The 437502-nt window shown below is 40.8% G+C and overlaps 2 protein-coding genes across 10 annotated transcripts; one reads left to right on the forward strand and one right to left on the reverse strand.

Moving 5' to 3' along the window:
* Positions 1 to 7307: 7307 nt before the first annotated feature.
* rab10 (RAB10, member RAS oncogene family) lies at positions 7308 to 71041 on the reverse strand. The gene is made up of 6 exons (XM_059981711.1): positions 70558 to 71041; positions 42627 to 42687; positions 23347 to 23485; positions 12883 to 12972; positions 9281 to 9382; positions 7308 to 8784 (listed from the first exon to the last, which is right to left on the reverse strand). Exons 1-6 carry the CDS (start codon positions 70682 to 70684, stop codon positions 8701 to 8703), a joined length of 603 nt encoding a protein of 200 aa, XP_059837694.1. The 5' UTR covers positions 70685 to 71041; the 3' UTR covers positions 7308 to 8700.
* On the forward strand, positions 70176 to 375105 carry LOC132400599 (kinesin-like protein KIF3C). 9 transcript variants are annotated; one of them, XM_059981701.1, is made up of 13 exons: positions 71314 to 71452; positions 85564 to 85697; positions 184354 to 184448; positions 190025 to 190906; positions 190997 to 191633; positions 193131 to 193996; positions 329334 to 329435; positions 335353 to 335487; positions 345942 to 346060; positions 357696 to 357812; positions 359388 to 359490; positions 373062 to 373231; positions 373758 to 375105. In XM_059981701.1, the coding sequence occupies exons 5-13, from the start codon at positions 191087 to 191089 to the stop codon at positions 373855 to 373857; spliced, it is 2259 nt and encodes a 752-aa protein (XP_059837684.1). In that variant the 5' UTR covers positions 71314 to 71452; positions 85564 to 85697; positions 184354 to 184448; positions 190025 to 190906; positions 190997 to 191086; the 3' UTR covers positions 373858 to 375105. The 9 variants fall into 9 exon arrangements, with proteins under 9 accessions (XP_059837691.1, XP_059837684.1, XP_059837687.1 ...); XM_059981704.1 differs by having other exon boundaries at positions 190025 to 190098; XM_059981706.1 differs by having other exon boundaries at positions 335353 to 335475; positions 373758 to 375102.
* The last annotated feature ends 62397 nt before the right edge of the window (positions 375106 to 437502 follow it).

The following is a 437502-nucleotide window of genomic DNA, read 5'->3' on the forward strand; positions in this document are numbered from 1 at the left end:
AGCAGGCCCTCAGCAGTCATAGCAGCAAGTTTAGGAATAGAGACATTAGGTTGCAGTAACAAGTTGTTGGTGAGTGCGCACTTGCATAGTGCAGTTTTGGTCTCCCTGTTACAGGAAAGACATTGTCAAGCTGCTGATTGTATGGAAGAGATTTATGAGAAGGCATTCTGTACTAGAGGCCCTGAGTTCTAGGAAGGGGTTAGGCACACTAGATCTTTATTCCTTAGAGCACAGAACAAGTGACATGAGAAGTTCATTAAAATTATGAAACATATGGACAAGGTAATCATAGTTTCTTCCCCAGGGTTGGGGAGTCCAAAACCAGAGGGCACAGATAACAGGAAGAGATTTAAGGCTAATGGAATGTTGGCCTTTACTACAAAGGAAATTGAGTTAAAGAGCAAGGAAATCTTTTTGCATTTGTACAGGGCCCTGGTGAGACCACACCTGGAGTATTGTGTACAGTTTTGGTCTCCAGGGTTAAGGAAGGACATCCTGGCTGTAGAGGAAGTGCAGCGTAGATTCACAAGGTTAATTCCTGGGATGTCTGGACTGTCTTACGCAGAGAGGTTGGAGAGACTGGGCTTGTACATGCTGGAATTAAGGAGATTGAGAGGGGATCTGATTGCAACATATAAGATTATTAAGGGATTGGACAAGATAGAGGCTGGAAATATGTTCCAGATGCTGGGAGAGTCCAGTACCAGAGAGCATGGTTTGAGAATAAGGGGTAGGTCATTTAGGACAGAGTTAAGGAAAAACTTCTTCTCCCAGAGAGTTGTGGGGGTGTGGAATGCACTTCCTCAGAAGGCAGTGGAGGCCAATTCTTTGGATGCTTTCAAGTAGTAGCTAGATAGGTTTCTTATGGATAGGGGAATCAAGGGATATGGGGACAAGGCAGGAACCAGGTATTGATAGTAGATGATCAGCCACGATCTCAGAACGGTGGTGCATGCTCAAAGGGCCAAATGGTCTACTTCTGCGTCTATTGTCTATTTCAGAGGTTAACTTCTTTATACGGGGTAGTGTGGAAGGAGCTGCTTGGGGAAATAGTCAATGGAGTGGCAAACGCACCATTAAAAAGGCATTTCAATCAGTGCATGGAAACAAAGGGTTTGGATAATTACAGGTCATACAGAGAAGATACTGTGATCAGCATGGACCAGTTTCTGTGGTGTATTATATATTTGCATCGATCTGTAGCCTAATAATCCATTGCTTTTTTTGAGGCCACAATCATCAATTGGTCTAACAATCTGCTGGAGTGCCACAGCATCCTCAAAGTCCTTGCCAGAAGTGCAATTTCAAACTACTCAAATGCCATCAATCAGCAATTGTGGGATATGGCAATTTGAAACAAAGGTGGGATTTGATCATTTCTTTACATTCAGATTGCTGACTATTTGCTTTCTGATATTTCTGAAGTAGCTATGGGCAGTTTCCAATATCATTTGTTGGTATAGGTTTATTATTGTCACAGGTACCAAGTCAGTGAAAAGCTCGTCTTGCATACAGTTTACACAGATCAAATCATTACACGGTGCTTTGAGCTAGAATATGGTAAAACAATAATAATGCAGAATAAAGTGAAAAGTCTACTAGAAAATGCAACTATAAGTAAACTATAGAGCACAATGTCATACCAAGGGAGATTTCTGAGGCTATTTTATCAGACTCTTGAACAGCCCTACAAGTGGAGTAGAAGCTGCCCTTGAGCTTGTGGTACATCCTTTCCAGTGGTTGTATCTTCTACTCAAGCAGAGGGAACAGAGAATGATTAAAATGTCCACATCTCTTCGCCCCCCCCCCCCCCCAATCATCACCACATTCTACAGGGGTTGCATTGAGAGCATCCTGAGCAACTGCATCACTGCCTGGTTCAGAAATTGCACCATCTCGGATCGCAAGACCCTGCAGCGGATAGTGAGGTCAGCTGAGATCATCGGGGTCTCTTTTCCCGCCATCACGGACATTTACACGCCGCATCCGCAAAGGAAACGGAATTATAAAGGACCCCATGCACCCCTCATTCAATCTCTTCTCGCTCATGCCATCTGGGAAAAGGCTCTGAAGCATTCGGGCTCTCACGACCAGACTATGCAAGTTTCTTCCCCCAAGCTATCAGATTTAATACCCGAAGCCTGGACTGACACTTTACCCTATTGTCCTGTTTATTATTTATTGTAAAGCTTGCATTGTTTTTGTGCACTTTATGCTGTCCTGTGTAGGTCTGTAGTCTGGTGTAGCTTTGTGTTTTTTTTTTACGTAGTTCAGTCTAGTTTTTGTACTGTCAAGTAACACCCTGGACCTGAAAAACATAGTCTCACTTTTACTATGTACTGTAGCAGCAGTTGTGGTCAAAATGACAATAAGTGACTTGACACTCATTACCAGCACTTGCAGCAGGTGCTCAACTCAAATATTACCACTGAAGCTTACTATTCCTAGTTGCAGAAAAAAATTCTTGTCCCTGTGCAGTTTAATTTCAAACACATGCTGTCACAACCTACTGCATTTACCAGTCACTTCTCTTTACTTCGTATTTTCCCCTTTTGAATTCCTTTGCTTCCTTGTCTTTTTTGTCTTTCTCTCTCCTCTGGTTTGAGATCACTTACCCTCAAAACATTTTTTGGTTCTACTCAAAATGCAGTTAATTTTAATAATATTTATATAGGACCTTTCATACATTAAGATATTGGCTCAAACCGCCTTCTGTAGATTGTGAAGGCAAATCAAGTCATAAAAATAAAATTAAAAACCAAATTTTAAATTTGATGAGCAGGCAGTTTTAGATCTCAAACATTAATAACTGAGAATAGGCACTAGAAAATAAGTATTTTAACTGTTCTGGAGCAGAACAAAATAGCATATTTTTGTTATTTTGCTTACAGTTGACTCAAGCCTTTCTGGTGCTACAAGAGTATCCAAAATTGATCTACTGTATTTTCCGATCGGTACCAGACAAAATACAGTTATGAATACAGTAAAAACTATGAAAGCAGATAGGCTTACAACATGAATAGATTGACAGCAAATTAAATTCACTGAGAAGCAAGCTTGAGCTATGGTGAAGATAATATGAAAGGCTTTTTTAAAACATGCGAAAGCAGACGACGATTTGAGCTTGTACCTGCTTATGGATTTATTGGCCGTGACAGCGAGATGCCAATTAATTATGTTAAATTTATTTTAAATGTTCTCAAGCTCAAGATTCACAATTTAGAGACATTTCCTCATTCACTGGGTGTAAGTTCAGAAGACACATCTGGTCAATATTGGATGAGTTTTAGTGATCTTACTAAAATAACAGGGGTGGAATATCAAACCAGGAATAATTGACAGATTAACCATTACCTTACTGAATGGCAGAAGAGACTGGAGCTACTAGCACACGATTTCTTAAAATACAAGTGAAGGAAGGCACAAAAGCTAAACAAAAGCAGTCTGTGAAGCAAACGAGTTGCCAAAATTGTTAATCGACAAGCTTGGAACCATTCTGATTCCAGCTGGACCTTGTCAATACTCCCTAACATTAAGGATTCGGGAAGCTTTTTTTTAAAAAAAGCCAATTTTTCCAGTAACAAGAGAGTTAATTCTGCAAACTAGAAAACCTGGGACTATTCCAATTGCAATTAACACCCAGGAGGTGAAACTCCTAATCATGAAACACTTAAAGCAAACTAAGGGAATTCCAATGACAGAGATCAAGGAATATCTGGGATTGGCTTACAAAAGGAACAAATGTAAATACTTGCTACATAATGAATGATAAGGATGTGGGGTGCAGTCATACAGCATGGTGAGAACTGCAGATTTGGGTTCTAAGCTGAATTGCAGCTTCTGAGTGGCATTACCTGTTAAGTACAAGATGCTGTTACTGGCAAGACACAACACGGTTCTGAAATAGCTGGCACACCAACATGGGTCAGTGATTATATCCATTATACTGTATTAAACTCATGTCAATATAACATTAATTCCCATCAGCTATACAAATGGAGGATCAAATTACTTAAGGAATATCAAAGCAAAAACTGAAATATGGCATAACTTTAATTCCTAGATTTCAGTGCTGCAAGAATTAGGCTCCATTGATAGTTTGTCAACTTCTGCCACATGTGGACATTTATAGCAAAATGGTTGTGAAAGAAAAATAAAAACTTGATAATCCTCTCAGAAAAGGTTTCACACTAAAGCAGTATGAGAAAAGGTTAAAAGCGATTATAATTCACTCATTGACTGCAGTGAGATACAACAGCCACCGTATGAAGCACGAGCTAAAAGCTTTTCCCAGAACCAATCTCATTAGGAAAGAATCCGACAAAGTTTCTGTGTAATGAGAGTTGCATCATTTAACAGCACAAAAATGATACTGTAAATGAGCACACATAGCTCATCTATACCCAAATTTCCTTCAAGTTTGTTTTATTTTTGACAACACCTAATAATGAATTTGATGCAAAACTGCCCATTCTGGGAATCTGTCTTTCTGAAAATCTTTCAACTCATGGCATGTGCCTAAGTAAAAATGCAGAGTTTAAAAACAGGAAAAATAAATACACAATTACAACCCTGGTTAAGTTACATTCAGTAAAGACTTTAGAATGAGTTATCATTTGCAAATATTTGAATGGCTGGACAAATCCTTCCAACAAATCCACCAGTAATCTTCAGTTTATCTAAATCATTTAATATTTTCTTTAAAAAGTTTTCTAATATAGGTTCAGAAAACATCCTTTCGTTCAACCTAAATACATTTTATATAATCTATAATGAAATGATAGAAGGTCAAGGCCAACATTTTAACTATTTGCATCTCCAGACATTACCTGGCATATTAAGTACTAGCAACATTTTGACATTTGCCCCTTTTGGATTAAAACACACTAAGTCTTCAAAAATAGCCCTCAACCTTCAAGATAAAGATAGATTTCTATGGCCAGTGTTAGGTGTGCAGACATACAATTTTAATTATGCAAACTGAGCACTTCCACACAGATAGGTGGAACATTTTGGAAACAAGTACAGAGAAACATTATTGGCTGTGGGCCAAGATAGACTGGCACTGTTTTATTCACCCTGGTTGCTCTCCTAGTATCATCTTGCCATTTAAAATATGAATGAGATTATCAGCAGTAATAAAGAACTGCATTATGATTGAAGTTGTGCAATAAATCTTTAACTATGGATTACTCCACAGATACCTTGCATACACTCAAAGTTGAATTTATTTGGATTAGTTTTTGGTGTATTGGCATTACTTCAAAATTTGTATAAGGTAATCTGGAAAGGTTAACTCAAATACACAGGAAATTCATAATAAAATTTCTACAAACATCCTGCTAAATTCCAAGCCTGAAAATTAATCCACAGAGGCCAAAATAAGTTACTCCATGTTTAGACAAAGGTGGTGGGCAGTGGTGAACATTCAGTCCACAGCTTGAGACAAGATTTTCCCTTGGGTCATGAATTGACATCAGAAAGTACACAGTTTGGACTAGCTAACTTCTATTGACCATTTGCAGGGAAATTAGCATTTTGTAAATAAAATTGACTTCAGTTTTAAAAAACATGCTCATGAAATGTCTATTGTATTCTCAAGCTATGATATAATTGGTTATGTAGATGAACTTGCAAAAAATGTGGTACAATACAAATGTTTAAAAGACGTTTTGATTGTTGGGGTGGAGGTAAAGGATGGAAAAGGGTTTAAGAGTTATCAATGAAGACTCTGGTACATAAATTGAAGCAAATATCTAGTTAATTAATTACTGACTAATTAAAATACCCAAACAATTTCAACCACTTAATGCAGCTGAAGTTAAATCACTTGGACAAAATGAACAAGGCAATGGAATAAAGTGAATTTCAATCTAGTTCTTGAACAAATAGCCAAGGTTAAAGTACTGATAATTGTTTGGGATTATTTATTCTTTTTGCCAATTAACCCAAGCTTCTAACACATGCCAATGCAATTCAGAAACTTCAAACTCAAATGCTGACAGCTGCCACCAAAACTGAAGTGGCAAAAAAATTTCAAATCAAATTACGTGTAACTTTACACAGCTTGTATTTAAATGTTAATGAGTCAAAGAACTCCAATCTACTGATTGTCTTTTTTAGATCCAGAGATATAACTGATTAGTTTGTGAACAGTGACCAATAGAAACTCTGTCTTCTGCCTCAAAATTAGCTGTTATCCACAAAGCTACAAGGTCAAACTCCATCAATTTATGCTGGTTTATGCATAATATCATTGGAGGATTCATGACATGGGAAAGCCAACAGATCACTATGCAAGGTCTTCTCAGAATTTCATTTGAAGGTGGTACAGGCAATTACAACAGCCTGGATAATGGAATGTACCTTTATTGAATTCACAAGTCACTACCAAAGTACGGGCAAAAATTTGCTTTCATGGAATTTGTCTATTTTCTCCATGCATTGCAGGATGCTTTGCAGACTTGTTTTCACATTATGGAAAAGGATGATATGGATGGTAATGCAACCCACCAATAATATGGGATTATCAATATTGTTGAAATGAGATGTAATCCAACCACCTTTGGAAAGTAACTAAATTATCTACCCAAAGACAACTTTGAAATTAACCTTAATTAATTTGCAATATCCATTTCCTTTATTACTTTACAAACTTTCTGTTATTTGTTTATTATACTGTACATGTCAACATTATCCAATTTTAAATTGGTGCAACTGGCATTTCCATACATTAAATCCAGTCATTTGACTCTATCGAAAATCTATATAATTAAAATGAAGCCCAACACAAATTCATAAAATGCTAAAGATCGGTGTTACTATTCTAATCAGAAAACTTCCAATATACATCTCAAAATTAAGTATGTTAATCTTAATCTATTTCCAATAGTTATGCCACTAAATGATCAGTGGACAAGCAAACTGCATCTGAAAATCATGGTAAATAAATAACGCGAGTTTCAGGTCAGGCCTGTTCATGCATTAAAAACTAATAATCAACTAGGCAGATACACTGAAGGGGGCCTTTCTTTTTTTTATATATACAGCTGACATGTGCATATTAAAAGTTAAAACAGTTTAATTGGGAAAATAAACATGTAAAATATATTTGACATTATGCCAAAATGTATTCTGGTGGATAGATTTCCAATTCACTTGCTTTTAATTCAAAGTCTTTAATATTTTTGACTTACCAGCATAATATGCAAGCTGACAATACTCTTTTCCAAGACTGATTAACAGTAAACATCTAGAAATTGACAGTTTTAGTAAAATTTGAAGTATTAAACTACAATCTCCAATGCTGGAATGGACTGCTAATGAAATTTATTCAATTATGTTGGTTGTCACATGGCTTACAAATGATCCCAAAGAACTGTACATAAAGGCTAAGCACCACTATATTAGGCAAGAGCCCAGTGTAAACAAAAAACTGATTACATTGGTTACTTTGTATATTCCCTTATGTTCAGTGCAGGATTAAAAAGGGTGAAAGCACTTTGCACAACCGAAGGGCTGTGCTAAATACAAGGAACACAGAGCCCCACGACCCCTCAGTTCCAAACTTTGAAATACATTGGCCAATCCAGCAACACAGACACTGTCTGAAATATTATTTTACTGCATTATTTAATCAGTAATGATGCAAACTTGCTCATCCATTTTTAATGCAAAGCAGCCTTTTAGAAGTATCATAGAACTACACCAATTTCAACACTCCCAAGAAAATCTCTTTACAAACCACCACCCAAAGAGAAATGCAAAGGGACAACTGGAGGAGGATAAAAAAGTCACTCAAGTGACTGGAAAAAGTCCCATTTAGCTACTGGTGCAGGCCATCAAACTGAACCAAGAAGTTTTCAATAGTCAATAAACTGGTTCCAAAAGGAGACCTGGATTGCTTGGAAAACGTGATGCTTCATTATTGGTAGAAAGAGAACATGTTTCAGGCTGCAGAACTATCAAGTCATCAACATGTTATCCATTGCCTTATTACCAAAGTACAGTTATCCTGGTTTTTATCAGTGGCCCATAATTACAGAAAACACTTATAGGAGTATTACACTGTAAAAGTGCAGCATGACGTGCATTATTTTTTGATGGAATATGGTAACAATGAAGAGTACACATATAGGAAATATTGATCAAGAAATAGTGGAGTTCAACACCAAAATAAAATATTGCTTAGACATTGGCAGCTATAATGGATTTGTATTGAAGTATATAGTAAAAGAGCCAAGTGAGAACTAGTCTTCTGCCTCAGCAGTCATTCTGTTACGCCTGTTTTCAAATAAGGCACAAGACAAAATCAAATCCCTCCTACAAAGGAAAGCAGTCTACGTGTCTCGAATTTCACTTTTTTTTGCACAAATGTACAAATTAAAAAGTACATTATACATAAGAGAAAATTCCACTGTTGTACAAAATTTGTTAATTCTAACTTTTATTCTTATACAATTTGATGAGTTGAAACCATTGTTACTTTGATAATGAATTTAACTATAATACAACCAAATGTAGTGAGTCGAGCACATACATTTAAAATGAGACAGTCAGTCACAGACATGATTCTATACAGGTTTTCAAAGTCGTGTGTGAAGCAGGCAAGATGCAAGAACTAAGGTTAATGAGATTTTTGTTTTAATGGGAAAGGACATTTTAGATAGAATGCAGAAAGTACATTTCCACAGGGATCGTTCAGCTACAGCATTTCTTCAATCCTGTTCCACCACCTGTAGTGCTGATATCTACATTTTCCCTGTCAGGTTCCTTTACAGGAGTCTGAAAGTTTTAAAAAAAAGATATTTAATGCATACTAAAAAAACATGCTGAATTATGAGACCAACTCTTTAGCTCTAAAATTTACCCTCCTTTTCACTTAAACTGGTAGATCCACAGATAAATTGATCCATCCACAAATCATCTTGTTCACCCATACTAAGATACAATTGTCTCCTAATAAACAATTAAAATTAAAATCAACTTCAGTAGAAATCGACAGGTTGATATTTTATATCAACAAATTCAATTTACAATATCCTTCATTAAAACCAACAGATTACAAGTGATTCCTTTAACTTTAATTTAAAATTCACTTTTTTCAGATTACCCCAAATGCTACATTTTTAATCATGAGAGTAGAAATACTTCAATTTCTGATATGTAAACACAGACCAAGATTAAGTGAAAAAATAAGTCAGGTTGACAGGTTACACATTTCCTTCCAGTTTAGTTCTTTGCACTTTAGAAATGACAGATGGCCTTCTATGAAAGTTACCTTTTGAAGTATGTCTTCTGCTAATGTGAGGAATGCTTTTTCAATGTTGATATTAGCTTTTGCACTCGTCTCAAAAAACCTAATTGCATGTTCTCTGGCAATCTAGAAAGGAACCAACAGCAAAGTTACTGAGGTTAGCAGAAAGCATGTTACAATTTAGAAAACTGCATCATTTTTGTCGATAAAGTCATGATATTTCATCATGTACCAACTCAATAAACTTAGAAAATATCATATTACTTAAGTTGTATTAAGTATCAAGCTTATTTTCTTTAACAATTTCCCCAAACTACACAAAACAATATTAAAACAACTTCACCCTCACAAGCATCACATTAAGAACCAGTATGCCGCCCAGGAGCTAGCCCTGGAACTTCAGTTAAACTTTAGGATAGGCAGTGATATCTGCATTTGTTCCGCACCAGTATTTGATTGTAATATCCTGATCGAAACAGTATGCTGTTCTTTCTCGTATTCAAAATATTTCATCTATTATTTGCTTACATTTCAGAGCAAATGTGAATAACCTCTGATTTTTGCTATCCAAAAGACAAAATGATTAAATATAATGTTGATCTGAAGGCCAGAATTGGTGAGCAAATTGCCAAGGCAAGGAGCAAGACTTTTAAAGCAAAGATTGAAGTTGTGATTTCAAAATAAACAAAACTTTACCGATTGACCCAAACAGACAGAGTTTGACTTTTAGATCATCTCAGGTGGGAGGGAAGAACAAAAACCAGCTAGAAGCTTCTCTGTCAAGTTTTGTGCTAACAAACATATTATCAAGGTTTACAGGACAAGTGTTGTAGCAGGGGCCATATTGTACCATGCAGAAGAGGTGGAAATGCCACTTGAAAGATATAGTACCTCCAATAGTGTAGCACCCTTCCCAAAGTGGACTAAATCATACTTTTACTGGCTCGAATAAGCCTCAGGTTCAAGTACCATGCCAAATTTAACTGCTTAAAAAAAAGCAGATGCCGACGCTATTACAGCTCAGAGCATTCTGGAGATCAGAGTTCAAGTCTGGTGCCACCTGTAAGGCGTTTGGACATTCGCCCGCCCTGGGTGCTCCGGTCCCCATTCCCCAAACAATCCAAAGACATGCTGGTCAGTATATTAATTGGTTATTGTAAATTGTCCTGTGATTAAGCTTATGTGAAATGTGGGTTGCTGGGCAGTGTAGCTTGTTGGGACAGAGGGGAGGAGATGGGAGGGGGCAGAGAGACAGACACACACACATACTGAACGACTGGTTTGGTCTGCAACTATTTAGCAGCAAGTAACTTCAACTCCAAACTCTAGAATGCTGAGCTGTAATAGTGTCACTATCTGCTTTGCTTAAAGCAGACAAATTTGGCATAATACTTGAACCCAAGACTCAATCTTACTACTAAAACTGTGTTTCAGTCCACTTTGGGAAGGGTGCTATTGGAGGTACTATATCTTTCAAGTAGCATTTCTACCTCTTCTGCATGGTACAATATGGCCCCTGCTACAACACTTTTCCTGTAAACCTTGATAATGTGCTTGTTAGCACAAAACTTGGAGAAACTTCTGACAGGCCTTTGTTCTTCCCTCCCTCATGAGATAATCTAAAGCTTAAAGGTTTTCCACTCAGAGTTTGGGTCACTCAGTAAAGTTTTGCCAGGGCAAAGGTTATATTGACTGATAATTTTGTATACAGAGGATAAATCATCAAGTCTTAGAACTGTCAGCTTGGACATGGATAAAATTCTTAGTTGCTGCTATGGGAGTCATGTTAAGAAATCAGGAAGAACTGATCTGTAGATCTGTGTACAAAAGGGAGAAACATTAATGAGCATTTGTCTTCTCCGAGGGACTTTCAACCACAACATTTGGTTGAATCTTCCCAAATTATAGCTGATACAGGTAATGTGAAAATAATAACATTTAATCAAATGGGGTAAAGGTTGAGATCCAATGTACAAGGAAATATGTCAGAAGCCGTTTTTTTCCCACATTTATGCTTAACGTCAACCAAACTAAGGAGTCATTTGTTATTCTCAAGAAGTCAGGAAATCATGTACCAGTTCTCAGTGTCAGCTCAGAGTGGAGAGAGTAAGTAGATTCCAATTCATGGGTGTCAACATCTCAGATGACATGTCCTTTGCCCAACACAGATGCAATCATTATGAGGGTACACCAGCACCTCTACTTTGTTAGAAGCTTAAGGAGATTTGGCGTGACACCAAATCTCGACTACATCATGGTCTGATACAGCAAATCCAACACAAACGCAAAAGACTACATAAAGTAGTGGGCACAACCTGATCTATTATGAGCACAGACTTCGTCCACCATTAACAGCATGTATAGAATGCTCTGCCTAAAGAAAGCAGCATCTATCAAAGATCCCCTCCGATTCACGTCATGTACTCTTCTCGTGTCTAGCCAGACAGGAAGAACAGAAATGAGGTTAAGGAATAGCTACTGTCATTGAAACAAGAGAAAACCTACAGTATAATACAGGCCCTTCCACCCAGAATGCTGTGCTGAACATGTACTTACTTTAGAAATCACCTAGGATTACCCATAACCCTATATTTTTTCTAAAACTCTCTTAAAAGACCCCATTGTATCTGACTTCACCATCATCACCGGCAGCCCATTCCATGTACTCACAACTCTGCGTAAAAAAAATTTACCCCTGATATCTCTTCTCTACCTACTTCCATGCACCCTAAAACTGTGCCCTCTCATGTTAGCCATTTCAGCTCTGGGAAAAAAAACTTTAACCTACAACCAATGCAACCCTAATCCCACCTCAAAGAAACACCATGGACCACCTCTTGTACTAAGATGGACTTTTGAAATTGCAGAATGTTTTATTTTTGGACAATGATTTGCGTCTGGAAAGTTGTTACCATGTTGTAACTAGATGCCTGTGATGCAGCTTCCAAGTTTTTCCACTATATTTATGCACGTGACAAAAACTCAACTTGTCAACCCTCACACTCAGCCTTTGCATACTGCCTTGGTGATTCTCATTGAATTTGCAACCTCATTGCGACTCATGTTAAAGGTTCAAATCATTTTCCTGGCACACCAGCATTAATCCAGAGTTCATGGCTTTTTAAAGCATAGGCCATACATACTTGCTTGTATTTAGTCTCTAGGATCAAGTTTCAAAAGCGATCTGTGGGGTTGTACTTTACAGGGTATCAGTCTAAGATACACTAGCAATTTATACACAACCTTACTAAGACAGAGCAAACTTGTCATGTTTGTTGAATTTTTAAATAATGGCCTGGAATTCAAAGAAACCATTGAAACTTAAAGTTAAATGGACTCATCTTAAAAATGGTAGCTTCTATATTATGGAATTCCCATACTGCCAAACAAAATTGCAAGTCCCGGATGATGTGCTTAACTAAGGGTTAGTGGGAGGAGAAGCAATAACAGGACAGTAAAGTCAGTTGCTGAAATGAACAATATTATTCCAAGGTAAAGCAGACATTCTTAAACAAGACTGATACATGAAAATGGACCATTAGGTGTTAGTGTAAATCATGTCCTCTTGTTAAACATTTAGTTAAAAGACAGAACAGGAGCACATGGAAAAGAAAATTTAAGTTTACCTGCTCCCCTTTAGATTTCGCCACGACTCGTTTGTCTTCCATGTCACATTTGTTGCCTAGTAACATCCTCTCTACATCTTCATTTGCATGCTGAAAGATTTGATTCATATTACTAAGATAACTTGCTAATTTACATCCTGATCCAATGCATATTAACAGCACAACCCAAATATTGCTCCCACCTTATAAAAGGTTAATAAATTGAAATCATTTTGATCACTAATAATTAGCAGTAACCGAGCAGAAAACACATCAGATGCTGCATGTAATAGCTTTCAATTTTTTGCCCTTTAAATCAAGTTGGGAAACCAATAAAAATTAAAGTCCAAATATAACTTTTTAAAAAAACTAAGCATAAGTAAAATTCTATTTCTCAAACTGCATATTTCACCTGGGCATTGGAAATGCAGTTCTATAGTTAAGTTTTTTTTTTTGCAAATGCATTAAGTTGCCTCATAGAAGCTATAGTTAATATAAGGTAGTATCACTATTTCTACAAAAATTCTGCCTGGTTGTCAACCCAGGAAACTAGACAAAATACATATTCTTTGTGCTAAAGGTTCTGAGAATTGATAAACTTCAGTAAGGTTTTGGAAGGGATGACCAGAACATGTGTTTTGTGCCAAAGACTTCATGCTGTTCATATAAAGTCCAGGACAATCAAGAAATTTTGAATTATACTTCATGGTTGTAATGAATAGGCAAACAGATGAACATGGTAACTTCTGGATGAGACAATTTGTGCATTTGCAAGTGGGCAAATGTTGAGAGCAGCCAAATGTAAAGTTGGTCACAATCAGATTGAGGTACCTGCCCCCTCCTTCCCAGACAGTACAAACAGTTACAGATTGTCACTGAAGTTACTTTCAGCCAAGTGTTGAAATTTCAACTAACTGACCTTTTGCTTCCAAGGGAAGTACTCTGATGATAGGTACTTCTCAACTTGTCAATCTGGGGTCAGTAACAAGACTGAATAAGATAGTTTGCCAAGTAACGGAGTCAATGATACTCATGTCAAGTATAGGGTTGCACTTAGCAGGCACTGAACGGCCTCTTGATCAGCTAATTTCTACTTTTCGTTGTCAAGTCTAGGCTCTTGACAATACATGATCTTGACAGCGATGAACCCTCACATGGTTATCAGTCACTTGTGGGGTCCTTGGATTTGCTCTTCAATCTTTTCTAGCTGCTTCACTTTCCAGGAGCAATTTTTGACTTGGCTCAGAAATACAGCTGCACCTTTGATTTCCTGCATGATGGCATGCAGGCCAATGGAGGTCCACAACAAACTCACCACCATGGTAATCCCAAAAAATTGCTGCTAAACTGAAAATAATGTCCAGGGCAAATGGAAAATTGTCCAACCTGTATCAACTCCATTGCAGAACAAATCCACTCCAACTTCTGTGGAACTTCCCATTTGGCTTCTTTGCACCTTAGCAAGTTATCAACTCTTACAATAAAAAGAGTGCAAGAATGACATGCAATCTGAACGCAATAAAGATTATTTGGAAATTACAAATGGTTCTTCATTGGGTATTGATTCTGGCACACCCATGAACATTGAGGGCCTGGCTGCTGCTCTTTCCATTGGAACATTTTACTATTGTATGACATGTATCAACAAATTCCAAAAGACTGCAACTTCAGTTCCAAATACATCAATTTATTGGACCAGAAAAATAGTAGTCATCACTCTGTCCCTGCTGCATACACTACACCCACCACCAATCTACCTTCAGCATATCAACTATTCAGGTCTATGACACTAAAATGAAGCAAATTTCCAAAGCCCAGGAACCACTCTTTGATAAGAAAACATGAATGATAAAAGTTAGCATCTTTGAAGTACAGGTCCACAATCTCTTATTCGAAATCCTTGGGGCCAGTTGCATTTCAGAATTCAGAATCCCTCCTTACTGGTTCCAGGACCCCCTGGTGGATACCAAAAAACACATATGTTCAAGTCCCTCATTTAACCTGTCTCAGTGTGGGTCTACTTTAGGACCCGGCAGAGCTCCACATATCCTCCTGTATACTTTAAACCATCTCTAGATTATATGTAAATAGTTGTTATACTGTATTGTTTAAGGAATAATGACAAGAAAAAAATTGTAAGCACAAGGAAATCTGCAGATGCTGGAAATGCAAACAACACACAAAATGCTGGTGCAACACAGCAGGCCAGGCAGCATCTATAGGGAGAAGCGTTGTCAATGTTTCAGGCCGAGACACTTAGTCAGGACTAACTGAAAGGAAAGATAGTAAAGAGATTTGAAAGTAGTGGGGGAAGGGGGAATGCAAAATGATAGAAAACCAGAGGGGGTGGGATGAAGCCAAGAGCTGGAAAGGTGATTGACGAAAGTGATACAGAGCTGGAGAAGGGAAAGGATCATGGGACGGGAGGCCTCAGGAGAAAGAAAGGGGGTAGGGGGGAAAACACCAGAGGGAGATGGAAAACAGGCAAACAAATATGTCAGGGATGGGGTAAGAAGGGGAGGAGGGGCATTAACAGAAGTTAGAGAAGTCAATGTTCATACCATCAGGTTAGAGGCTACCCAGCTGGTCTCCAACCCGAGTTTGGATTCATTTTGACAATAGAGGCAGCCATGGATAGACATATCAGAATGGGAATGGGATGTGGAATTAAAATGTGTGGCCACTGGGAGATCCTGCTTTTTCTGGCGGACCGAGTGTAGGTGTTCAGCGAAATGGTCTCCCAGTCTGCGTTGGGTCTCACCAATATATAAAAAGCCACTCCGGGAGCCATCACCAACCTTATCAACTCTGGGGATCTCCCCTGCACTGCCACCAACCTCAGTTCCCACACCCCACACTTCCCGTTTCTACCTCCTACTCAAGATCCACAAACCTGCCTGTCCAGGTAGACCCATTGTCTCAGCTTGCTCCTGACCAATGAACTCATTTCTGCATAACTTGACACTATCTTATCCCCTCCTTGTTCAATCTCTTCCCACCTATGTTCATGACACTTCTCATGCTTTGAATTTTTTCAATGATTTTAAGTTCCCTGGGCCCCACTGTCTTATTTTCACCATGGACGTCCAGTCCCTATGTATCTCCATCCCTCACCAAGATGGTCTCAAAGCTCTTTGCTTTTTTTTTTGGATTCCAGACCTCACCAATTCCCCTCTACCACCACTCTCCTCCGTCTAGTGCAGGGGTCGGCAACCCTTACCACTGAAAGAGCCATATGGACCAGCTTCCCACAGAAAAGAAAACATTGGGAGCCACAAAACCCGTTTGACACTTAAAATGAAATAACACTGCATACAACGTTTTTTTTTGCCTTTATGCTATGTATAAACAAACTATAATGTGTTGCATTTATGAAATCGATGAACTCCTGCAAAGCAAACGAAATTACATTTCTGCATGCAACAAAAACATTTTGAACTCCAAAAAAAAGACGTTGGGTTGAAGGTTACTACATCGTTAGTCTACCTGGGATCGAAAAATTAAAAGAAATCGCACACTGGCAGGTGTCAGGCATTGGCAGTGGTGACGTATATTAATAGCAATAAAAACACGTTGTAGCGGAGTGCTACATGCAGCATTAAAATAACAACATGGAGTGGTTAAAGTGCAGTCAAAGATAACTTTATTCGAACTACACAGCCTTGCTTTTAAGCCTCTCTTAACCTGCCCCCCGTGGGCGCGGATGCTCCAAAAGACACGTACTCACAAACCCCTGTAGGCTATCACCCTTAGCTGGAACGCTGGCAAATTGTGAGCCGGTTCGGATGTGCCAGGAAATGGGTCGCCACAACGTTTTATTTAGATTGTACAAGATCACCATAATCTTCAAATTTAGAATTACATTTCAAAAACTAACAAACTAACATAAAATACATTTTAATTAAATACTCATTTATTTTCCAAAGCCACAGGGAGCCGCAGCACAGAGTTGAAAGAGATTGCATGCAGCTCCGGAGCCGCGGGTTGCCGACCCCCGGTCTAGTGGAATTAGTTCTTACTCTCAATAATTTCTCCTTTGGCTCCTCTCACTTCCTCCAAACCAAGGGTGTAGCCATGGGCACCTGTATGGGTCCCAGTTTTGCCTGTCTTTTTTGTTGGCTTTGTAGAACAGTCCATGTTCCAAGTCTATACAGGTATCCATCCCCCTCTTTTCCTTCGCTACATCGAACACTGCATTGGCACTGCCTCCTGCACGCATGCTGAGCTCGTCGACTTCATTAACTTTGCCTCCAACTTTCACTCTGCCCTCAAATTTACCTGGTCCATTTCTGACACCTCCCCTTTCTTGATCTTTCTGTCTCCTTCTCTGGAGACGGCCTATCTACTGATATCTGCTATAAGCCTACAGACACTCAGCTACCTGGACTATTCCTCTTCCCACCCTGTCTCTTGCAAAAATGCCATCCCCTTCTCACAATTCCTCCGTCTCTGCAGCATCTGCTCTCAGGATGAGGCTTTTCATTCCAGGACAAAGGAGATGTCTTCCCTTTTTAAACAAAGGGGCTTCCCTTCATCCACCATCAACTCTGCTCTCAAACACATCTCTCCCATTTCCTGCACATCTACCCTCACCCCATCCACCCACCACCCCACTCGAGATAGGGTTCCCCTTGTCCTTACCTACCACCCATGAGCCTCCAGGTCCAACGTATAATTCTCCCTAACTTCCGCCACCTCCAACGGGATCCCACTACCAAGCACATTCCCCCCCCCTTCTGCTTTTCGCAGGGATCACTCCCTATGCAACATTGTCTACTCGCCCCCCCCCCCCCCCCAATCCCTTCCCACCGATCTCCCTCCTGGCACTTACCCTTGTAAACGGAACAAGTGCTGCACCTGCCCTTGCACTTCCTCCCTCACCACCATTCAGGGCCCAGACAGTCCTTCCAGGTGAGGCAACACTTCACCTGTGAGTTGGCTGGTGTGGTATACTGCATCCGGTGCTCCCGGTGTGGCCTTTTATATATTGGTGAGACCCGACACAGACTGGGAGACCGTTTCACTGAACACCTGCACTCAGTCCGCCAGAAAAAGCAGAATCTCCCAGTGGACGCACATTTTAATTCCATGTCCCATTCTGATATGTCTATCCATGGCCTCCTCTGCTGTCAAAATAAATCCAAACTCGGGTTGGAGACCGGCTGGGTAGCCTCTAACCTGATGGCATGAACATTGACTTCTCTAACTTCTGTTAATGCCCCTCCTCCCCTTCTTATCCCATCCCTGACATATTTAGTTGTTCTCCATCTCCCTCTGGTACTTCTCCCCCAACCCCTTTCTTTCTCCTAATGCCTCCCGTCCCATGATCCTTTCCTTTCTCCAGCTCTGTATCACTTTGGCCAATCACCTTTCCAGCTCTTAGCTTCAACCCACCCCCTCCAGTCTTCTCCTATCATTTCACATTACCCCTCCCCCCACTACTTTCAAATCTCTTACTATCTTTCCTTTCAGTTAGTCGAAGGGTCTTGGCCTGAAATGTTGACAGCGCTTCTCCCTATATAGATGCTGCCTGGCTAGCTGTGTTCCACAGGAAAAAAATTGTTTCCAACAAAAACATTTAATGAAACAAAAATATACAGCTTCAGATGAACCGAATCAAACACATGGTAAATGACTTATTGGAATAAACGTAGAATGTCACTGTCACTATAAAACTTCAGTAACTTGTCTTTGTTTCTTTAAGTCATATACAGTGGTAGTTCTGACACCATTCTTCAGTAAGACACCGCACAAACACACCACAATCAAGCTTCTGCAATAACTCCACTTTGTTATTGATAGATGCTTCCTTCTCTTTTTCCTCAATGTTACCCATAGAGATGTTAGCAGCTCTTATTGACATTTTCACAGTGAAATTAAACAAAATCAACAGTGAACACAATATCAGTGAACAGCAAATGCACGTGTAACTAGTACAAGGGCTGAGCCACAACTGATGTCCAGCGGCCTCTGCTAGTGCCGCCATGTCACACCTGAGTGACGTCAGCTGTTGGAAAAAAAAACTTCAGTTTTCAGAGCTTTTTGGATTTCAGAATTTCAGATAAGGGATTGTGGACTTACAGTGTAGCCCTAAGTGGAAGATCAAGAACTGAAATGCTGCACTATGTGCAAGTGATTCCGGCACACAAGACCTTCTACCAAGCACTCATGCAGTTTCACAGCTCTATCAGAAGGTTAAGTACATGTACTGTATTTCTCTTTTACCAAGCCAACATTTCCCCCAGTGACTCATAATCGGTTCTGATGAGGTGACTGCGCTGCTCATATCCTTCATCAGGTTTTACGAACAGCGTTCTGTACCTGACAGCATTCTTCCTATGTTTTCAAGATAGCCGCTTTTCCACATTGGATGCTTTTCTATAAACTATAAAAACCAGCGAGGGTCTACTTTAATTGCTGTAGCATACAGAGCATATCTGGATGCATCATAGCTTGGTATGGTAACTGTTCAACCCAAGACTTCAGGAAACTGAAGGGAAACATGGATACAATTCAGAAACTGCTCTCTCCTCTGGACTCCAGCTATACATCTCACTCTCAGTAAAGCAGAAAATATAATCAAAGAACATGCTTACCCTGGACATTGGTTCATGGACAGCTTCATTGCTGCTGTTTGATGACTACAGTACGAGAAGTTGGGCTTGCAGGAACACTAATCTGTTTACTGTTATTGTTTTCCTTTGCACTGCTCAATATACTGATGTGATCAAATGTTACAACAGGCAAAGAGGTTTTTCCTCTGTACCTCAGGATATGTGATAAACCAAATTAAATGGACTGGGGATAGCAAAAGTGAGTATTTAGGTAATTATTGGGCTAGAAGAGGGTAGTTAAAATATTATTTTAAAAAATAAGGGTTCATTATTAGTAACACGTAATATTAAATGACTTGGACAGCCAGAAACTTTTATTTTAAGCCCATTTTGCATCAATTTTGCCATACCCACAAGATTCCACAGATTATCAATTCTGATAGGCCAATTGCTCTATACCAGATGGTAAGCTTTAAAGTATTATAACTTAACAGATGGCAAGCTTTAAAATATGTTCCCACTCCAAATACAATTTGCCTTTAAATCCTTGCCAACCCTTCATTATCATTTAATTCTTAAGACTATTTTGACTCCATCACCTATCAGATGTCTAACTGACTTTCAATTGCCAAGTCTATTGTTCATCTTTTCAACAAAGTATAATGTAACCCAATTACCTGGTTCTCTGGCACTAATCCTGAATCTATTATGCAAACTCCCCACAAGCATCAACAACTTTATTGACGTAATTCAGTTCCCTCTGTGCCATTACCCCCCTCAAACAAGCTCTATTTGGAAGTCTAACAATAACCTTTCATGTTAAATCCCTCATTTTGGCAAATTTTTTTCAAAACCTGGCCAGAGTTGATCTTTTCATATGGCACTAGATACCAACTGCAAATCACTGCCTAGCATTATCACTATGTACAAACTCACCTGGGAATTACTAAAGATTACAGACTTGAATTACATGCGACAATCTTCAGAGTCACCATATTCATGATATTGAAGCATTCATTTTCTGATCTCACTTTATCACCTTGCCTGAGATTTTGCTGCCAAGGGCATAGGTGAAGAAATGTTTATCTGGCATTCAGTCCAATATTTTGCAGCACATAGGTTCATTTAGGTTATCATCCAACAGCTTTGAACTTGATAAAATGGCTTTGATCTTTAGGTCACTTCCTGATCGGATAGTAAGCTCATCAATAATTAGTTGATGGAACACTTGACTGGTCACCCCCTTCCCTCCTGGCTGTATCTAAAGTTCATCATGTCATGACACAAAATTTCAGGCTGATGCATTAAGTAGCCAGCTTGTATGTTAGATCCCAGTGCAATTATAGTGTCAACAACTCCAAAAACATTGAAATTCTCCTTCATAATAAAGGTGGGGGGGGGGGGTGGAATTGACATGGTAAAGCTTTAATCATGATAGTCTTTGAAACCAATCTTGTAATACTGATGCAAAACTTTCATTGGCTAATGAAAAACCATCAGGAAACGTTTAAGGTACTAAAACGGATAGTGTACACTTTAATGTTTGCTTTCTAAGTTGTTCATAATTAAACACTCCCCAATGGAGTCACAAATATAGTTTGTGTACTTTAACCTAACTGCCATGAATTTGGTATGATTTTGAACTAGTATTAAGCATCTTAAATTGAATTTTTACTCAGTTCATGTCATAAATTTAATTTTACAACAAAATTTGTTTGTGTAATATGCACTATATTCTACCTAATATTAAAGTTGAACAATTAGAAGTACAAAGAAATTTTAAATACACCCAGTGTCATTAATACAGCTTTTACATTGAGCTGAAAACTATCTTTTTAAATTCAATATAATTCCTGTGACAACTCAGATCAAGTCAAGTCAATCTCATTATTTTGCATTAGTTGCCATTACAGATACGGAACATTGAGACCAAGATTGAAATTTCATCTGCATTAACATTTTCCAGTAGCATCCACCTTCATTGCAATAAAACTCCACAAGGACACTTTTTAAAAAACATTACTGAAGTAGGAGAAGCAAGAAGTAAATTAACAATTCAGACCCTTTTAAAGATCAGTGGTCAACCAGAAATCGATCACAATTGACTTCCAGTTGCTGTTATGGAATGTGCAATTCAATTTTGTCCTTGCACCCTATTTAATGGTTTTTCCTTGCATTTGACAGATTTTCATGACTAAATTGACAAGTTATACCATTTTTTAAAAAAATATTTTAATTCTAGCTTTCCAGTTAACATTTTGTAGTGTTCCTAAATGTACATTGATTAAAATATATTTATATTTAAATTGTACCTAAATAATTGGAGTTCACTCCTGATTTACCTCAATCTCCTGCATCTGCCTTCTCAACAGCAGCAAAAAACAAAATAGAAATCTTGAGTCATCTTCTGGCCTGTTCTATGCTGCTTAGCTATCATCTGCTAACCAGAAATGGTGGGGCAACAGGAAAACCTCAATTTTGAATTTGAATAATATTGCAATTGAATAATGTAACTGTATTATATACAGTGTATCTAGTGACATTAACATTGAGATTGTTCTATTGTAATGGCTCATTCTAATAAAATTATGTCATGCATTATGGCACAGAAGTGCCTTTATCTGTTCTGTAGCATGAATAGTACAAAGCAGATAAAATACATTACTGTAGAAGATATAAATTGAGGTAAATCTTCAGAAGTTTGAGCATGGTGAATTTAACAGAAGATCTGCCAAACTTGCAATAATTGATTTAAATTAATTTTCATATACATTGAAGTTTGAAACACATTCTGACTTTAAACATAATTGATTAGTCATTGTAAAAAGTGCTATCATAAAAATTTTAAATAATTTTCTGTAAATTTGACTTTGAAACTTCACTTTGTATTTATATTTGGGAAGATTTTTAGCAAAAGCACCCAATTGGGGATCTCTACAGTAGATAAGGGGTAGCATGGCAGCAGAGCAGTTGGCACATGCTATTACACTACCAGCAAACCGGGTTCAATTATGCTGATGTACGTTCTCCACTTGACTGCATGGGTTTCCTCTTGGTACTCATTTCCTCCCACATTACAATATACAGGTTGGTAGGTTAATTGATCATGAGTTAATTGGGCAGCACAAGCTCCTTCAGCTGGAAGGGCCTGTTACCATGACCTGCCCCTCTTAAATAAAAATAAATAATTTAGCCTGCAAAGTTGCCAGAGTTTTCCAAATGCACATATTTGGACTAAGTATCAGCTGAAATTTCATTCCTTCCAATGATTCAGCTGTCCTTAAAGGATGCCAAGAATGCAAAATGAATAATGAGCATGTTAACAAACTCAATGCTCTTATCCTGTTACAAACTCCAGTATGACGATTTACATGCCTACCTTACCATGCAAAATTAACTTTGTTCAATATGAATAGTTTACATAGTCTTTAGAAACAAATACCAAAGCCACATTATCAAAAATAACTTCTGTGCATTAGCACCAACCTTAAAATGCAACTGTTCGGCACCAGACTGCCTCACCATTTGCAGCCCAAAACAAAGTCTACAGGCAATACAGATAGAGATCGGAGTAAGCCAGACAACCCCTTGAGCTCATGGCAGGCTTGATAAGAACATAAGTGCTGGAGTAGGCCACCTGGCCCATCGAGCCTGCTCTGCCATTCAGTATGATCATGGCTGATCTGGCCATGGACTCATCTCCATCACCCTCAATATCCCTACTATGCAAAAAAAAAGGATCTTTGCCTCAGCTCCGTTTTCTGGCCTGTTTTCCCATAATCCACAACTACTTTAGATATAATAAATTTGTTAATCAAAGGCTTAAAATTATTTAATGATTCAGCCTCAGTTTCCCCAGAAGTTATGAACTTCAGCTTAGATCAACAAGTACAGAATTGTTTCAATAATCAATTTCTAACTCTTTTCTTACCTCATCTATGTTCCTCAGCCATTTACTGATGTTTTCAAAGCTTTTTGCATTTGTAATGTCATAGACTAGCATGATTCCCATTGCTCCCCGGTAGTAGGAAGTGGTAATGGTGTGAAATCGCTCTTGACCTGCTGTGTCCCTTCAAAACAAAACGCAAAAATAGAATAAGATTGAACTTTTGATGAAACATCACATTTCAGTCAATATAATCAGACCTTGGTTTTCAAAAAAATTAAAACATCAATGCAGTAGGATTTAAGCTTTAATTACAATTTGGACACAAATTCATACAATTATAATAGCACTAAATCAGACCATCTGACTCAAGCCTAAAGCATTTGAGTTGAGCAACCATAGTCCCAGTTCCTTGTTTTTATGAAAAGACGATCAAATGATTAAACACAGAAACACAGAAAACCCACAGCACAAAATACAGGTCCTTTGGCCCACAAAGCTGTGCCGAACGTGTCCTTATCTGAGAAATTACCCAGGGTTACCCAGAGCCCTCTATTTTTTAGCATTCCAGCCGAGGATTCTCTTAAAAAGACCCTATCGTATCTGTCTCCACCACTGTCACCAGCAACCCATTCCACGTACTCACCACTCTCTGCGTTAAAAAACGATATCTCCTCTGTAACTACTTCCAAGCACCTTAAAACTGTGCCCTTTCATGCTAGCCATTTTAGCCCTGGGAAAAATATACTGTAATGTGAAATTCGACACCTGTAAGGTGATGGATGACATGACCATCGATTTCTCCAATTTGGAGTAATCTGCCCCCATTCACTCAATTCTCCATTCTGTGTACCCCCCCAACTCTTCTCCTTACTTGCCCATCACTTCTTGCTGGTGCCCTCCTCCTTCCATTTCGACCATGGTCCACTCATCAGATTCCTTCTCCAGTCCTTTACCTTATCCACATTTCACTTTTCAGTTAAGAAGGCACTACCGAACATATGCGACAGCTTTCTGATAAATGAACTCTTCTTGGGCTTCCAGCTGGGTACAGGTATCGATTTTAACCACTTCGATGGCAAATTCTGCTGTCATCATCAGGGATGATGCTTGATCATGTCAAGTGCAGTTGTATATATAGCCCCATCATCCGTCCCTCCAGATTGGTTGGTCCTCAGCCAATCCGATTTCCACTATCCCACCCTGTTTACAATCAAATTCCAGTTCTTACTTAGAAGCAAGATCTTCGCCTTTGTTGGAATTATTTTCCTCTAATGTTGAAGCTTCCTTCACTAGGCGGTCCCAAAAGCCATTGGTGCAAAACATGGGATTGACTACGACAGCATAAATCCGGGGCGAGAGCCAATTTCGCCCACTCTCTGCAGTGGTCACTTTTCTATGGCGGAGGCCATGAAGACTGCCCGGGCTGTTGTACTTGGTGCCCGTTAATGTGATGAACTGGTGAGACTTTGGGCTTCCTCTGAGATTTGGGATTGTTGTTCGCTTCAATTAATTGTTAGCTTGATTTGTGTTTATTTTTTTCTTTCTCGTCTACGAAGGGTTGGTCTTGTTTTGGTCTTTAATTGGGTTCTTTTGGTTTGCTTTGTGGCTACCTGGGAGCAAACAAATCTCAAGCTTGCATAATTTATACATTGTTTGATAATAAAATGTACTTTGAGCTTCAAGCTTGTCCGTCTCCCATTCTCCCCCCCCCACCTTTCCAGTCCTGATGAAAGGTCTCAGCCAGAAACATCAGCTGTTTATTTCCATGGATGCTGCCTGACCAGCTGGAGTTCCTCCATTTTTCGTGTTACAAAATAATAAAATCACCTTCAGTCAGGATCTTGATGTCTCGTATATCTATCCTCTTCATTCCTATGTGAAACCAAATACCTGGACCACACAAATAACAAGTTCAAAATAACTTGCTCTTTTTGAATTCTATGCTTCGATTTACAAATCACAGAAAACAATTAAACAAAAACTCTTGTGCCACCATAGTGAGGAACTTATGCATGTTTCCTGGCAAAATTCTATGCAACAAAGAGCAAATAAATATCAGAAAGTAATGCAAATAGATTTTGCGCTGTTTGTCAAAAGACTACATCTACTAACATTTGCCACAAAACAAAAACAATACATTGCAAATGCTGGCATTTGTCCTGTGTTAGGAAAATGCAATCCGCAAAATAAAAGGCAACTGGAATTGTGAAAACAACCCACACACAAAATTCTGGTGGAACACAGCAGGCCAGGCAGCATCTATAAGGAGGAGCACTGTCAACGTTTCGGGCCGAGACCCTTCGTCAGGACTAACTGAAAGGAGAGATACTAAGAGATTTGGAAGTAGTGCGGGGAGGGGGAAATGTGAAATGATAGGAGTAGACTGGAGGGGGTGGGATGAAGCTAAGAGCCGGAAAGGTGATTGGCTAAAGTGATACCGAGCTGGAAAAGGGAAAGGATCATGGGACAAGAGGCCTCTGGAGAAAGAAAGGGGGAGGGGAGCACCAGAGGGAGATGGAGAACAGGCAGAGTGATGGGCAGAGAGAGAGAGAGAGAAAAAACAAACAACTAAATGTCAGGGATGGGGTAAGAAGGGGAGGAGGGGCATTAACGCAAGTTAGAGAAGTCAATGGGCATGAACAGCCACACATTTTAGTTCCACGTCCCATTCCCATTCTGATATGCCTATCCATGGCCTCCTCTACTGTCAAGATGAAGCCACACTCAGGTTGGAGGAACAACACCTTATATACCGGCTGGGTAGCCTCCAACCTGATGGCATGAACATTGACTTCTCTAACTTCTGTTAATGCCCCTCCTCCCCTTCTTACCCCATCCCTGACATATTTAGTTGTTTGCCTGTTCTCCATCTCCCTCTGGTGCTTCCCCCCCACCCCCTTTCTTTCTCCTGAGACCTCCCGCCCCATGATCCTTTCCCTTCTCCAGCTCTGTATCACTTTCGCCAATCACCTTTCCAGGTCTTAGCTTCATCCCACCCCCTCCGGTCTTCTATCATTTTGCATTTCCCCCTCCCCCCACTACTTTCAAATCTTTTACTATCCTTCCTTTCAGTTAGCCCTGAGGAAGGGTCTCGGCCCGAAACGTTGACAGTGCTTCTCCTTAAAGATGCTGCCTGGCCTGCTGTGTTCCACCAGCATTTTGTGTGTGTTGTTTGAATTTCCAGCATCTGCAGATTTCCTCGTGTTTGTAATTGTGAAAAATTTGATAAACTGAAATAAATTATCAATGTATGATGCTGGCTAAGGCAATGAGAAGGAGAAAGAGCTTTCAGGTTTCCTAGAAATTACAGTATGATCTTACTTTTCATTAACTACATTTATTAGCATGTACTGTTTGGCCTCGGACAACTAAATTTTGACCATATCGAATCTGTGCTCAGGTTGTATATTGTTTTAAGAAAACCTGTAACTCCACACTGTCAAACAAAACTTTGGATTCCTCTCCCTAATTATTAATCAGAATCAGCTTTATCACCACCAGCATATGTCACAAATTAGTCTTTTTGCAGCAGCAGTACATTACAATGCATAGTAATAACTATAAATTATAAGCATATACAAGACTAAATTAATTACTAAGTGCAAAAAGAGAGGAGAGAATAAATACTGAGGACATGTTCATTAGTTCGCTGTCCGTTCAGGAATCTGATGGCGGAGGGGAAGAAGCTACTCCTGGAACAGTGTCTTAGGGCTCCTTGATGGTAGCAATGAGAGGATAGCTTGCCCAAGCTGATGGGGTCCTTAATGATGGATGCTGGCATTTTGAGGCACCTTTTATAGGTATCTGGGATGCTAGTGCCTGTGATGTAGCTGATTGAGTTTACACTTTTCTGCAGCATTTTCTAACCCCGTGCAGTGGCCCCTCCATACCAGTGATACAACCAGTTGTACTGCCGAAAGAATTCTATCTCGAGAAATTAACGAGTGTCCCTGATGACTTAACAATTCTCCTCAATCTCCTGTTGTGCCTTTTTTGTAATTTCATCAATACGTCAGGCCCAGAACAGGTCTTCAGATGTTCCACCCAGCAACTTGAAACTGCTCACCCTTTCCACTTGATGAGGACTGGTGTTATTTCCTCAATTTTCCCTTCTTGAAGTTCATAATCAATTCCTTGGTATTAATGATGTTGAGTGCAAGGCTGTCGTTATGACACCACTCAACCAGTTGATCTATATAAACCTGTATGCCTCCTCGTCACCATCTGAAATTCTGCCAACAGTTGTGCAATCAACAAATCTATTGTTGGCATTTGATCTCTGCCTAGCCAGAGATGTGGGTATAGAGACAGAAGAGCAGTGATTACTATGCAGTGTTACTAATTAAGCTATTAGAAACACTAGATTTGGAAAAGTAATTTCTTGAACATAGGAATCCATACATTTGCCAAACTGCAAATTTTAAGTCATTTGCATGGGAAATCAGTTTCAATTTGAACATATTGGCAAGTAAATTGCTTAAGTACACAAAATTAAGTACACATTTACACACTGATACACAAAGTATGGATAGCCATGATTATGCAAATGAGAAACAGTATTCACATTAGTTCCATTGAAATACAGCAACAACGCAGTATTGTGTCCTTTCAATTGAAAAATCTGAAGAAATTACCACCTTTCTGGTTGAGCACATTCTGGCTTAGTCTGTTGAGGGCCAAACCAAAATCTGATTTGCAGCAGTTGGTTAGCACTTTTGACAGATGAGTTACTATTTTATGTACCGGATTACAGTGGATATTTATCCCAGATGAAGTTGTTCAGACTCCTCATCTGTGTTACAACAATCAAGCTAGGGACAGAGAAATGATTAGAAACACCAACATCTTTCCTAATCAAGACATACAAAAAAAACTGGATGAACTCAGCAGCATCCGTTGAAAGAAGCAGTTAACGTTTCGGGTCAAGACCCTTCGTCAGGACTAAAGGAGGGAGTAGGGGCCCTATAAAGAAGGTGGGGGGAGGGTGGAAAACCAGAGGAAAGATCAAGGGGTGGGGAGGGGATAGGCAGGAAAGGTGAAGAAGGAATCTAAGGGGAAAGCACTATGGGTAGAAGAAGGCAGAGTCATGAGACGTGATAGGCAGCTGGAAGAGGAGATAGAGTGAAGGTAGGATGGTGGAAGGGAGAGGGAGGGAATTACCGGAAGTTGGAGAATTCAATGTTCATACCAAGGGGCTGGAGACTACCCAGATGGTATACGAGATGTTGTTCCTCCAACCGAAGTTTGGCCTCATCATGGCAGTAGAGGAGGCCATGTATGGACATATCTGAATGGGAATGTGAAGGAGAGTTGAAGTGAGTGGCAACCGGGAGATCCTGTCTGTTGTGGCGGACAGAGCATAGGAGCTTGACGAAGCGTTCCCCCAATCTGCATTAGGTCTCGCCGATGTAGAGGCCACACCGGATGCAATAGATTACCCCAACAGACTCACAAGTGAAGTGTTGCCTCACCTGGAAGGACTATTTGGGGCCCTGAGTGGTGGTAAGAGAGGAGGTATAGGGACAGGTGTAGCACTTGTGCTGACAGGGATAAGTACCAGGTGGGAGATCTGTGGGGAAGGATGCGTGGACCAGGCAGTCACAGAGGGAACGATCCCTGTGAAAAGCAGAGAGGGGTAGAGAGGGAAAGATGTCCTTCGTGATGGGGTCCTGTTGAAGGTGGCAGAAGTTGGGAGGATAAAATGCTGGATTCGGAGGCTGGTGGGGTGATAGGTGAGGACAAGGGGGACAAGGTCCCTGTTGAGGTGATTGGAGGATGGGGTGAGGGCTGAAGTGCGGGAAATGGAGGAGATGCTGCTGAGGGCATCATTGATAATGGCAGAAGGGAAACCACGATTCTTAAAGAGGACATTTGGGATGTCCTGGAATGGAAAGCCTCATCCTTGGAGCAGATGCGGCTGAGATGGAGGAACTGGGAATAGGGAATAGAATTTTTGCATTTAGCAGGGTGGGAAGAGGTATAATCAAGGTAGTTGTGGGAATCAGTGGGTTTATAGAAGATGTCAGTGGACAGTCTGTCTCCAGAGACGGAGACTGAGAGATCGAGAAAGGGGAGAGAAGTGTCCAAAATGGACCAAGTAAATTTGAGGGCTGGGTGAAAGTTAGAGGCAAAGTCAATGAAATTGACGAACCCAGCATGGGTGCAGGAAGCAGCACCAATGCAGTTATCAATGTAGTGAAGGAAAAGTTGGGGAGCAGTACCAATATAGATTTGGAGCACAGACTGTTCCACATAACCTTCAAAGAGGCAGGCACAGCTAGGGCCCATGCGAGTGCCCATAGCTACACCCTTGGTCTGGAGAAAGTGGGAAGAACCGAAAGAGAAGTTATTAAGTGTGAGTACCAGTTCCACCAACCTGAGGAGTGTGGTGATGTTGGGGAACTGGTGAAGTCTATTTTCCACTAAGTAGCAAAGGGCTTTGAGGTATTCTAGATGGGGAATTGAAGTGTATAAGGATTGGACATCCATTGTGAAAATGAAGCGGTCGGGACCGGGGAACTGGAAGTTATTGAAGAGGTGGAGGGTGGAGGTATCCCAGATGTAGGTACGGAGGGACTGAACTGTGGGTGACAAAATGGAGTTGAGGTAGGCATATGCAAGTTCGGTGGGACAGGAGCAGGCCGAAACTATAGGCCTACCAGGACAGTCAGGTTTATGGATCTTGGGGAGGAGGTAAAAGCGAGCAGTGCGGGGTGTGGGAATTATGAGTTTTTTGGTTGAGGATGGAAGGTCTCTGGAGTTGATAAGGGCAGTGATGGTACGGGAGACAATGGTTTGATGTTTTTTGGTTGGGTCCTGTTCCAGGGGTAAGTAAGAGGAGGTGTCAGAGAGCTGCCATTTGGCCTCACTGAGGTAGAGGTCCGTCCGCCAGACCACTACGGCACCACCTTTGTCTGCGGGTTTGATGGTGAGGTTAGGATTAGTGTGGAGAGAGAAAATATTCCTAAAACTGGTTTAAGATGGCACAAATAAAGATATGCTCCTGCTTACTGGTAAATCACAAGGCAAGAGAATAGACTGAAAAGACTACTTTATAACATCTTTAATGAAGGAAATTGTGGTGAACTATTGCTGCAGACAGTGAAGAGGCAGGCAGAGGAGAAGCAGATCTAGAGGACAAATCGCACTGGGACATTGCTAGAGGCAGTGTTCAGGCCGCCGGATTCACAAATGGAGTTGGTGATAAAGCTGCTGGAGATGGAGTGAGTATTTTGGAGAGGAGTCAATGCAGAAGAGTTTTGAAGTCCATCCACCTCACCTGGGTGCAAGGTTGGATCACTCCAAGTGCTGAGCCAACTTAGCGAGAATTGAGGGTTGGGCTGATTTTGGTCACTCTCCTGCAAATGTTTATTCCTTTCCCTGCTGTAGGAAGGCTGTGAACTGATCTGGCTGCAGTGCTTTTCTGCCCCGTTAGTGTGATGAACTGGGGACCAAGGCTTGGGCCTACTCCGGCTGCTCTAGGAGCAGATCTGGGTGGAACTCAGTCTGGTTCAGAATGCTGTGGACTTGCTTCTACTGTTTGCACTATGTGTCCCCCCCACCTCCCACCCCTGCACAGTTGTTTGTGTTTTTTTTAAAAAAACTATTAATTGAGTTTTGAGTTTCTTGCTTTGCAACTGTAAGGAGACAAATTTCAAGGTATATAATTTATACATTCTTTGGTAATAAATGCACTTTGAGCTTTTGAAATACCATATTGAACTGTCTGGGTGTTAAGCAAAGACTGCACTGTTCCCCCTCTACCACTCCACCCCCCAGAGTTATGTTTGTCACTGAAGTTTAAAGCTGAGGGCATGGTCACCTATCATCAGCAAGCATATCAAGGAAAATCTGGTAACATGTCAGAATCACTCTCAAATCATACTCAAACTAAATCTTTAAAATTTTCTCTCTGCACACACCCTGACACAGAAGCATGGATCCAATTATACTTATAACATGTTGTCACTATGATCTCGTATCCATACCAACTCCAACTCTTCCCTTGTGTCAGACTGAGATTCTGCTTCTGGAATGCTCTGACATCATTTGGCAAGTAAGAATTGAAGTGCCTCTGATAAGGTTTAAAAACAAATACTTTCGTCAAAGTACAACTAAAATATCTCAGGTGTTTATAAATGTTAACTTTTCTTTTCCTGCATAATCTTTAGTTTAGGAATTAAATAAGGGGATTCTGATCCTCCTCCAATCTAGCTGGCATAGAGCTAATGACTAATGCCTTGACTGGGTGCCACAGAACCTTGCAGTCTGCAACCACTAAACTCCAGCAATACCTTTCAGTTGTAATTGGCTTCATTCAGCTCAGTTATTTCTATTAGTCAAATGACCGAGAAACAAAATTTTCCTCAAGAATGTGCTTTCACTTGTCGGGGAAAAAAACTTCAACTTCCCAGAAAGAATTATAATGTTCATATCCTTCAAGTCCTTACACCCAGTTACAATGTCTTGACATATGAACAACTACAGCCATGGTACAAGAGAGGAACAACTAGAACAAATCGGCAAACCTCATCTGAAACAAGGTCAACATGATCCAATTTTGGTGAGGTGCAGTGACATATACGGTAACCTCTGCTGCAACAACCCAACACTAACCTCAGGAGTTCTCATGTGGAACTTGCACCTTCCTCCACTAATTCTGATTTTCCTCTAAATGTTGTATTTTCCTTTACCATCACAAACTTGGTCAAGAGAGAAGGCTGGTGACAATCAGTGCCTTGGCAATATCTAATGATTTTTTAACCAGCAAACTTCAATGAATTCTCAGTCTTAAGCAGTGATAGCACACACTAAGACAAGAAATTACATTGTCTAAGTTCAATATGAAAGCGTATTCAAGACAATTATGAAACTGTACATTTCAGATACGTCCTGGTTAATTTGATTTTCAGTCAAACCACTAAAAGGAATCACGTGCAGTGAATACTCACTTTAACACTTCTCATGGAGGCCAAAGCTATGGAAGTTTCACCAAGTTTTGTTTCAAGACTTCCTTACTGTTCCCTTTGTCACATTGGAGTGAATATTAAGAATGTTGCCACAGTTACAACCTTTCTTGATACCACTTTATTATCCCACCTGTATTTTTGCCCATCACTTTTTGTACCTTCATTGATTTTAAGACCATAAGACAGAGGAGCAAATTTAGGTCATTTGGCCCAATAGCTTTGCTCTACCATTTGATTATGGCTGATTTATTATCCCTCTCAACCCCATTCTCCTGCCTTTTCTCTATAGCTTTTGACATCCGTATTAATCAAGAACCTACAAACTACAGCTTTAAATATGCCCAAAGACTTAATCTCCACAGCCATCTATGGCAATGAGTTCCATATATGAAAATTCTTCTTCTGCTCTACAAGGACACCCTTCTATTCTAAGGCTTTCCTCTGGTCCAAGGCTCCACAATTGGAAACATCCTCTCCATGTCTCCAAGGCCTTTCAATATCCTGAGTGTTACAATGAAACCCCCATCCTCTCATTTTCTACACTCCACAAGTATAGCCCCAGATCCATCAAATGCTCCTCATACTTCAACTTTTTCATTCTCAAACTTCCCCTGGACCCTCTCCAATGCCAGCACATCCCATCTTTAAGGGGCCGAAAACTGCTCACAGAACTCCAAAGATGGTTTGAACAATCTTATAAGGCCTCAGCATACATCCTCCCTTTGATGTTCTGCAGACTCACTGCTTTCACAACACTATCTGCCACGAACTAACTTTGTATCATCTGTAAACTTGGCCATAAATCCATCAATTCTGTCACCCAGGCTATTAACATATAATGTGTAGAGTCATAGATCTAACACCAACCGCTGCATTATGCTACTAGTTGCTGGCAGCCAACCAGAAAAGGCCCTCGCTCTTGGCCTCCTGCCAGTCAGTCAACTTTCTGTCTGTGTTAGTATTATTCGCCTATCATGGGCTCCTTCCTTGTTAAGCAGCCTCATGTGTGGCGCTACGTCAAAGGCCTTCTGAAAACCCAAGTAAACATCCACTGACACTCTTCGGTCTATCCTGCCTGTTACTTCCTCTGGTCATGCCCAGAGTACAGGCTTCGGACAGTAGATGGGTGACCACCAGGAGAGGTGAGAGGAGAAAGAAGCCAATGCAGGGCTCCCCCATGACCATTCCACTCGCAAAACAGAATACCTCTTTGGATACTGCTGAGGGAAAGGGGGAGGGGAATGACCCATCAGATCACAGCAGCAGCCAGGCTGGGTGGCACTATGGGTTGACAGTTTCGGGTCCAGTCAGATAGAGTGATAGTTATATGGGACTCTCCAGAGTTTTGGTGGGGGGGGGGGGGGTGTGGAATGAAAACAAAGGAAATTCTATGACTGCTAAAGAGACACCAGGATGGTAGAATGCCTCCTGGCTGCTATGGTCCATGATATAATGGAGCAGCTGCAGATATTCTCGGGGGGGGGGGGGGGGGGGGGAAGAAAATCAACCAGAGGTTCGCCGTGGTGCATGACAGGCAAAAAAAGTAGTGGTTCAGGCGTCATGGCACCACTGACAGAGGCAGAAAAGTGGAAGTCCTATCAGTGAGTATATAGTTAGGACAGAAGTCGAAGAAAGGGACGTCCAAGGCTGTAATCTCCAGATTACTCACTGTGCCACAGGCTAGTGCAGGTAGCAATGGAATGGTAGAATAGTTCAATGAGTGGCTGTGGAGATGATGCAGAAAATAGGGTTTCATGTTCCTGGACCATTGTGATAATGTACATAAAAGGGTTAACATGGTCATTTAAACAATAGCAGCCTATTTTTCCTCTAAGAAACTGCTGATGATCAACAGATGTGCTAAGCCAGTGGCCCCCAACCACCGGGCCGCGGACCGGTACTGGGTCACAAAGCATGTGCTACCGGGCCGCAAGGAAGCGATATGATTTGTCAATGTAAAACAAGCTGCTCCTTTCCTCATTCCGTCACACCTGCTGTTGAAATGGAATGCATGCAAAGTCATTATCCACGTGAGGTCATCAGTCACCGAAACACAGTCGTGCCAGGGATCACTGGATGGCCTCGGGTAACCGGCCGCCTCCAGCAAGAACTGTCATTGCTACTGGCCTGGAGCGCGGACAGATGGGCACCACCTCTAAACCTGTTTAGCACACTGAATATCTGCGGGGAACCCGGTGCTAAAATATTCACAGATGACTTAATTTAGGCTCAGGGTTTTATAAGTAGCTGAGCAGCTACCTCACTGCCATCTACTGAAAGTCATTCCTCAAGCTGAACTTTTGTTGGGTGATAGGTTCTACCTACCAATAAGAGGGGTGTCCTGTCGCACTCCTTGTTCAGTCAGTCACTGTCTCTGGACTGCGACCACCACGACCCCAGTATGGGGACATCCGGTCCTTACCTTGTCCTCTCACTGGTGTATTGCAATAATTTTATATGTTCACACAAGGAAAATATGCGCTGTGCGTTTAATATCCAAACGTTGCTTAAAATATTATGATGCTATTGACTTAAGTGAGTTATAATTAACTTATGATTTTCATGTGAGGAAAATATGCACTGTGTGTTTAATATTAAGTTTGTTAGATAAACCCTTTTAGACATGAAATTGAGTGTATAAGGCATTAATAAGTGATATAGCTGACTTATCACCTATATTCCGGTCGATATTAACCACCCCCCCCTCCCCCCTCCACCGGTCGGCAAGAATATTGTCAATATTAAACCAGTCCACGGTGCAAAAAAGGTTGCTGACCCCTGTGCTAAGCCATGCTGAGCCACATGTCTTCTTGGAGTTAGACCGTGTTTCAAGGTCCCTGTCTCTTTGTACAGTCATGCACATAGATAAGACCACTCCAACCTGTTCTGTGTGTGAGCCATTACACCTATTCTGTAATTTGTCTATATGTACTGTCATGCACATAGATAAGTCTGGCTCCAGCCTGTCTTGTGTGAGGGGGTAACTGAATGATGATAACTTATGTAAGAGGAACTGCCAGTTAGTTGGTGGACCGAGTGGGAATAGTCACAGACTATTCTTGTTTGAGCTACTGACTGATGTGCCCCGGAGGCTTTGAATAAAGAGTTTTACCTATACAATCAGAGTAACTTCATCCTGATTCAACTTTCACAATTGGAACCTTCTCTGGGGAAAGGGTGAGCTGTACAAAAGGGACAGATTGCACGTGAACTGGAGGGGGAACTAATATCCTGGCCACTAGGTTTGCTGATGTTCCTTAGGTTGAGTTTAAACTAGTTTTGCAAAGGGCTGGGAGCTGGAGCCCCAGGTCAGGAAGGAAAAGATCAGACCAGAAGGTGGTTGCAAGGGAGAGTATTGAAAGGCAAAGTTGAAGTAACAGATATGATGGATTGGATAGTATGAAGTGTATATATTTCAAAGCTAGGAGTATTATGGGCAAGAGAGATGAACTTGGGAGCATGGATCCGTACATGGAACTACAATGTTGCAGACATGACTGAAACTTGGTTGAGGGGGGAAAGAATGGGTGATAAATATACCAGGTCTTTGAAGTTTTAGAAAAAAAAAGAGGTGGTGGTAAAAGAAGGGGCAGAGTTGCACTACTAATCATGGACAAAGTCACAGCTGCACCCAGAGGAAACATAATGTAGGGGTCAGACACAATTTGGGTGGAACTCAGGAACAGGAAGGGTTCAATCAACTGATGGAATTATACTGCAGACTCTCTAATAGTCACCAAGACACTGAGCAACAGACATGTAATGTGATTAAGGAAATTTTGAAAATAGGGGCATTTGTTGTCATGGGGCTGAACTTAAGTGGCTTTAGGATAACTCCTTAAATCAATATGTGGATGATCCAATGAGAGAACCAGCTGGACAGGACCTGGTGTTGGGTAATGAGCTTGGCAAAGTGACTAACCTTCAGTTAGGGAACTGTGACCATAAGTTCTGAACCTACAGGACAGCTACAAGGATAGGTGTGGTTCTTGAGGTTTTAAACTGTGGCAAGGCAAATTACAAGGGCATTAACCAGTAAGAAGCATTAATTGGGAACACCTTTTCTATGTAAAGTCCACATCAGACATGCAGAGGGTGTTTAAAGGTCAACTGCACAAAGTACAGGAAAGGTATGTTTCTGTTGAGGACAGAGATGGAAAAATAACAGACGAATTTAATAATTAAGGATGAATTTAGTCAACAAGGAAAAAGATGTAAAGCTTTGGAAGTTAGGATCAAATGAAGCACCAAGTATAGAGAAGCCAGAAAAGAATGAAAGAAGTGAATTAGGAAAGCCCAGAGGGGACATGAAATGTTCGACAAGTAGGATCAAGGCAAATCCCAAGGCAATCTACGCATATATCAACAGCAAGAAACTAACTAGGGAGGGGGGACCACTCAAGGATAAGGGGGGGGGGGGGGGGAGGGGGAGAACATATGCTTGGATGCAGAGAATGTGAGTAAGGTATTTAGTGTGCACTTTGCTTCAGTATTTACCAAGGGAAAGGACATAGAAGACCAAGAGATCAGTGCTGAGTATTTAAGTAACGTTTGGGCATTCAGAGGTCAAGAGGAAGTGGTGGGCCTCCTAAGATCATAAGACACAAGAGCAGAACTAGGCCATCTGGCCCATCGAGTCTGCTCCGCCATTCATTCATGGCTGATCCTTTTCTTTAAATTTCCTCAACTGCAGTTCCCAGCCTTCTCCCCATAACCTTTGATGCCATGTCCAATCAAGAACCTATCAATCTCTGCCTTGAATGCACTCAATGACCTGGCCTCCACAGCTGCACTTGCAACAAATACCACAAGTTCACCACCCTCTGGCTAAAGAAATTTCTCCGCATCTGTTTTGAAAGGGCGTCCCTCTATCCTGAGGCTGACCCTTCTTGTCCGAGACTCTCCACCAAAGGAAACATCCTTTCCACATCTACTCTGTCTAGGCCTTACAACGTTCCAAACGTTTCAATGAGATCCCCCCTCTCATCCCTATCAATTTCAGCAAGTACAGAGCCAACCATTCTTCGTATGATAACCCTTTCATTCCTGGAATCATCCTTGTGAACCTTCTCTGGATCCCCCTCCAATGCCAGCACATCTTTTCTAAAATGAGGAGTCCAAAACTGTTCACAACACTCAAGGTGAGGCCTCACCAGGGCCTTATAAAGCCTCAGCATCACATCCTTGCTCTTGCATTCTAGACCTCTTGAAATGAAAGCTAACATGGTATTTGCCTTCCTCACCACTAGCTCAACCTTCAAGTTAACTTTCAGAGTGTCCTGCACAAGGACTCCCAAGACCCTCTGCATCTCAGATTCCTGGATTTTCTCCTTGTTTAGAAAATAGTCTGCACATTTATTTCTACTACCAAAGTGCATGACCATGCAATTTCCAACATTGTATATCATTTGCCACTTTCTTGCCCAGGTCTCCTAATATCCAAGTCCTTTTGCATTCTATCTGTTTTCTCAACACTACTTGCTCCAACACCAACCCCTGAGGAAAACCACTAGTCTCTGGCAGCAAACCAGAAAAAGAACCTTTTATTCCCACTCACTGCTTCCTACCAATCAGCCAATGCTCTGACGATGTTAGTAACTTTCCTGTAATAACATGGACTCTTACCTTGTTGTCAGCTGCCTCAGGTGAGGCACCTTGTCAAAGGCCGTCTGCAAGAACAAATATACAACATTCACTGCATCCCCTTTATCTATCCTATTTGTAAACACCTCAAAGAATTCCAACAGACTCATCAGGCAGGATTTTCCCTGAAGGAAATCATGCTGTTTGTACCATCTTGTACTGTGTCACCAAGTACTCCATCTCCTCATCTTTAACAACTGACTAACATCTTCCCAACTACTGAGGTCTGGCTAACTGGTCCATAATTTCCATTCTGCTGCCTTCCTCCTTTCTTAAAGATTGGAGTGACATTTATAATTTTCCAGTCCTTTGGCACTATGCCAGAGTCCAATGATTTTTGATTTCATTTCTAATGCCACCAACGCTACCTCTTTCAGAACACTAGGTGCAGTTCCTCTGGTCTTGGTGACTTATGTACTTTCAGGTCTTTTAGCTTTTTGAGCACCTTCTCTCTTGTAATAGTATCTGCACCCACTTTTCTTTTACACACTACAACATCAGGCATACTGATAGTGTCTTCCACAGTGAAGATGGATGCAAAATACTCATTCAGTTCATCAGCCATCTCCTTGTCCTCTGTTAATATTTCTCCAGCCTCATTTTCTAGCAGTCCTATATCCACTCTCATTTCTCTTAAAATAGTTGAAAAACTTTCACTGTCCACTTTGATATTATTTGCTAGCTTGCTTTCATTTTTCATCTTTTCCCTTCTAATGATTTTTTTTTAGTTCTCTGTAGGTTTTTAAATACTTCCAATCCTATCTTGCCACTAATTTTTGCTTTGTTGTATGCCCTTTCTTTGCTTTTACAACAGCTTTGACTTCCTTGTCAGCCACAGTTTGTACTATTTTACCATTTGATCATTTCTTCATTTTTGGAGTACATCTATCTTGCATCTTCTTGTTTTCCCCAGAAACACACACCATTGCTGCTCTGCTGACATCCCTGCTAGCAGCTCCTTCCAATTTACTTTGGCCAACCTCTCTCTTACTCCACTGAAATACTGCTATATCAGACTTTACTTTCTCCCTGTCAGATTTCAAGTTGAACACAATCATATTGTGATCACTGGTTCCTAAAGGTTCTTTTACCTTAGGCTTCCTAATCTCTTCCAGTTCATCACATAACACCCAATCCAGTATAGCTGATCCCCTAGAAGGCTCAACGACAACCTGTTCTAAAAAGCTATCTCTTAGGCGCTGAGGTGGGCAAGTCCTCAGAGACTGACAGGATTTACCCCATGTTTTTGAAGGATGTAAAAGACTAGATTGCTTAGTATCTTTGTGACCTCTCAAGCCACAGGCAAGTTCCGAGAGGACTGACGAGTGGCTAATGTTGTACTTGCTTAAAAAAAAGGAACAAGGGAAAATCCAGGGATCTATAGGCTGGGGAGTCTCATGATAGTTGTCATCTGTAGGGAAATTGCTGGAGAAAATTCTGAGGGATAGGATATATGAGCATTTGGAAACTCAGCGCCTTATTAGGGAGAACCACATGCATGGCATGTTGTGCCTCACCAACTTGATTTGAAATTTTTGACAAGGTGAATAGGAATACTGATGAGGTTGGGGAGTGGACAATCTACATGCATTAAATTTCCTCATGGGATCAAAGTGCATGGGTTCTGCAGCAAACTGGCATGTTACAGAAGACAGAGGGTAATGGCTGAAGGAACTTATTCTAGCTGGAGGTCTGTATTCAGTAGAGTTCTGCAGGGATGTATGCTGGGACCTCAGCTTTTAGTGATGTATATAAATGTCCTGTGTGAAAAAGTAAATGAGTAGATGGGTGGGTTAGTAAATTTGTGGATAATACCAAGATTGATAGAGATGTGGATAGCACAGAAAATCAGCAAAGAATATAGCTGAGAAATGGCACATGAAGTTTAACCCAGATAAATGTGAGGTGTTGCACCTCGTTAGGGCAAATGCAAGGAGACAATACACTGTTAAGGGCAGATCCTATAGTGTTCCTGAGCAGAGAGATATTGGGATCCAAGTTCATAGCTCCTTGAAAGCAGCTGCACAGGTTGATAAGGTGATGAAGGTGGCTTATGGAATACTTGCTTTTTACTAGTTGAGGCACTGAATTCAAAAGTTGAAGTTTATGTTAAAAGTTTATAAAACTCTGGTTATAACGTATTGAGTGCTCCGTACAGTTCTGGTTGCCCCACTATAGGAAGGATGTTGAAGCTTTGGAAAGGGTGCAGAAGAGGTTCACCAGGATGCTGCACAGTTTAAAGGGCATGTGCTATCATGAGATGCTGGATAAACTTGGGTTGTTTTCTCTGGAGCACTGGAGGCCAGGGGGAGATGTAATTGAGGTTTACAAGCTTATGAGACACAGAGTGGACAGAAAGGATCTGTTTCCCACTGTTGAAATGTCTAATACCAAAGGGCATGCATTGAAGATGAGAGGGGATAGATTCAAGAGGGATGTGAGGGGCAGGTTTTTTTTTAAACTCACGAGTTGTGGATGCTGGAAATGCACTGCCTGATATGGTGGTAGAGACAAATACATTAGAGGCTTTTAAGAGACGTCTGGATAGGCACATAGGTGTAAAGAAGATGTAGGGATATGGACATGGTGTAGGTAGGAGTGGTTAGTGCTCAGGTGTTTTCGATTTGCTTTTTAGCTGGTTTGTGACAACACTGAGCTGTTCCTGAGCTGTACTATTCTGTTCTGAAGAATCCCAACAGATGTTTTTGTCCGGTAAAACCATCTGCCTTTTTCCCCCCTCCCCAATTATCCCAAAAACTCAGTCTTAATAATGGTCTCTAACATCTTGCGAACCACTGAAGTCAGGCCAATTGGCCTATAATTTCCTGTCACTCCTTCCCCCAAAGAGTGGAGAGATATTGTGATTTTCCGGTCCTGTGCAACCATTCTGGAATTTGGATCACTACTAACACCTCCACAATAGCCTCAACTATCAAGTCAAAAAAAAACTGCTGGTTCCTCATTTGTTATAATTTCTATCTCTCCCAATGGATCAACATCTGTTTCTACTAATTTCAATACTTGTTAAAGCGCTGAAAAACTGCATTTGTCTTTTATTCCCGAATTACTCAAGTTTCCAAAACTTCCCAATGCTTAAGCCTACTAATTTACAGCTTGAATCTTCTCAATTCCTATTTTGCTGCACTGCACAATGGCCTTCCTTAATATTTTATCGTTTCTTTATTTGAACACTCATTCAAATACTACAGTGTTACCTAAAGCCCAAGCCATTTCTAAGAACACTCATTCTGGCATGACTGCAATGAAGCCCATCCCAGCATAGCAACTTTTTGAAGAGATGCCAGAAAATCCATTCCACTCCCCCCCCCCCCCCCACCCATACAATGCATTCAACCTGTTTGAAGCTCTGCCAAGTTAAGTGCAACTTAATCAACAAACTAGGTGATTACCACCTTTGTACATAGCACCAGATGGCCATGTCACCTACACTGATGGCTCTCTACAAGGACTGGTCAACTCCTTCACACCCTTGCCCACTGGGTTTCCTTCAACCACCCTAGAGGCCACACCAGCAACTATGAAAACTATCTAACCTGAAATTTTATTCATGCTGGGCTCCAACACAGTTTACTGTTCAAGTTTAAAGAACATGGAACAGAACACTGCTGCACAATACCAGCCCTTCAGCCCAGAATGTTAGGACAACCTTTTAACCCATTTCAAGCTCAAGCTAATGCTTCCCTCCCACACACTCCATTTTGCCATCATCTGTGTGCCTATCCAAGAGACTCTTAAATGTCCCTAATGTTTCTGCTTCTACCACCACACCTGGTAGTATGTTCGATGCACCAACCACAAATGTGATAAATAATTTTCAAACAAAATATGGAAAATGTAGGAGCTGTAAAAAGAGGGGTACTCTGGTAAGAATAGATACCAAAATAATAGCCAAAACCACTTTGGCAGAATACCCAATCAGAATTCAATCTCCAAAGCAATAAACCGGAGAAAAAATTCCAGACGTTTGCTGCTTGAGAATCCTGAACTACTGCTTTGTAAATAGCATAATTTACCAATAATGCAAGTAAGGTTCTGGCTATGCTGTGCATTTAAAAAATATTACAATGCCCTTCAGTGTTCTGCCATTACAAAGGAAACAATACATCTTATTTCTTCCATCAACAAATAAAGTGCCTTATATTAGCAAACTGTTAATTAATATATTAATGTTAATGTTAGCAATACAAAATCATACATTCTCAGTCAGCATATGAACAGAGCATAGGTAGGCCAGTAAGCAATACTGCAAAGCAACTTGCAGGAATTCATGAATTTATATTCACACAACATTGAAAAAGATAGTACTTATTATGCAGACTTGTTCATTTCTAACACCAAATCAAAATTGCGTGCAACATCTTTTTGAAATTATACAAAGTGGCAGGCATTTCTGGAGTTAGAATTTTGATTAACTGAGAAAAACAGGAGGTTCAGAGTTCAGGATCTATTTGAGATACACATCTAATAATCTACAAACTAAAGCTTTGCAATCACAAGTGAAATTTTTGAGGAAGGATATTTCAGAATTCTGAAGATTCTCTACCATCTTTATTTGCCATAATTTCTCTCACACATACACCTCAATTTCAAGAATTTAATGAAACTAACCAATACTGCGACTTCAAGAAAAATCTATAAATGCTTTCATGGAGCATTAAATCTTTCTATCAATAAAAAGGTTCACCTTACCATATCTGCAATTTGATCTTCTTTCCATGTAGTTCCACTGTTTTGATTTTAAAATCAATTCCTGAAATTGAGAGAAATATTTTAAAACACAAGAATTATTTAGTCCAGGATTCAGATCAAACCAATGTTTCCATCGCTTCCCCCCTCCCAAAAACAAACAGGCAAATCAAGACTTGCCCTGGGTATAGCCACCCAAAATATATTACTTCAAAACAAGCCTAATTTAGTTCTCTAGCAATCTAATCTTACACTTACGTCATTTGAAATATTGGAATCAGAATTTAAGGGAAATATCTTCAACTGAAAATACAAATAAAATAAACTTTGGAACAGAATTCAGGTTAATTTGTGGTTAAAATCAAAGTCCTCAAAGTTACAATTTTTAAAAAAAGGAATTCAAACTTCATGCTATAGTTTTGAAATAGGTCATACCATAATGAAAAAAACATGTAACATTACTAAATGAGAGAAAGAGCAGGAAATATAGTTGTCATTTTTAGTATTTGAATATTCATCTCGTCTTCAACTAAATGGTAGAACACTGTTGTTACAATTGTTCGAGATGTTCATGGGTAATTAATTACACATTATGAATTCAGGGTCAACCAAGACAAAATATTTAGGGGAAAAAAAAAATCAGAATACAGGGAATAAACCAGATGATCGGTTAATTGCCAAATATGAACATGTCGTGCAATGTGATTCAAGGTTTCAATAACACGAAACAGGATTCAGCACCCAAGTCAGATTTCATTTAACTTTTGAATCACATTATGAAATAAAACTTGGTCCACTCAAATTAGACTAACTTTTTTTCAGAATTCTGTTAAACTAATGCGAACCTCTACTTGATGAAGACTGTTTTGCTTACTACAGATTCAGATCCTGAAATAGAGAAACACAACTTATTCTGCACCAGTCAGCATAAAATAAATCCACACCTTGCTCAATATGAATCCCAGCTGCGTGAGCAAAATGCACTTGCAAATGTTCAATTCCTTGTATTCAAAATGGCAGAACATATTCATGACATTACATGCAAATTTATAAATCACACTTTAATCAATTACAGGCAGTCCCCAGGTTATGTACAAGTTCCGTTCCTGAGTCTGTCTTTAAGTCAGATTTGTACACAAGTCGGAACAAGTAAATCCGGTATTATTTAGTGTCAGTTAGTCAAACATTTGTCTTAGTATATAGTATATATTTTACCTTTCTATACATATAAAACACTTAAGAAACATAAGTATTCCAATAATTAAACCACTGCGTTGCTTAGTAATAATTGTAGCTTTCATCAGGGCAGGAACTTTCACATGCTCCATTATTCTAATTTTATCCATTATCCTTTAAAATTGTTCCGATTGTCGACTGACTGTAGCCTAACGCTCTTCCAATGACCGATGGAGTTTCACCTTTTTCCAAATGCTTTATTATTTCCACTTTATTTTCACATCAATGGAACAGAAACACTGCGGGCAGCGGGTCCCAAGCTATGCCAGCTCCCGAGGTCCGCTGGGTCCTAACAACCACAGCACTGAATTTCCCGGGTCCTAAACTGCGCCACACTGAGACAGGTTAAATGCGACAAGTGGGAGCTGTGCTGGGTTTGGTATTTGATCCTCCACAATATTCCACGTGGGAATTTACTGGAAGTGGTAGTGTTTATTACAAGGTTGAGTTGCGAGCTTGACATCAACCTGGTACGGGAGCGGTCTGTCACTAAATTGAACTCGGGAACCTCCGTACTCTAGCCCGGTGCTGATCTGACTGTGCCACCAGCCAAATAGAATGGGGGGGGGGGGCAGGGTGAATTTTACTAAGAAAAATATAAGCCAAATACATACAAAGTTAAACACTCAGCACAGTGTCAACAGCAACGACAAAATGGCAGACAGCGTTCTCCTTCCTCGGTTTGTAAGTACGAGTTGTCCGTAAGTCAGACGTTCGTAACTCGGGGACTACCTGTATAAATCAATTTTTGTTTACATTGGACAGGCACAATTCATTTTCAGATTTGGTTAACACTGGTTTTAGACAAGATTTATTCCTCAGTTACATACACCACCAACAGCGGCAACGCTTTGAGCAGAATACATAGAAAACCTACAGCACAATACAGGCCGTTCAGTCCTCAAAGTTGTGCCAAACATGTCCTTGCCTTAGAAATTACTAGGCTTACCCATAGCCCTCTATTTTTCAAAGCTCCATGTACCTATCCAAGAGTCTCTTAAAAGACCCTATTGTATCCCCCTCCACCACCACTGCCGGCAGCCCATTCCACTCACTCACCACTGAGTAAAACACTTACTCCTGACATCTCCTCTGTCCCTACTCTCCAGCACCTCAAACCTGTGTCCTCTTGTGGCAACCATTTCAGACCTGGGAAAAAGCCTCTTGACTATCCACATGATCAATGCTTCTCATCATCTTATACATCTCTATCAGGTCACCTCTCATCCTCTGTCGCTCCAAGGAGAAAAGGCCAAGTTCATTCAACCTATTCTCATAAGGCATGCTCCCCAATCCAGGCAACATCCTTGTAAATCTCCTCTGCACCCTTTCTATGGCTTCCACATCCTTCCTGTAGTGAGGCAAACAGAACTGAGCACAGTACTTGGCTGTTGCTTGCAATTGTTAAAATTGTTAAAATGCTTGCTGTACGAGAACCCCAGAAGCAGCTTTGCAAGAACTAGTTAAAAAAGTTCTCTAAGGTCATGAGTATAGTCTTAAAAAATATGCAGGTCATCCCTAAACGAGAGCCCAAGAAGCAATTTTAATGACACCACCATTTCTCCTTCCCATTTGTTTCTGCATGCTTATTATTTTTCAAATAGCTTGTTGGTCTTCCCCTCAGCCCAGAAGGCAGTTTAATAGCATGCCTCTCTCTCTCTCCCCCCCACCCAATTTCCTTGACAACAGAAAATGTTAGTCTAGATCTCTCTCAGCTTTACCTTGAAAAAAAGGGATGCGGGTGACAAAGCCAATGGCCAAATATCAATTAAGTTGTGAGTGCCAGTAGAGCTGACGATAGTAGCTCAAAAAGTGGGAAAGGCCAGTGAATAATGATTAGGTACATTTGAAGAGGTAAAGGACAAATGAAAACTAGCAAGACCAGTCAGTGCAAGAGGAAACAATTCTACTTCAATGTATACAGAAACATAGAAAATTGGTGCAGGACTAGGCCATTCAGCCCTTTGAGCCTGCACCGCCATTCAGTATGATCATGGCTGATCATCCAACTCAGAACCCTGTACTTGCTTTCTCTCCATACCCCCTGATCCCTTTAGCCACAAGGGCCATATCTAACTTCCTCTTAAATATAGCCAATGAACTGGCCTCAACTGTTTGCTGTGGCAGAGAATTCCACAGATTTACCACTCTGTGTGAAGAAGTTTTTCCTCACCTCGGTCCTAAAAGGCTTCCCCTTAATTCTTAAACTGTGACCCCTCGTACTGGACTTCCCTAACATTGGAAACAACCTTCCTGCATCTAGCCTGTCCAATCCCTTTAGAATTTTATATGTCACCATATATGTCACCGTGGCGACTCACTTTCTATGCAGGCGAACCAGCTCACAAAATAGCGCGCTCGTCAGCAGAGAAGCCAGCCCCAAAATGGCACTGGGCCTTCTTCTTCACCAGCAAGGGGAGAAATCCCGTGCATGGGAAGAGACTTTTGTAATGCACCTCCGACGTCATTTCCGCCCAGAGAGGGAGGGAACTGAACTGCGTAAAAGCCAGTGCTGCGAAGTTTGAATAAACCAGACTCGAGTGCAACTTACAGACTGCGTGCCGTTATTTCTAGCTCTGTGTGTAGCACATCGCTAAGTCACCATACATAATCCTGAGATCCATTTTCTTGAACGGTTAAATTCTAAAAATGGTTAAATTCAGTATCAAATCCCGAAGATTGCCAAATCCCAGGAACAACCTGGAGAATTCAGTGCATCAAGCAGCATCTGTGGGTAGGTGCTGAACTTTCTAGCTGCACTTTTCAACTTTGAAAGTTGATCTGCACAAACCTACAGTCAAAATCTGAATCATAACTTGTTTAGCTCCCTGGCACATTTGACTCACCTGGTGATTTACTCCAACAATTGTTCGCTTGATTCCAGCACCTAGAGGAATGTCTCCACTATCATGAGCCAAGTTGGAATGCAATTAGTTAAGTAATGCAGGAGCCCTGAGAACCGGGTGAAGAATTAAAGTGAAAATCAGTTGAAATCTCAGAAACAGCCTTTGTATAGTTCAAGTGTAAGAAGTGTTTATGGACATTTTCAACCTCTCACTTTGGCAGTGTAAGATGCCCACTGGATTCAAACAGCCATCAATCATATCAATGTCCAAGTGCCTCAAGAGTTGGCCATGGAGCACATTAACTCCTGCCAAACAAATGATCTGCATCCACTCCAATTTGCCTACCATCACAACAGGTCAATAGCATCTGCTATTTCAATGGCACTTCATTCAGCTCTAGATGACACATAGACAATGAAAATCTATATACCAGGACACTCTTCACTGACTACAGCTCAGCATCCAACACCATCATCTCCTTGAAATTCATCACCCAGCTCCAAGACCTGGGCACCAGTATCTTCCTGTATAACTGCATTCAGGATTTCCTCACTGATCAGTTAGTTGATTAATAATCTTATTGTATTAATATAATATTTTCACACACTACCTGCTTCATACTTACGAATGTGAAGCTGAGAATAGCTCTAATACCATATTTAAGCTTGCTGACAACACCATTGTTGTTTGTTGAATCAAAGCTGGCATATTGGGACACTGAATCAACTTTACTAAACCAGATTGATCCTCAATAGATTCTGCAGATACTGTAAACTGAGTAATACACTTAAATACTAGAGGAACTCAGCAGGTCAGGCAGCATCTCAGAGGAAAATAAACTGTCAACTTGGCTGGACTCAGAAAACTGCAGCATGGAAACAGACCCTTTAGCCCATCTAGTCCATGTCAAAACCATTTAAACTGCCAACTCCCATCGACCTGCACCAGGATTATAGCCCTCTATACCCCTATATTCCACATACCTATCCAAACTCAGGTTAAACATCGAAATCTAGCTTCCATGCACTACTTGGGATAGCAGCTCCCACGATAATCTGAAGTTTCCTCTCATGTTCCCCTGAAGCTTCCCACCTTTCACCCTTAACCCATGACCTCTGGTTGTAATCCCATTCAATCTCAGCAGGAAAAACCTGCTTGCATTTAACCTACCAATACCCTTCAATTTTGACTATCTCTATCAAATCTCACCTCAATCTTCTACAATGCAAGGAATACAATATTTCCTTATAACTCAGGCCCTCCAGACCTGGCAACATCTATTTAAATTTTCTCTTTTTCAACTTGTTTACATCTTTCTGGTATGTAGGTGACCAAAACTGCACACAATATTCCAAATTAGGCCTCACCAATATCTTTACAACTTCCACACACCATCCCATCTTGTGGACTCAATAAATTGACTGATGGCCTATATATCAAAACCTTCCATTACAAGCCTATCTACCTGCAACAACACTTTCAATGAATTATGGACCCGTATTTCCCAATCCCTGTTCAATCACACTCCTCAGTGTCCTCCCATTCACTGTGCAAGCCCACCCCAAATGATCTCTACTGAAGTGCAATACCTCTTGTTCATCTGCATTAAATTTAATCTGCCATTTCTCAGCCCATTTTTCCAGCTGATCCAGATCCCTCTGTAATCTATGATAGACTTCCTTGCTGTCCACTACACCCCAATCTTGGAGTTATCTGCAAATTTAACCATATCATCCAGACTGTAGATGTCAAAAAAATGGACCCGACAACAATCTCGGCGGTACTTCACAGTCACAGGCCTCAGTCAGGGAGGCAACCATCTACCACCACTCTGACTTCTCCCCCAAACTGAATGCCTGATCTAACTTACGACCTAATCTTGAATAGTGGGCAACTGAACCTTTCTGACCAACCTCCCATGCAGGACCTTGCCAAATGTCTGTCCTTAAAGACAACATCCACAGCCTTGTCTTTATCCACTTTCTAGGTAACTTCCTTGGCAAAATAAACGGTTGGTTAGACAGGATCTATCATACACAAAACCGTGCTGTCTCTTCTTAATCAGCCCATATCAATCCAAAAAAATTGTATCTGGTCCCTGCGAATACCTTCCAATAACTTTCCCAATACTGATGTCAGACTCAGCAACCCTTCTTAAACAGCAGAACAAAACTGGCCATCCTACAACCCTCTGGTCCCTCTGTCATCAAGAATGATTTCAATATCTCTGCTAGGGCCCCGACTATTTCTGCACTTGCCTCCTATTTGTGGAATGTTTTGGAAACTCTCCTGAATCTTAAATGCGAAAGATATTTCACGGTTCCTTGCTACCTTCCAGATTAATTTCTCTCCCACACCCCAACTGCTTAGCCCTGCCCTTTCCTTGATTGAGTCTGCCTGTCTAGGTACCATATCCGATGTGGACGTTGGTGACCATGGTTTTCCATACAGATCTATCCCTTGTTCTTTGGATGACTTCCATTTCCTCGGTGTAGCCACCTGGCTAGGCTTTTGATATACATAAGCCAAGGTCTTCCTCTCTCTTTGCTCCCCTCGATCATTCCAAAGAGTATTTCTGGTTCATCTTTCCTCATGATGTGTCCTAGGAATTTGAGTTGTCTTTTTCTTATTGTTGGTATGAACGATCTAACTGATTGGGATTTTCTGAGAACTTCATTTGATGTGTGTGTAGTCCATGATATTTTTAACATTCTCCTGTAGAACTATAACTCAGCTGCTTCTAGTCTCTTTTCCATTGCTGGGGAAATGGTCCAGCATTCACTTCCATAAGTCAGGATAAAATAAATAAATGTAGCACTGCAGTATTCTGCTTTTAGTGCACATGCTCATCTTTCTGTCTGTTAATATGGTCTTCATTTTCTGGAAAGCTTCTTTCTCCATTGCTATTCTGTATTTGATACCTGTCATCACTTGTTATTTGGCTGCCAAGATATCTGAATTCCTTGATTGATCTTACTTATAACCTTTGTCACCCTTAATATCTGGGAATCTGTAGGCTGCCAAGCTGTGCTTTCCTAGGTAACACTCATCAGCATATAACTCTCAGCTTTCGAGACAAGAGATTACACATAGTGGATCTTGCAGCTACATGCATGCTGGATGACCTCCTGTAACAGGATGCTGGAGAAACACTGTCCAAATGAAGGATCTCAACCCAAAACAATGGCTGTATTTTCCTCTATAATGCTGATTAGTCTGCTGACTTTCTCCAGTATCCATCTTACTTGTTTGTTGCACCACATGTTCTAAACTAGTTGAGCAATTTACTGTGAGCAACCACATCTATTCCATTAGCAAATTTCCTCAAAGGTGATTTGTCCTGGCCCACTTGAACTGAAAATCCACAGATCCAATACCCCCAAAGCACCTTACTGGTCTCTCTCCTGCACCAACTTACCCCTTGCAGTCCTTTGGCCCATTTTCTGTCTGTGCACAAAGGTAAGGTTGGTATTTCTGCTTTTTAGTCTCTTTCTTGACTCCCTTCAATCTGTTTACACCATCCTCTTCCTTCTCCAATTACCCCATCTGAAGTAATTAAACACCATCTTTGGTTGTTCATCTCCCCTTATTTATCAGCCACTGCTGACATCCTTGGCTCTTGTGCCAAGGATTTAACATACTAATGTGGAATCAGACATTAAGTTGCAAGTGACCAACAACCCACCCTTCCCTCAGCTTTCTCCACAACAATCAACTGCTTCTGGCATGTCTCAGGGAAACCCTGATCACTGCCATTTAAATGTTTAAGAGCAGGATGTATACAGGTAACTTTCAATGGTTCAATATACAGGTTGACAACATCCTAGAATATGCTCTTCACCCAGGATGTCCTTCATTTTCGGACAATGACATATGGTAATATACAACATTCAAAGTGCATTTATTATCAACGAATATATAAATAATGCAACCTTGAGATTTCTTTGCTTAATAGGCAGTCAGAAAGGAACCCAAAATAATCCAATTAACAAAAGACCAACCCCCAGTGCCCACAGAGAAAGATAAAAAAAATCATGCAAGATAAGCCAGCAATGACAGCATTCCAAACCATTTTGAGCCCTTAAAACCAAATCCTCAGAGCAAGTCAGAGTAGGCCCAAAGCCTCAGTATTCAGTTCATCATATTAACAGGGCAAGTCACTAAAGTTTACAAGCAAAGCACAACAACTGCAGGCAGTCTTACAGCCTTAGCATCATGGAGAAAGGAGCCCCCAGCCTATCTGGGCCAGTATTTAAATTATCCACTAGTTAAGCTACTCCCATGGCTAACACCCACCGGCACAAGGATCATCACTGGGTTCCACCTGGCACAGGATGTCAATTCTACATTTAAGTATCCTGTCACACCATTATTTGATAAAATACCATTTAACACAGATAGGAGCTAAACAGTAGATTGCGAAGAAACATTTTGCTATATGTTTCTTTAATAATTAGATCTATAGCAGTTACTTTGAAACCTCTACATTCCTACTAAAAATTAACTTGCATGAGAACTGCCTAACAATCATTGAGATGCATAAATATCTTAATTTTAATTGATCAGTTCCTGTTCTTGTGCCATTTTAAAAATCAGTCTTGTTGATTACAATTCCGTCGCATTGCACACAATTTACTGCTCAGTTCAACACAGTAAAAAAAGAAATTTAGAGGAACAGAATCCTTCTTGTTAATTTGATAAAAAACAGATAATTCCATATAATGTTATTACTGGTAATCTAAATCTTTGATCTCATTTGTAGCATTGACACAATTTGATTTCAAATAAATAACACCTTCCAATGCCTCTTGTCCTTGGTTATTTCTTGGCCATGATTAGAACAAAACTGAATTTAATTATTAATAATCTGCATGATTTCTTACCATTGAACAGCAGTATGATTTACTTTTTTAAAAACAGTCCCTCAATGTCCATCTGAGGCTAGGTTTCAATACATGGTTACTTTGGCATTTAAATTTTTTTTTGGTCACTTTGCAGGTAGGCACAAAATCCCAAAAAGAAAAACTATTCATCCACAATTGACATGAAAAACAAAGATGATAACATTAAGTTAAAGGAAGACTGAAAATAACATTAAGTTAAAGGAAGACTGAAAATAACATTAAGTTAAAGGAAGACTGAAAAGTTGCCAGATTTCTGAGCAAAATGAAGGTGGGTACACAGAGCTCAAAGGAGGATCAAATTTTTTAAAAATGTGCTGAAGTCTCAGATAAGAAAATTAGTTGAGACCAAATGTCACAGATGTAGCAAACAAACTGACTACGCTGTTGGTGCAGTACCATTTGTGGCTGATGAAAGTGATGCAAGATTAGCAGTTTGTTGCAAAGATCACATCTAAAAGTAGTCTTAGCTCTGCTCGAGCATTCCTTCCTTTGGGCTCTGTCTGCCCTTTGTCACTTTCAGCAACTTTTTACGCCCAACTTAAGTTCTTGTTTCAGAGTGTTTCTCCACCTGGTGTGGTTGCCTGCAAGTTCTTCCCAGGGATTCAGCGTTGATGTCCAGCACCCTCATGTCACGAATGCAGACATCCTTGCAGCGCAGATGCAGGTGGCCAGTAGCCCTCTTGCCTGTCACCAGCTCATCAAAGATAAGTCTTTCAGGGTACGGCTATCCTACATGAAGGGGATGCAGCCCAGCCAGCACAGCCTACGTTGCCTGAGTACAGGCTGGTATGAGATGCCCAAGATTGATGAAGGTTTCTTAAGTGGAAGATGGTGATCCTTCTTGTTTGTTTGGCCATGCAGCGCAGAATAGGCCTTCTGATCCTTTGTGTCTTGCAACTCCTGACAAACCTGATTAGCCCAAAACTAATCTCAGGACAACTTAAAATGTCCAGTTAACTTACCCTGTACTTGTTTGGACTGTGGGAAGAAAGCAAAGTGCCAGAGAAAACCCATGCATTCCACAGGGAGGGCATACAGACTCCTTACAGAACGGCAATGGAATTGAACTCCAGGATGCCACAAGTTGTAATAATATTACACTAACCATTACACATCTATATCTCTGTGTATGTGCCCAGGTCTCAATGGTACTGTGCTGTGATACAAGCACTATACACTACCATCTTTGTTTTGACTGAGAATTTGGTGTTCTAAACTCGTTTGGACAAGAGTTATAGTTTTCTGATGTACTTGCTAATTTCTGCATCCAAAGAAAGGTTGGCACTGATGATGGATCCCATGTACGTGAACTGATGAACATCCAATTTAGAGATAAATGGTAATGACTGGCGCCTCCATGTCTTATCCCAAGATGTTTGTCTGTTTGAGGCTGATAGCCAGACCAAATTCCTTGCAGGCCTGGGAAAAGTAACGCATCAAGCTCTGGAGTTGCTGCAGAGTGTGGGTTGTGACCGCTATATCATTAGTGAACAGCATTTCTCTGATCATAGCCTCAAGCATTTTGGTTTTGGCTGTTAGGCAGGCAAGGTTAAAAAGCCTGCTATCTGATCTCGTGCAGAGATATCCCTCTGTTGCAATGTTCATCAAAGATGGTTCCCAGGAAAGCAGAGGCTAGAACACAGCCCTGCTTCAAGCCACTGCTTATGTCAAAGGGCTCCAAAGAGCACAGACCCTTCATATTAACATGGATGGATCCAATCATGCCCTGCCAGTCTTTGTGGGCAGCCTACCTTGGAGTGGATCTATCTAAAAGAACCCATCGCTACAGAGTCAAATGTCCTGGTGAGATCAGTAAATAAAATGTAGAGGGGTTTCTTTTGTTTTCTGCTCTTCTCCTGGAGTTGGTAGAGAGAAAATTATCTTCATAGTTGACCTTCCATCATGAAAGCTACTGACACCAGGCAGTTGCATTCAGCCAGCTTCTGTAGGCTGATCAAGACTCGGGCAAAGACTTTGCCCACAAAACTCAGGGGAGATGCCCCTATAGTTGTTACAGTCACTTCTCACATTTGGTTTTTGTAGAAGGTAATCTTTGCATCCCTCATACCCTGTGGTACAGCTCCTTTCTGTCAGCACAGAGAAAACTTCATTACAGTAGGGTAGTCATGCAGTGCTTGATCAGGTTGGGGGGGGGGGGGGTGGTGAAGGGAATCCCATCGTTGCCTAGTACCTTCCCTGGGGGCCAAGCTGCCAATGACCTGGCTGAATTCTAGGGTTGACTTTGCATCCAGTTCTTCTTTTGTCAGCAGGCACTCAATAACATTCAGGGCTGAGCTAGGACACATTGTTCACTCTGCAGTTGAGGTCAGAATAATGTTCTGTCCATTTCTCCATCTTTTTGCCTGTGTGATTACTTCTCCAGTGATAGATTTGAGGGGAACCATCTTGCTCTGACATGGGCCACGGACTTCCTTGATGCTCTCGTACATACTCAATACTGTTTGTCAGTGCTCCAGTCTGGATGGCTTCACTGATCTACAATGCCTAGCAGTCTGTTGAACTTTACTTCTAGCAGCCCTGAGGACCCACAGGTTCCTCTCAATAGGTGAATGTTTATACCTGGCTAGGCTAGCACGTTTGATTTCAAAGATTGGGGGTTGTCATCTTGTTGGATTTGGCATCGAAGCAGTCATTTGTTTGAGGTCTTCTTCCCAAAGATAGCTGAGAATGGTATTCTGCAGAAGTTCCATTTCTGTGATAGTTTCCAGTACCTGAGCACTCAGTTCTTTCTTGAATGACTTAGAATACTACTAGAAGTCTGGGTGAGACATTTTACTGACATGAATGTAAGGATTCCCTTCTTGCTTTGTGCAATGGAATTTCTTTTACTGCAGTCTGGTCGAAAAACACACCAAAGATCCATGTAGTTGTCTGTGCTATGAAAGGAGCGTGTGAAAAGCACACTGCCATGGAAGAAGCACTAATCAAGACTAAGTACAGTTGATGCCAGTGGTTGGAGCACGAGTCAGTGGGAACATACAAGAGAAACCACACTTTTGGTGGTATTGAGGTGAAAAGAAACAAGTCCCTCAAATCCACTACTGCCTGGTTTCACTGTCTTCAACAATGTGTTCCTGACTGCAAAGCCTACTCCATGCCTGAGCCCTTCCCTTGCCAGTAAAAGGTATAGTCTTTATCCTTTAGTGTGCCCGAGTGACCGAGATGCATCTCCTGGAGGACAGCTACGTCCATATGAAGTCTCGAGCTCCTCGTATATTACAACAGTTTTCCTGACATTACTGATGTCTTGGAGATTATCAGAGACGCTAGTCATCATTGTCTGAACATTCCAGAACCCCAGAAAAATTAAGTCTCAAAGATATTTTATGTAAAAACTAGCAAGGTCCATTGTTGACCCCCAGCAGACCAAAGCAGGATCATTTGCAACAATTAAATAACAGAAAAATTAGACCTGTCTTCAAGGAAGACAAGTTCTGAGGATGAGGAAGAAACAAATGTTACTTAGTAGGCTTGAAGGCTGATAAACCCCCCAAGGGCACAATAATCAGTTTTGAAAAAGGAACCATATGCTACTCTGATCATCTTCCAAATTGAAAAGATTCTCAATGTTCCTGTAAATGGAAGGGGTTAAATATAACACTATTTAAAACACAAAGCCAGAAAACACAGGATTATTGCCTGTTGGCCCAATGTTAATTAACAGCACAACAAATATTAGTATCAATGAAGGATATTATTGAGCAGAGTCAGCATTAATTTATCCAAGGAAAACATGGATCCAGTATATGAGTGGAAAAAAGGGTAACTCATATACATGGTACAAAGGATTTTGCCAAATTTTGGTCAATAGAGATTTAATATTCAACTATACAAACTAATCATTGTGGAAAAACAAAGTGGAAACGAACAGTTCTTCATCAGTTTGGCAGATTAGATGCGTCAGTAGGACAGGCCAATCTGAGATGACACCACAATTCCAGTTAAGAGCGGCACATCCTCAAATTGTCAACTACATAATTGCCAGGCACCACACACAAAATGCTCGAGGAACACAGCAGGCCAGGAACCATCTATGGAAAAGAGTATAGTCGATGTTTCAGGCCAAGACCCTTCACCAGGATGTGAAAAAAAAATGAGTCAGAGTTTGAAAGTGAGGAGAGGGTAGAAAGAACCACAAGGTGATAGGTGAAACTGCAGATTGGGGTTACATAAAGAATTGTGAAGTTGATTGGTGAAAGAGATATAGGGATGGAGAAGGGTAATCTGATACGAGAGGCCAAAAGGCCATGGAAGAAAACAAAGGGGGAGGAGCACCAGAGGGAGGTGATAAGGTGAGAGGGGGAAAATGGTAAATATGGGGCATTACTAGAAGTTCAAGAAATTAAACCAGGTAGACCTGTTGGTTCACCCAAGATCCACAAACCTGCCTGCCAAGGTAGACTGATTGTTTCTTCTTGCTCCTGCCCCACTGAACTTATATCTGCATACTCCAACTCAGTTTAATCTCCTGGTCCAGTCTCTTCCTACCTACATTCATGACAATTCACATGATCTTGATCTTTTCAAGTTTCAGGTTCTCTGGCACCCATCATCTTATTTTCCCTTTGGATGTTCAGTCCCTATACACCTCCATTCCCCACCAGGAAGGCCTCAAAGCTCTCCATTTCTTTCTGGACACCAGACTCAGTTTCCCTCCACCACCACTCCCCTCCCTCATAATAATTTCTCCTTCGGCTCTTCTCACTCCCTTCAAACAACCTGCGTGGTCCCAGTTATGCCTGCCGACTTGTTAGCTACGTGGAACAATCTATGCGCTAAGACTACACTGGATCCTATGCTACATCAACGACTGCACTGGAGTCAATTTTGCCTCTAACTTTCATTCAGCCCTCAAATTTACCTGGTCCATTTCTTACACCTTTCTCCATCTCTGTCTCTATCTCTAGAGACAGCTTACCTACCAATGATTATAAACCCACTGATTCTCACAGCTAACCGGACTACACAACTTCCCACCGTTACCTGTTAAAAAAAACCCCACCTTCTCTCAATTCCTCCATCTGCTCTCAGGATGAGGTGTTTTCCTTCTTCAAAAGGGGCTATCTTTGCTCCACCATTAATGCTGCTCTCAAACAGACCTCTTCCATTTCACACACATCTGCCTTCACCCCACCTCCCACCAGGGATAGGGTTTCTCTTGTCCTCACCAAGCATGCTTCTAGCCTGTGTCCAGCATGTGAAATTCAGCAAGTGGATTTGTGAAAGGAAAATCATGTCTGATTAATCTTATAGAATTTTTTGAAGATGTAACTAATAGAGTGGATAGGGGAGAGCCAGTGGATGTGGTATACTTATCAAAAGGCTTTTGACAAGGTCCCACACAGGAGATTAGTGTGCAAACTTAAAGCACACGGTATTGCGGGTATGGTATTGATGTGGATAGAGAATTGATTGGCAGACAGGAAGCAAAGATTGGGAGTAAACAGGACCTTTTCAGAATGGCAGGTAGTGACTAGTGGGGTACCGCAAGGCTCAGTGCTGGGACCCCAGTTGTTTACAATATATATTAATGATTTAGACGAGGGAATTAAATGCAGCATCTCCAAGTTTGCGGATGACACGAAGCTGGGCGGCGGTGTTAGTTGTGAGGAGGATGCTAAGAGGATGCAGGGTGACTTGGATAGGTTAGGTGAGTGGGCAAATTCATGGCAGATGCAATTTAATGTGGATAAATGTGAGGTTATCCACTTTGGTTGCAATAACAGGGGAACAGATTATCTGAATAGTGGCCGATTAGGAAAAGGGGAGATGCAATGAGACCTGGGTGTCACTGTACACCAGTCATTGAAGGTGGGCATGCAGGTACAGCAGGCGGTGAAAAAGGCAAATGGTATGTTGGCATTCACAGCAAAAGGATTTGAGTACAGGAGCAGGGAGGTTCTACTGCAGTTGTACAAGGTCTTGGTGAGACCGCACCTAGAATATTGTGTGCAGTTTTGGTCCCCTAATCTGAGGAAAGACATTCTTGCCATAGAGGGAGTACAGAGAAGGTTCACCAGATTGATTCCTGGGATGGCAGGACTTTCATATGAAGAAAGACTGGATCGACTATGCTTATACTCAGTGGAAATTAGAAGATTGAGGGGGGATCTTATTGAAACGCATAAAATTCTAAAGGGATTGGACAGGCTAGATGCAGGAAGATTGTGTCCGATGTTGGGGAAGTCCAGAACGAGGGGTCACAGTTTAAGAATAAAGGGGAAGCCTTTTAGGACCGAGATGAGGAGAAACTTCTTCACACAGAGTGGTAAATCTGTGGAATTCTCTGCCACAGCAAACAGTTGAAGCCAGTTCATTGGCTATATTTAAGAGGAAGTTAGATATGGCCCTTGTGGCTAAAGGGATCAGGGGGTATGGAGAGAAAGCAGGTACAGGGTTCTGAGCTGGATGATCAACCATGATCATACTGAATGGCGGTGCAGGCTCAAAGGGCTGAATGGCCTACTCCTGAACCTATTTTCTATGTTTCTATGAAATTCTCCATAACTTCAACCACATCCAAAGGGATCCTATTACCAAGCACATCTTACGCTCTCCCCCACTTTTTGCTTTCCTCAGGGATCATCCCTATGTGACTCCCTTGTCTGTTTGTCCCTCCCGACTGATCTCCCTCCTGGCATTTATCCTTGCAAGTGAAACAAGTGCCACATCGGCCCCTGCACCTCCTCCCTCACTACCATTCAAGGCCCCAAACTGGACTTCCAGGTGAGGCGACACTCCACCTGTGAGTCTTTTGGGGTCATCTGCTGCTCAGTGTAGCATCCTGTGTATCGGTGAGACCTATCACAGATTGGGAGACTGCTTCGCTGAGCACCTCCACCCCAACTGCCAGAAAAAGTGGGATCTCCCAGTGGCCGCTCATTTTAATTCCACTTCCCATTCCGACATGTCAGTACATGGCCTCCTCTGCTGTTGCAATGAGGCCACACTCAGGTAGCCTCCAACCTGATGGCATGATCATCAATTTCTCGAACTTTTGGTAAACCACTATCCCTCCCCCACCTCCACCATTCCCATTTCCCTCTCTCACCTTATGTCCTCCTTCTGGTATTCCTCCACCTTTTGCCTTCCATGGCCTTTTATTCTTTATCAAATTCCATCTTCACCTTTCCTGCCTATCCCCTCCCCCACCCCTTGATCTTACCTCTGATTGGTTTTTAACCTGACACCTACCAGCTTTCTCCTTCCCACCCTCCCCCCACCTTCTTTATAGGGCCCCTGCCCCTCCCTCTTCAGTCCTGAAGAAGGGTCTCGGCCCGAAACGTTGACTGCTCGTTTCCACGGATGCTGCCAGACCTGCTGAGTTCCTCCAGCTTGTTGTCCGTGTTGCTTTAACCACAGCATCTGCAGTGTACTTTGTGTGTTCTCCATCAGATTCCCCCTTCTTGAGCCCTGTATCGATTTCATCAACTTCCCCTTCACCCGCTCCCAGTTTCATCTATCACCTTGTGGTTCTTTCTCCCCTCCTCCCACTTTTTTGCCCTGACACATCTTCCCCGCCACCCCCGCCCTGAAGGGTCTCTACCCAAAACATCAACAATACTTCTTCCCATGGATGATGCCCGGCCTGCTGAGTTCCTCCAGCATTTTGTATATGCTGTTTGGATTTCCAGCATCTGCAGATTTTCTCGTTTGTGAATAGCATTTCCAAAAAGGGCAAGATAAACACCAACTGAAAGAGCTTAACATTCCTTACCCCTTCCTGTCTACAGAGCAATTCTATTCAGGGAAATGGAGATGCATGCTGATGCCATTATGAGAAAGATCACTGGACTGTTCCACCTTCATTCTACCGAACATATTCACAATACTCAATGGGCAAGAGTTAGAGCAGATTAAATAGCTAAAATGTCAGAGGCATCTTACATCACAGACTACAATTTTATTTTGTTACCGGTTACCTGCAGAACTAGTCAGGAAAATTATGGTCAAATTACATACAGAAATACACACACTTGAAGTATAAATCACAGACAGCTCAAAGTCGATAAAATTCTGCAATACTGCCAAGGCCAGTCATGAATGAGTCTTCAGAGACTGTGTGTGTCAAATTTATGAAACAGAATGGGCAGTTCAAAACACACCCAAGGAACTGTAGATCATTAATAGGAAGGTGGTTTATGGCGGCTGCACTGGACTTCAAAGCAGATGGTCCCGGGTTCGAAACCGGATGGATCCCTGGACAGCAGTGGTATCTGTGCAGAAGGCAGGCGTGGCACTCTACTTCTGTATATTGGTAGGAAAACCTACACTAACCATAGCGTTGCCATGAGTCAATGACGACTCAACTGCACTCAGCAACAACATTCCAATTAACATTTTGGCCCACTATTTTCCCTTCACTGTCATTAAGTTCAGCGATTGATCCTGGTCCAAAAGGGAGATGAGGTTGCAGGCAACTTAACTCAACTACAGCACAGGATTTTGTGCAAGCAAACACAACACTCAAAATTAGCGAAGAAATCTGGGGGAAATCCAAAATAAATAAATCACGGTAGGGAGTATTCTGGAGTTATGTGAATATTGCAGATATTAATTCAATCGATATTCAGGTTTCAGTACTAATCGTAAGTTTGAGGAACTTAGCAATTCGCCTTTAGTCTTTTTTTTTGTAAATTGTAAGCAGCGAATTGAAATCAAAAGCACAACCTGCTCCACAGACTAAGAATACATATGCAAAGCCAAACGAATGGGTTTGCACTCGTGGCAATCCAAACTTATATGCACCATTGCAACTTGAATGCCAGCTGGCAGACTAGACAGATGTTGTCACTTAACATATCAAGCAGGTAATCAATAATTTGTGTACTTACCATATTTGTGTACTCAGGCAGCCCTGACATTAATTTTGGGTGGCTGGTTCTGTCATCAGAAATGTTTTAGAGTATGTGCTAATTAGTTTTTAAGAGTTTAGACCTTCAGTGCATAAAGGCCTAGGAACAAACCTATGCTCAGCAAAAGTAGAGCACAGCAATGAATGTAAAGGGCCAAACTGATTTCTGTTACTTCAGTCAAAAGTGATATTCAACTGCCCCATCTGTTCCAACCGGAAGCTGCACATCTGATTCCATCAGCATAATAACATTAAACAACTGAGTGTACCTGTCAAGTATTGAAGATGTGCTCCAGAACCAAACTACCTCTGGCCAAACAAACATGATCATTGATAGTTGAAATACCCCAAAGCTTAGGCAGCCTCTATGGTAAGATTCTGCTGCATCACCCATCACAAAAGTAGTCAACAAATCGCAAATACGTTGAAGCCAAGACATACAGTTTGCACAATTCTTCAAAGGCCATTTAGATTACAAATCCAAAACCTTTCCACCACCTTCAAGAAAAACTGGGAAACGAAGAAATATTCTGCTCGAATTGTCCAGAGAGAGAGTTTTAAAAACATCAATAGTCTTAGAAACCAATAGAACTGAAACAGGCCCTTTGGCCGATGTAGTCTGTGTTGAAGCATTTAAACTGCTTAGTCGCATTGACCTGCACCCGGATCAGACCTCCATATCGCTCCTCATTCAAGTACTTATCCAAACTTCTTAAATGTTGAGATTGAAATTGCATCCACCAATTGCAATGGCAGCTTGTTCAATATTCTCACCAATCTGAGAATATATTCACCCTCAATCAATCCATTACCACCAGCAGCACTCTCACCCAACATCAGTAGAAAAACGGCTTGCATTTACCCCATCTATACCCCTCATAGGTTTGTCAATCTCACCTCAATCTTTTGTATTCTAGGGAATAAAGTCCAAGCCTATTCAATATTTCCTTATAACTCAAGTTCTCTATTCCTGGCAAAAATCTTGCGACTTTTCAGTACTCTGAATCTTATTTTCATCTTTCCTTTAGGTAGGTGTCCAAAACTGTTCTACACAAATTTGGCCTCACCAACATCTCACACAACTTCAACATTAACATCCCATGTACTTAATAGATTGATTTAATATGCCAAAAGCTACCTTTACAACCATACTCACCTGTAACAAGACTTTCAATGAAATATAGACCTGTATTCCCAGATCCCTTCGCTCTACTACACTTTTCACTGCCCTACTACTCACTGTTTAAAACCCACCCTAGTTGGTCCTCCCAAAGTGCAACATCTTGTCTGCATAAAATTCCATCTGCCATTTTTCAGCCCATTTTCTAGTTGATCCAAATCCCTCTGCAAACCATGACAGCCTTCCACACTCTCCACTACACCCTCAATCTTGATGTACAACACAAATTTGCTGATCCAGTTAACCACATTACCGAGATCATTGATATAGATCACAAACAACAACAGAGCCAGCACTGATTCCTTTGGCACACCACTAGTCAAAGGCCTCCAGTCAGACAGGCAACCATCTACTACCACTCTCTGGCTTCTCCCACAAAGCCAATGTCTAATTCAGTTTACTACCTTACCTTGAATGGCAAGTGACTGAACCTTCTTAACCAACCTCCCATGTGGGACCTTGTCAAAAGCCATGTAGACAACTGCATTGCCTTCAATTTTCCTAACCACTTCTTCTAAAAATGCTATATGGCAAGTTAAACGTGACCTACCATGTATCAAGCCATACTGACTATCCCTGATCAGTCCTTGTCTATCCAAATACTCATATCTGGTCCCTTAGAATACCTTCCAATAGCTTTCCCACTACTGATGTCAGGCTCACTGGCCTACAATTTTGTGGCTTATTCTTAAGAGCATTTCTCAAACAGCAGAACAACATTAGCTATCCTCCAGTACCTCACCTACAACCAAGTATCACTATTGGCTACAATATCATAATTCCATGTGCTGACCCATGCCCTGAGCTCATTTGCCTTTCTTAGAATACTTCTTGCATTGAAATACAAGCAATTCAAAACATTAGTCCAATGATGCTCAACATTTTGTTTTCTGACTTTGAAGTCTCAGAAACATCTGTCTGCACAAACATTCCACTATCTGTTCCGGCACTCTGGCTCCCATCCTCAGGCAACTCACAATCCACCCCCCACCCCCGTGCTATACTAGCAAACCTTCCCACTAGGACATTTACATCCTCCAGTATAGGCACAAAGGTATTTCTTTTGTACAGGTCTCACTTTCCCTGGAAGAGAGCCCAATGATCCAAATATCTGAAGCTCACCCTTTTACACCAACTTCTTAGCAACCTGTTAAATTACATGATCTTCCTATTTTTGGCTTTACTAGCAAATGACACAGGTAGGAATCCTGCAATCATAACCCTGGAGATCCTATCATTGAAGTTAACTCCTAACTCCCAAAACTCTGCAGAACCCTGTCCGTCTTCCTACATATGTTATCAATACCTACATGGATCATGACCTCTAGCTGCTCATCCTCCCACTTAAGAATTGATTCTGGACTTCAGGAAGGCAATGTCAAGAGAATAGCATCAAATTCCTTGGTGTCAACGTCCAAGGACATGCCCTCCACCCTATACATTGATGCAATCACAAATGATGTATGCCAGCGGTTCTACTTCATTAGAAATTTGAGGAAATTAGTCATGTCACAAAGACTAGCAAACATCTCATGTATAGTGGATAATATTCTGACCGACTGCTATCACAACCTGGCAAGGAGACTCCAATGCAATTGCAAGAGGGCTCATAGTGTTATAGATTCCGCCAACTCCATCATCGCCACAATCCACCCTACCAGAGTAGAGGTGATGCTTCAAGAAGGCAGCATTCATCATTAAGATCCTCAACATACAGAACATGACTAGTTACTACCGTCAGAGGAGATGCACAAGTACGTAGAGCCACACTTAATTCAGAAACAGCTTCTTCTGGTCCAGCTTTCTGAACAGTTTGTAAACAAGATCCTTTTTCCTGCACTACTTTGTAATTCATGGCAATTTTGTCTTTGCACTGTACAGTTACTGTAAAACAATGAATTTCACGTCAGAAGATGGTAATAAATTTGACTGATCACACAGAGCTATCAAATCACCCTACACATTTATTTCCATCATTATACCAATACATTTATTTGAGCACAATTCTCAAGATGCAGTTCCCAGTCTTGCAGCATTTCCAATAGGAAAGAGAGGAAGCTGCAGGAACACGGAAACTACCACTACAAGTTACTTCCAAGTCAAACGTGACATTAATTTGAATACAAAAGGACCTTCACCACCAACTACAGCATTCAAGGCATCTCTACTATACACTCTCAGGGAATTCAATGTTGCCCAAATTATGCACATATGAAGTCCTCCAACAAATTGACAACCAACTCCAGATGACCTCTGAATCTTACACAATATTCCTCAATCTACCATTTGGATTTAGAAAACTCAAGTACACGAGTGCTTCAAATTTGAAGAGTCAGCAATAACTTATAAAATACCTTCAATGGAGAAGACCCACCCACTCCAGACTTGTATCATTTCACATTTTCCCCTCCCCTCCTACTTTCAAATCTCTTACCATCTTTCCTTTCAGTTAGTCCTGACAAAAGGGTCTCGGCCCGAAACGTTGACAGTGCATCTCCCTATAGATGCTGCCTGGCCTGCTGCGTTCCACCAGCATTTTGTGTGTGTTGCTTGAATTTCCAGCATCTGCAGATTTCCTCGTGTGTGGATTAATAAAATCTTATTACGGTTTCATTTATTTTGATATCTTTTTCCCAAGGAAATAGACTCATTCTTCTGGATGCACCTTACCTAGTTCAAATCTTAAAATGTGAATAAAGTTCACCATGGCTCCAACAACTGCAGCAAGAATTTCAGGAGATTTTGAAATCTTGTGCCAACATTCTGCTTGGTACAGTAAAATCAAGTTGTGGACTTCATGGTAAAAAAAGAGTAGTCAAAATTTAATTAAGGTTGCACACATCTGCGCTTGACCGCCATGTTCAAATGTAAAATGACTTTCCTCAACTCTTGTCAAAAGCTGATGCAAAATTAAGTTAACAAGTGAACTATTTCACTAAATCGTGCCAATAATAAATAGCCCTCAGCTCATAAGCATTGAAATCTGTTACATGTGTGAACATGAACAATGTTCCTAAGAATTCACTTGCCCCTGGTATATGCTCATGCAATGCCGAAGCATCATTAAAACAAAGTATTTCCTTTAAGAACACTTCTCTAATAACCAAATCTTTCAAATGCTTTCCTGGCAGAGAAAAACATCACTGGTGTGTGATATAATGCTATATCTACATATCCTGTGCATACAAAATAAAGGGCAAACAATGCACTTTACGGTCAGAATCTACACAAATATTTTATCAAGAGCCAAAGAACAGACTTAATAGATATTAAGTGACAGACTTTGGACGATGATGATTGTTGGAATAGCCTAGGTAAAATTGAACATCTTTTCAATCATTGCAAATGATTGATGTCAAAATCAAAAGGATTCTTCTATGCCAGTGTCACTGTATGTGGACTGCTGCTTAGAGTTAAAATGTCTGAATTTGTGAAGCAAGCACAATGTCACATTGGCACTGATGCTGGTTAAGAATCTTAAATATTTGCCCAGCTACAATACTTTAATGAATAAACAGCGAACATATTGGCTCTACACTCTACTTCAGTTATGCAGCAACTATATTCTACCCCCCACCCCCCAAAAGGTAAAAAGCAGTTATTAACATTGAAAGTGGTAGTCACATCTTTTGGCTCACCATATCCATTTCAGACATCAAAACAATTTCATTTACCATCATCTGGTCCATATTTTAGTTTGCTAAGTTGATTGAAGTAGTTGCCCAGATGCTTCTTGACTGTTGATAACAGTACCAGTCTCCATTTTCTCAGGCAGTGCATTCCAGATTCCAAACATCCTTTGCTTGACGTAAATACTCCAATAAATCCTCTTGCTCAAGTTAAATCTGGGCCCTATCACTGTAGACATCTGTGCCATGAGAAAAGTTTCCTACTATCCACCGAGACCCTTAGGCCCTACTGATCATTGTCTATACTTATTCCTGCTCGACCCACATTCCCTCTCCCCCCCCCCGCCAGAAGCCCCCACACTGTACATATCAGGATGACTCTCGTTGCCTTGCTCAACAGCCAAGTCAATCGCCATCACCAGTTTTTCTGACAACTGTAAACTAATACTTGCAAAATGAATTTCAAGGATTGTCAAAGATTGCCAATGAGATGCATTCCAAAAAACAATTAGACACCCAATGACATGGGAATCTCCAAGAGGAAAAGCAATTTATGAACATGATGACAATGCTCTCCAAGGCAACATTTAAATCAAATGCAAAAAGGATTAAATTTTATCCTAGGTGTCTCTAAGGTATATTGGATTCAATTGCAGCACGTCTACCTTCAAGCTTGAGGGAAGAGCTCTAAATTATTTTCTAACTGTGTTTCCGAGATCAGGCTAAGATACAACAGCATTTACCTGAGGTCTATATTTTGAGGGGGAAATGACAGAGGCCATCCATTTGATTTAAATTCAAATTACTAAAGCTTCCAATTAAATCTACACCATTACACTATTTAATAAATCAGGTTGCATGCACTTGAGCTTTAACATACCATATTCATCGTCGAGGAGGCACACCAGCAACCTACTTTGTATGTGCTTGATTTTCAGTCTATCAGAGGATTCTTGAATTTCCACAGATGTACAGTTGTGAGCATTTTGACTGGTTGCATCACGGCCTGGTATTAGAGGCTCCAGTACACAGGATCACAAGGTTGCACAGCCTTTACACAGCCAGCTTCATCATAGACAGAACTTTCTCTACAGTTAAAGAGATCTTCAAGAGATTTTGCCTGAAGGCAGTGTCATTAAGGCTCCTCACCATCTGGAACATGCCATTGAGGTGATGGAGAAGCCTGAAGATCCACACACAATTCAGAAATACCTTCTCTTCTGTCAACATATAGTTGAACAATAAATTGTGCAAAACAGGACTAATTTTATGTCTTTGCACTGCCCTGTTGCCACAGAACCACAAATTTTACATCACAAGTAATAAAAACAATTCTGATATCCTTTGGCATTCGGGATATCAAATTCAAAGCACTGACAACCTAAAGAAAAACTCTCAAGCATCCAAAGAACTCTAGCACAAGATGATCATCACTTTCCTTAACCTCTCAGTTGTCATCCAATCAATTCAATAATTGGTAACAAAGCCAATCATCCAGCTTTACGTATACGACACAGTACTCCAGATGTCTGAGTCTTGAAAATTACAGCCAAATCTTCAAATTGTTTCAGAAATAATACTATTTTCCTCAAGTGGTATGCTAACTTTGTCCACCAGTGATCCAAAATGCTTCTGCACAATTTATCACCAATCTGAAACATCTCAAACTTTCACTTAATACTCTGCCTGTAATCTTTATGCCCACATAGTTTCACTGCAGGTTTGATCCCATCCAGCTTTCATTTGTCAGTAAAATTAAATAACCAACACTCATCACCTTTGAAAAGAAATAAAATTGGGAATACAGCACTTCAGTTTGGCACCTTTTTACCAGCAGGTCATCAACCCAAAAATAAACCATTGATTCTCCTTTGCTTTTTGCCCTTTTAGCCTATCTTCAACTGAAATAACCATCATGCCATGAGCATTTTTCCACGTTAAAGCTTGCAGCATTAAGTATCTTTTACAATTCCAGATACAGTGAATTCACTGGTTCCCTATTTAGCCTGCATGGTGAATCCTCAAAATATTTCCTTCTTCCCATACCATATAAACTCAGCATATTACAATGTTCTAACTGCCACATTATTATTGTTTTTATCCTCTCCCAACAGTAGGCTAATGGATCTGAAAGTATGGATACATTTAGGGCCTCTAATCCAATTCCATTTCAGAATATAATAAATTATGGGATGACAAAGATTGCATCGTAAGAACCAAATAGCTTGACAAGCAACTGAAAATGTTAACACATCTTGTATAATTATATTTTCAAATGCAATAAGCCCCTACTGCCACAGGTGGCTATGTTAGAAGGCGAGGAAAACAGAATCAATTTTGAATCTTCATGCCCTGTATCTTTGTTGGATAAATGCTAATAAAACTTGAGTACATTTTGCAAGGCATGATTAATCCAATCACTGACCTTGAACTTTTCTCCACAAAGCCAAACCCATAGCGTGAATCAGCTCCATTCAAAGAAAAAAAATGTTTTAAGAGCACTTCATAATAAAAGTGAAACATATCAACTTCCTCCTGCAAGATCCACAACCAAGCTTTCAGTGGAACTGAGGACTCCACCCACATCTGTGGCACTTTGTCTGTTGAAATAGCACCTCTCACTGTCCTAGCTTTTGCAGAATACTCGGGATGAAGCAGCTGAATTAGTTATGTTGGACCTTGTGTTTTATAGCGAGATGACAATTCCTTGGAGTAAAAAGCTTCACGATGAAATAGTTGTCAGGAGATTGTTGAAGCAACTTGGATCATATTAAACTAACATTGTGAAACTTACCAAAGCAAATCACTTCCGATCATCACAAGAATTTAAGTTAGAGTAGTTGAACATTTGCTGTTGCGGCTTTTGCACAGTGTATTTATTTTCTTAGGAGGTTCAGCTTGTCATAACACTAACAAACTTCTACTGATGTACTGTTAAAAGTATCCTGACTGGTTGCATCATGGTCTGGTACAGAAATTCAGATGCACAGGAATGCAAGAACCTGCAAGGTGGAGTGGACTTTGCCAAATACATCATGGGCACAGCCCTCCCCAACAACAGTAGTATCGAACGGATGCGCTGCCTCAAGAAAGCAACATCTATCAAAGATACACATCATCCAGGTCATGCCCTTTTCCCACAACTATCACCAGACAGATGATGTAGGACTTCAGGCTTCTCTACCTCCAATTTTAAGAATACCTACCTCCCTTCAACAATTCAATTCTTAACCAAATGGCAAAACACCATATGCTAACTTCCACTTTGTTCTAATTGTGTCCTTTCAAGTAAACACTAACTTTATCTGAGATGTTGCTACAAGTGTTTCATTACACTTGTGAATAAATGTGTTTGCGCATGGCAATAGACTCTACTTTGACTTTGCTCTTCAAGATGATGGCTAATCTAATACCAAAGTCTGCTCACCTGCAGAACTCACTCAAGATGATGTCCAGATAATGATAGAAATAACATTTGGTTAATGCAATCAGAGACAGCCTCTAGTTCAAAGGGGGAAGAATTTTGAAAAATGTATCATTGTTGTCTCATTTCAGTCCTAAATGATCATTTATTTTAAGGTTTTATGCCAAATTCAGACTCTGAGGGGAAATACCCTTCTTGCATTACTCAGTCAAGCTTTATGACAAATTTCTATGTTTCCCTGTGATCAACTTTCATTCTTAGCTACAAAGAGACCAACTCAACTTCATCTCAGCATACCACACCTAGAGAATACTAGAATTTAAGTTGTTTAAGAGTATAGTGAGCTCCAGAATATACCTATTAAAAAACTTTCACTACTGCACTCAAATCCACAATCAAAAAAGTTAACATACCATCTTCTTTCTTAATCTGCTGCATCTGCATATCAGCTTTGTGACTTGTGTACAAAGATATACACAACCCTTTCAACATGAATACTGCCCAAGCTCAACATTTAAAAACAGCATGTTTTCCCCTTAAATAAAGAACCTTGTTCCCCACCCCAAGATGTTTTCTATCTGTCATGATCCTGCCCACCTAGGTTGCCCAACAAAATTTCAGTCAGAAACAAAGTTTACATCACAAGGGGCATTAATCCAACCGATGAGCTTAAGGGTAACAATAACAGAAAGTCCAAGGCAAGAGGACAGCAAAATAAGGACATCCTACAAATTGCAGAAAATGAAAATTACAAGATGGGAGATGAGAAAGCACTGGGACAAATTCAATTACAAGTATGCAATTCTAAGATATTGCAACTCCAATTATTGAATGAAACAACAACTGAATTACTGATTGGGGTCCCATTCTCAGAAATATAGCCTTGCAGCTAAAACTTAAGTAGCAAGGTTGCCTGAACATTGTCACGAGGCTACAGTACATTTCAGTGCCTTATAGCTTGACTTGAACAGACCTGGAACCAGGATCCATTGGCTGAGTGGTGGGAAAAAACAGTGCTTTTCACTTTCTCTTCAAAAAACTCTTAACTACACTGTTTTCCCATATAGAAAGGCCCACAGACCTTCTACTTCATGATTACACATAGAAACTTGTGTTCAAGATATTTCATAAAATTTACAGGTTAACATAATCTATTATGTTAATCTAAAACTAAATTTATTATAAAGTGCACCATTACTCGCTTACTATCAGCACACTTAAGTGACAAGTTTTGAGTAGCTTTAATCAGTCGTCAGTCACTTATGAAAAACAAAGAATCTTCCCTCACCGCAAAAAAAATCCAAAATTTTTTTTAATATAAACATACTTTTGGAAAGCAATTACTGTAAACATGATGCAAACATCTGAATACATACATGTATACACACACATAAAAGAATTATACTATATATAGAACAAACTGCATAAATATCAAGTTTTAAGCTCAAACGTCGAAAAGATGTGTGGTTTGTAGCAATTTTTTAAAAAATATTTTGATTAAAAATTAAATCCTTGGCCCCATTATGTACAATTATGTCTTGAAAACGCAAAAACAAAAATCACCATTAAAATACACCAAGTGGCACGCGCACAGAAACCACAGATATAGGGAAAAATTTAAGACCAACACTGCGATTAATCAGTTATAAAAATGTACCACTCCCCCTTCCCTTGCACAGTGGCCATTATGTTACAATGAGTCGCGCTGTCTTTGGATAGCGGCTATAAAAAGGACAAGGCCTCGAATGTCCCCACCCGGTCGGCCGCCTCTACAGTGACCGGTGCAATGAAAAGGTCAGGAACCGCTCCCATCCCCGTTTTCCCCAATGTTCTCCCTTACCTATAGTAGAGATAAAAGTGGTGTTAAAGGCGTCATCGGAAAACCTGAAAAGCACGCAGGTCTTTCCCACGCCCGAATCCCCAATCAGCAGCAGCTTGAAGAGTAAATCGTAGGTTTTCTTCGCCATAATCTGTCGCTCCCTCGCACTGGCTGGTAATAACTGGGGCGAGGAGAGTTCTTTTTAAAAAGGAACAAAATGGCGCCTCTCTCTGCCTGTTTCTCCCTCTCTCTCGCTCTCGCTTTAATAACAACGTTCCGGCTGCCACAAGTTACAAGCCATGAATGCCCATGGACCTGACCGACAAGAAACACATGCACGGGCGGCTATCCCACCAGTCGTTCTGTCTTTAAACTTTCCTTTCTCTCCCGTTTAACTTCGCTAAGACATTCGGGAAGCACAGAGACGATCTCATTCAGCATCGACGTCAGTGCGGCGTTCACCCACCCAGCCGGCAGCTCCCTCCTCCTCCTCCCCCCCGCTTCACGCCCTTTCACGGGAGAAAAAAACACACCCAACCCACTCGGGCGGGCTTCAGCGCCCACAGGAAGTCCTGGCCAGCACCCTGTCGCAGCTCCAATTGGCTCCTCCGCAGGCATGACCGCGCTGAGAGTCCACCCCCTGCACTAAACCGGGCTGCGATTAGTCGGCCGCACCGGATCCTGCGCGACGAGTGGACTTCGGCACGTCAATCAGAGGTCGGGCCCCGCCTGCTTCCCCGACCGATTGTGCGAGCTGATTATGTCATGGGGCGTACGCGCGCGTTTTCTTCGCCGCCGTCGATCGGCTGGCTCCATGGCCGGCGTTCATTAGAGGTAGTGTCATGTTGCTTTGGCATCAGTGTCACTTCGAATGTATTTGTACACGGTCATGAATGACAGCCCATCTTGGCCAATTGTAAGTTCAGCGCTGCCTTGAGATCTCTTGATGCGGTGGCTCTAATTTTAATAGCCTGCTTCCGTCAAAAAACAGTACAAAAACTATCCCGGTTTCTTTAAATAATGTCGCATATGGAATTTGATTACATTTTCATCTTCAATCTATGTGAGGATGACGGTTCTGAAAATATTGGTTGAAATAAGTATTCCCTGTTCTTAAAATGCTGTGCAACTGGTTCGTAGCCCACGTTTCAGATCAGAATGCTGGCTGGGCCCAAAGATGCGGAGCAGTTCAAAAGTCACGAAGGATGCTTCAAAAGACAAAGATGTTTTCAAATGTATGAGAACGGAAACAAAACATGAGATATAAAGGAAGCATTTCCGAAGACAACAGAAATACAGATGTAGAATGTTAATCACAACAGTAGAAAATAAGATAGCTTGAACAGAAGTGTGCATAATAATGGAAAACTGATGTTAAATGTCCAGAGCAATCAGGAAAGTAACAAACACAAAGTGCTACAGTTGCATCTTACGTGTTCGCACAACTTACCAAATAACTTTCACAACAAGTCAGTTGTCACAAAATAGTCAACAAGTTTCTTGCATTTATATTTCTTTCAGTTTGCCAGTATCTGCAGTTCTTGTTTTGATTTCAAAACCAGTAGTCACAGTCATGATATGACACCTACATTTTACTCGTTAAGGCCCCACATTTTTAAGGACATGGGAATCTCATACGAGGGCAGAAATCTTTGAGAAGGTGGTATATTATGAGCCATCATTTGGAAACGTGGCACTCCAGTAATGTGGTTTTAGGAGAGAGATCCAGAATTTGGAGACAGCAATGTTGAAGGAACAGTGATACTTTTCTCATATCAGGTTCTGTGTTGAAGGTGAAACTGCAAATTGGTCAATTGAATTATTATTGTCTCATGTAGATAAGTACAGTGAAAAATTTATCTTACATGCCATTCGTATCGATTTTTTCTAATGCATAAGGTTGTAACAATGATTGTGAAGATATGATTCCATCCTGATATGCTAAGGCACTGTTGAACAGTCTGATCCTGGTGGTATGTACTTTCAGGCTTCCATATATTCTTCCTGATGGGAGGGGTAAGAAAAAAGAATGTAGAAGGAGGGTGGGATCTTTGATTATTCTGCCTGCTTTATCAAGGCAGTGAGTAGCAAAGACAGAGTCCATGGAAGGGACCCTGGTTTCCATGACCTTTTCAAGATTGTTTAATCTCATTTTCAGTACACAATTGTAAAGAAGTATGAATCAATTGTTACTCCAGCTCTGATACAGCACAAAAAAACACAGTAAGATAAAGAACACAATAAAAAAGCACTGTAAATATAAATACATAAGATAGCTTGTATTCATAGATTGATTGTATGCTGATAAAGTGATGCTGGGCACAGGAATGCCTGCACATAAGGTGACCGACAAGAAGTGATAAAGTCATGGTTGGGGGTGGGGAAGGGTGTTGATCAACTTTATTGCTTGGGGAAGGTAATTGTTTTTGAGTCTGATGGTCCTGTCTTGCATGCAATGTAGCCTCCTCCTTGATGGGTGTGGGACAAACAGTCCATGAGCAGGGTGAGTGGGATCCTTCATGATATTACTGGCACCCTTTCTGTATGTATGTCCCTGATGGTGAGTAGGTTGGTGCCGGTGATGCACTGGACAATTTTGACTACCAGTCGCAGAGGCTTCGTGCCCACTGCAGTGCAGTTTCCATATTATGCAATGATTGCTCTCTGTTACGCATCTGAGTATTGATGTGCATTATCGAGCTCTCTCCAGCCTGCTCAGAAGGTAGAGACGTTGATGAGCTTTCCTGATTGTGTAGAATGTGTTCTGAGAACATGAGAGGTTGTGTGAGATGTGTACCCCAAGGGGTTTGAAATTGCTTGCACTTTCCACTGCTGTGTCGCCAATGTGAAGGGATATGAGTGGTGAGAGTTCTCCTGAAGTCGATAACCATCTCCTTGGTCCTGTTGACTTTGAGGAAGAGGTCCTTGAGCTCTTCTACCTCCTCTCTATAAGACATCTGATGGTTGGTGATAAGCCAACATCGTGTCATTGACAATTGTCATGTCATTGGAGAACTTGACAATGTGATTACTCTGGTGTTTGGAAATGCAGTGATGTGTGAGCAGAGTGTACAGCAATGGGCTCAGCACAAAGCCCTGGGAGGCAAATATGTTGAGGATGATGAGGAGGGAGAAATGGTTGTACATCTTAACTATCTGAGATCTGTTACTTAGGAAGTCTAGCACCCAGTTGCACAGTAGTCCACTACTCTCTGCAGTTTCTTGCAGTTACGTATGGAGGAGCGATGCATCCGCATAGGATGCTTTCTGTAGTGCATCAATAAAAAAATTGGTGAAGTTCAAAGGGAATATGACAAGTTTCTTTAGCTTCCTCAGGAAGTAGAGGCACTAGTGAGTTTCTTTGGCCGTAGCATCAACGCGGTTGGACCAGGACAGCCTACTGGTGAGGTTCACTCCAAGGAAATTGTTGTTGTCAACCCAGCACTATTGATATAAACAGGAGCATGTGCATGAAATATAGTCCACTACAGTGGATTTATCTGCACATTTGCAGATGGAGATAGATCAAATTCTGGCTATGCAGTCGTGAGTCTGTAGGGAGTAGAATAGGGGGCTAAAGGTGAAGCTTAGTGGGATGTTGAAAATAGTCACGTGACCTTACATATTTCCACATTTGCTATATTCTTGCCCAATCAGTTGATCGGTCTATGTTCCCTTAATGCCTATCTGCATCCTCAACATAGTCCAACTGCCAGCCATCTTAGGATCATCAGCAAGCTTGGATATATTGCACTTAATCCTCTCATAGAGTTCATTAACGATAGATTAAAGACATGGAACACAGAAACAAGCTTTTGGCCCACCTAATCTGGACAATCTACCAAACACCCATTTGCATTAGTGGAACATTAATGCCATTTTATTTTCTACACATGCTCATCAGCTCTGCCCTATCCCAGAGATTCTCTCACTCACCTGCAGATGAGGGGCAATTTGCGGTGACCAATTCACTTACCAATTTGCACAACATTGGGATGTTGGAGGAAATTGGAACTGAAAGAAATCTACACAATCGGGGAGAATGAGCAAACTCCACAGAGGAAATACTGGAGTCAGGATTGAAGCTGGCTCACAGGAACTAAGAAACTACATCACCTTACTAATGCTAGCTGCTCAGAGAGTAGATAAACTGTTTATTCCATTTCTTTGACTTGTACCTGTTCACCAATCCTCAATCGACAACCAACATATTACTCCCAATGTTGTCTCTTTTGTCTAATAATTTGTCACATGGAACCCCACTGAAAACCTTATGAAAGTCAAAATTTGTCACAAAATCTGGTTTGCCCTAATCTATTTTGCCGGTTACATCAAAATGCTCTGTTAGATTTATCAAATGTGATTTCCTTTTTATATATCCACGTTGCCTTTGCCCAATATTTTTTAAATTTTTTTATCGAGGGCCATGATACCACTACTTAGTAAATCAGTAAAAGATTCCTGCATTATCCCCATGATTGATGTCAGGCTAATTTGTCTATCGTTTCATTTTTTTTCTCTCCTTCCTTTCTTAAACAGTGAGCTTACATTTACCATACTCCCCCAGTCTACTCTTATATCTGTGGAATTTTGAAATATGATAAACTATGTACCCTCTATCTCCATCGGGATAGAGAAAGCACATCAGGCAGCACCTTCAAAACCCTAGAATACAAGTCACTAAATATTCGAGTTTAAGACACTTCCAGAGCCTTTAGCTTCCATCATACTTTGGGCTCAAGAGCAGCTCCTGCTGTAACGTCCTAAAGTTAAGATGACAGATATCCCAAAGTTACATAAGTTTAACTCTGAGGAATGCTTTACACCACCATTAGAAGGTTTTCCCTTTTTGATTTTTTTTTTGTTTAACTAAGGCTCTATGATGCCAGTTATCTCACTTCTGGAATTCACTTGTTTGATCCATGTTTGGAACAAAACTCCAATGTCATCTGTAGTTCTGAAAAAGATGAGAATACCCTGAATACTATACTGAAATATTAGATCAGATTGTTCTCTGTACAATAGTCATATGAAAAAGGATAGCTTGCAAGGTGTGGAGATCACGGTTTCCCCTTTTTCTAATCATGGCCCTGCTCTGGGTTGAGTCCTACAACCTCTTCTCTCTGGCGTCTTCTCCCTTCATCTCCTGCCAAACAAAAGACCCAGCTCACACTGGTGTCAGGCACAACACGAAACACACTCCCTTCATTGGATGGCTCACATTCCAAAGCACCTGTTACCTCTAACCATAACCCAAACACTGCTTCTACAGAAAGACCATTACGTTAGCAGTGAAACATTTCCCAGAGTGTTACACTCTCCCCCCACCAAAATTAGTCATGTCCTCATGACATTGAGATAATTTGCCCCCCCCTTCATACAAAGCACAAAGACCAACCCAGGTGTAAGTGGCAGTGACGTAGCTCACCAATGTGATAGGTGCCACATTCTGTTCCGCTGGGTGTTACATAGGCCAGCCTATCTGGGGGGGGGGTGTCTCCTGATTCTTTGAGACCTCCTTACTCTGTTATCTATTTCATCAGGTTCAGACACTTCTCGGGATACTTCTGGTCTACATGGCGAGGCCTCCCTCGGTCTATCACTCGTGCCCTCCTCCAACTCGGACCCCTCTGCCACTTGGCTGAACCCCACTTCATCTCCTTCATGATCCTGCTGAAACCCAGTCTGTCCACAGATAGTCGATCCAATTCACCTGACTCAGCGTGAGAAGAGTTGGGAATCTGTTCCTCAATCAGTGGGGAATTTACAAAAGGCAGCATATACCACATCCCCATTTCCTCATCCTCCAACTCCTTATCCCATTCAGGGGTGGGGGCCAATCTAATCTCTCCTGCTGTTGGTCCTTCAGTTGCTCCATGTTGCCGCAGAATCCTCTTACTTGGTGTAGGCTCCAGGTTAGGCTCTGGGTCAACCCTCACTTCTTGTCCCAGAGGCAGAAGATGGTTTTGACAGAGAACCTTAACAGGTCTGTGTCCATCCTCTGGTTTCACCTGGAAAACTGATACATTTGACATCTGATTCTCCACTACGTAGGGTATAGCTGCCCAATGGTCAGCCAACTTATACTTCCCTGGTAGACCCAAATTCCTTATGAGGGCTCAGTCTCCTGGCATGAGTTGGGAGAACCTAACCTTTTGATCATACCTCTTTTTTAGCTCCCTTATTATATCAGACACACAATTCAGATAAGTCTTTGGTGGTAGGTGTTCCTTGCCAGTCCCAAAACAAAGGTCGATGGGCCACCTCCTCTCGCACCCAAACATCAGATAATATGGTGAGTTTAATTTCGTGCACAGTTGTAGCAGTGGACCAGATGCCTAATATGTCGACTCTACTTTTTCTTCTTGCTGATTTCCAAGGTTCCAAGCGTGTTTAGCAAGGTCCGATTAAACCTCTCTGGCTGGGGATCGCCCTGTGGGTGAAAAGGCATAATTCTCGACTTCTTGACCCCAAGCATGCTCACTAACTCATGTATGAGCCTACCCTCAAAATCCTATCCCTGATCACTATGTATTCACCTTGGGACGCCATAATAAATGAAATACTTCTTCCATAACACTATGGACGCCCGCTGATCCTTGGTAGGGAAAGCTTGTGCATATCTGGTGTAGTGACCCGTGATGACTAAGACATTCACCATGTTGCTGGCATCAGGCTCTATTGACAGGAAAGCCATACACACCAGGACAAGGGGCCCCGCACTCTGCAAGTGGGACAACGGAGTGGCCCTCATAGGCAGCGTCTTTCTCCATATGCATTGAATGCATGGCTTGCAATACTCTTCGACCTCCGGCTTCATTTGGGGCCAGTAGGACAGATCTTTGAGCAATCCATTGGTCCAGCTAGAAATGCTGAGGCCAGTCCCGAGGCAACATGACCCGGTATAGGATCTGGTTCCTCAACACCAATCTGGGCCATTCTCTCAGTAATGGAGGCACGGCAGTGTGTTTTGTCTTTTCCACTTGGGCCATGTCTCCCTTTTTGACTGCTGGCCAAATGCCCTGGTCATTTCAATGAACAGCTGCCACATCCCCAGGACTTAATTCTGGTAACTGGTTTGTCTATGGAGCAGTCAGATTACAGTAAGCTTGTGGAATGGTGTCATCAGAAGCTCCCAATTGATCTACCGCTCGATCCTGCCCTTCCTTCACTGTGATGGAGAATGGGCATATATCTTTCACTCCTGGGGCAGGAACGCTCTCCCACTCTTCATCCCTGTCCAGCCCTTCAGGTGCATGTCAGTGTCAGGACAAAGCATCAGCATCAATGTTCCTACTCCCCGGCCGGTACTTCAGGCTGAAATCATAGGCAGACAACGCTGCCAACCACCGATGGCCTGTGGCATCCAATTTTGTTGAGGTCAGGATATAGGTTAGGGGATTGTTGTCCATCCTCAACTCAAACTTGGCACTATAGAGGTAGTCACTCAATTTATCCACCACAGCCTATTTCAATGCCAGGAACTCCAACTTGTGCATGGGATAGCGTTTCTCAGAGGGTGACAGACTTTGGCTGACAAACGCAACAGGTCTTAACCCGGTGCCCTGATCCTGAAACAGGACACCACCAAGCCCACTCTGCTAGCATCCGTTTGCAGTACCTACGACAATCAGGGGTCTGCAAAAGCCCACACAGGCACTTGTGTCAGCAGCTTCTAAAGCACCTCATCACATTTTGCATCCCACCTCGTTCCAAAAGGGTCTGAAGGGCTAAGATACTCTTTACCCTCCTCTCCTTTTGTCCTCCTTTCTTTCCCAAGGGAGGGTAACCACACAGAAGCTGATTTAAAGGGTGACTCACTTTCGCGTAGCCCTTCACAAATCTCCAGTAGTACGCACAGAACCCAAGGAACGACGCAAAGCTCTCACAGTCTGGGGCCTTGGCCATGTGATCATTGCCTCTATCTTAGACGGATCCGTAGCTACTCCATCGTGTAAGAGTATATGCCGAACATAGCTGACAGACATCTTGCAGAACTGGTACTTCTCCAGGGAAATTTTTAACCCTTCAGCTTTCAGGCAGTTCAGCAGCTTCAATAACCTCACTTCATGTTCCTCCAAGGTGGACCCAAACTCTATGAGGTCATCCAGATGCACCAATATCTCAAGCAAGTTCATATCCCCCACCATTTTCTCCATGACCCTCTGAAAGGTTGCAGGAGCTTTGGATATGCCCTGGGGCATCCTTTCGAACCGGAGGAATCCCAATGGACATATAAATGCCATCTTCTCTTTGTCAGCCTTACTCATGGGGATCCGGTAATATCCAGTCCTCAAATCCAGCACACTGAACCACTTTGCACCACTGAGACAGGCCAGCACATCTTTGATCCTTGAGACCATATACTGGTCAGGGTCGCTACCCTGTTCAGAGTCCTATAGTCCACACAAATCCGTAGCTTCCCATTCTTCTTCCTGGCAACTGCTATTGGGGAAGCATAGGGACTTTGGACTCAGTGATGATCCCAGCTTTCATTAACTTACACAGATGCTGCTGAATGTCTTCCACCTCTGCAGGGGCCAGTCACAGCGACCTTTCTCTAAGCAGGGTGTCCTCAGTCACGGGAATAGTGTGGTGAGTGCTCTTGGAACAATCCACATCAAACTCGTCAGTAGAAAAGTCACTTACTTTCAACACCTTCTCTATCAATCTCTTCTTCCAACCTGCAGGTACTGGGCAGTCCACAAAGTTGAATGATTCAGCAGTCAACTTTCCCCCTTTCGCAGATTGTTTCTCCCCAGCTTGTCTCACGGGGGTACTAGACATTACCATCACTGGGAAGAGATACTCCAGGGCATCCCCTGCTTGAAGGTGACCTTCCTCTTTGTAGTGTTCCTGACAATCATTGCTATCCTCTTCATCTGTACAACTGAGGGGTTCTGCAGTTCAGGCCTCACTAGTACCCCAGGAGGCACACCTGACTGCTCTTCATGGTTTTCCGGAGCATCCACCATGAGGGCCTCGGCCTCAGGCATTCTGGGAAATTTGGGGTTTCCCATCACTCTCATTACTTTCTCTCACTGGGTCTCTTTTAAGTTTTCTCAACGTCTCTCTCTGCTTAGGTACCCAGAGGCTCACCCTCCAAGGGGTTTCCCATCATTTGTACTCCCTCCTGAAGTGCCCCTCTTCACCACAATAATAATAGGCAATACTAGCTGCTCCCCTTCTCACGGGACCCTAGCTGCTAGCAGCCCTCTGCATAGTGCGTCCCTTTAGAGGGTCCGCCTCCCTGTCAGCTCCATCATACAGCAGTGGGACCACACCCGCTGATAACAACCGGGACATCTCAGTTCTCAACTCTGCCACGATCTCCTTTACCACTCCCCAGGTGGTCTATCTGTGGTCACCTCAATGCAGGGGACCACTACCAACACTTTCTCCTGCATTGTAAATGATTAATGAAGATGAGGGAAATCTAGTCATGAGGCCAATCAGTGAGAATGGTAAATCAAAAATGTGTGAAATTCAGGCATAAATTTTCTCAAAAGATTTCACTTCACTAAAAAGAGAACTATTTTTAAAAAGCAAGAATGTCTCACCTCAGGTCTTCCCAGTCACTTTAGGGAGTCCAAACATAGCTGTGTATTTGAAAACAAGAAAGAAAGCTTTAGACTGTTGGTAGTTATAGATAATTTGGTCAATTGGCCAAAAAATTAGAAACTGGAATTTAATCCAAAAATGTGTGGAATAATACATTTGGGGAGGCATAATAATATAAGGGAACAAACAACAAAACGAAGATAGTGTGTGGCGTGAAGGACCAGTTGGATCATGAAGTCATGTCATGTTCAAAGTAAATCTATTGTCAAAGTACATATACGTCACTATCTACTACCCTGAGATTGATTTTCTTGTGGGTATTCACAGTAAGTACAAAGATACACAATAGAGTTAATGAAAAACTACGTACAACAAAAATGGATAAAACAACTAAGTGCAAAAGACATCAAACTGTAAATACAAAAATACAGTAATAATAAATAAGCAATAAATATTGAGAACATGAACTGAAGAATCTTTGAAAGTGAGTTCATAAGTTGTGGTATCTGTGAAGTTGAGTGAAGTCACCCCTTTTGGTTAAAGACCCTGATGGTTGATGGGTATTAACTATTCCTGAACCTGGTGATATGAGTCCTGAGGCCCCTGTACCTTCTTGCTGATAGCAGCAGTGAGAAGAGAACATGCCCTGGGTTGTGGGGGTCCCTGATGATGGATACTGCTTCCCTGCAATTGCTTTTTCTGTAGATGTGCTCAAAGGTGGGGAGGGCATTACCTACGATGGACTTGGCTGTATCCACTACTTTTTTAAAGATTTTCCTTTCAGAGGCATTGATATTTCCATACCAGGCCATGATGCAACTAGTCAGTATACTCTCCACCACACATCGAAGTTTCCTTTCGACACCACTGACGTAGGCTGAGTCAAAGGTGCTGACAAATTAGCATATAGGAGGGAGATTGAAAACCTGGCTGAGTGGTGCCACAACAACAACCTCTTACTCAATGTCAGCAAGACCAAGGAACTGATTAATGACTTCAGGATTAATGCCAAAGGTCCATGAGCCAGTCCTCACTGGAGGATCAGAGGTGGAGAGGATCAGCAATTTTAAATTCCTTTGGGTTATAATTTCAGAGGACTTGTCCTGGACCAAGCATGTAAAGTGCCATTATGAAGAAAGAATGGCAGCACCTCTACTTCTGAGGAGTTCCTGAAGATTAAACATAACATCTAAAACTTTGACAAACTTCTAGAGATGTGTGGTGGAGAATATATTAAGTAGCTACATCCCAGCTTAGTATGGAAATACTAATGTGCTTGGACAGAAAATCCTACAAAAAGTAGTGGATACAGCCCAGTCCATCATGAATAAAGCCATCCCCACCATTGAGCATATCTACACGGAGTATTGTCGCGGGAAAGCAGCAGCCATCATCAGGACACCCAACCACCCAGGACATGGTCTCTCCTCTTGCTGCCATCAGGAAGAAGAGCCCCTGGACTAACACTGCCAGGTGCAGGAACAGTTAATCATCAGGCTCATGAACCAAATAACTTCACTCAGCTTCACTTGCCCTATTGCTGAAATGTTCCCACAACCTAAGAACTTACTTTCAAGAACTTAATATCTGATGTTCTTGATATTTATTTTTTTGACTACTTGCTTATTTATTGTTTATCCCTGATTCTGCACTTATTTTACACTTTCTCACTTGCACTTCACTGTTTGGCAATTGAGCTCTTAGCAGTCTGAAATTAGTATCGCTGTGTTTTCCAAGAGCAACTTGTAATTAATGCCTCATTTGCTCTGTTTTTCTCTGATCTACAATGCTTGAATTTTTTTTCACACTTTTGTCAAACAAATGGAGTCAGCAATGCTCTAAAGTTACAAGATACATAATAAACTCTGGTGACATAATGGAAAACTTTATAAAATGGAAAGGTAATTATTCAGCAAAATAGAATATGTAAGCTGACATTCAAGATGGTACTGGAGCACAGAAACAAACTACATTTAGACTAACTTCGATTTTTACTGCATGAAATTTAAAAGTACAGCATTAAATCAGGACCCAATTTTCAAAATGTGGGTTGCAGTGCTGGCTCAGTAATTGCAATGCTTTTCATTCTTCCTCCATGAAATATGCTATATAACACTTCTTTACAGAGAGATAGGAATGGTCTCCCGATTTTTCAAAGCTAATAATTGCATCATTTATGCTTGATATCCGGATCGTAGCCATTTTGGAAAACAGACATAAATAAATCTTGTCTTCTTTAAAGGAAATAGATCCTGAGACTGACTATTGTGGCCAGAACATTAAAGGAGAAGCTTCATAAAAAGGGGAAGAAGTAGCAGTGGTAGCAACTGGAAGCCTGCAAAACACTGCAGACTAAGGATTTTAAGGATCTGAGTGTTACTGATAAGTTCAGCACTTATTCCTCACTTCTAATTGTTCATTAGAAGGTGACAGGGAGTTGTCTTCTTGAACTGCTAGTGTCCTTGGAGTTAAGGTACTTCCACAGGGTTGTTAGGTTGGTTTTTCATCATTATTAACAGCACCTTCCATTATCTTGCTTATATTTGAGAGCAGAAGATTGGTGATGTCATTAACACAGGAACAATGAATTGATTAGTGATGTGTTTCTAAGTCAATTTGAAATGTGACTTGGAGGAAAATATACTGTAGTTCATTTTCAGATACTGCCCTTGAACCTCTAAGTGGTAGAGCTCACAGGTACCTAAAGAGCCTTGATGAGCAAATATAGTTTGTTTTGCAAATGGTATGCTATGAAACACGAGTGCACCAGCAATTCAGGGATACTTGATGCAGAGGACCTAAATATTATCCAGCTCACTGATTGAACAACTGAAGGAGGTTGAATCTAGAACCAAGAGTAGCAACACCTGCATCGGCAGCAATGATCTGGTGCCAAAGTTATTGACTTCCAATAATTATGCCTTTAACCAAAGGATTGTGAATTTGTGGAATCTGTTGCCATAGGCAGCTGTGGAGACCAGGTCATTGGGTGCATTTAAAGCAGAGATTGATAGGTTCTTGATTGGACATGGCATCGAAGGTTATGGGGAGAAGGCCGGGAACTGGGGTTGAGGAGGAGAGAAAAAAAGGATTGGCCATGATTGAATGGCGGAGCAGACTCGGTGGGCAGGATGGCCTAATTCTGCTCCTATGTCTATGGTATTAGGTATGACTTGAGTAAGCACTTATTCCCATTGTCCATTTTGGCTGAGGCTTTTGTCAACATTTTTTCAAAAGTTGTCTTGATTCAATGCCACTCTCATGGAGCATCTGAGGTTTTCAGCATTAGTACATGGCAACTATGGAGTTGGCTAGCCAATAAAAATAAACTGAGCTTAAATGGTTGTTCCTTACATTGTTAATGATTCCATTTTATTGATGATTGAGAGAAGATTGATGAGGCAGTTGGAATTTGGATTAGTCCTATTTTTTCATGGAGATGGCATACCTTATACACACAATTGGATAAATGTCAATGATGGAGTGGAACAGTTTGGCTAGAGGCATAACTAATCATTTTTATATTTGTTGATAGGGGCATGATAGCATTTTTTGTCTTTTCATAAGTGTCAAGTGAACATTAGCAGATTATTTGGGCATTTCATAGACCAATCCAGAATCAAATATATTGATGGTTTTGGAAACACATGCAGCCCAAGCCCATAGTTTGGTTATTTACAACAATCTGCTGGGTTCATGGTAGTCATTATTTACATAAGATTTTACTCCAGTTATTGTTAATTACTCAAATTTAAGTTCCACAATTCTATAGTAGGGGACACAATAGCCTCTGCTCTACATACTGTCCTTACACTTCTGGAAAAGAAGGATGCTTATGCGAGAATACTGTTTTTGGACTACAGTTCAGCATTCAATATCATAATTCCATCCAGGCTCAACAGGGAACTCCGAGACCTTGGTCTTGACCCTGCCTTATGCAGTTAGATCCTGGACTTCCTGTTAGATTGCTGGCAGGTGTTAAGATTGGGCTCCCTCTCCTCCACCCCTCTGACTCTCAACACAGGAGCCCCTCGGGGCTGTGAACTGTCCTCTCCTTTACTCCCTGCATACCCATGACTGTGTCGTCACCCACAGTTCTAATCTGCTAATTGAATTTGCTGACGACACTACATTGATTGGCCTAATCACAAACAATAATGAGGCAGCTGACAGAGAGGAAGTCATCTCTCCAACACAGTGGTATCAAGAAAACAATCTCTCCTGCAATGTCGCAAAAACAAAGGAGCTGGTTGTGAATTATAAGAGCAATGGAGGTGACCTATTGACATCAGTGGATCTGAGTTTGAGAGGGTAAACAGCTTTAAGTTCCTTGGTATCCACATCACTGAGGGCATCACATGATCTGTACACACCAGCTGGGTGGCGAAAAAGGCACAACAGCACCTCTTTCACCTCAGACGGTTGAAGTTTGGTATAGTGCCCCAAATCCTAAGGACTTTCTACAGGGGCACAATTGAGAGCATCCTGACTAGCTACATCACTGCCTGGTATGGGAACTGTACCTCCCTTAATCACAGGATTCTGCAGAGAGTGGTGTGGACAGCCCAGTGCATCTGTAGTTGTGAACTTCCCATGATTCAGGACATTAACAAAGACAGGAGTTAAAAAAGGTCCTGAAGGATCACTGGGGACCTGAGTCACCCCAATCACAATCTATTCCAGCTGCTACATTCTGGGAAATGGTACTGCAGCATAAAAGCCGGGACCAAAAAGCTCCAGGACATCTTCTTCCACCAGGCCATCAGACTAATTAACTCATGCTGATTTGAGTGTATTTCTGTGTTACATTGACTGTTCTATTTATTATAAATTACTATGATTGCACATTTAGACAAAGACATAATGTAAAGATGTTTTACTCCTTGTGTACGTGAAAGGTGTAAAAAAATAAAGTCAATTCAATTCAATTTGCATCTCCAGATCAGGTCTGTAATGTACGTCACTCTACAACTATTGATACCATAGTTCTGGAGCATATCTTTGGCATCATATGTATCTGGGATTTTGTTGGGTCTCTGAGCCTTTGCTTAATTTAGATCTCTCTGCATTTCTGGTATCATAGCTTGTATGATGATGGGTACCACAGATAGTAGGATATTCTAGGACAAGAGGGCACGACTTAAGGATTTGAAGGATGTCCTTTTAAAACTGCGTTGCGGAGAAATTACTTTAGTCAGAGGGTGGTAAATCTGTGGAATTTGTTGCTGCGAGCGGCAGAGATAGATAAGTTCTTGATTAGCCAGGGCATCAAAGGGTATGAGGTGAAGGCAAAGAGTGGGGATGACTGGAAGAATTGGATCAGCCCACGATTGAATGGCGGAGTGGACGTGATGGGCCGAATGGCCTACTTCTGCTCTTATATTTTATGGTCTTATGGAAATAAGTGGATTATTCACTTTTGCTTGAAGATGGTTGCAAATGCTTTGTGCTTCTCTTTGTCATTAGTCACAAAGAAGAGGATGTTCATGGAACTTCTGCTTCTCGATCATCATTCAGATCTTGACTCACCTGAGAAACAGGCCCTTCAATCATTCTGGTCAGCTCATGTTTATCTACAACAAACACAGTTTCCATCTCAAGTAAGTACTTAATTTACATTTTAAAAAACTGACCGTTATCTTTCTGTAGCTGTAGTTTACCTAATTCACTATTGTCAACAACACAAAATCATCATACCATCTGCACACCTACACATCAAATTGCTGATATTCATATCCAGGTTATTAATATTTTGCCTGAAATTGGAGTTGATGTGGTTTGATTGGGCACCACAGGTGATTTGTTTCTCAAAAAGATATTAGTGAACCATATCTATACTTACACAACACTTGCTTACACTGAATTAATATTTTTCATTTCAAATTAAGTTTTAGAAAACTTATCTTCAGAGCACATACCAGTGGGGTTCTGACTCATGTCTTTGGATCCTTTAGTCAGGTACCCATAACTCAACCACTAAACTATGGTTTTCTGATTAAGAAGTAGCAATGGAAATACAATGTCTGGAAACTTTATCATGCTCTTAAATATTTAAATTAGATAATCTAACACTGTATCTAAATCTGTTTGGAATGGATATCCTGCATTCATAAACCTCCAGTGGTTTATGAATAAAAAATAGTTAAAATAAATTAAATTTATTTCATATGAAACTGAATTAATGACTGAATGTTTTAATTAATTCAAAGATGCCAGTTCATGTGCCATTAATGGCTGTAAAGTGCTGACATCTATCATTTTCAGATGTTTGTTTTCAACAAAAAGCAGAACTTTCATATCTGTAATAAGACCATAAGATATAGGAGAAGAAATAGGCCATTTGGCCCATTGCGTCTGCTCTGCCATTCAATCATGGGCTGATCCAATTTTTACAGTCATCCACACTCCCCTATCTTCACGCCATACCCTTTGATGCCCTGGCTAATCAAGAACCAATCTATCTCTGCCTTAAATACACCCAATGACTTGGCCCTCACCGCCGCTTGTGGTAACGAATTCCACAGATTTACCACCATCTGACTAAACTAATTTCTCTGCATCTCCGTTTTAAAAGGACTTCCTTCAATGCTGAAGTCATGCCCTCATGTTCTAGAATCCCCTACCATGGGAAATAACTTTGCCATATATAATCTGTTCAGGCCTTTTAACATTCAGAATGTTTCTATGAGACCCCCCCCCCCCGCCCTTATTCTCCTGAACTCCAGGAAATACAGTCCAAGAGTTGCCAGACGTTTCTCCTACGGTAACCCTTTCATTCCTGGAATCATTCTCTTGAATCTTCTCTGAACACTCTCCAATGTCATTAAATCCTTTCTAAAATAAGGAGCCCAAAACTGCACATAAAATTCCAAGTGTGGTCTCACGAGTGCCTTATAGAGCCTCAACATCACATCCCTGCTCTTATATTCTATACCTCTAGAAATGAATGCCAACATTGCATTTGCCTTCTTCACAACCAATTCATCCTGGAAGTTAACCTTTAGGGTATCTTACACAAGGATTCCCAAGTCCCTTTGCATCTCTGCATTTTGAATTCTCTCCCCATCTAAATAATAGTCTGCCTGTTTATTTCTTCCACTGAATTGCATGACCATACACTTTCCAACATAATATTTCATTTGCCACTTCTTTGCCCATTCCCCTAAACTATCTAAGTCTCTCTGCAGGCTCTCTGTTTCCTTAACACTACTTGCTCCTCCACCTATCTTTGTATCATTGGCAAATTTAACCATAAGACCATTAATACTGTAGTCCAAATCATTGACATGCATCGTAAAAAGCAGCAATCCCAACACCAGTCCCTGTGGAACTCCACTTAAAACTGGCAGCCAGCCAGAATAAGGTCTCTTTATTCCCACTCTCTGTTTTCTGCCAACCAGCCAATGCTCCACCCACGCTAGTAACTTCCCTGTAATTCCATGGGCTCTTAATCTTGCTAAGCAGCCTCATGTGTGGCACCATGTCAAAGGCCTTCTTGTAATCCAAGTAAACCACGTCTACTGTATCTCGTTTATCTATCCTGCTTGTAACTTCCTCAAAGAATTGCAGTAGGTTTGTCAGGCAGGGTTTTCCTTTCAGGAAACCATGCTGGCTTTGGCCTATCTTGTCATGTGCCTCCAGGTATTCCGTTTTCTCATCCCTAATATTTGATTCCAACAGTTTCCCAACCATTGATGTCAGGCTAACAGGTCTATAGTTTCCTTTCTGCTGCTTCCCACCCTTCTTAAATAGCAGAGTAACATTTGCAATTTTCCAGTCATTCGGTACAATACCAGAATCTATCGATTCTTGAAAGATCGTCCATCATTAGTGCCTCCACAATCTTTCCAGATACTTCCTTCAGAACCCAAGGGTGCATTCCATCAGATCCGGGAGATTTATCCGCCCTCAGACCATTAAGCTTCCTGAGCACCTTCTCAGATTAATTTTCACTGCACGTACTTCACTTCCCTGACACTCTTGAATGTCCAGTACACTGCAGACGTCTTTCACTGTGAAGACTGATGCAAAGTACACATTCAGTTCCTTTGTTTCTCTCATTACAATATCTCCAGTGTCATTTTGTAATGGCCCTATATATTAATATACCCTTGACTCTCTTTTACTCTTTATATACTTAAAAAAAGTTTTTAGTATCTTCTTTGATATTGGTCACCAGCTTCTTCTCATAATTCATCTTTTCCTTCCAAATGACCTTCTTAGTTTCCTTCTGCAAGTTTTTAAAAGCTCCCCAATCCTCTGGCTTCCTTGTATGCCCTCTCTTTTGATTTTACTTTGGTTCTGACGTCACTGGAGATGTAGCTTTGTAAATGCAAATATATTCATGGTAATATACTCTCTACACAAGATAAATTAAACAGTGTGGTTGGAAGGGGAAATCAAAAAGATTTAAGAGTGGCTGCAGTCCAATTTTCCAAGAAAAGCTTTAATACACAATGATGATTAATGCAAGTAGAATGTTTGGGTGTGTGATCAAGAATGACAAAGTCCAAGAATGTGTAACAAAATGTGTAGTACATTATTGGGTTCATACTTACATGGTTATTTTCACCTTTAATCATAATTTTTCATTTTGAAATCCACAATGGATCGCAGCTACAATTATCCCAGTGATTTGATCTGTTTCTTTCAATGAAGGAAAGGATTTAACAGTATTTTTATCAAAGTAAACAGAGAGTAAGATAAGATGTTTTCATTATTAATCTTTATTGAAATACAAGAAACTAGCTTTTCAAATTTGAAATAGAGCCAAACATCTTAGAAAAGGAATTCATTGCAGGATCTTTCTATAAAAACATTGCTTGAGGAGTCTATGAATGATTCAAAGAGTTTTTGATAAACTCCTATGGATTATTCAACAAGAACAAAATCTGACCTTAATTCTTTAAATTCATAACAATGAAAATCAATGAAAATTCACAACAATCCTTTTTAAATTGTTGGTTCTAATCTACTCTGTTACCCTTTCTTTGAGGCTTACAATTTATAAGCATGCACGGCATCATTACATAGTAATTTGCACCAAAACTGACTTACAAAATTTATGAAGCACAAAAATTTTGACTCTCTGCTCCTGTGGCATGTCATGGTAATTTGCTTAAGACTGCAAGCGAGACAAGAAGTCTTAGCATTATTACTCTCATTTTGTTGAAGAGTCAAACTCCATGTGAAAAACAGCTTTGAAAAATCACTGAAGAATTGCAGTCATAGAGTGTATGCTGTGTGGAGGATTTCAGATATTTGTTGCTCAGTACCATAAGTACCATTGCTCCTGATGAAGTCCAGAACGCCATGGCTGGGCTTACAGCAGATATTGAAAAGGAACAACCCAAATGTTCCACTGTTCCAAATCCACCTGTAATCTATTTAGGACTGTATTTGGAATATGTGATCATCTCACAATCCTTCTCGAGACAAAGTCTGACGGCACACTCCATCATGTCTACCAATGTTTTAAAGGGATTAGATTCAGAACAAACCTAACACCTCCAAGTTTGACTACACAAATAGAGTAGTGGGGGACATGAAAACAATGGTATCTGCAGCTTCCCCTCCAAAGTCCACACCATTCTGACTTGAAAATATATGTCCATTTCTTCCTGTTCATTGAGTTAAAATCTTGCAACCTTTGCCCATTAGCAGAATAGGAGGTCCTCCAGCAGAAACACTGCAATGTTTAATGAAGAAAAATGGTCCACCATCACCTTAACGTGAACAATTGTTGCTGAAGTTTTACGTGTTCTCCATTCCCTAATTTTTTTCAATGTCAGTATTCCCTACATATTGAAATTTTCTGATGGACAAAGAAGATGGTCAAAGAGAGAGAATTTGTTGTATGTCTAAGGGATGGCTTTTCAGAGCAGCTTGTTGCTGAGCCCACTAGGGGATCAGCTGTGCTGGATTGGGTGTTGTGCAATGATCTGGAGGTGATAAGAGAACTTAAGGTTAAGGAACCCTTAGGGAACAGTGATCACAATATGATTGAGTTGAAGAAAAAAATAAAATCTAATGTGTCGGTATTTCAGCGGAATTAAGGAAATTACAATGGCATGAGAGGTGAACTGGCAGAAGTTGACTGGAAAGGACATTTGCTGGAAGGACAGCAGAACAGCAATGGCTGGAGTTTCTGCGAAAAATGAGGGAAGTGCAAGGCAGACATATTAGAAACATAGAAAATCTACAGCACAATACAGGCCCTTCAGCCCAGAAAGTTGTGCTGAACACGTCCCTACCTTAGACTACCTTAAATTACTAGGCTTACCTATAGCCCTCTATTTTACTAAGCTCCATGTACCTATCTTAACAGCCTCTTAAAAGACCCTATCGTATTCGCCTCCGCCACCATTGCCAGCAGCCCATTCCACGCACTCACCACTCTGAGTAAAAAGCTTACCCCTGACATCTTCTCTGTACTTACTCCCCAGCACCTTAAACCTGTGTCCTATTGTGGCAACCATTTCAGCCCTGGGAAAAAGCCTCTGACTATCTACACGATCAATGCCTCTCATCATCTTGTACACCTTTATCAGGTCACCTCTCAACTTCCTTCGCTCCAAGGAGAAAAGACCAAGTTCTCTCAACCTATTCTCATAAGATATGCTCCCCAATCCAGGCAACATCCTTGTAAATCTCCTCTGCACCCTTTCTATGGCTTCCACATCCTTCCTGTAGTGAGGCGACCAGAACTGAGCACAGTACTCCAAGTCCAAGTCCAAGTACTATAGCATTACCTCTCGGCTCCTAAATTCAATTCCACGATTGATGAAGGCCAATACATCATATGCCTTCTTAACCACAGAGTCAACCTCTGATCCTCCACACTGCCAAGAGTCTTACCATTAATAATATATTCTGCCATCATATTTAACCTACCAAAATGAACCACTTCACACTGAACTGTGTTGAACTCCCTGTCCAGTTTTGCATCCTATCAATGACCCACTGTAACCTCTGACAGTCCTCCACACTATCCACAACACCTCCAACCTTTGTGTCAACAGCAAACTTACTAACCCATCCCTCCACTTCCTCATCCAGATCATTTATAAAAATCACAAAGGGTATGGGTTCCAGAACAGATCCCTGAGGCACTCCACTGGTGACCAACCTCCATACAGAATATGCTCCGTCTACAACCACTCTTTGCCTTCTGTGGGCAAGCCAGTTCTGGATCCACAAAGCAATGTCCCTTTGGATCCCATGCCTCCTTACTTACTCAATAAGCCTTACATGGGGTAGCTTATTAAATGCTGTGCTGAAATCCATATACACTACATCTACTACTCTTCCTTCATCAGTGTGTTTAGTCACATACTCAAAAAATTCAATCAGGCTCGTAAAGCACGACCTGCCCTTTACAAAGCCATGCTGATTACTCCTAATCATATTATACCTCTACAAATGTTCATAAATCCTGCCTCTCAGGATCTTCTCCATTAACTTACCAACCAATGAGGTAAGACTCACTGGTCTATAATTTCCTGGGCTATCTCTACTCCCTTTTTTGAATAAAGGAACTGATGCACCATCAATAACTCTCGGAGACTGGCAGTGAACGACAGGCTTTTGTTAGCAGCAAAAAGGGAGCACGACATCTCGGAGACTGAGGGAGCAGCAGTGCCCCAATCGCCTTTATCCAGGGGTCTGTGGGAGGAGCCACAGGAGCAGTCATCAGAGGGGCGTGTCCAGACAGGTATACTTAGTTTACCACAGGAACAACATCCGCAACCCTTCAATCCTCCAGAACCTCTCCCGTCCCCATGGATGATGCAAAGATCATCGCCAGAGGCTCAGCAGTCTGCTCCCTCCCCTCCCACTGTAGCCTGGGGTACATTCCGTCTGGTCCCAGCGACTTATCCAACGTGATGCTTTCCAAAAGCTCCAGCACATCCTCTTTCTTAGTGTCTATATGCTCAAGGTTTTCAGTCTGTTGTAAGTCATCCCTACAATGACCAAGGTCCTCTTCCTTAGTGAATACTGAAGCGAAGTATTCATTAAGTACCTCTGCTGTCTCCTACAGTTCCATACATACTTTTTGACTGTCACACTTGATTGGCCCTATTCTCTCATGTCTTATCCTCTTGCTCTTCACATACTTGTAGAATGATACAAGAAATATGACAACACTAAAATTGCCAGAGAAGTAGAGAATAGTTTGTAAGCCGTATAAAACACTAATGTTGAAAGGAACGTATAACATATAATATGAATATGCATCATGCTCAAGCTTTTCAGTTTGCTGCAAGTCATCACGACAAACACTAAGATCCTTTACTGAATACTGAAGTAAAGTATTCATTAAGTACCTCTGCTATTTCCACCGGTTCCATACACACTTTCCCACTGTCACATTTGATAGGTGCTATTCTTTCACTTCTTATCCTCTTAAATTCCAAATAAGAAGAAATTTTCAAAGGGAAGGACACTGCCATGGCTGACAAGTGAAGTCAGAGCCGAAATAAAAGCTAAAGAGAGGGCATACAAGGAAGCCAGAGGATTGGGGAGCTTTTAAAAACTTGTAGAAGGAAACTAAGAAGATCATTCAGAAGGAAAAGATGAATTATGAGAAGAAGCTGGTGACTAATATCAAAGAAGATACTAAAAGCTTTTTTAAGTATATAAAGGGTAAAAGAGAGTCAAGAGTACATATAGGACCATTACAAAATGACACTGGAGATATTGTAATGAGAGACACAGAGATGGCAGAGGAACTGAATGCGCATTTTGCATCAGTCTTCACAGTGGAAGACATCTGCAGTATACCGGAAATTCAGGAGTGTCAGGGAATTGAGGTTTATGCAGAAGGTGCTCAGGGAGCTTAAAGCTCTGCAGGTGAATAAATCTCCTGGACCTGATGGAATGCACCTTTGGGTTCTGAAGGAAGTAGCTGAAGAGATTGCAGAGGCATTAACAATGATTTTTCAAGAATCGATAGATTGTCATTGTATTCGATGACTGGAAAATTGCAAATGTTACTCTGGTATTTAAGAAGGATGGGAGGCAGCAGAAAGGAAACTATAGACCTGTTAGCCAGACATCAGTAGTTGGGAAGTTGTTGGAATCGATTGTTAGTGATGAGATTACGGCATACCTGGAGGCACATGACAAGATAGGCCAAAGCCTAATCTGAAAGGAAGATCCTGCCTGACAAACCTACTGCAATTCTTTAAGGAAATTACAAGCAGAGTAGACAAAGGAGATGCATTAGACGTGGTGTACTTGGATTTTCAGAAGGCCTTTGACAAGGTGCCACACGTGAAGCTGCTTCGCAAGATTTGAACCCATGGAATTACAGGGAAATTACTAGTGTGGGTGGAGCATTGGCTAGTCGGCAGAAAACAAAGAGTGGGAATAAAGGGATCCTATTCTGGCTGGCTGCCAGTTACCAGTGGAGTTCCACAGGGGTTGGTGTTGGGATTGTTACGTTTTACGATATATGTCAATGATTTGGACTACAGTATTAATGGATTTGTGGCTAAATTTGCCGATGATACAAAGATAGGTGGACGAGCGGGTAGTGTTGAGGAAACAGAGAGCCTGCAGAGAAACTTACATTGTTTAAGGAAATGGGCAAAGAATTGGCAAATGAAGTACAAAATTGGAAGGTGTATGCACTTTAGTGGGAGAAATAAACGGGCAGACTATTTAGATGGGGAGAGAATTCAAAATCCAGAGATGCAAAGGGATTTGAGAGTCCTTCTGCAAGATACCCTAAAGGTTAACCTGAAGAAGAAGGTGAATGCATTGTTGGCATTTATTTCTATAGGTATAGAATATAAGAGCTGGGATGTGATGTTGAGGCTCTATAAGGCACTCGTGAAACCTCACTTGGAGTTTTGTGTGCAGCTTTGGGCTCCTTACTTTAGAAAGGATATATTGACATTGGAAAGGATTCGAAGAAGATTCACAAGAATGATTCCAGGAGTGAGATGGTTACCGTATGAGGAACATCTAGAAGCTTTTGGGCTGTATTTCCTGAAGTTCAGGAGAGTGAAGGGGAAATCTCATACAAACATTCCAAGTGTTAAAAGGCCTGAAGAGATTAGACATGGCAAAGTTATTTCCCATGATAGGGGATTCTATCATGGGATTCAAGAGGGCACGACTTTCAGGATTAAAGGACGTCCTTTTAGAACTGAGATGCGGAGAAATTACTTTAGTCAGAGGGTGGTAAGTCTGTGGAATTTGTTGCCACGAGCAGCTGTGGAGCCAAGTCATTGGGTGTACTTAAGGCAGGGATAGATAGGTTCTTGGTTAGCCAGGGCATCAAAGGATGAAAGCAGGGGAGTGGGGATGACTGGATGAAATGCATCACCCCATGATTTGAATGATGGAGCAGACTCGATGGGCTGAATGGCCTACTTCTGCTCCTGTATCTTATGGTCTTAAGATGATTATTCAGAGTGGGATGCATGGTTTGTGATTTTTTTTCCCCTTACCTTTAAACCATCTTTCAAAACTATTGTTCACATTCCAAATAATTCTAAACCCTGATACGGTCATGACTCAGACTGTAGACATGATTCTTTGATAACTGACAGTAAAAAGTGAGTATTGACAACAGAGCAATGTATTTGATTCTAGGCTGTTTGTACAAGATAGACTTTCTAGTTACTCTGTAAGTAGAGGTAAAAATGTATTTTATTCTTTTCCACTTGGCAGTGAAGCATGACCTATAGAATATACTTTAATCTGAATTAAGATGTTCATGCAGTGAACATTATTTTGGATGTGGTGAAGGCTAGAGAAGATGTGTGCAGCTTTAGTCCCAAGGCAATAAGTATTTGAGTCAAAATTTAAGATTATGAAATTGTCTTCCCTGATTCCTGGCTTTGTTTTGTTCAGTGTTGTCTGGAATATTTGTAGGATAGGCAAACATAGACAGTGAGGGCATTTTTCATTCCCTGACATATAAACAAGGAAACTCAATAATATCAATAAAAATGATGGACAAATATAGTTACTATTTAATCACAGTTGAAGATTATGAAACACTGTAATCTGCAGTTTAGCTAAATGTTATCATTCTTTCTTGTGAGGGGCAATTTTTTCTTTGCGTTCATAACAAATGTTTAAAAAGCACTATTGCTGATAATGGAACAATTCTTTAGCTTCCTACTGTTCGCATTCAACACAAATGGAGAAAAAAAACCCTTCCTGTTCTCTGTTCTAACAATGTGCCTTGATGAAATCTCAACATATAACTTCCAGCTAATTTTTTCCATTCGCCAGACTGTAATATTTTGCATGTTATCGGCTTCTGCAGATGTTCAAGGGATTAATTGCAATGCAACTTCAGAACATTATGAAACGGTAAAATATTATTTCCACGCAGTTTATTGGAGCAACAAAATATCTGCTGGGGCAATGTGATAGGTTGAGCAGCACCTGAAAGAAGAAAGCAACCGTTGATGTTTCGGGACAAAAATATTGGGATAACTCCATTAATTCTATTAACCCCATTAGTTGGAGCTTGAATAAATTTTTGATAGTACTGAAAATAAGTGTCCCCAGCTCCATCATCTAACCTTCAAAAACAGTTCAATGTGTATGATAATGATCCACCCTATGCACTATATTAATGCAACTAATAATTTCCATTTACAACATATTTCAGGAATAGAGGGTATTTTGTTTTAAAGTTATTGTTTAATTCATAACATTCTTCTGAAAATATCCATCTTTAAAAAATTCTGTCCATTTTTAATTTCCATTTGTCCTGTACTTTCTTCTTTACCTCCATAGCTCTACTTCCCTTCTGGACTATGATCACTGATCTAATTTTTTTGATTTTTTTTCTTCTCCCATTACAACTTTCTTTCATCTTCTGTCATCGATCTTATCATTTAATTTCCATAAGACTATCAGATCTTGGAGCAGAATTAGATCATTTGGTCCATTGAGTCTGCTCCACCATTTCATCATGGTTGATCCATTTCCTCTCAGTACCAATCTCCTGCCTTCTCCCTGTAACCCTTCAAACCCTGACTAATCAAGATCAACCTCTGCCTTAAATATACCCATTGACTTGGCCTCCATGGCCACCTGTGGCTATGAACTTCACAGATTCACCACTCTCTGGGTAAAGTATTCCTTCTTCATCTCCATTCTAAATGGACATACTCCAAGTATGTCAAAACCATATCTGTAACAATTGACCCCCAATATCTTTCCAATCACTGAGGTTAAACTAACTGGTTTTTAATTTTCTCTCTTCTGCCCCTCTCCTTTCTTGAAGAGTGGAATGACATTTGCAATTTTTAAGTCCTTGGGAACCATGCCAGAATCTCCTCAGCTACCTTTTTTCAGAACCCCAGAACATAGACCACCTAGTCCAAGTGTTTTATCTACCGTCAGACCTTTCAGTTTCTCAAGCACATTCTCCCAAATAATGGGAACTTCACTCATGTCTGCCTCCTGATACTCTCAAACTTCTGGCATACTGCTAGTGGCTTTCACAGTGAAGACTGATGCAAAATAGTTATTCAGTTCATCTGCTTTTTTCTTGTTTCCCATTACTACCTCTCCAGTCACATTTTCCAGCGGTCTGATATCTATTCTTACAAACACGCTGGAGGAACTCAGCAGGTCGGGCAGCATCTGTGGAAACGAACAGTCAATGTTTCGGGCCGAGACCGTTCGTCAGGACTGAAGAAGGAGGAGGCAGGGGCCCCATAAATAAGGTGGGGAGAGGGTGAAAAACCAATTAGAGGAAAGATCAAGGGGTGGGGGAGGGGAAGCAGGGAGGGGATAGGCAGGAAAGGTGAAGAAGGAATGTAAGAGGAAAGCACTATGGATAGTAGAAGAAGGCAGAATCATGAGAGAGGTGATCGGCAGCTGGAAGAGGAGGCAAAGTGAAAGTGAGATGGGGGAAGGGAGAGGGAGGGAATTACCGGAAGTTGGAGAATTCGATGTTCATGCCAAGGGGCTGGAGACTACCCAGACGGTATATGAGATGTTGCTTCTCCAACCTGAGATTGGCCTCATCATGGCAGTAGAGGAGGCCATGTATGGACATATCCAAATGGGAATGTGAAGCAGAGTTGAAGTGGTTGGCAGCTGGGAGATCCTGTCTGTTGTGGTGGACGGAGCGGAGGTGCTCAACGACGTGGTCCTCCAGTCTGCGTCGGGTCTCGCCGATGTAGAGGAGGCCACACTGGGAGCACCGGACCGACTCACAAGTGAAGTGTTGCCTCACCTGGAAGGACTGTTTGGGGCCCTGAATGGTGGTAAGAGAGGAGGTGTAGGGACAGGTGTAGCACTTACACTTGCAGGGATAAGTACCAGGTGGGAGATCTGTGGGGAGGGACGTGTGGACCAGGCAGTTGTGGAGGGAATGATCCCTGCGAAAAGTGGAGACGGGTAGAGAGGGAAAGATGTGCTTAGTTGTGGGGTCCTGTTGAAGGTGGGGGAAGTTGCAGAGGATAATAGGCTGGATCCGGAGGCTGGAGGGGTGGTATGTGAGGACAAGGGGAACACGGTCCCTGTTGTGGTGACGGGAGGATGGGATAAGGGCCAAAGTGCGGGAAATGGAGGAGATGCAGGTATCATTGATGATGGCAGAAGAGAAACCACGATTCTTAAAGAAAGAGGACATTTGAGATGTCCTGGAATGGAAAGCCTCATCCTGGAAGCAGATGCGACAGAGACAGAGTAACTGGGAATAGGGATTAGCATTTTTACATTTGGCAGGGTGGGAAGAGATATAGTCGAGGTAGTTATGAGAGTCAATGGGTTTATAGAAGATGTCATCCAGCCCCTTGGTACGAACATCAAATTCAACTTTCGGTAATTTCCTCTCTCTCCCTTCCCCCATCCCACTTTCACTCTGTGTCCTATTCCAGCTGCCTATCATCTCTCTCATGATTCTACCTCCTTCTACTACCCATAGTGCTTTCCTCTCACATTCCTTCTTCACCTTTCCTGCCTATCTCCTCTCTGCTTCCCCTCCCCCACCCCTTGTTCTTTCCTCTGATTGGTTTTTCACCTGGCACCTACCAGCCTTCTCCTTCTCACCCTCCCCCCACATCCTTTATAGGGCTCCTTCCCCCTCCTACTTCAATCCTGATGAAGGGTCTCGGCCAGAAATGTTGACTGTTCGTTTCCACAGATGCTGCCTGACCTGCTGAGTTCCTCCAGCGTGTTTGTACGTGTTGCTTTGACCCCAGCATCAGCAGTATACTTTGTACTGATATCTACTCTCACCTCTCTTTTACTCTTGATATAGCTGAAGATACTTTTGGTATCCTCTTTAGTATTATTAGCTAGCTTACCTTCATATTCCGTCTTTTACCTCTTTATGGCTTTTTAGTTGCCTGTTGCTTTTTAAAAGCTTTCTATTCCTCGCTAATTTTTGCTTTATTATATGTCCTCACTTTAGCTTTTATCTTGGCTTTGACTTCCCTCATCAGCCTTGGTTGCATCATCCTGCCTTCAGAATACTTCTTTCGATGTATCTATCCAGCACCTTCCAAATTGCTCTCAGAAATTCCAGCCATTGCTGTTGCTTTCTTCATCCCTGCTAGTGTCCCCTTCCAATCAACCTTTGTCAGGTCCTCTCTCGTGCCTTTGTAATTCTCTTTACTGCACTGTAATACTGATACATCTGACTTTATCTTCCCCCTCTCAAACTGCAGGGTGAATTCAATCATATTATGATCACTAGTCCCTATGGGTTCCTTTACCTTAAGCTCCCTACTCAATTACAATTCATTGCACAATGCCCAATCCAGAACAGCTGATCCCCTAGTGGGCTCAACCAAGAGCTGCTCTAAACAGCCATATTTAAGGCATTATACAAGTTTCCCCTCCTGGGATCCAGCGCAACCTCATTTTCCCCAATTTCTCTGCATATTGAAATCCCCCATGACTATCGTAACATTGCCCTTTTGACATACCTCCTGTTGTAATTTGTAGCCCACATCTTTGCTACTGTTCAGAGGCCTGGATATAACTCCCATTAGGTCTTTTTACCCTTCAAGTTTCTTAGCTCTACCCACAGGATTCTATACCTTCCAATCCTATGTCACCTCCTTCTAAGAATTAGATTTCATGTTTTACCAACAGAGCCACCCACCTCCCTCTGCCTACCTGTCTGTCCTTTTGATACAATGTGCTTGTACAATGAGCTCCCAACTGGTCTTCTTTCAGCCACGACTCAGTGATGTCCACAGCATCATTCCTGGGTGGAGACTTTAATTGTTGTTTGAATCCTTCGATGGATAGATCTAAACCTATTCGAACTCTTCCGAATAGATCAGCTTTACTTATTAATTCTTTTATGGTTGATTCTGGAATTACTGAAATATGGCGGTTTTTGAACCCTAAAGATAAAGAATTTTCATTTTTTTCACATGTATATCATAGTTATTCTAGAATTGATTATTTCCTTATTGATCATCGTTTATTAACAGATGTTATTGATTGTAAATACGATTCTATTGCTATTTCGGATCATGCACCTTTGAAGTTATCTATCAAGATTCCGGACTCTTCTATCAATACTAGATCTTGGAGACTTAATGCTACTTTGCTTCAAGATCCAGAATTTATTACCTTCATAAAACAACAAATTGACTTATTTTTTTCAACAAACTATAATGAAGAGATTGATAGAGGAATACTTTGGGACTCTTTCAAGGCTTTTATTCGTGGACAAATTATTTCATATTCCGCTGGTAAAAGAAAACAAAGATATTCAGATATAGCTTTATTGGTGGATAAAATTAAAGAAATTGATAAGATTTATTCCGTTACTCCTACCAAAGAACTTTATAAGAAGAGAGTTGAGCTTCAAATGGAACATAGTTTATTATTATCTTCTTCAATTGAGAATCAATTAATTAAGACTAGGGCTCAATTTTATATTCATAGTGATCGAACTGGTAAATTGTTAGCTAATCAATTAAAAGCTATTTCGACTAAGCGACAAATTATTAAAATTCGTAAACAAGACGGTAATTTAACTACTGATTATAAAGAAATCAATAACACTTTTCAAGATTTTTATAAATCTTTATATCAATCAGAATTTGACGGTGACCGGTTTACGATGGATAATTTTTTTAATAACTTGAATATTCCTAAACTGATAGATGAAGATTGTAGCTTGCTTGATGCTCCTATTTCTATGGATGAAATAAGAGAGGCTATCTCATCAATGAATTCAGGGAAAGCTCCTGGTCCTGATGGTTTTATTGTAGAATTTTTAAAAACTTTTTCTTTATTGCTTTCTCCTTGGCTACGTGAAATCTTTAATGATGCATTTGTTAAGAAGAGATTACCTCAATCTTTTTATGAAGCTACTATTTCTCTAATTCTTAAAAAAGATAAAGATCCTACTTTATGTGCATCTTATCGCCCTATATCATTATTAAATGTAGACTCTAAGATTCTTACAAAAATTTTAGCCATTAGATTAGAAAAGGTACTACCACAGATTATTTCAGAAGATCAAACTGGTTTTATTAGGAATCGGTATTCCTTTTTTAATATTAGAAAATTGATTAACATAATTTATACTTCATCACCTACAACCCCAGAATGTGTTATCTCATTAGATGCTGAAAAAGCCTTTGATAGAGTTGAATGGACATATTTATTTAATGCATTGAGAAACTTTAATTTTAGTCCTAATTTTATATCATGGATTAAATTAATATATTATAAACCTGTTGCTTCTGTTCTTACAAATAATTATAGATCCTCTTTTTTTCAATTATCTCGTGGTACGAGACAAGGTTGTCCTTTAAGTCCTTTATTATTTAATATTGCATTAGAACCTTTAGCTATTGCTATTCGTGAGTCTCCTAATATTTTTGGTATTATCTGCAATGAGAAGTTATACAAATTATCGCTTTATGCTGATGATTTGCTGTTATATATTTCTAATCCTAGTAGGTCTATTCCTGCTATTTTATCCTTGTTGGCTCAATTTGGTAGCTTTTCTGGTTATAAGCTAAACTTAGATAAGAGTGAGTTATTCCCTTTAAACGCGCAAACCTTATTGAGTGACAGGATGCCATTTAAAGTTGTTACTGATAATTTTATGTATTTAGGTATAAAAATCACCAAGAAATATAAAGATTTATTTGGACTGAATATTTTACCTATGCTTCATCAAATTCAACAACTTACTACAAGATGGTCTCCCTTATTTTTATCATTAGTTGGTCGGATTAATGCTATTAAAATGATGATTTTACCGAAATTTTTATATTTATTCCAAGCTTTACCAATTTTTATTCCTAAATCTTTTTTTGATAATATTGATTCAAAAATTTCCTCATTTGTGTGGCAAAATAAAAATCCTAGGTTAAGCAAAAGGCAATTACAAAAGTCTAAAAAAGATGGTGGTCTAGCTTTACCTAACTTTAGATTTTATTATTGGGCGAATAATATTCGTAACCTAATGTACTGGAAACTAGATTTGGATTCACCTGTGTGCCCACAGTGGGTAAATTTGGAGTGTAGTGAGGTAAAGGGATATTCTATATTTTCCGTTCTTGGTTCTTTTCTTACTATTGATTTAGCCAAATTCAATAAACAGATATCTAACCCTGTTGTCAAACATACACTACGAATTTGGTTTCAATTTCGCAAATTCTTTAATCTGAAAAACTTTGTTCTGGACAGCCCTATTTTATGTAATTTTTTTTTTCAAACCTTCACTGACAGATCAAGCTTTTAGTATATGGAAAAGGAAAGGTATAAAATGTTTTCGTGATCTTTTTTTTGAAGGTACTTTGATGTCTTTTGATCAACTTTCCAACAAATTTTAATTACCTAAATCTAATTTTTTTAGATACTTACAAATTAGAAATTTCTTACATAAAATTCTTCCATCTTTTCCTAATTCAACTCCATCGGATTTTTCAGATTTGATTTTTACTTTTAATCCTTGTCAGAAGGGATTAGTAGCTTTCATTTATAACATGATTATGAAGATACAGCCAGAAATATCGGATAGAATTAAACAAGAATGGGAAAAAGAACTTCGATGTAATATATCAACAGATAAATGGGAAAAAATTTTACAAATGGTTAATTCCTCTTCTATTTGTGCTAAACATGCTTTAATACAATTTAAAATTGTACATAGAGCTTATATGTCTAAAGATAAGCTTGCCCGATTTTACTCGCATATCAACCCTCAATGTGACAGGTGTCACTTAGAAGTGGCTTCATTGACCCACATGTTTTGGACATGTCCCACTTTACATAACTATTGGAAGGACATTTTTGATGTCATTTCCTCAGTATGGAATATCGATTTACAACCCCATTTTATTACTGCAATTTTCGGTATACCAAATGAAGATGGCAATCAGCTTTCCCCTTCAATCAGACGAATGATTGCCTTTGTAACATTAATTGCCAGAAGGTCTATATTACAAAACTGGAAAGAAGTAAATCCTCCTACTATATTTCAGTGGTTCTCCCAAACTATTTCCTATCTGAGTTTGGAAAAAATTAGAAGCACTATCTTTGATTCTTCAATTAAATTTGAAGAAACCTGGGGACCATTTATTCGACACTTTCATATGAATTAATTTGGCCTATTTCAGATCCTTTTCTCTACTTATCCTTGTTCAGGTATGGAGTTCCGGAGTTCTTTTCTTGACACCTTCATATATTTATAAAGTGCTATTATTGCCCATGTTAGTTTAGTTTAGTATTTTTTTTCAATATATATTTTCTCATATATAACTTCAAATTTTTTTTTCTTTTTTGATGATTATTTTTGTTTTTTTTTCATATATATTTATATAGACTTGATTGATTTATGTACCTTTTGTTGATTGATGTTTAATAGGATATTATTATCCTATTACTAATGTAATTTCAAGTTTATTGAATTTGTAATCTATTCATTATCATGTGTTGTTTTTTTTATATGAAATTTAATAAAAAGATTGAAAAAGAAAGAAAGAAAGAAAAAAAAAGGGAAAAAAAAAAGCATCATTCCTGCCAATCTCTGGCTGTGCTACAAGTTCATCTACCTTGTTCCGTGTACTGCGTGAATTCAAATATTACACCTTCAGTCCCGTATTCACCCTTATTTGTCTCCTTTTTATATTGTAACTCACCCTGCTGACTGCAATTTTTCCCTATCATCAGCCTGTCCTTGCTTGCATTCTCACTACGTACTGGCTCTGTATGTAATCTAACTTCCCCATCCTCAACCCTATCATTCCGATTCTCATTCCCCTACCAAATTAGTTTAAGTCCTCTCAAACGGCTCTCACAAACCTGCCTACAAGGATGTTGGTCCCACTTGGTTCAGGTGTAATCTGTCCCTTTTGTACAGGTTGTATCTTCCCCAGAAGAGATCCCAATGATCCAGAAATCTGAACCCCAGTCCCCTGCACCAGTTCCTCAACTACACATTTTTCTACCAAATGCATTTGCTTTAACCCTCACTGGCATGTACAACAGGCAGCAATCCGGAGACTACTACCCTGACCGTCCTGCTTTTCAGCTTTCTGCCTAGCTCCTTGCAGCCTTCAATGAAGCACACCGGAGGTTCCTTGCAGGTTAGGGGCTGCATTTTGGCAAATGGATTTAGTGATCTGGTCAGAATTAATGGAATCCTCAAAGCTGAGAAGTACAAACAAATTCTCATCCATCATGCAATGCCATCAGGGAAGCATCCGATCAATCCCAAGTTCTTTCATCAGCAGGACAATGACCCCAAACACACGACCAAGATCATAAAGAACTATCTTCAGTGAAAAGAAGAACAAGGAGTTCTGCAACAGATGGTATGGCTGCCAGAGAGCCCTGATTTCAGATTGGTAGAATCTCAAATGGAGACGAGAGGGCATACAGGAGTGAGATATGCCAACTAGTGGAGTGGTGTTGCAGCAACAACCTGGCTCTCAACGTCAGTAAGTCAGAAGAGCTGGTTGTGAACTTCAGGAAGAATTAGACAAAGGAACACATACCAATCCTCACAGAGGGAACAGAAGTGGAGAGAGTGAGCAGTTTCAAGTTCCTGGGTGTCAAGATCTCTGAGGACCTAACCTGGTCCCAACATATTGATGCAACTACAAAGAAGGCAAGACAGCATCTATACTTCATTAGGAGTTTGAAAGCACTCAAAAACTTCTATAGATGTACTGTGGTTGTAAATTTAGTCAGCTACACCTTGGGTACTAGCCTACAAAATACCCTGGCATCTTCAAGGAGCAGTGTCTCAGAAAGGCAGCATCCATTATTAAGGACCCCCAACACCCAGGGCATGCCCTTTTTTCATTGTTACCATCAGGTAGGAGGTACAGAAGCCTGAAGGCACATGTCAGGAACAGCTTCTTCCCCTTTGCCATCCATTTCCTAAATGGACACTGAACCTGTGAACACTACCTCATTTTTTAAAATATATATTATTTCTGTTTTTGCATGATTTTTAATCTATTCATTATATGTATGCTGTAATTTATTTATGATTACTTTTATATTATGTATTGCATTGAACTGCTGCTGTTAAGTTAACAAATTTCATGACACATGCCAGCGATAATAAACCTGATTCTGATTCCAAACATCATCAAGGCTGTCTGGGATTACCTGGAGAGACAGAAGAAAGTGAATCAGCCAGAATTTGCAGAACTGTGGCAAGTTGTCCATGATGTATGGAACAACCTACCAGCCGACTTTCTTATAAAGCTGCATGACAGTGTACCTAAGAGAATTGGTGCAGCTTTAAAGGCAAACTGAATATTGACTTGATTTAGTTTTTTACTGTTCACCGCTCCTTATAGTAAATACTTTGATATTTAAAAACTTTTCATTTCTTTATTCTTTTTTAAAGCATCTTGGCTTTACAGAATTTTTTTTTTTACGTACCTAAGATTTTAGCATAGTACTGAGCATTGGAATCAACATATCAGGCAGTGATGAAACCAGTCAGAATGCTCCCTGTGGTACATCTGTAGAATTTCCCTGGAGTCTTTGGTGAGATACCAAATCTACTCAAACTCTGAATGAAATATTGCTGCTGCCATGCCTCCTTTGTGACTGCATCAATGTGTTGGGATGTTGAAGCCTGGGAACTTGCTCACCCTTTGCATTGCTTTACCAGTAAACACTGATTTAGCTTTCTTCTGTTAATTGTGTTTAATAAACATGATTCATGTTTGTAACTTGTCAGATTGTGGCTTGAAATTCAGTAAATGGTGTTGTGAATTACTGAATCCAGTATGTGGAATAATGGTCAACTGGGGATGCTGCCTCCCAGATTCTGATTTCCATTTGTAAACAGTGTAGGTTTCCCTTGTGGAATTTGTCCTTTACACTGGACGTAATGCCCAACCCTACATTCCCGTCATGTGAGGTGGAAATGGGTAAGGCTAGCCAATAGGGCTCTGGTGAAGCTGTGTAGGCCAATCTCTGTACAGTGGATACAATGGATACAGAAACATTGATGAACTCCAACCATACCATCAACTTTGGGTGATGGAGATGGGAGGTCATCAATACTCGATGCTCCACTGGGAGTTAAGGGCCCAATAAGATAAGAGGACTGGATATAAAGAGAAATAAATGGAAAGAACCTAACTTTAATGCATAGGTTGCTTTAGAAAATAATGACATCATGAGGTACTTAGGACATAACTATGCAGTGATATAGTATCTCACTTAGAGTCATAACTAGGCTACATCCACATTACGCCGGATAAATCCGTAACCAAAGGTTTGTCTCTTCGTTTTTACCCTCCGTCCACACTAAAATGGCATTTTCATCCCCTGAAAACGGAGCTTTTCAGAAGTGCTTTCTATTTTTGAAAACGCCTCTCGGGCAGATCAGTGTGGACAGCGTAACCGGAGACTTCTGAAAACGCTATCAGACAGCAGCGCGTTATTTTATTGTTTTCTTGAACACAACCTAACAATTTCAGAACAGGTGGCAGAGACTGAAGCCAGAAGAGTTAGAAATGTACTCACCAAATACTTTGACCCATAACTTACTGAATAAATAAGTATACACTACTCACTTTGCCCTGTTTTCTGTCCTTGCTCGTATGAAGGTGGTTTACCTATTTATGCAAGTACTTTTCTGACAACAGATGTGTAACAGCCTAATGTAACATTGTCTGGGAATACAAGGTAACACTGACACAGACATGCTTTATACATTTAACAAGGTGCTTTATTAATGCAACAGAGTTAGTCAGTTTTTCAATGTTCGTCGTCAGCCAGGTCAATCTGTCACTGAACTCAGTCGGTTGCCGCCGTACGCTCCAGTATTTTTTTTTTAGTTTTAAGTTCTCCTGCATGAGAGCCAACAAGCTGTCCATCGTTTTAAGTTTTTCTAGTCTAACTATACAAACGCACACTTTTACGGTGAGATTTGACACCAAATACGTTGCTTGTTTTCGGTAGATGCGTCGCAGGAGGAGGAGGTTTGCCGAAATCTCCGTGTGCTGTCTTTACGACAGTTATTTAGTTTATAATATTTTCGCTTAGTAATTCATTCAATAGTATTTTCTAGTTAGAATTAGAAGTGTTTAAAGTATACTCATTGCATGTAAAATATATCGGCATGCGATGACGTCACATCCGGTTTCGCCGCGTCTTGTGGGAAAACACCGGTTTGAAATTAGCGCGAGGGTGGGGGCTTTCCACGAGGCTCACCTGAGCAGAAGTTGTTTGCAGGCATGAGAAATCACAGTGAGAGCAACGCTGTAAGTTAATAGATAATCGATATATTGAACTAAGATGTTAATGCCGATCCTGTTAGAAGTAACGACGGTAGATAATGTTTATGCTTTCGTTAGTTAAAGAGTCGCGGATAGTTTGCATGGAAGTGTATTTAAAGTAGTCAATGGAGCAGGTAAACTCTCCCTGTATACTGCACCTTAGTGTAATGTAGTTATAGTCACCTTTGCAAGTATTTACACTTGAAATGTGATATTAAGGAAGGAACAAATACTGTATCAATCTTGTATTGTTTTATCAACAGTTTTCACCATATGTTAATGTGAAGAGTGAACAGTAAATGGTTAATCTTACTGCGATCTGGTTTTCATTGGCTGTGGTTTATCCGGACGTTAAATTCGGCGTTCGTTACACCCGAAGGAGAACGTTACAGTGAAAAAGCGGCATTATCAGGTGTTTCAAGTGCTGCAATGTCAGCTCAATCCAGCATCAAGTCGACGCTGCCCAGCGACAAGGGCGGTAAACCGACATCAAGTAAGTCCACCCAGGCAAGAGCCAAGGCAGAAGCCGCCAAGGTGCGACTGCATTACGCCAAACAAGAAGCAGTTTTGAAAATGAAACAGGCCACCAGAGAAGTCGAAATCCAGAAAGAAAGGGCCGCCAGACAAAGAGAAGAGGCTGCCAGAGAAGCCGAAATCCAGAAAGAAAGGACCGCCAGAGAAGCCGAAGAGGCTGCCAGACAAAGAGAAGAGGCCGCCCGAGAAGCCGAAATCCAGTTGGAAATGGCAAAAATATCGACAGAGTTGCAAGTGCTGCAGCTAGAAAGAGAAGAAGAAGCTGCCATGGCAGAAGCAAAGTACATAGAAGAAGCTGAAGGGTCGCGTGATCTGACCGCAGCAAGATCTACTTTAGAAAGGACCAGACTGGAACGCACAAGCGACTATGTACAATCTCAAATAGACAGGTAGGCTCGTCTCCCCTCTCCATACGTATTCGATAACTTCCCCAGCTACGAGGAACCTCAGAGAGTCACGATTGCATCACATCCATACGAGGAAGGAAATTTACCCTCACGGCTCCATGATGAAGTCAAGAATGAAAGAACCGACAACGCTCCTTCACCCCCACAACAGGACGGCGGGGAGGGAGAGGTTCACTCCAGGACAACAATTGTCAGCTCGAACTGTACAGAAGTTTGCGGTCAAACTCAGTCAAGCCATTCTTGTTCCGAGATCTGCCTCACTGAGGTGTACCCTAAAGAAGCACAACAAGACATTACCAAGCGTAAAGTAACCGACGAGACGCTAGGTCAGTCAGTTTTCGTTCAAACCGAGCACGGAAACAAACTTGCACAATCAGCTCAAGATACCATTTCTTTAAAACCCAAAGACACCAAGGTCTTCAGAGATGAAGCAAATAATGGGGTTGCCCCATTGCCTTTCAGAGAACCACGCCAGCGCTCACCAGATAACAAAGAGCAGGCAGTCAAACGGTTCACGTCCTTACGGAAAACCCAGAAAAGGAAACCTGAGATGCAGCAACGCACCCGATTGGCCCACGAGGTACTGTGCACCCTAATGGCAGAGGTCACAGCCATTATAAACGCACAATCATACCTACCTGTGTCTTCTGACCCAGAATACCCCTTTATACTTTCGCCATCAACGCTCCTTACGCAGAAGGCAGGAGCACCTCCTCCACCAGGAGACTTCTCAGACAAGGATTTGTACACAAAGCAATGGAGACAAGTCCAGGCTCTGGCAAATCAGTTCTGGCCTCGCTGGAGACAAAAATATCTACCTTTGTTGCAACAGAGACGAACCCCGCAGGAATCTTCAAGTTGGAGACTTAGTCCTGCTCAGGGACAAGCAGATCACCCGCAACAGCTGGCCAAAGGCCAGAATCACTGCTACATTCCCTAGCGGGGATGGACATGTCAGGAAGATCGAATTGAAGACTACCGACCAAGGCGATGTGAAAGTTTACCAAAGGCCAGTTACAGAAGTTATTCTACTTCTACCCAATGACTGATTAAGAGACTAAGTTTGTACTCTGCTCATTGTGACCTTACGAAGGTCAAGCGGGGAGTGTGCTGTCTTTACGACAGTTATTTAGTTTATAATATTTTCGCTTAGTAATTCATTCAATAGTATTTTCTAGTTAGAATTAGAAGTGTTTAAAGTATATTCATTGCATGTAAAATATATCGGCATGCGATGACGTCACATCCGGTTTCGCCGCATCTTGTGGGAAAACACCGGTTTGAAATTAGCGCGAGGGTGGGGGCTTTCCACAAGGCTCACCTGAGCAGAAGTTGTTTGCAGGCATGAGAAATCACAGTGAGAGCAACGCTGTAAGTTAATAAATAATCGATATATTGAACTAAGATGTTAATGCCGATCCTGTTAGAAGTAACGACGGTAGATAATGTTTATGCTTTCGTTAGTTAAAGAGTCGCGGATAGTTTGCATGGAAGTGTATTTAAAGTAGTCAATGGAGCAGGTAAACTCTCCCTGTATACTGCACCTTAGTGTAATGTAGTTATAGTCACCTTTGCAAGTATTTACACTTGAAATGTGATATTAAGGAAGGAACAAATACTGTATCAATCTTGTATTGTTTTATCAACAGTTTTCACCATATGTTAATGTGAAGAGTGAACAGTAAATGGTTAATCTTACTGCGATCTGGTTTTCATTGGCTGTGGTTTATCCGGACGTTAAATTCGGCGTTCGTTACACCCGAAGGAGAACATTACACTCCGTTTCAGTGTGGATATAAGTATTTCTAAAAACACATAGTGTGGATGCCTATCTTTTTTACTCGAAACTGGCGTTTTCAAAATTATCCGGTCTAGTGTGGATGTAGCCTAAGTTTGATGTTGGAAGCAGAAATACTTTAATTTAAATTACTTGCTAATGTTTTGGCCGTGGTGCATTTTTGGGGCAGAATAAAGACTTAATTTGTACTTGGCACTCTTACTTCTGACTGGATAATGATTCTGTGAACATGAAGTCTCTGAAATATTCTCTTTCCCATCAAACTTTAATATACGGGAAAAGGTTTTTAAGAAAAAAAGAAGTAATGCAGCAAAGTCACATTCTTTGAGTGTTTGAATTTGTTTTCAAGAAGAGCAACAAGGTTAAATGCTGGAGCTCGTTGGAGATAAACATGGACAAAAGTAGCACTGTTCTCATCTGAAGAATGGGGTATCAGTTTTTCATATATATTTTCCCTTTTTGACATGTAGGTTACTTCAGATGTTGCCACCCTCACCCCATCTCCATTCATAACTTCATAAGCATGTGGGATGGAAGCAAAGGTCACATTTGAATACAAGTTAAGTACCTGGTCAATTAGGGAATTGGCATACCTTGACAGATAGTGCTTGGTCGAAAGAGACTGAAATATGACGGACAAGCAGATTGTTTGAATATGTTCTTTCACTAATTCAAGCATCAAGTAGGTACACTGCTGAACAATTCCCACCAAGATTAATTGGGATTAATTGTGAAAGTACTCAAAATGGACACTGGCATTTGCTCAGTTTGTCCCACCGAGAGACAAACTGAGCAAATACCACAATGCCCACTTTGAATATTTTCACGATTAATCCCAAGAAATGAAATTCCCTCTATTATACAAAATCAGAATCGTGTTTATTTTTTTATGTAAAAGCAATAGATAACTGCTGATGTTTGGTATTCTATGTTGATAAATGCTCAGCAAATCAGACAGTGTCTTTTGAGAGGGAAACAGAGTTAAACTTACTGTTCTGGTAGAAATTAACGATGTGAAACAACAGCCTGAATTTTGCTAAGTGGGGCTTCCCACCTGTGCTTAGATTCTCATAAATAACAGGAAGCCTGACACATCAGTTGTGGTATGGTTTGGAATGTCCCAATGTCTAGCAGAATCTACCATTATCAAGAATTATAATGATTTCCAAGTTGAAGTATCTTTATGTATTGTTTGTGTATTTGGTTGGGGAAGATAATGCTCTCTTAAGGTCCTTTCTGTTCCATTGTAAGGATCTTTCTGAAAAGTAAACATCAGAACCATTCACATCCACTCCAAGCAGCAGGAGTCATTTGGCCTGTTGTACTGTAACACCACCACATCCTTGCTGGAGAAATCCAAAACTAATTTTGAAAACCTATTCTTTACATCTCATTGCCCAAGATATTAAATCTAATTTCACATAAATTATTAATGCTGTCACTTGTCTTTTCCTGAAACTCGCTCGATCAAGAAAATGAAAATAACATGTTTCTTCTTTTAAAAGTAATTCTATATTAATGACTCATAATTGATGACTCACCAATTTGAGAAATTAACCTTCCCTTTGTCCTCAGATAAAACATCCTCATAATTAAAAAAAGTACTTATTTCAGCTCTTAACCTTCTCTACTCCAACCAATTATCCTGAAGGACGAGACTAATTAAGGTGCATGGATAATTGCGCATATTAAACTGCTGTCAGTTTAAGGCCTGCTCTTCTTTATATTTAATATAAACCATACCACTATTTGATGAAGGACTGATCTCTTTATATTTGATCTCCTGCAACTCTCTAAAAAGATTCAGCCAAAGACTGAACCACAAATATTCAATGAGACAATCCCTGTGTATTTAGTACACTCTGTTTCTATGAGTTCTGAGGTGACTAATGAGCTTACTGTTTTACAGAAAGGCAGGAAATAACCTTTAGTGGATTGGATGTGTGGATTCTCTGTGAACTGGTATAATTTTTCTACCATTTACATGGGAGTTTTGTGTGTTTCCCACCAGAGTTCACATTTCAGCATTCTAGTCTCAGTAATGAGCTCCCCATTAACAGGGAATTATTCTGCCATTGACACATGCAACCTCCTGAAACTCAGTATACTTTTATTTATTTCTCATTTCTGCTTTACACCAACATTCCTTTTGTGATCTGTGAATTAATCTCTCCTGTATTCTGTTCTGTGACAGATCTTTCCTAATGGTCATTTCCTCCCTCAATAGTCTCCCCATTTCTGCATCTCCTCAAAAGTTGGTACACATCTAATTTTTCTATTTCTGTTGAAAGTTTGAACCAACTCTGTAGCTCTAACTGCAGACACAGCCTGGCCTATTGAGTTTCTTCGCAATATTTTCTTTTTTCCTCAGGATTAAACACTGCTTGGTAAGCATTCAATTTATGAGATGCAATTTCTATACTTGTACAATATGGCCCAGAAATCCAATTGCTCTGGAAACACACGCAGGCATTATACTGGATAAGGGACTGACATACTTTGCCCTAGAGAAATTTGAGTAAAATTTGTGCACCCCTCATAAACAAGATTGTAGCATCCAGCCAGTGTCACTCTCTTGGTTAAGCATTTCTCTTCATATGTTGAAGTCACAAAGACCTATTGAATCTGACAGATGCACTTTGATGTCATGACTACATCTCCTAAGACAATTGTCCATTGTCTTTCAATACAACTGGAAGTCCATTGCACTGCTTTGGGAACCGTGAACCTGGAGTAGACATCCTTAGTTTTGAAACATAAATTTAAGATTTGGAAAGGCTGGGGTTGGTCCCATGGATACTGAAAAACCATCGGAACAATTATGAAATGGATGCTACAGTAGCATAGCGGTTAGTGCAACACGATTATGGATTGGAGCATAAGAGTTCATTTCCGACATCCTCTGTAACCAAGTTTGTACATTTTTTCCTGAGTGGGTTTCTTTCCAGTCCAAAAATGTACTGGTTAGTAGGTTAATTGATCATTGTAAATTGCCCTGTGATTAGGCTAGGCTTCAATCAGTGGGTTGCTGGGCGTCACGGTTCAGAGGGCTGGAAGGGTCTGTTAGGAGCTGTACCTCTAAATAAAAGACAAGTAAATAAATAAATAATGGGAGTGAAAGGCCTTTGCCCAATGCCAGAGATTTTGATCTCTACTGTCTGGATCCTGAACAGATAAACATAAATTAAATAAAAACAGCATATGCTCAAACCATTCAGCAAGTCAGGAGGCAATCACCCAGTCTGCATTTTATTTCTCCATTGGAAAGGTGATCACTTTGTGAACACTAAATGTAATGTATTAGATTGGAAGAAGTGCAGGTGGATCACTTCTTCCCTTGGGCACCTAGGTGCTAGGAAAGGAATAGACCATAATACGCACAGGAGCAGACTTAGGCTATTTGGTTTATCAAGTCTGCTCTACCATTCCATTATGGCTTATTTATTATCCCCCTCAACCCTATTCTTTTACCTCTCCTCGTAACTGTCAATGACCACTAAGCAAGAGTCTATTAACCTCCACTTTAAATACATTTGCTCTTTAATGCAAATATCTAACAGACAATCATGTGGCAGCAGCTCAGTGCATAAAAACATGCAGACATAGTCAATAGGTTCAGTTGGTGTTCAGACCAAACATCAGAATGGGGAAGAGATATGACCTAAATGACTTTGCACATGGATTGACTATTGATGACAGACAGGATGGTTTGTATATCTCAGACATTGCTGATCTCCTGAGACTTTCACACACAGCAGTCTCTAGAATTTACAGAGAAAGGTGAAAAAAGAAAAAAAAAATCCAGTGAGGAGCAGTTCTGTGGGCAAAAAAGCCTTGTTAAGGAGAGGTCAGGGGAGAAAGGCCAGACTGGTCCAAGCTGACAAACTCAAATAATCATGCATTACAACAATGATGTGCAGAAAAGATTCCCTGAACTCACAACATGTTGAACCTTAAAGTGGAAAGCAGAAGAAGACCATACACCTTGCTGTATTTTATGAGGCACAGGCAGTACCTAATGAAGTAGCCAATGACTTGGCCTCCACGGCCATCTGCACAAAACTATCAATTCAGTCATCCAAATCATTGACATATGACATGAAGAGAAGTGGCCCCAACACCAACCCCTGCAGAACACCACAGGTCATTGGCAGTGAAAATTAAAATGTGAAAGAACGAGTGTTGCATTTTCTGTGGTTATATGGAAAAATGCTTTAAGACGAAGTGGTTGATGCAGACAGAAGATGAACCAGCCAGTCAGAAAGAGACTTATCCCTTTGAAATCCTGAGATGGAAAGATTTGTGTGTTGGATGGTGGAATATTGTTCAAGCTGGCTGAAATTCTGAAAGTTGATCCATTGACTACTGATACAAGTGAAGAGGTACTAAGGATCAGCAGAGATAGACAGATAGAGAGAACATGAGAAGACATCTATGTGAAACAGATGAGATGCAGTCAAAGGCTCTGATAACAATGGCAGAAGAGAAGTCACAGTTTAGGTGGAAGAAAGACATTTCAGAAGCACCTGAGCAGTAAGTCATATTGGATCAAATGCCAGGGAGATGGAGGAACTGGAAAGAGGAGATGGAAGATGGAATGGATTCTTTACAATTTGCAATATGGGAAAGTGTGCGTTTAAGATGCCATGTGAATTGTTATAAGTAGCATGTTATGGTCATTTTTTTGGCTTGTAAGAAATTGACATATGAAAAAAGATTGAACAAGTTTGGTAGTTGGAGTTACAGTGATCCAGGCAACTAGAACTCAGAATCAATCCTGTCGAAGGGTTTGGGCTGGGTACGTCAACTGTACTCTGCTCCTAGATGCTACCTGGCCTGCTGACCTCCTCCTGCATTTTGTGTGTGTTGCTCAGGTTTCCAGCATCAGCAGATTTTCTCTTGTTTGACTCACAATCAGAATTGGGTTTATTATCACAGGCATATGACATGAAATTTGTTGTTTTGCATCAGCAATAGCATACAAGACATACCATTGTTATAAGTTATGACAAAAATAAATAGTGTAAAAAAAGGGAAAATGAGACGTTCTTGGACTGTTCAAAAGTCTAATGATGAAGTAGAAATAGCTGTTCCTAATTAAACTTAATCTTGCTAGAGATGGTCTCCTCTGAGCATTGTATGGTACAAATATACAGTACAGTAACCAGTACCTGGAAATTTTAAATCAAAGGCCCTTCTTCTGCAAAATGGGGACCTGAGCTGAAGCACAGGGAGACAGATGCCAAAAGAGTGCTTCTTATTGTTTCCTCTTGCTTTGACATTCTTCCTGTTTGCTCCCAGTTGTTACATGGGTGTGGGCAAGTGTTCTAGTAATCAAATTATGGAGGATGTAACATACAAGAAGAACAAAGGCATTCTCAATCCAGACGGTGAAGTATTGTTTGAGGACCCTCACTGGTTATCCCCACTGTCTTCCCAGGATTCCAATCCCTTTCAATGTCTGTGCACTTACCAGTGTTTACAGGGATCCACATCAGTAGAAGGAGCTCTGGACTTTCTCGTTTACCATTAGGGAAGATGTTTTCCCCTGTTTTCTCTGGAACCAAGGGCCACGGCACCAAATTAAGGATTAGGCTAGTTATAAGTGAAATGATGGCAATCTTCTTTACTCAAAAGGTGGTAACTCTTTGAATTCTTTATATCAGAGGTTTGTGGATACTTAGTCACTGAGATCATCCAAAATTAAGGAAAGTGGGTTGCTGTATATTGGAGGACTTAAGGAATGTATTAAGTTGTATCCAGTTAGAACAGGGGTCGGCAATCCGCGGCTCCGGAGCCACATGAAGCTCTTTGATCTAGGTGCTGCGGCTCCCCGTGGTTTGTTAGTTTTTGAAATGTAATTCGAAATTTGAAGATTATGGTGATCTTGTACAATCTAAAAACGTTGTGGAGACCCCATTTCCTGGCACATCCGAACCGGCTCACAATTAGCCACCGTTCCGGCTAAGGGAGATAGCCTACGGGGGTTTGTGAGTACATGTCTTTTGGAGCATCCGCGCCCACGTGGACGGGTTGAGGGAGGCTTTAAATCAAGGCTGTTTAGTTCGAATAAAGTTACCTTTGACTGCAGTGTCTTTATTTTAGCGCTGCGTGTAGCGCTACACCGCTACAATGTGTTTTTTATTGCTATTAATATACGTCACCACTGCCAATGCCTGACACCCGCCAGTGCGTGCTTTCTTTTAATTCTTGGATCCAAGGTAGGCTATCTATGGAGTAACCTTCAATCCAACGTCTTTTTTTCGGAGTTCAAAATGTTTTTGTTGCATGCAGAAATGTAATTTCATTTTCTCTGCAGGAGTTCATCAATTTCATAATTATAGTTTGTTTATACATAGCATAAAGGCAAAAAAAAACCATTGTATGCAGTGTTATTTCATTTTAAATGTCAAACGGGTTTTGTGGCTCCTAGTGTTTTCTTTTCTGTGGGAAATGGGTCCATATTGGCTCTTTCAGTGGTAAACGTTGCCGACCCGAGTTAGAAGGTCAGACGTGATACATTATGTCTCCCAAGAACCATATACAGGTATTAATGTCTAAAAACTGAGCACACAATCTCTTTGTGTGCCTCACAATGGAATAATCATGTGATTTCCTCCATTCTTCACATTGAAAATCATGCTCATCAGACAGTGACCATGTATAACAAACACTTTTTGGTAATGAAAGCCTTTTCTATTCTTGAACGTGCCAGACGTCATGCAAATTTCTCGTACTGCATAATCTGCTGCCTTCAAGTCAAGAGAAAAAAGTGTCTTCTCTCTGAACAGGGAGGCTCCATGAAATTACAAATCCTATAATGAGCTGAAAACTGGGTAATGCAGCACATCTTAAGCACAAGACATTCTGTAGATGCTGGAAATCCAAAGCAACACACACACACAAAATGCTGGAGGAATACAGCAGGTCAGGTAGCATCAGTGGAAGTGAATAAACAGTGAACATTTGGGCCAAGACCTTTCATCGGGACTGGTATGTAGCATATACCATTGTCATCTGAAGCAATCCGGAGACCTTGACTCTTGCCATCATCACATGTTTAGTGATCAGACATCAGATTTTCACTGCAACTCTGTGGAACAAAGACTTAGTGGCCACTTTCTTTGAAGGTCCATGCATACAGAATTAAAGTGATAGTAGAACAATTAAAATTGAAAAGAGACTAGATATTTTCCCAGGATGCAATGTAACTCACTGCTTGATGGAGTTAGAATGGAGTTAGGTGGAGGCAGAATCTTCATCATGGTTTGAAGGAGATGAGTATAGTGAATCTGTGTTTATACATAATCGGTTTGTTGAGAAAACTATAGGAGCAGAATTAGGTTATTTGTCCTTTCGGGTCTGTTCTGCCATTCCATCATGGTTGATTTATTATCACTTTCGATCCCATTCCCCTGCCTTCTCCCCATTAACTTTGGCAACCTGACTAATCAAGAACATATCAACCCCTGCTTTAAATATACTCAATGACTTAGTCTCCACAGCCATCAGTGGCAATGAATTTCACAGATTCACTATCCTCTGGCTGAAGATATTTCTCCTCATCTTCATTCGAAATGGATGCCCCTCTATTCTGAGGCTGTGTTCTTTGGTCTGAGACTCACCAACGAGAGAAACATCCTTCCCACATCCACTCTATACAAACATTTCAATATTCAATCAATTTCAATGAGATCCTCCCTCATTTTCTAAACTCCAGAGAGTGCAGGCCCAGAGCCATCAAACACTCCTCATATGTTAACCCTTTCATCCCCCAAATCATTCTCACGAACCTCCTCTGGACCTCCTCCAATGCCAAGCAAATCTTTTCTTAGATAAAAGGCCCAAAACTGCTAAGAATATTCCAAATGAGGTCTGACCAATGCCTTATAAAGACTCAGCATTACATGCTTTCTTTTATATTCTAGTCTTCTGGAAATGAATGCCAACATTGCATTTGCCTTCCTTACCACAGTCTCAACCTGTAATTAATCTTAGGGAATCCTGCACAAGGATTCCCAAGTACTTCTGCACTTCTAATTTTTTTCTCCCCATTTAGAAAATAGTCTACACCTTAATTCCTTCTACCAAAATCCATGACCTGCACTTCTGTTCACTATATTCCATCCACCGCTTCTTTGTCCATTCTCCCAATTTATTTAAATCTTTGTGCAGACTTCCTGCTTCATCAGCTCTACCTGTCCTTCCACCAATCTTAATATCGTCTGCAAATTTAGTCACAAAGACATCAATTCTGTCATCCAAATCATTAACATACAGCATGAAAAGAAGTGGTTCCAACACCAGCCCCTGTGGAACACTGGCACAAATCACTGGCAGCCAACCAGAAAACGCCCCTTTTATTCCCACTCTTTTCCTCCTGCCAGTGGGCCAAGTTTCTATCCATGTTAGTATTGAATTGACTTTATTTCTTACATCCCTCACATACATGAGGAGTAATAATCTTTATGTTTTGTTTCCATCTAAATGTGCAATATGCCATCATAGTAATTTATAATAATATATAATAAATAGAACAGTCAGTGTAACATAGAATACACTCAAATCAACATGAGTTAATCAGTCTGATGGCCTGGTGGAAGAAGTAGTCCCAGAGCCTGGCTTTTATGCTGCAATACCATTTTCCGGATGGTAGCTGCTAGAATAGATTGTGATTGGGGTGATATGGATGCCCAGTGATCCTATGGGCCCTTTTTACAAAACTGTCTTTGTAAATGTCCTGAACGTTGTCTCATTTTTACTATGCACTGTACCAGCAGTTATGGTCGAAATGACAATAAAAGTTGACTTGACTTGACTTGAAGTTCACAACTACAGATGTGCAGGGCTGTCCATGCCACTCTCTGCAGAGTCCTGCGAATAAGGGAGGTACAGTCCCCATACCAGGGAGTGATGCAGTCAGTCAGGATGCTCTCAGTTGTGCCCTTTTAGAAAGTTCTGAGGATTTGGGGGCCAATACCAAACTTCCTCAATCATCTGAGGTGAAAGAGGCACTGTTATATCTTTTTCACCACATAGCTGGTGTGTACAAACCACGTGAGGTCCTCAATGATGTGTCCAAGGAACTTAAAGCTGTTTACCCTCTCAACCCCAGATCCATTGATGTCAATAGGGGTTAGCCCCTCTCCATTTCTCCTGTAATCCGCAACCAGCTCCTTTGTTTTTGCGACATTGAGGGAGAAGTTGTTTTCTTGACACCACTGTGTCAGAGAGATTGTTTCTGTAATACCAAGGTCTCTTATCTTGTTAATCAGCCTCATGTGGCACCTTGTCGAATGCCTTCTGAAAATCCAAGTAAACAACATCCACTGACTCTGCTTTGTCTACCCTACCTGTTCTCAACAATGTAAACAAATTTGTCGGGCAAGGAAACCATGCTTTCTTTGGGCTATTTTATCATGTGCCTCCAAGTACCTTGAAACCTCATCCTTAACAATGGACTGTAACATCTTCTCAGGCTAACTAGTCGTTAACTTCCCTTTTTTCTGCCCTCTTCTTAAAGATTAAAGTTTCATTTACAATTTTGCAGTGCTCTAGAACTGTTCCAGAATCCAGTGATTCTTGAACATTGTGATAAGGAAAGCAAATACAATGTTTGTATTCGCTTCAGAGGACTGGAATACAAAAGCAAGCATGTAATGCTGAGTCTTTATAAGGCATTGGTCAGACCACACTTTGAATATTGTGAGCAGTTTTGATGCCTCCACAATCTCTTCAGCTGCCTCTTTCAAAACCATGGAATGTAGTCCATCTGATTCAGGTGACTTATCTACCTTCAGACCTTTCAGTTTCCCAAGCACATTCTTCTTAGTAATATCAACTACACTTATTTCTGGCCCCTGACACTCTCAAATTTCAAGCATATTGCTAATGTCTTCCACAGTGAAGACTGATGCAAAATACTTAAGTTCCTCCATCATTTCTTTCTCCTCCATTACTACCTCTCCAGAGTCATTTTCCAGCAGTGTGACATCCACACTCAACTCTTCTTTACTCATTATATATTTGAAAAAGCTTTTGGTATCCTCTTTTATCTTATTGGCTGGCTTACTTTCATATTTCATTTTTTCTCCCCTTATAACTTTTTTAGTTGCTTTCAGTTGCTTTTTAGAAACTTGTGTGTAACCTGGGAGGATCTGCAGTGGGGGAAACTGTTAATCTGGTACCACCAAAGTCTGGAGAGTGCTGTATTGTTGGATTTTCGACAGTAGGTGAAATGCTATTATCTTCAGGGGTACTGACATGGAGCTGACAGATGTGATAATCTGTCATGGTCAGTTTCAAAAATGTTGTGGTTCCATATTTTTATTTAACTGGCAGATAATTAATGATACATTTTAATTATACCGATGGTAGTAATGATGTGAGGACTGCGGTGGTTTTGGTTTACACATTCCTTTGAAATGATTCAAAGAGTGAGCTGGAAGTTTATGCAAAATTAAATTTGTTGAAGCAAGTATCAAATCTGAGTATCACAAGAATCAATATTACTATTGGCCCATTTATCATATGTGCAGCAGGCACCAGCAATATCTTTGGAATCATTCAAATTATTTTTTCCCAGTATGGAAGCTGTACTTCAGTGTTGTGATCTTTCAGGCAATGGTCCATGAACCCATTAACACTACCTAATCATTCCTTATTTGTTTATTCATTTAGAAAAGTTTAATATTTAGATTGAATTTGTGCTGCACTACTGTGACAAACAACATATTTCACATCATGCAAGACAAAGACAATAAATCTAACTATGATTCTGCTCATTGGCCAAAGTGTTTTAACCTTTTTGATTCAATTGTTGTATTTACATATCCCCAATGAAGAAAGAGGACAGAGTAAATTAAAGGTTACACAGCCAAATTACTGCCTTTTGCTGAAAATGTAAACAGAGCTGCTTCTCTGCATCCTTGCTCCCCAAACTAAAGAAAAATTTGTAAACAGTTCTCTATTAGGGCCATTTAGCTTGAAGAGAAATTAGAAGCCATCAAGGTTTGGGGTGATGTACAACAAGAGGCTAAGTTCTTAATTTTAAGACAAACTCGCCATATCCATTTGAGGCATGGATCTGCTCTTGAATGAATGACCTGTGTCATGTCTCAGCTGTGCATCAGACATAGGAGCAGAATTAGGCCATTCAGTTCATTGAGTTTAATCCACTATTCCATCATGGCTGATCCCAGATCCCACTCAACCCCTTACACCTGCCTTCTCACCATATCCTTTGATGGCCTAGCCAATCAGAAAACTATCAGCTTCCGCCTTAAGTATACCCACGGACTTAGCCTCCACCACAGTCTCTGGCAGAGCATTCCACAGATTCACTACTCTCTGGCTAAAAACATTCCTCCTTACCTCTTTTCTAAAAGGTCACATCTCAATTTTGAGGCTGTGCCCTCCAGTTCTGGGTACCTCCACCAGAGGAAACATCCTCCCCACATCCACCCTATCTAGTCCTTTCAATGAGATCACCACACATTCTTCTAATTCCACTGAGTATAGGCCCAAAGTTGCCAAATGCTTCTCATATATTAACCCCTTCATTCCCAGAATCATCCCCGTGCACCTCCTCTGGACTCTGTCCAATGACAACACATCCTTTCTGAGGTATGAGACCCAAGATTGCTGACAGCACTCCAAGTGTGGCCTGACTAGTGTCTTATAGAGGCTCAGCATTATCTCCTTGCTTTTATATGATATTCCCCTTGAAATAAATGCCAACATTACATTTGCCTTCTTTAGCGCAGACTCAACCTTTAGTGAATTGTGTGAATGGAAGTGCATTGCATGTGTTGAATGTGTATTTTGCAGTTTTTCCATGTGTCAGCACATCTAATGAACTAGAAACGCAAAAGAGTACTTGAAAATAGATGCATTAAGTACATTTACTGATAAAATTATGCCACATAATATAATGCCTCAATTTATGCAACATAGTACTCCTTATGGAAAATATTTTTGTATTAAATGACAATTTATACATTTTCTACCCTGTTTGAGAAGTTAACTCAAATAGTCTCTCAACTGTAAAATTGCTAAATAAGTTGTTGTCACCATTAGTTACTAATTAGTATAATATAAAATATACCTGAAAGCTAATTTACTCATTAGACATATGTTAATTATTTTTGTCTCCTTCACAATTCTTGTATTCTGTCCTGATCATAATTATCTTTTCGAAGTACATTATCATTATGAGCCATGTCATATGGCATGGGCAATCATAGTCTTTGATCATGATTATTCTTGGCAAATTTGTATACAACTTTGACCAGCAACTAATCCAGACATCTGAAGTTTGAGAGAAATGGATTTTACACAGGTCCACTGCCCAAGTAGAAAAAGACAACAGCAGATCGTGATAGCATAGTTGAGTTTTGACCAGCAACAAGTGACAAGGTTCTATATAGGGACGAGAAAATCTGCAGATGCTGGAAATCCAAACAAAACACATGAAGTGCTGGATGAACTCAGCAGCCAGGTAGCGTCTGTGGAAAAGAGTAAACAGAAAACATTTTAGGCCAAGACTCTTCATTCATGAAGTATTCCCCAACACAAACTTCTGTTACCTATCTTTTCTCATTCTCTAATAGCAGATTCAGCTCTCTCTCATTGGGTCTTCAATGTACTAATGAAAGAACCTTTCCTAAACATATTTGACAAACTCTATCACATCAATATCAAACAGTAGTAAATCAAGGCAACTAGCCTTACTGTGTTGTCTCAAAGACATTTTACCACCCATCCAAGAGGCTTCTTCAGTTCTGATCCATGGTTTTCTGGCTTATAAACTCTGTGAGATGGTCTAAGGTATAGAAATCACATGAGGTTTGTTAAGTATTGTAGAGGTAACGAGAAGATCATTAGTCTTATCTTTGTATGAATGGAGGTGTGAACTGTTGTGGAGATGCTGGGGTAGAGATGTTAGTAGCTGAGAGGTGGTGTTGTACCCAACCCCTCTATTTAGGAATGGATTTTTTAACCCCTCTTTCAAACCACTTGTCCTCCTATGCACATTGTTATCATCAAAGGAGTGCCCCTGTACTTTGTGTGCAGATATACACTGCGTCTTGAACTGAGGTGTTTGCCCTCCTGCATTGGGCCATCTGTTTCTGAAGTGGTTGTTTTGTCTTGCTGATATACAGATCTGTCTAGCTCTCATTGCATTGGGTAGCATATATAATATTGCTCTGTTTATATTTGCGTATAGGATCCTTGGGGTGGACGAGTTTCTGTCCGAGTGTGTTTGTAGTTTGAAAAACACATTATGGACAGGGAGGACAGGTAGCTTGAAAGAGGGGTTAAAGAAGCCATATTTGTCAAATTGGAAAACTCATCCCTGAACAGAGGGAGTGGGGTACAACACCACCTCTCAGCTACTTACAATGCAGTCTTAACATCTGTACCCCAACATCTCCACAACAGTTCACACCTCCATTCATGCAAAGATAAGATTAATGACCCTCACGTTACCCCTACGACTCTTAACAACCCTCATGTGATTGCTATACCTTTGAACAGCTCACAGAGTTTATAAACCAGAAAACCATGTATCAGAACTGAAGAAGCCTCTTGGATGGGTGGTAAAATGTCTTTGAGACAACACAGTAAGGCTAGTTGCCTTGATTTACTACTTCTTGATGTAGATAGGATAGACTTTGTCAAATGTGTTCAGGAAAGTTTCTTTCATTAGTATGTATAAGTCCCAAAGACAGAGCATGTGATACTGAATTTGCTATTAGAGAAAGAGAAAGGACAAGTGACAGAAGTTTGTGTAGGAACACTTTGGATCCAGTGACCACAATGTCATTAATTTCAAAGTAAATATGCAAAAAGATGAGTCTGGTCCCTGGAGTGAGATTCTAAATTGGAGAAAGGCCAATGTTGATGATAAAAAAAATCTGCCAGGTGTGGATTGGGATAGGCTCTTTCTGGCAAAGGGATTCAAAAGTGAGATTTTGAGAGTATAAAGCTTTTATGTATCTGTCAGAATAAAAGGCAAAGATAATAAGTGTAGTGAATCTTGATTTTCAAGAGATATTGAGGCCCTGGTTAAGAAATGAAGGAGGTGCATAGCAGGTTTAAACAAGTAGGAACAAATGAGGTGCTTATGGAATACAAGAAATGCAAGAGAACACTTAAAGAAATCAGAAAGGCTTAAAGAAGGCATGACATTGCTGCAGTACTTGGTGAAGGAGAATCCAAAGGGATTTTACAGATATGTTGAGCAAAAGGAGTACAAGGGACAGATTTGGTACTACGGAAGACCTGAATGGTAATCCATGTGTAGAGCCAAAACAGGTGGAGGAGATCATAAATGACCATAAGACATAGGAGCATAATTAAGCCATTTGGTCCACTGAGTCTGCTCTGCCATTCAGTCGTGGCTAATACCTTTTTTCCCTTCCTCAACTCCACTCCCTGGCCTTCTCCCCTTAACCTATGATACCATAGCCAATCTACAGCATATTAATCTCTGCCTAAATGCACCTAGCCTCCACAGCTGACTGTAGTAACAAATTCCTCAAATTCACCACTCTCTGGCTAAAGAAATGTTCCTGTATCTCTATTTTAAATGGATGCCCCTCTATCCAGCCCACTCTTGTCCTAGACTCCCCCCACCACAGGAAACATCCCTTCCACATCCACTCTGTATGAGCCTCTCAACATTTGGAACGTTTCAATGACATTCCCCCACCACATCCTTCTAAATTGCAGCAAATACAGGCCCAAAGCCATCAAATGTTCCTCAGATGATAACCCTTTCATTCCCGGAATCATCCTTGTGAACCTCCTCTGAACCTCTCCAGTGCCTTAGATAAGGCACTGGAGATATGGAGCCCAAATCTGTCAGAATACTCAAGGTGAGGCCTCACCTGTGCCTTATAAAGCCTCAGCATTATGTCCCTGCTCTTGTATTCTAGACTTCTTGTAATGAATGCTGACATTGCATCTGCCTTCCTCATCACCGACTCAATCTACAGATTAACCTTTGGGGTGTTGTGCACAAGGATTCCACGTCACAAATTGCATCACAAATTTTTGGATTTTCTCCCCATTTAGAAAATAGCCTGCACATTTATTTCATCTACCAAAGTGCAAGACCATGAATTTTCCAGCATTATATTTCATTTGCCATTTTTTTGCCAATTCTCCTAATTTGTCTCGAGTCCTTCTGCAGTCTACCTGTTTCCTCAACATTACCTGCCCCTCCAATAATCTTTGTATTATCTGCAAACTTGGCAACAATGCCATCTATTCCATCATCCAAATCATTGATATGCAGTAAAAAAAAAGAAGCGGTCCCAGCACCGATCCCTGTGGGACATGACTAGCCGCTGGCAACCAACCAGGAAAGGAACTTTTTACTCCCTCTTGCTACCTCCTACCAATCAGCCAATGGTCTAACGATGCCAGTAACTTTCCTGTAATACCATGGCCTCTTAACTTGGTAAGCAGCTTTATACGTGGCATGCTGTCAACAGCCTGTAAATCCAAGTATATAACATCTACTGCATCTCCTTTATGTATTCTATTTGCAATCTCCTCAAGAATTCCAACAGGTCCGTCAGGCAAGATTTTCCCTTAAGGAAACTATGCTGACTTTGTCCTATCTTGTCCTGTGTCTCCAAGTACTGCATCACCTCCTCCTTAACAATTGACTCCAATATTATCTCATCACTGAGGTCAGACTAACTGGTCTATAATTTCCTTTCTGCTGCCTCCCTCTTTTCTTAAAGAGTGGAGTGACATTTGCAATTTTCCAGTTCTCCGAAACCATAACAAAGTCAAATTATTCTTGAAAGATCATTCCTAATGCCTCCACAATCTATATTGCTACCTCTTTCAGAACCCTAGGGTGCAGCTCATCTGGACTGGGTGACTTGGATACCTTTCGGTCTTTCAGCTTTTTGAGCACCTTCCCCCTTGTAATAGTAACTGCACTCACTTCTCTTCCTTCACACCCTTCAACACCTGGCACACTTCCACAGTGAAGACTGATGCAAAATAGTCATTTAGTTCATCTGCCATCTTCTTGCTCCCCTGTTATTATTTCTCCCGCCTCATTTTCCAGTGGTCCTATATCCACTCTCATCTCGTACTTTCTGCATACTTTGGAAAACTTTTTGTATCCACCTTGATATTGTTTGCTAGCTTGCTTTCATTTTTCATCTCTTCCCTCCTCCTAATGATTTCTTTAGTTAATTTGTGTAGGTTTTAAAAAGCTTCCCAATCCTCTATCTTCCTGTTATTTTTTGCTTTGTTGGATGCCCTTTCCTTTGATTTACATGAGCTTTGACTTCCCTTGTCAGCCATGGTTGTACTATTTTGCCATTTGGATATTTATTTGTTTTTGGAATAGATCTATCCTGCACCTTACTCCTTTTCCCCAGAAACTCAAGCTGTTGCTGCCCTGCTGTCATCCCTGCCAGCATCTCCTTCCAATTTTCTTTGGCCAACTCCTCTCTTTCATACCACTGTAATTTCCTTTACTCCACTTAAATGCTGCTACATCAGACTTTGCTTTCTCCCTATCAAATTTCACGTTGAACTCACTCATAGTGACCACTCCCTCCTAAGGTTTCCTCTACCTGAAGCTCCCTAATTGCCTCCAGTTGTAGAACACAACACCCCATCCAGTATAGCTGATCCCTTTGCAGGCTCAATGACAAACTGCTCTAAAAAACCATCTCAAAGGCATTCAGTAAACTCACTCTCTTGAGATTCATTACCAACCTGATTTTCCCAACCTACCTGCATGCTAAAATCTCCCATTGCCCTTTTGACATGCCTTTTCTATTTTCCATTGTAATCTGTGGTCCACATCCCAGCTACTGTTTGGAGACCTGTATATAACTGCCATCAGGTTCCTTTTACCCTTGCAGTTTCTTAACTCAACCCACAGGATTTGACACCATCCGATCCTATGTCACATCTTTCTAATGATTTGATGCCATTCTTTACCAGCAGAGACACTGCCCCTTCTGCCTACCTTCCTATCCCTCCAATACAATATGTAACCTTGGACATTCAGCTCCCAACTACAACCATCCTTCAGCCACGATTCAGTGATGACCATAATATCATACCCGACAATCTGTAATGCATTCTTTGCATCTGTATTTACTCAGAAAATGAACACAGAGTCTGCAGAAGTGAGGCAAAGCAGTATCAACTACTTGAGCCCTGTACAGATTACAGAGGAGGAGAAGTTTGGTAAGATAAATCCCTAGGCCCTGACAAGGTGTTCCCTCAGACCCTACAGGAGGCAAGTGCAGAAATTGCCAGGGCCCTTACAAAGATATTTACAACATCCTTAGTGACAGGAGAGGTACCAGAGGATTGGAGGAGAGCCAATGTCATTCTGCTGTTTTTTAAAAAAGGTCCTAAACAGAAATCAGGGAATTAAAGGCTGGTGAGTCTGACATCAGTTGTGGGAAAGTTATTGAAAGGTATTTTAAGGGGCCAGATGTATCAGTATTTGAATAGACATGGACTGATTAAGGTTAGTCAGCATGGCTTGTGCATGGCAGGTCATGTCTACAGGGAAGTTACCAGGAAAGTGGATGAAGGCAGTGGATGTTGTCCACATGGACTTTACCAAGGCATTTGACAAGGTCCTGCTTGTAGCAAGGTCTAAGAGGTTCAGTTGCTCGGCATTCAAGATGAGGTAGTAAATTGGATTAGACATTGGCTTTGCGGGAGAAGCCAGAGCATGGCAGTAGATGGTTGCCCCCCTAAATAGAGGCCTCTGACTAGTGATGTACACAGGGATTGGTGCCGGGTCCTTTGTTTGCCATCTATATTAGTAATCTGAATGATAATGTTAACTGAATCAGCAAATTTATGGATCACACCAAGATTAGGGGTGTAGTGGACAGTTAGGAATGCTATCATGGCTTGTAGCCAGATCAGGACCAGCTGGAAAAATGGAAGATGGAATTCAATGCAGACAAGTGCAAGGTTTTGAACTTCGGTAGGATTGGTACACAGTGAATGGTAGGGCACTGAGGAGTATGGTAGAACAAAGAGATCTTAGAATTCAGGTACAGGTGGCCCCCATTTTTCGAACATTCGCTTTATGACACCTCACTGTTATGAAAGACCTACATTAGTTACCCGTTTTCACTAACAGAAGGTGTTTTTACTATTATGAGAAAAGGCTGCGTGTGCCCCGAGCAGACAAGCGGTTCCCCCGAAAATGCATTCCAGCCGCCATTGCTTAAACACGCACCTGTGAGCATCAGTGCTTTATGTCGATTTATTTTGTGCATCCGTTAGCAAGATGAGTTCTAAGGTATTGGAAAAGCCTAAAAGAGCTCATAAGGGTGTTACATTTGGTGTAAAACTAGACATAATTAAGCATTTCAATCGTGATGAACGAAGTAAAGACATAGTGAGTATGGCTAAGGAGGCTGGGTTTGTGGAAGTTGACGAAGATGATGTTGAAGAGATTTGGCATCCCATGACTAAGAACTGACAGATGAAGAGCTGATGCAATTCAAGAGAAAAGGATAACAATCGAAACCAAATGCAGTAGCAAACAGCCCAAAAGTGAAGACAACATGCAATGCCTATTAAGACACTTAAAATATCATGAGTCGAGTCATCCATGACCTCTCATCAATTGCATTCTGTTAATTTGAACAAAAGGACAATGAAAAAGATGAAGGTGGAATCAGATTTGGGGTACATTTTTTCTGAGTAGTACTTAAGCACCAAAAATATCTCAAATATTAGTGAGTTGCCAGTTCATATCTTTATGAATGTTTCCTTAAATTTATCTCAAATTTGGCTGTCTAGATTAATTCAGGTTGTTGCAATTTAAATTACTAAATCAAGTTCCTAATACTGTTGCAGTTTAGATGCTTTTTCTCATGCTTTAGTCCTGAAAGGATATTACCTTTGCGTGAATTTGGAGAGAATTTCGTTCCTGATTCTCCCATATGGTTGTGAGAGTATTATAGGAATGTTAATAATATGTGTAGTTTGTAGACGGTCAACCACTTCTGTAATCTGTAGTCTCAGTTTGAGGGTATGCTAGATTGCATATATTAAAGGATATTAGTTATCCAGCTGCATTTAACCAACAATCTAACAGTTCGTGTTCTCCACTTTAATCATTTTGTGACTTGAATTTAGATTCCCCAGCTATCACCTTTGAATATGAAACACTCTGGTTTCCTCAGCTGCGTAACGCTGGGGAAGCCAATCTCCAGCCCAAAACCCCCTGTTTGTGTGGATGCTGTGTAATTCGTTACCCTGTTACAAATACGGGCTATAAAATAACAGACAGTACACCACATACAATTAAAAGATTTAGCTTTATAATTCTTAATTTGACTAAAAGGTTAATAAAGAACATAAAAAGGAAAAGGACCCATTTTAATGAAACGGTCTGATGCGCACAAGTTAGAGCTCACGGTTTCCCCGTTGCCGATCCTCCATCAATCTCCCCGGGCTCCGTTGGACAACAGCTCTGCTCTGGGTCGAATCCTACGACCTCTTATCTCCGGTGTCTTCTCTCTTCCTCTCTGCCTAACCAAAGCCCCAAGCCCAACCTTGCTTTCCCTCCCCCTAATCCAACCATCCTAATGAGATGGCACACAATTCTCCTATCTCTTCAGCACTAACCCAAATATAAGCAAAATACAAGCAGTTTGCACAGAACAGCAAAACAGTTAAAAATATGAACCAGGGCATTACAAATAAGTAAGTTATTCTTCTGTTGACAAAGCCATTAACTTAACAACAGTGAAACCAGACCCATAAAATATAGTGGAGAAACAAATCACTTAGCTAGGCAGACTCTTCCAGTGTTGGTGTGACAAAAATACTGTAAAGCAATTTCAGAGTAATCTTGTTGAAAGATGTGAGAAAAATGTGGAAACAAAATCAACTTTCTACTGCTTGAGTTTGGTTGCAGAGAATCAGAAATTTTGTAATACAGGTTGAGTACCCCTTACCTGAAATGCTTGTGGCTGGAAAATTTTGGGATATATGACATAGCTTGGGATCGCCATCATTTATGACACTGAATTTATGTGCTTCTGGTAAGCAGTCTTTGTCTTACACTAGTTCTCCACACATGTGTTGGTTGTCTGCCGTTTTCCGATGATGATGTAAACCTGTGCAGGAGGAGTTTTACAGTGAGAAGGCTGTTGCATTGGGGCTGTTCCTCTATCTTGGCCTAAAAAAAATAAAAATCTCTGTCCAATGGTACAAAAAGCTGTCACGACCGGAGATGACTTCTGCTGCAGTGGATAGCTATGACGCCATCTGTGCCTTGTCATGCCCTTTGCTCTCCATGAAGAATTGCAGCACCACCTTCTTGGGCATTGGATCTTGTAGCTGACCTCCTCCACCAGTCCGCTGGAACTGGTGCCACATGCTGAGGTAGGCATATTCCTATCTCACCAGGGTTGGAGGTTCCCGGTGACCCTCATTTGGTTTAGCCCGCCTGTCAAAGTAGTGTACTGGGGGTGGCCACTCTCACATACAAAGTTACTTGGAGCCACAGGGGAGAGCTGAGTGGCAGGTAGGGACCAAACGTGGACGAGCTGCCCCGGCTGGAGCATGACAAGCCCGCCATCTCAGGTGCTACCCCTCCCCGGACACCCCATATACCCCACATATGTACGTAACAGTAAAAAATATTACGTACTATTAATATAATGAAAATATAATGTGTGTAGGATAACAAAAGCTGCACAGCAGTGTCAGAAAACCTGAATCAGCTGTTGAATAACAATAAACACCAGGCTTTTCGTCTGTACCTACAATGCCGTGTTTTGATTAAAAGGTTACAGTGCACTGTTTGTATTTTATTTTTTTTTTGGGTTTTATGTCAGGTACAAGAGCAATCTACATTGTAGACTTGTTCTGGTGTTATATTTTCATGCGTTAACTCATCAATGATGTTTTCTGCTGCTTCATGATTAGTAGATGCTTTATCTTTAAATTTTTAAAAAATCTTCAAAAATTTAATGCTGTGCATTTTCTTAAATTTCTCCAACCAGCTAGCTGAATATCCACAATTACCTTCAATTTTCAGTCTCTTATGAGAGATCTTTGGTTGTTTCGTGATCAGCATATGATTAAGTGGCATACAATATGTTCACTCCAATGTTAATGTTTCCATTCTTTCGAAACAATCAAGATCTTCATTTTCCACTTCTACAGTATGTTTCTATTTTTCATAAACTTCTGCTCATTACATATTTGACTTCTTTTCTCATAACTGTGTGTTATGTGTAGAGACCTGTTCATCGACTGGGAATCTTCCCAGTGTCGTACAGAATTTTCCATTTGTGATGTCAAAATTTTGGATTTCAGGTTTTTGGATAAGGGATACTCAACAGCATTACCAAAAGTTAATTCAAAGCAAATACCTGTTTTATTGATTTATAAAGATGCTAATTGAAATTTTGATTATTTTCACTTGGAGTTATTTTCTTGTGTAAAGATTGGTCAAGATCATAATGACTGTATTTCACTGTCAGTTTCAATTTAATTCAAAGCATATAACATGGGGTATATGAGGAAACTGAAAGGGGAATTCCAGAATGATAATTTGATGCTGTTTTTATCTTACTGTGCAAAACTTTCCAAATTGGCAGAATCTGTGTTATTTCATGCTTCAAAGTGCCCTTTCCACCATCTTCTGAAACATTTGTTAATCAGCATTGTTGACAACAGTCAAAAAATTTATTCCAGGCTTGCATGTTGAATGGGGACTGGCAAACATGAACAAAAAATAAATAATAAATATCTGAAAAATGCCCTCTGCAGGTGTATACTGGAATTTACATGAATATATGCACCTGAAAACAATGCAGATGAGAATCAGAATCAGGTTTATTATCACCAGTATGTGTCATGAAATTTGTTAACTTCGCAGCAGTTCAATGCGACACCATATTGAAGAAAAAGCAAAATACAGTAATAATAATAAAAAGTAAATCAATTACAGTGTACATATTGAATAGATTAAAAATAGTACAAAAACAGAAATAATATATATTTTTTTAAAAGTGAGGTAGTGTCCAGGGGTTCAATGTCCATTTCGGAATCAGATGGCAGAGAGGAAGAAGCTATTCTTGAATCACTGAGTGTGTGTTTTCAAGCTTCTGTACCTCCTACCTGATGGGTGCTAGAAGTCCTTAGTAATAGACGCTACCTTTCTGAGACACTGCTCCTTGAAGGTGTCCTGGGTACTTTGTAGGTTAGTACCCAAGACGGAACTGACTAAATTTACCACCCTCTGCAGCTTCTTTCGGTCCCATGCAGTAGCCCCCACCCCACCCCAATATCACAGTGATGCAGCCTGTCAGAATGCTCTCCATGGTACATCTATAGAAGTTTGAGTGTATTGACACACTAAATCTCTTCCAACTCCTAATGAAGTATAACCACTGTCTTGCCTTCTTTATAACTGCATCGATATGTTGGGACCAGGTTAGATCCTCAGATCTTGACACCCAGGAACTTGAAACTGCTCACTCTCTCTTCTTCTGATCCCTGTGAGGATTGGTATGTGTTCCTTCATCCTACCCTCTTTAAAGACAGCCTAACATTGGCCTCCAAGACAGAGATCACAGGGTCGTCATGTGCAGCATGGATCTTCACAGCTGTAGTTATATTCTCCCTTTCAAAGTGGGTACAGAAGGCGTTGAGTTCATCTGATGGTGAAGCATTGTTGCCATTCATGCTATTGAGTTTCGCTTTGTAGGAAGTAATGTGTCGCAAACCCTGCCAGAGTTGTTGTACATCCGATGTTGCCTCCAACCTCATTTGAAATTGCCTCTTCACCCTCTGCAAATCATACCTGGGTTTCTGGTACAGGCCTGGGTCGCCAGATTTGAATGCCACAGATCTAGCCTTCAGCAGACGACATACCTCCTGGTTCATCCACGGCTTTTAGTTTGGGAATGTGCAGTAAGTCTTTGTAGACACAAACTCATCTACACAGGTTTTAAATAACTCAGTAACAACTGCAGCATACTCATCCAGGTTCGAAGAGGAATCCCTGAATACAGTCTCGTCCACCAATTCAAAGCAGTCCTTTAGGCACTCCTGTGCTTCCCTTGTCCATACCTTCTTGGTCCTCACAACTGGTGCTGCAGTCTTCAGTCTCTGCCTATGCTCAGGGAGTAGAAGTACAGCCAGGTGATCAGACTTCCCGAAGTGAGGGTGTGGAATAGCAGAATAAGCATTCTTGATAGTGGTATAACAATGGTCTAGTGTGGTGTTTCCTCCAGAATTGCAAGTGATCTGATGATGGCAATTGCTTAGTGATTTTTTTTTTCAGATGGGCCTGGTTAAAATCTCACAAAACAATAGTGAAGGCATTGGGGTGCGCTGTTTCGTGTATGTTGATCCCATTGCTCAGATCATTTAAAGCCTGATTGACATTGGCCTGAGGTGGAATATATACTGCTACCAAAATTATCCTGGAGAACTCCCATGGTTAGTAAAAAGGATGGCACTTGACTGCCAGATATTCCAGGTCTGGTGAACAGAATTGGGACAGTGCTGATATATTTGTGCACCAAGAGTTGATCATGAAGCATACTCCTCCACCTCTGCTTTTGAAAGACTCTGTAGATCTATCCTGATGGTGTTTAGTAAACCCGTCAATCTGAATCACCGCATCTAGTACAGAAGGGGTTATCAGACAGACCATGGTTCCGTGAAGTGAAGGACACACGTGGTCCTAATGTCCCTCTGACTCAGCACCCTAGTTCTGAGATCATTGATTTTATTCACCAGAGACTACAAGATAGTTGGTATTGGGAGCTTAAAACCCCATTTCCTTAAAAACACTTGTATCCCTGATCTGCAGCCATGCTTCCTATGAGGAATCCTACGAGGACAATTCCATCCACAATCAGTATTGTTTCCGTCAGCTTTAAGCAGCAATAGTTTGTTTAAATGCATTAAGACATCTTTGTTGACTGTTTTGACCTTTGGAAACAGTTGTGCTTTTTAGCTGTATCAGGCTGAAATACGATAATTTAATCATATCCATTGAGAGTTCTGCTGCTAGTTGAGTCACCCTTGGGTGCCCTGGAAGTAGTTAACAATGTTCTGTTTTTCATTTTGCTGTTTTATTTAATGTCAATGACAAGTTAGACCATAAGACCATCAGGCATAGGAGCAGAATTAGACCACTCAGCCCATTGAGGCTACTCTGCCATTCCACCATGGCTGATTTATGATTCTTGTCAACATTATTCTCCTGCCTTCTTTTCGTAACCTTTAATGCCCTGACCAAGAACCTATTAACCTCTGCTTTAAATTATACACAGTGACTTGGCCTCTACAGGCATGTGTGGCAAATGAATTCCACAGATTCACCCCCATCTGGCTAAGAAATTCCTCTTTATATCAGTTCTAAATGGACATCCCTCTATTCTAGGCTGTGCCCTCTGGTCATAGATTCAACCATGAAAGGAAACATCATCTCCACATCCACTCTGTTTTGGCCTTTTAATATTTGATAGCTTTCAATGGCATCTCCCCCTCATTCTTCTAAACTCCATTGAGTACAGGCCCAGAGCATTAATCCTTTCATTCCCAGAATCATTCTTGTGATCCTCCACTGAACCCACTCCAATGCCAGCTCATTTTTTTCTTCGATAAGGGAACCAAAACTGGTCTGACTAATGCCGTATAAAGCCTCAGCATTACATCCTGCTGTAATATTGTCCTCTTGAAATTTAATGCTAACATGCATTTTCCTTCCTTACCACTGACTAAATGTGCAAGTTAATCTTCAGGGAATCCTGGACAAGGACTCCCAAGTCCCCTTGAACCTCTGATTTTTGAATTTTCTCCCCATTTAAAAATAGTCCATGCCTTTTTTCTTCTACCAAAGTGCATGACCACACACTGCCCAACACTATATTCCTTCTACCACTTACTTGCCCATTCTCCCAATCTGTCCAAGTCCTTCTGACTCTCTGCTTCCTTCACTCTACCTATCTTTATATTGTCTGCAAACTTGGACATAGAGCCTTCAATTCTGTCATCCAAAAAGGCCTTCTTTATTCTAACTCTTTACCTCCTGCCAGTCAGCCAATTTCCTATCGATGCTAGTATCTTGTAATATCATAAGTTCTAATCTTGTTCAGCAGCATCATGTTCTGAAAATCCAAAGAAACAAGATCCACAGACTCTCCTTTGTCTATCCCACCTGTTATTTCCTCTAACAGAGTTGTTAGGGAAGACTTCCTCTTGAGGAAATTGTGCATATCTTGGCCTAATTCATCATGTGCCTCCAAGTACCCCAAAATCTTATCCTTAATAATCAACTCCAATATCTTCCCAACCACTAAAGTCAGGCTAATTGGCCTATAATTTCCTTTCTTCTGCCTCCCTTCCTTCTTAAAGAGTGGAGCGACATTTGCAATTTTCCACTTCTCCAGAAGCTAATGATTCTTGAAAGATCATTATTTGTGCCTTCACAATCTCTTCAACTCCCACTTTCAGAACTCTAGGGTGTAGTCCATCGGTACAGGTGATTTATCTATTTTCAGGCCTTTCAGCTTTCCAAATACCTTCTCCTGAATGATAGCAATAACACTCTCTTCTGCCCCCTGATACTTCTAAACTTTCTGGCATACTAACACAAGAAGTAGGTGCAGGAGTAGGCCATCTCCACCTACCTGTCTTTTCCCCATAACTCTTAATACTGCTAGTGTCTTCCACGGTAAAGATTGACTAATATTTATTAAGTTCATCCACTTTCTTTGTCCTCATCCGGCCTTTGGAATACTTATCATCTTTGGGGTGTATTTATCTGAAATTGCACCTTCTGAATTGCTCCCTGAAATTCTGGCTATTGCTGTTCTGCCATCATTTCTGCTAGTGCCCCCTTCCGATCAACTTTGGCCAGCTCCAGTCTTATGCTTCTGTGATTCCCTTTGCCCCACTATACTGATACATCTGATTTCAGCTTTGCCTCCTCATACTACAGTGTGAATATCATGTTACGATCCCTGCCTTCTAAGGGTTTTTTTAACATTAAGCTCCTTAATCAAATCTGGTTCATTACACAATACTCAATCTAGTATTGCCCTTCCTCGAGTGGACTCAACCTCAAGTTGTTACAAAAAGCCATCTCTTAGGCATTCTTCAAATCTCTTCTTTTGGGATCCAGCATCAAATTGATTTTTCCAAATCATTCTGCGTATTTAAATCACCCATGACAATCATTACATTGCTTTTTCTATTTCCTGTTGAAATTTATATGCACACCCTGGCTTCTGTTCAGAGGCCTGCATATAACTATGTACCATCAGGGTCATTTTACACTGCAGTTTCTTAACTCTACCCACAAGGATTCTCCCTCTTCCAAAACTATGTTATCTCTTTCTGTTGCGAGGATGTGGCTGGGACGAACTCATCCTCTTTGTACAGATCATACCTTCCCCGAAGAGATCCCAATGATCCAGAAATCTGAAACCCTGCCCCTGCACTGGTTCCTCAGCCATGCATTCGCCTTATTCCTGCCCTAACTAGCATTTGGCACTGAGAGTAATCCAGAAGTTACTACCTTGCAGGTCCTGTTCTTCAGCCTTTCCCCAAACTTCTTATGCTCACTGCATAGGACCTCTTCCCCCCCCGCCCCGCCCTTTCAATGTATGTCATTGTTGCAAATGTGCATCATGACCTCTGGTTGCTCATGCTTCCCCTTGAGAATCTGCTGCAGCTGCTCTAAGACATCCTGGACCCGAGCACCTGGGAGGCAACAGATCATCCTAGCTTCTTTTCATGGCCACAGAATTTTACTACAATGATTGTGGGAGGAGAAGGAACTGCCAGTGTTTCAGGTCAACACCCTGCATGAGGACTGTGAATAGAAAACCAAGAAGGCTGGTACAAGATGAAAAGGGAGGATGTGACAGGTGGTAGGTGAATCGATGTTGGGTGAGGTTTACAAGTGGATGGAGTCTTATTGGGGGAGGGAGAGGCAAATGGGTTATTGAAGTCAGAGGCAGATGGGTGAGATGATAGGTGAAAGCAGACAATGGAATAAAGGGCAGATGGGACCAGATTGGGTGTGAGAGTGGGCCTGGTAAATACAGAGAGCTGCTGGATGGTGATAAATAGGTGCAAAAAAGTTACCAGTGGAATCTGAGAAGTAAGGAAGGTGATAATGGGAACAATTAGGAGAGAGGTGAAGGGCAAGTGGAGCCAGATTGGAGAGGGTTCTGGTGAGTAAAATGTGTAGGAGCCAGGGAGCGGTGAGAGACAAATACTGCTGATGTTTGGGGTGTTGCTAGAAGGGGTTGTAGATGTGGGGGAAAATTGGAAGACTAAAATGTTCAAACCACTGGGTGTAGACTATCCAGGCAACACATAAGGTGATATTCTTCTGATTTGCATTGAGTTGCGCCTTGGATTATTTTTGACTGGCACTGGTTCAAAGGGCCAAATATCTTACTCACAAGAAATGAAAAAGATAGGAAGGTTAATTAACAAGTCACTTGTATTTACTGAAGAATTTGATTTAACGTTCTCCATAAATTACAACCAAACTTCCTGGTTAACTTTATTGTTTTTATTAAAAGATAATATGCAAAGAAATTCTTTTAAAATGTACAATATCTTTGGTTTAATAGAGAAACCATTATGAAATCAAGTTTCATGATGCTAGTAACTATGAACATTGTCAAGGGTAAGAGGTAGAACAAAGGAAACATAGAAGCCATGTTAATACTTTAAGTTAGTTCTTAATGGCACAGAAGTTTGTTCATCAGGTTACTGCTTGGAACAGAAAATATTTGGAAAGGTTGGATGAACTTGGCTAGTTTTCTCCAGAGCATCATATGCTGAGGGGAGATCTGATGAAGGTTTCTAAAATAATGAGAGAAAGGTGATAAACACAAGAGGTTCTGTAGATACTGGAATCTTGAGCAACACTGACAAAAATGCTAGAATTGGTAATCTAACATTTTGTGTGTATTGCTCAACTGGTTAGATAATCTACTTCCCAGAATAGAAATGTCAAATACTAGAGAACATAGCTTTAAGATGAGAGGGAGTAGTTTAAAGAAAATTTACAAAGTTAAGATTTTTTTTTTAACTTGGTACTTGCCAGAAATGCACTTCAGATGGTGATGGAAGAAGATGCAACTGTGACTTTTAAGAGACATTGAGACATACACAGGAAATGGAGGGACATGGATCATGTGCGAGCAGATTGAGTCTAATTTTGCATTGTGGTTTACGTGTACATTATGGGTCAAATGGCTTATTCCTGTGTTCCACATTGGAGCTTAATTGGTTTATAAATCTGAAAATTAGTAAGGACCTGAACAGAGGGAGATAAGCAAAGTAATTTAATCCAATGAATAAAAGTGGGCCCAAAGTTAAATTTTTCTAATGTTTTGAAAAGGCAATTCCATTCAACTCGATCAAAAGCTTTCTCTGCATCCAGAGAAATCACACATTCTGATATTTCCTTGAATGGAGAATGCATAACATTTAACAGTAACCGTATATTAAAATGGGAAAATCAATTTTTAAAAAATAAATCCTGTCTGATCATCAGATATTATAGAAGGTATAATATTTTCACGTCTATGGGCCAAAACTTAGATAGGATCTTAGCATCAACATTGAGTAACGAGATTGGCCTATATTAAGAGCATCCAATAGGATTTTTATTCTTTTTAAGAATAAGTGAAATGAAAGCTTCATAAAAAGACTGTGGCAACCTACCCACCTTGAAGGAATCAGTAAGGGTAGAATGTAAATAAGGTATAAACAATGAAGAAAAAGCCTTATAAAATTCTCCAGAGAACCTGTCAGGTCCTGGAGATTTCCCAGAATGCAATGAATGTATAGCCTCAGTGATTTCCTCCTGAGAAATAGGTTGATCCAACTGCTTTCAATTATCACCCGAAAGTCCAGGAATATTTAATTGGTCTAAAAAATTGTTCAGTGCAGTATTATCTTTAATACAATCAGAACTATACAATTTAGAATAAAATTCACTAGAAGTGTCATTTATTTCAACATGGTCAGTTGTCATATCACCATTGGCTTTGCAAATTTCTTTAATTTGCCATTTAACTATAGAGGTCTTCAATCGATTAGCCAATAGTTTACCATTTCTCCATGTATATAGAATTGGCTTCTATCTTTTAAAAGTTGGCTTTCAATTAGATATGTTATAAGAAGATCATATTTATTTTGAATTTCAATATGTCTTTTGTATAGTTCAGGGTCTGGTGCCACAGCATATTTCTGGTCTAATTGTTTTGATTAACTAAATCAGTTCTCTCTTTATTAGCTTTTTTCTTAATATATGCAGTATAGGAGATAATTTGTCCTCTAATATATGCCTTAAAAGCATCCCTTTGTTCTACCACACTTCTCAGTGCCCTACCATTCACCATATATGACCTATCCTGGTTGGTTCTACTTAAGTGTAAAACCTCGCACTTGTCTGCATTAAATTCCATTTGCCATTTTTCCAGTTGATGCAGATCTCTCTGCAAGACATGATAGTTTCCCTCACTGTCCACTCCACCCCCAATCTTGAGTTCATCTGCAAACTTGATGATCCAATTAACCACATTATCATCCAAATCATATTTTTTTATGTCACAAATAACAAAGGATCCAGTACCAAACTTTGTGACACAACACTAGTCACAGGCCTCCAGTAAGAGAGGCAACCCTCTGCTGCTACTCTCTGGCTTCTCCCACACGGCCAATGTCTAATTCAATTTACTATCTCATTCTGAATGCTAAATGACTGAACCTTCTTGACCAGCGGAACCATAAATTCCTTACTCAAGTCCATGTGGATTACATCCACTGCCTTGCCTTCATCAACTTCCCTGAAAACCTCTAAGATTGGTTAGACATGACCTACTGCATACAAAGACATGCTGACTACCCTTAATCATTCCATGTCTATCCAAATACTTAAATATCCGGTCCGTTAGAATGCCTTCCAATAACTTTCCCACAATTGATGGGAAATAATTGATGGTTATACTCACCAGACTATAATTTCCTGGTTCACATTTTGAGCTTTTTTTTAAAGAGTGGAACAGCATTGGCTATCCTCCAATCCTCTGTCATTAAGAATGACTTAAATATCTCTACTAGAGCCCCAGCAATTTCTGCACTTACCTCCTGCAGGATCCGCGGAAACACCTTGGACCTCGGGAGCCAAATCCTCCTCTTCTGTAATCTGTACAGGGTCCATGAAGTTGATGCCACTTTGCCTCACTTCTATAGACTGATTGTCTCCTTAACAAATACAGATGCAGAGAATTCATTTAAGATCTCCTCAATCTGTTTTGGCTCCACACATGGATTACCATTCTGGTCTTCCATTGGACCAACTTTGTCCCTTGCAATCCTTTTGCTCTTAACATATCTATAGAATCTCTTAGGTTTTGCCTTCATGTTGACTGCTAGAACAACCTCATGCTTTCTTTTAGCCCTCCTGCTTTCTTTCTTGAGCATTATTTTGCATTTCTTATAATCCATAAGCACCTCATTTGTTCCTGCTTGTCTGTACCTGCTATGCACCTCCTTTTTTCTCTTAACCAGTGCCTCAATATCCCTTGAAAACATGGTTCTCTACACTTGTTATCTTTACTTTTTATTCTTACAGGCACATATAAGCATTGTGCCCTCAAGAATTCATTTTTGAGGGCCTCCCATTTACCAAATACATCTTTGCCAGAAAACAGCCTTTCCCAATCCAAGCTAGCCAGGTCATCTCTGATACCATCAAAATCGGCTTTTCTGCAATTTAGAATCCTAGCCCATGGACCAAAACTATCTTTTTGCATATTTGCTTCTTTTTATGTATGTTCCCCTGCCTGCACAAGCTTCTGTTACCAGACCTGATTCATTCCCTAATAGCAGATCCAGTATCGCACACTCGCTTGTTGGGAATTCTATGTACTGGTGAAGGAAACTTTCCTGAACACACTTGATAAACTCCATTCCATCTAATTCTTTTACAGTATGGGATTCCCAGACTGTATGTGGAAAGTTAGAAATCATCTATCATAACAACCTAATGTTTCTTGCAACAGGATGTGATCTCTTTACAAGTTTGCTCTTCTAAATTCCTAGGATTATTGACTGGTCTGTAAAACAGCCCCATTAATGCAGTCATACCTTTCTTATTTCTCAGTTCCTCCCATAATGCCTCACGAGTCAAGTTCCCCAGTCTGTCCTGATTGAGCAGCACCGTGATTTTTTTCCTTGTTTAGTAATGCCGGCCTCCCCCCCTTTTAATCCCTCCTGCTCTGCTGTGTTTAAAACAGCAGAACTTTGGAATATTGAGCTGCCAGTCCTGCCTCTTCTGCAACCAAGTCTCACTAATGGTTACAACATCGTAAATCGGGGTATTGAGCCATTCCCTGAGCTCATCTGCCTTTCCTATGATACGATACACAAATGGTACCATTGTAGTGGGCCTCATCTCAAATAATGATGCTGGAGTACGGGAAAGAGGTAGAGATCTTGGTGTCATGATGTCATGTCAACAACTTTTCCATAAATGTCAACAAAAGAAAGAGCTAGTCATTGAATTTAGGAAGGGTGTGGGGAGCAGTGCGAGTGCTTCTGTCTACAACAGCAGTGTTGAGGTTAAGAAGGTTGAGAGCTTCAGGTCCCTCAGTGTGAACATCATTTAGTTGCCTGTCCTTGTCCAAGCATGCTGACATCATAATCAAGAAAGTTCACCAATGCCTATATGTCCTCAGGTGGCTAAAGAAACTTGGTATGTCCTGTCAACCCTCTACCCTGCACCATAGAAAGCATTCTATATGCATGCATAAGGTATTGCAACTGATCTGTATGTGACTGCAAGAACTAGGAATTTATGGAGGCAACTCAACACATATTGGAAAACTGCCTTTCCTCTATGAACTCTATCTATACTTCTCATTGCCTCAGTGAAACAGCCATCATAATCAAAAGACCCCACCCACCCTGGACGTTTTCTCTTCTCCCCTCTCCCATTGAACAGAAGAGCACAAACCACCAGGATCATGGACAGCTTCAACTCCACTGCTATAATACTTTTAAACAGACCTCTTGTACATTAAGATGGATTCTTGGCCTCACAGTCAACCTTGTTAAGACCCTGCTCTTCATTGTTTACCTGCATGACACTTTTTCAGTAGCTTTTACACTTCAGTCTGCTTTGTTATTGTTTTACCTTATTCTAGTGCAATTCACTGCTTAATGATTTGATCTACACTATAGAAATAGTAGATACAGAATAAAACTCTCTCTCAAAGCAGTGATGTGAAAATAAACTAAATATATAAGCATTCTATTTAGCTGGCATTTTTGACATGTGCCTAAATAATGCAGCTTCACATTGTGGACAAGTGTGATGCAGGCTGTTTTCTCAGAAAACAACAGCCCTTAATGTGATGTTCACTGTATATACACTATTTTATTTGGGGCAAACATACTGGTGTTGTTAAAGCTGCAAATTGGAGAATCCATTCATTTACAATTCTAGTCACAGAAAAAATGGCAAGATGCTTAGGCTTATCAGGCTATTAACCATTGGAGCAGAAATAGGCCACTCAGCCCATCAAGTCTAATCTGCCATTCCATTATGACTGATTTATTAACCCTCTCAACCCCATTCTACTGCCTTCTCCCCTTAACCTTTGACCCCTGAATAACCAATAATCTATCAACCTCTGCTTCAAATATACTCAATGAGTTGCCTCCACAGCCATCTGTGGCAGTGAATTCAACAGATTCGCCACCCTCTGGCTCGAGAAATTCCTTCTCATCTCTGTTCTAAATGGATGTCCCTATATTCTGATGCTGTGCCCTCTGGTCACAGACTCAACCACTAAAGAAAACATACTCTCCACATCCATTTTGTCTCAGCGTTTCAATATTCAATAGGTTTCAATGAGGTCCCAATTCATTCTTCTAACCTCCAGTGAGAACTGGCCCAGAGCCATCAAACACTCCTTATACATTAACCATTTCATTCCCCGAGTCATTCTTGTGAACCTCCTCTGGATTCTCTCCAATGGCAGCACATCCTTTCTTAAATAAGGGCTCAAAATTGCTCACAATAGTCCAAGTGCAATCTGACCAATACCTTATAAAGCCACAGCATCACATCCTTACTCTTGAAATTAATGCTAGCATTGCATTTGCCTTCCTTACTACTTACTTAATATGGTAGTTAACCTTACACTTACACAGGGTCACACACTTCCCGACACTATATTCTAACTGACACTTCTTTGCCTTTTTTCCCAATCTGTCCAACTCCTCTGCAAACTCCCTGCTTCTTCAACACTGCCTACAGCTTCACCAATCTTTGTATCATCTGTAAACTTGGTCAAAAAACCATCAATTCCATCATCCAAATCATTATCATATAATGTGGAAAAAAAGCAGTCCGAATACTGCCTTCTGCAGAACACCACTAGTCAAGGGCAGCCAACAAGAACTCTTTTATTCCCACTCTTTGTCTCTTGCCATTTAGCCAATCTTCTAATCGCTTACTATCCAGATCAAGTTGGCACCTGCATACAATGCTCCTTTGGTTGACATCTCCTGGATAGATTGTGAAACCATATATTTCACTACTGTTATGTCTTTTACATTTGTTTTTTTTATCTTGGATGTGATTCTGGAACTGTTGGAGCCTGTGGTTTGCAGTTTGGAGATCATGTGGGTGCAGTCTCCAAGAGGATTCTGGGAAGCAGAGGCAGCGTGTGGAAACCACATGGTTCGTTTTTTTTGTGTGTGAGAAGAACGATTTGGGCGTTGATATACCTGTTCCATTCTTGTTTGGTTTTTGCGTGGGGTGGGGGGATTTTGAGGGTTGATGATTGTGCTGCCTTTCTTTTCTTTCTTGGTTTCATGGTTACCCAGAGAAGAAGAATTTCAAGTTGTATACTTTGATAATAAAATGAACCTTTGAACCTGTTTTATCCATGCCAGAATCTTTCCTGTAGTACTATGGGTTCTAATCTTGTTAAGCTGCCTTATGTGCAACATCTTGTTAAAGGCCTTCCTAAAATCCAAGTAAACAACAGCCACTGACTCTCCTTGTTTATTCTGTCCATCATTTCCACAAAGAATTCCAACAGATTTTTCAGGCAAGATTTCCCCTTCAGGAAACCATGCTGACTCTGGCCTATTTTATCATGTGTCTGCAAGTACCCAAAAGCTTTATCTGTAATAATGAACTTCAACGTCTTTCCAACCACTGAAGTCAGCCAAAATTACCTATAATTTACTTTCTTCTGCAACCCTCCCTCAAAGAGTAGATTTATATTTGAAATTTTGCAGTCTTCTGGAACCGTTCCAAAATCTCATCTTTCTTGAAAGATCTTTTCTAATGCCTCTACAATCTCTTTAACTATCTCTTTCAGAACTCTCGGCTGTAGTCCATCTGGTCCAGGTGACTTATCTACCTTCAGACCTTTCAGCTTCCCAAACACCTTCTCCTTAGTAATAACAACTACTCTCATTTCTGCCCCCGATGTTCTCAAAATTCTGCCTTACTGCTTGTGCCTTCCATAGTGAAGTGACGCAAAGTACTTATTAAGCTCGATCGCTATTTCTTTGCCCTCACTACTACCTCTTCAGCATCATTTTTCCCGTGGTCCAATGTCCACTCTTGCTTCTCTTTAATTCTTTACATATCTGATAAAACTTTTGATATCCTCTTTGTTTTTGGCCAGCTTACCTTCATATTTCAGCTTTTCTCTCCTTATGGCTTTTGTTAGTTGCCTTCTGTTGGTTTTTAAAAGCTTCCCAATCCTTGAAGTTCCCACTATCTTTTGCTGTATTATATGCCCTCTCTTTTGCTTTTCTGCTGTTTTTAACTTCCCTTGTCAGCCACAGTTACCTTATCCTCCTTTTAGAATACTTTGTCATCTTTAGGATGTATTCATTTTTGCACCTTCCAAATTCCCCCTGGAAACTCCAACCATTGCTGTTCTGCCATCATCCCTGCTTTATCAACTTTGGACAGTTCCTCTCTTGTGCCTTTGTGATTCCCTGTTCTCCACTGTAGTACTGATATGTCTGGCTTTATCTTCTCCCTCTCAGAATTCACTCTGCAATTTATCATGTTGTGATCATTGCCTGATCGGGATTCCTTTAAGTTAAGCTCCCAAATTAAATCTGATATATTACACAACCCCCAATCCAGAATTGTCTTTTCCCTAGTGGGCACAACCACAAGCTGTTCTTAAAAAGCCATGTCCCAGGCATTCTTCAAATTCCTTCTCTTGGGACCCAGCACCAACCTGATGTTCCCAATGTACCTGCATATTGACGTTCCCGCATGACTATCTCAACATAGCCGTTATGACATGCATTTTCTATTTCCTGTTGAAATTTATTTCCCACATCCTGGCTACTGTTCAGGGGCCAGTATATAACTCCAATCAGGGTTTTTTTATTCTTGCAGTTTCTTTAACTCTACCCACGAGGATCCTACATCCTCCGATTCTATGTCACTGCTTTCATGGGATTTGATTTCACTTTTTGCCACCCCACCCCTCTGTCTACCTGCCTGTCCTTTCAATGCAAGATGTATCTTTGGATGTTAAGCTCCTAACTATGATCTTCTTTCAGCTCCAACCAAATGATGCCCACAACACCATACCTACCAATGTCTAACCATGTTACCTTATTCTGCATACTGTGTGCATTCAATATAACACCTTCAGTCCTGTATTCATACAATTTTTGATTTTCCCCCATGTTACACTTCAACTCATTGTACTGACTGCAGTTTTGCCCTGTCATCTGCTTGCCCTTCCTCATTCTCACTACACACTGCATCTACTTGTGAACAAACTACTCCATCCCTCAGCCCTATCATTCCCAGTTCCCACTCCTGTACTAAGTTAGTTACGAAAATTAGCAGGATAAGAATTGTGTGTCATGAAAAATATTGTAGAAGTTTTGTGCCTAGTTCTTATTCTGCAACAAGATGTATTCATTGCAAAGTAGGCACTGCACACATATTAAAAGTACTTTATTAAAGTTATGTGGTAAAAGAGTCAAAAGTAATACCTGTCGATGCCACACAATATACTGCTGACACCATTTTGTCTTACATATTTTAGCATATACCAGAAAGAAATCAAATATAACTTGTTCCTTTCAGTGCTCTAATAACCTCTCAGGCCTGTTCTGTCATCCCATTATATCATTTCCTCATTCTATCTTGCTTCCCTGAGCACTCTTTCTTTTCGAAGATCTATCAATCTCAGTTTTGACATACCCTCCACCTTAGCATCTTTATGTGGCTGAGTCAGATTTCCTTCAGCTCAGAAACAGATTTGAGACTTTACTCCTGAATGCCTCTCAAGTAATCTTTTCATCATTTTAGATCTCTCAATTGGATTGTGTTACTCCAGTCAAGAGAGCCCAATGCCTAAAAATGGGATTCCATCTTTTATTATGTTAAACGTGTGTCATGCTTGGCAAAATTTACCTAGCACAAAACTTGCATAAACTTGGCTATGCAGCACAATACAATGGTACTTCTGTGGTTTCTGACAGGAATCTCAATCAAAAATTTTTTAACTGTGGCATCTTTTGTCATTGGAAAAGGCAGCAGACTTTAACACAGGGCTGCTGCACGAAATGCGGCTATTGAGGTGAACGAAAACAACTAATGAGATTTGCCTCTGTGAGTGGGCACATCATACATGATCTGTCTTAGTTGAATTTTGTGCTGCAGGTGACCACACAATTTCAAGGTGAATGTTATTCAGTCAGGGAAAAAGCACAGTGTGAGCTGCTAATATTCATTCCATAAAAAGGTTGCAATCAGTGATGGAACAATCTGTGGTCTTCTATCAAATAGCCTAACCATTAAAACTTGAAATGGAAGATACTGTGCAAAATTTTGGTGTCAGAATGGTGATCTTTCAATTACACTTCATTGGCATGTAATTTAATGTAGTTGTAGTATTTTTGTGAGTTTTCAATGAAATGATCAGTTGTACATAAAATCTCTAACTTACAATAGTAAAGAACTTGATATGTGCTTAATTGTTATTGGAAAAATGTAAGACACACTAAAGTAAATTTTGCATAGAAGTGCCCAAGCCTGTTTTCTGACAGGTGTAATTTGACCTTGAAATGATCAGTTGGACAAACGAGGAAATCTGCAGATGCTTGAAATCAAAGCAACACACACAAAATGCTGGAGGAATTCGTCAGGCCAGACAGCTTAAATGGAAAAGAGTACAGTCGACGTTTCGGGCTGAGAGCCTTCATTAGGTCTGAAGAACCCAGGTTAAATCACTTTTATGCATGATTGTGCTTGAAGGAAACCAATCGAATCAATTTCAACAACCAATCTATTCAATCTGTCTTAATAATTTAACTATTTTTACCTCTAACATAATTCTATACCTCAGAAAATCCAATAAAATGTACTTGATAATACTGGAAGGATCATTTCTTATTGTTTCATAACAAAACTTTAAGCAAGTGAAAAAATGCAAGATTGCTTGGTGCTAGGCATGACAACTTAGAGCTCAGCCTAAAATCCGGGATACAAAGAACAAAGAATAGAGAGAGAGAACAGGAGATTTAACAACTTAGTATCAACCATGACATGTGCAGGTTCTTCAGAATTGGTAAAAACCATCTACAGATATACAGTCCAAGTGTTGAAGAGCAACACTGGGTAAATGTTCTGGGACAAAGACACAGACATTGCCCCGCGGCCTCCTTGACAAAGATTCCATCCTTGACATTAGTGCATTTGACTATACCTACTGCAGCTTGTCCAGGCCAACCATTCCACCACTCCTGACCAACAAAGAGTCAAGCAGGCCCTATTCAACTTAAAAACTAATTGGGATTTGGGAGCATGCAGATTTCCTCTGAAATCCTAAAACTCAGTGGTAAAGAACTTCAGTCACAAATCCACAGTCTCATCTACCACATTTGGAAAGAGCAAGATATATCAGGAGACTTTGGAGATGCCATAGTCTTGAGCAACCTCAAGCAAGAAAACATCCAATTATGTTAACCACTGGTGTCTTTTTACTATCTGCCAGATAATTGGTCATCATCAACTATGACCATCTCCTCCCAGTATCTGAAGGTGTACTCCCCAAATCACAGTATGTATTTCATGAAAAATGTAGGGATCAGCACCACCCACTACACTTTGGCTCTTCAACCTCACTGAAGCCTTTAATCCTATTGTTTTGGAAGGAACGTGGGATACTGTCTTGAAATTTTCCTGCCCATAGAAATATTCTCTGTAAGAGCATGTATGCTATGACACTAATCATTTTCAGTCTTTTTGTTGATTTTCAAATAAAGAAATACAAATCAGAGGAGGAGCTTAGCAAACAGATAATACAAAAGACATATAAACAGCAATAAAAAACAGAAAATATATGTAAAAATCAGGTAGGTAAACTATTACACTTATATATACAATGAGGGAAAATAACTACAACTCATAGCAATCATAAAAAAATTGGAAATTTTATTTAATGAAGGGGAAAAACCCACTAACTAAAACGAAAGAAAAAAGAAGAAAAAAAAGACTGGGCAGTCCAATTGAGGATAAAATTTAAAAAAGAGAGAGAGGAAAAAAAACATCCTTCCAGTCATCTCCGAATTTTCATGGATAAGGATTTCCAGAAAAAATTAAAAATAAATAAATCATGTGAAAATATTGAATAAAGGGTTGCCAGACTTGTTCAAAATTAAAGGTGTATCAAATGTCCAGCTTCTAATTTTCCCCAAGCTTAGACATGACATAATGGAGGAGAGCCAATAAAAAACAGTAGATTCTTTCCAATGTAGCAAAATAGCTCTCCTAGCCAGTGAAGTTGAAAAGGCTATCATATGTTGAGCAGAAGCAGACACTTTGCTTGCTTCCGCTGGAATAATCTCAGAAATTGCTGTAAGTGTATTAGGTTGAACATCCACATCCCACATCTATAACTTTAGATAATATTCCAAACACATCCCTCCAAAAATTGTTTAAACTTACACATGACCAAAACATATGAGTTAGTGTAGCCACTTCTGAGTTACATCTGTCACAAATAGGGCTTATATTAGGAAAAAATATGCCAATTTATCTTTGGACATATAGGCCCTGTGTATTATCTTAAACTGAATTAAGATATGGTGTGCGCAGATAGATTAATTATTGACTAGATAATACATTTTACTCCATTGATTGTCTGAAAGTGAGTGTTGAAGTTCTACTTCCCAGATGCATTGAACCCTATCATTTGGCGACATGCGAGCATTCATTAACTGTTTATAAATGATAGCTATTAATCATTTTTGAAAAGGTTTAAGCTGAAAAATAGCATAAGTCAAATTTAAAGAGCAGGCCAAGGGGTAATTCAGTAAAAAATCACGTAAAAAATTCCTAACCTGTAAATATCTGAAAAAATGTGTATTAGAGATATCATATACTGTGAAAAGGACATTAAACAGTCCTGTAAAAGCAAATCTAAAAAAGTTTGTATTCCCTTAATTTTCCATGTTAAAAAGCCTTATCCAAAGTTGATGGTTTAAAAAAGAAATTAGAATAAATGTTACTAGAAAGTAGAAAAACATTTAATTCAAAAAATCTACGAAACTAAAACCAAATTTTTAAAGTATGTTTAACAATAGGGTTGAGAGCTCATCTACCTATTCTGGAGAGTGAAAACGGAAGAAGAGCTCCTAATAAAGAAGCTAATGAAAACCCCATTACTGAATTTTCCTCCAACTGTAACCATGAAGGGCCATCTTGGTCATCTATATCATAAGTCCAAAAAGTAATATAATGAATATTAATTGCCCAATAATAAAATCTAAAGTTTGGTAAGGCCAGTCCTCCATCTTTTATTGTTTTTTGCAATAAAAGTTTATTCACTCTAGAGCGTTTGTTATTCCAAACATAAGACAAAATTAGAGAGTCTATTTTATCAAGACACTAATCAATGGGTCAATCACAGATCCAATCTCAATGTAAGATGAATGTTAAATAAAGCTGTATCATCACCCTTGCACCTTTTTTTTCAATCTTTCTCTTGCCACAGTGCTGCCCCTCACCTCCAGCAACCTTCCCTTGGGAAAAGAGCTAATCATCATCCTTTGACAACTCAACTTCAAGCCTTAGAGATTGAGCTGTCATTTTCAGATGACATTTCCATTGGTACACATTCAAGGTCTAAGCCCCAAGCCACTTTCAACATTGTGATTAATACTTATAATAGGAAGGACCTTATCTCAAACTATTGGCAAGACAACGGTTTGTTTACCAACCTACTACAACAGCTTACAGTTCATCTGACAACAAAGGTTTATGGTGAGATCCTGGAAACATATGACTCTTCTCAGCATAGGCAGAATTCAATTATGAAATTTACCATCTCTTTCAATGCACCAGTATGTCTTAGGTTGATCAGTGATCCACTGGTCTGCCATATATTCTATCTTCTGATATGCTTTGAGATTTGGGCAATGTACACAGGGATCTGAAAGAACTGGAAAATATTATTAATCCTATCTCTTCAAAACCCTCAAAGTTCGCCGGAAGGGTAAGTAAACCAATGTACATGCCCTCTCCCAGGCCAGCATCCACAACCCTGAGATCCCCGTAATCAGTTACATTGGACAGATTATGCTGTTCTCATAACCAACACCAGATTCCAAAAACAAATATTCTGTTCTGAGTTCTGTCAAGAATTGATTTAACCAGGTGGGCAGAGGAAAAGATTTGAGGACATCCTCAAAGCCTCCTTGCAGAAAAGTAAATTCCCCATTGACTCCAGGGACTTTATGACTCCTGATTAGTCAAAGAAGTATTCAGGATGGTATTGAGAACCTTGATGCCAGGCATCTGGAGCATGCAGTGACTCTATGTAAGCAGAATAGGAACACTGCACCTCAAAACTACCCACCCACCTCCTGGCCTATCTGTGGAAGTGTCTATAGTTGCACAGTGGGTTCATTGGTCATCTCAGAACTCAAAAAACAGGAATGAAAGTAAATTGTCCTTGATTTTTGTCTAAAGTGGAAGAAGATAATTACAAGAGAGTGCAGGTTGAAAACTAACATGTAATTTCTGGAGATTGATTATACACATTTCTTACAACTAATTTACAGTACTTTGAAACTCAATAGTAATAAATAGTCTCCTTCAGTAGTTCAGCTTGGAGTCCTCAAAAGCATATTCAGCTGAGCTCTATAATCTAAAATGTTAAAATAGGATCTGTTCTATTATTGGCATCTCTTTGTTCTAACATTAGTAATTTGTAATTTTAAACTATTGCTTAACAGCAGATTAAAAACTGCAGATTTCTTTCTATGAGGTATCATTGAATTTAACAGGCAAGAGCTGGACAGGCCCATCAGAGGTAGGTGCATCTTTGAGTATGAGTGAGAAGGAATGCTCTGAGCTTTCAACACATCACTTCAAAGCCTTCTGGGTTACCACTATCATAGTCAGTCTTCAATTCTCTCCACATAAAGATAAGAAGCAGCAGCTAAAAATACCCTATATGGGACCAGACAACATTGCACTGAAGTTCTTCCAGGACTAGCTGTACTAAGTTATTGCAATGGAGATACATGTTTAGCATTTACCTAACAATGTGAAAAATTGATTGAGGATGACCTGTTGACATAAAGCTGGACAAATGCAATCCAACTAATTATTGCCTTATTGCTTCATTCTCAATCAGTGGAAAGTGATGGACACAGCCAGCAACAGTACTATCAACCAGCACTTACTCATCAAGAACCTACTGATTGATACCCAATTTGGGTTTCGCAAGAACATTTGTGTCCTGACCTCATCTGTTCCAAGGTGTGACAAGAGACCTAGGCGGGGATGGTTATGTAACGCCTGCAGCCCCCTCCTTTTTGAGAATCGCAGGATCACTATTGATTTGGGTCAGGAGACCCAGGAAATGAGAGAGAGACGTGCGGAATGTCTTGACCCTCCCTCCCGGTAATATAAAAGCTACAGGAAACGGCCATTGTCTCTTGGAGATGGACTTGTGTATTACAATACTGTGCTACGTGGAAGCCCTCAGACAATGTGGACTAGACGAGGGAGGGATTGCATCACCCCAACCTGATTGACATCTGAGACCCTGTGAGTCAGGATAAAAGAGGGTCTGTGGGAACCGCCCCTCAGACGCACCAGAAGAAATGCTAGCGATCCCATAATAGCGGAAGCTGGTGGGAGGAGGCCACGTGCGTTCGGTTCCATTTGCCCCAGAACCGGTGGCTTTTACCTCGGGAGAATGGCTTTTAGCTAACAACGGGGAAACCAACTCCCAACCACTCTCGAAGGATTGACATCATAAAAGGACTGGGCAAGTTTTAACCCGTCTTTCTCTCAAACCAAAACGCTGCAGCTTGAATGAACTAACAGTGACTTTTATATTTCCATCGGACAATACATTATCCCCTAGACAACGATAGAGCTATTTCTTATTGATTATTATTATACCCACACTTTTAGATTTAGTATTGACAACATATATTATCTGTATGTTTGCATTGATATTATTTTGTGTATTTTTATCAATAAATACTGTTAAAATAGTACCATCAGACTTCAACGGACCTCTCTATCTTTGCTGGTAAGTGACCCAGTTACGGGGTTTGTAACAACTAGAACCCAAGTGCTGGAGTATCCGAGAATAGAATTGAGACACAATACGAGACTTGAAACAAGGACAGGGTTCTAAACTAGACACTAGAAGATAATCCAAAGACGATTGAGCACCAAACCTCAGTTTGGGTGCTCTTTAAACATTGAAGTCCTGGCTTCAAACCATGGCCACCGATTAGCAGGGCAGGCTACAGTCTTTAAAGGGGCATGCCAGCTATCCATATTCCAGAGAGTCAGAGTGTCCAAACCTCAGAAGCTGGTGTTCTCAGATGTGTATCATAGCACAGGGTTCAAACATGACCAAAGAGATGAATTTTTGAGATGAGGTGAGAATTACACATGGGAGGGAGGAGAGTTTGGGGGGACTTTGGGGTTCTAACATTTAACTGTTGTTGATTCTTTGAGGCACTCCTCTGTTTTCATGGATGGTTGCAAAGAAAAATAATTTCAGGATGTATATTGTATACATTTCTCTGACATTACATGTACCTTTGAATGACTGACTTTAATGTCATGGAAACATTTGACTTGAGTGTGCCACCAGGAGGTCCTGGTAAAATTGAAGCCAATGCTTAGGATACATTGTACAAAGGAATCTTGCTGTCAGCATTGAAGGTCAATCATTCCAGTCTAGGTCATCACTGCAGAAATCAATTAACTAAACCATCTTAAGCTACTTTGTCTGTAATCTTCCTTCATGAGGCTAGAAGTAGTTGTTGATGGCACAATGTTCAATTGCATTTGTAACTCCTATGCAGATGTTGTAAGAACTGGACTATTCATTGGTGTCACCACAACAGAGTCTAACCACCATCAACATCCTCAAAGCCACATTGATCAGAAATTCAATTGCGCCTGTGACATAAACACTATGGTTACAAGACTAGGGTTTCTTACATCAAAAAACTGATTTCCCAAAGCTTGTTCATCATCTACAAGGCACGAGTCAGGAGTGCTGTGAAATATTCTAAAATTTGCCTGCTCAATTCTAGCTCCAACAGCAGCACTCAAAGAATTAGCTCCTTTCTAGGACAAAACAGCCTGTTTAAGCATTCATTCCCTCACCATCAAAAGATTGTGTTCAGTGTGTAATATTTGCAAGATTATTGCTGTTCTGTACATTGGCCATTCTGATACACCTTCTGGATCCTTGACCTAAAGCACCACGGGCAATGGATCGAAGTGTATGGGAACATTTGCTCCAATTTGTCCGGCATCTTAACTTGGAAAAATATGACTGTTTCTTCATCTATCCTGCACATAAATTCAGGAACACCTTCACCAAAAGCATTGTGGGAGCATCCACCAATTTTCAAGGGCAATTAAGAAAGGCTAATGGAGGATACCCTTGCCAATGATAAACAGATTTAAACCAATTAAAAAAAAAACTGAGTGATAGATATTGTGTGACAGTAGACTTTTGGTCCATTAAGTATTCAATTGTTAATATTTCCTGAAATAATAACTAACCTCTCATGTATTTTACTGATCTACTGTTCTCAATTGTTCCCAAAACTTTCGCTGAGTAATATGTTTAAGATTTCCTAATCTGTTCCAGAAAAGGAGCACATTTTTACATGTCTGTTTTAAAATTGGTAACAGTATACATGTAAATTATAACATTAAAGTTATATTAGAGGTCATTCTCAAACAGTAATTGATTAAAACAAAATAGTTAAATGTCAGATCGCCCAGTCATAAAGCAACGCACCAACATATTCATTTGACTGAATGTTAATGTTGTGCTCAAATGATTTTGATTGATGAACGAAAATGGGATTTTCTTGTTGGTAACCAGGAAGATTCCAATGTTGTTTTATTTTTCAGGACAGTAGGTAGCATCTGACTTCCTTCCTTGCCAAAGATCAACTTCTCTGGACTGGAAAATATTAGCCATAACTGACATTGGTTGGTTGCTTTCTCAGTATTTCTGTGGAAACTGTCTATTTTAAGGAAGACATTTCCTGTCCACTGTTGTTGTGGTGTCAGTTTTGGTTTCAAGGTCTTTGCTTATGTTTCCTCAAGAAAGTTTGCTGTAGCTTTTAGTTTCTAATTAAATTTGTCAATTTTGCATAATTTGTCTTTTCTTGTTCACTACAAGAGTGGATTTTTCAAGTAAGAGAGTATGTGTACCTGCTCTCCACCTGAACGTTACTGCATTTTACAATGGAACAGACAGACATACTTTATTGATCCCGAGGGAAATTGAGTTTCGTTACAGTCGCACCAACCAAGAATAGTGTAGAAATATAGCAATATAAAACCATAAAAACAAAGAAAATAGAACAGGCATTTTGGGCCACAATGTTGTGCCAGCTCCTTAACCTACTCTGATTAATCTAAGATTTACCCCCCCCCCCCACATAGCCCTTCACTGTTCTTTCATCCCCATTGCTCTCTAAAAGTTTCTTCAATGTCCCTAATGTATCTGCCTCTACCACCACCCCAGCAGTGTGTTCCATGCACCTACCACTTTTCATGTAAAAAGCATATACCTAACATCACCCCCCACCATACTTTCCTCCAAACAATTTAAATTATACCTCTTTGAACTAGCCATTTCCCCCCTGGGAAAAAGTCTCTGGCTGTCCATTCAACTATACTTTTTATTATTATTATTGCATATTATTGCACACCTCTATCAAGTCACTACTCATCCTTCTTCATTCCAAAGAGAAAAGCACTAGCTCACTCAACCTGTCTTCATAAAATTTGCTGTCTAATCCAGGCAACATCCTGGTAAATCTCCTCTGCACCCTCTCTGAAGCCTCCACATTCTTCCTGCAATGAGGCAACATTACCTCATGGCTCTTGAACTCAATCCTCTGATAAATGAAGACCGACACATCATGCACTTTCTTAACTACACTATCAATTGTGCTGCAACTTGGGAGGGTCTATGGACATGCACTCCAAGATCTTTTGTTTTCTCCACACTGTTAAGAATCTTGCCATTAGTCCTGTGTTCTGCCTTCAAGGTCACCTTTCCAAAGTGAATCACTTCACATCTTTCCAGATTAAATGCAACCTGCCACTTCTCTGGCCAGCTCTGCATCCTATAAATGTCTTGTTGTAACCAATAACAACCTTCTGCACTATCCACAACACCACCAACCTTATCTGCAAACTTGCCAAACCACAGTTCCACCTCCCCATATCCATTTGTAAAAATTACAAAGTGTATGAGCCTCAGAACAATCCCTACAGAGCACTATTCGTCACCGACCTCCAAGCAGAATATACTTTATCTACTACCACCCTCTGCCTTCTGTAAGCAAGTCAGTTCTGAATCCACACAGCCAAGTTTTCCAGGATCCCATGTCTCCTGGCCTCCTGAATGTGTCTTCCATGAGCAACCATATCAAATGCCTTCCTGAAAGCCATCTACTGACCTTCGTCAATTTATTTTGTCACTTCCTCAAAGAACTTAATCAGCCTCATGAGGCTTGACCTGCCCCTCACAAAGCCATGTTGACGATTCCTAATCAGACTATGCTTCTTCAAGTGTTTGTAAATCCTGTCTCGAAGAATCCTGTCTGGTAGTTTGGTCACCACCGGCATAAGACTCACTAGTCTATAATTCCCATTATGTTTCCTATCAATTTTCTTGAATAAAAGGAATAATATTTGCCATGGTCCAATCTTCTGGTACTACTCCTGTGGCCAGTGACGATGCAAAAATCATTGCCAAAAGCACAGCATTCCCTTCCGTCACTTCCTGTAGTAGCCTTGGGTAAATCCCATCCAAACCTGGGGCTTACCTACCCTAATGTTTTCAAAAGTTCCAGCACATCCTCTTTCTTAATGTCAGCATGCTTCAACCTTTCCCTGCATCAAAGGGACAAACCTATCTAGAACCCCACGCAAGTTCTTCCTAAACAACCTCCAGTTTTCCATTCTGCATTTACCTGAGTACTTCCATTCCCAACTTCTGCTCTCAAGTTTCTGCCAAATAGCATCATAATTCATGCTCAAGGAATGAAAACCTTTCTCATACTATCTTTTTCTATCCTTTTTAAGCCTATGATAAAGATCAGTGAGTTGTAGTCACTTGTCACTAAAGTGCTCACCCACCAAGAAATCTGTCACCGCATCACCTTTTACCAGATGCAGTCTAACCTCTCCTCTAATCATTTTATTGTGTCAGCAATCCTTCCTGGGCGCACCTAACAAATCCTGCCCCAACTATACCTTTTGCATTAAGGTATTCCCTGATATTAAGGGTGCCGATCAATATCAGGGAAGTTGAAGTCACCCATAACAACAATACTGTTATTTTTACATCCTTCCAAAATATGGGTTATGTGTCATGGGTTAAGGGTGAAAGGTGAAAAGTTTAAGGGGAAACTCTTCACCTCGAGGGTCATGAGGGTGTGGAATGAGCTACCAACACAAGTGGTGCATGCGAGCTTGATTTCAATGTTTAAGAGAAGATTGGATCGGTATAAAAATAGTAGGGATATGCAGGGCTATGGTCCATGTGTGGGTTAATGGGAGTAGGCAGTTTAAATGGTTTTGGCATGGACTATATGGGCAAAGGGCCTGTTTCTCTGCTGAACTTCTCCACAACTTTATGCCCCCCCCCATTTGCTCCTCGACATCTTTGTTGCTATTGGGTGTCTATATCAATTTCAAGATTAACTATCATTCAACCATATATGAATACAGCCAAGCAAAACAGTGTTCCTCTGGGGCGAAGGTACAAAACACAGACCAATAGTCACACACAGCACAAAGCACAAATAGCACATGTAAGACAGCAGTAAACAAACAGTCACACAAAATATATATATGTAAAGCCCAAGTCTCTGAGTGACATGCTCCATAAATTGATGGTGCGAGGGTGTTGTCGGCAAGAACAAGCCTTCAGCAGCCCACAAGTGAACACACACATACACACACATTCAATCTAGCTTGTCTTCCACTGAGCGAACACTGGAGGGTAGCACTGATGGGAAGGGCCAGTCCCCAATTCAGCATGGATGCCATGTCACACCACCTCCAGCACCCCCCTCCCTGCACCTCTTGGACGGCTGCAACAGACGAGTTCACTGTATGAGACTTAGTCCTCGCTGCACCTGAGGTCATGCAGCTCACCTGCCATCAGTCTCACCAATAAAGATGGAACTGACTAATTTTACAACTTTCTGTAGCACCTCCCCAATACCAGACGGTGATGTAGCCTATCAGAATGTTCTCCACAGTACATCTATAGAAGTTTTCAAGTGTTTTAGTCAACAAAAATTATCTCTTCAAAATCCTGATGAAATATAGCCACTGTCTTGCCTTCTTTATAGCTGTATCAGTATGTTAGGGACTAGGTTAGCTCTTCAGAGATATTGGCACCCAAAAACTTAAAATTGCTCACTCTCTCCAATTCTGATCCCTCTATGAGGATTGGTTCATGTTCCCTTATTTTGCCCTTTCAAAAGTTCACAATCAGCTCTTTGGTCTTAATGACATTGAGGGCAAAGTTGTTGCTGCAGCGCCGCTCCACCAGCTGATATATCTCACTCCTGTACGCCCTCTCATCTCCATCTGAGATTCTACCAACAATGGTTGTATCATCAGCAAATTTATAGATGGGAATTGAGCCATACCTATATTGGTATAGAGGGTGTAGAGCACAGGGCTAAGCACACACCCCTGAGGTGCGCCAGTGTTGATCATCAGCGAGGAGGAGATATTATCACCAATCTACACAGATTGTGGTTTTCTAGTTAGGAAGTGGAGGATCCAATTGCAGAGGGAGCTATAGAGACCCAGGTTCTGTAGCTTGTCGATCAGGACTGTGAGAATGATGGTTTTAACTGGTGAGCTATAGTGAACGAACAGCATTCTGACGTAGGTGTTTGTATTGTCCAGATTATGTAAAGCCATTGAAATTGCGTCTGCTTAAGACCCATTGTGGCGATTGGCAAATTGCTGTGGGTCCAGGCCCTTGCTCAAGCAGGAGCTCATTCTAGCTATGACCAACCTCTCGAAGTATTTCATCACCATAGATGTGAATGCTACTGGATAAAAGTCATTTGGGCCGCTTGCACTACTCTTCATAATTAATTATTGTCTTTTTGAAGCAGGTGGAACTTCTGAGCATACCAACGAGAGGTTGAAAATGTCTGTGAATACTCCCACCAGTTGGTTGTGTTACGAACCCCATAACTGGGTCACTTACCAGCAAAGATAGAGAGGTCCGTTGAAGTCTGATGGTACTATTTTTAACAGTCGTCAATACTAAATCTAAAAGTGCGGGTATAATAATAATCAATAAGAAATAAGCTCTATCATTGTCTAGGGGATAATGTATTGTCTGATGGAAATTTAAAAGTCACTCAGTTCATTCAGGCTGCAGTCTTTGGTTGGAGTCAAGAGAGAGATTTTAGAAACTTGCCAGCTTTTCCTTTTTATGATGTCGATCCTTCGAGAGTTCTGTTGGTGTAGCCAGTCCTTTAGCTAAGCCGCTCTTCCATGGTAAGGCCCCAATCCCAGGCAAAGGGAAAGGACGCACGCGAGCCCTCCACCGGCTGTCGCTATTAAACGCTGTCATGGGATTTCTAGCATTTCTCCTGGTGCGTCTAAAGGGGTTGTTCCCCAGACCCTCTTTTAGCCTTACTCACGGGGTCTCAGATGTCAATCAGGTTGGGATGATGCAATCCCTCAACCAGCCCACTCTGGTCATTCCCTGAGGGCTTCAATGAATAGTACAGTACTCAATACACAATTCCGTCTCCAAGAGACAATGACTGTTATCCATGGGTTTGTCTCGCTGAGGCCAGGACACATTCCAAACTCTGTGTATTCTGGATGTCTCTCTCTCATTTCCTGGGTCCCAGACCCGAATTAATAGCAATCTTACGATTCTCAAAAAGGAGGGGGCTACTTTGTACCCTTCAGCCACTCAGAGTTGTGGCACATTTGTAACAGTTGGCACAAGTTTTCAGAGCCTTACCACGTACTCCATCAGGGCTTGCCACCTTGAGAACGTTCACCCTCCTTAAAGGCAGCCTGACATCGACCTCCGAGACCAAGATCACAGGGTTACTGGATGCAGCAGGGATCTTCACAGCTGTAGTTATATTCTCCCTTTCAAAACAGCATTGAAGGCACTGAGCTCATCTGGTAGTGAAGATTCACCACCATTTCATGCTATTTGGTTTGCTTTGTGGGAAATAATGTCCTGCAAACAGTGCCAGAGTTGACATGCATCTGATGTTGCCTCTAACCTCACTTGGAATTGTTTCTTTGCTCTTGAATTAGCCCCCCCACAAGTCATACCTGGTTTTCTTGTACAGACCTGGGTCACCGGACTTAAATGCGATAGATCTAGCCTTCAGCAAAAGACGAACTTTCTGGTTCATCCATGAATTTTGGTTTGGGAATGTACAGCAAGTTTTCATAGGCACACACTCATCCACACAGGTTTTCATAAAGTTGGTAACATATACAGCATACTCATCCAGATTCGAAGATGAATCCCTGAATACTATCCAGTCCTTTGATTCAAAGCAGTCCTGTAAGTGCTCCTGTGCTTCCCTTGTCCGTAATTTCTTGGTCCTCACTGCTGGTGCTGCAGATTTCAGTCTCTGCCTGTACTCAGGTAGTAGCCAGGTGTTCAGCCTTTCTGAAGTGTGGGTGTGGAATAGCATAGGCATTCTTGAAAACTGAGGATCTGGGGGCAAGTTTGCTGTTTCAGAGGCAAATGTGAGTCATCTCAATTGTATGCTTTATCGAAACTTAGTTATTTCCAGACACGCGTAATGCAGTAGTCAGACCAGAAGGATTCACGATTTACAGAATAGAGCAAACTGCAGACTCGGGTAAGGCAAAGGGGGAGTTATGTGTTTTATGATTAATTCTCATTGGTATCAAGCACTCGCGACACTGCATGATGTTGTCTCCAAACAAGAAACAGCCCTTCTCAACACATTTCAAATTATAGTCGGAGACTTCAACCAGGCTTGTTTGAAGAAATCCCTGCCGAATTATTACCAGCATATAACCTGTAGTGCCAGAGTTCCCAACATACTAGACCACTGCTATACTAAGATAAGGAATGCCTACTTCCTTGCCCAGACTGCATTTTGGTAAATCAGATCGCTTTGCTGTCCTCCTACCTGCATGCAGGCAGACCCTAAAAAGCAAGGCTGCAGAAGTGATTGCGGAAGGCAGATTTCATTAAAACAGCTGTAGATGAGTGTGTCCCCACAAAATCACTCAGTCTTCCCCAATCAGAAGCCCTGGATGAACGATGAGATCGGAAAGCAGCTGAGGGCCAGATCAGAAGCATTCAACTCTAGAGACCAAGAAAGCTACAAGAGGTGCAAGTATGATCTTTGGAAGGCCATCTCATGGGTGAAGTGGAGATTCCAGACCAAACCTGAAACAAAGAGGGATACTCAACATCTGTGTAAGGACTTGAATGCTATCACCTCCTACAAAGTTAAATCAAGTGAGATGGAGACAGCAGGTCTTTGCTTCCAGATGAGCTCAATGTGCTCGCTTTTACAGTCAGAACATGGAGATACCATTGCAAAACCCCACTACGCCTGGTGATCCTATGATCTCAGTCTCTAAAGCTGATGTGCGGGATGTGCTCAGGAGGTTGAATCCAAGGAAAGCATCTGTACCAGATGGGGTATCAGGTCACGTACTAGAGACCTGTGCTGATCAACTGGCTGTTACGATCACTGTTTGACTTTGGCAGTGTGTGGTATTCACCACCTGCAAGTGGGCTTCAATTATACTGATGCCCAAGAGAGTGTGGGGACCTGCCTCAATGAGCATCACCCAGTAGCTCTTACATCCACAGTGGTGAAGTGTTATGAGAGGCTGGTGATGGAATATATCACCTCTGGACAGCAAAGATGCACAATGTCAGGATGCTCTTTATCAACTACAGCTCAGCATTCAATACCATCATCCCCTCAAAACTAATCAATAAGCTCCAAGATCTTGGCCTCAAGACCCCCTTGTGCAATTGGATCTTAGATTTCCTCACTTGTAGACACCAGTCAGTTTGGATTAGCAACATTTCCTCCACGATTTCCACAGGGCTCTGCTCTACTTGCTTTACACCCACGACTGTGAAGCTAAGCACAGCTCCAATGCCATATTCAAACTTGCTGATGACACCATTGTAGTGGGACGAATCAAAAGTGAATCAGCATATAGAAGGGATCCTCTCCACCTCTGATCCTCCAATGGGACCGGCTCATGAACCTCTGATTTCCTCCTCCTGAAGTCAGTAATCAGCTCTTTGGTCCTAGTAATATTGAGCAAGCGGTTGTTATGGTACCACTCAGCCAGATTTTCAGTCTCCCTCCTATATGCTGATTCATCACCACCTTTGATTTGGCCTATGACAGTGGCACCATCAACAAATTTGAACATGGCATTGGAGCTGTACTTAGCCACACAGTCCTACAGGTAAAGCAAATAGAATCAGGGCTAAGCACACATCTTTGTGGTGCGCCTGTGCTAACGGAGACTGTAGGTATAAAGTTCCTTTATACCAACTATCAATCTCACAATCCCTCCTGGCTTTGCATTATCAGCTAGAATTGGAAATCTGTCATTTTGTCCTTCAGCCAAATTCTGGCCAATTACCTTTGCAAATACGACAAGCAGCTTCAAAAGAATAATTAAACGCATCAAAGGAGAGCAGAAATGGAATCTTTAGGGAATTGAAATGTCAAACAACTCCTTGTTTCATATCTTTTTTTTCCCTCCAATTCACTGAAGAATTTCTTATCATTTACTTACAGCAAAGAGTTGGAAGGGAGAGAACTTGGCCCAATTTTCTGATCTGAATTTCTTTGCCTAAATTGACCTGACTAAGGCATGGAAAAATCTGTACAAAGAACCTGTTCACTTGGCTGGGTATCAAACAACCTGGAAAGGCAGCTGATTCTCTAGGTCTGGGGTTACTTATCCAAAAATAATACAATGCAATTCTTCGCAATGTGGGGAGCACTGCTTATTTCATATTGAAATGTCAGGTTCAGTTGCCAAGAGTGATGCCATATATGCCTGAGGATTACTGTCTTGTCAAAGGGCATTTGTCACTGAACGAATCTATTTGGTTATGATTGATCCTCACAGATAACATGAAACAGGGAAGCCATCTGTTGGAGGAAGGTGAAGTTGTGTGTCTTTCTCCCCTTGAACACTTATCTTCTGCCCATTCCACAGGTAGCCGAAAGTATTTGTTTTATCAGCTTCGAGAACTAACATTTAAAGTATATATATTTAATCAATATAATATCGGACAAGCTGAAGTAGAGGTGACCTGGTCAGTTCTGAGGCAAGATTTATGACTCATAATTTATTTATTGTTTATTGAGATTCAGCGAGGAATAGGCCATTCCAGCCCTACAAGCCACGCCAGCCAGCAATTCCCCCAATTTAATCCTGGCCTAATCACTGGACAATTTACAATGGCCAATTAACCTACCAACTGGTACGTCTTTGGACTGTGGGAGGAAACTGGAGCACCCAGAGGAAACCCATGCGGTTACAGTGAGAACATACAAACCCCTTTTAGGCAGCATCCAGAATTGAACCCGGTTGCCTGTACTGTAAAGCATTCTGCTAACCACTACGATACTATGCTGTCCCTAACCTTTAAAGTGTAATCATTATGATATTGGACAAGCTAAAATAGAGGTGAACTGGTCAGTTCTGAGATAAGATTTATGACTCATAATATTAGCTCAGTTTTTCTCTGCCAACTGATGCTGCCAAACCTCCTGGGATTTTCCAGCATTCTCTTTTAATGTCATATTTCCAGTCATTGTAGCCACTTGTTCCAGCAATATTTCTCTTCTCTTCCTTCTGTCTTCATCCATCCTCCTCTAGTTATACCTCCTACTGACAGATCAGCTGCCATTAACAAACTAACAAGCAGTCTCTTTCAGCTGCCATCAGTCTGTGTCATCTATTTTCTCTTGGTCTCCACCGATCACAAACATTCCCTTTGTCTTCTCTACCCTTCCCCCTCCCTGCAATACAAATGTGCCTGTTTTCTAAATTTTCTTTGTTCTGATGAAGAGTCTGACCTACTGAGAATTCTCAGCTGAATATTAATTGATCTGTGAGGGTACCCAAAGCACAGTGCGTGTTAACTGCAATGCTTTGTAAATCATCACAGATAATTATCTTAGAACCTCCATTAAAGAGCAACAATTATGAAGGTGTTATTCCTTGTAAGTACATCTGCTACTGTTTGATGGCATGCAGTGCCATCTGCCTGATGTACCACTCAACACTAATGTTGACATGAACATTGATTTCATTCCCCTTCACCACTCACCCAACCTTCCCTTCATCTGGTCTCACTTACCACCTGTACTCCTTCCCCTCCCCCACCTTTTTATTTTGGGTTCCTCCCCCTTTCCAGTCCCCTGGGGGAGGGGGTGGTTCAGCCCCAAATGTCAACAATTTATTTCCATTATTAGATGCTGCCTGACTTGCTGAGTTCTTCCAGCATTTTATGTACATTGCTCTAGATTTTCAGTATTTGTAGAATCTCTTGAGTCTTTGATGTATCTCTGGGATGGCTTTGAAGATCTGGGATCAGCAAAGTTTTATGTTGTGTTATCTTTAACATCTGCAGAAAGTTGTAACCCAGCTGCAGATCAGCATGATTAGTTGATTCAATGTTGTGATAGCCTCTCTTGTGATGTGGAGATTGGAAAATAGGAACGGTAAAGTTTTTGCACATTGATATCACGATGGTGATGTTTGAAGGCTCTTTAAGTTCCTTAATCCCTCATAAGAATTAACTTTAAGCAAACACTTTGTCAGTGCTATTTAAAATTAGATTATAGGAAAGCCGTACCAAAATGACATCTACAAAAGGAGAGATACCAACTAAAGTAAATAACACATTTAGAAAAAATGTATTAAATTAAACAGGAAGTCAAACATTAACCCAATAGAAATATATCTCTTTTTCTAGTGAGGAAGGAGGATTGAAAGAATTTGTCATTTCATGTTCAAGAAGTCTGTGGTGCTCAATGCTGATTTTTATTTTGGAATAAAGAAGTAGAGACTTTGGAAAATGGACAAGGAAATGAAATTGGGATGGAGGATAAGGCATAATACTAATTGTTGGAGCAAGAGAGATCCTGCAATCTACTCCAATTTCTCATGTTCTGAGAAGCTGCTGGCAATTTGCTTGTATTTGCAGATGAGATGTACGATCAGGTGGGAAACTTAATAAGAAAATCATTTTAGTTTTGATTCTGAGAGTATGTCAGGGAAACACGGCTTTAAGCTAACAAAAATCTCATTTACAACTATTGTCAGGAAAGTTGCACACACAAGTTGGAGCTTCAGCTGACCCTATCAGCTACTATTGTGCTATTTCAATCCCAGTTTGTACAGAGTGCAATCTTACTCAAAATAGAGGCATCTCTGTGATACGTTTTGTAGAAGACCTCCAAGGTCCTGTAACAGCTGAAGGTTTTTCTCCATGCATCTTAGAATCCATTTCTTGATCTGGACTTCAAGCTTTGAATTTGGGAATTTTTTGAATCTTTGAAAGTATTGCCTCTTATTCCATCAACGAAACCAATTATCCTGTGCATGTTTTCCAATCAGCAGATGAAATCAGGCTTGCTTGGAAAGCTACGTGACATTAGATCTTCTTGCTGACTGTATCAGAGCAGCCAGGACTGACTTGTCAGCCTCTGACTCACAGCTTTAAAAAAATACTTGCTTCACTTTCAATATTTTTCCTCTGACTCATATCTTTAGCATTTTGCCAAAGAGAATGTTTATTCAAGCCAGTAAACTAGTACTGGGAGTGTCACAGTTGAGCAGTCATGTTCTTACTTGATAACAGTTCCTGATCATTACAAGGAAGACACTTCAGCTGACTTTCTCCTTCTAAACAAGGATTACAAAGGTTGATATAATTATCTCTGCTGATATTGTAAATAAGCTCATGATTGAGAAATAAAATTTAAGACGATCTATTATTACTAGCCCAAACACCATAAACATTTCAGCCCTAGATTATGCAGGACTAGAGAGAACACAAGTTAAGATCATCCATGGAGAGCCCCAGAATAAGGGTCTTAAAGAAATGTACAGCATTTTATATGGACTTCTTGGCCATAATTAGTGGCTCTAGCACTCCTGCACAAGTCCTGATCTTTCTGGCGGTGCTCAACCATAGTTTCCCTGCTGTGCTCTGATGTTGGAGCTTCCCAAGATGGAGAATCTACTGACAGATCCTGCTCAAAATTAGACCTGGTTCAAGATCCACAGCCTATTCCATTAATTTAAAAGCAGATTTTATGGCTGCATGGAAGCAAGGTTTATGGGTAGAACAGGAGCCCAAGCTGGTAATGTGGAGAATGTAACAGAAATAGAGCAGACTAAAACTATTTGTCCCCTCAAACCTGCTTAAACATTCAGCAAGTTCATGGGTGATTAATTTCCCGTCCCTTCCCTAGTTATGCCAAATATTTACATTGGAATCTCTACCAACTGATGAAAGGTATACTTACAGTAGTATGCACAATCCCTGTCAAGCTATAGGCGAATAATCTAATTTATACTGCGGCTTCACTTTAATCTCCGAGTCCCAGACTCCAGGTCCTTACTGGTAAGTGTGTGTAAAGCCTCTCTGCAATTCCAGGCTTACATGCTCTTCTAGATTTCAGTAAGGAGTTAAGTCCTTTCCCAAGTACCGTCTCCTTCCTGTTTCTTCTGTTCTTCTCCACTGAGATAGTGCCACATTGGTAGTGCAGACCAGGTTCAACTCATTTTTGGCCACCATTGTCCTGTTGAAGCTGGATTATTGCATACCACAGTATTACTTCAGGTTTTCACTTCACCAATTAGGTAGCATGCTCAATATTGATGATGAAACAATCACATACAAACGAGCATGGAACTAATAGCTCCTGACTATTCAGACAAGGATCTCCTTCTCAACATTGTTTTCATGACCAGTCCTCATTACTTAGTAGTTCATTGTCTTAACCTAGGCCTCCAGTAATCTTTTCTTGTCATAGTAACCGGTTGCTCTTATGTCAGTTGTTGGGGTGGAGAGTGGGCCCGTTATTTTTGTTCTCATTACAACTAGGTGTCCGCTGTCTCATGTTTTCCCATTTACGTAAGTTGCTGAGATATTGGTAAAGTGAATAAACTTCCCAATGTATTATTATCACATAGTTAACCTAAGAGAGTGTTACATTGGGATTTTGCTGCTTATCTCCTTATAGTTTTATTCATTTTGTGATCACTCATGCCTTGAGATTCACTCCTTCATTTAAGTCATTATTAATGGCCTCTGCAATGGATAGTTAAACCCTGAGGTTGGACCACTGCGTCTGGAGAGCTGGGATTGAGCCATGTCTCTATAAAGCAGAGTACACAACATTATTTGATATCCCTCAGGTACTGTCATCTTTCTATGAGGTTTTCAATTTTACTTACCAGAAACTGTACATTAGCCTGGAGGATGACAGAGACGAGGGTCCTTTGGACTCTGGGCTTCCCTTTTATCTGCAGCCCTTCCGGGTAGTCACATTTTCTGAGGCATGGAGACATTGCCTGAGCAATCCGTTCCCTCAGTGGTAGATACAGAAGCCTGAAGACCCACAGTCAATGATTTAAGCACACTTTTTTTTCCTCATTAGATTTCTGAATGTTCCAAGAATCCACAAATATAGCTCATTATTCCATTCTTTTTACTATTTACTTATTTTGTAATTGTTATGTCTGCTGCCACAGAACAACAAGACAGTGATAATAAAACTGATTCTAATTTTCTTATTATTCTCAGAGATCATTAACCACGCTTGAATGTGGCCAGCACAAATGTCTTTTGAGATTGCAAACTCAATCTATTCTTCTATAGCAATACATTTAAAAAAAAAACTGAATGAACTCCATAGGTCAGGCTGCATCTTTGGAGGAAAATAAAGAGTCAATGTTTCAGGTCAGGGCCCCAGATTTGAACGTGATTCTCTGGACTATTTATCCAGGTTTCTGGATTATTGGACCTGCTCCACCATTATCATCAAAACAGAAGAATAGTGATATATTCTGGAGAAATTATCTATTTTCATAATTATCAATGATGCACCATCAATAATTCTGAGATGTGGGTTAAGCTAGGCTTTTATTGGCTGGAAGAAAGCACAAGCAGCAAGAGACCGTCACACAACATCCTGGAGACTGAGGAAGGGTCTGTGTCTCCAATCGCCTTTATACTGGGGTCTGTGGGAGGAGCCACAGGAGCAGTCAGCGGGGGGGGGAGGGGGGGACGTGTCCAGACAGGTATATGTAGTTCACCACAAACAACATATTAGAACAGGACATGACATCTACCCCTGATGCTTGTCCTTTTTGTTGCCTTTTGCTACTCTAAGCTTTGTACTTTTGAAAAGGTAAATTCTCATCTCTAAGGTTTTGACGTTTGGATGTACTTATCTTGCACCCACTGTTTTCCAAGAACTGTTCAGTGAGCATTGCTTCCAAAAATGCAATAAAAATAAATAGCATATTTTAAAAGCAATCAAGTTTGTTTCAGAAATTTTACAAACCTTTATTGGCCATTAAGATTAAAAAATATCAAGCCATGCTGCAAATATTTCTTTTGAATAAACACATTCAAAAAAGTGAATTGTAACACAAGAAAAATAGGTAATTAATTTATTCTAGGATTATGTAACTCATAGGCATTCTACAAATTCGCTCTCTTGGGATCTAGCCCCAACCTGATTTTCCCAATCACCCTGCAGATTGAAATCCCCCATGACTATCATAAAATTGCCCTTGGTACATGCCTTTTCTATATCTTGCTGTGATTTATATCCCACATCTTGGCTTTTGTTTGAAGGCCTACATATAATTCCCATCAGGATCTTTTTATCCTTGCAGTTTCTTAACTCTATCTACAAGCATTCTACATTTTTCAAGCCTTTGTCACCCCTCTCTAAGGATTTGGTTTCATTTTATACCAGCAGAGCCACCCCACCCACTCTGCCTACCTGTCTGTCCTTTTGATACAGTGTGTATCCTTGGATGCTAAGCTCCTAACCAATATTCTTTAAACCACAGCTCAGTGATGCCCCCAATGTCATACGTGCCTATCTCTAACTTTGCTACAAGATCGTCCTCCTCAGGTAAAGCCACATCTGTAAGATATTTAGCCTCCTGGATGACCTGAAGACATCCAGCTCCTGCTCCATTTCTTTGACTTCATCAGTCAGGAGCTGCAGTTGAATGCATTTCCTGCAGATGTAGTAATCAGGGAGACTATGAGGTATCCTGAAATCCCACATCCCACAGGAGGAGGATTTCACTGATACCTATCACTCTGCCTAAACTTGTTAAACCTCCAAATTCTCAAGCTTACCTTCTAGCCTGCACTATTCTGTCCCAGCCTGCTGAGTGAAAGGCTGGTTACTCTAACACTGTCCACCCCAACAATGGCTGCTCCAACACTGAAAGCATGCTTCTAGAGTTGTTATTTACAAGGGGACTAGATGTGAAGAGGGAGTCTATTTTGGGTTGTTGCACAATTTTTCCAAAGAGAGGGACATTCCACTCACCAACATTCTTGGCTGTGCAACAAGTGGATCAATGACAGATCACCACCGTGGGGTTATTCTTAGAAGAGCTGTACCTAACATTTATCATTCACTGTGTAACTCACAGGCAATACCTTGTCAGAGAAAAGAATGGCTGCACAAATTATTAAATACTGTTATCACAGCGGTAAAGCAAATCAAGTGCAATAACTACATTCATGTCCCCCATTATTGAAATGATCCTACAACCAATGATCTCACTTTAAGGACCCTGTATCTCAAAGTTCAGAATAAAATTTATTATCAGAGTACATACATGTCACCACATGCAACCCTGAGATTCTTTTTCTGTGAACACACCCAGCAACAGGAACTCTATATAGGATCAATATGGAGGATACATCTAACTTGCCAAAGAGAGATGTTATGGATGCGATAGGAGGTGAGAACCTCGATACAGTAGCTATCACTAAAGAGGTAGTGCTGAGCAAGCCTGAAGATAGGTAAGTGCCCTGGTCTTGATGGCCTGCATCCCAGGGCTCTGAAAGAAATGGCAGAAGTTATAGCAGAGGCTTTGGTGATGACTTACCGAAATTCTCTGGACTCTGAGCAGGTCCCAGTGGATTGGAAGGCAGCAAATTTCATGCCACTGTTAAAAAAAAAGGTGCAGGCAAAAGGAAAGTAACTATAAGCCAATTAGTTTAACATCTGTAGTTGGGGGAAATGCTTGGAGCTATCATTGAAGAAGAAATAGCGAGGGTTCTGAAAAAAAGTGGATCCATCAGGCAGACACAGCATAGATTCAGCAAAGGCAGGTCATGTTTGACAAACTTACTGGAGTCCTTTGAGGATATAATGAGCGCAGTGGATAGAGGGGAACAGATCGATATTATTTACTTGGATTTCCAGAATGCATTCAATAAGTTGCCACATAAATGACTTATCCATTAATTAAAGATGCATAGAGTTGGGGATGATGTATTAGCATGGATAGAGGGTTGGTTAACTAATAGAAAGCAGAGAGTTGCAATACATGGGTGTTACTTTGGTTTGCAATCAGCGGTGAGCAGTATGCCAGAAGGGTTGGCGTTGGGCCTGCAAATCTTCACCATATACATTATTGATCTGGAAGAGGGGACTGAGTGGAGCGTATCTAAGTTTGCTAATGATACTAAATTGAATGGTAAAGCAAACTGTGCAGAAGATATGGAGAGTCTGCAGAGATATAGATAGGTTAAGTGAGTGGGCAAGGGTCTGGCTGATGGAGTACAATGTTAGTAAATGTGAGGTCATCCACTTTGGAAGGAAAAATGAAAGAGCCAATTATTATTTAAATGGTAAAAATATTGCAGCATGCTGCTGTGCAGAGGAGCTTGGGAGTGCCTTTTCATGAATCACAAAAGGTTGGTTTGCAGGTGCAGCAGGCTATCAGGAAGGCAAATGGAATGGAACGTTGGCCTTCATTGCTGGAGGGATTGAATTTAAGAGCAATGAGGTTATGCTGCAACCGTACAGGGCCGCACCTGGAGTACTGCATGCAGTTCTGGTCTCCTTACTTGTGGAAGGATATGCTGGCTTTGGAGGCGGTGCAGAGGAGGTTCACCAGGTTGATTCCAAAGATGAGGGGGTTAGACTATGAGGAAAGGTTGAGTCACCTGGGACTGTACTTGCTGGAATTCAGAAGAATGAGAGGAGATCTTATAGAAACATATAAAATTATGAAAGGGATAGTTAAGATAGAGGCAGGAAAGTTGTTTCCTCTGGTAGGTGAGACTAGAACTAGGGGACATTGCCTCAAGATTCGAGGAAGTAGATTTAGGATGGAAATGAGGAGAAATTGCCCAGAGTGGTGAATCTGCTGAATTTTCTGCCAAATGAAGCAGTGAAAGCTACCTCAGTAAATATATTCAAGATAAGGTTGGACAGATTTTTGTATAGTAGGGGAATTAAGGGTTATGGGGAAACGGCAGGTAGGTGGAGATGAGTCCATGGCCAGATCAGTGATGATGTAGTAGAATGGCAGAGCAGGCTCGGCAGACAAGATGCCCAACTTGAGCTTTTATTCCTTATGTTCTTATGTTCAATGGACAACAAACTGTGCAAATGCAGATATATATAAAAAGCAATAAATAAGGAACTTGAAATAACAAAAGAGACCGTAAAGTTAGACCATCGGTTGTGGGAAGAGCAGAAGTAGAATGAGTGTTTAAGGGCCTGATGGTTGAGGGGTGGTAAATGTTCTTGAACTTGGTGTTGTGAGTTCTGAGGCACTTGTATCTTCTACCTGATGTCAACAGCGAGAAAAGAACATGGCCTGGGTGGTGAGGATGTTTGATGATGTTTGTTGCTCCTTTTCTACAGCAACATTTCATGTAGATATGCTCAGTGGTTGGTAGGGCTTTATCTGCGATGTACTGGGCCGAATTCACTACCTTATGTAGGATTTTCTGCTCAAAGGCATTGCTGATCCCGTACCAGGCCATAATGCAGCTGGTCAGTGCACCTCCCACCACACATCTGTAGAAGTTTGCCAAAGTTTTCGATGACATGCCAAATCTCCACAGACTCCTGAGGAAGTAGCTTTTTATACGTTGCGTCCAGGACAGGTCCTCTGACATAATGACACAAGGGAATTTAAAGGTACTGATGCTCTCCACCTCTGATCCTCCGATGATTACTGGCTCATGAACCTCTGGTTTCCCTCTCCTGCAGTCTATGATCAGTTCTTTGGTCTTATTGACATTGAGTGAGAAATTGTTGTATTACACCATTCAGCCAAATTTTTAAATCTCCCTTATTATCTCATGTTCTTTTCATTTATTGCTATTCATTTATATTTGCATTTGAAGAGTTTGTTGTCTTCGGAACTCCGGTTGATCTTTCATTGATCCTGTTATAATGACTATTCTATAGATTTACCGACTATGCCGACAGGAAAATGAATCTCAGTGTAGTGTATAGTGACATATATGAATTTATATGAAAAAATATAAATTTACTTTGAACCTTTGAACTTTGAAATCTCTGAACGCTGTCCCGTACTGTCGAAAAAGGTCAATATGTTCTTTACTGCCTTTCCAACATCATATTTAGTGGAATGTGGTTTCAGTGCAGTCGCCCAATTTCTTTCAAAGCAATGAAACAGACTGCAAATTACTGTATGTGGGGTTCGGAGACCCCTTCTGAGTGACATTTATCCTGATGTTAAGAAGCTATTATCACTGATCCATCTCATTGAAAGGTGAAAAATTAATGAAGTAGTGAATCATTGAACTGCTAATGTACATTCTAAGATTGTTGATGAAAATAGTTTTTACTGTAATTAAATAAAGAGATAATTTTATTTGTAGCTTTAAATAGTTTTGAATATTTCTTGCAATTATTTGTCACTGATTTAAATTTACAGTTCCTTTCTTTCACTGTGCATCATAAATCAAAATTCTTTATAGATTTTTATGCTCAAATATCATCTATAAATTTGCTGATGATACAATTCTTGGCAGAATCTCAGATGGAGACAAGAGGACATAAAGGAGCGAGTTAAGCAGTGTCGAAGTAACTCATTGTCAGTAAGACCAAAGAGCTGATTATGGACTTCAGAAAGAGGAGGACGAGGATACATGAACTAATCCTCATTGAGGGACCAGAAGTGGAAAGAGTGAGCAGTTTCAAGTTCCTGGATGTCAAGATCTTTGAGGATCTAACCTGGTCCCAACATATCGATGCAACTATAAAGAAGGCAAGACAGTGGCTATATTTCATTAAGAGTTTGAGGAGTTTTGGTTTGTCACCTAAAACACTCCAAAACTTCTACAGATACACCGTGGATAGCGTTCTGATTGGCTGAATCACTGTTTGATATGTGGAGGGTGGGGGGGGGGGGCGGGCAACTGCACAGGACTGATGGAAGCTACAGGAAGTTGTAAAATTAGTCAGCTTCATCTTGGGTACTAGCCTCCGTTGTACCCAAGACATCTTCAAGGAGCTGTGCCTCAGAAGGGCAGCATCCATTATTAAGGACCCCCATCACCCAGGACCAGCCCCCTTCTCATTGTGACCATCAGGTAGGAGGTACAGAAGCCTGAAGACACACACTCAGTGATTGAGGAACAGCTTCTTCCCCTCTGCCATCCAATTCCTAAATGGACATTGAACCCACGAACACTACCTCACTACTTTTTTATTACTTCTGTGTTTTCACTACTTTTTAATATAACTGGTATATATATATATACACATTTATAGTTACTGAAATTATTCAATATTTTAAAATACTATTATGTATTACTGCTTCTAAGTTAACAAATTTCATGACATGTACCAGTGAATAAATCTGATTCTGATTTTGATTCTAATGGAGATTCCTATGTAATAAAAAGGGAGAGGGAGGCACTGGAGATGTAGACTGAAGCCAAGGGTGTATAACCCAAAAATGTTTGGGAACCACAGGTCTAGATTCTACCATATGCAGTCTCTTCTGCCTTCCAAGTACTGACGATGGTCAATTTAGGGTTCAACAGCTGACTACCAGAATAAAGAATTTGCTTAAAAGTATTGGGAAGATTTGCTCAAGGAATGATTGCAAGGTGCAAACAGGGAAGACGTCCATTAGAGATGATAAGAGAAGTATGTGTGGTGATCAGAAGAATAAAACCAGCCAACAGAAAAATGGACAATGTTTGTTAGTTGTCATTTCTAAGAACGTGTGAAGTTCTTAGAGAATGATAAAAAATATAATCAAAGAATTGTTAATAACTTACTCAAAGGAGTAAATCTCCAGCATTGGTTAATGACTGAATGCGGCATGAGAAGGGATTTAATTCTAATATCATATTCTCTCAGCTTCATTACCAGCAGTAAAATACTGGGAAGTCAGATCTCTTTACTAAGACCCAATGTCTCAGTAAAGCAAATAAACTGGACACGACAAACCTGATCATCTGGTTGGATTTAGGTGAGAAATAATGAATACAGTCTAAGACATATTAAATAGTATCTAGAGCTTAAATGTCAGGGCTGTTAAATGTAGCTGTTACACTGGTAATTAAAAATAATGAGAGGTCTAGGCGAAGACATTGGAATAACTAAGTGATAAGATTTGGTTATGGGACCCCAGTGGAGAGGAGTTAGAGGATAAACTGTCAAGAGTAATCAGTTCTATGCTTCCCTGTTCTGACTGGCACTGTATTGGTAGCTAGGATGCAACTGAATTAATGAAGTGGAAGATGAAGTTGATACTGAAGCAATATACAATCCAGATGTAACAGGATGAAGATGGATGAAATCAGTTAAGCTTAAATTACTAAACGAACGGTTCATTGAAGCAGAAGGAATAAGACCATAAGACTGGAGAAGAATTAAGCCTTTTGGCCCATTATTGTATGCTGATCCATTTCTCTCTCAATCCTATTCTTCTGCCTTCTCCCTGTAACCTTTCATAACTAATCAAGAACCTATCAGCCTCCACCATAAATACAATGACCTGGCCTCCTCAGCCATTTGTGGCAACAATTTCCACAAATTTATCACCCTCTAGCTGAAGAAATTCTTCCTCATCTCCATTATAAAAGGACACCCCACCATTTTAAGATTGTACGCTCTGGTCCTAGACCCCCCCATTATAGGAAACATCCTCTCCACATCCACTCCATCTCAGCCTTTCAACATTTGATAGGTTTCAATGAGATTCCCCCTTCATTCTTCTGAATTCCAGTGAGCAGAGGTCCAGAACTCTCAAACACACCTCATACATTAACCCTTTCATTCCAGGATAATTTTCATGAATCTCCTCCAATGTCAGCATATCCTTTCTTAAATAATGGGCCCCAACCTTCTCACAAAACTCTGAGTGAAGTCTGACAAGTGATTTATAAAGCCTCAGCATTACATCCTTGTTTTTATATTCTCGTCCTCTTGAAATGAATGCTAACATTGTATTTGCTTTGCTCACCACGGATTTAATCTGCACGTTAACCTTCAGGGAATCCTGCACAAGGATTGATAGTAGAAGGGTAGTGTATCAAGGAAACAAATTTAATACCTTACTGACCTCTGAAACGGTATGTGAGCCTGTGATCACAGAGAAACTACAGAATTAACACTTGCAAATGGAGACCTGGTGCCTGCAACTCAGAGATTAAAGAGAAGCCACATGTCTGCTGAAGACTGAACACTTCATGTCATGTCATATAGTACACCATGCAAGGTGTGAGTGTTTCTATGTTCCTTTGTAATTAAAGAGTTTGAGTGAAGCAAAGTACAGCTTTCCCAGCTGTCTGTGGTTTTCGCTCTCCTATAAGTGCAAATTAAGCACAACATTTTGCAGCCAAATCTCATGGACGCTAAAACATTCAGCCATAAACAGAGATGACATGACTGATAGAGGTGTGTACACTTTGGGTGCCAGGTGCTACAATTGCCACAGTATATTAGACTTAAATGTAAGTAAATAGCAGCCAAGAAAGATGCTAGTTCTCTCATTGCTCAGATGCAAAGAAACAAGTTTATAAAACAGTCCTACTGCCCTGGTGCTGGTGAACCAGATCCCCAGCTATGTGTTAATAGCCCCACTGCCTTGTGGGTAGCCTCGAGAGAGATGAAGGCTTCGGGAGTAAACCCAGACAGCAAATCCAGAGTGGAGCCCCTCAGGCAACTGGACAATATTGAACATCCTTCCGGCAGCTCCTGCAGCCAAGCTGGTGCCAAACATATTGCTTCATAAGTTTTCCTTTGGACTACACTGGTGAGACCAAGGGGCATCTCAGGATCTCCATACTTTCTGCCCAAGCTTGTGATGATGATCACCATCACCCATTGTCCTTCTAGACAGATGGATACCAACATCCACCCCCACCACTAGGGTACCATGCAAATGGTTGGATCAGACAACATCAAACTGGAGATGAGGATGGTTTATACTGTATCTTTCTACTAAGAAGAGTTAGGGACACAATCACAAACATGGAGGTTCAAACTGTAGCAAGTCACCGGTGAAGTGTGGGGTGCATATCTGAAATATTGCCACCAGTAGTCATTCAACAGTGCAAGGGACAAATTACTGATAAAAGTGAAACAATAAACCATAGCAGCTAAGATCCATTTGTGTGAAAGAACAGTGAGATAAAAGTAATTTTATCGGAACCTGCAAACTGCCTCCATGGCCAACTGCAGACTTCACACTATGAGAGAAGAGCTTTACACAGATCTTCATGCTACATCTGGGGAGTACTACATATAATTACAGGATCAGTCAAAGACAAATGGAAGTTATGCACCAAGAAATGACACACAGATGAATAAATAAGGAGAATTAAGTTTTGGAAAAGTTGGATGTGTAACTCCATGTTCCTATTCTCCTTTCTGGTAAAAATTTCTCTTTTGTGAAGTCACAATGATGGTGATAAGCTACAGACTGGAACAGGCAATATATGTTGTTAGCTGCAAACTGAAATTATCCTGAGGGAATGAAGCTCAGAGTGCTTCAGGCAAGAAACTTTTGCTGGATCTCTCCACACAGCAGGTGACAAATTCCATACTCTGACAAAACTTGGTTCCTTCAGAAATATCCCATGTGCATTCAGAATGGTTCTGCACCAAAACTGCGATCAGTTAAGGACAAATTTAATTTGTGCAAGCGGGTGCCATGGAAGGGTCTTCCTGTTGTTCACATATGGCCTCATACATAGATTGAAGTCAAAGAGTTATAGAAAAGTATGGCACAGAAGTAGGTCCTTCGTCCCATCTAGTCCATGCTGAAACCATGTAAACTGCCTATTCCCAATGAACTGCACCAGGGCCATGGCTCTCCATACCCTTACTATCCATGTACCTATCCAGACTTCTCTTAAACGTTGAACTCAAGCTCACATGCACCTTCCACACTGTCATGACACTCTGGGTGAAGTTTCCTCTTATGTTCCCTTTACACTTTTCACCTTTCATCCTTAACCCATGACCTCTCATTGCAGTCCCACCCAACGTCAGAGGAAAAAGCCTACTTGTATTTACCTATATATACCCATCATAATTTTGTATATCTCTATTAATTCTCCTCTCAATCTTCCACTTTCTAAGGACTGAAGTTCTAAACTATTCAATCTTACCTTCTAACTCAGGTCCTCCAGACCCAGCAACATCCTTGCAAATTTTCTCTGAACTCTTTTAACCCTTTTTACATCTTTCCTGTAGGTAGGTGACCAAAATTGCACACAATACTCCATATTAGGCCTCACCAATGTCTTATACAACTTCAACATGACATCCTATCTCCTGTAGTCAATACTTGGATTTATGAGGGCCAATATGCCAAAAGCTTTCTTTACGACCCTATCTACCTGTGCCGTCATTTTCAATTAATTATATGACCTGTATTTCCAGATCTTTTTGTTCTACTACACTCCTCAGTGCCCTACCATTCACTGTGTAAGACCTACCTTGGTTGGTCCTGTCAAAGTGCAAAAACTTGCACTTGTCTGCATTAAATTGCATCTGCCATTTTTCAGCCCATTTTCTCAGCTGTTCCAGATCCCTCTGCAAGCCATGATAGCCTTCCTCACTGTCCATTACACCCCCAAACTTGGTGTCATCCACAAATTTGCTGATCCATTTTACCACACCATCATTCAGCTTGTTGATATAGATGACAAACAACAATGGTGCCAGCACAAATCCCTGTGGCACTTCACTAGTCACAGGCCTCCAGTCAGAGAGGCAAATATCTTCTACCTCTCTCTGGCTTTTCCAACAAAGCCAATGTCTAATCCAATTTACAACCTCATCTTGAATGCCAAGTGACTGAACCTTCTTGACCAACCTCCCATGAGGGACCTTGTCAAATGCCTTGCTGAAGTCCATGCAGACAACATCCACAGCCTTGCCTTCATCCATTTTCCTGGTAACTTCCGCAAAAAAATTCGATGAAACTGGTTAGACATGATCTACCACACACAAAGCCATGCTGTCTGTCATTAATCAGTCCATGTCTATCCAAATATTTCTATACTTTGTCCCTCAGAATACCTTCTGATAATTTTCCCACTACTGATGTCAAACTCACCAGCGTATAACTTCCTGGTTTATGTTTAGAGCCTTTCTTTAAACAGTTGAACAACGTTAGCTATCCTCCAATCCTCCAGTACCTCTCCTGTCGTTCTGAATGATTTAAGTATCACTGCAATTTCTGCACTTGCCTCTCGTAGGGTCAAAGGGAACACTTTGTCAGACCCTGGGGATTTATCCACCCTGGTTTGTCACTGGACTGCAACCACCTCTTCTGCCTTAACCTGTATGGGGTCCATGAATTTGATGCTGCTTTGCCTCACTTCTGTAGACTCTGTGTCCATTTTCTGAGTAAATACAGACGCAAACATTTTTTTAAGATCTCCCCCTCTTTTGGCTCCACACATTTCGATCCTCCAGAGGACCAACTTTGCCCCTGCAATCCTTTTGTTCTTAACACATTTGTCGAATCCCTTAGGATTCTCCTTCACCTTGTCTGCAAGAACAACCTCGTCTTCTTTTAGTCTTCTTGATTTATTTCTTAAGTCATTGACTATGTACTTTGTGTACAGAAATTCACAGCTGATAATGAGAATTATATCTTCCAACCAAACAAGGACTCAAATAAGAAAATGCGTTATGATTCATTTTATATGCCACTGATCAGGAATGGTGAATATTGCATCCACAAATTTAATTTGTGCTGACCTAAGTAGATTTTTAAAATAACTTCAGTGAAAGCCTGCTGACATCTAGGAAAGAGCTGTGATGTAGACAGGAAGCTGACACCCACAGCTGCGGAATAAGGTCAAACGACTTTAGGACAGCTGAAAAAGGAAGCTTTAAATTTTTAAGTCCTGGGCCCTGCCATATATAGCTGAAATGTCAATTGTATGTTTGCAGGTTTTGGGGAATTGGGCTGGGGTAGCTGTTAAATTCTCAGGCATCTCAATGCTAATTATAATAGGGAGTATCCCCTTCCATTCATTATTGCTATGGCAACAGTGGCAGGATACATGCTCGTGACATTTCGCAACTATAAATATGTCACTGAAAAGTAATAGCGTTATTGGGACACAGGACACATCTGAAAGAAAAATGCCTCAGTTCTGCAAACGGGAAGTGATCGGGTACAGCATGTTTGCTGCTCCTGTGCACATCAAACCCAACCACAAGTAAACGGCGGGGAGCAGAAGATACTCCTTTCTTCTTTTTAATCTCCATTGGATCTTTTAATGAATCCACACCTGATAGGAAGGAGGTGATTAAATTGGAGGAGGTGCAGTGGAGATTCATGATGATGTTGGTTGGGATGGGATGTTTCCGTTACTGTATGAGGAAAGAATGGGTTGGTTAGGTTTGATTTCCTTGTGCAGTGAAGGCTCAGTGGGGAACTGATAGAAGTATAAAACTTCAGTGAAACTTCTCCTGAGGTAGAGGTGTCTAAAACTAGGAGGTATAGTTACAGTAAAGGGTATGAGGCTGAGAGGAGATCGAGCAATTCAGTAGAGGTACAGGCCATTCAGCCAAATGAGCCCATGATGACCACAGTGCTACCCAGCTCATCCCAATTTCCTGTGTTTGACCCATGTCCCTCTGAGCCCTTTCCTTCATATACCTATCCAAGTGCTTCTTCAATGGTACTACCCATACCTCCCTCAGCTACTTCACACCCCATATGCACACCCTGCACCCTTCATGAGAAAGCTCCCTCAGGTCACTTTTAAATCTTTCCCCTCACACCCTAAATTAATGTCCCCAGGTTTCAGACACCCCCTACCCTGGTGAAAAGAATGCTCCGCCCACCAGATCTATGTCTCTCATATGTCGCCCCTCATTTTCCTGTGTTCCAAGGAATAAAGACCTAGCCTGGCCAACCTCTCTCTCTCACTCAGGCCCCCTTATCAACAGCTTCACATACCTTTGATGCACTCTTTCCATTGTGACCACATCTCTCCTATCACATGGTGACCAAAACTGTACTGAGTACTCCAACTGCAGCCTCATCAGCAACAAAAGTCTTCACCAGATGAAGCAAGTATCTTTGTAAGGGCCTCCACATGAAATCCAGGATGTATTTGGTCTTTTTATCTGTATCTCGATCTGAGCAAGATTTTTTTCACTCAGAGGGTGGTTGAAATCTGGAAGATGCTGCTTGAGAAGGTGAAGCAGTTATACTTACAACTTTGCCCTAATCCAGGCAAGGCAAGGGTAGGTCCAACACACCCCTGATGTATGCTTTGTAGATGAAAAGGTTGATCATGAGGTGAGCTATTCACTGCAGGTAACTAGCTTTGCCCATTCAGCTGCAGCTTATTTGATGAATACTGGTGGACAGTGGATGCTCTTAGAAGGTTCCCTGGCAATACCAATGCAAATGAATGTAAAGAGTAGGTGGTTAGATTTCTGTGTGGTAGGTGATCATTGTCTGGCACTTTTATAATGTGTAAGTTCCTTGTCCATTCCTTAAAATTGTCCATGTGTTATGACGGTGTCTTAGCCGAGAAGTATTCAACATTGCACAAACCTCAATGAACCACATAATCTTCTGGCAGAAGTCATCGATGAAGCAGTTGAAGGTGTTTGAACCTCAGACTCAACCTGCCAAAAGAAGCTGGGATAATTGGTATAACCACTTTCCTTTGTGTGTTATAACCATTTAAGTGCTTTTCCCCAAATGTAATTGATATTGAAAATTATCCTATTGATAATTTTATGGAATTTGCCCTGATTTTTTGCTGGCTAGCTTGTTCTGTTGCATCAAGCTCATGAAAGTAAAAGGGACACACTTTTATTCCAAATTAGAATATTAAAGAAATCATATGAATTAAAGTATCAATTGAACTTAAATTGCAAAATTTTGAAAAATCAATATCACTTCATACAGCTATTGAGATGTCTTTTATACAAGCTGATTTTTGAAAGCCTGCATTACTTTAAACCGCCTCTAGATGAACCAATATACTTTGTAAGTCGTCAGTTATTTTCTTCAGAATGGAATTCCGAGGCATTTCAGATAATGTCTTATGATGGGAACTTCATCCTATGTTTATGTTCATGGCTAGAAAAACTAGAGGCTCACTTAAGATCAAATTTCAGCTATAAATCAAGTGGTGATTAATTTCATTTAGTATTTCAGCAAATTCCACAATTTGAGATTCAAATGTAGCAAATGATACCAAGTCTGTTTTGATGGATTCAGCAGTGCTGTCAGCACTTCATTGACCTTTCCTGCCTCCTACTCATGGTGCTTACACTGGGAAACAAATCCAACGTGCTCATAAAGGTCCCCTTTGGAATTGGAAATGTGGTCCCACTTAAGAGAACTAAGTCAGAAGAGGAACAAATAAGAGAAGCCAGAAGTTGAATTCAAACCTACTGAACTTAAAACTTGTGCCAGTCTGAAATAGATTGGGACTAAAGAGGCAGCAATTATGCGACTATATACTTTTTCTGATGAGTGATTTTTGTCCAAATTATTTCATTAATGACATTTGTCTGATAGCAATTATTTAAACAGACTGAGTATGGAAGGTAACTGCAGGAATTCAGAGGGATCTTTGGGTGCTTATTGACAAATCATGGAAATGCAGAAAATAGTTTGGAAGACATAATGATTGTTAGCTCTTAATGCAAAACAGGAACATTGAGTAACAAAGTTGAGCTGCAGTCGCACAGAGCAAGGGTGGCAAACCTATGACACACAGCATGCAGTGCTCCTCCTCAATTCATTAAACCCCACCCATAATATGAAGATAAATAATGATTATCTTTACTACCAAATGAAGCAGCAGATAATTTTTAATAAGCTAACAACAGTCAGGTGTTTTCACAGGAAATGTCTCACGCCAGCTTGACGGTTGTGAGAACATGTGATGTCGAAGCCCTCACAGACTTGGTGTTCACATCAGTAGTTGGATAGTAAATGGCTTCATATTTATATTTAAAGTCATGTTTCATTTCAATTGTCTTTTTGAAAGATTAATATTCATAATGTTATGTACCCCTAGGGTTCATTTTTTCTGTGGACTGTCACTTTAAAACACTGGGAGAATGAGTCTGACTTTTGGTCAGTTTGAGCTGCTCCAGAGAGAGAGAGAGAGGTGGAGTTATTTGATGGACAATCAATGTTATGGTTTCTCTGCAGCTTTTTTTGAATAGACAAGGACAGGCGCGCGCATGCACGCACGCGCGCGCGCACACACACACACACACACACACACACACAAAGTCAAGATGCATTCGGTCAATGCAAGACACCAGTGAGTCGGTCCCTGGTTTAAACTTTCAGTAGCCCAAAAAGGGGTGAGTTGAGGTCGATCCGGAGTATTGATAGGTGACTTTCACAAGTTTCTGCAACTGGAAGAAGTTTGCAGAGAAGAGAAGAGAGGAGAGGAAGGTTTGAAACAGAAGAAACCTAGTGACGAAGAGATCACTGTTTGGACTCTTTAAGTAGCCCATGAGGGTGAGCTTGTTTCCATTCAGCTACAAAAGTGTGATTGTCACTAAGTTAATCCACAGGCTCTCTGGTGAGGGAAAACCTTTGTGAATACCACATGTTTGTTTACCCTTTGTCTGGGTGGGGTACCCCTGTGGCAAATCACTGTTGGAGTTATTTCGTATGTCATGGAACTGAATAACTGGCTATCACATTGTGTGTTTGGGGTAACCTTGTGGAATCTACCAGTGTGTCGACCCTTGCCTGGGTGGTGGTTCCCTTGAAGATGGTCCCCTTTTGTGATAAGCTACTGTTGTTGATAATCCATAAGTGGATTCTGTTTGAGTATCCTGTGGCCACCAGTTTGTGATGTCTCATAGCTGAATTCGGGTGTGGTACCATTTGTGTTGAAAGGATATTCGTTGAAGATCACAGTCGGTGATATTTCATGTGTGGAGTGGAACAACAACAGAGATAAAACCTACTGCTATTGTTGATTTGTATTGCTGTTGTGGAATCTGTGGAATATCGACGTAATTGCCTTCTCACAACATTCGCCTTTGGATTACAAACATCTCACATTAATCAACCTGTACATTTGAACAGAAATTTTCTTACATACTGTAAGAAAAGTAACTAAGACTGTAACTATTGCCACCTGAGCTTGAAGAAGTTTGGGAACTTTATTTACACCTACATATGCATAACACTGTTAACTCTTGAGTTACCTGGTTTAAGTTACTATATGACGTAAAATAGTGTTTTATTAACAGCAAAACCGGACTCCAGATGTGTTCTGTTGTTGCCAATACTTTTACAGGGTTGCGTGTTTGTAACAATTTTTTAATAGATTTTTTCAAATACCTTATTGATAGTAAAACAATGAATACACAGAAGTAAGCAACAGGACATGGGGCTTAAAAAATAGAGGGCTTTGGGTAACCCTGGGTAATCTCCAAAATAAGTGCATGTTTGGCACAGCATTGTGGGCCAAAGGGCCTGTATTTTGCTGTAGGTTTTCTTTGTTTCTATGACACATCTTTCCTACTTAAAAAAAAATCAATAATAGTAATTCATTAATTAGTGACTATATCTTCTTAAAATTACCATGGCATGTGAGAGAATTTTTCGATATTTATTGCTAATTTAGGCACAACCTCTCAAAAAAGTTAGCCAGCCCTGCTCATGGAGCTTTGGTGAGACAGCATCTCAATTACAATGTCCTCCTACCCAAGGATGGATATGCTTGATTCAGAACACTATAAAGAAAGCTTACATGATAAATTCCAATGATGAGTGGCCAGACTTGTACCGCAGGCTTGAACCAAAAGCAGAATAGCAGAAACGAGTTAGCAGTAGAAGATATTTTACTAAAAAACTACAAAATAACACGCCACAAAGGAAGATAGATGGGGTACTTAACACAAGAAGGCAACAAGGTAACTGAAGGCTAGGAGCAACTGGTTGAGGCTGGCTGGTTTGATGGGTGAAGAAAGAGGACTGTGGATGAGAACTGGGTTTAAATTAGCTATGGGTGTAGCATTGAAACAAGTTAGGTGACTTGTTAGGTGGGTGGAGACTGCGGGAAGCACGCCTGACATGAGAGAGTTTTCCTGTGAATTTGAAAACGGGCGTGGAAGGAATGGGATCAATAAGCAACAAAGTGCAATTATAATACAAAGATAACAATTCAAAGCTGCAATTTTTGGTAAAATTGATCATATATTTTAGCTAAAAGCTTTAGGGAAGTGTCTCAAAAAAGGCAGTGTCCACTATTAAAGACTTCCAGCACCCAGGGCATGTCCTTTTCTCACTGGTACCATCAAGTAACAAACAGGTTCATAAGCCTCAAGGCACACACTCAGCAATTCAGGAACAGCTTCTTCCCCTCTACCATCTGGTTCATAAATGGACATTGAAGCTTTGGACACTACCTCACTTTTGTTCATATTACTTCTGTTTTTGCATGATTTTTAATCTATTCATTATATGGATGCTGTAATTTATTTATTATTACTTTTTTCCCTTCTATTTCTATTTCTGTTTTTGCACATTTTTAAAAATCTATTCAATATATGTAATTGATTTACTTGTTTATTTATTATGTTTTTTTTCTCTCTCTGTTAGATTATGTATTGCATCGAACTGCAGCTGCTAAGTTAACAAATTTCACGTCACATACTGGTGATAATAAACCTGATTCTGATTCATCATGGAGCAAGGTGGGGCTCCAGGGCTGAGAACTGGAATCAATTAGTGGAGAAACTCTCCTTCAACTACTTTAGGAATGTGAAAAAAGAAACAGAGTTAAAGGAATTTCAACAAAAAATAAGTATTCAAGTTTATTCTGCACCATATTTCTGATCTTTTCACCTTATAACTTGCTTCCTTGTACAAACAAAGAATAAAACTGCTCATTGAACCAACTGGGGTCTAAGTTAAGTTGGTTAACTCTGAGCTTCAAGTGGTTTAGAAATAAAACTACTTGTTCTTTCTTTTTGGAAAAAAAAACAAAGGTATATAATTTAAAAATTGTGGAGGATATTACAAAGATCAACACCTAGTATTCATGGACTGCATGAGCATCAATTTTAACAATGATTGGTAATCTCATCTGCTTATCTTAACTATCTGAATTATTTTAGTTTGAATGTTTTTCAGTGCTGTGTCTGAATCTTTTTGACTTATGCCCATCAATCTCTATTTTTATCCACGCTTTTTTGATATTCTTATTTGTTAATTGCATGCTGTGCGAAATTGAGATTACTTATTAGAATAAAACGTAATGTGCACAGCTGTGTAATTGCATCCCAAATTAAAACATTGCAAATAGCAATCTTCTACCGATCACAGTCACACCTCTGCATTCATTTGTCAAAATGTGAATGGTTAAAGGTTATACAGCTGATATTTTTTCTTCAGCCAGAAAACAGGAATTACTTACTTACAGTTTTTTTTAATATTAGGCTTGCATGCTTACAGTTTCTTTTTGGCTTTTGCTTTACAAATTTCCTCTTGGACTGCCTGTGGCGACCCATATTTCATGAACTTGTGAAGAAAGTGGGGAGAAGAAAACAAACTCTAGAAAACAACACCCGGGGATGAATAATTAATGTGGGGTCTTTCTGTTAAGTTTAATGCTATTTTGCTGTTACATTCAAATGCAAAGTGGTTTCTCCTTAGAATGAATCAAACAACAGTATCTTATGACTATTACATTCATGAAACATTTAAACAGAAATGCACTCATGAACATTTTTGAAAGAGTTAAATACAATTTTATTTGATGGATGAATGAAGCTTTTGTTGCATCTGATGCTGTTGATCTTTCTTTATTCACATAGTGACTCATTGGTTTTCCCTTCTCCTTCTAAATGAAGCACGGGTTTACTTGGACTTCATCCAATTCAATATACTGTACTCACAGCTTACAAAGTGATCTCCACTTTGGGAAGAGCACAGATTGATGATACTTTGCAGAACAGTGCCATTTCTACTTTTCTATCATTTTAATTCTTCATCTCAGTAACACCCTGTCTTCCCTGTCCTTGGCCTTCTATTTTGGACCAATGGCACAACCGGCAGGTGTGTTTACAGACATTTTTAATCGCTCTCTCTCTCAGTGTAGAGTGCCTTCCTGCTTCGAAACATCCTTGTTCCTGTACCGAAAAAGACCAAGGTAACATGTCTGAACAATGGGTGTCCTGTTGCACCTACCTCAATAATAAGCAAATGCTTTGAGAGGCTGGTCAGGGACTACATCTGCAGCATGCTACCACCCACACTAGACCCCTTACAATTCGCCTACCGACACAATCGATCTACAGATGACGCAATAGTCACCGCTCTACACACCGTCCTTACACATCTGGAGAAGAAGGATGCTTATGTGAGAATGCTGTTCTTGGTCTACAGTTCAGCATTCAACACCATAATCCCTTCCAGGTTTAACAAGAAGCTCAGAGACCTCAGCCTTTAACCTGCCTTGTGTACCTGGACTTCCTATCAGATCATCAGCAGGTGGGAAGAGTGGGCTGTTTCACCTCTGCCCCTCTGACCCTCAACACAGGAGCCCCTCAAGGGCTGCATCCTAAGTCCTCTCCTTTACTCTCTGCATACCCATGACTGTGTCGCCACCCACAGCTCCAATCTGCTAATTAAATTTGCTGCTGATTCTACACTGATTGGCCTAATCTCAAATAATAATGAGGTAGCCTACAGAGAAGTCATCTCTCTGACATAGTGGTGTCAAGAAAACAACCTCTCCTTCAATGTCGTAAAAATAAAGGAACTGGTTGTGGACTACAGGAGAAATGGAGACAGGCTCACCCCTATTGACATCAAAGGATCTGGGGTTGAGAGGATAAACAGCTTTAAGTTCCTCAGCATACACATCACCAAGGATCTCATGTGGCTATATGTTGAAAAAAGCACAACAGCGCCTCTTTCACCTCAGGCAGTTGAAGAAGTTTGGTATGGGCCCCCAAGTCCTAAGAGCTTTCTACAGGGGCACAATTGAGAACAGACTGACTGACTGCATCACTGACTGTACTTCCCTCAATCACAGGACTCTGCAGGGAGTGGTGCGGACAGCCCAGCACATCTGCAGATGTGAACTTCCACTATTCAGGCCATTTACAAAGACAGGTATGTAAAACGGGCCTGAAGGATCATTGGAGACCCAAGTTACCCCAACCAAAAACTGTTCTAGCCACTACCAGCTGGGAAACAGTACCTCAGCATAAAAACCAGAACCAACAGGTTCCAGGACAACGTCTTCCACCAGTCTATCAGACTGATTAATTCATGCTGATAAAATTGTATTTCTATGTTATATTGACTGTCCTGTTGTACATAGTATTTATTATAAATTACTATAAATTGCACATTCCACATTTAGACAGAGAGCTAACATAAAAATTTGACTCCTCATGTATATGAAGGATGTAAGTAATAAAGTCAATTCAATTCAACTTAGCTTGACATCCACTTGAGGAACAGAATCTTGAAGTCCAATTAAACCTTCAAATTTCAACAATTTCTACACTTCATTCATATTTCCAGCAATTATTTCACATTTGTCCAATAATTTAACGTTATTATTCTGTCATTTGTATGATCTTCTTTATCCACTATCTTTACTCATCTTGTACTATTACTGATTTTGTCAATTTATATTTCCTGCCTTCCACCTTCTGATACTGCAGACCTTTGTTGCTTTCCTCCCCTCTTCAGTTTCTATATATGATAAATGTGGTTTTATCTCTAGTTATTCCAAGTTGGTTCCACAGATGTTGATTGATCTGTACAGTAATTTCAGCATTTTGTTTTTATTTCTGATTTCCAGCATTGATATATATTACTTTGCATCATCTATCTTACTTTTGCATTCTATAAATCAACCTTGCAGATAAAGTATGTATTTGTGTACATGACATGATATTTGTATGCTTTTTAAAATACTTTTTATAAGATTTGTAAGATTTTTATAAGATACTTCTTAACAAACACATGTATTTTTCACACTCATTGGCAGAAAGCGGTACAGCTGCTAAACTAACAGTTTATCACCTTTCTCAATTTTCATTGGCTCAGTATTAGTACATTACTCACAGGATATATTTGTTTAATTATTAAGTCTATTAACTAATTTATCATTATCTAAGGTATTTTCTTTATCTTATCTATAAAAGTAATAGAATTTTCAGAAGCACCATCTTTATTTCTTTTATTCCTTTGCGTTCACCCCTTAGCATTAATTCCCTCTTTTCGCTGCTCTTTATTTCATTTTCTTAGTATTTGTATGTTTGTTTGTACTCTAAAATAAATTGAAATCTTGAAATTAAGACTGCATGCTATTTTTGGCTCCCAGAAGAACCCCAAGGATTACAAATTAAACAGAGATCCAGCAGTGCATAAATAGTTTTACTATTTCGTATTGAAATACAGTATAGTATATGAACACAAAATATGGAGAAGATCTGCATCTTCGCATCTTAGGTCCATTATATTTGTGTTGTGCTCAACCTACATTTTTTGTCCTTTTAACAATATAAACAGCTTACAATCAAAGCACAGGGGTGCACTTTTGAAATTCCCTAGTAACTCCAGCATTTGTAACTGGTTTAAATTTGCACCCACCAAAAAGACCAATATAACAGTCCTTCCCTCCCAATCACTTCATGCAAGCACTAATGAGGTTTTGAGGGCTGGAAAGACTTCTTATGAATTTATTAGCATTGGCTCCAGATTTCTGGCCACACTTTCTAATAAGTTCAATCATCTTTCATGCTAAGATAACTTACTTCTTTGTGGTCTGCGTTCCTAGACTCTCAGCAGATAATGGGCATGAGCTTAGCCTCAGTTAATTTGACTTTTTTTCTTCCTATGAAATTGTAATGTTTTCCTGCCAGTGTGGGCACTGTGTGTCATTCACTCACTGCCAAAATATCATGAGGTAAATATTATCAACACACAATTTACAGATTGAAGCTGACTGAAAGGATATATTTAAATATATTTCAGTCAAGCATCTTTTTAGTCATTATATATATGAAGCATGTCACATGAAAAGAAAGAGGAAGGTGGATCCTTGGTTTTAGTGGCCAATGAATGATTTGGATGAATAAGTGAGACACAAACCAAGATCTGGAAACCTGTCTCTTTATTCTTCAGCTGCTTCCTCTCCATGGCACAACTGCAGAATCTGGGCAATCTCACAGGTGGGCATCTGATAGAAACCAGCAATCACTCAGTGAGGATGCACACATTCCAGCCAATTAGGGTTCCTTTCCAGTTGTATATAACCTTTCTTTTGGTTCAGCCTGGTTAAGTTTTGACCAAAGCACAATGCCGACAATGCTTCATCTGTGTTCTGAGAAAGAAGACGAGTAATTTTATTAGATGCTCTAAAAGGAACAGTATTAATTTAGATCTAGGTGACTGTTTTTGAGCTGCAGTGATGGCATTGGTATTTTTTATAGTTAAGTTTGACACTTTCTGGTTCATGGCCCTGTTGGCTGAGCTTTTATTATTTTCCTTAGTTCAGTACAGTTCTTTTTGAAGCGAAGTGAACTGTTCATCTGTGTCTCTCTATTTGCACTTGTGCCGTCACCAAAGTCCAATCACTCTATTTTCCTCTGGATTTCTTGTAATGTTTCTCTGAATTTACCAGAAAGATATGAAGGCATGAACAAGCTTCTTGAAGTGAACATGGGTGGAGATACATGGATCTACTTTTACAAATGGTGGGCATTGCTGTCAGGGAAAGAGCATTTCAGCATCTTAAGAGAGACCACAAAGGCTTTCAGCATTGACCCATTAAATGGGGTTTCTATGCTGACAAACTATTTCAACAGTGCAACAGCAGGTTCTTATTTTTTAAAGCCTTGATCAATTCACCAGGAATCATGATGATCATTCACAAGGTAAAGATCTTCTGCGTGTGCTCCACTCTTCACCGAGGATCATCATGGCACCATTTGATGAGATGCTAGAAAAACATCTGTATCTGTCTGCAAATCATAAGCACAAGATATTCAGGAAGAGCTTCTTCCCCTTTGCCATATGATTCGTAAATGGAAATTGTACCCATGAACACCACCTCAATTCTTTTTATATATATATAATTTCTATTTTGCCCTATTTTTAATCAAATATACATATATATACTTACTGTAATTGGTTTACTTATTTTTTCTTTCTATATTATCATGCATTGCATTGAACTGCTGCTGCCGAGTTAACATATTTCACGACACATGCCAGTGATAATAAACTTGATTCTTATATTCCGCAGATGCTGTAAACCTGGAGCCGCACACGCACAAAATGCCGGAGGAACTCAGCAGGTCAGGCAGCATCTTTGGAGGGGTGAGTCGACGTTTTGAGCCAAGATCCGTCATCAGGACTGGAAAGGAAGGGGGAAGAATCCAGGACTATCTGGCTGCTCAAGTAGACCACATTAGAATTTCCTTTAAGTATCCAGCACTGATGACACAGCTAATGCTTCTCCTCCATTTGAGGCCTTACTCTTTGCAAATTGGCACAGCGTTTCTCTATCTCACAATTTATCTCAAGGTGCATTACAAACTCGACTTCATTTTCAATAATAATTGACCAAGCAAAAACAGGTATATGCTGTATATTTTCCATCCTTTTTAATTTTTGTTAGTTCTACTTACTATGAGCAATAATATTTTTGAAGGGTACAGGTCGAGCATCAGGCTGTCTTTGATGGTGATGTGATATTAATGCTGGCAAGCTGCACACACACGGGCTATTTTGACCAAGCAGATAATCTGAGTCAGTTTTACGGTTCGCTGCAAACGGTAAACAACTACACTTCCCGGTGGCCACCGGGTCCCGGTGACGGCCTGCTCGGGGCGGATCAGACATGATGTCATCCTGGTAAATTGGTGCTGGCTGGGTTTGTGACCATCCTCCCCAGGATTGGGCGTCCTCCTCTGGTCGGAAGCATCAGCATCTGCACACGGAGCTGCCATCCAGCCAGCTGTTTTTTGTGCAGCCCAGCGGCTGCAATCGCACGACTCTCATCCATCCGAATGAAAAAGGCGTTGCCAGCTGCAAATGGGTGAGAACTGCCGCCGCCGAGTATCTGGTCTCCTGTCTCCCTGCGCTGCGGATCATCACCGTGCAGTGCATCCCTCGCTCGGCTCAGGTTTGTACGTTGGTCGTGCAGACTGAATGCATTGCTTTGCTTGCTGTTCTCCGAGTAACGATGCGTAACCCGTGCATTGCTTTATTGCAGACACAATACACAGAGCGAGTTGTTATGCCGTTTTGATCTGCATTAAGAAGCCTGTATTTTGAGCAAATAAGGTCACCGCCTGCAAAATAAATGAACAAAAACAAAATGTCTAGAGCCAAGACTTGCGAATCGGTGAAGGTTGTTGTCAGATGTCGCCCAATGAATGGGAAAGAAGAGGCGGCTGCTTGCGAGCAGATCATGGATATGGATATGAAATTGGGACAGGTGACTATTCGCAATCCCAAAGCCACGTCCAGCGAGATGCCCAAGTCATTCACGTTTGACGCCGTCTATGATCACAGTTCCAAGCAAAGCGAGCTGTACGATGAGACAGTCCGCCCTTTGGTTGATTCGGTGTTACAGGGCTTCAATGGGACAGTTTTCGCCTATGGTCAGACGGGGACAGGGAAAACATACACCATGCAAGGTATCTGGGCCGACCAAGAGAAAAGAGGAATCATTCCTAACACCTTCGAGCACATTTTCACCCACATCTCGCGATCCCAGGACCAGCAGTATCTAGTGAGGGCATCCTATCTCGAAATCTACCAGGAGGAGATCCGAGATCTCCTGAGCAAGGACCAGAACAAAAAGCTGGACTTGAAAGAAAAACCAGAAACCGGTGTTTATATTAAAGGTACAGAACGTATTTTATTTCTTCAAAGTTGAACATAACGGTCTATTTTTATTCAATGCAACATTAGTAATTAAAACATGCACGATTCGGATTAAGATTTGGTGAAAGTTGTTTTTGCTGCAGACTCTCTTTTAGAGACCATCGATTCTGTTTGTTTTCTTCAGAGATAATGGGAGGAGTCGATGGAGGTGGAGAGGAGTTCCTATCATCAAATTGCATTTTCTTTTCACATGAAGTATTAAAGAGCAGGCCAATGATTCTAATTCCATTCATGTATGAACTTTCCATAAGAGAATTAGTTTATGGACTGTGCTTTATAATAAGTCTCAAACTCTCCACTCAACAAAATTGGACAGCTGCAGTATTCAGATGATACCAAATCATAATGCTGCAAAAGTGAGTCAAGCACAATATCATGTATTTAGTTCTCAGTCTCTGCAAACCATTATGATTTTTATTTAACCTTCAAGTCAGTGGGCATAGTTTTGGATCATGGTCAAATATAATTGGAATAAATTGGATGACACTCGATATTCCTGTACAGTAACATCAACAGCATTCATAAGACGCCTTATCAAATGACACAATGCAAATTTCCTTCGATTGAACATTTCAGTCATTGGTAAAATTGGACATTATGCTCTAACAATAACCCAAAAGAGTGCTGTTGGATTGTTTTATGGATTTATTTATTATAGCTTTGTAATCTCCCATTTATAAAATTATGATTATGATTATGATTACAGAAGACTGTTCCATCTTCCCTAACAATACTTTTGACTTAGGGAAAGCAGTTAAGCACAAAATATTTATCACTTCGCAAAATTTGAACAATCTTTTTGTGTAGCTTGATCCATGGCCATTCATTTCTTAATAGTACAGATCTAGCTGAGAAATGACATGTTCATATTTGATGAAGTAATGAGTACTTTAGTCTGAACAGAAGTTCATTACAATGTGATGATGCCAGTTCTTTTAGTGTGGCAGAGTTTAGATGAAAGCTGGTTAGTTGTTCCTTCATCTTTAATCAGCTCTGTAATTTTATCGATGATCAGGTCTAAGTCCTGTAGTTATTCTTCATTTATTTACATATGTTGAATGGGAGTATTTCTGATAGGTCATGCTTCCACATTATCAGACAAGAGTAGGTATCTTGTGGGTATCATCACATGTTCACTGGAATGAACACTGGTAAAATATATCTACTTTTAGAGGCTTTATTTGTTCATTTTTGGTTTTGAAAAAAATCCAATTAAATACATGAGGTTGGTTTGACAATCTTGAGAACAACATTCTTTAGCAGGGAGACATCCCAGTTTTATTTCTTTTTACAGCAACATTAGCCATAAAATCCATATTAAAACACTGGAATAAAGTCAGACAGAGTAACATTTCTACAGTGCAAGAATTATTAGCTTTCTCCTTTATTTTTGTAGGGAATTAGGAAATTAGGATTGCATACTATACATTATAATATAATGTATTCTTCTTTTACAGATCTTTCATCCTTTGTAACTAAAAATGTCAAGGAAATAGAACACGTAATGAATGTTGGAAACCAGACCAGAGCTGTTGCATCCACCAATATGAATGAGTACAGTTCAAGATCTCATGCCATTTTTGTTGTTACAATTGAATGCAGTGAGCTTGGCCTGGATGGTGAGAATCATATCAGAGTGGGCAAGTTGAACCTGGTTGATCTTGCTGGAAGTGAGCGTCAGAGCAAAACTGGTGTCCAAGGAGAACGCCTGAAAGAGGCTGCTAAAATTAATCTTTCGCTATCTGCTTTGGGTAATGTAATATCGGCTTTGGTGGATGGCAAGAGTACACATATTCCCTACAGAGACTCAAAGCTGACCCGCCTGTTAGAAGACTCCTTAGGTGGTAATGCTAAGACAATTATGGTGGCCACTGTTGGCCCAGCATCCAGCAATTACGATGAGAGTTTAACAACTTTGAGGTATGCCAACAGAACCAAGAATATTAAAAATAAGCCAAGGATTAATGAAGACCCAAAAGATGCGTTATTGAGAGAATTTCAAGAAGAGATTGCAAGATTGAAGGCACAGTTGGAAAGAAGAGGGATGCTCAGTAAGAAAAGAAGGAAAAGCCAAAAGAAGATCATTCTGGAAGGAGAAGAGCTCATGGATGAAGTTGAGGATACTGAAGATAACATGGAAAAGAACATGGAGAATTATCTAAAAGAACAAAAAGAGACATTGGAGAAGGAAAAAGCAGCAATCCAAGACGATCATAACTTAGTGGCAGAGGAAAAGCAGAAATTGTTAGAAGAGAAGGAGAAGATGATGGAAGATCTGAGGAAGGAGCAGGAAGCCACAGAGCAGCTTGCAGCCAAGTTTAAGGTAAGGATTTAACATGACATTTTTCAAGGTCATTTTACATTAGAGTACAGATAAGCTTTGTTAAAATAGGATGTTATAGCAGCACAAGTGAAGTACATGGAGATGTTTCGATTGCTTGTTCTTGCAGATATCTGGTGTTGAAGCACAAGGAGTGGGCATTCTTTGGATGTAAAATTAAACTAGTTTAATGCTTTGTGCAATACACAAGTTACAAAGTGTGTACAGTAGCAGTGTCACTTTGGAAATAAAATTTCCATAATCGTTCATGTTCTGGCATCAGTGACACAGCAACAAATCATCTGCAAGTGCAAAAACCACAAGAGCTTCACATTTATCCATTCAATCCTTCATTGAACTTGTTTTTTTGTGACACACCACAGATGAATAATTGTTTCTCAAATGCAAAAATAATTCAGTAGACTGTTTATGAGATTGTTTCCAACTAAGTAGTATTTAATTTGTTTCAGAAAATTTTAATAACTTATACTAATTGTACATAACTCTGGGAACAATTTGAATGGTAGAGGCTTATAATTAACAGAGCCATATCACCTCTGTTTCATTGCTTTACCAGCCTCGTATCAAGTTCTGTCAACTGCAAACACAGTCCAAAATTATGATCCCACATTTTATTAAAGTAGAGCAAAACCACATTTTGTACCTAATCCTTCGTATTAGAATACAACTGTGTATTTTATGGACTTGCAGTTTTTGAGAGGTAAAGTGCTGTAACTTAATGGTTTACTTATGAAATGTTGGATCTATTGTATGTGAAATCGTTGTTGCAGCGTTATAAATATTTTCTTCCGAAAGCATTTTGTAAAGCGTCCAAATTCAAACATACCTTAATAAAGCTGTGGGGATGCAAATAATTTTTAACGTATGTTCTTCAGCATTTCATTCCGGTGGATTGTTAATAACTAAGGCTGTGGTAATTTGTGATTAAGTCATAACCCAGCTGGGTGCCTTGTGAGCTCTAGGGTTATGCCTTTAATACCTGGACGACTTGAAAGGGAACGCTGTACCCAGTTCTGAGTGGTTGAGAAAATACATCTGGTTCCTCCAAATATTTGGGTTCATCTCTCCTCACTGGCTGATGATAGAAGATGTCTTCATTCTACAGAACATGCAAGATCTGAAGCCACGACTGTATTTAAATCCCAGTGATTTTGTTAGGTTGTAGTATGAATAGGAAGCTTCAGTTGGAAAGCAACTATTTCCCCAATGACTAGGCTTTGTCCAGACATGCCCTACCTGCAGGCTTCTCAAGCCTTTGAACTTACGATTATGCACCATGAAACTTCAAAAGTTTCATTTCTCAAGAAATGGTCAGTTAATACTGAATGCACATAAGAGCCATTCTTGCTTTCAGCTCTATATTGTGTATTTTGATGTTTATATTTTGAATGATGTATTTCACATTAATGTTATTGCTTGGAGAGTGCAGAATACTATGGAAAATGGAACTCATTATGTTTGAGTAGAACCATCTGCTTCATGCATAAATAGGACTGTTAAGCTGCTGATTCCATTGTAAAGCCAGTGGGTCTCAGTGTCTCAATGGTTTCTACTAACATTTGGTATGCCATGAACTCACTGCAGTATGAAGGCACTCAGATGAAAGGACTAGGTGTATTTATAATGGGGAAGAATACCTTTGGTACTTTGGAAAACAATTGCTTATGTTTTATGAAAATAATCTATTATTATAGGTGAAGAGAATACCAAGGAATGGTTAAGAAATTTGGGATGGTAAATGTATAAATGCAGTGATTAAGAATTTTGAACAGTAAATTTAATGAAAAACATGCTATCTGAAACATTCTAGGTAATCCCAATAGAGAAAGTAAATCTGAATATAACAGCAAGAAATATAGTGTCATTCTACCTGTGAACACTTATAATGAAGTTAGTTGTTCACACACACAATTCCTACATATGAATAAAGATTGAATTTTCTGTCATTGAGTCATTGATTAGGTTTTAGAGAATTCAGGCCACAGATTTGTGAAGCTGCTTATGAAACTATCTTTTTTCCTTAAGGGCTTTCTGTGCCCTGACCAACGGAATGAAGATGTCCCTTTCATTCTTGTTCCCAGGACATGCAAAATAAGTGGTTGAGTGTGATTCATATCCTCGTTTCAACTACATAAAAACTATGCAGTGTTGGACTTCGGAGCAAAAGGACCTGAGTTCAAATCCAGCCGGCTCCCTTGTACTCTTTCTGTCCATGCTGGGTTGATCGTCAAGCTGGCAACTCAACCTTGTAAAAAAAGGAATTGCTACAGAAACATCAGCAACTGCTGATGGCCTATGTTCACTTGTCAGTTGAAAAGCAAATTATTATTATTAAAAACTGTGGCAATACAACCACCAATCATTTCACATGCCCCACAGAAGTAATGTTATTATTGGGAGACTCATAGTGTAGGTAATTGCAGGATGACCCACCACATCTATTTATCTTGAAGTCCATGTTCTTAAATCCTTCTTGAGTGTATAGTGGGATATCACAACTGTATCTTTTTTTTTGACTGGCAAAACATTACAACTGGTCTGCTACAGGGATCATTACAGGAGTCTCAACTTCTTCCACAATTTAGATAAATAACTTGGCTAATGGCACCAGATGAGATAAAGATAAACTAATCAGTTTTTATCATTTATTGCTTATGGCTGAGATAATAATTGGGGCCTGATGCTGATACTGGTGTTCAATCAGCATTTCATTTTGGACCCCACCAGTATCTGGAAGTTATTCTTTCTTGTGCCTCCCGGGTTCTTTTGTCAGTGGCCTTACGTCTGTAATGAAAATAGAAAATCCTGGAAACACTCAGCAGGTCAAGAACATAGTTAATCTTTCAGCCTGAGATGCTTTGTCAGAGAAGGTGGGGATGGGTAGGCCATTCTCGGATTTCTCTCATTAACAAGGCATTTTTGCCCACAGAACTGCTTCTCACTGGATTTTTTTTGCATTTCACATCATTCTCTGCAAACTCTTTGTGGCTGTCGTGTGTGAAAATCCCAGGAGATCAGCAGTTTCTGAGATAGCTCAACCACCCAATGAGCACCAAAAATCATTCCATGGTCAAAGTCACTTAGATCACATTTCTTCCCCATTTTGCTGTTTGGTCTGAACAGCAACGGAACCTCTTGACCATGTCTCCATCCTTTTATGCATTGAATTGCTGCCACTTCATTGGCTGATTAGGTGTTAGTATTAACATACGGTTCTACTGGTGTGCCTAATAAAGTGGCCAGTGAGTGTGGTAGCTTTAGGGAGTATGCAAAGGAGATTTACCAGGATGCAACCTCAGCATCACCTGGAGAGACATAGTCCCAAACTCTGAGGTGCTCTCCTGCGCTGGACTTCCCACAATGTTCATGCTTCTCTGACAATGTAGACTGCGCTGGCTGGGCCATGTCTGTCATTTGAAGGATGGTGGACTGCCAAAGGACATCCTCAAAGAACTAGCAAATGCAAGAGGATCATTGGTAGACCCCAGCTTCACTTCAAGGACCTCTGCAAGCACGACATGAAAGCGTTAAAAATCAACACAGAGTGCTGGGAGGACACAGCAGATGACGGCAACAAATGGCGAGGTACTCTTCAGTAACACCGAGAGCAAGGCGAAAGAGTGATCCTGAGTCAGTTTGAGGAGCAGAGAGCTAAACGGAGAGTACAACGAACAGCGGACAACAATTCCATGACACCCTACACATGCAGCAACTGTGGCAGAGCCTGCTGTTCCAGGATCGGCCTCAATAACCACAGTCGACGTGCTGGACAAACCAGTGACTACCAGAGGCGAAGTACCTGTGACACACACACACACACACATACACACACACACACACACACACACACACACACACACACACACACACACACACACACACACACACACACACACACTTTGGAGTGATGGGGGATGAGAGGAGATGATAGAGGTGTATAAGACTATGAGAGGTGTTGAAAGAATGGACAGCTAGCTCTGTTTTCAGGCTCATAACAAATTCCTAGCCAGAGAAGTCATCTTCTGTGAGTTTGAGATTTATCTTCTTGCACTCCCTGATAAGAATTGAAAATACACATGGACTAAGGTGTTAACTATCCTGTACCATCACCAGTGGGATCATCAGTTGATCTGCCGCCTGTCCTCAGGAGTTTCGGCCCGCTTATGATCAAAACTCTCTCAAGGTGGTGGGCCAGCTGTGCTAAAGTGCCATCTCCCACTGGTGAGCTTAACAACTTGGCATCTGCCTCTATCAGAGTTGTTGGTCGCTTCCATCCAACAGATAGTCCACTCTTCAGGTGTCTATGCAGCTATTGAAGAGTTTACAAAAGATGTCCGACTATCTGCCCCTCTGGACATACTTGGGCCACACCCATGATGATCCTGTCTCTGCTGCCTCAGCTACAGCCCTGCTGGTTGACTTGATCTCTCGTCTAGTGAAGCCAAGGTCATGCAGCCACGTCTGGAAAGTGAATGCAATAAAGCCACGGAAACCTACTTCAAATGGATAGTATGAGACCTTCCACTCTTTGTCTCTGTACTCTGATCTTAATTCTGCATACTTGGTTAATTTGCGCTCATGGGCTTCATTGATGTTGTCTACATTAATCTGAGTCTTTACCAAACCACAACAGATTTCAACAACTTTCACAAATTTCATGACATCCGCCAGTGATATTAAACATGATTCTGAAACTCACTTTTTGTCTACTATTCTAAAATATCTAGAGGTGTTTCCTTTCCAGACATAAACACCATGAAGTTTCCTGACTTACCGGTCCTTAGCTGTCCCTCCTTGCTTCCTAGCCAAGTAGCAAATCATTGACATGAAGGAACAACGTTATGGCTCACCTCAATGTGGTCTGCGCCAGTCGAATGCTTTCTGTGATTCCAAGGACATAGCATGAATAGTTCACTTGTTGAATACTGCTACATTTGTGTTATATCCATGGAATGAATGCGGAGTACCTGTGGCACGGGAGAAATTTATTTTGCTGACAATCATTATGTATGGATTTCCAAGCTGTAAATATTGGCAGAATTCTTCTTTGGAGAAGTAGATAAGTGAAGACAAAAAATAACATTTTTTGAAGTATGTTTTAGGAGATCTGGATGATATCAGACAGACAGACATACTTTATTGATCCCGAGGGAAATTCAGTTCCGATACAGTCGCACCAACCAAGAATAGTGTAGAAATATAGCAATATAAAACCATAAATAATTAAATAATAATAAGTAAATTATTCCAAGTGGAAATGTCCAGGACCAGCCTGATCAGGCTCAGGGTGTCTGACACTCTGAGGGAGGAGTTGTAAAGTTTGATGGCCACAGGCAGGAATGACTTCCTATGACACTCAGTGTTGCATCTCGGTGGAATATCCGTAGCATATCAAATTATCAAAATAGGCTGATGAGTCAAATAGTTTCCTCACTAACAGGAGAAAATCTGCAGATGCTGGAAATCAAAATAACACGCACAAAATGGTAAAGGAACTCAGCAGGCCAGGAAAAGTCTATGGAAAAGAGTAAACAGTTGATGTTTCAGGCCAAATAATTTCCTGATGTGTTGTGATCCTATTTCTGTTATTCCATGAGATGGTGTTATAAAGCAGCAGCACATCAAAAGAGATCGAAAACACAGCTTGTGACCATTAGCAACACAACTAAATGCTGGAGGAATTTAGCAAGTCAGGCAGCATCTATAGAGAGCATTCATGGAATCTCTTGTGTTCACAATTTGTTGAAATTGTTGAAACAGAATCAGAAAAACTGGAACAAAGATGTTTGCTAAGGGCCAAGAACTTGAGGAGGTGTAGGGAGTGAATAGATGGGCCAAGTGGAGACTAATAAGTGTTCCAGAGGCTCCTGTGTGCTGGACATTTGACATCTGGTGGAGGAGTGACAGAGGATTTGAGAAGCATTGCTTAACTTTTTTAAATGCCATGTTTTACTGGCTTTCAATAGTGCCATTTGTAGGTATGTCTAATAATGTAACAACATTGATGGAGAAAAGTATGTATGAAAGGAACATATTTTTGAGAAAATTTCTGTGCCATCTCTTAGCTGAAACTGGAGACAGAAAAGAGGATGTCCATACAATGAGAATAGGAGTAATCATCTGTGTGCTCCCTGAATAGGTATATTTGGACTTTCAGAAGGCCTTTGACAAGGTGCCACATGTGAGGCTGCTTACCAAGTTAAGAGCCCATGGTATTACAAACAAGTCACTGGCATGGTTAGAACATTGGCTGAGTGGTAGGAGGCAGTGAGTGGGAGTAAAAGGATCCTTTGCTGGTCGGCTGCCTTTGCTGGTGTTCCGCAAGATTTGGTGTTGAGACCACCTCTTTTTATGCTGTATATCAAAGATTTAGATAATGGAATAGATGTCCTTGTTGCCAAGTTTGCAGATGATACCGAGATTGGTGGAGGGGCAGGTAGTGTTGAGCAAACAGGAAGGCTGCAGAAGGACATAGACAGATTAGGAGAATGGGCAAGAAAGTGGCAAATGAAATACAATGTTCGAAAATGCCTGGTCATGTGCTTTGCTGGTAGAAATAAATATATAGACTACTTTCTAAACAGGGAGAAAATCCAAAAATCTGTGATGCAGCAGGTAATATCAGTGGTGAGGAAGGCAAATACAATGTTATCGTTAATTTCAAGAGGTCTAGAATACAAGAGCAGGGATATGATGTAGAGACTTTATAAGGCACTGGTGAGGCCTCCCCTTGAGTATTGTGAACGGTTTTGGGCCCCTCATCAAATAAAAGATGAGCTGGCATTGGAGAGGGTCCAGAGGAGGTTCACAAGGGTGATTCCAGAAATGAAAGGGTTATCTTACGAGCAACATTTGATAGCTCTGGGTCTGTACTCTCTGGAATTTAGAAGGATGAGGGTAGGTTCTCAGTGAAAGCTTTCAAACGTTGACAGGTCTAGACAGAGTAAATGTGGAAAGAAAGTTTACCATGGTGAGGGAGTCTAGGACAAGAGGGCACAGCTTCAGGACAGGGCGCATCCATTTAAAACAAAGATGTGGAGAACTTTCTTTAGTCGGGGAGTGGAGAATATGTGAAAATTGTTACCACAGACAGTTGTGGAGGCCAGTTTGTTGGGTGTATTTAAGGCAGGGCTTGATAGATTCTTGATTGGACATGGCATCAAAGGTTACGGGGAGAAGACTGGGAAGTGGGGCTGAGGAGGGGAAAAAAGGATTAGCCATGATTGAATGGTGGAGCAGTCTGGATGGGCCAAACAGCCTAATTCTGCTCTCTCTTATGGCACTATAAATCATAACTTGAAGAAAATTTAACAGGCAGTGCTTAACAACATCAAGGATAATTAAGTACATTATACTCTCTCAATGTTTTAGACAGAAAGGCTTGTCAGTTATTTGACTGATCTTTTTCACATATTTTGCATTTGAAAACTTAAATATTTCTATCTTTACACTCCTGTATTCAAGGTTGGTAGATCCTCACACCAATCACTAAATTAATCTAAATAACTAACTCACCTTTTCATTCATTAAATCAAAATGCGATTTACTCATTTATTACTCAGTTTTGATATATTGATATATAATAATCATAAAATAGAGTGAATCTGCTTTATTAGGAATTTGAGGAAGTTTGCTTTTGTCTTGTAAATTTCTACAGGTGTCTGGTGGAAAGCATTTTGACTGATTGCATCATAGTTTGATATGAAGGTTCCAATGCACAAGGTAGCAAGAGGCTACAAGGATTTGTAGTCAGTCAACTCCTTTATGGCAGAACCTTTTCCACCCTCCAGGATACCTTTTAGAAGGAATGTCTCATGATGGTAGGATCCATCACTGAGGATCCTCACCAACTAGTATATGCTCCCTTCTCATTATAACAATGGGGGAAGAGGTATATGAGTCTGAAGACCCACACTGAACACTTCAGAAACAGCTTCTTCTCTGCCCATCAGATTTCTCAATTGCCCATGAAACTGTGCACACTACCTTATTATTCATTCTTATTGCATTTTTTATCATTAAAAAAAATTCTAATCACTTTTGGGTCTTTGCACTGTTCTGCTGCCATAAACAACAATCATGTAAGTCAGAGCTTTCTGATTTTGAAAAGTGGGCCACGAGCAGCTCTGACTCGAGCTCTGGGAAAACCATGTTATCTCCCGCAAACTGAGGCACATCCTATTTTATTGCCTAGAGTTTGTGACATTTTATGACACTATCTCTGAGAATTAGTTTTATAGTTGCCTAGCCATTTGTTCAAGGCAGCACACAAAAGTGGAAGTTCACACTTCAACAGGCTCTGATGTTACCATCCATAACCAAAGTCCCTTCTCTTTGCAGGTTGATGTTTTTAACTTTGCTTCAGCAGATTTCAGTTTAAAGTTTTCCCTTCCTCAAGACTGACGAACACATTGATGCTAAATGCATACATTCTGATTAAAGATCTTTAATCTAAAAAGCACTAGGTCAGACAGACATGACCAACCCAATATGATCCAAAATCAGCTTTTTTTTCAGATTTCTCGCTGTTGACTTCAGGAAGAAGGTACAGGAACCTCAGGACCCATACCACCAGGTTCAAGAACACTTATTACCCCTCAACCATCAGGCTCTTGAATCAGAAGGAGATAACTTCACTCAACTTCACTTGCCCCATCACTGAAATATTCCCACAGCCTATGGACACACATTGAAAGGTTCTTCATTTCATGTTCTTGATATTTGTTGCTTATTTTTTATTATTATTATTATTTCATTTTAATTTCTTTCTTTTTGTATTTGCACAGTTTGTTGTCTTTTGCACATTCATTGTTTACCCTGTTGGTACAGTCTTCCATTATTCTGTTGTGGTTATTGGAGTTATTGAGTATGCCCACAAAAAAATGTATCTTATATATATACTTTGACAATAAAAGTACTTAGAACTTTATTGACTTGCTTGGTGTCTTGGTGACTCTGGCTTTTGCCACTTCAGACACTGAATCAGGTTTATTATCACTAGCGTACGTTACAAAATTAGTTTTTTTTTGTAGCAGCAGTACGGTACTGTACATAAAATAATTACTGTAAGTTACTGTAGGAAGTATACAAAGAAACTAAGTTGAGCGAAAAGAGCCAAATTATAAGGTAGTGTTCATAGGGGAAGCAGCTCTTCCTAAATCATTGAGTGTGTGTCTTCAGGCTCCCGTACCTTCCCCCGGTGGTAGTAATGAAGAAGGGTTGTCCTGGATGGTGACGGTCCATCGCCTTTTGAAGACGTCCTTGAAGGTGGGGAAACTCGTGTCTATGTTAGAGCTGGCTGAGCTGACATCCCTCTGCAGATTTTCTGATCCTGTGTATTGACATCTCCATACCAGACAGTGATGCAACCATTCAGAATGCTCTCCATGGTTTAACTGTAGTAATTTGCTAGTCTTCGGTGACATACCAAATCTCCTGAAACTCCTCATGGGATATGGCTGCTGGTGTCCTTTCTTCATATTGGATCAGTGTGTCAGGCTGAGGACAGGGCTTCAGAGATGTTGACAACCAGGGATTTGAAGCTGCTCACCCTTTCTACTGCTGACCCCTCGATGAGGACTGGTGTTTGTTCCCTCGAATTACCTTTCCTGAAGTCCACAGTCAATTCCTTGGTCTTACTGATCAAGATTATTGTTGCGATACCACTCAATTAGCTGATCTCTCTCACTCCTGTACGTCTTCTCGACAACGTCTGACCCCTTGTCATATTCACTTGTGTTGAGAGCAACAGAGAGAAAGCAAGGGAACTGCATCATTCTGAGGGTGAAGTTTCCTTTGTTGGTTGGAAGGTCGGTATTTATTGCTCACATCTAAATCATTTTGAAGCCAATGATGTGTATCTTCCTGACTTCCTGCAGTTCTCATGGTGAAGAAACACTGACATCATTGCTTTAAGGCAGGGGTATCCAACCTGGGGTCCATGGTAACAAAGGTTGGGAGACCCTGCTTTATGGCATTTCCAACACTATGAAAGGCTGATTACACAGGAAAGGGAAAATATTTTTCCATGTGCTCATTCCAGAAATATAGGATAGAAAAAGTTGAGAAGGATATGGAATTGGAATTGGTTTATTATTGTAACATGTACCAAGGTACAGCGAAAAGCTTGTCTTATATACTGTTCATACAGATCAAATCATCACACAGTGTGTTGACAAGGTAAAGCAATAATAGAATGCAGAATAAAGGATTACAGCTGCAGAAAAAGTGCATTGCAGGAGACAGATCAGGGAGACAGCCAGGTACAAGATCACAACAAAGTAAATTGTGAGGTTAAGTTCTGATGAAGGGTCTCGGCACGAAACGTCAACTGTTTTAGATGCTGCCTGGCCTGCTGAGTTCCTCCAGAATTTTGTGTGCGTTGCTTGGACTTGCAGCATCTGTCGATTTTCTCTTGATTGTGAGGTTAAGAGTCCCTCTTGTTGCACTGGGGAACTATTCCACAGACTTAAAACAAACAGTGGTGTTGAAGTCATCCTTGAGCCTTTCAGGCTTTTGTATCTTCTGTTCAGTGGAAGAGGGGAGAAGAAAGAATGTCTGGGACGGGTGTGTGGCCTTTAATTCTGTTGGCCGTTTTACTAGTACATAGTCAGAGTCCATGGAGGGGAGGCTGGTTTCCATGAAGTGCTGAGCTACATCCACAATTCTCTGCAGTTTCTTGTGGTCATGGACAGAGCGGTTGCCGTACCAAGCCATGAATCAGAATTAGAATCAGGTGTAATATCACTGGCATGTGAAATGAAATTTGTTAACTTTGCGGCAGCAGTAGTATGTATTGCATGATAAATATAGAGAAAAGAAAAGTTAATATGTTCATTAGTTAAATAAGTAGTGCAAAAACAGATATAAAGTAGTGAGGGAGTGTTCATGGTTTCAGTAGCCATTTAGAAATCAGATGGCAGAGGGGAGGAAGAAGCTGTCCCTGAACCTTTGAGTGTGTGCCTTTAGGCCTCTGTACCTTCTTCCTGATGGTAACAAAGAGAAGAGGGCGTGCTGGGTGACGGGCATCCTTAATGATGGATGCTGCCTTTCTGAGGCAGTCCTCCTTGAAGATGTCTTGGGTACTACAGAGGTTAGTACCCAAGATAGAGCTGACTAATTTTACAACACTGTGCAGCTTGCTTCAGTCCTGTACAGTAGCCCCCCCCCCCCATACCAGTTGGTGATGCAGCTAGTCAGAATATTCTTCACAGTACGTATGTACAAGTTTTGAAGTGTTTTAATTGACAAACCAAATTTCCTCAAACTCTGAATGAAATACAGTTGCTGTCCTGCCTTATTTATAGCTGCATCAGTATGTTGGGACCAGGTTAGGTCCTCAGAGATATTGACAGCTAGGAACTTGAAATTGCTCACTCTCCCTACTTCTGATCTCTCTATGAGAATTGGTTTGCATTCCCTCATCCTACCCTTTCTGAAGTCCACAATTAGTTCTTTAGTCTTATTGATGTTGAGTGCATCGTTGTTGCTGCGACACCACACAACTATCTGGTATATATCACTCCTGTATGCCCTCTTATCTCCATCTGAGATTTCTCCAACAATGGTTGTATCATCAGCAAATTTATAGATGGGATTTGAGACCATGACATGATGCACCCTGGCAGGATGCTTTCTGTGGTGCATTGTTAAAAATTGGTCAGTGTTGACAAGAATGTGCCAAATTTCTTTCACCTCCTGAGGAGGTCGTGGCATTGGTGAAATTTCTTGGTTGTGGTTGGACTAGGACGGGGGTCGGCAACCCGCGGCTCCGGAGCCACATGTGGCTCTTTTACGTCTGTGCTGCGGCTCCCTGTTGCTTTGGGAAATAATTGGTTGTGGCGACCCTTTTCCTGGCACATCCGAACCGACTCACAATTAGATAGCCTACGGGGTTTTGCAAGCACAGAGCTTTGGAGCCTCTGCGCCATGGGGGGGCAGGTTGAGGGAGGCTTAAAAGTGAGGCTGAAGATTTCGAATAAAGTTTTTTCCTTCGACTGCAGTTACCGACTCCGTGTCGTAATTTTAGCGCTGCGTGTAGCACACCGCTACATGGTCAGTATTTAATTAAAATGTATTTTATGTTAGTTTGTTAGTTTTTGAAATGTAAATCTAAATTTGAAGATTATGGTGATCTTGTACAATCTAAATAAGACGTCGTGGTGACCCATTTCCTGACACATCCGAACCGGCTCACAATTAGCCAGCGTTCAGGCTAAGGGAGATAGCCTACGGGGGTTTGTGAGTACGTGTCTTTTGCAGCATCCGCGCCCATGGGGGGCGGGTTGAGGGAGGCTTAAAAGCAAGGCTGTTTAGTTCGAATAAAGCTATCTTTGACTGCAGTTTACTGACTGCGTGTAGCACACCGCTACAACGTGTTTTTATCGCTGGCTGTCCAGAGGGGAGGTGCTGAAACGCTTTGTCGCGTGTCTGGAAGAAGTGAAAACTTTCCTGGGCAGCAAAGGGCTCACCTTTCCTGAGCTGGAACAGCCAGAGTGGCTGGAAAAGCTACACTTCATGGTAGACATGACAGCGCACCTGAACACGCTGAACACAGCTCTTCAACGGGGTAAGGACGTACAGCCCTGCACATGTTGGAGGATGTTTTGGCATTCGAGCGCAAGTTGACGTTGCTTGCCAGAGATTTACAGAAAGGCACATTGTCTCACTTCCCCAATTTGAGAGAGTTCAAACAAGGTCACGACATGATAAATTCGGAGTATTTACGTTCTGCAATCATCGCAATGCAAACATCGTTTGGGAAACGCTTCTGTGAGTTCAGAGAGGAAAAAAACACATTATCCTTCCCGGTCACTCCCCTAAGCATCGATCCATCCCTACTGAATACGACTGCATTGTCAGGTGTGAGTCAACCTGACCAAGTATGATAAATATTTTAATTGCCTATTATTTTACGTATATTCATATGTTTTCATTGTTCAGTGAAATAGACCTTTTATTTTTCAGGTTGACAGCTGGCTGACGTTATTTTTGGTTTGCTGCTGGCGGCAAATTTAAGTTTGGCGTTTTTCATAAATAAAAGAAGGACTCAAATAGCCGTTGAGTATTTTACTTAAAAGTAACCTTCAACCCAACGTCTTTTTTTCGGAGTTCAAAATGTTTTTGTTGCATGCAGAAATGTAATTTCGTTTTCTCTGCAGGAGTTCATCAATTTCATAAATGCAACACATTATAGTTTGTTTATACATAGCATAAAGGCAAAACAAAACGTTGTATGCAGTGTTATTTCATTTTAAATGTCAAACGGGTTTTGCGGCTCCCAGTGTTTTCTTTTCTGTGTGAAACGGGTCCAAATGGCTCTTTCAGTGGTAAAGGTTGCTGACCCCTGGACTAGGACAAGCTAATGGTGATGTTCGATTCTAGGAATATGTAGCTCTCAGCCTTTTCAACCTCAGCACAAGAATTGTGCACTGCCCCCTTTCTGAAGTTAAGCTGTGGTGCTAACATTGTGGAAACGGGCAATGTTGTGACACTGTGTTCCATGTTACTAAGCTTTCTATTTCCTTCCTGTACTCTGACTCATTGTTATGTGAGATACAGCTCATTCACTGGTATCATCTGCCCAATGAGGGCAAATGGGACTAGCTTGGTGGGATGAGGAATTTGGGCCACCAGGTAGTTTTTTCTTGTGATCAAAAGTAGCTGAAAAATCTGAGTTTGTGGGAGTGCAGTCAATGGCTGCCTGAACTAATAGGAAGTCAGCCACCCTGGCAAACCACACAGCCTGAGGTACAACCTAGTCCCTTTTGAAATCAAAGCACGTGGAAATATTTCTTTCCAAATAAATAGCCTGGCATGTTGTTGACTACTGTAGAAATCAGCACACCAGGAGAGAGGTGTCACCACATGGAAAGATTTGGTGTTGTGCAAGCAGAGAGTTAACATGACCTGGATGCCCTTGAAAGGAACAGTGGAGCACAAAAACATGTCTTAAAATGTCGAAACACAAGAGATTCTGCAAATGCTGGAAATCTGGAGTAAAGCACACAAAATGGAGGAACTTGACAGGTCAGGCACCATCTATGAAAAGGAAGAAACAGATGACATTTCAAGCCAAAACCTCCAGTATCTTGTGTGTGTGCATTAGTATCGCCAAATGCCTTCCTGTGCAATGACCCATTCACGTTTCTTACTGATGATGGACTTGGACAAACTGAGCCGATAAATGTGTTGCTTCTCAGAGAGGTGCAGGGGCTTCCACTGATGAAATCCATCAGTGATGCTTAAACTTGCTTGATCTTGAACTTGAATACAGCTGATTCTCTGGAATTTGTCCTAAGATTTTATACCAGGTTAGACCAGCCTCAGAGCCTGCGATTCCATTCATTGGCAGAAAGGAAGAGAGGAAAGAATAAGATGTTAATTGTTTTGCACTTAATTAATGATTTTAGTTATTGAACAGTCTTTGTATTTTAGTCTTTGAATATTATAATTTATTTCTTGAAAAAGTATGCATTCTTTATTGCTGATTGAATTTTCAATAGAATTTAAATGTTTTAAATGTTGCTGAAATGAGAAGCATTGAAATAACCTGACAGCAAAGTACTTTTTTTTTCATTTTTTTTATTAGTTTTTCAAAACATTTTACAAATTAAAAACCCCAAATCCCAATGAGGAACATTAAAACAGTGCAAAATTAAGCATACAATAACAATATACTACAAAGGAAGGGAATTTAGCAAAAAAAAAGCACCTGAATTAAAGAGAAGTAAGCTTAGTGTCCTCCCCAAGCCCCACAACACAAGAAAAAACAACAGCAACTGTAGACCAACCACAACACAATATAGAGAGTATAAGTCAGGACAGCCAAAGTCCCATACTGTGAATACACTCAGCAACAGAGGATAATAATGCCTTCTACCAGAAAAAAAAAGGAGCTGAAAGCAAAGAGAAAAAAAACCCTAGTCAAGAGGAAGGTTATTGAAAGTACTCGATAAAAGGTCCCCAGACTTTATGGAACTTTAAATCCGAATTGAGAACTGAATAATGAATTTTTTCGAGGTCCAAACAGGCCATGATGTCGTTAAGCCATTGAGCATGAGTGGGCTGGGCAACATCTCTCCATCTAAGGAGGATCAAGCGTCTAGCCAGGAGAGAGGCAAAGGATAATATTCGGCATTTGGTCAGACCCAGACATAAATCTGTCTCACCCCAAAAACCGAACAGAGCAATTAAGGGGTTTGGTTCTAGGTGCTGATTCAGAATTCACGATAACGTAGTGAAGACATCTTTCCAGAATTTCTCCAAGCTAGGACAGAACCAGTACATATGGATGAGAGAGGCCACTCCCCTCTTGCATTTATCACAGAGCGGACTATCGCGAGGGTAGAATCGAGATAGTTTAGATTTGGACAAATGGGCTCTATGAACAATCTTAAACTGTAAACGGCAGTGGCGAGCACAAAGAGAGGTTGAGTTAACTGATTTGAGAACTGAATCCCAGCTCTTCTCAGATAAGGAGATATTTAAATCCTGCTCCCAGGCCATTTTGATTTTATCCATGGGGGCCCATCGTAAGGCTGCTAGTTTATCTTGGATGATTGATATTAAGCCTTTGCCTAGTGGATTCATGGAAAGAAATAGGTCCATAGCATTTTTCGCAGGCATTTCAGGAAAGTTAGGAATTAAAGGAGCAATAAAGTGTCGGATTTGGAGATATCTGAAAAAATGAGCATTGGGCAGATTGAACTTAACAGAGAGCTGCTGAAAAGAAGCGGCGATTATCAATGAAAAGATCTTCAAAATGTCTAATGCCCTTCCCATACCAAACCTGGAATGCTGAATCGTATGTAGTAGGTAAAAAGTGATTATGAGCAATAGGGCTGGAAACGGAAAACACCTGGAAACCATAGCATTTCCTGATCTGAGCCCATATATGCAAAGTGTGTCTAACAAGAGGATTAGCTATTGATCTGGGCAGACTACTAGGGAGTGCAGAGCCAAGAAGTGCAGAGATAGATAATTCTTCAGTGGAGCTCAGCTCCATCGTCACCCAGTTAGGGCACTCGGGTTGGCCATGGAAGAAAGACCAGAAGGTAACACAACGTATATTAGCTGCCCAATAATATAAACGAAAGTTAGGTAAAGCCATGCCACCCTCTTTTTTAGATTTTTGGAGATGGATTTTATTAATTCTAGAGTGCTTATTCTGCCACAGATATGACAAAATAATAGAGTCTAAGGAATCAAAAAAAGATTTAGGAATAAAAATTGGGATAGATTGAAATAGGTATAAAAATTTGGGGAGAACATACATTTTAACAACATTAATACGACCTACCAAAGACATAGATAGAGGTGACCATTGTACCAGACTCTGTTTTATAGCATATGAAAGATTGGCAAAGTTTTCACGAAAGAGATCTTTAAACTTCCTTGTGACTGTAATTCCAAGATAAGTAAATTGATTATGGACTACTTTAAAAGGGAGATCATGAAATGTTAGTTCTTGTGCTTCTTTATTAATTGGGAGAAGTTCACTCTTATGTAAATTACGTTTATAGCCAGAGATCCGGCTAAACTGGTCAAGAAGTGAAAATATTAGAGGTAAGGATGTAGACGGATTTGAGAGAACTGACAGCAAAGTTCAAAGTAAAGTTTATTATCAAAGTACGTATATATCACCATACACAACCCTGTAATTCATTTTTTTGTGGTAAATTTCCTAAAGCTTAATTTGCTGATTGAGTCTGTGGTGAGGAAGGCAAATGCAATGTTAGCATTCATTTCAAGAGGACTAGAATATAAAAGCAAGGATGTAATGTTGAGATTTATAAAGCACTGACTGACGAGGCCTCACTTGGAGTATTGTGAGCAGTTTGGGTCCCTTATCTTAAAAGTGATGTGCTGAAACTGGAGAGGGTTCAAAGGAGGTTCATGAAAGTGATTCCAGGATTGAATGGCTTGTCATATAAAGAGCATTTGATGGCTCTGGAATTCAGAAGAGTGAGGGATGACCTTATTGAAACCTATCAAATGATGAAAGGTCACCGCCTGCAAAATAAATGATGAAAGGCTTTGATAGATGGGATGTAGCAAGGATGTTTCCTGTGGTGAGTGGAATTCTTTGCACAGAGAGCTTTATGTATACTTAAGCAGAGGTTGATACACCTTATTGGTCAAGACATGAAGGGATTTAGGGAGAAGGCAGGAGATGGGGGCTGAGAGGAAAATTTGATCGGCCGTGTTGAAATGGCAGAGCAGACTTGATGGGCCAAATGGCCTAATTCTGCTCCTTTAACTTATGGTCTTGTGTATACTCAGCAAATCTATAGAATAATAACTATAACAGGATCAATGAAAATTCGACCAGAGTGCAGAACATAACAAACGGTGCAAATGTAAATATAAATAAATTGCAATAAATATCGAGAACATGAGTGAGATAAAGAGTCCCTGAGAGTGAGATCAGTGGTTGTGCGAACTCTTCATTGATTAGGTAAGTGAAGGTGAATGTAGTTATCCCCTTTTGTTCAAGATTCTGATGGTTGAGGGGTAGTAACTGTTCTTGAACATGATGGTGCAAATCCTGAGTCTCTTGTACCTTCTAACTCATGGCAGCAGTGAGAAGAAAGCAAGACAGACAGGAAAGAAAAGGAGGTGGGGTAGCATTGATGGTTAGAGAGGAGATTAACGCAATAGAAAGGAAGGACATTAGCCTGGAGGATGTGGAATCGATATGGGTAGAGCTGCATAACACTAAGGGGCAGAAAATGCTGGTGGGAGTAGTGTACAGGCCACCTAACAGTAGTAGTGAGGTTGGGGATGGCATTAAACAGGAAATTAGAAATGCGTGCAATAAAGGAATAGTAGTTATACTGGGTGACTTCAATCTACATATAGATTGGGTGAACCAAATTGGTAAGGGTGCTGAGGAAGAGGATTTCTTGGAATGTATGCGGGATGGTTTTCTGAACCAACATGTTGAAGAACCAACTAGAGAGCAGGCCATTCTAGATTGGGTATTGAGCAATGAGGAAGGGTTAGTTAGCAATCTTATTGTGCGAGACCCTTTGGGTAAGAGTGACCATAATATGGTGGAATTCTTCATTAAAATGGAGAGTGACATAGTTAATTCAGAAACAAAGGTTCTGAACTTAAGAAGGGTAACTGTGAAGTTATGAGACGTGAATTAGCTAAGATAGACTGGCAAATGATACTTAAAGGGTTGACGGTGGATATGGAATGGCAAGTATTTATAGATCGCATGGATGAACTACAATAATTGTTCATCCCAGTTTGACAAAAGAATAAACCAGGGAAGGTAGTGTACCCGTGGCTGACAAGGGAAATTAGGGATAGTATCAAGTCCAAAGAAGAAACATATAAATTAGCAAAAAAAACGGCACACCTGAGGACTGGGAGAAATTCAGAGACCAGCAGAGGAGGGCAGAGGGCTTAATTAGAAAAGGGAAAAAAGATTATGAGAGAAAGCTGGCAGGGAACATAAAAAACTGACTGTAAAAGCTTTTATAGATACGTGAAAAGAAAAAGATTGGTCAAGACAAATGTAGGTCCTTTACAGTCAGAAACAGGTGAATTGATCATAGGGAACAAAGACATGGCAGACCAATTGAATAACTGCTTTGATTCTGTCTTCACTAAGGAGGACATAAATAATCTTCCGGAAATAGTAAGGGACCGAGGGTCTAGTGAGATAGAGGAACTGAGGGAAATACATGTTAGTAGGGAAGTGGTGTTAGGTAAATTGAAGGGATTAAAGGCAGATAAATCCCCAGGGCCAGGTGGTCTGCATCCCAGAGTGCTTAAGGAAGTAGCCCAAGAAATAGTGGATGCATTAGTGATAATTTTTCAAAACTCCTTAGATTCTGGATTAGTTCCTGAGGATTGGAGGGTGGCTAATGTAACCCCACTTTTTAAAAAAAGGAGGGAGAGAGAAACCGGGGAATTATAGACCGGTTAGTCTGACATCGGTGGTGGGGAAAATGCTAGAGTCAGTTATCAAAGATGTGACAACAGCACATTTGGAAAGAGGTGAAATCATCGGACAAAGTCAGCATGGATTTGTGAAAGGAAAATCATGTCTGACGAATCTTACAGAATTTTTTGAAGATGTAACTAGTAGAGTGGATAGGGGAGAGCCAGTGGATGTGGTATATTTGGATTTTCAAAAGGCTTTTGACAAGGTCCCACACAGGAGATTAGTGTGCAAACTTAAAGCACATGGTATTGGGGGTATGGTTTGATGTGGATAGAGAATTGGTTGGCAGATAGGAAGCAAAGAGTGGGAGTAAACGGGACCTTTTCAGAATAGCAGGCAGTGACTAGTGGGGTACCGCAAGGCTCAGTGCTGGGACCCCAGTTGTTTACAATATATATTAATGATTTAGACGAGGGAATTAAATGGAGCATCTCCAAATTTGCAGATGACATGAAGCTGGGCAACGGTGTTAGCTGTGAGGAGGATGCTAAGAGGATACAGGGTGACTTGGATAGGTTAGGTGAGTGGGCAAATTCATCGCAGATGCAATTTAATGTGGATAAATGTGAGGTTATCCACTTTGGTTGCAAGAACAGGAAAACAGATTATTATCTGAACGGTGGCTGATTAGGAAAAGGGGAGGTGCAATGAGACCTGGGTGTCATTGTACACCAGCCATTGAAGGTGGGCATGCAGGTACAGCAGGCGGTGAAAAAGGCAAATGGTATGTTGGCATTCATAGCAAAAGGATTTGAGTACAGGAGCAGGGAGGTTCTACTGCAGTTGTACAAGGTCTTGGTGAGACCGCACCTAGAGTATTGTGTGCAATTTTGGTCCCCTAATCTGAGGAAAGACATTCTTGCCATAGAGGGAGTACAGAGAAGGTTCACCAGATTGATTCCTGGGATGGCAGGACTTTCTTATGAATAAAGACTGGGTCGACTAGGCTTATACTCACTGGAATTTAGAAGATTGAGGGGGGATCTTATTGAAACGTATAAAATTCTGAAGGGGTTGGACAGGCTAGATGCAGGAAGATTGTTTCCGATGTCGGGGAAGTCCAGAACGAGGGGTCACAGTTTAAGGATAAAGGGGGAGCCTTTTAGGACCGAGATGAGGAAAAACTTCTTCACACAGATAGTGGTGAATCTGTGGAATTCTCTGCCATAGGAAACAGTTGAGGCCAGTTCATTGGCTATATTTAAGAGGAAGTTGGATATGGTCCTTGTGGCTAAAGGGATCAGGGGGTATGGAGAGAAAGCAGGCACAGGGTTCTGAGTTGGATGATCAGCCATGATCATACTGAATGGCGGTGCAGGCTCAAAGGGCTGAATGGCCTACTCCTGCACCTATTTTCTATGTTTCTATTTATATCCAGACAAAGAAAGTTTTGGCTAAGTACTGGAATAGCAGTCAGGTTTCCAGAGCTTTGGTACAAAAACATGAGCTGAAATCAAAATTACTAAGAGTAACCATGAGATTACTGGACCCCATCTGGTTCATTAATGTCTTTTGGGGAAAGAGATCTGCCATCTTTGATCTGGTCTGCTGGAAAACTGAGGTAGACAAATGCCCATTCCATGTGAAACTGTGGGCGTTCCTCTGTACAATCCTGTATAAACCATGCCATTGCTTGTTGCCTTCTGTACAGAGAATATTGATGTTGAAGTGATGGAAAAGACGGTCACCTATTTGCTGTGTTTGAGGTGAAGTGGATGTGACTGAGGTTGGAAATAGAACGAAAATTGAAAGGAGGACTGGGTTATACTGTGGAGAAGATTATTAACTTCACAGAACAGTAATTTAATCAGGGACATGGTGACATTAACGTCTATAATATTTCAGAACATCACCAGAGTTAACATTTTTTTTCTTGGAGACAAAACGAATACTCCTGAGACATTGTAACTACTTTGATGTTAAGCTCTGCGGTAGTGTATTATTGCCGTGATGGGACAGGGTGACTACAATGGCCTTATATGTTGCAATGGCATTATTGTTTGGTCTCTGAATTCCATCTACATCACATGGCCCTTTAGTCAGAACTGAACAAAGGTGTCATATTGCACTGACTGCTGTAATGGAAATGCAATTACAAATAAAAGCAGTTTTATTTCATTGCCTGCCTCCACGTTCTGCAGACAATCAGTATTGCAGAAAGCTACGTATATGGATTATATTGTCTTCCCTCCTCCACTGATCAAGCCAAAAGAGCACATAGCATCAATCTGGTTAACCTTTTAAAAGCCTGAAATAGTATATTTTTTTGCAAAATCAGATTTCATAAACCATAATTGATTAGGCTGACAGCTGTGAAAGGTTAGAACTCCATTTTCCAATATATTCCTCTGCAGGGTTTTACATTGTTGTTAATGTATTCTGCTGTTAAGTAAATTTAAGCTTTTTTTTACTGAGAGCTCGTGTAATTGGCCGCATTGATCATGTCCAGTTGTGCCGTCAGCAGGAAGAGACACAAGTAGAACACTGTGAGTGTGAGCAGCTCAGCTCGATTGATATGGGCAAAAACAGGCTTTTGGCAGGAAACAGGAAAACTTTATGCCATTATTCTGGTTGGCACAGGCTGAAGCAGGTAGAGCCACTGCTGCACAGTGTCAAAGGTGTGTTCAATCCTGCTCTCAGGTGCTATCTGACTAGATGATATTCCTATGGATGCTTTAGTCTCTAACCAGATCCTGAATCTGACCAGCAGCCATTGGCCATGTGTGTGTTGGGGGGGGGGGGAGTATATAAGGGTTGATGAGAATGTAGGGAGAATTAAAAAATGGATTACTGTAGAATTACTGTAACTGGGTGGCTAGAAGTTGACTTGGTAGGCAGATGGGCTTGTTCTAGTGATGTATCTCTCTGTCTATGACTTTTCAGTAAATCATAGGTCAGGCAATTGAAAGCTGTTTGTTGAGTGAAAGTGAGACAAGCACAGAAGTGAACAGCAATACTGATTTTCACTACTCAGTGGGGAAGAGCAGGCTCCTCTTCTGCTCCTCCATGTTCTGCTAAATGAGGTTCAGTTTGCTACCAACTTGACTTGACGTTTGTAATTCTGCCACAAGACCTTAATGTGCAGCTATAAATGGACCTTTTTCCTGAAGCAAACAGGTAAGCTGAAAGAAAAGGTTTCAGTTCTGCTGGGGATGTGGGAGCAAAATGCTAAAAACGCTCATTGTTATTCTAACCGTGAGCTTGCTTGTTTCCGCCAATGGGTTGAGGGTTAACATTCCCTTGACCCTTAGCAGCCACCATGATGCAGTGCAACTATAATAACAACAACTTGCATTTGGGTGGTAATTTAACATGGTAAAACATTTCAGTGCACTGCCTGTCAGCAATTGCCTTGCCAATGCTAATCAGAACCTCAGAATCAGAATCAGGTTTAATACGTCATAAGATTTGTTGTTTTGTGACAGCAGTACATTGCAATACATAATAGTAAAAAACTATAAATTACAATAAGAAATATATGAACTATTAAACTTGAATAGGTAGTGCAAAAAGAGACCAAAAATATATTGATATAAAGAACTGTACATGGGTTAATTGTTCATTCAGAAATCTGATGGCAAAGGGGAAGAAGTTATTCCTGAAACGATGAGTGTGTGTCTTCAGGCTCCTGAACCTTCTGCTTGATGGTAGCATTGAGAAGAGGGCACGTCATAGGTGATGGGCATCCTTAATAATGGATGCCACCTTTTTTAGGCATCTCCTTTAGAATGTGTCTTCAATATTGGGGAGGCTAATGCCCATGATGGAGCTGTCTGAGTTTAAAACTTTCTGAACTGTTTCCAATCTTGTGCAGTGACCCTTTCATACCAGATGGTGATGCAACCAGTTGGAATGCTCTTCATGAGCATTTGCAAGTGTCTTTGATGACATACCTAGTCTCCTCAAGCTCCTAATGAAATATAGCCATTCCAGTGTCTTCTTTGTAATTGCATTAGTATGTTGGGCCCAGGATAGATGTTCAGAGATGTTGACACCCAAGAACTTGAAGCTCCTTACCCTTTCCTCTGGTATGTGTTCCCTTGACTTCCCTTCCTGAAGTCTACAATCAATCCCTTGGTCTTACACATACTAAATGCAAGGTGGTTGTTGCAAAACCACCCAATATCTCCTTGTCACTGTCTGAAGTTCTGCCAATGATAGTTGCTTCAGCAAATTTATAGATGCTGTTTGAGCTATGCCTCTTCATGTAGTTGTGGGTGTAAAGAGAGTAGAGTCGTGGGCTGAGCACTCATCCTAGACGTGCACCAGTGAGGAGGAGATGTTATTTCCAATCTGCACAGACCGTGGTTTCCCAGTGTGGAAGTCAAGCATCCAGTTACAGAGATAGGTGCAGAGGCCCAGGTTTTGGAGGTTGTTGATTAGAACGGAGGGTATGAGGGTATGAATGCAGAGCTGTAATCAATAAACAGCAGCCTGATGTAGTTGTTGCTGTTGCCCAGGTAATCCAAGGCTGAGTGGAGAGCCAGTGAGATTGCATCTGTTGTAGACCTATTGTGGCGATAGGCAAATTCCAGCAGGTCCAGGCCCTTGCTTAGGCAAGAGCTGATTCTGGCCAGGTCCGGTGTCTTAAAGCACTTCATCATAGTAGATGAGAATGCAACTGGGTGATAGTTGTTGAAGCAGCTCACCATGCTCTTCTTGGGCACTGGTATGATTGTTGCCCCTTTGAAGCAGATGGGAGCCTCCAACTGCAGCAGTGAGATATTGAAGATGTCCTTGGCACAGGTTTTCATTGCCCTACCAGGTACATCATCAGGGTCTGACACCTTGTGAGATGTTTTGATGTCGGCCTCTAAAACAGGGATCACAGGGTCACCCAAATGTTGCAGGGATTGGCAGTTATAGATCGAAGTCAAAGGGAACATCTTGTACAGCTTCTGAAATGCAGACGGATCTCACAGTCAGAATATCAGGGCATGAGCTCCGGAGCTGGGTTTGGGGACACATGCTTCTATTAACACCATTACCTTTAAGTCCAGCAACCCAAAAGACCATGAGACATAGCAGCAGAATTAGGCCATTTAGCCCATCAAGTCTGCTCCTCCATTCCATCATGCCTGCTTTATTTTCCCCTTTCTCCTACCTTCTCCCCATAATCATTGGCATTCTCACTGATGAAGAATTTTATCAACCTCCACTTTAAATATACCCAGTGACTTGGAACCCAGGTTTGATCACACTTTGGGTGCTGTCAGTGTGGAGTTTACACATTCTCCCTTGTGGCTAACTGCTAGTTGTCTTGTTTTCCTCCCACATCCCAAAGACCTGGGATGAGTTACTGGCCACTGTAAATTGCCTTGGAGTGGCAAAAGAATATCTGGGAAATTAAAAACGCAAACACGAGGAAATCTGCAGATGCTGGAAATTCAAGCAACACACACAAAATGCTGGTGGGATGCAGCAGGCTGGGCAGCATCTATAGGGAGAAGCACAAGTAGAAGAGGGAAGAAGTGAAAGAAATTGTCAAGCCTTTGAAAAAGGCATCATTGCTATTTTCTTCCTCCAGAGAAAGTATGTGGGATAGAAATTCAATAGTACTATCATTGTGCATTTTTAATAACTGAGTGTTCAACTGAAGTTAGAGCAATAATCTGGAGCAATACACACAAAATGCTGGAGAAACTCAGCATATCAGGGAGCATCTATGGAAGGGAATAAACAGTCAGTATTTAGGCCCTGGGCTCACAGGCTCTCATTAAACAGTTTTATAATTTGCACGAATCCCTTGGTTCATTTGATTCGTTATGCATTGGGCAATACCTTGTCATGCAAAGAGAAGCAATTGAAAGTGTTTAAGTGCAAGGAGCATTGTACAGCAGTGAAAAAGAGTTGGCAACTGCTCTTCTTTCCCATCACTTCTGATGGACCAGCTGAAGCAGCAATACTGACAAAGGGTCTCAGCCCAAAATGTCAACTGTACTTCTTCCTATAGATGCTGCCTGGCCTGCTGAGTTCCACCAGCATTTTGTTTACGAGGAAAGTTGACAAGGGCAAAGCAGTGGATGTTGTCTATATGGACTTCAGTAAGGCCTTTGACATGGTTCCACATGGAAAGTTAGTTAGGGAGGTTCAATCATTAGGTATTAATATTGGAGCAGTAAAATGGATTCAACAGTGGCTGGATGGGAGTTGCCAGAGAGTAGTGGTGCATAACACTGTTTGTCAGGTTGGAGGCAGGTGACTAGTGGTGTGCCTCAGGGATCTGTACTGGGTCCAGTGTTGTTTGTCATATACATTAGTGATCTGGATGATGGGGTGGTAAATTGGATTAGTAAGTATGCAGATGATACTAAGGTTGGTGGTGCTGTGGATAATGAAGTAGGTTTTCAAAGCTTGCAGAGAGATTTAGGCCAGTTAGAAGAGTGGGCTGAATGATGACAAATGGAGTTTAATGCTGATAAGTGGTAGGAATAATTCAAATAGGACATACATGGTAAATGGCAGGGCATTGAAGAATGCAGTAGAACAGAGTGATCTAGGAATAATAATGTGTAGTTCCCTGAAGGTGGAATCTCATGTGGATAGGGTGGTGAAGAAAGCTTTTGGTATGTTGGCCTTTATAAATCAGAGCATTCGGTATAGGAGTTGGGATGTAATGTTAAAATTGTACAAGGCATTGGTAAGGCCGAATTTGGAGTATTGTGTATAGTTTTGGTCACTGAATTATAGGAAAGATGTCAACAAAATTGAGAGAGTACAGAGAAGATGTACTAGAATGTTACCTGGGTTTCAGCACCTAAGTTACAGGGAAAGGTTGAACAAGTTAGGTCTTTATTCTTTGGAGCGTAGTAGGTTGAGGGGGGACTTGATAGCGATATTTAAAATTATGAGGGGGATAGATAGAGTTGACGTGGATAGGCTTTTTTCATTGAGAGTAGGGGAGATTCAAACAAGAGGACATGGAGGACATGAGTTGAGAGTTAGGGGGCAAAAGTTTAAGGGTAACACGAGGGGGAATTTATTTATTCAGAGAGTGGTAGCCGTGTGGAATGAGCTTCCAGTAGAAGTGGTAGAGGCAGGTTCGATATTACCAATTAAAGTAAAATTGGATAGGGATATGGACAGGAAAGGAGTGGAGGGTTATGGGCTGAGTGCGGGTCAGTGGGACTGGGTGAGAGTAAGCGTTCGGCACGGACTAGAAGGGCCGAGATGGCCTGTTCCTATGCTGTAATTGTGATATGTGATAATCCACAGAGTGGGGTGGGCTCCAGCGTTGAGGACATGGCAGCTGAAAGCCAAGCCTACTGTCCTGGAACTGTTATCGTGAGGAAAAGGAATGATAATTCTTTAAGTCCAACAATTTCTAAGCTATGTCTTGGCCCTGTGCTGAGTTTCTCACTGTGTGTTTCTCTGCGTTAATTGTCATTCATCAATACACAAGTGTAAAGGAGAATGGAATGATTGTTACTCTGGATCTGATGCAGCATAAGGAAAAAAACATAGAGAACACAATAAGTACAAATGCATAGGATTAGCTTACAATATACATAGACTGATTGTATGTACATAAAGTAACACTAAATAAATAGACCATATGTAACTTCCACCTGGAGGTAATATCAGGGTACAAAAAAAGATGTTTTCTGTTATACAGACATTGCTCTGAGTTTTGGCTTGTTGACATGTTCCAGTATTCATTTGGAAATTCTGCTGAATTGTTGGGCTTCAGATGCATGTTTATATGACAGGTAGTCAGCAGAAGTGGAGGGAGGCAGCAACCCTGGCATTAGCATGGGACGCAATTGAGAACATTGAAATCCAAATTTAGCAGAGATTAGATCATTTCTAGCAAGTCATATAAAATAAATCAAAAAAAACTTACACATATTTTGATTAGTGTTTGGCTACACCTGAGTAATATGTCTCCAGGTTAGAAGAAAGGCTCTCTTCATCACTTGCCACTATTTCTAATATTCATCCAGTAAGAAGTCCTCCAATTATTCCAAAGGTTTAGGTCAGTTTACAGTTTCAATTCTTGTTGACATTTAGTTTGAGGAGCCCAGAGGGAAAACTGAATATTCAATCACCCAGTGAAGGAAATTGTCAAGCCTTTGAAAAAGGCATCATTGCTATTTTCTTCCTCCAGAGAAAGTGTGTGGGACAGAAATTCAATAGTACTATCATTGTGCATTTTTAATAACTGTGTGTTCAACTAAAGTTAGAGCAGTAATCTGGAGCAATACACACAAATTGCTGGAGAAACTCAGCATGTCAGGCAGCATCTATGGAGGGGAATAAACGGTCAGTATTTCGGGTTGAGACCCTTCACCTATTAAAGTAAGCCATATTGACCCTGGGCTCACAGGCTCTCATTAAACAGCTTTATAATTTGCACTAATCTCTTAGTTCATTGATTCATTATGCATTGGGCAATACCTTGTCATGCAAAGAGAAGCAATTGAAAGTGTTTAAGTGCAAGGAGCATTGTACAGCAATGAAAAAGAGTTGGCAACTGCTCTTCTTTCCCATCACTTCTGATGGGCCAGCTGAAGTAGCAATACTCTACGTGCTTCAACTTTCTCTCTCATTTCTCCTGTAATCTTGCTGCTGACCTCAAAGAAATCTGCCTGTTTGGTTCTAGGGATGTTGGCAGAGTGGAATTCTTTTCTTGTGATAGCAGTTGCTGCCGGGCATAAGTTTAAGACGATACCTTTTATCATTGTACCTTAATGTTGGCAGGTGTTCTGTGAACGATGATCTGTGTGAAAAAATCAAAATTCCTGAAAATCTTCAAAACACTCTCGATTCAGAATATCTTTGTGGAGAATCAGTGACCTCTATGGGAAAGATGATTGTGAAATTAGAAGTGACACTCCTCATTTGAAATAGCTGAAATAAATTTAAGCTCTTTTTTTGGTGGTTACCTAGCATTTTCATGAGATTTAAAGGTAGTTTTATGATTCCTGTTGTTAAAAAGCCAACATTTTTTTTTCTGAATCTGGTATACTCATTTATATTTTGTCATCTTTAGGGAAATGTAATGAAGTTCTCTCAATACTTACAAGCCTGCGGAAAGCATTTCTGCAGACAGAAAGCATTTCAGCTCCATGTTGAGAAAGGGCTTTAATAGATAATCTGAAATGTCTCCCTTGAGTGGATTGACAGGAGAAATTGCTGAGCGGTGGAAGTTTCAATAGTAGGGTTGGAGGCCTGGAAGCAAGTTGTTCTTTGAAGCTCTCAGCCTCAGAGCTCAGCTGGTTTGAACAGGGAAAGAGCAGATGAAAAATCACACATAAACCCAAACAGTGGCCACTGTTGTAATTTTTAAAAATGATTATGGGTCAACTCTCTTAGTAAGTTCCAGCTATTTGATTTATTTGCTTTTTGAAAAAAGTCACAAAGAAAAGTGAAAAAAAATTAACTTTCCCTTTATACTACTTGCCAAATTACAAATGACAGATAAATTGATGTGGTAGGTTTACCTTTTTGTTTGGTGGAAATTTTTTCTCCATAATGTTCAATGGCAGAAGGTGATCTGATGAAAACCCCCTGATAGAAAAGGCAGATTCATGGAAGTTGTTGAATTTAGTATTAAGTCCCATGCCCGTGAATGCTGTCCCGCCAGCTGCATATTTCCAATATTTTCTTGTACTTGTTTTATTTACCCTTTTGTCAAGATGTGAACTAGATTGAGGACCAAGTGTAGCCTGATAGCTTTCTTCAAATCACCCATTATCTGGTGCATTCTGGGTGCTGTCTACTAGACAGTTCATTCAAAGGTTCAAAGGTCCAATTTAATGCTAGAGAAATGTATACAATATATATCCTGAAATGCGTTTTTCTTCACAAACATCCATGAAAACAGAGAAGTGCCCCAAAGAATGAGTGACAGTTAAATGAGAGAACCCCAAATTCCCCCCAGCTCTCCCCTACTGTGCGTAAGTGGCAGCAAGCAACAATTGCCCCTACCTACACTGTCCCAAAAATGTAAGCATTGGCACCACCACCGAGCACTCAAGTGTGAGCAAAACAGGTTCTCTCTCTCTCCCTAATAACAGAAAGGGAGCGGGCGGGGAGACATAACAAACAACTAGCTGGTTTACAGTATTAAAAGTCTGTTACTTTGCTTTTCTTGAGCTCTGTGCCTGAAGATCAAGCCTGCTGTCAAGCTTCCCACTGAATTGAAGCTTTTCACTTTGAAAAAGTGCAACAAGATTGAAGTTCTGTGGCAAGGACAGCGAATGGCCCAAACAAGGCTTATTTGTGCACTTGATTTGAAGCCACCAAACTTAAAATGGCAAATTTTTTGGGAAGTTTAACTTGTACAGTCAGCCCTCCTTATCCATGGGGGATAGGTTCTGGGACCCCCAGCAGATACCAAAAACCACGGATGCTCAAGTCCCTCATTTAACCTGTCTTGGTGCAGTGGACTTTAGGACCTGGCGGAGTCAGGACCCACTGCCCGCAGTGTTTCTGTTCCTTTGACAGAAAATAATCACGATTGAAAATAAAGTGGAAATAATAAAGTGATCGGAAAGAGGTGAAATGCCATCGGTCATTGGAAAAGCGTTAGGCTACAGTCGGTCAATGATCGGAACAATTTTAAAGGATAAAGTGAGAATAGTGGAGCACATAAAAGGCCCTGCCCCAGTGAAAGCTACAATTATTATTAAGCAACATAGTGGTTTAATTATTGACATACACTTGTTCCTTAAGTGTTTTATATGCATAGAAAGGTAAAATATAAACTGTATACTAAGACAAACGTTTGACGAACTGACGCTAAATAATACCGGATGTACCTGTTTCGACTTACTTATAGTACCCAATACAATGTAAATATTATGTATATAATTGTTATACTATATTGTTTAGGGAATAATGACAAGAAAAAAAAGGTCTGTACATGCTCAAACAACGAGTGCTAGAGAAAGAACTTCCGGGTTTTCCTGATCCGCGGTTGTTTGAATCCACGCATGTGGAACCCGTGGATAAGGAGGGCTGACTGTATAGAGGTTCGGTTAGCTTGGATATATATTTAATTGAGCATAGAGTTAAAAATGGCAGTAAAGTCACTTTGGAAAATGAAGTATGCTAATTTGTCCTTTGAAATCACAACCTTTCAAGTACTTGGAGAATCTTTGTGATCTGCGGTTCTGTGAACTGGCACAGTTTTGCTGCCTTTTTTGATTCAAATCTAACTTGTGATATTTTCAAATGCAGATCAGCCATGTTCTATCCATAGGTTAAATGTATGGCCTATGGCACAGAAGAATTTGATTAAATATCGACAGAAAAAGGAGAAGACTGAGTGAGGTAGTTCTCTTTTGGAAGAGGACAGCGAGGCTTTGAGAGGAAGTGCAGCGGCGGCCATTTTCAAATTGTCCAATTGCGTCTCAGATTGGAGTTCTGAGAGGCGGGACTGTGCAGGCGCGTGAAGGAGGCCTGGGAAGGAGGGAAGATATAAAAAGAATGCAGCCTTAAGAAGCTGGCAGCTTCGTTTGCGGGCAGCGGAGTGCGCCGGGAGCAGAGTGTAGGGCTTGGGCTCAGAGGGCTTAGGTGGAAGAGGGCACAGTAGGCTTATCTTTTAGTTCTTGTTATTGTCAGTTATTTGGGAAGTATGAGTGTGAGGGCAGCTTGTTGTTCTCTGTGTCGGATGTGGGAGGTCCTGGAGTCTCCGAGCCTCCCGGACGTCCATGTCTGTGCCAGGTGCACCGAACTGCAGCTCCTGAAGGACCAAGTTAGGGAACTGGAGCTGCAGCTCGATGACCTTCACCTGGTCAGGGAGAGTGAGGAGGTGATTGAGAGGAATTACAGGCAGGTGGTCACTCCGGGGCCACTGGAGGCAGATAGGTGGGTCACGGTCAGGAAGGGGAAGAGGCAGGTACTAGAGCAGGGGTGGGCAAACTTTTTGACTTGTGGGCCACAAAGGGTTCTAAAATTTGACAGGGGGGCCGGACCAGGAGCAGATGGACGGAGTGTTTTGGTAATACACCTCATAAGAGAAAATAAAATATCATGGGATATGTAGAAAACATGTGCTTTAATTTCAATTGAAAATGAACAAATGCATTACAACAAAATATCTGTCTTTGAAGTCCCATGGTATTTAGCTATTTATTGAAATGACTTTTAAAACACTGAAAATTAAATGAATAAAATACAGCTTTTTTTTAATAGTAACAGTTATTATTTTAAAGCACTGAAAATTCTGTTATCCTTCAAGATATTATCATCATCACTCTCCTCCTGACTGTCTTTATTTCAAAAACGGTAGGAGATGCAGGTCTACTTGTCCTGCTCCTTCTTATTCAATTGTCCCCTGTGCCAAAACTCAACAACGACCAGCACAAAGACAGAACAGTGAGAGCGCGCCAGTATGCGGAGCGCGTTATTTGATCAGGAGCGCATTTTTTATTTTGAGAATGTACGTGCTCCTGCGCACTACTCATGTCCATCACTTAACAGAAATGACATGTAACATGTAAGGTTTATTGAAAAAAATATTTTCAAATGCATTTTTTACATAACACAACGAAGAAACTTATTTTTAATTTCAGTGGGAACAGTGTTGTTGGTCTCCCTTTTTAGCCAGCGCATCAAAGTCTGGATTTAGTTTTGTTGTGGCGATTCTCAGGATGGATCTGAGGTGTTGGTCAGTTAACTTGGATCTGTGGCTGGCTTTGTTGACGTTCATGACGCTGAACGCCTGTTCACACAAATAGGTCGAGCCGAACAAAGAGTAAAGCGCAAATATGGAGTAATACGCTGCACCTCAACAAAGGTCAATGTATAGCGGTGTGCTACATGCAGCGCTAAAATTACGACATGGAGACGGTAACTGCAGTCGAAGAAAAAAACTTTATTCGAAATCCCCAGCCTCACTTTGAAGCCTCCCTCAACCTGCCCCCCGTGGCGCAGAGGCTCCAAAGCTCTGTGCTCGCAAATCCCCACAGGCTATCTCCCTTAGCTGAAACGCTGGCTAATTGTGAGCCGGTTCGGATGTGCCAGGAAATGGGTCGCCACAAATGTATATAGAGTGCGTCATCTATTGGGAAAACGCCAGAATTGCGGGGAAAAAACGTTAACAAGGTTTATTAATATAATTTCATCAAGTTCTGCGGGCCGGATTAAAAAGCTTAATGGGCCGCATATGGCCCGCGGGCCGTAGTTTGCCCATGCCTGTACTAGAGAATACCCCAGTGGCTGTACCCCTTGACAATAAGTACTCATGTTTGAGTACTGTTGGGGGGGACAGCCTACCTGGTGGAAGTGACAGTGGCCGGGCCTCCGGCACAGAAGGGTAGGGATAGAAGAAAGAGGACCATAGTAATAGGGGACTCGATAGTCAGGGGTTCAGACAGGCGGTTCTGTGGAGGTGATCGGGAGTCCCGGATGGTAATTTGCCTCCCTGGTGCCAGGGTTCGGGACGTTTCTGATCGCGTCCAAGATATCCTGAAGTGGGAGGGTGAGGAGCCAGAGGTTGTGGTACATGTAGGTACCAATGACATAGGTAGGAAAGGGGAAGAGGTCCTGAAACAAGAGTATAGGGAGTTAGGAAGGCAGTTAAGAAGAAGGACCGCAAAGGTAGTAATCTCGGGATTACTGCCTGTGCCACGCGACAGTGAGAGTAGAAATGGAATTAGGTGGAGGATGAATGCGTGGCTGTGGGATTGGAGCAGGGGGCAGGGATTCAAGTTTCTGGATCATTGGGACCTCTTCTGGGGCAGGCGTGACCTGTTCAAGAAGGACGGGTTACACTTGAATCCTGGGGGGACCAATATCCTAGCGGGGAGGTTTGCTAGGGCTACTGGGCAGACTTTAAACTAGTAAGATGGGGTGGCGGGAATCAATTTGAGGAAACTATGGGAGAGGAGGTTAGTTCACCAGTAGAGCAAGTAAAGAGACAGTGTGTGAGGGAGGAAAGGCAGGTGATGGAGAAGGGGTGGGCTCAGCCCGAAGATGTAAGGGAGAAAAAAGAAAAGGATAATAAATTTGAATGCATTGTTAGGGATGAAAAGAGAGGAGAGGTGGAGAGTATCTTAAATGTATCTATTTTAATGCTAGGAGCATTGTAAGAAAGGTGGATGAGCTTAAAGCGTGGATTGATACCTGGAATTATGATGTCGTAGCTATTAGTGAAACATAGTTGCAGGAAGGGTGTGATTGGCAACTAAATATTCCTGGATTTAGTTGCTTCAGGTGTGATAGAGTAGGAGGGGCCAGAGGAGGAGGTGTTGCATTGCTTGTCCGAGAAAATCTTATGGCGGTGCTTTGGAAGGATAGATTAGAGAGCTCCTCTAGGGAGGCTATTTGGGTGGAGTTGAGGAATGGGGAAGGTGTAGTAACACTGATAGGAGTGTATTATAGGCCACCTAATGGGGAGCATGAGTTGGAAGAGCAAATGTGTAAGGAGATAGCAGATATTTGTAGTAAACACAAGGTGGTGATTGTGGGAGATTTTAATTTTCCACACGTAGACTGGGAAGCTCATTCTGTAAAAGGGCTGGATGGTTTAGAGTTTGTGAAATGTGTGCAGGATAGTTTTTTGCAACAATACATAGAAGTACCGACTAGAGATGGGGCAGTGTTGGATCTCCTGTTAGGGAATGCGATAGGTCAGCTGACAGATGTATGTGTTGGGGAGCACTTCGGGTCCAGTGATCACAATAGCATTAGCTTCAATATAATTATGGAAAAGGACAGGACAGGACCTAGAGTTGAGATTTTTGATTGGAGAAAGGCTAACTTTGAGGAGATGCGAAGGGATTTAGAGAGAGTGGATTGGGTCAAGTTTTATGGGAAGGATGTAATAGAGAAATGGAGGTCATTTAAGGGTGAAATTATGAGGGTACAGAATCTTTATGTTCCTGTTAGGTTGAAAGGAAAGGTTAAAGGTTTGAAAGCACCATGGTTTTCAAGAGATATTAGAAATTTGGTTCGGAAAAAGAGGGAGATCTACAATGGATATAGGCAGCATGGAGTAAACGAATTGCTTGAGGAATATAAAGAATGTAAAAAAGAAAGAGATGAGAAAAGCTAAAAGAAGATACAAGGTTGGTTTGGCAAATAAGGTGAAAGTAAATCCGAAAGGTTTCTACAGTTATATTAAAAGCAAGAGGATAGTGAGGGATAAAATTGGCCCCTTAGAGAATCAGAGTGGTCAGCTATGTGTGGAGCCGAGGGAGATAGGAGAGATTTTGAACGATTTCTTCTCTTCGGTATTCACTAAGGAGAAGGATATTGAATTGTGTAAGGTGTGGGAAACAAGTAAGGAGGTTATGGAACCTATGACAATTAAAGAGGTGGAAGTACTGGCGCTTTTAAGAAATTTAAAAGTTGATAAATCTCCGGATCCTGACAGGATATTTCCCAGGACCTTGAAGGAAGTTTGTGTAGAAATAGCAGGAGCTCTGACGGAGATCTTTAAGATGTCATTAGAAACGGGGATTGTGCTGGAGGATTGGCGTATTGCTCATGTGGTTCCATTGTTTAAAAAGGGTTCTAGAAGTAAGCCTAGCAATTATAGACCTGTCAGTTTGACATCAGTGGTGGGTAAATTAATGGAAAGTATTCTTAGAGATAGTATTAATAATTATCTGGATAGACAGGATCTGATTTGGAGTATCCAGCATGGATTTGTGTGTGGAAGGTCATGTTTGACAAACCTTATTGAATTTTTTGAAGAAGTTCCGAGGAATGTTGACGAGGGTAAGGCAGTGGATGTAGTCTATATGGACTTCAGCAAAGCCTTTGACAAAGTTCCACATGGAAGGTTAGTTAAGAAGGTTCGGTCGTTAGGTATTAATGCTGGAGTAATAAAATGGATTCAACAGTGGCTAGATGGGAGATGCCAGAGAGTAGTGGTGGATAATTGTTTATTGGGATGGAGGCCGATGACTAGCGGGGTGCCTCAGGGATCTGTTTTGGGCCCAATGTTGTTTGTAATATACATAAATGATCTGGATAATGGGGTGGTAAATTGGATTAGTGAGTATGCCGATGATACTAAGGTAGGAGGTGTTGTGGATAATGAGGTGGGTTTTCAAAGCTTGCAGGGAGATTTATGCCGGTTAAAAGAATGGGCTGAACATTGGCAGATGGAGTTTAATGCTGAGAAGTGTGAGGTTCTACATTTTGGCAGGAATAATCCAAATAGAACATACAGGGTAAATGGTAGGGCACTGAGGAATGCAGAGGAACAGAGAGATCTAGGAATAACAGTGCATAGTTCCCTGAAGGTGGAGTCTCATGTAGATAGGGTGGTGAAGAAGGCTTTTGGAATGCTGGCCTTTATAAATCAAAGCATTGAGTACAGAAGTTGGAACGTAATGTTAAAATTGTACAAGGCATTGGTAAGGCCAAATTTAGAATATTGTGTGCAGTTCTGGTCACCGAATTATAGGAAAGATATCAATAAATTAGAGAGAGTACAGAGATGATTTACTAGGATGTTACCTGGGTTTCAGCACTTAAGTTACAGAGAAAAGTTGAACAAGTTAGGTCTCTATTCATTGGAGCGTAGAAGGTTGAGGGGGGGATTTGATTGAGGTATTTAAAATTTTGAGAGGGATAGATAGAGTTGACGTGAATAGGCTGTTTCCATTGAGTGTAGGGGAGATTCAAACGAGAGGACATGATTTGAGAGTAAGGGGGCAGAAGTTTAAGGGAAACACGAGGGGGTATTTCTTTACTCAGAGAGTGATAGCTGTGTGGAATGAGCATCCTGTAGAAGTAGTAGAGGCCAGTTCAGTTGTGTCATTTAAGGTAAAATTGGATAGGTATATGGACAGGAAAGGAGTGGAGGGTTATGGGCTGAGTGCAGGTAGGTGGGACTGGGTGAGATTAAGAGTTCGGCACGGACTAGGAGGGCCAAGATGGCCTGTTTCCGTGCTGTGATTGTTATATGGTTATATTTTTGGATTTTGATTCTTTTTGAACTGTGCAGCATTTTATTGTAGATGTTTGCTGAAAGATATTTATTTTTTACATCAGCCAAGTTCTGAATCTATTAAGTAAAACAATGTATTTATTAAATTAAATACTTAGCTATTTAATATTTGCTATATTATAGAGAATATTTAAATTTTCATTGTGTTCAACATTTAATTCTCTTTACCATTATGAGCTGTTTGATCAAAGGAAGAAGGCATAATAAACAGTCAGAGAAACCTGAACTAATAATCTCCCGGTGCTGAAAAACAGCAAAGGAATTTCAGTGCTCGACTCTGGGTATTGGAATGTAAATAAATTCACCTTTGGTCCCCAAAGCTTAACTACAGAGTGTGCTCATCTTTGCAGTTTTGGGTTGCATGGATACAATTCTGCAAACATAAGCACAACTGATGTGCAGATACTCAAATACGTTTAACATAGGTGAATAAAGGAGATCTTTCTCCCCCGGAATCTCATGATGATTATTTTTAAGCAAGATGAAATTTCGAGAATTATTGAAAATTGACAACATTATTTTTAAGCTGACATTAGCGACATTGAAGTATTTTGCTGATTTAAAAAAAAAAATCCTTTAACTTAATTCAGCCAAGTTAATTTCATTTTGTAGTGGTTAGTTGCTATTTTATGCATCGTTTTTGCCTTTTGCCTTCTGAAGTGGTTGTTGAAACATTTGAATGTGATCACAGGAGAATAAACACACACAAAATGCCGGAGGAACTCAGCATGGTACGCAGCATCCATGGAAGATGCAGACTACTTCAGGAGAGTAAAGATAGGTTGAATTTTAAATAATCTTCAACTAAAACCAGAGATGAAAGGAGTAACACACACAAAATGCTGGAGGATTTTGTGTGTGTTGCTCAAGATTCCCATCATCTGCTGAATCTCTTGTGGTATGGAAATGAAAGGATGGTTCTTTTTCTCAAAGATAAATGCATCTGTAATAAATTCCATGGAAAATATTTCATACTGCTTATGAGGGCTTCACAAAACTTGCTCAGTATTGATTTGGGAATAAGAAAAAGAGCAGGATTGTGCCAGTAGGACCCTGGTGATAAATATTGATTCATGATATAAATATAGAAACACAGAAAATGGGAGCAGGACGTTCAACCCTTTGAGCATTATCAATTCTTCTATCTAAAAACATTAATATTCTTTCTCCATGCTCCTTGATGTCTTTTAGACTTATATATTTATATATCTCTTATCAAATGCATTGAGTGACATGGCCTCTACAGGCCTCTAGGCTAGTGGATCAAGAAAACCTACAGCACAATACAGGCCCTTCGGCCCACAAAGCTATGCCAAACATGTCCTTACCTTCGAAATTACCTAAAGTTACCCATAGCCCTCTATTTTTCTGAGCTCCATGTACCAATTCAGGAGTCTCTTAAAAAACCCTATCGTATCCGCCGCCACCGGCAGCCCATTCCATGTACTCACCACTCTCTGCATTTATAAAAAAACTTACCCCTGACATCTCCTCTGTACCTTCTTCCAAGCACCTTAAAACTGTGCCCTCTCGTGCTAGCCATTTCAGCCCTGGGAAAAAGCCTCTGACTATCCACACGATCAATACCTCTCATCATCTTAAACACCTCTCTAGAATCTCCAGGTTCATATCCTTCTTTGTGAAGAAATTTCTTCTCAACCTTATGCACTGTACCCTGTGACTGGAACCTCCTGTGCTAAATATCTAAGGTGGGAGAAACATTCTCCCTTCATACAGCCTGCCAACCCTGTAAGAAATTTGTGTTTCATTTAGACCCCCTCTCACTCTTCCCAAATCTTATGTGCATAAAGCTAGTCAATTTAGTTCCTGTCTGATACAGAATTCTCAGTGGTTCAGGGAAACACTTGTCACATTTCTCTGTATTCCAACCATGATTTCACCAAGACATACTTGCTCTTGCACTAAAATCTTTTTGACAGGAAAATTGGCTCTCAGTGACTGGAGAACTTTGAAATATTTTGTTCTCCTTCCTCATCCAAATCATTGACAATACATAATGAACAGCTGAGGCCCAAACACTGATCCCTGTGTGTTGCACCATTTGAGGCCCTCCGTTAGTCAGGGTTGACCACGGATGTTGCGTTCCAGCTGTCTACATGCTATGCAAGCCAGGGCAGTATGATATGGCGAGCAAGCTGTTGGCCATATAACAGGCTCCCCTTCTTCTTGCAGTTGATGAATGCAAGGGAATAGCAGAGTCTGACAGTTCGGCACCAGCAGCGTCGGAGGAGTTGCCAGTCAGTGTCAAACTCCACTTTGCACTGCCTTAGGGACTTCAGTTCCAAATTTTTCCTCAGGGTTTACTTCTGAAGCTTCCCTAATGAATGGGCGTAGCTGCAAGGCAATGGAGGTTTGAGACCAGAATTTTCTTTCTCCTGGATGAGCTGCCCAAAATGGCTGACACCAGTAAACCGCGTATGCCCCTTCTCCTGTTGGTAGCAACAGTTCTGCCCTGCTTAGTAGCTAAGCCACACATGAAAGCCAGGAGGTGGACTTGGTTGTCAGGCTATTTATGTTGCACGCCTTTGGGAGCATTTAGTAGGTAGTGGGAGCTTATCCCCACAACCACCCCAGGCTACGACAACTTTAAGAGACCAGTTCCTTCCTGACATTTGTGAAATGGACTCATCTATTACTGCTGTTTCCTGTCTATCATTCTGTATCAGCTATTGAATTTTCTGCTTTCATGTGTTTTATCAAAGGCTTTCTGGAAATCCAGGAGTAGAGATAGAGAGATAGATAGATACTTTATTAATCCCAAAGAAAATTGTAGTGTCACGGTAGCATTGCAAGTGCACAGATATAAATATTAGAAGAGAAGTAAAAAGAAAAAAATAAGTTTCTACAAACTGTAACTGGAGGGGGTTATTACTTCCTCAGCTATAGGTTGACTCATTATAGAGCTTAATGGCAAAGGGTAAAAAGTGCCTCATTTAGCACTGTTTGGAGCAGCACAGTTGTCTCAGTGCTCTTAAAAGTGTTCGTCTGTTCAGCCAAGGTGGCATGCAGAGGGTGAGAAACATTGTCCGGAATGCCAGGATTTTCCATAGGGTCCTTTGACTCCAGTGTGTCCAGTTCAATTCCTATAACAGAACCAGCCTTTCTAATCAGTTTATTGAGCCTGTTGTCATCACCCGTGCTGGTGCATTGCCCAGCTCACCCCCATAGAAGACTGTCCTGTTAACAACAGACAGGTGGAACGTGATCATCCAACAAATGACTTCCACGGATTTTCCCTGAACTATTTTGCCAGTTACTTTCTCAAAACACTCCAGTAGGTTTGCCAAGCATGACTTCCTTCCCAGACTTTATCCAAGGTACTTCCCTAGTGTACTGTAATCTCTTGCCTTATCATAGCCCCTTCTGTTTTCTGCATTGCTGATGTTACATAAGCATTATTAGTTACCTATTTTCTCTTTCTTGCTTTATAAATAGGTTATATTTGCCATCTTCCAATCTGTAGCAACAATTCCATAATCTACAGAGTTCTGGAAAGTAGTCGCTGCTGAGTTACTATTTAGATTGTTTCACTTTCCAATTTCATTAAGAACTGTATCATTCTATGGTCTCTCTTCCCTGATGGACCTAGCACAGCAAAGTTACTCACTTTTCCTTTCTTGCCAAATAATAATAAGTACTTTATTGATATCAAGTGGGCAGTTCTTTTGTTACAGCAGCAACATTTAAAAACACCCTCAGCAGTGTGCAGACTTAATTAATAATATTGTACAAAATAATAATATACACAATAATGTACCAATATGCAGAAATGTGCAATAATAATGTACAAAAATTATAAAGCAGAGACTTTTGTACTGCGATGTGTGTTTTCCTGTCGCACAGAGATGAACTGTAACGATCCTTGTGACAGCGGAGTTGAAAGAGTCTGTTTGAAAAGGTGCTCTGCTGCTTGTTCAGTAGGTCATGGAGAGGATGTGCCTGATTGTCCATTAATGGATAACAATTTGTTTAGTGACATCCTCTCCACCACTGACTCAAAAGAGTCTGGATTGTAGTCAAGGTCGGATCTAGCCTTTTTGAGTTTATGTAGTCGTTTTGCATTACCAGCACCGATGCTGCTTCGCCCAACATTAATCAGCAAAGAAGTCTGCACTTGCTACAACAGACTGGTAAAAGATCTTCAGTATCCTCCTCTAATCCTCATAGAGGGATCAGAAGTGGAGAGGGAGCAGTTTCAAGTTCCTGGGTGTCAAGATCCCTGAGGATCTAACCTGGTCCCAACATATCAATGTAGTTATAAAGAAAGCAAGACAACGGTTTTACTCCGTTAGGAGTTTGAAGAGATTTGGCATGTCAACAAATACATTCAAAAACTTCTATAGTTGTACTGTAGAGTGCATTCTGACAGGCTGCATCACTGTCTGATATCGGGGGCGGGGGGGGGGGGGTGCTACTGCACAGGACCGAAAAAAGCTGCAGGAAGATGTAAATCCAGTCAGCTCCATCTTGGGTTCTAGTCTACAAAGTACCCAGGACATCTTCAGGGAGTGGTGTCTCAGAAAGGCAGCGTCCATTATTAAGGACCTCCAGCACCCAGGGCATGCCGTTTTCTCTCTGTTACCATCAGGTAGGAGGTACAGAAGCCTGAAGACACACACTCAGTGATTCAGGAACAGCTTCTTCCCCTCTGCCATTCAATTATTAAATGGACATTGAACCTTTGGACACCACCTCACTTTTTTAATATACAGTATTTCTGTTTTTGCATGTTTTTTAATCTATTCAATATATGTATACTGTAATTGATTTACTTATTTATTATTATTATTATTTTTATTTTTTTGCTTTGCTAGATTATGTATTGCATTGAGCTGCTGCTGCTAAGTTAAATTTCATGTCACATGCCGGTGATAATAAACCTGATTCTGGTATCATGCTGCACACATTGAAGGGTCTCGGCTTCCTTTGAAAGTAGAGTCTGCTCATACCCTTCTTGTAAGCAGCCTTGGTGTTGGCTTTCCAGTCGAGTCTGTTGTTGAGGTGAACACCCAAGTATTTGTACTCCTCCATCACCACAATCTCTTCTCCCAGAATGTGTACAGGACAATATAAAGCCAACACCAATTCTCCTTCCACAGTCTTATTGCTGTATTAGTTTGGCCTGTCCATCCTGATTACTGTAGTACCCGTGGTGCTTATATCTTTAATTTCCTGTTTGATGTTTATCCTTCTCTGACCTTTGCTGCTTGGAAGCTGGAAGTCAGGTCCCACCAATGTTTTTCATTTTCTTACTTCCACCCAGACTGATTCTGCATCATCATTTTCTCAACTAATATCCTTTCATTACTGCTCTGACTTTTTGTGAACAACACCACTCCATCTCCTTTTCGTGTGTGTTTATCTAATCTGAATTTCAAATAATTCTGAATAATCAAAATTAAAACAGAAAGTGCTAGAAATACTCTTCGGGACAGACGACGTCTGTAGGCAGAGAAACAACTCATATTTCAGGTTGAAGGTCCTTTCCAGATCTTTCACTTGAAACTTTACTCTGTTTCTGTTCCCACAGCTGTGGACTGATCTGCTGGATATTTCCAACCTGTTCTGTTTTTGTTTTAGATTTCTGATGTCTGCAGTTTTTATTGATCTTCACATCACTGGATATCTGGCCTTGAGCCTTGCTATCCTTCTCCCATGTCTCTGTAAAGGCAAATGGCCTCTTGTCCATTTAAGTGGTTCAGTTGTTCCTTTTAATATCAGAGAATGTATACCGTACACAACTTGAAATTCTTACTTTTCACAGACATCCATGAAACAGAAGACAGACCCCAAAGAATGAATGGCAGAAAAAAGTTAGAATCCCTCTCCCCCTCCCCACCCCCCTCCCTCCACCTGCCTCAGCAAAAGCATCAGGCCCCACCACCTGCCATGCAAGAAGTAGCAAAGCCCCCAAAGTGACCATGATCTGCAGTCTACCCCAACACTCCGACATACCACAGGCTCTCTCTCACTAATGGGGGGGGGGGGGAGAGAGAGAGAGAGAGAGAGAAAGAGATATCATATGTCACACCGAGACAGAGACCAACAGCTCACCATTTCGATGTTACAGCCTGCAGCATTGCTTATTTTGACAGCAGTGTACATTGCTGTTTCGGTGTTCCGATCTCCTGTGGCGCTTCAGTGGGCAACGCTAGCAAGGAATCAGGTCATCCACTGGGCCGCACTCTGAGGGCAGACATTTTCCAGGCCAGTCCTGGAGCTATCAAACAATGCTAGGTTGTTCGGCGAGCTCCAAGAGTGGGAACCCACCACTGTGAGGAAGCACAGTTTGAGTGCAGCTGTAGATCATAGACTCCAACAGGACCCCAGCCACCTTGTAAAGGAAAGAAGAGGCATTAGAGAGAAGAATTTAAGCTGTTTCGCAGATGATCTGGAAGAAGTTGACCTCTGGTGTGATCTTCAGCTCTGCCCATTTATATCAATTTGTGCTGTTAAGTTTGTCACAAAAATTTTGGGTGGTTCCTTCAGATTTGATACTTTGAAGCAGCACCCACAACTTTGTCCTTTTATTTTTTAATGCATCTTAACGGTTATGTGTCATCACATGGACCCATTTGTCTTTTTGCCAATTATTTTTGCCCAGACCTACTTATTCATGTACTCTTTTGTGCACCTGTCTTATACTGACATGACTTGCTAATGTCTATAACAATCACTTCCCTTTTCTGCTTCCTTGATGTTCATTTTTAAAATTCTAGATTTCACCCACCCCTAACCATGTTTACCTCTGCATTAATACCAGCCTGGTTCAGGTGCATCCATCTCCTCTTTCCCAGCACTGACGCCAGTGTCCCATGAATTGAAATCCACTTTTCCCATGCTGATCTTTGACCAACGTTCATTTCCCAGGTCCTTCTTACCCTCTGCGAGTCTGCCAGTGGCTCTGATGGTCATACAGAAATTGCCACATTTGTTGCTCTGTTTTGCATTTGAGCTCCTTGTTCTACAAACCCTCTCAGCAGAACATTTTTCTTTCACCTGTACCTGCCCTTCCCTTTCAATGTTCCTAGCTAACATGGAGGGTATGAGCATCACACTGGCATCAGGTTGATGACAACACCTTCAGATTTGTTCCCCCGGCTGCAGGGGACTAACGTGACTAGCTTCCTGTTGACAGCAGTCACGAGGGCAATTGAAAATTTTACAAGAGGACAACCGGGTCTCTGGCACTGAACCTGGTTCCGTAGTGCAAAAGGGAGAGAAGATGAGGAATGCGGTAATCATAGGGGATTCCATAGTGAGGGGAACAGACAGGAGGTTGGTGTGTTGCCTCCCAGGTGCCAGGGTTCGTGACGTCTCGGATAGGGTGCAGAGTATTCAGAAGGAAGAGGGTGAACAACCAGAACCAGACATAGGTAGAAAAAGGGAGGAGGTTCTGAAGAGAGAATTCAAGGAGCTCAGAGGTTCTGAGGTTCAAAGGTCCAATTTAATGTCAGAGAAATGTATACAATGTACATCCTGAAATGGTTTTTCTTCATAAACATCCACGAAAACAGAGACGTGCCCAAAGAATGAATGACAGTTAAACATGAGAACCCCAAAGTACCCCCCCCCCCCCCCGCACGTAAGCAGCAGCGAGCAACAATCCTCCCTCCCAATCCGGCAAAAAAAAAGCAAGCACCACACTCAAGAGTGAGCAAAGCAACAGCAAAGACATAGACTTGCAGTTACCCCAAGGACTTCACGTTTCTCACCGGCATTTGACATACTACAGGTTCTTTCTCTCCCGAATTAGGTGGAAGTAGGTGTCTCCATTTTCATAGCGAGCGGGGAGACATAACAAACAATTTATTGGTTTACAGTGTTTTCTCACTTTTTTCGAGCTCTGTGCCTGAAGATCGCAAAGATCTCGGGTCTTTGAGCACACAGCTGAAGATTTTCTGATTCCCCTGACGACACAAGGGTCTCCTGCTGTGACACTGACCCTTGATTTACCTGTCTCCAGAGTCCCGGTGTCAACCTGTAACTGTTACCTGCTCAGTTGAGGAAGAACACCAGAGACACAAAATTACCTCTGAAACGGTTTTTATTCAGAGAGGAATTCGCAGCCCCACGCACTTTGGGCGTAAGGTAGCCAACTCCCAATTTGTCGGTTTACAAAGGTCATACTTATACCCAAAAGCAGGGTACTACATTCACAAATATGGTTACCGATTCGAATTCATCAATTGATTGGCTATTGCATAGCTAAGCATGCGAAATACTCAGAATTTAGCAAAGGTTAAAGTGTAATACCTAGAATTAATACTGACGTACTTCAGGACATTTGAAATAGGTATCCTTAAAATATTGTGCCAAGCACATTGTCTTGTGGTTGTAGGTTTCCTTTTCCCTGTGGTCTCCATGTCTGGCCTGGCACCTTATTTTACCTACCTCTCCTTACTTCCCCAATGACGCACCTCTCTCTTGTCCTGTCTACCCACCCCTCTACACGTACCCCTGACCCTCTTCACATTCTCACCGAGATCTTAGGCTTCCATGAACTGGGCTGTCAGACTGAACCCATGGTGTGCCGAATAACGGCCAGTCTTGAAACCCTGAGAACGGGTCCCATTCCCACAAAGAACCAATGTCTGCGTGTAACTCCAGGTCAGGGTCTTCAAAAGAACCCTGAAAGGGAAAAATAAAGATATAAAAGATGGAAATAGAGCTGTTTCCGAAGAAGCAAGCAAAGGAGTTGCCATTTAGCACCTTATTAACTCGGGTAGGAAATTACTACTTGGCTTGAGTAGGAAGCTGAAAAGCAGGACCTCCAGGGTAGTAATCTCGGGTTTGCTGCCTGTGCCACGTGCTAACGAGCACAGGAATAGCATGATCAAGCAGATTAATACGTGGCTGAGAAACCGGTGTAGGGGGCAGGGCTTCAGGTTCCTGGATCATTGGCTGCCATTGGGAGCTGAACATCCAAGGATATAGGGTGTATCAGAAAGATAGGTTAGTAGGCAGAAGGGGTGGTGTGGCCCTGTGTACAAGAAATAATATTGAATCATTAGAAAGGGATGATATAGGATCAGAAAGTGTAGAGTTTCTATGAGTTGAGTTAAGAAATGGCAAGGGTAAAAGGACCCTAATGACAGTTGTATACAGGCCTCTAAACAGCAGTCGGAATGTGGATTACAAATTACAGCTGGAGTTAGAAAAGGCATGTCAGAAAGGCAAATGTCATGATAATTGTTGGGGATTTTAACATGAAAGTGGATTGGGAAAACCAGGCCAGTACTGGACCTCAAGACAGATAACTTATAGAATGTCTAAGTTAGAACAGCTTGTTGTTGAGCGCACTAGGAGATCGGCTCTGCTGGATTGGGTGTGTGCAATGATCCAGAGGTGATAAGAGGGCTTAGGTTAAGGAAAACTTGGGAAACAGTGATCACAATATGATTGAGTTCACTTTGAAATTGAGAAGGAGAAACTGAATTACTATGTGTTGGCATTTCAGTGGAATAAGGGAAATTACAACGGCATAAGACGGGAACTGGCCAAGGTTGACTGGAAAGGGACACCAGCAGGAGGGACAACAGAGCAGCAATGGCTGAAGTTCCTGCAAAAAATGAGGGAAGTGCAAGACAGATATATTCCAAATAAGAAGAAATTTTTGAATGGAAGAAAGGCAGTACTGTGGCTGACACGTGAATTCAGAGCCAAAGTAAAAGCAAAAGGGAGGGCATACAAGGAAGCCAAAGCTAATGGGAAGATAGAGGATTGGGAAGCTTTTAAAAACTTGGAAAAAGAAGCTAAGAAGGTCATTAGGAAGGAAAAGATGAATTATGAAAGGAAGCTGGCGACTAATATCAAAGAAGGTACTAAAAGCTTTTTTAAGTATATAAAGGGTAAAAGAGAATCAAGGGTACATATAGGACCAATAGAAAATGACACTGGAGATATTGTAATGAGAGAGACAGAGATGGCAGAGGAACTGAATGTGTATTTTACATCAGTCTTCACAGTGGAAGACATCTGCAGTATACCGGACATTTGAGAGTGCCAGGGAAATGAAGTACGTGCAGTGAAAATTACGACTGAGAAGGTGCTCACGAAGTTTAATGGTCTGAGGATGGATAAATCTCCTGGATTTGATGGAATGCACCCTCGGGTTCTGAAGGAGGTAGCTGGAGAGATTGTGGAAGCATTAACAATGATCTTTCAAGATTCAATGGATTCTGGCATTGTATCGGATGACTGGAAAACTGCAAATGTTACTCCACTATTAAAGAAGGGAGGGAGGCAGCAGAAAGGAAACTATAGACCTGTTAGCCTGACATCAGTGGTTGGGAAGTTGTTGTTATCGATTGTTAGGGATGAGATTACGGAATACCTGGATGCACATGACAAGATAGGCCAAAGCCAGCATAGTTTCCTGACAGGAAAATGCTGGCTGACAAACCTCCTGCAGTTTTTTTGAGGAAATTACAAGCAGAGCAGACAAAGGAAATGCTGTAGATGTGGTATACTTGGACTTTCAGAAGGCCTTTGACAAGGTGCCACACATGAGCAAGTTAAGAGCCCATGGAATTACAGGGGAGTTACTAGCATGGGTGGAGCATTGGTTGATTGCCAGAAAACAGAGAGTGGGAGTAAAGGGATCCTATTCTGGCTGGCTGCCTGTTACCAGTGAAGTTCCACAATGGGTCAGTATTGGGACTGCTGTTTTTTTACTGTGTATGTCAATGGTTTAGACTATGGGATTAATGGATTTGTGGCTAAGTTTGCCAAAGATACACAGATAGGTGGAGGATCAGGTAGTGTTGAGGAAACAGAGAGCCTGCAGAGAAACTTAGATAGTTTGGGGGAATGGGCAAAGAAGTGGCAAATGAAATACAATGTTAGTGTATGGTCATGCACTTTGGTGGAAGAAATAAATGGGCAGACTATTATTTAGATGGGGAGAGAATTCAAAATGCAGAGATGCAAAGGGACTTGGAAGTCCTTGTGCAGGATACCCTGGAGGTTAACCTCCAGGTTGAGTCAGTGGTGAAGAAGGCAAATTCAATGTTGGCATTCATTTCTAGAGGTGTAGAATATAAGAGCAGGGATGTGATGTCGACGCTCTATAAGGCTCTTGTGAGACCACACTTGAGTATTGTGTACAGTTTTGGGCTCCTTATTTTAAACATTGGAGAGGGTTCAGAGAAGATTCACAAGAATGATTCCAGGAAAGAAAGAGTTACCGTATGAGCAATGTCTGGTACTATTGGGCTGTATTCCCTGGTGTTCAGGAGAATGATGAGGTATCTCATAGAAACATTCTGAATGTTAAATGGACTGAACAGATTAGATATGGCGAAGTTATTTCCCCTGGTAGGTGAGTCTAGGACAAAACGGTATGACTTCAGAATTGAAGGATGTCCATTTAGAACAGAGGTGCAGAGTAATTACTTTAGTCAGAGGGTGATAAATCTGTGGAATTTGTTGCCACGAATGGCTGTGAACGCCGTCATTGGGTGTATTTAAGGCAGAGATAGATAGGTTCTTAATTTGCCAGGGCATCAAAGAGTATGTGGTGAAGGCAGGGTTATGGTGATGACTGGAAGAAATGGATCAGCCCAGGATTGAATGGTGGAGCAGACTCAATGGGCCGAATAGCCTACTTCTCCTCCTATATCTTATCGTCTTATGGTCTTAAGAATGAAATTTCTCTGAATTCACATGAAAGTTGAAAAATATAAAGCTGAAATTTCCCCCAGATGATTGACAAGGTATGTTAAAATGTGTTCCATTTTGTTACCTTAGAAAATCCCCAAAAATAGCAACCAGTCCCAGGATATCAAAGCAACAAATCCCAAGATATTAAAACAGAACTCCCAGTTGTGGACTAAAACTTGCTTACCCAGGTGTTTCAAAGCAGGATGATTTAATAACATCTTTCAATATTGAAATGAGGCTTGTACATGGCAGTTATTAGACCCATGTTTTTGATTCAAAATCATTTTTGAATTAATCATATGCAATTGTAGGTCATGTTTTCTGAGGTGAGTATACTTCAAACAAGGCCTATCGAGTCATGGAATGAATCTTTTGGCCTAATGTGTCACATTAACGCTTCCCTTCACATGAGTTTCTGAGTATAATCTCATTTTCTTGTTCTTTCTCCATTGCTATTGATTTCTTGCACTTTCAAGAAATAAACATTTTCAAAAGAAAACCTAGACCAGATTGTTATTATTAGTTTGTGGCAAAAATCTATACTCTCACTATCGAAAGGTTCAAAGGTGCATTTATTATCAAATATGTATGCAGTATACAACTCTAAGATACATCTTCTCCAGACAGCCACAACATGAAGAAAACAGTGGAAGCTGTTCAAAGAAAAACATCAAACCCCCCCACATACAAAAAACATACTGCGCAAACGGTAACAAGAATATCAACCCCCCCCCCCCCCCACACACACAAAGGAACAGATTGTGCAGGCAGGAACAAGAAAGGATGAGCAAAAACACTGAATATAAAAACATAGAATTGAAAGAGTCTTACTGAATTACAGTCCAATTGATAAACCACAGACCCAGAACTTCAGTATTTCACAGGTCCAATTAACCTTGAATTAATTGAGTTTCTTAAGATCACAATTCCTCCTTTAAACATTTTACTGACCTGTTAGAAATTCAATCATTAGTCTTTACAGACACTTTGTAGCCTTTAAAACTTCAGTCTCATCATCACTATTTTTAATACTTCAGTGAATGAAACATCCAGTTTCTCAAGCAAACATAAATATCCTGACATGGATATCTAAATACTCAAACACTTTATCTCTCCTAAAACAAAATACAGTACTTAAAAGATAGATAAACACTGATTGTGCTGAACTGGCCTGGCAGCATGTGTGGAGGTGGAAGCAGATAACATTTCAAATCGATGGCTTTCTTTTGTCTGGGAGCCTTTATTTTGTTCCAATCCTCCCTTTTTTTTGCTTCTACTAGCTCTTTCATCACATTGTCCCAATTTTTATTTAGTACAATGGACAACTGCTCTAGCCATAAAACGAATTATGTGATATATTGTCAAATGCATTGTATAAATCCATTAAAGTCACTCCCTTTACAGAAAATGAAGTCTTAATGGTGCCTGGAGCATGATTTGTCATCAAAGATGTTTGGCGTGCTGTGGAAGTTCAAGAAAATTGTTAACCTCTCCCAATTATCACGCAACTGCGGTTTCCTGATGAGCATCAATGTTACAGTCAGTGTAACATGTAATACTGCTGTACAAAGCTGGCAGATGATGCTTCAGAAGAGAGTGTGATGGTAATACCTCTTGAGTTGCCAATAATGTAGTAAAGTCTGGGAGCTATTAATTCATCTGAGGCGATTCTGGTGACTTGAAATTTACTTTTATGTTCAGTCCTGACAGCAGGGCTGACTGCTATTCTGTCAGGAAGCATCTGCTACCATAACACATGAATCAGTGAGAAAGCCTCAGATGGTTTCACTGTTATTCTGCTTTGTGATTCATGACGTGGATGTCTTCAGAAAGGACCATGGAGGGAATTTTCATCTTCATCACTTGCACGATGGTGCAGCACAGTACATGGTCAACTTTATTTTTACGGCTCTCCGGGTTTTACCTCTGTCACTGTTTGTAGAGAACAAGCTGGTCTACTGATTTGGGAAAAGAGTGGAAATTCACACTTAGAGTTTTTCCTCTTACTGAAATGTGCTTGGAAAAAATAATATGTGAAGCACCCGGGAAGGAGGTGGACAGGCCAGTCAGATGTTTCCCTGCCTGAATAAACTTGCCCTTCAATCAATGGATTATTCTATAAATCCTTTCTCAGTCTCCTCTAATGCCTTCTATCTGTTCTATGCTGTAGTGTGTTGACCACAGGAGAACATTATGATCCATCTGAGGCTGGACAATTGCTTTAGAAAGGTTCAGCTTTTATACTCTTTACCTGTTTTGATAAAGGCCCCATTTGTTTGTCTTCTTAACGACTTTTTAACAACATCCAAGGGGTCAGTGTGGACATAGTGGAGGATTACAAATACCTGGGGATATGAATTGACAATGAACGACTGGTCAAAAAATACTGAGGCTGTCTACAAGAAGGGTCAGATCCGTCTCTACTTCCTGAGAGGACTGAGGTCCTTTAACATCTTCCGGACGATGCTGAGGATGTTCTACGAGTCTGTGGCGGCCAGTGCTATCATGTTTGCTGTTGTGTGCTGGGGCAGCAGGTTGAGGGTAGCAGACACCGACAGAATCAACAAACTCATTCGTAAGGCCAGTGATGTTGTGGGGGTGGAACTGGACTCTCTGACGGTGGTGTCTGAAAAGAGGATGCTGTCCAAGTTGCATGCCATCTTGGACAATGTCTCCCATTCACTCCATAATGTACTGGTTAGGCACAGGAGTACGTTCAGCCAGAGACTCATTCCACCGAGATGCAACACTGAGCATCATAGGAAGTCATTCCTGCCTGTGGCCATCAAACTTTACAACTCCTCCCTTGGAGTGTCAGACACCCTGAGCCAGTAGGCTGGTCCTGGACTTATTTCCACTTGGTATAATTTACTTATTTATTATTTAATTATTTATGGTTTTATATTGCTATATTTCTACACTATTCTTGGTTGGTGCGACTGTAACGAAACTCAATTTCCCTCGGGATCAATAAAGTATGTCTGTCCGTCTGTCTGACTTACTTAACCACCAATGTCACTCAGAATGAATAGTGTACGTATATCCCATGGTACAAATGCTCTTGCAACCCTCTCAATGTAGCATCTTTGTTATTTGTTTCCTCCCATCTTTGTCATTACCAAAGTCTATAATAGAGTCATAGAGAAGTACAGCGCAAAAACAGGCCACTCAGTACATCTAGTCTGTGCTGAAACCAATCAAACTGCCTACTCCCATCGACCTGCACTGGGACCTTAGCCCTCTATTCCCCTACCATCCATGTACCTATCCAAACTTCTCTTCAGTGTTGAAATCAAGCTCACATGCACTACTTGTGCTGGCAGCTCATTCCACACTCTCATGACCCTCTGAGTGAAGAGGTTTTCCTCATATTCCCCTTAAACTTCTCACCTTTCACTCTTAACCCATGACTCTGGTTTTAGTTCTACCCAACCATAGTGGAAAAATCCTCCTTGCGTGTATCCTTGCTATACGCCTCATAATTTTGTATACCTCTGTCAAATTGTCTCTCAATCTTCCAAATTCTAGGGAAAAAAAGTCCTGACTGATTCAACCTTTCCCTATAACTCGGGTTCTCAATTCTTGGCAACATTCTTGAAAATTTTCTCTGCACTCTTTTAATCTTATTTACATTTTTCCTGTAGGTAGGTGACCAAAACTGCTCACAGTACTCCAAATTAGGCCTCACCAATATCTTTAATAATTTCAATATAACATCCCATCTCCTGTACTCAGCGCATTGATTTATGAAGGCCAATGTGCCATAATCTTATTAGCATTAAGCTTCATCTGCTATGAGCCTGGCCATTTCACCAGTCTGTGTGTTATGTTGGATTTTTACAGAGCATCGTGCTGCCAAGTTTTGTGTCATCCACAAAATAGCAATTGTGTCTTGCACTCCAAGTTTAAATCATTACCATAGATCAAAAAAAGCATTTGGTCTGAACACCACTCTCTGTGGAACATCGCCATTTACCTTCCACCAGTCTCAACAAAATGTTTTCTGTTTATGGAGCCAACTTTGTTGTCAATGAGTCTTTTACTTGTTTTACCTTTGCTGAAAAGACTATTTTATGGCATCTTATTATAAGCTCTCTCGAAGTTAATACTCATCACAAGACTGACAGAACTTACCCTTCTGATTTTCAGTTGTTTGAAATTACACTGAACTTCCATCAACTGCATCTCTGAATTTCTTGCCCGATTAAATATCTGGGAATTGGATGACTTCTGTGGTTGCGGGAAAAAATCTCAGAATTATTGCAATCAATATTAATAACAACTCAGATACGGATATTGGCTGTAAAAGCCAAAGGTCAAACATTACTTGACATCTGGAATAGGAAGCAATTCAGTGAGATCGGTCTAAAGAATAGGATTGGAGTCTTATGAAACTCCTTTGTATATATCAATTTGATACGTGCTGAAAAGGCAGTGTCAACTAATTATTAATTACCTTCATGATATCTACAGATGTTGGATCTGTACACAACTCGTGTTTATGTAATGCTAAATGAGCAAGGTAGCTCGCAGAATCCCTATAATTGTGAATAGCACTTAAATAAGAATAACAAAAAAATCTGAAAATGCTTTATTGTTATGGAATGTTACACTGAAGCAGAAACATATCTGGACAGGTGTTAAACATCTCTGGATGCACATCTTTAATCTAACAATGTTAGACTGGAGTCCCTCTTTCTGGCAAGTAAATAGTCATCTTTGTTAAAAATTATAGTCAAATGAATTTATTCCTGGTTCTATCTTCTGAACTGCTGATCACCACTGTAAATGGTTGCAGTGAGTATAGCAAATCTGATTAATATGAAAGACTTACTATACAGTGTCATATTCAAAAGCATTGCCTGTTAAAGTTAGCTATCTGTTCACAATAATGGACCATTTTAGGAATGAATTCATGTTACTAACATTTTAAAAAGCTGATTTATATTGAAAAAACTGTTTCCCTTTAAAAGCACCAAAGGGGAGAGATCCCATTCTCTGATAAATAATTTCCTCCACAATAGTACACAGGGTTGCATGGAATATCCAAATCCATCTGCAACACTGCTGCTTTTGTGGTGTGGAATCAGATAATGAGCCTTTGACAGATTCTGCAGAGGAGGTTGCATCGTTACCAAACAAAATCATCTCAAGTGACCTTACCAAAGGCGTTCCTGTTGCTAATGCCAGTGTTATCCCAGGCTTATAATAAAATGACAGAAGAATTCAATGTTAGCACTGTGCTGAGCAAGAATGATCAAGCAATCATTGAATTAAAACCCTGGGTAGCAAGTGTTAAGAAAATAAAATAAAATAGCTGATTATTAAATACAAATTGTAAAATTAATGTCCTGGTTACCTTCATCCCAGATGTTATTCCAGGAATTCCTCAGGGAAGTGTCCTTAGCCCAGTCATCTTCAGCTGGTTCAACAGAGACCCAGCTTTCATGTTGAATTCAGAGATCAGAGATATTTACTTGTTGCATTGTGTTCAGTTGCTTTTGCAACTGTTTAGGCAATGAAGTACTTTTAACTAACCTCAGCATGAGTTGATAAGGAGCACACAAATGCTGGGCAATGCTCTCTCCAGCAGAAGAGACTTGAGCCATCGATCCTAGATATTGGGCAGCATTATAACCACCAGTATCTAATCATCAATGTGCCATAGTCAGACAGTTAACAAAAACAGCCCTGTCAACAGCAAATCAAAATTCTGGTGCTCTGCTATAAGGGACTTAATACTTTGTTTCCCTGGAGCCTTTCTGCCATATTAACGAGTTTCTGCATGGATGAGTGCAGTTCCAACAACACCCAAGGAGCCTGACATCCATCAGGATGAAGCAACCCATCTGACTGCGATTGCAGACCTCACCTAAAATATTTATGTCCTTTCCTACTAATGTCCTAGACTTCAGGAGGAAGTGAATCTTCCAGTTCTCCCATGGTTTCTGGTTTGGAAACACCTGGAATGTCCTCTTTGTCACATTGTCCTCAACACATTTGTTGAAGAAGTTCGTGACAGTACTGATTTAATCATCTAGGCTGGCTACTGAGTCTCTGCCATGGACTTTAACATTGACATTGACAGTCTACTGAAACCAAGCAGTCATGTACAGTTCTGTGCAAAAGTCTTAGGCACTTGTATCTAGCTAGGGTGTTCAAGACATTTGCTTAGTACTGTAGTAATTTTACGTATTGCACTACACTGCTGTGCAAATAAAAACAAACGATAAACCTGGGTCTCTCCTGTGAACTGAGAGTGGAAAGGCAGCAGGGAGAGGGGAATCATGGGTGGGAAAAGAGGAAGGGAGCAGGAAGCACCAAAAAGACATTCTGTAATGATCAATAAACCAATTGTTTGGAATCAAATTACCTTGCCTTGTGTCTTTGGGCTGGGTGTGTTTACATCCACATCACCCCCCCCCCCCCCACCACCCCAGAACTCCTTCTCTGCCACTTGACACACACCGCTCCCAGGGTGTTTCACCCTCACCATTCCCCACTTTCTTTGCTGCCACCAAATTTACACACTTCCTCTCTGCTCCACATTGACAAATACAGTACTCTGCAAAAGTCTTAGCTGTATATATCTCTACCTAAGACCTTTGCACTACTTTCTGCACTGGATTACTGGATGCTCATGCTTTAACTTCGGTTTGTATGCAGGGAAAAGAAGCACATCATGCTGGTCTGATTTGCCCAAGTGTGGCTTGGAAGGCCTCTTTGATGAATGTGTAGCAATGGTTGTGACACCAAGGCGCTGGTGATTCAGGAGACATGCTGGGTGCTTTATTCTTGAAGTTGGCCTGGTTGAAGACACCAGTAATGATGAAGAGGGTATCATAGTTGTTGACCACAGAGTTTATGTCATTGAGTGTAGGCTTCACATCTGCTTGGATTAGAGAACGTGACTTTGCTGATTATGGGCAGGCTGATGCATAGGCAGCCATCACACTTGATAGGTGAAAGTCACGGCCCAGTGGCATGAAAAGCCATCCTCCGCTTTCACTGCCATTGTACTGTGTCATCATCTTCTGCCAGCTCCACTATGGTTAAATTGCTCTTTGTTTGGAAATTCCCCCTTGAACTTACCGCCATGGGTGCCATGGGTGACTCTGCCGGGAGCTAAGCTCCAGATGGTGTCGCACTTGGAATCTTAGGAACTCACAGGCCTCTCCACCACAACAAGGTGACGATCCTGAGGAAAGACAGCAGAAGGGAACTCCTGCATGCAGATAGTACATGGGAAGAGAAGCAGCTGATGTTTCTGGTCAAAGGCTCTTCAACAAAACTGGGAAGACAAAGAAAGCTTGTTCAGCTGCAAGGAGGGTGGAGGAAAGTGGATATGGTGACCATGGGGATAAACTGTAAAAGACATTATCTGGTCAGTGAGCAAATGGAAGCAGTTAGAAAGTGAGAACATACGAAATGGAATGCCATCAAAAGATGTAGGAGTTGAAAAATGCAGAGTAGGGTGATAAATCCAGCAGGTCAGGCTGGATATGTCCTCCAAACCCAGCTGAAAAAATAACAACAATCTAAGCCAGTATTGCAGTTGGAAGACAAACAGAGCCTGAAGTTAAGTTACCTGAAGTTGTAGATTTCATTATTAAGTCCAGAGGGCTACAACCTGTCGTGCTAGCTCTGTTTCTCTTCCCAGAGGAATGGCCTGACCTACTGAGCCGTTCCAGCATTTTCTGCTTTTGTTTCAGATTTCCAGCATTTGCAGTTTTTATGTTCATAGATATAAAATAAATACATTTGATTAATTGGACCACATTGGGAGCAGTATATGTTGGTCCAAATAAGTGGCTGCCCCAATTAGCTGAAATTTCATGGAATTAGTTAAAAACATATAAAAAAAGACAAGCTACTGTTTAACTGAGTAACAAATTATGTACTTAAATGAAATACAGAACAAGTTAGAACACTACCAACACTACTACAGTGCTATAAATTTGTACTTCCTAACAGTTATTTATGGAGAAATTCATCCAGTGTATGCTACCATGTCCTTTTTATTGACTGTAAATGAACAAAATCAACACAGACACCTAGTAAGAGTTGTGGACTGCCTTGCTGTCAATGATTGCATCCTCCAAATCTTCATTTTCATTGTAGCATTCAAGATGATTGTTGATACCTTCAAATTCTTCATAGTGCCTAACTTGTTGAAGTAGTGAAATTGTTTCATTTTCACTCCTGGCCATTTCTGCAATCTCCAAACCTGAATGCTTGTACCCGCAGTGAGCAAAACAGAATTGTCATACTGCTTATTTCCACCAACTATCAGTAATAAAAATCACTGCTTTTCGAACACAAACACACAGAACTGATGCTATTTAAAAACTGATCGCTCAAAGCATGGTATGGTGTATAACAGCCACTCAAGTGTGCGCAACTTGCACTAGTTAGAAATTTCGGCAACAGTCTCCTGTCCCAGTTAAGCGGCATAGTAGAAATGCCACCAGTATCACTTGGGACGTTGTAGTTCAGGTACAAAGTCATACTAAAGGATTACACCTTTGAAGATGGGGTAAAGCAATGTGTTTCCCTATACCTCATTTGAATTGACACACATGATGGTGTGGGTTGCAATAGTGTGGAAGAATTTCTTTTGTGTGTTTAGGTGTAACGGTGCAGGAATTGTTTCGGGCAGAAGGATGCCATTTGTTTCGACGTGCCCCACATAATAAAAACTCCTCTCTCGATTCCAGAATGTTTAATGAGCCCCTTGATGCCTGATCTGTCGACTGTCATTGTCTTTGTGGCCTCACAGCAGAATTGATAACAATTGGGTAACTTATGGGCATTTCTACTACAAATGCATACACTATCATGACACTACATGAGTGCAACCCTTTGCTGTTGAATGAATGTTCTTTGGGCTCCATTGACTACATGGCAAGAAATCATTACATTCCTGTCAACAGCTATCTCCCTGTATTGACGACTCTTTTTCTTGAGAGACTAGACTAATAAAACTGACAGGGAATCATCATGTGACATCCTGTTTAATATTACAATGGTTGGAGAACTTGAATAAGATTGTCACCTTTGTAGACATGGGAGTGCAATGAGAACAGAGGAGTGTGACTTGACTTGTTCCAGCAGTGCAGCACGTATAAAATTTAATTATTATGTAACCAAAGACCTATCTACGTACACACAACTCTGAGGAAATATCGGTGTAAGACCAATTCTGTCCAAATATTCCACTGGGCATACGGAATTACGGAGACAGAATGTAGATTGTGATAGCCAGCTGGATGCTTCTCCCCAGATGGTACCGAGAAAACAGTTCTAGGAATTTGTTTTAATTTAGTTTGGATGTGGACTTCACTGACAAAACTGGCATTTAGTGCCCATTTTTTGATGCAATGGAAATCAATGCTGAAATGTTTCGGGCTCAAAAGCTCTTTGTTTCCGGCCTTGCTTTTGTTTCCCTTTCAATGCACCACTAACTGCTCATCTCCATGTTGTTCACTCTAAACATGATCAAGTTTAAATCCAGAACAGCCGCAGGTGCTAAATGACTGTTGTCCACTCTGATGTACAGAATTAAATCCTGTGGGATTTGGTCGAGACAAAGCAGAAGAAACCTTGCAAAAGTGAAAGGATTTTGTAGGGAGAGAGAGCAGTGTTGAAATTTAAACTTTTACCCAACTTTTCACTTTGAAATATATTCTACAGCATTCTTAAATGGGAGAGTGAACAGCCAAAGGTCATGGTCAATGTAGGCACCAATGACATCAGCAGGAAGAGTGCCGAGGTTTTGCAAAGGGAGTTCAGGGAGTTGGGTGCTATGTTAAAGGGCAAGACTTCCAGGGTTGTGATCTCAGGATTGCTACCCATACCATGTGCAAGTGAAGCCAGAAGTAGGAAGATAAATACAGTTTAACACATAGCTAAGGAGCTGGTGTTGGAGGAGGGCACCTGAACTGGAAGGGGACTAATACCCCAGCGGGAAGGTTTGCTAGTGTGCGTGGTAGGGTTTTAACTGGAGTTGCAGAGAGATGGGAATCCAGTATCAGCATCTGTGAGATTGTGGGGAAAGATATTGTAGCCAACAGTGAGACTTGGGTGCATGAGGGGCAGGTCTTGCAGCTCAATATTGCAGGGTTCCATTGTTTTAGACGCAACAGAGTGGGAAGGATTACAGGTGGAGGGGGTGGCATTACTAGTGAGGGAAATTTTCACAGCAGTGCTCAGTCAGGACAGACTTGTGAGATTGCCTTGTGAGGCGTTATGGGTTAGAACTGAGAAATAAAGAGTTATGACCATGTTAATGGGGTTACATTACAGATAGCCCAACAGTCCGAGGGATTTAGTGGAACAAGTTTCTGGAGCAATCACAGACTGTTGCAAGAAACATAAGGTTGTTATAGTAGGTGATTTTAACCTTCCATATACTGACTGGGAGAACAATACTGTAAAAGGACTGGATGGGATAGAGTTTGTCAAATTTGTTAGGGAAGTTTACTTAATCAGTACATTGAAGTCCCAATGAGAAATTGTGTGATACTTGATCTGCTGTTAGGGAATGAGACAGGGCAGGTGACTAAAGTTTGTGTGGGGGAACACTGTGCATCTTGTGATCACAATGCCATTAGTTTCAAATTTACATTTTTACATTTGGCTGACTAATAGGATTACTTAATGCCTGTTGATATTAATTACATTTATAGAATCTGGTGTACTCAATAACATTTTATTCTCGATAATGTATGTTTTTATTTATGATTTTTAATTTTGCTTTGTATTTTTATGACTAAATTGATTTATCTTCACAATGTATGTAAAGCACTTTGAGCCTGCATCTTAATGTATGAAAGGTGCTGTCTAAATGAAGTTATCATTATGTACAAAATTCAGCGAACTGTACAAATGCAAAAGACAGAAAAAATAGTCGGTAAATAAGCAATAAATATTGAGAACATGAAATAGAGTCCTAGAATGTGAGTCCATAGGTTGTGGGAACAATTCAGCATTGAGGCAAGTGAGGTTGAAACCCACTGGTTCAAGAGCTGATGGTTGAGGGGTAATGACTGTTCCTGAACCTGGTGGTGTGGGTCGTGAGGCTTCTGTACCTTCTTCCTGGTGGTATCACCGAGACGAGAGCATGACCTGAGTGGTGGAAATCACCGAAGATGGGTGCTGTTTTCCTGCAACAATGCTCAGTGTAAATATGTTCAATGGTGGGGGAGGGCTTTACCCCGATGGACTGGGCCGTATCCTTATTTTTCGTCAGATTTTCTGTTCAACGGCATTAGTGTTCCCATGGCAGGCCATGATGCAGCCAGTCAATATACACTCCATTGCTGCAGTAGCCCGTCCACTTCAAGGTTTGGCATATTATGTGTTCAGGGATGCTCATCTGCACACCACTGTTGTATGATGATTTGAGTTATTGCCACCTTCCTGTCAGTTTGAACCAATGTGACCGTTTTCATTTGAGCTCTCCCATTAACAAGTCATTTTCTCTCACAGGACTGCCGCTCACTGAATGTTTTATCTTTTTGGGTCTTTTTGCACCATTCTCTGTAAACTCTGGAGACTGTTATGCATGAAAATCCCAGGAGGTCAGTGTCTGAGATACTCAAACCACCGTGTTTAGCACCAACAATTATTCCACGGTCAAGGTCACTTAGCTTTAATTTCTTACAGATTCTGATGTTTGGTCTGAACAACTGAACCTCCTGACTATACCTGCGTGCTTTTATGCATTGTGTCGCTGTCACATGATTGGCTGATTATATATTTGCATTGATGAGCAGCAGTACAAGTGTGCATGTTCACTGAATGTTTACTACTGTTTATATTTGCAACTGTTGTTATTTCTGTGAAATTTGGTCCAGGTCCAATTAGACCAATCATTTCAAGTCCTTGCTTTGGTCTTGGTTTATAAGTATCCAGAGTGAGGTAGGTTTATGAAGGGAAGCCTCCTTCAAATTGCCATTTGCTTTGCAATATACCGTTTTTTAATTGAATGTTAAGTGCCACCGTGAAGTTTGAAAAAGCAGCAGCAGCTGACTGTTGCCTTTCAGATGTCGGTTGTCAAAGTGAATGACAGACTGTCATAACCAAATTTTCATTGACACAGGCAAAAATATAATCCAAGGTATGACATCAGCAACTGTTTAGTTTTCTTATTGAGTGTCCTTGCCTTCTGTTAATAAATTTTAATACTGACAATTTTGACTCCTTTAGATTAATGTAATAGTCTGACTTATTTAGATATGCCATCATATGTTATACTCAAAGGATACATGCAAAGGAGCAATTGAAATAAACTTCATTTGATACAATGCTCTCTGTTCTGCTTACCCTTGACTTTAATAACTCTTGGGAAGTATTGTTTTAGCCTAACAGCTCAAGTTCGTGTTTGGGAGATCCAGCATTTATGGTAGCACGAGCTTGTTACCAGCTCTTTGACAGGATCTCACTTTGGCTCGGATTGAATTGTTTCTGTGTGAGGAAGGAAGCATATTCAAAAATTCCACAGAACAATAAAGTGCAATAAAGCCTGAGTACTGCAGCATTTTCACCAAAGCTAGAAATCATTCTAATGCATTTAATGGTACTACTCTAGAATTTTTTAGTGACTGGCGAAAGTGCTTCAAATATATTGTGCAAAGTTCTGTGAGTATGTGTTTAATGCATTATAAGGCCATCCCCTCCATCTCCCACAGTTTCCCCATTGTTACTTTTGCCTGTAGACACCAACAGTACATTTTCATGAAATCTGAATGGAGAAGTTAGAGGGAAAATCTCAGACGAGAGAAAATCTGCAGATGCTGGAAGTCCAAACAACACACACAAAATGCTGGAGGAACTTAGCAGGCCAGGCAACATCTTTGGAAAAGTGTACAGTCAATGTTTCAGGCTGAAACCCTTCGGCAGGAAAATCTCAGATTTTACAGACTGCTTTTGTAAATATTAGGTCCTGCTTTGGACTTACTTTGGTAGCCCAGGCCTCTGTTCCAGATGTCAAGGCAATCGCATTGGAGTATCAATACCTACAGTTTCATTGGCGAGAAGGGGGAATCTAACTCATGTAGCAGTGCATTGAAATTTTAAGGTATGATATTTAATAAACAGATTCTACTAATAAAATAGCTGCCCTTGTTATTTTTAATTAATTGCTCAATTCTAGATGAACATTTCCTTTTTGCAAATAACGTAGGACTTCTTTTAACTATTCTTATCATTTCATTTAGACGTTGCTCTAATCTTCAAGCCAAATTTAAATATAAACCAAATGAACATTTCCATAATCCTTTGAATTTTCTCTCTGTAATTCAGGTTATGCTTTGATTAGAACAGTGAGAGATTTATTAATGTAGATTATGTTTGAGTTAAATTTTAACACTGAAATACTAAAATGAAGCTTTCTGAAATTCCCTGAGTATAGATCATGTCTTCCCGTACTTCAGAGTATAAAACCATAACTTGCTGCAATAGCTTATTTTTAGAACTATTATGCAAATTTTGTTTGCCATTGCATTTCATTTGCCAGTTACTGTGCTGACAGCGCACTCCAAGGATTTGCATTTGGCTTTATCTACTCAAATGTACTTAAAATGCATATTTGAACATTGAAAGTTCGAAGTAAATATACCATCAACGAACGTATATGTCACCATATACAACCCTGAGATTCATTTCCTTGCGAGCATGCACAGTAAATCCAGAAACACAATGGAATCAATGAAAGTCCACAGCCAAAATGAAGAACAAACAACCAACGTACAAAAGACAACAAACTGTACAAATATAACAGAGAAAAAAGGACAATAAATAAGTGCAATAATTATCAAGAAAATGGGATGAAGATTCCTTGAACAGGAGCCAAGTTCAGTGGGAACAGTTCAATGATGATGTGAGTGAAGTTGTTCCCTCTAGTTCGAAGGCCTGATGGTTGAGGAGTAATTACTGTTCCTGAACCTGATGATCCCTGTACTTTCTTGCTGATGGCAACATCGAGAAGAGCACATGACCTGGGTGGTGGGTGTCCTTGATGATGGATGCTGCTTTCCTGCAACAGTGCTTTGTGAAGATACTGTCAGTGGTGGAGAGGGCTTTACCCGTGATGGACTGGGCCATGACCACCACGTTTTTTTAGGGTTTTCCATCCAAGGGTGTTGGTGTTTCCACACCAGACTGTGATGAGCCAGTCCTCATCGGGGGAATCAGAGTTAGAGAATGCCGGCAATGGTAATTTCCTCAGTGTTATCATTTCAGAAGATCTGCCATGGGTCCAACATGTGCAGTATGTGCAATTATGAAGAAAGCTTGGCAGCATTTCTACTTCTTTCAAAGTTTGTAAAAATTCGGCATAACATCTAAAACTTTGATAAACTTCTATAGATGTGTAGTGGAGAGTTTATTGCTTAGTTGCTCATTGACCTCCCCACAAAGCCCCTTGGTCTTGCTGACATTGAGTGAAAGGCTGTATTGTGTCAGATTTTCAGTCTTTCAGGCTGTACTGTGTCAGTCAGATTTTCAGTCTTCCTCCTCTATGCTGATTCATTATCAAATTCAATTCGGCCAATAAAGGAACCAGATTCCTGACACCTGTCAGTCAAGCGGGTACAGAAATCTGTGAAGGAAGCAATGCAGAGGAGCAATTTTAATGTGACCTGTTTGGGAAAACCTGTTGCGTAGGCCCTCAGAAGAACCTACAGTAAGTCACTGTTTGTATTGCATCACTGTCACTGTCTTGTCTGGAGTTAATGGGATCCTTCAATAAAAGTGCCGATCTGAGTTTTGTTTGTACCTTCATTACACTTCAGGCATGAGCTGTGGAGCCGTTGAGGCATTACTGCTAAGTGAAAGTACAGGTAAGATGGTCCAGGGCTAGATCTGAAGCAAGTCTTTACACCTTCGATATACAGGCAGCAGGTATTGATTCTTCCGATCTCTCTGCAACAAGAATCCTTCTACCTTACTCAATGACATTTCGTGCTGGCGTCTGATGCAGGAGATGTGGTTTAAAAACAATCCACTGAATCATGGACTACCAGTCTTAGGAGTTATTTGCCATATTCCCTGCTAGCTGCTTCTCAATTATGATCACTGGTTCAGTTCAAATTGGAGTTCTTAGATGAAGATAAAGAAGGAGCTGGATAGATATCTGATGGATAGGGGAATCAAGGGATATGGGTATTGATAGTGAATGATCAGCCATGATCTCAGAATGGCGGTGCAGACTCGAGGGGCCGAATGGTCTACTTCTGCACCTATTGTCTATTGTCTATAAGATAAATCTCAAGCATGGTTTGTCAGTTACTGTATGATTTATTGAAATGTTTAGATTGTGTTTCATTAAATGAAAATTACAGCTTTTTAGAACTGCTATATATCTGCAAATTTGTAGCACTGACTTTATTTTTCAGCTGTTTTTGACTTTAAAAAATGATTGCAAGAACTATTGGTTGCAGAATGTATCAGCCATAATCCCTTACTGTTGTAAAACATTGACCTTTGGACATTTCAAGCCTCTAAGCAAAGCTCCAAGACCTGAGCCTCGATATCTTCCTTCGTAATTGGATCCTTGAGTCTTCACTGTCGGGCCTCAGTCAGTTCGGATTGGCACCACAGTTGCACCACAAGGCTGTGTGCTTAGCCCCCTGCTCTACTCACTTTCTACTAAAGGTTGTGAGGCTAAGCACAGCTCCAATGCCATATTTAAGTTTGCTGACGACGCTACTGTTGTTGGCTGAACCAAAATTGGTGATGAATCAGCAGATAGAAGGGAGATTGAGAATTTGGCTGAGTGGTGCCACAACACTCTCTCACTCAATGTCAGCAAAGCCAAAGAGTTGATTATTGACTACAGGTGGAAAAAGCCGAACGTCTGTGAGCCAGTCCTCATTAGGTCATCGGAGGTGGAGATAATTCGTAGCTTTAAATTCCTCGGCGTTAACATATCAGAGGACCTGTCCTGGAACCAGCATGTAAGTGCCATCAGAATGAAGGCACAACAGTGCAGCTACCGTTTGCATAGATTCAACATATCACCAAGAACTTCTATCAACGCACAGTCGAGTGTATCTGAACTGGTTGTATCTCAGCTGGTCTGGAAAGACCAATGGCAAGGAATGGAAAAGTCTAAAGGGAGTGGAAGAACAGTTCATCGCAGTCCCTGTCCCTCCCTACCATAGAACAGAATCACACAGTGTGATGCCGTAAGAAAGCAGCATCCATCGGGAAAGGCCTCCACCACCCAGGTCCTGCTGTCTTCACACGATTACCATTGGTGAGGAAGTGCAGAAGCCTCAGGTGTCGCACCACCAGGTTCAGGAACAGTTATTACTCTACAATCATCAGGGTCCTGAACTGACCTGGATAGCTTTACTCACCACAACTCTGAGCTGATTCGCTGACCTGTAGATTCTCAAGGACTTTTTTCAACTCAGGTTCTCAGTATTAGTTTTTTAAAATTTGTGCAGTATGTCTTCTTTTGGTTGTTAGACATACTTTGTTTTTTTCCTGTAAATGCCAACAGGAAAATTAATCTCAAGGTAGTATATATTTATGTGCTTTGGTAACATATATGTACTTTGATAATAAATTTACTTTGCATTTTGATAACAAGACACTCCACATCTCTTGTTTATAGACTTAAAATGATGGTGAGTGACTCTGTTAACAGGGAACCAAACACATTACTGTGGACTGGGCACGGCAGAGCCAGATATTTATCAGTTGGTGCCAGGGCTGTGAGATGTCGCCATTACTGCAGAAGTCCCAGACTGGATGGCACTCGAGTGCTTAGAGAGTCATTTTAAACAAATCCAAAGACATGAAGTGACAGTGAAATGGCACCAATGAATATTTTATCATTTTGCATGTCTGAATTAGAAGGCTTCATTTGTTTCATTTGTTAAACACTGTTCTGTAATGCTACTGTGTGAGAATTGTCGTAGAACAATTTTCTTCTGTTACTGAGCTTCAGGAATAATTATGCTATGTTGTTCTCACCAGATAAATCCAACAAGCAATTTAAATGCAACATGGAACAGACTCATGAAGCATTATAAAATAGCAATGAGAAAATGGTTCAGAGATGGATTTAACTGTGACTACCTTTAGAGAAAAATACTAAACCACCAAAATAGTATAATACCAAACAGTTTGCACTCAATTGTACACTTCCAGCCTCAATCTTGTGCATTCCTTTACCACAGGGTATTTATATTGATTACTTTATGTTACAAGTTAGTGCAGGTAAGGCCACAGTCCAAAAGAAACAAAAGAGGACAAGCAGTGATTCGAGATTTTGAATTTTTTAATGACCCCCATTATATTCACAAAGATCACTTTCCAGTGTTGTAGATTATTATGTTGCATTATCATGCTGCATCTCAGTCATCTCTATCAGGTTCTTGCTGAAGCGTCAAATCTCTGATGTTCATCTGATTATTCAGAAATCTTAGTCTGGTGTCTGGTTTGCTCTTTAACCTGCAACATAGAGCCAGGGTCCAGAGTGCCAGCTGGCTGTGTGGCCAGGGCAGGGGTCCATTCTGGACTGTGGCTGAGTCTGCAGCTTGAGCCAGGGCTGGTTCTACAAAGTCAGGGATCAGCAAAGCTTAAGGCCAAGACCTGGAGTACTTACCCATTCTCTATAAATTCACTGGAAAAATTAGTAAAATACATGTCTGTGTAAAATGTAACAAAAAGTGAAAGTGAAACAAATTTGGACATACATGAAATGACATACAGTAATGCAGAAAACCTGCTAGTTCAGTGTTAGCAAGGTTGCAGGAATGACAGATTATTGAAGATTTATTGTACAGGCTACCAAACTGACCTGAAAGAGCAGATACTAAATCATCGGCCGTGCCCACTGCATTCAGATTGATTCAGATAAAAAGATAATAATCTTTTTAATAGATATTTAGAAGGAAGATTTGACAAGGCACATATCAGTCCGATAGAAAGTGAACTTGGAAAAATAATAATGGTAAACAAGGAGATGGAAGATTTTTAAAGAAGCACTTTGCAGTCATTTTAACTGTGCAGCGAATGTTGTGATGACTAAACTAAATGTCTATATGGAAGCTATAACTGGGAGATATACAGTAAAAGATCTTTATTCACACTGCCAAATTTCTGGAATGAATCTCGACTCATCTACTGACACAAGGTTTATATCTTGTAAACATAATGCAGCAATAAATGATGAACTTCAGTTTCAAGTTACAAATTAAAGCCTGAACAGCCATTTCCCTCCAATCATTCACTTTGTGAACCAACTGGAAAAACCCTAATCACTAAAGTTTAGCAACACTGAACACTTTGACTACCTTTCACTAAAATGAACTTTCTTTCTTTCTGATTGTTTTTCTTGTAAAGCAATTATGTATAGTTTACATTTCCTGTCTTTCCTGTGAATCCTGCTTATATGACCATAAGATATAGGACCAGAATTAGGCCATTTGGCCCATCAAGTCTGCTCCACCATTTCATCATGGTTCATCCAATTACCTCTCAGCCCCAATCTCCTGCCTTCTCCCCGTATCCCTTCATTCCCTGACCAATCAATCAACCTCTGCCTTAAGTATACTCCTCATGCTTCTGAATTCTACTGAACACAGGCCCAGAACCATCAAATGCTCTTCGTATGACCAGCCATTCAATCCTGGAATCATTTTTATGAACCTCCTTTGAACCCTCTCCAGTTTCAGCACATCCTTTCTCAGATGAAGGGCGCAAAACTGCTCACAATACTCCAAGTGAGGCCTCACCAGTGCTTTATAAAGTCTCAACGTTACATCCTTGTTTTCATATTCTAGAAAAGTATGCCAACATTTCATTTGCCTTCCTCACCACAAGCTCATCCTGCAAAATATGGTGCTGTGTGCCTGATATGCTGTAAGTTTTTGAGTGCATCTGTGCATACATGTACTTGTATGTAAACTCAACTTTGGCTTTCGAAAGGTTGTAATCACCTATTTAACATTAGCATTTTGATTGTAGGCAGGTAAAGTTGCAGAATAACATCTTTGTATTACATGTTCCAATTACATTCCAATGAGCAGAATTCCATTGAACATCCAACACTGGTGGTTCGTCCCCAAGCTTCTGAGCACCAGATCCAGGCACCAAAGATATCTGTTTTGTCGTACTTCGTTGAGGGATGGCTCCCTGAATGTGTAACTGGCCGGAAGCAGACCAGCTCTGAACTGCACATTAAGTGGTATGGATATTCCTTTAACAATGTGCTAATACAGGAGATGATCACTTTTTTCTCTGATCTCATCTTGACATTTTCAGTGAGGGCTAATAAATATCCATCTATTATCTTCCCCACCATGGTTTCATTAGTACAGAATCATAAAAGTTCCTCTCTCAGCAAATGGTTTCCAAAGACCCCAGGGATCAGTTAAAGTTAAATTGTGAATAGGCTTTATTTCCTGAAGACTGGCTCAGCAATTGGCAGGTAATAAAATCTGCCATGTTCCTCGTTTTAATTTATATCTCCTACCCATAATTTCATAGCAGTAGAATAATGTCTAACAGAGGATCTAATTGGAAGCCCAGAAGTAGTAGCAAATCACAATTTGGAAGGCAGAGACAGTGGAGGCAGTGTGGCTCCATCATGCAGTGGGCACTGGAGACTCTTGTTCTGCTAGTTGTGGTATTTATTTAAATCTCATGTTTGAGATCACTTTGGGGAGTGAGAGTTTCAAGAACAGCCCCTTCGGTCATGACCCAACTACCAACCACCCCTGAAAGAGTCATTACAGAGACTCTACTATTGAACTCAGCAAAAGACTTGTATAGTCTTTTATAGGATAAAAGGAGGAAGTGTGGAAGTAGCGGCGTGGCAAGGGTTAAAGCATTGTGTACCTGTATAGTGTCAGGTCCTTGCAAGGACAAATCCCCACGTGAACAATATGAAATTTCAAGGCCATGAGCGGACCCAACAGACCAGATAAGATAAAAATATAACTGAGGGATTGAATGGCAAACAGTTTCTATTGGTCAACAATGCCTGTGAAGTGTACACCATGATTAGTGATGTTTATTATTTTGTATGTTAATCATGGATTCAGAAGTGTGTAAAAGTTTTCAATTGGTTAATGTTTATTTGAAACTGACAAATTGGAGTGGAATTCTTCAGAGCAGTTTGATGACAGGGGACCGGACTGTTCTTCTGCAAAAGTGAATTGTGTTTGTTTGGGAAGCAAGTGCCAGTTGTCAGATTCCTGTTGGCCAGTGACAAGAAGCTCTATTTATCAGTCCCAATAACTCTGCATATTTGCAGTTATTACATCCCTTCATTTTTTTTCATTTGGATTGAAGGTATGATTGCTAAGTTTGCAAATGGCACAAAGGGAATTAAGTTGTGAAGGAGAGGCTGCAAAGAGATATAGATAGGGCAAGTGAGTCGGAAAGGATTGTCTAATGGAGTATAATGTGGGAACATTTGGAAATTTTTTTTGCAAGTGAAAAAAATAACTAAATGCTGAGAGGTACAGAGCTCTGAGTGCCCTAATGGATAGTCCACAGGAGGCTGGTATGGAGGTACAGCAATCAATAAAGATTGGTACTTTTTATTACAAGGGAATCCAATTTCAATGATAAAGAGATGTCTCACGTCTTGAGGCACTGTTGAGACCATATCTGGTGCACTGTGTACTGTACTGGTTTTCTAATTTTATGGAGCGATATGAAAGAATTGAAACACTTTAGAGAAGGTACACTTGATTGATAACTGGATTGGGTGGGTTGGGTTGTCTAATGAGGGGATATTGTACCTACTAGGTTTTAGGGTAACAAGTGATATAATTGATCATGACAGGCTTGATGTAGAGAACGTGTTATGGGAAAGCTAAGAACAAAGAATTAGAATCAGGTTTACTATCACTGCTACACATCATGGAATTTGTGGTTTTGTGGCAGCAGTACATTGCAATACATAATTTAAAATAATTACAATAAGGAATATATATAAATTTAAAATTAATTAAGTAGTGCATAAACAGAGCAAAAAACAAACAATAGTTGAGGTGGTGTGCATGGGGTCATTGTTCATTCAGAAATCTGATGGTGGAGGGAAAGAAGCCGTTCCTGAAACTTTTGAGTGTATGTCTTCAGGTTCCTGTACCTCCTCCTTGATGATAGCAATGATAAGAAGGTATACCTTGGGTGACGGGGGTTCTTAATGATGGATGCTGCCTTTCTGCTGTGTTACCTTTTCAAGGTTTTCTGATCCTGTGCAGTGGTCCTTCCATTCCAGACGATGATGCAACCAGTTAGTATGCTTTCCAAAGTATATCTGTAGAAATTTGCAAGTCTGGTGAAATGCCATATATCCACAAACTCCTAATGAAATTTAGCCACTGACATGTATTCTTTGTAATTGCATCAATATGTTGGGCACAGGAAAGATCTTCAGATCTTTACTAATCCCTGCAAGTGGAACTAGTGCCACACCTGCCCTTGCACCTCCTCCCTTTATACCATTCAGGGGCCCAAGCAGTCTTTCTAGGTGAGATGACACTTCACTTGTGAGTGTGTTGGGGTCATCTACTGTATCCAGTGCTCCCAGTATGGCCTCCTGTATGTCGGTGAGACCCGATGTAGTTTGGGAAATTTCTTGGCCAAGCACCTATCCTAATCTGCCAGAAAAAGCATTTCAATTCTACTTCCCATTCCTGCCGCAATGAGGCCACACTCAGGTTGGAAGAGCAACACCTTATATTCCATTTGGGTAGCCTTCAACTTGATGGCATCAACATCAATTTCTCAAACTTCCAGTAATGCTCCCCCTTCACTATTCCCCTTTATCTCCTTACTTGCCCATCACCCCCCACAGGTGCTCCTCTCCATTCCCTTTCTTCCATGGCCTTCTGTCCTCTCTTATCAGGTTGCCCCTTCCCCAGCCCTTTATCTTTTTCACCAATCAACTTCCCGGTCTTTACTTCACCCCTCCCCCTTTCCTCATTTCATGTATCACCTACTACCTTGTACTTCTTCCTACCCTCCCCTCAGCTTCTTACTCTGACTTGTCATCTCTTTTTTCCAGTCTTGATGAAGGGTCTCAGCCTGAAACATCAACTGTTAGCTCTTTTTCATTGATGCTGCCTGGCCTGCTGAGTTCCTCTAGTATTTTGTGGGTATTACTTTGATTTTCAGCATCTGCAGATTTTCTCTTGTTTAAAGGTCTTCAGAGATGTTGACACCTGACTAGAAACTGCTCATTCTTTCCATTGCTGATCCCATGATGAGAACTGGTTTGTGTTCCCTCAACTTCCCCTTCCTGAAGTCCACAATCAATTCTTTGATCTTACAGCCATTGAGGGCAAGGTTGCTGTTGTACATCACTCAACCAGCTAATCTATCTCGCTCCTGTATGCCTCCTTGTCACCATCTGAAGTTCTGCCACCAATAGTTGTGTCATTGGCAAATTTATAGATAACATTTGAACTATGCCTGGCTACGCAGTTGTGAGAGTAAAACAGTGAGGTAAGCATGCATCCTTCAGGTAGCCCAGTGTTGATTGTCAGTGAGGTGGAGATGTTATTTCCGATCCAATGTGGTTCTCTGATTAGAGTAATTTCCCACTTAAACTGAACTGAGCCAAAGCTTTTTCACTCAGAGTGGTGTTGGTCTTTCGTACTCATTTCCTGAAAGGATAGTGGAAGAAGAGTCTTTGAAGATTGCTAGAGCAGAAGAAGATGGATTCTTCATAAGAACAGAAGTGAAAAGTTACTTCATGATAACAGAAAATGCAGGTTTGAGAGTTGGCACTCAGATCAGCCATGATCTTAAATGGGACAGTAGGTTAGATGGGCCAAGTGGTTTTATTCCTATTTCTAATTTGTATGCTTATGTGGGATTTAATGTAGTAAAGGAGAATATTTCACAATTGGTATTCATCCTGCCACTTTCTCCCTCCGATCTCCTGACTACTATCTTGCTATTAGAGATTGTCATTTTCTGCTATTAAGTTTCTTATCCAATTGGCTAAATACAAATTAGAATGTAACAAAAACTGATCTTGTTGAAAATTCATGCAGTTCATTTCCCATTACAACTCATTCCTGGCTTTTCTTGCTAATAATACTCCATTTACTAACCCCCAACTTGCTTCCATGGCTGAGACCAGTGCAGAGCGCAGTCGAAATTCTCATGCTTTTTCCAAGTAAAGTCCCCACCATTTTTAACAATAGAACCAACCCAAAAAGAAACGTATTCAGTGATTTTAACTTTTTTAAGATGGAACAACCGATGGACATTTCATATCTATAGACTAGGGATAACATGTATGGTATTTTGCCAAAGTAAGTTATGTCTTCATAGTCACTTCTTTCTCCTCCATGACACCATCAGGTTATGTCACCAGTCATGTGATTGTTGTGAAGAGAAGTAAACATTACCACCTTGTTGTAGATGTAAAATCATCGTTACTATATTCGATGTGTGGTTGCCAAACCTATGACCATCACCAACAATATCACCATCAGTGTTGTATGGGATAAATGTTCAAAGTCTTGAGAGCTGTAAGTTATGCATTACCTTTGTGCATTCATTTCTTGTGTTGAGAAAGGTCACAGAAAATCATTAAGCCTCTGATTTTTGCCTTGTGACTGCTGTTAGAGCTGGAGCCTTGTGCATCCCAAGATTCTTTTTGAAGATAGGAATTTGTTTTATTAGACACAGAAGCTTATTGTTATTTGGATCTAAATTTGCAGTAAATATCTACAATATTCAAAAATTATAAAAAATGGCTTCTGAATTTGGTTGGAACGAAAGTCCTTGTTAGAACATAGCAAAGTTTGGGTGTTTTATCACTTTCCTTACTAAATGCATCGATTAATGTCCGCTGGCCATTTACTAACGACTATGGTTTCTGACACCCACAAAATTTATGTATGAGTACTGATACTTAAACCTGATGCACTGCAAGCACAGTCTATAATGCAGGTACTATGCAGAAATATTCTGCAGTGAAATTTCACATACAGCGATGACATAATCCTGATAGTCTACAAAAAGTGTGAACTATGAAGATTAGTAGCCAATATTGGATTGTATGTCATCCCCACCAATGTGTGGCAAAGTTAGGTCACCTAAGAGTGTGTTTGCTATGAATTTCTGAGGGCAGCACTTGAACCATGAGAGAGCTGCTAATGTCCTCTAAGCAGCAGCTTGGCCGCCTCGGTCAGAGACGAGTGGTTATTTTTCAGCTGTCTGTTCTCTGTAATTGCCAGTCCTTCTTACTTCATTCTTTTGTATTCCCTTGTTGAAGGTACCTTCTGGTTGAAATATTAAAATGAGTCCCAGTCTTGACCTCTTCAAGACCCCCTGTCACTGAACAAAGAACAGGAGGTCTCACCTCCTCCAGGCCAATATTCAACCCACAGCTAATGCCATAGGTAGATGAGGTGTTTGTTTGTTTCATTGGTTGTGAGAGTTTGCACAAATTAAACCTGTTGAACAATAAAACTGCACTCAACATATTTCAGTTATTGCTAAAGATAAACCTGAAGCATTCTGAGGGTGTGGAAGGTAATTTTAAAAAACAGACAATGAAATATGCAAGTGCTTATTTTTTTCTTCCCATTACTGTAGGGCTGAAGGAGTGAATGAGTAAAACCTGGAAGTGAGAAAGATGGAAGTGCTTAATTTCTGGACAAATGTTGGCTGCACATCAATCTGATCTACTGCCCTAGATTGGGTTCACTTGACATTATGGAAAAGGATTTTTCCTGATGTCTGGTTATTTCTGAAGGGTCAGGTCTTGTCTGCCCTCTAAAGTAATGCATAGAATAATGTCATTTTTAATTACCTTAATATTTACAGAGATGAAGCTGCCACTTCTAATTTAGTAATATCTGCATTTCCTTACTTCATTACTTGCTTTGACGTGCATGGGATGGGTTTTGCTAATTGCCTGGTGGCAGAAGTTACTTAGTAAATAAGATTATTTTCTTTAAAACATACTGTCTGTACCTTGCTGTCAGGCATGAGCGCTTTGCTGATTTAAAGCGGTGCTCTACTACAGTAATAGCAGCAGAAATAATTGCATATAAATAATTCTGTGGGGATTTCATGCCATATGGTGCCCTTGCTAAAACTTTCAGTGTTGCATATGGTCTTGGACAGAGGAGGAAGAAAATCACAGTGAGTGACTTCTGTGATGTGGAGTCTGTGCTTTTGATTTTTAAACTGGCTGTTAATAAATGCTCAAAGTAAGGTTTGATGAAGATAAAAGTTTCTCTTTATGGTTGAATTTAGGATGATAACATTTTAAAATGAGAGCCAGGCTGTCCTGAAGAAAAGTAAAGGAATATAAAAAGGGTATGAGAAGTGAGAAATCCAACACTCAAAGCTGCCAAGAATGTCACCTCAGTGGTTTATTTTAAAGGAAGCTGGTTCAGGTGGCATGGCAAATTAAACCTGCAGCACCATGGAAGTTAATTATGCCTGAGTTGCAGCTGATGTAATGATTCCCTCTCCCTTGAATACCTTCTGTCTAAGGTTGTATAAAGCTAAGCTTTGAAAATACTCATCAGGTAAGCATCCACAGCCATGTATAGTACAGCATTTCGCAAACATTCTCGGAAATGGTGAAGCAAAGTATCATCGTACGTCACACCAATACTGTGCATTTTCAATTACGTGGTTTGTCAAATAAACTGTACTATGAATTGCAAACACTATTGGTTTACTTGTGATTTAATTGTATATATCTGTATCTTACAGGAAATCGGGACCTCCGTCGGGACTATTCTCTTACTATCTTTCCTTTCGGTTAGTCCTGACGAAGGGTCTCGGCCCGAAATGTCGACAGCACTTCTCCCTATTGATGCTGCCTGGCCTGCTGTGTTCCACCAGCATTTTGTGTGTGTTGTTTTTCAATGGGAGGTGTAGCTTTCAGTTCTGTTGTAGTTCAAAGCAAGCAGATGTACCAAGGCGTGAACATAGACATTATTCCAGTAACACAGAGCATTGCATTCACTATAATGCCTGTCAGTCCTCGGGCGCATTCTGGCCCAACAGCTTTTAAAGCTGTCTTCATAATATAAATTGACAGTTTTCTGGTTTTAATGACTTTTGCAAGGTGTTCCTCATTTACAACATTCTACATTAATCTTCAGCAATTAAGATTGCTAACCCCAAGTGACACAACTTCCAATCAAATTATTTATTAATCCTTCATCCAAGTCATACACTGTTCCAGGAGGCTTGATCCAAGAGCAGAGCAGCAGAGACAATTTAGCAGTAAACAATATTTTACTAATAAACTGCAAAATTACAAGACATGAGGTGTCACAAAATGAGAGAGATACTTAACACAAGGCAACAAGGTAACTGAGGGCTAGGAGCAACTGGTTGAGGCTAGATGGTTCACTGAGTGAAAAGGGGCTGCAGATGAGAGCTGGGTTTAAATAGGCTGCAGGTAATGAGTTGGAAAGGACTGGTAGGTGATTCCTCTTAGCTAAGTGGACTCTGAGGTGCTTGGCTGTATAGGCCTGAGAAGATCTCCCCATCCAATGGCCAGCACCCAAAAGTCTAGGGTGATCTGGATGGGTCTGGTGGAACTCTTTGATGAGTGATGGATCCAAGATGAGACTGAATGCCACCCAAGACCTCTCCTCCAGGCCATACCCTTCCTAGACAACGAGGTACTGCACACCCTATCCATGACAACGTGAATCTGTCAACCAGCGAACCATGTATGTGTACACTGCACCACCTTCCACCTTTCTAGGTTCTGGAAATGCAGGCTTAGGTGGGTTGACAACGGCCTTAAGCCAGAACACATGGAAGATAGGTGTGATCCTGAGGAATGGTGGCAGCTAGAGATGATAAGTGACTGGATTGATGTGCTGGGTAATCTTGAAGGGACCAATGAACCAGGCCAAGAGTTTGCTGGAGTCAGTGTGCAGAGTCAGATGTTGGGTAGACAGCCAGACATGATCCCTAGGCTAGAGCAGTCTGGCTTGACACCGCTGGGGGTTGTTCTGGTGGTTAGCACCTAGGATAGCCTGCCATGCCCTCTTCTAAGCATTCCGGCAGCATGATCCAGAGGTCTGTTTGACATTCACCGTTGGCTCTGCTGCAGGGAACGACAAAGGTTTGCTAGCTGTGAAGCACTTCAAAGGCTGACCAGGTTCATTAACTCAGTGGCTGATGGAAGATTGGGGATGGCAACGAAGTGGGCCACCTTGGAGATACAGTCCACCATTGTCAAGGTCACAGTGGCCCCATCGGAAGATGGCATACCTATGATGAAATCCATGGCGATGTGGGACTGTGGGTGCTGAGGGACCAGTAGTGGATGATGTGTGGATGGCAGGCAGGAGAGTCATGAGGAGTGGGCCTGCTGGAGTGCCTCAGAGCACAAAAATGTGGTTGACATTTGTGTTGGCCAGATCAGGGCCTAGTAGACCTGGTTCTCAAGATCCTAGATAATATGGGTGAGAATCTGTGAGGATGGAATGATGGGCTGAAGGTTGATCTCCATTTCCATTGGGTTAACTTTCATGAGGCACTCACTTTAGCCAAGTCGACAGGAGATTGTTAAGGTTGAATTGCTCAAAAAAGGGGGCCCAGGGAGACTGATGTGGGTTCAGTTGGTGGGTCTTTTGTATGGATATGAGGTTCTGGTAGTCAGTTTAGATCAGGAAGGGCTGCGCGTTTCCCATCAGCCAATGTCTTCATTCTGCCAAGGCCGATTTCATGGCGAGTAGCTCCCTATCTCCTACTCCATTACAGTAGTGTAAAGTTGAATTTGTGTGGGAAGATTGCACAAGTGTGAATTCCCATCTGGTCCTCACTGGGAGAGGATGGCCCCGGCGCCCACATCAGAAGAGACCACCTCTACCACAAAAGTTCCAGGGAGGTTCAGATGGCAGAACATGGGAGCAGCGGTGAGGCGTCGCTTGAGCATCTTGAAAGCATGGTCCAATGCAGCCGGCTTGGCCAGCTGTGAGGTAGATAGATTGGTGAGGGAGGGGAGAGGAGTGGCGATTTACCTGTAGTTTCTGATGAACTGGAAGTGGAAGCTGGAGAAGTCCTAGAAGTGCTGCAGCTGTTTAAAGGAGCACAGTCAGCTCCATTCAGCAATGGTGTGCACTCTCTCTTACTCCACGGTTATGCCTTGGCCTGAAAGGAACTGGCATTTTTCTGATTTGCAGTACAGTTGGTTTTCAAGGAGATGCTGAAGGACTGATCAGACGTGACAGACATGATCTTGGCGAAGATGATGATGTCATCGCTGTAGATGAACACGTATCTGTGTAGCAGGTTTTGGAGGGTCTTGTTGATGAAGGCTTGGAAAATGGCTGGACTATTGGAAAGTCTAAAAGGCATCACCAAATATTCCTAATGACCAGTCACCGTTACCATCAGGTAGGAGATACAGAAGCCTGAAGACACACACTCAGCAATTCAGGAACAGCTTCTTCCCCTCTACCATCCGATTCCTAAATGGACATTGAACCTGTGAACACTACCTCACTTTTTTAATATACATTATTTCTGCTTTTGCACAATTTTTAATTTATTCAGCATATGTATACTGTAATTGATTGATTTTTTTCTTCTTCTATATTATGTATTGCATTGAACTGCTGCTGCTAAATTAATAAATTTCACGACACATACCAGTGATAATAAACCTGATTCTGATTCTTCCACTCATCGCCCTGGCAGATGTAGTCAGGTTGTACACTCTCCGTAGATCCAGTTTGGTGAAGATCTGGGTCTCATGGACTGCTTCAAATGTGCTATCTGTCAAGGGGTGAGGGTAGTGATTCTAAGTGGTGATTGTGTTGAGTCTACAGTGGTCAATGCAGGGATTAAGACCCCATCTTTCTTCTTCACAAAGAAGAATGCACCTTGGCCGGGCACTGGGATGATCAGATGAAGCCAATCATTTTGATGATGTAGTCAATCGTGGCTTGGATCTCATGAGGGCAGAAGGAGAACAGATGACCTCGGGGATGGGTGGTGCCCAGGAGGAAGTTGATGGCGTAGTTATGTGGTTTGTGAGGTGGCAGGCTACTGGCATTTCTTTCACTGAAAGCAATGATGAAAGTTGTGGTATTCTTGTGGAAGTTTGGTGAGGCTGAGAATTTGCTCCATTTCCCTGGGTTTATGGGATGAAGTCAGCTGTGGTTGCAGGCAGGTGGGTTCTCAGCTCAGCAGTGAACTCAGGCAAAGTGAGGCTCATGAATGGAGATCCAGGGGTAACCCAAATGGAGGAGTGTTGGGTGAGTTGATAAGTGAGGAATTGGATGGATTCGTGGTGTTCTCTGAAGCTCAAGTTCACAGGCCATGTGCACTGTGACCATCGCAGACACCAAGAATGTCTGTCAATGGCCGTGATGTAGAAGGGGTGAGAGATAGACTTGGTAGGGAGTCCAAGCTGCACGCACAGAGTTTTGTCCAGAGTTTTGCCAGCTGTGCTGGAATCCACCAGAACGTCCTGTGTGTGTAGAGCACAGGGTGTGGAGGAGAACAGAGAGAGTGTTGCTGGAATGAGAGGCTGGGGGAAATGACCAGATAAAAGACCCCATGTCTTTACCTGGTGGTGCCATTTTCCTGAACACAGTGGGCATTTGATGCATGGGTGATGGGCAGCTCCCCAGTAAGCACACGGGTTGTTTCTCCACTGATGCTCATGCTCTCGGGGGTGGTGGGGGTGGTTAGAGAGCTCTCCCTAATTGCGTGCATTCGGGAGGCATTCCTGATGATGGTCTTGCAGACCGAAATGGTTCTGGGAATGGAACTGGGGTTCTGGCTATGATCTGGGGGGTTGTTCCATGAGACACTCGTCAATTCAGAGGGTCAGAATGACGAGGCTTTTGAGGTCAGTGGGCATCTCCCAGGTAGACAGCTCATCTTTCAAGCTTTCCGAGAGGCTGCGATGGTAATGGGCCAGCCGTGCTTCTTCATTCCAGCTGTACTCTGCCGTGAGGATCCTGAATTTCACCGTGTAATCCCACACCGAGTATGAGCCTTGATGCAGGTGAAGTATTGATTCAGTCTCCTCCATTTCCTGTATTGTGGAAAACCCAGCTCATCTCAGCAATAAGATCTTCATATGCTTGCATCTGGGGGTTTTACTGTCCTAGTTTGTGGTGGCCCAGGTCAGAGTTCATCCAGTCAGGAGAGGAGTTATCAAGGCAGTCTGGGCCCAATCTGTAACGTACAGAGATGGCTGAAGCTCAAAGTGTGATAAGAAGTTACTGCATCGTGATGGAGATCCGTCAAAGCACTCAAGCACCAGAATCCGAGACTACGAGGAAGGAGTTGACTGGTGTGGGGATGCTATATTGAGATGGAGCGTTGGTTGAGAGTGGCAAGCAGATTGTCAATGGTTTCCTACTGCATCAGGATCGTGTCAAGTCAGGTCAAGTCACTTTTTATTGTCATTTTGACCATAACTGCTGGTACAGTACACAGTAAAAACGAGACAATGTTTTTCAGGACCATGGCGCTACATGAAACAATACAAAAACTACATTGAAACTACGTAAAACAACACAAAAACTACACTAAACTACAAACCTACACAGGACTGCATAAAGTTCACAAAACAGTGTAGGCTGTACATAAATAATAATTTATGCTCTTTATGATGGAGGACTTCCTTTAGGCGAGCATACTCTGCAGGGTCAATTGTTGATTCACTCCTCCTGTCAGCAGATGTTGAGGAAGCTTGACTTAAAAACAGAGCAGTGGAGATGATTGAGCAGTCAACAATAGTTTACTAATAAACTGCAAAGTATCAAGTCAGGAGAGGTCACAAAACAAGAGGGAATAGATAAGAGAGCAAGGTAACAGAAGGCTAGGAACAACTGTTTGAGGCTGACTAGTTTGATGAGTGAACAAGGACTGTGGATGAGAGTTGGGTTTGAATAGGCCTTTTAATTATAAATTTGATTGTATATGCATTCAGGTTCATGTGATGAGACTATTATTTATGTAGACAAGTGTTCAGAACAATATTCTGTCATGAGCTGCCTTTTGTTGGCCTCTACTTTTTCTTCAAAAAATTAGTGTTTCTTCAAAAAATCTGACCCCAAAAGATGATTAGTGGTTTGAGCTAACAATCAAGTCATTGAATTTTGGAACATGCTCGCTTGGGGGGGACGGACTTTGGGGTTCTAACATTTAACTGTCATTCATTCTTTGGGGGCACTCCTCTGTTTTTGTGGATGGTTGCGAAGAAAAAGAATTTCAGGATGTATATTGTATACATTTCTCTGGCATTAAATGTATCTTTGAAAATGTAGCAGCCCAATATGGGCACACTATATGATCAGTACACAACATGTCCGTGATGGTTTTCTTCATGACCCTGCCATTATTAACTTCAATAGGTGAACTAACCATGCACTGCAGGTGATGGGAGTCTGGAGATTGATGATTTGGTGTCTGTGTGTCTGCTTGTGGTGGTCTTGGGGGGGGGAGGGGGTTGTTGGCTAGTTCAAGTCCACAATAATAAGTAAAGAAGTCCTGAGACTTGGTTTTAGAGGAAGCAGAACTTAGACATCTGCATTTTTAAGACTGAATGATGTTTCACTCTTTGTAATGTCTGTCAAAATCATCAATTCACTTGGAAAAGATGCTGATGCTCAATCATTGTTAATTTGCAAACAGTGCAGTTGGAAAGGTGATTGTGGTGAGAACCGCAAATGTAGCTATCTGTCAGCATGTCCAGGATGAAGTGACATGATAGTGGCTCATGATTAGTAGCATATTCTTTCTCCGATTTACTTTTTATGTTTTGTTTTACTGGAATTTTGTCTATTTTCCAAATTTGAAGGGAATTTCAAAATTTAATGATGTAAGCAACAACAAAGCAATGATCCCCCTCCCCCTACCAGCAAAAAAAAGCATCGGCACCCCCCACCGAGCACTCAAGCGTGCAGCAAAACAAAAGACAGAGACTTGCAGAACCCCAAAGACTACTTGTTCACTCTGTGTTCAACATACCACAGGCTCTCTCTCTCTCCCTAGTAAAGGAAAAAGAGGTATCTCCGTTTCACAGCGAGAAGGGAGATATAACAAACAACTCCATGGTTTACGATGGTATAAGTCTGTTGCGTCGCTTTTTCAGAGCTCTATGCCCAAAGATCTCGGGTCTCTGGGCACACAGCCAGAGATCTTCCATCTCCCATGACAGACCGATCTCCTGCTGGGACACCAAAATTCAATCCGCCCATCTCCAGAGCCACAGGATCCTAGGCCTCCAAAGGTGAGTTAAGCTATTAGGCCACGTCCTTGCAATGTCGGATAACTGCCAGTCGTGAAACCCCAAGAGTGGGTTTCGTTCCAGCAAAGAACCAGAGTCAATATGTAACTCCAGGTCAGGGTCCTCCAAAGAACCCTGAAAGGGAAAAATAGAGATATTAAAGATGGAAATAGAACTGTTTCCAAAGATGCAAGCAAAGGAGTCGCCATTTAGCACTGTTCAAACCTCTATTCTTAATTACACATCACAGAATCAGAGCAGTAGCTTGACTAAGAACCCACAAGAGGACATAGAATTGAGTTTAGAGGGAACAGACTTAAAAGGAATTTGAGAGGCAACATTTCACACAGAAGGTGTTAGGGAGATGGATCGGAGGAAGCTGTAGAGGTGAGTACAATTACAGTATTTAAAATACATTTGGACAGGTACATAGAAAAGGTGCAAAGGCATGCAGGCAAATGGGACAAGCTCAGATAGACATGTTGGTCGCATCAGTGAGTTGGATCAAAGGACTTGTTTCAGTGCTATATAATTCTCTGACTTCATCATTCATTTTACGAACAACCAGCTTGAAAACAGAACTCCACAATTCAAAAAAAGATGCCTCCTTACCCAATTCTTTTTACCTGATGAAAATTTTCTCAATTGCTGCTGAAAGTATGATTAATCAGGCTAACTTTGCCAGTTCCCCAAATTCTCTTAATTCCCTCATTTAGGTCTCTTAACTCATTTAGATTTCTTCTGCCACTGACTTTTGAAAAAAAAGACAGTCGTCTCAAATGTTGGTGTTGTAGTCTTGCTCTTTAAAGTAGTGCACACACTTAATTCTGAACAGAAATATTCATACTGGATAATGGCAGTAGGAGTCATCCGTCACCTGAAGCAAGTATTAGACTTTTGGCCTACAACATAAGGAGACTGAAACCTGCTGGAGGTCCCTTCTAAATCTTTACAAAAAGCTTCTATTTCATAAATCCATGGCAAGAAACAAGATCGGTGTGGGAGAGGCTCAGAGAAGCTGCTGTGATGGGAGAATAAGCAGGACCGGGACACAGTGAGCAAGTGACTGAACCTGCACCGGCCATCCCAGCTTTGCTCAGCTCAGCTCTGCCCCTATTTGATGTGGCTCAGGTGAGGTGAGCGGAACAGAGAGTAGGGGCCAAGGGGAGAGAAAGCATGTGAGAAAACCCCGTTCCCACCCAACACAAGTTGTCTGCAGCCCTGCAACAGCTGACAAATCCATCCCAATCTACACTGCCAGTCTCTCAAGCAGTTGCTCATATATAAGGAATATCCGTAAGTTGGGTGCTTGTAACCAGGGGACAGTCTGTTGATGCACCATCAATAACTCTCTCTGAAACGTTAAGGCGAGATATCGGCTTTTATTGACTGGAAGAAGGAACAAGCAGTGGTTGACCACCATACTACATCCTGGAGACAGAGAGGCCGGTCTCAGGCCTCAATCGCCTTTATATAGGGGTCTGTGGGAGAAGCCACAGGAGCAGTCAGCAGGGGGCGTGTCCAGACAGGCATATGTAGTTCACCACATTCACCCCCCCCCCCACTTTGTTTTAAAAGAGAGTCTCCATGTGGCGAAGCCTCCCACAAGCATATTTACAGGCTAAGTCTATCAGGTGGTCGAATCTGTCACTGCGATCTACGTAGCACCGGCTGTGATTGCACAGATGCCGGTGGTGGTGATTGCACAGGTGCCGGTGGTGCTTGCACCGGAGACGGAGGTTGTGCTGGTTCTGGCCTAACTGGAGGTGTCAGCCCACTAGGCGTCAGTGATCCCTCACGCGTGTGCGAGGCGCCTGGTATATACACGTACGAGACGCCCGGTATATGAGTGTCATGAGGAGTCCATGTAGGGCTTGGTGTGCGCGGTGTCACCTCGGGTACAGGGTTCATAGTTACCGTGGAGTGTTTGGGGTAGTGGTCTGGTGCTCCTGCGGGCGCCAGGTCGCGGACGGAGACCGTGTCCTCCGTAGGCATACTGGGGGTTCGCATGTAGAAGGTGAACCCTCTCGACCAACAGGGAGTATTTATTACTCCTCACATGTTTCCGGAGCAGCACTGGCCTTTCTTCCCGCAGCTGGAGCAGGTCGCTTCTCGGGCCGGGCAGCGTTTTCGGGGGTGCTTTTCGAGTCCGCAGAAGTAACACAGCTCAGGCTTTCAACTGGCCGCAGCCATGGTCGGGTTCGGGGAGTTTGTGGCATCGCGACTGGCAGCGGCGTTGGCGAATTCGCTCGTGGGAACCGGTGGCAGCGGGGTCTGAGGTGTCCACGAAACTGGCGAGTAATCGCGCGGCTGGACAGTGTCAGCGTTGTGCAGAGCAGCCTCCAGCGTGTCGGCCGTCTCGATCGCCGAGCGTAAGGTAAGATCGGCATTTTCCAGCAGCCGCTTGTGCATGCACACTGACCTAATTCCTGTAACAAAGGCGTCTCGTACTAGCAGCTCCGCATGCTGTTCCGCCGTGAGAGTTTTGCAGTCACAAGTTTTGACGAGTGTCCGTAGGGCTCGGAGAAACTGGGCGCTCGATTCTCCAGGCCGCTGTCATCGCGTAGCTAAGCGATGTCTTGCATAGACGGTGTTCACCGGCTGCAGGTACTGTCTTTTGAGGGCGTCCAGTGCCCCTTTGTAGGTCAGCAGGCCTCTGATAAGTGAGTAAACTTTTGGGGTGACCATCGAGAGGAGAATTCTGTGCATAACAGCGGGTTCAGTTGCATGAACCTCCTCCAAGTATGAGTGGAAGCATGCAAGCCAGAGTTCAAAGGCAAAAGCTGCTTCAGGATCTTAGGGGTCCAAATCAAATCTTTCCGGACGTAAAACGGTTTCCATGTTTTAAAACTTCCAGTCAATAAAATTGATGCACCATCAATAACTCTCTGAGACGTAAAGGCGAGATATCGGCTTTTATTGACTGGAAGAAGGAACAAGCAGTGGTTGACCACCATACTACATCCTGGAGACAGAGAGGCCGGGCACAGACCTCAGTCGCCTTTATACAGGGGTCTGTGGGAGGAGCCACAGGAGCAGTCAGCAGGGGGCGTGTCCAGACGGGTATATGTAGTTCACCCATTGTTATTTTTGAGCGAATTACATCTTTCTTGCTCTTAAGGAATATTTCAGTGATCTGAGAAAATTCCAGATAAAGCCTACCTTATATCTGAAGGCCAAATGGAAATTTGAGCACAGTATCTCAATCTCTAACCTACGCTCAATGAATTTAATGGCAAATCTTTCCCTGCAGGAGCTCAGCTACAGGGCAATTCTGCCCCATGGAGTAATGCTAAAGGGATCCCAGCTTGGATCCCTGCCAAAATGTTTTAGCAGCAGTTTCTTCGTGCAGAATAAAACCCACCATCACGACCGCAGGCAAGCTCGTGTTTTCTGTATTCTAGCATAATCACTTTAGTTTGGTGCATCACCACCGCTTCTAAACAAATTATTTCTTTGTTTTGTCCGATGTCCTTAATTTGTTGACCTGTCTTAAAAATGTCATCTTAAAAATTATGACATAACTCTCTAAATATTCTTTTTCCACTGACAGTAATGCATTAGTTCTACAATCATCTTCCTAACATTAAATAGTAATTCCTGTCAAGGATTTGGTTATTGGCTTTACCACCAACTGCAAGTTCATCTTTATTCATAATTAGACTTGGCCACTCTGAGCAGGAATACATTTGCATTTCTTTCCATTTTACTATCTCTGGCAATTTGACCTTCCATTTTCATATCACTGAGAATAATTTGAGATAGTTAATTTTTTCTCAGTGTGTCATCAGCTGGAAATTTGTCATTTTTAGGAAAATGTGTAGTAATTTGAACACCCTGATGAGAGATCGACCTCCAAGAGTTGTACTCTGGAATGAAGACGAGCCATGCCCTTTGTTGAACTCCATTGAAAAATCATGTTGAAACAACTTGGTGATGCAAGTTGTATTCTGTGACTGAGTTTCCAGATTGTTTATCCCTCATCAATCTTGTCCGAGGTGTTAACGACTATAAGAGATGGGGCAGAATTAGGCCATTCATCCCATTGAGGCTGTTCTGCTATTTCATCATGATCCGTTTACCCACTCAACCCCAGTATCTCCCCGTAACCTTTCACAGCCAACCAAGAACCTGTCAACCTCCACCTTAAATACACACAATAATCTGGCCTCCATAGACACCTGTGCAATGAATTCCATAGATTCAACACCCTATAGCTAAAGAAATTCCTCCTCATCTTCATTTTAAATAGATATCCCTCTATTCTAAGTCTGTCTCCTCTGGTCCTAGACTCCACCACTATAGGAAACATCCTCTCCATATCAGTTTAACAAAAATTGTGATATAGAAGTGGAGATGTTCCCTTCAGTTTTTTAACAATGATTATTGGCAAATGTGATCCTGGGATAAAAGCTCTTGAATACTAAAGTATTAATGCTTAAGTAAATATGCTGTTTCACTGTTTTAAGAATTGCCAAATTTATTTTGGTTTATGTTTTAAGTCAGAAATGCTTGTGACCATTACACAGCAACAAAACTGAATGCTAACCATGAATCAGCATTTCTTTTGCAATGACTCAGTTCACCAATAACCGAAAAGGCCTTGGTAAAAGACGGACTCAATCCTATTCCAGTGTGCTGGAGCCTACTCGGGGAAGGGCTCTCTTAGATTGGGTATTGTGCAATAACCCAGACCTTGTTAGGGAGCTTAATGTAAAGGAACTCTTAGGAGGCAGTGATCAGAATATGATTGAATTCATACTGCAATTTGAGAGGGAGAAGCATAAGTCAGATGTATCAGTAACACAATGGAATAAGGGGAATTACAGAGGCATGAAAGAGGAGCTTGCCCAGGTGGATTGAAGGAGGATACCGGCGGGGATGACGGCAGAGCAGAGATGGCTGAGAATAGTTCACAAGGTGCAAGATGGATATGTCCCACAGAAGAAGAAGTTGTCAGACTGTATAAAAGCCAAAGAAAGGCATATAAAGCAGCAACAGTGAGAGGGAAGTTGGATGATTGGGAAGCTTTTTAAAATCCAACAAAAGGCAAATAAAATGCTGTAACAAGGGAGAAATGAAATATGAGGGGAAACTAGCCAATAATATAAAGCAAGATATTAAAAGTTGTTTCAGTTATAGAAGGAGTACAAGTGAGGGGAGAATTAGTATTGGACCACTGGAAAATGATGCTGGTGTGATAGTAATGGGGAACAAAAAAATGGCAGGCAAACTTAATGGGTACTTTGCATCAGTCTTCACAATGGAAGACACTAGCAGTGTGCCAGAGATCCGTGAGTGTCAGGGAGCAGGAGTGAGAGCCATTGTGATTACAAAGGAAAAAGTGCTGGGCAAACTCAAAGGTCTTGATGTGGATAAGTCACCTAGACCAGATGGACTATATCCCAGAATCCTGGGAGAGGTTGCTGAAGAGATAACGGATGCATTGGTCATGATCTTTCAAGCTTCACTTGATTCTGGCATGGTCCTGGAGGACTGGATTGCAAATGTTACTTCACTCTTTAAAAAGGAAGTAAGGCAGAAGAAATTATAGACCAGTTCGCCGAGCCTCAGTGGTTGGGAAAGTGTTGGAGCCTATTATTAAGGCTGAGGTTTCAAGGTACTTGGAGACTAATGATAAAATAAGTTAAAGTCAGCATGGTTTCCGTAAAGGGAAAACTTGCTTGCCAAATCTGTTAAAGTTCTTCAAGGCAGTAACAAGCAGCGTGGACAAAGGAGAGGAAGTGGATGTCATTTACTTGGATTTTTAGAAGGCATTTGAGAAGGTGCCTCACATGAGGCTGGTTAGCAAGATAAAATCCTATGTCGTTACAGGAAAGATACTGTCATGGATAGCAGAATGACTGACAGGCTGGAGGCAGAGAATGGGAGTAAAGATGGCCTTTTCTGGTTGGCTGTCAGTGTTCCTCAGGATGTCAGTATTGGAACCACTGCTTTTCACATTGTCGATTATTTGTTAATGGAATTGATGGCTTTGTGGCAAAGTTTGCAGATGATATGAAAATAAGTGGAGGGATAGGTAGTGCTGAAGAGGTAATGTGATTGCAGCAGGACTTAGACAAATTGGAAGAATGGGCAAAAAGTAGAAGATGGAATACAGTGTTGGGAAATGAACAACAATACATTTTTGTAAAAGGAACAATAGTGCACACTGTAACCTAAACAGGGAGAGGTTCAAGCATCAGAGGTGCTGAGGGACTTAGGAGTCCTCGTGCAAGACTCCCAGAAGGTTAATTTACAGGTTCAGTCTGTGGTAAAGAAAGCAAATGCAATGTTGGCATTTATTTCAAGGGGAATAGAATGTAAAAGCTAGGAGTTAATGTTGAGGGTTTATAAGATATTAGTCAGGCTATACTTGAAGTATTGTCAACAGTTTTGAGCCCCATATCTCAGAAAGATTGTGTTGTCATTGGAGAGAGCCCAGAGAAGGATCACAGGGATGATTCCGGGAATGAAAGGGTTAACATACGAGGAGCGTTTGGCAGCTTTGGGGCTATACTCACTGGAATTCAGAAGAATGTGTGGGAATATCATTGAAGCCTACTTAGTATTTAAAGGACTAGATAGGGTGGATATGGAGAGGATGTTCCCTCTGGTGGGGTTATCCAGAACTAGAGAGCACATCCTCCAAATTGAGGGGTGATCTTTTAGAACAGGAGGAATTTGTTTAGCCAGAGAGTAGTGAATCTGTGGAATGCTCTGCCTCAGACTGTGGTGGAGGCCAGGTCCATGGGTATTCTTAAGGCAGAAGTTGATAGTTTCCTGATTGGTCAGGGCATCAAAGGATATGGAGAAAAGGCAGATGTATGGGGTTGAATGGGATCCGCGATCAGCCATGATGGAATGGCGGAGCAGACTCAATGGGCTGAATGGCCTAATTCTGCTCCTGTGTCTTATGGTCTTATGAAACATAAGATGTGAGAATTAAATTATTCTACAATTGCTTCCAAAAGAAGCTAGTAACTGTCATTCAACACACAAAAGAGTCCAGAAATTGTCTCTCTTTACGGGAGGCTGCTTTGTACTGCCAGCCTGTGATTTCAGGGGTGTTCCAGGCTGACCCAATCCCCTTCTTCAACCATCCCATATCCCAAGTTGATCCAGGATTTACTGTGTTTGTTTACAAGGCTTCACTGTAGTGCTCAGACCTTAACCCAAATGAAATTCTAATGCTTGGATTTTTGGGAATTTCTACTATAGCCTCTTTCAACCCATTCCAGGCCTCAACAAAGTTCAGGGAATCTCTCACGGTATGGAAGTAAAATGCTATGGCCAAACATTCAGAGTTCTGTTTAGTTCAAAAGGGACAAATGAGAAAAAGTAAAGGAGGAAATAGTGATTTCATTAAATTAAACATACGAGGGGTGATTGATAAGTTTGTGGCCTAAGGTAGAAGGAGATGAGTTATTAACTTCAAATTTTCTGCATTATCACTCAAAGAGTTGACCTGCACGTGCATGTAACAAGAGCGTCTTGGACCTTCAGGTGGTCCACAGCACGTGTGATTGATAAGTGACCTAAGGTAGAAGGAGATGAGTTATACAGCTCTCATTACATGCACATGCAGTTCAATTCTTTGAGTGATTATGCAGAAAGTTTGAAGTTAATAACTTATCTCCTTCTACTTCAGACCACGAATTTATCAATCACCCAATGCTGTGGACCACTTCTGGAGGTCCAAGACACCGACTTCTACAAAGAAGGGATCCATATGCTCCACAACCGCTGGACTAAGTGTGTAAGTGCAGGAAAAATAAATGTGCTAGGTTTTCTAAAATTGACTTTTTCTACTTTAGGCCACAAACTTATCAATCACCCGTTTTATTTGGTGAATAAGAAGGAAAAAAAATGCTGAAGGAAGTTAACATTTTTTAAAGACCTAATGAATTATAGTATTTACTCTTGAAAAGAGGAACATGTGACTGATGAAGCATTGTTCTTTATTGCACATTTTTGGCGACTTGGATCTGAATGTAGGAGATACAGTCAGTGAGTTTGTGAATACATTGTCAATGTTGCAGACAGCAATAATGATTGCCTTAGCCTCCAGCAGGATATTGGCCAGATATAAACTTAGCCAGCAAATTGGATAGTGCATTTAAATCCTGAATGTTAAAGGTGATGCATTTTGGCAAGTCAAGAAGGGGTGTGAACGAATGTTGATGAAGTTAAGGATCTTGGGGTTCATGTCCTTAGGCAACCATGCTTGACTTCCTGTGTTGGGGCAGAGAACATTAAAAGTTTAGAAGTTATGTTGCAACTTTACAAAACATTGGGTTACACTGCACAAAGAGTATTGTGTGCACTTCTGTCCGCTAAAATGTATCAGGAAGATAATTGCACTGGAGAGATACAGAAACGTTCACCAAGATGATGCCTAGGTTGGAGGACTTTTTTGATGAGGAAAGTCTGGGCTTGTTTTGGATTCGACTGAAAGGGACTGAGTGGTTTCATGAGGCCAGAGGTAGATGAGAGTGAGAATGGGAATGTGATGGAAAAGCAAAGTGGCAGGCATCTGGAAACTCAGCTTCACCTCATGGGCTAAAGCAGGTGCTCTGCACAACTGGCCTTTAGTTTGTGTTGGTTATCGAATGCATATTGAGAGCACCAGATTAAAAGTGTATATCAGTCTTTGTTTCCTCAATCTAACTACTGCTGTTCCGGTCAAAATTCTTTCTGAGTGTCCTTCTCAATCCAAATTCCTTGTTTTATTTAAATTACAGCAAAATTCTGGAAGGACAATTAACCTCTCAATGCACTCTCAATGATTTTAGCCTTGTTTTACAGTAGAATACTTCAATTTTAGCTTGTGTCTCATGTTATTATCAGACTTCATGAACCTGTATTGTCAAGGCCAATTCAAGTTTATTGTCATTTGCATGTGTACATGTATGCAGAGTTACAATGAAAAATTTACAGCAGCATTGTAGTCAATAGCATGATATAAGCAGCATTCACAACAAAAACATAAATTAATTTAAAAGTATACACAATGTTTCCAAGAAAACACAATTAGAACAAAAATTAGCCAAGTTCATTTTAGTGCAATGTAATGAAAGTGTTCGTCATGTTGCCAAACTGTAGTGATTAGGGTTTTGCTGGGTGGTTCAAGATCCTAATATTTAAAGGCAAGTAGCTGTTCTGTTCTTCAGCCTGCAGGTGTGGGACTTAATGCTTTTGTAAATCATACCCAAAGATAAAAGATGGCGTGGCCCAGATGGTGGAGATTTTTAATAATAGATGTTACCTTCTTGAGGCAATACATACTGTAGTTATTGGTTCCCAACTTTTTTGGGTTACCACCCTTGGTTCCCAGACCACATCCCCAGCCTAACTATCCCTTTATGGCTATTACACACAAACTATAAAACATTTTGATTTACACTACACTGTGAAAGAAAACAAGAACTGTAAATTCAAAGCAGTGAGAAATAATTGCAAAATTTATTCTTACCTATTTAAAGCTACAAATAAAATTATTTATTTGTTCCAATGCAGTAAAAACAATTTTCATCAATAATTTTAGAGCGTATATCAGCAGTTTAACTATTCACTACTTCATTGCTTTTTCACCTTTCAATCAGATGGAGGGGCTTGGTGCAGTGATGTCAGCTTCTGAACGTCAGGCTGAATGTCACTCAGGAGTATCAGATCCGCACATTTACTAATTTACAGCATATTTCATTGCTTTGAAAGAAGTTGGGCAACTGTACTGAAACCGTGCTCCACTAAATATGATGTTGGAAAGTCAATAAAAAACACCTTGACTTTTGTTCACAGTGCAGGATGGCATTCAGAGATTTCTTTTTGCAACCAAAAGTCTTGATTTGGTTATTTTTGAGTCTGATGTTCAGTGGTGTTCACAAATGTTCATGGATGGATTTCGTACCCAATCTGGAATTTGGATTGAGAGAAAATCCTGAAAGCTCTCTGACATGTCTTAATGCAGCTCACCCAGGTGGGCACAGTATACTTGAAGATTATCATTTGGTATTCTTTCTTTTCCATCGCAGAGAAGCTTAGACATTGGAAAAGGTCGCAACAACCAATGTTGTACTTAAAAAGGGTTAACTTGGACAGAAATGTGGAGATGACTTATTTGACTTTGAGAAGATTCACATCACTTCCTTGCAATTGAAACTTGATTTAATTAAACTTCACAGATAATTCTGACATATTAGCAATGCCATGCCTAATATTCTTGCGTTGATTACTGAATGTAACATTCAAGTCTTCAAAGAATTTTATCTTGGTTTCAAAAAGTGCATGAAAACATCTCAGGCAGTTTCCTTATGAGACATCTGACTTCTTTGTGCAACAGCAAGTGTTCAGACTCTGTACAAGGCTCTTGAAATAGTCAAAAATTGAGAACATAGAAGTTGATTTTATTGACTGTTGTGATAACAGTATTTAATGATTTGTACAGCCAACCACTTAGGTATTTTTATGATAAGATGTTGTCTGTAAATTACACCGTAAATGGTAAATATGATAGTTACATTTTTTTTCAAGAAAGTAGGATCCCTCATGGTGGCATTCTGACATTGATAGTGCCCCATCTGTTGCCCAAACAGGAATATTGGTGAGCAGAATGCTTTTCTCTTTGAAAAATTGCTCACAGCAAAAATATTGCTTTCGTATCTGTTTCTAGTCCCCTTGCAAATAATAACTCTTGAACCATCTTTTATGAAGTGAATATCGCAAGAAATAGCTATTTGTTGCCTGGCAAAGTTGACTGCAGAGCAAATTCTGTTGCCTAAGTATGTTGCACAATATGTTTTCCACATCTTCAGGAATTTCATCTATTTGTCTTTGAACAGAGTTGCCGATGAGTAGAATGAATTTGATTATTTGGTCTGGTGATTTATGCAAAACTATACTCAGAACCTCCCTTACTGCTGGCAGAATCAGTTGTTCTTCAGTTGTACGGGGCTTTCCAGATTTAACAATGAGCAGTGAAATGTTGTACGAAGCACACAAACCATCACTGTTGGTTGTTGTGAAGTGCTGGCAGACATGTTTTGAAGTGTTTTCCATTTTTGAAAGTTTTCATAAAGGGGCTGAAAATAAACAAAATTCTTGTTTGCTTTATCAGAGTGCAAATGTTTACGGTGTCTGGACAGTTTCATTGCTTCACTTGAAAAACCTTTTCACACATCAGATTGTGGCTGCTGTTGGTTGCTTGGTGCTGATGTAAGTCCATATTTTACACTCTCTGCACTATACTGTCTACACTTAATTTTTGTTTGGGCTGCTTCTGCTATTTTCATTATGGATTAGCGACCATGATCAATCAACTACTGTTTTAGTCTAAGCTCAGGGGCTACAATCATTAAAATGGTAATTTATAGTGTCATCATAGCTCAGGCAAAGCCTGACTCTTTGCCTGAAGGCACATAAAGTAGGGCAGCAATATCTCGGTTGAGCCATGGGCTAAAGAAATGTAATCAGGACCATTCAAAAGGTCATATTCTGTGAACTTTACCTCATTGAACATCATACCAAACTCACAGGAATTGTGTCACAGCATGATTAGAGTGTGGGAGCTGCACTAGCTAACTCTGTTCCACAGTAGTGAAGGCTGGGGCCTGAAATAACACTGTTTCTTCAGTCTAGATTTCTCATATGTGTTACAGTGCTTTTAAGACCATAAGATATAGAAGCAGAATTAGGCCCTTTGGCCCATTAATTCTGCTCCACATTTCTTCATGGCTGAACCAATTTTCCTCTCCTGACTTCCCCCTGTATCCCTTCATGCCCTGACCAATCAAGAATCTACCAACCTCTGCTTAAATATGCATAAAGACTTGGCCTCCACAGCTGCCTATGGCAACAAATTCCACAAATTCATCATTCTATGGCTGAAGAATTCCTTCCTTATCTCCATTCAAAAAGGACAACCCTCTATTCTGAGGTTGTATCCTCTGGTCGTAGACTCTCCCACCATAGGAAACTTCTCCACATCTACTTTATTAAGGCCTTTTGCCATTCACTAGGTTTCAATAAGGTCATCCATCAAATTCTAGTGACTACAGGCCCAGATCCACCAAACAATCTTCATATGACAAGCCATTCAATCCTGGAATCATTTTCTTGAACCTCCTTTGAACCCTCTTCAATTTCAGCAGATCCTTTCCAAGATAAAGAGCTCAAAACTGCTCTCAATACTCAAATAAGGCCTCACCAGTGCTTTATAGAGTCTCCACTTTATATCTTTGGTTTGATATTACAGTATTGAAATGATTGTTAACATCGCATTTGCCTTCCTCACCACAGACTCAACCTGCAAAATAACCTTTAGGGAATCCTGCACAAGAACTCACAAGTCACTTTGCCCCACAGTTTTTTTTGTATTTTCTCTCAATTTAGAAAATAGTCAACCCTTTCATTTCTTCTAACAAAATGCATGACTATACACTTCCTGGTGCTGTATTCCATCTGCCATTTCTTTGCCCATCCTCCTAATCTGTCTAAGTCCTTCTATAGCCTCTCTACTTCCTCAAAAATACCTCCCACTCCACCTGTCTTCGTATTGTTTGCATACTTTGTAGCAAAGCTATCAATTCCATTATCCAAATCATTGACATGTAACGTAAAAAGAATCGCTCCCAACACAGAGCCCTGTGGAATACCACTGGTCACTAGTAGCCAACCAGAAAAGGCTCCCTTTATTGCCACTCTTTTCCTCCAGCCAATCAGCCTTCTGGAATTTTTTTAGCCAGGGAGTATTGAATCTGTGGGATGTTCTGCCACAGTCAGCTGTGGAGGCCAAGACTGAGAGTATATTTAAGGTGAAAATTCTGATTGGTAGGTCAGGGCATTAAAGGTTATGGCGAGAAGACAAGTGTATGGGGTTGAGTGGGATCCGGGATCAGCTGTGAAGAAATGGTAAAGCAGACTTGATGGACTGAATGGCCTAATTCTGCTTTGATGTCTTAAGATGTTATGTGTGGTACCTTGTCAACAGCCTTCTGAAAATCCAAGCACACAACATCAACTGATTCTCCTTTGTCTACCTACTAGTTATTTCTTCAAAGAATTCCAACAGATTTGTCAGTCAAGATTTTCACTTGAGGAAACCATGCTGACTATTGCCTATTTTATCATGTGCCTCCAAGTACACTGAGACTTCATCCTTAATAATCAACTCCAACATCTTCCCAACCACTGAGGTCAGACTAGCTGTCCTATAGTTTTCTTTCTTCTGCCTCTCTCTCGTCTTGAAGAGTAGAGGGACATTTGTAATTTTCCGATCTTCTAGAACCATTCCAGAAACTGGCAATTCTTGAAAGATTGCAAATGCCTCAACAATCTCTTTAGCCACCTCTTTCAGAACTCTGTTCAAATTGACTTACCTACCTTTATATCTTTCAGTTGTCCAAGAACCTTTTCTCTAATTATGGTAACTTCACACATTTCATGACCTCTAACACCTGGAACTTCCACCATACTGCTATTGTCTTCCACAGTGAAGACTGAAGCAAAGTACTTATTCAGTTCATCCGCAATTTCCTTGCCCCCATTACTGCCTCTCCAACTTCCTTGACAAGCAGTCCGATATCCACACCTCTCTTTTAATAAAATTTGATTAATTTTACTGTGATCTTTTAGTTTGTGAATCACATGCTCCTTTTTTCACTGTAGGGCCTCAAAAATATGGAAAATAGTAAAGCATGATAAACTAAAAATTCAAAAATTGAAATGTCAGCAGTTCAAATGTATTCATCTCCCTTTTCTCGGTACTAAGATGAACCAGTAGTCATTTTGGATAAGCCTTTATTACCTTTGGACGTTGAATCGAGCAAGATTTGTCCATTCTTCCTTGCCAGGTCAGCTGAGGAGAGTTGGTGGACTTCAGTCTTAAGGTCCTGCCAGAGATGTTCGATTGGGCTAAGGTCAGAACCTCTGGCTGAGCCATTCAAGGACATCAATTTTCTTCATTGAAGCCACTCCATGGTTGCTCTGGCAGTGTTCTTTGGGTCATTGTCTTGCTGAAAGACAAACGTTCCCCAATTTAAGCTTTCTGCCAGAGAGTAGCAAGTCCAAAATCTCTTTGTATTGTTGTTCATCTTCTCATAAATCCTGACCAGATTTCCAGTCCCTGCTGCTGAAAAGCATCCCCATGATGCTACCTGAAGTTCCGTAATTTCTCTTTTGATGTGACATGATGCACACTGTTTTGTAAATTAGTTCAAAAAGTTCTACTTGAATATATTTAAAATTTAGGAAATGAGACAGTACAATGTGAAAATCTTTGAGTACTTTTTCAGGTACCGTATAGAGAGTAAATCAGGGGGCTAAGTCTGCAGTCTTGAGCGTGTGCCTGTGCTGACAGTCAGCAAGGAGATGTTGTTACCAATCCTCACTGTTTGTGGTCCTTCAATGAGGAGGACCATCTGGTTGCAGACGGAGCAACAGGTGCCCTGATGTTGAGTTTGGGCGGAATGATTGTGTCGAACACCAGGCTGTTGTCAACGAACAACCTAATGTATGAGCTCTGGAGCAGATGGTCCAGAGCACAGTGAACTGCATGGGACAGTTGTCATTCAGGCAGGTCCACACTCTCTCCTTTGGCACCAGTACAATCAATGCCCTTTTGAAGCAGATGGGACCTTTAGACTGCAGAAACAAGAGGTTGAATATTTCCATTAATACCCCTGCCAATTAGTCCTCACAGATCATTAGTACTTGGCCAGGTATACCAGACCTTTCCTGGGTTGACACTTTTGAAGGATGTTCTGGATGTCAGCATCAGAGACTGAAATTACAGGGTCATCTTGACATGCATGTGTTACATAACCTAATACTCCCCATCAAAACATGCATTGAGTAATATGTTGTTGCTACTTTACTTTAACTCTTATTTAATTTTACCTTCATTTTATCTTCACCCATTTCTGGAGCTCCCTCCCTGAAATCCTGAATCTCATTAATTCCAAGAAAAAAAAACCTTCTCAAAATTTGAAATGATTTTAATCACCTTTCCTAATTCTTGTTTTATCCTTTCTTTGGTCTCCAAATAAACCACCCTTGGAACAACACAGAAGTAGATAATAAGACGGTAGATAATTATTATCCTTGCAACTCTATCTTCCCTGTGATGTGTCCAATAAGAATAATAAGAGCCATATCCACAGTAATACAACCTGATAATCATGGTAGTAAATGCAAAATATTTATTAGAGAAGCAATATCCAAGCAATAAATGATATCTAATGATGATATCTAATGATGATAGTATGGGAAACATTGATGAGATGAACAAATTTAATGGAATTTAAATAGGGTGAATATTGGAAATCTGAAATAAATTGAAAATTGCACAAGACAATTAACAAATTAGACAATATCTAAAGTTTATGGTGAAAAGATTGTGCCCAGAAGTTGGACCCATTTGTGCTTGCTTACTGTGCATAAATCATTGGGTCATTTTAAAGTGCTTGTGCACTCTTCCAGTTAAAGTCACAAAGTGATGATTTGACTTGTCACGTCCTGTTGCAATTCATTTGATCACTGATGTCATTTCTGTCCCAGCTTTACTGTTATTTTGGTGTTTGGCATTAGAGAAAAGTATGGTGCCCATTTTGCACACAAATACTGGGGAGAAGTCAGCATCAAGGCATTAAAGTTAATACTTCAAGTCAACAAAATTTCATCAAATGTGGCAGAGTTGGCTGATGTGAAAAAACTTTATACAAATACTGAAGCTGCGAAAGGCAGGAGGGCTTGAGATTGCATAGAAGGCAGGAGGTTAAATGATAAATGAGCAGGTGATGACAGGTGAAGTGGGGTTGAAGGGAGACAAAGATTTAAAAGGTGAATCTAGTCAACAAGTGGCAACAGCAGAACCATGGCCAAGACTTGCACTTCAGACAGTGGATAATGATTCCATTGTTAGTTCTGTCGAGACCATTTTCCAGTTTCACTCAGATGTGTCTGTGTCTGACTTTTATTCCTTGAGGTAAAGCTGTCTGAACTTCTGAGAAAATGTCAGAGTGAAGAACAAAGGCTAACATTTGTTGTAGGTCTTAAATCAATTCCAACCCATTTCTAAGCAAAGGATATGTTGTAATTAAATTATTATTTGATGTCACATCCAAAATGTAATTTTTACTTGTTGATATTTTCATTATGCCATAGACTTAAATTAATAATGGACTTAAAGAGAATTCTCATTCTATCCCAGTGTCATGTTATTGCACTTCATCTGTAGTTGATAGTCATGCAGCTTCTTGCAAACTTCAAAGTTCTCTATCAATGAATGTTTCGACACCAGCAATTGAGAAAACGTATTATTTTCTTGGTAAGTAAAAGCTTCAATCAGGAGTTTGTGAATAAACCAAAACATGTAGAGGAAGGTATTAAAATGAAAATAGAAGAAAAGTCAACCGCCAAAGTACTCTACATCATTGGGCGTTTCTCTGTTCAATACTTGCATACAATGACTAGAAGATTAATATAGCAAGAAAAATTCAGTATGAGATTTGCCTAGCCAGAAATATTAAAGTAGATAGTAAGAAATGCAATGTGTATTTCAAAAGGGAAAGAGTTGATAAAGTGAGTGTTGGTGCAATAGAATGCAGTGGTGTGTAATGGTTAGCACAATGCTTTACAGTATTGGGGTTCAATTCCTGCTGCTGTCTGTAAGGAGTTTGGTGTTCTCGTCATGACTGTCTGGGTTTCTTCCAGGCGTTTCCCTTTCCTCCCACGGTCCAAAGAGATTGGCAGGATAGTTGGTCGTTGTAAATCGTCCCGTGATCAGGCTGGAGTGTATCGGGGATTGCTGGATGGCACAGCTGAAAGGGCAGAAGGGCTGTATCTCAAAAACAAATAAATACATTATAGGGAGGATTAATCACAGCAAATACTGAGGTAGTCGATGACTAAAAAGAGCATTTTCACCATAAAGTGCTATAAATTTGGAATGAAAAAGGAGTTTATGTGGAACTCAGGAATGTATTGAATAAATTGTTGGAACTGCTGGCTAACAAATACCAAGGTCCTCATGCACTTTATCCTCAGGTTCCATTAGATGAGGAAGTATCAACACAGAAACGGCACAGGAAGCAGGAAACAATAGACCAGTTAAGTTAATATCTGTCATGAAGAAATTATTGGAAACCATTATTAAAGATGTCCTGGCAGAATATTTCAAAAAAAGGGAAGATAATTGAGAAAAGTCAGCAGAGTTTTGAGAAAGAGATTGAAAGTCAACTGACCAGTGAGAAACTGGAGAAGTCACAGCCTGGCAAGTTGTGACAAATAGTGTGTCACAGAGATCATTGCTAGAGACTCAACTTTGCAGTTTATAGAAATGCCATGCACGAAGATGCTGAAGGTATGATTGCGGAATTTGTTTAATTGCACAGTTTTGAAGAGGGTATAGAGAGTATACAAATACTATAAAAGTGAGGAGGAAAAGTATCTGGCAAATGAAGTTTAATACAGGAAAATATGGAAAATACTTTAACACAAAAAATTAAAGAAGATATTCTGTACAATTCTGTGATTCTATAAATAGCGAGCAACTGCAGTGCTCTGAGATGCAGCAAGATCTGGTACATGATTCACAAAATGTTTGCATGTGAGGAGCAAGTAAAGATTGTTTATTGCAAGGAAGATTGAATATAAAGTGCTGAGTTTATTGGTGAAAATGCACCTGAAAAATGTGCACAGTTTTGGTCTAATTTAAGGCAGAATGATAATATATTGGAAGCAATTCATGGTTTACTAGATTAATACCAGAACTAGGTCACTGTTAAAAATAAGGAGTTGTTCATTTAAGAGAGAAACAAAGTGATTTTTCTTCTCTCCCAAATTGTTTTGAGTATTTGGAACTTTCTTTCTCACAGAGTTTGAATAGGCAGATAGCCATGATCTTATTAAATTGTATAAAGCTGACTCAGGAGATGGGTAGGGGGAAGTATAAATCATTTTCTCATACTCATGCTTTGCTGTGGTTGTGTAAAATACATTCACATCTACTGCTGTGAGATTAAGGTGCAATAGTTATGATATTTTTATGTTGCATTTATTTTAGCTTAAAATAATTAGATTTAACCTGATAAGCTGTTTAAATTGAAGACAGTGTGCTCAGGAACAAATGGCAAAAACAAAATTGATTCAAAGAGCCAGAGAGCTATACAGCACAGAAACAGGCCTTTCAGCCCAACTCATCCATGGCTACCAAGTTGCCCACCTGGCCTAATCTATTTCCTGCATATCCCTCTCAATCTTTCCTGTCCATGTAACCATTCAAAGGCTTCTGAAAAGCTACAATTGTACCTGCCTATACCACTTCGTCTGGCAGTTCATTCCATGTACTCGCAACCCTCTGTGTGGATAGAGTTGACCCTCGGGTTGCTTTTACATAATTTCCTTTTACTTTCAATCTATGCCCTGTAGCGGTGTGCTACACACAGCGCTGAAATAACGACATGTAGTCGACGAACTGCGGTTACAAAAGAGATTTTATTCGAACTTCGCGGCCTCGCTTTAAAGCCTTCCTGATCCCGCCCTCCCCGGGCACGGATGCTGTAGGGAGCACGTATTCACAGTCCTGTCCGGCGCGTGGATGCTGTAGGGGGCACGTATTCACAGTCCTATCCCGCGTGAGCTTTTCCCCTTGCTGGTGAAGCAGATTTGGCGCCCTTTTGGGACTGGCCTTTATGCCGGCGCACTGGCTATTTGTGAGCCGGTTCGAGTGCGCTAAGAAGTGGGTCGCCACAGCCCTTTAGATTTGGATTTCCCTATCCTGGGGAAAAGTCTTTGGCTATTCACCTTACCTGGAGAGGTCACACCAATTGAATCGCCACCAGTAGTGCGTACCAGTCATTTGGCACGCAAGCAGGTAACATTAAGATGATGTACTGTTGCCCTTGAATATTTGATTAAGTTCCCAGAGAATGAAACTTCTTTACTCAGCAACATAAGGCAATCTTAAAAGGCAAATGAAAAAAAGCTGCACATGCTGGAAATCTAAAATAAGAATGGAAAGTACTGGAAACACTTTCCACATCAGGCAGCATTTACAGAAAGAAAAACAGTTAACGTTACAGGCCTGAAACCCTTCATCAGCCTAAGTTTTCAAGCACACTGCACAATTCAAGAAAATAACATGGTGTGGCGACCCACTTCCTAGCGCACTCGAACCGGATCACAAATAGCCAGCACGCTGGCATAAAGGCCAGTCCCAAAAGGGCGCCAGGTCTGCTTCACCAACAAAGGGAAAAGCCCGCGCGGGACTGTGAATACGTGCCCCCTACAGCATCAATGCCCGGGGAGGGCGGGATCATGGAGGTTTTAAAGCGAGGCCGCGAAGTTCGAATAAAATCTTTTTTTAACTGCAGTTTACCGACTCCGTGTCATTATTTCAGCGCTGCATGTAGCACACCGCTACAATGGAGAGATTGTCAATCTTAGCTGCAGTTTTAAATTTTAGACTAAATGCAGTCTTCAATCGCCAACACATTATTATCCTCTGATTTTACCACGTAGAGGGGATAAAGTAAATCCATGGAGACATAGAGCACAGAAACAGGCCCTTCAGCCTGTCTAGTCTGTGCCGGACTGTTATTCTGCTGAGTATCATCTGAGAATCTTGTGAGAGAATTCTTCATTCAAATGAAGACCATACTAATCAGTTAAATGAGGGAATCAAAGTTAAAAATGCTGCATGATGATATATAAGCTTAAATAGCCAGTGTTGCCACAGTTGAGAATCTTTTGAAGTGTTTGATCACAAACTTCACAGGAATCCACAAAACATCTCAGGATAATTTTACTTCAAATTTATTATTGCAGTCCTTTGTCAACTCAAATTCCAGTGCAAAATGTATGTTCTCACTGAAAGTGATGATCTGCAGCTGAGGAGTTAGGTATCCTACCTGACAGGTCAGATCTGGAGCCTTTTACTGGCAAATGCAAATCTCTGTAAGGTGCTTTAGTTGGGTGGTATTCTGGTCTGCTTGAGTTGCAAACGCAGCTCATCTCCCTTGATGAACATTTATCAAATATGAATAACAAGTTCCCGCTGCTAAAAGAGAGCCAGGTGTGCCTTAAATCATGCCATTATCCCATTTTCTTTCACGCACGATCCCAGGTGACAGAGGGGTGTTTTCACATTATTAACTAAGTAGAGTTTACTACCCATCCTTCTCAAAGAAAATCTCAAATTGCTCATCAGAGATGACTTGAGGTCAGGTCTATCGTTGAGGAATTTTGACTGTGCCAACCCCTTCTATGAAAGATTGCATAAAGTCAGAATCAGAATGAATGATCTGAACTCATCTTTTGCTGTCGACCTGCAAGTTAAGGGCTTAGATTCTTAATGCTACCCAGGATCTTTCTCTGCTTTTTTCTACTGGATAAGAAAATTATAATCATAAAGCATGTTGATATTCTCACTCCATGAAATTTACCATACTTTATATGATTAATGCCATTTTGCCTCCAAAACATGAGATGTAGGTGCACCAGCAGTGTAAATGTTACTAAAGGTGGGGAAGAGTAAATCAGAACAGGAGAAAGAAAAAACAGTATCAGAGCTGTAACTTTAATCTTTCTAGAAAATGTTTTTTTATTGTTCTTAAGAAATTGGTTCCTTGCGCTAATAATTAGCTCATCACTGAACCGCGGGGGATGGTTGTTAAACACTTAATTTGTAAGGTTTTGTTTTTGAAAATTACATACTGATTCCATTATTTCACCAAGAAGCTGCAATTAGAAGTCTGTTAATTGCTAGTATTGCATTCATAACAGAATAATAACAAATTTGGAGTGCAATTATTGTTGTAGATCTACTTCTGAAAACACATGTATCCATTGCACTGGAATTTACAATCCCACTGCCCGGTGATTTCATCTGAGACATAGAATAACTGTGAAAAGAATGAAAATGTGGCTACCTGTACCTGCTATTTTCCTAAGCTATGCCTCATTCCATGAGGCTTCTTGTAAGGTTGGACCAGTGTGCATGAGTTCAACACTCATTTTCAACACTTCGATCTCAGGCCATCTCTAAAACTCGATGACCCCCAATATGTGTACATTCGGGTAGCTGTTTGGAGTGGCTTCGTGGCTGATTTTATCTGCTGTACAGGTCAAGGAGTAATTTCAGTAAATTTAGTGAAGTGTTTTCCCCACTCTACTCTCAGTTCTCTTGGGTGATTCCGTGTGTTTGTCAGAGTTAAAGCTGGTCATGATGTCTGTGTCCCACAGTGTAATGTCATCATCACTGGAACTTTGGAGACATAGGAGCAGAACTAGACCATTGGCCCAATGAGTATGCTTTGCCATTCCATCATAGCTGATTTATTAGACCATAGGCTGATAAGACAAAGGAGCAGAATTAGACCACTCGGCCCATTGAGTCTGTTCCGTTATTTTGTCATGGCTGATCCACTTCCCTCTCAACCCCATTCTCCTGCCTTCTCCCCATAACCTTTCATGCTCTGACTAATCAGAAAGCTATCAACCTCTGCCTTAAGTACACCCAGTGACCTGCCCTCCACAGTCATCTGTGGCAACAAATTCAACAGATTCACCACCTTCTGGCTGAAGAAATTCCTCTTCATCCTTGTTCTAAATGGATGCCCCTCTATTTTGAGGCTCTCTGGTCCTAGATTCCTATACCAAAGCAAACATCCTCTTCACATCCCCTCTATCTAGGCCTTTCAACATCTGTTAGGTTTCAATGGGATCCCCCCCTTACTCTTCTAAATTCCAGTGAGTACAGGCCCAGAGCCTTCAATTGCTGATCATACGATAATCCTGTCATTCTCGTGAACCAACTCTGAACCTTCTCCCAAGACAGCACATTCTTTTTTAAATAAGGAGCCTACTGCTCACAGTACTCCAGGTGAGGCCTCACCAGTGCCTTATAAGCCTCAATATTACATCCTTGCATTTACGTTCTGGTCATCTTGAAATGACCGCCAAGATTGCATTCACCTTCCTCACCACCATTTCAACCTGCAAATTAACCTTTAGGGACTCCCAAATCCCCTTGCAGCTTTTTCTCTGTTTAGAAAACAGTCTCTGCTTTTATTCCTTGTGCCAAAGTGCGTGAACATAACATTTCTGACACTGCATTCCATGAGCCACTTCTTTGCCCATTCTCCTAATCTGTCGAAGTATTCCTGCCACCTCTCTGCTTCCTCAGCATTACCTGCCCCTCCAACTATCTTCGTATCATCTGCAAACTTAGCCACAAAGCCATCAATTTCACCATCTGGATCATTGACATGTAGCATGAAAAGAAGCGGTTCCAACACAGACCCTTGTGAAACACTAGTAGTCACCAGCAGCCAATCCGAAAAGGATCCCGTTATTCCCATTCTTTGCTTCCTGTCAATCAGCCTATGCTCTATCCATGCTAGTATCTTTCCTGTAATCCCTGAGCTCACATCTTGTTTAGTCGCCTCATGTGCGGCACCTTGTTAAGGGTCTTCTGAAAAGTACACAACATCCGCTGATTCTCATTTGTCTATCCTGCTTGTTATTTCTTCAAAGAGTTCCAACAGATTTGACAGGGAGTATTTTCCCTTGAGGAAACCATGCTGGCGTTGGCAAATTTTGTCTTGTGCTTCCAACTACCGCAAAAGCACATTCTTAACAATTGACTCTAACAACATCCCAGCCACTGAGGTCAGTCTAATTGGCCTATAATTTCCTCTCTTCTGCCTCCCTCCCTTCTTGAAGTTTCCAATTTTCCAGCCCTCTGGAACCATGCCAGAATCTATTAATTCTTGAAAGATCATTAATAATTCCTCCACAATCTCTTCAGCTACCTCTTTTAGAACCCTGGGGTGTAGAACATCAATTCCAGGTGACTGCAGCACCCCCTGGTAGTTCATCCCCCCCACACCCCCCAACAGTATCCAAAATAGAATACTTGTTATTGTTACTTCCGCCACCTTCAACAGGATCCCACCACTAAGGACATCTTTCACTCTCTACCCCTCTCTGCTTTTCGCAGGGATCATTCCCTCCACGACTGCCTGGTCAACCCGCCCCTCCCCACAGATCTCCCACCTGGTACTTATCCCTGTAAGCGCAAATGCTACACCTGTCCCTACACCTCCTCTCTTACCACCATTCAGGGTCCCAAACAGTCCTTCCAGGTGAGGCAACACTTCACTTGTGAGTCTGTTGGGGTAATCTATTGCATCCGGTGCTCCCAGTGTGGCCTCTTCCACATCAGCGAGACCCAATGCGGATTGGGGGACCGCTTCGTCGAGCACCTCCGCTCCGTCCGCCACAACAGACAGGATCTCCCAGTTGCCACCCACTTCAACTCTGCTTCACATTCCTATTCGGATATGTCCATACATGGCCTCCTCTACCACCACGATGAGGCCAAACTCAGGTTGGAGGAGCAACACCTCATATACCGTCTGGGTAGCCTCCAGCCCCTTGGTATGAACATCGAATTCTCCAACTTCCAGTAATTCCTTCCCCCTCCCTTCCCCCATCCCACCTTCACTCTGTCTCCTCTTCTAGCTGCCTATCACCTCTCATGATTCTGCCTTCTTCCACTACCCATAGTGCTTTCCCCTTATTCCTTCTTCAGCTCTCCTGCCTATCCCCTCCCTGCTTCTCCTCCCCCACCCCTGTTCTTTCCGCTGATTGGTTTTCCATCATCCCCCCACCTTCTTTATGGGGCCCCGGCCCCCTCTTTCTTCAGTCCTGATGAAGGGTCTCGACCCGAAACATTGACTGCTCATTTCAACAAATGCTGCCCGAACTGCTGAGTTCATCCAGCTTGTTTGTACGTGTTGATTTGACCACAGCATCTGCAGTGTACTTTGTGTTTGTTATTGAGGGGAACTGCCACAAGCGTATTCTGTACTGACTCCCCATTTCCTTTCCCTCTTCTGACAGTCACCCATTTATTTGTCTCCTGCAAGTCAGGGGTGACTATATCCCTGTAACTCCTATCTAGTTTCCCTTAGGAGCTGAAGATCATTGAGTTACAGCTCCAGTTTTTTAACACATTCCCAGTGCATCTGCTGTAGATGTTACCTGAGAGACCGGAGGTCTCCCAGGATTCACACATCCCACACACAGAACAAAACACAACCCCTGGAGCATTCTTACTGCCCAAACTATACACTAACAGATGAAGAATAAGCAAGAAAATGCTTACTAGATACTTATGTCACCCAAGCCTGTTGAGTCAAAGCCAAAAGTCGCCCCACTGTAACACTGTCCTACTCCAACAATGGCTGGTCTGCTTGCCCCGCCTTATTTTTATTTGACCTTGCTAATGAATCCTGAATTCTGATTGGCCACTGTTCGAGCTAAAAAAAAAAGGTTACAAAGTGATCATTTTTAAAGCTGGGTGAAGTCACTTTTACTTTTTGCCTCTGAATTCCAATTGTTCGCTGTTTGGGCCCTCATAACCCCATAAACCCCACCTTTCCTTCCGAAACCTCAGATAACTTTACTGATCAAGAAACTATCAACCTCTGCTTTAAATATAACTACTGATTTGGACTCCACAACCATCTGTGGCAATGAATTCCACAGATTCAGCAACCTCATGCTGAAGAAATTCCTCCTTATGTCTGTTCTAAATGGGCGTTCCTTTATTCTCAGGCTTTGCCCTCTGTTCTTAGACTATCCCATTACTGGAAATATCTTCTCCACGTCCATTTTATCAAGACCTTTCAATGCTTGGTAGGTTTCAATTAGATTGCCCCCCTCCCCCATATCCTTCTAAACTCTGCCAAGTACAGGCTGAGAGCCATCAAAGACTCCTCGTGTTAACGCTTTCATCTGTCGAATTGTCTTTGTAAACCTCCTCTCCAATATCAGCTTATCCTTCCTTAGACATGGGGCTTCTAAGTTCTTCCAAGTTCAAGTCTAACATTTGCGGTTACTTTGAACTGAAGAGGGTCATTTTAGTCACACTTACTGTTATTAGACTTTAAGTGAGAGATGTGGCAGTCACGCCTGATGCCAGTCCAATCAACCATCTTCGACTATTTATTTAACTGTGAAAGCTCCAGGAGCAATCTGTTGCCTGCAACATTCCAGACTTACTGAAGAAATAAATGTTCCAATTCCTGCCCGAGAGGGCTGATTCCTGATTCTACAGATGGGAATAAAGAATGATGGAATTCACTCTAAAATTCAGGACTGTTTTGTCTGTTTTGAAAAAGAGACAGTTAATTAGTACTGACACAATTCAGCACATTTTTGAAAATTATTCCGAACAAGAAGCCGCTGGACGAAGAGATGAATAATTACAGATGTCTCTTCGGTTCCCTGGGGAGTGAGTGAAAAAAATACAGTGGAATAAATGAGAAGCCTTTCAATAAATGATGCAGTTGCAGAAGGTCATCTATGTTGGGAAAACCTTACTGCGGATGGGATCAATGGGAAGCAGCTCATTTGTGAGCAGGGCTTGGAGTTGCTATTTCATTGCTTCCATTTTAAACTGACTGGATTATGTCGCTGCTGCTAGAACCCTCAAAATTGATTCAGCATCAGGAGCAGAGCAGCATTGTTTCTGCGGCTTTATGCTGAGATCATTTCTAATGTAATTTAACCATCCAGCCGTGGGCCATGCAAGGGCAAGAGGGTCAAACCCACCGACTGTTCAGCAGCAGGCAAGCGAAGGGAAATACTTCCTGGATTTCACGTAGTGCTTGGCAAAGGAAATTGGGACCTATGTCTTGAATCAGGCTGGAAGTGTAGGGCGACAAGGTCTGCAAGACTTGTAACTGAATTAAGAATTTATCTTAGGTGCATTTATATAGTTCAATTTAATTCAGAAGCGCACGCGCGCGCACACACGCACGCGCACGCACGCACACACACACACACACACACACACACACACACACACACACACACACACACTCACTCACTCACTCCTGTCGGGACAGTTCAGTTTTTTCATTGCTATATATGGTCTCAAGCACTGGAACTGTACTGCTATAAATCCTGAATATTCCCTCCATCATTATAAATTATTAAATTCTGCAGATATTTTATGCCCAGTTGCATCTGATGAGAATAAGAAGAAATAAAAATGCGTGTTAAAAATGTGATAATATGCTCAAATTATATTAGGTGGCCATTTTCACAGAAATATCCTACTCTAGAACAGTACCCTCTCCTGTGGACTCTGTTTATACTTCTTAGTGCCTGAGTAAAGCAGCCACTATAATTAAAGACTACATTCACCCCCTTCTCTCTTTTCCCATCGGGCGTAAGAAACAAAAGCTTAAAAGCACAGTCCGCCAGGCTCAAGGACTGCTTCTACTCCACTGTAACAACACCGTTCCCTCGTACAATAGATGGAGTTCTGACCTCACAACCTACCTCATTAGGACCTTGCACTTTATTGCCTACCTCACAGCACTTTCTCTGCAGCTGCTACACTTTATTCTGCTTCTGTTATTGTTTTACCTCAGTGCATTGTTTTATGATTTGATATGCTTGAACAGTATGCAAGACAAGTTTTTCACTGTACCTCGTACATGTGATAATAATAATAAACCAATTCCAGTACAGCATAGGAACAGGCCTTTTGTCCTGTGATGTAATTAGACTATACGATATTAGAGCAAATCAGGCCATCTGGTCCTCTCAGCCCCAATCTTCAGCCTTCTCCCCATAACCCTTCTTACGCAGACTAATCAAGAACCTGTCAATCTCTGCCTTAATTACACCCAATGACTTGGCCTCCACAGCCGCCTGAGGCAATGGAATTCCACAGATTTGCCATTTGCCATTCTCTGGCTAAATACGTTCCTCCTCCTAGATGTCCGTTCCAATGGGACATTCCTCTATTCTGAGGCTGTGACCTCTGGTCTTAGATGCTGAAATAATCAAGGGAAAGAGACCTCACACAGTCCATATCCTTCCATCCCGCACATATTCCTGTGTCTGTCTAAGCCTTCTTAATGCCCCTATTAAATCTACCTCCACCACCAGCCCTGGCAGTGAATTCTAATCATCTTTGAGCAAAGTTCAAATGAAAACAATTGGTTCATATGTTTTCATTACAGGATGGTGATGCCTTTGTAGATTGTTGCAATTTTCAAAACATACATTATGTAATTGCATTAATTTGATTTTTGAACCGTGGAAACTCGAAGAACAGTTTAAGAGGTTGCAGAGTGAGGAATAAATTGTTGTTTCAGTGAATTCTGATTCTGGAGGTATGAATAAAGAATCAGTTTGGAAGTTGGAATTCTGTAGCATTATTTTACACTCTAAGACGAAGGATTGTTGAGTCTATTTTGAAAAATAATTAGAAGTGTCACACTTCAGACACAAATTTGGAGGTTTTTTAAAATGCTGCTAAAAATAATTCCTAACAAGCAGCCTACACTGGTGTTTTCCTAATCAGGAGATTCTGTTTGCGTTACTGCTCAACTGCAGGTCTATTGTTTTTTATTGGCGTGCAGCAGAGTAGGTCCTTACGGCCCTTTGACCCTCACCGCCCAGCAATCACCCATTTTAATCCGAGCCTAATCACGGGACGATCTACAATGGCCAATTAACCTACCAACTGGTACATCTTTGCAATGTGAGAGGAAACCCACGTGGCCACTGGGAGGACGTACAAACTCCTTACAGGCAACAGTGGGAGTTGAACCCTGGTCGCTGGTACTGTAAAGCATTGTCCTAATGACTATGTGACCATACAAGTGGAGGGATGGGTTAGTACATTTGCTGATGACACAGAGGTTGTGGGTTTTGTGGATAGTATGCAGGGCTGTCAGAGGTTACAGCAGGACGTTGATAGGATGCAAAACTGGGCTGAGAAGTGGCAGATGGAGTTCAACCCAGATTAAGTGTGAGGTGGTTCATTTTGTAGGTCAAATATGATGGCAGAATATAGCATTAATGGCAAGACTTTTGGCAGTGTGGAGGATCAGAGGGATCTTGGGGTCAGTACATAGGACATTCAAAGCTGCTATGACGGTGGTTAAGAAGGCAAACGGTGCATTGGCCTTCATCAATCGTGAGACTGAGCTTAAGAGCTGAGAGGTAATGTTGCAGCTATATAGGACCCTGGTCAGACCCCACTTGGAGTACTGTGCTCAGTTCTGGTTGCCTCACTACAGGAAGGATGTTGGAAACTATAGAAAGGGCGCAGAGGAGATTTACAAGGATGTTGCCTAGATTGGGAGGATGCTTATGAAAATAGGTTGAGTGAACTTGGCCTTTTCTCCTTGGAGTGACGGAGGAAGAGAGGTGACCTGATGGACGTGTACAAGATAATGAGAGGCATTGATCGTGTGGATAGTCAGAGGCTTTTTCCCAGGGCTGAACTGGCTAGCATGAGAGGGCACAGTTTTAAGGTACTTGAAAGTAGATACAGGGGAGATGTCAGGGTCAAGTTTTTTATGCAGAGAGTGGTGAGTGCATGGAATGGGCTGCCAGCAGTGGTGGTGGAGGCGGAAACGATAAGGCCTTTTAAGAGACTCATGGATGGCTACATGGAGCTTAGAAAAATAGAGGGCAATGGTAAGCCTAGGTACAGTTGTTCTTAGGTAGGGACATGTTCGGCACAGCTTTGTGGGCCGAGGGTCCTGTATTGTGCTGTAGATTTTCTATGTTTCCATAATTGATCATAATGGTAATGGATTCTGCCTTCACAGAATTTTTTTTAAAGTTAACCATTGTAAAATATTGGCACAGCTAGAACTAAAATACCTTCTTCAGCTTGAACTGGAATGTTGACTAGCACAGACACATCCTAGCATGTAGTTCTTTGAAATATAAAATGTTGCCTCCCTTGCACTGAGGATGCATAGGAAGCTCATTGTGGTTAATTTTATGATCCAAATGGAGAATGGGAATGTTGCATATTGACTGAAATATGGATTTGAATCCACCCCCACTGATGGTGAAAAAGTCTCCAATTCTGAAGAGTTTCATTAGCACTTTCTGCTTAACAGTTTTCTTTGTAGTTTCAGATCTAGAAAAATAGTTGGTCACCTCTGCAAAATTTGCATGCTATAGATAGCATATGGCGTAGAAAGGAACTGCAGATCACCATTACAGTTTCCAGTGAGGATGTCAATAGATGCACAATTCTGAAATAAAAATAGAATCCCTCATGGAGCAGACAAATACTGAGTAGGATCATAAGAGCAGAAGGCATTGGAGCAGAACTAGGCCATTTTGACTCATCATGCCTTCTCCACCATTCCATCATGGCAAAACCATTTCCCTCTCATACCCATTCTTTCACTTTCTCACTGTAATCTTTGATGCCCTTACTAATCGAAAACCTAGCACCATCTGCTTTAAGGTATACCCAGTAACTTGGCCACTACAGCTATCTGTGCCAATGAATTCCGTAGATTCACTATGTTCTGGCTAAAGAAATTCCTCCACTGTTCTAAAGGGACATCTTTATATTTAGAGACTGTCCCCTCTGCTCTATGACTCCCCCATTAGAGAAAACATCCACATCCATTTGATCTAGGCCTTTCAATATCCAGTAGGTTTCAATGAGATACCTCCCCCACCTCATTCTTTTAATCTCCAGCAAGTACAGGCCTGGATCCATGAAATGCTCCTCCTCTGTTAACCCTTTCATTCCTGGGATCATTCTCATCAACCTCCTCTGGACCTTCTCCAATGCCAGTACAAACTATCTCAAACAAGGGGTCCTAAACTGCTCACAATGCTCCAAAAGTGAGGGGAGGGGAGGAAGAACAAGGTGAAAGATGAAACTGGGAGGGGGGAGGGGGAAGTAAAGAGCTGGGAAGTTGATGGGTGAAAGAGATACAGGGCTGGAGAAGGGGGAGTCTGATAAGAGAGAACAGAAGGTCGTGGAAGAAAGAAAAGAAAGAGGAGCACCAGAGGGAGGTGATGGGCAGTCTAGGGGCAAGGAGATAGGTGAGAGAGTGAAAAGGGGATGGGGAATGGTGAAGGAGAGCCGGTGTGGTGGGGGGGGGGGGGGGTTGCCATTACTGGAAGTTTGAGAAATCGATGACATCAGGTTGGAGGCCACCCAGATGGAATATAAGGTGCTGCTTCTCCAACCTGAGTGTGGCCTTTTCACGATGGTAGAGGAAGCCATGGACTGACTTGTCAGAATAGGAATGGGAAGTGGAATTAAAATGGATGGCCATTGCGAAGTCCTGATTTCCCTCCCCAATATACAAGAGGTCACACCGGGAGTACTGGATATAGTGGATGACCTTAACGGACTCACAGGTGAAGGGTCACTTTTGGGGCCCTGAATGGTAGTGAGGGAAGAGGTGTAGGAGCAGGAGTAGCACTTGTTCCACTTGCAAGAAGAAGTGCTAGCAGGGAGATCAATGGGGACGGATGAATGGACAAGGGAGTAACGTAGGGAGAGATCCCTGTGGGAAGCAGAAAGTGGTGGGTGGGAAAGATGTGCTTGTTGGTGGGATCCCGCTGGAGATGGCAGAAGTTACAGAGAATTAGGTGCTGGATGCAGAGGCTGGTGGGGTGTAAGGTGAGGACAAGAGGAACCCTATTCCTGGCAGGGTGGTGGGAGGATGAGGTGAGGGCAGATGTGTGTGAAATGGAAGAGATGAAGTTGAGGGCGGTATTGAATGTTGAGGAAAGGGGAAGCCCTTTTTTTTGAAGAAGGAGGACATCTCCTTAGTTCCAGAATGAAATGTCTCATGCTGAGAGAGGTGTGATGGAGACAGAAGAATTGAGAGAAGGAGGTGGTGTTTTTATAAGTAACATGGTGGGAAGAGGTATAGTTGAGGTAACTGTGGGAATCAGTGGGTTTATAACAGACATCAGTAGATATGCTGCCTCCAGAAATAGAGGCAGCAAGATGGAGAAAGGGGAGGGAGGTGTTGGATACAGACCTGGCAAATCTGAGGGCAGGGTGGAAGTTGAATGCAAAGTTAATGAAGTCATTGAGCCCGGTATGGGTGCAGGAAGCAACACCAATGCAGTTGTCGATGTAGCGCAGGAAAATTTGGAGAGCAACACCAGTGTAGGCTTGGAATGAAGACTCTTCCATGTAGCCAACAAACAGGCAGGCAAAACTTGGACAACGCGAGTGCCCATGACTGATCCTTTTGTTTGAAAGAAGTGGGAGGAACTGAAGGAGAAATCATTGAGAGTGACAACAAGTTCTGCCAGACAGACGAGAATGGTGGTGGATGGGAACTGGTTGGGTCTGACGTCCAGAAAGAAATGGAGAGCTTTGAGGCCTTCCTGGTGGGGGATGGAGGTGTATAGGGACTGGACATTGATGCACCATCAATAACTCTCTGAGACGAGAGGCAAAATATCAGCTTTTATTGACTGGAAGAAAGAACAAGCAGTAGTTGACCACCATACTACATCCTGGAGACTGAGGGCAGGGCTCAGGCCTCAATCACCTTTATACCTGGGTCTGTGTGAGGAGCCACGGTCAGTGGTCAGCGGGGGGGGCGTGTCCGGACAGGTATATGTAGTTCACCACAGACATCCATAGTGAAAATAAGATGATTGGGGCCAGGAAACTTGAAATCATTGAAAGGATCAAGACTCTGTCATAAACCAGGAAATTATAGGCCAGTGAGTCTGACATTATATGTGGAGGAGATTTCATAGAGGTATGAGAAAATTATGAGGGATATAGATAGTGTAAATGCAAGCAGGCTTTTTCCCCTGAGGTTTTGGGTGGGACTAGAACAAGAATTCATGGGTTAAAGGTGCAAGGGGAAAAGTTTAAGAGGAACATGAGGGAGATCTTCTTTACTCAGAGGGTAAAGAGAGTGTGGAACAAGTCGTTCATGCAAGTCCAGTAATATTCAGTTTAATTCAGTTCAGCGCTGCACAGAGCCACAGGATTTTCACCAAAGTCCCCCAGTCTGCATCAATCGCTCCGATCAAGAAGAGCAAAGAAAAAGTAACCAAAAGCCAGAAGCACATGCAACCTCAAAGTCCTCCAAAACAGCCACAAGTTTCACCAATAAATCCTTGCAAAATGGATCCCAAGACTCCTTCCTTCCAATAGCAGCTATCGAGGGGGAGAGGAGGAATGCTCAAACATAGTCAGACAGCGCCAAACACCCGCCCATCATCCGTTCTCGTCCTCATCAACTTCAGCCTTGCTCAACGCCTCAATCGGAGAGAAGCAGTGGAGACAGTTTAGGACTCACACCCCGGCTTCAGGCTTCCAGGCCTCCAGGCCACACACTCCATTCCAGACCTCACCAACTCCCTCAAAGACAGCAAAGTGACAGATTGCTCAAATAGCCCAAAAGCACACCATCAAAATACAAGTCACAGGTTCCAATCACACAGTAATAGAATCATATTTAAAGGAAGTAGTTTCATGAACTGTTTGTAGGATGTCGTGTTGGTCATATTGTTCACTTGTGCCATCTTGAAGAAACACCTGATGTACCAGGGTGTAAAGTGACCAGTGAGTGTATGTTAGTGGTCTTCTGCTGCTGTATCACATCCACTTCAACGTGTGTTCAGGGGGGGTGCTCTGCTGCACATCACTGCTCCAGCGTGTCATTATTTGAGTTACTGTCACCTTCCTGTCAGCTTGAACCAGTCTGGCCATTCTCCACTGACCTCTCTCATTAACAAGGCCGAAAATTTCTCAGCTTTATTCTTGGAGCCTTTTGTAAACAATGGAACAACGTTAACCATCTTCCAATCCTCTGTCACCTCGCCCGGTGCTATAGATGTTTTAAATATCGTTGCAGCACCTCTGCAGTTTCTGCACTGCCCCCCCCCCCCCCCCCCCGTGAGGTCCAGGAGAACACTTTGTCAGGTCCTGGGGATTTATCCACCTTAAATTTTCCTCAAGATGAGCTCTCCAGCCTGTCCTGTCTGAGCACTGCCATGTGAATCCATTATTATAGATGTGTGCCCACTGATCAGGTGACTAAGTGGCCTGTCTCCATGCCATCTGATTCTCTGATGATAACATTATTTTTCTAGTGCTAGCATCCTGTGCTTGCATGAATTTGATTCCTGGCTATAAGGTGAAAGCCGTCGTAAATTTGAATGAAGGGATCTTGAAATACTTTCCCTCTGATGATAGAATAATTGACGAGAATTCTTGCTGGTAGCTGACTGGATATTTTTTAAACTAGTAAACCATATGCTGAAAATAAATAGCAAGATCTTTTTTTTTTTTTTTAATAATTTTTTATTGCATTTTTAAATGATTACAAAGTATGAAAAAACAATGTATATAACCCATACCCCCTCCCCTTAACCCCTCCCCCCTAACTGCCCCATAGAAAAAAAAAGAAAGAAAGAAAGAAAGAAAGAATGCCTGGTGGTTGGAAGATCTCCACATGCTCCATGGAGTTCGTAATAATTTTAATATGTATATTTATTTCTTTCCCCTAATAACCAATTGTTTCATCTTAAAAGCATCTATATATTTAATCCTGTCTTTTGTAAATAAGGGCTCCAAATTTTCAAAAATGTTTCATATTTATCTCTTAAATTATAAGTAATTTTTTCTAATGGAATACAACCATAGATTTCTTTCTTCCAAGAATCTATACTTAAATGTGTATCCGATTTCCAAGTAACTGCAATAGCTTTTTTGGCTACTGCCAGTGCAATTTTTATAAATTCAATTATATATTACACCACAAAAAATAAAAAAATTTAATCCAAATTTATCGGATCAGTGTTTCCGATGTAACCAGGAAACTGGTACTTTTTTACATTCGACATGGTCTTGCTCTAAAATTCAACCATTTTGGACAAATTTAAGACTTTTACTGGAACAAATTACAGGAACACAATTCCCTCATAATCCAATATTATTTTTACTAGGTGATATTGAAGGGATAAAACCGAAACTCAAACTAAATAAGTATCAGAAAGAATTTATAATAGCAAGATCTTTGTGGTGCAAGTGCCTTGTCAAATTGGAGGCATCCGCCCACCAAAGTGGCAAACTCATGTCCTTAACCCCAAAGGAGTCACAAACCGAATATTCCCACTTTCCATGATCAATGATGTCGGTATCTTACAGCATGCCCAGTACATCCAGTGCTATAAGTATGTTCATACAGTCTCAGTATTGAAGAAAACAAAGGCAGAATATAGAATAGCCTTGCAGCCTTGTCTTATAGTCTATACAAGAGCTACAGTGGTGTAAGTTATTTTCACCAGAAACTATTGAGTGTTCACAACAAAATGGAATTAGAACATAAGACATAGAAATCTACAGCCCTTCGGCCCACAATGTTGTGCCAACAATGTAACCTACTCTAGAAACTGCCTAGAATTACCCTATCGCATAGCTCCGTGTAACACTCCAAGAGTCTCTCAAAAGACCCTATGTATCCGCCTCTAGCATCGCCGCTGGCAGTGCATTCCACGCACCCACCACTCTGTGTGTGAAAAGCTTACCTCTGATATCCCGCTTGTACCTACTTCCAAGCACCTTAAAACTATGCCCCCTCATGTTAGCCATTTCAGCCCTGGGAAAGAGCCTCTGGCTATCCACACAATCAATGCCTCCCATCATCTTACACACCTCTATCAGGTCACCCCCTAACTTCTGTCACTCCAAAGAGAAAAGGCCAAGTTCACTCAACCTTTTTTCATAAGGCATGCTGTCCAATCCAGGCACATCCCTGCTGTGGCATAAGACTTGAAAGAGACCTCCTTTTCTTTGGTGGGAAAAGCTAAATATTTTTGAACAGTGAAGAATTATTAAGAGTAAACAAAAAAACAAATTCTATATTGTATTAAAATGCTTAAATATCCAGAAGGGATGGCAGTAATTTTAGGACTTCACACCATGTATGAGTTGACTGAAATTGCTGTCAGTAACATGGAGAAACTTTGACAGTTTTATGGATGTGACATTTTCCTGCAATATTAATGCCAGTTGCAGGAATGTCAGTGGCGTCATGGACTGATACACTAATGAAGAAGGAAAGTATTTGCTTCCTTGCAAAACCAACAGTGTGTTTTTTTATCTTGTGTGGAAATTCATAAAAGTTCTGGGACACTATCTTGTTATAATTCCTGCTGGTCATTTTTAATTTTTGAATGTGTTAAAAGTATGAGAAGTTTAAAGTCAAGGTTAAAAGTAGATTTATTATCAAAGTACATATACGATGTAAAACCTTGAAATTCATCTTCTTACAGGCAGCAACAAAAACCCATCAAAAAGACTATCAAATACCCAAAATTTGATACCCAAAAACCCATATCAAATATGCCAAAAAAGAACAAATCAGACAAACAACACTCAGAACCAAAGTTCATGAAAGTGAGTCCGTAGTCACGAAGCAGGTTCATCGTTGCAGCCGGTCTAGGAGCCTGTTAGTAACAGGCCACAGCCTCAGTTCAGTACAGAGACAAATAAACTTTTTGGAGCAGCCAGCATCGAACTGAACACACCCCGACCTTTTCAATCTGGCCCTGTGCTTAAATCAGACAAATATTGGCTTGTTCCTCGCCGTAAGCCCAGCCCTGCCGCTTTAATTCTGCCCCAAGACTGCTTCAGCAGTGGCCAAACATACATTAAACTCAAAATATACCATACTTTATTCAGAGGGAAAATTAACTGTATATCTTGAATACATGGTCGAACAAACTGTAACAAGCCTATACTATGTTTTAGACTATCTTCAAAGAGATACAAAATTCATTATATCAATGTATTTGTCCAGCTCCTTTCTGACTGGGGTTGGTAGAATCTGCAATGTGAATGGCAATTCATACCTTCAGAGTGTAAAACGCATTATTTGATAGACTTAGTACTTCCATCAGGTTACTGCCCAGCTGACTAAGTAGCTGGCTTCCAAGTAGGCAGGAAATACCAATTCATCCATGTAAACATCCATTCATAATGCTCTCTTCGAAGGGTACCAGAAAAGGGTTATGGCTGTTTGATGTCCATTCCCGAACAGCAACCGCAATAATGTTGTATTTACAGCCATTAATGTGTGTTGAAATGGATCAAAAATGAAAGGATTGCTCCTAGTCAGTCAAGGCCAGGCTTCTTCAGCACATCCCAAAGACATACTTTGCCAGCTATGAAGGAAAGCACTCATCAGATCAGTCTTCACCTGAACCTTGAGGGATTCCATAGATCATGAACAAAGATGATCAGATGAATGGGACGAGGGTTGGAGTTGTGGGTTTGGAAAACCACAGTCAGAGCCTGGGTCTTGGGTGGCGTAGGACCCTAGAAGATCCAGAGCATTCAGTAACCGAGAGCTGCAGTCCACTCCACAAGAGTTTAGGAGTGAAAGAAGGTAAATTGGACAAATTACTGGCATGGAAATAGCAACAGCTGTGTAAAGATAAATCTGTGTATAAAATAGGCCTAAAATTGAGAACTGGTTAAATTGAAAATAAAAGTTTTAGAATTGTGTTCAGTGGTGATGTTGTAGGCCGAAAGGCCTGTTTTGTGCTGTGCTGCTGCACTGTGCTATGTTCTGAAGAAAATGCCCTGACAAATTCCTTGAATGATATGAACAAATATGTGGGTGGCAGTATAGCACAACAGCTAGTAGAACAGTAGGGACAGGACCTGGGTTCAATCCCACCACTGTTTGTGAGGAGTTTATATGTTTTTCCTGTGACCTTGTGGGTTTCCTCTGGGTGCTCCAGTTTCCTCCCACCCTTCCAGTTAATAGGTAAAACAGCGTTCCCTTTCCTCTGTGTCTGCCGCATCTGTTCCCAGGATGAGGTTTTCCTTTCCAGGATATGAGAGATAACCTCTTCCTCAAAGAACGAGGATTCCCTTCCTCCACTATGTGCTGTCAGCCACATGTCCTCCATTTCCCAGACCTCTGCCCATCTTCCTGCTTCCTTAACAGAGACAGCAACTTCTGCCTTCTTCAACAGGATTCTGCCACCAAACGTATCTCTACCTGCCCCCACTTTCTGCAGGGATCACTCTTTCCATGGTTCCCTTGTCCATTTGTCCCTCCCCACTAATCTCCCTCCTGGTACTTATCCCTCACTCCATTCAGGGCCCCAAGCAGTCCTTCCAGGTCAGACAACGCTTAACCGGTGAGTCTGTTGGGATCATCTCCTGTATCTGGCGTTCCCGATGCAGCCTCCCTCACAGTGGTGAGATCCAACATGGAGGGAACTGCCATGTTGAGCACCTTTGCATCATCTGCAACGTCCAAGATTTACCGTTTGCCAATTATTTAAATTCCAGTCGCCATTCCCATTGCAACGTTTGAGTCCATGGCCTCCTGTAATGCCATGATGGGGCCACTCTGAGGTTGGAAGAGCAACACCTCACATTCTGTATGGGTAGCCTCCAGCCTGATGACATGAGCATCAATTTCTCTGGAAGCATGAACTTTTAGGAACATTTCCCCCTCCCCTTCCCTCTTCTTCCATTCCCCACTTTGGCTGTCCTCTTACTTGTTCTATTCTCCTCACTTGCCTATCACTTACTCCCCTCTATCCCTTCTCTCTTAACCTGTACCTTCTTATTCTGACTTCCTCTCTCTCCCTTTCCATAATGAAGGCTCTCAGGCTGAAACAGGGATTGTTTATTGCTTTCCATGGATGCTGCCTGACCTGCTGAGTTCCTCCGGTATTTTATATGTGCTAGTAGGTTAATTGGTCACATAGGTGCAACTGACATGGGCTAAATCTCTATTGATTGATCATTCAATCAATCAATCAATAAGTCAGGTAGGTGCAATAAAATTGTGCTTATTCAGCAATATTTGCCTAGATTGTCACTTGCATTTATATGATTTTGGCCAATGCCTTTAGTTAATCATTTGCATGATATGTGCTTGATTGCATTACAAAGCAGTTCAGATGTCCGAATTTGCAACTTGTTGCTGATGAGGGGACATGCCCATGAAAGGGCAACTCTCTGTGAATATTTCACATAAATGCTGTGGCTTCTTATAAAAGGCAAGTACAATCTGTGGGAAGCTGGAAAATATAAAGACTCTGTGTGGGAAGTAGCCTCAGCACAGTCTCAGAGGAGATTCCTTAACCTGACGCTGTAAAAGAACATAATTTGCGGCATTTCATTTTTATTTTTAAAAAATAGACCAATGTTTGGAAAAGGGAGTTAGGAATGGGTGTTTTAATGGTCTGGGTGATTGGGTGAGAGTGATGAATGGTTGGAGTTTGTGAACATTAGGGTTTCAGAGATTCAGAGCCTGGAACCATTGAGTGATGGGAGATGGGGAGCTGGAATCTGGGGGATCAGGAACAGAGGAATATGAATTGGAGTGGGTGGGTTACCATGATTTTCCATAGGGCCCTTTGTTCTGCCACATCCTCCAGTGTGTCCGGGGTTTGACTCCTGAAATAGAGTCAGCCTTTCTAATCAGTTATTGAGCCTGTTACCATCACGCGTGTTGATGCCATTGTCCCAGCACACCACTGCATAGGAGATTGTACTGCCGACAGCAGACTGGCAGAACATGTGAAGCAGAGGCATGCATACTCCAAAACACCTCAGTCTGCTCAAGAAGGTGACTCTGGCCCTTCTTGTACCCAGTCTCTGTTGGTGCTTCACTCAAGTCTGTCATCCAGGTGCACTTCCAGGCCCATGTAGGTTCTCATCACGTTCTCGTCCTCACCATCAATAGTAATAGGGAGCAGTGCAGGCTTAGTCTTCCTAAATACTAAGGATTCCCTGGAAATCCAAGGCAACACACACAAAATGTTGGAGGAAGTCAGCAGGTCAGGTAGCATCTATGAAAATGTTGACTGTTTGTGTGGGTTAATGGGTGCTGTTCGTTTTGCTTTGGTGGATGTGACATCAGTCATTGGGTGCTGCTTCATGCTGATTTCCACTGTTGTGTCTTGTGCAAAGCTTGTATCATCTGTAGCTTGACGTTCAGGAATCTTATCAGAAGTGGAATGAGGAAAGGAGAGTGGCAAGTGTCATGAATGAAGAAGATGGATTATGGATTAAGATGAAATCCTGGATCTGCACTGCATCCACATTGCTCTAACTCATACACCATCCTGACTTGGAAATATGTCAGAGCTGCATCATCTTTGTTGGGTCTTAACCCTGGAACTAAACACCCAACAGCATTGTTAGAGTGTCCTCACTCAAACATTACAGCAGTTCAGGAAGATGATTCAGGAAGTGCTAAGGCACTGTCTCAAGAATGATTATTGTTAGAAAATAACCATTGAACCTGCTGGTGAAGGCCATGTTCCAGAAATGAAGAAAAACCCAAAAGCACAGATGTTTCTTGGGAACCGCTTGTCCAACACAGTGCAACTTCCTTTGATGCTATGTTTAAAAAGTACTGGCACATTCCATTTTTGGAGACACCAGCTCCTTCCCCCCCCCCCCCCCCCCCATTTGATGCTTTTAGACACTGTACTTGCTGTTGTCACAACCATTTAAAAATCAGGCAGCACTCATTGAGCGTTTCAATCAGAACAGAACAAACAGATGTTAGGTAATTGCACGTGTGGCCCTTGGCCTTGTTTAAGTGGTTTAATCCAACTTATTTTCTTTAGTATTCATTTCCCGCTACACCCTTCTCAGTTTGCTGAGTGGGAAATTCTTCTCTTGTTCTAAACTGTATCAGAGACCCTAGAAGATCTCAGTGACAAATTCAAGGTTATAGGTGAAGCCAGCTGGGGGTTGGAAGGTAGGTGGGAGAGGTGAGTGGGGGAGTGGGAGAAGAAGCAAGAAGCTGGGAGGTGATAGGTGGAAAATGTAAAGGGCTGAAGAAGAAGGAATTTGATAGGAGAGGAGAATGGACCATGGGAGAAAGAGACAGAGGAGGGGCACCAGGGTTGGTGATAGGTCATTTTGCTGCAAATATTTTTAAAAAGGAAGCAGAAGAATTATTTGCATGGGTCAAGCAGTGCACTGAAGTTATTTATTGCTGACTGTGATATCAGCATGATGCATGTCCAAATGCAGATTATGTTCACAGGCTTTATGGAGGCTGGCTACACTGATAAGATTCTTCTTCCACAATTCATAATTTATGATAATCACATTAAATTATAGGATGGGCTGCAGCAGACATAAATTGCTGGAAGAATTTACTCAGGAAAATATCATTTTAATAAAAATGATTTCATTTTTAATAGTATTGGAGTATCTTTAATTGAAGCACCTTGCATTTTAATGAGCATCTGCATTGATTATTCTTGTGCTAAATCAGTTCAGACTCATTTAGTGTATCGAGCTTTGCACTTAATCTGAAGCATCCAACAAGAAGTGTTTTCTTGCCTTGTGTATTCTGGCCTGTTACAGAAGGTCTCTGGAGTCTCACTGTTGACAATATCAACACACAAACCATTCTTTCCCTCTATATTTCAATGTACACATGACAAATAAAGCTCAGTTTTAATCCTAATCTTTAATCACACAATACATGAGATTGCTCCTGGCCGGCACTTATTTTTGTAGAAGCATCACTATCAGTATCTGATGTTTGTGGGACATTATAAAGAGTAAATTGACATGCATTATATATATATATATATATGACAAAATGGACTACAATTTAGAAATGTGCCTTTATACAGTACTGTGGGGCATCCTGAGGCTATGAAAGACACTATGAAAGCGGGGATTTTTCTCATGATGTCCAGATAGAACAGTTTATGTTTTCTGTTTATTTTCTTTATTCTGGAGAATTTTGTTGCTTGTAGTAAAGGTTGGCAGATTATGATCAACCATCTGTTTCTTATAATTTAGATAAGTCCTTGATCATTCACCATCTCTCCTGACCTTCTTGTCTCAGAAAGGACATGCTTTGCCATATCTATGTGACTTTTGTCAAACAAATTAACCAAGTACCACATTAATTTTTGATAGTGGGAATTCTCCGAGGAAATGAAACACAAAGGCTAAAGTGATTGTGCTCAATTTTTGAGGCTTACTGATTTGGTTTAAGAATAAACCAGCTGTCTTCATATAGGCTCTGCCCTTGAAAATTGTTCCAGATATATGGATTGCACTTTATTGAAGCTGAAGCACAGTAATATCTGATCAAGGATGCTTAATGGTACTTCCTTTTCCAAGGGTAAACAGGACAATCCATCAGAACTTCCTTGATTAGTCATCCTCTTGAATTCAATATTGTAACTGTCTCCTCCAAGAAACAGAGCCCATCTCTGCATTTGTGCTGCTTTCTGGGGACTGAAAGTAGACACAAAATGGTTGATGGTCGGTAATGAGGGTAAGCTCTCTCCCATACAAGTACTGGTTGAAATGCTTTACGGCCAAATCAGACTCAAGGCCTCTCTGTTGATCAATGCGTAAGTTTTCTCTGCAGCGGTAAGGGGGCATAATGCAAAGGCTATTCACTTCTATCACGCAGCTCACTTGTGCACTGTATGGGATGCCAACATGTCCAGAAGATGCCAAGAGCCACATATCTCTATCCCTGGAATGGCCAGCATTGCCCTGGCAGAGGACTCATGTGGATGTTCATGGGCACAGATTTCTTGGTAGGAGTGGAGGCAGGTACAAAGTGGCCAGAAGTGTTGCCAATAGCCTCCACTGCAGCCTCACACACTGCTGATTTATTGAGAAGTCTCTTCGTAAGGACTGATGATCCAGAACACTTAGTCAGTGACAACAGTCCACCGTTTGTGGAGGAACAGTTTCAGTCATACCTAAAAATGACTGGAATAAGATATCTTACATCTCCACCATACCACCCAGCTACAAATGGCTTGGCAGAAAGGTTTGTCCAGAGTCTGAGGAATGCACTGCAAGCAATGTCAGCAGAACATCCTGCACTGCCACTGAACCGGAAACTCACCATTTTCCTCCTTGAGTATCGTAATGCAACACACTGCACAGGCCACAACTCACCAGCTAAGCTGTTCCTGGCTCATCTCCTTGGATCTCCTCAAACCCAATCTCAGAAGCAGAATGCAGGACAAACAGCTGAGACAAACTGAGGGCTCTTCAATGTTTCTCTCCTTGACAAGCAGTTCCTGGCGAGGGACTACAGAGATGATTAAAAGTAGGTACTCAGAAAGATTAAGAACAGAACTGGACCATTCTCCTGCACAGTTAGAATTGTGTCTGATATTAGATTAGATTAGATTCAATTTTTTTGTCATTGTGCTGAATACAGATTGAAAACCAAATGAAATGCAGTTAGCATCTAACCAGAAATGCAAAGAATAATGTTATATACAAAATAACTGCGAATAAAAAGTAAGTGCTGCAGTACACAAATATCAACGTACTGAGACAGCCCAATATGGGTGCAATACTGCTTAGCACTGTGATGTGAGGTTCAGCAGGGTCACAGCCTCAGGGAAGAAGCTCTTCCTAAGCCTGCTGGTGCGGGAGTGGAGGCTCCTGTAGTGCCTACCGGGTGGAGATGACACATTGATCAGTTGAGGAGAGCAGAGTGAATTGATAGAGAAGAAAGTTGGCGAGCACAATCAGAACCACTTCCTGTAGTCTGAGAGTCAACTCCTACAACCACCACAGAGGACGCTACAGAACCTGAGATTGTTTCACAGCCACAAGTCTCACCTGTCTAGCAGAGTGATCTAGTTTGTCAGGAAATACGTTATCACACAAAAGAAAGAATACATCCACAGTGATTAAATCTTTAAGCCTGAATGGGACAATTTAAAATTTGCTATGCTGTGGATGTCTGTATAGTAGTTGTATTATACAGTACAGTATACTGTGTATATAGTTGGGGTGCATTCTATATTGAGTTGGAGTTTATAGCCAAGCAGGGAACAGTGGACAGTAGTGTATTTAATATTTTCATAATACTTAATCTTGTATATAATTTAATTAACCATTCTTGTTTGCTCAAATAATTAATTAATGGTTATATGTACAAATACATTAATTGCATACATCATCAGGCTATCACGTGATATATGCGCTGCTCGTTTAAAGTAAACTTTCCAAGTTAGACCTGCATTTCAGACGCGCATGTGTTCCTTTGAAATAGTTCAATGTTTTGAAGTTACAGAACATAACACTTATATGAGGAGCGTGTACGCACTGGAACTCAGAAGAACGGGGGTAGATCTCATGAAACCGATTGAATGTTGAAAGGCCTTGATAGAGTTTCTGTGGAGAAGTTGTTACCAATGATGGGGGTAGGGGGTCTAAGACCAGAGGATTCAACCTCAGAATAGAGGGATGCCCATTTAGAACAGAGGTGAAGAATATTTTTTTTAGCCAGAGAATGGTGGATCTGTAGACTTTGTTGCCACAAGCAGCTGTGGAGGGCACTTTGTTGGGTGTGCTTAAGACAGAGATAGAGAGATTCTTGATTAGTCAGGGCATGAAGGGATACGGGGAGAAGGCAGGAGATTGCTGCTGAGAGGGAAATGGATCAGCCATGGTGAATTGGTGAAATAGACTTGATGGGCTGTTATGAATGTAACACAGCTCTGAGGGGCCGAAGGGGCGGGAGCAGCCCCCTCCTTCCGGAGAATCGCAAGATCACTATTAATTCGGGTCTCGGACCCAGGAAATGAGAGACAATGCAACGGTTTTGGCCATTGTTCTTAGAGACACCTGTGTGAAGTGCATGTCCCTGCTACGTGACAGCTACCATGGATATGGACACCCTCGGGCAATGTGGGGGTGGGGATTGCATCACCCTACGTTGAAGGACATCTACAACTCTGCAAGTCAAGATAAAAGGGGACTGCAGGAGGCGGTACCCCAGCGATGCACCAGAAGGACACACCTTTGCTCAGTGCTCCCGTGCTAGTGGGAAGCCATACAAAGCCACGTGCGTTCCGCCTCTCCTTTGCCTGGGGAGCGGGCGGCTGATAACACCGAAAAGGACTTCGAACTAACAATGGGGAACCAACGCTCCCCTGATTCAACGGAGTTGCTTCATAAAGACCCGGGCAAGTTTTTTCCTTTCCTCACCAATCTCTCTAAAACACGTGAAACCCAGCGATTCCCCAAAAAGGCTGAAGCCTGCAGACTTCTGAGTGACTTTTATATCTCCAACAGACAATATATTATCCCCTAGACAACAGTCGAGATTGTTTCTTAAGGATGCTTATTACTATACCCACGCTTTAGATTGAGTATTGACGATGTGCATTATCTGAATGTTTGTATTAACCTTACTTTTGTGCCCCTTTATAAATAAAAACGTTTGAAAATAGCGCCATCAGACTTCAACGGACCTCTCTATCTTTGCTGGTAAGTTATCCAGTTACAGGATACGTAACAGGCCAAATGGCCTAATTTTGCTCCAATATCTCATGGTCTTATGGATCACAGCTTCGTATGGCAACTTTTCTACCGGAGACAACAAGAAATTGCAGAAAGTTGTGGACACAGCTGAACACATCACATTCTTGATCTCACAATCTCTCCTGCACTGCACTCTCTCTAACTGTAACATCCTACATTCTGTTACTTGTTTCCCTTGTACTACCTCAGTACACTGAGCTGATGAAATGATTGGAATGGATGGCAAGCAAAACAAAGGATTTCACTGTACCTCAGTACAGGTGACAAGAACAAGCCGATTCAGAATTCATAAAATTGTTCTCCTAAGTGTATAAAGGGAAGTTTGGCTTAAATTGTAACTACAATTAAAATAAGGGAGAGAACAACAAACTGTAAGCAAGCATGAGTAAAATGGTCAAGAACTTATTTACATGAATGGGATCTCAGTGGAGTTTTACCTCAAGAAATGACCAAGGAGAGACCCCCAGCCAAGACATTGGAAACCAGCCCTCTGGACCATGGAGCATGAAGCTACACTAATCCCAATTTTATTCTGCCCTCATTCCCATCAACTTCCTCCTCCCTCCTCGCCCCTCCTACATACGAGGGGCAATGTAAAGCAGCCAATTAAACTGTGGAAGGAATGGAGAGAATCCAGTGGAGATCGAAGCTGTCACATAGGGACCATGCAGCTCCGAGGGTGAGGATTGAAACTGTGAGGCACCAACTATGGGGTAGTTGCACCTTGGCTCCAGTTCATTTGGTGCCAGATCCAAAAAGAAAGCATTGAGAGGCAAACTCATAGCCAAAGGAATTAAGAAGCAGAAATAAAGGACAGGAGCCACACATAAAGACAAAGAACCAAAAATCACACCAGAGAATTATCCGGAACCAAAGGTAATTCATTAAGATCTGGACCAAAAGTTAAGGCCCAGAAAACCCACAACTAGTGATATGATGGGTAGGGAGAAACAAAAATAATAATTTACACTGTAGATTCAATCTATAGATGTCAAATGAACACCTGCTTGCTTCACACAAATTCAATTCTTTAGCATTTGGTGAAAGAAAAGCAGAGTTTTAACATTAGTTCTGCGTTTATTTGAGAATAACTGCCTATTGTGCACAAGGGCAGCAGCCCTCCATTTACTGCACTGCACACAAAATGCTGGAGGAACTCAGCAGACCAGGCAGCATCTGTGGAAATGAATGAACAGTCATCATTTTGGGCCAAGATTCTTCATCAGGACTGGAAAGGAAGAGGGAAGAAGACTTCATTCACAGGCTCCCTGTAAACACTCTTACACCAAACTCGTGGAAAACTGGTAATTGATAGATACCAATTTTGGAAAAAAATCTCTGCCTCATCCCTATTTTAGCAACATTCTGCAAACTTGAATACCTTTGATGCTTTCAGGGCATGTTTCTATTGTTTAAACTAGGGTTTTATGGCTGTTAAATTGAAATTCTAGAGGACCTTTTAACAGTGAGGTCTTGAACTCTGATCACGTCCTTGAGGCTACATTACTGATCAGTCAAATCGGCCCTTGGCAACCTACCAAACCACATGGAATAAAAAGCATCTCCACAATGATTTCCTTCTCTGTTCTCGAGCTTTGAAGTTCCCTGCATCTATATCATTTCACACAGCAAAACAAGTTTTCCATAATAATTTAAAACATTATAACTAATGTAAAAGGCTTTCTACCTAAACAAAATGTGTTCACATCTGTTCTTTTTCCTTCCCGCCAGTCACCTTTTTCAAAGAGGTACCTGATTGCTCAGGCTCAGTGTGCATTTCTAATTAGAGTCAGAATACTAACCTTCAGCCAGGGATAAGTCTTGGAGAAATTATACCCCTGATTATGCTGTGACTGCAGAAAATATTTGGATGTATATTCCTGCAGATAGTCAACCTGTGGAGTCTGGAAATAGCACTGCATGAAACAAAAACAACCCGTTCAGGTCAAGCTGATCTGTCAGCTAGAAGCGGTTTGAAGTCAACAAGCTAATGCTTACATTGGACCCACAAATAATGAAGTTTTGAGGCAGGTGGAGTGCACTCAGTTGATTGTAGAGGTGATATGTTCACCTTCACATTGAGTGTGCCAAGTTTCTCAACTGCAAAGTCATTCACTGTCAAACTGTTCCATGTATTCACCTGTTTAAGCAGCCCCCTTCATTCTTGCTTTTAATTTATTACGCAGAAAGGTTGATCTCACTGCTATATTTGCCAAGCATCATTAGCTTAGAGCGGAGTCTTATATTTAAATCCGTGGAGATGAGCTGCCAAAATGAGTGGGCTTCGCATTGTCGCCATTTTATTGTATTCATCTTCGATTTCTTGTACCGTTGAATTTCATTGATGTGTGTAGTCTGCGAAGGGATTACAGAAAAAAATGAAGCACTTATTACAAACTGTGTCACAGCTTGCTCTGTGTGAAGTGAACTCAAGCCAAAGTAATTAATTAGTGGGAAGACAGCAATTTGCTCCATTCACCAGCCTAAAATCAGATCCCATTATTCAATAATTAGATTGTTCTGTGGAACAATGATGATCTATCCAGAGCTACTTTTGTTGTATGGAGGCCTTATTTATATTGGAGTTATATTATTGACAACCCACAAAGGGTATACTGAACTTTATTCAGACTCTTTATTGTAAAGATAATAAAGATGAGCTTTATTTGTCACACGTACATCCAACCATCAAAACATACAGTGAAAAGCGTTGTTTGCATCATATCAAATCAGCGAGAATAGTGAAATAGAGAAATCAGCGTGTCACCACACTGCCGGGGCCAACGTAGCTTGCCCTGACTCACTAACCCATACATGTTCGGAATTTGGGAGGAAACCGGTGCAGTTATGGGGTGAACATACAAACTTCTTGCAGACAGCTGCAGAATTGAGGCCCAATCTTACAGCTGGTGCTGTTAAGTGTTGCACTAACCACTATGCTATCATGCCACCCATCATAATGCACTCTTACCTTGCAATGTACAGTCGGCCCTCCGTATCCGCGGGTTCAACCAACTGCGGATCGAAAGTATTCGAAAATAAATTTCCAGGAAGTTCCAAAAAGCAAAACTTGAATTTGCCGCGCACTGAGCACTACGCTGAATCCACACGAATGAAGTGATGTGTAGGCATACCCTGCTGTAGCCTCCTGCCATTTCACAGATCCTCAGTCTCTCTCCAGCGTCTCGTTCATTCGCTACTTGTGTTGTGAGCGAGAGGAAGGAGTTTGAGGCTAGTAAGGGATGGTTGGCTAGCTATGTAAAGCGCTACAGCCTCAAGAACATAAAGATCACAGGAGAATCAGCATCGGCTGTTGCCGAGGCAGCATCAGCGTTCCCAGAAGAGCTGCGATGGTTGCATCTGTACTGAACATGTACAGGCTTTTATTTTCTTGTCATTTCTCCCAAAACAATACAATATAACAACTATTTGCATAACATTTACATTTTATTGGGTATGATAAGTAATCTAGAAATGATTTAAAGTATACAAGAGGATGTGCATAGGTTATATGCAAATACTATGCCATTTTATATAAGGGACTTGAGCATCTGCAGATTTTGGTCCTGGAACCAATCCCTCGCGGATACCGATGGACGACTGTATACTACCCACAAGGATGTAAAATGAACAGGCTCATTCATACTTCTGGCTGCCCTTTGTTCTCCGGTGACCTTGAATTTTACTGGCTCTCTTTGTAAGAAGGCAGTTGATCAAAATCAGTTGCTTTGTTTAGGATTCTGACAGATTTGTGAAAAACATCCTGGTATCAGTTTTCAATTAAGGCTTATTAAGACTCAAAATGGGCACTTCAGTTTTCTGAATCTTGTCCAAGTCAATCAGAGTAAGAGAACAGGAGTTTTAGATCTGGTCAGGGAAAAGTCAATAGATTTTATTTCTTTCTGAAATTCTGTTGTGAAAATTCTATTGATTCATGACAGATAGCTCACTCTGGCTTTGACTTGACTTCTAATGGGACTTGCGAGTGCTGTGGCATGCACAATATCTATGGGGACCAGCAGAATTCTGCGGCTAACCCAGGCAAGCATCTGACTTTCCCACAAGGTTCCCTAATATACAAATGGTACAGGCAGAACAAAGGCTATATAGCTGCTTAGTTAGTGAAAAAAATGTAAACTCAGATGAATACTCCACCTGGAAATGCGCAGTGTCTAGGTAACCCATCTTTTTAGTTGCAATCTGGAAATGTAATATAGTGTTTACAGAATACAATAGGACTCGAAGTACTCTGTAGAAAGTTACTTGAGATGATGAAAGCAATGAGGGTGGATAGCACAATTATTTACCTTTGTCCATTGGGCAGTTACAGCAATTCACCATCATCCTAGTTTTCAACAGCCAAATCAGTTCCCAGACCGACCCATTTCCTATTAATTTCTTAAGTCTTAGGTAACGGGAACATAAATAATAGTGAAGCTACTCTTCTGCATGCCTGGGAATAGTTAGTTATTAGTATCAATGAACAGAAAGATGTTAAAACTTGTAGCTTTTATTTCTGTTCCCCAAATGTCATCTCAATGCTTCCAGCACTTAACTCAATGGTTGTCAGGTTGAATGTAGACATGCCCAGAAATTCTGCTGTCAATCTTTCTTGTGGCACTGTTTCATATCTGTAGAGCTTTGGGTACAGAAATACACAACTGATGTACAGTAACAAGATGGTGATTAGTTGGAGGACCAATCAGAATCTGCTTCAATAGGAATCAGCAGACAAATCTGTGACAATTTAATGCAGTACCCCGCTTTCCAAACTGAGAGAGATCCTTCAAACCAGTAGCTGCTTTTGTGGCTGTCTCACTATGGCTCTGACAGCATCACACAAAGTGCGGGAGGAACTCAGCAGGTCAGGCAGCATCCTTGGAAAAGAATGAACAGTTGACACTTTGGGCTGAGACCTTTCTTCAGGAGTGACAGAGAAGGAGGGAGATGACTGAATTAACTGTTGGGAAGAGGAGAAAAAAGGTTGGCTGGAAGGTGATAGGTGAAGCCAGGTGGGTGGGAAAGGTCAAGGGCTGGAGAAGAAAAAATCTGATAGGAGAGGCGAGTAGACAATGGGAGAAAGGGAAGGAGGGGTGCCCAGGGGGAAAAATAGGCAAGTGAGAAAAAAATGGGTACATTGGTAATGATTCTCTGAGTGTAGCACAATAAAAGATCAATGGATGCATTTTAAAAAATAATACAATCTTGCTTCAATTATTCCTTGTTTTCTGCTCCCACATAATGAACACCATATTTCATACTCCAGCCAGAGAGATTGATGAGTTAATATCTTAAAAACATGGCATGCAAGATAAATTAGTGCCATTTCATCTGTGATGGAAGTTGCTCGTAGAAGGAAACACATTTTTGCACTGTACCAGTAGAAATGTGAAACTGTCCTCATTTTGCACATCTTGGCTCTTAAACTGGCATTATAGGAGATATTGTAGCTGAATTATCAATCCACACACTGCTCGATTTCAATTGCATTTTCCATTCCCTGTGTGTATTACCAAATGGAATCAGATAATTAATGAAATAGATTCTGAGAAAGCCGTATCAAGAATCATTTAACACATTTTGGTTAATGTCTTCTTGCCCATTTTGTCGTCTGCGATAAAAAGGACCAGGCCTCAGCTACAGTAGACAGTTACAGTGGGCTGCATTAGACCCAGCCAGTGGGAGCTGATGGCCCCGCAGTAACACAGAAACTGTTTTAAATGTGAAGCACTGTGTGAGATTCCACTGAGGTCTTCTGGAAAAGGATTTTAAAATGTTCAATATCTTTAATTTTTTGAAGTAATCATTTAACAGTAATTATTCTAAATCTATATGGCTACCTTATTTATTATTTACTAAAGTCAGCATGCCAAACGAAGAATAATATTTAAATCTAATTCCTGTGAAATGCTTTATTATATCAGGGGAACCATACCCTTCATTTTCTCCATTAGAAAACAAGAGAGCTCAACAAAGGAGAACCAGATCTAATCAAGTATTCATGACCCTGGGGATGTCATTAGAAAGGTCATTGTCATCTCCTGTGTGCAGTGTTCCCTTGAAGGTCTGAATTGGCTTCTTTGGATTATGAAATCACATATATCTCCTTCCTGGTTTTTTATTAGTATGTACAAGGTTAACAGTTGTTTAAGAGGAAGTTAAGACACTGCCAGAAAAATTAAATGTGTAGAAATCTTTCATTACCAACCTTACTCACTTAGTCCTGGGAACTCCTATCAGTTTTTATTTTTCACTTTGGCGTGGGCTTGCAAATGAAAGGCAAAATAGAATATTGTGGAAAAACTCCATAGGTTATGCAGCACCTGGGGAAAGGTAAATCGAGTAAGTGTTCTGCGGAGAAATAACCAAAGTGTGTGTCCCTCTCCGCAGATGCTGCCAGACCCGCATTTTCTGTTCTAACTTCAGATTTCCAGCACCTGCAGATTTTTGGTTATAAATGGAAAGCTTTGCTTTATGATGAGAAGCAACCCTTTAGAATGCAAGTTTAGTGATTTTTTTGGAAGAAAGGAAATTTGCTTCTCCTGCAATTATTAATGAAAAGAGTTGACTTGTAACCATGGACTATTCATCATCAAAGATCCCCACTGGATAGGCCATGCTCTCTTTTCCCTACTTGCATTGGGCAAGAGCTACAGGAACCAGGTTCAGGAGCTGTTACTCCTCTACAATCGTTAGCTTTCTGAACCAGTTTGTCCTCTTTTCAACAATGGTCATTTGTCAATCTTTGTCTGTTTAGCTTTTTGTAATTTCTTTTTATCTCTGTAAATGCCTGCAAGTTAATGAATCTGCAAGTTGGTATATGGTAACATAATAAAGTTAATTTGAACTTTAAACCTAATTGAAATTGGTCTCCAGGACAACAGTGTGGTCAGGAAAATAGCACTAATTAGATGGCAGGGTTAGGGTGAAACAGATCTCATGCTGACGCTTTTGAGTCATTTCCATGACTGCTTTGCCAGCATTTCACCTTTGCTCTTAGCAATAGTTCATGCTTGGTAAATATAACTGCCCTTACCGAAGGCAGTAATGGAGACAAGAGTGGTGTGATGGGGATTGGGAAGAAGGTGGTTGGCTAATGAAGTGGGAAGCCAAGATACATGTGGGGGAAAAAAGGAGCTTGTCAGAGAAAAATACCTCTCCTGCAGAAGATAATTTTAAATCATTTTAAAAATTACAGCACATTTTTGGGTGAAGCAGATATTTAAGGGAATAATGATGTACAACAGAAAGTAATGTGAAAGTAGAAGGAAAAATTGCAATGTTTGCAAAAAATGTGCCAGCCTGTAAAACAGATATCGGAAAAGAGCGTATTCAGCTCTTCGCTTCCCTGTTCTGCAGCGGCAGTGAGGAGGCTGTTCCCGAATTCACAGATGGAAACTCAGAAGTGAAAATACAGTACACTGTTATTAATGTCCCCATCTGGATGGTTTGAAATCATCAGTACTTGCACAAGTGAGTCATCGATAGTTTGGAAATAGTAGAGGATTGCCCAGTTATATGACTTCAGAATATTTAACTGAGCTGCTAGTTTATAGATGTCATTGCAAGGCTAATATTTAGTTCTGGCAGCATATCTATGAATTTTTCCACTAAGTGGCTCCTGAGGCCTTTCAGGCTACACGACAGGGGCATCGTCTGGGACATGTGGATCTCCTGAAATAGTGTGGACTTGCACAACTCCTATGTTCATTCATGTCTAATGGAGCTCGCAGCTTATAAACTGAGATCAAGTACACATGCACGGGCCCAAAGCTAGGTGATAAGCAGCTTCCACCACTGATCTTTGGAGTTGTGTAGTTTTAATAAATTTGCATGAATTCCAAGTCAAGCCTGGAGAGTCTCTGGGTGGGTGAATGGACAGGATGTTGGTGCTGATTAATCTTGACAGTTGGGTCTTATTGCAATTTAATTGGTGATTGCCAGTGCAAAGCAAGAACTAATTGCAAAGTCAGAAACGAGAAAATCTGCAGATGCTGGAAATCTGAGCAACACAAACACAATGATGGAAGAACTCAGCAGGCCAGGCAGCATCTATGGAAAAAAATACAGCCGACGTTTTAGGCCAGAGTTTTGGCCCAAAAAGTCGACTGTGCTTTTTTTCCATCGGTGCTGCCTGTCCTGTTGAGTTTCTCCAACATTGTGTGACTGATTTCAAAGTTACCAGTCACCACAGGGCAAAGTCAGTTCAGGATGGGAAGAATGAGGAGGCAGAAAAACTAAAATCTGATCACTGTCTTGCACATTTATCAAAAATGGGCAGTCACAATCCGCTAGAGTAGACGATTCCTAAAATTTACAATTGTCTCAGGAATTTCCTTTAATCTAAGCCCTAAATGGGGCCTGTGTTCAACAAATGCAGCACTAAATTGATCTGAACTGTACTAAACTAAACATTTTTGGACTGTTTCAATGACTCTGTGGTTTGAGGTTGAATATTCTGTGTGTTATTCGCTTGTGTTTTTTTGCTGTTTGCGTGATTAGTTCTTTTTGGCTGATCTGCTAACATGTAAACATATCCTCGAAAAGCACCACAAAAGAATTGATGAACTTTGTTTCTGTGCAAGACCCTGCAGGAAAGATTTCAGTAATCTTGAAAGAGTATAGAAAAAAATGACATGAATGTTGCTTGGACTTGAGAACCTGAGTTACAGGGATAGATTGAATAGGTTAGTTCTTTAACCTGTGGAGCACAAGAGAATGGGGGAATATCTTAAAAATGCAAAGGTTCATTTATGATCAAAGTGTATATGCGGTATACATCTGTGACATTTGTCTTCTCCAGGTAGCCACAAACAAAGAAAACCATAGAAAGTCGTTAAAAGAGAAACAGCAAATCCACCCCCCCCCATACAACAAAAAAGAATGGCAACACAAACTTTAACCCCCTCCCGGACAAAAAGCTAACATAACACAAGAACATCGACCCCCAAACCCCCTCACAAAAAACTAACTAAATGCAACAAGAACATCCACCCTCAAGCCCCCCCCACTCAAAAATCAACCAGAAAGAATGGGCAAAAACATAAAATATAAAAACTATAAGACTGAAAAAGTTCATATTCCAATCCATAAGTATCCTCTGACATCATTGAAAGACGGTGACACGACTTGGACACAGAGGCCTACCCTCCAGGCACAGTAATAGGCCGCCACACAGTCTCCTTCCCCGGCAGCAGAGGGATCCATCAACAATCAAAAGGCAGGCAATCAGAGCTGAACCCTTGTGCGCCTTCTACATTCGCCTCAAAGTTTCAATCTTCTTTGGCGCTTTGATCAGCGATGAATGGATGCTTCAAATGATGAAATGGAGTGGAACATTGGGCTCCATCTTGGAAATTTCTTAACCTCAGGGGGATTTGAACTCACTTCCTGGAATTTCCTTGGAGACAGCAGAGCATTGGATCACTCATTCGATCTCCAAACTGTAAATTGGAGGATCTGACAGTTCCAGAAACACAGTTAAGATGAAAAGCATCTATAAAAGAAGTGACATAAGCAGTTTCATGGACCATCTCGAAGATGTCGACTGAGGAAACGTTATTTGCAGGCCACATCATGACCAGAGGTTTCTGGTGAAAAAAAGGAGGTATACAAAATTATGAAGGGTATAGTTAAAAATATGCTGGCTCATTCCCTTCAGGTTGGGTGTGACCAGAACTGGAGATTGTACAGTAGATTCAGGTTGGATGGGATCAGAACTGGAGATTGTACAGTAGGTTCAGTTTGGATGTGATCAGAACTGGAGATTGTACAGTAGATTCAGGTTGGGTGAGATCAGAACTGGAGATTGTACAGTAGATTCAGTTTGGGTGTGACCAGAACTGGAGATTGTACGGTAGATTTAGGTCAGGTGTGACCAGGACGAGAGATTGTATAGTAGGTTTCGTATAAAAGGAGAAATTGTAAGGGAAATGAAAGTTGAAAGTTCTTTACGTTGAAGGTGGTGCAAGTGTGGAACAAGCTGCCAGTGGTTGAATTGTAACATTTAAGAGCAGTTTGGATATATAATTGGGTGATGGGGGTCTAGTGGGCTGTCGTCCAGGTGCAGATAGATCAGATAAAGCAGTAAACCAGGCCAGCCAGCATGGACTAGATGGGCCAAAGAGCCTGCCTCTGAGCTGTAGTGCTCAATGGCTGTATGACTGGGTTCAATTAGGGAATGTCTGCCCACAAACAGCATTCAGTTAATCTAATGTTATTTATTAAAGAATTTATTTGCATTCAAGCTTGATACATGAAAGAACAAGGCAGAACATAGAGTCACAAAGCACTTTGCATAAAGCCTCAGTGAGAACTCATTGAATTCATGACAGTTCCTTCCTAATAAATACCCTTTAGTTAGCATGGGCACGCTAAGGTTGATGATACAGTGACAACAGTTGGTGGTGTTTTATCGATTGTATTTACCGGTGGATGTCATCCTAATGACATGACTCTTCCTGCAAGAGAGTCTACACAAAATGTATCACAGGAAATATTGCTCAGTCCCACACACTATGACAGCTGAGCAGAAGTGTGTTGAAACATTTAGAATTTTCTTCATTAATTTGAAATTGTCAGTATACTGATCTTACCGGCTTGGGAAGCTCGAAGCATTTCTGCCACGTGAATACCGTACTGCAGCTAGCCTGGTCTCACTTCTCAATTTGCCCCCAACCCTGTACCACCACCTCCCTCCCTCACCAACTCCCAGTGAGGAATAAAATATAAAATCGTCAGTTTCCCAGACAGCTAACAAATTACTTTGGGACATTTATCACCTTTCATAGCTCCAAGTTCATTGAAAGATATTGTGTGTGAGGCATCAAGCTCAAAGTGTACAAGTAGGTGATCAGCACATCACTGATAGATCAAGATGAAACAAATTTCAGTGTGATTATTGGTGTTATTTAGTGAGTAGGGGATCACCAAGGCATCAATAACCAAGCCCAAGAATTACTTACCCAGACTCAAATTTACTGGTTCAACCAGTCTCATTGTATCGGGTTATTGGAATGTTGATCTGAATATATGGTCAGCCAAATTGAATCTGACTGATAATCCGTGGGTATATTTGTTTTGGTTTTGATGACTTCAGCAGTCCATTTCTGTTGTTAAAAGGGGGCATTGAGAAGTCTGTAATTTCCCTCCCCTGAGTAACATGTCAAACCACACTGCACAGCAGTTTCCTGTTGCAACTTTGTTATGGAGCAACTGAAGACTTGAGAGATTGCTTAGAGTCTGTTTATTTCACAAGTTTCTTTCTCCTTTCAAGCTCTAAATACTCGACACTGCTCAGTAGCCATAATTTCCAAATTCTTGGGAGGTGATTTTTCAAACATGTTGTAAACGAATCATCTTGTCTATTTGTTACAGGCAATGGAAAGCAAGCTGCTGGTTGGAGGGAAGAATATCATAGACCACACCAATGAACAGCAAAAGATGCTGGAGCAGAAAAGGCAAGAGATTGCAGAGCAGGTGAATGCCTCTTCCATTCAGTTATGCAAATGTTTGTGCTTTCACCGTCTCAAGTAATGAAAGAACTACTGACCTGAGAAATGCAGATGAAGGAAACAGACTGTGCTTGATAAGCCACACCACTCTTTCAATTTAGCAAAAACAAACATGGATTCCCCAGTGTCAAGTTATATGCATTTTGGAGAATGTATTGGTCAGCATTAGCACTGGACTGGAAAAGTGGCATGTTGTTCACCTGTGTGTAGCAGAATGTGACAAGTAAAAAGTTAATCAATCAATGTCAGAGTGTTGTAGCGTTCGGAATAAATTTCTGTTGCATCCATCTAAAGAGAAGGCAGACTTAAGGCAGAAGTAGGCCATTTGGCCCATCGAGTCTGCTCTGCCATTCAATCATGGCTGATCCAATTCTTCCAGTCATCCCCACTTCCCTTCCTTCTCCCCACACCCTTTGATGCCCTGGCTAATCAAGAACCTATCTATCTCTGCCTTCAATGCACCCAATGACTTGTCCTCCACAGCTGCTCATGGCAACAAATTCCACAGATTTACCACCATCTGACTAAAGTAATTTCTCCACATCTCTGTGCTAAATGGACATCCTTCAATCCTGAAATCGCGCCCTCTTGTCCTAGACTCCCCTACCATGAGAAATAACTTTACCATATCTAATCTGTTCAGCCCCTTTAACATTTGGAATGTTTCTATGAGATCCCCCCTCATTCTCCTGAACTCCTGGAAATACAGCCCAAAAGCTGCCGGACATTCCTCATACGGTAACCCTCTCATTCCTGGGATCATTCTTGTGGATCTTCTGTGAACCCTCTCCAATGTCAGTATATCCTTTCTAAAACAAAGTCCAAAACTGCACACAATACTCCAAGTGTGGTCTCACGGGTGCCTTATAGAGCCTCAACATCACATCCCTGCTTATATATTCTATACCTGTGGAAATGAATGCCAACATTCCATTCGCCTTCTTCACAACCGACTCAACCTGGAGCTTAACCTTTAGGGTATCCTGCACAAGGATTCCCAAGTCCCTTTGCATCTCTGCATTTTGAATTCTCTCCCTATCTAAATAATAGTCTGCCCGTTTATTTCTTCCACCAAAGTGCATAGCTATACACTTTCCAACATGGTATTTCATTTGCCACTTCTTTGCCCATTCCCTTAAATTATCTATCTGCAGGCTCTGTTTCCTCAACAGTACCCGCTCCTCCACCTATCTTTGTGTCATCGGCAAACTTAGCCACAAATCCATTAATACTGTAGTCCAAATTCATTGACGTACATTGTAAAAAGCAGAGGTCCCAACACTGACCCCTGTGGAACTCCACTGGTAACCAGCAGCCAGCCAGAATAGGATCCCTTTATTCCCACTCTCCGCTTTCTGCCAATCAACCAATGTTCCACCCATGCTAGTAACTTTCCTGTAATTCCGTGGACTCTTAACTTGCTAAGCAGCCTCATGTGCGACACGTTGTCAAAGGGCTTCTGAAAATCCAAGTACAGCACATCTACTACATCTCCTTTGTTTACCCTGCTTGTAATTTCCTCAAAAAATTGCAGTAGGTTAGTCAGGCAGGATTTTCCTTTCAGGAATCCATGCTGGGTTTGGCCTTTCTTGTTATGTTCCTCCAGGTACTCCATAATCTCATTCCTAACTATCGATTCCAACAACTTGCCAACCACTGACGTCGGGCTAACAGGTCTATAGTTTCCTTTCTGCTGCCTCCCACTCTTGTTAAATATTTCCATTCATCTGGTACAATGTCAGAATCTATCGATTCTTGAAAGATCATTGTTAATGCCTCCATGATCTCTTCAGCTACTTTCTTCAGAACCCGAGGGTGCATTCCATCAGGTCCAGGAGATTTATCCACCCTCAGACCATTAAGCTTCCTGAGCACCTTCTCAGTCATAATTTTCACTGCACATACTTCACTTCCCTGACACTCTTCAATCTTCAGAAACTGGGATGTCTTCCACTGTGAAGACTGATGCAAAATACACATTCAATTCCTCTGCCATCTCTGCATCTCTCATTACAATATCTCCAGCGTCATTTTCTGTTGGTCCAGTATCTACCCTCAACTCTGTTTTACCCTTTATATACTTAAAAAAAGCTTTGATATTTATCGCCAGCTTCCTTTCATAATCCATCTTTTCCTTCCTAGTGACCTTCTTAGTTTCCTTCTGCAAGTTTTTCCTCTATCATTTCACTAGCTTTGGCTTCATTGTATACCCTCTCTTTTGCTTTGACTTTGGCTCTGACTTCTCTTGTCAGCCACAGAGTGTTCTTCTTCCATTTGAAAATTTCTTCTTATTTGGAATATATCTGTCTTGCACTTCCCTCAGTTTTCGCAGAAACTCCAGCCATTTCTGCTCTGCTGTCCTTCTTGCTAGTGTCCCTTTCCAGTCAACCTTGGCCAGTTCCCCTCTCATGCTGCTGTAATTTCTTTTATTCCACTGAAGTAACGACACTTTGGAATTTAGTTTCTCCTTCTCAGATTTCAAAGTGAACTGGATCATGTTGTGATCACTGTTCTCCAAGAGCTCCTTAACCTTAAGCTCTCTTATCACCCCCAGATCATTGCACAGAACCCAATCTAGCACAGTCGTTCCCCTAGAGGGCTCAACAACAATCTGTTCCAAAAAGCCATCCCTTAGACAGTCTACAAATTCTCTCTCTAGAGGTCCAATACTGGCCTGGTTTTCCCAATCAATTTTTATATTAAAATCCCCAACTATTATCATGACATTGTCCTTCTGACATGCCTTTTCTATCTCCTACTGTAACTTGTAATCTACATCCTGGCTGCTGTTTGGAGGCCTGTTTACAACTGGCATTAGGGTCCTTTTACCCTTGTCACTTTGTAACACAACCCATAGAGACTCTAACAACACACACAAAATGCTGGTGGAACTCAGCAGGCCAGGCAGCATCTATAGGAAGAAGTACAGTCGATGTTTCGGGCCATGACCCTTCATCAGGACTAACTGAAAGAAAAGATTCTAAGTGATTTGAAAGTAGGATGGGGAGGGGGAGATCTAAAATGATAGGAGAAGACAGGAGGGGGAGGGGTGAAGCTAAGAGCTGGAAAGTTGATTGGCAAAAGTGATACAGAGCTGGAGAAGGGAAAGGATCCTGGAACAGGAGGCCAAGGGAGAAAGAAAGGGGGAAGGGAGCACCAGAGGGAGATGGAGAACAGTCAAAGAGCGATGGGCAGAGAGAGAGAGAGAAAAAGGAGGGGGGAAGGAGGGAATAAATAAATAAGGGATGGGGTAAGAAGTGGAGGAGGGGCATTAACAGAAGTTAGAGAAATCAATGTTCATGCTATCAGGTTGGAGGCTAGCCAGACGGAATATCAGGTGTTGTTCCTCACCCTGAGTGTGGCTTCATCTTGACAGTAGAGGAGGCCATGGATAGACATATCAGAATGGGAATGCATTGTGGCATTAAAATGTGTAGCCACTGGGAAATCCTGCTTTCTCTGGCAGACAACTGTCATTCTTTACCTGTTCTCCATTTCCCTCTGGTGCTCCCCCAACCCTTTCTTTCTCCCTAGGCCTCCCGTCCCATGATCCTTCCCCTTCTCCAGCTCGGTATCCCTTTTGCCAATCACCTTTCCAGCTCTTAGCTTCACCCCTCCCCCTCCTGTCTTCTCCTATCATTTTGGATTTCCCCCTCCCCTCCTACTTTCAAATCTCTTACTATCTTTCCTTTCAGTTAGTCCTGACGAAGGGTCTTGTCCCAAAACATCAACTGTACTTCTTCGTATAGATTCTGCCTGGCCTGCTGCTTTCCACCAGCATTTTGTGTGTGTTGCTTGAATTTCCAGCACCTGCAGATTTCTTCGTGTTTGCCATAAAGACTCTACACCTTTCAATCATATGTCATCCCTTTCTAATGATTTAATATCATTTCTTCTACACAGGGCTGCACACCACTCCCCTGTCTACTAACCTATCTTTCCGATACACCATATATCTTTGGACATTCAGCTCTCAATGTCATCCATCCTTTAGCCAAGTTTCAGAGATGGCCACAACGTCATACCTGCCAATCTGTAGCTGACTTTCAAAACTGTCTTGACTTGATTTTACCTGAATTCCTGATGTGCCAGAACAGCTGAGCCAAGCTGCCATAGACAGTGAGAATCCATGGCCTGGCTTTGAGTTTCTCAGAAAAAGGATGGACGGTGGTTTGAGTTACATCAAATGTCTGTGGAATTTTTGTTGATTACAATATCATGTCATTATTTTATAGATCTAACCACCTACTTTCCTGCCTCACAGTCTGCTTGTTTGGCCAATCCATCCTTGCACGGCTTTAAGTTCAAACTACCAAACAAAATACACTAACTGTGTCAATGACAACATTTATACGGTGGAAGACCCTAAGGCTATAAAACATTGGAGAAGAATTAGTCCATTCAGGCCATCAAGTCTGCTCTGCCATTTCATCATGGCTGATCCTGGATCCCACTCAACCCCATACACCTGCCTTCTCACCATATAATTTGTTGCCCTAACTGATCAGGAAACTATCAACTTCTTCCTTAAATATGCCCACAGACATGGCCCTCACCACAGTCCATGGCAGAGCATTCTACAGCTTTACTACTCTCTGATTTAAAAAGAATTCCTCCTTAACTCTGCTCTAAGAGGTCACCGCTCAATTTTGAGGCTGTGCCCTCTAGTTCTGGGTACCCCACCATAGGGAACATCCTCTCCACATCCACCTTATCTAGTCCTTTCAGTATTCGGTAGATTTCAATGAGATCCCCCTTCCCCCCCGCCACCCCTTATAAATTCCAGTGAGTACAGGCACAAAGCTGCCAAACACTCCTTGTACGTTAACCTCTTCATTCCCAAAATCCTCTGGAATCTCTCCAATGACAACACATCCTTTCTGAGATTTGGGGGGAGAAAATTGTCAATCCTCCAAGAGCAGCCTGACTAGTGTCTTATAAAGGCTCAGCATTATCTCCTTGCTTTTATATTCTATTCCCCTTGAAATGAGTGCCAACATTTCATTTGCCGTCTTTACCACAGATTCAATCTGTAAATTAACCTTCTGGGAGTCTTGCATGAGGACTTCCAAGTCTCTCTGCACCTCTGATGTTTAAACCTTCTCCCTATTTAGATAATAGTCTGCACTATTGTTCCTTTTATCAAAGTGCATTATCATACATTTCCCACACTGTATTCCTTCTGCCACTTTTTACCCATTTTCCATTGCTTTCTCACCAGTACCTACCCTTCCACCTACCTTCATTTCATATCTGCAAACTTTGCCACAAAGCCATCAAGCCCATAATCCAAATCATTGACAAAGAATGTGAAAAGTAGCGGTCCCAGTACTGACCCCTGAGGAACGCCACCAGTCACCAGCAGCCAACCAGAAAAGGCCCCTTTTATTCCCACTTGCTGCCTCCAGTCTGTCAGCCATTCCTCCATCCATGCCAGTATTGGATGAGAGGTCGTGCACATTGCTTGTTTGTCCATTTTTGCTTATGTATAGCTTTTTCATAAATTCTATTGTATTTTTTTTCCTGTAAATGCCACAAGACATTAATCTCAAGTTTGTATATGGAAATTTATGCGTAATTTGAAAGCAAGTTTACTTTGACTTTGGTATTAAGATTTGAACAATGCTACACAGTTCTGGAAGTTTCATTGGGTACTTTGGTGACATCCCCCTTCCCTTACCAAAGCTGACCCACATATTGAGTTTGTCACAAATATGTTTCATCTTTCCCCATTGTTAGTTCAAATGGGTCTGAGAAAGACTGAAGGAAAAAAAACCTTGTAATTGTATTTTTGTAAAACCACAGTACTGTGAATATGTTTGAAAATCTCATTGAAGAATGACATGTGACACCAAAATACAAAAGCTATTTCCTTTAAACAGAAACGGAGGGAACGTGAAATACAACAGCAGATGATGCTGCAGGATGAAGAGACATTAGAACTGAGAGAAACATACACCTCACTTCAGCAAGAAGTAGAAATGAAAACCAAAAAGCTGAAAAAGGTGAGAAAAAAAGTAAGAATCAATTTAATTCTTTACTTTTTCCACTTCCTTTTTTAAATGAAACACTTTTGGGTTTTTTTGTGGTTGAAAATTATAAGTCTCCCTCATTGCATAACATTAATATAAAACTGTAAATACTTAATAATCAGCCTCTCACTAACAAATGGAAAATGTATTAAAAGTGAATTGGTAATATTCAAACAACACACACAAAATGCTGGTGGAACACAGCAGGCCAGGCAGCATCTATAGGGAGAAGCACTGTTGATGTTCCAGGCCGAGACCTAATGAAGCATTTTGTGTGTATTGTTTGAATTTCCAGCATCTGCAGATTTCCTTGTGTTTGGTAATATTCACTCATGTTGGGCACAAATGGAACTGAAAGGCAAAGGCAGATAGTTTTGGGCTGTGAGGACAGCCAGAGCATACAAACAGGGCACCTCTAGAGCAGGATCTGCCCATGGAAGTTGAGTTGAAGTATGTATGATTTGACATATGAGCTGGAGTATCTGTTTCAGGTCGAGTGTTTTACTTAGCCCTGGAAGTATGCATGCACAGATGGGCAATAAATAATGTTTCGGTTTCAGGCTGAACTGTTCAGAACCTCCCCCAGGGTAGAGTCAATTCTGAAGGCTTGGACAATTGTGGAAATAACTTGAAAAGTTACATGTCACTTTTCTGCAATCTCATTAAGGAACTCACAAAGGAAAATGGTAAAGGCATTTTGAAAATGGGTCTTAAACTGATTTTACTGTTTTCCTTTGTCAGGTTTTATGAGGTAACTTAATATATCCATCATTTGGTAGGTTCCCTCAGTTGTTTACTAATATATCAGGCAGTCGGCATTTTGAAATTAACAGAAATTTGTCTCTTCTTCAGTGACTCCACTGGCATGGTAGTGTAGTGGTTAGCACAATGCTTTACGGTACCAGCGACTTGGGCTCAGTTCTCGCCGCTGCCTGTCAGAAGTTTGTTTGTTCTGCCAGTGACCACATGCATTTCCCCTGGCTGCTCCAGTTTCCTCCCACAGTCCAAAGACGTACCAGTTGGCAGGTTAATTGGTTATTGTAAATTATCCTGTGTAAATTTATCCAATTGTAAATTGACTAGGATTAAATTGTCCAGTGACGAGGCTAGGATTAAATTGTCCAGTGACGAGGCTAGGATTAAATTGTCCAGTGATTAGGCTTGCATTAAACTGGGGGGTTGCTGGGCAGCGTGGCTCGAAGGGCCACAATGTTTCGAGCTGCCTCTCAATAAATAAATAAATAGACTTGGCAAAAGAGTCCGTTTTCATGATATGACAACACCTAAAGTTAGACCAAATGTATTTAACACAAACCTCTCTGGTGCAGAATTTAATTTTTTCACATAGGGTGTGGAGGCATCTACTGCTCTATCTCTCTGAGGTGTTTATAGGTCACAGATTTCAGAAACATGAGGTACAGTTTACTGAAGGTGTTGTATATGAATGTGCACAGTTTATGGGACAGGATAGATGAACTTGCAGATTGGCATGTACGATGTTGTAGGCATCACTGAATCATGGCTGAAAGAAAATTATAGCTGGGAGCTTAATGTCCAATGATACACATTGTACTGAAAGGATAGGCAGGAAGGCAGAGCAGGTGGTGTTGCTCTGTTGGTAAAAAATGAAATCAAATCATTAGAAAGGGGAAAGGGGTAATAGAACCATTAACAAAAGGTTTTAAATTTAAAAGATCATCCAGTAAATTTTTATCAGGACCTATAGGAAAAGTAGTTAATTGGAAATGTAAGAAATCTCTAATTTGAAGGTTTCTGTAAAAATGTGTTTTTGGCAGTGCAAATTTAGTTGACAATTGGTCAAATGAAGCAAGAGATCCTGAGATAAACAGGTCCCAAAAACACTTAATATCTAGTTCATCCCAATCCTTAAAGACTTTGTCCGTCATGGAAGGGATAAAAAAATAATTAAGGAGAATGGGAGATGATAACGAAAAATTCGCTAAACCAAAATATTTTCTAAATTGAGACCAGATCCTTAAAGTTTGCTTAACAATTATGTTATCTGTTGTTGATTGATTCTAGACAAGACTTTTTAGACAAAATAAAAAAAGCTTGGGAGGATGACCTCAATTGTCAGATTTCTGATGAAAGATGGAATAAAATTCTTAAACGGTTTAATAAATCATCTTTCTGTGCTCATCATTCTCTTCTACAATTTAAAGTGGTTCATGGAGCTTACATTTCTAAAGAGAAGCTGTCCAGTTTTTATCCGAACGTTTCTCCACTTTGTAATAAATGCAACTCAGCTAATGCCTCTTTAATTCATATGTTTTGGTTTTGCCCTAAAACTGAAAAGTTTTGGTGGGAAGTATTCCATACCTTCTCACAACTTTTTAGTGTCCAATTTGACCCAAATCCCCTTACTGCCTTGTTTGGTATTATTGCAGATGAAGATACAACTTTAAATACTCCTAACCTACAGGTTTTGGTTTTTACCTCTCTTTTAGCAAGGAGAGCAATCTTGCTTAAATGGAAGGAGTCTACCCCTCCTACACATCTTCAATGGCTACGTGATATTATGTCTTATTTAAATTTAGAGAAGATCCGCTGCTCAGTCTTAAATTTGAAACAATCTTTTTCTGATATCTGGGGACCTTTCCTAAATTATTTGTCCAATTTATAAAGTTTAACAGTGCACAGACTTTTATGTATATTTCTATCTTCTCTTCTTAAGTGAATATGTTTTTTTTCTAATTGTCCATTATTATCCATCAGCTTTTTTCTTTGGCAGTTGGTAGGGGGTTGACTTTTTTTATATAAAAAATTTCTTTTATGATATATGACTTATCTTTAAATTTTTGATTACAGAATGGTATACCTTTATGTGATATGCTATAACATTTTGATCAATTTTATTACAATATATGAATGTACACAATTTATGTTGAGATGTATCTATGTGTTGCACTCTGTAAATCTTGTTTTTTCTTCTGAATAAAAATATTGTAAAAAGAAAGAAAAGAAAGGGCTGACATAGGATTGGAAGGTGGATGGAGCTAAGGAACTGCAAGGTAAAAGGACCCTGATGGGAGTTGTAAACAGACCCCCAAACAACAGTAAGGATGTGACCTGCAAATTACAAAAGGAGATAGAAAATTCATGCTAAATGGGCAATGTTGCAACAGTCAGGGGGGACTTCAATAAGCAGGTAGATTGAGAAAGACAGGTTGGTGATGGATTCCAGGAGGGAGAATTTCTAGAACGCCTATGAGGTGGTTGTTAGAGCAGCTCATGGTTGAGCCTACTAGGAGAATCAGCTATTCTGGACTGGGTGTTATGCAATGAACCAGAATTGATAAGAGACCTTAAAGTAAAAGAACACAAAGGGGAAAGTGATCATAATATGATCAAATTCACCCTGAAACTTGTGAAAGAGAAGCTAAAGTCAGATGTATCAGTATTACAGTGGAGTAAAGGGAATTACAGAGGCTTGAGCTAGGAGTTGGCCAGAACTGATTGGAATAGAACACTGGCAGGGATGACAGCAGAGCAGCAATGGCTGGAATTTCTGAAGCAATTCAGAAGACACCCCTATACATTCCAAAGATGAAGAAGTAATCTAAAGAAAAAATGTCACAACAGTGGCTAACAAGAAAGGGCCATAAAATAGAGCAAAAATTAGTAAGAAGTTGGATGATTGGAAAGCTTTTAAAAACCAACAGAAGGCAACTAAAAAAATAACTGAGAATTAAAGAATGGAACACAAAGGTAAGCTAGCTGATAATATTAAAAAAGATACCAAAAGTTTCTTCAGATACATAACGTGTAAAGAGAGGTGAGAATAGATATCGGACCACCTGGAAAACGGTGCTGGAGAGGTAGCAATCGGCACTAACAAAATGGAGTACAAACTGAATAAGTATTTTGCTTAAGTCTTCACTGTGGAAGACACTAGCAGTATAGTGAAAGTGTCCACAGTCATGAAGTGTGTGAAGTTACCATTACTAGCAAGAAGGTTCTTGGGAAACTGAAAGATCTGAAGATAGATAAGTCACCTGGACCATATGGTGTACACCCCAGGGTGCTGAAAGAGGTGGTTAAAGAGACTGTGGAGGCATTAGTAATGATCTTTCAAGAATCAATAGATTCTGGAATGGTTCCAGAAGACTGAAACATTGCAAATGTCACTCTGCTCTTCAAGAAGGGAGAGACGCAGAGGAAAGAAATCTATAGGCAGGGTAGTCTGACCGCAGATGTTAGAGTCAATTATTAATGATGATATCTCAGGGTACTTGGAGACATATGATAAAATAGACTATAGTCAGCATGGTTTCTTCAAGGGAAAATCTTGCCAAACAAATATGTTGGTATCCTGAGAAGAAATAACAGGCAGGATAGACAAGGAAGAATTGAGTGATGTTGGGTACTTGGATTTTCAAAAGGCCTTTGACAAGGTGCCACAATGAGGATGCTTAACAAGCTATGAGCCCATGGCATCACAGGAAGGATTCTAGTATGGATAAAGCAGTGGCTGATTGGCAGGAGGCAAAGAGTGAGAGTAAAGGGAGCCTTTTCAGGTTGGCTTCTACAGGGGTTGATGTTGGGACCGATTCTTTTTAGGTTATATGTCAATGATTTGGATGAAAGAATTGATAGCTTTGTTGCGAAGTTTACAGACGATATGAAGCTAGTTGGAGGGATGGGTTGTTCTGAGGAAATAGAGAGGCTGCAGAGGACTCAGGAGAATAGGCTAAGAAATGGCAGATGGAAAACAGTGTCAGGAAGTGTATGGTCATGCACTTTGGTTGAAGAAATGAAAGAATTGACTATTTTCTAAATGGAGAGAAAATACAAAAAACTGAGGTGCAAAGGGACTTGGCTTGTGCAGGATTCCCTAAAGGTTAATTTGCAGGTTGAGTTGGTAGTTAGGAAGACAAATGCAATGTTAGCATTCATTTTAAAAGGACCAGAATCAAAAAGCAAGGATGTAATGTTGAGATTTGATGAAGCACTTGTGAGGCTTCACTTGGAGTATTCTGAGCAGTTTTGGGCCCCTTATCTTTGAAAGGATGTCTTGAAACTGGCGAGAGTTCAAAGGAGGTTAACAAAAATGGGCCAAATCAATGCTTTGTTCTGTCACATCTTGTCCTGAATGGTGATGGAAAATTAAACAGCTAATGAGAGATGAAGACACCATAGACATCCCAGTGCTCATCATTTGAATGCTAAAGTCAAGCCTAAAGAATTTGTAAACATGTTCCACCAGATGGTTTATCTCATCCTCTTCCTGAGAGCAATTTGATTCAAGGCATGGCTGAGATACAGAAAAAGGCCTGTGTCATTCCCATGAGGTATTGTCCTCTTAAAACCACAGCCATCTCAGTTGCAGTACTGTATAACCATATAACAATTACAGCAGGAAAAACAGGCCATCTTAGCCCTTCTAGTCCGTGCCGAACGCTTACTCTCACTTAGTCCCACTGGCCCGCACTCAGCCCATAACTCTCCATTTCTTTCCTGTCCATATACCTATCCAACTTTACTTTAAAATGACAATATCGAACCTGCCTCTACCACTTCTACTGGAAGCTCATTCCACACAGCTACCATTCTCTGAGTCAAGAAGTTCCCCCTCGTGTTAACCCTAAACTTTTGCCCCTTAATTCTCAACTCATGTCCTCTTGTTTGAATCTTCCCTACTCTCAGTGGAAAAAGCCTATCCACGTCAACTCTATCTATCCCACTCATAATTTTAAATACCTCTATCAAGTCCCCCCCCCAACCTTCTACGCTCCAAAGAATAAAGACCGATGGTTCCAGATCATTAAGCTACAAAACTTTAAGCTACAAAGAAAGTACAGTGCAGGTAAATAATGGAGCACAGGATCATGATGAGATATATTGTGAGGTCAAGAGTCCATACGAGGGAACTATTCAATAGTCATATCAGCTAGGCAGAAGCTGCCCTTGAGCCTGGTAGTATGTGCTTTCAGGTTTTTGTATCTTCCACCTGATGGAAAAGGGGAGAAGACGGAGTGTCTGGTGTGTCTGGGATCTTTGACAGGCCAAGTTCTATCTATTTAATAATTTCCCAGTTAGTGAACTGTCAATCAGCAGAAAATCATTGGAGAGCAACACTGACATGCTACCAAGTGGGACTCAGTTGCTAATACCCTATTCATTGTTGCTCAGTTTGGGTTTTGCCAGCATCACTCAACACCAAACCTTATCGCAGCCTTGGTTGAAACAGAGACCAAAGAGCTGAACTTCAGGAATGAAGATGTTTGCCTTTGACATTAAGACAGCAATTGATTGAATATGTCATCAAGAGGTCATGATTAAAGGGAGGGGATGACTATTAAGTGGAAAGCACTGCAGTAATTGCCCTATCAACTCTCAAAAAGGAAAATGTTACTGGTTGTTGAGAAAAAAAAATCCATCTGCAGGCCAGAGATCCTCATGGTAATAATCCAGACCCAACCATCTTCAGCTGCTTCGTCAATGTCCTTCCTTTCATCATAGAACATAGATCATTGCAGCACTGTAAATGCCCTCTGGCCCATGATGCTGTGCCAACCTTTTAACCTACTCCACGATTAATCTCAAATGAGAGAAAATCTGCAGATGCTAGAAATCCAAGCAACACACACAAAATGCTGGAGCAACTCATCAGGCCAGACAGCATCCATGGAAAAGAGTAAACAGTCAACATTTCGGGCCGAGACATTTCATCAGGACTGTATTACCATGTGTGTATTGCCACGAATAATCTAGCCCTTCCCTCGTACAGCTCTTCATTTTTCTTAAATTCATGTGCTTAGCTAAGAGTGTCTTAATTATCCCCCGTGTATTAGCCTCTACCACCGCCCCAATCATGAAGTCAGAAGCAGGGACGTTAGCTGATGATTGTACAAATGCCCAATTCCATTCATGACTCGCATGAAAAGAAGTTCATGCCTCCACCTGAGTGACTTACACAGCAGTGAGCTGATAAATGGCTAGAGGTACTGGTGTGACAGAAGTGCCAAGAAATCAACATTTACAAAAAGAGAGTCTAACCTTCAGCCCTTCATATTAACATCACTGGGATTACCATCAAGCAGAAATGGAAATTGGCCAGCACGTAAATATTGTGGTCAAAGTTCAAAGTAAATTCATTATCAAAGTACATATATGTAATCGTATACACCCCTGAAATTCATTTTCTTGTGGGCATACTCAATAAATTCATGATAGAATAATAACCATAATAGAATCAATGAAGGACAGCACCAACAGGCTATTCAACCAGTGTGTGAAAGACAACAAACTATGCAAGTACATAAAGAATGAATGAATAAATAAATAAATAAACAAACAAACAAACAAACAAACAAACAAACAAGCAGGCAAGCAATAAATATTGAGAACATGAGATGAAGAGTCCTTGAAAGTGAGTCCATCGGTTGTGGGAACATTTCAGTGATGGGACAAGTGAAGTTCTGTGAAGTTACCCCCTTTGGTTCAAGAGCCTGATGGTTGAGGGCTAATAACCATTTGAATGGTGTGGTTATAAGGGCAAAAGACATGTCTGAGGTTGGCATCCTGTGGCATGTGACTGGTCTTCTGATACCCCAAGCCTTCCTGCTATATTCAAGGGACAAGTTAGGAATGTCCTCCATTTGTTTAGATGAGTGTAATGCTGATTCCCAACAACCCTGATACCAGGCAGGAGAAAGCGGTTTCACTAGAAGCGTACCCTATTCACTTGCTAAATTTTATACTCTTCACCTTTGATGCACAGGAGCCACAGCATGTATCATCTGCAAAATGCACTGCTGTTAATTATTTTAGTTACTTCATCCTAAACATGCCTCTACTGCCAAGACCAAATGCTTTGGGCACACGGGACTTCATGGTTTGCAAGTTCCCCTTTAACTCACGCACCATCCTGACATAGGCAGGTCTTTCTTCTCATTGGCTCAATATCTTGGAACTGTCTACCCAGTGGAGCTATGAGAGTACTTTTGTTTGAAAGGTAATCCAGCCCCACCTTCTCAAGGGCAATTAAGGATGAGTAATGAATGCTGGCTTTGAAAGGGAGCTCCCAGACCCAGAATAATAAAAACCCTGCCCCTATTTCTGAAGTTCCTGTGTGTACATGTACCTACTATAAACTGTGCCTCAACATAGGCACTTTCAAGTGTCTGAACATACCATCTCATTTGACGAGCACCTTCATATCTTGCCATGTTTGAATATCTTTCACTTTGAATGTACCGCCCAGGAGACATCAATGAAGGATTGGGGGTTGTTGGTTCTGCAATAGTAAAGCAGTGGGATGGAAGAAGGGGCTTTTTGTACACAACGTACAGCTGCAGCAAGCAGTTAGAAGGGAAATATATGTTGGCCTTTTTTTATGAAAGGATTTGAAACTTTACTACAACTACTATATACAGCACCTTGCTAAGGTACTTTTCCTCAAATCATTTGCCTTGGAAAGTGTGAAACAAAACTTAGTTCCATGGATAGCAAATCAGACATGTGGAGAGATCGAGTAGAGAAGTCTTGCACTATTGGAAGAAAAGAAGATCTCATTGAAAATTAGAAAAAAAAAATCCAGGACTTCAGAAGCAGAAGGCAGGGAAAGTGTTTTTTCTGTCTGAGGAGTCTAAAAACTGTTGTCACATCTTATAATAAAATATAGGTCACTTAGGGCCCTAGGTGTGGAGAGATTTCTTCACACAGAGAATGGTGAGTTTTTAGATGACCCTAACTGGAAGGCTCTGAAGGTTCACTCAATAAGTTCATTCAAAGCAGAGGTTGATATAACTCAGAGAATCAAAGTGAAGGAAAATAGTACTGAAGTAGGAGATCAACTCTGAATGGTGGAGCAGGTTTGAAGAGCCAAGTGGCACGTGCCTGTTCCTCTCTTACGTTCTTAAGTAAAGATCCAGCTTTACACTTTAGGCATCCAAAACTGTTGAGTTTCTGCTTCTTTTCTCAATGCAAAGGAAAGCTGAAAAGCTCAACAAGTCCAATAATTTTCTCCAAGATTCCAATCCTGCAAACAAGAGCCTAGCTTGGGATGGCACAAGTAGGGATGGGAGATGTTTACACATTTCTCAGTAGTAATAAAAATCCAGGGAAGAGCAATGAGAGAAAATGTAAGAGTCAAAATATATTCGTGTAAATGTACCTACATTGGTCCTGAAGCTGGTTGAGGAATAATGATATCAAAGTTAAATGTAAGTGCCATGATTGATATACTCGTGTGGACATGTGTAAGAATACATATTGATAAGAATTATCTTAAGAAAGACTGAAGTTCTTTCCCTCCCCTGACCCAGAGAGTCAGCTATCAACAGCTTACCCAGCACGTTTATGGATTTGATTGATACAGATTTCTGCCATTGTTTAGGGAATGAGGCTGTGAAAAAAATCTTCTAATAAGCCCTGTTAAGTTTTCCAAAAGTCCATTTGTCTGCGAATCAGTTTTGTTAATTAAATCATAAAATGCTGGAAATACTATACAAGCCAGGCAACAGCTGAAGAGAGAAACAGAGTTAATGTTTCACATTGAAGACCTAACAACCATTTTATTAAAACTGCATTTGCCATTTGTGAGAGTCATGCTATCTCTTTGTCATTTACCAACTAACTGTTGGCCATCTATCATTGGTGCAGCAGCCAACTGTTCATTATATAATGATGTAAAAGAATCCTCATCATATTTTATTATTGGAAAACAACCTCCTCTCATCAGGCAGATATTTCTTCAGAGAACAGATTGTCAGATAAATATCCCAACACCATGAGATACAAATTATCTTACAAATCTATTTAATTAGGTTCATAATACAGTAACTTTGATATTAATTCTTGAGAGGAGAAATGTCATAAGAGTACGTAAGAAGTGTTTTGTCATACTCAAGTGAGACATTCTTTCTCACTGACTGATTTTGGTATTTCTTACTGCAGTAGTTAACTGGCTCACAAAGGAACAGATGCTCCTAACCTTAGCAGTTCATTTGATTGATCATATCAGCAGCATCACAGTCTGTTGCTAACATGGGGATAATCTAGCCCAGTCATCTGGGTTTGTGCTCATGGCATTTTTTTAGTTTCATAAATGAATTTTCCTGTTGAAAGCATTGGATCAGATGGTCTGCCTTTATCTGTCAGTGCAAATCATAGAACTGTTCCTCTCCATTGTAGAACAAGCCCGAAGTGAAAAATGAAGAATATTTACTTTAATATTTATCAATTTGTCAACGGTAATTGAATTTTGTAGTAAAATGAAATGAGGTTTATTATTATGTACCTTTTCCTTGTACAAAGATTAAACTATGTATTTTAAATTTCAGTGTACTTTCCACAGTTCTAGTCACTAAGTCTGCATTTGAAGATCCAGTCAAAAGGTCACAAAATTTGCTTTTAATACTGATGAAAATGATTCCCATCTCTTCCACCTTTTATTCTTTTTTATCCCACCACAGCTGTTGGCAAAGTTTGAGTCTGTGAAAGCTGAGATCCAAGATCTACAGAATGAACATGTGAAGAAGCGACAGAACCTGGAACATGCGCAGAATGAGCTCACGCGGGACCTTAAACTCAAGTAAGTTCAGCACATTTGGAAATAATAACCTAGAACTTGCAGCCCAGTGTTTTGCAGCATTAAAACAGCAGCACTGCGGGTCACATAAAGCACGAGACTCCTGTTAGAGGTTCAGACAAATGCTTTATCAAGTTTCCCTGTGTAATGTCAAGCTGAAACTGACATTGTTGGTTTCAGCCTTCATGTTCCTTATTAATAGGTTGTATTTTCTCATCAGGTGGCATGTCTTCAACCAGCTCTTAAAGGGACTTACCACAATCCAAAGATCTATCAGTGTACAATCTCTAGTACCTATGTTCGGATTTCAACCCATTTTGAATGCATATTGATGAGTAAAAGAGTTTCGTTTTAGACAAATATCAGCATAGATTTTTTGGAATGATTGAGTCAGTCTTGTCAATGGTCAGAATGATATAAAGATAATATTGCTGGTAAATATGCTGGTAAATTCTATACATGGACACAAGCCCTCCAATACAACGCAGAGGATACAAAACTAGGAGACACCATGAATTGTGGAGAAGATGGTACCTGACCTAAATGAGATGTACAGAGGCTGGTGGAATGGATGGAGTGGTAATAGATTAAATTAACTGCTGAAAAAATTTGAAATGTGTGGGAAATGCAATATAAACTCAAAGCTGCAGTTCATGAAGGGAACACGAAAGCAACCTGGAGATCTGTGCATAGCTTATTAAAAGTGGTAGGATTGGATAAGAAAGTAGTTAAAAAAGCATCCTAGGTTTTATAAGCTTGTGCAGCTGTACTGAGATTAGCAAAGGTGTGAAAGATGCTAGGAGGCTGCGGTTGAGATGGAGTTCAGTTATGTGGATAAACTGGAGCTGGGGTGTTCTCCTTGGAAAAGAGGGTTTTAGGAATCTTGAATAGAGGTATTTAAAATCATGAAGTCAGAGTGGAAACTATTCTCATTGGTGGAAAGTCAGCAACTAGGGGATGTCGAGAAAAGAAAATTGACAGAAGAACAAAGTAATCGAAAGAAAATATTCTGCAGTGAGCAGAGAGAATCTGGAATCAGTTGCTAGGTAACGGTAGAGGCAAGTTCCACTGGAGCTTTCAAAGGGAGATGAGTAAGCATTTGAAAGGAAAGAATTTGCAGGATTGTTGGGAGAAGCTGAGTTGCTCTTTTATAGACTTGATAGAGCTAATGACTTCCTTCGGAACTGTAACGATTCTACAAATGGTTTTATCAATGATAAGTCAATACATAAATATCTATGTCAGTGGCACTGGTATTGATGATTCCAGTGAGCTTGGTGTGTAGTTCATCTACCATCCTTTTCCTAGAGTATTTAGAATGAACTCTCATTGTCGCCATTTGAAAAATTTTTGGCCAGATGATAATTCAAATCTCTGATTACAGAATGGCTATAAAACTGCTTTTGAACATTCCTCTAAATTGGTCCATCTGGATAAAGTGCATTTTGGCCCAGCTTTAATATTAAATCTGTTTGAGTTGCCTGGGCAATCTCTGTGGCTGTAATTGGGACATCCTTGTCCACACCTTTCACCACTGACATCAGATGAATCAAACAGCAAAATGTACAGAGCATCAGCTTTGTAAAATAAATGCTTCTATCCAACCAATCTCCAGTCTTGCAAACCCAATCGTAGCTGATCTGTTTTTGATCATCTTCTGTTGTACACTGCAACTGTGGGTAACTCAAGATGTTTGGCATCAGTATATTATTACATCTGTACCAGAACTCTCAAATTTGTCTTCAACACTTTTTAAGGTTGATTGTTTTCCTCATTGCTTGTAAAATGTGTTTTTCTCTGAAATGGAACGGATTGCAGCTTTTTGATCTTTTTAACTCCAGAACTAATCAGTGCCTAAGAGCCTAAACTGGATCATTTCACCTCTCTAATTACACTGATGCCTGACTCTGAGGGCCAAGCCTAAAAACGCTCCAGAGGTTCAGCACCACGATTGATCTGAGAAAGTAGCAGTGTCATCACTCCCAGAGTAGGACTGCAAGCGCCAAATGTTTAACTGCCCATGATTTCAAACAATTGTCATCAAAGATTGCTTTCAAGGTCTGAATTATGTCTACAAACAATATATCTGTAGCTTTTTGTAGGGCTTTGCGAGTGTGCAATATCTCCATTACTAATTTCGTGCTGGGTTGATGTTGAGCTCACAACTCGACCTTGTAAAAGAAAAACACTGCCACCTCCAGTTTAAATTCCCACGCGGAATATTGTGGAGGACCAAATACCCTAACCCAAACATTGCTTTCTAACATTCCCTCATTCAATTTCTGCATATTTTCATAATTGCCTTCCATCTTAACTTTTGACATAAGAAACATCTCCAGCTTTTCACTTAGTACATGACAGATTCACATACCTGGTTGTAGTTCCTTAGCCTACTGATAAAGGTTGCTTTTACTCGGGACTCCATTTTCTTCATTCCCCACCAGTTGTGTTGAAGCACTCAAGCCTGCTTGTTTTATTCTGAGCTTGTTCCACTATTTACAGATTACCATGATCCTCCTTGTCTTCATTTTGCTGCAACACTGACGGCCTTAGTTTTAAATCATAACCTTCTACACCACAAACTCTCCCCCTCCTATCCCTTCTCAGCTTCCTAAAGGAACCATTCCATAGAGGACACAATGATTCACTTTTCCTTTTCCAATATCACTCACTTCCTGCATGGTGACACCTTTCTATGCAACCACGGGAGATACAACAGATGCCCTTCCTTCCTTCTTTGTCAACAGATCAAAATTATTTTTCCAATTATCTTCAGTTGAAATCTTCATTTGGCTGTTTCAACAATTACTTCCTTGCTTCATAAGTTCAGAAACGGGGATATTGCCTGACAATTGCACGAAATTCATTTCCATTCACAGCCTGAAAAATGCAAGACAATGACGACTTAGACAAATTGGAAGAATGGGCAAAAAAGTGGCAGATGGAATACAGTGTTGTGAATTGATAATGCAATTTTGTAAAAGGACCAAAAGTGCAGAAAATTCAAACATTCAAACATCTAAATGGGGAGAAAATTCAAACATCAGAGGTGCAAAGTGACTTCAGGGTCCTCGTGCAAGACTCCCAGAAGGTTAATTTAGTCTGTGGTAAAGAAGGCAAATGCAATGTTGGCGTTCATTTCAAGGGGAATAGAATATAAAAACAAGGACCCAGTACTGAGGCTTTATAAGACACTAGTCAAGCCACACATGGAATATTGTCAGCAGTTTTGGGCCCCATATCTCAGAAAGGATGTGTTTTCATTGGAGAGAGTCCAGAGGAGGTTCACAAGGATAATTTCAGGAATGAAGGTGTTAACGTATGAGGAACGTTTAGCAGCTTTGGGCCTGTACTCACTGGAGTTTCAAAAAATGGGGGGGGGAGGGGCTTCTCATTAAAACCTACCAACTTTTGAAAAGACTAGATAAGGTGGATGTGGAGAGAATGTTTCCTATGATGGGTCTATCCAGAACTAGAGGGCACAGCCTCAAAGTTGAGGGGCAACCCTTTAGAACAGAGGTAAGGGGGAATTTTTTTAGTCAAAGAGTAGTGAGTCTGCCACAGACAGCTGTGGAGGCCAAGACCGTGGGTATATTTAAAGCAAAAATTGCTAGTTTCCTGATTGATCAAGGCATCAGAGGTTATGTCGAGAAGGCAGGTTGTGGTGAACTACATATACCTGTCTGGATATTTCCCCCCCGCTGACTGCTCCTGTGGCTCCTCCCACAGATCCCTGTATAAAGGCGATTGGAGATACAGCCCTGGCCTCAGTCTTCAGGATGTAGTGTGGTGGTCATTTACTGCTTGTTCTTTCTTTCAGCTAATAAAAGCCTATATCTCACCTCATGTCTCCGAGAGTTATTGGTGGTGCATCACAGGTGTATGGTGCTGAGTGGCATACGGGATCAGCCATGATAGGATGGCGGAGCAGACTCGATCGGCTAAATGGCCTAATTCTGCTCCTGTGTCTTATTGTCTTATGGACTATCTCCATAAGATACCCTAACCATCTCTGACCAATTGAACATCACCTTCATCAGCATCATGGGACTTGTTGCCCATCAGAAACTCAACTGAACCAGCCATATAAGTATTGTGCCAATAAGAGGGCAGGTATCCTGTGATGAGAAACTTGATAGCACAAAGCATTCCACCATTTGTGAAGTACATGCCAGGAGTGTGATGGATGAGTGCAGCTCCAATAATTCTCAAGAAGCTCAAGACCATCTACTAGAAAGCAGCCTGCTTGACTGGCACTCCTCCAATCACCCCTGACATTAATTTTGTCCATCTGATGCACTGTGCCTCAAACATTTAGATTCATTTACAAAATGCATTGTAGGTATTCTTCAATGAGACCAGCAAAAACTCCCAAATTCTTCAAGTCACACACCATCTTGACTTCATCAAGTCAAGTCAAATTTATTTATAAAGCACATTTAAAAACAACCCATGTTGACCAAAGTGCTGTACAAACCATAACAGGTAGCTAAAATCACAAATACAAGAAACACAGATTTCAACAACAAGGCACTCAGCTTATAGGCACAAAATAAACAGCACATGAGCCAAGACACAAGCCAAAAATCAGCCACATCAGGAAGATTCAAACGCTAGTGAATAAAGGTAAGCTGTGAGACTGGACTTAAAAGAGTTGATGGAGGGGGCAGATCTGATAGGGAGGGGAATGCTGTTCCACAGTCTAGGGGCTACAGTAGCAAAGACGCAATCACCCCAAGCTTAAGTTTAGATCGCGGGACAGCCTGGAGCCCCAAGTCAACCGACCTGAGGGACCTGGAAGTAGAATAAGAGGTTAGAAGGTCTGTAATATAGGAGGGGGCCAGCCCATTTAGGGCTTTATAAACAGACAGAAGAACCTTAAAATCAATTCTAAACCATACTGGTAGCCAGTAGAGAGAGGCCAGGATAGAAGTAATATGGTCCCTCTTCTGGGCACCTGTTAGGAGCCTGGTTGTAGCATTCTGGACCAGTTGCAGGTGGGACAGGGATGACTGACTAATCCCAATATACAGGGAGTTGGAGTAGTCCAAGCGGGAGGATATAAGGGCATGTAAATCAGTAGAAAACTGACATAGGATTGGAAGATGTTGAATCCTTGTGGGTTGAGTTAAGAAACTGCAAGGGTAAAAGGACATTGCTGGCAATTATATGCAGGCCTCCCAACAATGGCTGGGAGGTGGACCACAGATTACAACAGGAAATAGAAAAGGCAACTCTAAGGGGCAATATTATGGTAGTCATGGGAGATTTTAACATGCAGGTCAATTGTGAAAATCAGGTTGGTAATGGATTGAGAGAGTGAGGTTGTTAAATGCCTAAGAGATAGCATTTTAGAGCAGTTTGTCATTGAGCCTACTTCCACAATGGATCAGCTGTAATGGATCAGGTGTTATGTAATGAACTGAAGGCAATTAAGGAGCTTAAAGTTAAAAAAAATCCTTAGGAACTAGTGATCACTATATGATTGTGATCAACTTAAAATTCGGTAGGGAGAAAGTAAAGTCTGATATAGCAGTATTTCAGTGGAGTAAGGGAAATTACAGTGGTAAGAGAGAGGAGTTTGCCAAAGTAAATTGGAAGGAGATGCTGGCAGGAATGTCAGCACAGCAGCAATGGTGTGCGTTTCTGGGAAAAATGAGGAAGGTGCAGGACATGTGTATTCCAAAAATGAAAAAATACTCAAATGGTAAAATAGTACAAACCGTGGCTGACAAGGGAAGTCAAAGCTGTTGTAAAAGCAAAGAAAGGGTATACAACAAAGCAAAAATTAGTGGGAAGATAGAAGATTCGGAAGTTTTTAAAAACCTACAGAGAGCAAATAAAAAAAGAAGGGAAAAGATGAAATATGATAGTAAGCTAGCAAATAATATCAAACTGGACAGTGAAAGCTTTTTCAAATATGTTAAAAATAAAAGGGAAATGAGAGTGGATGTAGGACCACTAGAAAATGAGGCAGGAGAAATAACAGCAGGGACAAGGAGATGGCTGATGAATTAAATGAATATTTTGCATCAGTCTTCACTGTGGAAGACACCAGCAGTATGCCTGATGTTGTAGTACGTGATAGAAACATAGAAAATAGGTGCAGGAGTAGGCCATTCGGCCCTTTGAACCTGCACCATCATTCAGTATGATCATGGCTGATCATCCAACTCAGAACCCTGTACCTGCTTTCTCTCTATACCCCCTGATCCCTTTAGCCACAAGGGCCATATCTAACTTCCTCTTAAATATAGCCAATGAACAGGCCTCAACTGTTTCCTGTGGCAGAGAATTCCACAGATTTACCACTCTCTGTGTAAAGAAGCTTTTCCTCAACTCGGTCCTAAAAGACTTCTCCTTTATCCTTAAACTGTGACCCCTCATTCTGGACTTCCCCAACATCGGAAACAATCTTCCTGCATCTAGCCTGTCCAATCCCTTTAGAATTTTATACGTTACAATAAGATCCCCCCTCAATCTTCTAAATTCCAGTGAGTATAAGCCTAGTTGATCCAGTCTTTCTTCATATGAAAGTCCTGCCATCCCAGGAATCAATCTGGTGAACCTTCTCTGTACTCCCTCTATGGTAAGAATGTCTTTCCTCAGATTAGGGGACCAAAACTGCACACAAAATTCTTGGTGTGGTCTCACCAAGGCCTTTTACAACTGCAGTAGAACCTCCCTGCTCCTGTACTCAAATCCTTTTGCTATGAATGCCAACATACCATTTGCCTTTTTCACCACCTGCTGTACCTGTATGCCCACCTTCAATGACTGGTGTACAATGACACCCAGGTCTCGTTGCATCTCCCCTTTTCCTAATCGGCTACCGTTCAGATAATAATCTGTTCCCTGTTCTTGCAACCAAAGTGGATAACCTCACATTTATCCACGTTAAATTGCATCTGCCATGAATTTGTCCACTCACCTAACCTGTCCAAGTCACCCTGTATCCTCTTAGCATCCTCCTCACCGCCGCCCAGCTTCGTGTCATCCGCAAACTTGGAGATGCTGCATTTAATTCCCTCGTATAAATCATTAAAATATATTGTAAACAACTGCAGTCCCAGCACTGAGCACTGTAAAGGTCCCGTTTGGCAGGCAGTGACTAGTGGGGTACCACAAGGCTCAGTGGTACCATTTGATGGAAGAGAAGTGGGTGCAGTTACTATTACAAGAGAGAAGGTGCTCAAAAAGCTGAAAGACCTAAAGGTACATAAGTCACCCAGACCAGAGGAACTGCACCCAAGGGTTATGAAAGAGGTAGCGTTAGAGATTGTGGTGTCATTAGAAATGATCCTTCAAAATCATTGGACTCTGGCAGATTGTTACTCCACTCTTTAAGAAAGGAGGAAGGCATTAGTAAGGAAATTAAAGACCAGTTAGCCTGACCTCAGCAGTTGGGAAGATGTTGGAGTCAATTGTTAAGGTTGAGGTTATGGAGTACTTGGTGACACAGGACAAGATAGGACAAAGTCAGAATGGTTTCCTTCTGGGAAAATCCTGTCTGATGAACTTGTTGGAATTCTTTGAGGAGATTATAGGTTGGATAGATAAAGGGGATGCAGTGGATGTTGTACAGGCAGTCCCCGGATTACGTACAAGTTCCGTTCTTGAGTCCATCTTTAAGTTGGATTTGTATGGAAGTCAGAACAAGTACATCCGGTATTATTTAGCGTCAGTTAGTCAAACATTTGTCTTAGTATATAGTATATATTTTACCTTTCTATGCATATAAAACACTTAAGAAATATATGTCTTCCAATAATTAAACCACTGTGTTGCTTAGTGATAATTGTAGCCTTCATCGGGGCAGGACCTTTCAAATGCTCCATTATTCTGACTTTATCCGTTATCCTTTAAAATTGTTCCGATTGTTGACCGACTGTAGCCTAACGCTTTTCCAATGACAGATGGCGTTTCACCTCTTTCCAAACGCTTTATTATTTCCACTTTATTTTCAATCGCGATTGCTTCCCATCAATGGAACAGAAATACTGCTGGCGGCGGCTCCCGAGCTTTGCCGGCTCCTGAGGTCCGCTGGGTCCTAAGGACCACTGCATTGAGACAGGCTAAATGGGACAAGCAGGGGCTGTGCTGGGTTTGGGTATTTGATCATCCACAATAGTCCGCGTGGGAATTTAAACTGGAGGTGGCAGTGTTTTTTTTACGAGGTAAAGTTGCAAGCTCGACATCAACCCAGCACAGATGGGATGGAGTCACTAGACCGACATCAACCCGGCACAGGAACGGTCTATCACTAGATCGAACTCGGGAAACTCCATTCTCCAGCCTGGTGCTGATCTCACTGCGCCACCACCAGCCGACCAGAACAGGGGTGGGGGTGGGGGTGGGGGGGGTGCGGGCAGGGTCGGAGTAAATCTTACTAAGAAAAATTTAAGCCAAATACAAAGTTAAACACTCAACACGGTGTCAACGGCAATGACTTAAAATGGCGGACGGCATCCTCCTTTCTCGGTTCATAAGTACGAGTTGTCCATAAGTCGGACGTTCGTAATTTGGGGACTACCTGTAAATTTGGACTTTCAGAAGGCCTTTGACAAGGTGCCACACATGAGGCTGCTTACCAAGTTAAGAGCCCAAGTTAAGATCTCATTGAAACCTTTTGAATGTTGAAAGGCCTAGACAGAGTAGATATGGAAAGGATGTTTCCCATGGTGGGAGAGTCTAGGACAAGAGGGCACAGCCTCAAGACAGAGGGACATCCTTTCAAAACAGAGGTGTGGAGAAATTTCTTTAGCCAAAGGGTGGTGAATTTGTGGAATTTGTTGCCACATGCAGCTGTGGAGGCCAGGTCATTGGGTATATGTAAGGCAGAGAATGATCGATTCTTGATTGGACATGGCATCAAAGGTTACAGGGAGAAGACCAGAAGATGGAGTTGAGGAGGAGATAGAAAAAAAGGATTAGGCATGATTGAATGGTGGAGTAGACTCAATGGGCCAGATGGCCTAACTCTGCTCCCACGTCTTATAGTCTTATGGTCTTGACTTGGAAATATTCCTTCATCATCCCTGGGTTTACAACATTGAACTCTCCAAATGGTTCCTGGAATACATTTACCAGAAACAGCCCAGCAATTCAGTAAAGCAACTTACCATCACCCTATTGAGGCCAATTGGGAATGGGCAATAACTTGCTTGTGAACATGAATAATTTTAAAATAATATATGTTAATAAACAGCATCGCATTTAAGCACAGAAGATGATCAGTTATTCTCAGTACTCTAGAAACCTTGGCATCATCTTAAAGGATCAGCCAGATTAGAAAAGCTGTTGGAACTTGTGGGAAAATTTTATCAGAAGATAGTTGGGTATAGAATTTGAGATCAATCCTGTGACTACTGTGGTTCCAAAATTTACATCAATGACTGGAATTCACAAACTACACTCAGTGACCACTTTATTAGGTACCTCCTGCGCTACTGTCGCCCCCCCGCTTCCAGCTTCAATGTGCTGTGCATTTAGAGATGCTCTTCTGCATATCACTGTTGTAAGACATGGTTATTTGTGTTACTGGTGCCCTCCTGTCAGATAGAACCAGTCTGGCCATTCTCCTTTAACCTCTCTCACTAACAAGGCATTTTCACCCACAGAACTGCTGCTCACTGAATGATTTTTTTGTTTTTCGCACCGTTCTCTGTAAACTCCAGAGACTGTTGTGCGTGAAAATCCCAGGAGATCAGTAGTTTCTGTGATACTCCATCTGGCACCAAAAATCATTCCATGATTAAAATCACTTCCTCCATTTTGATGCTTGGTCTGAACAAGAAACTGGCAAAGAGAAAATACAAAATGAATCAGAAAGGAAAATATAAATCTCATGAAGCAAATGGTGAGTATAAAGAACTGATTTCAGACTAAAGAAAAATTGAAGAATATGTTGATTCAGTGGTCCTGATTGATTTGATATCTGGCAGATCCCATCACAATACAGCAACGTGCATGAATGCAAATCGAATCTTGAACAATAATCAAGAGGTCATAATCTCAGTCAAACATACAGATGAAAGCATCTAATGTTCTAAAGCACTTTTGAGCAAATAAAATACTTGAAGCAGAAAATGCTGGAAATACTCAGATACTCAGCAGGAAAGTGCATCTGTGATCATGTCTTCAGTTACGTTAACATCTTATGCAGCTATGGAGTACTCCCTTATTAGGGGAAGAAAGCCCTTAACTCCAAGTGGAGTCATCGGGACGCTGTTGTGACGGCATTTTTTTAGCAGGCTTTCTTGTTTTTACGAGCCTGAGTTGCTAGCTCGACGCTCAACCCAGCACGGATGGAAAGCGTGCAAGGGAGCCAGCTGGATTCGAACTGGGAGCCTTTGCTCCAAAGTCCAGCGCTGATGCCACTACGCCACCAGCCAGCCTACTCCCTCATTAGTACCAGACAATGATCTAGTTCTCAGGTGGGATTTGCAAATAGCCTTTTAATCAAGTGGCACTTGAGCTAGTAGTTTTGTCTAATAGCTGATCACATACTTTGTTCAAATCTGGATATCAAAATACAAGAGACAAGCAAAGATCTGAAGTGTGAAAAACATCTTTTAAAATCTGGAAAGAGATACCTGAAAGCAAATCTGGAGGGACAAAGTAACAATAGGCATGTAGGATAAATTGAGAAAGTTACTACCAAATAACTTGTAAGAATAGATGAAGCATTTCCATGGCTCATTTAATAAAAAGCAAATTTATGAATTCAGGAAGCTGTCTGGCAGAAAATGGTCTTAACAAATGGAGCAAATGTCCAGGTAAAGTAATAGGGACAAACGTATTCCTGGAATTGTATTAGCAAGGTTGGATAGTCCTGTGGAGACCTTTGGTCTGTCCAGATAGATGACTGAAGATACTAAGTAGGCAAACTTGTAAGTACTTACTTTGTGATCTGCATGTGACTCACCTCCTGATGAACTACTTCCACCTCTTCTTCATATTTACAACACCCACGCCTTTTCCCCGACTCCTGAATGTTGTGTTCCACAGTGTGTCATGTTTCTTTCTTTTCTTCTAGCTCAAGGATCTCTTCACTCTTCTTGTCCCAACTAAATTTCAATCTGTGTCTGTAGCATCATAATTCAAATGCCTCAAGCCTTCTTCTTCAGGATTCAAGGTCCAGTTATCACATCTCTAGCTCTTGAGCACTTAAGACACTGATGCGTTTACTTCTTTCCACTGGTTTAATTTTATATCTGCACAGAAACTCTTCCATGCTACTGAATGTCTTTTTTCACAGTTGCTAGTCTCTGTTCAATTTCTTTGTTGCTTCAGCCTTTTGATGTTTTTAACTGTTCAACAAAATAATTGTGTTGATTTGCTCTACTTCCATACTGATCACTCAAAAGTCAGATTTGGGGGGGGGGGGTTCTCTTCCTTTGCAGTTCATCTGTATATTCTTCAAACTCACTTTGAATCCACATTGCAAGTTTTGCTGACATATTTGCTGAAATATTTTATAATTTATCCTGCCACAGTGAACTGTTCTTTATCATATACATCGAGTTCACCTCATAGTTAGTGCAATACAGTAGTCCTGAGCTTTGTATCGCCATGTATCGCAACTGGCAAAAATTCTGATCGTTTTTTCACTCATCTCTGCCTATGTCTTACTCAGGTATCTGATAATTGAAAATTTTATTCCACCTGAAGAGAAAAATAAGATTATGAACCGGCTGTGTTTTGACTGTGAGGAGGATCAATGGAAATTTCTTCCTCTGGTGCCTGCTGACAAGTAAGTCTTGTTTCACTCTGCTTCAGGTTATTGTGAGTAAAGTACATCCTGAGTAAAGAAAGAACAAATTCCGGAAGAGAAAGATTATTCCTACTCTCATTCTTGAAACCCTGTCCATAATTTTTTTTTAACTTCACAGTCTTTTAGAGGAATCTTTTCATGTCAGAATCATGTGTTTAATGCTGGAGAAGTGTGCTCCCAACATTCCAATGTATGTCAATGGAAAGCAAGCAGGAAATGCAAAGGGGAAAGGTCATTGCTTGTGGTGGTGACGCAGGAAATGATACAGAAATTATAATGATAATACAGGTGCTTGACCCAACTAAGGTTCAAATTTATTATCAAAGTACATACATGCCGCCAGATACAACCCTTAACTGCGGGCAAACTCAGTAGATCTGAGAAATATAATAGAGTCGACGGAAGGCCACACCCAACAGGATGGAGAAACAACCAATGTGCAAAAGACAACAAACAATGCAACGAGAAAAGAAAAAAAGAAATAATAATGAAATAAATAAGCAATAAACATTGAGAACATGAGATGGGTCCTCAAAAGTACATAGGTTGTGGGAACAGTTCAGTTCAGGGAGTGAGTGAAGTTGAGTGAAGTTATTTCCATTGGTTCAAGAGCCTGATGATTAAGGGGGTCAATAGTCACTCAAAATAAAAATATTGCAAAAACTGGAAACCTGAAATAAGAAGTGAGCATTTCTTTATTAGGTGGACCCTATCTAATCTATCTATTTGATAATATTGGTATTTTCTTTACTTCATTCAATAAGTCCGGAGTTCCACAACATTCATTATTGACATGTTCCTCTTGTTCTTTGTTCTAGATCTCTTACACTTATTTGGGGGGCAATTTTGACTGGAGATGCAAATGTAAATGGGTGACTCTAATCCAGTCAGCCACTACACGTTTCTCCAGAAATTCATTTCTATTGAGTTAGTCTGTGTGATCCTCTGTTCTCTCTCCTGCCTTTGGTGCAGTTCTGTGAACTTAAATGGGGACTGTTGCTGGCCTCACAGAGCTGCTTTTCTTGTCATCTACCTGGGAGAGACTGTTGGGCATTAGCAGTTTGCTTTGTGTAAATGAATTTAAGATGCTGCTCAAGCTCATCAGTTCAGATATAAGGATTGGTTCTTACGAACTTGCCCTACATTCTCTTATCAGGATATCCTTATACTCTCATCCTCTACGATTGCCTCTTTGGCCGTGCTAATTTTTTTCATGAAAACCCAAGCAATTCAAAAGCAGGAAATGTTGGAGACATCCACTGTGCCAATCTGTATGACAAGTTGAAGAGGAAAGTTTTTTTTTAAGACTTAAGTTTTGATACTGTTAACTTCAACAACAGCATTTCATTAGTTTATTGATTATTTTGCTAAAGTGTTCTTAAAATGAAAGGACGGCATTAAGTTTGTTAGTGCAAAAGTAAAATGAGTTCAGATTTGATTACTCAGATTAAAATGTCAATCTTATTATTGCTAGTTACTTATCTGGTGCAGAAAGCATATGCAAGCTGTCACTGACCTTTATTACTTTATGCTTGTACAATCTCTTTTATCTAGACACCAAATGAAGAAACGATCTACGTCTGCAGTTGGCTACAAGCGACCAATCAGCCAGTATGCCAGAGTTGCTATGTCAATGGGCATTCATCCCAGATATCGTGTAAGTAATATATGCATCAAGTTTAATGGGTTGCTAAGGCCTTTATGTGTTGTATAGAAATAGTTCTTTTTCTCATACAAAAATAATGTCATTCTGATCCATTTTACAATCATAGTATGTAAGTCATAGATTTGTACGGCATAAAAATAGGCCCTCCAGCCCATGTCCGTGCTGACTTTTTTGCCTTTCAACACTAGTTCCACAGAAATAGGCCCTCAGCCCCTTTTTCTCCAAGGAAAACAACCCCAAGCTATCCAATGTCTACCTACAATTAAAGTTTTCCAAACCAGGCAACGTTCTGGTGAGTAACACACACAAAATGCTGCAGGATCTTGGCAGGTTAGGTACCATCTATGGAAAGGACTAAAGAGCTGATATTTTGGGCCAAGACATATTGCCCTTCTGAAATGGAGGAACACTTGTTTTTCCAATCTTCTGGTACCCTCATCTGTGGCTAGCAAATTTACAGTCATTTTTGCCAATATTAATTTTGCACATGGGCGAAAAATAGATAAACTAGTGAAAAATAGATAAACTGTTGAAAAGTGATTGATCAAAAGATACACTACTGAAAAATAATTTATCAGTCTAGCCATGCTAGAAGAGAAATTTGTTGTTTGGAAAGCACTTGCATTAACATTAGGTCATCCCAACCTTCTCTACACCATCCGCAACAGTTATAATGCAGATATTATTTAGCTATCATGCAAATAGTGTAATGCTTTTGGCACAAGTAAAGAAGTTAAGTACAGGAAAATTATGAAGGCAGCTCATATGATGAGTAGATATATTTTGCAATTGCAGTTTGGGTCTGAGATTCTGGCGAGCAGCCATAAAGTGGAGCAGATTTTCTAAATGACAATAATTAGATGGAAGAAGTTTTGATCCATGGAAGACTGGATGCCACTCAGACATTTAAATAGGGTGGAGAGGGAGGTGTTTGGTGGCAATAATAAAAACAGAAAGAACACATCAGAAGCAACTGAAAATGAATGAAAATTGTGAAAACTGAAATAGATATTGAAGAGGTGTATAATACAGGAGAATAAAGACATTTCCTTTAAGGAAAGAGTTATGGACCATTTTTGTGGACAAGAATACAGGAATTGTGTAGATGTATATAGTGAAGTCAGATCTGGTGCTACTTGATCAAACCCTTTTTTACACTGAGTATGTTTGAAGTTGCATCCTTGAAGTCAGAAGAGCAGACAGCAAATGAATCCTTCAGTATTAATGGAGAAGGGTTTATTAGGAACAATAATGTCATAGGAGGAAGTCAAGATTTGTTTTAGCGAAGTAACAGCTGCAGAGGTATTGTGAAAGGAGGCCCAAAGGCCAAGCAGGGTGAACATCATAGAACGGAGCAGAAGTGGGCACATAAAGGAAGTTGCTGATTCACTTCGAAGAAAGGTTTTCTCCCCCTTCAGAACATCTCCTGTCTGATGGAAGAAGGAGGGGGAGAGGAGAGGACGTCTGGGATACAGAGTTCTCACCAGAACCCAGAGAGAAGATAAGAAAATTCACAATGCACCTTTCCCACCATTGAAGCAGACTGATGTCTCAGATATATGTAGAGTTTTTTTAGGCAGTCACAGACTTTACTGTAGATAGTCACCATCTTTTTTCAAGGGTTAGAGAGTCTAAAAACAGAATGCATAGACTTAAAGTGTCTAACCCTTGTCTAATAGTCTGTCTGTATGTCTAGCCTGACTGTGGCTCAAATATTGTGAGCAACATGAAAGTAATTTCTGAGCTGTTAGGATGTGAAAATCAGAAAATTCCCATCAGTGACTTCCTCAGTTTCTCATGTTTACCATATCAACGTCAGTAACTTTAAATTCCTCGGCGTTATATCAGAGGATCTGTATTGGGACCAGCATATAAGTGGCATCTCAACAGCGCCTCTGCTTTCTTAGAAGTTTGCGCAGATTCAGCATATCATCTAAAACTTTGACAAACTTATGTGGCAGCAGAGTGGAGACTAACCTGACTGGCTGCATCACAGCCTAGTATAGAAGCATGGATGCCCAGGAGTGGAAAAGTCTGCAAAAAGTGTTAGATACAACCAAGTCCATCACAGGCAAAACCCTCCCCACCTTTATTTCCTGTCAAGTTGGCGGGCATCCTGTCGGAGTCCATGGTCTACAGTTGTACTCAAACTCCATTCTTCAGGGACAGTGGCTTCTCACTTTTGGGAACTTGCCTAGTGCCCTGTGTTTCGTGATCTCCAGTAGCAGCTTGGAAGATGTACGCCTTCAGGGTGCAGCCTTGTGTGGCCCTGTGGATGACCCAATTCCTTGCCAATGTCACCGACTGAAGCACCACAGGAGGTCGAAACATTGAGAGAGTGGGCGTGGCTGTCAGAGACCCCTGAACTCATGCGTGTGCGCTCTCTCTTGATGGTGAAAGAGGGTCTGCTGATTTTGAAGTTGAGGAAACTCAAAATAATCAACAGTGCAGACTCTTAACATTGAAACAGTGAGCCTTTGGCCGCCTCTCTCACTGTAGGAGCACGATCTCTCTCTCTCTCCCTTGTTACTGAGTGATGTTGAAGTGTTAAGATGGACAGTAGTTTTGTTGGGCTTTTAGATCATGGTCTCTGGGGGCTTGTGGGTGGTGGGGGCTGATGCTTGCTGAAGTAAGGTGGGGAAGGGAGGGGGTTGGTTGGTGCCTTTGCTGCTGTTGGTCAGTGTCTGTGAAGAGTAAAGATTTCAGGTTGTGTACTGTAAACATTCTCTGATACTAAATTAAACCAATGAGCACATCTACAAGGAGCCCTGCCTCAAGAAAGCAGCATCCATCATCAAGGACCCCATGATCCAGGGCATGCTCCCTTTTCGCTGCTGCATCGGGAAGGAGGTACAGGAGCCTTAGATTCCACACCACCAGGTTCAGAAACAGTTATTACACTTCAATCACCAGGTTCCTGAACCAGTGTGGATAACTTCACTCACCTCGACACTGATGTGATTCCACAACCTCTGAACTCACTTTCAAGGACTCGAAAGCTCATGTTCTCCGCATTATTTATTTCTTAGGTGTTTATTTATTGATTGGTTGCATAGTTTGTCTTCTTTCGCACATTGGTTGTCAGACTTCCTTTGTAGTTCCTCATTGATTTTATTGCAATTCATTTTTTTACTATGAATGCCTTCAAGAAAATGAATCTCAAAATAGCATATTGTGACATATACGTACTTTGATAATAAATTTACTTTGAACTTTGATAAAGAGTTATTGACTCCTCTTGGAGACATTAGTGAGGAACATTATCCAGGTTTCTATTTTCTCGAAGATTGCCTTCTTAGCTCCAAGTATTCATTGTTAAAGAGAACAGTGTGGGCCTTGCTGCTTTAAAGCTATCAAATTCGGATTTAATGATCCTGTGAGAACAATCCCAGCCAAATATTCCCCAGTGTGTGCTGAGTTACTAATTAGTTCATTAAGATCGTTAGAGCAGAATTTACAGAACTTCTGCCTTCCTCCGAATGATAAGATTATGGGTTCATAATTATTTCAAATTAGTCCTTGCAATAATATGGAATATAAACCTCAGCATATTTTTTTTAAATTTCCACTCATTTATTACCTTTGCATTATGAGATGTTTCCAGCATCTGCAGAATTTCTTTTATTTATGAGACATGATATCTTGCTTGGGATGTTTTACAACTGCACAGTCGTGAGTGGAAATTATTATCGAGAAGAAACTTCAGTGGCTGATCACTGGGATAGAGGTGACAGCTCCATTGTGGTGATTGATAGAGCCTGCTTTCTTTTCGGCTCTGATTGGCGAACAGCAAGTGGCAGAGTCATGCAAAATTGGAGTGTCTGAGTCGTGGAATTATTTAGATTCCTTGTTATTACAGGAAATTGAATGAGCATCTTGGGGATAGAGAGATCCTCTTTTGACATGACGAATTCTGCATGTTGTGCAAACAGTGTACCCCTTCAGCCAGTCATACTGGAAAACTCTCACTGAAGAAACAGAGATCTGCTGATTATTTCATTGTTACATGGCTTTGTGAAGGGAAGATCATGCCTCACGAGCCTGATTGAGTTTTTTGAAGAGTTAACAAAAGAAACTGATGAGGGTAGGGCAGTGGATGTGGTCTACATGGACTTTAGCAAGGCATTTGACAAGGTCCCTCACGAGAGACTCATCCAGAAAGTCATGGGGCATGGGATAAGTGGAACCTTGACTGTTTGGATAAAAAAATTGGCTTAAAGGAAGAAAGCAGAGGGTACTTGTGGAAGGAAAGTATTCTGCCTGGAGGTCGGTAACTAGTGGAGTGCCGCAGGGATCTGTCCTGGGACCCCTGCTATTTGTGATTTTTATAAATGACCTGGATGTAGAGGCAGAAGGATGGGTGAGTAAGTTTGCGGAAGATTGGAGGAATTGTGTTTGGAGCTGTAGGTTGTTGAAGGTTACAAGAGGATATAGACAGGCTGCAGAGTTGGGCAGAAAAATGGCAGATGGAGTTCAGTCCGGACAAGTGTGAGGTGATGCATTTTGGAAGGACAAACCAGAAGACTGAATACAGGATTAATGGTCAGTTACTTAAGAGTGTGGATGAACAAAGGGACCTTGGGGTTCAAATCCATACATCCCTCAAGGTCACTGCGCAGATTGATAGGGTAGTTAAGAAGGCCTACGGGATGCTAGGCTTCAGTAACGGGGATTGAGTTCAAGAGTAGAGAGGTCATGTTGCAACTCTACAAATCTCTGGTGAGACCGCACTTTTGTTTTGTGTATTGTGTTCAGTTCTGGTCACCTCATTGTGTGGAAGCTATGGAGAGGGTGCAGAGGAGATTTACCAGGATGTTGCCTGGTTTGGAGAACTAGTCATCTGAAGCAAGGTTAGCAGAGCTGGGACTTTTCTCTTTTGAGCATAGAAGAATGAGAGGGGACTTGATAGAGGTCTACAAGATTATGAAAGGCATAGATAGGGTGGATAGTCAGTACCTGTTTCCCAGGGCACCAATAGCAAACACCAGAGGGCATATGTACAAAATTAAGGGAGGGAAGTTTAGGGGAGACATCAGGGGTAAGTTTTTTTACACAGAGGGTTGTGAGTGTCTGGAATGACTTGCCAGGGATGGTGGTGGAGGCTAAAACATTAGGGGTATTTAAGAGCCTCTTGGACAGGCACATGGATGAAAGAAAAATAGAGGGTTATGGGGTAGTGTGGGTTTAGTACTTTTTTTTAAGGATTTTATGGGTCAGCACAACATGGAGGGCTGAAGGGCCCGTACTGTGCTGTAATGTTCTATGGTTCTATGGTTACAGAAATAAAGGTGTACATTTCCAAGCTCGTGACTCGATAATCATTCATTCAGAAGCTCAACACCATTCATAACAAAGCAGAGTTCTTGCCCTCACTCAGTAATCCCTTGCACCAACAGTTCACTCTGCCTGCAGTGTGTACCACCCCCAGAATATACTGCATTTAATTTCGAACACTGTCACAAATGCGTCTTACAGACTTGTGACCCTGATTGTCAAGAAGGACAAGGGCTAATACTGACTGCAGGTTCCCAATAAACACATCACCCAGTTCCCAGTAACTCTGCTATATCTCACTTGATCTGGTAGTTTAGCACAGTGTCTTCTTCCAGTCTAATCTTTGATGATGGTGGGTAAACATCCATCACCAGAATAACGCAAAGACATGCAGGCTAGAATGGACATCAGCAAAGAAGTTCTTCCAGTGTCCCAGCAGTAACATATAACTGAACCCAATTCAGTGCATGAGAAAAGCAGATTCACCTTTTAACCAGCTGGTGATGATAGGAGATTATGAGGGGCAGTTCAACAAAACAGGGTGAAAACTACATCTGCACAAAGTGCATCAAGCGGCAGCTACTTAGAGACAGTGTTAAGTTGCACCTCAATGACCTTTGGCTTATACTGACAATGAGGACGTGATAGATAGGAGCCACAGGGAGGTAGTCACCCCTACGTTGCAGGAGGCAAGTACAGATACCTGGGTGACTGCCAGGAGAGAGAAAAGGAATAGGCAGCGAGTTCAGAGTACCCTTGTGGTCACTCTCCCCAACAAGAAGTATACTGGCTAGATGCATCTGGGGAGAAGGAGGAGGAAGGCACGGAGACTGAATCTCTGGCACTGTGGCTCAAAGGGAAGATGAGTGCAGCGGTGATAAGGGATTCCATAATAGAGCAGCAAAAAGCAGAATACTGTGGATGTGAAAGAGGCACACGGATAGTATGTTGCTTCACAGGTGCTGGCTCAGGGATGTCCCGGATAGGTCCACAGAGGCTGCTGAAAAGATTGTGGAGGCATTAATAATCCTCTTTCAAGAATCACTCGATTCTGGAATAGTTCCAGAGGACTGGAAAATTACATAGTCAAATGGTTTAACTTAATATCAGAGAATGCATACAATATACAACCTGAACTTCTTACTCTTCAAATCATCAGAACCCCAAAGCCCCTCCTCCCCCTCCCCTGCATGAGCACGACCCAACCCATCCCCCTTCTTCTGTCAGCAGTGCACTCCACCTGCTGCCTGGATGTTTCAGTCCAGGATGCTCGGAATCGGGTTGTCCACAGGACCGCATGTCTTCCAGACCACTTCCGGAGATATCAAAGTGCCAGGCCACTTGCGGAGAACCATAGTTTGAGCTGTAGCTGTAGGTCATGGACTCCAACCGGACCGAAAAGAAAAAGTAGACATGAGAAAAAAAGAGTAAACTGTTTCGCAGACGAACTGGAAGAAGTTACCAAAGCTCTGGCGCCATCTTTTCTAGCTCTTCCCCACCCCCCCCCCCCCCATTAAGAAGGTGGGAGGACAGAAGGAAGGAAATTGTAGGCCAATTTTAGTAAGGATGAGTTTTTGGAGTACTTGGAGGCATATGATAAAATAGGTCAAAGTCAACATAATTTGGTAAAAGGGAAATCATGTCTGACAGATCTGTTGGAATTCTTTGAGGAAATAACAGGCAGGGTAGACAAAGGAGAGTCAGTAGATGTTGTTTATGTGGATTTTAAGAAGGCCTTTGACAAGGTCCTGCTTATGAGGCTACTTATAAAATAAGAGGCCGGTTATTACAGGAAAGTTACTGTTGTGGATAGAAGATTGGCTGACTGGCAGGAGCCAAAGAGTAGCAATAAAAGAGTTAATTTTTCCGTTTGGCTGCCAGTGACTAGTGGTAGCCCACAGGGGTCTGTGTTGGGACAGCTTCTTTTCACATTATATGTCAATGATTTGAATGAAGGAATTGATGGCTTTGTGGCCAGGTTTGCAGACAGAACGAAGATAGGTGAAGGGGCAGTTAGTGTTGAGAAAGCAGGGAATGTGCAGAAGGACTTAGACAGATTGGGGGAATAGGCGAAGAGATGGCCGATGGAATATAGCGCAGGAAAATGCATGGTCATGCACTTAGGAAGAAGGGATAGAGGCGTGGACTATTTTCTAAATGGGGAGAAAATTCAGAAATTCAAATATGAGGCATGTTGATGGCTCTGGGCCTGTACTCACTCGAGTTTAAAAGAATGATGGGGTATCTCATTGAATCCTTTCAAATATTGAAAAGTTCTAGATAAAGTTGGTGTGGAGAGGATGTTCCCTATAGTAGGGGAGTCTCGGACCAGCGGACACAGCCTCAGAATTGAGGGCTGTCCATTTAGTACAGAGAGGAGGAAAAAATTTTTTAGCCAAAGGCTGGTCCTTGGCAGGCCGAGTGGTTGTGTATATTTAAGGCAGAGGTTGATAGGACCTTGATTAATCAGGCCATCAAAGATTACGGGGAGAAGGCTGGAGAATCGGGTATTCCCTAACCGGAAATCTTGGATGAATTATGAGGTCCAGTCCCTTTTGAAGGCTAGAGCTGCAGCTTTTAGGTCCAGGGATACCAGTTGCTACACGGAATCCAGGCGTGAACTCCAGAAAGCCATTAAGGGCGCCAAGAGGCAATATCGAGACAAGTTGGAAGCCCAGGTTAACCAAAGCGATGCCAGTAGACTATGGCGGGATCTAAATGAGATCACTGGGTGCAAAGAAAAGGCTGGGAATATCAATAACTGTAGCACTTCCTGACAAATTTAACGTATTCTACGCAAGATTTGAACAGAAGAAGAGCGCCCCGCCCCCTCCGGGTGAACTGGACCTGGTGGCATTGAGATTCATCGTCACTAGGGAGGACGTTAGAAGGGCCTTCCTGAAGATAAATCCAAGGAAGGCAACGGGCCCAGATGGCTTCCTGGGACAGGTTCTCCAGGCCTGTGCAAGCGAGCTAGCTGGAGTGTTTGCTGACATCTTCAACTGCTCCCTGCTTCAGTCTAAGATCCCCTCGTGTTTTAAGAAGGCAACGATTATCCCGGTGCTGAAGAAGAGTAAGGTGGCATGCTTGAATGACTATCGACCTGTGGCTCCGACATCAATTGCTATGAAGTGCTTCGAGCAATTGGTTATGGCACACATCAACTATAGCCTACTGGTCAACCTCAACGCTTTGCAATTTGCCTATCGGAGCAACAGTTCAACGGCAGATGCCATCTCTCTGGCACTACGTTCCTCCTTGGAACACCTAGAGAATAAAGACGCATATGTAAGGATCCTTTTCATTGACTACAGTTCTGCCTTTAATACCATCATTCCAAATAAACTGATTTCTAAGCTCCGGAACCTGGGTCTTAGCACTCAGATCTGCAGCTGGATCTTCAACTTCCTCACAGACAGGACCCAGGCTGTAAAAATAGGGACAGGCTCTCCTCTGCAATCACTCTGAGCACCGGTGCCCCACAAGGCTGTGTACTGAGCCCCCTGCTGTACTCACTGTACATGATTGTGTAAGCAAGTTTCCATCGAACTCAATATATAAGTTTGCTGATGACACCACAGTTGTCGGCCGTATCATGGGTAATGATGAGTCTGAGTACGGAGAGGAAATTAAGAACCTGGTGGCATAGTGCGAAGACAATAACCTATCTCTCAATGTCAGCAAGACGAAGGAATTGGTTGTTGACTTCAGAAGGAGTAGCGAACCACACGACCCCATCTACATCAGTGGTGCGCAGGTGGAACAGGTCAAAAGCTTTAAGTTCCTCAGGGTTAATATCACAAATTACCTGACTTGGTCTAACCAAGCAAAGTCCACTGCCAAGAAGGCCCATCAGTGCCTTTACTTCCTGAGAAAGCCGAAGAAATTTGGCCTGTCCCCAAAAACCCTCACTAATTTTTATAGGTGCACCATAGAAAGCATTCTTCTGGGGTGCATCACAACCTGGTATGGAAGTTGTCCTGTCCAAGACCAGAAGAAGCTGCAGAAGATCGTGAACATAGCCCAGCACATCACACAAACCAATCTTCCATCCTTGGACTCATTTTACACCACACGCTGTCGGAGCAGTGCTGCCAGGATAATCAAGGACAAGACCCACCCAGCCAACACACTTTTTGTCCCTCTTCCCTCCAGGAGAAGGTTCAGGAGCTTGAAGACTCATACGGCCAGATTTGGGAACAGCTTCTTTCCAACTGTGACAAGACTGCTGAACGGATCCTGACCCGGATTTGGGCCGTACCTTCCAAATATCCGGACCTGACTTGCACTACCGTACTTTCCCTTTTCTATTTTTTTATTTATGATTTATAATTTAAATGTTTTATTATATTTACTCTTGATTTGTACTCCGGGGAGCGTGAAGTGCAGAATCAAATATCGCTGTGATGATTGTATGCTCTAGTATCAATTGTTTGGCAACAATAAAGTAATAAAGTAAAGAATGTGGTTGAGACGGATAATAAATCAGCCATGATGGAATGGTGGGACAGACTTGATGGGCTGAATATTCTGTTCATAAATATTATAGTTTAGGCCCTCCTTTGTGGGATAGCAAAACCTTTCTGGATAAGTTATCCAATAAGCCTGGTCTTTCACAATCCAACATCTAATTTTTACTGATTTTCCAACATGCTTTGAAAATTAGATTCTTGATTGAGTTACTGTTTTTTTGAAGTAGAGTCTCTTCTTGATGCTGTGTTAAAAATTGGCAGAATTGGCTCTTCCCCCCCTCCCCCCAACGATGTTAATCAATGTCACATGCTTTCTGGGAACATGAAATAAATACAGATAACACTGGAAATGCAATTGATTTGAAAAGAGAAGGTACAATTTTTTTGAAAACTGGAGTTTGGTTATCTGTGTGATAATATATTGTCCAGCCAGTTAACTGGGCAGATTTCCCTCTGCAAATGTCTAATGTATTCCCATTGTGTAAAACACTGCAGTGCGAGCACTAAATCAAAGAAATTTAGACTGAAATACTTCTAATGGAGATTGCAAATGAGGTTAAAGTAATGCAGCAGCTCCCTCTGTTGTGACTTGTGAGTATAACAAGTTGGAAAAGAATGTTGAATGAATCAAGATTCTGAGTCTTTATGAAGGGTCTCAGCCCAAAATGTTGTCTGTTTACTCTTCTCTGTAGATGCTGCCTGGTCTGCTGAGTTCCTCCTGTGTGTTTCTGGTCTCATGTCCCCTTGATATTTAGTGGGTTTTCTAAAAAAAACTACAATGCAACATCTGGAAAAAAAAATTAGAAATACTTTGGGGTATTAATTAAAACAACATCCAATATTGCATGTCTCAACTCCCACTGGGAAATTCATACCTTATTTCAGTAAGATTTTTAGTTATCCTGACACATAGCTTCCAGTGTAAAACTCCCCCAGATAACGTCAGCAAAACTGCAATACACCAATTGTTCAATTGTACACCATGGTTCAGTTTTCAGCGCCAACTAGTTGTGTGGCAAGTCACCCGAATTCTGTCTACAAGGAGAAAGGGCTTCCTCTGCATTTTCTTTTACCCACAAGAGCAGCAAGAAAGACGTGAATATTTTCTGCATTGTAGGTTTCACTAAGCGTGTATGTTTGGAGAGAGCGGTCATGTTCTTATTGAGACCTGCTAAGCGACTTCACGCCAGGAGCACTGACTGCAGCCTTGGAGGATTTCCCTTGCTCCCTCTCACGGGCACTGATCTCCTTAGTTCTCCCCAGCCACCTCCAGTCCCCCAGTGAGCACTCGGCCATCATTTCCAAGTTCTGCTGTGTTCACTGTGCCAATTGCAACACATCACTAAGGCTGAAGCTGGCATTGCCATTTTCACATTATCTTCGCATGCCAAAGGGACAGGTCAGACCACGTTCTAAGCCACAGTGAACTGTGATGTCTGTCCCAGGATGAGCTTGGAAGAATCCATGAACTCCAGCAGGATCAGTCTGAGACATTTGGCCTCAGTTTGGTATTTCTTCCAAATGGCAGCATCATTAACAATGCAGCATTAGCTCACATTTTGGAGAGTCTGAGTGTCAGCATTAAAGTTGTATGATCATCTCCGAGACTGGCCATGTACTGTTTGTGCTGTAAGGTGGGACGAGGACATTAACAGATAAAAAGTAATATGGACAGGTAAGGGTGTGGTCAGAGGATTCGGCAAATGGATTATAATGTGGGGAAGTGTGAAATAGTTCATGCTGCAGTGTTTCAGGGCCATTGCATTGCAATTCGTCATTGATGCCGAGCTGGAGTAACTTATAATTATCTTTAGAAGTGTGGTGAACTACATATACCTGGCTGGACACACCCCCCCCCCCCCCACTGACTGCTCCTGTGGCTCCTCCCACAGACCCCGGTATAAAGGCGATTGAGGCCTGAGCCCTGCCCTCAGTCCCCAGAATGTAGCATGGTGGTCAATTACTGCTTGTCCTTTCTTCCAGTTAATAAAAGCCGATATCTCGCCCCACGTCTCAGAGAGTTATTGATGATGCATCAAGAAGAAAGAAGAAAGAGGATGGGGGAAGGTGCACCAGAGGGCAGGCAAGGAGATAACATGAGAGAGGGACAAGGGGGTGGGAAATGGTGAAGGGGGAGAGGCATTACTGGAAGTTTGAGGAATTGATGTTCATACCGTCAGGTTGGAGGCTACCTAGATGGAATATAAGGTGCTGTGGCCTTATCCCAACAGTGGAGGAGGTCGTGGATGGACATATCGAAATGGGAATGGGAAGTGGAATTAAAATGGGTGGCCACTGGGAGATCCCACTTGTTCTGGTGGCAGAGCGGTGATGCTTGGTGAAGCGGTCTCCTAATCTACATCAGGTCTCGCCGATATACAGGAGGCCACACCGGGAGCACACACTGGAGACCGTCCCACACTTTTCCAATGCATTGGTGCTGCTTCCTGCACCCATGCTGAGCTCGTTAATTTCATCCACTTTGCCTCCAACTTCTACCCGGCCCTCAAATTCATCTGGTCCATTTCTGACATCTCCCTTCCCTTTCTTGATCTCACTGTCTCTACCTCCGGAGACAGCTTATCCACCGATGTCTATTATAAACCAACAGACAATTTTATAGCTACCTGGACTATACCTTGTCCCACCCTGCTGCTTGTAAAAATGCCATTTCCTTCTCTGAATTCCTCCGTCTCCACAGCATTATTCTCAGGATGAGGCTTTTCATTCTTGAACTAAGGGGATGTCTTCCTTTTTCAAAGAAGGGGGCTTCCCTTCCTCCACCATCAACTCTGCCCTCAACCGTATGTCTGCCATTTCACACGTCTGCTCTTATCCCATCCTCCCACCATGCTACCAGGGATAGGATTCCTGTTGTTCTCACCTACCACCCCACCAGCCTCCGCATCCAGCATATAATTCTCCAAAACTTCCGCCACCACCAAACACATCTTTCCCTTCCCCCCCACTTTCTGCTTTCTGCAGGGATCACTCCCAACATGACTCCATTCTCCTTCCTGGCACTTAATCCTTGCAAGTGGAACAGGTGCTTCACCTGCCCCTACACCTCCTCCGACACTACCATTCAGGCCCCCAAACTGTCCTTCCAGATGACGAAACACTTCATCTTTGAGTCTGCTGGGGTCATCTGCTGTATCCGGTGCTCGCAGTGTGGCCTCCTGTATATCGGTGAGACCCGGCGTAGACCGGGAGACCACTTCGCTGAGCATCTATGCTCCATCCGCCAGAAAAAGTGGGATCTCCCAGTGGCCACCCATTTTAATTCCACTTCCCATTCCCATTCCTGTATGTCCATCGATGACTTCCTCCACTGTCGTGATGAGGCCACACTTAAGTTGGAAGAACAACATCTTATGTTCCGTTTGGGCAGCCTCCAACCTGATAGCATGTACATTGATTTCTCAAACTTCCAGTAATGCCTCCACCCCCCTTCACTATTTCCCATCCTCTTGTCACTCCCTCTCCTTACCTACCCATCACCTCCCTCTGGTGGTCCTTTCCACACCCCCCTTCTTCCTTCCATAGTCTTATGTTTCTTTCACCAATCACTTCCGAGCTCTTTGCTTCATCCCTCCACCTTCAAGTTTTACCTATTACCTGGAGTTTTCTCTTCCCCCACTTTTGAAATCTTTCTGCAGTCCTGCCAAAGGGTTTCGGCCCGAAATGTCGAATGTGCTTTTTTCCATAGATGCTGCCTGACCTGCTGAGTTCGTCCAGCATTTTGTGTGTGTTGCTCAGATTTCCAGCATCTGCAGACTTTCTGTTGTTTATAATTATCTTTCTTCTATGGTTTAGGCTGAGAACATTCTGTTCCTAGAATTGGATATGGCAACACCCCAGGTGTTTGAGCTGGACATCCCACGGTCATGGTCACTACATGGAGCAACCGGAGGAGAGCCACACCATAGCAGTTCTGTTTTCTCAGACCGGTCCACCGCAGCGAGAGTTCGCAAATCAAGATCATGGTGAGTATTTCTCAATTCCCATGGCTATTTTCTCAACAGAGATAAAATTCATTAAACACCTTCAAATAACCTTGTGCACAAAAAGCAATTGGGTTTATTTATGTAACACACATAAAATGCTGGAGAAACTCGGCAAGTCAGGCGATATCTATGGAGGGGAATTAACAGTTGACATTTTGGGCCGAGACTCCTCACCACTCCTCGATGGAGTACTGCGGAGGGAAATGGATGGTCAATATTTCAGGTCATGACCTGAATCGTCAACTGTCCTCTTCCCTTAAAGAGGTTGCTTGACCTTTGAGCTCCTTCAGCAGTTTGCTTCTTTGCCCCTTGCAGTCTCTTGTGTCTTGGCATAGTATCTCCTCTGAGCAACAGTGCCCCGGGCAACACAGCACACTCTCAGTCCTGTGGCCAGTCCGTGCAGGGGGAACCCTTGCATGATTTTGGAAGAAATTATCTTCTTAAAAAAAGATAATCAGCCATGTAAGAGTGAAATCTATCTTAATCTTTTTTGATTGTATTCCAGGTCCAGACCTGAGAGACGAGTAACATCTTCCACCTCTTTCTCTTCACTGGCTTCAGGCTCTCAGCTGTTCTCTCATTCAGAGGGGAAGGTGTCACAGTGAGGAGTACTGTGAAACTTGTGCCTGTTCTTTGGTGAGAAATTTGTCCTCAGCCTACGGCATTAAAGGTGCAGGTTAGCGGTGGCTCCATTTCCAAAATTTGCTTCAGGTAACTGCAGCTGAAGCAAATGTTGGAAGCGGCGTGCAATACACAGCTGCCTCCGAATTGCAGACTTAGGCCTGAAGACTGAGGGCAGATTTCAGGCCGTTTATTTTCCCTGTCACTCAATCCATCTCATTGCAGCCCAAATAAAAATGGTTCATGCTTCTCACTTTCAAGTGGAAACTCCTGCATTTGACAGAGTCCCGCCAATTTCCATCTGCTTTACTGCCTTAATTTTCAGTCTGAGCTACAGGGTTAAAGAGGCACATAATGGAGCTTAGTGGGGAAACTCGTTTTCCCAAACGAGCTTAAAAATCAGAACTATGAAAATTAGCAGTTTTTGAGAATCAGATGTTATCAGCACAACTGGTCTTTCAATAGAGCTCAAGCCAGAAATAAAACTTAATTGATCATCCAGTTTTATTTACACTGCAATGTTTTCAGAATACTCAGCCTCTTCAATGTCATTCCCACCCTTCCAATATATTCATGCCTTCCATTCAATTTGGAAATCTGTTCTGAAAGAAGATGTGTGTCATGTTGTGCTGAATACAGCGGATTGCCTGCCATGTTTATTTCCAAGAGCAGTAATGTCGCTTTGTAAATTTGTTGGACTTTTGATCCTAATTAAATTGATGTTGCTGTTGCTCCAAAAAATGTTGAAATATTTAATCGCAGGTCCTGCTGTCACTGGGATTGAGGGTACTTTATTGTGGAATAAAATAAATATTATATGCTCAAGGACAATTGTGTGCATTTGCTCGCTGTTTTCAATCAAGACTGCAGATTGCCTTTTTCAGAAGATGGAGGTTACGATTTGAATGAAACAGGTCAATCAGGAAAATGCTATTATCTAACAAAAGGAAATGCAGAAATTACTCAGCAGGTCAATCAGTAACTGTGGCAAGAATAGACTTGATGTTGCAGGTCGAGGACCTTTTTCCAGAGCTGTGAAGCTTGTAAAGCTGCCAGGAGGGTGGAAGAGCGGGAACCTCTCTAATAGGGAAAAGCTGGGGTGGTGATCAGTTGTAAACAAGATTTTCCGGTCAGTGAGTGAGAACTGAGACCACAGATATAGGAGATGCAAAATGCAGAGTGGGAAGATGTGCCTAACAGGTCAGGCTGGGGTGTCCTCCACTTCCATGAGGGAAAACAGAGGAGGAGAAGGAAACAGACAGGCTAAGCCACTATCACAGTGGATGAATGATATAGATATCAAGCTAACTGAAGGTGCCGAATTCAACACTGAGTCAAGAAGTGTGCAATGGGCCTAATCAGAACACAAGTTACTGTATCTCAGGCTTATGTTAGACCTCATTGTAATAATGGAGGAAGCCAAAGGCCAAAGTGGCATGGGATGGAAAATTAAAATGACAAGCAACAGGAAGCTTAGGGTCACCCCATGGACTGAAAACTCTTACAACTCACTTTCAAGGACTCAATATCTCAAGTTCTCCATATTTTTTATTTACACATCGTCCTCTTTGCACTTTGGTTGGTTGTCAGTTTTTGTTTAAGTATAGTTTTTCATAAATTCTATTGTATTTCTTTATTTTCTTGTAAATGCCTGCAAGAAAATGAATCTCAAAATAGTATATGATAACATGGACATACTTTGACAATAAATTTACTTGGACAAGTTTTTATGAAGTGCTGACCCACCTGCATTTGGTTCCTCTGACCAGATTGTGAATAGTAAATGCAGTACACTCGATTGAATTGATGCTTCACTTGGAAAGACCTTTAGGGTCTCTGGATGGTGGTCTCTGGAAAGAGATAAGGGGACAAATATTCCATCACCTGCTGTAGCAAGGGGAAGATGATGGGTGAATTGGTGGGAAACCTTGTTTACAACTTAATTCTATGATCACCCCAGTTTTGCCCCATCTCTTTTCTCCTTGAACAATTATTTCCTGTGCTTTTTGACACACCAGAGTACCGTGGTACAATGTTGGCTACGATTTAACATCACTTGACGGTTCCAAATGCTGCACATACTGGGTTCATGCACTGATTTGCGCTTGTGGAAGATAAAAAAGGATTGAATTCTGAAGAATGCTGGAGAGAAACTGATGTACTCAAAAAGTGAAATATTCAGGAATTTCCTGCTGAAGTGGTCTGAGTCTGACAGTTTTGTTCTGTCACTTGTGTACATATTCCGCAGCAATTTTGCCTCTGGGCAAAATTACACAGAGCAGCAGCATTCCTCGGCAAAGGCTGGGAGAATTTAAATTCTACCATTGCACGTGCATCTGCCATTGGTTGGTCACAACTTTGATCCCAACATAGTGTCTTGGACCAATTGCAGTATCATTGTGAAAAGACCTGTGACAAATTCCAAATGTTCAGCATTGATATGCACTTTTAACCCTCAGGTTCTGTCAGCTGCGTAAGGCGAGGGAAGACAATTTCTGGCCCCACCAAATGTGAGATTGAGGTGCAAAACCTCCTATTTGTGTGGATGCTGCGTGATGTGTTCCCGTTACAGATCAGTGCCACGAAATAACAGACAGTGCACCATTCACAATTAAACGATTTAGCTTTATAATTCTTAATTTGACCAAAGGGTTAGTAAAGTAAAACAAAAAGAAAAGGGCCCATTTTAATGAACCAGTTTAATGTGCACAAGTTGGAGCTCAGGGTTTCCCTTCCGCTGGTCTTCCATCGATTTCCCCCGGGTTTGTCGATTTCCAGCCCCACCAAGTCCCGTCCTTTCAGGTGTCTATGACCCCTCAGTTCTGGCATCTTCTCTCCCCATCGTCCACCAAACAAAAGACCCAGATCACCTTGGTCACAGGCACAAAACAAAGAAAAAACACTCCCTTCATTGGATGCCCCACATTCCAAAGCCCCCGTTTTCTCTAGCCATAACCCAGACATTGCTGCTACAGAAAGACCATTACATTAGCAGTGAAACCTTTCCCAGGGTGTTACACAGTAATGCAAATGTACCTGATTTTATTAGCACCTGCACTCAGTTCAATTTCAGATTCATTTATTCATCACATGTACATTAAACATTGCAGTTAAATGTGTTGTTTGCATTAACAAACACCACAATGTAAGGTGCTAGGGGCAGCCTGAAAGTGCTACCACACATTCCATTGCCAACATAGTGTGCCCATCGTGTTCACAGAGCAGCAAAACAACAATGGAAAACTGGGCCCATCCCTCCCACACACACACAGATAGTCATCCAACCCCACGGGAGCTCCAGTGGACACGCAGATCCACAGACATTGGGCTTTCAGCTTCCCCAGTGGAACCAGGGCTCTGGCTATTGGGTTTCAACTCCCAGACTTCTCCCCCAGGGGTAAGTGGGATTCATTCTGGATTAGCCACTTCAAGGAGTTCCTGGTCTGCATATCCCAGTGGTCAGAGTTTCCTGAGATTATCATGGTTGGAAATGAAGTTGGCTGGAATAGGAAGAGCAATACAGCCAAACACAAACCACTTTCACTGCTCAAAGTCAATACCTGAGAGGAGCATTGGTTGCACCTGTAATTTGTCCACAGGTAGGTAACTTATGAGGGAGGAAGGGGCATTTTGCTTTCAATGCAAAAGCAGCACAATTCAAAGAACCTTGTATCTGCAGCCTGCTGCATTTATTTTCCATTCACAGTTTTTATTTCCTGTGGGAATTCTGGTTTCCTTTGTGCTCAATGAGACCTGGTCTTCCAAAGGATTATCAGCACTGAGCTTCCTGTTATCGTAACAGTCCGTTTCCAGTAAAGGCACTGAGCTTTTTCTAAGTCCTCATGAGATCTTTCCTGGACACCACTGGATCTAATTTTATTTACTATTTCTTAAAATATGAAAAATACCTGAACTAATGTTGTCACACAAACTCAGGTTCCATCCTTCCTCAACCATAATCTTTCAGCTTCACTTGCTTCCTATTCCAGTTGCATTTTGTTTGTTTGATAGATACAAAGGTTCTGCAATTCCTACATTGGCTGAGTTGGCAGTTTGAAGCTGACATCAAATGCAATCTTACAGACATCTGACTGTTTAAAGCTCTCATTTAAATGAAGTTAATAACTGCTAATGGGGGGGGGAAACATTTTCAGTGTTAAGTGGAGTCACCTAATATTCTTAATAGCAGATTCTTCAAAAAAAAGTGCTTGCACCATGTCAAAACACATATACCATATTCATATGGTATTTACTCAGTAATTTAACATGTTTATGAGATGAATACCTCCACTAAAATAACAGGAGAAAATGTTAAGGGGTCTTCAAAAGGCCATTTGCAGCTACATAGAACACAGAAATCCAGGTCCTTTGGTCCACAGTGTTGTGTTGACAATGTAACATACTCTAGAAACTGCCTGGAATTACCCGACTGCATAGCCCCCTTTTTCTTAAGACAGAGGCTCTTAAAAGATACTATTGCATCAGCCTCTACCACTGTCACTGGCAGTGCATTTGTTGCAAGGACAAACCCAAGTGCAGGACACAGGCATGGAGGCAGAGTCATGAAGCATTAGCACTGTCACAAACGGGGATCTGGTATCCAGGGGAGTCTTTACACAGAGACAAGGTTTACGTAGAGTATCCAGGAGATGATGCAGAGCTTAGAACTGACAGTCCTAAGGAATCAGGAAACACTGTTAACTCACATTAGAATCAACCAACAAACTGGCAAAGCGTGGCTGTGATGCCCAAGTTTTATCCCATGTTCACTAATGGGAATCGGGTGTGTTGTAATTAGTGGAACTGGGAATGATTGGAAATCAGATGAGGGGATCAAGGCCCAATTAAGGAGGTAATAGCAAGATGGGGAATTGCCAGATGGGACCATGATAGCATTCTATGCACCTACCATTTACTCTGTGAAAAACTTACCTCTGAAATGTCATTTGTTCAGACTTCCAAGCACCTTAAAACTACGACCCCTCATGTTAGCCTTTTCAGCCCTGGGAAAAAGCCTCTGGCTATCTACACAATCAATACCTCTCATCATCTTATACACCTCTAACAGGTTACTTCTTACCCTCTGTTGCTCCAAGTTCACTCAACCTATTCTCATAAGGCACGCTCTCTAATCCAGGCAACATCCTTGTAAATCTCTGTACTCTCTCTATAGTATCCACATTCTTCCTGTAGTGAGGTGACCAGAACTGAATCCGGTTCTCGGAGTGGAATCTGACCAAGGTCTTATATAGCTGTAACATTACCCCACAGCTCTTGAACTCAATCCTACAGTTAATGATTGCCAACACACTATATACCTTCTTATCAAACTTAATGCTTTTTTAAAAACTCCACTACATCCCCTTTCCTAATGTCTATATGATCAAGCTTTTCAGTCTACTGTTATCTCCACAGTTGCCAAGGTCTTTTCACTGGTGAACACTGAAGCAAAGAATTCATTAAGTCCCTCCACTACCTCCTCCGACTCCACACACACGTTTCCATTATCGCACCTGATTGGTCCTGTCCTCACACGGCTCATCCCCTTGCTCTTCACATACTTGTAGAATGCTTTGGGGTTTTCCTTAATCCTGCTCACCAAAGCCTTCTCATGGCCCCTTATAGCTCTCCTAATTTCATTCTTGAGCTCCTTACTGGCAACCTTTTAATTTTCTAGAACTCCATTGGTGCCTAGTGTTTTGAACCTTTCGTAAGCTTTTCTTATTAACTAGATTTTGCACATCCTTTGTACACCATGGTTCTTTTACCCTACCATCCTTCCCTGCCTCAGTGGAACATACCTATGCAGAACGCCATCAAATGGACATTTGCCTCGTTTCTGCCGTACATTTCCCTGAGTACATCTGCTCCTAATTTATGCTTCCAAGTTTCTGCCTAATAGTATATTTCCCCCTACCCAAATTAAATGTTTTCATTAATTGTCTGCTCCTATCCCTCTCCAGCACTATAGTAAAGGAGATAGAGTTGTGATCACTACCTCCAAAACGCTCTCCCACCGAGAGATCCGTCTCCTGACCAGGTTCATTTCCCAATACCAGATCAAGGACAGCCTCTCCTCTAGTTGGCATATCTACATATTGCATCAGGAAACCTGACCACACCTAACAAACTGCACCCCATCTAAACGCCTTGCTTTAAGGATATACCAGTCAATATTAGGAAAATTAAAATCTCCCATCACAACAACCCTATTATTATTGCACCATTCCAGAATCTGCCCCCTATCTGCTCCTTGATGTCCCTGTTACTATTGGGGGTCTAGAAAAAATGCCCAGTATAGTTATTGCCCCCTTCCAGTTTCTGACTTACACCCACACAGACTCAGTAGATAATACTTCCATGACTTCCAACTTTTCTGCAGCTGTGACACTATACCTGATAAGTAATGCTATGCCCACACCTCTTTTGCCTCCCTCCCTGTCTTTTTTGAAACATCTAAAGCCTGGCACTTTCAGCAGCCATTACTACCTCTGAGACATCCAAGTCTCTGTCCAAGCTACCACGTTTAATTCTCAAAATTTCTACTTCAGGAGTAGCAAATATTCTGAAGTTCATATTTTCATATTTTTGGAAACAAAAAGAATTGGAGGATATGGGATAGGCACAAAAGGGATTAATGCAGAGAATAAGATAATCTTATCCAGTATTCAGTGTCATGTTTCTGATGTTTCACTCTGGTCTGTGGTGTTTAATTTGTGCACATAATATTTAATCAGGTAAAATAAAACTGAATTACTTAATAAAATAAGCCTTTTTCAATCTGTGGGTGATGTTTGCTGGTGCATTTTATACCTAACCTGAGGTGTTTACCATGACATCATGTTTTACAAGGAATTATAGATCCATCAAGCTATTGGTTCCCTTTAAAATAGAGTAAAATAAAACTTCTTAATAAATAAAACTTCTAATCATTTAAGATAGAAAAAAAAAGTAGTCTCAACAATGTTCCAGTTATATCACACTTAGTTATATCACCATGGCAACCATGGTGGTTTGATTATGTGGAAACACATAGAAGAATGAGAAATAGCTTGAAGGAGCTTTTTGCAGAAGTTGAAATAATACAAAGAATGTTGAAGGTAGCAGGACAGGGAATATATGTGGAGAGAAAAATAAAGGTACTGCTTCAGAGTAATAACATTTTGCAGAGAAGTTGGTTATTGAACAAAAATAGTAATGCTGATATTTTTGCAAAAAAAAGTCTTAGCTTGCACTCAGTGTTAGTGTTAGCAAAGCCTTGGTGGAACTAAAAACTGTGATTTTGGATAAATGGATCCTTTATCAGGCTGTAGGGCTGTAACCAGTGGAATAGACACGAGATTAAATCTGGTCCTCAGTTGTTCACTATTAATGACTGGAAGGAAGAAACAAAAGTTAAGATTTACAAGTTTGCTCATGATATGGAAATAGATGAAAAGGCACATTGCGATGATGACATTTTGATTCTGCAAAGGCTGCAGATAGTGTAGGTGACTGGGTGAACACCTGGGATAACAGATTTTAATGGTTAGAAAGAGAACAATTACACAAATGCACAACAAGAGGTGCAATTTATTCCTAATCTGAGGCGTTTGCCATGGCATCATGCTTTACAAGGAATTATGGAACCAAATGAAACTCTTTTAAGGTGCTTGGAAGCAGATATAGAAGAGATGTCAGGGGTAAGTTTTTTATGCAGAGAGCGGTGAGTGCGTGGAATGGGCTGCCAGCAACGGTGGTGGAGGTGGATACAATAGGGTCTTTTAAGGGATTCTTGGATAGGTACATGAAGCTTGGAAAAATAGAGGGCTATGGGTAACCTTAGGTAATTTCTAAAGTAAGTACATGTTTGGCACAGCATTGTGGGCCAAAGGGCCTGTATGGTGCTGTTGGTTTTCTATGTTTCTATTAAGAGTAGTGTGAGCTGCCTTAAAGACTATCATCCTATAGTACTCATATCTACAGTGATGAAATCCTTTGAGAGATTGGTCATGACTAGAATCAATTCCTGCCTCAGCAAGGACCTGGACCCACTGCAATTTGCCCCTCGCCACAATAGGTCTACAGCAGACACAATCTGAATGGCTCTTCACATGGTCTTAGTTCACCGAGACAATACAAACACCTGTGTCAGGATGTTGCTCACTGATTGTAGCTCAGCATTTAACGCCATCATTCCTACAGTCCTGATTGAAAAGCTACAGAACCTGGACCTCTGTACCTCCCTCTGCAATTGGATCCTTGTCTTCCTAAACATAAGACCACAATTTGGGCAGATTGGTAATAACATCTCTACCAGCATCTCAAAAGACCTATCCTGGGCCTGACATACTCATGCAATATGAAGAAGGCACACCAGCAGCTATATTAGAGTTTGAGGAGATTTGGCTCATCACTAAGGACTCCAGCAAATTTCTGCAGATGTACCGTGGAGAGGATTCATCACTGTCTCATATGGAGGAATGGAGGAACAACTGCACAGAATTGGAAAGCTACAGAGGATTGCAAACTCAGCTGGCTCCGTCATGGGCACTAGCCTCCTCAGCATCAAGGACATCTTCAAAAGGCGATGCCCCAAAAAGGCAGCATCCACTATTAAGGATGCCCTCTTCCAGGACATGCCCTCTTCTCCTTGCTACCATCAAAGAGGAGGTATAGGAGCTGAAGACAAACACTTGATTTTTCAGCAACTGCTTCTACCCCTCAGCCTTCACATTTCTGAAAGGACAATGAACCAACCCATGAATATCAGTCACTATTGTTGCTCCACTTTGTAGTTTATATATTTCTTATGGTATTTTATGTATAACGCTGCTGCAAATCAACAAATTTGATGAAATATGTCAATGATGTTAAACCTGATTCTGAGATAAGCAGGAAGTACGCTTTCCTGTCTGTCAGCAGGACCAGAAGTCATTGAATTTAAGGAAAGGATACATAGAGGATGTGAGTAAAGTCATTTTTATTCAGAAAATGGTGATGATTTGAACTCCCTGCTGATGAAGATGATGGAAACTGAGTGAACTTGAGCTTTCAAAAGGAAATTGCATTTGACAGAGAATTATTTACAAGACTACGCAGAAAGATTGAGGACTCATGATGAAGAGATCTGCCATGGACTTAGTGGCACCTCTTCGACACCATACGAAGCCGTGATCATGTAACCTATTTCACTTCTGATTTGTTATTTATGGTGCCTCACCAGAGTAAGGTTGTGGACACAAATAGTATTAAATAGAACCTTGAATGGTAACATGAAGAAGGTAATTGAGAATGCACATGTCTGATTCTCGTTGCTAGTTTACATAAGTTCTATTGCTACCATGTGGCTCTTGAAGAAAAGTTTGTATTTTTTGAAGGGCCTGTACTGTGCTGTACTATTCTATGTTCTAAGTTCCATGTTTCTGCTGCACCATCCAGCTGACATATTTAAACATAAAGTAAGTAAGAAGCTACATACAACTTGTATAAAGGGCTAAATGTCAACAGAGCTCTCCTCTATGACGTACGGAAGCCATGATACTAGGCAACAGTCTACAGCAAATTTGAGTCCAGTATCAAACAAGAAAGCATAAATGCCACAACACTTTTCTCAATCTTTGTCGTTGCAATGTTTCACCTTACCACAAATAAACTTCCTGTGAGATTGGAGCTAATCTTCAGAATGGATCCGTGTTGACTACCCTGCAGAACCAAGGCCACCGGAACCTCAGTAGTGAGTTGTAGTCGGCTCTTGTGTCTGCAAGCAGTCAGAGGCTGAATTTCAAGATGTTCCCAACTCATTCACTGCAGTATGTGGAGAATGATTCCTGACAGGTACATAGATAGGAAAGATGCAGGCGGATGTGGATCGAATTCAGGCAAATGAGATTAGTGTGGATAGGCTTCACAGTTGGTGTGGACAAGGTGGGCCAAAAGGGCCAGTTTTTGCACCACACATTTCTGTGCTTCTAGAAAATGCACAGCCCCACTGACTTTTTTCATTTTTGAAATATCATTAATTTGTTTAGCTACTTTGGACATAGATTAGACCAGACATTAACATTAAAGTTCTTTTTATCTTTTGATTTATTACACATGTTATCAAAATTAGGTACCTTTTATACCTAATGAAGGAGCCATTGAGTTTATATTCATGATTTCTACTGCTGTAGCCCATCAACTTCAAGGTTCAAAGTGTTGTGCATTCAGAGATGCTCCTCTGCACACCAGTTGTACCTGATGGCGGTGAAACGATGATGAGAGGTATTGATCGTGTGGATAGTCAGAGGCTTTTCCCCAGGCCTGAAATGGCTAGCACGAGAGGGCACAGTTTTAAGGTACTTGGAAGTAGGTACAGAAGAGATGTCAGGGGTATGATTTTTACCTAGAGAAAAATGAGTGAGTGCATGGAATGCGCTGCCGGTGACAGTGGTGGAGGTAGATACGATAGGGTCTTTTAAGAGACTCCTGGACAGGTACATGGAGCTCAGAAAAAATATAGAAGGCTATGGGTAACCCAAGGTAATTTCTAAGGTAAAGACATGTTCGGCACAGCTTTGTGGGCCAAAGGGCCTGTATTGTGCTGTAGGTTTTCTATGTTTCTATGTTTCTACATGGTTATTTGAGTTACTATCACCTTCCTGTCAGCATGAACCAGCCTGGCCATTCTTCTCTGACCTCTCTCATTAACAAGATGTTTTCACCCACAGAAATGCTGTTCACTGGATTTTTTTATTTTGTTTCCATTGTGTGTGAAAATCCAGGAGATCTGCAGCTTCTGAGGTTCTCAAACAGCATTAACAATCATTCCACAGTCAAAGTCTTAGATCATATTTTTTCCCCATTCTGACGTTTGGTCTGAACAACCAACTGAATCTCTTGACCATGTCTCCATGCTTTTATGCATTGAGTTACTGCCACATGATTGGCTGATTAGATATTTGCATTAATATGCACGTGTACCTAATAAAGTGGCCAATGAGTGTCTGTTTATACGTACCAATAACATGTTCTTGCAGAAATTAGTAATTGGGAGAGATACAGAAACTTATGCAATCAACAGACACAAACAAGAAAAATATATTTTGTGTTTTATATTTGTAGTTAATTTAGATCACTATTTAGAACCGTCCATCTTCCTCACATTCCTGTGCCTATCTAAACATCCCTTAAAAGCCTCTAGTGTATTTGCCTCTACCACAATTCCAGACAGAGCATCCAGGTGTCCACCTCTCTCTGAGTAAAAAATTTACCCTTCACATCCCTTTTGAACTTACCCCCTCTCACCTTCAATGCATGCCCTCTGGTATTGGGCATTTTTACTCTGGGGGAATAGATACTCCCTGTCTACTCTATCTATGCTTCTTATAATCTTATAAACCTCTTTCAAATCTCCCCTCAGCCTCCACTGCTCCAAAGAAAACAAGCCAAGTTTGTCCAGTCTCTCATGATAGCATTTGCCCTCTAAACCAGGCAGCATCCTGGAAAACCTCTCCTGCACCCTCTCCAAAGCCTCAATATCCTTCCTATAGAAAGCCGACTAGAATTGTATGCAAAACTCCAGCTGTGGCCAAACCAGAGTTTTATAAAGATGCAACATAACCTCTTTTGAACTCAATGCCTCAAATAATAAACGCAAGCATTCTTCACCACATTATCGACCTGTGTCTCCAGTATCAAGGGGCTATGAACTTGGATCCCAAGATCTCCCTGCTCAGCAACACTGTTAAAAATCTTGCCCTTAACAGTGCACTGTCTCCCTGCATTTGCTCTGCCAAGGTGCAGCACCTCACATTTATTACCATCTGCCATTTCTCTGCCCTCATCTGCAACAGATCTACATCATGCTGTGTTCTTTGCCAGTCTTCTACACTATCCACAACTCCACCAATGTTGGTATCATCTGGCAACTTACTAACCCACCCATCTACATTTTCATCCAGATCATTTATATTTCATTTGGAAGATCCAAGCATATCACCCTAGTATCTCCTGCCAATGTTGTCCACTGGCAGCCCTGGAAGTCCCTCTGGCCCCTGATTCACCATGCTTGCAGCAGATGTGATCCAGGAGACTCACTGAACGTGACAGCATGCTCACTGCTGTCAAGAATTGCTAATGCAGCCATGCACAAGTAAGCAACACCCTCAAGTGGATGGTGCTTGCCTGCCTTCGTGAGTTGGTTCATGAGGACTCAGCTGCAAGAAATTCGGCAAGACCTTTCAAAAATTCAGAAAGATCAACTGAATAGGAGAGTCTAACAGGATTACCCATTAAATATTTCAGTGTAACTTTTTGGAGCTATTATAAATAGTCACTGTGAGGTACTCTGTGATAGTTTGAAGTTTTAAAATACAATGCAGACAAATTCCTGTTTTTAAAATTAAAGCCAAGGTTTATATTGGTGCTGGAAAGCTCCTGAGCTCAGCTATCCGCATGAGCAATTTGATGAGCACAAGCAAGAACCAAGAAGTGCGGTTTAAGTGTCATCTTCACACAGGAAAAGGTTATTCTGTACTCGACACTTCCTCAAATGCTTGGGCAAGTGCTCAAAATATTTTGAAATAGCAGATAAGGATACTCAGCAAGATGTTTGCTGTATACAAGTCCAATATATAAGGCTAACCCCCTGCAGTTATCAGCCATGCTGAAATGGATTTTCCCTGGTGGACAGATAACTGCAAAATGGTCACCAATACAGTTCAGGACCACAGACCAAGGTGGTTGTAAAGAACCTTGTGCTTTTCATATGAATATACCAGCTTCCTACCCTTACAAATAATATTGAATCGAATGAGCTTCACAATCAGACCGCAACATTAATGTCAATATTGGGTTTCAAATCCAAATGAATTTAATGAAGTGAATTTACTCCCTTAGCTGCTGGATCATTTGTCCAGGACTGTTACATCTGGTTTCCAACTCCAACTATATTTAAAGGATCAAAATTTAGCTCTGCTACATCATTTACACTGTCTAATATGTAAATGAGCCAAGCAAAAATAAACAACAGTGAGGGGATGAAGCGCGCGCTGTTCTCTGGGTTACTCAACAGAGGGCTGTAACTGGGGGAAGCGCATGGCAGGAAAGCAGAAATTCATCATCTGATATTCTTTTTTTTATTAATTAAATTTTTAGAAAATTACAAAGAATAAATACAATGAAAAAAAAGAAAAATAATATTGATCCCCCCCCCCAACCCTTATCTGAAGTAAGAAAAAAAGAAAGAAGAGAAAGATTGCCTGAATATCTGAGGATCCCCACATGCTCCATGGAGTTCAAAATAATTTTAATATTTATTTTTACTTTCCCCAATTACTTTATAATTTTATCTTCAAAGGACCTATATATTTAATCCATCTTTTGTATGTATGGGAGCCAAATTTTCAAAAATATATCATATTCATTTCTTAGATTGTATGTAATTTTTTCAAGTGGAATACATTATTCCAATGATCCATAGTTAAATATAAATCAGATTTCCAAGTAACTGTGATAACTTTTTTAGCTATTGCCAATGCAATTTTTATAAATTTTTTCTGATACTTATTCAATTTAAGTTTCAGTATTGTCCCTTCAATATCTCCTAATAAAAATAACACTGGACTATGTGGGAGTTGTACTCCAGTAATTTGTTCCAATAAAAGTCTTAGATTTATCCAAAATGGTTGAATTTTAAAACAAGACCAAGTAGAATGTAAAAAAGTATCAATTTCTTGATTACATCAAAAACATTGGTCAGACATATTTGAATTTAATCTATTTATTTTCTGTGGTGTTATGATGTACAAATTATATTGTATAATTTAAGTTGAACATTTATTGTATTTATCATACTATCAGAACATATTCTTGACCAGCTTTTTCCATCAATTTTAACATTCAAATCAGATTCCCATTTTTGTCTTGATTTATGAATTCCAGATTCAGTTGTCTGTTTTTGAATCAAATTGTACATACAAGATGTAATTTTTTAAATTTTTCCTTTTTGAATTAATATTTCTATTTCACTAGGTTTTGGCATCAACATTGTTTGACCCAGCTTTTCTCGTAAATAAGCCTTTAATTGAAAATAACAGAAAAGAGTGTTGTTTGATATTTTATATTTATTTTTTAATTGATCAAATGACATCAATATACCTCCTTCAAAACAATCACCTATATATTTAATCCCCTTTTGGAACCAATTATGTAAAAGTTTATTATCCATTGTAAAAGGAATAAGCCTGTTTTAAATTAAAGTTCTTTTTGCTAATAAAGATTTCTTTATCTCATCATCCATATTTACCTTATCCATAAATCAATCAAATGTCTTAATATAAGAGATTCTTTTTTCCCCTTATCCATTTGGATTCCCATTTATATATAAAATCTTCTGGTATGTTTTCTCCTATCTTATCTGATTCTATTCTAATCCATGCCGGTTTTTTTTCATCAAAAAAAGACGCAATAAATCTAAGTTTATTTGCTTTATAATAATTCTTAAAATTTGGAAGTTGTAACCCTTCTAAAACAAATTTACACATCAATTTTTCCAATGATATTCTTGACATCTTTCCTTTCCAAAGAAATTTCCTTACATATTTATTCAGTTCTTGAAAAAATTTCTGAGGTAATTGTATTGGTAAAGTTTGGAATAAATATTGCAATCTAGGAAATATATTCATTTTTACAGCATTAGCTCTACCTATTAATGTTATTGGTAACATCATCCATTTATCAAGATCCTCTTTTTTTTTAAATAATGGCAAATAATTTTGTTTATATAAATTTTTTACATTGTTACCAACTCTAATACCTAAATATTTTATCCCATTTATTGACCATCGAAATTGAGTTACTAATCAACATTGATTATAATTTCCTTTGGTAAGGAGTAAAATTTCACTTTTATCCCAATTTACTTTATACCCTGATACTTTCACATATTCTTCCAATCTAAAAGATAATCTTTGCAAAGCTTGCAATGGGTTTGTTAAATAAATCAAAACATCATCAGCAAATAAATTAATCTTATATTCTTCTTGATTAACTCTAAAGCCCCCAATGTCTGAATCTGTTCTAATTAATTCAGCTAATGGTTCTATTGCCAATACAAATAAAGCAGGTGATAATGGGCAGCCTTGTCTAGTTGACCTCGTTAAGCAAAATGGTGTTGAAATCTGACCATTTGTAACTGCTTTAGCTTGAGGATTAGTATTTAAAGTTTTAAGCCATTGTATAAAAGATTTTCCTAACTCATATTTTTCCAATACCTTAAATAAAAAATCCCATTCCAATCTATCAAATGCTTTTTCTGCATCCAAAGCAACTGCAACACTCATTTCCTCTCTTTTTTGTGCCAAATGAATTATACTAAGTAACCGGGTTATATTATCCATTGATTGTCTGTTTTTAATAAAAACCTGTTTGATCCATATGTATTAATTTTGGTAAATATTTAGATATTCTATTAGATAAAATTTTTGCTATTATTTTATAATCTGTGTTCAACAAAGAAATAGGTCTATATGATGTTGGTTTTAAAGGATCTCTATCTTTTTTTGGCAATACAGTTATGATCGCTGTTAAGTAAGATTGAGGGAGTTTATGCATTCTTTCCACTTGATATATTAATTCCATAAAAGGAGGAATTAATAAATCTTTAAATTTTTATAAAATTCAGGAGAAAAACCATCTTCTCCTGGGGATTTATTACTCTGAAGTGATCCCAAAGCTTCTTCAACCTCTTTTAATGTAAAGGACATATCTAATCCTTTCTGTTCTTCCAAATTTAATTTTGGAAGGGTTATTTGTGATAAAAATTTATCTATCTCAGCAATCCTATTTTGTGATTCTGATTGATATAGTTCAGTATAAAATTTTTTAAAAGTTTTATTAATTTCTAAGGTTTATAAATGTGGTGAACTACATATACCTGTCTGGACACACCCCCTGCTGACTGCTCCTGTGGCTCCTCCCACAGACCCCGGTATAAAGGCGATTGAGGCCTGAGCCCGGCTTCTCAGCCTTCAGGATGTAGTATGATGGTCACTCACTGTTTGTTCCTTCTTCCAGTCAATAAAAGCCGATATCTCGCCTTATCTCTCAGAGTGAGTTATTGATGGTGCATCAATAAGTTACCTTATTTACACTTGTTCTAATTGCATTTATTGTTTTAGAAGCCTGTTCTGTTTTCAACTGCCAAGCAAGATCATCTGATATTCTTGTGAGTGAGATTTGCTGCAGAATGGTGCAGGTGAGAAAATAGAGATGAGGAACATAAAGAACAGCTGTTACCAGTGTTGAGTTAATTAAATTCCACCTTTTGTATCCCAGAAAAACCTGGACAGGGTTTATGTTGCACTCTGCTTGACGTCAAGGCAGCATTTGGTCAAGTGTAGTATCATTTGGAATCAGGGAAAATGCTCCGATGATTGAAGTCATACCTTGCACAAGGAAAAGTAGTTGTCGTTGGAGGTCGCACAGACACAAAATGCTGGAGGAAGTCAGCAAGTCAGACAACATCAATGGAGGGAAATAAACAGTCGATGTTTTGGGCTGAGAACCTTCATCGAGCAACTCGAGGAAACAGAGATCAGAGAACTGCAAAGTTTGCGAGCAAGAAGCGGAATGCACAGCCAAAAACACAATGGCTGATCAAAAAAGTAACTTCACATCTGCCTCCTCGCTCTTCACTCATTGAGAAGAGTATGACTTCTGGCTGCTTCCCAAACAAAATGGGAGTGGGTTTCACCTGGTATCACCCACACCCACAATAAGTGATAATTTGCAAAAATGAGTTGAGATATCCAACTGCATCGTGTTTACTTGTCAAGGATAAGAAACCGCAAATACAATGACACAAACCCATAGGGAGCGAACAGTTAAAGGATAAGAACGTCTGCACTATTTTCCCCATCTTGAGGAATCACAAATTAAACTCAGAAACATGGATTAAAAGTACAACTCTCAGAAAAGAACACAGGAGAAAATTCCTTAAACAAATACATTAGGAAATAAGCTTTGCTTTTATAATTCGTGACTTTGGCAGGAACTACAGCAAGGAAATTCCTTGAATCAGCATGGTCTCCAAAAGAATTATTTTTTCTCAAAACATAGCGTAACGTTTCTTGAAAACTATATGCATGCCTTATACCAGACTTCTGGTAAAAATAATCAGAATCAGAATTATTGTCTGAAGAATTGTACGGCAAGTCAGCATTCAAAATAAAGTGAGAAAGAAGGATAAATAATGGGGATTAGAGAGAGCAAATGACATTCAAAATCTTCGCTCACACGGTCAGACAATGCTGAACTAGGTTATTAAAATATTGTGAGTCACTACTTGTGTTTACATTGCTAAGAAAAATGAAATAAAATATTCCTTGTCTTCTATATATAATCAGAGGAAAATTAACACTAAATCACACAGGAACAGATGAGCAAAAATTGCAAAGGGCTTGTGGTGGATGAAGAGGTACTGAACACCTTGAGACATGGCCACAGATGGGTCAAGGCAATTGGAGGTACAGAGAGAGCCAGGTTTATGGAATGCAGGAATCTCACAGGGTTACAGATTGGAAAAGGTGAGAGAAGGTGATGAACACTAGAATCAGAAATTTGAGTTTTTTCGGAATGCGAATCCATAAATATTGGTGAATGCATGACTGATGGTGAATGGTAGGATATCGTCGTAGAAGTTTGAGTGAAGTCTACAGAGGAGTCCTACAGAGAGAAGTTCAAGTTTCAAGTTTCAAAGCGCATTTGTTATCAAAGAATGTATAAATTATACAACCTTGAGATTTGTTTGTTTACAGGTAGCCATGAAACAAAAACACCTGAAACAAGCCAATGAAAACAACTCAGCAAGATAGGTAGAAATCTGAAAAGCAGGACCTCCAGGGTAGCCCTCTTTGGGTTGCTGCCTGTGCCACATTCCTATTAGGGTAAGATTAGGATGATCTGGCAGATGAAGGCATAGCTGAGGAACTGGTGCAGGGGCAAGGGTTTCAGATTTCGGGATCATTGGAGTCTCTGCTGGGGAAGGTACAACCCTTATAAAAGGGACAGAGTATACCTGAACCTGAGGGGGACCAGCATCCTTCTAGACAGGTTTGCTGGAGCTGTGGAGAGGGTTTCAACTAATTTAGCTGGAGGTTGGGATATTATAATTTTAATTTCTATCAGATTTATACTAAATGAGGGTGCATTGTTGACTGAAATATGATGTGTAAGATAGAATGGCATTAAAACAGTCCTGGAGGACTGATGCACCATCAATAACTCTCGGAGATGTGAGGTGAGAGATAGGCTTTTATTAGCTGGAAGAAAGCACTGTCAGCAGCAAGAGACCGTCACACAACATCCTGGAGACTGAGGAAGGGTCTGTGCCTCCAATCGCCTTTATACCGGGGTCTGTGGGAGGAGCCACAGGAGCAGTCAGCGGGGAGGGGGGGGGGGCGTGTCCAGACAGGTGTATGTAGTTCACCACAAGGACACACTCATGTGAAGACAGCAGTAGTTCACAGCAAAAGATGGACTGAGACAACAGTTTTTTTTAAATCTTCTATAAGAAATATTTAATATATTTAATTCTTACAGAATTTTTTGAAGATGTAACTAGTAGAGTGGATAGGGGAGAGCCAGTGGATGTGGTATATTTGGATTTTCAAAAGGCTTTTGAGAAGGTCCCACACAGGAGATTAGTGTGCAAACTTAACGCACACGGTATTGGGGGTATGGTATTGATGTGGATAGAGAATTGGTTGGCAGACAGGAAGCAAAGAGTGGGAGTAAATGGGACCTTTTCAGAATGGCAGGCAGTGACTAGTGGGGTACCGCGAGGCTCAGTGCTGGGACCCCAGTTGTTGTTTACAGTATATATTAATGATTTAGACAAGGGAATTAAATGCAGCATCTCCAAGTTTGCAGATGACACGAAGCTGGGCAGCGGTGTTAGTTGTGAGGAGGATGCTAAGAGGATGCAGGGTGACTTGGACAGGTTAGGTGAGTGGGCAAATTCATGGCAGATGCAATTTAATGTGGATAAATGTGAGGTTATCCACTTTGGTTGCAAGAACAGGAAAACAGATTATTATCTGAATGGTGGCCGATTAGGAAAAGGGGAGGTGCAATGAGACCTGGGTGTCATTGTACTCCAGCCATTGAAGGTGGGCATGCAGGTACAGCAGGCGGTGAAAAAGGCAAATGGTATGTTGGCATTCATAGCAAAAGGATTTGAGTACAGGAGCAGGGAGGTTCTACTGCAGTTGTACAAGGCCTTGGTGAGACCATACCTAGAGTATTGTGTGCAGTTTTGGTCCCCTAATCTGAGGAAAGACATTCTTGCCATAGAGGGAGTACAGAGAAGGTTCACCAGATTGATTCCTGGGATGGCAGGACTTTCATATGAAGAAAGACTGGATCGACTAGGCTTATACTCACTGGAATTCAGAAAATTGAGGGGGGATCTTATTGAAACATATAAAATTCTAAAGGGATTGGACAGGCTAGATGCAGGAAGATTGTTTCCGATATTGGGGAAGTCCAGAATGACGGGTCACAGTTGAAGGATAAAGGGGAAGCCTTTTAGGACTGAGATGAGGAAAAACTTCTTCTCACAGAGAGTGGTGAATCTGTGGAATTCTCTGCCACAGGAAACAGTTGAGGCCAGTTCATTGGCTATATTTAAGAGGAAGTTAGATATGGCCCTTGTGGCTAAAGGGATCAGGGGGTATAGAGAGAAAGCAGGTACAGGGTTCTGAGTTGGGTGATCAGCGGTGCAGGCTCGAAGGGCCAAATGGCCTACTCCTGCACCTATTTTCTATGTTTCTAACAATGGAGGTGATCCAGATGTAGCAAGTGGTGGAAGACTATTGGATTGTAATCTCCGTTTCTGATCAAGGATGTTACCGTCTCTCTCCAGCCAACCTATTGTTTGCTTTCTTTCCCTCGGTACCTAGAAATTCACTATTCCTTTTCTAAATTCAGCTAATCATGCCTTCAGTTAAGTTTAAGACCATCTGGGGTCTCTCGTGATTGTTACAATTGTCATTATGAATGATTTCAAAATGATAGAACCATCACCCAAGAGTACTCCGATGAAAAGTGTAATCATTAGTGCAATCAAATGTTATTTACTCCTCAACAATATACTCAATGAAGCTGACTTTGAATTTCACTGGACTACTCAGTTCCAAGCTCCCTTCTGCTTAGGAGCAAAGGGCTGGGAGGGAGGTAAGGGGCTTGTTTTGCCATTGCTGCTTTGGTGCTGTTGTTGTGTGAATATGGTGGGCATGCTGTGCTGATGCCAGAATGTGTGGCAACACTTGCGGACTGCCACCAGCACATCCTCAAGTAGTGTTGGTTTGTTAACACAAATGGCAAATTTCACACTGTGCTTCGATGTACATGTGGTTAATCTGAATCTTTCAGGTGGTATCCAATATCCAGCATTTGATCTACCACAAGCTAAATTACTAGAAGAAAATAGTGCATTAAGGAAGGAAAAGTACATCGTCAACTCAGTAATATTCAACAGTGTTATTTCAAAGCGGACAGAAAATGGACAATAGCATTTGCAAAGGGAAACCTGCAGATGCTGGAAATCTGCATTTAAAGCAGATAATACTCAATATGCTTAACAGGTCAAGGTGCAACTGCGGAGAGAGAGAATTGTTTTGGGTTAATATCCTTTCATCAGAACTGAGGAAATGTAGAGATAAACCAAGTTGAAAGTTACAGAGAACTGTGCAGAATGAATAAGAGGGAAGTGCTATGAACAGGTGGAGACAAGGAGAGATCAAATGATTCAAGCAGGGGAGGTGACAGGTTAAGGAAGCCTGAGCTAATATTGCTGTGCCCAATTCAGCTGCTATTAAAATGGTGTCAGCACTTGAATCAACACACACACAAAATGCTGGTGGTACTCAGCAGGCCAGGCAGCATCTATAGGAAGAAGCGCTGTCGACGTTTCGGGCCGAGACCCTTCATCAGGACTAACTGAAAGGAAAGATACCAAGAGATTTGAAAGTAGGGGGGAGGGGAAAATGCGAAAGGATAGGAGAAGACCAGAGGGGGTGGGGTGAAGCTGAGAGCCAGAAAGGTGATTGGCAAAAGTGATACAGAGCTGGAGAAGGGAAAGGATCATGGGACAAGAGGCCTAGTGAGAAAGAAAGGGAGAAGGGAGCACCAGAGGGAGATGGAGCACATGCAGAGTGATGGGCAGAGAGAGAGAGAGAGAGAAAAAAAAGGAAGGGGGAAGGGGGGGAAAGCTAAATATATCAGGGATGGGGTAAGAAGGGGAGTAGGGACATTAGCGGAAGCTGGAGAAGTCAATGTTCATGCCATCAGGTTGGAGACTACCCAGCCAGTATATAAGGTGTTGTTTCTCCAACCTGAGTGTGGCTTCATCTTGACAGTAGAGGAGGCCATGGATAGACATATCAGAATGGGAATGGGACGTGGAATTAAAATGTGTGTAGGTGTTCAGCGAAACGGTCTCCCAGTCTGCGTCGGGTCTTACAAATATATAAAAGGCCACACTGGATCTGCAGATTTCCTCGTGTTTGACTTGAATCAACATGTTCACATTGCAGGAAAAGCATGGCCAATACATGAACAGCAGCGACTGGAGTTTCAGGGGACAATTCCGAAAGCGTGGGATTGGTGCATCCCAAAGATGAAGAAATATTCTAAAGGAAGGATGAAGCAACCATGGCTGACAGCATAAAAGCAAAGGAGAGGGAGTACAGTACAATATAGTGAGAAGTTAAAGCCAAGTTAGAGTTTGTGAGAAGTTAAAGGATTGGGAAGCTTTTAGACAAATAAAAAAAGCCATAAGGAGAGTAAAGATGAAATATGAAGAGAAGTTAGCTAATAATATAAAAGTGGATACCAGAAGTTTTAAAAAAATATATAAAGAGTATAAGAGAGTTAAGAATGGATATCGGACCACTGGAAAATGAACTGGAGAGCTAGTAATGGGTGATGAAGAAATGTCGGATGAACTTAATAAGTATTTTAATAAGTATTTTGTGTCAGTCTTCACTATGGAAGGCACTAGAAGTCTGCGAGATTTTAGAGAGAGTTAGTGATTGGAAGTGAGTGTAGTTGCTATTGTTAAGGAGAAGATGCTTGGAAAGATGAAAGGTCTCAAGTTAGAGAAATCACCTGGACCAGATGAACTACACCCCTGGGTTCTGAAAAAGGTAGCTGAAGAGATTGTGGAGGCATTAGTATTGATCTTTCAAGAATCACTAGATACTGGAATGGTTACAGAGGACTGGAGAATTGAAAATGTCACTCCACTGTTTAGGAAGGGAGGGAGGCAGAAGAAAAGAAAGAACAGGCCAATTAGCCTACCTTCAGTGGTTCGGGAGATGTTGGAGTCCATTATTAAGGACGAGGCTTCGGGGCACTTAGAGGCACAAGCCAAAATCAGCATGGTTTCCTCAAAGGGAAATCTTGCCTGACAAATCTATTGGAATTCTTTGAGGAAGTAACAGGCAAGAGCCAGTGGATGTTGTTTACTGGGATTTTCAGAAGGCCTTTGACAAGGTGCCACACATGAGGCTGCTTAACAAGGTAAGCACCCCTGGTATTACAGGAAAGATACCAGCATGGATAGAACATTAGTTGAATGACAGGAGGTAAAAGCAAAGAGTGGGAATAAAGGGAGACTTTTCTGATTGGCTGCTGATGACAAGTGATGTTCTATAGGGGTAGTTGTTGGGACTGCATCTTTTTATGTTGTATGTCAATGATTTAGATGCCAGAATTGATGGCTTGGTAGCAAAGTTTGTAATGATACGAAGGTAGGTGGAGCTGTAGGTGGTGCTGAGGAAGCAGGGAGTCGACAGAAGGACTTAGACAGATTGGGAAAATGGGCAAAGAAGTGGCCGTTAGAATATAGTGTAAGGAATTGTATGGTCACACACTTTAGTAGAAGGAATAAAGGTGTAGATTATTTTCTAAAATGGAAGAAAATTGAAAAATCAGGATTGCAAAGGGTCTCGGGAGTCCTTGTGCAGGATTCCTCTAAAGGCCAGTGGTATGGACGGAAAAAGCAATGTTGGTATTCATTTGGTGAACATAAAAGCAAGGATGTAATGCTGAGGCCTTACAAGGCATTGGCCAGACCACATCTGGAGTATTGCGAGCAGTTTTTAGCTCTTTATCTAAGAAAAGATGTGCTGGCAATGGAGAAAGTCCAGAGGAGGTTCAAGAGAATGTTTCCAGGAATGAAAGGGTTAACTTATGAGGTGTGTTTGAGGGCTCTGGGCCTGTAGCCCCTGGAGTTTAGAAGGAGGAGGGGGAAATTTCCTTGAAACCTATCAAATATTCAAAGGTCTGGATAGAGTGGATATAGGAAGGAAGAGGAGGAATTTCTTTACCCAGAGGGTGGTGAAACTGTCAAATTTATTACCATTGTCAATGTAGAGGCTGCTATGTTTTGTAACTCCAAAACATAAAACCGATTACAAGAAGATGATGGGAGCCCAGGAGAATGTATCTTAGTTTTGTTTTTATTTGAAGCAAGGCATGCATATATGACCAACAAAATAAAGTAACAAAGCCCATTATACAGGCATTAGTCTATATCATTCACATAATTGTTAGAGCTCATTGCTGTATTATCAATCCAGATTGTTTCACTTTGTTTACTTACATTACTGAAACAATTTTGTGCTGAAGAAAGCTGTCCCAGGAAACAAATATTCATGCAACACCCAAGAAAAAAATGATGAACTTTCCTCAACATTGTGCTAACTAACTAAAAGTTATCTGCACATTTTCCATGAGACAATTAACTGCATGAAGTTTTCTCAACATCAGTATCTGTCCTTCCAAATGGGTTCTGTCAACATTTCACTGTGTTCTTCTCCAATGTTTGTTGACAGTTTCTATTCTCTTCGATCCTGCGCTCTCCCAAAATAAATGCTTTCCCCATTCTTTTCCTGTTCTCTCTCAGAATGTTAATGTTAACAAGACAAATCCTATTGGCTAATTCAACAAGCCTAACTTAGTTATTGAATTTTTATTTTAAGCAGCAAAAATTAAATAGTCAATTGTATAAAGTAATTAAATGGACATTTATTGCACTTTGAGAAAATCTGCAGAAAATACCCAAAAGCATAACTGTATAAATAAAATAACTTGTGATCTGAAACCAGGGTATTACAACTAATTGCCATTCACTACTGGTGGAAGCCATTTTGCTTGTCTAAGATTAGTTTTCACATTGAGGATCTTAAGACTCCCCTGTCCTGTGTCACTCTCAGCATTATCTTATTTTCCGTCAACAGCACGTAGCATGCTCTTTTTGAAACTGAAACTTGACTTTTTATCTTCATCTCTTCCCTCTTCATTCTTTGTAAGTATGTGTCCAACTTTGTTGCATTTTCTGCAAGTTTCACCTTTAAACAAGTCAAGTCATGTTTATTGTCATTTGACTATATACATGCATATAACATATTACCATATAATGTATATAGAAATGAGGCATTTCTTTGAAACAAGATGTGAAGTGCAGAAGTGCACATAACACACATAACTCATGATAACTTATGAAGGTAAGAATAAAATCTACAGCTGAATCGATCACATCCCTCAATCGCAGGACTCTGCAGAGAGTGGTGCGGATAGCCCAGCACATCTGTAGATATGAACTTCCCACTGTTCAGGACATTTACAAAGACAGGTGTGTAAAAAGGGCCTGATGGATCACTGGGGAGCTGAGTCACCCCAACCACAAACTGCTCCAACTGCTACAAAGTGGGAAATGGTACCGCAGCATAAAAGCCAGGACCAACAGGCTCCAGGACAGCTTCTTCTACCAGGCCATCAGACTGGTTAACTCGTGCTGACAAAACTGTATTTTTATGTTATATTGACTATCCTGTTGTACATAGTATTTATTATATATTACCATAAATTGCTCCTTGCACATTTAGACAGAGACGTATTGTAAAGATTTTTACTCTTCTTGTATATGGAGAATGTAAGTAATAAAGTCAATTCAATTCACTTCATAAATACCAAATTAAATTACATAAATTAAATATTGTAAGTTACGGAACAGGTTAACTAGTGACCCTTCGAATGTGATGGGGCAGGGTGTTTATATGCATTGGAGTCTCCTGCCTGATGGTAGAAAGTCAAGGAGGATGCTGGATGGATGGCTTGGATCTTTAATAATACTAAGGGCCCAGTGTAGGCAATGCCCCTGATAAATGTCCCCAATAGATGATAGGGATACCTCTATGATCCTCTAAGCTGTTTTCACAGTTCTTTGTAGGGACTTCAAAGTGTATGTGATCCCCTGCCACAATGGTACCACAGTTCACCCAGCTCGGCTTCTGTTACGATGTTCAGTTTTAATCATGTTCACTTTTACTCAACTGCATCTCTGTCTGCTGTTTCCATTGATGCAGCTAATTCAACTGCTCTTTTAAATCTAGGTTGTGCTTCAGTTAGGAGACAATTTTGTAAGATTCCATAAACCAAACATTCTCTCAATGTATCATTTAGCCTATTACTGAACTGAAAATGCTCATACAGCTTCTTCAATTCAGCCACATACACTGAAATAGATGCCCCTTCCTTTGAATTTCACTAATGAAACCTAAAGCATTCTGCAATCAACAATACTTTTGTTTCTAAATGTTTCTGCATTACTTTCATGATATCAGCCGAGCTCACTTTGGTTGGTTTGATGAAGCAGCCAAACTTCTAAGCAATCTTTTCCACTCAATGTTCTCAGCAAAATTGATACTTGTATTTCATTGGTTTTAAAATACTGCTCAATTTGCTCAGTATACATATTCCAGTTATCTCTTGTACAATCAAGCACATCTATCTTTCCAATGTATACAGCCAATTCTGCTTTTTTATGATTATTAACACCTGGTACTCAATGTTTATGAACTCATAAATACATCCGTTTCCTGCCTTTTTTTTTTACCTCGACCATCGCTTTTTGTGAAGAAAGCCGCTGTGCTTTTTTAAAAACTTGAGCGTCTCACCTGAACTTCAGCAGGTAGGTAGGCATCTTGGATTTATGTTAAAACTTACTCATTGCCACTGTAACTCCGAAAGATAAAACTAAATGCAAGAAAAGATGAGAGCCCAAGAGAACGATCTTAGCTTTGTTTTACTTTAAACAAGGCGCACTTGTATGACTTGGTGGCATGATGATGTTATGCATTAAATAAACAAAAAAGAACATTTAATGAACTATATATTTACAATATTACAGAAATATTGAATACACACCAGAGGTCAAGTCATTGGGTATACTGAAAGCAAAGGTTGATAGGTTTTTTATTTTTTAATAACTTTTTTTAATTGGATTTTCAAATGGTTACAGAAGGGGGAAAAATTATCAACCCTTCCCCCCTCCCCTTAACCCCACCCCCTAACATATCCCTGCAGAAAGAGAAAAAAGAAGAGAGAAAAAAAAGAAAGAAAGTAAGAAAGAAAGAAAGAGTGCCTGGACATCGGAAGATCCCCACATTCTCCATGGAGTTCATAATAGCTTTAGTACATATATTTATTTATTTCCCCAAATAACCAATAATTTTATCTTTGGAGCATCTATATATTTAATCCTATCTTTTGTAAATAAGAGCACCAAATTTTCAGAAATATTTCATATTTATCTCTTAAGTTATAAGTAATTTTTTCAAGTGGAATGCAGCTGAAAATTTCATTCTTCCAACGATCTATACTTAAGTATGAATCTGATTTCCAAGTAACTGCAATAGCCTTTTTGGCTACTGCCAATGCAATTTTTACAAATTCTTTCTGATATTTATTCAGTTTGGATTTTGGTTTTATCCCTTCAATATCACCTAGTAAAAATAATGTTGGATTATTTTTGTGGAAGTTGTGTTACAATAATTTGTTCCAATAAAACTCTTAAATTTGTCCAAAAAGGTTGAATTTTAAAACAAGAGTGTAGAGTGTAAAAAAGTACCAATTTCTTGATTACATCGGAAACATTGATCAGATAAATTTGGGTTTAATTTATTGATTTTTTGTGGTGTAATATACAATTGATGTAAAAAATTATATTCCACTAATCTTAACCGGACATTTGTTGTATTTGTCATACTGTCAAGACATAGTCTTAACCAACTTGTTTCTTCAATTTTAATATTCAAATCACTTTCCCATTTTTGTCTTGACTTATGAATTCCTTGTTTAATTGCCTGTTTTGGAATCAAACTATACATACAAGAAATAATTTTTTTTAATTTTTCCTTTTTGAATTAAATTTTCTATTTCATTAGGTTTCAGCAATAACATTGTTTGACCCAATTTATCTCTTAAATAAGCCCTTAATTGGAAATAACAAAGAAGAGTGTTGTTTGATCTTTTGTATTTATTCTTTAATTGATCAAATGACATGAATATACCTCCTTCAAAGCTATCTCCTATATATCTAATCCCTTTTTGAAACCAATTCTATAAAAGTTGGTTATCCATTGTAAAAGGAATAAGTTTATTTTGAATTAAAGGTCTCTTTGCTAATAAAGATTTCTTTATCTCATCATCAACATTTATCTTATCCCATAAATCAATCAAATGTTTTAATATAGGAGATTCTCTCTTTTCCCGTATCCATTTAGATTCCCACTTACATATAAAATCTTCTGGTATATTTTCTCCTATTTTATCTAATTCTATTCTAATCCATGCCGGTTTATCTTCATCAAAAAAAGATGCAATAAATCTAAGTTGATTTGCTTTATAATAATTCTTAAAGTTTGGAAGTTGTAACCCTCCTAGGTCAAATTTCCATGTCAATTTTCCCAATGATATTCTTGACATCTTGCCTTTCCAAAGGAACTTCCTCACACATTTATTTAACTCTTGAAAAAACTTCTGCGGTAGTTGTATTGGTAGTGTTTGGAATAACTATTGTAATCTAGTGAATATATTCATTTTTACAGCATTTACTCTGCCTACTAATGTTATTGGTAATGTAATCCATTTATCAAGATCTTCTTGAATTTTTTTCAATAATGCTAAATAATTTAATTTATATAAATTCTTTATATCATTATCAACTTTTATACCTAAATATTTTATACCATTTATCAGCCATCTAAATTGAGTTATTAGTTGACATTGACTATAATCTCCTTTAGTAAGGGGTAGAATTTCACTTTTGTCCCAATTTATTTTGTAGCCTGATATTTTCCCATATTCTTCCAATCTAGAAGATAATTTACACAGCGAATACAATGGGTTTGTTAAATAAAGCAAAACATCATCAACAAATAAATTAATTTTATATTCCTCCTGGTTAACTCTGAATCCCATAATATTTGGATCCGTTCTAATTAATTCAGCTAATGGTTCTATCGCCAACACAAATAAAGCAGGTGATAATGGACAACCTTGTCTAGTTGATCTTGTTAACTGAAATGATGTTGAAATTTGACCTTTTTTCACTACTTTAGCTTTGGGATTAGTATTTAAGGTTTTAATCCATTTTATAAAAGATACTCCTAATCCATATTTTTCCAATACCTTAAATAAAAAATCCCATTCCAATCCATCAAATGCTTTTTCTGCATCTCAGGCAACTGCCACACTCATTTCCTTCCTCTTTTGTGCCAAATGAATTATGCTAAGTTACATTATCTGCCGATTGTCTATCTTTGATAAATCCCGTTTGATCCATATGTATTAATTTTGGTAAGTATTTAGATAATCTATTGGATAAAATTTTTGCTATTATTTTATAGTCAGTATTCAACAAAGAAATAGGTCTATATGATGTTGGCTTTAAAAGATCTCTATCTTTTTTTGGCAATACTATTAAAATAGCTGTTGAAAAAGATTCTGGAAGTTTATGCATTCTTTCTGCTTGGTATATTAACTCCATAAAAGGAGGAATTAGTATATCTTTAAACTTTTTATAAAATTCAGGTGGAAAACCATCTTCTCCTGGAGATTTATTACTCTGAAGTGATCCTAGAGCTTCTTCGACCTCTTTTAATGTAAAAGGCGTATCTAATCCCTTCTGTTCTTCCGTATTCAATTTTGGAAGAGTTATTTGTGATAAAAACCTTTCTATCTCGACATTATCATTTTGTGATTCTGATTGATACAGTTCAGAATAAAAATTCTTAAAAAGTTTAATTAATTTCTAAAGGTTTATAAGTATTTTATTTACACTTGTTCTAATTGCATTTATCATTTTGGAAATCTGGTCTGTTTTTAACTGCCAAGCAAGAATCTTGTGTGATCTTTCACCTAGTTCGTAATATCTCTGTTTAGTTCTCATAAATGCTTTTTCTGTTCAGTATGTCTGAAGTGTATTATATTGTAACTTCTTGTTAACAAGTTGTCTTCATTTTTCTTCTGTCATATACCTTTGAGATTCTTTTTCTAATTTTGTAAACTCTTTCTCCAATTGATCTATTTCTACCATATATTCCTTCTTAATTTTAGAAGTATAACTTATTATCTGGCCTTTCAAATATGCCTTCATTGCTTTCCATACTATAAATTTATCATCAACTGAATGTAAATTTGTATCTAAAAAAAACTGACTCTTCTTTTTCATGAAATCACAAAAATCTTGAAGTTTTAATAATATTGAATTAAATCTCCATCTGTAAATCGATTCCTTTTTATCCATCATTATCATTGTCATTGTCAAGGGGGAATAATCTGACAATATTCTTGCTTTATATTCCATATTTTTCACTGTCTTGAATATTCATTGATAATAGGAAAAAAATCTATCCTTGAATAAGTTTTATGTCTATTTGAATAAAATGAGTAATCTCTTTCTTTTGGATTAATTCTTCTCCATATATCAATCAAATTTAAATCTTTCATCAATGATAAAGTTAATTTTGCTACTTTTGATTTTGTTACAGCCTTTGTTGATCTATCTAAAACTGGGTCTGGACAAAAATTAAAATCTCCACCTATTAATATTTTGTCAGGTGCGTCAACCAAATTCAAAAAGGCCTCTTGTATAAATTTTACATCATTTTCATTTGATGCATAAATATTCATAAGAGTCTATAGTTCTGAAAAAAATCTGACAATGTATAATTACATATCTCCCCACAGAATCAATTAATACATCTTGTATTTTAATTGGTAAAGTTTTATTAACCAAAATTGCAACTCCCCTCGTCTTTGAATTAAATGAAGCTGCAATAACATTTCCAACCCAATCTCTCTTTAATTTCTGATGTTCTATATCTGTTAAGTGTGTTTCTTGTAAAAAAAGCTATATCTATTTTCATTTTCCTGATGTATGTTAAAATTCTTTTTCTTTTCACTGGTCTATTAAGCCCATTAACATTAAAACTTAAAAAAATCAGTAAATTAGTCATTATTTTTAACAGGGTTACTCCAGTCTATAGTAATACCTAACTTTTCAACTTTCGTAGTACCTTGGGGAATCTTTTTAAAATTCTGCATGTTGCTATGTGTCTCCCCCCTCCCCCCCCCCAACTGTCCAGGCAAAGAAAGAAGGATTAAAGAAAAATAGATTATAAAGAAAAAAATAACAAAATACCCCCCTACTAATGTTGTGAATTAAAAAAAACACAACATTACCCCCCTCTGTTGTACGGGTCATGGCAATCGCCATGATTACACACGTGAATCCCGTAGCAATCGATCCGAAGTTCCTCCAGCTCCCCTGTAACATAAAAAAGTATATATAAGAGTAGAGAAAATAATATCACTACTCTCGATTAATATTTCTCAAATTTTTACCTTTCTCCCCCTGTATCATATAATTAAGAATATATTTAAATATTCTTCTGTCCTTAAACATCCATCAACTCCATTCACTGTCCCTGTCTTCATCTTTAATCCATTTCACTTTTAAATCTTTGGCTGTGGTTAGCGAATATTTGGGAGTTCTTGTGCAAATTCTTCCACATCCTGATAATCAGTAAAAAAAATCTTCTTTTTCTATCATCCAGAAAAATTATCAGGGTTGCTGGGTGGCGCAATATAAATTTATAACCCTTTTCCCATAAAACTTTTTTTGCGGGGTTAAATTTCTTTCTCTTCAAAAGGTCATAACTTATGTCAGGACAGAAAAGACCTGTTTTCCCTTCTGTCATCAATGGCTCGTTTCTCTTTCTGGTACGTTGGGCATCCGCCTTCAGGATCTTTTCTTTACCTTGATATCTTAAGCATTTTATCAAGATTGATCGTGGGGTTTTGATCAACGAAGTCTTCATCTTAAGGGTCTGTGAGCCCTTTCAATTTCAATTAACTGGGTTCCTTCTTCCATTTCCAAAATTTCCGGAATCCATTTTTGAAAAAAAATTATTGGATCCTCTCCCTCTATACCTTCTTTAAGTCCAACAATCTTAATATTATTTTGTCTACTAAAATTTTCAAGTACATCCACTTTTTCCAACTACCATTTTCGTTCTGATGTCCAGGCAGAAATATTATCTTCCATTTTATTCACTCTATCAATGGTGTTTCCCGTTGTTTCTTCCAAGTTTTTAATTTTCTTGTCCATTTTGTCCTGTCTTTTCATCATTTTATCAAACATAATCTTCATATTTTGATGAAGGGTCTCGGCCTGAAATGTCAACAGCGCTTCTCACTATAGATGCTGCCTAGCCTGCTGTGTTCCACCAGCATTTTGTGTGTGTTATTATTGTGTTGTTATTCATATTTTGTATATATTTTTTATTACTTTTAATGCTTTTAATTCATGCATTATTTGCACCAGATTTTTTTATGTCTCCAATATCACCTCCAACCTCTTCCTGTTGCTCTTCTTTGTTTGTCTCTTCATCTTCGTCTGGTTTATCCAGAGAATCTGATTCCACCTCATATTCACTTTCACTTTCAGTTCCGATCATAGCTGGATTTGTAGTTTGGGTTGCTCGTGTTTGCACATGTCCCTTCCTTCACGCATGCAGAATTCCTGTTGCTCTTTTTTTTTTTGGAAACGGTTGATGTTGCTGAGTTTCCTGTTCTGTATCGCCAGAGGTAAAATGCACTTGAGCCCGAGGCTCTTTCATGGCAGCTGGTCTTGATTCTTTTCCAACTTGTGTTGTCTTCAAAATAGTAGTTTTCTTCTGCTTCTGTTTAGGAGAGATATCTTAAGACAATCCTGAGTAGTTTATAAGTAATTTTTAAAAAGTGTAATAAAATACCTTATCAAGTTTTTCCATCCAAACTCCCTCCATTTCTATGAATTGGTACACTTCCATTGATATCTCCATATTGTTGTCAATTCTTCCTCCGATATAATTATCCCTCCTTCCTTCTCCCATTTCGTTTTCATGTATGAAGTCGAATGTGTTTTAAGATTTGACAACCCCTTATAGATGCTTGAAATGATTCTACTACCATTATCTGAATTATGTGCTTTCCTAAAGAGCATGTATTTGCCTTGGTTACATTTTTAAGTGTCTTATTAACATATTGTCGCATCTGTAAATACCGATAAAGATCTTGTTTTTCTAATAAGTGTTTCTCTTTCAGCATTTCAAAACTGAACAGTGTTCCTTCTTTCATTATGTTGCAAAGAACTGTTATTCCTTTAGCTGTTCAGTCATTAAATATAGCATCCAATTTATTTGGTGTAAAATCAGAGTCATATGCACACCATTTAAGAATTACAATATCTCCCTCTAGATTATATTCTTTTATAGTAGTTTTCCATATTTTAAGAGTCAATTTCACCCATGGGTTATCAATGGTATTTACGTACCTTTGCAGGTTGTTATCAGCCAAAATTGCTTGTATGGGGATGGGAAGTACCCATTCCTCATTGTTTTTCCATTGAGCGTCATATGATGGGTTGCACCAACACATCACAGCTCTCAACTGCTGGAAAATAATAATCTCTAAGAGAAGGTAAGCCCCGTTCCCCCCCCCCCATTTTCCTTTGCTAATTGCAAAGTTTTGGGACAAACTCTAGGCCTTTTACCCTGCCTAATATACCTTGATAGCATCTTGTTCCATTCATTGAATTGATTTTGATTAATCTCTATTGGTCGGGTCTGAAAGAGATATAACACTCTGGGCAGTATATTCATTTTAATAGACTCAATCCTTGAACTGAGACTGAAAAAAGGAATCAGGCTCCATCTTGCCACATCTTCCTTAATTTTTTGATATAAAGGCTGATAATGCCCAGGGGTATTGACTTTCAATTTCTCTTGGTGGGCTATAGTAATATGAAAGTAATTGGGTTTTATCTATATTGATCTTGTATCCTGATAATTGACCATATTGTTCAAAGGATTGCATCAATTTAGGTAAAGAGCATGTTGGTTGCCCTAGATAGATCAAAATGTCATCCGCATCACAAGCCAATATATGCTCTGTCCCTTTAACAGTAATTCCCCTGATATCGTCATTTTGTCTGATGTATTGAGCTAACGGTTCCAGGTACAATGCGAAGAGTAGTGGTGACCATGCACAACCCTGTCTTGTGCCCCTTTCCTAGGGTAAGACTATTTGATAACTATCCTTTGATTTTAATCCTAGCAGTAGGATTGTCATATAGTGCCTGTATAGTTTTAATAATTGTGTCTTGGAAACAAGATCTATGTAAAACTCTGTAAAGAAAATTCCAATTAACAAACTCGAATGCTTTTTCAGCATCCACGCTTATCACTATTGCTTCGATTTTATTTTTTTGTCTATGATCCATAATGTGAAGTGTTCTTTGTATATTGTCTTGAGTCTGGTGTTGTCATATAAAACCTGTCTGATCGTTACATATCAGTATGGGTAGAAACCCCTCTAATCGTTTGGCCATGATGGAGGTAAATAACCCATAATCTACATTAAGAACGGATATTGGTCTAAATGACCCGCATTCCATTTTATCCTTGCCTTCTTTCGGTATAGCTGAGATTATCCCTTCCTTCCAACTGGGTGGCATTTGTGCCTTTTTTAGAGCCCAGTTCAGTGTGGGGAGTAAAACAGGAATTAACTCATCTTTAAATTCTTTGTACCACTCTGCTATATACCCATCTGATCCTGGTGACTTACTTAATTTAAGTCTACTAGTTGCAGCTTTTAATTCAACTTCAGTTATGTCAGCAGTCATCACTCTATTTCGTTCTTCGCTTAAAGTGGGTAACTCTAGAGAATTCAAGAAGGTGTCAATTTGGGGTGTGCTTCCCCCGGAACATTAGAATATAGCGTTTTGTAAAACACTTCAAAAGCTTCTTGAATTTCACTTAGCTTATTTTTTATCATTTTCGTTCTTGGGTCCCTAATTCAATGAATTGTATTTTCTGCTATCTTTTTTTCAGTTTCCACACCAGTATTTTCATAGATTTCGATCCACTTTCATAATGTCTCTGTTTCAGAAACATTAAGTTTTTCCTGATTTCTTGCGTAGCCAAATTATTTATTTCATTCCTAATTCTTTTAATTTCCCCTAATGTATCCTGTGCCAAATTCAATTTGTGTTTTTTCTCTAGTTCCTTCAGCCTATTTTGTAATTCCTCTAATGTTTTATTCCTTATTTTTTTCTTATATGAAGATATCACTATAATTTTCCCTCTTAAGACCACCTTCAGAATATCCCATAAAATGGGAGGTGAAACCACTCCATTATCATTAAATTCTAAGTAGAGACCAATTTCTTTTTTAATTTGTTCCTTAAAGTACGGATCATTGAGTAGACTTGAATTTAGTTTCCAAATAGTATTCTTTGGTTGTAGGTCAAAATCAACAGATAAATATATAGGTGCATGGTCACTTACATCTATTGTCCGAATTCCACAGGTGTTTATTTTGTCTATATCTTTTCCAAATGTTATGAAAAAGTCTATTCTTGTATATACAGAACGTGGAGCAGAATAATGAGTGTAATTCCTTCTGTCAGGGAAAAGGTCCCTCCATATATCAATTAAACCAACATTCTCAAAAAGTGTATTAACTTTCTTATGTAAAGATTTTGTTTCATAGGTTTTTCTATTGGAAGAGTCTAAGTTTGGTTGTAATTGTAAATTTAAGTCTCTCCCACATATCAGGAGCCCTTCTGTTTCCGTTACCATAATATCAGTAATTTTCTGAAAGAAACCAATATCACTTCCTGAGAGGTACGTATATATTCAATAGAGTAACTGAATTGCCGTCTCTATTTCCCCTTACCAGAATATATCAGCCTTCTTTATCTCCCAGTTCAAATATTTTTTTCAAAATTTAGCTTACTTGAGATAAGAATAGCAACTGCTCTCCTATGTCCTGATTTATAAGAGGAGAAAAACAGATTAGTGAAGCCCATTCTCTTTATTTTTTTATGCTCATTATCACTTAACTGAGTTTCCTGTAAATATACTATATGGGCTTGTTCTTTTTTCATTTTGGATAAAATTCTCTTATGTTTGATTGGATTTAATAGCCCATTTGCATTAAAAAATGAATTTTACCTTGTCCTTAGCCATCTGTATTTATCTGTCAATGTATCATTGAAATTAGAATAAAAATTAATTGATCTACTCCCTGAACAAATAAGAACCAAGAAACTCAAATAATAACAAAAATGGCAATGAATGTGTGATTCCAAGGCTGAGCTCTCTAGTAAATGACCCTGCGTTGAGCTAGCTGTGGGGGATAACCCCTCCTACTTGTGAGTTGAGGGCCCCCATTGCAGTATTCATAAAAGTCAGTGAACAAATCCATTACACAGAAAAGATTTCCCTGTGTACTCCTCCTATATATACATACACATTATATATATACACATACATATATATACACACACACACACACACACGCATTACACACATACACATATATGCACACATATATATATATATTCTCATTTTGGCGGGGAAAAAGGAGTAAGTGAGCGAATAAAGAATAACAACTAAGTAATGGAAAATCCATATTATAATAAGTATTTCTCAAGATATTCTATTGATTATATAAAATTTAAAAATATATTTATCCCATCCCTTGGTTGCGTAAAGATCCTGTTAGTGAGAACTGTCTATAAGTCGGTTTCTCTGTAAGTCAGAAACATCTTGTATGTGTTACTCCATGTACTCATGCTATGACTTTTTTTAACTTTACATTTATTTTACTCTCCCAGTTTGTTTATTGTGATATTCCTCCCCATCACAAACATAAGATTTGCTGACGACATTGATGGACTTGCAGGAAAAGAGGACGAACTGGCCAACCTGGTCAGCCATCTTGACAGAGCCTCCACAAAGTTTGGAATGGAAATGGTTTTCTTGGTGCTGAGAAAACCAAGCTCATGGCAAATGCCAACAGTGCCATCACAACAGACATCTCAGTCCATGGTCAGAAACTTGAGACAGCGCAGCAGTTCAAATACCTGGGGACAATCATCAGTGATGAAGGATCAAGACCAGAAGACCTGGCAAGAACCACACAGACAATGACTTCACTATCCAAACTCAAGACAATATGGAGGGACAGCAACATCACCGTGAAGTACAAGATCAGACTCCTGCGGGCATTGGTATTCTCCATCTTCCTGCACACATGAGAGACATGAACCCTCACAGCAGAGCTACAGAGGAAGATACAGGCATGGAAATGAGATGCTATCGCAACATCTTGGGCATCTCATACTTGGACTACATCACAGGCGAGTAGGTCCGCAAGATCATCCAGCACCACATTGGCTCCAATGAAGACCTTCTCACAACAGTGAAGCTGAAATGCTGAGCTGGTACGGCCACATAACAAGATCTAGTGGCCTTGCAAAGACTGTTCTACAAGGAACTGTGGAGTGGAAAAGAAGGAGAGGCAGACAGAGGAAAAGATGGACGGACAACATTAAAGAATGGGCAGGGAAAACATTTGCGGTGACCCAGGCCCTGGCACACAACTGCGACAGATGGAACAGACTGGTGCAAAGCTTGTCATGACGGCGCCCCGACGACTCCACCAGGAGTTAAGGGCACAAGGCAAGGCAAGGCAAGTTTGTTTATTCTGCATTATGTTGTATTATTTATAGTAGTTTGAAAATGCTTTAGAAGTTTATGGGAAAAATTGTGTAAACTGATTTTCTATAAATCAAGTCATTCTTAATCCATTACACCCCTTTACTCGAAGAAGATGTTGTGAAATTTTTCATCCTTTTCAGGATGATTTACGATTTCAGACACATGCAAAATTTTGAATGGGAGATGTCCTGAATTAATCAGTATGAAGGATGTGACCCCCTGTTGAATTAAAATGCATTTGAATATGTTAGTAATTTGAATCACATTATAGTCTTGAGAAAAAAAATATGTTGACAAGTTCAAAGTTTGGATAACCTTGTGTCCATGCTGAGTCTATGCCAAGGGTCCCAAGGAAATTGATAGTTTTATTTTTTCAGCTATCTTTTTGCTTTCTCTCCTCCCCACTGACATAAAGAACACATTTGAAGTTTCTTTTGACTCACAACCCACTGTAACCTCTGACACCATGCATTTCTGCTATTCCCTCATCACTGTGTGAGATGGATCTACTAAGCCATTTTCAACTTTGAACTTTCTTCATTCCTAAATATAATTCTGCCTGCTGATCACTGGGCTAATTCCTGTCTGGTCTGCCTGAGTTACCTGAAAAATAAACACAGTCAATTGACATATAGGAGTGGCGGAAGCTCAGTGTCTGATGTTTTCCTCACTCCCCTTCCTGTGGCATTTTGCTCAGTCATACCTGTGTTTCTCAGATCTAAAACAAAACATGCTGATTGCTCAAGGTGCCTCATTCTCCACTACTTTCCACTGAGGAACGTTCAGTTCCCAGGTGCAAAGAAGTGAAGAAAAAGATTTTGTTGAGAGACCTCCACTTGCTCTGCAAACAGATCAGTGGTGATGTGAAGCACCACCTGTTCAAAGTGTAGCTGAATCGGAATCGGACCTATGCTCAGAGCAATTGAGAAATTCCTCCTTATCTTTTAGAATGGTGGTCAGGAGGAATTTCTTCAGTCAGAGGCTACATCCACACTACACTGGATAAATCCGTATCCAAAGCTTTTTCTCTTCGTTTTTACCCTCCATCCACACTAAAATTGCATTTTCTTCCCCAGAAACCGGAGCTTTTCAGAAACGCTCTCCAAAGTGTGTAATTTTGAAATCACCAGATTGGCTGGATCAGTGTGGACGGGGTAACCGGAGAAATCGGAAAACGCTGTCAGATGGCAGCGCGCTATTTCATTGTTTTCTTGAACGCAACCTAACAATTTCAAACAGACGGCAACAAGACTGAAGCCAGAAGAGTTAGAAATATACTCACCAAATACTTTGACCCATAACTTATTGAATAAATAAGTATACTGGACTCACTTTGCCCTGTTTTCTGTCCTTGCTCGTATGAAGGTGGTTTACCTATTTATGCAAGTACTTCTCTGACAATAGATGTGTAAGAGCTGTTATGAACCCCGTAACTGGGTCACTTACCAGCAAAGATAGAGACATCCGTTGAAGTCTGATGATACTATTTTTAACAGTATTTATTAGTAAAAATACGCAAAAATAATATCAATGCAAATATACAGATAATATACGTCGTCAATACTAAATCTAAAAGTGCGGGTATAATAATAATCAATGAGAAATATTGTTGTCTAGGGGATAATGTATTGTCCAATGGAAATATAAATTTCACTGCAGTTCCACGAGCTTCCATCTTTTGGTTGTCGCTGTGTTGCACTTTGTTGGAGAGAGAGAGGAAACTTGCCGGCTTTCCTTGATGATTTCGATCCGTCAGATGTCTCGTTGCTGTGGCCATTCAAGTGTGACCTCTCTTTTAGCTAAACCTTTCTTCCGTGATGAGCCCGCCACCCTGGCAAGGGAGGACGCACACGAGCTCTCACCGGCTTTTGCTATAAAACGCTATCACGGGATTTCTAGCGTTTCTCCTGTGCATCTAAAGGGGTGTTCCCCCAGACCCTCTTTTATCCTTACTCACGGGGTCTGAGATGTCAATCAGGTTGGGATGATGCAATCCCTCAACCAGCCCACTCTGGCTGTCCCCTGAGGGGTTTCCATGAATAGTACAGTACTCAATACACAATTCTGTCTCCAAGAGACAATGGTAGTTATCAGTGGTTCCGTTTTGCTGATGTCAGGACACATTCCAAACCTTGTGTATTCTGGGTGTCTCTCTCTCTCTCTCTCTCTCTCTCTCTCTCTCTCTCTCTCACTCATTTCCTGGGTCTCAGACCCGAAATAATAGCGATCTTGCGATTCTCAAAAAGGAGGGGGCGACTTTGTACCCTTCGGCCCCTCAGAGTTGCTTCACCTTCGTAACACCCCCTTCCTTCTAGGATTTTTGCCACAGGTAAAAATTAATTAATACAGAGTCTTACAGGATTTCAGAATCTAACACAATACAAAAGAGTTTTTCTTTCACTACAGAGTAATACAGTTATACATTCAATTCAGCATCTAACAGTTAGCGAATACATTGTCACTTCCTTTAACATCTTAATATCTTGTACCTTAATAAATTCCTGTAGCATCAGACTCCAATTTAATAACCACCTATTTTTATTCTTTTCCTTCAGCAAAACAAAATTAAAGAGTTGTGATCTTAGCTTACGTGTATACTACAAAAGTTCATGCAAATACTAATCTTTATTTTACTTTCAAACTTAACAGTCAATCTTCCATGGTGTTGTCGTTATTATTCACATGCTTTGTCGAAATCCCTTAAAACTGGATCCTGTTATTTAAAGTGGCATCCCGTCAACCCTCGCCCCTTTTCCAGTTAACTCCCACGTGGTTAGCTTGAATACTAGTGTGGGATAGGCTTTTGCATGTTCCTTTCATAGGAGTTATTTTATCAACAATGTTTTCCAAACTTAGCCCATTTGCTGAATTTCCACACAATTCTTTATTTTTAAGCAAGTCGTTAGTTTTAGCTTCAGGACCCTTCATTCTATTGGTTTTCAGTTTAAAATCTGCAAGCGATCCCTCTTTGTCCAAACAGCATTTCAAATTCTGCCTTGTCACAGAACTCTCTTGAATAACAATAGCGCGTGGGGCACCTTTACAATCCAAATCAACCTGTAATTGATTCGCAGGCACCATGTTAACAAGCCATTGTCCCTTCAGCCTGGTTACTGCTTCTGACACCAATCCAGACTTTAAATTTTCTTCATTCAATTTAGGAACTATACTTTTCCCTTCTCCTTCAATAATAAGATTCGCATCACCACCTTTTATCTCCTCACTATCTTTTAACACACCTTCGAACACAAACAACTGGGAATTCTCACTTCCCACTAGTACCAAGGTTAACCCTTTCTTCACTGAACCAAGTCCATCTGACCCACAAGGTCTGCATTCCTTTTCACCTGAATCAAATACTTCAGAGTTTTCCTGATTTTCATTACTAGATTCAGTACCACGTGCATCCACATCTTGAACACACTCAAACGGGACAGCTGCCTCTTCCATCCCCTTTTCAAATTCTAAGTTCCCCTGATCCTCCCAGTTACTCTCTGGGCAACTCCCTTCCGGAGTAAACTCAACCCTGCGGGCTGAAACAACCTCATCTGCCAACCCAGCAGACTCCTTCAAGGTAATGGCATCGTTTTCATCTAGGACTGCCCTCATTTCATTATCGGGAACACATTTAAAATTTTCAACTTCTTCAAACCGTTCTGTCAAAACAGACAGGTCATCCATGTCCAATCCTGGACCTTCGAACAGCCTTATCTGTTTCTCATTTTTACTCTGTGCCTCTATAAATTTCCTCCTGGCTAAGGGCAGGACTACCTCCTCTCCATTACTCTCTTTCACCTCCCTATTCTCCGTTTTACCACCCTCTAACCCCTCTTGGTACAGGGTCGGTAAAAATGTCTCAGCCAAATCGATACTGGCCTCTTTCTCAGCTGCCTTTCTGGACATGCTGCAAGTGGTCGTGCATGGGGGATAGATCTCGGAATCTAGGGGTGGGTCCTCAACACTTACAGGCTGGCTCGTCAGCTCCATGGCTGACCAACCTTCACCACCAGCTAAACCATTACCCAGAAGGATGTCTATGTCAGTTCTCGGAAACTCTGATCGCACCCCTATTTCAACTGGTCCAGATACAAGCTCACAATTTATAATGATCCTATGCAAAGGCCCTACTTCTGTCCCTTTTCCTATGCCTCTCAAAGCTACCTCTCCAGTCTTGGGACCAAAATCTAGTACCTTACTGCGAATCAATGACAGCTCAGCTCCAGTGTCTCTCCAGATCCGCACTGGAACTGGTGTTTCTCCCTCTTTCACAGACACAGTTCCTTCTGAAATAAATTTCTCAGACCCCTCTCGTATTCTGTCTACCTGGGGCTTTCTCGTCGATTTACTGATCAACACAATACATCCTGTAGGGACTGCTGCTTTCTCTTTTCCTGTCTCCTTCCTTGGAGCAAAGCACTTAGATGCAATATGACCCATCTTTCCACAATTAAAACAGGTCAAGCCAGGACCCCTCCTGCCGTCTTGCCTTTCCTCCTCCTTATTTTTACCACTAGCTCCCGGTGGGACCTCTGCCTCAGCCGGCGGGCTTTCTCTACCATTCCCACGGTCTTTCTGGTAACTCTCATTCAAGGAAAACTTTGTCTTGTGGGTTAGGGCATATTCATCTGTGAACTTAGCAAATTCGGAGATGGACTTATTCGGCTTCTCGTTCAAATACATCCGGATATCCTCCGAAACACAATCTTTAAATTCCTCAATCAGAATTAACTCCCTGAGACGCCAAAAATCTTCTTCCACCATTTCTGCTGCACACCAACGATCCAAGAGCACACCCTTCTCATAGGCAAACTCTGCATACGTCTGATTCCACACTTTCTTTAAATTTCTGAACTTTTGTCTATAGGCCTCAGGTACCAATTCGTAGGCCCGAAGAATGGCCTGCTTTACTTTCTCATAATTCTCAGACTCCTCCTCCTCCATGGACAACGCCGCATATGCCCGTTGAGCCTTCCCTTTTAACACACTTTGTAACAACACCACCCACTGATCTCTGGGCCACTTCTGACTCACTGCCACCTTTTCAAAATGCAAGAAATAACTATCAACATCCGTCTCCTGGAACGGAGGTACTAACCTAAACTCCCTACTAACATTAAACCGCTCCTCTCGGTCTGGCCCTTGAACTCTTCACTCTTGTCTGAACTTCTCCATGTCCAACTCATGTTGCCTCTGTTTCTCCTTCTCCTCATACTCCCTCTCCTTTTCGGCTCTCTCCTCTTTTTCGGCCCTTTCCTTCTCTTTTTCAGCTGCTTCCAGCTGTTTTAACAACTTCTTGCTCCCTCTGCTTCTCAGCTCCTTCCTGCTCCCTTTTCACCTCTAACTCCTTTAGCTGGAGCTCACGCTCCCTTTGCTTTTCAGCTCTTTCTTTTTCTTTTTCAGCTGCTTCCAGCTGTTTTAACTTAATTTCATGCTCCAACCTTAATTTTTCCAATTCTCACTGAGCTGTCCCACTAGCTGGTACCTTTTCAGGGATATTTTCCAATATCTCAGCCGAAAACACATTCTTCACAATATAATACTGAGTTATGGCCCTCCGCACCTCCCGCTTTTTCATCGACAACCTTTCGCGATATTTATCAAGTCCGACTTTGTGGCAGCCTCTAGCGCCTCCGGAGTCAGGTTTTCTATAAATTCATCTATGTCCATCTTTGCTGGTTTCCCGTCTGGTTACCCGTGCAACCAGATCCAAGTTTGGACTTAAAAGCACAATTCACTGGCCCTCCAATTTGGTATCAAATCCCGGATGAGCCCTCACGTTGTTACGAACCCCGTAACTGGGTCACTTACCAGCAAAGATAGAGACGTCCGTTGAAGTCTGATGATACTATTTTTAACAGTATTTATTAGAAAAATACACAAAAATAATATCAATGCAAATATACAGATAATATACGTCGTCAATACTAAATCTAAAAGTGCGGGTATAATAATAATCAATGAGAAATAAGCTCTATCGTTGTCTAGGGGATAATGTATCGTCCAATGAAAATATAAAGTTCACTGCAGTTCCACAAGCTTCTGTCTTTTGGCTGTCGTTGTGTTGCACTTTGTTGGAGAGAGAGAGAGAGAGAGAGAGAGAGAGATAAAACTTGCCGGCTTTCCTTTATGATTTCGATCCGTCAGGTGTCTCGTTACCGTGGCCGTTCAAGTATGACCTCTCCTTTAGCTAAACTGTTCTTCCATGATGAGCCCGCCACCCCAGCAAGGCAGGACACACACGAGCTCTCACCGGCTTTTGCTATAAAACGCTATCACGGGATTTCTAGCGTTTCTCCTGGTGCGTCTAAAGGGGTGTTCCCCCAGACCCTCTTTTATCCTTACTCACGGGGTCTGAGATGTCAATCAGGTTGGGATGATGCAATCCCTCAACCAGCCCACTCTGGCTGTCCCCTGAGGGGTTTCAATGAATAATACAGTACTCAATACACAATTCCGTCTCCAAGAGACAATGGCAGTTATCAGTGGTTCCGTTCCGCTGATGTCAGGACACATTCCAAACCTTGTGTATTCTGGGTGTCTCTCTCTCATTTCCTGGGTCTCAGACCTGAAATAATAGCGATCTTGCGATTCTCAAAAAGGAGGGGGCGACTTTGTACCCTTCGGCCCCTCAGAGTTGCTTCACCTTCGTAACACAGCCTAATCTAAAATTGTATGGAAATACAAGATAACACAGAGGCAGAGGCAACACGAGTGAATCTGCAGATGTTGGAAATAAATAAAAAACACAAAATGCTGGCAGAAATCAGCAGGCCAGACAGCATCTATGGGAGGAGGTAGTGACGATGTTTCGGGCCAAAACCCTGATGAAGGGTTTCGGCCCGAAACATCGTCACTACCTCCTCCCATAGATGCTGTCTGGCCTGCTGAGTTCTGCCAGCATTTTGTGTTTTTTAACACTGATGCAGACATGTATTATACATTTAACAAGGAGCTTTATTAATGCAACAGAGTTAATCAGTTTTTCAATGTTCGTCGTCAGCCCGGGTCAATCTGTCAGTTGCCTCTGTACGCTCCAGTATTTGTTTTTTTTTACTTTTAAGTTCTCCTGCATGACAGCCAACAGCTATCTGTCGTTTAAATTTTTTCTAGTCTGTAACTACACAAACGCGCACTTTTACGGCGAGATTCGACACCAAACATGACGCTTGTTTTCGGTAGATGTGTCCTGCGCATGCGCAGGAGGAGAAGATTCGCCAAAATCTCCGTTTCAATGTGGATAGAGATATTTTTAAAAATGCATAGTGTGGACGCCTATCATTGTTACGTGAAACCGGTGTTTTCAAAATTATCTGGTCTAGTGTGGACGTAGCCAGAGCATGGCACATCTGTGGAATTCGTTGCCTTAGGTGTATGTAGAAGCCAAGTCATTAAGTTAGATGTTGATACGTTCTTGATTAGTCAGGGCATAGAGGGATACAGGGAGAAGGCAGCAGATCGCGGCTGAGTGGGAAAATGGATCAGCCATGATGAAATGGCAGCACAGACAATGGGTCAAATGGCCTAATTCTGCTTCTAAATCTTATGGCCTTCAAGTCTTCAACTTTATGTTCAGCAAAATCTCATTAGCAAGAGCAGAAAAGAGACATAAGAGGCAAATACATTTCCTAGACAAAATTAAAACCCCATTTCTGAAGCAATATGACACCATCTTTCTGTACCCCAGCCAGAACATGATCGCAGCCAGCAGTTATGTATTGAACACAGATGCACAGTGAACTCCACCCAGTCTTCAGGCAGAAGCTAAGGCCCAGAAGTGTCTCATTCTATCAATGTGAATTAAAGTGGGATCAGCACAAAGTGAGCAGTAAATTCTCACCAGATGGATGTGAAAAGGGGAAGATGAAGTGTCTAAGTAGATTAGGAAGAGCGAAACAAATTATTTGTAATTTACACAGTCAAAACCAACTTTATCCCTGCTTGCAACATTTACAAATTACGGATAAAGATACTTAAAATAACCTTCCTTTCCTCACTTCTGTGACAGAGTATTCGCAAAGAGAATACTGAATTTTTGGATCATAGCTCTAAATCCAATTATCTGACTCCAGTCACCCAGGTCAGGTCTCTGAATTTCTCACCATTTTATATTGCCTTTCTAACCTTGTTTCTGATAATATTTCCTTTCCCATAAAATTTTGTTCATGTGCATCATCCCTAATTTTCTATATTTGGATCTTTTCTGGGAATTTCAGATATAAGTCCAGCAACACCCACAACCTTAAGCTAAGAGCTCTAAGTTCCTTATCATATCAAAGAATGGCCTTAACAGCCCTTACAACTACGAGTAAAAATCTATAAATCTTTTATAATTGCTGATGTTTTTCGAGGGAAGGGGTGGGATTAAGAGAGGAGAACATGCCCTTGAAGTGATTTTGAGAAACTTTCTTTTCATATGATGTCCCATACTCTCTCTTTCCATCTCTTTCAAAAAATATCATGCTGCAATATCAGCCAGCATTTAACTTGTTCTTTCCGTTCCTTGTCAATCACAGTACACCATATTGTGTAAACGCAAAGTACACTGCAGATGCTGTGGTCAAATCAACACATACAAAAGTTGGATGAACTCAGCAGATCAGGCAGCATCCGTTGAAATGAGCAGTCAACGTTTCAGACCGAGACCCTTCATCAGGACTGAAGAAGGAGGGGGCAGGGACCCTATAAAGAAGGTGGGGGGAGGTGGAAGGTTCCAGGTGAAAAACCAATCAGAGGAAAGATCAAGGAGTGGGGGTGGGGGACCAGGGAGGGTATAGGAAGGAGAAGTGAAGAAGGACTGTAAGGGGAAAGCACTATGGGTAGTAGAAGAAGACAGAATTATGAGAGAGGTGATAGGCAGCTAGAAGAGGAGGCAGAGTGAAAGTAGAATGGGGGAAGGGAGAGGGAGGGAATTAACGGAAGTTGGAGAATTCGATATTCATACCAAGGGGCTGGAGACTACCCAGACAGTATATGAAGTGTTGCTCTTCCAACCTGAGTTTGACCACATCATGGCAATAGAGGAGGCCATGTATGGACATATCCAAATGGGAATGTGAAGCAGAGCTGAAGTGGGTGGCAACCAGGAGATCCTGTCTGTTGTGATGGATGGAGCGGAGGTTCTCGATGAAGCGGTCCCCCAATCTGTGTCGGGTCACCAATGTAGAGGAGGCTGAACCGGGAGAACTAGATGCAATAGATGACCCTAACAGACTCACAAGTGAAGTGTTGCCTCACCTGGAAGGACTGTTTGGGGCCCTGAATGGTGGTAAGAGAGGAGGTGTAGAGGTAACCATATTGTGTTCTGTTTCTTCTCCTTTTGTGTGCTATATTCAGAACATTGCATAATCTGTCAATGCATCTCATTCTTTTACATGGCATCCTATTTGTGTTCAATTTATATTTCAAAAGTGATGGGATGCACAAGTTAGAAATGAGTGGCAGATTCACCCATTCATTTACTTTGCCACTTACTTTATCAGAATTTGAAATTGAAGGCAGTAAGAATATGCACCAAAATCAAGCATGATCTCATGGAAATTGGACTCTGCTGACTTGACATGAGCAGCATTTGAACCTGAAAACTTTGACAGAGAGAAATGAGATCTTCTACCACAGATAAAAGCTGGAAATCAACCCCAGATTCAGAATAGTCACAAGAACACAGCAAGAGTATGCTATTCAGACACTTAATCCAGCCCACCATCCATTGATCTATAGTGGCCTCAACTCCCCTTCTATTCCAGTTCCCTGTGACACTCTATTCCTCCATCTTTCAAATATCTATCTATCACCTCCTTAAGATGTGGCCTCCAACACCTGGGAGGGAAGAGAATTCCAGAAATTCATCACTCTCTGAGAGAAGAAACTTCAATGCACCCTCAGTTTTAAACTACTGGTCTAATATTTTGAAGCTATGTCTCTTTGCGTTTAACTCTCCCACTTGCAGAATTACCGCAATATCTACCCTGGAAACTCCCTTTACAATCGTACATGCTTGTATAAGATCATTCTTCATTTTTCTAAACTCCAAAGAGTATAGACACAATTTGACTAGACTCTCTTGATAAGACAATCCTCTCATCCCAGGAAGTAAACTTTGAACTGCCTTCAGTACAATTACATCCTTTGTTCAGTGGCCTCAACAAAAACTGTACTACCATAACAAAACTTCTCTACCCTTAGACTCCAACCCCTCTCAAACAAATTCCAACATGCAATTCATTTGCCTTCATTTTAGACCTGCCAATCTTAATTGTGATTCATTCACACCTCGGTCTCGTGCAACGTTCAGATAATAATCAATATTTTGATTATTTTACTAAAATGTATGCCTCATAAATCTCCACATAAAAATCCATTTGTCAGGATTTCACCCAATCACTCAATCTATGTGATTCCAATGATAGAATCACAGTGTCCTCATCACAACATGCCTTTCCACTTATTTTTGTATCTTTGGCAAACTGGAAAACCTTATGTTTTGTTTCTTACTCTCAATCATTCATAGTAAACACCTGAGGGCCAAAAACTGATCCCTGGGGTACATGGCTAGTTATCTTCATCCTGAAAAGGATCTATTTAATTCCAACTCACTGTTTTCAATGTGACAGCCAGTTTTCAGTCCATGCTAACTTCTTCCAGTACCTCGGACTCTGTATTTATGCTATAGTCTCTTATGTAGCATCTGGTCAAATGTCTTTTGACATCTAAATACACAGCATCAACAGGTTCCCCTCTATCAAGTCACAACTTTGAAGATTTCAAGCAAATTTGTCAAAAATGATTTATTTTTCACAAAATTATGTTGACTAGGTTTGATTATATTTAGTTTTCTTCAATGATTTGTGACCTTCTCTTTTGTTAGTGATACTAGTGCCTTGACAGCAATATATGTTAAATTGATTGGCCTGTAATTCTGTCTTCCTCCCTTTTTAAATAGGGGAATCACATTCACTGTTTTCTAATTTCTTGTTACCTTTCCTTAATTTAGCAAGTTTTTAGAATTTTCAACAAATGGGTTCAGTATTTCTGAGAGCACCTCCTTGGCTATCTGCCATTGGGTCCTGGTAACTTGACCAGCTTTAATGACAGGAGTTCCTCTGATACTTTATATGTTATATTGTGATTGTGATTTTTTAAGAAGTTTCTCTATTATTTGAAATAAGCTCACTTCTATTAACTCCAAGATATTTGCTTTGACTTCCATAGTGATGTAAAACAAACTGATTTAACATATCTGCCATTCCTTGATTCCTGCTATTAATTCACCAGCCTTGTTCTTCAGAGGTCACATACCAAACTTACCTGCCTTCCTGTTTACGTATCCATAGAAATTCTTATTGGTTGTTTCATATTGTACATAGAACTTTGACCAGCAGCCAATCCAGACAAGTTTGGAGAGGAGGGAACTTCAATCAGGTCCACTGCCCGAGGATAAAAGGCACAGCAACATATCAGAGCTTTGACCAGCAACCAGTCAGTGTTTGGGATTAATTAGTAAGAGCAAATTAAAGAAAGGCAGGGACAAGCAGAGTGGCCTTTGTCACAACCGCCATTGTCAGAGTGGGCTTAGTCAAAATGGTGATCTTAAGGCTTTAGCTCTTTGAGGTTTCAACGAAGAGAGCCTTCACTCAAAGAAAGCAAAGGAAAGAAAAACTCATTTTATCCCTTCTGCTCAGCTAGGCAGGATAGTGAAAAGCTCCTCTTGCAGGATGTGGGAAGGCAAGAAGACCTCCAGTGTCCTTGACAACGACAACTGCGAGAAGTGCATCCAGCAGCAGCTTCTAACAATCTATATTAAGGAGTTGGGGCAGAGAGTGGGTGAACTCCAGATCATCTGGGAGGCTGAAGGGTTGATAGATAGAACATATGGAGAGGTAGTTACACCCAAGGTGCAGGACACAGGAAACTGGGTGACAGTCAGGAAGGGGAAAAGAGTTAAGGAGCCAATACAGAGTACCTATTCTCCTGAACAACAGGTATATCACTTGGGATACTGTCAAGGGGGATGACCTAACAGAGGAAAGTCTCAGTTATTGGGTCACACTCTGTGATTCAGAAGTGAAAGTGGTGATAGGGATTCATTCGTCAGGGGAATGGACAAGAGGTTCTGTGGGCAAGAATGAGATTCCTGGATGGTATGTTGCCTCCCAAGTGCCAGGGTCTGGGATATCTCAAATCGAGTCCTCAGCTTTCTGAAGTGAAAGGCAGAAATCGTGATCCACGTTTGTACCAATGACTTGAGTAGGAAGAGCAATGAGGTTCTGCAAAGGGAGCTCAGGGAGGTAGGTGCTGAGTTAAAGGGAAGGAACTCCAGGGTTGTGATCTCAGGATTGCTTCCCTTGTCATGTGCTAGTGAGGCTAGAACAAGAAAGATTATACTGTTTAATGCGTGGCTAAGGATTTGGTCTAGGAGGGAGGGCATAAGATTTTTGGATCTTTGGGCTCTCTTCCAGGGAAGGTGGGACTTATACAGAAGGGACGGCTTGCACATGAACTGGAGGAGCACTAATATCCTAGCAGGAAGTAGAGTTAATGCTGAAAGGTGGGGATTGCAGGGTTGCAGGGGAATGGGAACCAGAGTGCCAGAACAGTTACTAGACAGCTTGTGGTGATAGGTGTTAATCAGACCTCAGACAAAGTTAGGAATCGAAAGGTTGAGCATATGGTGTGGCTAGTGTCCTGAGCTGCCTATAGTTCAATGCAAGAAGTATCGTAGGAAAGGCAGATGATAATGCTGAAGATGAGGTGGCTGGTTTACAAACAGAAACAATGTGTAGTGAGGAGAGGCTGTTGAAGGGGCACAATTGCAGTCAACAGGATGAGTTGCAAAGTAAAAGGCAAACAAAATTAAAAAGGGTGAATGCAGGGCTGAAGGTGTGATATTTGACATAGATAAACTTGCAGCACAGTTGCAGATTGGCAGGTATGATGTCGTGTGCATCACTGAATCATGGCTGAAAGATTGTAGCTGGGAGCTTAATGTCCAAGGATACACATTGTGTTGAAAGGACAGGTAGGAAGGCAGAGGGGGCAGCGTTCCTCAGTTGGTAAAAAATAAAATCAAATTATTAGATGACACAACTGTGGCTAACAAGAGAAGTCAAAGCCAATGTAAAAGAAAAGGTATATAATAGAGCAAAAATTAGTGGGAAGTTAGAGGATTGGGAAGCTTTTAAAAACCAACAGAAGGCAACTAAAAAGTCACTAAGAAGGTAAGAATGGAATAATAAAGTAAGCTAACCAATAATATTGAAGAGGATACCAAAAGTTTCTTCAGATACATAAAGTGTAAAAGAGAGGTGAGAGTGGATATCGGACTGCTGGAAAACGATGCTGGAATGGTAGTAATGGGGGATAATGTAATAGGGCATGAACTAAATAAGTATTTTGCATCAGTCTTCACTGTGGAAAACATTAGCAGTGTGCCGGAAGTTCGAGAGTATCAGGGGAAGAAGTGTGTGCAGTTGCTATTATTCTGGAGAAGGTGCTTGAGAAACTGAAAGGTCTAAGTCACCTGGTGGATAAGTCACCTGTGTGGCGATATCATGTGCAATGAGGTGCCAGTACATGATTGGACAGAGCACTGAGCATGTGCAGGATTGCTAGAATGTTCCAGCATGTGGCTGTGTTTGTTTATTACTGTAAATAAAAGTTCTCTAATTCTTCCAGAATATAATTCTTCATTGTTAACCCATGGTATGTTTAAACAGAAGAAACATAACATGGTGTCAGAAGTTGTTCTGGAAGAATAATACGTGAGCATCCAGAATCAAAGATAATCGAAAAAAAAAGAAAAAAAAAGTTCAAATTGTAAAAGGTAAAATGGAAGGTTTACAACTCCCATAAAAACTTCAGCTGACTGGCAATGTAGCTGAGAATTGGAGGATATTGAAGCAACAGTTTGAACTGTACTTATCGGCAATCGATTATGAAGAAAAATCAGAAAAAAATAAAGCTGCACTTCTGCTCCATGTAATCGGAATGACACAGTAGAGGTATATAATAATTTTGTCTTGGAAGATGGAGATAACTTCAATTTAACATCAATCAATAATGGACAGATTTGAAGTATTTTGTATACCAAAGCATAATTTAACATATAAGCGATATAAATTCTTCAATTGTTTCAGCGCAGAGTGCTGCTGAAACAATTGATCAGTATGTTACTGAGTTAAGAAAGCGTAGTAGAACATGTGAGTTTGGATTGCTCATGGACTCTCTCATTAAAGATACACTTGTTTGTGGCAATCGAGATAATGCTCTGAGAGAAAGGCTGTTGAGAGAGCAAGATTTAAATTTTGAAAAAGCTTTGGCACTTTTCAAAGCTTCAGAGACCATGACGTTGCAGGCTGAGGAGCTTTTTGTTGAAAAATGCAATGTAAACGCTGTAAAAAAGTGTGAATACATCAAGAAATATAATAATACGTCGACGAAACCAACAGAGCAAGATAGCGTTGGAAAGAAAAAGTCATGTTATCGCTGTGCACGGGAACATTGTCCAAATCAGTGTCCCACATATGGCAAAATTTGCAATGGCTGCGGTAAGATTAGTCATTTTTCATGTTGTTGTAAAAATAGATAGAAGGAAAATAAAATAAAACAAGTAAATGCTGTGCTTGAAGACGAATGTGAGGAATTTTATATAGATATGCTTTGTGAAAATAAACAAAGTAGGAATGACTACTAGACTATTCCGTTGCGTGAATAAAAACAATATTCTGTTTAAACTTGATACTGGAGCACAAGTAAATGTTCTTGCAGAATCTGAGTTTAATGCTTTAAAGCCAAGACTGAAGTTACATCCAACAAATACAAAAGTGACTGGGTATTCAGGTGCAGACATTCCAGTTAAAGGAACATGCATGGTAAAGGTATTACACAAAAATACTGTGCATACACTTTCATCTGTGGTCGTGCCAAAAAATGTACAGTCAATTCTGGGTTTATCTGCCCGTGAAAGACTTAATTTGATGAAAAAAATTTTAGTCCTGGATCGCGACACAGAGTCAGAATACAGTGACTTGATGAAAGAGTAAGAAGACTTTTTTAACGGGCTTGGTTGTCTTCCAGGAGAGCACTCGATTAAAATTGACAATACAGTGCAACCCCTAATACATCCATGGAGAAAAGTGCCTTTTGCATTATGTCTTCAACTGAAAACAGAGCTGGACAGAATGAAAAGGCTAGGAGTCATAAAAAAAATTTGTGAGTCAACTGAATGGGTCAATTTGCTTGTCATTGTTGATAAGAAAAATGGAAAACTGACGATTTGTTTAGATCCAAGAGACTTGAATCGGGCCATTAAAAGCAAATTGCCCGCTCATGAAGAAATTTTGTCACAGTTTGCTCATGCAAAGTATTTTAGTAAATTAGATGCATCCTCCGGATTGTGGCAACTCAAATTAGATGAACCGAGTTCAAAATTGTGTACCTTTAACATTCCTTTTTCCAGATACTGTTTTCTCAGGCTTCTGTTTGGAATTGCATCAGCTCCTGAAGTGTACCATAGAACTATTCACATGTTATATGAGCACATTGAGGGTATAGATACTTCCATGGACAATATTATTATTTGGGGATCGACTGAACAAGCGCATGATGCCAGACTCAGACAAGTCTTTGAGGCAACACGCAAGGCAAACCTGAAGTTGAATAAAAACAAATGTCAGGTACGAGTGATGGAACTTACCTTTGTGGGTGATATCATCAGCAAAGAGGCTGTGCGTCCTGATCCATTGAAGGTTTCTGCTACTAAGAACATGCCAAAACAGCAATGTAAAAAGGATGCTCAGGGGTTTATGGGAATGGTTAACTAATTGGGAAAATGTATACCCAATCTCGGAACAGCTTGTTCCATTGAGGCAGCTAACAGAAAAGAAAAACAAATGGAGCTGGAATCATGGCAAAATCTCAAGAAAGTGCTCACTAAAGAACCTGTGTTGAAATTCTATGATGATGAGAGACCCATCAAAATCTCATGTGATCCATCTCAAGCAGGCTTAGGGGCAGTATTACTCCAGAAATATGATAAGGAATGGCTACCAGTGGCATATGCATCTCGTTCATTATCTGATGCAGAAACAAGGTATGCCCAAATTGGAAAAGAATTACTCAGCATTATGTTTGCTTGTGAGAGATTTCATCAGTTTGCGTCAGGGCAATTTGTTGATGTTGAAATCGATCATAAGCTGTTGATTGCATTGTTTAACAAACCTTTAAGCTACTGTCCTTTACGAATCCAGTGAATGATGATCAAGTTGCAAAGATGCGTTAAATGTGTCATACACACCTGGAAAATTCATGTACATGGCTGACACACTTTCCAGAGCTGTGGATCCAACAACAAAAGACAGTCACAGGAACGTTATTGATGTTCAGGTATTCATTGATATGGTCATGGAAACTTTACCTGTTGCTCCCAAAAAGTTGGAACTGCTGCGTCTTGAGGCAGAGAAGGACAAAATTCTCAATCAGGTAATACAAGTGGTGATGGATAGATGGCCAGATAATAGGCATGACTGTACTTCAGTAGTACAAGATTATTGGAACCACAGATCAGAACTGTCTGTTGTGGATGGGATATTGTACAAAAGTAGTAGAATTGTTATACCTAAAAGTCTCCATAAAGAAATGCTTGATAAAATTCATGAAGACTACCTGGGAATTGAAAAATGTAAGAGAAGGGCATGGGAAGTGATGCTTTGGCCCAGGATGAATCAAGAGATTGCAGAATATGCCTTAAATACCAACCTAGCAACCCTAAGGAGCCACTGCATCCACATCTGAACCCTCATAGACCTTATCAGAAGGTAGGCATTGATCTTTTTATAGCTAACAACAAAGACTATCTATTAATAACAGATTACTACTCATTGTATCCTGAAGTGTGTTGTCTGGGTAGAACAACTGCAGAGAATGTAATTATATGCATGAAATCAGTTTTTTCAAGACGTGGTGCACCTGATGAAGTTTTCACAGACAATGTCCACAATTCAGTGGTGAATGTATGAAACATTTTGCTCGTGAATGGGGCTTTGTTCATACAACATCTAGTCCACTTTCCCCTCAGTCTACTGGATTAGTTGAGAAATCAGTAGGAATTTTCAAGAAACTGATGCACAAAGCAAAGGATAGTGGAAGTGATTTTTATAAATCCTTGTTAGCCTACCGAAGTACTCCACTTGAATGTGGAGTTTTGCCTGCTCAGCTCTTGATGAGACGCCGTTTGAGATCCAATCTGCCAATAGATGACAGCCTTCTGAGAACAGAGGGAGGTGAACAAGTGAAAAGATGGAAAGATGAACACAAAGCAAAGCAAAAAATATACTTTGATAGACGTTCTTATCCGTTATCTGAACTGCACCAAGGAGATGAAGTAAGAGTACAAGACAAAGTGAACACATGGACGCAGAGAGCTACAGTACTTGAAGAAGTACAACCCAGATCATACATGATCCAAACATAAGGAGGGAGCAGTGGTAAGAAGAAATTGCAAAGACCTCAAGAAAGAGCCTACTTCAGAGTTTCAGTTAACGGATGTAGACGAGACAAAACATGTAAATAATAACGAGGAAACACAAGGAATGTGTGTACCACTTAGGAGGTCTGCTCGTGTTCGTAAACCCACAGAGAGACAGATAGAGACCTGTTGAATTATGTATTTGCTTTGATTTATGTTGTTAATTGTTTTTCTTTTTAAGGAAAAGAAGAGGTGGTGATATCATGTGCAATGAGGTGCCAGTACATGATTGGACAGAGCACTGAGCATGCGCAGGTTTGCTAGAATGTTCCAGCACGTGGCTGGGTTAGACATGTTTGTTTATTGCTGTAAATAAAAGTTCTCTAATTCTTCCAGAATATGATCCTTGTTAACTCACGGTACATTTAAACACAAGAAACATAACAACCTGGTCCAAATTGTATACCCCCGTGTTCTGAAAGGGTTTGCTGAGGAGGTTGTGGAGGTATTAGTAATGATCTTTCAAGAATTAAGAGATTCTAGAATAGTTCGGAAGACTGGAAAATTGCAAATGTTACTCCACTTTTCAAGAAGGGAGAGAGGCAGAAGAAAAGAAGCAATAGGCCAGTTAGTCTTTGGGAAGATGTTAGAGTCAATTATTAAGGTTTCTGTCTCAGGGTACTCGGAGGCAATGATAAAGCAGGCTGTAGTCAGCATGGTTTCTTCAAGGAAAAATCTTGCTTGTCAAATCTGTTGGGATTCTTTGATGAAATAACAAGCAGGATAGACATTGGAGAATTGGTTGATGTTGATGTGATTTTCTGAAGGCCTTTGGCAAGGTGCTGCACACGAGGCTAAGTTTGCAGCCGATGTGAAGATACATGGAGAGACAGTTTTGAGGAAGTAGAAAGACTACAAAAGGACTTAAACAGATTAGGAGAATGGGCAAAAAAATTGCAGATGGAATACTGTTTCGGAATGAATGGACATGCACTTTGGAAAAAGAACTGAAATGGATGACTATTTTCTAAATGGAGAGAAAATACAAAAAACTGAGGTGCAAAGGAAGGGAATTGCGAGTCCTTATGCAGGATTCCCTAAACATTAATCTATATGTTGAGTCCATGGTGAGGAAGGCAAATACAATGTTAGCATTCATTTGAAGCGGACTAGAATATAAAAGCAAGGATGTAACATTAAGATTTTATAAAACACTGGTGAGGCCTCACTTGGAGTATTGTGAGCAGTTTTGAGCTCCTTATCTTAGAAAGGATGTGCTGAAACTGGAGAGGGTTCAAAGAAGGTTCACAAAAATGATTCCAGAATTAAATGGCATGTCATATGAAAAGCATTTGATGGCTCTGGGCCTGTACTCACTAGAATTCAGAAGAATGAGGGATGACCTCACTGAAACCTATTGAATGGTAAAAAGCCTTGATAGAGTGGATGTGGAGAGGGTGTTCCCTATGGTGGGAGAGTCTAAGAACAGAGGACATATATCTCAGAATTGAGGGGCATCCTTTTAGAACAGAGATTAGGAGAGTACCCACAACCAGAGAGTAGTGAATCTATGGAATTTTTTGCCACAGGCAGCTGTGGAGGGCAAGTCTTTAAGTCACTTTAAGATAGAGGCTGAAAGATTCTACATTGGTCAGGCCATGAAGTGATACAGGGAAAAGGCAGGAGATTGGAGCTGAGAGAAAAATTGGATCCTTGTGCAGGATCCCCTAAAGGTTAACTTGCAGGTTATGTCGGTGGTAAGGAAGGCAAATGCATTCATTTCAAGAGGTCAAGAATATAGGAGCAAAGATGTAATGCTGAGGCTTTATAAGGCATTTGTACACTGCACTTGTGGAATTGTGAGCAACTTTGGTGATTCACTGAACTTTGGACAAACGAGAAAATCTGCAGATGCTGGAAATCTGAGCAAAACACACAAAATGCTGGAGGGGCTCAGCAGGCCAGGCAGCATCTATGGAAAAAAGTACAGTTGACATATGGACTGAAACCCAAGGGTTTAGTTATTTGATTCACTTATAACACAAGCTGATATATTTGTTGATCTTATGGGAATCAAGGGTAATGTGAACAGGGCAGGAAAGGTGGGGGTGGCACGGCACTAGAGGCCCAGGTTCAGTCCTGAATTCAGGTGGTAACTGTGTGGAATTCACATGTTCTCCCTATGACCCTTCAGATGCTCTTTGGCTGCCCAGTTTCTTCCCGCATTGCAAAGAAATGCAGGTTGGTCATTGCAAATTGTCCTTGGTGTGTAGATGAATGACAGACTCTGTGGGGCATTGAGGAGAATGTGCAGAGAATAGAAAGGGGACTAGTGCAGAATTGGAGTAAATGATAGGATTTAGTGGGCCAAAGGGCCTGTCACTATGTCAGATGACACTGTGATAAGATGGAAGCAGCATGATAAGGAACAATGGCACCTTCTTGCTCCTATTGTGTTGAATTAATTCAATGACTGACTTTTCATCACCTTCCAAAATACAGTTCAAAGATTCACCATCTGGATGAAGAATTTCTTCTCAAGTCAGTGCTCAGAAAAGGAGACTAAAAAAATAGCCTTCTCCATATATTCTTGTTTGCCCACTACTTAAGGTGCCCCATTTGGGTCCAACATACCTCTTATAACATATTTTATAAAACAGTATTTCCATTATCATTTCAATGAGAGTCAGATAGTATTGAATGTCAATAACGGAATGCTTTGGGCCTAAAGAAAATATCCTGAATGGTCCACTGGGTCACGATAACGGGCATTTAATACCATTACAACAACCTTTCAAATCCCCACACAATCTCACTATTCTCCGAGAAATATGTCTCCCTGATTTCTATCACTCCACTGTCAGTAGCCATGGCTTCATCTAAAAAGGCTCTGATCTTTATCTCTGTGTTTTGGCACTGCACTGACCCAAGTTCCCTTCGTTCCTCTGGTATTCAAAAACCTTTCATTCTCCTTCTTGAACTTGCTCAATGGCTGAAACCCAGCATTGGGTAAAGAAATTTATTTTAATCTTGAAAGGTTAAGCTCTTCATTTAACACTGTGGTCCTTGCCTCTATATCACCCCCACCCACCATCTCACACCACCAGCCAAGAGGATGGTCCTCCCTGTATCTATTCTGTTAAACTCCTTAAGGTTGCAAAGGGTGCAGCTCATAGAACGAGTCTCACTGTTCTAGTGATTGATTACTGGTGCAGGCTGTGTGAAGCTTGTAAATTCTCCATATAGCTGTGTGGGTTTACTCCAGTTTCTCCCCACATCCCAAAAAACTTGAGGGTTGATTGCTTAGCTGACCACTGTAAATTGCCCTTTGTCTGAATGTGAGGGTAGAATCCAGGGAGATTTGATGATGATGTTGGGAAAGTATGTTTCAGGAAAAATTAGTGGGAGAATTAATGGAGTTAATCTGTGAGCAGAAATAGACTCGATGGTCTCCTATGTTGTAATGAGGCCGTCGGTTATTCAGGGTCAACCACGGATTTTGCATTCCAGCTGTTTACATGATACACAAGCCAGAACATAAGCCAGGGCAACGTGATATGGATTGTAAGCTGTTACCCATGCAGCAGGCTCCCTCTCGCCATGCAGATGATGAATCTAAAGGAACGGAAGAGACCGATATGGTTTGGCACCAGCAGCATCAGAGGGATAGCCAGTTGGTGTTGAACTCAAAGTAGAACTACCTTCAACTCCAAATTTTTCCTTAGGTTTGGCTCCCAAAGCCTTCTTCATAAGTGGGTATAGCCATAAGCTGTCAACTGTCAACTATGGCCGATGAGCCCCATCTGCCAGAGGCGACTGGTTTTAAGGCAACGGTAACCCAACCTTTCCTCTTCTCCAGTCAGTAAGTACGGTTCCACCGAGCTTACAGTCATAGCTAGGCCACACATGAAAGTTAGGAGCGACTTGGTTGTCCGAGGCTATTTGAGATGCATGTATTTGAGAATATTTAATAGGTAATGGGAGCTTATCCCCACTACCACCTCTGGCTATAACAACCTTAAAGAACCTTCTGTGTTCTCAGGAAGCATAATAATACATTCATAATCTTGAATGAGTTCAGTTCACATTGTTTTAAAGTGAGGGTTTTGGTATAGATTACGTAATTGTTCCCCATGGGGAATTCCTCTCCTCAGGAATCTATGTGGGAGACATTTTAACTATCTGTTAATATTTTATTAACATGATTTTATGTGCTGTACGTGATATATGTACTGTGTTTTACACTTTTATCCCAGAAGAATGTTGTTTCATTTAGCTGTATACATGTTTATGGTTGAATGGCAATAAACTTGAACTAGGTTTGTTGCATTGGCATTTTAACAAATACATTTCTTCCTTTTGTATTTTAGGAGAATAACTACAGTACATTATATGGATACTGCTCAACAATGCACATGCTGTTTCACCAGGACTTAACGTACTTACAGCAAATCATCTTTAATTTTCACTTTTGCAGTAAGGACCTTCCTGAATTCTTATTATACCCATGTGTAAACTTTTAGATGCCCAAAAACATCTTGAATTATTGAAACCAATAAACCTTTCAATTTCTCATCATTTAGCAAATATGATTCTGTTCTATTTTTTTCCTCCCCGGCAAAGAACCTTACGTTTTCCATCTTCCACCTGCCATCGTCTCACCCATTCACTGAGCCTACCCCCATGTTTCTGAAGCTTCTCTACATCCTCCTCACAACTCATTCCAACACCCCGATTTGTACCATCTGCAAACTTGTATCATCTGCTTCTTTAATTTATGTTCTTGGAATCGCTGGTGAGGTTAACACTTTTTGACATTCATAACAGTCCTCAAGAATGTAGTGGTAAGCCACTTTCTTAAACTGTGATATTATTTTTGTAAGGATACTCCCATGAAGAACATTAGGAAATTCCATTATTTTAACCCAGCAACTTTGAGAAACACCAAAATATTTTCCAGTCAGGAAGATGCACAATTTAAAGAGGAACATGGACCTGATAATGTTCACTTGAACTAGAAACCATTTTTCCTCCTTGGTGTGGAGGTCTCGAGGCTGGAAGATGCAGTTGCTGTAGCTGGGTTGAGTAATGTTTTAGAATTGGCACGCACTGCAGTAGAGTATCAGCGATGGATGTTTATACTGGCAGATGAGATACCGGACACATGGGCTTCTTCTTGAGAGTAGTTGAAATTGCATTTCTGCGGGTAGATGAAGAATATACCACTACATTCATGAGTTGCACCTTGGTAATGTGGAATAATTGTGTGTGGGGGGGGAGAAGGGGGTCAACAGATGAGTGACTCAACACACAATGACCAATATCTGACTGCCTGACCTTTACTTGTGCCTCCAGTACTCATGTGACTGGATCATTTGAGTTTTTGGTCAATGGCGATCAGTGGGATTTGAAGGTGGGGTCTTGGCAGTATCCAAGGAGGGTGGTTGGACTCTGTCCTTTGGAAAAGATCACTATTATGTGGTGTAGATTGCACCTCTCATTGATTGACATTTCTCAAACATTGCTTACATCTGTGCCTGTATCTTATTTAATTTCCCAAGGACCTGAAAATAGAATCAAACACTGTGTAATCACATGACATTATGATGGCAGGAAAGTCATTGAGGAAGCATGGCTTTAATGGTTGGACCTGAGACACTGCCTCATGGAACACTGGTAGCAATGTCCTATGATAATTGACTTTCAACAATAACAACCTTCATCCTTCGTCCAAAAAGATTCTGATGACAATCATCTGCAATTTAGGCATTTATAATTCACATGTTAGAGTTAAATCTGTACATAAAATTAAAGCTGTTTAACACTATCAAATACAAAATTATTGGCAGTTGAGATAGTGAATACAAGTACCAAGCTCCTGCTTTAAATATACATCTGGTGGCTTCATCAAAAATTAATTACTTGCCTTTTGATATAGTTCACTGGTGGAAATCATAAGCAAACTGAAAGTAAGGAGATGCAAGGAAGAACAAAAAAAGAACAATGACTACATGCATCATCTTTGAGTCAAATTGGAAACAACTTGTACAATTCACACTGGAAAATGAACAAACGTTTCTGGACTGAACTTTCATTGTGACACATTTTCAGGTGCACAGCTAAAAGCATGTTAAACTGCAGCCCAACACCAAAAAGAGATTACTTTTGGATCTCATTTTACAAATATTTGCAAATTACTGGAGTTTATGTTTTCTAAGGTGCACTGTGCAATTTTACTAATTTCCTTGCCGGCAGCAGTCCTTAGGTGCAATGGATTACAGAACAAGATGGAAAATCTTTGGGGGTGGTGCGGTTGGTGCATTGGTCTGCATAAGGGCTGTGGAACTACAGGATAACACATCAAAGGGAGTATCTTTGAAAAAATTGTGTTTTTGATCATGATGTGCATCAGGCCTTAAGACACAGTAGCAGAATTAAGCCATTCAGCCCATCCAGTCTGTTCTGCCATTCCATCATGGCTGATTTATTCCCCTTTTCAACCCCATTCTTCTGTCTTCTCCCCATAACCTTGACACCCTCAAGATCCAATTAACTTCTGCTTTAAATATACGTAATAACTTGGTCTTCAAAGCTGGCTGTGGCAATGAATTCACTACTCTCTCAGTAAACAAATTCCTCCATCTCTTTTCGAAAGGGATGCCCTTCTATTCCCTCTGGTGCTAGACTCCCCTGTGATAGAAAACATTCACTCCATGTCTACTCTATCTTGGCCTTTCAGTAATCAATGGATTTCAATGATTTCTGAACTCCATCCAATACAGGCCCATATCCTTAAAATGCTTCTCATACATTAACCCTTTCATTCCTGGGATCATTCTTGTGAACATCCTTTGGAACCTCTCCAATAGCAGCACATCCTTTCTTAGATGAGGTGCCCAAAATTGCTCACAATACTTCAAGTGCAATCTGACCAATGTCTCATAAAGCCTCAGCGTTACATCCTTGCTCTTATATTCTAGTCCTCTTAAAATTAATATTAATATTAATATTGTATTTGCCTGCCTTCCCACTGATTCAACCTTCAAGTTAACCTTAAGGGAATCCTGCACAAGGACTCTCAAGTCCCTTTGCACTTCTGATTTCTGAAATTTTTCCTATTTAGAATGGGCCTATTTTTAGGCTCACTCTATAGCCAGCCGATAGATCTGATATACTGTTTTGCATAATCAAATTGCCCAAGTGTTCCTGCAAAAGGCATGAATCATTTGATTTGCATTTTCATGTAACTTCGCCTTTAATTCAGGCAGGTTTGGCAGGAACATGTCACTCTTTCCAGCTCAGATGGAGCTTCATGTTGAAATATGTTTTAATTACTCCTTTACCGTTACAATGATTCCACTCTCAAGTTACAGGAGCAACAGCTCATATTCCATCTGGATAGCCTCCAACCTGATGGCATGAACATCAATTTTTCTAATTTCCGGTAATTCTGCTTCTACCTACTTCTCCTTCTTTGTTTTTTTCATTCCCCATATGGCTCCCCTCTCATCTCTTCTCTTTTCTCATCTGTTCATCACCCCCGTCTGGTTCCCCTCCTCCCCTTTGTTCTGTGGTCCACTGCCCTTTCTTTTCAGACTTTATTCTTCATCCCTTTAGCTCCTCCACATAGCAGCCCTTAACTTCTCACTTTAAATCCCCTACCCACCCACCTTCCCCCTCACATGGTCTCATCTATCACCTGCCAGCTTCCCCTCCCTACCCCTTATTATTCTGGTATCTTTCCCCTTCCTTTCCAGTTCTGTTGAATGGCTGTGGCCTGAAGTGTTGACTGTTTATTCTTCTCAATTGATGTTGTCTAATCTGCTAAGTTTCTCTAGCATTATGTACATTGGCATGCAAAAGTTTGGGCACCCCTGATAAAAATTTCTGTTACTGTGAATAGCTGAGCGAGTAAAGGTTGAACTGATTTCCAAAAGGCATGAAGTTAAAGATGACACATTCCTTTAATATTTTAAGCAAGATTACTTTTTTTATTTCCATCTTTTACAGTTTCAAAATAACAAAATAAGAAAAGGACCCGAAGCAAAAGTTTGGGCATCTTGCATGGTCAGTACTTAGTAACACCACTTAGGCAAGTATCACAGCTTGTAGATGCTTTCTGTAGCCAGAGTCTTTCAGTTCTTGTTTGGGGGATTTTCACCCATTCTTCCTTGCAAAAGGCTTCTAGTTCTGTGAGATTCTTGGGCCGTCTTGCATGCACTGCTCTTTTGAGGTCTATCCACAGAGTTTCCATGATGTTTAGGTCAGGGGACTGTAGGGCCATGGCAAAAGCTTCAGCTTGTGCCTCTTCAGGTAGTCCATTGTGGATTTTGAGGTGTGTTTGGGATCACTATCCTGTTGTAGAAGCCATCCTCTTTTCAACTTCAGCTTTTCTACTCACGGTGTGATGTTTGCTTCCAGAATTTACTGGTATTTACTGGAATTGAATTCATTCTTCCCTCTACCAGTGAAATGTTCCTCGTGCTACTCACTGCAACACAAGCCCAAAGCATGATCGATCCATCCCCGTGCTTCACAGCTGGAGAGGCATTCTTTTCATGAAATTCTGGCCCCTTTTTTCTCCAAACATACCTTTGCTCATTGCGGCCAAAAAGTTCTATTTTAACTTCATCAGTCCACAGGACTTGTTTCCAAAATGTATCAGGCTTGTTTAGATGTTCCTTTGCAAACTTCTGATGCTGAAAGGTCGAATAGGTTACAGAGGTTAGGACATTATTCCCTGGAGTGTAGAAGAATGAGGGGAGATTTGATAGAGGTATATAAAATTATGATGGGTATAGATAGAGTGAATGCAAGCAGGCTTTTTCCACTGAGGCTAGGGGAGAAAAAAAAAGAGGGCATGGATGAAGGGTGAAGGGGGAAAAGTTTAAAGGGAACATGGGGGGGCTTCTTCACACAGAGTGGTGTGAGTATGGAATGAGCTGCCAGATGAAGTGGTAAATGTGGGCTCATTTTTAACATTTAATAAAAACTTGGACAGGTACATGGATCAAGAGGTATATGGGGGGATATGGGCCTGGTGCAGGTCAGTGGGACTAGGCAGAAAAGTGATTCGGCATAGCCAAGAAGGGTCAAAAGGCCTGTTTCTATGCTGTAATGTTCTATGGTTCTGTGAATTTTGTGGTGAGGACACAGGAAAGGTTTTTTTCTGATGACTCTTCCACGAAGGTCATATTTGTGCAGGTGTCGCTGAACAATAGAACAATGCATCACTACTCTAG

This window comes from Hypanus sabinus, chromosome 10, assembly GCF_030144855.1.
Source record: "Hypanus sabinus isolate sHypSab1 chromosome 10, sHypSab1.hap1, whole genome shotgun sequence".
NCBI lineage: Eukaryota > Metazoa > Chordata > Chondrichthyes > Myliobatiformes > Dasyatidae > Hypanus > Hypanus sabinus.

What these genes read in the sequence shown, in the direction of transcription:
- LOC132400599 (XM_059981701.1), top strand. Translation starts at nt 191,087, where the DNA reads ATGAACAAAAACAAAATGTCTAGAGCCAAGACTTGCGAATCGGTGAAG. An exon ending in CCTCTGGTGCCTGCTGACAA is followed by an intron (nt 357,813 to 359,387) that starts GTAAGTCTTGTT and finishes TCTTTTATCTAG; the next exon opens with ACACCAAATGAAGAAACGAT. An exon ending in GTTCGCAAATCAAGATCATG is followed by an intron (nt 373,232 to 373,757) that starts GTGAGTATTTCT and finishes ATTGTATTCCAG; the next exon opens with GTCCAGACCTGAGAGACGAG.
- rab10 (XM_059981711.1), bottom strand. Translation starts at nt 70,684, where the DNA reads ATGGCGAAGAAAACCTACGATTTACTCTTCAAGCTGCTGCTGATTGGG. An exon ending in GGCTGAGGAACATAGATGAG is followed by an intron (nt 12,973 to 23,346) that starts GTAAGAAAAGAG and finishes CAAATCTTTCAG; the next exon opens with CATGCAAATGAAGATGTAGA. An exon ending in CAGAAGACATACTTCAAAAG is followed by an intron (nt 8,785 to 9,280) that starts GTAACTTTCATA and finishes TAAAACTTTCAG; the next exon opens with ACTCCTGTAAAGGAACCTGA.